The sequence below is a fragment of the Podarcis raffonei genome, chromosome 2 (assembly GCF_027172205.1).
Source record: "Podarcis raffonei isolate rPodRaf1 chromosome 2, rPodRaf1.pri, whole genome shotgun sequence".
Taxonomy (NCBI): Eukaryota; Metazoa; Chordata; class Lepidosauria; order Squamata; family Lacertidae; genus Podarcis; species Podarcis raffonei.
In genome coordinates, this window is record NC_070603.1 from 92,285,238 (window position 1) to 92,861,953 (window position 576,716).

General features: G+C 42.6%; 5 protein-coding genes and 2 long non-coding RNA genes across 23 annotated transcripts; 4 read left to right on the plus strand and 3 right to left on the minus strand.

Moving 5' to 3' along the window:
- Window positions 1-46,127: 46,127 nt before the first annotated feature.
- BHLHE40 (basic helix-loop-helix family member e40) lies at window positions 46,128-51,717 on the minus strand. The gene is made up of 5 exons (XM_053378128.1): window positions 51,095-51,717; window positions 50,712-50,781; window positions 50,032-50,139; window positions 48,896-49,019; window positions 46,128-47,237 (listed from the first exon to the last, which is right to left on the minus strand). The coding sequence occupies exons 1-5, from the start codon at window positions 51,181-51,183 to the stop codon at window positions 46,378-46,380; spliced, it is 1,251 nt and encodes a 416-aa protein (XP_053234103.1). The 5' UTR covers window positions 51,184-51,717; the 3' UTR covers window positions 46,128-46,377.
- Window positions 51,718-96,432: 44,715 nt separating this feature from the next.
- Window positions 96,433-101,358, plus strand: LOC128408439 (uncharacterized). Its single transcript, XR_008329076.1, has 2 exons — window positions 96,433-96,693; window positions 101,055-101,358. It is a non-coding gene; the product is annotated as an uncharacterized LOC128408439 (long non-coding RNA).
- Window positions 101,359-107,274: 5,916 nt separating this feature from the next.
- Window positions 107,275-155,538, plus strand: LOC128408442 (uncharacterized). 9 transcript variants are annotated; one of them, XR_008329080.1, is made up of 5 exons: window positions 107,275-107,497; window positions 113,288-113,423; window positions 123,601-123,683; window positions 133,181-134,261; window positions 143,137-143,361. XR_008329080.1 is itself a non-coding variant. In XM_053378140.1 (4 exons), exons 1-4 carry the CDS (start codon window positions 107,907-107,909, stop codon window positions 155,458-155,460), a joined length of 318 nt encoding a protein of 105 aa, XP_053234115.1. In that variant the 5' UTR covers window positions 107,732-107,906; the 3' UTR covers window positions 155,461-155,536. The 9 variants fall into 9 exon arrangements, 4 of the variants coding, with proteins under 4 accessions (XP_053234115.1, XP_053234114.1, XP_053234112.1 ...); XR_008329083.1 differs by lacking the exons at window positions 133,181-134,261; window positions 143,137-143,361 and adding exons at window positions 122,987-123,042; window positions 129,212-129,783 and having other exon boundaries at window positions 107,291-107,688; XR_008329079.1 differs by lacking the exon at window positions 107,275-107,497 and adding an exon at window positions 107,732-107,985.
- On the minus strand, window positions 124,060-337,470 carry ITPR1 (inositol 1,4,5-trisphosphate receptor type 1). 8 transcript variants are annotated; one of them, XM_053378130.1, is made up of 62 exons: window positions 337,237-337,468; window positions 334,187-334,293; window positions 313,665-313,772; window positions 304,626-304,696; window positions 272,596-272,711; window positions 268,466-268,552; window positions 266,933-267,091; window positions 263,127-263,225; window positions 261,843-261,926; window positions 261,604-261,750; window positions 260,331-260,426; window positions 259,177-259,221; window positions 253,683-253,837; window positions 252,655-252,754; window positions 251,771-251,931; window positions 251,081-251,222; window positions 250,028-250,186; window positions 249,421-249,593; window positions 248,103-248,222; window positions 247,552-247,746; window positions 246,619-246,870; window positions 246,123-246,264; window positions 245,179-245,332; window positions 242,915-243,102; window positions 241,436-241,571; window positions 240,263-240,317; window positions 237,914-238,079; window positions 237,648-237,818; window positions 236,034-236,099; window positions 234,816-234,953; window positions 232,918-233,043; window positions 231,800-232,000; window positions 230,767-231,018; window positions 230,227-230,352; window positions 229,206-229,334; window positions 224,530-224,650; window positions 221,682-221,866; window positions 218,387-218,535; window positions 216,771-216,882; window positions 215,333-215,365; window positions 200,761-200,796; window positions 198,903-198,950; window positions 194,041-194,173; window positions 192,269-192,459; window positions 182,246-182,426; window positions 180,828-181,084; window positions 178,218-178,418; window positions 176,688-176,798; window positions 174,781-174,876; window positions 173,415-173,537; window positions 172,819-172,923; window positions 171,413-171,605; window positions 169,500-169,622; window positions 166,997-167,172; window positions 166,446-166,610; window positions 164,447-164,642; window positions 160,648-160,752; window positions 156,261-156,400; window positions 155,383-155,548; window positions 153,823-153,983; window positions 128,222-128,383; window positions 124,060-125,505 (listed from the first exon to the last, which is right to left on the minus strand). In XM_053378130.1, exons 3-62 carry the CDS (start codon window positions 313,754-313,756, stop codon window positions 125,419-125,421), a joined length of 8,259 nt encoding a protein of 2,752 aa, XP_053234105.1. In that variant the 5' UTR covers window positions 313,757-313,772; window positions 334,187-334,293; window positions 337,237-337,468; the 3' UTR covers window positions 124,060-125,418. The 8 variants fall into 8 exon arrangements, with proteins under 8 accessions (XP_053234105.1, XP_053234104.1, XP_053234109.1 ...); XM_053378129.1 differs by lacking the exon at window positions 334,187-334,293; XM_053378134.1 differs by lacking the exons at window positions 236,034-236,099; window positions 334,187-334,293 and having other exon boundaries at window positions 337,237-337,469.
- Window positions 337,471-353,355: 15,885 nt separating this feature from the next.
- On the plus strand, window positions 353,356-418,785 carry SUMF1 (sulfatase modifying factor 1). The gene is made up of 9 exons (XM_053378141.1): window positions 353,356-353,643; window positions 363,904-364,077; window positions 365,806-365,880; window positions 382,530-382,612; window positions 386,125-386,247; window positions 387,530-387,644; window positions 391,103-391,216; window positions 410,021-410,080; window positions 417,928-418,785. The coding sequence occupies exons 1-9, from the start codon at window positions 353,416-353,418 to the stop codon at window positions 418,039-418,041; spliced, it is 1,086 nt and encodes a 361-aa protein (XP_053234116.1). The 5' UTR covers window positions 353,356-353,415; the 3' UTR covers window positions 418,042-418,785.
- Window positions 418,786-431,849: 13,064 nt separating this feature from the next.
- Window positions 431,850-436,462, minus strand: LOC128408446 (histone-lysine N-methyltransferase SETMAR). Of its 2 annotated transcripts, XM_053378143.1 has the most exons (3): window positions 436,275-436,357; window positions 433,272-433,327; window positions 431,850-433,133 (listed from the first exon to the last, which is right to left on the minus strand). In XM_053378143.1, the coding sequence occupies exons 2-3, from the start codon at window positions 433,320-433,322 to the stop codon at window positions 432,333-432,335; spliced, it is 852 nt and encodes a 283-aa protein (XP_053234118.1). In that variant the 5' UTR covers window positions 433,323-433,327; window positions 436,275-436,357; the 3' UTR covers window positions 431,850-432,332. The 2 variants fall into 2 exon arrangements, with proteins under 2 accessions (XP_053234118.1, XP_053234117.1); XM_053378142.1 differs by lacking the exon at window positions 433,272-433,327 and having other exon boundaries at window positions 436,275-436,462.
- Window positions 433,117-436,692, plus strand: LOC128408447 (uncharacterized). Its single transcript, XR_008329085.1, has 3 exons — window positions 433,117-433,888; window positions 435,976-436,117; window positions 436,445-436,692. It is a non-coding gene; the product is annotated as an uncharacterized LOC128408447 (long non-coding RNA).
- The last annotated feature ends 140,024 nt before the right edge of the window (window positions 436,693-576,716 follow it).

A 576,716-nucleotide genomic window follows, 5' to 3' on the forward strand; every position in this document is an offset into this window, starting at 1 on the left:
CAGCCCCCCAAAACATTTACAGATCACAGCACTCAGTTCACAGTGTCTCTCCTGGTCTCTGACTCAGAACTGCAATCTGTGCTTAAAACTCCAGCTCACTTCACTCACAGTGCTCTAACCAAGCACTGAGGGAGTTGGGTATGTATAGCCTGAATAAGAGGAGACTGAAAGGAGATATGATAGCCATCTTCTAATATCTAAAGGACTGTCCTATGGAAGATGGAGAAAACTTATTTTCTGCTGCTCCAGAGGGTGGAACCCAAACCAATGGATTCAAATTACAAAGAGTTCCCAACAAAACATTAGGAAGAACATTCTGATGGTAAGACATGTTTGACAGTGGAATGGCCTCCCTCAGAAGGTGGTGGACTCTCCTTCACTGGAAGTTTTTAAACAGAGTTTGTCAGCAATTATTTAGCTGTGATTCCTGCATTGAAGGGTTGGACTGGATGACCCTTGTGGTCCCTTCGAACTCTACCGTTCTATGTTTCTATTTCTTAGCAGTTTAGAAAACTCAAGGGAAGTGGACTAAGGATTAGTTTCCACAGAAACATATCACTGGGCTATTAACATTCTCTTTCAAGTACAAGGTACATAAGAGGAGCTCTGTTGGATCAGACCAAAAGCCCACCAGATTCCTATGGGACACCCACAAGCAGGACATGAGCCCAACAGCCCTCTCCCCACTTGTGATTCCAAGCAACTAGCATTCAGAGGCATGTTGCCTCTGATCCAGAAGGAAGTTATATAGCCCTTGTGATTCGTAGCCACTGATCCATAGCAATGAATTCACTTTTTCCCCACAGTTGCTGTGCAATGACTTGACATGTTTATTGAGGTCTCCACCAGAACCCCACAATCTTTCCTGGCCATTCTCCACCAGGTCCACTTTGTGGTTCTGCTTGGAGCAGGGATGGGGAATTTGCAGCGCTCCAGAGGCTGCTAGATGACAACCCCCAGAACCTATACCTAAACAGTCTGCAGCTGATAATGGGAACTGGAGGTTTAGGGGATTCTGGCAGGCTATGAACCTGCATCATTAGAGCAAACATCCTTGACATTCCTGGCATTGGTCCTTATCAGATAGGACAGTGATTCAGCAAGCACACAGACTTAAAACAACTCCTTGTCATCTAATCTTTGAGGTATGTTGCTAAGGGGCAGCCCTATGAAGTATGTGTTGCCACTCCCATGGCTGTGTTCTCTGTAAAGAAAAAAGGGAAGGGACAGCTGTCTAAGAGCTGTCAATTTGGTATTTTCCCAGGCAGGAAAAAAATCCAAGGATGCAGGGACAAAATAATAAGAGTAAAACATATAGAACCTTCTCAAGTGATGAGTAGATTTGCAGTACCTGCTTTCAGCCAAGATCTCTCCATGAAGAGGGTCTCTGCCTCCTTCTCTCCCTCTGCCCCGCTCCTCAGTCTCTCTCTCTCTCTCTCTCTCTCTCTCTCTCTCTCTCTCCCTGTCTCTCTCCCCCCCTCTCTCTCTCTCACACACAAATGCACATACACCCTTTATTTGAATGTATTAATTTTTTAAACAAATTCTACCCCATCTTTCACTGTAAAACAACTTCATGGTGGTTTACACTAACAAAACACCATAATGCCACAGATATAGTTTGAAACCACAAGATAAAACAACTAAACCAGCGGGGGGGGGGATAAATATAAAACCAGCAAACAAAATGTTCCTTTAAAATACAGTGGTACCTCGGGTTAAGTACTTAATTCGTTCCGGAGGTCCGTTCTTAACCTGAAACTGTTCTTAACCTGAAGCACCACTTTAGCTAATGGGGCCTCCTGCTGCTGCTGTGCTGCCGGAGCATGATTTCTATTCTTATCCTGAAGCAAAGTTCTTAACCTGAAGCACTATTTCTGGGTTAGCGGAGTGTGTAACCTGAAGCGTATGTAACCCAAGGTACCACTGTATCTCATGTTCCTGTCTTTCGCAACTTGGTGCTCTCCATATGTTTTGGACTCTTCATGTTGCCATGGCAAAGGTCAGGAATGAATTGCAGTTGTGGTCCAAAATGTCTCAAGGGCACCACTTTGGGGAAGGGTCTCATGCACCATGCGAAGCCTGAGAGAACAGCACGGACCTTGTCTGGCATCCAGGTGGGTCTCTCTGAAGAGTTCTCTCATCTGGGTTTCGCCATAGAAAAGGCCCCATTCAGCAGCCACCTGCCTTGCTTCAGCAGAGATCGAGAGAAGTGCTTCTCATTTGACAGGTGGATTCACTTAATTTTAGTAGTATACTCATGCTGGTCCCAATCTAGCACCAGGGCAGAAAATTCAGCCTTCACGTAATGCATGGGCCAGGTTGTTTTTCAAGCATTAAAAAAAGGAGGGGGGAGAGATGCATTCCTCCTTTGGAGACCGAGCCACAAATGAGGGCATGGCAGAGGTGGAATGAGATTCACATTCTGTTCACTACCCACCAGACTGCAGACATTCAGTTCTGATGCAAGGTGTTTTGTTCTCAGGGAAATCAGGTGTCACGATATCAGCACAGAGGGGAAGCAGGAAGCATCATTTGATTGCTGTTGCTTAGTGATGGCTGAGGCTGGGAAAGGGAGTTCGGATGTCCCTGGAGGAGAATTTGCTAGGTGCTGATATAGAGAGGCAGCGACTGGGCATTGTGCATGCAGGTCACCTGGGAAATGGTCAAAGGTTGCCTGTCAGAGATGCAACTTCTCAGGCCTGGAGCTTTTGGCTGTTCTCCAGGCACAACACCCAGATGCCAGGGAAATGCAATGGCTCAATCAATAAAATAATGGAAAGGCAGATAGGCTAGCCCACGAGACACTTATGCATATGTGAAGTGTGTGGACAAATGAAGATATCTGTGTGTCTGTAGTTTTGTATGTGCACAGTGAATTAATGTGTGTGTGTGATCCTGCTGGATGGGTTGGGTATCATCATCATCATCATCATCATTAATAAGTGGCATAGCTACTTAGTAAATTTGTCCTTATACTTGGCAATGGTCTCTGTTGTCACTAGACAACAACAGCGCTAATTGTATGGGGAAATCAATATTTTGTGGTCTCCACAATCAAAACCAGTAGGACATAGCTGACTTCACCCAGTAAGCATGATGCTGTCAAGGGGTCGAGAAAGAGCAGCAATGACGGTACAGTGCTGTGCTCTAATTTTGCATTATACCACACGCAGCCATGGCAGCCATGTTGAGTCATGCCTGACACCCCAAGGCAGCTGTTTTGTGAATGGCACCTACAGCACTTTCCTCAAAAAATCCAAATCTGCTGACCAGTCCCAAAAAGATTGGTGAGCCCTGGTCTAGCATAACACATACTCTGGGAAGTCAGCATTTGGGAGAAACTAAACTGTGCATTGACACAATACTGTGGCCATTGCATTTTAATTAAAAAACACCTGGAGATGTTGTCACAATAGGAAGTAGAGAAGTTGTTTGTTTTGTTTGTTTGTTTGTTTGTTTGTTTTAAACAGAAGCCTCTGCTCTATACTAAGATGGCAGCCACCGACGCCTGAAGGTGGGCTCACCCTTGGGTGAGAAAGCTCTAAGCCCATGGTCCCAACTGGGGCACACACACCATAGGGGGGCAATTTGATTCTAGGGGGGCAATTTGAGAATGAGTTATGGAAAGTTAATGGCATTTTAGGCTTCCTTCATGTGAATAGGAATTCATGTTTTGTATAATAAGAATTATATGTGGGGGTAGGGGGAGAGAGAGATCAGGATGTTAGAGAACCACTGCTAAGCTTTTTGAGGGAGATAGAACCAGTCACCGTCTGAAACCAGTCACCGCCATCGACCCAATTGGCATGTTTGAACTTTGTCGACGGTGGTGGCGGAGGGAAACCTGCAGAGGACCTGAAACGGAGGGCGCTCCTAGCCAGGATCCTTCGAGGGCAGAAGAGATGCCGAAGCAATTGCCCTGAACTGCTGCACTTGCCATTCTGCCCGCAGCACCACGCCTCGCCTCGCCGGCAAATCCTTTTCTCACGCGCTGGGTGTAGCCGCCCAGCCTTCGGTCCCGTTTGCCTCGCCCACACCAGGATTTGAATAACACCTTCGGCTCGCCGGTGCGTACGTGTGCGAGGCAGAGGCGGTGGCGGGGGGAAGGCGTCGGGCAGGAGGAGCGGTCTCCAAATAATTCTGCTCGCCCGCCTGTCTCTGCGCCCGGTGCAAGGTCTCCGGAGCGCAGGAGGGAGAGAGGGCCTTCCGCATCCTCCCCAAAAGCATGTCTGGACTGGGGAGCGGCGCCTGAATCAGGAAAGTGCCGCGAAGGAAAGTGAAATGGACCCGCCCTGGGTGTGAGATTAGGATCAGGGCGCGATTAAGCAGGCATTCATGGCGAGGGTCAGCGTTAAGTCTTTGTAATCTTCGCCGAGTCCCAAAGGCCTTTCCCCGCTTCCCTTCCCTCCCTCGCCTCCCACCTCTGGTCACATGCACCCGCACGCAGACACGCTCGAGTGGATGACTAAACGGCTCGGAGCACGGGGAAAGCAGACGCTTCAGAAACTCCCTGCTGCTGCTTTGGCTCTGTGGGCAAAACACCTCATACAATGCCCGAGCTGTCCTTTCGCCCAGAGCGGCTCTTCAGCAGCTGCAGACTGTGCCCTAAACTTTCTGGTTTCCAGATCACAGGGTGAGCTCGCTCTGCTGCAGCTGTAAAATGGACATATTTTTGTTTCTCCCTACCTACGTTATGCTGGTTTGGGGGAGGGAGTAGTAGTATCTGTTTGATGGTGGGTATGTAGCCACATACCCATGGGTATATAGCCACATGGTATGTAGCCAAATACCCACCACCAGGGACACGGGTGGCGCTGTGGGTTAAGCCACAGAGCCTAGGACTTGCCGATCAGAAGGTCGGCGGTTCGAATCCCTGCGACAGGGTGAGCTCCCGTCACTCGGTCCCAGCTCCTGCCAACCTAGCAGTTTGAAAGCACGTCAAAGTGCAAGTAGATAAATAGGTACCGCTCCGGTGGAAAGTAAACGGCGCTGCTCTGGTTCGCCAGAAGCGGCTTAGTCATGCTGGCCACATGACCTAGAAGCTGTACGCCGGCTCCCTTGGCCAATAAAGCGAGATGAGCGCCGCAACCCCAGAGTCGGCCACGACTGGACCTAATGGTCAGGGGCCCCTTTACCTTTATGTAGCCACATTATACAATTAAAGCACTATGGTGCCGCTTTAAACAATCATGGCTTCCCTCAAGGGATCCTGGGAACTGTAGCTTGTTCATAGCTGTCAACTTTCCCTTTTTTTGCGGGAAGTTCCCTTATTCCAGCGCCATTTCCCGCTGCTATCCCGGATTGTTAGATATCCCGTAGACTGTCCCCAGGACAGGTGAGGCTGCTGATCCCTTATTTTCAAATCTGAAAGTTGACAGCTATGAGCTCCTTAATGGCGCGGAGAGTTGTAGGAGATCCCTGTTCACCTTACAGAGCTTCAGTTCCCAAAGGTTCCCGGGAAAGAGGGATCCAGCACATAATAGTTGCGGCTCCCCCAAGGCCCCACACCCAGCTCAACCAAACAGTCGCACGCGCCAGAACTAAGCTTACCATATTTCAAAAAGTAAAATTCCTGACACCCACACCCAAATTGTTGGGCTTTTCCCCCGGGAACAAACCCAAATGGATGAGCTTTTTTCGGGAAACCTCCCCCCAAAATAATGGTTTTAAAGCTTTTTGAGCTGTTTCCGCTGCTTTTTCTATCGTGTTGCCATACATTCCTGACATTTTGCCAATTCAGCAAACAAAACCCTGACGCCATTTTTAGACCCAAAAACCAGGACATGTCAGGAATTTTTCTGACTGTGGCAAGCCTACCCAAAATCCACTTCTGAGGGATTCACTGTTAAACCACTCTGAAAATTGTACATCTTTGAGAGGTAATGAAGGTGTCAGGCAAGCCTCCTTGGGGAGAGCATTCCACAAATAAGGAGCCACCACAGAAAAGGCCCATTCCTGTGTTGCCATTCGCCAGACCTCTTGTGAGGGAGGCACCCAAGGAATGGTGAAAGATGGTGAGTGCAAGTTGAAGTTCACAGTGAGGTCTCTTTGCAAATGCCTGCCATTGTAGTTCATAGCCCGTTATCCAAATTTCTGATCAGGCAATTGCTTTGATGTGCTCCATCCTAGAGCTGAAAAGGACTTCAACACCTTTCAGAGATTTCACAAAGGCTTGATCATGAGATGTTCATGCAACCGCTTCTTCAGGACCTCCCATGAAAGAAATTCTATTTTCCCAGTGTTTACACCTGTTGACATTCACTGGATTTTTGTCCAAGTAAGTGTGGTTATGATAAGATATGCCAGAAGCATTTCTTGATACCCAACCTAAGCAATTAAATTACATAGATAAATCTCCCTACAATTTAACCTTTTGGCATGCAGATGTTTCAGCTTCAATGTGAGAACATTACGTTTCCCAACAGCCAAACAAACAAATTATGATTTCTGGGCAATCTTCCCACAAACCAGGACAAGCAAAGCTCGCATAACCTTGAGTGACTATTGTGGGCATCTAGGGGACAATGTCTGTGACACCACAAAGACACAAGATCTATTACAGGCATATTTCATCATATAACAGGTCTTGGCATTTTAAAACTTTTTTTTTTGTTTCTTTTTTTAAAGCAGTTTTTAGACCTGCAAAAGTTGAGCAACCTTTAAAAAACACACACAAACACTACATAGCTATCCAGATAGAGTGAGTATTTATTTTTAAATTTTTAATTTGCTTCCTTTCTTTGAAGGACAGGTGTGTCAAAAGCAGTGAGCAGGCTCCCTCCCTCCATCTCTCAAAGCAAAGCTCTCTCCACCCAGTAGATCTGCAAATTTAACATGCAACTGCACTGGCTCCATTCATGCAGCATGACATTGCTGGCAATAATCACCCTCTCTTCACACAGAAGATCACACAGATCTTCTGAATCAATAAAGAGGGGCATCTGTAGCCAATCTGACCTGTGGTTTTAAAAAAAACACACACAAAATTTTCTGAGCTTGGTTATCAGTCTAAACAGTTATCTCAGCATAAACAAAACCCATCTACCGTATTTTTCCATGTATAACACGCCCCCCAAGATTACTGAAAATCGCTCACCCGTCTGAACAACATTTGAAAAAGCACGCGAGGCAGAAGCCACCAATTGTCTGACCGCTCACCAGCAGCAGCAGCCAATCGCCCACCCAAATGCCGCTGCAGCAGCCAATCGACAACAGCCCTTGCCGAAGCCCACAATCACCTGTACTATCGCCGCTGACAATCTCCTGCTCGCAGCAGCAAACAATCCCCTGTCCCCCCCTGCACTATCTGTGTATAAAACGAGCCCAGTTTTTAAAGATTATTTTAACATAAAACTCGTCTTATACACAGAAAAGTACAGTATTCTAAAATACTGACTTAGTGGGACTTTCTTCTAATCAGAAATGTGCAGGATGGTAGTGTAATTTAAGTGGGCACATTGCCAGGGTAATGCCCCCCATCGTTTGTGTGATGTATCCCATTTCAAGAGTTAGTATACACAACAGGCTTGTAGGATTTACTGCTAACATATAAGACGATATACTACAATCTTAAAGCTGTACTTACACATTTATGTGCTATTGGTTTCAGCTGTTCGGTGGATAGTTGAGTCGATCACCCCTAACAGCCCAGTGTCTTCATATTGTGGGGGGGGGGCGGTTTGCTGTGCATCCTTATGGCCAACAAATAATGCTGCTCAGGGTGAGAGCGTGGGGGTGAAAAGCATGAAGTTGCCAGAGTCGGTTGGCAGAGTGAGGCCCCTTTGGGGTAAGGGACAAAGGGTGTGAGTGGGCTTCCTCTGGGTGGGAACTGTTGCTAAAAAACATTTTATTGGTCTTTTTTTTTTTTTACCCAGGAATTTGGTTAAATTGGAAATTCTAATTGTTGTCTAATTGCTGTTTTGTTTTGTTCAACCATTGGGAAATAGTTACCGTATTTTTTGCACCATAACACTCACTTTTTTCCTCCTAGAAAGTAAGGGGAAATGTCTGTGCGTGTTATGGAGGGAATGCCTACGGGTGGCATGCCTACGGATTTTCCTCCTCTAAAAACTATGTGCATGTTATGGTCGGGTGTGTGTTATAGAGCGAAAAAGACGGTAATTTATGCTATTTATTGGAATTTTTTTAAAATGGGATTCTGCACTTTTTGCATATTGTTTCCTTTTTCTGTATATTTTTATTGTTAGTTTATTTCATTGTTCCCAGCTCTGGGGTTGACATATTAAATGAAGAGCAGTTTGATCACTGTTGTCATCAAAAGGCTTAACTGGGGGGGGGGGGATAGCTTGTGAAGTGGGACAATCAGTGTACAAATCTTTTCTGGTATGAAACAAGAATAAAGCTGAGAACTCCTGACCTACTTTTGGTTTCAGTGCTCTGATCTTGGGAATCTTAGTAGGGAAGGATGTGGTTGAGCAGCAAATGAGTGTTTTAAAAATAATAATAGAACAAGAAAACTCTGAGATTGAACCCCAGCACCATCTCTACAGTTGTGGGCAAAATCATGCCCAGACTTGTTTCTGGTACTAAGGAAACAAAGAGAGCATAGGTCTTCTTGGCAATATTCCCGACTCTGAGCTGTCTGCACAATAGACTCCTTGTTGCAATCCTTCAAGTGTCATGTGCGTCTTGCTCCAAAACTCCCTTGGAGGCTGGCTGGGCAATCTATATGACAATTCATATGCCTAAATACCTTGTACCAGCCACATTTAGATATATATGCCGTGTCAGACCATTGGCATGCTTCAAAGCATAACAGACTCTATACCAACAATAATTTTTTTAACTCACGAAGGCTTCTGCAATTCTTTGCATTTTAATCTGTTGCAGTTGGATGACATTATTAAAAAAATTAATTCTTTGCCCACCTAGATTTATTGCATTATTAAAAAAAGAAAGAAACTGAACTATTAAGCAATTTAAAGGTTGCAGATCAGTTATGCCAGATATAGACCAGCATTTACTGGCTTGTCTATAGATACTACTCTATTGGAAATATTCCTATGGTTTTGACCCTATTCATGTTTACATAAAAGTAAACTGTTTGGAACTCTATACCACCCGCTTTAAGCTGGGCAGTCTTTGGTCAATAAAGTGCTTAAATGCCATGGTACAATCTTCACCTGCCCCAGCTGCAACAAAACATGCCTCTCCCATATCAGTCTCTACAGCCACAGGTGATGCTGTAAACTCTCCAATGGCTTGCCTTCACCCCTGAAGGTGCCCTCTTCCATTGTCTCCCAAGGCAGACAGATGCCAACAACTGCCTAGAAATTAGCTGGACTCCTCCCCCCCGCCCCATGTAAACAGGTTGTATTCAGTGTTGGCTTTGAGCTAGCTTCATGGCACCTCCCCATGCTCTGCAGCCTTGAAAAAAAAAAGAAAAAGTTGCTCCTGAAGGCTAGGGGAGCCTCCAGAGCATTATGGGATACAGAGCAGAAGGTTGCAGCAGGTAAGAGCATCGCAGGAAAACTGGATGTCCCACCTTGTATGAGCAGAAACGCTTTCTGCTAGTGCAAAACCACCATTGGATACAAGCTAATGAAATCGTAAGCCTATTGCTTGGGTCCATTATAGATATAAAGGTAAAGGGGCCCTTGACCATTAGGTCCAGTTGTGACCAACTCTGGGGTTGCGGCGCTCATCTCGCTTTATTGGCTGAGGGAGCCGGCGTACAGCTTCCGGGTCATGTGGCCAGCATGACTAAACCGCTTCTGGTGAACCAGAGCAGCGCACGGAAACACCGTTTACCTTCCCACCAGAGCGGTACCCATTTATCTACTTGCACTTTGACGTGCTTTCGAACTGCTAGGTTGGCAGGAGCAGGGACCAAGCAACGGGAGCTCACTCTGTCACGGGGATTTGAACCGCCGACCTTCTGATCGGCAAGTCCTAGGCTCTGTGGTTTAACCCACAGCGCCACCTGCGTCCCTCCATTATAGTTACTTCCAGATAAATACTTCCAGATAAAGGACTTGCACTGACAATTTCTGTGTTTTCATAATAACTAGCATCATCCGTCACGGGGATCAATGAAGCTGGCAGAGTCCAAAAGTGAGGGTGGGTGGAAATAAACATCTTGCAAGCATCTTTTGTCTTCAAAATCCCTTGGGCTCAGGTGACTCGGTTCAGCTCCCTTGTAAGCTGTGTGCTACTGTTTCACAAAGTAGGTGGTTTAATTTACAGAGCATGCAAAGGATGCCCTCCCCCTTCCCACGTTCCTGTCAGCAGGGAAGTCCTGGCTTGTGATTCTCACATGCAAAGCAGTTGCTGGTCTTCGGTGGCAACATGCGGTGCGCATTGCTCTCGGGCAGCAAAAGGCCGCCTGCAACATGCTGCCAAATATTTTCCACCCCAAGGCAGCTGAGCTTTTCGCCTCCCTGTGATTAATTCTGCCCACTCTTACAGGCATTATTCTCCCAGCCAAGGAGGAATGGGAGACTCCCTTCTCCTAGTCTCACTATTGAGCAATCGGAGCCCCTCCCACCAGCTCTGTGTATGTACTGTCTTTACACTAAGATTCAGCCACATGGGCATAAAACTATAAGGAAAAATAAAGCTTTTGCTTTTTTAAAAAAACTGATCTAAACGTAGGCATGTTTACTCAGATGTAAGTCCCACTGTGTTCATTGGGGCTAGTCCTTATTAAGTGTGCTTAGGGCCCCCTGCAGACCAGTGGTTTATTCCAGCTTCATACAAGAAGCACAAGGGCTGCTGTTGTTGCTTTCATAGAATCATAGAGTTGGAAGGGACCCTGGAGATCCTCTAGTCCAACCCCCTGCAGTGTAGGAATATGCTGCTGTCCCTTACAGGGATCGAACCTGCAACAGTGGTATTTTCAGCACCATACTCTTAATCATTCTGCAACACGTTCTTGCCACAGTAACAGTGCATTGGTGAGGACTTCTCCGGGTTCATTAATTGTTCTACGATGCCTCCCCGATGCCGCCACATTATTATTGTCCGGAGGGGTTACTGTGCAACGATAGCAGAAGGAAAATAAACCAGGACGTTTGTGGTATAAAAATTGATGAGATGTCAGCAGGAAGTTGCAGTGAATGAAGCATAGAATCATAGAGGCACCCTGAGGGTCTTCTAATCCAACCCACTGCAAAGCAGGACTCTCAACTGAAGCTTCCATGACAGATGGATGCTCTGTATCTAACCCATGGGTCAGCAAACTAAGGCCCAGGGGCTGGATCTGGCCCAATTGCCTTCTGGATCTGGCCCGTGGACTGTCCAGGAATCGCCGCGTAGATCGGCATGGATCTGATTCTGATCGTTCGGGCTGGACCATCCCCCCCCAACACATACACACACCACGGCAGCTCCTCCTCCCTCCCTCCTCCTGGCTTCTTCCCGCCCTGCCTAGAGGAGGAAGGGGGCTGGCCTTTGATTGCTGCCAGCACCAGCAGCAGCATGATCGCTCAAGTGGCCGCCATTTAAAGCAGCCCCTCTCCAGAGCCTTTTGTGCGCCACTCATCATCCCTCCGCTGCCCCCTCCATAAGGTCTGAGGGACAGTGGACCGGCCCCCTGCTGAAAATTTTTGCTGACCCCTGATCTAACCTCTGCCTGAAAGCCTCCAAGGAATGAGGGAATCTGCAGTGTGACCACCCCAAAACATTTGCAGGCTCAACAAGTACTGAATGTGTGGAGCATGTACCAGTCCACTCCTGATAGCATCATTTGCATAAGCCTCCACAAATGCACAATAAAAAAAGATGTCCAGAGAGGCCCTAGGATTGCAGCCTTGGTTAGAATTTCATTGGCATGCCTCCCTTTGGTTAACTCCTACAAGAGAGCATTCATTAATGAGTAATTTGCAGTGAGTCACACACAAGAGGAGACGGGCCATAGTTCAGTGGCAGAGCACATGATTTGCCTGAAAAAAGATCCCACCAGATTCAGCCCCTGGCATCTGACCCCTGTCTGAACTTCCGAAGAGCTGTTGACAGTTGTTTTAGAGAGGTCCATGTTGATCAAGATGGGCCAATGGTCTGACTCAGCATAAGAAAAGTTTCCTTTGAGAAAATATTTAAGATCAAACACCCCCAAAACATCAACAGCACTAAAGAAACGGCATCAGTGTGTCAAGGCTTGTGCTAGTGTATCACAAACGCCTCATAGTCTACGTACATATACACCATTGAGTTCACTCTCAGGGGACTCAGTAGGGCTTACTTTTGAGTAAATACGCACAGAACAGGGATTTAGGAATAAAAACATCCTTGGGAGGGTATTTTCTGGACAATATCTCTAACATGGTACTGGACTTTGAAATTCTGAAAATGAGAAGGTTTCAGGAATGAGCTGGTTGCTAACAGCAATTTTATGAATTTATTAGATCCTAAATTTGAAAGCAGAAGTCTCTGCCAAAGTCATATTGAAATAAGGGACTGTAGTTGTACATAGTTGTACACTGTTGTTTATAGACACATCTGAGAATAGGCTCCACTGTAGGAGAGAATGTAATCCTATGCATAAAGGTAAAGGTAAAGGGACCCCTGATCATTTGGTCCAGTCGTGACCGACTCTGGAGTTGCGGCACTCATCTCGCTTTATTGGCCAAGGGAGCTGGCGAACAACTTCCGGGTCATGTGGCCAGCATGACTAAGCTGCTTCTGGCGAACCAGAGCAGCGCATGGAAACGCCGTTTACCTTCCCGCCGGAGCGGTACCTATTTATCTACTTGCACTTTGACGTGCTTTCGAACTGCTAGGTTGGCAGGAGCAGGGACCGAGCAACGGGAGCTCACCCCGTTGCGGGGATTCGAACCGCCAACCTTCTGATCGGCAAGTCCTAGGCTCTGTGGTTTAACCCACAGTGCCACCCGCAAGCCCCACAGTAAGTCTCACAGAATATGGCAAGGTTTACTTCTGAGTAAGCATGTCTAGAATTGGATTGCATGGCTGCAATCCTATGCACGGAAGCAAGATGCATTGTACATGGTGGGATTTACTTTCAAGTAAGCATGCAGAAGATTGGCTACCTGTTGAAGTCTATGTTCAATGGCATTTAGCTTGTGATCTTGTGTACATGGAAGTAAATCCCACTGAACATAACTATTTTTATTACGGTTTATTAAATGTGAATACTGCCCTTCGTTCGAAAATCACAGGGTGGTTCATAACATAAAAAACACAATATAAAAACCACAAAATGCATAATAAAATAAGAACAACAACAAACCAATAATCCCCCCCTCCCACAACACATTTAAAAGGGCATTGGATGTCAATCAGCCAGAGGCCTGGTTATAGGGAAACATTTTCGCCTGGCGCTTAAAGATATGCAATGATGGCCCCAGGAGAGCCTCCCTGGCTTATTGACAAACCAGGTATGGGGAACCTTTGGTCGTCCAGATTTTGCTGAAGTACCATTCCCATCGTCCCCAGTCACTGGCCATGCTTGTTGGGGCTGATGGGAGTTGTAGTTCAGCAACTTCTGGAGGCAGTACCAGAGGAAGAGGGGAGGAGGGGGTAGGGTGCCAGGGGTAGCACTGAGGCTGCAGGGCTGGCTTGCAGGGTGCCCCAGCTGCCTCCCTCTCGACCACTCTCCAGTAGAGGGGGAGGTGGCAGACAGGTTGCCCCAGCTCTTCCTATCCAGTGGTCTGCCAGAACCGCCCATGGCAGCTAGCTCTGCCCCCCGGTGCCTGGCACCTGAGCAGCTAGCTACACTGCTGTCTGGAGGGCCAAAGACCATGGTGCTGATAATGCCAAAGTCGCAGGTTCAACCCCCATAATGGGCAGCTGCATATTCCTGCATTGCAGGGGGTTGGACTAGAGGATCCTCCGCTACCTTTCCATCTCTACAATTCAATGATTTGATGAATGCACAAACTTGCTGTAAATTCACCTACAGGTGTAGGGCAGGCCTCATTGCTCCTTTGCAGGGTTTTGTTGACTTCTTTGTTTTCTTATCGGCCTCGCAACGTAATCTTGAAACTTATTATATAGAGGTTCTTGGGTGGCAGAGCTCAGGGGCGGAACATCTGTTCTGCATGAGGAGGGGTTCCCAGGTGCATTTCCAAGCATCTCCAGGTAGGTGTGGGAAAGTCCGCCGTCTGAAATCCTGGAAAGCTGCTGGCAAGACCTTGTAGAAACAATACCAATCTAGACGGATTTATGGTCTGAATCAGTACAAGGTAGCTTCCTGAGTTCCTATGAACCTGCCTGGAAGTGTCGCGCGAGCTTAGTCTGTTACTCTAGCCCTGATTTCACTGTTTGCTTGACACAAAACAAATATACCTTTTACCTGTGTCAATGGTCATGACAAGTAGGAAGAGAGTAGGGAACACACGTCCTTCTCTCCCTCTTCCTCTCTCTCCCCATCCTCCCTCTGCCCCACCTACTCGCCACAGATCAGCCTACACAATCCAGACCATAGGATGCCACGTGCAAAAACCATGCTGAGGAATTGCACCATAACGTAAGTTTGCTTTGCATCTTTGCCACTCCGGGAGAACATCCTCATTAGCTGCTGCAGAGCTGTCCCAGCTCCCTCGTCTCCCTTGCATCTCTTATGCCAGAGCAGAGAAAAGGCTGTGCTGCACCAATCCTGTCTCACACGTGGCAGGAGCACAGCACACAACTGCTGCCCTCCCACCTCCCACGGCTGCCACCTGTCCCAATGATGCCTGTTGTAAAAGTGCTGCATTGTGCAGGGAAGGAGAAGCACACAGGGCAGCGTAAGGGAGCGGTCAGCCTAAGGCAATTTTCTGCTTAGATTAGATTGACTTGGCTCTGGTGCCACATACAGTTCTCTCTCCCTTCTTTTTGGATGTTTGCCCTGTGCTGGAGATAGGTATCTTCAACTTAGAAATCAATGGCACCGTCTCATCATCCTGATCCTGGGCCCTTCCACATCTCCTGCCATTCCTCCCTGTACTTCCCTGGCCCTGATGCACCTCATGTAATGTCTGCAGGATGCGGCTGGGTGTCCCCAGCAGGGCCAGCTACAGAACAAAACAATACCTGCCCCATAGATGGCTTGGCCCTGGTATCCTGAGGGATAGCTCACGAGACTCTTAATCTCAGTGTTGTGGGTTCAAGCCCCACATTGGGCAAAAAGATCCCTGCATTGCATTGCAGGGGGCTGGAGAAGATGATCCTCATGGTCCCTTCAAACTCTACGATTCTGTGAGTCTGTTAAAAGAGAACAGAGCCCTTGAGAGGGCTGGAGAGGTTCCCAAGATCATGCTATTGGAAGTTCCCCTTTTCTTTCTTTCCCCTGCCAAGCATTTCACAAGGAAAGAAAGTCAGGGAGCAGTTCCTGTCTGCCAGACAATCCCCTGGGGAGTTGTGATGATGCAAGAAAGGAATGGTTTCAGGTCTCCTCTTCCCTTTTCTTTTTAAGGGGGCGGGGAGGGGGGAAGGATTGATTGCTAGAAAAAGAGGGAAGAACTCAGCTGGACTCAGTGCTCGCTCTGGTTTTTTGAGGGGTCTTTCCATGCAGCAGCTTTCTAGCCTTTTCAGTGAATGAATTTGGCTGGTCTCTTTTTAAGACTTCCCCAAATCCTTTCCTAAGGGAGAAAGGACTAGAAGACGAGTTTTCATGTCACATCAACCCTGGCACGATGCGCTCTCTCTCTCTCTCTCTCTCTCTCTCTCTCATACACACACACACAAACACACACACACACACACACGTACCCTTCCTTCTCACCTCCTCACATGCTGTAAGATATATTTCTCCACCCTTCAGAGTGCAACCCAGTTTCCCCTTATGTAACACCCGGAGAAAATTCGCAAGCATCTGTAAAGGTGCAATTACCATTAGGCGTGCCTTTCGACAATCAGCACAAACATTTGAAGTGGGCATTATTGTGGCTCCTTCAGGCAGGTGGAGATGTGGGGTACGTAAGTTGTAAACATCCCATGCTGGCGAGCTGTTACATCACCAATGAGGATGATCTAGAATTACATAACAGGTATTGTTTTCTCTTGTCCACATTCAGATTCTGTGACCTTTCCCCGACTGAAATCACTGGAGAAGATCGTGATTGGTGCCATGCGCCGAAACTTCGCCCCACTTTACATTACAGCTGGGTGCTGTGCAGGGTGTTTGGAGCGGGGGGGGGAGGGATTGCAGTTCCTATGACCACATGTTGCAGAGCCTGGAGTTGCCATGGATACTGTGCTTCTCAGGATTTTGCCACTTGTTGGCAGTCACACTTGCTCAATAAAGCAAAACCAACAGATGTCATGACACCACCAGAGGGCTATATATCGTGGGCTGCTTCTCACCAGCTCATTGTGTGTGGTAGCTGCTTTATTCCCTCTCTCACTCCAGATGCCTGCTTTCCTGCATTTTACCCCTAGTGAAATAGTCATAGAAGAAAGGGTTCAGTGTACTTTCTCAGATCTGTAGCATGAAAGAGCATTGTAACCCTTCCAGACATGTGTGCTGGGCAACAGTGCACCAAAATGTGACTGCCAAGCACATGCACATCCACACCATACATGTAAAAGTCTCATGTTCCACTTAAAACAGTCATGGCTTCTCCCCCCAAAGAATTCTGGGAAATGTCGCTTGCGAACAGCCTCCTAACGATTCTCAGCTTCCTTTACGAACTACGGTTTCCAGGATTCTTTGGGGGCAAAGCCATGACCCGTAAACTGGAATTAAAGTGCTTAAAATGTATGTTGTGGGTGTGACACACATGGAAGTTCCCCACTTGACCATTTCAGTAGGGTCAAAAGATAAGAAAAGCAGGTATGGCAAAAGAAGAAGAAAGAAATGGCTCAGGAGAAGCAAATGTATTAATGAGAACTTACCCACTGAATTGTAGCTTTACCTTTTCAAAGCCTGCACTCTTGCATTTGCATGTGCACACAGAAAAGCCTCCACTCCTGTGCTGTGTCTACTTCCTTGCTACTGCTGGCTTCTTCTTCCTTCTTCCTTCTTCTTCTTCTTCTTCTTCTTCTTTGGAGATCACTCGTAGCTGAGTAAGATTGTCTTCCATAAACACGGTTTTAAAAGTGAGTCCATAAGAGACTGTGGAGGCCAATTCTGGATCCACACATCCTTCCACAGTGGGGGACATAGGTTTCCGGGCGGGAGTTGATCATGGTGAGGGTTTGCCAAGTGTGCCTTCCTCTTAGTGCGTTTCTCCCTTTCGTCCTGAGTTTGAGTATCTTCAAAACCCACGACAGCTTTGGTTAAGGCAATGGGGCTGGGAGGAGGGGAAGATAGAAAACAATGCTTGGGAGGGCTGGAGCAGGTTCCCTGGTGGTGTTATATATTGGACATGGCTAGAAAGCTTGAGAGTGTGGTGGAGGAGGGTTTTGTTTGTTTGCTAATAGTATGGTAATAGTGTCTGAACTGTAATCGGCATAGCTGTCTATGCCCCATTGTTGCTTTATATGGTCTAATCTGTTATGAATGTTTATTTCCCTCTTAAATACCCAATTAACAGTCCACACACCTCTTTATTCTGAAGTAGAAGAGTCCCCTGAAGTGACTTTCCTATTCCATTTATATGTAATAAAGTAGTTGTGTGAAAATGCCCCAAGGTGTTTGAACATGCCCCAAATACCACATTTTCAGGACATGGGACTTGAGATTTAACAATGCAGAGCTGTTTTCACAAAACTACTCTGCCATGGAAGTGCCACCTCAAAAATTGCCACGTGCCTGAAAATAACTAGTTGGAAAATATGAATAGGAAAACCCTGCCCAGTTATTACCACACTTTGGATATTTGTTCATGTGAGCTGCAATCTTGTTTTCATTTGCTCAGGAGCAAATCCCTTTGCTTTTGATTTGACTTACTCCCATGTAGCTCTGTGTGGGACTGAGCCATGCACGAAGGGAGTTAACAAAATATTTCAAAGTGGAGGATAAATACAAAAATACAGGACACAATTTATACTGTGCCAACCCCATCAAACACACTGTGGCTTACTTGGGAACAGGAATATCGGAAGCTGCCTTAAACTGAGTCAGACCATTGGTCCATAGCTCAGTATGGTCTGCACTAAGTGCCAGTAGCTCCCCAGAGGTTTTAGGCTAGGTTCTCTCCCAGCCTTACCCGGAGATGCCAGAGATTGAACTCAAAAGACCTCCTGCATGCAAGGTAGATGATCCGTCACCGAACTACTGCCTCTCCCTTGAATAAACATGCATAGGATTGCACTGTAAAACCATCAAGGCCTAGTGGTGAAATGCTGTGACTCAGGATTCTCCTTTCTTTATACTTCTGCTTCTCCATCGCAGCTGAATTAACTTCTCAAACCTCATTTCCATTAAACAGCACTCTGGGTAAGCTGCAGGCAGCCAAGGCTGGACACATAAGAACATTTAACATTAGATCTTTTCCTTTTTAAAACAAAAAACAGAACCTTGAGCAGTACAACTTTGGAAACCATAGTTTAACATCCAGGCAATTTTAAAAATTAAGTTTAAAACCTAGTTTACCTATTGTAACACACTGAAGCATTGTTCACAATTGCTGCAGAAGCATCATGACATTGAATTTTCTCTCACACCTCTGTAGGAAGAGCAAGCTATGGAAATGTTCCCAGCCTCAAGGATGTGTTTCAAGAGTGCTCTCAACCTCCAGGAATGAGAACAGTGTGATACTGTATTTCATCTTCCTGGGGTCCTCAGGAGCTCCTTTTAGGTTTCACTACTCAGAATCAGATTGCTATTTAAACAGCCCATGGGATAGTTAAGTCATCTGAGGTGATGTGGCACTGAAGTCAATAGCCACCTCTTTCCAACTTTATTTCAGTTAACTCTGACTCCTACAGTAGAGCTCACCTTTTACTGGTGTGACTAGTCTCCAGTAAAATGTTGCTCGGTGATTTTGTATTATTATTATTATTATTATTATTATTATTATTATTATGTTTTTTTTTAACTTCTGCTTGTTTCCAGTTGCTTTTATGCCTTATTGTTCCACCTTGTCAAGTTGCTTCGAGGCTTTTTATTACATAGAGTGGATGATAAATGCAAATAACAACAACAATGCAGCAACCCTGCTTTCCACTCGCTTTGAGCAAATGCATATGAACATCCCCAAACCCACAGCTGGGGAAGATCTTGACAAAGATGTCAAGGAGATAAGTAACTATAGAACCTTTAGAAGACATCCGAAGGCAGCCCTTTATAGGGAAGTTTTTAATGTTTCATGTTTTTAATATTTGATTGGGAGCCGCCCAGAGTGGCTGGGGAAACCCAGCCAGATGGGTGGAGTATAAATAAATTATTATTATTAGTAGTAGTAGTAGTAGTAGTAGCAGTAGCAGTAGCAGTGGTACTGTAGTATGTTTTTGTTGGAAGCCGCCCAGAGTGGCTAGGGTAACCCAGTCAGATGGGTGGGGTACTACTATTACTATTACTATTACTACTACTACTACTACTACTACTACATTATTGGAGCCAACCATTTGCTTTAAACACACACACACACACACAGAGTTATCCTTGAAATTCTCAAACCTGTGCAGTTTCCACCTAAGCCAGTGAAATGCCATGCACGTGAAAGGTTACATAATTGGTACAAAATGGGCGAGTTGTCACTGCAAAAATTATCAGTCACAATTGCCACCATAAAAAGCTTCTGGGGCATTTAGCATAGGCAATACTAGCTACAAAATGGAAAGCACAATGGAAAAGTAGGCGTGTTGTGTCAGAGACACGTTCTAACACTTAAAACCTCTGGCAGATGCATTGTAACAGCTGCATGGGAAGAATTGTAATATGCAAAGCTCTTCCTGCCAGGAAGATCCAGTGATGAGGACAGTTTCATCTGTTGAAATCCTGCCTGTCCTACAACTGACGGTAGAAGCATAGATTATTATAATCATATAATAATAATAATAACAGTGGCATGACAAGCTATGGGAGCCAATTCTTTTCCCAGACTAGCATTAGCATAAAGTTAAATGGCAAACAATCAGTTAGCACTGAGAAAGAGCTAGATCTGACTCGGAACTTAGCCAAAAATCGTGACATTTCATGCAAACTGCAGCCAAAGGGCTGGCTGGGTTGTTCTGATGAGGCTGTGATATTCAGCCTCTTCCCACCAACTCTTTGTCCTGCCTGACTCATACATTCTTCTGCAATCAGCACACTGCTTCTGTTGCCTCAGCCATGCACGAGAATGTTCCATGGACAGTTTCACTTTGGCTCTCTCACCCTAGAATTCCTTGCCTCCTTCCTGCCCTCTCAAATCTCAATTTCCTTCATCCACCCACTCCTCAGGCCCCTGGTTTTCAGTCTCCTGAGCCCCCTGCCCTGTAATGGACTCTGTTCTCATTCAGCTTTCTACACTTCAGGGGCGGAGGAAGGGGGGGTGCAGTGGGGGCAGTCCGCCCTGGGTGTCACCACTGAGGGGGGTAACAAAAAGTCAGGCGGCACTCACTGCAGGGCCTGCAGCGCGCCCAAGCCATGCGTCTCTCCTGGGAGTGATGCAGTGGCTTGAGCGCCCGCAGGCTCCACACTGCCCCAAACGGTCCACCCGCTGCCCCCCCTCAACCGTAGGGTGGCTGAGTGGAAGGAGGCAGGCAGACTCCTCAGAGGCCCCACAGAGCGTCCTGCCCTGGCTCACCGTGCCCCGCGGGCGGTTGGACACAGGGCATGCATGCTGCCTCAGGCGCCCGATCAGCTTGCTCCACCATTGCTACACTTTAGGCTTAACATTTATGTCTACTTAGCATTCCATTTCTGTATACACTCCACCCCCTTTTCCTCTGGGTCCTCCCTTCCAGGACTTTGCTTTCCCAACTCCCTGTCATCATCCCTCTTTGTGCCAGGTGTTATCTATCCTTCCTTTCTTCAAATTCCTCCTCCTTAACCCACTGCCTGATCTACCCCTCCCAGTCTCTAACCTCCCTGCCCTCTACCATTTCTGCTGCCTTCCATAAACATGCACACTTGGACACATCAAGCCCTTGATTAATTTGAAGACTGTGTTTCTAGCCCTCCTGGTTGTAAAATAAAACTTTAAAAATGTTCCCTTTCTGGAGCAGAACCCAGTTGCTTTATAGCACATGAGCCCCTAATATGCTCAAATTGTGAAGCCATATGTTTTCTGTATGACTGGGAAAACTTTGGCTGTCACCATGTCAGGATTAGGTAAAGGTAAAGGTACCCCTGCCCGTACAGGCCAGTCGTGTCTGACTCTGGGGTTGCGCGCCCATCTCGCTTAAGAGTCCGGGGGCCAGCGCTGTCCGAAGACACTTCCGGGTCACGTGGCCAGCGTGACAAGCTGCAACTGGCGAGCCTGCGCGGCACACGGAAACGCCATTTACCTTCCTGCTAGTAAGCGGTCCCTATTTATCTACTTGCACCCGGGGGTGCTTTCGAACTGCTAGGTTGGCAGGCGCTGGGACCGAGCAGCGGGAGTGCACCCCACCGCGGGGATTCGAACCGCCGACCTGATGATCGGCAAGTCCTAGGCGCTGAGGTTTTACCCACAGCGCCACCCGCGTCCCGCGTGTCAGGATTAGACTGCGCCAAATAATTTCTTATAAATGTCTCTCCTGGCCATTCTTTCGGTCTATTGTTTCAAGTGACTGAAGCTACTCCCGACATTATTTTGGCACAGGATTTTAGAGATTTAAAAAATGTGAAAAGGAATGTGAGTGAATGTGAGTTGTTGTTGTTTTATTCCACATTGGCAAAGTGTTGGAAAATATGGAGCCAAAATATTGCATCAAGGTGAAATTCCAGAATGAAAGCTAGCACTTTAAATCGAACGCATACAGCAGTCCTAGGCTATAAGAGAAGGGGGGAAATGGACCCAGCCCCCCAACAACAGGGAAGCATTGCGTGATTGCTGCAATCAGTGAAGGGGATAAAGGATATCTCTCAAATGCAGAGACTTAAAAGCTGCTTCTCAAAGCCCCAGCAGTTCAGCGGAAATCTTTGAAAGAGTCGTTCGGGTAAGTTTCCATCCAAACAGCTACAAAGAGTTTTCCATGATAGAGTGGAAGATTGCTTCAGCTTCCAAGCAAAACCCAGAGGGAATCGCCACCTTCCCTCTCCTCTGCACTTGCTGCAAGAAGTTCCTGAGTCATCCCAGCCAGATGTAGCATTAAAGAAGCCCCGCAGGCAAAACAGTGTGAGTGGGCCTGCTGATGTGTACAGCGTAGGTAGCATGCGAATCTTCCACAGCAAGCAGCTCTCTTAAGAAGAAAATCAATCTATGCAAAAAGGGTTCGCTTTTCCAGCAAACTTGCTCAATAAAGCTCCGCGTGCTGAGGTTGCAGCAAGGGAGTAGGTGTCAAGAGGGATATGCTCTCATGCCCTGGAGTACCTTCTCATTCTGGCTCAGAGTGCACCTATAAGGGCAATTCTGGATTATTATTTTTACATGCCACCCCAATCTCCAAGCGGTGAGAGATTCCAGGGGGTTACAGCAGGGGCGTCTTTAGGTTGCATGGTTTCATCTGCGCGCGCGCGCGCGCACACACACACACACACACACACACATATATATATATATATAATGTGAGCATAGGATGGAGGGCTCACAGAGCAACTTCTTTGGCTATGCTAATCATGGTGCTTAACTAGTCGGCCAAAGCCACAACCTAGACAAAAGAACTGGTTCTGCAAGCTTCTTCTCACACATTCTACCTCCACAGATACATGTTCCAAATAATTGGAAGGGACTCAGAACACCATCCAGACTGACCCCCTAAACTCACAGAATCATAGAATTGGAAGGGATCTCAACTAAAGCATCCATGGCAGGTGTCCATCCAACCTCTGCATAAAAACCTCCAGTGAAGGAGAGTCCACCACATCTGGTGGGAGTTTATTCCACTGTCAGACAGCTCTCACTGCTGTTTAATCTGCTTATCTCTAGACCAGTGTTTCTCAACCGGGGGCCCTATGGCCCTCTGGGGCCCCTCTAAAAGGTGAAAATCATGTAAGGGGGGAGGCACAGTACGAGACTAGAGGGCCACAGAGGGAAGTGAGAAGTGAAGAAAACAGAGAAGAAAAAAAGAAATTTTCTTTTTTCTTTGCAAGAAGCTCTCATAGAGCTACAGAGCAACATAGGATCCAAAGTAACTTTCAGTCAAGAAAAACACCATTTTTGGATAAAGAGTACAATATCTAAAAAGTTTCCACAGCTTTGGGATAAAGCTTAATTGTTTTTCTTTTTTTATAATATATTTATTAACATTTCAAAGGTTATACAAAAACAATAATAAAAAAGCACAAACAAAAGAGAGAGAAAAATAAGAAAAATACAAAAATACAAAACTGAAAACAAATTTAAAAACACATAAAATTCCATTCACTTATTTTCTTTTAACTTACTTCCCAGACCTCCTCATACCTCCCCTTTTCGTATTCCAATTCAAATTATTAATTCAGCAAATCCTCACCATTGATTTAAACTTAATTTTCAACCTTTCTTTCTTTCCCCCCCCAATTATCTTAATCGTTACAGCTGAAAACCACTTAATTTCAAACCAACATCATTCTAACATTCACTAATTTTGTAGTATTTCCCTAGATAGTCCTTAAATTTCTTCCAATCTTCTTCCGTCATCTCTCTTCCCTGGTCTCTGCCAGTCATTTCTGCCAGTCCCATATAGTCTATCACCTTCATCTGCCATTCTTCCAGAGTGGGTAAATCTTGTGTCTTCCAATACTTTGCGATGAGTATTCTTGCTGCTGTTGTTGCATACATAAAGAATGTTCTGTCTTTCTTTGACACCAATTGGCCGACCATGCCCAGGAGAAAGGCCTCTGGTTTCTTCAGAAAGGTATACTTAAATACCTTTTTCAATTCATTATAGATCATTTCCCAGAAAGCCTTAATCCTTGGGCACGTCCACCAAAGGTGAAAGAATGTACCTTCATTTTCTTTACATTTCCAACATTTATTATCAGGCAAGTGATAAATTTTTGCAAGCTTGACTGGGGTCATGTACCACCTGTATATCATTTTCATAATATTCTCCCTTAAGGCATTACATGCCGTGAATTTCATACCGGTGGTCCACAACTGTTCCCAGTCAGCAAACATAATGCTATGACCAATATCTTGTGCCCATTTAATCATAGCTGATTTAACCGTTTCATCCTGTGTATTCCATTTCAACAGCAAGTTATACATCTTTGACAGATTCTTAGTTTTTGGTTCTAACAATTCTGTTTCCAATTTTGATTTTTCCACCTGGAAGCCAATTTTCCTGTCCAATTTATAAGCCTCCATTATCTGATAGTAATGAAGCCAGTCTCGCACTTTATCCTTTAATTTCTCCAAACTCTTCAATTTCAATTTGTCTCCTTCTTGTTCCAATATTTCCCTATATTTCGGCCATTTAGACTCCATATTAAGTCTTTTCACAGCCTTTGCCTCCATTGGCGACAACCACCTTGGGGTTTTATTTTCCAGCAAGTCTTTATATTTGATCCAGACATTAAACAATGCTTTCCTGACAATATGGTTTTTAAATGCTTTATGAGCTTTAACCTTGTTATACCACAGATATGCATGCCACCCAAAAACATTGTTAAAACCTTCTAAGTCCAAAATGTCTGTGTTCTCGAGAAGTAGCCAGTCTTTCAACCAGCAGAATGGTGAGTTACTTCTGTCGGTGGTGTGTCTTTCCCTGGGCCAAGGAGTCCAAATGATAAGTTTGCTATATCTAATATTCCTTTTCCTGATGCAATTGGCTCCTCTCCAGATTCCCCTTCTTTCTGTAAATCCTCTTCGTGATCTTTCAAAAACTTGTCTTTATCATTCACTGTCCTTATTCTTATTTTCCTTCCTTTGTATTTAAAAGATAAGCCTTGGGGGAATTCCCACCTGAAGAGTATTCTGTTTCTTTTCAAAAGAACGACAAGATCTCTGTAGTAGGTCCTTACATCCAAAATATGTTTGGGTATATCCTTAAAGATCTCCACAAATGACTCTTCAATTTCCAAAGTTCTTTGGTAGTGCAAATTCAAAATTTTGTCTCTTTCTTCTTTGGTTCTTAAGGTAAGCAAACAGTCTCTTACCTTGTTCTTTCTTTGTCTTTTACCAAGTCTAAATGCACTCACTATCTTAAATTCTTCCTTCCCCAGGTCCTGTTGCCAAAAATCTGTAAATTCCTTTGTAAGGAAATCCGCCAAGTTGTCCTTCTCACTTTCAGGTACTGCTCTGATTCTTAAATTTCTCTCCTTTCCTTGAAGTTCAATCATAGACAATGTCAGATCGTGGTCCTCTAGTTTCTTATATACTGGTGGTATCTTCTCCTGAGTGGCAATTGCAATTTCCTTTGCTTCCTCTGCTATCTTTCGAGTCGTGGCCGTTTCCTCTAATAGTTTTTCGATGGACTGTGTATTAGAATTCACCTTCTTTCCCAGTTCATTAATGCTTGTAGTGTTCAAAGCAATTTTTGCTGAGGCCTCAGCTACTTGTTTGTTTGTTTCTGCTACTTGTTTGTTTGTCTCTGCTACCTGTTTAGTTAAATTTTCCAAGGATTCATTAATTTTGCTAAGTGCCTGAGCCAATACATCTTCAGATGACATAACTTTTGGTTTTGCTTGCAAAGCAGCAGCTCCTACTGTGCCTGCTGCTCCAGATGTTGAAGCCCTTCACTGATGTATAATGTCAGTCTTGTATTGTCTGCCAGACCTGGTAGTTTTTTCCTGTACCAGCTCTATCTTCCCTCTATCATTTGCCATAACACTCTCATGAAAAGCCAAGGTCAGTCTCACGCCTGGTAGATTTGTTTTGAAGAGGAATTTTCCAATGGCTTAGTTGCTTAGTGGCTTAACTGTTGTTGCAACAAAGTCTCCTCTAGGGGGACACACTTCCAACTTCACTTTGCAACTTTTTAAAACGAATATGGTCCTTATAAGTCCCCCATATCCCTTAAAAGCCACAGTTTCAATGTCCTTAAAAGTTACTTTATATTCAAGAGCAGTCTAGAAACACTGTATCTTTCGCAGAGTTATTTCAGGAGTCTTTACCTTTAACGTGCTGACAGTCTTCCCACTGATCGGCTTTCCCTGTCAAAGGCAGCCCGTTCCCAGGTTTTTGAGGCAGCGGATATATCTTTACTTCCCCCTTTTCTTGCAGGTAAATAATGCTCAAACTTCTCCCCTCCGCTCCTGCAAACAGGAGGGGAACCACTTTTTTGATGTTGGATTTTAAGCCTTTAAATAACGTCTTCCAAAGTTACAGCTTTACAGTCTCTTTGCTTTGGTCTGTTTACAATCAGGAAAGGCAGACTTCCTGTTTATGCCTTTCCCGTTTCGGTACCAAATTGTTCAATTTTTTTCTCCAATTAAATCGATTAAACCTACTCACGGGTAGTTGCTTTAGAGTCCAATTGTCCAGAAAGAAATCAGCGCTCTCCGACAATGGCCGTGCGGCTTCACTCCGCGGAATGGGTAGTCGACTCTCAGCACTGCGCCGCTCACCCCGTCCCGTTCTGGAGCCTTTAAAAAGGCTCCTTCGCAGCTTGGGGGGGCGCAAATGGTGCCCGCCGAGTCTCCACGTTCACAGGCTTCACCGCCTGTGATTTTTTAGGGTCCCCGCTTCGCCGCAGCGGCAAGACCCAGTCCCGCGGAGCCGATTCCCTCCGGAGCTCAGAAGGAATCCGCCATTAATCGCTGGTGCTGACCGGAAGTGAAAGCTAAATTGTTTTTCATGGCATTTCCTAACTTCATATTTGGTAGAATAAGGTTTTCAGTCATGTGAATTACTTACTCAGCCTAACGCGGAATTGCCTTAACATAATGGACAGAGGTGATCTTTGGTTATCCCTCACAGCAGTAGAACCGCATATTAAAAAAGCTTGTTTCTGGGCATCAAGCACAAGGGTCACATTGATCGAGAAATACTTAAAAATCCATTGAATAAAAGGTAATAATAAATTGAAATAAATCTCTCTTCATACTTATTGACATTCAATAATTAAGGCTGAAATCCTAATCCCATTTACCTAGTCTAGAGATTGTAGCGGTCTTTCAAATTCATGGCGCAGTATAGAAAACAATGACATTATAAAACAAAAGAGAGCAATGTCTTAATATTTTCCTTCTGGTTTATCTAATAAGACCCAATGTTATTCTTTCAACTTTTCCCCCCCTATAGTCTGATGCTTACTTTGAGATTTTCGGGATTCAGGCATCACTGAAGTTTCTTTCCATACCTACCTTATTTATTGTCTTGATGTTGCACTAGTGAATACAACACTCTTATAACAATCAAAAAGGCTCTTAGTATGGTATTGCCTTATTAAGGATTAGATGTCAAGAATAGAAATAAGACATAACTCTCCTATAAGCGTCTCAAAAACATATTAGCATTGTGTGTAGGATGGGCCCTCTAGCCAAAGGGAAAAGAATGGCTGCTGAAATACAACATAAGGTCACCTGCATTTTCTACAATAAGGTAAGGAACATTTGAGCTTTTGTTATTTACAGATCAGTCAGTATTTTGAAGCAAATAGAAAATGTAATAAAAAAGGAAGATCAAGGAAGTTGTATTCTAAGAAGAATGTTCTTCAAAAGGCAGACAAGGTTGTGTTTTACAAGGTGTGTTCATTGTTGACCCTTGAGAGATGTGTAATACCTTAAATAGCAGGCACTTGCTTTTGTCACACTGAGCTGTAGCCTGCTCCCACTCCCCACCCCCAAATAACTCAGAGTAAAACACTGCTTGTTAAACAATAAAAAAATACAAGGTAAATGTTAGTCATGGGAGATAAATCCTGAGAACTGTCTCCTATAAAACCTAAGACCTGATTCTTAATTCCTTTGGCAGCTGATAACCTCATGAATAGGAAAGATTGTGTGGAGCATCACATGGCCTTGGCCTGCTAGCTTGGGGATCTCATCAGCAGGAGGGAGAAAGGCAAGGCAATGGACTGCACCCTTGCTTCCCATCCCTTTCACTTATTATGAGTTGCTCCCCACATCCCATACCAACCGTCCACATTTGAATGTTCTGTATATGTCTGTCAGCAGCTACTTGACTAGGGACCCATAGCGGTGTGCCTAGTTCCCCCCTGTGGCAAACCAGTGTTTCCCAACCGCGGGCCATATGGCCCCCTGGGGGGCAGGATATTCCAAGGGGGTCACAGGTGAAAATTTGCGTAAATGGAGGGACCAGCACGAGGCTAGGGGGCCACAGAGGGAAGTAAGGGGGGGGAATCATTAAAAAAACCAACCCCTGATGGGCTGGCTATCCGCTTGATCAATCACAAACAAGTAAGGGGGCGTCCCACCAGGGCCTAGTGCTCCTTTTTGCCATGTGCGTTTTCTTGGAGAAGTCCTGGGTTGTTTCCAGCAGGAAAGGGAGATCGCTGAGGCTCCCATTTTGACCCGTAGAGCCAGTGATCTAGAACCCCCAGGTCAGGTGGCAATGGGTAGGGTTGGGTGAGCTCAGAGCTGCTTGTTGCTGCCGCCAGTGGTGGGCCCAGTGGAAGCCTAGGCCTGGCTCTGCAAGGCACAGGGTGCAATCCACCCCAGCACCTAGCCGATCAAGGTCGTCTGGTGCTGCTGACTCACATCTAGTAAATAATGAAGTGTCTACTCAGAAGAAAGTTGCACTGAGTTCAGTGGGCCTTATTCCCAGGTAAGGGAGTGTGGGGCTATGGTGTTTTATCTAAGCAGCCAGGGCTTCTCTGGATGACAAGATCTTTTTGCACCTGTTCAGTGAGGAGCACTTGTGTTTTAAAATTCTCCCATGCATACAGAACTCCCTGTGCGCCTTTTGGACTGTATCTGTAGGATTCCCCCTCTGTGTCAAATAACTGGGGTCAAATAAGTGTTGTTTACTTTTTATAATGCATGGAAGATGGATCTCCATCGGGAGCTTCTGGACTCTCCTTCCTTGGAGGTTTCTAAGCAGAGGTTGGGTGGCCATCTGTCATGGATGCTTTTGCTGAGTTTCCTACATTGTAGGGGGTTGCACTAGGGGGTCCTTTCCAGCTCTATTATTCTATGTTTTTCTGCTTTAACAATATTTCATTATGTTCCTATCATTTTAATAAATAATAATAATAATAATAATAATAATAATAATAATAATAATAATTTTTATTTATACCCCGCCCTCCCCAGCCAAGGCCGGGCTCAGAGCGGCTTACAAGCAATAATAAAAACAAGTTGAATGATTACAACTTAAAAACAAAATTAAAATACAACATTAAAATATTTAAAGATTAAAATATTAAAATGTAGCCTCATCGCAGGAGGAGAAGGAAAAGAAAAAAGAAAGAGAGGGAGGGAATCAAACTGGCTCCAAGCCAAAGGCCAGGCAGAACAACTCTGTCTTACAGGCCCTGGGGAAATAAATCAGATCCTGCAGGGCCCTGGTCTCATGAGGCAGAGCATTCCACCAATTTTATGTAATTGTATTTTGTTCAAATTATAAAATTATAAAGAAAATGTTCTATTTACAAACAAAACATTCAAATAGCCACCTTTCTACCGGTAGGACGGTATGGGCATAACCAGGATTTTTGTTAGAGGGGCAGGCTTTTGTTACTGGGGGCAGAACCTCATATTTGTATTTATTTGGGGGGGGCAGCTGTCCCCTGTCCCCCCCTTGACTATGCCCATGGGGGGCACAGGAAGGAAACAAAGTCAGAAGGGGGCCCTGGCCATAAAAAGATTGGGAAACACTATGGTAAACTACCACAGCTACAGGTTAACTACAGGCTCACATATACCGTATTTTTCGTCCCATAGGACGCTCCGTCCCATAGGATGCACCTAGTTTTTTGGGGGGGAAATAAAGGAACAAATTTTTTCCTTTATTTCCCCCCCAAAACCAGGTCGGGGAAACCGAACCAGGTCGAGGAACAGCGGGATGGCGGCGCTGCACCTCCCTGCTGTCCCCCAAGCTTGTGGGGCTGGCCGATGTCTGCCTGGCGCGCGGGGCGTTCTGCTTCAGTGCGCCGTGCCCGCCGAGCGGCGGGCTGCTATCCGCAGTGTGGGGAGCCCTACGGGGAACTCCTGCAGGGCTCCCCACGCTGCGGATGTCTGCCCGGTGCGAGGGGCGCTCTGCTTCAGGGCGCCACGCGCGCCGGGCGGCAGGCTGCTATCCGCAGCTTGGGGAGTCCTGTGGGGAACTCCTGCAGGACTCCCCACGCTGCGGATGTCTGCCCGGCACGAGGGGCACTCTGCTTCAGGGCGCCTCTCGCGCCGGGCGGCAGGCTGCTATCTGCAGTGAGGGGAGCCCTGTGGGGAACTCCTGCAGGGCTCCCCACGCTGCGGATGTCTGCCCGGCGCGAGGGGCGCTCTGCTTCAGGGCGCTAGGGAACTCCCGCAGGGCTGCCTAGGCTGCGGATGTGTTCCCGAAGCACCGGGCGCTCTGCTTTCAGCGCGCCCGGCGCTCCGGGAAGCAGGCTGCTATCCGCAACCTAGACAGCCCTGCAGGAACTCCCGCAGGGCTGCCTAGGCTGCGGATGTCTTCCTGAAGCCTGGAGAGCGAGAGAGGTCGGTGCGCACCAAGTTTCAGCGAAAGCCTGCATTCGCCCCATAGGATGCACCCAGATTTCCCCTTCATTTTTGGAGGGGAAAAAGTGCATCCTATAGGGCGAAAAATACGGTATACTATTTGGCCTGATCCACCCAAGGGCTATACAGGCTTCACGTCCAGGCTTGGACTTTGCATGGCAATAGTAGTCTATCCTGGCTTTTGACCAGTTCTGGAGCTTGGCTCTGATCACTGGCATAACTCCTGGTTCCTACTCAGTGGCTGCCTAGCGCTAATCTTTGACAGCCTCCAGGCCATTTGTATGTTAGTAATACTAGTACACTAGAACATGGTGTTCTTGTTCCGTTTGTCAATGATTTCTTACTTTTTTATAGGTCACCCTCCCAAAGAAGCATCCCAGGACAATTGTCATGCTCCAGGGATGTCCTACCTTGGGGGTTATGGTCCTAGTAACAAAAGATCCAAGTCTTCAGTGATGTGCTCACCAATTAAGACAGGGATGTAGATGCAGCACAGTCAAAATGAGCCAAGGCCCAGTACAGAGAATCAGTCCAAACGTGATCAGAAGAAGGTTGTGTGTACACCATACATTTAAAGCGTGCCCCCTCCCCCAAAGAAGCCTAGGCACTGCATTTTGTTAAGGTTGCTAAGAACTGAAGCTATGTTTAGAGGAAACTACAGTTCCCATGATTCTTTGAAGAGGAAATGTGATTTAAATGTGTGGTGTGCCCAGTCTGACAACAGGCCAAGGTCAATATCACAGGGAGTTCAGTCAAGGTAAACCACAGCAAGGCAGGGAGACTAGGCTCAGGAACTAGGAGTGAGAATTCAACATAGCATTTGGGGGATCACTCCACCAGCGCAAGCACGTCCCCCCAATTGGGGGGGGGACCATGGACGAATCCCCCCACCCACCTGCTCAACAGATCTTAAGGATCAAGTTGGCTAATTTGGGAGGCCTTCTTGCATACCTTAGCGCCACAAGCCGCTTAGGACTTTGTCACTGACATATTGAATCAAGCAACCAATAGGCAACCAATACATGTGTGTTACATGATCCTATCTTGCCCCAGTTAATAAGTTGACAGCTACATTCTGTACTAGCTGCAGCTTCCATATCATTTTGCAAGAGCTGCTGCACATAGAACGCATTGCAATAATCCAAACATGAAGTCCCGGTTAAAAAACAACAACAAACCTGTTAAGATTAGATCCTCGAAAGTTTGCACAGTTTATGAGAAATAGGTCACCTAGCCTTGCTCACAAATGTAAGGAAATGCAGTAGTTATTTTTAGGAAACCTTGATGAGTTGCCAATTCACACACCAACCAATTTTTAACTTCTGATCAAGAAGCCATCATTAGGGAGCTGTGCACAGGAGGTAGCATGGTCAGAGCTTTGCGGCAGGCATTGGTGTCACACCCCGCAGCAGCCTCATGGACCATCCAGAACACATGGATGTGTTCCACATAAATGTGGTGTTCATGTGAAAAGTAAACATGATCCCGATGATATATGCAATTGCCCATTGCATGTTGTCACTGCTCCCCATCCCCACACAGAAGCAGTTTCTTGGTTACAGATGCATCACAACAGGACAGCATGGATTGGGTTCATTTTTCTTACTTGTACTGCTAAAAAAAAGCGTGAAATCTCATATTATCTTCTTCTGCGAGTATGCTCATTTCAAATTTGAAGTTCATGAGTGCGCTACCAGTAAATTAATGCTTCCTTTCTAATTATTACCTAAACTTCCAATCTAGTTTGCAGAACATAACCTTGGTATATACTATATAGCAGGTGTGAAGAACCTTTGGCCCTCCTGATATTACTGAACTACAACTCCCAACCAGATCAGCAAACGTGGCCAGTAGCTAAGGATGATGAGAGTTGTAGTTCAGCAACATAGTAGAGCAGTGTTTCCCAAACTTAGGTCTCCAGCTGTTTTGGACTACAACTCCCATCGTCCCTAATTATCAAGACCAGTAGTCAGGGATGATAGGAACTGTAGTCCAAAAACAGCTGGAGACTCCTATGGGAAACATCTGCAGGATCAAAGGTTCCCCACACCTGCTATATACAACATATAACATGATTATTATTATTTTGTCAATCTTGACATAGAAACCCTTGCTTGAAACATTTTCTGTTACACAGATAATAATATATACATATAAGAGCTATAGGTAATGGGCTCCCACTTTTGGGTTGCTTTCACTATAAACATTTGCTTATCACCTCTCTCTCTCTCTCTCTCTCTCTCTCTCTCTCTCACACACACACGCACGCACACACACACACACACACACACACACACACACCTCTGAACAGTTAAAGTCTTTATTGCTATTCTGATGAGGTTGATATGAAACCTTTCACTAACGTCATGTGACATAGCTAAGTGTTACCAAAAGTCAATAGCTCATGTCACACTGCAGGGTCAATATCCACTAAAACTGTGGCTTTGGTTACATAGACCAAGACCAGCAAACATATTTTACCCAAGTTGGCAGAAAGTCCTCAACCGGAAACAAGGTGTGTAGTGTGTGTGTGTGTGTGTGTGTGTGTGTGTGTGTGTGCATGAGTGCCTGGTGTGTGTGTGTTTGGTCACTAATAACAAGGCTAGTTAGGAAACCACTGGCAAAGCTGAAAGAAAGTCCCATGGTTTGGCCTTAGGTTTCTCCCCACCTCCCCACCCTGTGCACCTCTCTCCCTCACAAAAGGCCCCTTAACATCTCCTCAGATGTGTGAGGAGAAAACTGACTTGACATGAGACTTCTACTGCTTTCTCTCAGTGCTGAGGCAGCCAAAGTCACAATTATCTGGTCTGCTGGGCTGGAACATGCCATGACAATGTGTTTCTCCTTTCAAAGCCTCTTTTGTACTAGGGCACAGTTCAAGGGATCTTGCAAAGCCCACTGAAAATACTCAAAACTTGCTATTGCATGGTTTACAGATGAAGGGGCAATGCTTTCCCACACAGTTTCTGTGCCACGATGTGTGGGAGTGGGATTTAGATATTGTTACATCATTGAGAAATAGCTATCCCCATTTCTGAGCACTTTCGGGATGTGCGCATTACATTGCTAGAACTTGACTGCATCCATCAAGACTCAAACCTTCCCTCTAAAAATATGTCACTGTAGACTATTTTGACCTTACAGAATATGCAATGTGTAGAATCCATGTAAAAGTTCGTGAGGTTGCAAGCTAAATCCCATTTAACAGAGACTTTGACCTGTAGCCAATCCTGTGCACATTTACTTGAAAGTAAATCCCATGGTGTACAATGCTTCTTCCTTCTGTGCATAGGAATACAGCCATGCAGTCCAATTCTAGACATGCTTACTCAGAAGTAAAACTCATCATATTCTGTGGGACTTACTCCCAGGTTAGGGCTTTCCCAGACATTACCAGGATTTCAAAGGTGGAATTGACATTTGGGCGGGGGGGGGGGGATTCGAAAGGTCCTGGATCTTAGACAAATCAATCAAAAAATCATGTTCAGTGCATATTATCATATACACCTATAAATAATTATAATAATAATAATAATACCGAGGTTTAATGCCTACAGGTTTAATGGCACCAGACTTCAGGCTTCCATGTCCTTTTAAATGTGTTTGTGTGGGCAAAGGGGCTTTAGGTTTGTTTTTGTTTCTGTTTTTATTATGCATTCTTTTGTTATGTATTATTAAGTTTTTGTTTTTCTTATGTATTTTTTGTTTTTATTTTGTATATGTATGCCGTGAACCACAGTGAGATCTTCGGGTGAAGGGCAGCATACTCATTTAATAAACAAATAACATAAAAATAAATAGATTTGCTTCCTCTTTGTTTTTTGTTTTTGTTTTTTTAAAGATATTTATTAAATTTTTCAATTTTTTATGCAAACAAAAAACAAACAAAAAATTAAAAAGACATATAGTTCATAATACTTAATTTTCAATAACATATTTCTCTGACCTCCTCATACCTCCCCTTCTTGTATTCCATTTCAAATTATTTGTTCAGCAAATCCTTAACTCAAAGCATTACAGCTTATAATAACACCTTATTTTCTATCCAACATCTTAAGTTATTATAACCTTAAATTCTTACTTATAAAGAACCATTTTTTCATGTTCCTTTATACCATTACAGCTAGAAACCACTCAATTTCAATCCAGCATCATTCAACATTCCTTAATTTTACAATATTTCTGTAAGTAGTCCTTAAATTTTTTCCAATCTTCTTCTGCCGACTCTTCTCCCTGGTCACGGATTCTGCCAGTCATTTCTGCCAATCCCATACAGTCAATCAGTTTCATCTGCCATTCTTCCAGAGTGGGTAGATCCTGTGTCTTCCAATATTTTGCGATGAGTATTCTTGCTGCTGTTGTAGCATACATAAAGAAAGTTCTATCCTTCTTTGACACCAATTGGCCGACCATGCCCAGGAGAAAGGCCTCTGGTTTCTTTAAGAAGGTATATTTAAATACCTTTTTCAACTCATTATATATCATTTCCCAGAAAGCCTTAATCCTAGGGCACGTCCACCAAAGGTGAAAGAATGTACCTTCATTTTCTTTACATTTCCAACATTTATTATCGGGCAAATGATAGATTTTTGCAAGCTTGACTGGGGTCATGTACCACCTATACATCATTTTCATAATATTCTCTCTTAAGGCATTGCATGCCGTAAATTTAATCCCAGTGGTCCACAACTGTTCCCAGTCAGCAAACATAATATTATGTCCAACGTCTTGTGCCCATTTAATCATTACAGATTTAACCGTCTCATCCTGAGTATTCCATTTCAACAGCAAATTATACATTTTTGACAAAGTCTTAGTTTTGAGTTCTAGCAATTCTGTTTCCAATTTAGATTTTTCCACCTGGATTTTTCCACCTCTTTGTTATTCTGCTGTCTGGTGAAAACCTTCCTCTGCAGACAGACCTCTGAAAACTATGCTGATTGCTGGTCTGCAGTCAGGGGAAACTCTTTTAATTTCTTCTTCAGAATTGGGTGTTCTGATGTATTTTAATTATTGTATTTAACTAGTTTGCTTTTTTGTTGTTTCGTATTTTAGAGTGTTGTTTTTAAATGTGGTAAGCCGCCTTGTATTCCAACTTTGGAGAAAGGCGGGATAAAAACGCATACAGAAACAACAACCACAACAGGAATATTAATAATAATCTAGCTATACAGGTGGCAGCCATTTTGCACGCGTTCAACTGATGTGCAATTGCCAACATGTGGGTTTTGGACCTGGAAGAGGGTGGAATGGGTGGCAGAATGAGGGGCATCATGAGGGTGGGGTGAGCATTTGTATAATGACAAAATGGGCTTATATGTGCACTCTGCCAATGCAGGCAAATGCCCCGAACACAACCCCCATGCAAACAGGGAGTTGCCTGTATTCACCAGTTCCAGCAGAACTCTCAAGCAGTCCTTGTGCATTTTTCTTCTAGCCTTATCCCTTCACGCCTCTGAACATTAAGACTGAGGGTGCCTGGAAAAAGGGTTTGGTGCTGATAGGTGTACGACTGGGAGTCTCTTGGAATCGGACGCCAGGCTTATGAGGCAGGCAAAAGGAAACTAGCGGAGCCTGGGGAGAGGCAAGCGGAGATGAGATGGGATTTGTATTTGGGTGGGGTGAGGGTGAGGTGGTGTGTGTCGGGGGCTGGCCCATGATATTTTGCTGCCTGAGGTGGAACCTCAAATGCTCCCCGCCCACAAGTCAAGGTACAGAGTAGTCAAGCCAAGTTATTTTGCCACCTGAGGCAGGAAATCTCTCAAGAACCTCTCACCCTCACTGGCAGTGAAATTCAAAAAGCATACGTTGAATAAATGACAATTTCATGCTCCTTCAAGATACTCAAAATCATTGGTTTGAGGAGGTCACCCCATTCTACCTAATAGTAGGGCTGGTTCTGTCATATGTGTGCATAATGGCTCCCACTTACCAGGAGGGATAAAATGGTGTCAAAATCAGAAACAATCCAGCACTTCTGCCTATGCGTCCGCACAGCCCCAACTTCACTTGTACTTCACCCCACGCCTTACTCCCCTCCTCCTGGGAAGTAGTAGCAATGCTCCTGGTGTTTGCATCTGTCAGAAAGAAAGAAAGAAAGAAAGAAAGAGAAAGAAAGAAAGAAAAGCAACCTCAGAACTAAGGTGAACTAGTACAATGTACTGTGGTAGTTAAAATGGTGGTTTGGATATGGGAGAACCCCCTTTGTGGCTGTGGGCAAGTCATGTTCTCTCAACTGACAAAGGTCACAAGGTTGCTCAGGAAGAAGCAGGGTATAAATGGAACAAACAACTGAGGAAGTGAACAAGGATGGAACAAAAAGCTTGTTGGGTAACCCTCTGAAGTTCTCTTGAGGATAAAACTTGTCAGGAAAGCAGAAGTTGTTGATTTTATATCTTGTGAGCCTTGGCTCTGTTATACGTGGGTTTTGGCTTGGGAAGTTTTTGCTTTACTGGGCCTGTGCTTTGTGGGCTTGTGTTCATAGTCGTAGCAAATTTGCATGTTATGGGGTTGTAGCCCATGGGGCACTTTGTAAGCTTTTCCAACTGTGGGGAATCAGCCCGGTTTTTTCAGCAACTCCATACAGGCCCAAGCTGACCACTGGCATGTAGTAGCAGGGTCAGGATAAGAGGATAACTGGATCCCATTAACACTTACAGCGTAGATGGCTGAAGCTGACACTGCCATCTGTGGTGGCATTGCCACTTTTACTTTCTGCAACACCTCATTTTCTCTGAAAAGCAAGCGCCCACCACGTACTGGCTACCTTTCTTGGAGTTTGGTCGGGGAGCCCTATTTATGGGCTGAAATGCCGCTGAAAGAGTTATTGCCATGTTATTCAGCCTGCTGTGCCAAGCTCGCATGGGGATCGGGTTTCTGCTGAAAGGGTGCCAGGCACGTCTGTTTCCAGGAACCAGCAGCCGTATTTAGCCTCAGGCTGCACATGAAAGACTGCAGTCGGAAACGTGACATTGTGTCAACATTTGAGGCAGGTCAGAGCTGGGTGAGACCATGAAAACAAGCCAGGGAGGGGAACTCGACACACACCCTGTCTGAACAGCCCAAGTGCAGAGGCAGAGTGCAAAGCAACTCCCGTCACAAGCTGATAACTCCAGCTGCACAGAGGCCCTTTGATGTTCTCTCTCTCTCTCTCTCTTTCCCTTCCCTTCTAATTTGATATTTGTTTTTCAGCCAGGACAGAGTCTGCTCACATGCCTAAGAGCATTTTGGGTGAACGCACTGCTTCAAAGCAGTGGAAGGAGGGCATGCTGGAATGGAAAAGCAATCTCGCCTGCACATTTGCATTTGCACAGTAGGTTATATAACAAGAGCGTGCTTATGTAGGACTTTCCATGGGGGGAAGTCGGAGCGCCTCGCAAATAACACTCACGCCTAACATCATCGCTCTGGTGACAGGGAAAGACTGCTGCTCCCTTGGTGCAGGTCAAGAAACGAAACAGGGAGCTTTTGTCAGTCCCCCTCCTGAATTGGGAACAAATGCTTTTCTACTTCTCACTGCCAGCAGTGATTATACAATCACCGTTACACGCATCAGGGCATTTGTAAGTTTATGGATTAGTTAGCGTCTAGCACAGTTAACCACCATTTTGTTCATCGGGGTGGTTTTTTATTTATTTGAATAACAGATTTTCCAACTGCACAAATTCCTCATTAGGCGACCTACACTAACACACACACACCATGAACACAAAGTTATTTGATTATACCCTGCATCCGTGGCAACTTCTCCATAAAAGTTAGTGGTTGTTGGCTACTATCCACACAGTGATGATTCATTTAGCCTCCATTCAGTAACTAACAGGTATAAGGATGTGACAAAGCATTACCTGAAGGAGAAGGAGAGGAGATTCTGGCCCCCCAAAGGAAGGTGTTTTAATATGGTTTCAGTGGCCAAGCACATCCTGCCCTTATATAATTTGTAGACATGCTGCCCCTGACACTGCCTGATATTTAAGCACATATAATCAATGTGCCTGATCTCCCCTCACACTATTTTTCCGACAGCAATTTTTTTTCTCCGGCTCCACATTTTGTGTCCAGCTGTACACTAAAAAAACATTTAATTGACTACTGATCTAGACCCGCCTCCCTACTCAAACGCTTTTAATTTGGTTCACGGGATTGTTGGTACGTGCCTGTTGATATTTTAGTCCGTCCTCCTGCGCCTGCCCTCCCCCCCAATGATGAATTATCACAGATTGTTCTTTCAGTCACTACTGCATAATAGAATTCCATCGTTTAGGAAGCTCTTTGGAACAATGGAAACCCTTCCACCGATTTGCCTCCTTGGTTGTTGGCACAAAGGGGTGATTAAGTTGCCGTAAAGCAGAGCTAGTTTGCAGCTTGCTTCAGCTTGCTGGGGGATTTGTTGTGCAGGCCAGCTCAAGTTTTACTGAATGAGGAAGCAAGCAGTAACAGCAGCAGCATAGCAACAGCACCGTGCTGCATGGAAATGCAGTGGTGTAGACCTAAGTGTGCCCTGCTTTGGTGTAAGAATGCCCCAAAGCCTGGTTGCCCATGCCACCTGTCCTGCATGTATAATTAATTAATAGTGCAGTCCTATATGGCAGGACTTTTGACCCCCAGTATGTTGCTGGACTGCAACTCCTAGGATGCCCCAAAAGATGTTGACAGGTTTTTTTTTACTTTTTATAGGAAACCGCCCAAATTGAAATTGTTGAGCCCACGGTTATTTGATTGAGCTGCCTAAGATCCAGGACAAAGTGCCACCTTTCAGAAATTCCCCCCAGACATCAATTCCACCATTGAAATCCCAGTAATATCTGGATGTATGGCAGCCCTACTTTACCATTGGCCATTTGGGCTGGGACCAGTGACAGTACAACAGCATCGGATGGGCTACAAGTTCACCACCACCACTCTACCACCTTGATCGATGAGACTTCCTCCCAGGTAAATGTGTACTGGGTTACATTGCATGTTAGTTCACTCATAAGCACGATTATTCAGAAGTCCCAAAGACTGCAATGAGATTTGTGTTCAGGTGCATATGCATAGGATTCTGCTCCTGATGAACAAGTGATTGTAGTGGCAACAAAATCATCAACTATGGTCCCAATTCCACAGGCAGTCTCACAAGTTTATTATAACAGCATTAAGCAAGAACAGCTCTGGACAGAGCTAGCTCCACAGAGAAACAAGACTAATATTGCAGTTCTATGAATACTTGGTTTTGTTCTTTTCAGGAAGGCTTACTTCCAGATAAGTGTGATACAGTAGTACCTCAGGTTAAGTACTTAATTCGTTCCGGAGGTCCGTACTTAACCTGAAACTGTTCTTAACCTGAAGCACCACTTCAGCTAATGGGGCCTCCTGCTGCCGCCGTGCCGCCGGAGCACGATTTCTGTTCTCATCCTGAAGCAAAGTTCTTAACCCAAGGTAATATTTCTGGGTTAGCGGAGTCTGTAACCTGAAGCGTCTGTAACCTGAAGCATTTGTAGCCCGAGGTACCACTGTAAGTGTAATTTCATGAAACATTTCAAATGGGTTTGAAGCTAAGCATTTTCAAATTTTGAAGTTTTGGGGGTTGTTTTTAGAAACGCAAAGTTTGATATTTATAGAACTCTGAAAGCACAATGTTAGTCTCACCCCCAGATAGCTATGTTAGGCCCACCCAATGCTGCATGCATGATCAGCATGACTTTTGACTGCTTCTTCACACATGCACGTACCCCAACCATCGCATGTGTTGTGTCACAAACTACTTCCCCCTGGAATTGTAGGCAAGCTGATGATGTGGCACAGGGTTGCGGGGGTTGCTGTTCAAGAAACATGCCAAAGAACACCACCAGGGATGACAACTTGTCTTCTGGACGGTGGCCAACATCAGCAAATGGCAGTGCTGACAAACTGGGCATCTTTGGAGTGTGATTTCAAGAACAATTTAACAGAAAATAGCAACGTATTTGCGGAAAGCAAGAACGGGGGTGGAAATCACCCTATGAAATGGGTTTATTGTTCAAACTGTAACTTTTAAGAGGAACATTGCCAAACAGACAGACCTGGTGTTTTCCAGGAAGAATTAAACGGCACAGGGACCTGGAGCCAAGATTAATCTGGTGCAACCAGCAAGATCCCTCCACTTAAAGAGGTGTGCACCAGCTACACCCAGGCAGCGTGTTGCAGCATGCAGCAAAACTCATGGTGACCTGGGTAATAGGCATGGCTACCCCCTGAGCAGGAACACGTGCCAGGCATCTACTTCAGGCCAAGCCCAACAGTGCGTTTAAATAAATAAATAAATAAAATAAAATTTCTCATTCATTTCAAGTACATGGGGGTATAAATTACAAAGGAGCAGCAAGGACTAGAGTTGTGATGGTGAAGTCTGCACGGTGCCTTGCATGAAAAAGACACGGGGTGTTCAGTATGGCAGTGCACCAGCCGTGAGTAATAGATGTATCTGTGAAGATCAACTGGCCACCAAGGAAGCACAGTGTAGATGTGTAGAACTTAGGGTGGCAGGGAGGGCAATAAATATAATTAATTATAAAATAAACAGCAAACTTCACCATTTTTTCAAGCTATACTATCGAATTCTACTATTTGGGCATAAAGGTTGCCAAAGTCTAAAGCTATTCCATATGACCTTTCCCATCCTCTCTCTGTCTGATTAGGGGCAAGTTAGAAGGGATCGCAACTCTTTGATTTCGCTGGACAACTGGAAATGAGAGCAGGTAGAAGTCGCCATAGATACAGCCATGTGACAGGGAGAGTGGGAGAAGGAGGAGTGGAGACACCAACCTAGGCTGGTGCAGTGTCATGAACTGGCCCTTGGCAATGGGAACGGAAGGTGGCTGAACCACCTCATCCTAAGCCAGTAATCAGGTACCTGTAGATCCCCAGCTGTTGTTGCACTCAATCTCCTGCCAGCTCCTACCAGCATGACTAATGATCAGGGAAGATGGTAGCTGCAGTCCACCACTGTCAGGGCCACAGGTTCCCCATTCCTGATGGGCATCTTTGCCCGTGGGACCAATTCTAGGTACTCATATTGACATTTAAAGCAGTATATGGCCAGGGAATTGTGGGTGTATCTCCCTCTCTCTGTGTGTATATATGTATATATAATTGGTCCAAGCACCTATTATAGTGGAGTCAGCAGGTGCTACTATTACATCACTGCATTGGACAAAAGTGGTAGCAGATAGGATCAGGGCCTTTACCACTATTTCCCCAGGCTCTGGAACTCCCTGCCTGAAGAGATAAGAACTCTTTCTCTCTGCCAAATTTCGGGTGGAGCTTAATTGGTGGCTTGCTCTGTAAATTGTTAGTTTGATGATATTATTATTATTATTATTATTATTATTATTATTATTATTATTATTATTTTTCAGACTTGCTAATTTCCCACAACCTTCTTACCCTCTAAATATCTTAAATAAATAATCTCAGTGAATGGTGTCCGTACTGAGAGAACTTAAAAGAGGGTAGCCAACGACAGTAGCTGCTTGCACCTTGCCAAAAAAAGGGGGGTAAATGTATCACCAAAAGAGGACACAGGTGTGCATCGAGTCTGCATAAGCTAATTTATATGTGTGGATGCAAATTTAGAAGGAATTAATTCAATTTAAATAGAAACACATTCCACCATTGTGGGGAAGACTGCAGTCGGGTGACATGTGCACTTACTTGGTCCAAGTGTTAGACAACTGTTGGTGGGCAACTTCCAAGGCCCTTGATGGTCTCCCTTCTTATTGCCCTTTCTCTTTAAACCAGATTCAGACCAGGCAACCCTTCAGTTTAGAGGTCGCCTTCAAACAAAGGAGTTGGCAAGAAGTGGTATTTGGCATTGGGTAAGAGAGAGAAGACTACTTCTGTCTTCTCCAGTAGTAATGCTTTCTCTACGTCTTGTTTAGCAAAAAACCAACCAACCACAGAATAAAGTTCAAGTGGGCCGCCTTGCATAACCTCCCTTACTTGAGGGCTGTGGTGGCACAATAGGAGCAGCTACTTGAGTCTTAGGCCAAGCACAATGAGAAGACGAGCAATTTCAGTCAGGGAAAGGCATTTTGGTGGCTGAAGTAGAGAAGCAAACGGCACCCCCTCCCTCAAGTCAAATCAAGTTATTTTTAGCACCTGAGACAGAAAATCCCACACTCAGTGAAATGTAACAATTGTAATGAACTGGAATAACTAATGATTTGCTGCCCTTTCGTGATACCCCAAATCAGCTGCCTGAAGTTTAACAGGGAGAAATGTAAAGTATTGCACTTGGGCAAAAAAATGAGAGGCACAAATACAAGATGGGTGACACCTGGCTTGAGAGCACTACATGTGAAAAGGATCTAGGAGTCTTGGTTGACCACAAACTTGACATGAGCCAACAGTGTGACGCGGCAGCTAAAAAAGCCAATGCAATTCTGGGCTGCATCAATAGGAGTATGGCATCTAGATCAAGGGAAGTAATAGTGCCACTGTATTCTGCTCTGGTCAGACCTCACCTGGAGTACTGTATCCAGTTCTGGGCACCACAGTTCAAGAAGGACACTGACAAACTGGAACGTGTCCAGAGGAGGGCAACCAAAACGGTCAAAGGCCTGGAAACAATGCCTTATGAGGAACGGCTAAGGGAGCTGGGCACGTTTAGCCTGGAGAAGAGGAAGTTAAGGGGTGATATGATAGCCATGTTCAAATATATAAAAGGATGTCACATAGAGGAGGGAGAAAGGTTGTTTTCTGCTGCTCCAGAGAAGCGGACACAGAGCAATGGTTCCAAACTACAAGAAAGAAGATTCCACCTAAACATTAGGAAGAACTTCCTGACAGTAAGAGCTGTTCGACAGTGGAATTTGCTGCCAAGGAGTGTGGTGGAGTCTCCTTCTTTGGAGGTCTTTAAGCAGAGGCTTGACAACCATATGTCAGGAGTGCTCTGATGGTGTTTCCTGCTTGGCAGGGGGTTGGACTCGATGGCCCTTGTGGTCTCTTCCAACTCTGTGATTCTATGATTCTATGAAGTGGCTCTCTTATTCTGCTCAATGGTAGGGCTAGCCCCAATTTCCCGTGTGCCACCATTTGGACCCTAATATCTCATCTTTGCAGTTGCTGTCTCAGCAGGCCTCTTGTCCCAATGAACTAGATAGTGCTAAGTCAACTTCCTCCCAAAATTCCAACCTTAATTTGGATTCATGATCATGTTGCCTGCTTCTGTACAACAGGGATAGGGAACCTGTGGCCCTCCAGGACTCCAGCTCCCATCATCCCCTGCCAGTATATCCAATGGCCAAGCATGATGGAAGTTGTAGTCCAACAGCACCGGGGGGGGGCAGGTTCCCCACCCCTTTTGCATAACATTCATACCTGGATACAGTTGATGGCACAGACAGTATTTTATTATGACAACCAAAGGATTCCTCAAACACAAAGAGAAGCAGTGCTCATGTTCCACAGGAAAAAGAATTTTATTTAGTATTTTTTTAAAACAACTACATAACATTTACTCTGATAAAAATATTTACAATATCCCCACGTTCAGGAAAGTTCCAAAAATATAAACACTCTACCTCTCCCTAGAGGATGAATGGATCATTCTCCTCAATAAAAAGAAAAACAGGAATACATTCATATTTCCCACTTTCTTTGTACTCAAGTAGTTTTACAAATAATAGACTTCTGAAACATTTTTTTTACATATCCATATAATATATATTTATATGTACACATTTATATTTATAACAGATTTTACAAATAAAGGCAACAACTGTGTACAAAAAAAACTTTTTTTGAAAACAGACAATAAAATAAATGGTCAAATACGATCTGCAATTCAGCATAGTGCATTCTAGCAGTTGGTGCAATAGTGTAAGGAGAATTCGTAGGACCACAGAGCTCTATGAATGTCTCAGAACTACTCAGATGACACCACCATATGACATGGATTATTATTACTGTTTTAAGTAGCCGAAATCAAATGGGAGTATTCACCAGTGCAGAATCTGCTCCATCTAGATGATGGTTTCTCACACTATTTGGTTTGGTGCGGCAGCACACAACTATGAGCACAGGAAAGCGTCCCGGGGGGAAAGGGAACATCTTCCACTGCGGAACTCCAGCAGTGAATATGGCAATCCAGTTGTGCAAACTTCACAGCCCATGCCAGACACAATCAGTTCCAGGGGAGCGGGGCAGAGGCTGTAGAACTAGGGTTAGGACACACCAAAACAGCACATCTGGTGGTCTCCATCAAGAGCACTCATGGCCAACACTGACATTGCCACCTGGGCAAGAGACCTGCTTTTCTTTTGCAGAGAGCATTGCTCATCCACTTCCTGCAGTTCTTAAACTACCATCAAGGTCCAGCCTTAGGAGGATGCAACGTAAGAGAGTAGCTTCAGGCAGCAGATGCTGGAGGGGAATCCCTCCAACAATCATTGTCTGTACCTTCGATTTAAAATGTGCTCTAATACAAACTAATGGGGGCAGGGGAGAAGATTTATTTGGTTGGGTGTGTTATTTTCACTTTTGGATCCTTTTCACCTGTACCTGCCCAGCCTAGACCAGGATCACAAGCCTGCCTCTTGCTTTAGTGCAAAAGTGCCATATATTCCACACCCGGTGAATTAGGTATTGCTCAGGTGGTGGGGGAACAAGACGAAGAAACAAAAAACCTTATGGGTTTCAGGGAAGTGCTTAGCATTGCCAGTTCTGCTACCACAGACGGCAAGGGCTATCTGAGTAAGGCCTTCATCTTAGAAACTGTAACATTCCATATTCTGTTTACATTGGTACCTGGAAGAAGAAAGTTACAAACCCTGCTATGGGCATGAAACTCCCTTACATAACAGCCACATCTTGTCGCCTTCAAGGACGGGGGGCAAACTGAGAATGGACTTCAGAGATTACCACGCTCCTGACATCCTTGCAACGTAACAGGATCCACAGTAAAACAGCTAGTGGCAGGCAGCTCCCTTGTAAAAGTACCAGTCTGATCTGGTTTTATTTTATTTTTTGTTTGCCAGAGCTGAACCGTGCCACAGCATGGTTTGTCTGTCCACTTCTTGTGGACAAGTCCCAGACATTCCTATCTAGCAGTTATGAGAAGCAATGCCTAGTGTGAGATACAAGGAGGCATAGAACGCTCCTCAAGGATGTTCTCTCTCTTATCACCATCCCTATCTGAAAGCTCAAGCTGGACAAAATTTCCAGGCAGAATCTAAAAGGAAAATGACGTATGCAATTCAGGAGAAATGTGATGAGAATCCAGTCTCAAAATCTCCCTGGATTGCTTACTGTGCTCTGCCAGCCAGTGACTACTAAAAGCAGGGCTGATCCCAATGCTTGAATTGTTATATATGTAATGTGTGTTTGTGAGTGTTAAGTTAAAAGGTTTTGAATATTGGCAGCAGCAGGAAGAGGGGAAGCTTCTCTCTTTGAATCCAGCTCTTTTACTAAGCAAAGTCCTCATGAGAAGTACCACTTTTTTTGTAATATTCACAAGAGTCTAAATCCACCTAATTTTTTTAGGTTTCATTCACAGCTTTGAAACATAATCCTAGCCAACCAATACAGGTCTTTCTTTGCAGATGGCAGAAAGGAAAACAAACAAACAAAAACCCATCAACACATTTAAGGGGCGAGGAGAAGCAGCAAGAACTCTCTCCTTCCCATAACTAATTTGGGTTCATCTCCTTCCCATAACTAATTTGGGTTCATCTCTGAGGTCTTTCCTAAATTCTCTGGGCAGTCAAAGCAAGGGATGACTCAGCTTCTCTACATATAAATGATCAACGATCTCTCCACTCCCCTCAGTGCTTCTCAGTTCAGCCAGTTTAGGGTGTGTGTGAGAGAGAGCTGGGAACCCTGAAATAATCACAAACTCATCCAGCAAAGGGGGGGGGGGCGGGGAGAGAGAAAAATCTCAAGGAAAAGTCACTCCAGGTTTAGTCTTTGGTTTCCAAATTCAAAGGAGACATCTGCTTCAAAGCCTGAAGCAGAGCAGTAGAGTCCATGGGGGAGTGGGATGGTCCTGGAGAAGGGAGTTGCTGAGGCATTAGTAAAGGAGAAGAAATCTTATCTGGGTTCATTAACCCCGAAAGTGCTGCAGTGGAGGCTGGGAGGCCTGGATACAAGAGAGGCATAGAGGCCGGGTACCAGCACTTCTCCAGCATAGGCAGGTAGGCTGTCGCTGAGGGTGGAATCAAATAGAAAGGCAGGCACAGAGGAGGCTGGTGAGGATGAGGGCCCAAGAAACTGCTTGGAGAGCCGAGCACATCGCTGCCAAAATGATCTTCGTCCTCCAACATTTCCATCCTGGTTCTTTTGGCTGGCGGGTCCTCAGTCTCTTGTTTGATAGAGCTGATTCTCTCCTGGACAGCATATTTGAGTTCAGCGTCCTTTTTAAAATATTGCTGGTCGGATTTGGAGTCGCTTTTCTCCAGCTCTCCCCCATATCCACTGTCTGTGTCTGTGTCGCTGCCGCTCTGCTCTCCGCTAGAGTGGGCGAAAGTCCTCTGAATGACAGGCACACAGTTTTTCCCATGAGCCTCGGCAGCTTTGGTCAGAGCGCCAGACTTCTCCTTCAGTTCCGTAAGTTTAGGGGCAACATCACCAGGCTTTCTGCCGGCTCCACCCTGAAGAACCTCGGAGGCCATTCTGTGCAGGTGGCCGATGAGCTGGGAGGATTTCAGCTCCTTGCTGTTCTCGTGTTTGGCCACATACTGCAGCACTTCTTTGGCACACATTTGGAAACCGGACCGAAACACCTCCTGGCTGGAGTCAAGGCTCCTTGGGGGCAGCTCATCTGAGGAAACACCAGCAGAAGGGGAAAAGATTAAAAAAAACTGAATATATCAGAAAAGTTAAACGAAAAGGTAAACCAGTCATTATTACAACCATACAGCACAAGTTCATGCATGTTTACTCAAAAGCAAGATGCACTTCTGTTCAGCACCGCTAACTCCCTCTGGCCAGCATGGAAAGAGTAGTAACCTGAGACTTTGTAAAGCCACCTATTTTGGGATCAGTACTGGAGAAAGACACCTTATTTCAGCTGAGTAGCTGTTTGAACCTGCAAGGGTGAAATTCAGGCTTCTCTCAAGTAGATAGGAAGACTTCCACTGCGTTGGAATGTCTCTGTTGGTCTAACAGGAGCCTTTGAAGCACAGCAAACAAACATAACAGGAAGCAAACGAGTTCTTATCATGCAAGACTCCAGTGTGTTGGGTGAACCATGGAATGAAAATAAACCGCTTGAGGTTTCGGTCAGCTTCAGTATATGTTACAGCCCCTGAAGTGCCCAAGCCACTACAGACTTCAGCAAGGGCAGGTCAACTTAACTGCAAACAAGGTGATATAGTAAGACCCATGACACTCGCCCCTTGTAGCGTTCTGCACTACAGCTGCAATGTCAAGAGCAGTTTGCTGCATAGACCTGCCCCCAACACACAGTGACATGTTTGGTCCTTGCTTGGCCATTCCTGGTGGTAGCTCACAATGGCACAGAGCCATGATTTGGAGCCTGTGGCCCTAGAAGACCTTGTTTGGGGTCTTATCACCGTGGCCAGGAATGACGGAAGCTGAAATCCTCCAACATCTGGAAGGCCGCAGGCAACACATCCCTGGCATAAAAACTGTCCACATATCAGTGGTAATTTGCATGGTAAGCAACTCTGGATGCAACAACCACAGATGGCTACCTTGTGACTTTGCAGAGGGAGGTGTGACTTTTACATTGTAAGCCAGGCATAGGCAAACTTGGCCCTCCAGATGTTTTGGGACTACAATTCCCATCATCTCTGACCACTGGTCCTGTTAGCTAGGGATGATGGGAGTTGTAGTCCCGAAACATCTGGAGGGCTGAGTTTGCCTATGCCTGATTTAAGCTATATAGAAATGGGGCAGAAAGTGTAAAGGAGGAGAAGACAGGGCTTATCGGAGAAGAAGCAAAGACTTGGTTAGGGGGAAGTTAAAGGGCAGCAGAAGGCACAGAATGACACTGTGCAGGAGAAGAGGGCTCTGAATGAAGTGGGGGAGGGATCACTCAGAGGTGCAGAAGCTATTCCAGGCTTCTAGGCTGCTGGAACACCATGTTGGGAAAAACTGACCCTGCCAGAAATCCACCTCCTGACATGAAGGTGATACAGCAGTTGGCAACAGAACTTTTTAAAAAAACAACAACAACAACCTGCTCGAATTTCAAATAAAGCTAGTTTTGAATGAAAAGGGCAAAGGATAGGGACAAGTTTTATATACTTTCAATAGCACAAGGAAGAATTAGAGCCCTCTTCCCCCGGAGCAGTTCCACTGAAATCCATAGGACTGCTCTGATGCGTGCACAATTAGCTGAAGAGGATTTGGAAGACATTAGCAAGAGTATTAAAAGTGTGAGGAATAGAGTCATTGCAATCTCCAGGAGCTTTCCTGGTCAGGGTAACAACAGCACAGTCACAGAGCACTCACCAGCATGTAGACCTTTTTGGAGGGCAATGATCTGCTGCTGCTGTTGTTCAATGAGACTGGTTAGTGCTTTCACGTGCTTCAAGGTAAGTTCAAGAACCACCGCCTTTTCCAAGTGTCCTAATGTCTAGGAAGGGAGAGAAATGGTTCATTAGAGGATGGCTGGAAAGGGGGGAAAAGGAGCCTAAACACAAGACCGAGAACTGATTGGGCAGTTTAGGGTAGGGAGCTTGATAAGGATGTGAATGGGTCTAAGCATGATGTGACACTCATTTTTATTCTGACTGACAGCTATGTATTATATAAGCTAAAAAGTATTATCTTTAAAAAAGGCTATGGCCATTTTGTGTCCCCCCCCCCACCAAAACAAAGTGTGTCTGCATAATAAACACAGGTTTTATGTATCTGCCCTGCTGGCACCTCAGTTGTAAAACGAGGAATTCCAACATAAGGTTTTTCTTTTCCTGTGACTAAATAGGGCAAAGCAAATAGTTGAAGCAGGCAACACTGGTTTCCCAAACAACCCTGAATAATAATTTAGACAATCTGCCTGTCACTTTTTAAAAAAATAACAATGCAGTCCTTAATACCACAGAACGGGTTGCTTGGAGCTGTGGTCTCAACCAGCCTTCCCCAAACTGGTGCTCTCCAAATGTTGCTGGATTCCAACTCTCACGAGCCCCAGCCAGTATGACCAATGGTCAGGGGTGATGGGAGTTGGAGCACAATAGCTTCTAGATGGGCACCAGGTTGGGGAAGGCTAGCCTAAAGGGAATTCAACTATCTGAAACCATGGGATCCAAAGCAAAAACATAACAATATGGAAAGGGGTCACTAGCAAATCCACATTAAAAGCTATCCAGTACAGTCCAGAAAAAAATCTTTTATCTAATCCCTGTTTATTTCAATGTGTCATCTGGTCCAGTCCATGCATGCAAGTTCTTGAGAAACTGATCTCATTGGAAACAAAACCAGACTAGAAGTGGCAATCCAAACCCTGAAATGCAACCCTCTCCAGTTAAATCTGCAGCACTCCAGAAAACCTCTAGGTGGCACTTTTACCTGCACAAAGATCCATGAAACCCAACATGCTCCCCAAAAGGAAGATGATTTTGGGCAGTGGCCAGATTTTCACTTACTGTAAGTTTGAGATGTTCTGGTAAGAGATCTTTCAGCTGGGCAATGCATTCATTAATCCTATCCCGTCTTTTCTTCTCTATCAGTCTGTGGGGCAGCTTATAGGTCTCCTGGAAGTCAAAAGGGGAGAAAAACAATTGCATCACTCCGAATGAAAAGGGATTCTTAAGCGCTATGGAGACAACCTTTTCTCAGGGGCTCTAAAACATAAAGCTGTGCAGCCATAAAGGGGGGGGGGGGGAGAGAAGAAACATTTCCTTAAGGCAGAAGCAAAATCCTCCAAGTACCACAGAGTTTATATCAGAAAATTTATGCATTTTGATCATGCCCAGAAAAGTATTTTATACAGCTACAACTAATGGGTTATTTTAGCTTATGACAAGGAAGTAAATCTTATCTACTAAAACTGTTTTTCCTTAAAAAGAAAATCTTCTTAACAGTGTTGCCCCACCCTTAAAAAGTATATTTCTTCCAAAAAACAAAACAAAACACGTTTGTGCACACCTGGGTGTTGTTGTTTTTTTTTGTAAAAGAAACCCACCAAGCTTCTTCATATATATTTCACAGGACAACTTTCTTATATTCGAACCCAAACTGTGCATTAAACCATCTCAAAAGTGGGCAAAAACCAAAGATGCCAACAAACAAAAAAGGAAAGGGAAAGAAAAATGCTTGTATTTACCTTGCTGTCGTCACCCCTTTTTAACCCTCTTCTGGGCTTGTAAACTTGATAAATATGAGCGAAATCCAACCTGCAGAGGAGAAAAAACGTTATATCACTCATAACCAAGGGGACAACCATCTCCCCCTCCACACGCAGCCCCAGAACCTATTGAAGCCCGTAGGTGCCATGTGGGGCGGAATTCGGAGGCTGCTAATGCGGACCCAGACCGGCCGGATGGGCTCGGAAAGCGAATCGCAGCGCAAGCCCCGGCACGTCTGCCCGCCAGCAAACCGCGTTGGCTTCCATGGGACTTAAAATCCCGGGTCGGCGCGTTTGAGATGGCAGCCTTGAAACATTTATCAACAAATCTGCCCGGGATATCCTTCCGTAGCGGCACTTACCCTGACATTTCGCTGCCCTCCAGAGCTGCCAGCTTGCCCAGGCAAGGTGGTGGAGGAGGAGGAGGCTGAGCGCTGGGGATCCTTTCCATTTAAACCGGCTTGATTTCTTTTTCCCCCCACAACCCAAGTTCTATCCTGGAAGTAAGGTGGAGGCTGGCAAGCTAGTTAGTTAGCTGGCTGGCAGGCGCACTGCTTCGTGTCAACGCCGATCCAGTGACTGAGCCGGGACGCGCCACCTCCGGCAAACGGTGCGCGCCTGGCACCCACAAAAGAAGCGGCGCCGGAAGAGCGCAGGAGATCAGCTAGCGGCGGCGGCTGCTGCTGCTGCTCTTAGTTGCTCATGTCCTCTTTCCACTTGGCAGCGCTGGGCGTCTGCACCGGGTCGCGCGGGAGCTGGCGAGCTGAGGAGTAATTGGAAGGCTGCAGGCTGGGTTAAATGTGAGCGAGTGGGTGGACTGGAGCTACGTGTTCTACCCTGTGACTCCGGGCACGTCTGGCTGCTACCGGAGGGAGGGACAGACCTGCCTTCCCCTCCATCACATGAGCCTCACGTGTTGGACAACGCTTCAGCCTCTCCCCGGGCCCCCGCCCTCGCCGCTCCCGGCCACACAAGCAGGCGAAGCCGCCGCCGCCGCCGACAAAACGTGATAGGGTGATCCCGCTCTCTCTCTCTCTCTCTCCCCACCCGGCCTGGCTCCTCTCCTGCTGGCGGCTTGGGTGCACGCGCGCGCGCGCGCGCAGAGAGGAGAAGGAGGCGGGTGAGGGAAGCCAGGCTATCCCCGCACATGATGGGGCGAGGAGGCGGAGGAGGAGAGGGGCAAGGTATCAGATGTTCCCTAGTGGGGTGGCTGAGCGCCGACCCACAAGGCACTTCGCACATGCTCAAAAACTTCCTTGATCGGGACCTTCCCCCGAGCCCGAGCCCCCGGTACGAAAAGCCTATCTTAGGGCTGCGCCCTGGAGAGTCCTGGCGCAGGTTGGGAAGCGCAGCCCTGCACTTTCCTGCCTTGGCTCCATTTAGCGCTGCAAGGTGAAACTTACACAAAATAAGGAACAGCCGGGCTGTGCAGTGCAATGGGCCCTGGTTCAGATCGAGAGAGAGAGAACATATGCATTTTAGTTCTAAGAAAGGTCCAAGGCTCACATCTGCTTGGTAGCTATGCTTTCCCCATTGACCCCAAATATATGTGTTTGTGTGTGGTGCCACTGGTGGGCAGGCTGGGCTCTGCCCATGTTTGACGTTGCTTCATATAGATCCCAGGATTGAGTCTTGGCATTAGGAACATTTTCCAGGGTTGTGCCATGACTCGAATCTTAATAATGAGGTTTTCTCTTGAGCCGGTGTGATCTTCAGGAACACAAAGTCTCTGATCCGCCCAGGTTACAGGTACCTAAAGATACACTAAATATTTTCCCTAACAGAGCGAATTGTAGTTGCAGTGGGTGTGTGTTATTTCCATTAGGTTAAATAGCATAAAAGGGAAGGGCTAAATCATTGTAACCAAGCAGCACAGGCCGAGCCTGAATTTGTGCACCCTATGGCTGCTTTTTACATTAAAGAGATAAGAAAGCCTATTATGGATCTCCTTCATCCTATCTAATTTGGTACTAAGTGGCCAAATGGTGAGCTGCTTGTACCTCCCGTTGAATGACTAATTCTGTTTAATAGCATTTATAACAGTGAGCAACAGCAAAGTCCCCTCTCATTTGAGATACCATTTTTTTACATGTGCCTCCACCACTTCGCCCAATACAGTGGTACCTCTGGTTAAGAACTTAATTCGTTCCGGAGGTCCGTTCTTAACCTGAAACTGTTCTTAACCTGAAGCACCACTTTAGCTAATGGGGCCTCCTCCTGCTGCCGTGCCACAGGAGCACGATTTCTGTTCTCATCCTGAAGCAAAGTTCTTAACCCGAGGTACTATTTCTGGGTTAGCGGAGTCTGTAACCTGAAGCGTATGTAACCCGAGGTACCACTGTATAAATGCAGAGTTGATACAGGACTAGCTTGTACTTTTTCTTGATGGGCTATTTGAAGAAAGGCAGAAGCAACAATGTGTTGAGAGGTCCTACAGTGTGCTTTAGGTGCAAAATTTAAGACAAACATCCATTTGTTCCTGGTGAATTTTTTCAAGCCTTCAAGAAACGTGCAGATAGTGCTGCTGTGGAAAGGCCCTTCTCCCAGAGGAATCCCACCTTTATAGAAACATAAGGGTTGAATTCAGTTTAGGAAAATTCAGCTACATTATTGATAATCCCAAAGGAGCTTATATTAAGATGGTGGTGCAGATGGTTCCAGAAAGTGAAGTCCTTCCTTCTGCTTGTCTAGTGTCTATTGCCTGAGAGCAAGTATCATTCAGTACAGAATTGACCTGAGAATCCCCCAAACCAAACCCTCCACAAGCTTACTGTTATAGATGCCATTAAATGAAATGAATGCTTCAAGGGGCAGTATAGCTGGGACCCTGACTGGTCACTTAGCGCCGCTATCAAGTCAGATGAAAGAAATCTATAACCCTGTACACCTTTGCTGTTGAAAAAGTCCCCCTTAACTTCGTGGAACTTACTTCTGAGTCAACATACATAGAAGCTGAGCTGCGTTGCTTCATCTCTCAATTTCCCCTTTAAAGAGGAAAATAAAGCTCGTAATGATTTACCTCTCAGGCTTGCCGTGAGAATGAAGAAGTTTGAGGGCCAAAGTCCTTGTTAGGTTAAGTGTGTGGCTTTTGTTTCTTAGAATGTGATGGCACAAACAAGTTAACTGCCCTCTCCTTACTGCAGACCCAGTCTGAGTCACCCTGCTTCTGAGTCCCCACAGGCAAGCTGAAACTGGTAGGAGCTGTGAGTGGGGCTGGCTGGCCCTGCCATTAGCCAAAGTGAGTCAGTTGCCCCAGGCAGCAGATGCCGTGGGATAGCAGTGGCAGGGCTCGCCCCCTCCCCCCCATTTTGTTTTTATGTTTTTATGTTGTGAACCACCCTGACATCTGCAGATGAAGGGCAGTGTACAAATTTAATAAATAAAAAATAAATACCTGTCTCAGTGGGCCACTTGCACGAATTTGTGTGTGTGTGTGTGTGAGAGAGAGAGAGAGAGAGAGAGAGAGAGAGAGAGAGAGAGAAGTCATTTATTACCAGTTTTATGATGCAGGTTCAGAGATGCAAGATGCACACATACATTTAAAGTGCATAACTCCCTTCCCCAAGAATCCTGGGAACTGTAGTTTGTTAAGGGTGCTGGGAACTGCAGCGTTCCCTCTTTGTGTCAGGGTAAACTCCAGGTCCCAGGATTCTTCAGGGGAAGTCAGGCGCTTTAAAAGTCTGGTGTGCAGGCAGCTGCACTGAAGGCAGATCAAGCTGGCTGCACCTGACTTTGATGCACGTTTAACTTATTCATACTGGAGGGAGTAACCCTGGGTGGAGGCAAGGACACCTGTAAACTGCAGCAGGAGGAATCCTTCTCCCTTGGCATGCTTTGTCTCAAACATTCCCACAAGCAGCAAGCCAAGCAGACGCCTGAGGCAGGAGGACCCTGGGTCCGCTGCAGCAGAAACCTTTGCCTCTCACTGAATGAGGCTGGCTCCCCGAGGCTGAGATTATGGCAGCTCTCCAGCAGGAACAGAGGCGGGCCATGCTACATCTGTTCTTAGTTTGTTTGGCTCCTGTAATAAGAATAAAAAGTTTGCATTTAGCTTTAATCTAGTAGCTGAGGGTTTCATAACGTGTAACACAGGGGTGGAGAAACCTTCCATCCTGAGGGCCAAATTCCTTTCTGAGTGACCTGCTGAAGGCCACATGACAATGGCCAGCAGCAAAAGTGGACAGAGCAATGCATGTAAATGTTACCTTTATACAGTAGGTTACTTTCCACAGAGACTCACACATTTCTCTCTATGTTCTGCTCAGACAGGCAAGAGGCAGAGTTCATTTCAGCAAGGCAAAAACACCTGGAGCGACACGGGTGCGGCCTGGGGAGAGCGCTGAGGGCAGACAGAGAGGCCTGAAGGGCCCAAGGGCCCTCAGCCCTGTAGTAGAGGATAATGGAAAAGACCTTCAGCTGAGACCCTGGAGAACCACTGCCAGTCTTGAGTATACACTACTGGGTTAAATGACAAGCCGTCTGATCTGACAGAAGGCATATTCCCATGTGAAACTTTGCCAGACCAGGCCACCTCAGTCTTTCCCTCTGTCCCTTTGCAACTCTTTGCCTTTAGCCGGTATTCAAAAGCCACTTCACCAGATGCACGAGGGAAGTCTACTGCTACACATGCCCTGCAGACTAACCCCTCCTTCACCCCATTGACTTCAATGGAAACCCCCAGAGGTTGCCGCATCCTGCCAAGGGACTTTTGTTTCCATTGAAGTCAATGGGGTGAAGGAGGGGTTAGCGATGAGAGTGAAGGAGATGCTACTGGTGTGACTAAACCACAGCATGGGGAAGGAATGTGTTCTGGCCGTGCAATGGGGCTGCCACGTCAGTGGTTGACTGAGTTCATGCAGCATTCGGGGCAGGGGAAGAAAAGCCAGGGAAATGCGTAGGGTGTGTATGTGTGCGTCTGCCTGTCCTTCACCTCAAAAGCGAACCCAGGGCAGGGTACAATAAAATAGGATTGAAACCACAAATAGCAACAAGAAAAATTTAAAAAAATCTAAGACCTAAGAATGAAGCAATTTCTTGTGCATATACAGTGGTACCTCGGGTTACATACGCTTCAGGTTACAGACTCCGCTAACCCAGAAATAGTGCTTCAGGTTAAGAACTTTGCTTCAGGATGAGAACAGAAATCGTGTTCTGGCGGCGCGGCAGCAGCAGGAGGCCCCATTAGCTAAAGTGGTGCTTCGGGTTAAGAACAGTTTCAGGTTAAGAATGGACCTCTGGAACGAATTAAGTACTTAACCAAGGTACCACTGTAGTCGATTGGCAGCACAGCTTCCAGATTTCTTGTTTTCAGCTCAAGCTTGTGTCGCTTGAGTCTCAGGTCCACCTCTGAAACACTCAACAGAGAGGATCAAAAATAGCTGTAGTTAGATACGTTTGCCTTAGCATGCTGGTAAAGGTTAAACATGTTGGTGAAAGGTAAACACGGTTACGTTTTGCACTTGCAGCAAAATTTGCCTTCATTAAGTAACCTGCATAGGAGCTGAGGTCAGGCAAGGAACTGGCTTTGATCTAGCAGTTGATCATTTACATGTCTTATTTTAGCATGCAGAGGAGCTTGCGATGCAATTTGTTTTGATACTGTGGCAAGCTCAGATTGATGGGATTGCCTGTCACATTGCTTAAGAAACAAATGCTTAACACAATAACTATTTTGCAGCACATCATTAGGAGAAACAAAATCAAGGCCAAGCAGACCATAAAGCTGTCGAGAGGCAGGCCACCTTAAAAATCAGGAGAGTGATGTTCAAAGTGGGAGAGCCAGCAAGCCTGAATTATATTGGAGGGGTCCATGAAAACAAAAAACAGCAGCATAGTTCAGGTAGAAGCAGAGTTTCTTCTGCTAGTTTCCTCTGAGGATCTAATAGCTCTTAGAAAAGGAAGTTAAGTATAGCCACACCTTGCAAATGGGTATAATTTCAACGAGGAAATCATTTTGCCTTTCAGAGGCTGGGATGTTTTTCAAAAGTGTGTTTAACAAGGTGACATCTGGTCAGTAGATGGAAGGTACATTTGCTAGATAAGATAATAGAAATTCAGCGCAGATGATTTGTCAAAGGTTTTCGTGACTCCTTAACGGAATCAACCTGCTGCAGCCAAAGGTCAGCAAATGCCATGCTAGAAATGGGCCGAGAGATATTAAGAGAGGATGGCGAGAGAGGATTAATCTCAAAATGTGAAAAATACAACTGAAGTATTACCCCGGGGTCACCAATGGGTGTAATGACACTGCTGCCTAAGAAGCATCGGAGACAGCCTCGCCCCGGCTCTCTGGCCTCTTCATCATGAAGCGGCAAGAGGTTACCTTTCCAACCCCTGGAAAGTACATAGAGCTGGAAGAGAGAATGAGGAGAATGATTTTCTTTCCCACTATCTGTTTCAGTTCTGTGTGTTTTTCCAGGCTCAGAGTTGCATACCCCTACATGTAGGCATGTGCAGACATGTGCAGCCCCTTTGCGCTGAGGCCAAATGTGCAGCTGTTAGGGAGCATGTTAGCATGCAGCAGGAATGGCTGGAAGATGTGATCACATTTGTGAACATGTGGGTAGGTGGGTTGTCTTTTACAGATATGCATCAACTGTAGGACCAACAGAGCTGTAATTAACAGGTTTGGCATCCATATAGATACACTGTGTGAGCGACAGAAGTTGTCTGTCTTAAGCGCATGTTGATGTCTCTCAGTGTCCTGCATGAACCAGCATTCAGCTGCTACTCAGTTCTGAAAGATACAGGCTTTTACTTGGCAACCACAGACAAAAAGTTGGAGGAGGTCAGGACTCTACACAAAAATTCCTCATAGTGCAGTTGCAAAAACCCAGTGTGTTTTTATATATGCAAATTAGGGATGTTTGCATAACATGCTTTAATGTGGTTGCAAAATCTTGAGTGGGTATGTTTTGCAGAATTTGGAATTTTCTCCCCCCCCCCCTTTCTCTTTTCATTTTTGTCGGTCAAGGACTGGGGAATAAAGATTGAAACTCTGGATGGAATTACTTGTGGCAATCGGGGCATGAGGAAAGGGCAACAGAGACTGATGTCATGGAATACATCAGAAAGCAGAGTGGATGCTGATGGCTGTAGGATGAAAGTGAGCAAATAGCCTCAGCAGTCCAGTTTCTCAAAATTTCCACCCATCATTATCAATAATAATAATAATAATAAGTTTTATAACTTGCTTTTAAGTAAAAGCCTCATTAACGAGGCATATTAAAAGGAATACAAAATCATACACAAATATACCATTAAGAACAGTCAATAAAAGGGTCAGAATCAAGGGTTTGTCTCTTAATTTCATCCCATGGTACTCTGGTCATGTGTGCACCCACAAATCACATTGGAAAAATAAATCATATAGAATGTAGCCTTGCTAAGGTTGTGAATCCTTCAGAGAGAACATTGTTACATCCTGCATATGGCTTACCCTCTTTGTGAGATTGCTGGATATTATTTTCATTCATTTATTTAGAATGCTTTTGCTCTATTTTCAGTTTCAAAGAATAATCCCAGGGAGCTTCCTATACTTAAAAAGAAGTTCTAAACATCCTAAAAAGAATTACCTGAGCTACCAACCTAAAAAAGGGATGCGGGTGGCGCTGTGGGTTAAACCACAGAGCCTAGGACTTGCCAATCAGAAGGTTGGCGGTTTGAATCCCTGCAACGGGGTAAGCTCCCATTGCTTGGTCCCTGCTCCTGCCAACCTAGCAGTTTGAAAGCACGTCAAAGTGCAAGTAGATAAATAGGTACCGCTCCAGCGGGAAGATAAACGGCGTTTCCGTGCGCTGCTCTGGTTCACCAGAAGCAGCTCAATCATGCTGGCCACATGACCCAGAAGCTGTATGCCGGCTCCCTCGGCCAATAAAGCGAGATGAGCGCCACAACCCCAGAGTCGGCCACAACTGAACCTAATGGTCAGGGGTCCCTTTACCTTTACCTTTTACCAACCTAAAACAAACCTAGAACTAAGTATTAAAAAGCAGAAAGCATCATTAAGTTGGTTTCAAGTAAACAATGGGGGGAATATTGTCAGTGCAAGCAATTTACTTGATGGAACAATTGCCTCTCTCCTCCCACTGAGTGCTGTTCTGGGGGTCTCCCCAACACACACACCCAGCCAATTTGAGGTAGGTCTATGAGATGCAGGGGGAGAGGAGGAAAGCCCCATTGTGCCAGTAGAAGTCCTTGAGTAAACTGCTGCTAGCGGGAGCCCTTTGTTGAATCTGGCCCAATATCAATAAAACTAAGCAGCAATAAAAATTCCACAAAGGAAGCAGGAACAAACATTGTGATTCAATGAAAGCAAGAGGAGCAGGATTATTATTATTTATCTGACGTGGTTGATCTAGACCAACATGCTGCTAGGTGCTTGAATTTGGGGGAAGGGTCATAGCTCAGTTGGCAGAACATCTGCTTTGTATTGCATAAGTTGCCAGGTTCAATCTCTGGCAATTTGAGGTAGGGCTTGGAAAGATTCTGACTGTCAGTCAGAATAGACAATACTGAGTTAGATGGACCAGTGGTCTCACTTTCTATAAGGCAGCTTCCTATGTCCCTAACTGAGGGGAGAAAGGGAAGTGGGTGTGAGCTTAATTAAATCCACAAACATTACATATTTTCATTTTTAAATATAAATTTTATTTTTGCATTTTCTATTTTACATAAACAAATGAATTGAATACATAAACATATAATCCCTTCTGACTTCCCTCTTAATGTAATGATTTCCCCCTCTGCATCTCTATCATAACTCTATTTTTATAGATCCTTTGTCAATCCATAGTTCAATTTTTTACTACAAGTTTTCTGTCAATCCTACCAATGTATGTAATTGTTTACAATAGCTTTTCAAATAAATTATAAACTTTCCCCATTCTTTATTAAAGACCTCCTCTTCCTGGTTTCTAAATCTTCCTGTAAGTTCTGCCATCTCGGCATAGTTCATCAATTTTGTCTGCCACTCTTCTTTGGTCAGAGTTGTACCACCTTTCCATTTCTGGGCTAAAAGAGTCCACGCAGCCATGGTCACATACATAAATAGTTTCGTCTGGTCCTTCAGGATCTCTAGTCCTATAAAACCTACAAGAAAAGCTCCTGGTTTCTTAGGAAAAGTTATTTTCAACTTTCCCCCCCCATTTCATTATATATCATTTCCCAGAAGTCTTTTATCGTCTTACATGGCCACCACATATGATGAAAAGTACCCTCATTTTCTTTACATTTTCAAGTTTAGCCCAGTTATTTTGCCCTGTAGCCTCCTGAAAACAAGGAGCTAAAGGCAGCAGCACGGGATGTACAAGGGACATGGACAACCCGCATGGGAAATGGGTAAGTCAAGCCTCTGAAAGCAGTTGTTTGTAAGAGAGCAAGAGGAGAGGCCTCCTGTATCCTTGACAGTTGTGCAGAGGAGGGCATTTCAGCAGGTGCAGCTGGTCCTGCAAGCTACTCCTGCTGAGATTTCCTCTGGAGCACTACTACTATTAAAAGTGCAGCAGCTTGATCCTCTTTAGCATCTGGCCAGCCTACCTGTAACAGGTGATCAGCAGGTGCGGGAAATCCATTTCTGCTTCCCGTTCACTGGGCACGATGCAAGTGACGATGACTTCAACACACCTTCGGTGCTGAACAGGTTTAGAAAAGAAAAACCCACAGACGAGATGGTTGGAGGAAGCATTTAATCGTGAAGGTGCAGCCTTTCAAGTGTGCGGCTGTGTTTCTTCACATGTGAAATGAATTCACACACAGAAAGCCAGCTAACCCTGGTCCATAGCCTCCAATGACCTGCTTCACACAGCTTAGCTGCCAGAGATGCTGTAAACCAATGCTTCCAGCAGCGCCTCTTTATATATCAAGTTTCAGGTGTGTGAAGCATCTGAAGAGGTGCATGTTATTCTCCTCCCTTCCCCTGTGGTGCTATAAAGGTCCAAGTCCCAGCAAAGTGAAGGATGTGCTGATGCAATGGAGAAAGCATTGAGAGGGAGGGATATCTTTGGAAGAAGCCGCCATGCTTGATGGGCAAGGCAGGACTGAAATGTATAGAGAAGGGTGACAATGAGAGCTACTCTGATCCAGTGGAAAGAACATGTGCTGACAGTCCAGAGAGCAGAGTACATATCTCAAGAGTGATTTATACTGCAAAGGAAGAGATGCCACGTCCAATAAGGGTGCCGAGGGTCGTCCCTTCCCCCCTTTTACACAACTGTCATTCTTTTGGAGTGTGCCATCTGCTTGCAACTCCCTAGTTTGATCTTTGGACGAGCAGGGGTCGGTATGGGAGTTGGCAGTCCTAAATGCTTCTAAGTGACAGGCCTGCTGAATTCATGTTATCTGATGCTTGGAAACGCACCTCTCAGATTCCTGGCTGTGCTAGCAAGTGCCAGTGGAAGCTGGGCAAATCTATCCAGCTAAGTCACGGTGCACAGACATGTCTGGCACATTGATCCTAAACTTTTAAATGTGCTGATAAGTCCTATAGATGAAAACATGTTGAGGATTGGAGCCTTACCTCTGTTGGAGTGGTTTGTAGCCCACTCCCATGATGATCTTTATAAAAATAAAATAAAATTATGTTGTGTTGGGTGGAGCTAGCTCCTGGCTAACTGGACATAGGATTGTAGCACAAGAAAGAGAGCCAAGTGCACTTCCCTGGGAGTAGACCATGCTGTACACAGTGGTGCCTACTTCTGAGTAAGCATGCATAAGCTGAAGCTGTATGTCATTGGAAAAAAACAAAAACAAATGGGCTATGGATGCCATCCACAATAATTTCCTTATGGCTAAGTCCTAACTAGGGATGAGGGACAAATCCAATTCAGTCAGCATTTGAAGATTCACACTTTTTGAAACAATAAGACAGCCAAAACACACCCATCCTTTGAAATCTGGGTTTATTGAAATTCTGCAATGCAGTTCTCCAACCAACCAATGTTTACAAAAAAGCATATATTAAGGGGAAATATGCATTAAAATGAAAGAGCTGAAATTGACAGATTCTTCCATCCCTAGTTGAAGCAGTGCGAGATCTCCTGAAAACTATATATGGGGCCAGAATATGTTTCTACATATAGTCTGCTTGTTTCCCAAGTCTTGGAGCTGGTGTGTAACTTTTTCTCATGTCCGTAACCTCGCCGACTGCATTGCGATTCTGCCCACCATTTATTTCTATTTTAAGGTTGGAAAATTAATAATAATAATAATAATAATAATAATAATAATAATAATAATTTATTATTTATACCCCGCCCATCTGGCTGGGCCTCTCCAGCCACTCTGGGTGGCTTCCATAGAAACCAAAAATACAGTAAAATATCACACGTTAAAAACTTCCCTGAACAGGGCTGCCTTAAGATGTCTTCTGAATGTCAGGTAGTTGTTTATCGCTTTGACATCTGCTGGAAGGGCGTTCCACACGGCGGGTGCCACTACCGAGAAGGCCCTCTGCCTGGTTCCCTGTAGCTTTGCTTCTCGCAATGAGGGACCGCCAGAAGGCCCTCAGCGCTGGACCTCAGCGTCCGGTCAGAATAATGGGGGTGGAGGCGCTCCTTCAGGTATACTGGACCGAGGCCGTTTAGGGCTTTAAAGGTCAGCACCAACACTTTGAATTGTGCTCAGAAACGTACTGGGAGCCAATGTAGGTCTTTCAAGACCGGTGTTATATGGTCTCGGCGGCCGCCCCCAGTCACCAGTCTAGCTGCCGCATTCTGGATTAGTTGTAGTTTCCGAGTCACCTTCAAAGGTAGCCCCACATAGAGCGCATTGCAGTAGTCCAAGCGGGAGATAACCAGAGCATGCACCACTCTGGCGAGACAGTCTGCAGGCAGATAGGGTCTCAGCCTACGTACCAGATGGAGCTGGTAAACAGCTGCCCTGGACACAGATTTGACCTGTGCCTCCATGGACAGCTGTGAGTCCAAAATGACTCCCAGGCTGCGCACCTGGTCCTTCAGGGGCACAGTTACCCCATTCAGGACCAGGGAATCCTCCACACCTGCCCGCCTCCTGTCCCCCAAAAACAGTACTTCTGTCTTGTCAGGATTCAACCTCAATCTGTTAGCCGCCATCCATCCTCCAACCGCCTCCAGACACTCACACAGGACCTTCACCGCCCTCACTGGTTCTGATTTAAAAGAGAGGTAGAGCTGGGTATCATCCGCATACTGATGAACACCCAGCCCAAACCTCCTGATGATCTCTCCCAGCGGCTGCATGTAAATGTTGAAAAGCATGGGGGAGAGGACAGAACCCTGAGGCACCCCACAAGTGAGAGCCCAGGGGTCTGAACACTCATCCCCCACCACCACTTTCTGAACACGGCCCAGGAGGAAGGAGCGGAACCACTGTATGACAGTGCCCCCAGCTCCCAGCCCCTCAAGACAGTACAGAAGGATGTTATGGTTGATGGTATCAAATGCCGCTGAGAGATCCAGCAGAACTAGGAAACAGCTCTCACCTTTGTCCCTAGCCCGCCGGAGATCATCAACCAGTGCGACCAAGGCAGTTTCAGTCCCATGATGAATACCCTGATTCTATGAGTGTCTACAAAGTACGGCTGATTTACCACTACTTGCACCAGTACAGCCTCCTATATGTCAACATCTTATTTCTGGAGAGCATCCTGTGGTCTGTTTGGGCTTGGTGCTTTGCGGCTTTTTGCCACATGTTTGTGATGCTGTCGTCACGAGTCCTGTCGGTGAGGAGAGGATGGTGCTTGGTGTTGTCACTCTGGCCATGATTTGTTCAAGGCCTTGCGCATGATACAGTTGCACCGTTTTGAGTCAGGCTACATCAGTGTGTTATTTGGATATCTTGCTGTTCTATTGCACTGACTGGCACAAAGATCCTGGTACCCAATCCTATGCATTTTTTTGCCTTGTCCAGTACTGGGGCAGGATGAATAATTATTACTTTTGTCCAAAACTCGCATGGCTGAAAGAGAACCTGTGAGAATAAAAGCTTGCGAGTTTTCAGCAGCTAGCTGTTCCACTGCAATTCATCACTTCATCTACTCCACAAAAGCACACAGGGTGGGGTGGGGTGAGGAGGTTATGAAGCCAAACAATATGTTTGCTTTCTGTTTAGTGCTGCAACAGTGTCTGAGGTCCAGAGAGCAAGGCTTTTGTGGCCTGTGTGCTAACAGCGTGTTCAAGGAGTGCTAATCAGTTGCAACAAATGAGCCTGCACTGTAAATATTACCTTAACTTCAGTGATGGGATAAAGTCTTGGTATGTCACAAAGGCAAAAAGGATGAAGGAAACTTTGTAGTTAGGACCCCCTAGAATAAAATGCAGACAGAGGCTGTGTTGATGCTTTGCCAGTGCAAATAAGCGGGGTATAAATCCTGCCAAGTTTGGCCGTGTGCACCAGTTGCCCTACTGGAAACAGGCCTACACAGCCAAAGCAAAGCATGGAGCTGTTTGAAAGCCCTTTTGCAAACACCAGGGCTGGATCTGCAAATTTTGCCTTAGGGAGCAAAGGTCTGTACTGCTGCCCCCCATCCTGCTGCCATATGTATGGGGGAAACAAAGGGAGGAAATATTTCTCCCCTTCATGTCCCATGCAGGCTTCCTGCCTGCCCCAGGAAGAGGAAGTCAAGATGTGGCAGTTGTAGCTGGTGGCACAAGCCACACTGGTGACGGACAAAGGGGAGAAACTCTCAGCTTTGCTGTTCTGCCACTGCCTGCTGCTTCTCACCTTAGGCCACAAAAGAGATCAGTACAGACCAAGGCAGCTAAGCTGGTGCCAGGCAGCTCACAGGAATCCTGAACCAGAGCTGGAAGGGGCAGAAGGAATGTTTTGCCCGCTGTCCCTGAAGGTGTTTGGCTGCAGGATGCTTTTGCAACCCAGGCAGCAGAAGAGATAGCTGCCTAGCACATGACATCAAAACATGCGTACATGGTGTCCTCAGCAGGGTACAGGGCAAGGCTGGCTCCACTGTTTTTTGGTACCAGCCAGCCTCTGCCTCCCTTCTTTCTCTCCTTCATGTTTCTACTGCTTCATTTGAAGAGGTGGGTAACTGTCCATGCATCTCTTCTAATAAGCAGAACCTGCTGGAAAATAAGGAGTCACCAAGTGTGTGCTGTGGCCAAGCCATGCCTCTCTCTTCCACACAAGATTTTGTTGCGCTGTCCCTCTAACCTGCCATGCCACCTCTCACCCCTTCCTTCTGTCTGGACCTGGCAAACACCCCCACGCTCCTCTCTTTAAACCTCTGGTTTCCGGAGGTTCAAAGAGCAGCACAGGGCTGTTTGCAAAAGGGCTTTCAAACAGCCCACTGCTGCTCTTTGAACCTCCCCAAACAGCAAAACAGTGTATAGCCTGGTGCTGTAATTACAGTGTGTTGTAAAAATAAACGAATAGGTCTCTGGAAGTCAGGTTTGAGAACATGTAGGAGAACAGTATAAAACACTGGTCTGCAGCCAGTGCAAACAAGATTTGATGACCATTTCATCCGGAGTCTCTGTAAATAATGGGCAAAGAAAGGATAACACTTTCAGAGAAAAGGGCTAGTGTAGCAAAGAGCATGATAGGGCACTAGAGTTTTCATCACAGTGCTGCAATTTTGGAGTAACTAGGGAGCCTTCTTTTGTTTGGTGGAAACATCCAGGATTAATGTGGTCATATCTGATAAATGGGGAAGTGATAAATACCCAAGTGCTTCCCGCCCACTGCCAAAGGTTCCGTTTGCAGGACAATCCTAACTTGGACCGTTGGAGGAAGTTGTTCATCTGCCCACTTTATAGCATTTGAATGAGTCACAGTGGTAATCTGTGCTGTGTGTGCCACCCCTCCTACAGGGATGACACCGAATATGTACTAACTCCTCATCCAGTGGTGAAAAATGTTGGAGCAGTGCAACTGCCTGTGGGTGGCGGGACACACAAGGACAGGGCCTGGGGAAGGTGAGATCTATCTTCAGCAGCTGTCCTCATAGCAAGGGTTGGGCTCAGGCCTAAGCACTCTGCACTCACATTGGCATTAGATCTCTTCTACCCTGTGCTATTTTTCTAGAAAAAGAGGTGCCAGAACTCAACGTGAATGCCTCCCTTGTTCTCTTATAATGGCAATGGCACTCACCTGAGAGGTGCCAGAACTGAGTTCCATCTGGTTGCAAAAAAATCCCCCTGCTTCTACCAGATGTCGTAAGCCACTGCCTCATTGCAGTGATTCATAGGATCAGACATTTGGTCCTCACTTCACCCCCTAATTCACATCCCAAATTTCTATCCAGTATCAAAATGATGCGTTCCTTTTGCAGGGGCTGAAGAGGATCTGGTACAGCTTTAGTTGGAAAAACCACCATTTGACCCTGGAAATGAATGGAATATGAACAGAGGCCATATGGCATCTGAGGCCGGTGTGTGTGTGTGTGTGTGTGTGTGTGTGTGAGTCAGCAATTTGTGGTCCCCACCCAGATGTGGTTTTGGGAAACAAACACAGTGCTGATCTCCAAAGGGTAGGTGGCTGCATGTCCTTTTGACACTGGCTGCAATCTGACCAAAACTCCTTGCTTCCGGTATAGCTCCAGGGTTGCCAGTAAAATTGTTCTGAAATGATTTTGACCCTGATCCTTGTTATCCTTCTGCTTTCTTATCCTTAACGGTTTGGAGCAGCAGGGGGTTGAACAAGAAGACCCTCTGGTCCCTTCCAGCTCTACATTTCTGTGATTCTATGGTTCTTTGTTTGTTTGATTTTGCCTTTTTAAAATTTATTTATTAAAGATTTCTTAGTTTACAAAAGTATGCGCAATGTCTCTTTTTTCAAGCTACAGGTCAGTTTCATTTGTTTGAGCAGCAATCCTTTTGCACTAAATCCTGTGTTGCTAGCAGACCGTCTGGGTGGAGAATGGGAGAAGCTGCTGATTATCAGCAAGACAGCGTGAACAAAGCCCATGTCAGGGCCAGAAGGTGATAATTGTTTGAATGAGGAGCCACATGCACCAGAGGTGGCTGGTGCCCTCGGGAGGACTGGAATGTTCCAACCAGTCTTTATATCTATGTTGTCTTTAAAAAAAACCAAAAAGTTCCAGGGCTTTGGAAAGGCTGTGCAGCTGCTCCTGTTAAGCAAGAATGCATGGTCTACTTCCCTGTAACACCAAACATATTCCTGCTGCTGTGATAATAAAGAGAATCCGCGACCAGAAAGAAGAGGAACACCAAGAAGATTGGAAGAAATTTAAAGACTATTTGAATAAATATTGTAATATTAAAGATATGTAACCACTTGAAAGAAACAATTAGGCCTAGGATTAAAATGGAATTAAATTAATAAATAAGAAAATGTACGATAAGGAAAGTTATGTAATATGATTAGGACTGTGATATGGTCTTTTGAAACACTGATATTGGAAACTGCTACATATAATTACTAAGAAATTCGGATGGAAGAGATTCGAGGAAGTCAAATACTATGTTTATGAAGATGGATGATACTTAATTTTAATTAATTAAGTGGTAATATGTTGTATATATCTTTTTTCTTTTTTCTCTTTTTCTCCTATTTTTTGTTTGTATTTATTATTGTTAATCTCTTCTTTTTTATTATGTTTATCTACTGAAAATAATAAATATTATTTGGGAAAAAAATATAATAAAGAGAATGTTAAGCTGGCTATGAGATCTGGTGCAAAATAATTCCATATAGCAGGGGTTGCCGATGTGGTGCCTACAGGCCCATGTGCACCCACAAAGGCATTGCCTGGCATCCTTAGGGCCCCCACGTAATATACCAAAATTCTGTCTTTGGCAAAATAGGTACAGTCAGAGTGCCTACAAATACGGTCTCTTCTTACTCTCACTGGAAGTGTGTATGGAAAAGGACACATGCATCCCTGTAAGTTTAGGAAAGAAGAATAAAGACAGTGAGTGATAAAGACAAGTTCTTGGGAGAACACGAAGAAGACCTACAGAAAGAGACGTTTCCAGGGCAAGGGCATCCTTCACTAGATACGGACACGGAACCACCGACAAACGAGGAACAAAAACTGGGAGCTGTAGGAGGAAAGAGTAAATAACCCCATCATGGCTCTGCAACTTCTAACCTGGAATTGTAACGGTTTGAACATTCCCAGAAAAAGGAAAAATATATTTCATGCTCTAAAGAAAGACCAATTGGACTTGATTTGCTTACAAGAGACCCATGTGACAAGAGCACATAGGAAACTATTAATAAATAAAAGACTGGGACAAGAATTTATATCTTCAGACAGAGTAAAAAAGAGAGGAGTAGTGATTTATGCAAAGGAAAAGCTGCAACCGAAACAAATCTTCAAAGATGACCAAGGAAGATATTTGGCAATTGAAATCCAATTTCAAGGAGAAAAGTATCTGATAGTGGGAGTTTATGCGCCAAATGAAGGGAAAGCTGAATTTTTCAAGAAGTTGCATGAGACTTTGATGGATTACATGGATTATAATTTAATTATGATGGGAGACATGAATGGAGTGGTTTCAACAAATATGGACAAAGCACAAAGACAGGTAGTAACAAAAGATGGAAGACTACCAAAGACCTTTTTTGAAATGACTGACAACATGGATTTGATAGACATTTGGAGAACAAAACACCCATTAGAAAGAGAGGGAACCTTCTTTTCTGAAGCCAAAATGACATGGACAAGGATTGACCAAATTTGGGTGACTAGCAGTATGGCGCAGAACATAAAGAGAGTGGAAATCTGCCCAAAAACTTTCTCCGACCATAATGCAGTAAAGATGGTGATGAGGCAAACAACAACTGGCTCCTTCAGATGGAGAATGAATGACACTTTACTTAGAGATGAGGAGATTTGCAAGAAGGCCCAAAAAACTTTGAAAGACTATTTTGAAATCAATCTAAGGACTAAAGTAGAAAAAAGAATAGTATGGGACGCAAGTAAAGCCGTGATGAGAGGGTTTCTGATACAACAAAATACATTAAAGAAAAGAAAACAAAATGAGAGGAAGGAAAAAATCCTGGAAAAGATAAAAGAAGGGGAAAAGAAACTAAGATCGAAGCCAAAATCACAAGAGATTTTAAGAGAAATCAAATTTTATCAAACACAATATATGGAACTGACGAATCAAGAATTAGAGTGGAAAATTAAGCAAATGAGACAAAAGACTTTTGAATCTGCTGACAAATGTGGCAAGCTATTGGCTTGGCAAATAAAGAAGAGACAAAAACTCAACACGGTAACAAATATAGAAGTGGAAGGAAAGAATATAAGTAACCCAGCTGAAATCAGGAACTGTTTTCAGAACTACTTTAGACAACTTTACACACAAGGGCCACAAAAAGAAACAGATATACAACAATTCCTCGAGAAAAATGGGCTGAAAAAGATTTCGCAGGAAAGCAAGACAATTTTGAACCAGGAGATATCAGCACAGGAAATAGAAGATGCCATTCAAAACATGGCGTTGGGTAAATCACCTGGACCGGATGGACTGACTTCCAAATATTACAAAGTCTTGAAGGAAGGGCTTATACAACCTTTGAAGGAAGTCTGCAACGAGATCATGGAGGGGAGGAAGGCACCCGATACGTGGAGAGAGGCCTATATTACACTTATACCAAAGACAGAGATTGAAAAGACCCAACTTAAGAACTACCGACCCATCTCGTTACTAAATGTGGATTACAAAATCTTTGCTGATGTTTTAGCAAAGAGACTGAAAAGAGTTTTGATGGAGGAGATTCATGGGGACCAAGCGGGCTTTCTCCCGAAAAGGCATTTGTCGGACAATGTAAGGAATATAATTGACATTTTGGAGAAGTTGGAAGTGAATATAAATACTAAGGCTGTTTTGATATTTGTGGACGCCGAGAAAGCCTTTGACAACATTTCTTGGAGCTTTATGTTGAAGAACCTCCGGGGGATGGGGGTAGGCCAAGGGTTTGAGAATGGTATAGGTGCAATTTATTCTGAACAGAAAGCAAAATTAATTGTAAATAATGTGGTTACAGAAGAGTTCAAGATTGAAAAAGGGACACGACAGGGGTGCCCTATCTCCCCATTACTTTTTATATCGGTCCTGGAGGTTTTGCTTAATATGATTAGGAGGGACCAGTTGGTTAAAGGGATTCAGGTCGGAGCTAAACAATACAAACTGAGAGCATTTGCAGATGACCTAGTACTTACATTGCAAGAGCCAGAAGCTAGTACGAAAAGAGTTCTGGAAATAATCCAAGAGTTTGGTCAATTGGCAGGATTTAAATTGAATAAATCAAAAACAAAGGTATTGGAGAAAAATCTAACACAGGTTGAAAAAGAAAGGTTTCAGAATGAGACAGGGTTGACTGTGGTTAAAAAAGTGAAATACTTGGGTATAAACATGACAGCTAAGAATGTGAATTTATTTAAAGATAATTATGAAAAAACTTGGACAGAAGTGAAAAAAGACTTGGAGATTTGGTCAAATTTAAAGCTTTCCTTGTTAGGTCGAATTGCAGTCATAAAGATGAATGTATTGCCAAGAATGTTGTTTTTGTTTCAAGCATTGCAAATAATGGATAAAATGGACTGTTTCAAGAAGTGGCAAAAAGACATATCTAAATTTGTCTGGCAGGGCAAAAAGCCCAGAATTAAATTTAAGATATTAACGGATTCAAAGGAAAGAGGGGGGTTTGCCCTGCCAGACTTCAAACTGTACTATGAAGCGGCAGCTTTCTGCTGGCTGAAAGAATGGCTGCTTCTTGAAAACACAGACACTTTGGATTTGGAAGGTTTTAACAATATTTTTGGGTGGCATGCATATTTGTGGTATGACAAGGTTAAAGCACATAAAAGTTTTAAAAACCATATTGTCAGAAAAGCACTATTAAATGTCTGGGTCAGATATAAAGACTTGCTGGAAAACAAAACTCCAAGGTGGCTATCGCCAATGGGAGCAAAGGCTGTTAAAAAGTCTAATATGGAGTCAAAGTGGCCAAGATACTGGGAAATCTTGGAAAAGGAAAATTGAGATTGCAGAGTTTTGAAAAATTAAAAGGGAAGGTGAGAGATTGGTTGCACTATCATCAAATAAATGAAGTGTTTAAAATGGACAGTAAAATTGGCTTCCAGGTGGAAAAATCAAAATTGGAGACAGAACTGTCAGAACCCAGTACTAGAAATTTGTCAAAAATGTATAATTTGCTGCTGAAATGGAATACACAGGATGAAACGGTTAAATCAAGTATGATTAAATGGGCTCAGGACATGGGTCATAATATCATGTTTGCTGACTGGGAAAAGTTGTGGACCACCGGGATGAAATTTACGGCATGCAATGCCTTAAGAGAAAATATTATGAAAATGATCTATAGGTGGTACATAACCCCAGTCAAGCTTGCAAAGATTTACCATTTGCCTGATAATAAATGTTGGAAATGTAAAGAAAAGGAAGGTACATTTTTTTCACCTTTGGTGGACGTGCCCGAAGATTAAGGCATTCTGGGAAATGATCTATAATGAACTTAAAAAGGTATTTAAATATACTTTCACCAAGAAACCAGAGGCCTTTCTCTTGGGTATTGTCGGCCAAGGGGTGTTAAAGACAGATACAACTTTTTTCATGTATGCTACAACAGCAGCTAGAATACTTATTGCGAAGTACTGGAAGACGCAAGATTTACCCACACTGGAAGAATGGCAGATGAAGGTGATAGACTACATGGGCTTGGCAGAAATGACGAGCAGAATCCGAAACCAGGGAAGAGAAGCAGCGCAAGAAGATTGGAAAAAGTTTAAGGACTATTTAAAGAAATACTACAAAATTAATGAGAGTTAGAATGATGCTGGATTGGAAAGTAAATGGTTACTATTAGTAATGGTTAAGACAAGGAGAATAAGGAAGATTAGTTTGAATTTTTATTAAAATAAGGGAAGATTTGCTGAGTAAATGATAAGAACTTGGAATACAGAGAAGGGAGGCATGAGGAAGTCGGGGAAGAAAGGTGTAAGAAACTAAGATATGAAATGGTACATGTTTTTTGTTTTGATTGTGTTTTTTTTGTTTGTTTATGTATTTGTTATATGTTTGTGTCGTTATAAAAATCTGTAATAAAAAATTATTATAAAAAAAAAAAGAAATGTTCCATGTGGCTGGGAACCTATAGACAGTGTGCATGTCTCCTTGCGCATGCACACACAGATATACACCTCTTCCCGCAGACCTTAAACTTGTTAAGAAGCAATAAGTGTTTTCAATTAAAAGAAACAATATTGGTGTTATGTACTGAGTTGAATAGGATCCAAACTGCAGCAGTCTGATTGGTCCTAGAACAATAGGATCCAAAAGGCAGCAGTCTGATTGGTCCTAGAACAATAGGATTCAGAATGCAGCAGTCTGATTGGTCCTAGAACAATGCAGCAGTATGATTGGTTGGCAGGAACCACCCAATCATGCTCCAGATAGAAGTGAATCCACAACCTGATTGGCTTACAGTAGAATTCCGGAATTAGCCAATCATGTGCAGCCCATTGTGTAAATAATGTATATAAAGCAGATACTTTGAAGGGACATTCATTCATTCCTCCTCACCACTATGAGCTGAATAAAGAGCATGAAATCACTTTGCGACTCTGAGTATATTTCAATTACTAACCCCCAAACAAAAACATTTTAGAAGAAAAAATACCACCCCATTCATCAGCCAAATTCTTGGTTGATACAGTTTTAAGGGTTTGGGGGGGGGACCCTTACATATTGCAAAGCGTGGGGAGAAATTCAACTAAAGCATTTCAATTTCCTAGACAAAATAGCCCCCCCTCTCTTCCGCCCATGTGTTATTCTGGGGGTTCTCCCGAACGGCCCTCAAGCCAATTGGGGAGGCGGGGAGCAGCAGGAAGAGGAGGGTGGGGGAAGCTCCATTGCAAAGGGGAAGTCATTGCATTGGGCCTCCACTGACAGGTCTCTGTAGCTGAATCTCGCCCATGACACAGCGGACCCTCCTAAGTGTGCATTTTTGCTAGCCAGCAGAAGCACCCACAGCATCCGCTATAAGAAATTGCTCCTCAGCCTTCAAGGGCCCATGTGGCAAGTGACTTCACCCCACAAGTGACAGTGGCAGCTTCAAGACATTTGCTGTCCCTGCTTTTGGTTCCTTATCTTTAACCTGTATTTGGATGAACAAATGGAGGCTTCCTTCAAACCGTAAAGCGAGACGTATGGTCATCCTACATAGACAGCAAGTATAGTTTCTGCCTTTGCACCGGGCGAAGTTCTAAGTGGCCTCGTTTGGCAATGCCCCAATGTCTCCGAAGTCAGTGAGAATGGGGCATACAGGTGCCACACATTAAATAATAATTATAATATGTAGCATTTATATAACACTTTACAGCAGAGGACAGCAAACTTTTTCAGCAGGGGGCCGGTCCACTGTCCCTCAGACCTTGTGGGAGGCTGGACTATATTGAGGGGGGGGGATGAACGAATTCCTATGCCCCACAAATAACCCAGAGATGCATTTTGAATAAAAGGACACATTCTACTCATGTAAAAACACACTGATTCCCGAACCGTCCGTGGGCTGGATTGAGAAGGCGATTGGGCCGGATCTGGCCCCCAGGCCTTAGTTTGCCTACCCATGCTTTACAGGATTCAGAGTGATTTGCATGCAATATATTGTAAGCAATGTAACAACCTGGTCAGGTAAGTCAGTATTTTCATACCCCACTGAAGATATAGGGAAAGGGATGTGTGACTGAGACAGAATGGCTTGTCTGTGGCCGGTTAGCAAATGTGTGGCATGTGATTCAAACGGTGGGTTTCCTTTCTTTGCAGCTAACCTTCTGTAGCTGTCAAGGAGGGGGTCGCTTTCCCGAGTCTTCTCTCTAAGCTACTAATCAGTCACACACAGGCACCAAACGCATTACCAGGTTTTATTGGCTTCTTCTCGGGCACCACAGGACATCAAACAGCAAATCTAATATACGGCATGTCCTCTCCCTTCCCTGGCAGGTTAACTCAAAGATTTATAGGGGCTGGGGAATGCTGGCAACCAGCCAGCCCCATCACATGCTCCTACTTTGGGGACTAATTGTTACCACCTGCCTGAGGGGCCCCACCCAGCGATACTTGCTCACAGGACCACTTCTTCATGACAGTAGCCACTGTGACACATCAGGTTTATAAGGCCTAAATGAGCATGTTCTAAAGAAATGTACTTTCCGGTCCTCTAGCATTCCTTTCCCCTAAAATCTCCAGTACTACCTGCCTTTGCACCTCCCACATGACATCCCACATTTTCTGCTTTTCTGAATCCGAAGCTTCATTGATAGTTTGGAGCCCACGTCTCTGCCGACTCGCAGTTATGCAACGGTGGCATGATTTGAATGATATAATCTTTTTATAGCTTTCAGGAGGGTGGAAATTAACATAGTCATACTGTGCTATCATACCTTCGTTTTGGCAGACAAGCCTGTTTTTCTGCCTCAGAGAGCCAATTTCTACAGAATCCAAACAATTAGCTACTATGATCATTCATTTCTGATCACAAGGCTTTGGGACTTCTGTTTTCTCCCCCCTCCCCCAACCTGTGACTCAGTAGCATGTGTTTTTTTAATCCAAGCTTTTCCCTTGCTTTTTATCCTTTCCCCCCTCTCCCTCCATTGATTACATCTAGGAAAGTAAAATAAAGAGTCCAGGTTTAAGGAAAGCAAATACAAAATACCCAAAAAGTGGGCCCTTCTCTGGATCTTGTTAAATTCTTTTTGAATCAAGGAGAGGTCATTGTTGCAGTCCTCCTCAAGACCTTGCACTTGTGATTGGGAAATAGCTCTTATGATGGCTCACATCATAGAGCAGAAGGCTAGAGTGTCCTACCAAAGTCATGTGTTACTTGCGCCAATATTTGCCCTCCTGGGCCTTAAGATCGACCACAGAGGTCCCGCTTGCAGACCCAGCAGTGGCTACAGTCAGCTGGCAGGAATAAAATATATGGCCTTTTCAGTGGTGGCCCCTTGCCTCTGGAACTCCTCCCTCAAGGAACTTCCCTGCACCAACTGATCTTGGTTAGGAAGTTGATCTGGCTTAAATCTTACCTAGTAGTAAGGGTGCAGCAAACTGGAATTTGATGGTGTAGGCTGACATTATGTTGATAGAGGCTGGTTTTAGTCTTTTCTTTTAGCTTTTAGAGTTTCTCATTGCATGTGGTTTTAATCATGGGATATGTAGTTTTTAATTGGGCTTCTGCTAAAAGGACCTTGGTGATAAAAAGCAGCATTCAAATAAATTGAAATAGAATAAGATTACCAGACGTCCCCGTTTCCCAGGGACAGTCCCCAAATTTACAAATCAGCCCCCTGACAAAATCCACCCATTCCGACTGAAGTTGAAAAGTGTCCCCGGATTCAATGAAAAAAATCTGGTAACCTTAAAATAGAATGAATGAAGTCTTCAAGCTGCTGATTGGTTTCTGGTAATGCAGGCTTGCCATGTGCCCTCTTTTTCCAGGACACATCCTCATTTTCAGGGCTAAATTTCTCTCCAGGCAGATTTAATTTGCCAAAATGTCTCTGGCTATACTTTCTGGATGAGACATAGACATAACTGGTGGCTGAAGACTTGCTTTCCTTTTTTCTTCTCCTACCCCCCTCAGCAATATATCACAGCTTCTATAACCTACATATAGTAAAGGTATTAAAAATTAGAGTCATCATAGCGTCCTCTTTTTTTGCTCTTCAAAATATGGCAACCCTGTCCTTTTAGAAAAGACAGAACGAAGTTAACAGGGTTGAGAGGTATGATACATAAGCCCCTTCTTCCTCACCACACTACCCCATTCTTGTGAGGGTTTTTTGTTTCCAAGGACAGAAATAAAGAGGATAATGGCGGGTGGGGGGTGTTGCAGCTCAGTAAAGTTGATTAGCAAACGCTATGGGTTATCATTAGAGTACAAAACATGAAATAATTGTGGAAGCATTATGGATAACAGGAAATCAATTCCCACAGGATCCCACAGTGCCTCCGAACTCATTCATTTGCGTGTTTGCCACAAGCCTTGAATATTGTGCTGTTAAATGAGTTCCAAACCCCAGTTTCTCCCTACTCAGGGCTGCTTGGGCACAGACACCAAGGCGTAAGAGGCTGCTTCACGTGTTTCTCATTTCCAGGCCGCTGCCAGGCTGTCACTATTTTGCAGGTATGATTCAGCTGCATACCAGGAAATTTGGGCATGCCATATATATGTTTGGTGCAACAAACCCAATTCCAAAACGAAACCAAACAAAAAACAACAACACATGGATTTTTGGGTGGAAAAAGAATGGTGACATTATATCAGCTCCATGCTAAGAAATCAGAATGAATGCTCCGTAACCAGCGATGTTGTATAACCGCCATACAAACTTTGTGCGAACAAATCAGGATGAATGCTCAATAAACAAGTCATTTGTAAGAGCAGCAAACATGGTTTTTAACAGAAGACACAACAGCTAGCCATTGGGCAGCCCTGTGTTCCACTTTAGAGAGGACAGTCCTCTATTTGAAGGAGTATTCTATTTGAAGGACTGTCAAGGTTCAAATCTGATTTAAAGATAGAGAACCATAAGAAGGAAGGTGGGGGCTTAAATTTGCCCATCAACTGGGGTTTTTTTTAGCATCTTGACAGCAGACTGAGCAGGCACACAGAGGTCACAGTCTTCTCCACTTTAGTGAGATGTGTTTCTGTTTAAATACATTAAAAAAATAAAAAAATATATAAAACCATAGATCAGTGGTAGCCAATGTTGTCAAACTACAACTCCCACCATCCTTGAGCAGTGACCATGCTAGCTGCTCCTCTTCCTCTTCTTTTGTCAAAAGAGCTTAGTGACAACAAGCGACATGTCACAATATTGGCTGGGCATATGGTCAGCTTCCAGTCATGCGGGCTGTAGGTTTGTTTTCGTAAGGCCAGATTCATCTTTCCCTGAATAGAGAACAACAATACCTTATTTCTTCACCTCTCAACGATGAAGGCATGGAAGGCAGACTTCCTCCTTTTTTGAATCTTGAAGGCTGTGGCATTTCTAGAAAGCTGCTGAATCACATCCTTCTGATTCATTGTCCTTGATTTTGGATACAAAGTCCATGTATAGCTTAGACACCACCATATATGATGGTGATGGTGGTGGTGGTAGTGGTGATGATGATGATACACTACTATTTGCTGTCCTGGGTAACATGCAACTACTGTTTGATGTTTCCCTTGCCTAGGAAACAGCCTGTCCTACAATGGGTGGAGCCTGACCTACATCCGTCAACTGGCTTACTTCAGCCTGAGCTGTAGCTGGATGCTACACCCAGGAAGGCGTTTGTGCGCACAGACTCTTTGCCCAAACAACCCCTTCCTACACACCACAGGCTTGTACAGTTGGCTTGTTGAACACTGGAGTTCCCTGGGTATTCACACAGCACAGCACTCATTTGGATGCAAATGTGGCACCACAGAATTTGAACCAGGCCTGCAACCTTCTAATTATTTGGAGGAAAAACACAAAACCCTAGCCCCCTAGACTACCTTACCAGCATTGTGGAGCATACCAGGTGTACAGTTGGTGGACTATGGATTTTGTAAATAGGGCACGGAATGTTTACTGTTGAAAACAGGCAAGGGCCAACCTGAGAAGGAAATAAATGCAAGTCCTCAGGTAAAGCACACAAGAATCTTAGTGAATGCTTAATTTGCAACTCCATCTCTTTCTCTGTTTAGTTGTGTGAGGCCCAGGGGAATCCTGGGGTGGGGAAAACCACTGGCATTTGAGAGAAGTATAAATTTTATAGGGGCCAGAAAATTCTGGTGCGGGACCAGCCCACCCGTGGGGTAAGGTGAGGCAACCACCTCAGGCGGCAGGATCGACAGGGGCAGCAGATCCTGATGTAGATCTTATTGCCCCCATGTTCCTGATTTAAATATTCACTCACCCTGTCTTCCCTGGTGGGAAGGTGGGGTGCTGTTTTTTGTTCCACTTCAGGTGCTAAAATGTCTTGGGCTGGCCCTGTCCTGGTGGCAGCTCAGAACAAATGCATACAATAGGAAAAAGCAAGCATAAGTTTAAGGAATAAATCTGCCTTGCTGAAGTACCAGCTGCCCTCCCCCAGCTGCCAACTCTTATGTGGATGCTGTGACAATGGGACTTGCTAGCAGTCCAAGAAAGAGGCAGCCCACAACCACCTACTGTCTCAGAATGCCTCATGTTTTATTATTTTACTTTATTTTATTTGGAGATTAAAAAATCTCTTCACAACCAAAAGTTACCAAAGTGGTACATAAGCTGAAATGCAAAATATTGCATACTCAGTAAGCTACAAGTGATAGAACCAATTGTAGCATATTTGTCACACTTCAGGGAAAGCCTTCTCAAACACATAATGTCTTCAACAGCCTCCTAACTATCAAGATGTGATGCACATGCCTGACTTCAGTTCGTAATTGATTCCAGAGGGCTGGAGTTGCATAAAGCTGGTTAATGACCAGGAGCATAAGATCAACTTATCTGCATCCGCTGTGATACAGAACTGCTTTGCAGTCTGCCGTCAGAGATCTCTGTTGAGGAAGTATATCGAAAATGATTTCAGCGCAGATTACTGCGTCAATTGTTTTTAATTTTTTGTTCTCACAACTCTAAACATCAGATGGGTCAAGAGGGTCGGGTTTTTGTTTTTTTTTAATATTGTGAGAGGATATGTCATGTTGTGAATAGATATTGTGTTGACATATGTCTGCCGGAACCATGGAGGAGGTTTGTTTTTATTTAGCCTGATCTGCCACCACAGAACCTCCTCCAGATTTCCAGCGTATTCTATGTCACAGCAGATGTCCTGCTGCTGACTCAGTGGAGGCCCTCGTTCGGTTCTTACTTTTCAGTCACTTCTAAGGGATTCCTGAGATACAGTGAATCCCTGTCGCCGCACCCCTCACAAAACTAACAGTTCTCAGAGCTCTCGGGGTGGGGCAGGGCGGAGGGAATGACTCTTAAACCAGATAAAGTCTATAGTGTGGACAGAATTAAGGGCAAAATCCAAAAAGCAGTTCTCTTTCACAACCCCCCACCCCATTGAATGGGAGCTGCCCAAAGTAATCACTGTGCCGTATTTAATGGAGGGCGATGCTTTGCCAAACCACTTTCTGAAGTGCCTTCCCCTCTCTGCTAAACATCACATCACACATCAAGGCAAAGGTTTGATTTCAGCTTGCCAGCCCTAATCCAGCACCACAATCACTGCACCACAATTGGATCTAATGTTTTCAGTACTTTGGTTTGTGGCATGCTTGTTAATATCTGTTTGTTGCAAACACTACCATCATCAGTAAGGTCAAAATTAGTCCAATATATTCTGTTTTTCCTATAGCATCTTCTCATTTTCTTACTTCTATAGCCACATGCATTGAGGTGGGCAATTCATGGCATTAGATTCAGGTAGGTAGCCGTGTTGGTCTGATGCAGTCAAAATAAATTTAAAAATTGCCCAGTAGCACCTTAGAGACCAACTAAGTTTGTTCTGGGTATAAGCTTTCGTGTGCATGCACAGTTCTCCAGTTCATGGCATTGTAAGAAGTACAGAATACATTAAAAAAAAAAAGAGTAACTACTGATAAAATATATAGCAGGCCCACAGCAGTGCCCATTTTCAAAGCTAAGACACAGTTTGAGGTGTTAGACGCTGATGTAATAAGGCACATGCTTCTGTTCTCAGATGTTTAACCTTATTAAGTCACTCATTTCTCTTCCTTTCTTTCCAAGCCAGAAGTGTACTTACCACAATGAGGGTAATTCACTGACCTCTTGCACTAGTGAACACCCATCTTGGCCAACATATCAGCATAAGTGGTCATTGAATCATCACCCTTAGCCTAAAGCTAGACAACCATTTTATTGTGCATAGAGATAACAGGCCTCCTGTTTGTTTTCAGCTGGGTATAACTGGTTGGAAAGTAGCTGTACACAGGGAAGGTGAGGTATGTGTGGGCAGCAAAGAACAGTACTATCTTGGCTAGTGCCCTGCCAATAGGAGCCTCCTTTGTCTGGGACATCATTCACTTGGATTATCTGAATTCCCAGAGGAAGGTTTTGAGGTAGAGATTCATGAGAGGAAGTGACTCAGGAGCATGGGTGGAAAGAGTTTGGCAGAAAGCAGGAGTGTGAGGAGCAAAGCCTTTTGCCTCATGTGGAGAAGCATAGCAGGGGGAGAGAAAGGGAAAAAGAAGAAATGGTGTAAGGAAGAGCAGAAGATGGTTTTGCAAAGCAGAGGGTGTGTCTCTTATATGCTTCTCACATCATGTACAGGTAATGAAGAATTATGCACATGGTGTTTTCCGGCAGGGGAACATGCAAATATTAATCCCTGTGCCACATTTATTTGTTGATTACTTTGTTCCTTCCTATCCTTTCTGCAAGGGCCTTGGGGAAGGGTTGTCATTTCATGACACCCATGTAAAGTGGGGGTAAGGCAGTAAGACACTGAGTTGCCTAATGTCACCCAGTGACCTTCATAATGAAATGTGAATTTAAACCTTGGGAGTCATAGTCTATGCTGGTTCTACACAAAGCAGACACATTGACATTAGTAGACATGGCTAACTTTAGGTTCATTCATTTAAAGTGGGCTACTCTGATTAGGACTTAGGTCTGGATGTAAGAAACCCAAGGTTTATTCAACTAACATGCCAGAAACTACAGCAGGAACCTGTTGCCCTCCAGATGTTGTTAAACTCTTAACTTCCATCAGCCCCAGCCAGCATGGCCAATAGTCAGCGATGATGGCAGTTACAGTCCAGCAACATATGGAGATTCAAAGGTCCCGCCATCCCTGGACTACTGTCTTCGTTGTATGCGAGCAGCTGTTTCTTTTTGGGATTTTGCTTAAACCACAAAATGGCACTTCAGAGTTCTGAAAGACATGGTGGAGATTTAAATATGTTGACCTTGGAGACACAGTAATTAACACTGGGATAATGTACTCTTGTAAGTTTAATACAAGATACAGTGGTACCTCAGGTTACATATGCTTCAGGTTACATACGCTTCAGGTTACAGACTCCACTAACCCAGAAATAGTGCTTCAGGTTAAGAACTTTGCTTCAGGATGAGAACAGAAATTGCTCAGTGGCGGCGCGGCAGCAGCGGAGGCCCAATTAGCTAAAGTGATGCTTCAGGTTAAGAACAGTTTCAGGTTAAGAATGGACCTCTGGAACGAATTAAGTACTTAACCAAGGTACCACTGTAGTCGATTGGCAGCACAGCTTCCAGATTTCTTGTTTTCAGCTCAAGCTTGTGTCGCTTGAGTCTTGGGTCCACCTCTGAAACACTCAACAGAGAGGATCAAAAATAGCTGTAGTTAGATACGTTTGCCTTAGCATGCTGGTAAAGGTTAAACATGTTGGTGAAAGGTAAACACGGAGGCCCAATTAGCTAAAGTGATGCTTCAGGTTAAGAACAGTTTCAGGTTAAGAACGGGCCTCCGGAACGAATTAAGTACTTAACCCGAGGTACCACTGTACCAGAGAATTGTTCCTGCAAAACAACTTACTATTTTTTTGCACCCTGTCAAAATGTTTTACTCATTGATTTGAAAATGTGAGCATGCTGCCATGATTTATTTCGAAATCATGTTGATTGTTTTGTGTTGAGTGCTTTGATAGAGACACTGTGTGAAATGAATAACCATGTCAATTAGTTTAAAAAAAAACCAACACCCCTAAGGGCAGGCTTGGACATAATGTTCCTGGCTTAATAAAACATACTTTGTTACACTGGGAAGGCCCTTACGGCTCATCTTCCTTCTGTCTTGCAACCCATGTCTCTTTAAACCGCAGTTCCTGTTACAACCAAAATAAGGAGCGATGCTTAATGTCAGTTAACTAACCCAGATCTTACACCAGGCTCAAACCATAGTTTATGTTCCTGGTTACTAAAGTGACAATAAACCATAGTTTCTTGTTTCAGTTGCAGTGGAAAACTATGGTTTAAAACAGGGATGGGGAACCTCAGGCTCTGGTGTCAAATGTGCCCTTTGCTAGGCCACCGTATTTGGCCTTTGGAAAGTAAGGAGGTGCAGTAGAGGAAGCCAGCAATGTTACATCTGAAAAGGCTCTTAGGAATGCCTGCATTTCCCACCATTTATCACAAGCTCAGAGTGTTGATCTCAAAAAACAACTAACCTGGCACTGCTTTTTAAATCTCAGTCTCATGCTAAGAGACAGCATTAGAAACAGGGCAGACAAGCTGGGGGGGGGGGATCACGAGACAGAAATCAAAAGTATCATGAGACCTGAGGTTTAACAAGCATGTAAATTAAAGTTGGGTCTAATGCCAGATGTGGCCAAAGCAATTAAAAGAAAAAATACTGTGCAAATGCCAGTGGAACAAAAGTTGGCTTTTCCATATTGCAATGAGAATATTTAGACTGCAATAAAAGCATGGAGATTCTAATGGAAGAAGGCATTTAAAATTTTAATCATCACACCCTGACCAAAGCTAGACTAGTTCAAATCTTCTGTAAAAGCAGCTGTGGACAACCAGACTTTCCAGATGTTACTAAACGATAATGCCCATCAGCACTAGTGGGGTCATTGTCCTCTTTATTTGTATTCCACTAGGATTGGAATGGACGTGGGTGGTGCTGCGGGTTAAACCACAGAGCCTAGGACTTGCCAATCAGAAGGTTGCCGGTTCGAAACCTTTGACGGGGTGAGCTCCCGTTGCTCGGTCCCTGCTCCTGCCAACCTAGCAGTTTGAAAGCACGTCAAAGTGCAAATAGATAAATAGGTACTGCTCCGGCAGGAAGGTAAACAGCGTTTCCATGCGCTGCTCTGGTTCGCCAGAAGCGGCTTAGTCATGCTGGCAACATAACCCAGAAGCTGTATGCCGGCTCCCTCAGCCAATAAAGCAAGATGAACGCCGCAACCCCAGAGTCGGCCACGACTAGACCTAAGGGTCAGGGGTCCCTTTACCTTTAGGATTGGAAACATTTTTTTAATGACCTTTCGGTTCTGTCGCTGCTTAATGCATTGATTGCTGGTGTTGCTGTTTGTGGGTTTTTTGCTTGTTTTTTTCCTGTTTTTCTGTTCCTTTTAGTTTGATAGTGTGTTTTCATTACTGGGTTATTATTGGAATAAATAAGAAAAATATCCTAGCAAATGCTTTGCATGGCATCGATTCAGGAGGAGTATTTTTGGAAGGCATTTGGAAGTGGACATTCTACTCAACACAGGGGAACTAGGTTTTGGGCAGCCCATGATTGCTATTAGGATTGCCCATACAATTCCTACTGTTCCTCACAGCTGTGGTAAGTACAATGAACTTTCTCTTTTAAAAGCAAATACAATAATTTATGAAAGAAAGATGCATTTCCATTGAAATCTCTCGGTTCCTGCTCAAACTACTGTATCTTCCAGTTTACATTAGAGTGTTATCATTATTCTCTCTGATAGCAAATTTAGTGGCCTACTGTCAACTAATAAGGCAGTCAAATGTGACAATCCCAAAATGAGCTAGGAGCTTCTTCACACTTGGGAAACTCCCCAAGTATGCAAGAAACAAAAAGTGAGACAAAAAGACCCAAACATCTTTTCAACAAGAGTTGCACAGAACAATCCTTAGTTAAATACCCAGAGAGCAATGAAATTCAAAAAAAGAAAGAAATGGCTCGGACTAACTTCCTCTGGCAGTTAAACAATGTGGACATGAGGAGAGCAAATTGGTTACAGAGGGGTTAATTTCATTCATTCTTCAACAAGGAAAGTAGGAACTCTTCCAGACAGCTCAGTGAGGGAAAAGGATAATCCTCACCCCTGCAGTGTACTGACCAGGTTAGGTTGCTTATAGTTATGGCTGAATTTGTCAATTTTGGTTTTTCTCGGTTTCCAGTGTTCAGTTCAGTTTACTCTATTCTTTTAACAAAGCCTGCATGAAAATTCAGCCACATTTTCATGTGTATTTCTCCTAATATATGTATATTTGTGCCTAGTATATGCATTTTTCCTATAATGCATTGCTGTATTTTCAAACATATACACATTTTTGCATACACAATGTACACGTATTTGTGTGCGTTCTTTGGTTGGAGAACTGTATCACCCAATCCAGGGAAGTGCACATTTTGAAGACAAACTCACATTTTGCTTTTTTCATTAGGGAAGGGCAAATTTTCATTAAAATAGAAACCAAACACACTTTTCTGCAGTTTGAGTACACTGCAGTGATGAGGTGGCAAGCTAGGGGCTGGGGCATAGCTGTACTCTACTTCTGACACTGAGTGGCCAAATGTTTGCTCACAGGAACACTTTGGGAGTGTAATGCACACACCACTGTAACGATGGGCATTTTCCTAGTTTTATAGAATTACAGCATAGAATTCCTCTGCGTCAGCTCAGCATCCCACAACCAGTGGGAACTGAAACCTTTCAGCAGCCCACATCTTGTGACTCTATCATCAAACTATTGCTCCTCTGGATTTCTGCATGGATCTGAAGCCATTCAGAATAGATGATGAAGCATCCTTTATTTCTTCCGACGCCTGCATGCCATGTGCTGGCTGAAAGAGAAGCTCCTCTTCCCTCCTTCTTTTTAATGCCAGAAGGAATATCAAGTCATAAGTTGATCACACACACAAGAGGAAGCTCTTTTTCACACCTCACCTAGTGGACACGCAGAAATAATTGCCAGGAGATGGTGAGAAGGTAGATAATATTTCTAGATTATTATTCTTTTTAAGAGGTAACATTCACAGGAAGCTGCTTCAGACCAAGGTTGAATTGTTGCCTAGACCAGTATTGTCTACTCCGGGGACAAGCAACCTGGGGTAGGCAGCATGGCCAATGGCTGGGCATAGTAGGGCAGGTCAGACACTCAGGAGCTACTCTGGTTGGCAGCTGTTATTCAGCGTCTCAGACAGAGGTCTTTCCTATTGCCTGCTACCTAAGATGACCACAGTGCCTAGAGATGGGCAGTCAGGTCATGTACCCATAGCAGTGACCAGAGGAGGAATGACCGCTGGGAGGAGTGCAGAAAGAAGAGACTCCATGGTGCATCTGCAGCAGCACAATCAGATGCCTTCATCTGCCCCAGCTGCAACAAAACATGTCCCTCCTGCATCCGTCTTTACAACCACAGTAGGCACTGTAACCTTCCAATAGTTTGACTTCATCCTTCGTTGTCTCCCAGGACAGATGGATGCCAACAGCTACCTAAGATCAGTTTTCTTAAAACTGGAGAGCCAGGAAATGGACACCGAGCCTTTTGCAAGCAAATATATAAACTCTGAGTCTTTGTCAGATACGAACAGGGCCGGATTTAGGTTTGATGAGGCCCTAAGCTACTGAAGGTAATGGGGCCCTTTATATGTCCAGCTGTCCTTTGTCAACAACAAATTGTTGCTATTTTTTGTGTTGAATATGTGCTATATGGTAATTTATGGACCTAATAGGTATCTAAAGCCATTTGCACATAACAAAAGGCACATAGCAGGCCATTATTTACATCATAGGAGCCTACACAACACAAAACACTGTTGCTGTATGTAGGTTTTATTTTATTTGTTTTTTATCTTATATTTTGGAAATGCACATCCAGGTTTTTTTCCTTTAAATTTTTTTTGGGCCCCCAAGAGAGTGGGGCCCTAAGCCATAGCTTGTTTAGCTTATACGTAAATCCGGCACTGGCTGGGAAACAACACAAAGGCAAGGATTCAGTCCATACAAATGTTTCTCTCTCTTTCTCTATTCATCTTGGCCAATGTCTGAGACAGGGCAGGGAGCTCGGTGGTCTGACTCAGTCCTTAAGTAACACAGCATTATGAAACTGCTCATTCCGTCACTAACGGGGTTAAAACAGTGAACATTTTTCAGATCTCATGCTTGTTGCTGGCTGTGCCTCTGTTTGAAAAAAGCAAACAAAGAAGCTGAGAGGAAGCACATAATTTGGATCAGGACCACAGTGCAGTGCAGTGGCTCCTTCCCACTGTGCCGTGGCCTCAATTCATATCAGGGGGTGTCTGTGGCAGGCTGCAACCACGTGATTCAAAAAATGTTCAAACACATTTAATTATACAATCAATGGGTGCCTGGAATCAAAACTATTACTTGCCTACCAAAATGCTCAATGAGGAAATCTTGTAAAAAAAATAGGTTCTTATTGTTTCTAGGCTATAAAATCAGATTATAAACTGACAATAAAGCATGAGAATCTCTCAGAATGAGACAGTACTCCCCCCCGCTTCTAATTCATCAACCAGCACACAATCCCACCAGTTTACATCAAATCCCGTTTTGGATCTAGTCCACCATCTTAAAAAGCGATATGAAAGAAATCCAATTCATATTTCCCAGAGACCCTGAAGTTTCCACCATGCATTTGCTTTTTAGTCAAGTGACTTTTCATTAGTCCTTTCCAAAAACAAGCTAAAGTGTTGTTCGAGACTACAGTAAGATTTCTTGTTAAGCAACAGTATTTATCTTTCTGACAGATGTATCTTTGAAGGATGCACATATCCACTATCAATGCCACTTATTGTCTACTCAAAAGTAAAACTCATTATGTTAAAATGGGGTTTAATCCCTGGCCAGTGAATATAGGAGTTTGCAGTCTCAGTTGTTCTTGATCTGTCTTTCTCTTCTGCTTGGATTGACCAGTTCTGAGGGGGAGGCGGTATCTCTGATCATATGTGCTTTTTAATCCTTTGTTAAGTTTTGCCAGCTAAATCCAAACCTATCCCTAACCTTTTCAGGCTTCTTCAGTCTTCACTCTGTTCCGGTTAACCTTCTGCTTCTCCAGCTAATTCTGCAGCCAGGAGGAGGTGTGACTCCCACGTTACAAGTCTAGCTGTGCTGTTGACTCATGCTCTGCACTCAAAACAGCCATATGCTTTTTAAGAGGAAGGCTTATACAATGCAGCCACGCAAGGTCTCCCAGAGCACACACTCTTACAAGAGCTGTGAGGTTTCTGCTTGTTCTCCCCATTAATTGAAACTGGCGATGATGCAGTTTGGCACAGCAGACGCACACGGTTATGTAAGCCTGTACTACAGTCCAAAAATATACATCAGGAAGAGTCACCTGTACACTTCACAGGGCTGTACCAGGCAACAGAGTAATCAAGCTGGCGGAAGCAAAAGTGGATGCCCTCCTTCTCATCCACATTCATGTCCCCAGCTGAGATTTAGGGAGCAATCCTGTAGCAAGATCCACTGGGATGAGTGGGTTAGCATCCAGTGGATCCCTGGTTGAGTCGGGAAGTTTCTGGTGCAGCCGAGCTGTGCTGCCTTAAGTCTTGCATCCTCAGCTCAACCAGAAATACACAGGCGAATCTACCTCCTCAGCTGGGACCCAGCCAGCTGAGCTGAACCTGGTAGGTTTTAATCCTGTCTGAACCTTGAAAAAAGGGTGTGGTGGGGTTGGGCCTAGATGGAAGGGAACTGGATCCTAAACCCATTCAACTTGGTCACATGACCTGGCAATCAAGTGCAAATTAAGGGTGGTGTCACTCAAACAAATAAAGGCTTGTCTTCCCTCTGCAAGGCTTAGGGTTTGGACTTGAACAGCATTTGGATTTGGTGAAACTTTATGTCAGCTTAATTTACGCCAGTTTCTTGCGTGCAGAATTGCTCCCTAAAAATGCCTGAGTTGTATGAATCCTGTCCCAGGGATCTGAGTGATGGAAAGCAGGTTGGGGAATTCCTTAGCAATGCAATAATGAGTCAATATGAGTTGCAGCATAACTCAGGGTGCTATAGCCTCGAGCTGCTAATGAGTTGCTTTGTGAATGGTGCCAGTTCTGATGCTCCAAACACAAGATACTTAGGGGAAGCTCCAGTTGTGAGGAGATGGGCCAGCCTAATTATACAGAAGCAGATGACCTCTGAATGCCAAATGCTGGAGACAGACAAGAGACAATCTTGCCTTTGCACCTTGCTAGAGACAAGCCACCAGAGTTGTCAAAATGGCTACTCTTGGTCACTCCAGCAAGTCAATTCCCAAGTTCCTCTGAGACGAAATCAAACACAAGGTGCAGCTAAGGTCACTTCCAGGTGGCCTGTTTATGGAGCATTCGTTCTCATTTGTTTGTGGGGAGGTTATAGCCTCAATCAATCACTTTCCTGTCCCTTTCCTTTGGGGAGGAAGTGGGTGCAAGAGCACCACACCAACTTTCTTTGCAGAACCTGAACTAGCTGGCATGTGATTGAATCCCACTCAAAAGAAGCAGCCATCTGGAAGTGCCCTAATGCTCAAATTACATGGAAGAAGTAAAGCGAGAGAGAGAGGCTTTTATTTCTTCAATACTTTTGTATGTAAAAGGAAGCATTTTTGAAGATGGAAAGAGAGTTCTGAACTTGCAGTGAGCTTCTTGGTTTTCATTTCCGTTGATTATAAAACTGATGGTATCCTTTTCTCATGTGACTAACCCATAAAGGCCAAATGCTATTATTGGATCTCCTGTAGGTTTTCCTGTGGATAAATAAATGCAAATCTTGGGGGCTGTGATTCAGGTTGGGGCTCTGGCATAGAAGGGGTGGTAGTTAAAGCTTTCACCTAGAGCCATTTTTTCTAACCCATTCCCCGCCCCCATGAGAGGATGGTGGCCATTTTGGCTGCTGTGATCTTGCACAATTTCACGCTGCACTTTTGTCTTTCCTGTGGCTCCCCAAAATGCACGTTTTTGGGTGCTGTGCCACAAAAGTGTTTTTCTTCCCAGGTCTGCGATCTCATGCTGGTCACGTGAGTTGTATGGGAGTGCGTCCCTTGAAGATGGTGTCCCGGATTTTCATTGTGACGTGTTGGTGGATATACTTTACTGTCCTGGAACTATTTGCTTCCTGGATCAAAACATGCAAATATTGAATAGGTTTGACTACCTGTATGTCTGGCTCCACAGGGAAATAACAGTGCAGGGTGATGGTAGGCAGAGCACAATTGAGATTTATTTAAGATAAATTTGTTGGGGAGTTAAACCAACCCTCCTGATCTGTTGCAGCCCCAATCCAAACTGGGGTGGGGTGAATACAGTTCTATTTTCCATTAGAACAACAACAACTACTGCAGGAGACCTGATCACAGAACCCTTCTTGCCACATCTTGCTTCTCCCTGTTTCTTTTCAAGGTTTTTCTCAATACCTCCTGCAGAAAATGATAAGCTCCCAAATGAATTTCAGATCTACCAAAAAGAGAATACATGTACTTCTTCTGGCCAGATTCTGAGTGTTGATTGGGGATGTGTGATTGGGAGTGGAAAGGCAACAGGCAGCAGGAATAATTAATTTTCCCCTTATTGCCAATTCCCAACTCCAAATCCTGCCCTCCTGCAACTTCCTCACAGTTGTGAGGAACCTTTGGCCCTCCGGATGTTGCTGAACTACAACTCCCATCAGCCCTAGCAAGCATGGCCAAAGGGCAGGGACAATGGGGTTGTAGTTCAGCAAGATCTGAAGGACCAAATGTCCCCCACACCTGTTGTAGGGTTTAAAATATGTGCTTGAATACTCTCAGTTCATGCTGGCCATCCCTCAGAATCTCATGCAAAATGGGCAGGGGGGTTGCAGAAAAAACAGGGCAGTTCCTTGCCTGTACTTAGAAAATTGCTTCTGAGTTTGGGTCTTTGTGAAATGCGTATGCATAGCCAGGTAATCCAAGCATATTTCGATAAACTGCAATGCTAGTCACACATCGTAGCATGGGGATGATGGGGCCAGCCATGAATTCAAATACAGTGGTACCTCTGGATGCAAATGGGATCCATTCCTGAGCCCCGTTTGCACCCTGAAGCGAACGCAATCCGCGCCTGCACGCGTCACAATTCGCTGCTTCCGTGCATGTGCGTGACGTCATTTTGAGCATCTGTGCATGTGCGAGTGGCAAAACCCAGAAGTAACGCGCTCCATTACTTCTGGATTGCTGCAGAGCATAACCTGAAAACACTCAACCTGGAGCAAATCTAACCTGAGGTATGACTGTAAAATATTTCAGGTAAGTGAGATAACAGTAATACACAGAGGGTGGAATTGTGCTATGTTGGGCCTCACGTATTCCAGGCATTGCATATGCAAATTCTTTGTACAATGTAGGTAATTCCCTGCAAAGGAGACATTAGGTAAGACTTAGACGTCTCTCTTTTTTAAAAAAAGAAAGAAAGAAAAAAAGAAAAACACTTTCAGTGGTACTGAGTCACCATGGCTGAGAATTCTCAGGAAAGCAAACCAAAATGTTGACCTGAGGTTCTCTGAAATGTTCCTTATGGCACCCTTCCCAAAAGGAGATTGAGCCAAACAGCTGCTGATATGGAAACCAACTGTTTGAACTGCAGTGCACTTACATATGTTAATCGCGTCAAGCACGCCTTGCAAACGTGATGCAGGAAATGACTAAACGTTTAGTGCTTGTTATTTAGCAGTATTCCTGGAGACACGTAGGTGGTGTGGACAGCACGGTATGTGCATTAAAGTGCAATTTAGGTCAATGATTCGTTGAAAGGTCCAGCCTTAACTTTATCCAATTTCCCCCCCAGCAATGAACTACGAAGATCACCTTCAAGAAAGTTTTACAGTGATACCTCGGTTTTCTAACGTAACCCGTTGTGGAAGACCGTTCGAGTTCCGAAACGTTAAAAAACCGAAACCTCAATAGCTGACAGCTACGCCTCCGGATCTTGCACTCAACGGAAGCCGCATAGCTAGTTCGACTTCCGATGCTTGTTTGAAAACGGAAGCATTTACTTCCGGATTTTTGGCGTTCGAAAACAAAAACATTTGACTTCCGAGACATTTGAAAACAAAGGTACCACTGTATTTCCTCAAGAAGTGCAAATGAAAACAAGTTAAAAACCGGAACGCATCACACAGCACAAAGTCTCTCGTCACTCGGTTCCATACAGTTTCCTTTTTTTCATTGATATCTTTGTAACAAAAACTGTGTACAGTGGTACCTCGGGTTACATATGCTTCAGGTTACATACGCTTTAGGTTACAGACTCCGCTAACCCAGAAATAGTGCTTCAGGTTAAGAACTTTGCTTCAGGATGAGAACAGAAATCGTGCTCCGGCAGCGCGGCGGCAGCAGGAGGCCCCATTAGCTAAAGTGGTGCTTCAGGTTAAGAACAATTTCAGGTTAAGAACAGACCTCCGGAATGAATTAAGTACTTAACCTGAGGTACCACTGTATAAGGATTATGTAGTATTGCAAAGCTACCCTTTTGTATAAAGTAGATTTTTTAATTTGTAAAAAGAACAATTGCTGGGATAGCTCAATTGGTAGAGCGTGAGATTCTTAATCTCAGGATCACACGTTTGAGCCCCATGTGGGGCAAAAGATTCCGGCATTGCAGGGGAATGGACTAGATATCCCTCATGGTCCTTCCAGCTCTTTAAGTCTATAAGATAATACAGTGGTACCTCAGGTTAAGAACCTAATTTGTTCTGGAGGTCCATTCTTAACCTGAAACTGTTCTTAACCTGAAGCACCACTTTAACTAATGGGGCCTCCTGCTGCCGCCACACCGCCATCGTGCGATTCCTGTTCTCATCCTGAAGCAAAGTTCTTAACCCAAGGTACTATTTCTGGGTTAGCGGAGCCTGTAACCTGAAGCGTCTGTAACCTGAAGCGTCTGCAACCCGAGGTACCACTGTACTCATATTCTATGAAATGCAGCAGTTAAAATATGGTTACCTTCAGGAACGCCTTACCCACTATACCCCTGCCAGATCACTTTGAGCCTTGGGAAAGACACTCTTGAAGTACTGCTCTTGAAGTTTGTCTTAGGTCTATTAAAAACAGGGTCTTTAGTGTGGTTGCACCTCCCCTTTGGGATGCTGTTCCAATGAACATCAGATAAGCACCTATGGTCCTGGCATTTAGGTGCTTGTTTAAAACACACCTGTTCACCCAGACTCTCCCTGAAGGGTGATATATAAATCTGATCTACAGATTTCTGATGCGTTTTGCATTTGTTTTACGGTTGTAATTCATTCCTGATTCTATACTGTTAACAGCCATGATATCGTCTCTTAATGTTGGCTGGGCAGGAAATTTTGCAAATTAATAAAACCAGCAAATAATAAATCTGGTGGCAGAAAGAACAACTCTGAAGCGACTTGAACAACTTTCCAGAGGAAGGTAGGCTTACAGGGGTGGCCGTAGGGAGAGTCAAGGGATAATAAAACCACAGAGATGAAATAGCCTGAAGCAACATCTAGTGCAACTCTTTTCCATTCTTGGCATAGCTAAAGCAGATCATATTATACCTAAAGATGTGCAGTGCAAGGGATGTCATGCACTGTACTTGGATGCCCTGCCTCAGATGCCACATGTAGTCACAGTGGCTGCAGTTATTGCAGTGGCTAGATTGCAAGAGGAATCTCACCACATTCCTTCTGAGAAAGCCTTTGGATGGGCTTCAGCTACAGGTATGGCAGGCACAACTTTCTCAGGAACCTTCTTCCTCAGGGGTCAGCAAACCTTTTCAGCAGGGGGCCGGTCCACTGTCCCTTGGACCTTGTGGGGGGCCGGACTTTTTTTGGGGGGGGGGGAATGAATGAATTCCTTTGCCCCACAAATAACCCAGAGATGCATTTTAAATAAAAGGACACATTCTACTCATGTAAAAACACGCTGATTCCCGGACCGTCCACAGGCAGGATTTAGAAGGTGATTGGGCCAGATCCGGCCCCCAGGCCTTAGTTTGCCTACCCATGTTCTTCCTGTTCCACACACAGTTTTTGAAATGCAAAGAAGCAGGGGCATCATTACAGCAGCCCAGTGCTAGATCTACAAACTTTTCTTCAGGTGGGGGAGGTCCGCAGTGCCGCCTCTCTTACTTGCCCCACCGTGGCAGTGTCTGGTTCTTTGGGTACAGGAGAATGGCTTGCCTCCTTGCCCGCTGGAGGAACATGAAAGCAAGAAGCTGTGTCATCCAGTGGAAGTGGGAGACAGGGGAGATAGGTTAGTGTGGCAGTGCCAATCCTTTGTAGCTCCCTCCCTATTGAGATCAAGTGGGCACCTTCACTGTACTCTTTCTGGTATCTGCTGAAAACATTCCTGCTTAGACAAACCTACCCAGATGCTTAGAAATTTGAGGGAATTTTAATCTGTTTTTGTATTTTAACTTTTGTACATTTTAAAATAAGACTGTACAATCTTCTTTATTTTCTTGTGGTTTTTTGGTTTTGGTTGTGGGGTTGTTGTTTTTTACAATCAAGCACTGCATAAATTTTATGTGTGTGTGTGTGTGTGTGTGTGTGTGTGTGTGTGTATATATATTAGCTGCACTGGCAGCATATCTATTTATTCTTGTATTCAAAAGTGTAAGAAGGGCTTTTACACTTGCCAGAAGCTTGGCTCTGCCCCCGCCAGTCTTGGAAGAATCCTTTAAAAAAGTCCCATATGACCAGAGAATTTGCACCTGTCCATTGGGGGAAATAGGAAGCCCCGAACACATATTTTTTAGATGTCCCTTTTACGATGAGGCATGTAGAGAAACCATTGACCCCCTGCTGGTGAGGCTTGCTGACCTGCCAGTAAAGCAAAAATTCGATTTTCTCCTGTTAGGCAAAGATCACAAGACGACCCAGATGGTCACCAGATTCTGTGCACAGATCTGTAGGCACAGACCATCCCCCGATTCAATATAGTTTGTTAAGAAAATTCCCAAACTCGAATCAACGGGCAACTCTGGGTCATTTCTCTATGGTAGTCTATCTTAAAGTTTTTATGTGTTTATATGCCTACCACATTTTTAAACTTAAAATCCATAGTTGTATATTGTTTTAAATGTTTGTTTTGCTTTTGGGATTGTAGTTCCATTTGTGTTTCACAAGCTGGTCTCTGACCGTAATAAATTTCATGTTCACATGTGTGTGTGTGTATATAACACACACACATATATATATGTTGTTATTTAGTTGTTTAGTCGTGTCCGACTCATCGTGACCCCATGGACCAGAGCACGCCAGGCACTCCTGTCTTCCACTGCCTCCCGCAGCTTGGTCAAACTCATGTTAGTAGCTTCGAGAACACTGTCCAACCATCCTGTCCTCTGTCGTCCCCTTCTCCTTGTGCCCTCAATCTTTCCCAACATCAGGGTCTTTCTTTTCCTGGGAGTCTTCTCTTCTCATGAGGTGGCCAAAGTATTGGAGCCTCAGCTTCAGGATCTGTCCTTCCAGTGAGGAATATATATGGAAGCGCATATATATATATATATGGAAAAGACTGTGCTGGAAAAAAATGACTAATCTGACCTTCATTCCCATATAGCTGATGTGTTGGAAGTCTTAGGTTCATGACCTGAAAATATCAGCCTCTCATTGACCATGATTACAAGTAATTAATGGTCTTATTAGTGATACTCCAAGTTGACTGCAGTGAAAAGAATGTGGAAATCAACAGCATGCACAGTGACTCAGACATTATGGTGGCAGTGGGATAAGTGAAAGAACAGTTATTCACCTGCAGTAAATAAAACTGGGTCAAGTAATTGTGCACAGAAGAAAACATAAGTGATTACTAATAGATCTTCATTTTTGGAGGCCAGTTGTGACGAAAGAGCTCATTAGAGCAGATTCTAGGCTAGAAGTTACGCATGCACTCGTAATTTAATTACACCCAGTGATAGTTGCCTTTTCCTTCATATCTTGCTATTTTAAAGTATCAATTCAGCCAACCCAGTGTCTGATAAATCATTTTAAAAAGGAACCAGCCCAAATTCATCCTTTTACAAAACAAACTAGTTCAGTTCCAAGACCCAGCCTTCAAAATGTTACAAGCTGTTCTGTTGAAGTATAGGATCCAAAAGTAATTCAGGGGCCACACACAAGTAATAAGATGTCTGAAAGAACAGGCATGCCAATTCCCCATAAGATTGTTTCCATGCTAGAAAAGGCTTACTGTGTTTAATTTCTATCAGCCACACAGCTATTAAAGGCATAAGCCAACATTCACTTTGTTCATGTACCTGCATGTCTCGCTACAAGTTGCTCTTGTTAGAAGAGAATCAATCACTTCAGCAGGGAAGATACAGGAAATCCCTTACATTCCTTCCTTCTGATGGCTTAGCAACAGTGATTAAGTAACCAAGTGTCCTTTGCAACAGCTGCACCTCTGTATCTGCCTAATTCTAAGACTTGAATGCTGCCTTCACATTTTGTTTTCTAACTTTCTTTATTTTATGTATTTCATTAAACTTATACACTGCTTGATTGTAAAAAAAACCCCTCAAATCAAGAAAAAATTACAACCCTACTTTCTTTATATATGTTTGATTGACTTACTTTTTAAAAATGTCATACACCAACATATTGTCTATTTAACCAAATCAGACTATAAGAGCTACAGAACACATTTTTACTGATTTTAATATATTAGCAGTGTGAGAATGTATGACTCCACAGCTGTACCAGAGAAGAGTAATCCTAAAAATGTAGTGATTTTCAGGGTTGCATAAGAGCATAGTCACCATTTATTTCCTTGAATTATGTTTGTTTGTGGCAGTGGCACAGTGATGAAACATAACTAGTTGCTTTTTGTCTCATGCTGGTTAGACTTGAAACGTTATGAAGAAAAAGTCCCTCAGACTTTGTCCTGGGACTTTCCATTGATCACCGGAGGCTGATGCATTGCAATGTTGTATGTAATCAGTTCCTGAAGGGCTGTCACTGCAATACTTCAATCTTCTCCTTAGAAATGTTTACTCTAGTTCAGAGATAGTGAACCTGTGGCCCTCCAGATGTTGCTGGGCTACAGCTCCCATCAGTCCCTGCCAGCATGATCAATGGTCAGAGATGACAGGAACTGAAGACCAACAATACCTGCAGCATTACACAGTGGCGTCGCAAGGGGGCGGGGGGGCAGTGCACCCTGGGTGCCATGTCTGGAGGGGTAACAAGAAGGCACCCCATGGCGTGCTTGGCTTGGGTGCGGCGGTGTAAGCAGCCCACGCGCCACCACAGCCGCATGTGGAGGATCCTCCATTCAAGGCTGCAGCCGCAAGCACAGGATCCTGCCACCGTCCGTATGGTGTTCAAGTAGCGCCGGCGGCAAACCACTACATACAACGCATGCGTGGTGTCGCACATATGCACTGTACATAGCGACACCGCACATGCACTGTACATAACAGTTTGCCGCCAGCACCGCCTGAGCACCGTACAGACGGTGGTGGGATCTCTCCATCGCCACTACAGCTGCAAGCAGAGGATCCCTCCACTGCCACTGCAGCCACGAGCAGAGGATCCCGCCACTGTCCGTACAGTGCTCGGGCGGCGGCAGCAAACCGCTGCGTACAATGCATGCATGGTGTCACACACGTGCTGTACATAGCAACGCCACACATGCGTCGTAAATAGCGGTGCAACGCGTGTGCAACTGGCAGTTTGCCCCGCCCCGGGTGTTGGTTAGCCTTCGTTTGCCCCTGGCATCACAGACTCCCCAGCCCTATTCTAGTTTATTGTGCCAACAGCATTAAGATACATTTGTGTCTGTGTGACACTGATATTTCATAAAGTGCCCCAACATAGATTAAAGGCAAATATCTTCTTTAAGGAAATGTATATCTAATAAATACCGATGAACCTTTCCTCATCAAGCTGTAACCCTGCAAAGCTTTCCCCGCTCTCCTGCTCAGTCTCTTTTAGTGTAATAAGAAGTCTATTCACAGTTAAGTTTAGCAAATCCATTTAGCCAGCTAAGAACTGACCTCTGGTCATGCTGCTTTAACTGCACACAACAAAAACATCAGCTGATGATCCCCAGAACCTTCCAATACATACAGCTGGACATAGTGTGGAATAGAGCCAGCTGCCTCTCTCCCAATCTCTTAAAGCAATATGCAGCATAACCTCAAAGGTAGCTTTGTTCTCCTTTCCTATCCTTCAGAATCTGCTAACGCAACCTCACAACTCTTCATAGCTTTGTTGTAACCTACTGCATTCAGTTAACAGCACTAAGGTGTATGAAATTCCCTCATGAATGGTGAAAACATTTGGCTTCGATGGATGAATAAGGAAGGCAGTTTGTTGCAACTAAACGACGGTAGGTCTCATAGTCCTGTGACTGTCTTGTGCTAGATCATGGGCTAAAAGTTAGGGAAGGGAAAACAGTATAGATGGGCAGAAGACACGGTCATTCTTTTGAAGAAATGGGAACCTGTAACTAAATGTTACAGTGCACCCCCAGCCTCCAACAGGAGTGTTCCTACGTAGGGCTCCAACCAGTCTGGAACAGGGAGCCTTGCAGTACTTTTTAGCACTTGCAGATGACCTTTTTTTTCTCCCTACCCACTTGAAATCTTCCCCTCCTGCGCAATAGGACTGAGGATTGTGACTGAATGACAGCGCTGAACCCAAGTTCTTTATTTCTATATGCTGGGGGTGGGGGTGGCATAGTGCTTTTAAATTAATGCCACACATCTCCCTGGTTCTAATTGCTGACCTCAGGGTACTATAAACTGTTATGACCACAATTCTTCTACATATAATATGATCTAAATTTAACACAAAATCAGAATGCCTTCAACCGTACATGGCCAAAAGCTATCCTCCAGTTTTAATTTAGGAAAGCCAGGTATGTTTGCAGTTAGAAAATTTTGTGCATATTCTAGGGGCTGCTGCATACCCTGCAAATGTCCTGATTTTCCAGATCCAGAATTATGAAAGCCATCCCAGCTTCTGATTTGAGCACAGAACGTTCCTATTTCCCCTGCCAGTGCTGCTGCCATGAAGCTTGGCAGCAGGATGAGCCGGTGCTTGTCCCGAGTGGTGGTGGCTGAGTGGGAGCATCCCATGGCCTCTCCATGGCCACTGCTGCTAACCTTCTTCCTTGGGCGGCTCGTAGTGGCTGCTGGAGAGCAGGCGAGGAAGAGGCCAGGTTGCCTCCACTGGGGCCCAGCCCCGGGTGAGGCGCTGGCTCTGAGGGGCAGGCAGAGGGTAGGGCAGCACTGGGTGGGAAGAAAGAAGGAACAGAGCAGAACGCAAGGAGTTCTGACTTTAAAAAAAAAAAAATGCTTTGTGCATCTGCATCTAATCTCCCCCTTTTCTAATATTTATTTATTGGGGTGTTTTTTTTCTTTTTTTAAATCTACCAAATAATAAAATAAATTTGGGATTAAGGGGTTTTCTCAGAATGGTGGAGGGTGTGTGCTGTGTTCTGTTGATGAAGTGGTAGTGGCACTCGCCATTCTTCTGATAGGAAATGCTTTGTGGGGGGGACACAGAAATGGGGGGTTGAGCGTGTAAGGACAAAAGAAGTAATTATAATTTAACAGGTTTCATGTTATTCTATTTTATTAAAGCAACTAGAAAAAAATATTATGATGGGAAGATCTCACACAGGTGAAGGGAAGCAGTGGGGAGGAGGGAGGGTTAGGTTGAATTTGGGAAATAAAATAATATATGGGACAGCAAAGGATATAATAGATTCTTATAGAATAGTAATATATTGTTCAAAAGGGGAATATATATTGTAATATATAATGTATATAATGTAATGTATATAATGTATAATGTAATAATATAATGTAATATATTGTTCAAAAGGGGAAGTAAATATATTTTTAGTATGTTCATTATTGTAATAGTTATTATTTCTTATCGGTAGAATGCAATGTTAATTTAGGCTTCTTCGTTTTGCTGTCTGTATAATTTTCTTAAGCCAATAAAAAATAAAATAAAATAAAGAAATGGGGGGTTTAGGAGGATCATCTGGGGGAAAGTGAGAAATGTCCCTCTTTTCATCTGAGAAATGTTGGAGGATATGCTGCTGTTCCTGCTCGCCAACCCCACCTATGCCTTTGTCCTTTCCCTCCATCTAACCAAATCACCCCACTTTACACCTCATCCACGCCCTCAACATATGCCACCTTGCTGCACACACATTTGATGGAGGCAGGAGGCGCTCCCCCTCTGTTAAACAGTTTGCCTGGGCCTGCCTGCTATTCCTCATGCTGCAGTTGCCGTGGCCTCCTATTGGCCATGCAAATGGCAGAATGTGATGACACCTACATTTTTATGTATATAGCAAGACATACGCACATGCATATGTAAATACAGCAATTCAATTTGGTTTAGGCTACAATCCTATACCACTTATCTAGGAGCAAGCCCCAGTGAACTCAGTGGGATTTGCTTCTGAGTTGACATGCATAGGATTATTCTTTAAATCTGCTATATTTAAACAGCAATGGAGAAGAAGGGGAAAACTTCTGATTCTTAAGAATGGGAGTCTAATTTTAGCCAGGTCCATTGTGAGGTAAGTGTGTGCATGACTCAGAAATGATTGTGTGATGTTACATAACCCACTGTATGTGTTGTATTTCCTAAGCACACACTGCCAGAAAGGAAGATGGTGTTTTTGCATCCTCTTCCTTGCCCATAAGTATGCTGGAACGTTCATTTCAAGAAAGACCCTTTATGCCAGTCAAAATGTATTAAAAGAAAAAAATAATTAAAAATAGCAGTGGGTTAGTTATGTAATGTGATTAATTGCAGTAGCAGGGTGGAAAAAACCACCATAGGCCTTAAACATTCACATGCAAAGTCATGTGTAGGAGTGAGAGAAGAGGTTGAAATGCACAAATTATCTGTTTCATTACATACATTTCACGGGACATTGATTTATTCCTTGTATAATTTAATCAGCATATGGAGAAATTAGATAAGTCTATGTGATGCTAAAGCAAGCAGGAGAAACTAGTTCAAGACACAGAAGCAAATAAAATCTATGGAACTTTGAAACTCAAGGCACTTTCTAAATGTTATAAAGTCCCTTTGCAGATGTCAGTAGCAAAATAACCTACCTGCTCATCTTGTGCATCCTGTGGTATTTGCATGCCTTACCCTGAAAAAAAAATGTGCATTTTTTTGTGTGTCTACTGCGCCCACATTCCTATAGAAACGGAAGGCTTGCTGTAATAACCTCTTAGAACATTTACAATCCAAGTAACAGAAATTCTGGGATTTTTCTTTGCAATGTGTTTATCAAAGAAGAACTAAAGACACTCAGTGGAACTTTGTCTACACAGAAATCTTATTTAATTCAATTGAAGTTTATTCCCAGGTAAATGGGGGATTGTTGCGCCAGTCTACATTGTTTCCTCTGTCATTGGCTGCCACAAAACAGTGAGTATTGATAAAAGACCAGAGCTGAAGGTGTAGAATGTCTAACAGCGCTGTGCCCAATTTTGTTATCCAGCAGTCTTGCAGAAGAATGTTACATCCTGGAAGCTTTACCAGGGCACATGGCAATGATAGCTTTTATCAAAACGTCAATACTTCCGACAGTGCTTCTTGTCACTATGACATCCTTGTATGACTTGTGGTGTGAGTGCTGTGCCACAACTCATTATTATTATTATTATTATTATTATTATTATTATTATTATTATTATTATGTTCTGTTGTTGTAACCAGCCATACCATAAACCATTACTTGCCAAGCACTAGCTGCTAGAATCAGACCATAAAAAAGGTGCAGCAAAGTGTGTCAAGCTCAAGGGTAAATTTATAGAGATATCATTATCCCCTCAGCTACTTCTCTACAGAGCAGTTGCAGTTTCATAAATAATAGTGGTCTAATGAGACTTTGGTGAGATATTTTTCTTCCAATATTTTTCTAGTCTATGCTCAGCAAGGGTTATAGTTTAATTAAAGGATGTCAGAAGAAAAGGAAGCTGCCCCTGAGATAATCACTGCCTGTTGTTAGATAAGTACTGAGGTGAAGACAAGCAAAAAGGGCTATCATGAAAACGATAAATTATGGAGGAGAGGGGATGGCTGATGGTTCAAAAATACAACTGACTTTTTTTCCTTTTAATTTATAAAGGATGCACCAGCACTGCTCTCTGAGTTGCCCTGTGCAGATGGTCTCCAAGTGGGAACGATCAGCTCCATGATGCTCTTGGGAAGGATGTTTACCTTTCAAACAAATGCCTCTAACACTCATTTCAACACTGAAGAATCTGTTACTCTTGCACAAGCTTTTAATACTGGTATCCTTTCCTTGTGGTATGACTTTTAATATTCTGATCAAGGTCTTAAAATGCTGTAAATTACCAAATGAGTCCATGTACATTTAATTATGAAAGGCCAACCAGTAACTAAATTTGCATGTGACATCTATTTGCATGCTAAATTTCGAATACAAAATTTAGGGTTTCAGAATTTTAATGACCATAAGTGTTCAAGTAAAAGGGAAGATAGAAGTGAAATAAAAATGTATGCAACACTGATAGCAGCTTTATTATTCCTCCTCTGAGTTAAGCCTGTACACAAATTACCAAATCTCTCTCTCTACTGAAGCACTGTCAAGACATTTGAGTTGTAATTAAGCAGATATAGGATAAGGTTAATTCAAAATATCATCTATATTTAGTGGACAATTTATTTTATTGGTTTCAGGGATGCCAACACACAAAAAGGACTCTAAATATGTGCAGTTTCACAGCTTTGGTGTCTGAACTACCAACTCCAAGCCTAGCCTACCCCACACAAACGTAGTGAAGATTAAAAGGGGAGAGGAGAAAACACTATACACAGCCTCTGGGAGGAAAAATGAGACACAAATCAACAACAACCAGCCATCTAACCACGTGCAGTCCCCTTCCCATTTTGCCAATCTTGATAAACAAAAAAGTAGCATTGTGTTGAAGTACAGTCTATATGAATTTTTAACTTGTTACAACTATAAAGTGTTTGATGCTTTTATGGTTGTATTTGCTGAGTCATTTTTTATTTTTGTTTTATACTTCCTGTATAACAATAACTATAAATAACAGCCCAGTGATGGCAATCAGGTCAGTGGTGGCTGTGTGTGAGACATGAAAAATGGTGGTGGTGGCAACTTTCAAAGTCACAATTTCTTTTCAGTAGGAAGGAGGCCTCATTTACTTCTGAGTAAAACAATTGCCAGCCAATTGTTTTTTAATAATAATAATAATAATAATAATAATAATAATAAATTTTATTTATATCCCGCCCTCCCCAGCCGAAGCCGGGCTCAGGGCGGCTAACAACAATAAAACAATACAAAAGTACAACACAAACAACACTCTAAAATCATTCATTATAAAATTAATTAAATTCAAGCCACTGGCCACCATTGGGCCAGAGCTCTGCGAAGATTGCCGAGGGAGGGAGTCAGGCTGTGCCCTGGCCAAAGGCCTGGCGGAACAGCTCTGTCTTGCAGGCCCTGCGGAAAGATGTCAAGTCCCGCAGGGCCCTAGTCTCTTGTGACAGAGTGTTCCACCAGGTCGGAGCCACAGCCGAAAAAGCCCTGGCTCTAGTTGAGGCCAGCCTAACCTCTCTGTGGCCTGGGACCTTCAAGATGTTTTTATTTGAAGACCGTAAGTTTCTCTGTGGGGCATACCAGGAGAGGCGGTCCCGTAGGTACGAGGGTCCTAGGCCGTATAGGGCTTTAAAGGTTAAAACCAGCACCTTAAACCTGATCCTGTACTCCACCGGGAGCCAGTGCAGTTGATATAGCACCGGATGAATGTGATCTCGCAGCGAAGACCCCGTAAGGAGTCTCGCTGCAGCATTCTGCACCCGCTGGAGTTTCTGGGTCAGTCTTAAGGGCAGCCCCACGTAGAGCGAGTTACAATAATCCAGTCTGGAGGTGACCGTCGCGTGGATCACAGTGGCTAGGTCAGGGCGAGAGAGGTAAGGAGCCAACTGCTTAGCTTGGCGGAGATGGAAAAATGCCGCCTTTGTTATAGCTGCAATCTGCGCCTCCATGGAAAGGGAGGTGTCGAAGATTACACCCAAACTCTTAACGGACGGTGCTGGCACTAACTGCGCCCCCGCAAGAGATGGGAGTTGCCCCCCCAATCCCATATCGTCCCGTCCCAGCCACAGGACCTCTGTCTTCGAAGGATTTAGCTTCAAGCGGCTCCCATGTAACCATCCAGCCACAGCTTCCAGACATCTGGTCAGTGTGTCTGGGGCCGAGTCAGGATGGCCATCCATCAACAGATAGAGTTGGGTGTCATCAGCATACTGATGGCAACCCAGCCCAAAACTCTGGACAAGCTGGGCGAGGGGGCGCATAAAGATGTTGAAAAGCATTGGGGAGAGTATCGCACCCTGAGGTACTCCACACACCAAGGAGTGGCGCGATGACAATTCCCCCCCAAGCGCCACCCTCTGTCCCCGACCAGAGAGAAACGAGCGCAGCCATTGAAGGACTGTGCCCTGGATCCCCACGTCGGCAAGGCGGTGGTCCAGAAGTTCGTGATCGACCATGTCGAAAGCTGCTGACAGATCTAGAAGAATCAGCAGCCCCGACCCGCCTCGATCCAGCTGTCTACGAAGATCATCTGTTAGGGCAACCAGAGCTGTCTCGGTCCCATGACCAGCACGGAAGCCAGACTGGAATGGATCCAGAGCCGATGTTTCATCCAGAAACCCACCAAGCTGTTCAGCAACCGCTCTCTCAATCACCTTACCCAGGAACGGAAGATTCGAAACCGGGCGGTAATTGGATAGATCTAAAGGATCTAATGATGTTTTCTTTAAGAGCGGGCGCACCACTGCCTCCTTCAGTTCCCCTGGGAATGTCCCCGTGCCAAGGGACAAATTGATGATATCCCCCAGGAGGGCCCGCACCTCGTCTGGACACGCTCTAATCAGCCAAGACGGGCACGGGTCGAGAGGACAGGTGGTGGGCTTTCCAGCTCGGAGAAGTCTGTCCACATCGGCTGGGGATATCCGGTCAAAGTGGTCCAATACTGGACCCGAGGACAGTCGAGGGGCCTCCAGTTCCTTTATTGTATCCAAATTGGCAGGGAGGTCATGGCGGAGCAACAAGACCTTCTCCGCAAAAAAGCTCGCAAATGCCTCACAGCCGTGTGTCAAATTGTTATTTAAATTTGGCTGTCCTTCAAGGGACGTTAAAGACCTGATTATACTAAATAATTGCGCCGGGCGAGAGCTAGCGGATGCAATGGAGGCCGAGAAGTAAGACTTCTTAGCAGCCTTCACCGCCATCTCGTAGGTTTTCATAAAAGCCCTATAAGATGTTCTTGAGGCTCCGTCACGGGCACCCCGCCATACTCGCTCTAGCCGTCTGAGGTCCCGCTTCATTTTCCGGAGCTCCTCGGTAAACCAGGGAGCCCGGTTTCTGCGGGGTCGCAGAGGGCGCTTCGGTGCGATCTCATCGATGGCTGCCAGGAGCTGGATATTCCAGCCCTCAACAAGCTCAGTCAGTGAGTCGCCAGGGGGAGCAAGGTCCCGCAAGGCTTGGCGGAATCTATCAGGGTCCATCAGCCTCTGCGGGCGAGCCCAAATCGGCTCGGCACCTAAGCAGGGTGGGGGTGGAAAGTCAATCCTGGCTTTCAGAGCGTAGTGATCAGACCATGGCACCTTCATCGAAGGAGACATGATCACATCTATACCTACACCAAAGATCAAATCCAGCGTGTGGCCTGCTTGATGTGTGGGGCCCAAAACAAACTGGGAGAGCCCTAGTGTCGCCATGGAAGACACCAGGTCCAGAGCCTGTGAGGAGGGAGTGGCATCAGCATGGATGTTGAAGTCCCCCAATACCAATAGGTTAGGGAACTCCAAGGCCCAGCCGGCCACCGCCTCCAATAGGCCTGACAGGGTGGCTGCTGGTGCGCTAGGTGACCGGTACACCAGCCAGACAGCCAAGCTCTCCTCGGAGCCCCACACTAGGCCAACACATTCAATGCCGGGGATCGATGGTGATGGTAGAGCCCTGAAAAGACAATCTTCCCGGATTAATAATGCCACCCCTCCCCCCCGGCCCACAGTCCGTGACTGGTGGAGGACGGAGAAACCCGGGGGCGCCATCTCTCGTAAGGTAACTGTTGCCCCTTCGCGCACCCAGGTCTCCGTCACACAAGCCAGGTCGACCCCCTGCGAGATAAAGAAATCTGTGAAGGCAGCACACTTGGGGAATAAATGAAATAATGTGTACATGGAGGACTCTCATCTGTCCAGTGTCAAGCTAGGAGCAAAACAAACAGCTTCTCCTATTTTTTCTGCTGCTCTAGAGGCCCCCCTCCAGATGCTTTGATGCCTGCTGATGCTTTGGAAAGTTGCCTCCACATTTTGCTTCCTATTTACTTTCTTTTAAAAGGAAAGCTAAGAGCCTGGGCCCCAATCAATATGTACCCGCTGAACAAGCCTTGTGAGCAGCCCTGATTTGTTATATTATTAGCTGCCCTGTTAGATCAAGTTAGGTTAGGTCAAGTTAGAAATCTAAGCTAGTGTGCAATAAAATCTTGGCAATGTTTCCATGGACTCTGTCATACGGGTGGGGCAGTTTGTCCTAATTTTCCTAGTGTTGTATGGATTCATGAGCAAATACATTAATAAGTGTTGATTATAGTTAGTTACAGTGCTTTTTTGCTAAAAAATGTTTAGGGGTACTCTCATTTTCCTACTCATATTAAAATACTGCCCCTCAATGAGGCCAAACTTAGATTCACAAAATGTTTAGGGATATGCGTACCCCAGAAAAAGCACTGGTTAGTTACAAGGCTTGCTGCTATTTCAGTTTCCTCTCAGTCATTCCCACTTCTTTCCTCAGTTAATTTCCATCTTACCAAGAAAACTTGACTAGGCAGGAAGTATATTATATAAACTGAGATGTGATCAGAAACATTGATCCTGCAAAATAGACATTGAAATTTATTGGTAGTTTAGGCTAACAGTGAATTTCTCTTAATCTTACCTCACAAAATATTAATTTCCAATAGAACATCCTGGTTCAGTAGTCTGTGACTTAAGTATAATACTTCAAATATTTTCTGGCTCCTCTTAGCTGAAACACCAAATATACTTTTTCCTTAGTGCACTGAACAAATTATGTTTAGAATATACTGCTGCCAGGGCAACACTCAATGCAAATCTATTGCTACATATCTTTGGTTGCAATTGTAGTCACCAGCACAAAATGATAAAATAATGAGCACTGTATGTTTTTCCTCCCCCAATAACCTTTTCCCAAAGGGGACAGGCTCCAAGCTGAAAGACCGAGTGCTTTATCGTGAGGGAGCCAGATTACTGCTGAGAAAAACAGTGTGAGGTGACTATAAATAACACACGTTTTGCAGCCAGCCAGAGCCACATTGTGGCTATTAATCTTTCTGTCAAACGGCCATCATTTGCCACCATGAAATTCAGACTATGTCTCCAATTACCCCCCTCCCATGGAGAAGTTGTCCCCCAGAGGGTTTTACATAAATATCTACTGGCAGTTGTGGGGGAGGGATCACTGCCGACAAGGAGATGTTTGCTTTTTCACATTTCTTTTTTCTGTGTCCTAATATTTTTTTAACACACACCCCAATCAGTTAAGTAAAGGAAGCATTATTTGGCTTACTATGAGATACAGTCTGACAGTGCATTAGTTTGCAGGTATATGGGTCGAGATGCACGTGCGTTGTGTGTATGTGTCTTTGTCACATGGACATTCATCATTGCCTCAGGAACCTGAGTGGCCTTGCTGCATCAGACCAGATATGCCTCTAATCTACTTTCTATTTCCAACAGTAGCCAGCCAGATGCCCTTAGCCAGGCATAGGCAAACTCGGCCCTCCAGATGTTTTGGGACTACAACTCCCATGATCCCTAGCTAACAGGACCAGTGGACAGGGATGATGGGAATTGTAGTCCCAAAACATCTGGAGTGCCGAATTTGCCTATGCCTGCCCTTAGCTATTAGCAAGGAGTTAAATTTGCCTGGTGGTGGGAAAAAGAGGACAGGGCTCTTGCATTTTCAACAGTTGCACAAAGGAGGGGTTTTCAGCAAGTGTTGCTTGTGGGAGAGGGATTAGGGAAAGGCCATTGTCTTCATGCTCCGCTTTTGCCAAGAGGCCAGATTCAAAAGAGGATGTTGCTACTGTACCACAGCTGTCAGGAAGAATTTCAGCAGGTGCAATCTGCACATTTCTTGCATTCTGGAGTTGAGATGTGTATATCCAAACTTCAGGTTCCATATGTTCTTATATACCAAGAAAATTAATCATAAAGGGTAGCCCAAGGAGGAGGCGCCGACTATGAAAACAAATTCTGTGAAGATTCAACGCATCCTTGTTTAGGCTGCTAGAACCTTCTTCCGAAACACATTACAAGTCATCTTTCATTATGACTTTTGTTTGTCTGCTTGTTTAATTGGCTCATACTGTTGTAAACTGCATGATATTGTTCCTTCAGCTTGTAAGCCACCTTCTGTGCAGCAATACAGAAAGGCGGTATACCGTACAAATTGAAAGTGAAATGAAAGCAGCGTCGCACCTCTCATTGCTATTATTCATAATAATGATAACGATTAAAAAAAAAGGTTTGCCTTGACAACCCTACTACACATTGTAACATATGGGAGGCACGGGTTGAAATTCTACGACGTGGGGAGGGGTGGAGATCCGTCCCGACCCTTATCGTGTGGTAAACGTCTTTATATATATTTTTATTGCCAACAGGAGACACGGCACAGATACGCAGATAACGAAGCGGCCAGTGGGCGGGGCGTTGAGAGGAGCGAGCGAGCGAGAAGGGAGCGCGGCTTCTCATTGGCTCCGAGTCGCTCGCAGGAGTCCTCGGGCCAGCAGCCCCTCCCTTAACCGTCCCTCCCGTGCCCTCTCCTCCTCCCTGCGGCCGTTGGTGCCTACCGCCAGCGTGTGGAGCCGCGTGAGGGGGGCGGGGCCGCGGCGCGCGAGCCCACGAGGAGGAGAACGTGCTCGGGGCGTGCCCAGGTCGCGCTTCCTCCCCTCCCTCTCGGCCTAGCTGGCCTCAGCCAGCCTAGCCTAGCAACGGCCTCGAGGGCTGAGGCGGTTGCATGACCGCCTCGTGCTTCCTCCTCCTAAACCCCTGTCCAGGTCCCGCCCTCACTCGGGTGCTGTCTCTCTGTGTGTTGTATGTGGCCGTGGTCGAAGCTCTGCTGCTCACGGGGCAAGGCGGGGTCCTTGTGGGGCTGACGCGGACTCCCGAGGAGGGCGCCGGGAGGGAGAGGCTGCCTCGGCGGCTGCTTTCGCCTTTCCTTTAAGGGCCAAAGCTGCACGTTAGGACGGTGCGGAAAACCCGCGTGGGGTGCCTCACTGTGTAAAGTCTGTGCTTGCGCGCGCTGACAAATCTGCCTCATGGCCTTTCCCTCGTCAAAATGATCTCCCCACCTCCAGTCTCCGTTGTTGTGTTCCCTGGCTGAGGGGAAAAACGAAGGCACCTTGTTCTTCTTTCTTTCTTTCTTCCATCCCCTCGCCGACAGAAACCGGGGCAGGAAAACGCTTCATGAAAATGATGTGCCAAATAGGGAGGGAAAGCACTGCGTACCGGCGGCATTTTAAGCTGCTTCCAACCCCCGCCCCCGGTAGGTCCATTTTTCCTGTACTGTATTGCAAGGAAGCACTGGTCCCTGTTTGTGTTTTGCAGACGCTTCTCTGAATTCATTCGTTTTACAAACGTGGTTGTGTCAGAACGCCCTCTTGCCACGCTGGCCCTTTGCACCGTCTCCTTTGAAGGTTGTTGCTCCACGTTTTCCCCTCCGAATTTCTGCGGGTGCCTTATTGACCTGCCCTCCCTCCCATGCGTGTCTGGCTGCCGGGCCTGTCTGTGTCTCCCCGGGTTTGGCGCACCCTGTGGCGGTTCTTTCCAGAGCCCTTTCCCTTTTTCTTTCCCAGGGTTTCCAGCTCCGTTTTCGCCCACAGCCGAATTGGCGCTGTCTCGCCTGTCATCCTTTCCAGACCGCGCAGGGAATTTTCCAAGCCTGTACTTCCTTCCCCCCCCTTTTTTAGGGGGGCAGTGCTATTTTTCCCGGAAGATAGGTGCTGGAACTCACCATGAACACCTACCTTGTTCTCTTATAATGACAGCATGAAAAATAACAGCATGGGGGGCAGTTTATGCAAAGAAATCAACTGCAACTCTTATCTGGACAAAGATAGCCTTGCAACAGTAATCCATACCCAGATAGATTACTGTAATGCATTGTCGTGCATGGAATGCACCTTTTGAAAATGGTCTGTAAACTTCAGCTTGCGCAAAAAACACTTAGTGATATGATCATATCATGCTGGTACTTTGCTATTAGCACTGGCTTCCAGTTTATTGTTGGGACCAATTCAAAGTGGTGTTTTTTTAACCTAGTACAGGTACCAGTTTACCTGAAGGATTACATATCCTACTTCAACCCCCAAATCTTCACAGAATGCCTCTGTCAAGCGAAATGTGCTGGGTAGCTTGTAGAACCCAGCAGTCATGGAATGCACTTTCTGGAGAGGCTGGAACCTATGCTCTGGATTTTTTGTTTGTTTGTTTGTGTCCTTGAATATATTTTCTCAGGCCTTTTAACTTTAACATTTTTTATGGCTCCATGAGATTTTGGGATAAGAGATTTTGTTAAAAAGGTTTGTAGTCAACCAATCTTTACTCAGAGTAGACCCATTGAAATGAATGGCCATGGCTAATGGCCCGTCCTTTTATTGACAGCCACCTAGAGAAAAAATTGTTATTGTCATTTTTGTATTGTATTGGATGGCAATACAAATACAGCAAATAAACAACTATTATGCAGAACAATACTCATTTGGCTATCATGGTAAGACTTGCTCTCTATTCATTTCTTTAATCCTATTTAAAGTAATATGCGCCTGCAGCCATCACCTGTTGCTTTTGTCTGCTAGTCAAATTTTATTAGATAACTTTTAGTGGAGTAAGTCTGTTGCAAGGAGTTCTAGTGTTAAGGGTTATAGAGGGGGGAAAGCCTATCTTCCTCTATACCATGCATCATTTTATAAACCTTTATTGTGTTCCTCTGCCCTTAGTAATATTTAAAATACATAAACTGACCCCCTTCAACTTTCCTTGTAGGGAAGGTACTTCAGTCCCTTCATATTTCTTAGTTGCTTCTTTTCTTGCTGTACAGTGCTCTTTTTGAGATGGGTCAACTGCATACACTATTCCAGAAGTGACTGCAACATAGAAGTATTATAATACTGGCAATTTTATTTACAGTCTTTTGTCTTAAAATTCCTACATTGGAATTTGCTGCCTTTATTGCCACAGAACATGTGAATTGGCATTTTCATTGGGATATCATGAGAACAATATCACTTCACTGGTTAGTCATGGCCAGTTCAAAGCACATCAGTCTATATGTGAATGCAAGGCTTTGTTGTTTTTGCTGCAAAAGACTAATACATCTATTCCTCTGGAAATTGATATGAGAATTTATAAAATGTTGCCTCAAAGTGCATCAATTTATACTTGTATTGGACGTCATTTGCCATTTTGTTGCCCATTCATCCAGTTTGGAGAGGTATTTTCTGGAATTTTTTACTGTCTGAGGAATAACTGGGACAGGTGATGGGTAGGTTTGGGGGATTCTCTGGTCCTGAATGGGGTACCTGTACCCCTAAAGGACCAGGCGTGCAGCCTGGGAGTCATTTTGAACTCACAGCTGTCCTTGAGCGTACAGGTCAATTCTGTTTCAAGGGCAACTGTAGACCCTACCTGCTTATGACCTGTTTTGTCAGAGTGGTACATGCTCTGGTTATCTCCCGCTTGGTCTACTGCAGTGCATTCTACCTTTGAAGATGACTTGGAAACTACAACTAATGCAGAATGTGGCTACCAGACTGGTGACTGGGAGTAGCTGCTGGGACCATATAAAACCTATCTTAAAAGATCTACATTGGCTTCCAGAACATTTACAAGCACAATTCAAAGTGTTGGTGCTGACCTTTAAAGCCCTAAATGGCTTTGGCCCTGTATACCTGAAGGAGTGTTTCCACCCCCATTGTTCAGCCTAGACACTGAGCCTTCAGCTCTGAGGGCCTTCTGATGGTTCCCTCATTGCGAGAATATGGGAATATGAGTTATGGGATCCAGGCAGAGGGCCTTCTCAGTAGTAGTGCCTGCCGTGTGGAATGTTCTCCCATCAGATGTCAAAGACATAAACAGCCCTGTATAGGGAAGTTTTTAATGTTTGATGTCTTACTGTGTTTGTGTTTTAATTTGTTGGAAGCTGCCCAGAGTGGTGGGGCAACCTGGTAGGATGGGTGGCATATAAATAATAAAGTATTACTATTACTTATAAAATTGTGTGTTTAAAAGTAGGTTAATTAATAGTTAAATTTAGAACAAGAAAAAGGAGCAGGTTTTTATTATTGGATTACCGTATAGTCTTACTGGAGTTTGATATTTTTCTTTTGAGGCTTAAAAAATATGTTTATTAAGAACACATCTAGCTGTTAAACAAAGGAGAACAGCATTTAATTGACCCAAAGTCAGAGACGTTACCTCATTATCATGAGGTCAGTTATAGTTGGCCTTGACTGAGAAACCAGGATGTGGCAAATAACACATTAGTTTGAGGGTGGGCTTCATTTTGATAGGCACTGTTCTTATGAGGCATGCATTCATATGAGGTGGCCAGACATGGTATTTTTGTCCCATGCTAATGGCCTATCCAGCTAGCTCTGCTGAGCTGACTTAGCTTGCTAGCATAATTTCCAGGGGGGTTCTGTTGTTTGGCAAAATTTAATCAAACCTTGATTAATTCAAACTTTTACTAAATTATGGGGAATTATATGATACCCAATGAGAATTCTGTTTTGAGCATTAGACTTTTTATTGAAGACTCTATTAGAACAAAAAGATAAAGCTAGGTATTGCCTTTTGTGTAATGGGATCAGCAATCCCTTTGGCTCTTGTGAGAGCATCCAGGGGCCATAGGAAGCATCAGATCTCCCTCTATGAAAGTGGAGCGGGTGTCACTGGAGATATCAGAGATTGAGATCTGTGTCAGATTCCCTTCTTCCAGCCCTAGACCTACCACTGTTGGAATGGTAAAGCTGAAAAAGGGATATCTGGAGGTAGGTTAGAGGTGTGCCAAAGGAGAACTGTGTGGAAGCCTTGGATCCAACACCTTCCAAAAACTCCAAACTCAGAGAGGGAACTGTGGCAGCCCTGGAGTTGGTATAGTTCAGTCCCATTTATTTCCCTCCCATTGAAGGAGAAAAAATAGAAAAGGATATAGGAGCGCATAAGCAATTCTCCACCCTTATTTCCTCCATGTCAGCTAGGGCCTGACACAGTGCTGGATATGGCTGATGCCCTGCCATCAGCCTCCATCCCCTGCCTTAGGATTGCACACTTAGGGGATTTTAAATTCCTTGAAGACCGGTTCAAATTTTTTTTGGGATGCACTCCTAAGCAACGTTTAACGGAACTAGCTTCATTGACTGCATTTGGGCTTACCACAGCGTAGATATGGTTCGAATCATGTCATAAGTGGGAAATAAAATGCATGCCAAAGGCATTTCTGGCTAGCACTATACATTATTTGTGCAAAACATAGAATGGACGAGCTTAAACAATCTAACTCATAGGAATGTAAGAGAAAATGAAACTCCTGTTGTACATCTAATTAGATTTATGTCTATTTTGCTGGGCATATTAATTATTTTAAAATCTGTGAACTGACATTTAGCTGCTTAAATTATAATATATGAAGTTGCAAACAAGAAATGCCTCATGCACACAATCTGTGAATAAAAGAAGTGATGTATGGAGCTACTGGGTGGAATTCATCTGATGAGTCCCCGTCAACAGAAGTGTCAGGAGCTGGAGTCAAGAGAAGGTCAGCAATGAGAAGACACTGGTGTCAGTGAAGTTAACTCTTTAGTCAAAGAAACCAAAACAGTGCAGGCCTAGTGATCAGAGCAACTCTTCCCAGAAGGTCTTGCCACAATGAGTCAGTTGCAAGGACTGAAGGTCCCCGCCTTCCCCAGTTCTTTCCCCAGCAGCATAAGGCTCTGTCGCCTTGTCTCTCATTGCTTTGGCCTCTTCATTTCTCTGCATGTTCTGGGAGACCAGCGAGGAGGGGAGGTGGTCACAGCAGGATGGGGAGCCTCCCTGGATTCTTCCGCAACCTGCTTCATCTCTGTCTCCTGGCCCCCCTCCTCTCCTGCCTCTAAGTCTGCCACGACTTGTCCTCTGCCACTACCTCTTCTGCACACTAAACCCTGTTGCCTCATAGCTTCCGACACCACCTCCTCCCAGTCTTCTCCCACTGCACCCAGCCAAACCTTGCACAAGGACTTCCACTAGGGCAGTGGGGTTTCCCCCTCTCTTTACCCTGTGGCACCCCAAATTGATACGGGGGAGGTTGGGTAGGAGTACCCTCAGAACATTGTGCTAGGGGAGGGGGATAATTCCATCAGGGAAGCTGATCTCATAGAATTGTAGAGTTGGAAGGGATCCCAATGGCCATCTTGTCTAATGCCGCACAATGCAGGAATGTCAACTACAGCACCCATGGCAGATGGCCATCCAACCTCTGCTTAAAAACCTCCAATCAATCAATCAATCAATCAATCAATCAATGTATGTATGTATGTATGTATGTATGTATGTTTGCACTGATGGAGCAATCAGAGGAGTGTGATGTTGAATTCCTCCCACTATCTTTTTAGAACAAACACATTCTCAAAATAATCATTGCAAGTAGGACTAGTGAATTACTAATTTTCTAAAAACAAGTGAGCAGTGGAATTGGGCTGGAATTGGGCAGAACCTTTAAAATATTCTTAAGTACAATCTTCAGCTATAGACTGTGGGTGTGGACCATGTTTTGATAATTTTGTCTGCACCTCTGGTTTTCTGTCTAGATTGGCAATACAAAGACATCCACAATTCAATTCACCAGCTCACAAGAACATCTGCTTCCAACTCTGGTGAACAGAACACTCAAGACCATACAGATCCCTGCTACAGAGGTTTCATTTCCACTGCATTTTTTAACAGGTAAGAAACAGCAGGAGAGTTTTATGAGTAACAGCAGAGAATGTTTCTTACCTTTCCCTTATCTCATATTAATGAGAGATAACCTGCCTCTCAAGCTCTCTGTGCATGCGTGAGGACTTGAGGGGGCAGCGGTAGGTAGCTGACTAGTACGCTGAGCCAACATTTTGAGACCCTGGGATATACAGATACCTGAAAGTTTCCCTTCAGTGGAGGGTGGAAGAGTGATTTTAATCAGGGCGAAATAACAGTAAGGGAAAGGGAAAGGTCCAGTCGTGGCTGACTCTGGGGTTGCGGTGCTCATCTTGCTTTATTGGCCGAGGGAGCCGGCGTACAACTTCCGGGTCATGTGGCCAGCATGACTAAGCCGCTTCTGGCGAACTAGAGCCGCGCACAGAAACGCCGTTTACCTTCCCGCCGGAGTGGTACCTATTTATCTACTTGCACTTTGACTTCAAACTGCTAGGTTGGCAGGAGCAGGGACCGAGCAACAGGAGCTCACCCTGTCGCAGGGATTCGAACCACCAACCTTCTGATCAGCAAGTCCTAGGCTCTGTGGTTTAGACCACAGCGTCACCCGCGTCCCTAAAACAACAGTAAATAGCATCTAATAAAAAAGCAGATCACTAAAATATAGAGAGAAACAATGAAACATTTAAAAAGAGCCAGGATATATATATATATATATATATATATATATATATATATATATATATATATGCGTGTGTGTGTGTGTGTGTGTGTGTGTGTATGCATCAGTCATATAAAAAAGATCACTGGAAAGGTATTCAAGCAATGATGGGATATCAATAAAGAAGGAGCTGGTCTAACATCCTTGGGTGAAGAGTTCCATGTAGTGGACTCCACAGCAGATAAGGTTCACTCATAAGGACCACCCTTCCACTGTATCTCAGGAGGCAAAACGATGTGCAAAAGGCCTCACTAGATGACCTCAGATGGTAGACGAATTCATTTGGGAATGGTGTAATATGATCCTTGGACTTGACACCCAAGTTGTAGTCTCTACAAGTAGCTGTATTGTTGCATGCCACCCCAATATAAAAGCAGTGCAGTATTCCAGGTGCTTACCCAGGGTCCATGTTTCCTTTTGGAATGAGGCACAGTGAAGATTGTGGGTTTTTTAGGATATATGGTTTATTTACACACATATGCAATCTGAGCCTATGATGGAGGGTTTCACAGCATCAGCACCCCAAAAGGGCCTTGCTTTCCCCATAGCTACACCCTTAGATTCAAACAGAAATCAAACATTGCTTGACTCTCTGGCTTCCCAGCTTGATGCTTTGCTTCTAGCTCACATCAGACAACTCTCTGCTCTCAACTCTGCCTTTGTTCTTCTAACCATCAGCAAGTTGAGAGAGGGGACCCCACCTATTTCCCATCTTGCACAGAGCCCCTTCCTTTGTTCCTTTAATGACCCATCACCTCACCAGGAAGCTAGCTTGGCTACTCCAAGAATTAGAAGGGGGCTCAGGCATTCAGCCTACCCCCCATGAAACTCATAACACAATTATCTGTGTTGAACAAAGGCATTATGGGAAAAGAAGCCCAAGCACTACTTTTAACATTCACAGGAGCAAATTGACTAGGTAACGCATGTGCATAAGGAAGTCCATATTCCTTTTTGCTCCTCATGTAGAAGAGTTTGAATATTGGGCTTTATTGAAACATGATGAGAGGAATAAAGCAAAAGCAGCTTATTATACTATAAATGGGAAAAATCTATTTGTATCAATCAGTCTAGTAGTTGAATTACAGTAATCAAGCCAGGGTCCTTCAGATGTTTTGACCTATAGCTCATTGTCCCAGACTCCCATTGACTATGCTGACTGGGACCAGTGGGAGCTGTATTCAAAAATGTCTGAAGGGCACAAGGTTGGCATAGGTTGCATAATAATTTCAAAACTTTCCAGGTTGCCTGGCTGATGCTTTGAGGTTTTAGTATGATAACCATGTCAAGGACTCAAAACTATTACAGATTAGGGTCACTATTGTATATTCTGTGTACATGTTTATTATTATGAGAAAATAATAAAGTTTAGAGCAGATAACAAGTATTTCTCATAAACACATTTGAGTACATCTCCTGTCCACTGAAAAGCACATAGGTAGCATTAGGTTACATTTCTAAAACTCTGTTGACATTTACTTTTTCTGTTCTTTTATTTCACTTGCTGTGCACTTCGTGCTTAGTGTCTAGGGCTAGTAGCCTGGAAGGCAACAGGGGCATGTGGTCAATCATTTGTGTGAATTGATGAGACGGTATTTGTTACCATAGATTTAACTAGTCTTATTCAGACATGACATGCAGATTTCCCTTTTGATAGAGGATAACAGTCATTTTGAGAGACACCCACCCACAAAAGCCACAGACATGATGCCTGACTCAAATCTTTACCCACTGCTTTGCAATGCAAAACTGGTGGAGTTTTTGGTACTTTCTGATTAAAGCAAAAGTATTTTACAGGGGTTTTCCAGCATCTTAGATGGTTGCTCAAAAACAAATCAGCTGAGGTTAGTGGAGGGGGACGGAGACATTTTTTTTTTGCTTATCTTTGACGCTCATTCAAAACAAAAAATAAATCAACCCCAAAAGAAATTGAGTGTGATAAAACATGGCAATACCACTCCAGGTGTAGGAGAACAAATCATACTGCAAGGGCTTTAGTGGAAGAAACAGTTAAAGTGGGCTTTTTGATTAGCATCCACTCTTACAAGCTCTGGCACCCATGCTAATGCTATTGCACAGTGTTTCCCAACCTGCTGTTTTCCAGATATTTTAGACTACAGCTTCCATCTGTCCCAGCCAGTTTTGGAGTTGCAGTCCAAAACATCTGGAAAGCACCAGTTTGGGGAAGGTTGTTAGAGGCATAGGAATCACTTTGGAACTTGTAGCATTTGGACACAGCATACCAAAATATTGAAAGCCTTCTACTTGAAAACATCCAAAGCACAAAAGGCATGATATATTGGTTTTGAGGAAGCCTTTATCTCTTATAGTGCAGGTAGCCATACTCTGGGAAAGGAAAAGGACTGTTTCTAGGTGGTCACTGTTGTGTGTTGATAAAGTGAATTGATAGTATAGTAGTGAGGTATTTCACAAAAGGAGAACATGAATGTGCTTATGCATATACGCAAACCAATGGTGAAAGATGGTGGATGAGAACTTTCAGAAGTAACATATACTGGAGTATTCTTTCCATCTTTCAACAAATCCTATGTATTCAGACGTAAGTCACTCTGGGTTCAGTGGGACTTACTCTGAAGTAAGAGCATAGGACTGCAACATTAGTAGCTTAAATAGAAATGAAGAAGTTTGGTTCAGTTAATATTGCACTCTCTTATTGAAGAGTTATAGAAGTTGTGCATGGCAAGATATGTTGGTTTATGCAACTATATTAGACACAGGAACCCAGTCCATATAAATTTTTGGAGCTTTAGAGAACAATAAGGCAGGAATCTGTTTTGACCCATATCACTTTAATCCCCTTTTATCCAGTGAGACATGCCTAATGTTCAAGAATTTTCAGTATTGAAAGTAATGAATTGATGCCACTAACTTTAAAAACCCTTTTATTGTATGAGGTTCCCCCACCCCCATGCTTTAGGTGTAAAGGAATGGGAGTGGAAAGGAATTCCCCCCAGATCAGATGTGTCAGCAATTCTTTTTCCTGTAGTGAGTACAATAGGTGTGAGGCATCTGCCTATGTAATTACATATTTTCCTAAGCACATTTTACCTTTGTTGCTCATATTTTCTGCTTTGGCACACAGTCTTCTGTTAGGGGCAACATACCTAGAGAACCCTGCTGCCTCAGTAGAGGGGATCAGGTCCCTACATTATAGTGTACTTTATTAAAAGCCACCCTCACCACAAAATCATCCTTGCCTGTTGGTTACTTGAAGATGATGGCCAATTTATTATTTGCATGTACCCAAGAGCTGTTGCAGACCAACAATGGATGGATATTTTATATCAGCTCAAAAACATTGCTTTTCAACTTCCTATCAAGGCAGATCACAGATTCAGCTGCAAGTATAATATGGAAGATGAAAAATCATATACTTGAGAGGCAGTGTTATGTAGTGGTTAGAGCTGGACTAGAACTGGGGAGACCCACATTTACATTCCCTTCTTAGCCAGGAAGCTCACTGAGGAGGTCATTCTCTCTTAGCTCCACTTAAAGCAGGCAGGAGAAAAGAATTATTTATGCTCTCTCAAGTTTCTTCGTGGGAAAGCAGGATATACAGTGGTACCTTGGGTTAAGTACTTAATTCGTTCCGTAGGTCCGTTCTTAACCTGAAACTGTTCTTAACCGGAAGCACCACTTTAGCTAATGGGGCCTCCCGCTGCTGCTGCGCCGCCAGAGCATGATTTCTGTTCTCATCCTGAAGCAAAGTTCTTAACCCGAGGTAATATTTCTTGGTTAGCGGGGTCTGTAACCTGAAGCGTATGTAACCCGAGGTACCACTGTACATAGAACAGCTTAATAACTTAACAAATTGGGACAATGGCTGCCAAGAGGCATTCTGTCTTTCAGACACCTTATTACTTCTGTGCGGCCCCTGATTTACTTTTGGGGCTTTACCTCCCACCTGCAAAGGGGGCCATAAATGCAATTTCAATGCAAGCTTGTTCTTTTGTGAGTACAGCAGAGGGCCCAATCCATATACTGTGCACTTGGCCCCAGTAATTCTGGTAGTACTCCTGAGGTCACCTAAGCGATCGCCTCGCCACATATATCTCTGCCCAGCAACTGCGTTCCTGATAAGGGGAAATGAAGAGAGTACAGTGGTACCTCTGGTTACATACTCTTCAGGTTGCACTAAATTCTTCCAGCCATCTGGAATCAATTACCAAAGAGAATTAGGCACCAAGAGTCAGGATGTTTAGACACCCATATTTTTTATTAAGAAGCTTTTTTGTGAGATGTGACCCATTCTTTTGTGAACTATTAACTATGTCTGTAGGAAAGGTTTTATTGTTTTTAGAATTTGTAGGAAGCCTTGGCATAGGCATTGGGCGTGTATCTGAGGCATGACAGGGTCTGTTCAGGGGTGGATCCATAGCAAAACTTAGGTTTACGCAGATGGCCCCCAAATGCTGCGGGAAGCCCACTAGCCCTGCACGATTGACTCTTTGGACAGAGACTTCCCTCCAGACCCCTCTAATGTGGTACCCTATTATCACTGTCACAGGGATGAATGTATGAAAGACTATAGGATTCTACCCAAGGCCTAAACTGCCAAAGTTGTGACTAGTGCTGTGGGGAAGGCGAAACCTGCAGAACAGGGAAGAATCCTTCCCAGCCCTGAATATGATGACTGTGAAAAAACCACAGCAAAGCCCTCCCAAGCTGAAAAGGAATTGATTAAAACAGCAAACAACTAAAACGAAGGGAGGGAGAAGGGTGGGTGACGCTCTTGCCTGACTGGATGAGGAAGGTAGGATTGGCTGGGAATTACTGTTGCCAAGCGGACCTGAGTGAAGCATTTCTCCCTCGGGTCCATTCGTCAATCCACGCCCCACTAAGGTGGCCACGGATTGGCTCATTTGAATCAGCGGGTTTGGCGGGATCCCATGAGCCTCCATGGTGGCTGAGGGGGACATGCTGTGCATCCATGCAGCAATGGAGGCGTTGCACTGGGCCGCAACCACTGCTCACCAATGAGGTACGGTAAGCGGCCATTCTTTGCATTAGGATGCATTTACTTTAACTTCATTCAATCTACAGAGGAGAGATCACGTACAGTTTTTAGCCACTAAATTCCAAATGTGATGTTGGCATCTGTGAGACGATCCAAAGCAATATCTTCAAAAGGTTAAGTACTCTAAATATGGTTCCTCTATTCAGAAACCCAAAGGACAGTTTGAAAATCCAATTATGACACTTGAACTTGATCATGTTATAGACAACTTGAACTGTTGCTGGGAACTACATTATAACTTTTCCGACAAAAGTATCATTTAAGGCTCCCTTTTGCAATTAGGGAGCCATCACACTCAGGCTTTTTAAAATCCCTGCTGTGAGAATACAGACTTTCAACTCACATCTTTGTGTCATATTCTGTGCCAATCAGCTGGAAAAGTGAGACATTGTAATAAACATGAGACACAATGATATAATAGTTTGCCTCTTCTTCTGCAGCTCATCGCCTCATCTGAAAATTAGCATGATTACGCAAACTGAATTTGTTCATTCAGTTTTCTCCCCTTCTCAATATTGTTTGTAAAAAATAAAAGAATTGGAAAAACAATTAAAGAAAATGTTTAGAAATAATAAAGAGACTAAGAGAAACTGCTTGATGTTAAGAGCAGTTCAGCAATGGAACCACTTAACTAGCAGAGTGGTGGATTCGCCTTCTTCTGAGGTCTGAAGGGATGCCCTAGTGCTGGATTTCAGGCATCGGACATGGGGGTTGGAATAGATGGTCTACAGGGCCCATCTGTCATTTAGACATACATCATCATGTGCAAGTGTCAAGCACTTAAAATACAGCAAAGGGGTGTGTGTGCGGGGGGTGGGGTGGGGAGCTTATTAACAGACAAAACTTCTGTACAGCAGCTGCACACACAGAGATGCCCTGTGTTATGGCTTCTTAGTTTTAGTATTACAACTACTGCTAGTTTTGATTTCTTTATTTAAAATGTTTGTATTTGTCATCTAACAGGATTTATGTTACACTTAATCAAAGCTGTACCGGTCAATACAAAGCGTCATTAGAGTCTAGATTAAGCCAGCAGGTAATAGCTGAATAACCTCTTTAGCCAATGAATCAGATTAGTAGATGTAACTTTTTTGGTTTTTAAATAAAGTTTCCTCCAATAATCAGGTTTCAGATCTTGTTTTAGAAAGAAAATTAAGTGTAATATAAGACTATAGCAAATCTACAAAGAATAACCTTCTGTTACCACCTGTCCTTGTCTCCACATGTATATGACTACACACACATCCATGAAACACACACTTGGCCCTTTAATCGTGAGCCATAGTGTGCCACAGCACAAAAATGGTGAGCATTCAGTGGAGCTAGCAATATTTTGGTTAAGCCTCTAGAGAGAGTAAGAGATGAAAAACCTGATGAGAAGCAGCAGCATATGAGTGACAGGAAGGCAGAGAAGGAGCAAGGCAACCATTGCCAAATAAGAATACAGGATGACCATGGAAAGTAGGCCAACAGATGGGTAAGGAATCAGGTTGGAGCAGTTTTTCCCAACCTGGTGCCTTCCAGATGTTTTAGACACCAACTCCTGTCAGGCCCATCTAGCATAGTCAATAGTCAGGAGTGATGGGCAATATAATCCCACAACATCTGGAGGACTCCAGTGTAAGGAAGGCTGGGTTAGAGGAAGAAGCCAAAAGTGTATGCAGAATGCATGCAGCCATACATTCCTTGGGGATGCATGATTGACTGAAGCACTAGAGAGGCAAGAGAGAAATTAGTTGGAGAGGAGGGAAAAAGAGATCAGAGCACAGTTACTACCAAGACAACCAGTGGTGGGTGGGTAGAAGGCGACTCTTCCTCAGGGATTTACTCTGCACTGGCAGTCACATGGTTATTCCTTATGATTCGCAATCATAGAATTGTAAAGGATCCTGATAGTCATCTAGTTCAACCCCCTGCAATACAGGAATCACAACAATTCATGCCAGATGGCCATTTAACCTCTGCTTAAAAACCTCCAAGGAAGAGTCCATAGCTTCCTGAGGGAGTCCATTCCACTGTTGAACAGCTCTTACTGTCAGAAAGTTCTTCCTGGTGGCTAAGGCACCCTTTGAGAGAACAAGGTTTAACTATTTTTTTTTTCTAGGCCACGATGAAGAGCTATAATCTAAGCTGCGAGTTGCCTTGAAAGAAAAAATACAGTGTAAGGAGAAGGCTGCATGGTGGGGGGTGGGGAAACAAAAGCCACAAGCAAAATACAAACATGGTTCTACTTGGGAATTCCTCTTAATGGCTTTTTTTACTGAAGTAGTTTTACTAAAGCATAGGATGGGGAAAATATCTATAGTGTTGGTGGGATTTTTCCTTTCTCACCATGGGTAGTGAGTGCAAAGAAAAGTCTTAATTTAGTTGTGGGGTCCTATATGTGTTTACCAGTGGACTTCATATAGTGCTTTCCCTTTTTAGGCCCACAGGAATCCAAACAATAGCTTTGCCACAAGGCATGATTAGGTTGGAACAAAGGGAGAATAAGGCTCATGTCTCCTGAATAGAGGTTGGGGAAAAGATGATGTCTTGATGAAACAGAGAAATTATCCCCAAATTTGTTTTATGAAGGATATATTGTGACAGACTTCATATAGTTGTAAGTCCTTGACTGCAAATCTGCCTTGACTGCAATTGCCAGGTGGTTTTTTAACTTTGGTTGTTGATTCATTAGGGTTTGTTGGCTTTTTTATTAGTATTTTAAAGTTTTTTCAGTTGCGTAAAATAAAGTGAAAAAAGAGAAAAGAAGAAAGTGCAATATATGCTATTGTATACAAGCATGGTGGCCATAATGCCAAGGTTGCAGGTTTGATCCCTGTATGGGACAGCTGCATATTCCTGCATTGCAGGAGGCTGGACTAGATGATCCTTAGTGTCCCTTCCAAGTCTATAGTTCTATGATTCTTATATATGCTAATACATATATAATTATTAATAACCACCTATAGTCTGTATAAACTTGTTTCACATGTAAGCATATTTATTCAAACAAAGTCTGATGTTGCAAGTGCCGTCATGTCTTCAGTCCATTGATGAAAGGAAGCATAGTTTTTATTTGTTGGCTTAACTAGCCGTTCTTAACCACATGCAGTTCACCTGTTAATTAAATGGAAATACTGTACATCCAGGGGAGATAATTTGCTATTTAAACTTACTGTAAGTAAAACTACTGGATTTGCAGTATTACCCATACCTGAGTTCTCAACTGAAACATCTGACTTAATGACTGTACCTATAAATGCCAAGCTGCTTTCCTTTAAAAGAAAAATGTTGAAGCTTTGCAATATATAAAGTAATATATTCTTTGCAAATTCAGTATTTGACAGATTTAATTTTTAATTATAAACTAACTGACTTATAATAGATTGAAAAGAAGTAAAAGTTTTATTACAGTACTTAAAATTTTGCATGTACTGATTCTTCCCATTTTGGAATAATGGGAACTTCAGTACTCGATTCACATTTAGGCTGCAGTTCTGAGAGCGCTCACCCGGGAGGATGACCTATTAAACACAGTGGGATTTCTCTGAGTAAACAGGAATAAAATTATGTTGCAACAGTTGTGAAGCATTTACAAATATTTCTCCTTGCCTAGTCACAATCATTTGTGAGATCCAAAACATCCTGCAGCATTCTTCCTATTCACCAAACAACAATTTTGTTTTTCCATGACTATTACTTAAGAGGATTTTTAAAATATATACAAGTTTTGGTGTAAGAGAAATTCTATGATAATGCTCATGAAGAGATGTCCATTGGAAAGAGTATACTGCTCAGTTGTGCAAGAGTTCTGAACATTCATAAAAAGCTCATTATTCCCATTTGTTTTAACAGATCTCAATCAGCCTGTGCTTGAGACACTATGAAAATAAGTTGAGCAGCCCACACAGGTAAAAAATCTGCAAACACAAACACATGAAGATTCCTAGCTTGGAACAACATGTTTTGTTTTAGCTATAATCACCCATAGAAATTTTTAGAGATTCCTATACATCAGCCTTCCCCAACCCTTAGGTCCCCAGATGTTTGATGTTGAGATGACAACAACTCGTACCATCCCCAGCCAGTATGGTAACTCTAACACTTCATTATAGGCAGGATTGAGAATGTAACTGGAAAGAGAAACAATTGTGATAAATTCAGAGTTTATATTCTCACATGTAATGATTATGAGTAGTGACCAGCATTGCAACTAAAATCCACAATGTAGGGTTCAGAGTTGAATGAATGACACAAAAGGCCACTAGTTTTCCAGAAGGTGTAAAGAGTTTTAACCTGTTTAATATAAATAAATCAGCATGCTTTGTTTTTGTTTGGTAATTCCAGTATGGCATAAGGTAGGTGTGTGTGTGTGTGTGTGTGTGTGTGTATAAGAGAGAAAATATGCAAAAACAGAAGTATTAAAACATGTATTCCAATAACAGGCTATCTTTTGTTACTTTTCACAGTGCCAGGACCCTAGTTTATCCTTTGTTTCCAGCAACATATAAAGCAAACACTGAGGAACTCAAATACGGAAGGAAGCCAGTGGGTAAGGTTAACATGAAATTTTTAATTTAATTAAACATGGGTTTGAAGAGGAACACAGCTATTTTTGGTTTGGTGAAGCATCAACTGCCTTAAGACTAAAAACACTTGCACATAGAAACATTAGCCTTTGCACGTTAAAGTAATACCAGATATGCTGCCTGGCTTGGAAATGGACTTTAGTATTAGACACAGTGCATAAGGCTGGTGTAGCAGTAAGTGATCAATCATTATCTACCCCAGCCTTTGGTTTTCAAGCACAGTACTTTATTGGCAAATGCATTTACTTCCCCTTCAGGTAAGCAATGTTCATGACAGCATAAGCTGAATGGAGAGTAGTTTCATTAGTGCTGAAGAAGAATGAGACTATCACACTGAAGTACTATACATTATTATTATATATTTTATTTAAATATCTATATTTATGCATTTACAAACTTTAATAAGCATTCATCATCTCCACTTTTTTATAGCAGAGAATTAGCTTCTGTAAAATGACCATGTACAAAACTAGGCAACAGTTTTTTTTCCCATATTTCTCAGCTGTCGTGAGCAATAAAAATGTGACCAAGATGGAATGAAAACTAAAATACAATCTCAAACCAGTGGCTCTTTTGCAAGTATTACAAAATCAGTGCTCAGCTAGGAGTCCCAAAAGGGATATTTAACATTTTAATTGGTTTAATGCATGAGGGGAATGTACTTCTGAGTTACAAAGTGCAGATGCTCAACTGAGGTGGTAGCCTGCAAACCCTTCTAGGACCCTCTAAATCAATATGGCACACGCACACACAGGGGGAAAAAAATCTAGAAGATTACACTGATCTGCAGCAGTGTCAAATCCTCCTAGTTTTAATTTTTCCATAAAGAAAAAGGTTCATTTCAATACTTCAGATTTCTTCATAAATGAATGCTTTAGCCTCTTCCACACCTCTTGAGATTTAGGGATCAGCCCACCAAGGTGCAGCTTTGCACTGTGGTGGGTTCTGGAATCCTCAAAGTAACATTTAAGAACTTTGGGTGGTATTCAGAGTTTTACTCAAAGCAGACCTCTTGAAAAATAATGCACCTAACTTAGTCATGGTTATTCATTCCAATGGGTCTATAAAAACTCATTGCTCATTTTAATTTAAATCAAAAATAGATAAAGAGGAATGTTGGGAGATGGGGGTGGTAAGAGGAAGCACTATTGCCATGATGTGTCAATCTCTCAGAATGCCATGTGTAACAAAAATGTCCTGGAGGACAAAACCTCGCCAGGAACACGGTTTCTCAGCAGCCTTGCTTAACTGTGTCATCTGATGCCATTTAGTAAATGATGTAAGATGACACCAAAGATGTGTGCACTCCCTTTAGGACACACAGGAGTAAAGAACAAATATAGTGTGATTGCATAATTCATATTGCACAACTGTATAAAAAACCCATAAATACCAGCTATCTGAAGGTCTTAAATACAAAATACAGGTCACGTACTATTTTAATCAATAATCATTTTCAAGTGCAAGTTAGGTGTGCCCTTCACTTCTTCCTATAAAAGGCATTTTTTTTGGCACAAATGTAACCCCCCCTTCCAATAATGTGCCCATACTTTCTCAATGAAGCCCTATACATACAGTATAAAAAGAAGGTTATTTACACACAATGAACTAGGTATACAGAAACAGCTTTAAGGGTTGAATCTCAACTCCTGTTATGAAAATGGGGAATAGGGTGGGCAGACAAGCCACCCATCTGATTTATGCTGGTTGCTGTGGGTTCACATTGATAGAAGCAGGATGTCCTAGGAGACCAATACGCTGTTTTTGCTTCCTCTGCTCTGTCATCTGGAAAATTGAAACATGTACTTGGTTAGACATAAGCACTTCCTGTACGTCAGACCACAGAATGAGCTATTGCTGTTATATTGTGGTCAAGGTTTATTCTGAAAGCCATTTGCAACAGAAGAGCACGATCCTGTTTGATGCATCAAAAACAATTAAGAGAAAAACAGCTACCCCACCCCCGCCCAGCTGGGAAAATCCAGAGAGAAAGTTTGGGAGTCTAGCACGAAGTGCTCATTGACTCCTCATGACAGCAAGCAAGCTACGTGGTGGAATGGAGAGGTTGGGACATGGGAAATGCAAAGGAAAATCCCCACTCAGTCCCCACAGAGCTCAGCTGGGTGACATGGGCAAGTGATCAAATAAGAAGTTCAACCAAATAAATGCTTGCATGGTAGCTGTATTAAATCCAGCATTGGAGAGCCTGCTTTATATGTGGCAACGTTTTGTGTGTAGCAGCTCCCTAGGTAGAATGTTCAGTTCTGCAAAATGACAGCCCCATCATTTTGGCTGGCACAGCTATTTGCTATTCTCCAGGATCTTACAGAAGGGCATAGGAATGGACTCTATTCTATCCCCGCCTGCTGATGCAACCCACTCTTAGGCTGTGTGCCACACATATCCCTGAGTAGAAACTTGAGCTTGGGAACACAGAATGCTACTGGACTGGGAACAGAGTTCAGCCCAATGGAAGGGAGGCAACTCACCCCGGTCCCTTTGTTAACACAGCAGCAGGCTATGTTAACCTGATCCTGCCTAGAACTGGTACACTGATTCATAAAATTGGGCTGGAAGGTATTTGAATATGAATTTGCAATGTACCCAAGATATAAATGGCAATTTGAAAATTACATTTTAGGCTGAGGAGATATACTGAGTGTTTACAAGGTAGCTGCAATGTTACACAACTAGGAGTAAATTGCAATGGACTAATTTCTGAGTAGACATGCATAGGACTGCATTGTAAGAGCCACACCTCTGCAGACAAGTGCTTTGCCCAGCTACTGAAAAAGTGGCATTTAAGGGCTAAAACAAAATAAAATTCGTAACAAACCAACAACTTTGTATTCATTAAATTGCCAGTGGTATTTTTTTTTAATAGTTTGCCAGGAATGTTTACACCACTTGTTGCAGTTCAATAGTGTTTCAAAAGGAGTTGTTGAATTTTGGCATTAATGACAGCTCTAGTCTCTAGAAACCAATTAGAGGTGACAGCTGTGAAAGGGAAACTTGCTCTTATTTGATTCAAACCAGCCTCTCAGTTAGCTCTTCTTTCTAGAAAGGGTTGTTCCTAATGAGAAAGTGATGTATTGGTATGGTCACACAACTGGTACATGCTGCAACTTGATCTGGGCACACTCAATGACTGCACTTAGGGGAAATTCCAAAGAGTCCTCTCCTGTTAATAAACCTGGTTTCCCCTTCTTCTTCAGCAGGGCAGAGGCCCTCTGAATGCTAATGTCATTCTCTCTCATTTTCACAAGGGCAAAGTTTAAAAGCTGGGCAAGTTAAAAGTGGAAGGCTTTAAACATTAAGGCATATTCGGGCTTTAGCTGGTGAGGTTGAAGCAAAAGGTGGGGAAGGAGAAGAGGGGCCTCCCATTGAGCTTGCTATCAAATTCCATTCTGGATTACTTCAGTCACATGTTTTAAAATACTGGCTACAAATCCAAAGTGCAGCAATGCATGTTGTGGTTGATAAGGAACAAGCAGGAGGCAAAAGGATGTGCAGTATCCAAAGGAATTCCGAGGACAGTGCATTTGCACTGAGATCCATGCCTTTACAGTGGTACCTCAGGCTAAGTACTTAATTCATTCCAGTGGTCCGTTCTTAACCTGAAACTGTTCTTAACCGGAAGCACCACTTTAGCTAATGGGGCCTCCTGCTGCCGCCGCACCACTGGAGCACTATTTCTGTTCTCATCTTGAAGCAAAGTTCTTAACCTGAAGCACTATTTCTGGGTTAGCGGAGTCTGTACTCTGAAGCGTATGTAACCCGAGGTACCACTGTACTCAGCCCTTAATCCTATGGTGTGTGTGTTTTTAAAAGATTATTAAGGCATAAACTTTTTTAAGTTTAAAAGGCAAAGAATAAGTCTTGTAGTGTCAGATAGACAGGGCATGCGCAGGAGCAGGATGCTAGCATCTTTACATGTTATATGTAAGTTAGGGATGTACTACGAGAATAGAAATGAGGGTTGCCACATTGCCAGAAATAAAGAACCAGAAGCATGCGTATTTGCATGTGTCAATTTCCCTCTGACTAATTTTAAGCTAGAAGAAATTAAAAATCCCAGTGGAACAAAACACGTCACAGAAAAAAACAAATAACCCCTCTTGCTAGGCCAGTTTAAACAAGCCTGGTGAATGGTAACCTAGGATATGTGTGTGTTTGGCCTTTTAACTTAGCAACCATTGTCACCAACCCTGCAGAACAAGCAAAGAATACCAATAATTTTGAAGCTTCTTGCTGTATTACCTATTACCCATCATATCAAGGCAGGGGGAGAGTCTGTCATACTCTCTCCCAACTCCAATATAATTTTGTATATTGAAGGCTGCATTAAAAACACAAACAGTTGGTTTTCCCACCCTCACGTTTTCCATTCAGTGACACTTATTAAATGTGACTAGGACATTTCTGGTTTTCCAAAATTTGTGATAACATAAAGGCTTTGTGTAAACTGATACCCTGTCTGCATCTTCTGGAAGTCTCTTACCTGCTCTTTAAGCTCAGACAGCTGATTAGAAAGATTGGACACCAGCTTCATGGTAGATTCAAGCTTCTCTTGCAAGTTTCTAAGTTCATTCTGTTCTCCTTCAGAATCACTGCTCACAAGCGACATGGCACGCATCCGAGGGAACCAATCCAGATTTCTCTCCTGAAATTCAGGCATGACAATGACATAAATGCGTGGCAAAGGCACAATTGCATATTGGCCACTGTAAATTCACTTGAATATGGGTAACGCTCCAAAAGGTTGTTCTAAAATACAATTTTGTATCACTAAAGATGCATTTCATGTGCTGGTGTAAAAAAATAAATCCAATTAATCTCAGATAATTTTAATGACTATTGCTCAGAAGTCACAAAACAATGCAATATAGGAACTCCTTCACACCTCATAACTGTGAAGTTATTCCATGCTTAACTGTAGCAATTCAAGAAGAGATTGTTTGTTGTAGCTTCTGCTTTTGAATTACAGGTAACATGTTCCCCACATTAATTTTTTCCATTTACATATCTAGTAACAATGTTTTCTTGAGCCCTCCACACTTGAAAAACAAGATACTCATTTATATGTCTTATGAAACCTTAAACAGTACTTAATTGTAAAACCCTCCAAAAATCTCTATGTAGTTTACAACAATAGAAAATAAAACATTTTAAATTATCTATAAACAGTTAAAAACAGGTATTAAAAATATTAAAAGCACTAAAATCAACAGTAGCTAAAAAGAAAGAAAACACATGTAACTTCTATATGATGGATAGGCTGTGCCTAAAAAATGTTTTAATCAGCAGTATGTTTACCAATCAATTTTATCCCCCAAATTATGGGAGAAGGCTAAAGCTTCACAATGCTAACTTTCATAATAGTAATGTGTTCTGTGATCCTTTCAAAGTATTCAGTTAAAATAATGAGATGCCTTCACAAGATATTTGGGGCGACTTTACTCACTAGTTGGCCTCTTTAAATCTATTACAGGTGATTTGGGGAGTAAGTCTTGGGATTTCCGTTGCAACTTTCCTTATGAGACAAGAACAACTGAACTGGAAGATTCCTTGTGTATTTGAAACTCCCTGGTTCTGCAGGAGAGAATCCATTAGAAAGCTGGTTCTTCCCTACAGAATATGGGTTCCTTGCAGAACCTAAGATCTCCTGGTGGTCTTGTTACTTTCTCCCCAAGGTGAGGAAGTGGAGGAGTAACCTCTAGTGAAATCAACATACATACCAACACTTATTGACAGAATCCAGAGGAGCGAGTAATAAGTGAATGCTAAATCTAATGTTGAAACCCTCCCCACCCCCAGTTCTAGAACCTGTTTTGATTACATATTTGGGGGTTCCACAGCTAATTGCTTACAGGTAAATCAACTCTATAAATGTGATGTTGCATGCTTCTGTACTGATGTATACAGCTAGTGATGCAAAAGAAAAAGGGAAGGAAAACTGGCAAAAAGAAAAGCCCCTAAGTACTGTGGGAGCAGAAAGGGAAGAGAAAGGGTGCGTAGCAGACAAAAGTTTCTCAATTCATTAAAGGCTAGTACTGACAGCCATTCAGTGCTACTGTTTGATTTCTCTCCCCTCCCACGTTGGAGGCATATCTTTAATGCTGAAGTTCAGACGAGGAGGAGGAAGCAAGAAAGCCTGGGTGTAAGCAGATGCACTTTAATACTACCTCATATGAAACCTGGGACAAAACTAGTCCGATAGCCAAGTTTTATCTATTGTAACAATCAATTTCAACCACACGCTATGACAATTGCCAAGTTCTAGCTATTTCCATTTAGTCAGTGGAGCATCTCTAGGTTAGGCAAGTGGTACTCCACTCACGCAACAGGACTTCCTCTTCCTCTGCCCCAAATCTGCTGCTGAGGATCCTCCAATCCTGTGGAACAGATTTTGACGGTGCATTTGGGGGAGAGGGGAAAGGAGCTGCAGGAAAGGAGGTGAAGTTCTGTTGCGCAAGCTGGTGTCTGTTGTGTGAGGAAAATAGCAGCATTGGATACAACCTGAGGAGAGGAATCTGGCATTCACCTTCATGCTCCACAGAACCACACTTGAAATTGATAGGTGACCTTTCAAAAACCAGTTCTTGCTTTAGGAACCAATATTTTATTATTCTGAGGTTCTAGTGCCTTTGAGTGTACATATACACATGTACCAATTGGATCAGACTGAAAGTTCATAAAGTCTAGCGTCCTGCTTTCTAGTAGCCAGTCATGCATCTGGAAGGCACACAAGCAAAAACATGGTGACCATAGCACTGCTGTGCTAGTTGCCTCTATGTGGCATTAAAAGTACCATTAAAAAGTAAAATGTCATTATATTAAATGGAAAACCAGAAACAAGTAAAAACAGAAATTCAGAACTAACAGTTCAGTCCTATTACCATTTATGCAGCTGCACCATCAATGTAGATAGTGCTTTAGAGCACCTCAAAAAAGAAAGCAAATTATGTTGCCCTCTTCCAATGAATTTACAATCTAACTTCTATTTTTAACAGGCATATGCTTGTAATAGTGATGGGTGAATCAAAGTTCTCACTGCAGATGAATAGATCACAAGATCTTCTCAGAACCATTGTTACCATTTTTGAACTTGTTTTGCAGCATTCTTGTAATCGAGTGCTAGCATTTTATCAGAAACATAACTAAAAGAATAATAGAGTTGTAGAGTTGTAAGGGATCCTAAGGGTCGTCTAATCCAAGCTCCTGCGACTTAAGTTTCTGGAATCCCTTGTGGGATCCCTGTCCATACCTACTAAACTGCCACAGTCCCCTTCCATGAAAACATTTCTTCTTCTTCTTCCCCATGGGTTTAACGGTATAGCAAAGCCATAGATAGGTCCCATTATGGTCAGCAGCTGGCAACAGTGTGAGCATGTTTGTCACAACCTTTCATATGGCCTTGTCCCTTTTGTAAACTGCCATAAATTCTCCAACACGGCCCCCAGAGTGTCTTGTCCCTGAGGGCAGGCCCCACAGACAAATTTGTAATACCCAAATCACAAAACCCATGTAGGATAGGCCCTCTATCTTCTATATAGCACAAACCCATAAAACCTGATCAGCTATTTCCCCTACCTTATAAACCTCATGTTACTCCATAGAGCACAATGCACAACTGTCTGAACTCTGAACAGACCAACTTGTTTCTCCTGCCCTAAGTTTAAAAACTATAAAAACTATAAAACAAATCCTTCAGTGATGGACAAAAGGAGAATGCAGTCCTACCAACACAACCCCCCTCCCACTGCCTTTGCTATTCACCTGACAGAGTCTCAAATCATTTTCCTTTGTAATGAGAATTGAAAATGCATGAGGGAAAAACCTCCAGTAACCAGAGAAGAGATTCTCAACTGGATTTTTTAAAGGCATACCAAAGAACATTAGGAGAGGTGACTTGCTTGGCCCCTCACCCCAGCATGAGGCAAGCAGTACACCTGCCGAACCTTACGTATTCTTCGCTGTTACTGGATTTGCCCTTTAACCTACTCAAAGCAGTAAATGGGAGCAGGGGTGCTTGGCAACTGGCTGGTTTTATCACAAATCTACGACTGTTAATCCCAGCTGGCTATGAAACCTAAGACAATGACCCACATTAGCTCCCTTGTCAGCTGCTGAGGATATACATCACAAAACATTTCTGTATGGATAACTTACTTGCATGCATATCTCCACTTAGTGGTTTGTGCACATGGGGAACAAGGGTTTCAGTACAGTAATACCTCCGTGAACGTCCGCCTTGTCTAGCATCCGCTTCGGCGAACGTCCGTGGCAAACCCGGAAGTACCGGAATGGGTTACTTCCGGGTTTGTCGCTCACGCATGCGCAGAAGCACTAAATCGCACTTCGCAAATTCGCAGAAGTGCAAACCACTCCGCGCACGTGCGCAGACACGGCACTCTGCCCTGCATCCTTTTCGGCTAGTACCTGGGGCTCTGGAACAGATCGTGGTCGCAAAACAAGGTACGACTGTACAATAGAAATAAGGGGCTGCTCATTAAAACTGGGTCAGCAGCTTGCTGTGATTTGTGGGAATCAGTCAAGGTACAGTGGTACCTCCGGTTACAAACTTAATCCATTCTGGAGGTCCATTTGTAACCCAAAACTGCTCATAACATGAGGCGCGCTTTTGGTAATGGAGCCTGCTGCTGCTTTTGCTGCAATGCCGGCATGTGACTTCCGCTCACATCCCAGGGTAAAGTTTGCAACTGGGAGCATCTACTTCCAGGTTAGCGGAGCTCATAACCTGCAGCATTCACAAGGGGGATGGTACGTAACACAAGGTTCCACTGTAGTTAAATAGGACTAAAAGCAATAAAGCACATATATAACATTTTATGCAAACACCACTCCATACTCCTCCTCCTCCTCCTCCCAGAGTCATGATACCTTCTTAAATCATAGAATAGAACAATAGAAGAATAGTATGGAGATACTGACTATACATACAAGTTTGTGTGCCATAGACTAATGGGTTTAGTTAATGAACATGACTAACTTAAATACATTGCTTTCTATGGGTTTATTTCTAAGTAGAATTTTGTTGGATATAACCCATATATTCTCTCTCGGTCATCACTCTTCCTACCAGCTTACCCAAGAAATGGGTATTTGTGACTGGGTGGTAGTTATAAACCATGGGCTGTATTTAACAACAAAAGAAGGGGAGGGAGCTAGAGTGAGTGAGTGGTTACCACCGTAGAAATATGGTGCCACCCCAAGCACCACACTCCTGACACATTCAGCAAATCTGGTTTTCAGAAACCCTACACCGATTACTTTGGTCTTCAAAGAAATATCAAAAGCTGTGAACTCCATACGTAGTAAAATGGAACAGGTACACCTTCAGGGTGGGAGGAAAGGGGGGGCAGATAATAGTTTCTGTTGCTGAGAGACATACAAAACAAATATTTTTGGCAAATAACTTGACACCCTTGTTTCACAGATCTTGGTCATAACCCAACAAGCAGCAAATCAAGTGGATTAGTAGCAGCTGACATGTTTCTGCAAGATGGCGCACCAGCTTTGCTTCTCAATTCCCTGCGTGAGGTTATATTGATGTTTTCAGGAGACATAAGAAATGAACCTGAAACATGCATTCAAAGCAGCTCATTTTGCGGGCCAAAGAATTCTACAGCCTATATATCAGAGTGCACCTTAACCTGCTTCTCCCCTCTCCTTCATCTCACTATCAAATCATACCCATTTCGGAGGATTGTTTGTTTTTTATTAAAAAAACATTCAAAAGTTACAATACATTTTAAATCAACATATCCCCTCCAGAGACCTCTGCAATGATGGTGGCATTAAAATAAGAACAGGATATTTTAATTTTGGAGGTGGTGTGTCCAAGGAGTAAGCTTGACAAGCAGGTTTCTGTTAAAAGTTCAACAAAGCCCTTAAGGTGTCTGGTCTTGCAAGCAACATGTTAAGTTACCATGGCTCCCCCCACCTCCTTTTTGCATGCATTAAGTGAGCCATAATCTTGAGCCTTTATGTTTGGTCTGTTTCCTTGCCTCCACAGGCACACCCCTTTCCTACTGGTGTCCCACATACCAATGCTGTTATGCACTGTCTGCTTTGGCCCTCCTACAAGCCTGGTGGTGCCGTCAGCTCCCTCTTCCCGTCACAGCAGCAGCTTCCTCTCTTTAAACAGACCAACTGAATTAGGCCACTGACGGAAGCTGGCTTACCACAAGTGTTGTGTTTCTGGCTAGCTCTTTTCTAGGTAAAGTTGGAAAAGTCCCTTTCAAGTAGCAATCGTCAGAATCTCAGACACGGGGGCGGCGATGGCCAGAGCTTTTAAAATGTCCATGATTGGTAACTTGTTTGTTTTTTCTTTCTTTCCAAAAAAGGAAGCTGCTATGTGCGATGGAAATGATAATTCATTCTGAGAAATCTCACACTTCCTTGCTTTCACTGAACTGAGCTTGCTATAGGGGTCTTTCCAACCTTGGATTTTATCTTTATTGTTAAAAGTCAAATCTATCTTCCAGTGCGCAGTCCTGATCTGTAATTGATTGGAGGTGAGTGGGGGATAGCTGCACTTTTACCCTCTTTTAAACCATGGCATATGGGTTCAGCACTCGGGGGCTGGTGGGGGGGAGCGCACCTTCTTCAAAAGAACTAAAAAACAGCATGGCAACAGATGTATTTCAAAGACAATGTACTGTTGCAGTGTGGAAAAGGTAGCTCTGTTCATCTCATCACATTTCCTCATAAAATAATGCTACAAAGAAGTAAAATTAAAGACTTTAAACAATTCCTAGAATGGTACAGACATGAAATGGAGTTTGTAGTTTGTGTTACTATGGTTAACGCATGTCATATCTAATAGGGCCTCGTTGACTACTACTTACATGCAATCGCCACATCCTACACCTGCAGTAACAATTGTGGTGGACATACTGGCCGGAGAATTTTATTTTGTACAGTGATAAATATCAAAAATGCAGTATCCCTTTCTGGGGGAAAGACACCTGAACTTCTTGCAATATATGAATAGCAGTATTTATTGCATTCTGCATGGATCTTTTGGGTACAGGGGCTAGGAGAAAAATATCCAAGAGTTATTGTTTGTACCACTTTTTTAAAAGATAGAGAAACCTCCACTGAATAATAGCCAGGTCTGAGATCCATCTCCCAGTTTTTAATTTTCATTCTTGGAATCTTACTAACAGCGCACAGTCATTTTGTGGAAAGAATGACTATCCCTAACTCAGACGAGGATGTATCTAAAAGGATCCTGAAACAGTTCAGCCTACTGCCATGACTATGGGAAAGATCAGTTGAAGCCATTCCCACATTATGCTTATAGCCATGCTGTGAATTGTAGGTGCAGTCTTGTAAGAACTGGAAAGAAATTCAAAATTTGTTTGAAAATCAATGCATATGTAGCATGAGAATTATGGTCAATAATTCTGTATATGAAATGAACTCTGGCGTGGGTAGAGAGTCTGCTGTTGCCATGTAAAAAAACAGATGGAGAAGCTGTGGTCCTCCAGTTGTTGTAGGACTCTAGCTCCCATCATCCCAGTTCATTGGCCATACTGGCTGGGGACTGATGGGACTTGGAGTCCAACATTTGGAGAGCCGTAGGTTCCACATCTCTAAAAGAAAATGGAGAGCGAGAGTGAGCACACCTGCATCTGCTGGTGATTCTCTCCTTAGGCCTTTCTCAGACGCAGAAAGCTAGCCAGTTGCTTCCAATGCTTTGAGTTCAGTTTAGTTCTAATATTAAGCAACTTTAACCACACCCAACACCACATGCCAACCTGCGTGCAGAGAAGGAGACAAGGCAATTCAACAGACCATTGATCTTGGTGGAAACTTCCAGGTAGCAGCCCTTCGCTATTAGGAAATGAGTTCTTCTCAGTAAGCCACCACTCCACCCAGAGGCCAAGCAAGACAAATACTTGAGAGCTCATTCTTTCTTTCTTTCTTAATTTAAAATAGTTCACTGGCTGCAGGGAAATTCACAGCTCACAGCTGTTTCCCATGATGAAGTAATTTTCATTACGAGCAAACCTTGCCCAGCATTTACATAACCAGTGATGAAGAGCTGCTGAGGGATTGCCCAAAGGAGGTTCCCTTTTGTGTTTCATACTATGACAGTGCTGGCCCTTCCGCTAACCTAGTTCTTGTTTGGTACTGTAGGGATTACATAAGTAAACCAGGACACATTATATCATGTGCAGCTGGGCTGGAATTAATTGGCCGATTGCATAAAATGGATCATTAGAAAAACACAACACTAGCACACACACACATACAACAGGGATTGTCTATAACCTGCCCATGGAAATGAATTCCACCCTAAAATTATTGTGCAATGGATAAAGTGGGTAGTGACCGAGGTGTTCTCTGAGTAGAAGGGCTAAGCAGGTAATGCAGAGCTCCACAGCATCTAGGCTGGGTACACAGAATATGGCAGCACACAAGATGGGCTAAGAACCAAGCCAATGTATGTTGCAAGTATTCTGGATTGGGGAAACTGTGATTGAAAGATGCAGTTTTCTTAAAGAGAAAGAAAAATGGAAGCAAAATTAATATTCTTGAGTAGGGGTGGATCTGTCAGTTTCAGTTCTCAGTTTCTTATTTTCCCAATCTTAAATTTATTCTCCACATTTCTACAGCAAGTTTTGTGATTAAAATTAAAATAAAATAAAAAACCTCATGAAAATTATTCAGCATTTTAGTATGACTTTCTCCAATAAACACATTTCGTACTGAGTACTCATGCACATATTTTTGGCAAGTGATTCCCCCTAGTATTTGTATGTTATTTTCACCAATATAATTGCTTTTATGCACACTTTCCCCTAATATATGCATTTTGGTTGGAGAACTGCACTGCAAAATTTGGATAAGTGTGAATTTTGAAGGGCAGCTATATTTTGTTTTTCACACTGTTTTGGAAAGTGTGATTTGGTAGAAGAACATTTAAATGCAAGCCAGATTGAGTCGTCCCCCCCCCCACTCTTGAGAATTTCAAACATTATATGAAATTTCTGTCCCGTTATTATTTTGGGTCACAAACAGTTACTTATAAACTGTGAGCCTGAATTTCTGCACTCACAATCTCCTTCTGGATCTCAGCTTCTATGAATAAAAATTTTTAGTACTCCGTTTTGCAAAAAAAATAATCTGCAAATGGCAGAGAAACAAGAGACTTCCAGTATTCAAGAACTTGAGAGTTCTTAACTTACTACTCTGTCACAACTTCTAGTTGCTGCCCTACTTACAAAAATCCCTTTGCACTCTTCATCCCACTATGACTGGAGTGATCATGCCCACAGGGGATGGTTCTGAGGCACCGCTTTCAGCTAGTCAGCACAAGCAAAGCTTGCCAGGGTTACCAGGATAATGGCTATGATTTTTCATTTCCTCACAGACATGTTGGCAGCTTGGGCTTGTACTGAATGGCTGGTGGAAGGTCCCAAACACCTGCTCTCTATGGGAATGTTCAGTTCAGGGAGACTTAGAAAAGTTTGATCATTACCAAATTCTAGCACTTACTTCATACCCACATTTCAGAAAGCAGCAGATTTCCAGAGGGGACAGCCACATTAGTCTCTTGCAGTACAAGCCGCAGTGTGAGCAACACATATTTATTTTGACATAAGCATTCATGGACTAAAGTAAAACAAATTTGTTTATAATCCAAAGAATGTAATTCTATATACCACCCCCTGCATTTCGTTTGTCAATGAAATGCAACCTGTTTCTGAACACGGCACTCTTTACATAGCACTCTGGGACCCAAACAATTTACAAGAATGGACAATTCCACACAAAATGTGAAACTTCAGTGTTGCCATGAATGGCAGCTTCTCTAACCTTGTCTCTCTGGACTAGGATCCTGAAATTGGGAGGAATGGCTCATCCTTCCTATAACAGAAACTCCCCTCTCATGCCAAGGGACAGGGTACCCTATCAATCCCGCCCATGTACATGAACATATTTTGATCCCGGCCATTGAACTTCCTTCCTGTCCAGAAGTTACACACTTTTGTATAGATCATTAACCATATTGAGAAAGGGGTTCATGCACAGGATTTCTGGCTAAATAAACAGATGGCAATAATAAAGGGGTTAAAATCGAGTCAACACACAGGACTTGGAGGGAGGCATACTGGATGAGAGCAACAAATGCACTTGAACATAACAATCCAGGTAAACAAAATAGATAACTCATAGATTAGCAAGAGAGTGAGGCAACTGAACACCTGCCCTGAAAGTTTACAGTGAGGCAGAGCCACAGTTATCAGTCTAAGACTGGTGTGCTGCCTTTAAATCTAGCGCATTAGCTCACTTCAGTGTTCCACAATAAGCCACTCACTGGCGGAAATTGTTACTGTTCCTATTACAGCATGTAAAGGCTGCAATCCTTGTTCCACTAATCTTCATGACAACCATAGGAAGGTGGTAATTAATGTTCCCATTTGATGGTTAAAAAGCAGCCATTAGTATAATAATAATAATAATAATAATAATAATAATTTATTATTTATACCCCGCCCATCTGGCTGGGCCTCCCCAGCCACTCTGGGCGGCTTCCATAAAAACCAAAAATACAGTAAAATATCACACATTAAAAACTTCCCTGAACAGGGCTGCCTTAAGATGTCTTCTGAATGTCAGGTAGTTGTTTATCTCTTTGACATCTGCTGGAAGGGCGTTCCACAGGGCGGGCGCCACTACCGAGAAGGCCCTCTGCCTGGTTCCCTGTAGCTTTGCTTCTCGCAATGAGGGAACCGCCAGAAGGCCCTCGGCACTGGACCTCAGTGTCCGGGCAGAATGATGGGGGTGGAGACGCTCCTTCAGGTATACTGGACCGAGGCCGTTTAGGGCTTTAAAGGTCAGCACCAACACTTTGAATTGTGCTCGGAAACGTACTGGGAGCCAATGTAGGTCTTTCAAGACCGGTGTTATATGGTCTCGGCGGCCGCCCCCAGTCACCAGTCTAGCTGCTGCATTCTGGATTAGTTGTAGTTTCCGAGTCACCTTCAAAGGTAGCCCCACGTAGAGCGTATTGCAGTAGTCCAAGCGGGAGATAACCAGAGCATGCACCACTCTGGCGAGACAGTCCGCAGGCAGATAGGGTCTCAGCCTACGTACCAGATGGAGCTGGTAAACAGCTGCCCTGGACACAGATTTGACCTGTGCCTCCATGGACAGCTGTGAGTCCAAAATGACTCCCAGGCTGCGCACCTGGTCCTTCAGGGGCACAGTTACCCCATTCAGGACCAGGGAATCCTCCACACCTGCCCGCCTCCTGTCCCCCAAAAACAGTACTTCTGTCTTGTCAGGATTCAACCTCAATCTGTTAGCCGCCATCCATCCTCCAACCGCCTCCAGACACTCACACAGGACCTTCACCGCCCTCACTGGTTCTGATTTAAAAGAGAGGTAGAGCTGGGTATCATCCGCATACTGATGAACACCCAGCCCAAACCTCCTGATGATCTCTCCCAGCGGCTGCATGTAAATGTTGAAAAGCATGGGGGAGAGGACAGAACCCTGAGGCACCCCACAAGTGAGAGCCCAGGGGTCTGAACACTCATCCCCCACCACCACTTTCTGAACACGGCCCAGGAGGAAGGAGCGGAACCACTGTATGACAGTGCCCCCAGCTCCCAGCCCCTCAAGACGGTCCAGAAGGATGTTATGGTCGATGGTATCAAACGCCGCTGAGAGATCCAGCAGAACTAGGAAACAGCTCTCACCTTTGTCCCTAGCCCGCCGGAGATCATCAACCAGTGCGACCAAGGCAGTTTCAGTCCCATGATGAGGCCTGAATCCCGACTGGAAGGGATCCAAATGGTCCGCTTCTTCCAGGCGTGCCTGGAGTTGTTCGGCAACCGCTCGCTCAACCACCTTGCCCAAGAATGGAAGATTTGAGACTGGGCGATAGTTGGCCATCGTGGCCGCATCTAAAGATGGTTTTTTAAGAAGCGGTTTAATAACCGCCTCTTTCAGCGGGTCTGGGAAGGCTCCCTCACGGAGGGAAGCATTCACCACCCCACGAAGCCCATCGCCCAGTCCTTCCCGGCTAGCTTTTATAAGCCAGGATGGGCAAGGATCCAGGAGACAGGTGGTTGGTTTCACTCGTCCAAGCAGCCTGTCCACATCCTCGGAGGTAACAGATTGGAATTGATCCCACTCAACTTGACTAGACAGAACTCTAGCACTCTCCCGCCCCGGCCCTGCTCCCACGGTGGAGTCTACTTCTTCCCGAATCTGAGCGATTTTATCTGCAAAAAACTTTGCAAAATCATTGCAGGAGAACATGTGGCCCGTACTGGGCCCCGATGTTGCAGGTGGTTCTGCTAAATTGTGAACCACCTGAAAAAGTCTCCTGCTGCTGTTTTCTGCAGATGCAATAGAGGCGGCGAAGAAATTCTTCTTCGCCGTCGCTATCGCCACTTGGTAGGCTCGACGTTGAGCTCTAACCTGTGTCCGGTCAGATTCGGAATGAGTTATCCGCCACCGGCGCTCTAGCCGTCTCAACGATTGTTTCATTGCCCTCAGATCCGTGGAAAACCACGGGGCTGTCCGGGCTCCATGCAATCGGAGAGGGCGCTTCGGAGCCAAACAGTCAATAGCCCTGGTTAACTCCACATTCCAGCGGGCCACCAGGGAATCAGCTGAAAGGCCATCAACATGGGATAAAGCATCCCCTACCACTCTCTGGAAACCATTTGGATCCATTAAGTGGCGGGGGCGGACCATCCGAATTGGTCCCACCTCCCTGCAGAGGGGATGGGTCGCAGAGAAGTCCAGTTGCACCAGGAAGTGATCTGACCATGGCACTTTCGTTTCGCTTTTACTTAGTGTCAGATCACCAACATCCATAGAGGTAAACACCAGGTCCAAGGCATGTCCGCAGCTATGGGTTGGGCCAGACTTATTCAGGGACAGCCCCATGGAGGCCATGCTTTCCACGAAGTCCCGAGCGGCCCCTTGTAAGGTCGTGTCGGCATGGATGTTAAAATCCCCTAGGACGACCAAGCTAGGTGTCTCCAGGAGAACATCCGCCACGACCTGAAGCAGCTCGGGCAGGGAATCCTTGGTGCAGCGGGGAGGTCGGTACACCAAAAGGAATCCTGTACTGCCCCTATTGCCCAACTTCCAGAACATGCACTCGGAAAACTGGGTCTTCCCAATAGGACGCCTGGTGCAAACTAATGACTTCCTAAAAATCACTGCAACCCCCCCTCCCCGCCCACATGACCTGGGTTGCTGTGCGTAAGAGAAACCTGGTGGACAAGCAGCGGCAAGGACAGGCCCATCTGCTTCATCCAACCAAGTCTCTGTTACACATGCCAGGTCAAGTCCTCCATCCATGATCAAGTCATGGATGGCAGTGGTCTTATGAATCATTGACCTGGCATTGCACAGCAGCACCTTCAGGTCATGTGGGTATCCCTTGCTGATTCTAGTATCCATCCGGTCAGGACCAGACCCGGAGGCAGGAATAGTCCTCAGACAACGACTAAACCTGCCCCCTCTGTAATGACGTGGTCTAGTCTTAGCGTAACTCCTCCTCCTACCCATGATCACTGAGATCGGTTGTCCCAGTGCATCCCCCCCTGTGGAACATGCCCCAGCCATTTTGTGGGCTGGGGCCCACTCCCCGGCAGCCCTGACCCCTCCCCCTAAGAACAAAATAACACCTTAAACAAACAAACAAAACCAATAAAACAATACAAACAAACAAAAAATAATAATGTAAAAATTACAAAAACATCAAAATAAAAATAAAAAAATTCCCCAGGCCCAACCAAACATCAATCCCACCCCCACCTGCCACATACAAAAAATCCAAAAGAAAAATTTTAAAAACATTTTAAAAACACTCTAAAAACACTCTGTGCCCCCCTGGCAGTAACAACTGTCCTGGTGAGGCCTGTCAGGCCCTGCCCTGGGCCAGGTGGTAAGTGGCAGGAGCAGGGCCCTCAGGGACTCACTCAGGGGAGTCTTCCTGGGCAGCAGGCAGCAAGCCGCACGCAGTCCTTATGAGGCCCCAGGCCCCGCCCCAGGCCAGATGGTAAGTGGCAGGAAGGAGCAGGGCCCTCAGGCACTCACTCGGGGGAGTCCTCCTGGGCAGCAGGCAGCAACCAGCACGCAGTCCTTATGAGGCCCCAGGCCCCGCCCCAGGCCAGATGGTAAGTGGCAGGAAGGAGCAGGGCCCTCAGGCACTCACACAGGGGAGTCCTCCTGGGCAGCAGGCAGCAAGCAGCACGCAGTCCTTATGAGGCCCCAGGCCCCGCCCCAGGCCAGATGGTAAGTGGCAAGAGCAGGGCCCTCAGGCACTCACACAGGGGAGTCCTCCTGGGCAGCAGTATGGTCAGCTTCAGCCAAGGCAAAGCAACAAGTTTATTCTATCTACTTTTTATCAGGCTGCAGGGCAGAGGGAGAAAAGAGAAGCAGTACAATTCCATCATCTCTGTGGAAAAATTGGCTGTTTTTGGTCTGCCCCCCTGCAAACTTGGGATCCTAGCTAGTTGTAAGAAGTGTAAGCTTAAGAATTCGTCCCTGAGTTTGCTTCCCTTGTCCTCTCTCCCTGTTCCTTCTTCCTTCTGTGTCAGATTGTAAGCCTAAGAGCAAAGACTTGTCTTACTAACAATCTTACTAACAATCTTTGCAAGACATGGTGGGAATTGGCAAAAATGCTTTAAATAAGTAAATGAATAAATACTTGGACCATGTGCACTCTCAGATTTGACACACAATTATCTCTTTCCCTCCCTCTTTTAACTTCCAATATGCTAAGCAGTGGCACAGCAGATAGACTATGAATAACTAGTTTGAGCATACGTCAAATGCAGTTTCCGACTTTACGTCTAGAGGACAGAACGTACTAGATATGAACAGGACAGACTTGTTTCTCCCTGCAGCAATGGCTGATGTGTGGCACACCCATTTTTTTTAGGCCATTTGTTTCAACCCTAGCATTATTTAGGCACATTTAATCCCGAGGCCTAATGATACCCAGCTTCCAGCAGCCTTGGCCCAGTACTAGTGACACAACATAGTGTTGCATGCCACCCTGATGTTCAAGTGGTGCAAGATCCCAGGGGTTCTAGGTTCTAACCCAGGGTTCGGTTTCCTTGGAACGTGGGACTTTAGGATATATGGTTTAATTACACATATATTTAGTCTAAGATGGAGGGGTTCACGCATTAACACCCTGGAATGTCTTGTTTCTCCCATAGTCACAGCTTTGGATTCCAGCAGAAATCAAGTGTGGCTCTCACTCCCTGGCTTCTGCCTGCTTCTAGCCCTGCTCTCTCTCACATACTGGCTATTGTCCTTCTCAGTACCAGCCAGGTGAGGGAGGGGCTCACACACATTTGATGTGTTATTGTGTTTTTATATTTTGCTGGAACCACCCAGCCACCCAGAGCGGTTGAGGCAACCTGGTCAGATGGCAGGAATCATCATCATCCCTTGCACAGAGGAGCTTCCTTTGTTACACTAAGGACCATACTTCTAGTACTTTGGTGGCAACTATGACCCTTGCCCGGCTAATTCAACAATGGAATTCTCCGTTAGATTTTAATCCTTGCTGGATCCTGAGGATTAGAAATGACTCAGGCATTATACAAAGTGACCCGCCCCCCCCCCAAAAAAAACCATCACAGCAATAGCTTTCCTTTGCTTCTGAAGTTATTTAAGCATGTGATTATGTGAACTGGTTCTCTAGACATTTGGGTGGCGACAAAGCATCAATTATACTGTACCCTACCGTAATTTTAGTCATTCTTCATTTGTATGGGTACACTGGTAGTTAGCTATCATTCTGGGTCGAAGACATATCACACACATAGCAAAGAAAACATACAAATGAGGCCAATCCACTGAATTTCCCTTACCTAAACAACATCCATCAAAACCAACACATTTCACTGTTGTGGAGCTTACTCAGGAGAAGAGTAAAGTGGATTCTGCTCATGATCAGCAGTTCAGCAACCTCAAGCTTAGGCCAAAGATAGCATTAAACAGGATGGTTAGAATAACAGAATCATAGAGTTGGAAGTGAACCTGAGGGTCATCTAGTCTAGCCCCCTGCAATTCAGGAGTCTTAACTAAAGCATCCATGACAGATGGCCATCCAAAGAATACAGTGAAATGGAATCTGTGTTCTGCTCACTGGCAAAAATATCCCAAATTCAACCTAAGCACTTAATTAGCCTGTGCAGGTCTCCCCGTAATCCAGCCCAGGTCTCCCCGTAATCCAGCTAATTCAAACCAAAATTTCATGTTTCTGTGCTTCTCAGTTTCTTGGACTGTAGTACCACAAAAGCAAATTTTACAAAAAAGGAGGTTTGTTCGAATTCTTCCTCTACTCAAATGCAATGATGATGCCAAGATTGCAAGAGCAGGTAATTAGAAACTATGGCTGCAGCTACCTACTGCACACAATAGAAGTGTTATTGTGGTCTTCCCTAAAAGGCAGCGGACCACCTCTTCTTGAGATTTCCCTCTCTCTCAGAGCCAATTCAGATGTTCTGTTTTTGGTAGGGTGCAGCTAATAATCACAGCCATGTGGGCAAGGCTCCATGCAGCTTAGAGAACAGTTTGATGCTCTTTCCCCATGAGTCTGCTAAATCACAAGGGAAAGAACCATGCCAGAACTATACCGCCTCAGAATCTTAGCAGAAGAGACAGCGTGCAGACTTCTCTCCCAGTTTGACAGACACGTGATAAAGGCATTTGAACTTCCTTGCAACTTCACAGGGCCCTGGTCAAATGGCTCCATCTTGTAGCTACATTGTAAAACATTTGAACCAGGCCTCAAGAGTAACTTGGGCTAAATATGTATCAGTGTCTGAAAGTAAAAGTGACCCGACTCGGCGGGCTCCATTTGCGCCCCTCCCCTGCTGCGAAGGAGCCTTTTTAAAGGCTTCAGAACGGAACGGGGGTGAGCGGCGCGGGGCTGAGAGTCGTCTACCTTCTTCGCGGAGTCGGAGAGCGCTGAATTCTTTCTGGACAATTGGAATCTAAAGCAACTACCTGTGAGTAGGATCAAGCAAATTAATTGGAGAAAAATTTCAGTAATTTTGGCACCGAAATGGGAAAGGTACAAACAGGAAGTCTGCCTTTCCGGCTTGTAAATAGATCAAAGCAAAGAGACTTTAAAGCTGTAACTTTGAAAGACGTTCTCTAAAGGCTTAAAATCCAACACCAAAAAAGCGATTCCCCTCCTGTTTGCAGGAGTGGAGGGGAGAAATTTGAGCATTATTTACCTGCAAGAAAAGAGGGAAGTAAAATCTAAAATCTGGGAACGGACTGCCTATGACAGGGAAAGCCGATCAGTGGGAAGAACTGTCAGCACGTTAAGGGTAAAGAATCCTGATACAACTCTGTGAAAGATACACTGTTTTTAGAACTGTTTTTGACTATAAAGTAACTTTTAAGGACATTGAAATTGTGGCTTTTAAGGGATACCGGGGACCTATAAGGACCATATTTGTTTTAAAAGTTGCAAAGTGAAGTTGGAAGTGTGTCCCCCTAGAGGAGACTATGTTGCAACAACAACTAAGCCACTAAGTAACCAAGCTTGGAAAATTCCTCTTCAAAACAAATCTACCAGGCGTGAGACTGACCTTGGGTTTTGCATGAGAGTGTTATGGCAAATGAGAAAGGGAAGATAGAGCTGGCACAGGAAAAAACTACCAGGTCCGGTAGACAATACAAGACTGATATTACACATCAGAGAAGGGCTTCAACATCCGGAGCAGCAGGCACAGTAGGAACTGCTGCTTCGCAAGCAAAACCAAAAGCTATGTCATCTGAAGATTTATTGGCTCAGGCACTCGGCAAAATTAATGCATCTTTGGAAAACTTAGCCAAACAGGTTGCAGAGACAAATAAACAAGTAGCTGGGGCCTCAGCAAAAATTGACTTGAACACTACAAGTATTAATGAACTGGGAAAGAAGGTGAATTCTAACACACAGTCCATTGAAAAACTATTGGAGGAATCGGCCTCGACTCGAAAGATAGCAGAGGAAGCTAAGGAAATTGCAACCGCTGCTCAAGAGAAGATACCACCGGTATATAAGAAACTAGAGGATCACGACCTAACACTGTCTATGATTGAATTACAAGGAAAGGAGAGAAATTTAAGAATCAGAGCAGTACCTGAAAGCGAGAAAGACAACCTGGCAGACTTCCTTACAAAGCAATTTACAGATTTTTGGCAACAGGACCTGGGGAAGGAAGAATTCAAGATAGTGAGTGCATTTAGGCTTGGTAAAAGACAAAGAAAGAACAAAGCAAGAGACTGTTTGATTACCTTAAGAACAAAAGAAGAAAGAGACAAAATCTTGAATCTGCACTATCAAAGAACTCTGGAAATTGAAGATTCATTCGTGGAGATCTTTAAGGATATACCCAAATATATTTTGGATGTAAGGGCCTACTACAGAGATCTTGTTGTTCTATTGAGAAGAAACAGAATACTCTTCAGGTGGGAATTCCCCCAAGGTCTATCCTTCAAATACAAAGGAAGAAAAATAAGAATAAGGACAGTGAATGATAAAGACAAGTTCTTGAAAGACCACGAGGAGGATCTACAGAAGGAAGTGGAATCTGGTGAGGAGCCAATCGCATCAGGAAAAGGAATTTTAGACATAGCAAACTTATCATTTGGACTCCTTGGCCCAGGGAAAGACACACCACCGACAGAAGAACAACAACTCGGTGCAGTTGGAGGGAAAACTAAGTAACTCACCATGGCTCTGCAACTTCTAAGTTGGAATTGTAATGGACTTAACTCCCCTCGGAAGAGAAAATGTGTCTTCCATATATTAAGAAAAGAACAATTGGACTTGATTTGCCTACAGGAAACACATGTAATGAGGCTACACAGGAAAATACTTATTAACAAGAGATTGGGACAAGAGTTTATTTCATCTGACAAAGTTAAAAAGAGAGGAGTGGTGATATATGCAAAGGAGAAACTTTTACCGAAATTAATTTTTAAAGATGAACAAGGAAGATATCTGGCAATTGAAATTCAATTTCAAGGAGAGAAATTTTTGATTGTAGGGGTGTATGCACCGAACGAGGGGAAATCTGAATTCTTCAAGAAGTTGCACGAGACTTTACTGGACTATTTAGATTACAATCTGATTTTGATGGGAGATATGAACGGAGTAGTTTCGACAAATATGGATAAAGCACAGAGACAGGTAGTCACAAAAGATGGCAGACTACCAAAAACCTTCTTTGAGATGACAGACAATATGGACTTAGTGGATATTTGGAGAACAAAGAACCCTCTCGGAAGAGAGGGAACATTCTTTTCTGAAGCCAAGATGACATGGACTAGAATTGACCAAATTTGGGTAACTAGAGGAATGGCATCAAAGATAAAGAAAGTGGAAATCTGCACGAAAACCTGCTCTGACCATAATGCGGTAAAGATGGAAATGAAACAAATATCAACTGGCTCCTTTAGATGGAGGATGAATGACACCCTATTTAGAGATGAAGATGTGTACCAAAAGGCCCAAAAAACTTTGAGAGATTATTTTGAAATAAATATGAACACTGATGTGGAGAAAAGAGTAATCTGGGACGCAAGTAAAGCTGTTATGAGAGGGTTCTTGATACAACAAAATGCAATAAAGAAGAGAAGCCAAAATGAGAAAAAAGATAAAATTTTGGAGAAGATAAAAGAAGGGGAAAAGAAATTGAGAGTGAAACCAAAGTCTCAAGAGATTTTGAGAGAAATTAAATTATACCAAACACAATACATGGAACTGATCAACCAAGAAATAGAATGGAAAATTAAACAAATGAGACAAAAGACATTTGAATCAGCAAATAAATGTGGGAAATTATTGGCTTGGCAAATGAGGAAAAGACAAAAATTAAATACGGTTACAAATTTAGAAGTGGAAGGAAAGAACATACACAACCCAACTGAGATTAGAAATTGCTTCCAGAGGTATTTTAAACAACTATATTCACAAGGGCCACAGAAAGAAATGGACATAGACCGATTCCTGGAGACAAATGGATTACAAAAAAATTCCCATGAAAGTAAATTAGTGTTGAATCATAAAATAACTGAACAGGAAATAGAAGGTGCCATTCAAAACATGCAACTGGGCAAGTCTCCGGGACCAAATGGGCTGACTTCCAGATATTATAAATCTTTCAAGGAGTGATTATTACAACCTTTGAAGGAAGTCTGCAATGAAATTTTGGATGGGAAAAGGGCACCAGATTCGTGGAAAGAGGCATATATTACACTTATACCGAAAACAGAGACTGAAAAGACTCAACTTAAGAACTACCGCCCTATATCGTTATTAAATGTGGATTACAAAATCTTTGCTGACATTTTGGCTAAGAGATTGAAAAAAGTGTTGAGGGAGGAGATTCATGGAGACCAAGCGGGCTTTCTCCCGGGAAGACACTTGTCAGACAACGTGAGGAATATAATTGACATTTTGGAAAAACTAGAAGTGAACATAAACACTAAAGCAGTTTTGATATTTGTGGATGCGGAGAAAGCCTTTGACAATATTTCTTGGAGTTTTATGAAAAAGAACCTCCAGGGGATGGGGGTAGGCCAAGGTTTTGAAAATGGTATAGGTGCAATATATTCTGAGCAAAAAGCTAAGTTAATTGTAAATAATGTGGTTACGGAACAATTTAAGATAGAAAAAGGGACACGACAAGGGTGCCCAATTTCCCCATTGCTTTTTATATCGGTCCTGGAGGTCCTGCTGAACATGATTAGAAGAGACCGGTTGGTTAAAGGTATACAGGTCAGAGCTAAAGAGTATAAACTGAGAGCATTTGCAGATGACCTAGTTTTGACGTTACAAGAGCCATAATCTAGTACTAAAAGAGTTTTAGAACTAATTCAAGAATTTGGTCAGGTGGCAGGATTCAAATTGAACAAGTCAAAAACTAAGGTTTTAGAGAAAAACTTAACATTGACTGAAAGAGAGGTTTCAGAGTGAAACAGGTTTAACTGTGGTTAAGAAAGTGAAATACCTGGGGATTAACATGACAGCTAAAAATGGGAATTTGTTTAAAGACAACTATGAAAAATGTTGGATGGAAGTGAAAAAAGATTTAGAAATTTGGTCAAATTTGAAGCTTTCCTTGTTGGGTCGAATTGCAGCTATAAAGATGAATGTATTGCCTAGAATGTTGTTTTTGTTTCAAACATTGCAAATTGTGGACAAGACGGACTGTTTCAAGAAGTGGCAGAAAGACATTTCTAAATTTGGCTGGCAGGGCAAGAAGCCCAGAATAAAATTTAAGATATTAACTGATGCAAAGGAAAGGGGTGGATTTGCCCTGCCAGACTTTAAACTTTACTATGAATCAGCAGCGTTCTGCTGGTTGAAAGACTGGCTGCTTCTTGAGAACACAGACATTTTGGATCTAGAAGGTTTTAACAACGTTTTTGGGTGGCATGCATATTTGTGGTATGACAAGGTTAAAGCACATAAAGCATTTAAAAACCATATTGTTAGGAAAGCATTGTTTAATGTTTGGATTAGATATAAAGATTTATTGGAAAATAAAACCACAAGGTGGTTGTCACCAATGGAAGCGAAAGCTCAGAAAAAGCTCAATATGGAGGCCAGATGGCCGAAGTATTGGGAAATTTTGGAACAAGAAGGAGATAGACTGAAACTGCAGAGTTTTGAGAAACTAAAAAATAAAGTGCAAGACTGGCTTCATTATTATCAGATAATGGAGGCTTACAATTTGGATAAGAAAGTTGGCTTCCAGGTGGAAAAATCTAAATTGGAAACAGAACTGTTAGAACCCAAAACTAAGATTTTGTCAAAAATGTATAACTTGCTGCTGAAATGGAACACTCAGGATGAGATGGTCAAATCTGCTCTGATCAAATGGGCACAAGATGTTGGACATAACATTATGTTTGCTGACTGGGAACACTTGTGGACCACTGGGATGAAATTTACGGCATGTAATGCCTTAAGAGAAAATATTATGAAAATGATATACAGGTGGTACATGACCCCAGTCAAGCTTGCAAAAATTTACCATTTGCCCGACAATAAATGTTGGAAATGCAAAGAAAATGAAGGTACATTCTTTCACCTTTGGTGGACGTGCCCTTAGATTAAGGCTTTCTGGGAAATGATCTATAACGAATTGAAAAAGGTATTTAAATATACCTTCTTGAAGAAACCAGAGGCCTTTCTCTTGGGCATGGTCGGCCAGTTGGTGTCAAAAAAGGATAGAACTTTCTTTATGTATGCTACAACAGCAGCAAGAATACTTATTGCAAAGTACTGGAAGACGCAAGATTTACCCACTCTGGAAGAATGGCAGATGAAGATGATTGACTGCATGGGATTGGCAGAAATGTCTGGCAGAATCCGTGACCAGGGAGAAGAGTCGGCGGAAGAAGATTGGAAGAAATTCAAGGACTATCTACAGAAATATTGTAAAATTAATGAATGTTGAATGATGTCGGATAGAAATCAAGGGGTTTTTAGCTGTAATGCTTTGAGATAAGGATTTGCTGAATAAATAATTTGAATTGGAATACAAGAAGGGGAGGTATGAGGAGGTCAGGGAAATATGTAATTGAAAACTAAGTATTGTGAATTTTATGTGTTTTTAAACTTTTTTGCTTTTTTCTTTTTGTTTGTATAAAAATTGGAAACTTTAATAAATATCTTTTAAAAAAGAAAGAAAGTAAAAGTGACCCGTGCATCTCGTTTCCTCACTTCTCCATAACGTCCACAAGTGGAAGTTTCACATTTCCTCCTGCGGTTAGACTTAAAACTGTCTCCACATTTAAAGCATTCACATCTTACTGCAGAGGGAGAAGTTCACATAGAAGCACAGGGAAGAGGAAACACTTGCAAGTCCCTGTTCTCTGAGCCCCTGTCTCTGAGCTTCTGAAGCAGGGGAAGGGATCCCCAACAAGCTCTTTGCATTTTTAAACGTCTTCCGATATCTTAATTTCTATGGTGTATGCCACTGTTATGCTTTTCTCACTTCTTTCAGAGCATGTGTGTGTTTTGCAGCAATAGAACATAAAACCGTACAATAAAAACCATATAAAAAGTTAACTTTGAGTTTACCAGTGTGGTCACAGCTGGCATAACCAGCAGGAACTGGTAAATAGTACTCTTGGCCAAGAGTCATTGGGACCTCTGGTGATGGATCAAGGAATACCCCCAGGCTGTGTATCTGCTCTATTATTTTGGGCAACTGGTGCACCATGTCACTTCTGTCCCTCTTACTGAGCCCTAGGCATGGAACTATGATGAAATTGGAAAAACAAAACATACATATATTCTCTCTGTCTGTCTGTCTGCCTCTTTCTCTGTCTCTCTTGAACACACACCACTTAAGTCACCCTCAAGCCATGCTGTGCCATGGATGCTTGACTAGCAGAGTTCAACTGCTGGCTTTTCTTGTGCTCACATCCTAAGGAAAACTATAGCCCAAAACCTTTCCGCTATTATGTATGCGACTCCCATGATCAACATATTTTTTTGGGGAACAAACTCCTGCAGGGTGCAAAAAAACAACAACACAAAAAAAACACGTTACATAACCCATTTTAAAGTACAGCTTCGTTCCTCGATTAAAACAGACATTTAGGCAAAAGCACAATGAGCCTTCTTCCAACAGTCTTTAAGAAAATAAGTTGTTTACAGTTATGATACTGCATCACAATGCTGAAAATGTGCTACAGCATATGTAAGTGACGAAGAACAGAAAATTCAGGAACATTGTGATTTGACTAGATTTATTAACTGCATTTTGTAACAGACTGCCCATGCATCTTACAAGTGTATGAAACTATAGCGCTGGATATTGGAAGAATCAGGACAGATACTTCTTCATGCAGCACATAATTAAACTATGGAACTTGCTCCCACAGGAGGCTATCAATGGCTACTAGCCATGATTACTTTGTCCTACCTCCACAGTCAGAGGCATAATGCCTCTGAGCAGCAGTTGCTGGGAATCACAAGTGGGCAGAATGCTGTTGCGCTCATGTTCAATTTGCAGGCTTCCCATGAGCATCTCTTCAGCCACTGAGAGCAAAGGATGCTGAATAAGATGGGCTATGTTCTTATGAGTGTGGCAGATCAGCAGCCAAACCTAACAAATGCATATTGCTGCTCGTTAGCCTGAGAAGGGGCAAAGTCTACAGAGCTGCCCTGATGACAGGCAGATACTCAGACCACAGAAATACAATTGGTAGAGAGGGCTCCGTGTGATGTCATCTCTCCTAGACAGGAATGAGCATATTGTACTTCCTGTTCATCTCTCTTCCTTTGACCAGCTTTGAATGAAGACATGCCTCTGCTTGCTCCAGCCTCAGGCATGCTCATAAATTTAAGTGTTTTGCAGGTTAAACAGTAAATACAAGTGTTTTGCCTGCATAGGTTTTTTTACTGCTACTCTTACTGTGAACCAATGCATGAGTATTTTTAAACTTAATTCACAAGTTCAATGCACAGTGCTTCCAACACCCAAGATGCTCTTACGGAGATTTTGTCTGCAAATTCCTATGCTTTTCTCAGACATACATGATCACAAAGGTTACACCTTTTAAAGTCTAGGCACTTTGACAGGAAGACACTATAGCTTTCCAGCAAAACATGGAATTAGAAAGGTTTTCCATATGCTATATTAGCATTCCGTCTGAACTACAAAATCCATTTCAACAGAATGCTGCATTTCCCTATGCCGAGGAGCCATAAAATAACAGGCTGTTTACACAGAGGACTGCAGCATGCTTCACTTCACCACTAATCCTCTGTCAGGTGACTACTCACAAGATTTCTTTAAGCCCTTAGGAAGCACTCCAAAACCAGGACATAAGAATTCAATGACCCTGAAATAATATAGGTTACCTAATAAGAGATTTTGACAACAGGATTTATATTCCCAACAAGTTAGCATATGTTGCACCTAAAAAGGGCAGTTCCATGCCTTTAAGAAACATGCAAAACCAGCATTTAACTGGATTTGCCTCATAGGAAGTTTCGATGCAGAAGCTATCAGGGGGGAAAAGATGCAGCTCGCTCTCCTGACCAGTCAATGTGCCAATCAGCAAATCAGACTATGAAAAGAGAATTTTTTTTCAGGACTTATTAATCTAGTATGACCAAAAAAAAGGGGGGGGTCCACTTTTTTCTACAGAAAAGTGACTTAAAATAAAACCCTCATAAATCAACATGAAGTATATAGGATAGGAACACATAATAAAGGTGTCCTGATTTAAAGTTTTCTCACTCATAAGACAATTGTGATGAAAAAAGGAGAAAACGTCTTTATATTATTATAAATTGTTTTCCAAGTAAAGTAAACTGTCTGCTAGGAGACTGATCCCAAAACACAACGGCAAGACTTTGCTATTTAGCCCTGTTTATTTGGCTCCCTTGCATAAATATGTTAAAGGCTTAACAACTTTAGTTATGAAGATGCTGGCACTAATTGCTGCAATAAACATTTGGGTCTCACCAAAGAATCCTTTGATTAATTTAATATTAAATCAGAGAGGAACCTAAAATGAATTCACCCCTCCTTTGCTTGCATATTATGGGGCTATTGTCATTACAGAACCCAATCTAATCCTAGTTTAAAAATTAGATGTATTTGACTATGACTCCATATTAATGAAAAAGTAAGAAACTATTAGGAATTCTCTCTTTTTTGGACTATTTTGCAATTAAGTAGTATATTAATTAATGTTTCATTGTCACCTCCACCACCTCTTCTGATGGGTATTTTGGGATTGGAAAAAGCCAACAGGCAGACAGAATGGCACACTACAGCCTCTGGATAGTGACTAGGGTGGCAGGCAAAAAAACCAGTCACCTGAAAAATAATTGGAGCATTTACCACCTTTTCATGCTTTCTGCATGTTTAACCAACAATAAATGAAACAATACTAGACTTGTTTGATTGATTGGGATACTTTTGGTTTCCCCATCTTCTTTTCCTTAGGTCTCACTTAATGGTACAAACTGGATTTGCATTTAGTTAAATCAAAAGCAAAGTCTGGAAAAGCCACAGTTCAGGACCAGCACGCCCAACTCACCTTTATCATTTCAGCCACGTAGCTTTCAGGCCCGGTATATTCCGTAGAATCCTTTACTTTGACCAAGACAATGAAGAACAAGTAGTGCCACATATTATGCTCCTCTTTAATATGCTCTTCAAAAGTGACCGTCTTATTATCAAACTTGTCTCTCTCCAGACCTACAGGGGGACACACAGCCAAGTCACCTCCCTTAAGATTTTTACAGTGGAAAAATTATCACAATGAGAAGAACACATTGAGGGTAACAGGATTTCCCAAATTTGTCCACCTTTATTTTGAGGGCCGAATGCACTGGTACAGGGCACCTGTCCCTTCAGAACAAAGGCTTCCATTTACACTGGTCTGTCATCTGTTCATATGGGTGAGCGGGATGTGTTAGGGGGAGGAAGGCAGTTTGGCCAGAGCAGCCTGCATTACTGACCTCCCACTCCTGACATGTGGGTGCCTAGGTCCTTATAACCTCACCCTACCATTCAATGCCAGAACCACAAGCAGCTGAAGCAACTAAAGTAGTGTCCTCGCCTTAGATATCATAGATTGCAACTAGCAATGGAGACTTTTTCACCTGTGCAATGCGACTTCCTCTTCCCTCCCCATGTGCCTCCAAATCTGCTCTGGAAGGCTGGAGGAATTTCTTAAAATCTTAAACGAAACCTACTTCAGGGAAGAACAGTGAAGTGGGTTTGTGACCTCACTGGTCCCCAGCCAATTAAGGCATCAGTGCTGCTCCTGCAACCAGGAACCATGTGTTGCCCCTGAGCTCAGCTGGAGGTAAAGTATTTATGTCTGCTCAAATTGCAGAAAGTGGGGCACTACCACGGGTTCTCTGCTAAAATTATGTCTTGACACCCAACTGGAGCTTTTGGTTTCAGCCACATTGCGGGGGGGGGGGGGGTGTTCTGCAGCTGTTGTATATGAAACTGCTTTAGGTAGCACACTTTTTTCCGCTGCTTAAAAAATTCAAGGTATTCCATTTATTGCAGAAAAAAATTGTATGTGCTTTATAGTACCCATATAAAATGCAGCTGCTCAGCATGGTACACACCTAGAAACATTATAACACATTATAAAAACCACAGTCTTTTCTAAGCTTCGAAGAAGTTCGACTCTCTTTTTTTGAAAATGAAGTATCTCAACTCTGCATAAGTATCTGATGACTATATGCCATTATTAACACTGAGTTTGTGAAAACACAATTATTATCTGCCATTCAGGAGCACATTTTACAAATACACAAGTAAGCTTGTACCCACAAGCAATTCATTTATAAAATAGTTTTAGAAACATGTACACAGACATAAAACAGGAATGGAAAGTCCCCTTACCAAATCAACATATTTTACAATATCAAATCAGTCATTCAGATTTACATGGCGATTCCTTCCTTCCATTCATTCATTCAAAAAGTAAGAAACATTCTACTAATTATACAAGTGATTACAAACATAATCATCAGGTAAATACTGAATCTGCTGTCGAAGCCATACATTACTATTACTGCATTTGACTCTGGGGCAGAACAGCTGCTAGTTTCATAGCACTGGGTTCAACGCTTACCACAAATGAAGCATGTTGTTTTTAGTATTTCTTCTTTCTTTTGTTTCTCACTTCTTAGATCCGCAAAGGTATCAATAATAACACCAAAAATCAGATTGAGGACAATAATGATCACCATGAAGAAGAAGAGGAGGTCATAGATCACTCTTGCAGCAAAAAGGGGCTCCTAAAATAAAATAGTTTTAAGATGAACAAAATTGGAGCCTAAAAGGCTTTGGCGCAAAGAAGAGCATGCTGCACAATGCAACATGAAAAGAAAAATGATATCAAGAGGGGCATAAATTTTTGACCGCTGCATACATAGATGTGTGTTTGGGGGGAAGCCTTGCTATTTATTTGCAGGGGGTGGGAAGAATTTATTTTTTGTACCTGTGGCCTTATTAAAATTGTTAGTAACTACTGTAGTGCTAGCATTCCAATAACATTAGAAAAGTTTTTCAGTAGTTCTGATATTGCAGGTATTAACTGCTGCATTTCACAGGAACCTCTTTGCGTGACCAAAAGATGCTTGTATGTCACATATAGTTTTTTAAAAAAAACACCACAACATTGTTGGGGAGTGCTTGCACAGAGCTTAATTATTACAGCAGTATTTTTCCACTTAAGAGTACTTTTAAGGTATAAGTCTCCAAGTACTCACATTCCCTTACTCTTGACAGTACTAGAACCTGTTCATTTAGTAAAGGCAATTACACACACCTACACTTAAAGTTAAATAACCAAACTCCTTTGTACATGGCACACAACTTTTTTTCCAATTGATGAAGCGACATATTTCCCCCCCCCCCATGGAAAAGTGTTCTAATCCTTTAATGGGCATCTAACCCTATTTGGTTTCTCTTGCACTACATCCCCTTTCACATACGGTGGTAATTTACCTCCTTGGAAGGTTTCCTGAGGACATCTCCAACACCACCCCCACTCCGCAGGCCATGGCTAAGCACAGTAACAATGCACATCAGCAATGTCTCGCACGTATGTTCTTTATCCTCTTCCTCAGCTTCTTCAGAAAACAGCTCTGTTAAACAAAGCAAGTTAGGGTACCATTGTGAGACAAGGTTGGTTTGGAAAACTCTCATCTAGTACATTTTTATCTTTGCTTGAATTTGCACCACCACTTTGAAGGTACTCATGAAGTCAAAGGAACAGACCTCCCTTTCTTTCGCCTCTTGAGATGCCACACCTTGGGTACAAAATGACACAAGTTGTGAGGGTGTAAAAAAATTGCACCCATTAGGAATATGGCAACAGCACACCCCATCAAGTGATAAGGGCACAGCCACCATGGACCGAGTTGTGGGGACTTTTAAAATACCTCCAGTACACAATAGGGGTGAAATAGGTAATCTTTTAAGACATAGACGAATAGAAAATCCTAAAGCAAACTTAAATTAATCTTAACAATGTCCTTTACCAGTTCTAGAAACATTGAACATAGTAGCTAAAGCCAAACACTTGCACATGTGAACATAAAATATACAAATCTCAATTTCTCGTTAATAATGCAGAGCTCTGAATCTCTCTGAACATAATTTTTAAGCTCACAAGAGTTACTTTGGAGCAGGACTATGGGTAGTTGTAGTCCCTCTACGATCTCCAGCTCCCTGGAAGAATCCCAAATGCTGTTTGCAGCTCTTTCCCACCTCTTTCTGGAATGGTCAGGGATGATGGGAGTTGTAGTTCAGCCACTGGTTAGCCACCTCGGATCAAAAGTCTACCCACATCTATCAGATGTGCAGGTAGAAATGGAAAATTGTCTGTGCCTTCACATCTGCACTGCCCTTCTCTTCCTGGATGCAGAGGTACTGATGCAGCTGGGGACAGTTTTGCCCGTGGAATGCAGCTAGGCAGCCAAGCTGCGTAGCGCAGACATTTCCAACGCTCCCTGGGCCGCAGGGTGAGCAAAGCACCTTGTGGGCTACTGTCACCAAAGTCAACAAGGACGGAACAGAAAAAGGCACAACAGAGAAATTTTAAAAGGAGGGGCTGAAAGATGGGGGTGCAGAGAATGCGATGACTGGCCAAGTTTAAAGCCCTTTTTTAAGGAGATGCGATTAAGCCAGTGTATGCTCTTTGTAAGCAGAGAAGAGCTGTTTTGTTTACTAAGAGGGCTAAATAGAGCTGGTACTGGAGAAACAGAAACGTAGGAATGTAGATCTGTGGTGGTACAGAAAGAAGAATGTGTATGTGTCTGCTGGTGTGATCAAGCTATGGGGTACATAGGTTATTGTTAATAGGTTATTTATTTTAGTGTTTTATTGGAAGCCGCCCAGAGTGGCTGGGGAAACCCAGCCAGATGGGCAGGGTATAAATAATAAAATATTATTATTATATTATTATTATTACATACAATGGAGAGAGAGAGAACATTATGGACAGAGAACAGGAGACACAGAAGAGACCACGTGGTATGGGTTACAGAGAAGAAAGCAGGGTGGTGGTGGTGGTTTAAAAAGCAGAGTCCAAGTTAAATTAAATTTCTTCTTCTTTTTCAAATAATGCAGCAATGTAACAAAGAGAAAGTGACCATGAGAATGATTCAACTTATGCACCACAATCATACAGAAAACGTTTCTGCTCTGTTTGGTTTATTTAAAAAAGTACGACATATCTCCTTTTCCCCCAAGGATAGAAGCAATCTACCAAGAATGACTACATATTCGTCAGGTCTTCCGACACTACTTCCTCCTCCTCCAGCTCAAGGTGACTGGGATGAATCATTCTGTGTTTCTTAATTTGTCTTAAGGAATGAACCAGGGTAGTCTTCAAAGGACTCACTGACCTTCAGAAGTTTGAGATCTTAAAGCCCTTTGACTTCCTAAGATGCCAAAATTCCATCTGGGCCTGATAGCATATATTATTCATTGCAGTAACAAACAAAAAAAGTTGCAGGAAATGATGGGGGAATTGGCACTACTTAAAAGTCAATCACCATAATAAATGTGACTGAACAATCAGTCGCTCCTGGATGCTTCCAGATTTGGGGGGGGGGGTGATCCCTTGCCAACAAGCCACTCAGATCCCATTTTTTTCTGTGTGAAGTTGGCATAAGAACATAAGAAGAGACTCTTGGATCAAGCCAGTGACCCTTCTAGTCCAGCTTCCTTTTCCCACAGTGGCTAATCAGATGCCTGCAGGAAGCCTGAAGCAGGTACCTGAGCGCAATAGCACTCTCACCTCCTGCAGTTTCCAGCAACTGGTATTCAGAAGCCTATTGCTTCCAGCTTTGGAGGGGGAAATATAGCCGTGTCCTCCATGAATCTGTCTAAACCTCTTTTAAAGCCATCCAAGTTGGTAGCCATTTCTACCTCCTGTGGGAGTGAATTGTACAGTTTAGCTCTTTGCTGGGTGAAGAAGACCTTCCTTTTGTCTGTCCCAAACCCTCCAGCATTCAGCTTCATTGTGCAGATTCAATCTTATGCTTTTCAAAATGTATCCACAGGAAGTGCTTCAGAGAAAACACAACCAACTCATATTCCCATGTTTCACAATGGGGTCAGTGGAGGTTTGTGCCTTTTTCAGGGGCTGGACAACACCCATCTCCATTTGTTTGTTTGTTTTTGAAAAAATAATCATAATACAGAGGTCTTGCACCAGTCTGAAATTTAGCTGTATTATTAATAATGATTTATAAGTTGTTCACTATAAGAGAGTCTCTGAGTGAAAAATTAAGACCTGAAGGCATAGCATAAAATAAAGAACTGCATACAGTAGACCATTACAGTGACCCATAAAAGCAGACCCAGACAAACAGCAAAACTTTAGCAGCAGAAACCAGTTGCAGTGGAATATACTGAAATGCTGATAAAGAGGTCTTGTGCAAGACCTTTGTATTAAAAATAAATTTAAAAACTCCTGGTGCATGTACAGTGTTTACAGTCTCCAAGGTAATCTCCCACATAGGTTGAGAACAGCTCTTCTGAGCTGGATTGTTGATGTTCTAACGTGCCTTCTGCATACAGCAATTGGTGGAAATAGCTACTTTCACTCTCTCGAGTTGTTAAAGCATTTTTTGTTTGCAGACTGGTTAAAGGATAAAGTTTATTTGATAAGGTATTTGATTCCCCTAACAAAACACAATGGTTCTAAGAAATTTTAGTTTTGTGTATACACTGCTATTTTGGATTGCGGGCACGCTGGCGGCTGCAGGGTTGAGCCTTCTTTTGATGAAAGACATCATAAATTTCATTTTTTAAAAAAAATGGTCATATTGTTTGGGACACTGGAGACAAAATAGCAAGGTTGTGCTCCAGTGAGGAGCAAATGGAAGTAGAAGTGTGGCAATAGAGAACAGTCACAGAAACGTCACCACGTACAACAAACAACCCACCAGAAAAAAAGTAGAGGAAGCACTAACAAACTTCCACACCAGTGGCAACTACAGATGCATAATAGATTATTATTATTATTTGCTTATTGGATTTACCTCAGTAAGAGGAAATCCAGATTATATGTGCAATAAAAAGAAGAAATAAGAAAAAGATGGGCTGGCATTTAATTAAGACCAATGGGGCACAAAATGCGTGTGCATGAGCAGCACTGATTCTGCAATAAACTTCCTGCTGTGGGGGGGGGGACACACCTCTTTGTGGAAATTGAATTTTGGGGAGAAAATGATTTTGGGTGGGCAGGCAAGGGTTCCGAAAGGCAAATTTATCTGCAAGGAGAGAAAAGGTTTTGAAGCGTAAGTAATGGTAACTAGATGCTGCTGCTCCATAAGAATACACAAAGATCTCTGCTAGATCAGGCCTGCTCAGAATTCTGTTTCCAGCAGCAGGCCATGAACCTCTCTGGAGGCTTGCAAGAAGGGCACAAGGGCAACAGCGTACACTGCATCTGAACACTGCATTCTTTTTAGATGCAATAGCTGGTAAGAGCAGCTTCCATGGGGCTGAGCTTTGAGCATGTGGATCCCAAGGAAAAGGTTGGGTGGGAGTGGATTGTACCTCTTAAGTTTTCACTAGTTCGTGTAAACATTGTATGATGCCGATTTGCTGCCTCTAACAACGGCAATGGATACCAGAGCACTGCTTCTCAGCCTTTTGGCTAAGACCAATCATGGGTTACCAGACCACCAGCAACAACCAACATTGTTATGTGGGTCCAATCCTCTATGCCAGCTTGGGATTCTAGCACAGCATCACGTGTTGTCATCTCAGTATGTGGTAGGGCTAGCATGCAAAGGAAGTTGGTGTGTGTAGGTTCCATATGACACAGAACTCATGCATTGAGAGCTGCATTTAAAAACTGGTACCCGATACTTACCTGCCGAAGGAACAACAGAAGAGCAGTTTTCCCCACTCTCTATTCTGCATACATTAGAATACAGGAACTCTGCGGTCATTGCCTCACCAGCTTCAGTATGCTGATCTGAATGTGTGCAAATTAAGACACCAAGGATGTAGCTTTAAAAACAATACACCAAAGTTCTTACACAACCATTAGCATGCACGGTTACCACTTGTTGTTTTTTAAAAAATAATTATTGTGAATTTTAAAATGCCTGTGTTGCCGTTCAGTCTAAATAGACTCTCAAGAGGACTTGAAACAAATAAAAATGTATAAAATTTATAGGCAAAGGAAAATGCATACTGTACAAGTTTAGCCAGCTTTCCTTGTAAGTTCACCAGGGTTTAACATTCAAAACCATTGATACTTTATATTGAATTAAATGTAAAAAAAAAACCCCACCAAAACTCAATTGTTCCTGTTTACTTCATTCAGAATGATACAATTACTCCATATCACTGCTTAAAAATCTGAACAACAGCTCGCAGTCATCATATATGTTGCATTTCCAAAACAGACATGGCTTTGTGACACTTCTTTTTTGTTCTGGGGTACTTGTTGTATGGGAAAGGTAGCATGTATAGAGCAGGGAAAACATTTCATTTGAATCTGTTTGAGAGATTGTCTGGCATTTATCACATGAGATGGGGGGGGGTGTTAGTGGGTTTGCCCAGTATGGGCTATATCCCAGATCTCATTCAAGTAAAAAAAAATTCTCTAAGCCAAAGTTAACACAGTTTTTTCTTGACTTCTTTCATATGGCAGTCAGAACTAGGCCCAATTCTGTGGCAAAAAGGGACTTGAACTCTAGCCATCTTCACCTAAGGATAGCTAAAATGTGATCATGACAAAATTTCTCTAATTCATTCCACCTGATGAATGGCTGTGGCTGAAAGTGTTGTTATGCCAGCCGTGCAAAACCTTTCCAGTACTGCTATCCTTATTTGTGAGTGGGGGATTACCAGCCTAATCTGGATGTTCCTACCTAGTCCCCTGATATTGGTTATGTTTAGGGAAATACAGCTGAGGGGGGGAGGAGGCTGCTGCAAAGTTGATTGTAGCAGCAGTGCTAGGCAGATGGGGTGAAAGGGGAAAGAAAAGGAATTGGGGTGGGGGATTCTGCTTGCAAAGACAGCTTAAAGAGAAACTGTCAAACCACCCTCTTCCAGTGCCCCTCCTGCAATGACCTACACAGCCCCTCCCCTTATTTCCCTAAAACAAATAAACCCTGAACAGGGCTATAGCTAGTGGGTGGTGAGGTGGGCCCCTGCCAGAGGCACCCTGTCTAGCCAGTACTCCCTGCCCACAACCCAGGCAGGGCAGGGAAGAGGGCGTGCTGGGCGGCGCCAGCTCTGGGCTGCCCCCCTCACCCCTTGGCCCTCCTGGTAGCTGGCCTGGTGGGGCAGCCTGCGCACGCCCCGAGTGTCTCATCCTGTTTGGCCATCTGGGTCTGCCTCTCCCAGACCTTACTCAGGGTCGGGGCTGGGATGGTTCACCAGCCTCAGCCCCTGACACTGCCTGGCCCACCTCACTGCCTGCGCCCCTGCCTCTCCAGACGTCAGGCCTACTCTGGAGTCACTTCTCTCTCCTTTCGCACACCTTCACTCAAGGGTGCCAACTTGAATAAAATATATGGGGGGGTGCAAGACGGAGTGCATGCACACTGTTTGAATGGGAATGCCCATTAAGTGGGGGGAGGACTCCTAAAAATTTTTAGGGTGTGTGTGAAGGAACCTTGGCCCCAAGGAGTTGGCTCCCATGCCCTTCTTCCTATTAAAGTGGGGTGCTCCGCGCGTAAGTAGGAAGACGCTTATACCTCGGGTTAAATACGCTTCAGGTTACAGACGCTTCAAGTTACAGACCCCACTAACCCAGAAATAGTACCTCGGGTTAAGAACTTTGCTTCAGGATGAGAACAGAAATCATGCAGCAGCGGCACAGCGGCAGCGGGAGGCCCCATTAGCTAAAGTGGTGCTTCAGGTTAAGAACAGTTTCAGGTTAAGAACGGACCTTCGGTACGAATTAAGTACGTAACCAGAGGTACCACTGTATACCATCATTTAGGTCAGCCTTCCCCATCTTGGTGTCCTCCTTCAATCAGAATTCATTACAAGGTTAAATGTGTTAGGAATTGAATGGGGGGGGGGCTTGGAGGAGAGGCGGAAAGAAGAGCTAATTTGTCCGTGGCTAGGGGGCGCTATCTGGATGGTTTTGACAGGGGCGCAAGATCACCTAGCTATGGCTCTGACCCTGAAACAATCTAGTGCTGCCTGAGCCCCACAGTTGTTAAACAGAATGCAGCTGTAGGAGTTATTAGCTACCACCATCCTTCCTCATCTGATCTATTTGCTTCGATTTCTAGCCAAAATACCCTTCCCACATTCGCACCACACAACAGGTCCCAGCAAAAGTCAGTTTGGTTCAATTTGCTCCCTTCTTTAAACTCCCTCCCAACCCAACCAGCGCTTAACTGCCTTCTCACTCCATTGGCCAGCATGCAGGCATATACCATATTTTTCCATCTATAAGACGCCCCCATGTCTAAGACTCCCCCTATTTTTGGGACCCAGGTTTAAGAAAACAGGGGGAGATGTATCCGTGTATAAGAAGCCCCCTAATTTTTGACATTATTTTTTAGGGGGGGGGGAACCTAGTCTTATACACTGAAAAATACGGTACTTATTACACTTTTGCCAGAGCAAAAGTTAACATTCCCCTCCCCTTTTCTTTTGCTCCAGACCAAGTTAACCTTTAAGCTGCACAGTGAGTCACTCTAGACTTTTCCTGTGACTCTGCTGATAATCTGCTTTATTTTGGCTACAGAAAGTTAGAGATGCAACAGAGGCAAATTGTATGCATGCTTCTCTGCCCTACCCGTGCCTGGAAAAGCAACTGCAGGTATCCGGGCATGTGGGGAGTTTCTAGAGGCATATGAGACGCCTAAATAGGGTTAAGTTGAATTACCATTGATCAGAAATAGGGTTCTACTTGCATGCCTAGCTCTTCTCTGCCATTCTCCCCAATTTGCATCTCCATACTCTTTGCATTTAAATTTTCCTGGACCAGAATTCCCCAATCTAGTGCACTCCAGATATCCCTGGAGTCTGATGCCCAGTGCTTTTTTCTAGAAAAAGAGATGCCGTTACTGTGTACCCTTGAACACCCCCCTGAAAAAAAAGCACAGCTGATACCTTTCAGCCCCTGGCAGTATGGCCAATGGTTAGGGATAACATGAGCTGCAACCAAGCAACATCTGAAGAGCAATGGGCTGCATGAAGCTATCCTAGGCATCCCCCAAAAACTTTTCTTTTTTTTCTTTTTGCCAAAAATGTACAACTTGGAAGCAGAAAAAGAAAATTATGTAAGACGGTTATATGATCTTTTAAAAATCACAAGTATGTCTAGAACACATAACATGATTATATTTGGTCCTCTGCTGGGTCACTATGGGCTATTTTGGAACACACGCACATAGTTTTGATCACAAAGTACTAGATAATCCCTACTAATGTGTGCTACGGGGCAAAAAGCATCCACATTATTCTTTAAAGGAGATATTGATGCAGTCATGTTTTATTTTCAGCCTCATTATCTATGCTTTCAAAGCACCGAGACCTAAATTTTTGGCAGAATGTTCTCTAAGGAAATCTGATTTTAGCAGGCAGTCATCTGCGGAGGGAGTATAATATTCACAGGATAAACCCCCTTGGTGCATTTGCATGGATAGAAAACTTTGGGGGGCGGGGGGCGGGTTTAAGATGATTCTGGTACGAACCTGGTGACAACGTCTCATTAGGGAGCTTATCTACTTCCAAGATAAAGTCATCCTTGAAGAACAGGTAGCCCACTATCGAGAACAGGTAAACCAAGATAAGAGCAAGAACAGCAGTCAGGATGATGGAGCGTCCATTGCGAGTGACACTTTTAATGACATTCAACAAAGTTTCTTCTCTGTACACCAAGTCAAAAAGCTGGAAAAAGGGCAGTTCAGAATGTTTAATAAGTTCACTTTTAACTACAGATAGCACCACGATACCTAGTAACCTATATGAACGGTGCAATATTTTGACGTATATGCTTTTCATGGTAATTAATTTTTGGAGGCCTCAGATTAGAATCACTTTCTAAAACAACTCTAACAAAATTAAAAACAAACAAACAAACGAAAACAGCAACATTATTAAACCAAGAACATGGAAAGTCATAGTAAAGGGGTGTATTGAGGGCCAGAGTTTTTCTTTCAAAATCCCCTCAAAAGTTATAAACATAGCTGGTTTTCTTGTTCCAGAACCTTGCTGAACCTAGCTGGTTTCTAGCTCATAAATTACAAGATATGCCAAGTCACAAATAGTGTCATAGTGATCACATCACTGCATCCTTCGGGTTTTTCTCCACTGCCTGTTTGCTTCGTATGCATACAATTGGGCTGCAATATAATCAAAGACTGAAATTGGACATGGAAATTCCCATATGAGTAGTTAATGTATCAGTGAAAAGCCACAATGCAGCCTGATGGAAAATTTGCTGCATCTTTGACTGCAGTAACACCAGAAGACAGTGAGCCTGAGTCAAAGGAAGTTAGTCACCCTGAAGTTCATTGACAGAACTATACGTTACCTTGTAAACAGCATGTCCCCAAATCTCAATTTGCTCAGGTAACAGAACCCAGAGGTGGATGGATCATAATTAAGGGTCACTTCAAAAGTTTTCCAACAATATCCCCCACTTTCAAGTGAGGAGAGATTTGAGGTGGAAAAGACCTGTTTCAATCATGCTCACTCTCCCCCTCCCCAGGTTTTGTGGCAGTGGCAATATCCCTGAGTAACTAGCTGCCTACTCTTCCCCACCCACCCATGAATGATGGTTTGTTATCACACGACATCATTCCAAAGGAATTAGGGTGTTTGTTTTTTTAAGAAAAGGTGTCTGTGTTATTTAAACCCAGCAGTGCTACTTGTAATGATGAAATGGTGTAATTCACAGAAGCAGGTGGTGGTGGTAAAATGTCTTCTTCCGGTCACCAGAAGAGCTACTGCAAGCATTCTATTTTGATCCCTTTGTCATCCCCTGCTGAAAATTGCCGAAAATGCCTGCCATATTTGCACCCCACAATTGGGGTTGCAAAAATGGTTGGGGGGTTGGTTTCAGGCCCTTGGCACATCTGTAGTAGAGGTGAACAGGATGTGAGAAGAAAACTAGACGGGTCATTGGCCTGATTCAGTAGGCTCTTTTTACATTCTTAATAGGTGTTCTCAGTGTTTTGTAGTGATGTCATTTGAAGTTTGCAATATAAATTGGCCAACTCATAACTTTAGGCTGCTTTATGAATTGAGCAGCAATTCGCCCATAAATTCTACTCTGGCTTAGAATAAAAATGAGGTTCCGTGCGTGCAGATCAAGGACATAAAAGCGAGCTGCTTTGTAGTCACATGTAAAAGATTTATTTCACATTGAACTGCCTTTGCTTATGTAAACACTTGTTAACTGCTGTGAAGTACATGACCAGATCACATGCTGAATATCTTTGCTGTTTTGGTAACCGTCAATGATTTCTTGAAAATATGGTATGTCTAACCTAAAACCTTCTCTTGTCCCTTTGAGTATTTGTTTGGAAAGTGGAGGGGCAGTTGAATTTCCGAGCTGCTTTCTGCCATTGCTGGTGCTGAGAAGCATCTGAAAGTCAGCTTAAACCCATTTAGCATCATTCAGGGTCGCTAATATCTACAGTCATCAAGTACAGTAAAAAATATAAATTGTTGGGATTAAACGCTTACCAGCAAGCTGTAGAAAAATTCATGAACGAAAAGCCCCATTGCGCAAATAAGAAGATATAGTAGATGATAAAGGAACTCCACATCCAAGATCATGGCTTTGTATCCTCGAGTGAATGTTCCACAGTTACCAACAAAACTCATCAGAAATATTATTTTGTTACAAACCTGTGGAGCACAGGACAGAAGATGAATGCCTGGAGAACATTCGTTCTTGAGCATATTTTAGAAAACCTATTAACACAACACAACAACACAACACACCAGTTCCAGCATTCTTCTTTTAAACTGGGGTAGCTAACCAGTGACTCTCCAGACCTTACGGAACCACAGTTCCCATCATCCACAGTGAGTGGTTAGGGATGATCGGGAGCAACATCTGGAGGGCTGTAGGTTAGCTACAATTGGTTGAAACCCTGGGGGGGGGGTTGTTGTTAATGATTTATGATTAATGATTTATGGCAGAACAATGAATTTTTAACATACAAGCATGTAGAGAATATTTCATGGTGCAGGGCAAGAACATTTCAGAGAGACTTCTATCTGATACTTACATTGAAAGCCCCCAGAAGAAATAATGTTGGCTGCAAGCCTACAGAAAATATTAGCCGCAGTATTGTGGAAGCTATTAAGGCTCTAATGCCGTGGGGTTTAGGTAAGGCAACAACTATGGCAAATGATATCAGCATGGCTGTCCAAAGTAAGCCTGACAAGTGGGGCTCCAACGTACCTGAGGAGAGGAAGACACCCAAAGACAGTTCATTGTTTATTCAGTTTAAAATTTATCCTGCTTGCTCCACAAAGCCCCCTGGGCCGCTAAGAACAATATCTCAAACAATATCAATTTGAAATACGCCAGCAAACAGCATCTATAGCTTACAGACTGGCATAGGCAACAGAGCAAGGCATTTTTAAAAAAACTAAGCAGTAGATTATAGTAAACATGCACCAGCCTTCCCCATAGCCCCCAGACAAACCTTCTAGGGAGGGGGGAATTTAACTGCCCTGGTTTGGCAGCAACCCTCCTCACCTGACACAAAATTTTCAAAACTACCCTTGGAAGTGCCATATTCTGATATACACATTTAGTATTGCTTATTAACCTTTTTGTCTACTATTTTTGGACCGATAAGTGGTTGAGTACTTAAAGGTCTGTTGTGGTTAGCCACGGATCAGTCTGAAATGGCCCTGGCGCAAACAGCTCACTTTTGCTGCTCCTGTTCCTGTTTCAGAAAGCATCCGACATGAACCCCAATGCTGTAGCCAACATCAGTCAAAATACTCTTTTCATTTTAAACAAATATCGTGAAAACCTAGCTAGGAATGTGTCCTATGGGATCCAATAGAAATCACCTGACATTGGAGATACACGGTTGCTTGCCATCATTTTAAGGGAATTGGAGTTATACTGAAAGTGGGGCATGAACTCACCCTACTTCTCTCCCCGCCTTGTAAACAGGCTTTTGTTTAGTTTCACAAACGTTACACCTTGAAGGGAAAGTGCTTAAAATAATAATATGAAGCAATTATTGCAATACCAAAGTTCTCATTGCAAGGGTCCCTCATTGCCAGTTTGTGAGCACTCAACACTTTCTCCTTCCATGGCCAAAATTGGTGAAGTCCCACTTCCACATGTGAGAACTAGCTTACTTGTCAATGGCCCATAAGTCAAATGGTGGTGAAAATTGTGTGTGTGTGTTTAAAGACCTGGTTTTGGTTTCTTTCTACCATTTCTGCTCATTATCTTTTCAAGTCTCAGTAAGGGGAACCTTGTGCTGAATGGCCTCATATAAATATACCAATTAATAAATTAATACAAAATAATGGATAGAAACCTGCATTAAAATGTGAAAGCTGTCATATTAATAAAACTCCAACTGAACTTCGAGTTCAACTCCAGTTGAAATGGATTATAAATCACACCAACATTGATGCAAAAGCATATTCTTACTTCTCTTTCCCAATAAGCCACATAGAAATGTGACTTAACTGCAACATGCATTGTAAAGCACCCTTATTTTAAGTTTACAAAGTAGCTGCAGTGGAGCAAAGCTGGTAGGATGCAGCTCTAACATCACAGGCTATATTAATGAACCTAACATCCATTCCATAGCCATTGGCTGAAGTATTTATGGAGTGCATTCAGAACATAACTTTCTGTGATATTCTGCTCTCTTGCGGCAGATATACACTGCAGATACAGATACAGATAAACCATACTAGTTTAATGGTCATGTCTTCCTCCAAAAACTCCTGGGGACTCTAGTTTTGTGAGACTGCTGAAAATTCTGAATCTGGGATCTGTTTTATACAGCTATCATCCTCAGGGTTCCCTGAGGCAAGGAACTGCTGAAACCATTTTTAAGTAGGGAAATTTGCAGCTTCCAGTCTAACTTGAAGTGTACCATCTGGACTAGCATGCATGCTCTTTGCTCAAAAACATCAAAATGAATATTAAAATTTGCATTTTGAGATTAAACACCTTTAGAACTGTGCATTTTGAGAGCCAACACTTCTCCCAGATCCTAATCTGACACACTGCTTGAGATGTAAAGGTAAAGAACCCCTGACAGTTAAGTCCAGCCACGAACGACTCTGGGGTTGCGGCGCTCATCTCACTTTACTGGCCGAGGGAACTGGTGCTTGTCTGCAGACAGTTTTTCTGGGTCATGTGGCCAGCATGACTAGGCCGCTTCTGGTGAAACCAGAGTAGCGCACGGAAATGCCGTTTACCTTCCCACCAGAGCGGTACCTATTTATCTACTTGCACTTTGACATGCTTTTGAACTGCTAGGTTGGCAGGAGTTGGGATTGACCAATGGGAGCTCACCTCATTGTGGGGATTCGCACCACCGACCTTACGATCAGCAAGCCCTAGGCTCAGTGGTTTAGACCACAGCACCACCCCTACATCCCTTGAGATGTAGAGTGTGCTTTAATAATACAACTGATAAAAATTCACCAGTACGAAGATGCTTAAGTTAGCCGCCACCCCCACCTGCATTGTGCTTTGATTTTTGTAAAAAACTACATTTTATAACTTTGAAATACTAGTACCTCCTTTGACTCCTTTAAAAGGATAGAAAAATGCTACCAAAAGATTCATAAGGACTGCAAGGTTAAAGGAAATACTGCTCCAGAAGGACATGTTGCGCGAGCACCAGTACAGTATATGCTGAGCTGCAAAATATAAAAAATAAAAATGTTTACAAGGGATTCAAAGTACAAGATTGCCCCTAACAATGAATAAATCAACAGAGATCATTGTATTGCCAACTTTCCCTAGAATCACACACTGTGAACTGTAGTAATCTTTATTATTTGATTTAAAGTTTGTGCTTTAATTGTTGTTTGCAGAGTCCATAAGTTCAGGGCATTTGCTTCCTAGAAAACCTTTTTTCAGATCAAAGGCCATACTGAACAGAAACCAACTTTTTATATAAACACTTGGTTTACAAGCACCAGGAGAGCAAAAGTTGATTGTGCGTTAAAAAACACAAAAAGGTCAGAATGTGCTGACTGCATGCCATGGCACTCTGCACTGTGTGAACTTTTGAGACCAACACACCCTCATTTTCATTTCCAGTCTTTATTCTCTGCAGTGGAAGTGGTTGCTTCAGAGCTAAACCAGATAATTGCATTATGCATTTAATGCGTGACTGGTTTCTGTTTACTAAATGGTAGCTGTGGGACCAGATTGGGACCACAATGTTCAGGATGGAGGACAAGAGAAGATTTGACCCTTTAGTCCTGTTACGGTTCTGCTTGGGATCACCCAGCCACAGATGCTATTCTGCGGCTGTGTAGGGAGAGTGGTGCAATCCGAACTGTGGCAGGGGAATAATATCCCTCAGCTTCCATGCTATAGTCCTGATCTAGATCACCCTTCCCCACTCCAGCTATTTAGTAAACAAACACCAAGTATATCTTATAGATTTAATGTCACATCAAGTTTGGTCCCCGATTATTACATTGCCAAACTTCAAAATGATGCAGTGGAATGTGAGCTTTAGAAAATGTTATAACCTCAAACTGAGAAAGCAACCAAGATATAAGTGGACCATTGTGCCAAGCAGATGCAGCTGTCTCAGAGGTTTTGACTTCCTGCCTACCTAAGGCCAGTATTGCTGGATGTAATGTTTGGTTCTTATTTACAAGTTCTTCTCCTTTCGCCACTATATCAGCTGAAATGATGTAGCCGCAAAAACAATAGTCACAGATGTGAGCTTTTGTAGTTTGAACATGGGCACGAGCATAGGCATGATGCAGGAGAACGGTGATAAGCGTCTCCTGTGATTATATACATATGTAATTTTAATGCTAATTTGGTCAGAGGAGCAGCACTGTGAGACAGCTGGAGTTGCTATTAGCCCTGCAGGCAATCTGTACTATATTCTCTCCCCAAACTCCACTCTGAGCTGATAGTAGCTTTGTACATTAAGAGGTCTGCATCCAGGAAATAGTGCAGAAAAGGGTGCAGCACACTTTCTCAGAGAGCTACTTCCCCAAATTAGCATCTCAATGCAGCTGTTTGAAGTAAAAACCAAAGCAAAACCCCACAGGAGATTGTGAACACAGATCTCCTGTGTCATGTCTAGTTTAGTCCTTATGTAACATATCTGACAAGGAACCTAGGGCAAATTGCCCCTAAGATTAATGGCTGGCCATTCCCTTCCCAATGATATCCATCTGCATAATCTTCTGGCTGCTTCAAAGCATTTGTTTTCACAATAGTAATCAGGAAATGTAATGCTGGAAACACACAACAATATGCACAGCTAATGATTAAACCAAGTCTTTCTGAAAATATTTAAGATACTGAAAGCAAAATTACATGGAGAATAATTTTGTGTGAGGATAAAATTCCCCAGAGGCTGAAATTGCTTCTCTGACACAGAGAAGAACTTTGCAGTCTCTCAGATCAAGAATTAGTATCTTGAAAAATCGCCTTTGGCAGCAATCCAGTTTACCTCTGAGTTTCTTTTGCCAGTTCATTTCATTGAAGAGGTCTTCTGATCTCAGGAAAAAGTCATTTATCTTACTGCCTTGCTCATCCCTCTCGGTAGTATAGTACACCCGTAGTTTAGATTCCTTCGTGAGGAACTCACATATACTGGGCACAGGGAAAACTATTTGCTCCATGGTGCGATCTGATCTAACAATCTACAGAAGAGAGGATTTAAATATTACTTCGTATGGCTGCCCCTTAAAACGAGCATGTATCATCCCCCACGATGCAAACTCTTCCTTTATCAGAACCTCACTTATGCAGTAGACCTGCTACTCTCCTCACAAAAATACTTCATGATTTCCATTAGTGTAACACCATTTACTGTAGGTCTCTCCCTTTTGTTTCAGTAACATTTCAAGTCCAAAAAGCTGGGTATATACATATATCATTATGGTTGATGGCCAACTATTCCTTTTGTTAGGCAAATTTAACAGTCCAGGGTGGTTAAATTATGTTTCTATTAAAAAAATGAGTTGATGGTTATTTGGTGTCCTGAAAGCTAAGGACCTTTCTCTCTCTGTTTTTGAATGATATTCTCATCAGAACTTAGAACAATGAAAACATCCGTAAGAGATGAGATAAAAAAACAGGTTTTCATTTAGAATTTCTAAAAACAGAAGAACAGATACGAGAAGATGAAACACTGTGCCATGTCTCTCATTAGCAGTGCTTTTTAAAAAAAATAAATGAGGTGCCAATACTCCCATGGATACCAGGACAAAATGACTGCAATGACAGTGGGGGTGGGGGTGGGGGAAGGTGACAGATCTCTGTCCTAGTGAGTACAATCACAAAGAAGGACTGCTCATTGGGATCTGAGATAGGGCAATGGTTCTGCTGGGATACAGGTTGGTTCTGGTATTCATTCACTATTTGCAAATATAGCAAATGTCTCCAACACTTACTCCTCAGTGAACAGTGTTTACCCAGAACAAATCAAGCCAAACAGTCCTTCCCCTGCTTAAGTGGGGGATATGTCACAGTATGAAATTTTGTGCGTATATCTCTACTACAGTTACACAGATCTATGTTGCTAAGATCCACATGGCTAATCCGTCTTGTCTAAAGCTCACCACAAGGACCATTTTTTAAATTTAAAAAATGTTTGATTTAGAAAAGAATTGGCAAACTCAATTAAATTCAAAAGAGGATGGAATATAAGCCAGTTTAGAACATATTGGATAGCATTGTATTTGCTATAATACTCCATAGGTGCAAGTTGTTTTTGATGCAGTACATCTGCATTGTATTGTTTGCACAGGACACTTCTGCTGGTGTTACCACTTAATTTTAAAACAATTTATTGGTTTATCTTTCCTTGGACTGGCACAGCGAAGATTACCCAGAATTTCCTGTAGCCTTTACCTCAATCTGAGCTGTGTGCTTAGCATAGAATTCCAAAGCTTCATCTCCATCAATTTGACCTCCAGGCTTCAACATGTTCTGCAACTCTTTGTTATGACGAGCGAGCTAAAATAAATGAATAGTACATTTGGTGATAGCTGCCTGCATCTCAATGAAAATGTACTTGCATTTTCTTTGCACTCTTCCAGGTGCTGGCTGGTCAGAGTAACTGACAATAATTTTTTTCCCTGGAGTAGCCTAAAGCTGTTTTGAGCCTGTGCTCCCTAAGTTACAGATGTAGCATTTCAGTGGTAAATCAGAAATTTAGGACAAACAGCACCAATGGGAGGCACCAGTCTGTGAAACTTCATGCAACATTTCTGCCAGTGGAATGAATCTATGCTGACCTCATGACTCTCCTGGTCATTTGTGTATGAAAACATGACCAGTGTGCAGAATCAGCACATCTGGGCTGTCCCAACAGAGATCAGATTTCCTGAATCTGTGCACTTGAGCCTAAACGATAGGTTGCACATGGCCATGCCTATATTTGGGTATAGGGCCCTGCTACTCGTAGAATGTGCCACAAAATTCTCCTTGCATAAATGCAATTGTACCTGATGGGCTAATATGTAAATATTATGCCCCACATTTCTAGGAGATGCAGCAAGATCTTCACCATTCTCTCCATCCTCAAACTCAACTTCACCTTGCAGATAAGCCTTCTTAATCACTTCAACCTGGGGAGAAAAGATAAATACAACATTCAAAACTGTGGTGTTGGTGGTGGTGTGTGAGAGAGAAATACCAAGGCCAAAGCCAAAACATACTGCCAGTGGACGACTCCTCTAAAGGAATTTCACATTTATTGCTCCCTCCCTCCCTCCTGAAGTAGAGGTCTCCGTTTCAAGTTATAAAAAGGTTGGTTTTTCCGTTTTGTTTTGTCTTTGAAGCAGCTGGTATTTGCTGTCAAATTGAGTCTACATTACGAATCACTTGACTCAGTGGAATAGGAGCCAAAATAAAGACTGAAACTTTATCCCCAGCTCACCCCTTTGTTGCTGGATAATAAATACATTGCATCACACGCCCGTCTCGGACTACTGCCATAACCAAGGCACAATGTGGCGAGTTTATAGACTTTCAGCCCTGCACTTTGGAATCCCAGGCTTGACGTTTTGCTATTTATTAATGCTGGATGGAACAAAACGCTTAGAAACTGTTAAATGGCTTTTGTCTCAGCTCGTCAAATTGATATCTAGTTGTGATAGATTATTTGAATCCAAACACTGTCACCCCTCATCAACACAGGATGTTTTCATATGGGTGTTGATGGATCAGTGCACTTCACGCTTGCAAGGTTTTCATTTCTTTTTTACAGCGTTGCCAACTATCCATTTGTGATATCTCAATGACTCACTTGCAAATTAAGCAGCCATACTACTATACAGCTGATTAGCAGTTACATCAAAATAAATTTGAGGATGCAGAGAGGACCGTCATGGAACCTCAGATGTTTTCCCTCCCTCTGCTATCTGATCTTCAAAGAAGCAGGCAGAGTGGACCACCATAGCTTTCCAGGCTGCCAAGAGCTACTGAGCTCTTAGCCCCAAGTTGCACGGGAGATAATTTCACAGGAATTTGTCAGAAGAGAACTGTACAACAATGCTTCTCAAATCTTCCAAATCCTTAAAGGCTCTGATGCTGCACAAACAGTGCTTTCTGGATGCACTTTTTTACTTTTTAATCTCACTTGGAAAAATTCATTTCCCCATCCTCAACTGACCTGTGTGCTTATGAACTCCCCCAACATCTTTGCAGTCCACTTCAAGAGTTCAGTGAGTAGAAGTAATTACTTTACTTAGATCCTGAACTTAGTATGAACTTAGCCACCCAATCAGCAGCAAGATTATTGCATACTGCCAAATTCGCCTTTGCCACCACAACCCCTGAAAATTTGGAGGCGTATCCTTGGAAACGTACCAATTCTTTGGGTCTCATATTATACAGGATCCTTTCTGCGTTCTCACTGTCGTGCCTACTTTCCATTATTGCCAAGAGTAACTTAGAGGCATTGTTCTGGTAAAAGTCAAAGAAAGATATCTGATGAATAGTTGAATGTGTTATAAAAACGGAAAGAAGTAAAAAAGACAACCCACAGATCTATGTGACTATTTCCAGCTGCATAAACCTGTCAAAGCAACGAAGATGAGCAAATGTGAAAGACCGCAAGGTATCATAAAGTTGAAATCTAACACGATTTCTACTAAGAAGCAATGATGTCATTTAGATACATAAATACAATGAAAGTAGGTTTCAGGCAACACACAAAAGATAGCTGCATCTTTTCTCCTTTTAAACTGTGAAGTCAAGTGTCTATCAATTTGGAAGCAGAATAGGACCACTATAAACAATAAGGGAATGGTTTTTTGTGTGTGTTGTTGTTTTGCATTTGGGGCACTCCCTAAATATGTGGAAGTATAGATATTTATACATTAAAAGATTTTTAAAAACAAAACCAAAACAACCTATCTGTTAACCTGTGAGCTGAAAGAATACTGATGGCAGCTGAGCTTGAAAGGGGGAAAATATAAAGAACCGCAAACTGGTTGAAATCAGGTGAGACTGTGTATACATTACCACCTTAGGACACAGTGAGGTAGCTTTCTCCCTACTGCATTTCAAGTCACAATTGAACTTTGCTGTACACATCAGTATGCTTTGGTATATATCCATGCCACCCACTGCCTGTCTGCTTCAGTGGGCACAGGTGTTTTTTCCATGGTGTAAATTGCCTGCTTGGTTTCCTGATATGGTTTCAAATCAGACTGAAGCTGGATTTCTTTTGGGGGCGGGGAGAGAATACATCAAACCACAGTATTTCACAAGAAACTACAGGATCACTCTACACCTCCTGTAATATTGGGTATGCACAGCACACTGCAACACTAGACACAGATGGTAGCTGACCCATCTCTAATATAGCGTGAGGGGACTCAATGGGACTTTTTCCTTTCCTATCGTCTTGCTTCTCCCAACTGCAATTAGCACTGGAAGTCCCCCCTATATTAAATTCTGTATATAAAAATTATGTTAAATTCACAATGCAGAAGTCGATGCTGGCAGCAAGGTCAGCAACTATGTCCAGCAGAGTAGAGGCTCCACTGATTTAATTGCAACTCAAAGCTGAGCCTAACCAATGGATCAGGATCAACACTGGATGGCTTGCCCAAAGTAGCTATTGATCAATAGATGACTGGCCCCTTTGTCCTGTTCCCTCAACATCTATATTCTGCCTTAAATTGCAGGACAGCTGTGCATGAGACCACCTGATGGTTTCTGTCACAGGACTGGTTATGTATACAGCTCTGATCACATGTCCTAACCCCCTTAACAGGCTGAAATAATTTTGCAAGTTACAGTATCATAGCTAAGTAATTGTACTTAATGTTCTCTTTGAAATTCAGGTTTGAATTCTATGATTCTATGATTCTAAATTGCAGGACAGCTGTGCATGAGACCACCTGATGGTTTCTGTCACAGGACTGGTTATGTATACAGCTCTGATCATATGTCCTAACCCCCTTAACAGGCTGAAATAATTTTGCAAGTTACAGTATCATAGCTAAGTAATTGTACTTAATGTTCTCTTTGAAATTCAGGTTTGAATGTATGAAATACATTCCATATCTTAAATTAAGAACAGGCAAGCTGTTTGAAATAAAATATTATGAAGTCTTTATTTTAAAATGATTTCTTAAAAAAAAAAATCCCATGTGATAGCAAACTGCCCAGGGCACTCAAGGAGCCTGCTAGAATTATCTGGATAGAAGCTTTTGCTTTTTCGTTGTGGTACTACCGTCCACCTTCAGAGTTGAGTATCTACTTGCCTTCAGTTCTAATACTAGATCCATCCGCTTCTTTCCCAGAGGGTTGATATCATTGAGAATTAATGCTGTAATTATATCTATACCATTGGACTCATGAGTTGCGATGCAGTTCTGCACAGGGGAGAAAGAAACGTAAAAACAAGAAACCTTTTTTAAGTGGCTAACCAGAAAACATAACCTTTCTTCCCAAAGGCCTGTTAAGTCTCTCTCTGCCCACCACTCCCATGAAGAGTTCCATAGGGAAGAATTCAACTAAATTATTACACTAATGCAAAGGAATTTCTTCCCTTTCCACTCCATGTGTGTATCCCATGTTGTCCCAAAACCTCCTCAAGAAAGTTGGAGAAAACCCCAGAATAGATTGAGCTGGGGAGGGGGAAACAGGGGCAGGAGGAGGGGAAAGTGTCCCATTGAGCAAAGAGATATCAAAATGCTCACAGAGCATTCTACTTAATGCTACTTTCATTGCAGCTCATAGTAAGCTAAACTACTGGGCTTCCCTTTTGTTAAAGGTAAAGGACCCCTGACATTTAAGTCCAGTCGTGAACGACTTTGGGGTTGCGGCGCTCATCTCGCTCTATAGGCCAAGGGAGCCGGCGTTTGTCCGCAGACAGCTTCCGGGTCATGTGGCCAGCATGACTAAGCTGCTTCTGGTGAACCAGAGCAGCGCACGGAAACGCCGTTTACCTTCCCGCCGGAGCACTGCCTATTTACCATATTTTTCGCCCTATAGGACACACTTTTTCCCCTCCAAAAATGAAGGGCTCTCCCACGGCTAGCGGAGAGCTTGCCGGCACCCAGAAGCTTGGGGTGCGCTGAGCTCAGCACGCCCCAAGCTTCGGGTTTCGCACAGTCCTCCGCTAGCTGTGGGAGAGCTGCGCGACTTAGCGCAGCTCTCCCACGGCTTGCGGATAGCAGCCTGTTCTGGGGGCTGGGGTCGGGGGAAGCTTGGGCTTCCCCAGCCCCGCACCTGGGGGGGAAAATAATTTTTTCCCCTTTATTTCCCCCCCAAAAAACTAGGTGCGTCCTATGGGGCGAAAAATACGGTATCTACTTGCACTTGACGTGCTTTTGAACTGCTAGGTGGGCAGGAGCTGGGACTGAACAACAGGAGCTCACCCCGTCGTGGGGATTCGAACCACCAACCTTCTGATCGGCAAAGCCTAGGCTCTGTGGTTTAGACCACAGCGTCACCCGCGTCCCTTTTGTTACCTTACTACAAATCCAACTATTCTCTATTTGCACCAAGGTATTTTTAGAGTCTCATGCTGAGAGCAGCTATTTGCCTGCTCTAAGAAAGAGTTGGGGGTTCTCACTGATGAGGATGCTCTGTTCTAGACTTCTCATTTCTGATTTCTTTGGGGTGTTGTAGCTAAGCAGCACACTTTGGAACGATTGGTGGTATGGGAATGGATACCCCTTTGAGGTCCCTTCCAACGGTTCTGTGATAAGTTCTTAGGGTTCCAGATTGTACATGAGATTCCCAATTTTGTGACTACGTCACGTTTTCTACTGCAATAACTGGATTACCTGGTTTTCATGGCATGGTCCCTGGCAGTACTCAGTCAAACTTTCCAGTGTTTGGTTGATCAATGCTACATTTTTCTCATTAATGTACAGCCCAAGAAGTCCAAGTCCTCCAGTTGTGCTTCCACAGATACAGTCCAGAAACTGCAGAGTCTCACACACTAAGTTGTAATTTGTCTTGTTGTTTTGACAACGCAGGAAATTCTGTAGATGAATATGAAATAATGGAGAGGGGAAAGTTCAGTTTCATTTTTGAACATTGATGCTGGTCAAAAGAAATCAAAATGTGATTTATTTATTTTTGCAGCAGATTCACACAGTTTTCCATTCACACATCACTTTCTAAAAGAAATAATGAACATGATCTCAATGTGATCTAAGCCTCTGAACACACCCATAGATAAATATTTAGGGCTTTTGACTTTTGTAATGTTTTGCAAGTGCCTATAGGTCAATTACACTCATTTCTCTCCCCTCAAAACTTTCCTTTTAGTTAGTTGTCTTTGATCTATAAAGAGCAACAAGTTTTCATTCCACCCACTCAAAGTTCCTGCAGATTACAGCTAGAAATTAACAGTTAGAAATTCCCTCTTTGAGCTTAATTCTTTTATTTTTCCCTCATGCTTGCTAAGTATCTTTGTTCCTAAGTCAGCATCTGGGGCGAGCATTTTTGGACACGTGCCAAGGCTCACTGCCAACCCCACAGGCTTGTTCTTCTACTATTCTGCCCCTTATGAAATCTTGTCACATGTCTGCCTATGACATGGGGAGACAGATGAAATTACGCTGGTATCTGGGGTAGGGGAAGATAGAGATGTGAGAGACAAGCAAGCCTGAAGATGGAAAAAGAGATCAGACATCTTTATGCTATTCTCTTATCCCCTTCCAGCAGTGGAAGTCTGAGGGCAATGTTTCTTGCCCATTGCTTTAGCTGCCATTTAATGCCCTGTTGGTAACTGGAAAGCATTTGATCCTGGATGAGCGGGATAACTGGGTGTGCAACAATGAGATCCTGACTTAGTCCACCACATCTAAGGCATGGATTCGCCATATTTGGGTTATATTCAACAGTGTCTTGTTCATGGAGGGCTCTCTGATAAAAGGGGAAACTCCCATGAATGGAAGCAGGGAGCTGGCTGGTTTTCTGGCTGACCGCACCCTTCAGTCTTTAGCCACCACCACTCCGCCCCAAAAAAATCTGTTCCAGAGGGTTAGAAAAACCATCCAGAAAAGCATGAGATGGGTGTGTGAGGGTATATTTTTTAAAATTGCCTTCTTCCCTGTTCCATGCACTGAAGCCTCTGCTGAATCAAGCCTTCAGTGAATGGAAGAACACATCTGGCTACAACCCATCATCACCAGCAGCCTAAATTTGATGAGGGTCTATTAGGATCCCACTTCCCCTGCTAGGTATTCTATCAGTCACCCACTTTTGAGTGTATGCACCTGGTTTTGTGTACCTGCCTCCCTGCCTGAGTCTTGTCACTGGGGTGGACCCCAGGTGATTAGGAATGTGGCCACCAGGATACTGGCCAAGGAAGGCTGCAAGGAAGAACAGAGTGCCAATTCTGAAGCAATTTCATGCTCCTCATTTTAAGGAGCTGTTTTTGATCTTTGTGATTTTAACTGATTTGGGTCCAGGATGTCTTTAAAATCTCCTGCTTTGTATGAATCCATTCATAGTGTTTTAGGCTTAAAACTATAAATGACCCAGCTCATGCCTGTGAGATTTGTTTGAGATGCTTTGCTTATAGCTTTTGGCACTGGAAAATATGTCCTGGACCATCTCAGCACTGCATGTTTCAAAACAGTCTCGAAGATTGTGGAGCTTCAAAGAAAACATATTGTCAGGTTTTCAGTTCATTGGTTAGACCTGGAACCTTTAACAAGCCTAATGCAGAACAAACAGCCCATCTATTGTTAAGCACTGTGAAATTATCACAATCAAAACTGGGCCACACAGATAAAACAGTAGACAGACCTATCTTCTTAGATCAAAGTAAACCGCACCAAATCAAGATGATCAGGGATAATCTTTAGAGGGAAGCTACATGAATCAACCCTCTTCATGGATCACTGCCTTGTCGTGGCAAAGGGGCTTGAATAACGAGCTATGCCATGCAGGGCCACCCAAGATGGACAGGTCATAGCCGAGAGTTGTTATCCACCTGGAGAAGGAACTGGCAAACCACTTCAGTATTTTGCCAAGAAAACTCCATGGACATTAAAAAGGAGAAGCTTTGAGAAGAAAGTCAGAGTTTCCAAGGCATGCTCTGGTTCATAGGGTCAGGGAGAGTCGAACACGACTAAACAACAACAACATGAATCAACATCTCCCCATGCTTCCTTGCCTCTAGCAGGTTTCCACTCAGGAAGGGACAGTTTTGATATCACATGGGCTTCAGTTCCAAGCTACCACACTCCATCAGAGAAACACTTTGTTCCTCAATGAGCTGGCAACAACATGTCTTGGGAAGGCACTGCTGTTCATTTAGGGGTAAAGTAGCATATGTCTCCATGCCCTCAGCTCAAGTGAGATGTCTGCTTTTCTGCTGACAGGATGGCAGAAAACCTTTTTTGTAGAGCTGAGCCTGAAGATGCTGCATAGCCTACCTGCAGGTCCCGGTTGTGGTTTTCACACAGCAGCTGCAAAAACCGCAAGATGGGCTGCATTATTGTGATAACAGGACTCATCTCCAGTTCGTCTTTGTTTTTGTCTGCTGCAGACTGTGCGCCATCTGCAGCTGAATAATGGTCGTCGGGATCAGCTTCCCTCCTGTAAGTGTTGTATGCCTTCCTTGTAGCAGCAGAGGCTTCAACCAACTGATCTCGCACCTCCTCTGTTATTTGGGTCATGGGTTCTCTCAAAGCTACAGAACACAGAGACAAAGGTCCATTAGCAAACAACCACCAAGCAGAGTCAATTCAACATTTTTCAGCATGTTGACACATCTACCTTTGTAGTAAGTGTTGTCCAAATTAATGCCGTAAGTTTTACTGAGGCAGCCTGATTTGGTTTATACTACTACACAAGACACAGCAATATCGTTTCTGTAAATGTGAAGGCTGTTCCCTAAAGAATAGATAAGCATCCACCATTACAGTACAGGAATCAAATGAGATTTAGAGCAAAAAAAAAAAAAAAAGGATTTGAGAAGTTTTATGGGGAAGCTCCAAAGTTCAATTCTTGGAATCTCCATGTAGGGCTGGGAAATACTGTGTATACAATACTGAGCTAGATGGACTTTGGTCTGTGTCCCTATGATCCTGTCTTACTCATGTCCATGCTATTCCCCCTGCCCAGCCATGAATGCTTGCATCTGGTGCCTAAGTACATGCTGCAGGGTCACTGATAATGCAAATAGGTTCTTCAGATATTGCAAACGAGACACTAGCAGCAGGGCATTCTAACGAGTACTGAATTTTCAGTAGTGAGGGTAAATCCTGATTAAATATGGGGTAATGGCAAGAATATGTGCTGGCATTTTGATGCCAACTGACACTGACAAATCTTATACACGAGGGGCACGAACCCCACAACAGAACACCTGACCGTAGGCATGTAAAGTGCCACTAGGAAGCAACCTTTTCTGTTTCTTCCAGTGTCATGTTATTGACAATAAACAGTATGTACTGATGCATCAGACATGTACGTTATAATGATTCCAAAGGAAAAGAGATGTTTGAGAGTGCCAGTGCCCATCTCAATCCCTCTCTTATTACAAATGGAGAATATGGGGCGTCTGTTTTTAGCTACAGTATTCTAGACCTATTGCACGCAGAGCAGAGTGTTAAAAACAAGGATTAAGCAACATGTCAAGCTACTCAAGCTGGCTGGCCCATTAATGCTAAAAATACCTGTCACCACTACAGCAACTGCCACATCCCAAATGGATGAAGGAGGAAAGCAGTGCCATGGTAGGGCTGAATTTTTAACTTCCATGTTGTGGACCAGAACCTCTGGATCAATAAAAGAATTCACTGAAGGGTTTGATTTTCATATCCTTCTTTAAGGAGCACTGGAGAATTACCTCTTTTCCTGGCTGGTACATCTCTGTCCGAGTCATCATCTTTCTTTTTATTTCCTAAATCACTGGTGTTAACTGTGACTGTAGCCTTGATCTCTTGCTGAGCCACTTTCATGCGGTCGTAAAAAACTTTGAAGAATTTTTCCGACTTTTTATCTTCCGTTAGTCGGCAGAAGAATGAGTGCTACAGAAACAACAGAGATGCAGAACACCTTAAATGGTAAAACCCAGTATCAATGAAACATAGATACCATGTAGTGAACCCCACAGTCACTGACTGAGCTTTTGTTAATGAAATAAAGCAAGTGACTTGAAGAGTATCAAAATGCCCCCAACTGCAATATTCAGGGCAAGAAATGAGGGAATAAATGTTATGGAAATGGGTATTATTTGGAATACACTTTGTAAGGGAGGTTTGGCCACCACCTTTACCTCTCCTCAAAGCAATCCTCCTATGAAACCAGCTGCTGGCCCCAGGGTCCTATGCTTATAATTGCTGGTGAAAGGGAGATATTCGAATCATGAAATACTGAGAAAACACTGCAGATCCTTCAAAGGATGTGAAATGTCAGTTTGGCTACAAAAGATGGCATTTTTAGTCACTTCTCAAGACATCTGGGATTAGGGGATAGCACTTCTGGGCCAGAGGGATTTTTTGTTTGTTTGTTTAGCACTTACCTTACAGAATTTGCTGGTTTGATATGATATACTACATATGATGCTTTCAGAAGGGACAGCGAATACTCTTTAAACCTGGCATGAATGCTGCTGATGCATGGGAAAGACTATTCTCTAGCCACAGTCAGACCTAACATTAGTGTTTCACTTACATTTAGTGTTCATATCATTTCGATGTGGAGAAGTCAAATAAAGCACCATTTCCCCCAAAACTGTGTGGAATACAGATCAAAGACTGTGTGCATGGAGGAAGCTAGAGCAAGCAGCCAGGGACTACATCTGACGGCTATCTGATGAAACCAATATGCTGTTACGTAAATCAGGAACAAAGCTTAAAGCATGACTGCAGGATGAACTTGTAAGTGGGTCACCTTATGCGGAGTATTATGAAATTAGTTAGCATTCTGCAGTGGCTCATGTTGCAACAGCTTCTCCTACAGCAGACTGACACAAAGTCAGATTTATTGGAAAAGCAAATCGAAAAGAGGAAAAGAAGAGGAGGATGGCAATACATCCTCTGAGATGCAGAGAACACAAGGCTGTCCCCTGCACGGTGCCCTTTAATCACTCTCCAGAGAAATTGTGTGGCAAGGTGACTTTGAAATATGGGTAACATCATTTCCCCTTACTTTATGGAAGTGTAGGCAGATAAGGCAGCTGTCACAAATACTATGTGAAGCTTCGGAAGAAGAGATTTTTGATACTAAGGACAAACAATTTATTGAGTTGTTCTGCATGTGCACAGACTTCCCTGGGAATGCTGGACTGGGTGAATCTTAAATGTGTGATTAGAAAGTCAATTCTCATATTCTTTGCACCAAAGGAGCAAAAGGGAGAGGATGCTGCAGCCATCTTCCTAAGACACATGGTCCTTTCCTGACATGCACCAATTAATTTCCAAAAATGCAGGGGAAAATGCTTAAGCTTGCCTGGAAGCCATACAGTCTTCTAGCCAAACTAGAAGTTTCTCCCGGACCCCAGATACATACATGATAAAGGGAGGATAAAGTAATGGAAGAACTCTGCACATGTTCAGAGGTACTTTCAGATGCTCTGCAGCTGAGTCAAGTTAAGCTCCTATACTATCAGTAAGCCTCTATCAATGCAAGCACAGGCAGGCAGTAAAGAAGCTGCCTTAAAACTGGTCCACAAATCTAATTCTAATTAGATAGACAGCAAATAAATTATATTAAATAATTACTAGACAAGAAGAAATGTAAAACCAGATTAGGCTACCTACTTTATTACAAAGAATTCAAGGAGTGGAGCAACATAAGAGGGTGCATTATGCAGCTGCAAAACAGAGAATCTAACTGCTAGTAAAAAGAGCTGCGTACACAACCAGCCTCAAAAGTATAATGAACATGTGTTTAAAATGTCCTGGACATTTCCAAGAAGAAGACCTTCCTCAAACAAGGCAGCTGGGTACAAATACTGAGCAAACATGAACCACAGCAAACTGCATGCTATTAATTTTATTTGCTCAGAGATTATGGCTCCTTTGTCCTTATTTGGATGTTGATTTGTTTCCAGTATGCTGAATCTGGGTGGCTAGATAAAGATTTTGAAATATGTCTCCAACATTTCATGGATGAAAATAGAGACATTCTTATTTTTAACCCTAAAATTGTTAACTAATTTCATACAAAATATTAAAACACTTATGTGCTTCCCTTCCATTACACGGTGGTCACATATTATGTATTATTTCTGTAGCTGTGTTAACTTATTCTGGCTTCTAAAGCTATACCAGCATGGTCAATAAACTGACCATAACAATTTTAAAACAAAAAGATTGAAATGTTTAATCCCATAATGGATCTGGGTTAACTTGTTAGAGAACTACAACTCAAAACACAACTAGCAACCACCTACTTTCTGAAAAAAAATGTATTTTATTTATTAAATTTATATACTGCCCTTCATCCAAAGATCTCAGGGCGGTTCACAGAATAAAATACAAGATAAAACACAAGTAAACAATTAAACCAAAACAAAGGTGCAATTGTTTAATTTAAAACAATGGCTAGTAGACCATGTTTTATTTATTACTTATTTATTGCATTTATGTTCCACCTTTTTTTCCCAAGGAGCTCAAGGTGGAGTGCATGGTTTGTTCAGTTCCAAGAAAACTTTTTTTTATGAGGCAGAACATCAGTTTGACTGTATTCTGCCTGAAATATTTAATCAGATGCTTTCTTTAGAATTGTCTTGAGCTAGCTTGCAGTAACTGGTTAACTACATCTAGATGAAAAAATAAAACACTGCGATAACAATATATAATTCATACTGTATGCATCCGAAAAAACTGCTTCAGTTTGGAATTTGTATCCTATTAAAATTTGTGGAAAATGCACTACTAAGACTAAGTGAAGTTATTTAAAGTGACTGAACAAATATTAGAAACTGCAACACATCAGTTCTGGAAATGACAGTTTATAGTCTTGCATACAGTAAGATCACAAGTCATTCTAGTGTTTCATGTCTGATTTTATCTGCCGAAAGAATATCGCCTTTTAGGAAACAGTGAAAGCTGTGCTGTATTTCACATACTATTGGCAGCTTTATCTTTTCTCAGATTTAAATATTGTTTCATTGCATTTCACACACAAAACTGTATATCCTATAGGGCACTTCTGCTTACAGCTCACATTGGATGAAGATTGTCCTAAAGTAGCAAATTCCACCTGGGTTAATTCCTTCACGCTGTATGCTAAGAGGCAATGTTGTGCTATTTTCTAGGTGTCAACAAGAACCAAAAGTTTGAAGCACCTTTGTCCTGTGAAGCGACTAAGAAACATGAGAATGGGCCTTTCTTGTGGTGGCTCCTTGCTTATGAAATGTTCTTCCCAGGGAAGCTCACCTGGCACCTTTGTAACATATCTTTAGGTGCCAGGCAAAAACATTCTTCTCCTCTCAGGCCTGTGGCTAATTATGCAGTCCATTACCTTTTAAACTGTATTGTTTTTGATTGTTACTATGCTATGTATTTTTGTGTTTTTGTAAACTGCCCTGTGATCCTGAGATGAAGGATGGTATGTAACAACAACAACAACTTGAAGGTAACCTTTTCTGGTTCTGGGATATTGAGGGGAGCACTAAGGTTGTACCTCTTGCCAGACTTAGGGTTTTCAATGTTTTCTTTAAACATTAAAGAGTTACGAGCTAATGTAATCATATCTTCCTTCTATATATAGAAGGGAGATCAACTGTCCAGTCTTGTCCATGCATGAAAGGTCTGAGTACAGTCACCTCTATTCCTTTATTTTTCTAAAGAAGTACTGAACCATGGCATCAGACAAGTGGTTGTTTTTGCTTGCTTGCCTGCTTTTTAAAGGTTGCTAAACATCCCCCTGTTATCTTGCCAGTTATTAATTAGGGTTGTCTCAGAAAAACTGTGGACAAGCAAAACTCTGGGAAACCCCTTGTAAGAAACCCCTGTGAGTTTCTCCAAGGCTTCAGCAGCAGCAGCCACTGACCAGCCTTTTCCAATTCCAACTTGTTGAAACTGCTTTCTAGACTTTTTGCTGAGGTCACATATTCAGCCCACCTGCTGTTCTTTGTCACCTCACACTCACTTATGCCTACATTACTACTGCCTCTCCTCCTTTTCCTCTTATTAACAAGGTCCTGACATGTCTCAACAGTGGGAAATCACAACTTCCCCATGTTTCCCTAAAGGCACTGTTTGGAGCCGCACATTTACTTCCTTTTATCTTGTTTCTGGTGCTGCATGAACCCTTCTACTTCTGACTGGTAAGTTCACCCTGGAACTTACTTGCCTTTTCCCTTCCTTCCTTCTTTCTTTTTAGAAAAAAAAGAAGAAAACGTTTAAAAGAAAACTGTACAGTCCCATATGCCAATGGTGACGGGGGATAACACTTGGGAGAACGAGTCAATGCCAGACATATGGCAAAGCCTGCTGCCATTGAATCTGCCTTTTGGAGGAACCGCTGATAATCAGATGGTATTTTGTTTCACAACCAAATCATTTGCCATGAAACAAGAACTATCACATGACGTGCAGAGGTCATGAGGCATGCTTCACAAACAATGGGCATCAGTAAACACACATGCAGCCCAAGCACACTTTCATTTCTAAACTGAATGTCTTTCTTCTGGTAGGACATTTGAGATAATGATTGTGATTGATTGCTACAGAATTTCAGAAAAGTCATAGTAATTCACATATTTGAATTCTTGCCTTTCATAGCTTTTCTCCCACCCTCCCCACTCCTGATGCCCTCCAGATGTTTTGGACTACAATTCCCATAATCCCCATCCAGCACATTAGGACTGTTGGAAATGGTAGTCCAAAGCATTTGGACTACCATTTTGAGGAAGGCTGCTCTGCACTCCATTTAACCAAGCAAACCTTCCTATAGACTGGTGTCTTTCCTAGTGCGCTATATATTTCATTTTTCATGCTTTTCCAGACTCAACCATCCTAGCTGCACTTTTTGGTCTAACTCAGAATATCTAAAATTAATAATAATAATAATAATAATAATAATAATAATAATAATGATGGGGGGAAGGATATAACTGCTTGTTCCTTGTTCCTTGATCCTTTTCTCTTTATTTGCTCACTTTATCACCCCTATTCTGCTTTGCATAACTGCCACAAGTGCACTTCTCATTATTAAATAGCATCCTGTTGCAGCTTATGACTTGAACAGATTTCATTTCCTCTGTATCTGCTAATGCAAGCCATCTCCCGCTTCACCTTTATATCTTCCTATTCCTCCTCATATTTCATCAATTCCCCCATCTGGCCATTCACCACTGTCCTGTTATTTACAATGCAAAGAAGCACAGTGTAATGGAACTCATTCACATTAATTAATCCTCTTATCTAGGTCCATCAAACTGCTGCTGTTGCTAAATAATAAACATTGGTGTCCAGTTATAAGTCAAGGGTTGCATCTTAGTTGGCTGAAGCCACAAATCTGCCCTTTCAAGATTCAGGGAAGTATTGAATAGCAGATCATATGCCTTGCTGATTGATGTCTTCATTCCAAAGCACACTAGAGAACCGTAGTTTAAAAGGTGGACACTCAGCATGGACCTCTCTCTGCTGCTGCAGGTTTGCTGAACTGGTAAAGCATATTCAACTGTTTAGGGGCCAAACTTTTTTTATATTAAAAAAAAAACTCCAACATTTCAGATGCAATGGACTAGTTAAAGGTAGCTTAAGGATTACTCTTGCATATATGTGGCGTATCAGGTTTTTTCTCAGATCTTGAAGTGTGCGCATTTGCCATACACATGGGGAACATTATCATCCCAGTTAGCTGTTAACCAGGTCTGCCCTGCAGTTACAGCTATTTATACTGTAACACACACACACACACACACACACACACACGAAACAGGAAAATTTGGATCAGGTGGTGTGTTTTTTGCTTGGACTTGATAATTAGAGGTTTGCTACTGCATAGGCTTTGCTTGTTGCCAGCTCATGTTGTAAGAGCAGTAGGATTTATCCACATTCCTTCATAAAGAGAACAGTAATGTGATTACAGAAACATTCATTAGGAATATTTCATGCATAGGGTTTCTCACGCTTGGTCATATGCATTTCCCTCCCCCCAAAATAAAAATAAAAAATGTCTTTCATGGTATTTTGCCCTTGAATAACTTACATGGAACATGCAATCTGAATAAATACTTTTCACATATAAGGATCCATAGGCTCTGCGCCCACAGGCACAAAACCATGCACAGGGAGGTAGAGGACAACAGGGACTATGGAAGCAATTCTGCTTCTCTCCTGTACAGTCACTGTATATGCTTTTAGATTCAAGTCAAATCAATGAAATGGGACCTTAGGTTCCCATTAAATTTTGAAGAAAATGCGCAGAGACAAATCATAAGAGGATCTGAAAAAGGATTAGCTTGGATAAAGGGTTTCTGTAAGGGGATGGGCATAACCTGGTCACATTAATCACTGCTAAGACCCTTTGGACATACATAAAACTTGTTTATCAAGATATGGGAGTCAGCCCTTTATGCTTTCCCTAAGATAAGTAAACCTTCATTGTTAACTGTCAAATATTAAATTCTATTTTCAAAGCCAACAAGGCACATCAAAGATGCACTTTTCTTGGCCTGAAACCATTTGCTGGCCAATGGTTTCTTAATATATACTTAATAATTGTTAAATTCCCTTGCTCTTCTTCAAGTATCCCCAAAAAAGCAAGAAATGTTCTGGTGGCAGTCATCCTTCTCAGCCTAAAAAGGAAGCTCATTGGGGATTTCTGCTTTGTGCCTTAAGAGTTAATATAAGCTTACAATCTGGTTTTAAAATAACCAGAGAGTGTCATGGGGACATCACGTAGTCAGAGTATGAAGTTCTAATATGAATCAAACGCACAGTTCGGTTGTATTCCTGATGCTTCCCAAAAGGCCAATCATCAGAACTGGATGCATGACATTTTAACAAGAAACCTGATTAAGCAGACACTTTCAAAGGGACAAAATTGTTTAAGGATAGGCTTGGGTTGCTACTTGTCTTCCTTTGCAAGCAATAAAAGGGATGTCGGATGAGGCCATCTGTGACACTTGATTCCTGAAAAAGGTATTTCATTTGATGGTTCCTCAATAGGCACACCTAAAATCCTGATTGTCTCCAATTTAAAGGAGGCACTTAACCAAACTGGAGAGATGGGGGGAAGGAAAGGACAAAAGGACTCTCCTTAAAGCAACTGATTGGAGGCTGAATGAGCACACTTTACAGTTCTGCTTCTGTTACAAGGATTAAACATTTAATAGAACGCAGCAAATGATTCTGGTTATGTGCAAGTTGTGGGGCTACCATTTCAACACTGCTTTAAAAAACAAAAACAAAAAACGGAGCCTCTGTGTTCATACATTTAAACACAGCTCCACACAAACACATACCCACACAAGTACTTGAGCCTTTAAACCACGCAGCACTATCAATACAAGGCAGCACACATCCTACTTCCTTCCTGAATGAGGGAGTTTTATGTAGGTGTGAGAAACAAGGATGTTTTACAGGCTCCTGGAAGTGAGGAACCCTCAAAAAAACAGGGGGTGGGGGGGAGAAAGTGAAAGAGAGGGGAATTATAGAAAAACCATAGCAACTAGTCAGTCCATCTTCCCACACCACCCACCAGCCACCAGCTTCATTTGCTGACGCACTTTAAAAAAAAAACCCAGCAGAAAAACTCAAGCTGTCTCTACCAGCCTGGGAAGGTGAGCAAGCCTTGAGAGCTCATTAAATTCCCTCCTCAGCTTCTCTTGTATGCCTGCAGCTAGTGAGCAAGTAGGATATAAATAGAAGTTATATAACATCTTTGTTGATTCCTGTGCTTACCAAAAAGTAGCATGACCTTGTTTTCAATAGCCTGCCTCTGCCTGCTTGTCAGGGACTTTAATCTTGTTAGGGATCATCTGAAAAGTCTGAATAAATGTTATATAGACTTTGCAGATAAAACAGGAATATCTGGGCCTTCATGTGTGACTGTAAACACACTACCTTCTGTATATGCCTTAGTTACAGATGAGAACCACCTAGTGCTCAAACGAACTGAGATAAGACAATATTATTACTACAGCAGCAACGTTACCAAACTTTCAGAATGTGATTTCTAAGACACAGTACTGCATATAGAAGCATCTCTAGAATGGAGATACCATTTCGGAGGAAGAGTGTGTGACTTCTCTAGGGAAAAAGAAGTTAGCCGATGGACTTTCAAGTGAAGCCGACGGACTTTCAGATAAAAAAAGACCTAATAAAATAGACCAATGTGCATTAAAAAGAAAAAGAACACACATACATTGTGCAGAATGATGCAGTTCCATACACCCAAATGTTAGCAATAGTAGATAAGAGACAGTTGGCGTTTGTAGCAGCCCGCTCTGCCAGCACCCAAAAAACCTCTTTGGGGATCAAAGTACAAACATGGAATGGATTGTCACACAAGGGCATTGTCAAACAATAAAGAGTTTTTGCTTTTGTCACATAAGAAGAGACTATTATGCTATTTCCAAGAGATTAAAAAACAAACAAACCACAAAACCTGCAATTAAGATGGGAGCTGGCTATGACAACATTTGTGAATAATATGCTAGTATTTTAATGCTCTCCAAAGTAAGGATGAGTTCAAAGTTGTGCATGCTGTGAAGTACAACACCGTGCAAAATGGAAAAAAACTGCTGGAGCTATCATGATCACATCAGCTCAAAATACTGCAGATTCAGCTACAAGTCTTCGAATTATATTAAGGGGGAAATCCTACAGCAAGATCTGCTGGGATCAGCAGCTTCAAGATGCAGCAGATCTCTGGGCTCAGCCAACAGTAAGTCTCTAACTCCAGCTCAGCCACTGCTGGAACTTGCTCACCATAGCTCAGAGTTCAGCCAAGGTTGGTGTGATTCCCTCCAAAAGGGATGTTCCCAGGGTGTGGTCAGGGCGTGACTAGAGGAGGAGGATCTAAGCTGGATCCTAAACCTAGTCAATTTGATCACATGACCTGGCAACCTGGCATAGAACACTCTTTTCACCAGTGTTAGATCGAGCAATAGCTTGTCTACATTTTTACTACTAAAGAGAATGTTTGTGAGACTTTCTGCCCAAGGTGCCGAAATAACTTGGTCAACTTTTTGTATCATGAACCTTGATTGGGATGCAGGGTTGCGGGGGGGGGGAGAGATGGAGAAAGGTGCTGTTCTAACTCAGGGACCAACATGTCTTGCATTAACCCTTGTACACAGAGAGAAATATACAGACATGACAGTAGATGTTGCAATATTTGCATGCTGAGACTGCTTAAGATATTTGGATGGCTCTGAGTTTGGGGCATAGATGTGAAAAACCCAGCCACTAAGGAAACTGCAGTCTTATGCAAATCAATATTGCTGAACATAGCCTAACTAGCAGAGTACAGGCTATTTGATAAAGTTTCAAAATTCAGCATTTTTTTAAAAAAATCCTGCTGCATGCAGTTTTTTGTTAAAAAAGGAACATTTTATCAAAATTATGTTTGTCTAGAAATCTTTAGTAATCTTTACACAATCAGTACTAACTCCCTCATGCTGCTTTTTCAGGATTCCCCAGACCTGCATGGGAAGCTGCAGCTGAGAAAACCCTGTTAGATTTTTCCTTTGAGTACTAAATCTGCCACACCAGTATGGCTACCGCCCCAAATCCTCCAGCAGTGAACCTAGAGCAAAGAGTGGAAAGCAAAGTTATTGTACTTCAATATCAGCAGAGTGACTTGAGCATGATGGATCTCACCTCTTTACAATGCACTGGGCTCACCGACTTTCATGTTAAACCCACAAAGCTTATCAAGAGGAGTACACAAGCACTTTTCCTACCTGTATAATAGTGTTTCCACCTTCCAAAAGGGCAATAGCCAGAAGGATGCTTTCATGAAAAACTCTGTCACTGGTGGCATTCATGATGAGATCTATGACCAGATTGGATGCACCTTCCTTATCCAGGTGACACTGGACTTCTGACAAACTCATTTCACCTCGGTTTGCTGGGCTGGAACCAGACCCACCTCCTACAGAAAGGTAAGTCACACAGGTTGAGCAAAATGAAGCCTCTTATGAACCCTGCTTAATTATTTCTATCTGAAAACATTGGTCACTCACCTATAAAAACGAATGAATCAAAGTGTAACTGTGAACATATTCCATTTATTCACAGCTTTATTAACCATTAAAGTGTGAACAACATGCTTGCCTCTTAATAATACAAGCAGATGATGCTGTCATTAAGACTGATTGATTTATGTAAAGAGCATTCATACTCTCCCGCTCCTCAACAAACCCGCGGCAGCTAACAGACGTTAAAACTGTCAGTTAACAGTACAGCAACAAACAATAAATGCAATTAAACCGCCATGACAAACAAAATCAACAGAGAATAAGAAGAAAAATACAACCACCATTAAAAAAAACCTTTCCAAAAAACAGAGCAACTGTTTGTGGCCCAAAAACCTATCTAAAAAAAAGGGGGGGGGAGCCATATAAAGGACATTAAAGGAAACAACCAATACATTTTATTTCTCTAATTACTTTCAGTTGTGAAGAAGTCACATGAAGTCTTATATAAAATAAAACCACATAGGGGCTACTTCTAACATGTAATATTGGTCTGGAGTAAGAACATAGGAAGCTGCTTTATACTGAATCAGACCATCATTGGTCCATGTAGCTCAGTACTGTGAAGCGGTTCTCAACCTGTGGGTCCCCAGATGTTGTTGGACTACAACTCCCATCATCCCTGACCACTGGTCATGCTGGCTAGGAATGATGGGAGTTGTAGTCCAACAACATCTGGGGACCCACAGGTTGAGAAACACTGGTCTACACGGTTTGGCAGCCCTCTCCTGGGTTTCAGGCAGGAATTCTCCAGTCCTATCTGGAGTTGCTGAGGATTGAACCTGGGACCCTCTGCCTACCAAGTGCATGCTCTACCTCTAAGCTACAGCCTCTCAATACCAGGAGATTCCAAGCAAACTTCGGGGGAAACTTTCTGACAGTGGATCCGTATTGTATTTTAATGTGATTTTTTTGTTCACTGCCCTATGAACCTTTGGATTGAAGGGCAGGATATAAATTTAACTGATCATCATTATCATCCTATGTGTCAGAAACCTCTTTAAATAGCAAGGGCTTGGACCCAATGGCAAGTCATGTAAGGTTTGTGGAAAAGGCACCATCTTGTTAACAGAAGGCCATCAAGCCACCTCTGTTTCGAAAGCAGTACTAAGTCCTTCAAAATGCAAATAAAGGTTTTTTTAAAACAAACAAACAAAAACCGTGTGAAATATGACAAAAGACCACATGTTGGGAATGGACTTCTACATACAGATTTTGGGAACTGGCAAGAAATTGGTCCTGAATATATATATTTGAAAAGTCTAGAAATGGAAGGATGGAGAAGGCAATTAGTGGATTAATTTTCAACTTTTTAAGGAACTGCAGTAATTCTCTTCTGTAAATGACAATGTGAAAAAAATACCTGCTGACAACCTGCCAAAGCTATTAAATAACTGATTTGTTATTCAGAGACAGAATGTTCAACATGGCAGGCTAGAGTCACACAAAATTCATAATTAGCACAGCGAACATCCTACCTCCTCCCCCAGCTTTGCCAGGACCTCCAGGAGACAATGGGCCATTGCCAAAGCTGGTCAGGCTCTCTCTTCTTCCTGTGCTTCTGATGTTGCCATAGTAACGGTTGACCAAAACCTGTCTGAGTGCCTCACCCTTAATTCAAACAAGATATTAAATTAAAGAACAACAACATGTAGACAAATTATGAGTGTAGCAGGGTTGCAGGACTCAAAAGGACTAGCAAAAGTTATTTTTAGTACAATTATACAGCAAGACGACAACAGCAATGGGGCTGAGAAAGAGAGAGAATGTTATTAAGGGATTAAAATATTATAATAATTAAAAAACACTGTTGCCAGATATATAAAATATATCACTTAAAAAATCTGTCTCCATAAGTTGAGATAAATATTATGAAATAGTAACAGAAAGATGGTATTTCCAGAATTTATCCTGACCTTTTCTAACTAATACCAGTTATTATTTATTCATTAAGTGTTATGAAAGCATATTTTGAAAGGTAGCATTCTTCTTTAATTTCAGACTTGATACAAATTTATTCGCTACTATGTAACAAGTGTCACTACCTACAAAGTATTTTGAATATGATCACTACACTTAGAATAAAGCTATTGTGGTTCAGGTTATCCCTGATTTGTTACATTCATAGATTTTAAGGCCTATTACCTCTTTAAATCAGACAGCTAGTCCCCCTACTATAAACACACTCTATGAGCACTGACCTCTTAGTTACCAAGATGTAAGCCCTACGTGGTGGGTAGGATATCTAGCTTATTTGAACAGATACATCACACAAAAGGAGATAGAACCTATAGCCCCCTTCATCTACTCCCACACGCCTCACAACATTGGAAACAGTCACTAATTTATCTGCCAGCAAATTATGGGAATAAGTGGCTGTGAATCTTCACTGTAGCCTGGATGACTTTAGATAGCAAAATTCTCACCAACTGTCCAAGAAAACAAAAGGTGATATGTTGAAAACAAAAAGATGCCCAACTCCTCAAAGAATGAATCCAATACCTGATCTAGGTATGGTCTTTGTATCTCAGCCTTTTTTGGTCATGATGGTTTAGAGAGGAGTGCAGATGTTCATATACAGCAGGGACGTCCAACTCCCAAGAGACTGTGATCTACTCACAGAATGAAAAACTGGCAATGACCTTTTTTTTAGGGAGGTTGGTCGGACGGAATTGTCAACCTTTTTTTAGGGGTCAGGGCAGCAACAAAAATAGATAGACAAGAAGTCATCCCGCCAGCGGAAACTTCTTCTGCCACTCTTGAAATCGTGCACGCATAAAGGAAAGAGGGAGGACGCAAGGCCAAATGGGAAAATGAGCCCAGGATCAACTAATAACAACCAGGGGTTGACCTGTCGATCACGGTCGACCTGTTGGACATCCCTGATATACAGGATCTGTGCTTTCCTGATATAGATTACAGCAATGGGCCTCTACTTGGGGCCTGACCTTGGAAAAGGTTTGGAGGCTACAGCTGTGGCAGAATCCAGTGGCTCAGTTTCTGAGCACAGTGACTAAAGGACAACACATCGTTCCAGTTCAGAGAGTACTGCACTAATCTGTACCCAATTCAAGGTACAGATACTTGTGTGGTGATTTGGCGGGCCTACCATATGCTCCAACCAGTAGGTGCCAGTCAGGAGGAGAGGCCTTTCTCTCACTACAGCTGCCAGTATGAACACAAGAGAGTACTTTCCCCATGACAGTGTCCTCTTCTCTGAAACTCCCTCCTGGGGAAATCTGGCACTCCCTTCCCTGGCTTCTTTTTTTTGGTGGGGGCGGGGACAGGTAGGGATATTCTGCTCTTTAACTTGTTTGTCTCCATCTCCTTGCCTAAATGAACCATTGGTGCTGCCACACACACATATTTGGCACTTTTTAGCTCCTCTCCAGTGAGTTGTTGTAGGGCTGGGTGAAGATTTGAGAAGCCGAAAGTCACAATAGATCAGTAATAGGCATTGTACATTAGTTGCCCTTTGATGAACCACCTTGAGAGCTCTCCAGATGTCTGCAAAACATTATTTGTGGACCATTTCAAGATAATTCATGTAATGAAGTGTGTGTTTTTAAATAAAAATATCCCTCTTAAGCACTCCCTCATAGCAAGAGATATCCTGCACTTGGGACTTGTTCAATGAAGCATATTTAAATGGTATCATTGGCTTTGGGACTTCCTAGTACTTTTCCCATCCACAAACCTGGATGGATTAAGCCCAGAGAGACCCACATCTGCTTCTGAAAGTGACAATGCTCATCATAATGGAGTGACCGTAAGCTTTTAAGTAGGCACTAGATGGCTCCCAGACTGGCAGCTCTCCATGTTAGTAATCATTGTTCTTCACTCAACTGAATTCACCTGTGAAAAACTAATGAAGCAAAAGGATATATTTAATAAGTGGAATTGAAAAAGAAATGACCCGTTTAGTTTGAACGCTTCCTTACTCTTTACTTCCAGGAGAATTGCACCGTAAGTTGCAGATTCTCACTCCTCTCCCTAGATAGCCTTAAGCAACTAGTTATGGAAATGTCCTTATCCGTTACACTAGCATTCGTTTGACAGCTGCAACTAGGTGGTTCATTCTTCTAACATACCTCCATGTTAAAGGTAAACGGGTTATAAACTGGCTAGAAAAATCCTGACATAGGGCAGTTCGTCAGAATCTAAAAACAACTGGGTTTCTACTAGAGACAGAAAAACAATAATTTTCTATAAACAGAATGAACTTCATGGCTTAAATATTTTCATATTTTTCCATGTAGTAGAAAATAGATGCACTGGCCTTTTGGCCACCTTTAGAACAAACACAGAAGTCCAACTTATACACTTACTTACCTGAGTAGGATCATTGTTCTGTGGTGGAGGAAACTGGCTTATTCAGATTCAGATCATTGGTCCACCCAGCTCATTACTGTCTGCCAGGGACTGAACCTGGAGCCTTTTGCATGCAAAGCATGTGCTCTGTCGCTGAGGTACAACAGTGCCTCATAGACATGGTAAGGAAAAGAACACAATCCATTCCTTCCACCATGGAACAATGATCTGCGACACAGTGAGTGAGCCAGTCCAGAGACTCAAATGTATTTTAAGCATCTCATTTTTAATGAGACCAAACTCCACCTTTCTCACTAGAGTTATTTCTGCCACAAAAAAACAGATTGTGGAACATGTTCCACCAAAATATTCTGTTAATATTACCCACTATCTGCATTTTCCAGAAACAACTAAATATATATTTGTTCTGTCAGGCTTTCCTAGCTACAGAAACATCTATTTTGTATGGTTTCTGTCTTGTTTTAAATTTATTTTTTGTGCTTTAACTGCTTTTAATAATTTTTAGTGCAAATTGCCTTTAGATGGTTGTTTAGGAGATTATTAATAAATCAATGATATTTAGTGGTAGTGGTGGTGGTGGAGAAAGAAAAAGAAGAAGAAGAAGAAGAAGAAGAAGAAGAAGAAGAAGTTGTTCAGCATCACAATGAAGCATTAATGACAATACAGACCTCACAAAAACCCAATTCAAACAATCATGGGGTGAGTTAATTAGAAGGAGACAACAAAATCTGCATAGCTGTCTATGTTGACATCAATCCTGCACAGTTTGCAAGGCTGGAAGCGAAGCACATACAACAGACCCAGGCAAGTTTAATAGGCATCCAATTATATTGTATTTCCTCCCCCTAGGAGAAAATTGATTTATGTTAATGAAGTGCTAGATTTGAGTTTTATATTCTTATTTCTACAATATTTACTACCAGTTGCCATTAACAACTGGCCCACAGAAGTCTTTCTCAGTTCCTGTAGGGCCCCCTCCATCTGTCTTGGCTGAAGTTCAGGTTGCAGTATGCGGTTTTTGTTCAGGGTGTGCGCAGCACCCACAATAGTTCCTCCTGTTTGAAAATGTGCCCACGGGGCCTAAAATATTGGCAAAAGCTGATCTACAGTATATGGAACAGTAGTATTGATCCTCAAGCCCAGTAGGAAAAAGAAGGCATGCCTCTTCATAATATTAGTATGGGGCACCTGTGTTACTTCCAGTAAAGAAAGAAATAGCATTGCTAAAATCATGCATTGAAATAGGCAGACAGTAGGCTACTGGAAAAAACACAAATAATTTTGTGTATTCTGCTGCTATATTTCAGCATTGGCTGCAAGAGTTTTCCAACTGATTATGTTAAAATAAATCCTGAGCTTTAGGACTATGGGTTGGTCAAGCGAAGACACCTCTGTTTCTAATAGTCTATGCAGCAGAATACTGCAATATTACAGGACCCCTAGAGAGATAAGCCCTCTAAATTACAGCTTTAGAAGACTTTGTGGGACATGGTTTAACAACAAGTGGGGAGAGGGGCACACAAGGTGATATTAATGGGCTTCATTAATGCTGTAACCTTCCCCCCAAAACTGAAGCCCTGCATCTATGGTACAGAACACATTATATAAGGAAAGAGACATTGCACCAATGTTTTTTCCCTGAAAGCAAGTCCTAATTTCTAAAACATTTACTACCAGTTGCCACGGCAGCTACATCTATATTAACTTAATTTACAATGTCATATGTCACAAGTCAGGTGACACCATTAAAAATAAATAAAAGAACACACCCACACATTCTCTAACATCCGAAAGCCTCCAGAATCTAATCTGGACCTATCAAATAGCATTTGTCATCTTTGTTCAATAATATTTTTGAAATTTGCAACAGCAACAAACAGATGGATCCTTCAGCTACTTCCACATTTTCTTTATGCTATTTAAAAAGTGAGAAAAAGGAACAAAGAAAGCCCAGGTGTAATTAGCACCCAACATATTAAACCTAAACACCACCATAGAATATACGTACCCTTTTATGATCTTCAAGCTGTCTTTGTGGTAGACTTTGATCAAGCTCCTGGCGAGTATGCAAAAATTCTGTTTTAAAGTCTGATACTAAAGAGACACTAAATAAATTTAGCACCAATAACTAACTAGGTTGCTGCAATGAATTTGTTCAACATTCATCTAGCCTTGATAGCACTGGCTCTAACATTCTTTCTCTACCTAACCATAATGAATGAAGAGAAAAAGAAATTGCCAATGGTTGCCTCCATGCAATATACAGTCACGCCACAGTTTAATGTGCAGTTATTCTGGACACAATTCACTCCAAATATCTGTTTCAAAAAATGGAACTTAAGAAAAAGTGCTTCATTTCTGCTTGATGTAAACTAGAAATGTTAACTTTAAAAGAAAGGCCAACACTACAAGTAGATCTTTTATTGTCAGTCTTCATTATTAGTTTTTAAAGAAATGTTTTGGAAATTTGGTCTGGTTTGAATATAAGATAAACTATGGTTTAGTGTTTCATGCAGAAGCCATAGTGAGTTGTGGCTTTAAGACATTCCCCTTCTCCTCCTTCTAGCACAGACCTGAGGAGAAAACACAAAGTATCCACTTCTGATTTTAAACCAATCACAGTTGTTTGCTATGTCTGAATTCTGGGAACTCTGGTTAGTTTAAAAGCAATAGATTTTAATTTCCTCTCGTCTGTGAGAAGAGGAAGAAAGGGGTGCATATAAGTGATTGTGGCTCCAAGCACAGTGAGCCAGTGACCTGGGTGGTGATTTTGTAATAGCAGGAATGATGACAAGATAATAATCTGGGATTTAAATTGGCCACAACTTCATTGATTACAGATGTAGTAGACTTTGGAATAGGCACTGAGTGTGTATCCTAAATCAACCAACCCACTTGCTGATTGATTACTCCTTCAGGGTTGATGGGGGATTCAAGGATCTCCCCATAACGCAGATCAAATGAGGCAATCCCACCAGGGCGCCAGTAGGGTGTTCTTTGGCCCAACGGCCCCCGTCTGGACCACTGGACAGAACCTTCCCTCTGGATCCTTTACTGGGGTACCCTGAATTAAGTAGACCCACTGAAATCAATTGACCAAAATCTACTGTATGACTAATACTGGATATCACCCCAAAACAAAAGTAAAAAGTCTGCAAGTAACATGCAAAGTACTCTCTCTGATAAAACGTTCACACATGACAGTCACCAACGTTTACGCATACAAAACACTGAACCACACTTTCCCAATACATGCATGTTCATTATGTTACTGAGTCATCCTGTAAGAAAAGGTCAGTAAATCTGTTTAAAGTACAAGTAGCTTATTTTCAAGCAGGATTACACGGCCTACAAGATTAATGGGCATCATGTTCCGCTTCAAAAGCCTCATGAAAAGTAGTATAAAAGTTCAAAAGATAAATAATAAAAACAGAAACACATAGCTCAAGGGCAATCTACTGTAAATGGAGATCCAAGTACAGGCTTCTCTTGCTACACCAAGGTGATAGGTATTTTGAATTTCAAGAGACTAAGTACATTGCAGTTATATTTAAATATTCCAACTTTTGTTCAATATTTCTTTGATAGTAAGATGTAGTTAGGCATCTATCAGAATTAATAGACATAGCCCTTTGCTATTTTATTTTTCCATTTCTCTCTCTCTCTTTTTTAGTGAAGCAGGATAAATTCGTCCACTTAGCACTATAATCCAAGCAGTTGGAACACATGCAGAGAACACTGGCTAAACTTCACTGATCTGAATGGAACTGGAACCACCAAAAAGACAGACAGACATCCAACCACAGCTACTTTAAAAACCACCGATATTTGTATGTTTTGCAAATATAGGTGAGCGAGTGACAGACCTCTATGGAGCTTTCCATTTCTGGTGACTGTGGCAGCTATTTAAAAGCAAAATTGTAAAAAGAAAATTCATTAGTCATCAATCTTTCCCGTAAACCAATGATTGGCACATGGAGATATTGACTTTTTTTTTTACAAGACAACAAAATACTGATTTGACAACAGTACAGAATCCTGTCCCCCATCCAAAAAAAAAAAAAAAAAGATACTTGGAAAAATAGGCATATGCCTTAAGTACATGGTCATTAGCACAATGTCTACATGCATATCTTGCTCAGAAATGCCAATCCCAGTTGTATACACATCAATATGCTAGGGATGTAGTGTTAAATATCTGTTCCCAGTTCATACAGTTCCCTTTTATTAATTTAATCACAGTGGACTTCTCACCTCCAGTCCAAAATAATGGAAGAAAAAACGTTCAAGACATACACAAGCAGGAATGCCATGTCCAAGAATACACAATTAAATTCTAACCTTTTCCAATACCAAACCTTCCTCTTCCACAATATATGTGGTACAGATTTGCTATGAGCAGCAGCAAAACAGAATGTCTGCATAGCTGATCAGTAATGCTTTCAGCATTTAACTGTTTAAAAAATGACTAAGGAACATATTCAAACTTTAAATGACTATACCAAAATCCATTAAAAACATGAACATCTATTGCAAACCAATACCGCATGCACAAGGAAACACCTAGATAACACAAGTAAACTGAAGGCAAACAACACCACACAGACATACCAAGCACTGGACTATAACCTGTAATAGCAGCAGTAGTAGAAGTAATAATGATGATGATGATGACGACTTGGAATTCGGTCATGTTACATGAAAAAGGGATGCTTTTCATAATATGTTTAAATATATGGAACAGCAAGATTCGGGTCTATTTCTGAAAATACGTGTAAATTAAAGTATTGCCAAAGAACGTTACGAGCGGCTAACTCCCAGACAATCTTGTACAATGCCCAACTATTTCTGGAGTGGTCTCTTTTCCTGAACTAGTTCCAAGAAGATGGATGCTTGTTTTCAGGAGACTTTGTAAACCCTTAAATGAGAAGCAGCTGTAGGAGCTTATCCTCCTTCACCTAACATCAGGGGTCAGCAACCTTTTTCAGCCATGGGCCGGTCCACCATCCCTCAGACCTTGTGGGGGACCGGACTATATTTTGGGGAAAAAATATGAAGGAATTCTTATGCCCCATAAATAAGCCAGAGATGCATTTTAAATAAAAGGACACATTCCACTCATGTAAAAACACGCTGATTCCCGGGCCATCCGTGGGCTGGACTGAAAAGGCGATTGGGCCGCATCCGGCCCACAGGCCTTAGGTTGCCTACCCCTGATCTAGCTCATTCTGGTATATCTATCCTCTTTTCAGATCATACTGGAAGTTTTAAACAAAATAGTTTTCTTCTGGTCCAAAGTGTATATAAATGCTAAATAGCTTGCCTACAACTCCAAGGCCCATTCACTCCAATACTACCACCTTTTAACAACAGGATTGCAAGGTACAAGCTGTTAAAGAAAGAGTTCCATTCCCCAAAAATGTAATTCTGAAAGCATTTCCCTGCTGTTTTGCTATACTGTTGTTAAGTAAAGGGGGACTTTTCTTGGCCAACTATTTACATATTATCAAAGATTTAGCAAAGTAAAGTTACTGTAATGGTTAAGCATATATATATATTGCTGAAACAACAAATCTCAAAAGAGAATTTAGTCATTATAGATTAGAAATTAATGAATGCTAGGGTTTTAGTTATTTGTGATAGGAAAGGAGAATGCAAGCTGCAAAGGCTTAGTAAAGAGAAAACCTGTTAACATGAGAAAAGGTGTTGAGGGGCCACTGAGGAGAGGAATCCTTCAGCCTGGGGGATAAGATGTTACCAAGGTGACGGGGTGTGTGTTTGAGGGGACAGGAAAAGGGAGTTTTCAAGCAAGGGTAGTGTCAGGGAACTGCCATCGGAGGAGCAGGAGGTGAAAGGGCTCACAGAGGGTGAGAGAGACCATTCAGCTGAGGAGGGAACCAGCAGGGGGAGAGGTGGAGTTCCAAGGGAAAGTGAGTCGGAGGGAGGGCTCAGAGACACTTCCAGCGAAAATAGTGGGGAGGTTTCAGGACCTCCCATAGGGACACCTACTCCTCGCCGGAAACTGTCACGCCGAGAGTCCAGAAGACGCGTTTCCGTTAAGGAGCTTTTATGCTGGAAGAAGTTCCGTAAACGCCCACTGTCCGATTCTACGAGCGACTGATGGAGCCATGCTTAAGGAGCTCCGTCACAGACAGAGGTTTGTGGACTTAGCCAAACTCTGAGGGACTAGGATTTTACGCACAAGCAGCTCACCATCCCATCACAGCAATCGGACAGTCCCTGAAAGCAGCTTGTGCAGAGAGGCATCATGAGCAACCCAGCCGGAGCCGGGGGAGCAGGAGGAGCTGGAGAGGGTCCAAGCCTGGAAGAAAGGTACAGGGTGTTGGAAGTCCAGCTAGCGCTGCAAACGGCGAGGCTAGAGGAAAGGAGGGCGCAGGATGCAGAAAAGGCAAAAGGCGCTACACTAGCAAGAAAGATGCCAGGATTGGTGCAGAAGTTTGGGGGGGACCCCAGGAACTATCAAGCCTTTAGGACAGAGATGCAGTATGCTCTCGAGCTGCAGTTTGACGACTTTCCCGACGAGGCATCGCGAGTGGCGTTTGTGATTGGCCATCTCGAAGGGGGGGCGAGAGACTGGGTTAGACCCCTGATGGCAGGGAATAGTGAAATGCTGAAGGACACGAAGAAGTTTTTTCGCGCCATGGATTTGATGTTTTCCAGCGAGATTGAACAGGGACTGGTGCGCAGACAATTGATGGCTTGTAAACAGGGTAGCCGATCGGTTCGTGAGTACTGGACTGAGTTTACAATGCTGATACATAAATTGGGGTGGGACCTATCGGCGGAACCCATTCAAATGCTTTTTGAAGAGGGGCTTTCTTCGGCGGTGAAAGACGAACTTTCCCGGGCGCCCAGGGCGGAGTCTATGGACCAGCCGACCAAATCAGCGCTGACCATTGGAGCGCGCCAGGAGGCAAGAGCCTTGGAGAAGCGGGAAGGGAAAGGAGAGCGTTGGAGGGATTTCCGCATTCCAGAGATTCCGGAGCCAAATTTCCCGCCAGGAGAGCCGATGGAAGTTGGAACAGCGCGCGCGCGCGCAGTTTCAAATCCCAGTGAAGGGAGGAAGAAGGAGGGAAAGAGCACCAAGAAATGTTATCTCTGCCAGCAGCCAGGTCACTTTGCCAGAGTCTGCCCGCAAAGAAAGGAATGGCAAGGGATGGCGGGAGCTGTTGGGGGGAAGGAGGAGGGAGTCCAGGAGCCAGTAAAAGCCAACGCCTGGCTGCCACCGTCAGGGCACAGCAGCCAGGCCAAGGAGCAGTAAAAGTGCCCACTCCGGAACCTCCAAGACCAGCCCTGGTAATAGAGGTGTTGCTAGAGCTGGCAAACGGATACCCACTAAAGACAAAGGCGCTGTTGGACTCAGGCAGCTCCTGTAATTTTATGAGTAAGGAGTTTGCAGCTGAACACCAGATACAGATACTCCCTTTAAGCAACCCCCTGCAGGTGACCACGATCGATGGGAGGGAGCTGTTGGGAGGAGAAGTTAGCCTACAGACCGTCCCAATGGTTATGAGGGTGGCCAGGCACACCGAAAGGATAGCGTTCAATGTGGCCACCCTGGGAGGGGCTCCCGTTATTTTGGGAATGAGCTGGCTAGCGTTGCATGATCCGCTAGTGGGCTGGCATCAGAGAGTGGTTTCCTTTGGGTCAGCACATTGCCTGGAACACTGCAGAGAGGAAAAGGTGCCAGAAGGGGCAAAAGCCTTTCTAGCAGGGACGGAAGTGGCGGACAAAGGGAAGGTGCCCAAACAATACGCTGACCTGAGCAAGGTCTTCAGCGAAAGGGAAGCAGATAAACTACCACCGCATAGAGCCTTTGACTGCCAAATTAACCTGGTCCCTGGGGCCCAGCTCCCCGTGGGCAAGCTGTACGCCATGTCAGACAGGGAAATGCAGGAGTTAAGGGAGTTTATTGATAAAAACCTGAAGAGGGGCTTCATCAGAGAGTCCAGAGCGGTGGGGGGGAGCCCAGTGTTTTTTGTGGACAAAAAAAAAACCGGATAAACCCAGGCTTGTAGTGGACTTTAGAGCCTTAAATGCAGTGTCAGAACCAGTGGCTTTCCCCATGCCCAGAATTGATGACATTTTGACCAGGGTGAGGAAGGGAAAGATATTCACGAAACTGGACCTGAGAGGGGCATACAACCTGATACGAATAAGGAAAGGGGATGAATGGAAAACCACCATGTTCACCCCTTTGGGGGCTTTTGAATATTTAGTTATGCCCTTCGGATTACAATCAGGCTCCGCATGTTTTCAATCGTTCATGAACCATGTCCTGGGACCTCTGCTCTACAAGAATTGCGTGGCCTTCCTCGATGACGTGTTGATATATTCAGAGAATGAGGAGCAGCATGTAAAGGATGTCAGGGAAGTGCTGAGCCAACTGCAAGCAAACCAGCTGTGGGTGAAATTGGAGAAGTGTCAGTTTCACACCAAGGAGGTGGAATTCCTGGGGTACCGCTTATCAGACAAGGGATTAGCCATGGATCCAGGCAAGGTCCAGGCGGTGCTGGAATGGAAGACACCGAAAACGAAAAAGGATGTGCAAAGGTTCTTAGGGTTTGGGAACTTTTACCGTAAATTCATCAAGAACTTTGCCCACTTAACGGCTCCCATCACGGACTGTCTCAGCAGCAAGAAGAAATTCGTTTGGACGGCGGAGGCGGAGCAAGCATTTGAGGAATTGAAAAGGGCATTCGCTTCGGAAGAACAGCTCCTGCATATGGATTTACAAAAACCCATGAGAGTGGAAACTGATGCCTCAGACCGGGCGGTGGGGGCGGTGCTGCTTCAGCCGGGGAGCAATAAGTCAGAATGGAGACCGTGTGCCTTCTTTTCGCGTAAGCTGAACAAATCCGAGAGGAACTACACCGTATATGACCGAGAACTACTCGCCATTCACGAAGCGTTCCGGAGATGGAGACATTTACTAATTGGCGCACAGCATAAGGTGCAAGTGTGTACGGACCACAAGAATTTGGAGTATTGGAGAACGGCACGAGTGCTCAACCAACGACAAGTGAGGTGGGCCCAGGAGTTCTCCAAATTCCATTTTGAAATTTGCTATGTGCCAGGTCCAGAAAACATCAGAGCGGACGCTCTCTCACACAAACCTGAATATTTGGAGGGGGAGGGAGCACCTGAAGAGAGACATATTATCCCAGAGGACCGCTGGGTGTGTGGGGCGGCCTGGGTGGGGCAAAGGGAACTGGTAGAGGGAACGGTAAATGATGAATACGCCCAGAATAAGCTCAGAGGTTTAAGGAGAGAGGGAGAAGACCCCGGAGGTTTTGAAGAAAGAAACGGGGCATTGTATTACAAAGGGGCACTATATATACCCGAAGGGGAATTGAGGGGGAGAGTACTCAAACAGCTGCACAACAACCCCACAGCGGGGCATTTTGGGCAACACAAGACCATGTGGTTGGTGACCAGGGAGTTTTGGTGGCCCAAGGTGAGGGAGGATGTACGGGAGTATGTGAGAAGGTGTGACCAATGCCAGAGAGCCAAAGGAGAAAGGCGGGCGCCAGCGGGGTTATTAGAACCGTTACCCACACCAGAACGACCGTGGGAGGCGGTATCGATAGATTTTATGACTGATCTGCCTAAATCCCAGGGGAAAACCGCCATACTAGTCGTAGTAGACCTGTTAACTAAGATGGGTCACTTTGTAGCTTGCTCACATGCAGTCACGGCGGAAGAGACAGCGAAATTGTTTGTAGAACATATTTTTAGGCTGCATGGCGCCCCCTTGAGGGTGGTCTCCGACAAAGGGAAACAGTTCACGTCCAGGTTCTGGAGGAAACTTATGAGCTTGTTGCACGTAGAGGTCAACTTTTCGACTGCCAGGCACCCTGAGACCAATGGGCAGGCGGAGAGGGCAAACGGTATCCTCCAACAATACCTGAGGTGTTATGTCAATGACAGAGAGAACGATTGGGTCGAAAAGTTGGCGCTAGCGGAATTTGCCTACAATAATGCGGAGAATGTGTCCACCGGGATGAGCCCCTTTTTGGCTAATTATGGGTGCCACCCCAGGGCGTTTCCAGGGGGAGGAGGGGAGAGATGGAGTGTCCCGGCCGCCGAACATTTTGTAGAAGAAATGGAAGCGATCCATCGTCAACTCCAACTCAACTTAGAAAGGGCCAAAGAAGAATATAAGAGGCAGGCAGACAAGAGCAGAAGGGAAGGTGAAACCATTAGGGTGGGGAGTCAGGTCTGGCTGTCAACCCAAGGGTTGCCGTTCAAGGGGGGTTGCAAGAAATTGAGACCCAAAAGATTGGGACCATTTGAGGTCATCCAACAGGTCAACCCAGTGGCTTTTAGACTCCGGTTACCGAACCACATGAAACTGCACCCAGTATTCCACAGGTCATTACTGTCACCATATAGGGGGGAAGGTGAAGGGGTATCCACACGGGGGCCAGTCTTAGAAGAAAGGGAAAGCAGCAACCATGTGGCGGAGATCATCGACTCCAGGTGGAAGGGTAATCAGGTGGAGTATTTGGTCACGTGGGAAGGGGAACCGGAGTCGGAAAACACCTGGGTGACGGCAGAGGAGGTCAGTGACGAGATCTTGATCGAAACGTTCCACCAAAGGTTCCCCAGGAAACCTCAGCCAGTAGCGAGGTTCCAGAGGGAGTACTTTGGCACCACCGACGATGAGGAGGAACTGGAAGGATTCAGGGAATCGGAGTTGGAAGAAGGAACAGACTCCGATGAGGAGGAGTACTTGGAAACCGGAAACAGCAACAGGTGGAGGGAAGTGTTCGAAACTTCGGAAGATGAGGGAGGTTCTTTCAGGGGTTTTGCTCCCTCGCCTCCCGCAGAGGAGGGGAGGGAAGGGGGTGAAGGGGGCCCTGGAGGGGAGGTGGATGTCAGGGAACTGCCATCGGAGGAGCAGGAGGTGAAAGGGCTCACAGAGGGTGAGAGAGACCATTCAGCTGAGGAGGGAACCAGCAGGGGGAGAGGTGGAGTTCCAAGGGAAAGTGAGTCGGAGGGAGGGCTCAGAGACACTTCCAGCGAAAATAGTGGGGAGGTTTCAGGACCTCCCATAGGGACACCTACTCCTCGCCGGAAACTGTCACGCCGAGAGTCCAGAAGACGCGTTTCCGTTAAGGAGCTTTTATGCTGGAAGAAGTTCCGTAAACGCCCACTGTCCGATTCTACGAGCGACTGATGGAGCCATGCTTAAGGAGCTCCGTCACAGACAGAGGTTTGTGGACTTAGCCAAACTCTGAGGGACTAGGATTTTACGCACAAGCAGCTCACCATCCCATCACAGGTAGCTTGGAGGAAGAAGCAGTAGGATGCCTGTGTTGCTGCCTCTTGAACAGGCCATGCATTTGGTAATCACTATGCAAAGTGCTTTCAAGCCCTGTGATTTGTGTTTGGAAACCCTTCGGCCGAGCCCCACCCTTAATTGCCTGCCCTGGGGGTAAGGGGAGGTAGATATGTAGAGGGTATGGCTTGGCAAGAAGAGCCTTGTGGGTCAAAGGCCATGCAAGCCATATTTGGCTTATGGGGGCAGTTTCCCCATCCTTGCTGTATGACAATCATAAATGGTTTAGGTGAAAATGATTTGGATTTTTGGGGTGAGTGCGTAAGCGAGTTGGGGAGCATGCCATATAAAAACTGAGCAGTCTTCACTGTTCTTAAAACCATTTAAAAGCCCCCACATCCTAGCTAGCAGGAACATTAGGCCAAACACAAGGATTTAAAAACACTTTAAGACTAATTAAGATTCCTTGCCCACATTGTACAGTTAAAAAAGTGTAAAGGTAAAGGTAAAGGTAAAGGTACCGCTGCCCGTACGGGCCAGTCTTGACAGACTCTGGGGTTGTGCGCTCATCTCACTCTATAGGCCGGGAGCCAGCGCTGTCCGCAGACACTTCCAGGTCACGTGGCCAGCGTGACGATGCTGCTCTGGCGAGCCAGAGCCGCACACGGAAACGCCGTTTACCTTCCCGCTAGTAAGCGGTCCCTATTTATCTACTTGCACCCGGGGGTGCTTTCGAACTGCTAGGTTGGCAGGCGCTGGGACCGAGCAACGGGAGCGCACCCCGCCGCGGGGATTCGAACCGCCGACCATGCGATCGGCAAGCCCTAGGCGCTGAGGTTTAACCCACAGCACCACCCGCTGTGTACCCGCCCCCAATTTAATTGGTTCCTCCAGGTCAAGAGCTCAAGAAATGTTACCTCCGGTTTTGCAGGTAACAAATGGACCTGTGAAATTGGAGAATAATGTTTGGCCCACCTTTAGTTTGAACCAGTGTGGCCCAATCTGATGGCCTTCACATGTTTTGGACAGCAGCCCCAGTTAACCCAGCCAAGTTGTAGTCTAAAAAAAAATATATGGAGGGGACTTTGGTAGTGAGAGAAGGCTGGTTTAAACTATGGTTTCTTGGAATATGCTAGCGTCAGAAATGACAAACTTATTTCTGCTTGTTTCAAAGAACCATAGTTTAAACTAAGCACAGTTTATCCTTTCTGGGCATAATGCTACTTATTTCCTCTTCTGGGATGCATCAGAAAAGAGGGAATGGGAGCACTGAAGCTTGAGACAGAAGCAGTCTTGTTAGTGTAGCACTGAAATATGGTTTCAGTCATTAAAATATATTTCATACTTTCAAAGAATGTACCAGTGCATTTTGGGGGGACTTGACTATACAGGTACAAAATAATTACAAGTCCACTTCATTACTCTTCAGTTTAAGTGACCATTAAAATGAGAACAGAACGTTTTCAAGGAGACATAACCTGAATAGTACACCTGGAGCTATTCTTATCCCTATTTGTGGCTTAGGGCAGTTTCCTTAAAGTACTTTTAGTCAGCAAAATTACAAGTTTAACTGTGTCCCAAAATTTCAGCATTCCTATTTCCAATGCATATTTTTCCCTAAACAAATTCTAAAGTGACATGCAAAGCGTAAAAACAGATTAAAAGCAAATATGCAAAAACATGAATTGAAAAATTTCACTCACACACGCACATACATACTTTGTCTTTGGGGTTTAATATAGTATGCTGTTCCCCAGATTATTTATTTGTACATGCTTGTATCCAACAATACTGATCTGCTTGCGCAATGAAGCTTGCCACTCCTCTCCTCTGCAGCCCCACACCCATCAAAATGTGTTCCAGCAACTTGGGAGACATTCCAGAGCAAATTTTGGAGAGGAAAGTCCTTATGTGACAAAACTCTGTTCACACAGAGTTGCACATGTGTGTGTGTGTTACTTCCCTCTTCCCTCCATGCAGGGAGGAACTTAAAACGAAAACCTTCCCTGAGTCGGTAACAAGTCAAGGCAATGCTGGCAAGGTTAGTTACATTAGTGGACTGACCCCTCCCCTCCAACAGCAATATACAGCAGGGGTAGGCAACCTAAGGCCCATGGGCCACAAGCAGCCCACGGGGGTCATTTATCCAGCCCACGAGTGGCCCCCGAACCAAACCGCCCGCTTGGTGAGTCCTCACGCACTGCACTAAACCAGCACAGTGCGGTACGGGGACTTGCTTCCACGGCACTGGAAATCGCTTCTGTGCAGACACAGACACTGGAAATCGGGGGGGGCACTCACACACACACGCAATACAGCCCACAGAGGGATCTCCGCTGGAGTGAACCGGCCCAGGTGAGGTACACCTTGCTGACCCCTGATCTACAGCTTCTATGTAGGAGAGGAGAGGAGACGAGACGAGAGGAGAGGCATGAAACACTTGGCTGAAAACACTCAATATTATGACTAGCCTTGAAATGCTTCTCTTTCCCCCTTTCTCGTTCCACACCCTACTGGAGCTGCTGCCCTTTCTTCTGGCAAGACACCCAACAGTTATAAAACAGTGGCCATGGGAAAAACTTCATTTGTTGAATGCGTGCCTGGCATGCAGCCGAAAAGGCAAAGGCTCAAAAATACTCCCTTTATCCTATCAGTTGTCTTTGATAATAAATGCAAATTTGCTTATGATGTACGCATGAAAATATATGCGGGGATGGGGGAGCTCCCTTTAAATACAATCACTTAAGCATAATGAGCCGCTTAGTAATCTGGACCAAAGTCTTTTATAGACGAGCAAATTCTCCAGCACAGGGCTGGTTATAAAATATTCCCTTTCTTTCTGCATGCAAACCCCCACCACCACCTCTCTTGCTTTTACAGCACTATTATAGCTTTGGGCACAGTTCCCTATATGCTTCCTTGAAGCTGTATTAGCATTTTAATGTTGCTGCTTTCTTTTTCTTTTTTTAAAAAAGAAATGCTTTAGCAACCACACAGACTGCAATATCTGCCAGCATAGTCTGGGATACTGACAGCCAGAGTCTGGGCTGAACTAACAGTAAACAGCTCCACCACATTTTATTGGCAATTACTGCTGAAGGTCACACATCAGCAGCAAGCCTAAATTCCAGGAAGAAAAAAAAAGATGCCTGTTATGTAACTGCTGCTTGGCTGTTGGCAGGTGCCCAACTGAGCAGTTCACTGCAATGTAGGAGGGAGGGAGGGAGAGAGAGAGAGAGAGAGAGAGAGAGAAGGCAAGTAGGACATCTCTCTGTTCCATTCAGCATCACCAGAATGCCCCCTTCAGGCAAAGTTTAATAGTTTCAGAAGAGAGATCAGTTCTTCTAAACACTATCTCACTCCAGCGTTCCATTTGATTCCTTCTGCTTTACAACTTTCTTTATCAAGGCCATTAAGATTTTCGATTACTCTTCCTCCTTTTTTTAAAAAAAGAGACAAGGCTTATTTAATATATCCAGTTGCTATTGAAGGAACAACACACCTCCAAGATCAATAAAAGGTAAAGGGACCCCTGACCATTAGGTCCAGTCGTGGCTGACTCTGGGGTTGCGGCGCTCATCTCGCTTTATTGGCCAAGGGAGCCGGCGTACAGCTTCCGGATCATGTGGCCAGCATGACTAAGCCGCTTCTGGCGAACTAGGGCAGTGCATGGAAACGCTGTTTACCTTCCCGCTGGAGCGGTACCTATTTATCTACTTGCACTTTGACGTGCTTTCGAACTGCTAGGTTGGCAGGAGCCAATTAATTGGCAGGGCAATTAATCCATTTATGTAACTAGCAGAAATACAAAATTAAAATTATATTAGTCCTACATGCATATATATTTCCCACCCACCCCCCAGCACAGAAACCCATTTCACATAAGGCAACAAAGCTCTGAAGCTGGTGGTATGTAGGAAATACCATAGAATCACAGAGTTAGAAGGGACCCCCAAAGGGTCATTAGTCCAACCCCATGGAATGCAGGAATCTCAACTAAAGCATCCGTGACAGGTGGACATCCAACCTCTGCTTAAAAAACTCCAAGGAAGGAAAGTTCACAACCTTCCAAGGGGGCCCCTTCCAATTAGTTAGTTCCTCATTTTCCATTTGTTCAATCCCTTTTGTCCAGATTCACCTAAGATGGCATGTACTTGCCTCTATTCCAGGACTGACTGTGCACATTAGGGTAATTGTTAGCCAAGGTTTTCTGTTTCCTTCATTTTTCTTAGCAGAACTGCCGAAGGAGTTTCCAGGAGTTGGAGAGTTCTTATTTTCCTGTTCTTCTACCTTAAGGCAGCAGTTTCATGACTGCATAATTACTATTCACTGTAATTTTATCTCACCTTTCTTCTACTGATACTTGTTCTGAGGTTAGATTTAATATAACCAACGGTTCTCGCTCCAAAAGGAATTTGCTTATCAGCAGCCAGTCCACAACTGCAGCAATGGAGTGTTAAGTTGAAAGCCCAGCACTTCAAGCAGAAATTCCATTGGTTTAAATGGGGTATTTCTTATTTGGAAAACTCCACAGCTGAGTTAACCATTGCACTAGGCTACTCCTATTCTTTGTCAACCTAGCCAGGATCCCTTTCTTTTCTTAATGTGTCACACAGTATGTGCTGCTGGTGAGCAGTACAAAGCACTAGTTAAATGGAGGACGCACATCCACAAAATTAAGTACTGCTGCTTTTATTTCTGCATTGGACAAAGTGGGTTCTAGTGCATGAAACCTTATGGAAGAGACCTGCAGTTCTATACATGTCAGAAACCAAAGACATATAGTTGGGCTGGCAAAGAGGATGAGCAAATAATTGGACTTGCAGGAGCATATTTTATCAGAATGAACACTAAAAGGGTGAGTTTCTTTCATTCCATGCTTTTACAGTGGCTGGTGGAAATTACGCAAAGGAAAGCACTGCGGCTTCCTTACAGAGGCTTCAGGGAATCCAAACTACTGCCAGAAGACACTTTTAATAAACAGACAGCACTCATTTCCTATATTTATAAACACACCTGCTTGAAGCATGAAATCCCTTCCATGCAAGGCAGCCAACAAAGTTCTTACTTGAAATCAAGAGCCTAAGTTCTAAATCGAGCCTGATCACTGTAGTTGATTTACTGCAAAACACAGCAGGCTACAATGGCCAGAGTCTTGGGTGGGGAAGAGGGAAGAGTTTAAATGAAAATCAAAGCAAAAAAACCAAACAGCCCCAAACTCCTTCTGAATTTGTCACAAATTAATTAGACAGAGAAATACATGAAGCTTCTCTACACCAGCCTTCTCCAACTCAGTGCCCGCAGTATGTTTTAGAGTGCTACTCTCATCAGCCCTCTAAGCAGCTGTGATCCAAAACATCTAGAGGGCATCTGGTTGGGGAAAGCTGATCTATACTTTGAAGCCAATGTGGTCTAGGATGAGGCTGAAGAAAAACTTAGCACCTCGGAGACAGCGGATTTCCAATACAGCATTCTAGGAAGGAGTTCACTTTAGTACAATTTCTTTAAAAAAGCAAAAAGCCTACATATCAATACAAAAAAGCTACAATATGCTTACACTTGATCAACTCTGCCACTTAGCTTATGCTCTCCTCCAGAACCTTGGAAGTATCTAGGTCCTAGAGTCCCTAATAGCAATGTAGACATAGACCAGATCCTAGTGACATTTAAACAACAGCAGTCAACTTGGATTGGAATGAAATTTTGGCAGTGGAGAAGACGACCAACACTACTACCTTGAGCCAAAGTAAAAGCAACCTAGCCCTATCCATTCACCTGAGAAGGAGCAGCTGCAGTAGGCTTGTTCCCAGTCAACCACTCTCCAGACACAACTGCCAGTTGTCCTGGGACTGCAGCAAAATGTATCCTGGCCTGTGCTATCAGCTAGGGGACATAGGGTTGCTGAATTGTGTGGAGTTTGTGTGCATCTTATTGCAAACTACTTTAAGCCACCTTTGGGATCAAAAGAGGTGAGATGTAAATATTCTAAATAAACCTTCACCATTTTATCAGAGCTATTCAATGGAGAAATAAGAAAATTTGCTACACTTAAGAGACATTTCAACACCCATCAATGAATGTCTTCATGCATTCAAAATGTACATTTTTCAAGTTATCTAAAGTGTACCCAAGTTCTACCAATGTCTATTCAGCGTAAGCTCTAGAATTCAATAGTTCTACTCCCATATGCAAAGGTTTGCTGATTTAGCTTTACAGGTGTCATCTTCAAAGCTGCAGTCTTCACAATAAAAAATTCACCACTTGGTTTTGCTCTCCAATTCAGTTACCTAGATTCAACTCTACATTCCAAGTTTTAGGGTGTATGACAGCTTTTCACTTTAGGAGATAAATGTAAATCTTTCAGCGTCACTGATCCCAGCTCTCTATTAGAATGAAAACTTTGGGTCAGCTAGTCATTGACCCACTGAAAGACTCACTCTGTTTAGGTGTCAGCATAGGAAAATTAATCAACAATATAAACAGTTAATATTGGACTGCGCTGTTCTAGGGTGGTGTCTCCCTGGTAGCAACAGTCAGTTTCCAGGATCCAAGGCATCACATAACTACTTCTGCATATCTAAACATACTTTCCTGCTGCATGGCAAACTATTTTGGAAACCGAAAGTCCTTTAAAAGGCAATTTGAGATATGGCATGGGCTCAAAAACTTCACTAGACACGCTCAAGTCTATTTATGAATAGTGAAACTATTTGGATCCCTTATTCTAGTTGTCTTTCCCACATTTAATTACTCAGAATGATAGACAATGGGACAAAACTTCCTCCATCCTTGCATCTTCATTAACTGCTTCGATATGCACGCAAATAATCTTTGGGGGTGGGGTGGGGGGGTTACATTATGTTTAGTAATGCAAATGATGGCCACCTCTCCATTCTACCTTTCAAGAGAGGATAAAAATGTTGCCTCCAGAGGACATTTGGACAAAATTAATGTTGAAGGATAAGAGACAATATAATTACTTGTTTCCTCACTGCAGGCACTGGCAAGTTACATTCTACTACGTCACTAGTACAAGTACACGAACCACAACGCTTAAGCACTGGCAAAACAGCACAACAGATTACAAGGCTACAAACACTACATTTTGGGGGGGAAAGAAAGAAATGCAAAACCTCAGCATTATCCAATTCACCAAGTGCAATCAACTGGAAAGTGGAAAAAAAGGAGGAGAAAAAGTTGAAAACAAGAATTAATACAAGAGATAGGAGGTGATAGGAGCACCAAGATCCACAATGCATACTCTACCCACAACCACTGCCAATATTGTATTTGGAGGATACTGTAACTAAGAAAAAAGGTGGCAAATCATAGGAATGCCATGTTGCCCGTTTAAGTAGAACCAAGGAAGTAAGTACTTGTCCAAATTCACTGAAAACAAAAACAGTAACGAATCTCTTCTACTTTTTTGAGACAGTAGAATCTTCTTTATGCCTACCACATACTTATAAGCGTTAGAACACAAGTGATCCCATGCAGATGATTTAGAGCGAAACCAGTTGTTATTGTTTCCTAAAGCGTGGAAGGTATTAGAGGACCTAATACCAGATAAAATATTAATCCTGAGTTCTTAAAGAGCCATGAAAGGTTTGTGGGTTTTGTTCAAGAATATATTTGGGGAACAAAGGCAGAAGGACAGAAAGGTAAAATCTCCCTGTTGTCCCCTCCCTATGTGTAGGGCTGGCAGGGAGGGCTTCTGGGACTAAGAAATACAGAGGGAGCCAAGAATGCTTTTCTGCCTCCGCGTCAGGGGTTTTAAGAGCTCACCTCTCATGCATGCTAGTTTTTTACGAAGCCCCTGAATTTCTTATCTGATTCTTAACTGAGTGAACTTCACTGGCACCTCAAAACTTACATAAACCTTAAGATTCAGATGTAACATATAGTTTATCCTCATACAAGTGGACTTCATAGATCAAAAGCAATTTTTTAATTTATTTTACACTAAGGATCCTGGGAGACCATGTGAAGTATAGTAGAACAATCGTTTAGGGTTTACATTGGGGTGGCTGTCCTTTGGCCCACCGGGTTTTGCTGGACTACAGTTCCCATTACCCTTGACCGCTGGCTGGCTGGGCTTGGTGGGAGTTGAGGTCCAACAGCATCTGAAAGGCTGCAGGATAGTCACCTCTGATTTAAACCATTGGTCTTCCTAGGCTAGCAGCCCTACAAGTATTTTCACTGATTTCAATATTTTCAGTATTTGTTTACACAGTGAGTAGGAAGGGAACCCCTGGAAAAAAACAGAATCACTTTCCCCTTGCTTCTGTATTCATGATGTGATAAAAAGCCAAGTAAGCCATTCTATGATCGGTTATCCTCAACAGCAAAGAAAAAGGTATGTTTGAGGTACTTTGGTATTCCCAAGCCTATGTTAAAAATACCTGGGATGATAACAACAGCAGCAATTCAATTGTGCACAACAATGTTTCAGATGTTTTTACAATGCAGAAAGTAGACAAAGATAAGGACCCAGTACTGATGTTTCTTTTACTACACTGCAAATAGAAAGACAGAATAAAAGACAAGATAATATACGGTAAATTAAAGTACCTTCTCTCCATAGCCTCTATCTTTGGTCATCATTTCCCTGAGTGTCTGTAATACTTTAATACAAAGTTTCTCCTCATTTTCCTCCAGCAGCTGTTTAGTATGTTTTATTAACCTGAAAACAACCAATTGATCACAGTTTGTTTCAGTACTAGAATTTCTAATTGGTTAGGAAGGCATTTGTGGCTATTTAAAATCAAGGGTCAAGAGGGAGAACAAATTGGCTAGCATATGCCATATTCATCTGTTGTTTATATTTGCCGTGTTACTGGTGATAGGTGTCACGCAACAAGATAATTTTGACTCACAATTCTTCTATATGTAAGGACTACAAGGTGTAATGATAAAATAAAGATTGCTTTAAATATGGAATAAGGAAACTATAAGTGCTGTTATGTTATTTCATTCAACATAAGTCCTCATTGATGGCAAATGAACCATGTGATTCTGGGGTGCTGTTTTTGGAAGCTATTGGGTCACTTACCTATTTTCACGCTCTAAAAGTATTTCTGGTCTAAAAGTTATCAGACTCTTTCATTGTGAATTGTCCTGAAGGACTGAACAAAGGAACACAACTACAACCTAAAGAAAGGCAAGCTTCTGGGCACTTAGGGCTGAACTGTTACAAGAGATGCATGGCTTCTACCAAAAACAGCAGCCCCACCAAATCCCACATAAAGTTTAGCAAATAGAAAAGACATGGCATCCCCACACTTCTGAGAATGAGAAAACCCCAAACATGACAATGACCTCATTCATCATGGCTTAGCATGACCGATCAAACGTATTGGTTCCCAAGGAGAATATCATAGTCACCTTGCTCATCCCTAATCATCCTACTGCTGTGTTGCGCTAAGCTGTAGGATTGCTTGACCTGTTGTCCCATCCTGGACTTGTGGTGTAGCTACCACAGACAAACCATGAACAGCAAACCACAGGGATAAAGAAACATGGTTACAGCTCATGGTTTGTTTTGAGAGAGCTAAACCACGAGACTGGGTTCAGATGACACACTATGGCAAACTGCAGCTTAGCTCAGTGCACCACAGGAGTAGAACGACCAGGGAGGAGCAAATCAGCCAGGATCATATCTCTGGAAGCCTTCATATTTGTTTGTTCATGCCAAGTTATGGTTAACACTTAAAGAGTTATGTGTGAACTGCGCTAATATGACATTACACATTTTTTTTCTTACAAGTCATTATGGAGGGAAGGCTGTTTTTGAGGGCAGTCACACGTCTAGTTTTGTCATTGAAATCCTGGGAACTTGAGAAAATGGAACTGTCCTACTGGTCCTGATACCGCCCACATGGCAGGAAATATGGTGAACTATAACTCTGCATCCAGGTTGTTGAAGCTGCACTTCATGTTTTGGGGGGCCCCATTGATCAGTGTTCCTGTTACAGAACCTGCAGTATAGTATAGTTTTCCTCAATCATAAAGATGTTGCCTGTATCCAGAACCTTTTACTGACAGCCTGATCCATGTGCAAATCTGCAAATATCTCGCCAAAGATAAATGATAACAAGCTGAGATTAGAATACGGTGCAACATCCTAAAAGGAAAAAGAACCAGGATTTACTGGAAGAGAATTAAGTAAACACAACTCCACCACTCACTTGCAGATGAAACCTCCACTTTCGCATTTCCTTCTTGCATCTGTATTCTCTGGGAAGAGCAGCTCTGGTCTATGAAGGACGTCCACCAATACAGACAACTCAGCCTGGACAAGCGGGCGCAAGCGATCTTCCAGAGCAGACACTATATCCTGAAGTGCAGATATATAACAGTTTAAAATTAACATTGGGAAATTCGTAGGGACTAAAATATTTTTTAAAGGGGTTTCTGGCTACGCCCATGAGTCAATGGTGCATGTTCTTTGCAGCCCTCTGCGGTCTATGAAGAAGTTCAGATAGGGGAAAGGGAGAAAATGTGGTATAAATCCTCCGATGCTTCTCAGTGGGGTCTGGGGAGTTCACTGTGTCCTGCAGTGCCGCGTAATCCTGTGTCTGCCAACTTGAAAGGCAGAACAGGAGCGACCTAGGAGTGTGTCCCTACCATGGACGAGCCTCTGTTACTGGCATGATTTGTGAATACAGTGGTACCTCGGTTCTCAAACGCCTTGTACTCAAACAACTTGGAATCCAAACACTGAAAAACCCGGAAGTAAGTGTTCTGGTTTGTGAACATTTTTCGGAAGCCAAATATGCTCCATTTTGAGCGTTACGCTTCTGATTTGAGTGTTACGCTGAGGTCTGTCTGTTTTTGCTATTTATTTTGCATTTTTGTTTTTGTGGCTCTTTTTTTGTTTTGTTTTTGTGACTGTGTGGAACCCGGTTCAGCTACTGATTGTGTGACTGCAGTACATTGTTTATTGCTTTCGTTTTATGGATCAATGGTCTCGTTAGATAGTAAAATTCATGTTAAATTGCTGTTTAAGGGGTTGTTTTTAAAAGCCTGGAACAGATTAATCCATTCTGCATTACTTTCTACGGGAAAACGCACCTTGGTTTTGGAACGGACTTCCAGAACAGATTAAGACTGAGAACCAAGGTAGCGCTTTAGTTCCTCCTTAATCTGGACAATTGGCATTAACCAAGAGGTGCTCCTGAAGAGACATATGCTAATAGGCTGCAATCAATCAGCTGCCGAAAGGACTGGGCTTGGCTCTCTGAAGGTATTTGACTGTTTTTCTGAAGCTTGAGAATCCTTGCAACAGCTGGGAAAGGAAGGTGCTTTGCACTTTATGGTTTCCAAATGGTCCTTCTTTTTCTTGTCCTCCACTGCACAATGAAAGAGACGTGTGTAGTCGTTGCTTTGTTACTCTGTTTGACACTTTGAAAAAGAGGGGGGAGCCTTTTAATTTATGCTCAATATGGAATTTAATGAGGTTTTGCTATGCCCTCCTCCCTCAATCGAGGCTGAATGGACTTTAACTATGACCACTTCTGGATGGGGGTGTTGTCAGAGGACTGCAGTAGGGGGGGGAAATAGAATGTCCTGCAGCCGAATAGATGTGGAAGAGAGGCTGAATTTGAGAAAAGACCTTGCTGTTAACTGTGTGAAGAGAAACAACTCCAGAGGGGAACTTAATGCCGGAAGCCTGGGGTGCACCCTGTGAGTTATTTATGGCTGTGGTTCGTAGGTTAGTTTGAGAACAGTGGAAAGAAATGACATGTGACCTTGTACCATCCAGATAAACACTGCAAAAAATTGAACAACAACGAAAGAAAGCGCTGAACCCTCTCAACACACCAGGTCTGGAACAAAATGTATATGAAGGATTAGACACATGAAATGGATTATATATTTATAAGATGTAACGGAGCTAAGATCTAACGGGAGTAAGTCTGATGCTTACTAGTAGAAGAACTTGTCATTGGGAATGCTAGGTCTTTTCAACATATTGCAAGCTTGCAGAGCTTGCAGAGCTTTAATCTAACAAAAGCATTTGTTTCAAGGAATTATTTTTCCTATATACTAATACGAAACTCATAGTTTTGAGTGGCAATCCTTATTTAGCCCAAATAGCACCACCTATGCAGAAGAGGAAGCTATAAGCAGGCTTGGGGGGAAAACCCAAATGTTTTAGGAAGTACATATATTTAAAAAGATTTAGAAAAAGAAATAAAAAATGAACTTTTCAGAGGTCATGAATGAACATGCTCATTGGCCATGAAACTCAGAGTGTCTGTTGGGGTGGGGAATGTAATGGATTACCTGGAAGAAGGCATGGCTGATTGGTACCCTGAATATTCCTCATCCCCACTGCTACAATTCCCACCAATTTAATGGTCTGTGTCTTCTAGACTGTGGTGTGGGAGGAGGGACTTCACACAGCTTTCTAAATGTGTTATCTATGCAGGTCTGAATTACATTGAATACAATGCTCCTTGTGCAAGACACATCTCTGTAAATGAAAGTATGTGTGGCTTACAGAAGCAAGACATGCTGTCTTGAATATCTCTTGCACAAGCAACTAATGCCATTTCCCATATCCGTGTAAATACAACCTAACTCTTTAAAAAATAAATATGAGAAGAGTGCTGGCTGGATCAGGCCAATGGCTCATCAAGTCAAGTGTCCCGTTCTCACAGTGGCCAACTATGTCTATGGGATGTCCACAAGCAGGACCTGAATGCAACAGCACTTTTCCTGCTTTTGATTCCCAGCAACAGATACATAGAAGTGTACTGCCTCCAACAGGGGAGAACTGAACATAGCCATTGTGACCAGTAGCAATTACCAGCCTTATCCTCTAGTATTATGAATTCGTCTAATCGTCTTTACATTCATGGGAGGATTTTAAGCAGAGGTTGGATGGATATCTTTTAGAAGACATCTGAAGGCAACCCTGTTTAGAGAAGCTTTTAATGTTTGACGGACTACTGTATTTTAATATTTTGTTGGAAGCCGCCCAGAGTGACTGGGGAAACCCAGCCAGATGGGCAGGGTATAAATAAATTATTATTATTATTATTATTATTATTATTATTATTATTATTATTATTATTATTAGTCTTTGATGCTTTAGTTGAGATTCCTGCATTTTTGCCCTTTTCCGAAACTTTTCTAGCACTAGAATAGCCTGTTGGACGTGATGCAACAAAACTGTACACATTATGCAAAGTGTGGTCTCAGTATATGTTTCTATAAAAAGTTTTAAGTTTTATTTTCAATCCATTTCCCAATCACCCCTAACGCTGCATTTCACCTTCTTGCAGCTTCATCAAGCTATCTATCAGAATCCCAAGGGCTCATTCCTGGGCAGTCACTGCCAGTCCAGACCCCAATAGAACATTTTTTGAAATTTGGAATTTTTTTCTGTCCCAGTGTGCATCACTTTTTTGCCATTTTATTACCCATTTACCCAGTTCAGAAAGATCCTTTTAGAACACTGTGCTATGTACCCACCTGCAATCTCTCAATGATGTTGCGGTAATCCCTAGAAGCAGCCATCACCGAATCTCTCCGAGCAGCGTTCCTTGCTGTCATCCTCCAGTTCATTGCTGTTTTTTGTACTATGTTATGAGATTTCAGGAAGAGGTTGTTTACTTGGCTGTCCAGGTCAACCGGGATGGCAATTGCTCTGCTCTTTGCTGAAACAGACAAATGAAAGTGTCTCCGTGATCCAACAGTATGTTACAGAATGTGCATTTCAGAACATTTTTCTTCTCATAAGGTGCTTATTCATATTGATCAGACAAAATCTAGATGTATTATGGCAAGTTCCAACAAGGAATTTTGTACACCTCAGGGGAGGGAGGTGGAGAATTGTTGTGAGTAGAACAAACAAATACTGTTTTTACACTCTGTGTAATCACACACACATTGTTGTAGCACACTATGAAATAGTTGCATGGGTTGGATCAAAAATTGTGCAGATGAAAGGCTCCATGTGTAATTGGATTTTCTGACCTGTTCTCTCCACTACAGTACCCTGAACGTTCTGTTCAACATTTTAATGACTTGGGCAAGGATGTATAGGGGGTGGCTTATCAAATTTCCCTATGACCCAAAGCTGGGAGGGGAAGCCAACATCAAAGATGACAGAATCATGATTCAAAATGATCTTAACAGCTGGAACTGGAATTGGAATTTAGCAGAGATAATGAAAACTCCTGCATCTTAAGTACAAAATAATAGCAATGGGTGCAAGAACTGGGGAGAGACCAGGTCTAGGTATCTTGATCGCAAGTTGAACGCAAGCCAGTGCTGTGATGCATCTAGAATTTCAGGCTATTTTAATGGACACATGGGAAGTAATAGCTCTGCTCTATTCTATGTTGGTCAGACCCATACAATTAGTACACACATCAACTGAAACAGAACAGTGTGTTAAAACTGTATTATGCACGTAAATGTCCACAAGCATATTTGTGCATTACCATGGTAATGAACTGTTCTAGCTATTAAAGTTCCTTTATTCTACTTAATTTCTTAAGAATGCTTTATAACCATCTCATTCTTCTACATGAGTCATGTTAAAGTTAAAAAGAATATATGCACAATTATATATTAAACACAGTTCAGTTCTACAGAAAAGCATGGCCCCTTGGCAGTACCTTGTGGTAGGAACAACCATAGGCTAAGGATGTGAAGCAGTTTTCAGTATGCAGAATGAACAGCACATATCTGCACTGATGGCAAAGCACCCCAAGTACCACATATATAGCAAGTTGGAGAATGTTAATATTTTTGCCAAAACCAAAAATGCAAACATCAGCCAGATATATACACTTTTACAAAATTGTGGGAAGAGCAGAGGAGGTCTCCTTCCACATCTTCTCAATTTTGGATTTCAGAACCTTATCCACGGGTAGGCAAACGAAGGCCTGGGGGCCAGATCCGGCCCAATCGCCTTCTAAATCTGGCCTGCGGGCGGTCCAGAAATCAGCATGTTTTTACATGAGTAGAATATATCCTTTTATTTAAAATGCATCTCTGGGTTATTTGTGGGGCCTCTCTGGTGTTTTTACATGAGTAGAATGTGTGCTTTTATTTAAAATGCATCTCATTTTGTGGGGCATAGTAATTCGTTCATATATTTTTTTTCAAAATATAGTCCGGCCCCCCACAAGGTCTGGGAGACAGTGGACCGGCCCCCTGCTGAAAAAGTTTGTTGACCCCTGACCTAATCTTTCTGTGTCAGGTCAGGTATCCATAGCACACAATGAAATTCAGCTTTTACCAATTATGGATGTGGCCTCAAACCAGTTTCAGGAACCAGCAAATAGTTATTTACTCAACAAAGTTTACACACCAGCATGAAGCTAATTTAAGCCAATGAATTCCTGAGCAAGTATTTGTGAATTCAGCTGTCATTATATATATATAGAGAGAGAGAGAGAGAGAGAGAGATCAATAGAAATAGACATGATTTGAATCTGCTGACAAATCCAATCAATTGCACCAATATATACATCACTGATATACATTAATCAGCGCATGAGAAGCCATGCTTAGTATTAGCAAGGGCAAAGAAAAATATTTTGTATGTACCTAGAACATATGTATATTTTGCATACAGCAGCAATTACATGGAAGGGCTGTTTTGGTCTATGAAGAACATCCACCAGTAACCAAGAGAGACAAGTCAGCCTGGATAGCTGAGTGATAAGGTTAAAACAAAAACAAAAACAGCCTAATAAAAAGTCATGGCTTGTATGCATAAAAATTTGTAGAAGGTTTAGAATGGCATAGTGTCATCTAAATATAGAGATTATTCGAAGTAGGGCATGGTTATTTCATCCCTCATTTATCTGTTTAGTAAGAAAGTCTGTTTGTTCTTTCAAACTGACAAGAGCTTGCCAGGCAACTTCAGGACCACTTTATTAAGTGATGGTACTCCAGATCTGCTTATTGTCCCACATGCCTTGGGACTAAAGCCAGCGACATCTCAAAAATCAACTAGAAATTGAATATCTCATGTGTGTTGTGTGCCTGATCTCTGTCTTTGTAACCAACAACAGTTCAAATTATGTATTTTATTGGACTTGCTATTATTGCTAAGGGCAGTAAAATTTGAGATTGCCCAGAACTTGGCCTGTAAATCTTAAAAGGCTCCTAGGCTCATCAGTACAAATTGTCTCAATAAAAGGTATCACTTGAACCACTATAAAAATAGTGGAGGGAAGGGGAGAAGACGGACCTTGGAGCGCTTCTGCTGCCACTCAACAGATGTTCTGATAAGCACTGATGTAATATAAAGTAACAGATGTTGCATAGATTATGTTTAAATGCATGCACACAGTTTTCTTACCTACATCTGAAAGTACTCTGATACAGCTTTCCACTGATGCTTTTTGGCTAGGCATGAGCCAGTTGCAGTGATACACTCTGAACACACCTTGCAAGAGCTGCACAAATACAGGCTGGCGAGTCTGAAACAAGCACACACACAAGCATAAGTCTGAGGCAGGGGAACAGTTCTGAAAGCTTCTTCTTATATTTGGAGAACTAAGTTTGTTAAGCAAACTAGTGGGTTTGTTCAGGAGTCCAAAGACACTTTGAAAGCAAAACCAAATTGAGCTTCTGAGCTACATATGCATTGTAAAACAGTAAAAAGATTGTGACTGATTTTGATGATCAAGTTTAACTAGGATATGCTCAGCACATGCTAATTTGATAAAGGAAAAGATAGAAAAAACATTTTTCTTTAAGAATTTACGGAGAAAAAAAGTAATTAAATTTACAACTGACCAGCAGGTGGCTCTATAATGTTATTAAAACTTAAGGAAGGATGAAGAAAATATTAAAGCTCTATTGCACAATTCAAAAGTGTTCCTTAATTATTTTTATTTTGATCGTTCTGGAACACAACTTACCATATTTTTCCAAAATTAAGAGATTTTTCAAAATTAAGAAAATGCACTATGCACTATCCGTGTATAAGATGACCCCTTACTTTAAACTTCAAAAATTCAGGAAAAAATATAGTCTTATACACAGAAAAATATGTTATATATTTTAAATGTCTCTAAAATCTACATTCCTAGCTTCAGGGTTGAAAGCAACATAACCAACTGGTGTGGAACAAAGAGATACAGGAATATATTGTAATATTTTTCCACTATGGATAGGCTGGATACCCCGAGATTATCAGAACTCTGTTGTGCCAAATCTCACCCATGACTGACATTTCCTAAACCAGTAATACAATTACTGTGTTGTAGAGCAGGAGTAGTAATTTTGTTCAAGCTCTGTATTTTAGCAAGGACTAACAACCCCAAAAGGAAGATTTTCCAGGGATGTGTAGACAAGCCTACCAATAGTAGAAAAAAACCAATTAATAAATAGTAATATCTATTATACCTATTATCTACATCTTAAGCATCTCAACTAGCTAATGGAAGTTAGTGACACTAACACAGAAACTAAAGCAGATCAGGAGCTTCCAAAAAGTACCTCTTTTAGTTTGGCAAAGACTGATTGCTGTTATATGGAGAGAGTATGTAAAAAGCATTAGAGAAAAGAAGGGGGAAACGTATTTTGAAAGAGCATGGGCAGGAAATAAAAGCAGTCATTACCCACAGGAACTAAAACTGTCAGTTACATTAGAGAGAAGTCAATTTAAATACAGCCATCCATGTTATTTCAGGTTAAGCTCAAGCACTCGTTGATAGACTTTCAAGACATCACATCTTCCTCTCTATTTCAACATGGGGACAGTAATGATTTTCCTGGCGTTACTGTGGAAAAAGTCCCTGTATTTCTATGGGATCCATTGACAGGCAGAATCCCAAAACAGTTGCATGGACAAATTGATTCCATTTAACCTCTCCAAATGCAATATCTCTCACAATTCTCTCTGGTTTAGATAGAAATGGTTCTACATCCAATGCACAAAGTGATCCACAACAGTGTCTATGGCAGCTGCATATCAGCATATACCCAGCAGATGCATCCCAATTGCTAATCTGCCAGTATTGCTCAAATCCCCAGAATGCAATGAAATCCAAACATAAACCTAGCCAGGTTTTTGAATGAGTTTCCAATAGCCACTGCAAAATGTGAGAACTGAAGCCTTTGGTGGGTGGGTGGGTGTGTAGAGAATAGTAAACCACCCACAAGGCACCATATGAAAAACTATTTAGAGGACTAATGACAGATACTCAGAAAGTTCCCTCTACTATTAAAGTGTCACTGAATTCAGCCATTCGCTGCTATTGTGACAGGAGCCGATGAGCAGCTGTCAAGGCTGCCACACAGCTCTCTGGAAGGAGGAAAAAGTCAGTCGTGCAAGAAATGGTACAAAGGAAGACAGGGGAAGAATGAGGCTTTCTGCCACCCCCTGTGCATTAGTCTTGAGGGATTATCTGCAGGGTGAGGCGGGGCGCATTGATGCACAGGGCACATTGATACACCAGCAACTTTTCAATTTCGAGAAACGTTATCCGTGTCGTGACATCACTAAAATGTGTCTATACATGTGCGAGTGCAACAGTTGCAACCACGCTGCCCGCCAGTTAGCTGTTGGCGTTTGATGAGAGTAGGTGTGTTTTTAGTGCAGCCAACTAGAAAAGTACGTGAAATGTAAAAGTGTTCCAACGCCGTTTTACATCATTTAGTTAAGATTTAAAAATACCAAAGGTAAATTATTCCACTCAGTAATCAGGATTACACGTGGTTGTTAAATAAGTTCAGTGGTTTTATTAATAAGTGTTAGTTTTTAAAAAAATGCCCATTGGGGCACTTTGATACACTAAGACACGGGGCACACTGATACGTATAAAAGTGCCCCGCTAGTGTACAGTAGTGCCCCAATATACAAGTTTGCATGAAATCTCTAAACTAGTTATTCTGTTTTCCAAAAGATGAGGATATAAATTTTGATGTTCCCAATCCTGAAAATATAAATGTTGGAGATTTCCTACTCATTAAATTTGAAAAGAAAGAAAACTGTTGTTTACTACGAGGCCAAAGTCATTTCTAAATATAGTATGACCGATTTTCAAATGTTGTATCTCAGGAAAAAACCAAGAACTTGTATGTTTCTCTTCCCCATTGTAGAAGATAAGGCAAGCGTTGATTTCACAGATGTTGTTTTGCAGTTGCCAAAACTAAATTTCTCAAAGGGGCACATCTCGAACATCATCTCTTTGTACTTTTTCTATTGACTTCAGTGGATATAATGTGCAATAGAAGCTAAACATTAAGTAATTACCTTATTTCTTATAAGAATTTTGTTTAAATTACTATTTTTTTATGATCTAATGTGAGTTCTTATACTTTTTAAAGTTTTTTCAACTTTTTTTTTAAATGGAGAAGTGTTTGAGGAAAGATTAATACAAGTTTTGATGTTTTTTAAGAAAACCACAAAGTCTATGATATGTGTGAAACACTGTTGGTTTTGATACATTATTTAGATTTTAAGTAACAAATTGTAAGGCTGATTATGATCTCTCACAATAAAAACTGTTTTTTCATTAAATTTTTGTAAATAGTTAGCATTCTCATAAAATTTACGCTTTGTATCAAAGTGCCCCATCCAATGTATCAAAGTGCCCCGCTGGTGGGGCAGAATGATACAAACCCCATTTTTTACTCAAGTCATTATATTCTTGTTATCTTCTAACTATAATGGTTCTTTTGATTGCTATTATAATATTGATTAGTTATGCCATGCAGAAAGCAAAAAATATATTATTTGACACATTTTTTGTTACATAAAATATGATATTGAATTTTTCTGCATCAATCTGCGCCACCTCACCCTAGGAGGACATTGTTCAGGACTAGGAGGCACGGGTCAACATAAACGTTCCATGAATGTTCACTTTATGTTGGCCCTAATCTTTTTTTTATAATGCTGGGACAGGTGTAGAAAAGGACAATCAAAGTGATTAAGGGCCTAGAGAAATTCACACCAAATATTACAATGTATGGAGCTTCTCAGTTTACCAGGAGCAAGGTGTTGAGAAAATGGATAGAGAGAAGTCCTCCACACCCCCTCTTTCATTAATACAGTGGTACCTCGGGTTAAGAACTTAATTTGTTCTGGAGGTCCTTTCTTAACCTGAAACTGTTCTTAACCTGAGGTACCACTTTAGCTAATGGGGCCTCCCGCTGCCACCATGCGAATTCTGTTCTCATCCTGAAGCAAAGTTATTAACCTGAGGTACTATTTCTGGGTTAGTGGAGTCTGTAACCTGAAGCGTCTGTAACCCAAGGTACCACTGTACTAGAACTGGGCTCATCCAATGAAGCTAAATTACATTTTTCCTACTTATAGACCACTTAACCATCTGGAGGTTCCAAAGTGAATAGTGGGAGATTTGGAACAGGCAGAATTTTCTGCTACAGGATGTGGTGATAGCCATCCAACTTAAAAAGTGGACGAGACAAGTTCACGGAGGGTTATCAAGGGCTACTAGTAACTATGGCTAATATTCTACCTCAGCATGCCTCTGAATACCAGTTGCTGGGAACAGCAGTATGAGAAGGCTAATGCCTCCCTGGGCTGGTTGTCGGTTTCCCACAAGCATATGGTTGCCCACTATAGGAAACAGAATGCTCAACTTGATAGGCAGCAGTACATGTCTCAGCCATGGGGACTGGGGCAATCACAGGAAACATGCACAAAGTCTGCATGGAGGGGAAATGTGTCAAATTGTTCCTGTTTTTCAGGGACTTTCCCATACTCCAGCACTACTAAATGAGTACTAGAGACACGCAGGAAGCTCCCACACCCCCACACTTTTAGGGAAACGAGAAAAGACCGAAGCAATGGACTCACTGCTTTTGTAAGGTTCACTGCCTTAAAGTTAACCACAGAGAAACACTATCAGAAGACACCACCGTTTTGAAACTCAAGTTGGTGTTCTAGTCTGATGCACAAATGCTGTTCTGCTTCACAGGTGGAGCAAATAGTAAATAGTAGAACAAAATATGTTTGTGTGTGTGTGTGTGTGTAAATGATTCCCCTTGGTTTCTTACCTGCAGAGTTGTGCTTTGATCTGAGAATGGGGAACTGAAGAAAGTGGTAACTATACTCATCACTATTTCAGTCACATACTTCTCTAATACAGAATCTGCATGCTTCCTGTCACTGGTGTTGTTGCAAGTCTGGAAAACAATTCACATTAAAACAAAACAGAATAAAAACAAAAACAAAACCCTATACAATAATGATAATTCCCCGACAAATGCAAGCTAATATCATTGCGATATGCACTTTCTGAAATACCATAGACTGTACTAGACATAAACTCAAGTGATACATTACTCCTGACAGCAAACTCCTGACAATAAAGAGTGATACCAGGGCTGTGGTAAAAATTGTGCTACTGACAAATGTGAGATATCTCAATTCTCAAGGGAACTTCAAGGTTTGCAAAAAGAAGAGCGGGAACCTGAGGCAGCAAAAGAAAACAGCCCGTTGAGGACAGAGCGTGTTCTGTGGTCATGGAATAGAAAGTGAAATTGGATTGTGAGGGTGGGAGAGAATAGAATGCTCTCTACTTAAAGGGAGTGGCCAACTGAAGAGCCAAACATTTTAGGAGGGAGAATTAACTCTGCAACATTTTGTTGTAGGCATCATTTGTACAACACTGCAGCAACATGAACTAAGGCAGAAGTTCCCACAAATTCTAACGAAGAGACGAGTCAAGAATACAAAGAATTCCCCCCCCACCTACCTAATTTCAATTTGCCATACTTTATTTTGTTATAGTTAGAAGCAACCCAAGAGTGAGAAGGACTAAAGTGCTAGGAACCTTGACTGTGTGAAAAACCTTCAAGGCATGCGCAGATGTGCTCTGTACATATAATTAGCTGTGACCATGCATCATCATTATCATTGAATCCTATAGCCATGGATGAATGAAAATGTATGAAACTAAGGCAACTAAGGATATTACTTTCATGAGTGTTAACTATATAATGTGATTAGCAGTCAGTTATGGGTGCTTTGTGTCACTCAGCTTTTTTAATATTTCCAAATATTGAAAACACTTACCCTACAGATGTCAACGAGGAAATTCTCAAAGAGCTTCCACATATGATTGCTTGTATAAATCTCTTTCATTTCAACTTCTGTGTCTACATAGCAATGATTTAGGAAATTTATATAGGCAATCTTAACCTGCAGAAAGGAAAACACAGGTGATAAGAAAACCTTAGTAATGGCTTGCCATCTAATTATCTCTAATAATCAGGTTAATTGTTCTGCTGATAACAAGAATAATCTGCAGTGAACAGGATTTAACCCTGCTTCTGTAGTTTCCCCCCAGTATTATAGGGATACTGACAACCACAGTGAGGTTAATGTGGCAAAACGATTGTTTTATAGGTAGGTTTTGAATTTATTATAAAGTTCTATACTTAAGAGCTAACTTGGAATCCTTCTGCAGACTTACATAAGCCCCTCTTAGAAAACTTGTCAGGGAGCAGCAGGTCCTTAAATTTGAGTGATAGATAAAAGTGACCAGAGTGTTATTTGGATGAGACTTATGAATGAGAGAGGAAGGGGAAGAAAGGACAATGGACAGAACCTCACCTCAGGTATGCAGTCCTCATGGGTCACCACCCTAACAATGTCATCCAAAGGGAGGAGAGAATTGCACTTGATTTCTGTGTAGACATTTTTGCCCTCAGTGCAAACAGCCAACAGCTCAACTAAATGGATATGATACATTAGAGCACTGTTTTCATCCATCCTGTCCCGTTCTGATCTCATCATCTGCACTAGTGTCTGAAAAGAGGCCCTGTCATTGTAGAAAACAAGGACATCTTCCCCTGCGTTGACAAGCTGGCAAAAGAATAGCATTATGGTCCCATTAAACATAAAAAACAGAGAAAATTAAAGTAATGTAAGTTTTCATATGCACCAACATGCATGTTATCTCTCTCTGAAGATTAATGATTTCTACAACTCTATCAGTGTACAAAGCACTTTACGATGTTTGTTTTGATCGCTTATTTATTTATTTCCTAAATTTATAAGCCACCACTAAAGCACCAGACTGGTGCAAGCTACAAACTTTCAAAACATACACAACTAAAATGTACGCAATTTTAACAAAAGTAAAATTGCGGAAGCAGCAGTCCATAACCAGATTGAGGGTAAACAAAAAAGAACCAGCTAGTTAATATAATGAAATGATGGGTTAAATCAAAAAGTCTTTCATTTTGCTGCCGGACATTGGTGATGATGACACACAGATTTCTTTAAGGAGAGACTTCCTAATAAAATATTCCTGATTAGCTAACCATTTTGTCGTTTTTTTAAAAAAAAACAACAACCTGTGCTTCATGTGTTATTGCATACATATTACTGTACACTGCTCAGATATTTCCTGAGGTAGCAATAAATACATCCTTCCCCACCTATGTAGTAACGGCTTCCGTGCAACGCCAGAAAACAAATAATTCAATTCCAACTTTGTTGGAGACAACCCATTGCAATTAATCTGAAGTTTCATAATGCTGACACCTAGGCAGCAGTGCCTGTCCACCAACTAGTTTCTCTTTGCATGGATTTTCCTCAGGCTGATTTTATGCTCACAAATATGTATACACAGCCTTCTTACCTCAGCCATGACCATATCCTGGCACTTCTTAATGAACTTTCCTTCGGCCTTAACAATTGTCTGCAGGAACTTAATGTACTGGACATTCCGTCCATGAGTTTCAATACAGTGCACAAAGTGCTGAACCACCCGCTCATTAATCTCGCTGCAAAGCTGGAAGTTATTCATGAAGATATGTTGCATCGTTACAGCCTCCAGGATCTATTAAAAGGGACAGTAGTAGAGAAAAATGTGAATCCTGACAAAGTCGACACCACAACACTTTGGAAGCTTTTAGGGAATGCATATTAGAGCAGAACAGTAGATTTAGTGCTAACAGACAAACTTCTGAAAGCAAGCTGATGGAAGGCGAGTTTGGTCAGAGAAGATTCAGAGATCAGGCATTCTGAACATATTGACACAGAAGTATTTAGAGGATATTTTCCTCTGTCCCTGAACTGCTTGAACTCTCTTTTTCCTTAGAAAACCCCCACAATAGGCCTACACCATGCCATTAGCAACTTAGCAGCAATGTATTGTGGCCTTCCAGGTACACTACAACTTTCCCTGTTTTTTTGCAGTTCCAACAAACCAGTAGAAAGAAGAAGAAAAAGGCAGGATGCACTGTAAGTTGTAGTGCATAAGGAGCATAAGTTGTGCAGGCCTAGTGTACACAACGCAATACATCTCATTCCTTCCAACTTATTACGTATTTCCTCCCCCACCCCTCCACATACAGAAGCACTATCTCACTACAACACTGGGGAAAGGACACTGTCCTCCATGCACCTGAGTTCAGCAGAAATAGTTTAGGGGTTAAAGACCCTGCCTGAGATGACTCTCCCACTCTGTCTAATGAATGGTAGTCCTGGAAAACTCATGAAAAAGCTGTAAAGTGCCGAAATGCCATAGCAGTGGTGATGGGCTTGTAAGAAATTAAACAAAGCAGCTTGGAAAACTAGAAGCAGCCCCCAGGAGAGCGTTTGGAGAACACAGGGGGTGGCAGTAAGCAGGGCAGGGGGTGTGGTGTGGGAAGCTACTTTCCAAAAGCGGATTTCCACTCTCAAGTAACTCTGGTTACAGCCCCCAATCAGGAAAAGGTTTGTATTCTCTTCTATATTTTTCAGTTAACTTCTTACCCCAGGGTTGAGAAACAGATTTATATGCTTGTGGAGCAGTGCTTGGTTCTGTTGGTTGCCAGCACAGAAGTTCTGCAGGAATGCATGGGCGAGCTTCATGATCTCCTGCATCCTTGTATCTTCAGCCTGGAATAACAAGGCACAAGTGCTCCAGAATAAATTAAAGTTAAATTGATTTACGAGGTGCTTAAGCAAACTGACCTGTCTGCTCAGTTCTAATTTCAAAATACCAGTATTCCCATTCCCTTTTTAAAGCATGCTGCAAACTGGGATAAATTGGGGTGGGGGGGGGGGGAGAGAGCGAGAGATTAAGTTTTTAAAGGCTCTGTAATGTTTAAATGGGGACGTGGATGGCGCTGTGGTCTAAACCACAGAGCCTAGGGCTTGCCGATCAGAAGGTCGGCAGTTTGAATCCCCGCGAAGGGGTGAGCTCCCGTTGCTCAGTCCCAGCTCCTCCCCACCTAGCAGTTCGAAAGCACGTCAAAGTGCAAGTAGATAAATAGGTTCTGCTCTGGTGGGAAGGTAAATGGCGTTTCCATGCGCTGCTCAGGTTTCGCCAGAAGCAGCTTGGTCATGCTGGCCACACGACCTGGAAAAACTGTCTGCGGACAAACATCAGCTCCCTCGGTCAGTAAAGCGAGATGAGCGTCACAACCCCAGAGTCATTCACAACTGGACTTAACTGTCAGGGGTCCTTTACCTTTACATCTCAAGCAGTGTGTCAGATTAGGATTATGATCTATAACAACATGCCTTGAAATATCAGCCAGAACTAGTTGCATTATTTTTATTTTTCTGCTTCTTAACTAAAATACTTGTAGGGCTGCTATGTTTGCTTCCCCTGCTTTACCCCCCCCCCAAGAAAAATTTATGAGTCCAGACTCCTTGCCTAAGGAGGCACAAATCTCCTTCCTTCTCAGTTTCTCCAGCACAATACTTTTCTTTGTGTGGACTAAAGGTAAAGGTAAAGGTACCCCTGCCCGTACGGGCCAGTCTTGCCAGACTCTAGGGTTGTGCGCCCATCTCACTCTATAGGCCGGGAGCCAGCGCTGTCCGCAGACACTTCCGGGTCACGTGGCCAGCGTGACAAGCTGCATCTGGCGAGCCAGCACAGCACACGGAACGCTGTTTACCTTCCCGCTAGTAAGCGGTCCCTATTTATCTACTTGCACCTGGGGGTGCTTTCGAACTGCTAGGTTGGCAGGCGCTAGGACCGAGCAGCGGGAGCGCACCCCGCCACGGGGATTCGAACCGCCGACCTTTCGATCGGCAAGTCCTAGGCGCTGAGGCTTTAACCCACAGCGCCACCCGCGTCCCTTGTGTGGACGAGAGGACTTCAAGACTAAAAATGGAATACATATGCTCCCCGCCCCCCATTCTGAACTACAGCAACATGTGCCTCCATTATCTTCATCTGACTGACCATTCTGGAAGCAGATATAGCATATTGCCCTTTTATAAGGACATTTAAAGCAGGTAAACCAACTTGTTGCTGTGACTTGGAATAATGACCACTGTGTGAACTATACAGCTTCAATTTGTCTTTCCACAGTAAAAAGGAGGCTTGGAAAGTCCTCAGCTGACTTATGAAGAATTTGTACAAGAAAAACTCAGAAACCTTGGGGGCACCTTTGTAATGTTATGCCCAATGCCTCCTTGAGACAGCCAGGAAAGACTATATAAACCTTAGTTCCTATTTTGTTCGTCCTTGCAATAATTAATGTATGAAACTGCTTCAATAACCCCCAAACAAATGAATTATTCCTTAAGACATGAATATTTAGCAACTGCTCTTTGATGTTCAATGCAACTTGTAAGAGACAACTTTTAGGAAGATCTAAAGACACTTTAGTGGTTTGTTGATGGATTGTAAAGTAACTGATGCATGCAAACCTCACTTTCTCATACGGGATCTGTAAGAGCTCCAGGACCACAGTGTGAGCTCCCATGTTTCGGAGCAACCTCTGTTGCTGCTTCCGGCTTTTCCTGACCAAGATGCTTTCTTGTACACAAAGCTTGCTAAGTCGAAGCAAAATCTGCAGAAACACATTTCTTTTAGAGCCAGATGACATACTAATGGTTCCCCCCCCCCCAGACAGTCTGGAGGAAAAGCTCGCTTTCAACAGATCACAGAATAACATTAAACTAGCAGAGTGAAATTAAGGAGATAAAGACAAAAACGCGTACACCATGTTGCATGCAACTGACACAGCAATTACATTTGGATGACATGTATTGCACCATGCATGTACAGGAAACTGGCACTGGCTAAGGTATCTTGGCTTTCCTTTACCAAGGAAAATGAGTGTCAGCCTTTTAGTGCTACAATGACAGGTCTTCTGGTGCCGTCCAGATGTTTCAGACTACAACTCCTGTTGGCCATGATGACTGGAGTTAATGGGAGATTCAATCCAAAACACTTGTAGGGTGGGGGGGGGGAGGCTGGTTTAGACAACGCCAGACAAAACTCTCATGTCAGTAAGTATTATTTCCAGTGTATACGGGTCAGGCCTTCTTTGCATCACACAACTTCCTTGCCCTTTCCAAAAGGACCAAAAGATGCAGAATGCTGTGGACAAAGTTGATTCTTTGCCTAATTTATACCTCATGTAGCTTTTCTTTCATTCACACACAACCCTGAATATAACCCTAGAATTAATGTTAAGACTGAAAGACTGTCCATGGAAATTATACAACAATGTTGCATAAGGTTTTTCTTACTTTCCTTCTAAAAACCAGTGTAGATTATTTTAAAGCTCGCACTTTTTAGTACATTTTAGTGCATGCATTATATAAATCATTAACACGTACATTAACTGTCCGTACTTTATTAGTCTAGTCCATAGCACTATGAGATTTTAATGATTTAGTTAAACCAAGTTATTATACATACTATACACCCAGGTGCTGTGATCAAACAACTCATTTGGCATACAAAGGCTCCAGTATACGCACAGAGCTCTTTGTGTGCAGCGGCCTATTATCTTCTAGGAGGCAAGGAATATTCCATATTCAGACAGGAAAAAGTGCATGGTATATATTCTTAGCATTCCTCAACTCATAGAAAAGAAGAAGAAGGCAAAAGTAATGGGCAGCTGGGAAAGGATGAGTCTTACCTCTTTGACCACCCTGTAATTATAGCTACTAGTGCTTTCGGGTTTCCGTGATTTGCTGTGGCCTTCCTAGGGGACAAGCAAGATTTATTAATTTATTACATTCCCCTCCTCCCCACCCCCAATTCTGGTGATCATTAGTACAAATTTTAGCAGCTATTTTGCACCAAAAACTTTCCAGAAGTTTTAAAACTTTTACCAACCTTTCTCTCTTCACCAATATTCAGTTTTAACATAAACTTAACAGCGGTGTTGTCGGAACACGCCTGGGGGGCACATGCAGCCCCCGGAATAAGACAGACCTCTCCGGGCGTCTTCCTGATGAAGCGTAGCCCGGGACATTCAAAAATCAGTTCCGGTGCACACCAGCGACACATATCAAAAGACATGTGCATGCTCACTCAGCAGAGTATAGCAGAAACGATTGTGGAGTGTGAGTGTAGCACTCTAAGTGATTTATTAAGCAATATATACAGGACAAAGTAACTATGGCGTCCTCTCACTTCTTCTCCAAGAGAGAGAGAGAGAAAGGAAGTACAAAAGTACAGCACAATGGAAGAGAGATAAGACTGACTTCCGTTCTCACACTTTCCAAGCCTAGAAAGTAAACACTGACATGTGATGTAACAATCACACATCCAGCTATGGAGGAGTGAAATGCTAACAGGTATTTCTATAGTGAGTCTTCACAAATTATCAAGTCACACACTCGTGCTATTTACCTAAGGCATATATATCCACCCGCCCCCCCAATTCTTTAAATGGATAAATGTTATAGCAGCACAATAATATATCTGCAGCATTTTTAAAAAATACTAGTTACATTAAAGACACATTATGATTAGTGGTACTGTTTGCAAGTAAACAGTGAGGAGATATTATACATATGTACACTGCGTTATTGGTCTTTTATTCTAAATTTTAGTTTAATGTGAATAGCTATGGAAGAGGTGGTTGAGGCATAGGGACAGGGGACAGGGGACGGAGGTTAGAGGAGGCATATATAACATGATGAATGGAACAAAAAAGGAGACAATCAGATTTTAGGGTTAAAAGAAGCTGGGAAACAGACCAAGAAACCTCTTAGAGGAAGTCTTCAGGATTCCCATGAATTAAAAATGAATAAATATGTAAATGTAGCTTTAATAATATATTGCACAAACATGAACCACTATACAACTAGCTGGGAGCAGGGGGGATAAACATAAACTGTGGAAACAGAAAACAGCAGCAACAACAACAAAGGTGTAAGAAGACGGAGAGAGGGGTGGGAGGAGAAGAGAGGAAAATCAAAATGATAAAACTATGATTCTAGCATAACTTTGCTAAAGTCTTTTAGAGCTTATGTTTAAAATATAATACTTTTAAGGTTGTGTACAGCAATGAAATGTTATTCATCTTAATCAACCCAGTCAACCTTCACAAAAGCCATGAGAGTTAGGCAACGACATTGTTCGGGAGCAAAAGACAGCACACAAAATGAAGACTGCAAGAAAGCAATTTGCTCCAAAGCCACCATTACTGTATATAGCTTCTGGCTGAGTTGAAATTTGAACTCTCCTGCTCTTGACCACTATGTTACGCTGGCAGTGCAACAAAGACAAAAGCTATTCTTACCTCCTTTTTCTTATGTTCATTCTCTCCTGTCGTTACATCCATCGTTTCATCAGGTCCCTGGCCTTTGTACACCCAGAGTTCGGATTTTTCCACAATTGATCTCAACTGATCCAAATCTTGTTTTATCTGCTTGTAGTTGTCCACATCTTGGCTGGTGACAAGCAGTTGGACCTTACATGAATTGCAATCCATTAGTTGCATAACACCCTTGCATCATCACACAAATTTAGAGTGAGAGTGTAGACGGTATAGAACACTACAATTACCTGTTTAAAGGCCTGAAGGACTTCTTGCCTCTGACTAAAGTGCCTAAAGAGTAGCTGAAGGGCTCCAGACACGAGAGGAGGGTAGTCATGCATTGTTAAATGGAGCAATACTCTAAGGAAAGTTCTGCCACCATGATCATCCAAATCTAGCGGTGTATTCTCTTCACTGAAAATAATAAAAATATATAGAGTAAAATTGGGGTGGGGGGGGATGGGGAGGAAATGGTTCCACTTAAGAACTTCCAGGCAGCTTCCATAACTGTGTTAGTCTATCTGATGTTGGGAAAGGAACCAGAAACCACCACAAATTCAAATTCAAATACAGTGGTACCTTGGTTTTCTAACGTCTCCATTGACGAACACGCCTCAGAAGTCAAACAAGCTACGCAGCTTCTGCTGAGTGCAAGATCCTGAGGGCTAGCTGTCGGGTATTGAGTTTTCGGTTTTCGAACGTTTCAGAACTCAAACAGTCTTCCGGAACGGATTACATTCGAAAGCTGAGGTATCACTGTACAATGTAAGCTACCAGTGGCAATGGAAGAAGGGCACCCTTTTTCATATTAGAATCATAAATCTGTGGAGTTGGATGGGACCCAGATGATCATCTAGTCCCATGGTTCCCAACGTGGGGCACACGCCCCACAGGGGGGCAATTTGATAGCTTGTTTTGACCAAGTTAATGGCCTTTTAGGCTTCCTCCATATGAATAGTTCATTTTTTGAATAATAAAAATTATATGTCACTGGGGGGAGGGGATCAGGATTTTAGAGATGCTTAGGTGGGGCATGGCCCAAAAAAGGTTGGGAACCACTGATTTAGTCCAACTCCCTGTAATGCAGCAATCTCACCAACTCACCACCACAATCTCAGCACTGTGAGCGCTTCACCTCCTCGTTTATTCTCTTGAAACTTAGCAACACCCTAAAAAAGTATTTACCTTTCTCTAACTAATCTAGACCAAGGTGGGAGATTTGTGGCTTTTCAGATGTTTCTGGACTCCCAACTCTTATGAACCCCAACAAGCATGGCCAGTGATCAGGGATGATGGGAGTTGTAGTCCAGCAACATCCTTGATATAGACACTTTTTTTAAAGAGCAGCCCTCATCATAGTCACTCTTTCTCCAGGTTTCCCTCCACAGCTAACACCTTGGATTCTGCAAAGTCTTTTCCCCTTTTGCCATTCTGAAAACATTATTTTTTAAAAAGTTATTTTCCCCCTAATGGCCTTTTAAATTATGTCCTGCATTTCGGCAAACACTAGCAAGCCTGTCCGACCTGGCAGTGCTACCCAGTCATTGGCAAACTCTCTTCCTCCCATCAGTTAAAAGTGTATTTCTTTGATTTACATTCTTCTTCATTTTAGGAGTACATATCTATCCCATTAGGGACGCGGGTGGTGCTGTGGGTTAAACCACAGAGCCTAGGACTTGCCGATCAGAAGGTCAGCGGTTCGAATCCCCGCAACGGGGTGAGCTCCCATTGCTTGGTCCCAGCTCCTGCCAACCTAGCGGTTCGAAAGCACGTCAAAGTGCAAGTAGATAAATAGGTACCGCTCAAGCAGGAAGGTAAACGGCATTTCCGTGCGCTGCTCTGGTTCGCCAGAAGCAGCTTAGTCATGCTGGCCACATGACCTAGAAGCTGTCTGTGGACAAACGCCGGCTCCCTCAGCCTTTAAAGTGAGATGAGCGCCGCAACCCCAGAGTCGGTCACGACTGAACCTAATGGTCAGGGGTCCCTTTACCTTTTATCTATCCCATTAAATATTCTGGGTGACATTTAGCAATGACTGCTTGCTTGCACCACCAAAATCTGTTGTACAACAGGACATCCAGTTTTATTCTTTCCCCTCCAGCCCCTACATGCCCCCTACATCTGTTCCAGGGGGTTCCCTCCCCCCCCAATGCTCCTGGGCAGATTCTGGGGTTGCACTGGGAGCTGAAGCAGGGAGGAGAGGAAGGAGATGTCTTGTTGCACAAGCAGCTGCTATACTGTATCACACCCCCGTTATCCTGTATGGTATTCTTAACACCCACACACCCCACAAACAGACACCCCCACCCGCTGTGTGGGGGGGACAGACAATGGGGTCATGAAACCATAGCTGCAAGAATACAGTTTACGTCCCTGGTCTGCCCTCTCATTTAGTAAGTACCTTAGGAAACATACATGGATAATTCTTTTAACTCATTCATGGTAATTAAAGTAACAATTAGTGTATGCGCAAATGGGTACATGAATGATTAGTGCAAGTGACTTGCTCCTCTGAAGAACTGTGACCTGCAACTGTCCAGAAGCAGTTTCACATACAGTTCAGAACAGACAAATGCAAATCGCAATAGTTTACTTTCCTGCCTCCAAATATCCCTTCTGCTTGCTCTTCAATGTGTTCAAAGTCAAGAGCTCCTGTAAAGGAAAACAAACAGTTTTGTCTTCTATGCCAAGCTGAAAATATAGCTTAAAATTCAGTAAGGGGAGCAGAGGAAGCAAGCTACCATTCTTTCCATCACAGAAACTACACTATAAGATTCCTCTGCTGCAAGGCAAGGAAATCCTCTGTGAAATAAGATCCAAAAGGTTGTTTTTCGATCCCATTGTATAAATTTAATCCAGTTGGCATCCATTTCAGTTGTATGGGCAACTACTGTGTGAAGATGTTTCAAACTATACAGTAGAATATGTGAGGGCATTGTGTGCATGCAAACTTATGCCTGCATCCATACACAAACACGCAATATTTAAAGGCAGCCTTGGATTTTTCCAGAGGAGCAGTACCGCAATTTGTGCAGCCTCCACCTTACATAGTTTCAAAGGGAACTTATGTCTTCCATAGTGTGAGACTGTGCACATATGATTTCTTTATTAAACTTTCTTTTTGGAAATAAAAGTTTAAAAATGAAATAAATAGTGCAAACGATTAGCTCAATAACTATGTATACTGATAATCTTTGTACTTTCTTTCTCCTTTGTATTTGCTTCACAGGGTTTTCTTTACAGAAATTTTCCTCACAGGGTTCAAGATGTGGAGGTAACTAATGAAGTCCACAATCTAGAGCAGTGTTTCCCAAAATTAATAAAACCATTATAGTTTGATAGCATATTATTGTATCTTGCTTAATTAAAAAAAAACCCACATGGACATAGGAATTGCGGTTTTTCTGCTTTATTCACAAATGGTTCAATAAGTCATTATTGAGGGAACATACAAAGTGGCACATTGGGATGCGGGTGGCGCTGTGGTCTAAACCACAGAGCCTAGGGCTTGCTGATCAGAAGGTTGGCGGTTCAAATCCCCGCGACGGGGCAAGCTCCCGTTGCTCGGTCCCTGCTCCTGCCAACGTAGCAGTTTGAAAGCACGTCAAAGTGCAAGTAGATAAATAGGTACCACTCCGGCAGGAAGGTAAATGGCGTTTCCACACACTGCTCTGATCAGGGGTCCCTTCACCTTTACCTTTACCAACTGGCACATACCGGCACCTAAGAAAAACTTTACAGCACTTTTAAGAGAACATGTTGTAACTGACCTGGTACATTTGGCATTTCTTGGTTATTGCTTCCTGTAGGTGAATCAGGTGTCTGCGCATTGCTTTCATCAAACTCATGTTTAAATATGCACAGAAGGCATGAGATTCTATAATCCAATCTCACATTCAAAATGAACTGATGATTCCATAGTGTTTTTAAAAAGAAGAAAAAAGAAAAAGCTTCAATAGCACAACTCATTACCTCCCCCCTTTTGCGTTTTTAAAAGCAAGGACCTTCCCTTTCACGTGCTTAAAGCATGCATTTAAAATATATTAGATATCGAAAGTAACTCCTGCCATGAAAACCAAAATCTACCGGTCTAGTTTGTATTATATATTATAGATGCATATTGTGTCCAGACAAAAGCATACACAAAACAAAACACCTTTTTCAAAACAACACAATATATCAGATTTTCCCTGTTGTAGCTAAGTAAAAATAAGAAGATGGTCATTCTGGCTTTTCCTCTTTTAATTCACATTGGCAGCATCAGTCAGTACTACCCTGTCAGTTCATGCTTATACATTTCGGTAAATTAACCAATAAATCTGTATAAGCATAACTAGGGAACGAAAGGAACTGCTTTGCTCATGAAGCCCAGTTCTGTGGACCCTAACTGTTAGCAGCTCCTCAGGGTTTTGAGCAGAGAGTTCCCTTTATTTTCACCTGTGACCTGATGTGTTAGCTGCAGATGCCAGAAAATGAAGCTGAGGCCTTCCTCTTTCAAAAAAATGTACTTTATCCACTGAACTACAGTCCCTTCCTCATGGCATTTATCTAAGAGTAGCACAGGCTACAGAGCAGACACAAAAAGTTTCAGTTTCCTTCTAATTTATAATATATTTTTTCAGTAGTTATCCCAGGGCTGTGCACTCTGACCCAGAAACCTTGCCCCAGTTGGGTTGATGAAAATGCACAGCACACTGAATGTCAGGCAGCCTGTTGCAAAGCAGTAGCTTTCAAAATAGGATCTGCAGTGGAACTCAAACGAAGCCTTTGAAATACTGTCACGGGAGCATGCAGCTTTCTGAACACTTCCACTGGATTGCTCTGCTCCAACTCTCTTGAACAATGTCTGTATTTCAACCTGACTGCTCAATGTTTTATAGGAGCTGGGTTATTTGAAGTTACCTTGCACACAAAAGTTTTAAAGTATGTAACTGGTTTTAATGGTTTTAATGTAACTGGTTTTAATGAGGGCATGGGTTAAACATCTGCAACTGTTCGCAATTAGTAGTTGTTATTAGTATTTTGTTGTTAATACTTGCAACAATGTTTATTAATTCTTTTTCTAATGGTTATTTTTTTTAAAAAAAAATAAAGCTTACACGCAATCCATCCAGTGAAAAAATTATTCATTTCTAATTCTGTCAAAAAGAGAACAATGGTCTAGAATGAAAAATCCCCAAACAACATAAGCATGACAGTACAGCTCTTGCGTCAATATTGTTTTCTAAGCTATGTCACCTGAAGTATACCTGAAGTATCTCAATGATTTTCAGCTTGGTGTCCATTACCAGGATGTCTTCTTTCTCAGGTTCAACCTGTTTCACATTACCTTCTGGGGCAGCAGCAAGAGGAGTCATGGGCAAGAACCCTCCACCCCTGAGCACAACTTGGGTCATGAGCTCCCCAACACCGTGGATAGATCTCATCACATTGCTCCCTTCAGAGAAACAATACAAGATAAAGTTTTGTAATATAGTAATTAAGGTAAGACCTGTCTCAGCATTACCTGTCTCAGCCTATTACACACATTACTGTATACTGGAATCAGATTTAATGTGTACCTGCTTCTTATCTATCAGATGTGCAACCTACAAACTGCAGAAATAACATATTTGTGGTATTCTGCTATTTATTAAAATGCTTTGAGATCGCCCTTCATCTGCAGAGATACAAAATGGGCATGCAAAGGCAGAGAAAAATAAAACAAACAAATCCGATATAATACAATTAAGGATACAACATTGTTATAAAAATTCTACATGCTGTGAAATAGGCAACACTTTCCACACTTACAGAAAGTAGCAGGAACATTTAATGGATACTGTGTTGTACGAAGCAATTTCTATTCCAGGTTGTAGTTATAACAGCAGTTACTTCTTTTCTCCTCTTCCCCCTCCAACTCTTTCTCCTTGTGTGACATATCTTTTACACTGTAAGCCTAAGGGCAGGGACTGCCTTACTAGTGATTTTTGTAAGGTGCACTGAAAGCCTTTTCAGTGGGGCACCAATGCATTAAATAAAGAAACAAACTCTACCACTATATCATATTGAGGGTGAAATCCACATGGGAGTTGCCCCCAAAATTTGCATCCTTATACTTTATTCTTCCTCTCCCCTGACCATGTGAAACAATGGCAGAAGAAATGGATCTTTACCTGCCTCTCCTGTCCCATACTATGCACTTCGAAAATCTGTTCCAGAGGTTCCTTCGGAGCAGATTTTGAGATTACATGGATGGGGAAGAGCAAGTTATAAATATGTTGCATGAGTGGAAGCCCATTCCGTTTGTGTACAGATAGTGTTGATGCATCCCACTGATAACATATGGGAACAGATGCAAGCCAGGCATAAGTGAGATGCTGAAGGTTGCACAACATGTATAAATGAGATGGCATGCATTTTGTGCCACCAGCTCATATGCTCAGTCCCTGTTCAATCATGCAGTTGCAAGCTCATCAGCACATGCACATGTTAATAATGTGCATTGACAAGGCTGGGTGATAGTGGTTTTTCAATATCACCAGCCAAACATCACGGTCTGGCAATGTCCTGCAATGTTGAAAAAACAAGCCACATTGGCCTTAGCCTGTGAGGTGCTGGGTGCAATTGCCACAGCACTCACCATGGGTGCTGAGGCAGTTTCACCCCAGCGCCTGGCCCTAGCGGGCTGGGACAAAGCAGCATCCCTGGTGCTCCCTGCTCACGGACAAGTGGGAAAAGTACCGGGTATTCCTTGTGCAGCTCTGCTGGGGATGGGGAGGGCTCCCCATCTCTGGCAGAGTCATTCCCGGTGCTCTACCCATTTGCATGGAAGCCAGCGCCGCGCTGGGGTATCATTTAACTGCTCGGCTGAAGGGAGCGGCAGCCACACACTTCTCAGCCAAGCACTTTAAAGATGCAGAGGGAGGAACAAGCTGTATCGGCGCCTCGTGGATGCAGCTTTTTTCTCCCCTGCGCAGTATGATATATGATGATATATCACTACTGAAACCGCCACCGCTCCTAAGCCCCTCTGCTAGCAATGCTCGCTGGAGGAAGTCACTAGTAGAGGGACTCAGGAGCGGTGGCGGTTTCACCAGTGATATAGCTGACATTGGGGTCTGCTCCTCATATATTGATATATCGCCCAGGCCTAGCATTGACTGTTTCTTTGGCTGGCACAGCCTCAGAGCAAAGGAGAAGCCATGTGAAAAATGCAGAAGCCATGTGAAACTCAAACTCCTGTGGGTATTGTCTGCAAGCTGGAGCAACAAACTACCACCATCATTAACCAGAGGAACCTTGTCAAATACGGATGGAAAATTAGGTGTTCCCCACACCTGACTTTCATGATGAGGTCTCCACGATAGGAGTCAGCTTTCTCAGGAGTGCTAGACAGCCTATCTTTTACAATTTACAAGCCTGCTTCCCCCACTCCTTGACACAGGGTGACAAAAACAAATGGCACCGACAAGAGACCAATCATTCTTCAATAGCACGTTTTTCTTCCTCTATGCCCCATGGCCATTCATACCTTTACTCTCTTCTCCTTTTGCAACCTTTGTGATAGGAAAGATCGTAGCAACATGGACACAGTCCAAAATAGCCAGGAGGATTTTTGTTAGCCTGAGCAGGTCACAGAAATTGTAGAAGCCAAAATAGATCAGGTTTCGGGCCAAGTTTACCACCTATTGTTTTAAAAAGAAACAAAAAATGGTTTGTTACAATTTCTATGATATGTACCAAAGCACCTGAATATTGACTTTCTGGCACCCACTATTCAAAGGATCTGCACAGAGCCAGTGTGGTACACTGGTAGACTTCAACCGTGGAGATGAAGCTCAGTGGAAGATCTCAGACTAGTTACTACTTCTAAGCCTATCTCAATTGACTGGGCCACTGGGAGCATTAAAAGTTGGTAACACCCTGAATGCCACCCTCAGCTGCTTGGAGGAACAAGATGCAGCTATCCTTTATTTTTCAGAATATATAATCATAACACACAATACTGTACCACTTCACTATACCTTGTCATAATAAACATAATTTTCTGTATTTTAATAAGCATTCTACTGTGTTTTACTGCATATACAGATGTATTATATATAGAAACTGAATATTCTGGATTTAAATCTGCCAGTTCATATTTTTTACATTTTTTTACCATTGATTTTTGGACACCAACCTAAGGCAGTGCTTTTTCAGAGAGCTTTTCTCAGTATTTCATAACAGATCTCCTGCAATTGTTTCTGTGGGCTTCTCTGCTTTTTAATGACTTGCTATTCTTTTTGGTCTTTTTTGTATAGTTTCACTTGTTATTGTTGTGCTTTGCCCATCTTAGTATAAGGAAGTTTCATCTGTTGATACTATTAGTCCAACTATGTGGGCAATTTAGGATTAGCTCCAGCGTGAGTTAGCATCTACTGTATTCAGAGGTCTTGCAACTCAGCTTTATTTTTTTTAAAAAAAGATATTTACCTCAAAGGTGAGTTTATTTTTTTCTTTGTCGGAGAAAGGAAATCTCTGACAGACAACATCTCTTAAATATTCCTCAACGAAGTCCATGGTTTGTGCAAACCGCTCCTTGATTTCATCTTTGGAAGTTCCACTGCTATCATAGCTGAAGAAATGAAATGAAAAACTTCAAATGGGTGAATGCCATAGGAAACGTATGGTTCTTTTCCTTTTCTTGAGTCAGTCAGAAAGTACACAGAAAACTGTCTTATGCCAAGTCAGACCACTGGTCCATCTAGCTCCATTCTGTAACATTTTAGCATAATTTTTTTCAAAAAATGTGGCTCCTGGAGCAAGCATTCCTGCTTTCCAAAAGCCAGCCACCAAGCAGTCACTCCAGACATTCCTGAATAAGGTCTCACAGTACGACTGCTACAAGGCACTGTGGAAAGGAGCGAAAAAGCATCTAGGTATTTGATAGCCCTCGTTTCAGAGAACCATTTGATCACAAAATACTCACTCATCGATTGCAATTTCAGAAGGTATCTCTGACCACAACCGGGCATATTTTACTGGTGTCACTTGTTCTTGGGGATCACGGTCAACATGCATATGCAGCATCAGCCGGCAGAAGGACGCTCTCAAGTCATAAGGCAAATTTTCGTCGGACATGCACCGAAGAATGAGATCTACATCTAGCTGGCCAGATATTTCATTTATAGCCAAGTACTGCCGATCAAGGCACATCCTAGCAAAAAGATTCAGCTGGTATCTTTGGGAGTTAGGAGAGAAGGAGAAGAGTATCATTTTGCTTGCCTGGGACTGAAAATTAGAAGATACCTCAGAGGGAACAATACAATGCATATTCTGATGCAGCAGCAGAAATAGCACTTCTTCAGGAGCAGAAGTACATTAGCAGTCCATAGGAGGTTAAATTTCTCACTTCTGGACCCATTACATATATGCGGATATATATATATATATATATATATATATATATATATATATATATATATACACACACACGCATATAATTCAACATTACTATCATTTCTTTAAATCCAATTTGAAAAATATCCCAGATGAACTGCTGATGAACCTTTAAAAAAAATCAATGTATTTTATGTACGTATTTTAGAAATTTGGACAAGTTCCACCAAACAAACATGAAGCCTCCAAACAATTTTAAGGAGTTTATAATACAAAAGTAGATTTGAACAACCAATTTTGCCAATGATCAGTGAAAAATCTAGCTTGATTGTAAAGAACCAATATCACAGTTGTACGAAACTGTTGTTACGGAAAGCATCATTTGAGAGCTATTTCTTTAACCAATTCTATCAATTAACCTTGAAGTCTTCTAGAAGCTGGTTAACATTACAAATAGCTAGAGTCAGTTGTCTATACACTTCAGGTTACACTGCCGTAGCCAAATATCGCTTGCGGTGTTAACCTGTAGTAGCTGAGCACATCCCGGTCTTCCTTCTGCCCTTCTTTAGCATCCTGAGCCAGCTCTCTGATACTCTTACTGCGGACCTCTTTGTTGCTGTCTCTCCAGAATAACCAGACTTCTTCCTCATCCTCACCAACCTCCAATGAATTCTCTCCAGACGACAGCTCTTCAAATTCAAACCGAGACAGGACCAGTCTAAGAATTGAGCAAGAGTGAAAAGCAATTATTTATATGAAATATCTTAATGAATCCACACAAGTTCCTTCTATTTGTTATCAGAAAGTCATTTTCTACCAGCCAACACTACATACAATGGCAACAGCACACCTTGGCGTAGGGTAAAGGCTTTTGTTAATTTAAAATCTACTTCATGACACACCTTTAAAAGCTTGTTGAAGAATCCATTGTTCCACCAAAAATAATAATCTACGTATTATCTGTATTTTCCCCAAACTGGAGGGGGAAAAATTTATGTGTCATTATTGCCAGGCTCAGAACGCTGCAATCTTCTTATTTCTAAAAGAAAGTTCTTGAAAAACATCTCAGCTTACTTGGTTTCAATGAGTATGTCTGCATTTGCTGGGTTTAACACAGCTTTACAAATCAGCTCCTGGGTCACCGGAATAGATTTGTTCATGGACACACAAAGATCTGAAAGGTAATCCAAGAACCTAATGGGGAGAGAAAGCCAAAGCCCATTAAACTTTGTACAATGTTTCAGATGCTAAAGAGCTGTATTAAGGAAGGTGATAAAAGATACCTCCCCCCCCCCCCGACAGGCCCTCAAAAGATTAAGGCCTAGGGTATGCAACAAATAACTTTCCAGATGCACCTAACCTACCAAATCATTTCTTGTCATCAGACATCTCATTTTTAAAATCCCCTTTTCTACAAAAAAAATATTTTAAAAAATCATAAAATCAAAGAATTGTAAAATTGGAAGGGACCCTGGGGGTCATCTAGTCCAACCCCCTGCAGCGTAGGGATCTCAACTGAAGCATCCATGACAGATGGCCATCCAACCTCTGCTTAAAAACCTCCAAGGAAGGAGAGTCCACCAGCTCCTGAGTGAGAGCATTCCACTGTCAAACAGCTCATACTATCAGAAAGTTATTTGTGGTATTGAGTTGGAAATTCCCCTGAATCCATTGGTTTGCGCCTACCCAGTGCTCTTTTTTTAGAAAGAGCCATTAAGTTGTTGCAGCAAATGCCACACTTTTAACATTTGAAGAAAAACAAAGGTGCTGTTACTACATATCCTTGAGTATCCCCCCCTCAAAAAAGCAAACCAACCACCGGTCCTACCCTCCAGAGCAGGAGAGAACAAGCTTGCTTCATCTTTCATGTGACAGCCCTTTAGATATTTAAAGATGGCTATCACAGCTCCTCTCAGTCTCCTCTTTCACAGGCTAAGCATACCCAACTTCCTCAACTGTTCTTCATAAGGCTAGGTTTCATCACGACTCCACGAAACCAGTGTTTATTCATTTCTGAATCAGCAGTAGATTTCACTCCATTAGACCGCATCCAGACATTATAACACATGACAGAAGTAGGTGCCTCCAAAAGTATTCACTGGGTGTCTGCTGATAACAGCACAGGGCACAGGCACTGATAATGACCCCTACCTACCTATAACAATAACCCCTTTGATAACTTATGTTGCACCCCTTCTACATCATTACAACTCATGACATTGTGTGGAAAGATCACGAGTGTTGTTGGCACGTCAATTTCTCCAAGCAGAAAGACCCAGGCAGGCATGAAAACAGACTACTGACCAATCGTTCAGGTAGTTTCAGAAACCTACAGGAGTGTTTATGCACCGTTTATTTTGTCTAAGCAGTAGAAGGAAGAGTCTTCTCTTACCTCGGCTCTCTGTTTTTCCTTACAAGGCTAACAAAGGTATCAATCTCAGCAGCAGTAATGTGCTTCTCCAACAGCTTGCGGTTATTATGGAGCAGTGCTGTTATGGTGTCTTCTGCCAAGACGTCATACCCAATTTGCTTCTGCATAAAGCCAAACTGCTTGGCTATATATTCCTTGCAAAGAGAAAGTGGGTGGGGTGGAGAGAGAGAGAGAGAGAGACTAGATGCTTACATCACTTAAAAACCATTAGAGTGAAAGGAAATGTGAAATTATCCATTTATGTTGATTTCTTGATGTGATTTTTTGTTTTTAGGAAAAGACTACTGAAAAGCAGGGTGTGCATGATCCTTTTGTCATATGAACTGCCTGGTCTAACTTGGATTTGCAGTTCCAGTTTGCAATCAGCCCAATTGTTCTTTGCGTAAGTCATAGTTTTTTCCGGTTTGGGTTTAACAGCAAACAATTGTTGTAATTGATCATAATTGGGTGGTGGTGGGGAGGCTAGATAATGTAAATGATTCAAAAGCCTTTACACCAAGCAGTTCAGTTGTCCTTTACGCTTACATTTTGGAGAAACACACCAGACTGTCTCAAACTCCTTGCTAACCTGGTTCTTCCTGTAGTCTTGTTGGGAGTGTCTCAAAACTCTGTAACAGAGCCGACATATGTGTCTGAAAGGAGCGTGGCGTTGGTCTCCAAGTTCTTCTAGTCTCAGCATTGGTCCATCTCCACAGTCAGTAAATGGTGCTTGTAATAGCTTGAATATCTGGCAAATTATTTTAGAAAGAAGAAATGAATCAGCATTAACATTGCAGCATTAGAACCATGAGTATCATCTACACAGAGTCTTGCCTTAAGTTTACCATGAGACTGAAGTGATCCTGTCTACTGACAGCCACTTCTGTTTCACCAGAGGCCGTGTCTACATGCCAGGATCCTTGCCTACAGCAACTAATCACATGATGGAGAAGCCTATATTGCCAAGCTGCTAAACCCCATACATATGCAAATTAGCATTTTAAAAAATAGGCTTCTGAGCATGGCAGGTGACACCAGACAAGCAAACTTCCCCTTATAATCAGTTATATAAGGGCTGGTTCACATGTTACAGTAGACCATGGTTAAAGGTTTACCAAGAATGAGCAGATTGATTTACTTCATTCCTCTCCTAACATGTGCGGGAGCAATCAGCCACACTCCTTGGCTGAGTTTTATGCCCAAATCAAATATCATAGTTTGTTTTGCTCACACCATAACCGGGAAGTCAACAAGAACAATCACTGGCTTTAGATCATGTTTGCTTGGAGCAAATATTCATTACTGTCATGCAATGGGCTGACACTTTTTCGTACAGATATTCACTATGACTTCAACTTCTCTCCCACAGTTAGCATACACCCATCACTGTAGATGTGAACTTCAGATATTTGCCCCACTATTCACAACTTACATTGAACAACATTTGATATTTTGTTGCCCATTTATTCAGGGTCCAATTTCCCAAATACTTCTCAATTGAAATCTGGGATTCTGGCCAGGGATTTATGTTGTGGCATCTCTATTTACAAGCCCCTTATCCCAAGAAGTCCAGACCATCAGCTATTTTATTTGTGACATCTATGTCATCAGAAACAACCTTATTAAACACAATTTACTGTACCTGTTTCAAAATATTTTGCTCTCTCATTAGCTTTTGTCGTTCTCTGTTTGGCTTTGAGAACATGACTTCAAGCACATCTTGTCCAGAATTTGTTCCGCCGGTAACAAAATATACCAAATCTTCCAGCAACTTTGTAACAGACCTACAGTTTGTTTGTTTTGAAAGAAAATCCTAGCTGTTAATCCAAAATATAATATGAACAGTGAAAATATCACCCTCTTAAAATAAATACAAGCCACTGAGTTACAATGAAGAAAAGGTGCTCATATTAAAAACAGAGCACTGTATTCAGAGCCACTCCAAAAATGTATTACATTTAAAAGTTCAAAGTTATATTTTGAGTAATTGTTGAAGGAGAGGGGTTGTTAAATTCATAGGTATCAAGGAAATTGGTACAAGAAACACATGCAAGATCATTAAAATATGTAACAGTTTTATTATTGACTCCTTGTCTAACAATCCCTAGCACGTTTTAAAAACTAAAAGTAACTTGATGCTTATTGTTGCAAACGCTACTTTTCTGTACCACTCTGTGACATCCACCTGAAAAGCAGTATATGCGGTAAGTAACTTAAATATTAAATTAATGAATGAAATAAACAAAGCTGCCTTCTCTGTCTTTCAACCTTTGTCTTATGTTGGAGAACATCTTTTTTCCATTAAGAAGCTCGCATTATTATTTTTCCTTACCTCCGTTCATTCTGGGTTATTGTCCCCTTTTCCAACTTGCCAGCAATGGAACCCAATACTTTGCTTGCGTCATTTGCAAAATCCAAGTCTCGGACTTCTGCTGGAGAAACTGGTACTATAGCAAAAGCTTCTTTGTCTTCTTTTACTGGAGAGGTGCCAATCTTTAAAAACAAGGCAATTTTAGTCACAATCTCACAGAGAAAACACTTTTGTAATGAAGACCCTAGGGAAACAATGCTCAGGTTCTCTAAACATTATTGTGAAATTGTGGTAGGAATAGTTCCATTACCACAATAGGCAATTCATTGTCTTCAATTATCATAGTTCAAGCCAAACTCATTGCTTCAGATCCTTCAGTTTGTTTTTAGTGAATATTCTACTATTATCCATTGGATTTTATTTTATTTTTTAATTATGGGCTATGATCTGACTTCTGTTTTCCCCTTTGACTCTAGTGCTAAACCAGAAAAAAGCAGCGGGGACGAGGAAGATGATTTGTTAACCACTTTCTTATCTTTTCTGATGAAAAGCAGTACACCAATGCTTGAAATAAATAATTGGATGAGAGACTAGACTTAAGGGTTTAAGTGTTGAGACAGTAGAGGGACTTGCCGTTAGACAAATGGACAAGCACTCAGCACGAGTATCGTACCTGATACACAAAAACCTTTGCAAGGTCTTCCAAGAGATACTTATTTAAGATGCAAAGTGTTAATTTATGTTCTTCTACTATTCCATTTTAATAATGGACTGGCATTGTGCCCAAGCAATGCTGTGTGAATCATGTCCTAAATAAGAATTGTGTTCATCAGTGTCTTCTCTGAAATAGCTTTATTGGTAGCAGAAGAGATGAGATACAGATGAGATTCCATTGCATGACTTACTTTAAGCATCACGGGTTTTTCTTCTTCTTTATCAATGGGGATATTTGTGCTGTGAACCCAGGTATTTGTACACAAATGTCTAAGTCTGACATAAGAGTTCCTAAAAAGAACCAGGTATTATTTATATTATTAAGCTCCTCAGTAAGCCAATACTTTTCAAATAAAAACAACACCTTTTCAATCTCCTTTTAATTTTTTACTTGCAAGGTTTTATTTCAGCTGGAATATGAAATGCAGCCAAGTCTTAAATTGCAAGGTATTCAGTATGTAATGACTTCTATGAAGCCTGATTCACTATTTCAAATGATCTTTCCCAGGTACAAACAGGATGTTAGTTGCAGAGGTGTAATATGACACTGGTTTTTTTTAAGGTGAGATCCAGCGTTGTGCTGGCAGCTGCAATGCTTCATCCTGCAGCCCTCAGCTATTCCAGAGGGGGGCCCCCAACTCACTGGCACAGATTTGGGGGGAGTGCTGTTTCCTAGCCATAAACATATCAAGGAAGCACTGGAAAATCAGACTATGCGGAACTGGATAAATTAACTGGGAAAATTAGATATAGTAAAGATCAAAAGTTCATCGAGGACTGGGAAAAATTTGTGGACTATCTGAAAAATACATGTGGTGTTAACACAACGCTAGTGGGATTTCAAGAGGCACTGTAAAAAACAAATAAGTATTGTTTATTAGAAATAATGGGAGTAAGGAGGAACATTGGCAATACGAAAGAAGGGAATGTGTATTAAAGGTATAAATATGGATGATTGTCAGAGACGCTGAAGGAAGTCCAAAACAGACATAATTTGTTGTATTTGGGATAAAATGTATAATTGGATGAAAATTAATAAAATTTATAAAAATCAAAAAAAAAAAAAGGAAGCACTGGAAAATAAGTCACAATTCGTTTCTGCAAAAGTGCTGCCTTTTGTAACTGTCTGCCGCAGCTATCTAAGACTGCCTAGCAAATGGTCTGGCATTTTAAAGTGGTCTCACAACAGCTGCAGACACCATCATTTATAACATCGTACCTCGGGACAAGGCTGTCTCCCCCTCGTAAAGTAGTGGGGTCAAGCTCAAAGATGGAAGAGATATCATTTCCTTCAGGCACAGAGACTAAAGAGTATGCCATCTTCTCTGGAGTATTATGCAAGCCCCTTCTGGATGCATCCTGGTCAGGATCCAGCTGTGGAAGAAATTGCAAATCAAATCAACATTGCAAAGCTGCCTGCCCAGGCTGGAAGGCAGAGCACCTCATGGTTATAACTGAAGCATTTCAAATATAGATACAGGCACAAGAACTCAATGGCACATCACAATCTAATAGGGTTAACTAGAACTGGGCAGAAGACTTAGAAGCAACAGTAAACCACCAAGCTGGGTTGTGTCAAAGTCACTGAGAAGCCAAGACATAGCCTAGGGTTTTCCAGAGCTCCTCAGTCTCCTAGAAAGGACAATTCTACCCAAGTTAGGCAACCAAAATGACAGCTGCCAAGTTTTGGCAACCAACAATTAATTCATATTTGTTCTCATTGTTTTAAGGGCAAGTTGATATCCTCTTAACCCCTGAATTCCGCTTGTGTAGGGAGAGGCCTACACAAATCTACTTGGAGGGTTGAGAGACCCCCTGGAGGAGCATGAAAGGTGGTGTAGAGGGCTTCAGAGAGAAGGGGGGAAATAGTGGAAATTGCCTCCCACTAAAAATAAATCTTATGAATTAAAAAAACTGAAGGTTCTTGGAAAGGCCAAGGATACAAAGGGGAAAAAATGGATTATCTTTTCTTCAACTTTTATAATAAATATGAAGGTGCTGGACCACCCTGAGATCTGTGGCTATAAGGTGATGTGTAAATTTAATTAATTAATTAATTAATTAATTAATTATATTGTTACAAAGCTGAATTACAAGAAAGCAACCCTAAATACAAAAGGGCATACGATTTTTACTTGGAGGAAGTAACAGTTTCTATGGGTGCATGCACATAACATAAGTAACTGCAAGCGGCTCGTCCACGCATCTTCCTAGAGGCAAACTTGAATCCCTTGCAACTCATCCACAGAAAATGTGAACAATCCCTTCTGCAAAAGCACCTCACAACGAACTAGAAACATTGTCCAAGAAAACCATAGCGAAGAAGCACTCCGCAGCGCTGTAAGTGAAAGGAGGCAGAGGAAAAGCAAAATTCAAACCACCAAACAAATCCGATGAAGAAAGGTAAAGCCAGCCCTTACAAAAAGTGGAGTTTGGAGTGAGGGGAGGTAATTTAGTTGAGGCACCACAAACTGCCCTTGCAGTGTATGGATGGAGCAGTAAAATGTAGATCTAGAAGGGGCAGCATAGATCACCTGTATAGATTTTGGCCCGATGTCTTGCTGAGTACACTGCCAGGTATTTCTAGTTCAAAAAGAAGAGAACTTAAAGGAGCCTGGTTTGGTTGAAGTGGAGCTTCAGGGAAGTGGGAAATTTCAACCTTTCGGGTTACGTTCCAAAAGACAAAATTGTGCCTTCTGCGCAAGAGACTGAGCCCTTGATGTCTTATTTTACTATATGCTTATGTATCCAGCGACCATCTCCACACCATCTCGTCATTTCTCTTACACATCGTGTACATTGTTGTACAGGAAAAAAATCAATTTGCCTCACACTATGTTTATCTTGCTTACGGTCTAATCTCGCCATCTGGTGGTTAAAAGCAAGAAAAGAGGAAATTGTGCAAGTAAGACCTCCACCCTCTGTATGTGTAAGAAACGTAGTTGGTTATTGGTTTGCACAGAGTTTCCCCTTAAGGCTTTTGGAATGTTGCTTTTTCTGTTTTAGAGTAATATGTAACAGAGGAGGAGAAGATAATGATGCAACCCTTATGCCAAGACAACAGCAGTGCCACATGGGCCTGTGCCACAATCATGGGGACCTACTGGTTCTTTCTTGTGACACAGTTACTGGCAAGACAATTCATCCTATCCCCAAAGTCCATAGCATTATGTAAATGCTGTGGACAACCTTGTTGTGCACCCTAGTGGCTCAGCACCCATCTAGCAAAGTCCCCTCACCCTTGGACAGTGGGAAATCATGCTCAGAGTGCACAAGCCCCCAGATGCACTCCCTGATTACGCAGAAGGGATATCAAAGAACTACAGTCGAGAAATAAGTTAAATTAGGCATTCCTGGGATTCCTGCTATTTTACTCGATTTAAAGCAAACCCTGGTAATAAACTGATAAAGCAAAATACCAGGCCTGTTAAATTATTCTTTCCCTCCCGAGGAGACTCTGACAGTATCTGTCAACCACAAAAGTGACCCCACCAAAACTTAGCATTTCCTACAGATTGTAGAGCAAGCAAAATGTGTTGAAGCTAAAAAAGAAAAAAAGAAAATGAGCAAAACTGGCAGCCATTGGCTCTGAGCATATAAGGCAGCAATCTCTGAACCTCAATAAGCTCGTTCTTCTCATTAAAAGAACCATGCTGCAACAGACTCCTTCTCCTGAACCTAAGTACTTTAGTCCTCTTCCAGCTTCCATTGTTTCTGCTTTCCTTTTTGGAGCATTTCTCCCACTCTAACCAAAAGGGCTCCCAGATTGGCTTACAAAAGTAATAAAAAAAGCTCCCTGCTCTCAGACCTACAATCTAAAATAAAACACACACAAGGAAAATGTGATGTGGAGGGAGGAAGAAAAGGGTAAGTTAAGGAAGCTGGTTATTTTTAGTTACATTTCTTATAACAACCAGTGGGGATGGAGCCTGAATGGAATGGCTGAAGGCAGACTGACTCTCAGCAAAAGGGATGAAATAGACTTGCTTCACTTGTTAGCACTTTTCTCAGCAGTTCCTTCATTGTCTGCTTTACAGATTGATTTCAACTTCAATTAGCATTGTCGGATTGTAAGCCGACAGGGGAATGTTGGAAATTGGACATGTTGATGAAGGTGGGGATGCTGGCTGCAAGGAAAAGCAGCTGGGTTCTATATTTAGATGGATGCAAGTTGGATCAGCACCACTTAGGTGAATTGACTGAATCTACCCTTGTTTAACTCCTGCCAACCTAGCAGTTCGAAAGCACGTCAAAGTGCAAGTAGATCAATAGGTACCGCTCCGGCAGGAAGGTAAACGGCATTTCCGTGCACTGCTCTGGTTCGCCAGAAGCAGCGTTGTCATGCTGGCCACATAACCCGGAAGCTGTACACCGGCTCCCTCGGCCAATAAAGCGAGATGAGCGCCACAACCCCAGAGTCATCCGTGACTGGACCTAATGGTCAGGGGTCCCTTTACCTTTACCCTGTTTAACACAGCTATAAAGTGGGGAAAGGGGTTTTGGGTGGAAGCAAAGAAAAGAGGGAACTACTTTAATTCCTCCCCCTTCACTAATATTTAGGTTCAGGGCTAGGGCGCTTCATGTGTGTGCTTTGAACACTCTGCAGGACCCTTCTTCATAACCATATAAAAAATATATGAACAGCATTATTTTGTGTGACAGCCTATATCATGCATTCCAGGACCTTAAGTGGTAAAGAGAATTTGGGTTTGACATATTAATGATGATTGCAGTGATGACTTACCCACCCTTCATGCAAAGTCCCCGGGCAGGTTACAGCAATTTAAGTAGAGTGTTTAAAACAGTTCAAAAACAACTTACAATTGCTGCTTATAGTTGCATTCCCATCCCCCCTTCTCCTCCTTTCCCCCAAGTTCTGTGTTGCAGAAGGCAAAGCATGACAAAATGCTGGAAATAGCTATGAGAAACAAGCATCTCTCACAGCATTAGCATGTAGAAACAGAAAGGGGAAAACCCCAAAATTTCTTTTTTAAAAATTATCTGAAATCAGCAACCTTGTAAAGAAACTAACATGTTATTGAACTTCCTCCGTCTTTTTTTTTTTCAGAAGTTACAATTTTTTGATAAGTGTCCTTAAGGGCTTTTCCAAATTCCCCTGCCCTCCCCAAGAGTTCATAACTCTAAATAGGAAAGAGTCTTGTCTGGGCCCTGGGGTGGTAATTCAATGCTGTTTGCCAGGAAGGAAACTGTCATTAGTACAGGGGAGGGAGCTAATCTTCGGTGCTGCTTCCTAAAGGCTCCCTAACCCTCTAAATCTGCTCTGGAAGGTCCTAAATGCAGGGGGAGGGGGAGGGGGCTGCAGGGAGATATCTCTTAAAACCACCTCAATCCCCCATTTTGTTAATGTATTCCTTCAGCCAGTAAACGAGCAGCGCTGAATGAACAGCACAGAATACCCACCTCTGTGATTTGCTGCGCACAAACCACCATTAGAAACCTTTTAATAGTTTCTGAAAGAGCTGAACAAGTCTACTTAATTTAGCACTGAAATCATGTCCTTCTGGTTACTGACACTCCCACTGTCCTACACAATATCCTCAATCAGGAGATGGGATACAATTTCCTGTATCTATACATATACTTTCTCTGTCTCTTTCTACACACACACACACACACACACACACACACACACACACACATTTCCTGAGGTCCTTAAATTACAGCATCTCGCTTCCAAGTACTTAGAACCCTGTGAAAATGCTGCCGCTCAATTCACGGACAAAGATCTGCAGTTTCACCTCCACTATTCGTACACAATGTGCTCCCTGCACCACATAAGCATTTCGAACTGCAACAGCTAGCTTGGCATATTCAAATACTGACACACACATCCCACTATTATCCATACATTGGAGACATGACCTTCAACCTCCTACAGTCTGGAGGACAATCAGCATCTGCATATACCATACTTCCGAAAGACTAAGTCAGGAGTGGGGAACATTCAGCTCCTTGTTTTTTCTGGTCATGCAGCACAGAAAATGCTTGCTCACTGTTCTGGAAACTTATCAACAGACACATCGTTTATTACAAGCAAGAGTGGAGAGTGACTACAATTTCAATGGAGGGATATAGTTTCCCTGTTTCTAAGGTAGAGAAACACTGTTCTAACCAAGGTGTAAGAAGGGCTTTATAACATGCTTGGATATATAAAGGTGAGATTACAGCAGGCAGAAGGATAGCAGATTTGTTTAGCTAGGTATCTTACCTAGGTAACTAATGATTACCACAGCCCAGTATCACTAGAGATGGCAGTGGAATATGCCACGTTAAATACTTCATCAATTAAGAGGTTAACAAAAAGCTGCAATACTAACCCTGCTTAGTGAGTAAGCCCCACTGAATTAAATAGAACTTATTTCTGAGTAGACATGGTTAGGATTGCACAGTAAGCTTTGATTTGTCTACATGCTTGCCAATCATACCAGGGCCTGTGTCAACACCAGTGCTCAAATTACAGGGGGCAGGCGGGGCTTAGCCCCCTTATTTTTTGCGTTGCCCCCTTAGAGACTTACTTTAGAAACTCTAGAAGCATATCAGGGGCATGATTTAGCTAAAATTTGGGGGGGGTAGGCAGGGGTTGAGTTTGTGGATTTTGTTAAGGGCCCCCTTAACTTCCACTCCCCCAATAATTTGAGCACTGGTCAGCACCCCTTGATTAGAGGCAAGAGGATACTCTTGCCTATACTTACTGAGGACTGACATTCCTGGTAATCTTCCACATAGTCAGGATTTACCTGATGGAAGAGAATCACAAGCAGGTCAAAACAACAACTAGCTTTCCCCCCACCCAAAATCTATAACACAGTACACAATGAGCATAAATAAATTCATAAAATGCTATCATAGCTGTGCTATGGCCAGCTACTCGCAAAAGCAAGCTAAGCAACTGTAAGGCTAAAGCAAAAGAAAAAAGAAAAACCCATCCATGTAGTGTGCTGGCTCAGCTCTTTAATATGAGCAAATTTGTGCAGGACATAGGAAGAGCTTGCTGGATCAGACCAATGACCCATCTAAGTCCAGGATCCTGCTCTAACAGTGGCAAACCCGATGCACTTGAGAAACCTTCAAGCTGGACAAGAATACAACAGCTCTCTGTCCACTTGCAATTCCCAGCAAGTGGTATTCAAAGGCATATTGCCTCTGACAGTGGAGGTAGAACACAGCCATTGTGAATGTCGCTAGCCTTGTGGCTCCATGAATTTGTCTAATCCTCTTTTAAAGCCATCCAGGTTGGTGGCCCATGGCTGCCTTCCGTCGGATAGCGTTCTGTTGACTATGTGCTATGTGAAGAACTTCCTTTTATCTGTCCTGAGTCTTCCAACATTCAGCTTCATCGGATGCCCATGAGTTTTAGTGTTATGGGAGAGGGGAAAGAACTTTTCTGTATCCACTTTCTCCATGCAATGCATCATTTTATAAACTTGTTTTATGGTACCTCTCACTCATCTTTTCTCTAAACTGAAAAGTCCCAAAGGCAGCAACTTTTCCTCACAGCGGAATAGCTCCACCCCCTTGATTATTTTGGCTGCCCTTTTCTAACTCTACAACATCTTTTTTGAGGTGACTGTATCAACCAGTTCAAGATATCACGGTTTTCAGGGCACTTTTTTATTAAAGTACATCCACAGAACTCTATAGTAGGAAAGTCACTTATGGAGAGAGTTTAGTCTTTGTTTCAAGCTTAATTCAAAGAAATGTCGGTCCTGCCTAACTTGCGACCCCTTCAGATTAAGATATTCTTTCCAAGTCTCAGTTTAGTTACCCAGCACTTATCCTGAGTAACAGTACCTATAAAATAAAGGAGGATGGCAGCATGTTAGGAAAAGGTTCTCGGGATACTGACCTCTGCAGCTAAGTAGTGTCCAGTGGCAAGATGTTTGAACCGAAAAAGGCTATTCCAATATCCCGCACCACCTCGACAAGGGTCATGTTGTACTACCTGTAATGCAATAAGAAGAGATGCCCTTCCATAAACCACCTCTCATTTGACCTTAAGAGGGTGAACAAGAGAATGGGCCAAACCTAACAGATAGGATGAAGAGAACGGGGACGATCAACAAGAAAAAAGTTTTCTAAACAGCTATGACAAAATATATTTCCAAAGGTTTCAGGTAAAAAGTGCTTGGTTATCTCAACATGTTTGTGATAGTGCATCTTCCTATGATGAGTAGCAATGCTACGCTGATAAAACATTGGCACCAGTGAGTGTAAAAAGAATGGCTTGGTGTCGGAGGATAGCTGCCTTGAGTGAGAGCAGGAAGGAGTGGTTCTATGACCACAGGTGAAATGGACTGAGTTCTGGAGGAAAGGGTTATATTTGGTGCCTGGACTCCTCGCAGATAGATAATGTAACATCCATATTTGGGGATGTATTTGTTTGTGGAGATGTATACTGTGCATTTATTGGTGCCACAATAAATGTTGTGCAGGCAAAATGGTGCTGTGATTAATACTACTAATACTACTACTACTACTACTACTACTACTAATAATAATAATAAAATTATTATTTATACCCCACCCATCTGGCTGGGCCTCCCCAGCCACTCTGGGCGGCCCCCAACAAAATATCAAAACACAGTAATGCATCCGACATTAAAAGCTTCCCTAAATAGGGCTGCCTTCAGATGTCTTCTAAAGTCTGGTAGTTGTTGTTCTCTTTGACATAATTGGTCAAGACACAACATCCTCCTAGCCTCAACAGTTTAGAGGGCTTGTTTTTAGCACCCTTTAACCTGGTCTGCAGGTGCTGCTCTGAAATGCCACTCTGGCAGGTGGAAAGGAAGTTTAAACACCAGCCTACTGCTTGAACATCAAGCCAAGCTGAAATGTGTAACAGAAATCAGGTGAGACAAGGGTGAGGGGTAAAGCTCTCCTAAAGTGTTTCCAGGCACAACACCAGGTGGCCAGGTATCCAATCCAGTTAATAACCTGTCCTTGAGAACAGGTTGCTGTTTTTGCTGTTTTTGAAATCTAAACAGTGTTTCCAGGTAGGGGAAAAAATATAGGATGGGAAGCGCAACAAGCTTTGGTGTATGTGGAGCTTTCCATCTAGGTTTTAAATAAAGGCAATACTCGTAACAAACCTATTCAGAAATCTCTATTCCCATCTTTACCTCAACTTCCCACAGAGCTTTTGAGCTAGTTGCAGAAGTAGCTGACTGTCTCCCAGTGGTTCTCAGGAAGACGTGCTGCTTCTTTCTGTGCTCATCACAAGTCAGAAATTTTTCCTGCTCTGCATGAAACAACCGCACCACATCTCCCTGCAAAGGCAATGAGAAGGCAAATGGGTAGGAAGCTCAACAAATACTTTTTAAATTTAAAACCTAGCAATGAGGCGCATTGTTCATCTTACCCCTTTCAGGATATCGTCTTTGTTATCGCTCCATTTCATAAAGAGGACTATTTTCCAACTTGTGTTGCAGTTCACCGAGTTCACCTGTAACAAAAGCAAGCATAAGCAATTAAAACAGAAACATGCAGACACATGAATTGTTATGAAATACTTTTGTTCAGCTGTTGCCTTTTTTTAAAAAACAACACACACACACACGCTTCATCGGTGATATAAATTTTGCAAGGGAAGTGGCAGTGTGCATGAAACATTTGGAATGGTAATGGAAACCATGACTGATGCTAACTAGGAATTTCTCTCATTGAGGGCTTGCTAACCATGGTGAGAGCTGTCCTTTTTTTGGGAGTTTTATTTATTTATTAACATTCTTACGTTACATCAGTAAACATTATCATATTACATATTACATCACAAGGCTTATTATAATTTTCAGCATGTATACAAAGTTTATATACCTAAAGGAAAGAAACAAGGACAAAAAACTATTCCAAAATCATATATGTACCAACACTTTGGATTTCCTGTCTATTCCTTTTTTACAAAGGAATATTGTATATTTCTTTACATTTTATCTAATGAGAGATGTCTGATAAATGGAATTTCTGGTGAAAGAGCAAACACTCCCAAAGCTAATTTCAATCATGCAGCGTAGTCAAGTGTGGGAGCATTCACCAAAAATACAGGGAATCTTTACAGTTTAGGAGACAGCTATAGAAACAGACAACAAAACTTAGTTCAACAACCTTACTGAGGCTATGATTCTGAACAACTTGAATGCAGCTGCCTAGTTTGCTCAGCAAAATTTACAGCATGCTTATGCAGAAGTTTTCAGAATTCGAAAAGACTTACAGTGCAATCCTACTTATATCTAATCAGAAGTAGATCCAAGTTGAATTCAATAGGGCTTGCCTCCAGGTAAGCTTAACCCAACCTCCCTAGGAGTAAGTTCCATTGAAATCACTATAACTTACTTCTGAGAAGACATGGGTAGATTTCTTGAATTTAGCAAATTTACTTCTTCATAAGCAAGTTGGGAATTTTGCTGTTAGTGGTCAATTCAAGGCTCTGTCCTTCAATAACATCTTTAGTAAAGCTAACTGAGCTACAGATGAAAAATGTGTCACAGCAATATTACTATTAATGTAGTATTACTATTAATGTAAGTGTTGAAACATCTCACTTATACTCTTTATTTGCAGCTTTAAAAAACCACTCCAGTTAATCTGCAAACCAGTTTATAGTCCAACAAATTTTTATTGGCTTAGGTACTTTGTTTTAACTTACCTCATTACAGCCAGGATTGTCTACTAGTTGGTGACTACTGGCATGCAGAGGCTGGCCAGCATTAACTGGATTCAGTACCACCTTGTCCCCTATGACGACCTGAAAAACAAAAGAGTAAAGGTACAGTGTTGCCCCTATAATTCTAGTGACCTCCTGTTTGTGCTACTGCAATGTTCTCTTTGTGGGCTGCCCTTGAATTAGCCAGATGCAAAATGAGGCTATCAGGCTGATGCATGGCACAGTTCAATGGAGCTGTGTGTTATTGGTCCTGAAAGTGCTGCACCGCCTACCAGTGAGCTTCAGGGCCCAATTAAAGAGTGTTAGCGCTAGAGTACAAACCCATAAATGGCCTGAGAACCCAAGCAACATCCTAAAATGTCACCTTCTGCAGGAAGCCCACTGTTAGTGGTGCTGCTGAATGGCTGACACTGACACATGACAGGGCCTTCTTGGTTGTGGTCCCCCATTTAAGTTGTTGTATTGTTTTTATTGTTTGCCACCCTTTGTCCCATTCAAGAGGAAGGGCAGGATAAAAATCCAAAAAATAATATGAATAATAAAAAGGATATTTCTACAAGTTCATTTCAGAGTAATACCATTATTAAGCCAACCGAAATGTCATGAAAAAATGTGTGAGCTTTTGAGTTTCCCAGAACTCTTCTTCAGGCTAGATGGTTTTATTTAAAACACACACAAACAAAACAGGTAGGGCAGAGAGAAAGAAAGAGAGAACAACAATTGGTGTTTGTCAAGTCCTCCATATCCACATCTTGTTAAGTTTTAAGATGGAGTGTGGGATGAGTTAGCAGACATGAGGCACTTTCAGGTGCACATGAAGGTTTCAGGTTGCGCTTTTGCCTCTTGGGGAAAAAGAAACACAGAATGGTTGAGCCACGATCTCTGCAAATACAACAACCAGCTGCTGCTCAGTTCTGCCTCATGGAAACTTTGAAAAACAAAGTTTCGGATGGACTGTTTGACCATCAAAGAATGGAACTCAAGACAGAGGCACAGTTTTTCTAGTGCTCCTTCCACCAGCATTCATACTTCGAGGTTAATCTGAAAGTTGACAAAGTGAGTCTTTTTCCATCCACGATAGTTCAGAGATTAAACTATTTTATCATCTCTCTCACAGACATGACTCAACAACATCAAAAAGTATAACCAAAAATGCAAAATAGCGAACAATAGTTTACTTCAGCGATGCCATCCGCCTTCGCTAGTGCATGTTATCATGAGTCACGGAAACCTCTCTTTAAAAATAATAATGCTTAATGCATTTTAAATGAAGCTCTCAACTCTTGAGCAGTATTTCCACAGCAGTACTGAGACATTACTTTAAAGCGTTCGCACACATGGGAGGGTGGGACACAGCAAGGATGGAAAGTACCAGCTACACCACCCCTATCATTACAGTTTGCTGCTTATCAAGTCATTCATGGAAGGCAGCTGCCTGAAGCAGGAAACCTTTTGTAGTTCCAGGGCACTTCAGAACTCTGAACAATCAGAGGTCTAACAGGTACAGGGAGTCTCTCTGAAGACAGGAGGCTCTCCCTGCCATATTGTTGCCTTCCATAATTTGGAAGGCGACAGAAATGGAAACCAAGCGTAAAGGCTATGCATTTGTCCCTGCTGCTGTTCCTCATACATTAACAAACACATTTAAATAATACCTGAAGAGGGTTCATATCCTCAATAAAGCTACATTTAAATCACTCTCACAAAAATATGTATGGCAATATAATCTGGAGCCTCTCCTGAAAACTGGCTATTTAAAATGCTTTGGCCAAACTGATATAGTAATTGGCTGTGTTTCCTGCTTGCACTATTATAACAGGTGCATCAAAACTTCATCAGCTTCAGAATCTCGCAGCTATGGTACCCAATTATCTACCATCACTATCAAGAAACAGTATACTAGAGTTGCCATGTCCTTCATGTTATTTCCATAAAGCAAAACAAAACATATTAAAAATGTCTCAGTGCTACATCTTCTGCCACAGAATCACCTATGTGGAAAATCAAGGTCATGGAAAGAATTATAATGCGCCACGTTAAAGATTCCCAACAAAAGCCTGGAATCAGCAATGGACTGGATGAAGGCCAATAAACTGAAACTCAGCCCTGAGTTTTTGTGGGAAAGTTACCTGGAGAGAGAGAGAGAGAGAATTCTCCCTCAAAGAGCTAGTATTTTGGGGGTACTCTGAGATTCAGCTGTATTCAAAGTGGCCTAGGTCTTTCTCTGCCTTTCTTCAGACTAGGTTGGCGTGCCAGTTGTAGCCTCTATTGGACAAAGGCAGCCTAGCCAGTATGTTCTGGTAACATCCGGTTTTGCCTAATATACTATGTTATATGTTAGGCTGCCTTTGAAGACTATTTGGAAACTTTAATCAAAGCAAAATACATTCTCATAAATCAGTCCTGGATTAGAGATTGCATCTCAATAGTATTAAAAGAACCTTCAGGTCCATTTCCAAACACAATTCAATATATCACTTAGGATAATATATCACTTAGGATGCAGGTTCTTAAAGAATGCCTACCACTGCCAACCTGCCTGAGATAAGGTGTGCAGTGATCAGAGGGTGCACATTCTCAGGGAAGGCACTGTAGGTCGATTTCCTTCCCTAGAGAAGTATATCTGACACATATTGTTAGAGGCAAATGGATTTTTATTTCCGCAGGCTTTGAAATGCATTTTAACATACTTTTTCATTCTTAAAATGCACAAACAAGCTATTACATATTCAGCTCTACTGAAAGGGATATATACAACTTTTAAAGAAATGAACAATACTAGCCCCATGTAACTGAGGGGCAGACATGCTAAACTGTTACAGAAAAAGCAATGGGAGAAGAAGAAGAGAAGAAGGGTTTGGATTTGATATCCTGCTTTATCACTACCCGAAGGGGTCTCAAAGCGGCTAACATTCTCCTTTGCCTTCCTCCCCCACAACAAACACTCTGTGAGGTGAGTGGGGCTGAGAGACTTCAAAGAAGTGTGACTAGCCCAAGGTCACCCAGCAGCTGCATGTGGAGGAGCGCAGATGCGAACCCGGTTCCCCAGATTACGAGTCCACCGCTCTTAACCACTACACCACACTGGCTCTTAATGGCTCTTAATAGTCTTAATGGAGACTACCATGGCACCTCAAAGTGAATGGGTAAGATCCAACAGGGTTTCTCCTTCCTCTCTTCTCCCCATGCAGCTACACAAGTGCCTCCATATTATGCTCCAGAGGATTAGAAAACTATTTGGAGCAGATTTTGGAGGGTGCCCAGGGGGCTGGAGGGAGAAAGGGGGAACAAGAAATCCAGTTGCACTAGTAGATTTCTGTTGTGCAGATGGGCAGACAACAGAGGATGTCACCCAATGATAATTTTGGCACACAACTTTCATGGATGCTTTGCCCCCTCCCCCCCGTTTTTGCTGCAATGAAAGTAAATAAAAAAAAAGTTCCCAATCGTTTTATGATGGGGAAGCTAAATGCTTGGTGCATTGCTATATTTTAGCTTAAGAACAAATGAATACATCAACAAAATAACTTAAGTGTTTTCATAACCATTTGAAGTAAGTGGAGATTTAGATGGCTACTGTTCCAGTCTTTAAAAAATGTCCCTTGTTTCCAAAACATTTGTTGCCATAGCAATTCACCTCCCACTCTCTTCAGTCCAGGAAAAAGAGACATGTATACTGTACAAACTCTTGTGCATTTAATTAATCACAAGAAAGTAAGCTACTGATGAAACAGCTTTGCAATATATTGCACCGCACACCGTTTTCTCTGACAATCCTGTAAACTTACGCTATCTCCTATGGAACGCAGTTTGTAGAATGGCTGTATGTAAAACCAGGAGCCTTCATTGCCAGCCTCATCCAGAGTCACCCTCATAGCATTCTTCTCTAGCAGAGCTGGAAGTCTCTTATTTACCGTCAAGTATTTGTTGCTTTTCAAGTGCAAAAGCTAGAAGTTAAAAAGAAAAAAAGGGGGAAAGAGGGGGAAGGGCACCACAAACACAATTAAAACAAAACAAAACTTTCATCCCACTAACTACAATAGTCAAAGTTTTCATCGGAACGATGAGAAAATTCCTTTCGTTCCTTAATGCTTTCACATACTGTACTTCATACTGTGGTTGAAAGCAGAAGACAATTCAGTTTTTAAGGCCCCCTTAAAATTATCCCAAGACATTTCTTACACAGAGTGGTCAAGCTAAAAGTTGAAACCTCCTACCCAAAATTCTCCATAGTTGAAGGAATACTGCTCACTATGGAGTAAAAATCTGTAGAATACCAATATAATTAAGAGCTATATAGGGTCCTATAAAAAGCATTAAATGTTCACTCAGTATATTTATAAATACCTTACAGCTATTACTGCATATACCCTTGTAGGAAGTTTTAGGTAAAGGTAAAGGTACCCCTGCCCGTACAGGCCAGTCTTGACAGACTCTAGGGTTGTGCGCCCATCTCACTCAAGAGGCCGGGGGCCAGCGCTGTCCGGAGGCACTTCCGGGTCACGTGGCCAGCGTGACATCGCTGCTCTGGCGAGCCAGAGCCGCACACGGAAACGCCGTTTACCTTCCCGCTAGTAAGCGGTCCCTATTTATCTACTTGCACCCGGGGGTGCTTTCAAACTGCTAGGTTGGCAGGCGCTGGGATTGAGCAACGGGAGCGCACCCCACCGCGGGGATTCGAACCGCCGACCTTTCGATCGGCAAGCCCTAGGCGCTGAGGCTTTTACCCACAGCGCCACCCGCGTCCCTGTAGGAAGTTTTAGGAAGATGCTAAAGGCTACAAAGATGCCTAGGCTACAAAAGCTAGCAACCAATCTAACACCCTCCAAATACCATATTTTTCCGTATATAACATGTCCCCGTGTATAAGCCAACCCCTATTGTTTGGGACCCCAAATTAAGGAAATGGGGGGAGATTGCCCAGAGTTGTTAAGCTTTTAGCATTTTTTTATAATAAAAAACATTGTCTAATGGAAAAATCTACATGGAAAAATATGGTACTCATTGGGATTCTAACCTGCGTCTCTCATATTCAAACCCATCACCCTAGGTGCTGCACCACATTAACCCCTTAGAAGAATGCCTACATATATATGGATAAAAAGTACAAGGCCCAAAGTGCTGTGACAAAACAGGGCAACAAGTGCTCACTAAAGCACAACCTCTTGTGAGTCGAAGAAAGGCTATGATGCTTGTGCATCTCTACTTGCGAAACAATGCAACTTCATGTCAATTCAAGCCAGTCTGTGTGGCATATACAGCTGCATAGAATTATGGGTGCCAGGTTCACGGAGACTTCTTAAAACACAGCTGAAGCATACCTGAATAACATTGCCATATTGGATAACCGTGCCAAGCAACTTCCTATTCTCGGTCTCGTTCTGCTTCTTCTCCAAATCTGCAGCATGCTACAAAGAAAAAAAGAATGCTGATAAGCAAGGATGGGAAACTGGGTGACCAGCTGCTTGCTTTGGTAAACAAACAAACAAAAAACAAGCAAACAAAGTATTTTATGAAGACTGCTTGGAGAGCAGGGCAGTGGTGAAGCTTGGAAAGAACAAGAGTTTTAGGGAGGAAAAATACTGTGGAAGTCTAAAAGGTCGGCCCCTTGCTGAATGCTAGTTTTAAAACCATCTAGCTTTACTTATACAGTGGTAACTCGGGTTAAGTACTTAATTCGTTCCGGAGGTCCGTTCTTAACCTGAAACTGTTCTTAACCTGAAGCACCACTTTAGCTAATGGGGCCTCCTGCTGCTGCCGCGCCGCTGGAGTACGATTTCTGATCTCAGTGGTGTAGCCAGTGTGGTGTAGTGGTTAAGAGCGGTAGATTTGTAATCTGGGGAACTGGGTTCGCTTCCCCACTCCTCCACATGCAGCTGCTGGATGACCTTGGGCTAGTCACACTTCTTTGAAGTCTCTCAGCCCCACTCACCTCACAGAGTGTTTGTTGTGGGGGAGGAAAGGAAAGGAGAATGTTGGCCGCTTTGAGACTCCTTCGGGTAGTGATAAAGCGGGATATCAAATCCAAACTCTTCTCTTCTTCTTCTTCAGCCTGAAGCAAAATTCTTAACCCGAGGTACTATTTCTGGGTTAGCAGAGTCTGTAACCTGAAGCGTGTGTAACCTGAAGCGTATGTAACCCGAGGTACCACTGTACTTTAAAACATTTTCCAAAAAAACCCCACCACCACCTCAAAACCAAATCAGGACTCAAGTTTCCCAAAAATACAGCTACACAAATATATAAAAGTCAACATTATGAATTAAAGTGATATGTGCTGTTGTAGTTTTATTTATATCCCACCTTTCTCCCTGACAGGGACTCAAGGTAGCTTACAGCTCAAATAAGAACAGTTAAAAATGGGGATGGGGGCGACAACAAAAATTGAAACACACACATACATGATTCATTAAAAAACATACCGATAATTACAGTAAAAACAGCACAACACCAGCCCTTTCATTAAAAGCAGTCAGTACAAGGATGGAATCAGTCTAACTTCTCTAGGGAGGGAGTTCTAAAGTTTTGGAGCAGCCATGAAGAAGGCCTTCTCAGGACTAAGAGAAAGGCCTCCCTCAAGTATATAAACCCAGGCACGTTCGTATGAGGGAATACAGTCTTTCAGAAAGCTTGGATCTAAAATGTACATCTAGATGGTTTGTTGCTAGTTCAGTTCCCTCATGAACAGTAGTGGCCTACAGTGCATTACAAAAGGAACAAGAAGTCCTGCACTGTGGAAGAAAAGTCATCTTTCGTATTTCACAGAATGTCTCCTAAGACAAACATTCCTTTTTGACGTGCTTGCTAAACAGGCTAGTCAGCTTTCCATTAAAACATGCTGGAAGTGGCTTTACATTGCAGAACACCAAGAAGGATATTTTGGAACAACCATACAAGGTTAGACAAGAAGGGGGATATAAACCCAAACGATTATATTCCTCTAATCCATCCTTTAAACAACAACAAAAATCAAAATGAAAGAGAATACTTCAAGTGTTTCTTACATTTCATTCTTTCAAGAAGTGAACATTTTTTGAAAGGTGTTAAATGGAGGTATAGAGTCCCACAACTCTTGATACTCAGAATCCAAAAAGTGTTAAATAAAAAAGCATTCACAAGACCAAGAAACCTAAAATATGGGGTTACTGTCTACTAGTAGCAAAGCTATTATATTTATCTAGATCCATTTCAGTCAGACTTGGGTCAGGAAGGCATCTTAGTTAGCCCTGGGTAGTATGGGAGCAGCAGGACCAGAGGAAGAGCACTTCGGCCACAATATTTGGTCCAGGAACACACACAACTGCTAGTTTGTGCTAAGCCATGGTTTGGCTTAGTGTTGTAATGTGTGAACTCCATCAGTGTCCTGGAGTCACAAAATGTTTCATCATCGGTTCTTCTTGGAAACTTCACAGCACTTTCAAAACATCACAAAATGACAGTACTGGAATGGCTTACACACAAGGGGCACACGCGTGGAATGACCAACTTTTGATGCTGAAGAACAAATTCAACCAAGCACTATATGAAAAGGCCACTAGGTGTCAGCTTTCCAAAAGGAGCATTGATTTTTGATGCCGGTCAAAAACTTCAGCGTCCCAGATTCCTAAATCCCTTAAATGGCATTAGCTTAAAATAACCTGACCCTTCGCATTGGTTGATCTGCAACAGAAGATGCTGAATTCCATTGGTAGACACACAAGCCAAAAATGCAAGTGATTAAATATTGGAGTTTAACGTTTCCTTAAAGATTACTCCAAACCCACATGACACAAAAACAGTAAGACAGGAAACTGCTTTCACGTTCTGCAAAAACTGCGCCAGGAATTCTCAATGAACAGTCCTCACACACTAAGATGCTTGTGTGCTTCTATGCTGGCAAGAGATTCATGCAATAATACACACCATGGTACCACTTAGGCATCTTCTAACCATATTAGTCTGTTTGCAGCAAAAACAGCAGAAGAGCCCATTGGCATCTTGAAGGCTAACTCATTTTATTATGGCATTATGTATTGTGATGAAGCTTCATGCTGTAATAAAACTGCCGTAATTAAACTTTTACTGCTACAGGAAATTGTGGTGTCTAGGTCTGCAGTCTACAGGCACATGCTTCAGCTGTGAACCAGTAAATATGTTTTCCTTTAGATTTACCCCTGAAAAACAAACTCTGCTATCCCTCCTAAATGCTTTTCTTTTTATATACTCATGTGTGTAGTTTATCATGTTAAACTCACATTTCAAATAGGTTTCCTTAAAAAAAAAAAAGGCCAGTAATTTTTTATACTGGGAATATAATAAAATAATCACTTGTTTAAAATATGCTCCTATTTCAACTTGAGTGTAAGCCTTTGCCTTGTATTTATGTACTTCATATAAAGTATTTTATGTACTTTATGTAAAACCAGCTACAAACTGCAGGAATAAAAGAACTTAAAAGCATCTGACTTCAACTATTAAGTCTTTATTTTCAAAGTAAGATAGACATAAAGCTTATTCCAGTTTTCTTCCCTACCCATGTAGAGAAGTTTATTTTCAAAAATTATATGTTGTTACTCACACCACACTTTCGTAGTAAGAGATTTGCTTACTGCAGAGATGAGAACTGGAAAGTTAAATTTTTTAAAAAAGCAGACTCGGGTACCTGTCTAAACTATGAGTACTTTCAGCAACAGGCTTGTTATGAGAAACTACTGTGTAATAAGAGGTTTCCCAGCCTTTCCTTGCCAAGTTGCTACCACATTTTTAATGATTCAGGTCTGGGGAAAACACCTTCTCCCCTACCTAAAAGGGGCTAGGCATTGTTTCCCTGTGGAGCTTTCTCGTCCTACACATGCAGAATCTATTCAAGGCCCATGTCCCTCATTTCTATGCTCTTAGTTTCTTACACTCTCTTATACATGTAGCTGATTGCAGATGTTAAGAAAAAGTATCATCAACTCTGATTCCCCCCGCCCCATTTGACCTGGGTTTGATTTGTTCACATTAAAGCATGTATTGAGAAGACCCCTGCCTACCTCTTTGCTAGCCAGCTTTGTCCACACCTAAACAAAGACCCCCCTCACCCTTCACACCTCCCCATCCCCTCGCAGTTCGCCCCAAGCACCTCCTCTCACAGATCGCAACAACCCCCACCCCCTTTTAAAGGAGAGCGGAGGTGCTTCCCAGAGTAGCTTAGTTAACCGCTCTGTAAAGTGATACTCCACTCAATTAAACAGCTCGCCTAGGCAACCTGCCACCAGCACTAATTGCCTGCTCACCTGCGTGTCGTTCACCATGCAGGAGTTGGCATGGCTGCCTGTTGACAGCCATACGAACTGCAGCATGGCAACAGTCTTACATATATGCCTGTCTGTCTGTGTGTGTAAAAATGATTATCTAAAAGTACTGCAACATAAGATGTTGAAATCTAAAAGTAGCATAAGATGAAGATCAAGATCAGTACCATACTCACATGTAGCTTGTTGAGCAATACAGCGTCAGTTGTGCTGTTAGCTCCTGGCTTAGCAGCTTTCCAAAACTGCTTCTGTGCAGAATAGCGATTCATGGGACATAACTTAAAGAGGCAATCTACAAAGAGACATAAGAAAGAGCCATAGTTTAGCCATAGTTACATGATATTAGTTTTATCAACTATTATTAGTTTTAATACCGTACACCAATTTAAAATATTTGAGAGACATTTGGAAGAATTTTTTTTTTAAAGGAAAGCCACTGTATAAAACAGAAGAATTCATTATTCCATGATTTATTATAAACACCAGAATGGTGATATTTGACTTCAAATCTGCAAAGCACAAATAGTATGTTGATTTCTATACAATCAAGCACGTGATAAAAGAATTTGTGCTTTCCAGGTTTAATTCTCTTTAGCTCTAGTACACAGATCTAGATTTGTCCATCTAGATATGGCTTGATTTTTATTTTATTTTATTGAAAGGATAAATTGATGATTCATATAATATTTTTTGAAAACTCAGAGGAAGGCTGTGACATTTATAATTCTGGAATCAAACTTTTATGCCCTACTCTTATATGGAACTGAAATAGGGGACTTTAAAGTAGCACTAAGGAAACTGCTGCATCAGTACAACCATTTCTGCTTGTCTGATGGAATGATCTCCCTTTTTCTTGCCCCACATGCCGATCTGTGGGTTCTTCCCAGAGCCTATTAGGTGGGCAAGAAGGGAGGAGAAGGGGGCAAAGCCCTATTGCACTAGCAGGACTTGACAAACTGGCTACCACTAGGCACAACTATTTAATTTTACTCACCCTTTTGACAGTACAACTAATGCAATTTTGTTTTCAGAATAAGATCTGGCAGGTCTATTTTACGAGCACCTAACCTAAGGGAAATCCCCTCAATTCTTGTTGAGAGCTGAAACTGAGATATTACCTAGCAGGAATGAAAGTTCATACACAGTAGAAGTTAGACTTCCAAGACTTAATCTAAGCAAGCAGATAAAATCTTTTTCTGACTCAAATGTTTGATTTCACAAAGTTGCTCATATGGTTCAGCTATATGTGTCTTCTACGTACTGTTTTCAGGAAATGTAGCCACTGAACACAAACTGGAATCCAAACGCAAATACATTATTTTTGGGCAGAGATTTTGTTTATTGGCAGGATTAAAAGCACCCTGATATGCAATAATTAATTCCACCTATTAATAGCCCTATCAGATTTCATGCCAAGGAGTGTTCCAAGCCTTCTGCGTTTTCAATGAGTTTCCTCCACAATTTCAGACAAATAAAGGATATACATGCCTATGATTCTATGTGTTGTTTAAGTTATAGCATCATACTTGTAGAGGTACAATGTTCCCTACAATTCCACTGTAGCCTTTTTCAGGAGGTATGGAAATGGGGGAGCTACCATGTGATGGGGCTGCAGCAGGGTTATAAACATGCTAGATCCAGTCCTGGGTCTGTGGCTTTCCAATAATAAGGCCTTTGTGAATACATCTTGTAAAATCCAGATTGCAAAGTGTGTAAGGAATCCTCGGGCATACAAAAAGTCACATTCTAAATCATGGAAGGCAACTAAAATGCGGCCAGAGGGTGGCTCTGATATGTTGTCAGATATCTGATATCCCTCACCTGATATGTTTTCTATTTCCATAATTCCTGTGGAGAGATTGGGTTATCTCTCATAAAATGCAATGAATAAGCTACTGAAAAATTAAGAAAGTTATTCAGACCAGCAGAAAGAATAATCTATCCTGGTCAGTGAAAACAATGACAGGAGTCGAAACTATGGAAACTTTTGCCTTGGCAGCTGTGAAACAATGGCAAACCTCTTGTGGCTTAAAGAAGCTGAGATGGAAGCTTTTATTTTATTTTATTTAATAAAAAAAAACACACCAAAAATAGCTTCCTTCTTTACGAGCAAATTGCTGTGTACATTTTAACGTTGTTGTTTATGCTTTGGTTCCATGATCACTTAGATTTACTTATTGTTTAAGTGGTTCCTTTGGTCTGACATTTTCTTGTTGCAGCTTACAGCTAAAACAGCTTATGGCTAAAACTAACAAAATCTAGTCAAGCAAGAAACACCAAAATAATTGCATTTTGAAGCAATGTATTTAAATAGGATAAATGGACCTAAACAAGAATTATGGGCCAAATCTACTTATGCCAACAGACAAATACTAAAAAGGTTGTAATAGTTGTTTGCTCGCAGAGATTTATACAAGTTGCAATACTCTCTTCTACAACTGGCTTAACATTCCACCATAGAATGTGTGAGCGCCACTAATGTGCAAAGTTTCATCTCTACATCCAAAGTAAAGATTACTTTGTCATCCCTCACAGCAGTACCAATCTTCCGAGCAGCTATAATTTAAAGGACCCATGACTATGCCATCAGGCTTTTCAAGCTGAGAGAGAAAGGCAACTGTAGACAGGTTCTGGACATTTAATACCTATGACTTCCTTCTGTTTTGCCATAAGCACCAGTGAGCAAGCACGTGACATTTAACCATTTAAGTAGCGAAACAGGTAAGTGACCTTCTAAGGGCTGCTTATGGAGTTTAGGATGTCAATCACTGACTGCTGCTTGTATTTGTGGCATGAAGCAAATATATTAATGTATTGTAAGTTTCAGCAGTGAGGGTTTTTAAATAGAACGTGTTTTAGCAAGTTCAAGATGCTATTTCCACCAACAACTTGGGAAGCCACAATTAGATATAACTGCTTGGGAAAGGGGGAGAGAAAAGGAAAAGAGATTCTCCCTAGATCAGAACAAATTTTCCCCTCATCAGTTGCTAAGCAACAGATAATGCAAAAATTAAATCAAGCTCTTTCAGAATTGAGTGCTCCAAGTAACCATTAGAACTTCTAGCTGCCAGAAAAGTGAAAAATAGAACAGCTGTTCCAAGTGCCTCTTTGCAATTATGCAGAAATAAAACTTTAGGCTGTTCATTATGTAATGCAATAGACAATGCAATGTTATATGCAGTTGCATAATCAACTTCAAAATATGGCTTAATATCCTGGTTTGTCCTAGAGCAGTTAACCATAGTCCCCCAGTTCGGACAAAACAGGAAACGATGGTTAATTAAGAAATTTAATCACAGCTTGCATGGCGGGGCTCTGTGCATGAGTAAAAGGCTTGTGTATTGTTTCAGCTTAATAAGCAGTATAGGATCATCTGAAGCCTCTTACTAAATTAAGGGGGAAAACTTACTTCAAGGGATCTTGGTATCCCACATCAAGTTATTGAAAAAGACAACAAATGAGCCAATCTAACCTATTATCCTATTCTGCAGATAGTCAGTCCCAATAATCTTCAGCAGAAAAAATACATTGATGGCTCAAGGCTCAAATCATTTGGACCTAGAACAACAAGTCACCTGGATCTTATCACTGAAAATTATTTTACTATCCTACCCACACAATTACAATCCTAAACTCATTTCAGAAAGAGACTTGGCAAAATGAGAACAGGAAATCTTGGGAGCCACAGCTAAATAGTTAGATTTGAACCCTAGCAGATAATCTGCAGGCTTTTAGATACAGAAGATCTCCAAACATAATCCTGCCATTAGACAATGAAAATACTTCAGTCCTAGGGGCCAGAGGAGGAAGTAAGAAGCATGCATCCATGCAACAGCCTAATGAGAACTGGCTATGGGGGTGGGGTGCAGTATGGAACAAGGAATAGAAGGATGTACATTGTATTTTAGGTAAACCACCTTGAGATTCTTCTAGATCAAAATAAAGAGCAGAAAAGAATAGAATTTTCCATTTTATTGACCATGATCACAACAACAACCCCTTCCCAATTCCATAAATCAAAACAAAGCAAGAATATTTGACTTTAAAAAGAAGGAAATGGAAGAGGGGTTAAGCTTTCAAGCTGAGTTTTTCTCCAGACACTAATGTTTCGAATTTACATCCAAATGATTTGCAGAGATTGACAGCTTTGACTAACACAGAAGGTACACTTCAGGCTGGTATTTTTGTATTGCAAATTGTAATCAACATGCCAGCCACAAAGAATCTTCATTTCTACCCAAGAGAGAAATGTATTCATTTGCCATTAGCAATCAGCAAATGGTACTTCCAGGAATGTAATAATGCAGCAACTTGAAGAATCAGGGGACAAAAATATTTCCCAACCAACTGGAACGTATTTAAGTTTGCACAGATTTTAGACCAAGCTAAGGAACCTGTGGTCCTCCAGAAGTTGACTGACTCGAATTCCCATCCATTTCAGCCAGAATGCCAAAGGTCAGAAATTATGGGAGTTGTAGTCTTGCAACACCTGGAGATCCACATATTCCTCATTTCTGGAGTAGAACTTCTGGGTAATGCCATGAGTTGGGCCCAGAAGATGCAAGTGTGACCAAGACAGCTATTGCCTCCACCTGCCTACTCATCCTCTCTCCAGATTGCACAGTAGAGAGAGTATCGTGCTTTCTTGCCCTTTCCCCACCACTTTGAGAAGCAGTAAGGGAGGGAGACACTACCCATTCCTATTGCTCACATGTTCCAAGGGAGGGAGACTCTACTGGGCACAGTTTTAAAAAGCCACAATTCCATAATGAAACAGGTGATGCAGTGTGTAACGGACATTAGAAGCAAGGACAGAAGTGCTAGCATTATAAGAAGGAAAACTAACACAACAACCTCTCTGTCTGAGTGCTCCCAGGGAAAAAAGGGGTGAGTTCTGTGATAGTGTTGCAATTTCGAATTGTTTCCCCCCAGTTTGCTATCCTGACACCTGGTTTCCCATGTTTTAAGCACCAGACTATATTTAACTGATTTAACTGATATTTGACAGTAAAACGACAGCACCACCTGGATGTACTTTTCAGTTATTGTTTTTAGTGTGTGTCTGTGTGTGTGTGTTTGTGTATAGCAGCTTAACTTGTGCTTCATTCACCTCAGGCTCGACATTTAAAAAGTTACAGCATTGAAAGAGACACGTTGATAGCTCATAGCTTATCAGTGGATGCCATACAAAGAATAAATATAACACAGAGAAAACAAAACCATGCATTTAAATTACCAGAAGGATGTGAAGAAACGGTTGCAATGTGAGAGGATATTTATAACAAAACCCTGTTGTTACATTTTAACACTGGTAAAGAGTGAACTGTATGAAGAGATAAACTGTCAGTTGATTTCTGACTAAAGCCAGGAAGAGCTGCAATGCATAGGGGATCAGTTGGCAGTTTTCCAAGAAACAGCTAGGCTGTTGGTTTGTGGGTTTTTTAAAAAGGTCTTTACATACTTGGAAGGTTTTCTGTGATGGCAATTAACACCAGAACTTGGCTTTTATATTATGACAGTGGAGATTCTATTTAAAAAAATAAAATAAATCATCAGTTCTTAGCTGCCACAGATTCACAATTCCAAGGAGTACCTAATGACTGGCCAGAGGGATCTGACTGGAAATACTATAAGGGCAAGCAGAGCACTGTTTGAGAGGGAAAGGGGCTAGTCAATGAAGCGCCGAGGCACAAGCTGAGAAGCCAGAAAGGACAGGAAGTCTCCAGATACAGTTTTCTAGGATAGCCTCAGACCAGAGCTGCAGTCACCAACAGCTGGCCACAGGAAGACTTCAGAGGAGGCAACTGCAATATTTTCCTGGGATCTTCAAGTTACCTGACCAGAAGGAAGACTTCAGGGGAAAGCTGAAGGGAGCCTTTCAGAGGAACAGAGGCAGCCTCAAGGAGATTGAATCTAGTGTGAGTGATGAGCCAATCTTGGACTCCCGGCAGTGTGTCCACTCAGCCCCAACTTTTGCCACGGCCATGCCCACTTGCAGCCCTATCCAGGTAAATTGTTGTACTGTAGTAGCAGTAATGGCAGTAAGCAACACTGTCAGGGAAGTCTAATATTGTACAAAAGGTACAATATTAGAAACGTTTTATTAAATACGATGGAACAAGCCACTTCCAGAAACTCTAGAATTTCCTTTCAAACACACTTAAGAGAGGGCTGGGCAAGCATCTCTCAGAGGCCAACACAGCTCCAAATGCACTTATATTCCGTTTACTTATTTCCCACAATAATATAAAGTTAACGCTATAAATATAAAAAAATGTATGTGAGCAAAAAGGAGGAAATAAATACATAAATAAATGATCAAAGGGGCTGAAACACGTTAAATTAATGTTTGAAATGCTAAATTTGTTTACAATATAAAATAAGGATTAGCATTTCCTTGTGCCTTATTGCACCAATGCATGATAAAATAAAACCCTCAATTTTTTAATGAATAAATTATCTGGTTCTTTACCCTCACTCACACTTACAACATTAGTCAACTTATGAGTGTTGGCTAATTTAAAAATATATTTATAATCCATTATTTCAATGTAAAATGCTCCATTAATTTTAACGGGATTGCATGTGCATATCTCTGCAATGAATTGTGGTTACTGTCTCCAGCTGGATTAGACTACTGTATTTTTCCATGTATAAGACTTCCCCCTTTTTTTTTGAACTCTAAATTAAGAAATCAATATTTTAAACACCTGAGATCGCCCAAACATGTTGACTTTTTTTTAGGAAATTCACCCAAATGTGCTGCCGCTGAGGGAGGGAGGTAAGGCAGGGCAGATGGGTGAGCGATAACTAGCGACAGGGAGCGGGAGAAGGATTCAGAGCCAAGCAGGGCATGAAGATGGCTGACACCAATCAGAAGTACAACGGGCAGGTGAAGTGCTGGACTGCATTTTTCTGTGTATAAGATGACCCCCGTGTATAAGACGGCCACCTATTTTGGACTAAAAAAAATAAGCAAAAAACCCCACCTCTTATACACGGAAAAATACGGTACCTACAAAGTGACTTTTTTTTTTAAAGGCATGTGAAGGAAGGACATTTAGAAGCAAAATTCCATTTTCATATTGGTCACACATGCTTTTCACAATATATATTTAAGTATGCAGGTCATATATTAAGCGCCTATGAAAATACCAATCCACCTGTTCTCATTCCACGATAGAATCAACCTGAATTCCTATTATTCTAAATTACTAAATTCACAGCTCCTTTCAAAAAAAATAAAAATAAAATTTGCAAGTCTGAAGTCACCAGTCAAGATATTTAAGTTTTATATTCTTCAAAATTATTGGAAATAGAATCATTAAAAGGAGAACTGTGACTGGCAGGCAGGAGATTGCAGTGTGGATATATGCTAACATCCTGCCCCATCCTTATGACAGAAACAAAATCTCTGCCTGTCTCTGTGTATATCAATATTAAACAGAGATACCATGAAAATCCCCATGGAAGAAACAATATTTTCTTGCAACAGAATCTCAAGCATATCTGGTCTAGCAAAAAACAGCACTCTATTAAGGGATTCATATTCACAGACTTCCCTGGTCCGACTGCCACAATTTCCAATTGACTGCATGCATGCTTTAATAAATGGGTAGCTCTTTAAAAAGCTTCAGATAATGCAAATCTGAAGAAAGCAGGAAAATTGTCATTTGGTTTGCCTGTAAGTAGTTGACTTTTTAAAAAACAGTGGGAGGACAAGCCAGGCCAAGCCAGGGACAACAATTTAGTCTCTTTCCCTCACGAACCCAAATTCATAACCCTAACCCCTCAAATACTAGTTTATTTGCTTTTTTAAAAAGACTATTCAATGACAAAACTATGTGACAAATGACACGACTAGTTTTGTCCTAAGTTTTCATTCCTAGATTGGCATGGCACAGGGAAAATAACTGATAAATGGAGAAGGTAGCCACAACATTGCCCGCTCCTTATTTGCTTTCAGTAGTAGTGTGAAACTTTGCATTAAAAATGCAGACAGCCACAAAAGGCTCAACCAGAACCGTAATTCTTGCAAGGTATTTTATATTCAGGTACAGTTAACCAAGTACAAAATATGCATAACGTTGGCAGTGGCAAAGGGTATGCAAATTTCAGTTGTGACTTTCCCCCTTTTTGAAGCAGGGAAGATTTAGGCTGTGTAGAAACTTCTGAGCAGAAACAGGAAAGCCACATTTGAAACAAATGCACCATATTCAGCAATCTCTTGACTAGCATATATCAGCTGGTGACAGAACAGTGGGAATACTCAAACTCTTCCTTCCCAGCTAGAGAAAGGACAGTAGCTTTGAATCCTCGTTACCAGAATTAGAGCTGCCCCAAATATTCTCCATTTTGTTCTCAGTCTGAAGCTAGCAAACTAGGTGGAGCAGCTATTGTCCCATCCCCCGCCAAAAAGAATCCAGTTTATGCAAATATCTACCCTACTCCCCCCCCCCCAAATCCAATCCTGTTTGGCACCATTATTCTCTCTGATGGTCTCTTTCTGCAGCTCATGCAAAGAAGGGTCATGCAGCAAACCCAATGCACTGCACTGCACACACAATCAGATTTGGATACATGGCAATGTTAGGGGAGCCCTTGAGGATGTTTGAGAGAAAGGAGGCAAGTGAGGTCAATGGAAATGAATAAGTGAATGTTTACAGAAGTTCCGGGGGGGGGGTGTCATTTTGGGAACTCCTAGAAACAGTTTGCAAAAAAAAGCAGAGCCTAGCTGATGCACTCTACTTGTAGAATATCAGATTCTTTTTTTTTTAATGCAATCTAGTATTTGGCCCAAGAGATAACTGAGTGAAATGAAGAAAAGTTGGAGATGGGTAAAGCAAACTGGGATTTCAAAAATAATAATAATAATGCAGTATTTTTTTGCTCTGTATTTTCATATTTAGCAGCAAGGTAAATAGTACCTGGGACGTGGGTGGCTCTGTGGTCTAAACCACTGAGCCTCTTGGGCTTGCCGATTGGAAGGTTGGCAGTTCAAATCCCTGTGACGGGGTGAGCTCCCGTCGTTCGGTCCCTGCTGCTGCCAACCTAGCAGTTCAAAAGCATGTCAAAGTGCAAGTAGATAAATAGGTACCACTCCGGTGGGAAGGTAAATGGCGCTTCCATGCGCTGCTCTGGTTTTGCCAGAAGTGGCTTAGTCATGCTGGCCACATGACCCAGAAAAACTGTCTGCAGACAAATGTCGGCTTCCTCGGCCAGTAAAGCGAGATGAGCGCCGCAACCCCAGAGTCGTCTGCAACTGGACTTAACTGTCAGGGGTCCTTTACTTTAAACAGTACCTAGCTGCATGTGGCGTTCTCTAACACTCACCAGATAGATAGTTAGAAAGGGGAGTCTCAGAAAGCGAAGCAAGTTATAGAGGAGATAACCATGTTTTAAAAGGACAGTGTTTGTCAAACTTCTATCTGCAGTTCTTGATTGTGTGAGGTGACATGCACAACCCCCAACATTTAAGAGCTAGTTTGTATGATCAGCACCTTCATGAATTTCTTGCCTAAAAATGCAAGAGTGAGTATGTGTGGGGAGAGAGAGAGAGAGAGAGAGAGAGAGAGAAGAAAGAAAGAAAGAAAGAAAGAAAGAAAGAAAGATCAGGCAAAATCTGTTGTTTCCCCACATCTGCAAGAAATGAACAAAGCCCACTGGTCATTTTATAAAGCTGATAAAGTACATTGCCTAATATTAAGACTTAAACAGGATTAAAAAAATACATCCCTGAAACTACTACTTAACTAGTCAGCTTTAAACTATCATTTTCAAAGCATACTTGCTAATTTTTTGGTAGTACTACTTCCCTATTTTGTTAATACAACTTCCCTATTTTGCTCAATAGTGCCCTTCTGCATATCTCTGAAACCTGTAGAATAACATGGCTCAAAGCTGCTTTTTGAATGTTGCACAGTTCCTGTTTAATTTTAGATGCTTTTAGGGAAAGACCCAACTGCTCAAGCTCAGAGGAATTCACCCTTCTCTTCCCTTCTTCCCGCCCCGCTGAGCCCTTCAAATCCTTAGTGGAGGCCCAAGACAGTCTACATTAAACAACTACAATCTTTTGGCAGAGGATCAAAAATTATTGTAACATAGCATGGAATTTCTCCATCAAGACATTTTTAGAGACATGGCTTTGAAACAGTCTCCCACTTCTTCCGAAAAGAAACAGAGAAAGTTTCTCACTTGGCAACCCTCTTGTAATCTGAGTTTAAAAGTCAACAAACAAAACCTGAATTGCTCCAAATATTGAAAGATAAGTACCTGTTAAAAGGTACGACCCCAAAAGTTTTAAGTGCAATAAAGCCATGTGTGGCAAAATGAACATAGGCTTCAGCCTGATCCAGCATAGTGTTCTCCAACTAATATGTTCTCAGAATGGCCAATCAAGAGGCCTCTGGGAAGTCTGCTAGACGGGCCTAACTGCAACATGGGAGTGGTCTAATTGTTCCCACACAGCCTCAACCTATCTTGGAATACAAAGCTCACCTGTGACCACTGAAGCTTCCAAAATCTCTATAGCTCTAACTTCCCCTATGAATGTAAACAGAAAGAGACTTTGGGCAAGTTGGTAAGCAGCTCCGACTCAGGGCTCCATGATTGCCTCCAACACACTACCTGCTCCATATTGGCGCTAGGGTCCTGGGGAAAGATGCCTGCAATGGGCCCCATCTCCAAGTGGGCTGCTTCCATGTCATTGCCCAAAAGGAGAGGGGCAAGGAGAGTGGAGGGTGTTGCTCTCTTTGGCCCATCACTACTTGCATGCTTGTGAAGGGCAGGGGGAGGAAGGAGCAACAATGATGGGAACCATAGAATTAAAAGCCAGCCCATAAATTCAGGAGTGTTGGCCTTCTCAGGTCCCCAAGACCCACCTGCTCACCAATTCTCTTCTGCCTTGGTCTGATCCAAGCCTTTAGCTCTTACCTGGACTGTTTGCCTACACATGTCCTTAGTGTTCTCCTGACCCAGCTATGCCTTATGCTTTAACATGCCCACAGCATTCCCTTTCCAAAATTACAGAAGAGGCACAATATCGTCAACTCAGCTATTCCAGCACTTTTTAGAACACCGAAAGCCATTCTCAGAGGAATTGGCAGACATGGGTGCCCTGCAAGAAGACATTGAACTAAGTGGACTTTTAATTCTCTCAAACGCTTAAAGATTCAATGACACAGATATACACAGAACAACCTCCCACCAAGCCTATTTCCTATCCACAATAATCCAAGTTGATTAACACTGAAGATTTCCCTATTACTGAAAACAATCTCCTTAACTTTGGAGGAAGGGAAACGAAAGTGGAAAAATAGTCCCTAAACTAGCAGAACAGTTCCTTCCAGAAGCAACAAGGAGCAGAGCGTTACCAAATAAGGCAAGTGAAAGCTAAACGCCAGGAAGAAGCAGGCCTCATTGTGGGTATTTTTTATTTTTTGGGTGGTGTGTGCTAAAGATCAGACAGCTGGATAATAGAAAATGCAACTATACCAGCATTATTAGAGTGGTTCTCAGATGGGAAGAACAAATGTTCAGAAACCATGAACGGAAGCAAGGTCTGCCAGAAAAAGGGACCTAAAGGCATTTAAACAAGGCTTCAGAATGCTACCACATATTTTTAGACACAGAAGAACATATTAAAGTCTAGAGTTAAACAGCCTATCCTGTCTTTTTCAGCACGGTAGTTAAAGCTTAATATTTGCTTGTGCTGTTGTTGCTCATGAGATACAAGCAATCACTAGATAAACAACTGCAATTTTAAAATGCAGAGTGCACCCCAGTATAATATACAGTGCTGTTTTTGTGGGGGTTTCCCCCCTTTTTTTCTTTTAGTGCTTTAACACCTCTCTTCTAGGTGACTGTCATTTCCACTGTAACACTTAAGCAAAAACCATACAAAATGCTCTAGACATAAGGGTATTCACAACTTGGAATGTAAATGCTGCAAGATAAATTCTGAGGAAAATTTGTAAAATGTTGAGGAGCATAGACAGCTTACTATGTGCTGTGTGAAGAAATACTTTCTTTTGTCTGCTCTACATCTTCCAACATTCAGCTTCATTGGCAGTCCCTGTGTTAACAGTAGTGCCCTGAGAAAGAACTATCTAAGATTGTCAATTAAGTTCAAGGCCACGGCAAAATTTTAACTAGGACTGCACACTTTGCCAGCTTTAAAACCTTTACTTCTTCAGAAGCCACGTTTCTTTCAAAAGCTAAATTGATTTCTGCTTCGAACCTACATCAGGAGAATAATATGAAGTTATTCTCATTGCCTATTCACGGTTACAAAGCCCTAAATAGCTCGGTCTTTGAAAATCCTACTTGCTGAACCACTTCAATATGAGGAGCATTCAAATTAAGAGAGCCTTACAAAGCAGGATTTTAAAAAGGTGTCCTGTTTAATGGATGTGCGTTTACAGTAATAATGTGCTTCAATGTCTCACATCTTTTGAATGCCTTAAAAACAAAAGTGATGTCTGCATATCACTTTCAGGATATTAAGCTATATTTCAGTAAATAGAATAAGACATAAGAATATAAATGCGTGGGTAGTAGCAAAAAGAGAGGAAGCAGCTAAGCTGGGTCAAAGAAATGAGAATGTGGTTAAAGTATGATTCAACATTAAGTTGTCCTCCAGCACAATCACTTAGTATATTGCTCTGGGAAGCTGCCTAAGACATTTGTCAACCAAGAGAAACAGAACCAGCAGTCAACTTGCATTTCCTGTTTGAGCAGCCAGTCAGTGGCTCAAGCTTCTCTCCACACATCTGGTGTTCCCACGGTTCCCCATATAGACACTCGCCACTGAAACTGCAAAAACATGAATCAAAGAACTGGGGCCTAATTTGAAGGCTCCCCAAAGAAAGCTTCTACAGTGTGAGCATCGTAGAAGACTTACAGTGCCTCTCACTTATGACAGGATTGATGCATGCTATTTTTAAACATAGGCTACATCACATGCTATACCAGGTGGGCAGAAGATATTGCAGAAGCACTTGGCAATGCTGAGCATATTAACTGGTCTCTGAATAAAAGAGAGTCCTTTCCATCCACTATTGGTCCAATTTTCTACAAATATTCACACAACACTTTACCCATCATATTTTCAGGATATAAATAAAGCAGAGTGTAGAATTCACACTACATGGCCATGCATGCTTCTGATTAAAAATATGACCATTTTACCCACTAGACAGGAACAGTGAATGAACAGGTGCTAATTTGCAAAAGACAAGAGGATTGCGATAGAGCAAGGTTAGACACATGGTATCCTCCAAATGTTGTGGACTAAAACTCCCATCCGCCCCAACCAGTGTGACAAGTAGTCAGAACTGATGGGAGTTGTAGTCCACATTTTCTGGAGGGCACCAGGTTGGCTACCCTTGTGCTTGAGCATTAGAAGAGAGAGAAGAAACATAAGAGTAGCTCTAGCTGCCTCCTGAAGGAATCAGTTGCTCAGTGTCCAAGAGGATATATTGTTGACGTGAGTCTCTCAGTAACAATAAACAGAAGTCCTGTGATAGAGGGTAAAATCAAGCAGGCATTTCAAAGTCAGTAGCAAAGATGTCCAGGGCCTCCCTGATCAGCTTTAATGGAAAGAGTCTCAATTGTTGACACTCCAAGACTGATGGTGGAAATGCCTGCTCTAAAAATTAGATAATACTCCCAGAAAGAACTAATGTGTGATTTGAGAATGTTCCTAAATCCAGGTTCTCTCTGGGATGCCCAAGTGCAGGTAGTGTCCAGGAGCATGTTTCATCAACAAGTGGATTTGTAAATTATGCCCCTTCCTTTTAAAAAAGAGAGGATTTTTATCATTATGGTGTGTGCCCTGGGAACCTCCTAACCAGACTAATATATTGCATGTGAGGCTGGCCTTTAAAACTGTTGAGAAGCTACAAAATGTGCAATTAGACTGGTTTCAGGTGTGAGACACAGAGAACAAGATGCACAACTTAGCATGAACTTCACTGTTTGTCAATTCCTTTGCAGGTTAATCTGAGGTGCTGCATCTTACAGTCTTCATAGACTGGCACCAGCATCCTCTTTCTTCCTGCTCTTTGAGACCTAGGATTTAAAATGTGCTGACAGTATTATTGGAAACATGGGTTGCTGATGATGGGGTGGAGGTGCACAGCTTATCTCGAGCATTTTTTACTAGCTTGTATCGCAGAACATTTCCACTGCTGCAGAATAGTACCAGAATGAAAACAGGGATCTTGCAATGTACTTCTGCCTTCTATAGCATGCTTGTCTCACTATGCACTATGCAAAGGACGTTCAGGTGAAAAAATACATGTCCAACCATTTTCAAACGCAGAGCTGCAAGGCTTTGCACATCTATAGATTTCTGAATTCACCCGATACCATTGCCATGTTAGAACGTCAAGGACACAAAGATAAAATCAATGTAGAATTCGCTGCCTCTGAAGACTTTGCCTGAGCCTGTGCCTATTTCAAAAGCAGTATTAGGGCTACTTTTGAGTTACTGGGGCATTTTACTATTTTTAAAGTTACATTTTTGTTTCATTTTAGCTAAGTGGCTTTTATGCTTTTAGTACTATAGGTTGGTGGTTCGAATCCCCACGAAGGGGTGAGCTCCCATTGTTCGGTCCCTGCTCCTGCCAACCTAGCAGTTCGAAAACATGTCAAAGTGCAAGTAGATAAATAGGTACCACTCCAGCGGGAAGGTAAATGGTGTTTCCGTGCGCTGCTCTGGTTGCGCCAGAAGCGACTTAGTCATGCTGGCCACATGACCCGGAAGCTGTACGCCGGTTCCCTCGGCCAATAAAGCGAGATGAGCTCCGCAACCCCAGAGTCGGCCACGACTGGACCTAATGGTCAGGGGTCCCTTTACCTTTACCTTACTATAGGTTATTGGTGGTTTGTTTGTTTATTTGACAAACGGTTAGCCACCAGATGACATTAGGATAAAAGACTGAAAGATAATTCTATATGTGTCTATTCAAAAATAGAAATGAACAAATCTATGCATTTTGGTTTCTCTCAGTTTTAAAGTACTGTACTGTACAGTTTACCTCATTTTTCCCATCAGTGGACAAACTTCATTGAAATAAAGAAAAACCTGCATGAAAAATTATACTCATTCTCATGAACGTTTTACAAGCCATTCCATCTATTATTTTTGCCTGCTATTTCCCCAATATATACAGTTGGATGCTTTTTGTTGCGGGAGAACTGCATTACAATATTCAAAGTATCGCTGTGCAAAGAGCAAAATTGACAGGTTCACATCAAAATGCAAACCAAGCGAACTTCTCCTTCATCCCACATTATTTTTATTATGTATTTTGTGGTTTTATATCTTTATTTTATTATGTGAACTGCCCTGAGACCCCCAGGTATAGGGCGGTATATAAATTCAATAAATCATCATCATCTCCTCTACACAGAAGCAAGTCCTGCTGAATTCAACAGGGTTTCCTCTTGGGGGAAACGGGTAGAGAACTGCATCCTGAATAAGCTAAATTAGCATGAAGTGTGTGAGCAACGGAAAGGGCAGAAGGAGAACAGGAAACAGAAACTCTTGCACTGGATGTTCCACCACTTGTTTTCTTGCTGTTAAGTGTTTTAGAGAACTAACAAGGTCCTCCTACTTCAAAAGCAGTCCACCAGGACTGTATCAGCAGTGACATTTGATATCTCATTCTACACCGTACCGTGCCAATTTCTGTTCGCTACCACAGAAGAAAACTGGCTCCCAATTAAAATGCCACCATCTGATATTAGGCCTCCCACGGAAAAGGTTTTCTTCCAGGCAAAAGAAAATCTCAAAATTTAAAGCCAGAAACTTGACTTATTACTGAAGCTGTTTGCAAAAATTAACTGACCCCTGAGCTTCAAGCACAAGTTTTAGCTTTTAATCCTCCCGTTTTAATCCTACACCGTTTAGCTAAAATCTGATTTCCTATCTAAAAACCTACATTTTCCTTAAAAGCAATGACATTGTCACTAAAGGCTCAGGTGGCCTCAGTAGCTCCAGCTGCCTATTTCCAGCTCCAGCTCCTTTTGAACAGAGATGACCTGGACATTGTACTCCGTGCTCTTGTAACTTCCAGATGGGATCATTACAATGCACTATGCAGGACTCCCCTCCAAAGGCAACTCAGAAAATTCAAATGGTCAAAAATGCAGTGGCCAGATTCCATTCAGAATGTATACAGTCCCTGTGATAAAACAGCAGCACTGGTTGCCAGTTCATTTCCAGCTGTTGCACACTGGGTCAACATCTTCACTGAGCTATCCACTATGATCCTGAAGTCTTGTTTGTGGCCTGTTAGCACCAATTCATATCTCATTAGCATATTTTTTTAAAAAAAATATGGGGTTTGTTTTTTGTTTTGGTCCCAATGTACATCACTTTACACATGCTTAGACTGAATTGTATTTTCCATTTAACTGCCCATTCACCCAGTTTGGATAGATTGTTTTGGAACTCTCTGCAATCTTTTATTTTTAAGCATGATGAGCAATAGGCATCAGCAGCGATTAAATAATAAAGTAAAGGCAGCAAGCAGTGGGAAAACACCCTTTTTAAAAAGCCTGCCTCTTCGTTAAACTGTTTGTGAGCAGAAGGACTACCTGCACCCATATGAATCTCCCTGTGCTCTAAGATTAGTATCCAAGCTATTGCTTGTTGGTCACCTTTAAAGATCAGTTAGACTGGCAGGAGCTAGGGATAGGGTCTTATTAGTCCCTTCTCCAAGAATATACAATTGGGCCCTTCAGTTGTAATATTAAATAAGACGTTGAAAACCCTCCTATTTCAATTAGCCATTACTTGCTGTGAGGTTTGTTTCTATAGCTCTGGAAATGGCTTTATGCAGATTTATATTCTAACATTGCTATTTTATTAACCATACCTTAATTTTAGTGGTTCTACTCAGAGTAGGACTTACACTGAATACAACACACTGGGCGAGATTTACATAACCAGCCCTATCAGTGGAAGACTTGCGCAAGGACTTCCACTTGTGTGGTGGGACTCCCCCCCCCCAATTATTGTTGTTGTTTAGTCGTGTCCGACTCTTCGTGACCCCATGGACCAGAGCATGCCAGGCACTCCTGTCTTCCACTGCCTCCCGCATTTATATGCCTGTTGTCTTTGTCCATGGAGTTTCCTTGGCAGGGATACTGGAGTGGCTTGCCCGTTCCTGCTCCAGGTGGATCACGTTTGGTCAAAACTCTCCACTATGACCTGTCCATCTTGGGTGGCCCTGCACGGCATAGCTCATAGCTTCTCTGAGTTATTCAAGCCCCTTCGCCACGGCAAGGCAGTGATCCATGAAGGCCCCCCCCCAATTGCATCCCTCCAAAATTGGCTTGGGGCAGTCAGGAGAACCCCTAAAACAGCATGCGGGGGAGGAAGGGATAGTTCTACCTGGCAAGCTGAAATCCTTGTATAGGTAGAACAACTGAAAGAGAGGGTGGTGTTGTATTTCACCCAATGATTCCAATTTTCAATTTGCCATTGAAAAAACAAATTTACATTCGACCAAGTCAAAAATATTTAAATTCCATTCACCACTGGATATCATACAAAATAGATTCTGATGAAGTTTATCCAAAATTAAGTTAGCTTAATCTTCTTATTAAAATTTTAATATCCTGGTTTCAGAAATACTATACACATACTATATAATCTTAATATACTATGTTTTGCTATGTTTTTATATACAGTATACTGTAAGACGCCCAGAGTGTCTGGGCAAACCCAGCCAGATGGGCAGGGTATAAATATTATGATTAGCATCATCATCATCATACATTCTCTCTCAGGGGTACAAAGTTTAGCCCTATAGCTACTTCATCCCGGCAAAGCACACATTAGAGAAATCCACACAATTCCCCCAAATGGCAACTCAAATCTCTGGTTTTAATTGGCTGCTGCTGACCAATTGCACTCTATTCCCTTTTGCCTATTACCTGATCCTCCTTTGCCTCCTTTTAGCACCACAGCCTCTGTCCTTTCCTACTTTGCCCTTAACTTTTCTGAACACCAGCTCATGTACCAAGGCAATATGGAGAAGGACAAACTCATTTCATCTGCTAGTGGAGCAAACCTATGCCAAAGTGAGGGTTATTTGAGGTAAGTCTAGCCTGGCTATACATGAAGAACTGCTGCCAAGGAACTATTAAGTACCACTGTTGAGAGCCAGTGTGACATACTGAGTAAAGTGTTGAACACGGGCAAAAGAGACCCGGGTTCAAAACCCCACTCAGCCATGAAACTCATTGAGTGACCTTGGGCCAGCCACTACCTCCCAGTCTAACCAATCTTCTGTTAATACAGTACAGTGGACAAAATCCATCAGCCCCTTGGAAGAATAAAAACATGCTATTAAACTCAAGCTACTCTGTATTTTCTGTCTATAGTTGTTTTGGCTTAAAATAAAAGATTGTACTGCTTAATAGAAGAATTCTGTCTTCTGATGGAGGACAGAATGTTACTTTGTCCATGCTTAAGATGCTAATCATGCATCCATCACCTGCTGAAGAAAATTATATCTCTATTGCCAGGTACAGTACTGGCAGTTAAAATACATCTTTAGCTTACGTTGAAAGGCAGGGGGTACAAAGAGAAGCTGCCAAAACTCAAAGTGAAAAAGGACAAGGATTCAATCCAGTTACGCACCCTATTTTACAGAACAATCAGCTGAATAGTTTCAGTCAAGGTCTCAGCTTTCAAAATATGTGGGAGAAATCATAGGGGGTCGCATATATTAATGGAGCTTTAGGTCTTCCATGAAGGTACCAGAAGTCATAAATCTATCCTGAAAGGCAATATTGCTTGATCCAAAAACGAAACAAAAATCAGTGATAGATCTGATTTTGATTGGGTAACAATTTTCAAAATAAATAAATGCAGGCAAACAGTTGCAGCATGTGAGGCTTCCACAAATCTACTAGATAAGTCAAGAGCGACATTTGCCTTCCCCTCACTCCAACAGCTACTCCTGTCCCACAGCCCAAGCAGAAAGATTTGCTCTGCAAACTCTCCATTACACTACTTGCAGAGAACTTGGGAGAAATAGATTTTGCTCTCCCTTTAGTAGAAGCCCAATGTGAAGCCTAAGGAAACACCTTTCCCTTCCCTTGAGTTCTTGGCACATGCCACAACACTCGGGGGGGGGGGAAGGTGGCAATTAAAAGCCAACACAAAAGCCAAGCCAAAGATACATGGCCCTTTGTTCATAGAACTATGGAGCCACTGGTTTCTATTTATGAACTCTCATAATTTCAGAGAACTGACTCGAATTTGCAACAATTGCTTTATCAAATGTTTGTCCGCTGGATGAACAGTTTTGCTTATTTAACACATAGCAGTAACTCCTCGCAGCAGAGAAAAGAGAAAACAGCCTCAATAAATTGCTTTGTGTCAGTTACTGCAGTCAACATGCAATGCAAGGAGCTTTGGCATCTAAAATCAGAGGTGAGTGAAGCAACCATCAGGACATGCCCAAATGTTCGCAAGTAAAATCCACCACTGGGCCACTTGATGATGCACAATATTCCTTAACTATTAAGGATGATTAAGTAAGTTCTGAAAGTTCTATTTTTCCCCAGGCTGAAATCCACCAGTAAGTCACAATACATGGGGTATAGATGCTCTGCAACCGAAGCATACCTAATGTTTGTATAAAAGCTGTTTATCTTTGAAGACACAACATTCGTTCTGTGGTTTGCTATGCTGTTAGTGAAAACTATAAATTCACCTCCAGAGCTTACGCACTGAATACAGGGAAAGTCTCCAGCACAGACGAACTGGACAGGCAGGTTTTCATAGCTTGCATAACAAAATGACTGAAACCAGCATACTCAAGGACAGAAGTCAAGGACTGGATGGCTTTGCTATACAGATATAATTACAGTTGCACAAGCAGGTGTACTGAAACTGTAGAGAGAAAGAGAAGACAAAGGGGAAAAGCAGAACAACACTGAAAGCAGGAAGTCAATGGCCTTTTAATCTGAGGGGAAGGTTATTGTTTTGTTCATTGTTATAGTGTGTATTTTTATATTGTAAACCGCCCTGTGATCATCAGATGAAGGGCAGTATAGAAAATTTAAAAATAAATAAATAATTGTTGAATGCACCAGGTAGTGATGCCATTAGTTTCACTTAGTGTAATAATGTATTACGTGGTGAGAGTATCAGGCCATGAATGCTTACTCACTGTAGTACAGAGGTGGGATCATAAAGAGAACAGAATTGCAGAGCCTGCCATCATTTGCACTGTACTTGTACAAATTGATAAAACTTCTCACACATACATGCATTCCTTCCCCATATTTTGTTCACGGTTTCCCCCTTTCCTAAAAAAAGGAAATATACTAAAACATTTGGATATATTGTTGTAAAAGCTGAACATATATGCATTACGAATGCGGATAGCAAGGATGCAATCCAGTCATACTTTGTATGAATTCATATTTCAGGAACTAACAGTCCTACTAGGAACAGGATATGCATACACATACATGGAAGGATTACTTGCCTTAATGATTTTCAAACAGCCCTGTCTCCTCTTTCAAAAGTGCTTATTTGAGAGAGGAAAGGAAATACTGCTTTTTAAAAATAAAAGAAAGCTAAATAAGCATAGTGTTATGTTGTCTGCCATAAGCATGCTGAGAACTGAACATTCTGTACACAACCATGTGTTTTGTCAGTTGTTTATTATTTTATTTTATTTTATTTGTTTTGGTATGCTACAATCTCAGCTGGAAGGAACATCAGGGAACCAACCTTGAAAATGTCAATTTGTTGTGTTCTGAATATCCATAATTCAGAAAGCGAAAGGTGGGCAACCTGCCTACACCAAATTTGTGCAGGATTCTGGACTTATAGTCCCTGAAATCGTAGGCTGCAGTCCTAACCCTGGGAGTAAGCTCATTAAATAGAACTCCTGAGTAGATATGACTAGGATTGGCCTACACAGATGTGTTAACAATATACAGCCATACTTTGGTTTTCGAACAGCTTAGTTCCCAAACGTTTTGGCTCGCGAACGTCGCAAACCCAGAAGTGACTGTTCCGGTTTGCAAACTATTTTTGGAAGCCAAATGTCCAGTGGGGCTTCCGTGGCTTCTGATTGGCTGCAGGAGCTTCCTGCAGCCAATCAGAAGCTGTGATTTGGTTTTCAAACGTTTTAGAAGTCAAACAGACTTCCGGAACGGATTCCATTCAACTTCCAAGGTACGACTGTACCATCCTATCAGCAGAAGGATTTCCCCATTTGTGCATCAGGACTTTTCCTTCTCTCCTCTCTGGACATATATTAAGGTTACCAGATTTTTTCAATGAATCCAGGGACACTTTTCAACTTCCTACTAAATAGATGGATTTTGTCAGGGGACTGATTTGTAAATCCGGGGACTGTTCCCACAAAACAGGGACGTCTGGTAACCTTAGCATATACCCTGACCCCTTCCCAAATCAGCTTCAGAGGGCTGGGGAAAATATTTACAACAGATTTGGGAGGCACACAGGAGGAGGCAGGGAATGTTCCATTGCTCAAGCAGAAATCTTTAGCACTACACTGGATTCCACCGTTAGTCTTTCAGGGAAGATATTCAGACCACCTGAACATTATTTTCACAGTCACACTTCATTATGCACTTTTAATGGCTTTTATGAAGCTATAAGTGAGGCTAAGCCGTCCTGAGCTCAACTCCCCATAGATCCAAAGTATTTCAGTCCCATGGCATATTGTAACCAAGTATAATATTTCATTAAATATCTTGCTCATACCAGCTTATTAAGTAGGGAACACACTAATTTTAGAAAACTGATTATCTAGTTCTTTCTAACATAGTGTTACTGCAGTTAAGGTCAGATTTTACACAGCAGCTATGGCAACAAATCTGCAATATGCCTTTGTCTACAACGCTGGAGCTAGATTTATTTGCCGGAGTGTTCTACTTTATAGCTAACTCAGCCTTTTGGCATGGTTGCCCTCAGCCCTACCCAAAACATTATGTGCTTCTTTGCAAAAGTGAAGAAGGTTGGAGGAGGGAGGAGTTAAATAAGCTCCTTAAATACACACTCACCAATTTTAAACTGGCTACCACTGGTATTCATTGTTTCCCAGTTATTTAGAGGCAGATCTTGTCAATGTCTCCCTTCACCCTGGAACAATGCCACCTTACAAGCATATTTCAAATCTACTCAGCAGGGGTCACAGCTAGAGGCAGTCATGAAGTAAACCGGGTAGCTTTTAGGCCCTGCAGCACAACTTGATTCACAAGGGTTCACTTAAATCTAATTCTTAGGCAAGCATCATCGCATATGTGTTGCATGAAGGATGTCCCAGTTTCAATCCATGCTATCTCCAGCTAGAAGGACTTTCGAGAGCTGCTACAGATGCCAAGCTGGCCTGGTATATGGCATGACTCTATGTTCTTAATATGACACAGTGCTCTCCTTTGTTCTGCATCATCCTTCACACCCACACCACACATTGAAAGCAGCAGCACATTTAAAACACATTGCTTTCCCCCAAAGAATCCTTGGAACTTTGGTTTAAGGGTGCTGGGAATTATAGCTCTGTGGGGGGGGGTTAAACTACATTTCCCAGGCTTATTTGAGGGAAGCTATGATTGTCAAAGTGGTATAATTGTTTCCTAAATGTACGGCACTGATGTCACCATTATCAGCCCCCTATCATAGCAAGCCATGCAAGCTATTTAAAAGGCAAAATGGAACAATCCCACATATACTACTCCCTGAACACTTTTGAATTTTTTTTTATTCTACTTGCCGTATTTTTCGCTCTATAAGACGCACCAGACCACAAGATGCACCTAGTTTTTGGAGGAGGAAAACAAGAAAAAAAATATTCTAAATCTCAGAAGCCAGAACAGCAAGAGGGATCACTGCGCAGTGAAAGCAGCAATCCCTCTTGCTGTTCTGGCTTCTGGGATAGCTGCGCAGCCTGCATTCGCTCCATAAGACGCACACACATTTCCCCTTACTTTTTAGGAGAGAGAAAGTGAGTCTTATAGAGCAAAAAATATGGTACGTTTGGAACCTATAGTTTTTTCATTCCTATTGTTTGAATATATCTCACTTTCATTTAAGAATAGAAATCAGCTGTTTACAAGGGCTAAAATGTTCAGTCATTCTAAATCATACTGTGTGTGCTGCTTCAGGAAACTGCAGCAGTCCAGACACACCAAGTAACACATTTGCCTGTTTTTCTTTCAATTTGGGGAGATTTAGATGTTCAGAAATGCCAAATTAAACCTCCCATCTCTATGCTGCTCCCTAGGCTTCAATTTTATCACATTTGCCGCTGTCATCTCTGCTGCAGCTTGTATTTCAAAGTAACAAACGGGCAGTACCTTTACAGTTTATTTCCATACTGGAGAAAAAGGAACCATTAAAAAGGAACTTAAATGCTTGTTGCCACATTGATGTTTAACATTTGTGGCCCTCCAGATGTCCTTGGACTCCATCTCCCATTGGCCCCAGCCCAAATGACCAATGGTCAAGGATGAGGAGAGTAGGAGGCCAACAGCTAGAGGACCAGATGTTTCTCATCCTGCTTTAAAAATTGTGCTTTGTGTATGCATGTTGAATATTTGGAGAGGGCGGCAGCAAGAATAAATAAATATATACAATACGGTGGATATGTCGCCCTTCCTTCTCATAAGTCTAGAAAGAAATGAACTTCAAGGAATCATAGAATCATAGAGTTGGAAGAGACCACAAGGGCCAAGATGTTCAATTCCCACAAAGTTGTAATCTGAGGGAATGCAGCCCCAATTCATGCAGCACTCTAAGCTCACTAAAGGCAGATGAAACAGAAGAAGAGGAAAGCATCAGCCTCTAACATTATTAACATCAAAGTCAACATCAGCAAGGTTAGACCTAAGCTGAAAATTTGTTATTGCATATGAACAAGACATTTGATTTGATTTTGTTTTCTTAAGTCCTATATCTCCATGCATTGCATTCTTCCTCCAAGGAGCTCTACCTACATTTCTCAAGTGGCTTCCTTGAAGGTAGGTTACAAGAAGTGCACTTCAGTACAGGAGCTGCATCATGTCCCTCCAGGCCATTCTCTCAGCCTAACATTAGCATCACCATGACACCACCCCAAGGAGAAGTTCATAACACTTCAGAAACTTCCCATGTGGTCAGACGAGAAAGCATCAATCTACCCAGGTTTCTGGAAATGCATCATAAAAATATGAATAGGGCTGAAATGAAAAGTCAGAGATTCAAAAATTTAGTATGCAAAGCCAACCCATGGTTTCAAAATAATAACTTTCCCCCTCTTCCTTTCAAAAACTAACAGAGGGGCCCAAACATGTTGAAAATGGAATCAAAGTACAGTATAATCTGAACTGCTATGTTTAAAGATACATTAAATACTTGTATTGGAGGCCACAAACTTGTACCATAATAGTTTATGGAGTGTTTTAGCAAACAATGCTTAAGCCTTTGCAGAAAAATACCTACCATAGATCTAACCTTGTAATGAGTCTAGACTTATTGGGATTCCGACAGTTATAAAATTCTGTTTTGCCCTGAATGAGCCAGAAATGCAAACATGTTATCCACAGAAGCCTATTACGTATAAGCCCAAGAGTCATTTTGATATCTAAGGGGATTTTGTCAGTCGGCTAGACTAGCATCTGAGTCAGAGAGCAGCCTAATATGGAGATAACTCTGGTCCTCTAACTTGGACCTAGAGCATACACTGCACTCCTATAGTAGCCAGTGACATCATTCACAAGTCTAGAAGGCTACAAGCTGGTAAACCAATTGTCAGTGCCACACAGAATGTGTTGTGACCTACTATGATAACATATGATAACTATGTAACAGCCATAGAGATGGTAGCGATGAGACAAATCACATCATGTCTCAAACTGGGGAAATTGTAGGGAGTGCTTGAACTTTCACTGTGCAATCATTTCAAGGTTCCCTGACATCACAGTGATCTTGGTGATCTTGGTGCAGAAGGAACGAGAAGCAAACTTGTTGCTCCCTTAGTTTGCCAAATAATCACCCAGCAGCCAATGTTGCTATATTCACCCATGGCCTTCAAAGTACATACTTTGAATCAGTGAAATGTGAATCAGATACTAGCCCCACAAAGATAAAAACTGCCGAGCATGTTTAAAAAGGACACAGTAAGAATACTGAGAAGTCAGGAGTATGCAACTATAGCCTCTGAAGTCAATCAGCAGGTCTGCTTGAAAAACCTATAGACTTCTGTGTTCATTGTCCAATTTGTAGCAGGAAATCTGTGTGTGTGTGTGTGTGTGTGTGTGCGGGCGCGCTAAACTTTTGACATGGCCCTAAACTTCTTTTAATTTCATAATCTAGTAAACTGTGCATGATGCACAAAGCTAAGCAGAACTTTTCCATGCTATCTAGTATTTTGACACCTCTCCAAAATATATATATATATTTTGTTTAGACACTCAGCAGTAGTTATACCCTATTAAGCAGACATTATTTAAAACAAAAACAAAAAACAAAACTGCGTGATACCAGTATTTGGAAACCTCAGCAAACATGGTATGGTTTGGTGTCAAAAGGGCCAAACAGAACTGAAAACTACTTGCCATAAGTTTCGCTATGAGGATTTCCCTCATTATATACATTTCATGGACTCCATCCTTCCAACAACATGCTTTAAAAATTGTATCACTTAGCAACATAAGGCACAATTGACTCTAAATTAACCGTACTAAGCACAAGTTCACAGAAAGAGTTTCGGTAAGCCAGACTATGTGATGAACATTTCTGTCACAATAGATCTCCAAGGGAGAAAGAAATGGTTTACTTATGGAATTATCCATTAGATCCAGAGAGCCATGTGGTGCATGTTACTGAACTAAAGGGAAGCACCACAAATAAATTACCAGCTTCTGAAGGGCTCATCACCCTAGATCCCTATCACAACTGAAGAAAGCTGTTAACATTCCAGCACAAAGATGCTCTACGACATTCTTCCTGGACAGCTGATGGCAACAGCTCTCCACAAGCCTTGAGGAAATAATGCCAACTCCCACTCACAACCAGATGGTTCCATGCTGCTAGAAACACCTTGCAGAATGGTCCACAAAGTGCTCAGATCATCCTTCTAAGACACCAAAATACTGCCATACTTTAGGGCTGCAAACTAGACTGAAGGTGGTTTGGAAATTTTGGTTCCAATGGTGCTCATGTTTCAGAATGTTAAAATACTAAGGAGTTTTTTTATATATATATATAAATTTTTATTAATTTTCCAACACATATTAAATAACAATACAAGACAATACAAAAACAAACACACATATAAACATGTATAATTTCTTAACCTTCTTTTCCTTAAACCTTCTTTCGACGACTTCCCCATACCTCCTTTTTCTGCATCCTTGTTTTAAATTTTTCCAGCAACCTCTAATTTTATTTACTTATGGCACTTCCTTTAAATCCTTTTTCCCATATCCAATTGTTTATCGCTGCAATTCTATTTTGCATTACTCAAAACATTTTAGCACTCATTAATTTTACAACAGTTCTTAAGGTAAACTTTAAATTTCTTCCAGTCTTCTTCCACCGTCTCTTTCCCTTGGTCTCGGATTCTGCCGGTCATCTCAGCCAGTCCCATGTAGTCAATCACCTTCGTCTGCCATTCTTCCAGTGTGGGTAGTTCTTGTGTCTTCCAGTACTTTGCTAAAAGTACTCTTGCTGCTGTTGTCGCATACATAAAAAACATCCTATCTTTCTTTGGCACCAATTGGCCTACCATGCCCAAGAGAAAGGCCTCTGGTTTCTTCACGAAAGTGCATTTAAGCACCTTTTTCATTTCATTATAGATCCTTTCCCAGAAAGCCTTAATCTTTGGGCATGTCCACCAAAGGTGATAAAAAGTACCTTCAGTTTCATTACATTTCCAACATTTATTATTGGGCAAATGGTAAATTTTTGCAAGCTTGACTGGGGTCATGTACCACCTATAAATCATTTTCATAATATTCTCTCTTAAGGCATTACATGCCGTAAACTTTATACCGGTGGTCCATAACTGTTCCCAGTCTGCAAACATAATGTCATGTCCAATGTCCTGTGCCCATTCGATCATAGCTGATTTTACCATCTCATCCTGAATACTAAGGAGTTTAGAGGGAACCAGATCAAGCAAGGCATTGTGATTTAGTAGGAAAAATGTGGAAAAATTCATCATAATCAGTTGGAACATATACCCAAGTCTCACAGCCAGGGATGTGGCAGTTACAAGGTGAGGTTTACCCATAAATTCTGCAAGTTAATATATTCATGAATGCAGAACCCCTACATTACAGAACCGCAAGCTACTGCAGCTTGAGAATAGCTGAACAGGTTTTTGGTTTTTTTTTAAGGAAACAATGATCTGGCTTGCTCGTGAAGAATGGTTTAGTATGGAGGAGCAAATCTGTGGGTTCCTAGAGAGAAAAAATAACCATGGGCAATGTACTCCTGCCCAGGTCCTGCTCCTGCTGCACCACCCAAGGCTAATCCATTATACCTGGGCTCATGGTTTGCTTCACTTCAGAGAAACCACAAGTTGTAACCAAGGTTTGTCCTTGTTTTATTGCTCATGGTTTGTCTACAGCAAGACCAGGATTCAGATGAACTCCTAAGCCCCAGGTAGCATGGTAGCTCAAACAGCAGCAGCAGGATCAGTGGGGGAATACAGTGGCCAAGAGCTTCTCTCTGAGAACCTGCATGTGTGCTCTTTCACACTAAACTGTGGTTTGGCTTCACATTACATCCTACCTGCGAAACAGGCTTAAACTCACAATATTGCCTTGTGTTTGTCAAGAGTTCTGAAAGCTACAGGGGAGGCAAATGAAATAAGCTTATTCCACATGTTATTTAAAATATACAAATAGTTAAATATGCCACTGTAACGGTTAATATTGCAATCCATTGCAAAATTACCCAAGCGTAAGTCAAAATTTATTTATTTATTTATTTATTTTCTATACCACCCTATACCCAGAGGTCTCAGGGCGGTTCACATAAAATATCAAATACATAAAATCAAAACAAAAACAACAACCCAATTAAAAATCCCCAAAAGAGCCAGCATTTTAAAAAGCGCATAGGATGTAGATCAAGTCAGGCGAAGGCCTGGTTAAAAAGGAATTCAAAGGAACTTAAGCAGGTATAACAACAGGCTGTAAAAGACACCAAACTCAGCAAACCTTGGCTGCAATCCAATATACAATTATCCAAGAATAAGTCCCACTGAACTCACCTGGGCTTACTTTTGAGAGGACAAGTACAGGAATGTGTTGTTATTATGGCAGAGACAAAAGCCTGATGATGATCCCACTAGTATGATATAGCACTGGATCAGAATCTTGGATTCCAGAGTTCAAGTCCGCCCTTAGCCATGAAACTTGTTGGGTGACCTTGAGGCAGTCACTGCCTCTCAGCCAAACTTATATCTCACAGGGTTTTTGTGAGGAAGAAATGGAAAGAAAAGAACCATGCACAGCATATTGAGTTCCTTGGAGGAATTGGTGGGATTAAAAATGTAATAAATCAGAAACCTCCTGCTGCAGTGAGTATGCCAGCCATTAAGATTGCGGCAACACAACCAGCTCTTGTAGAATTGAACAATATGTAGAACAGAGTTGCCAGCAACAGAGAGCCCTCATGCAAAATACCTGCATAGAATTAACTCTAGTGGTGGCAGGAATGGGCAAATTTGTCAACTTCACTTTCTTTTTTCAAGGGGTTATTCAAATCAACAGTAGCTAAAAAGAAGTAAAACACTGAGAAGCGTACAATGAAGGTGCCTGCCTGATATCAATAGGCAGTGAGTTCTAAACTATGTATGCTTCCACATTAAAAGATCAATTTCTTACAATTGCAGATTAAGTATGATGTACTATACTTGTAAAATGGAAGCGGGTGGCACTGTGGGTTAAACCACAGAGCCTAGGATTTGCCGATCAGAAGGTCGGCAGTTCGAATCCCTGTGACGGGGTGAGCTCCCATTGCTCGGTCCCTGCTCCTGCCAACCTAGCAGTTCGAAAGCACGTCAAAGTGCAAGTAGATAAATAGGTACTGCTCCGGCGGGAAGGTAAATGGCATTTCCGTGCGCTGCTCTGGTTCTCCAGAAGCGGCTTAGTCATGCTGGCTACATGACCCGGAAGCTGTATGCCGGCTCCCTCGGCCAATAAAGCAAGATGAGCGCCACAACCCCAGAGTCGGTCACGACTGGACCTAATGGTCAGAGGTCCCTTTACCTTTACTATACTTGTAACAGCAGAAGTTCTGCAAAATAGGGCATTTTGTATGTAATTTTCACTAATATAATGCACACATTATGCTAGTATATGCATTTTCGTACACATTAATTGGCTAGACTAGAGAACAGCATTGCAAAATTCAGAGAAGTACAAATTCCAATAGATGGCTGTGTCGTCATATTTCAGACGGTGAAAATTAGGTAAGTTTGCCTTTAAATGCAAACTGAACTGAATTTCTCTCTTATATCTAATGAATGGGATAAATTATCATAACCAAAAGGAAAGCAGGATTGAACAGATATCATTAAAAAATTCCCTCTTAAACCATCTCACATTTCGACCAATTTCCTGATTTGATAAAATACAAATTCTTAACACAATAATTTAAGATCCACATGAACAAGAAGTCATCTTGGAGACAAAAAGAGCCTTCCAAGTCTTATTCTGCCAGGGAAGCAACTCAACAACCACTCATTTTCATATCCCAAACAGACTCGTGGATAATTACAAAGGTGCCATGGCTGAATCTGCAGCAACAGTATGCTAGTCAAGCAGTACGCTGCTGAAACACACACACGCATGACAGCGCAGATAAAAAGCAATACCAGCTTCTTTGGAATAATTCTGAACTGCTAAAAGCAATGTAGATAATAAAGGGACCATCTTTGCCTCTCTCTCTTTGCCTTTCTAAAGAAATGAGACTAGAGTGTGGGACTCTACATTTTATGCAGTAGCATACAAGTGTTAGCATGTTTCTTTTAACAAACACATGAAGCTCGAACAACATGCCTGCAACTGGGAATCCTAATTTGACTGTAGCTGCCGAATACTTATTCATAGGTCATGGGAAGCAACAATGCACCCCACTACCTTTTTACAGTGAAAACTGCTTATATTGAAGGATAAAGGTGTTGATTAGTTTTGCCAATGGAGTCAACCCTGTGCTCCCACCAGTGCCCCAAAAACACCACCTCACCATGCTAGGATGCAGCAATGACATCACTAGGGTCCACAGGTTATCAATAATTACTTCCATTGTTGCCTCTTAGTAATCTACAGTGTTCTATATTCCATCAAAGCACTTATTCACTTCCGACACATGAACACACACATGGAAGTGTGAGAATATATGGGAATCAAATAGGTGTGAGCTTTGGGTTCACATGGTCTTTCCTCCCATCTCCTTTTTTTCCACAGCTATAAAGGGCAACTGTAGGCTTCCAGGGTTTTTTTAACAAACCACAGCCCGCCATTCTGTTTGAATTAATGGAAGTGTGGCTTGTCCAAAAAGCCACAGTTTGAACCTGGTTTGCTCTCACCAAGTTTAATCCTCTCCTCCTCCAGTTTCAGATACAACGAGAACTGTTTGTGTAAAGTGGAAGTGAAAACTTCTCATTGTGCCCTTTGATGCATAAAAGGAGGGGGGTGGAGTGGGGTGGGGGTGGGGTGGGGAAGAGAAGCACACAAACCCAAGACTTGGTGCAGCTTGTTCACATAGTAAGAAAACACATGATATCTAGTTACTTTAGAAGTGGACATTGCAGAGTTCCCTACTGAGTAGACCTTGCATTTCCTCCAGCAATTACCAGGTATGTGTCCAAACCATTAGCTCTAAGTCATAAAAAATGCTTCATACAGTACTACTACTACTACTACTACACAGAGGTAGTTTCTGCATTTATTCTTATTAGTAGCAGCAGCAGCAGCAGCAGCAGTAGTAATAGTAGTACACCCTCAGCTGGGATTAATAACCCAAGTACAGGTTGCTTGAAAACAAGATGTGAAGCTACTGTGTTATGCATGAAACAGCAATTACACCCCCCGCCCCCGGTGTATCTCACTATATGATGATCTTTTATTTCCATTTAGTCTGAAGTACCCCATTAAACACCCACCTACTCACAACTCCTTTAAATACTCAAGTTTCATCAACACAACATTGGTTTAATTTTGTGTGGATCACATAATTCCACCACTGCAGTGCAACCAACTCAGTGCACACATAATTTTGTAGTAGGATGGTTGGTTGGGGGGGGGGGGGAATCTATCATACTAAAATGGTCCAAATAAAATGTGTTTCACCTAGGAATATAGGATATAAATGCCTTACTGGACACTCCTTGGATGAGAATTTAACAGTTGTGTTACCTTTATTCAAGAGTCCTCTTTTATAAACCAAAGACCAGAGTCTTTTGTCATTGAAAATCAAAGACCAATGAGAACACCCAGCAGCATCACTAATTCAATTAATATCCCCATGGAGGATGATTGAATTCAGTCACTTCAAAGTGCCAGAAGGAGTAAATAAAACACATTAAAAAAACTATAACAAGATTTGCCTCAAAAAAGAAGACCAAGTGTTATATCTCCATTTTACTTTTGTGAACTGAAAAGTTGCTGTTTAAAAAGAACTAGGTTAATTCCTGTGACAAAGCCCACCATTTGCATAAAATAAAATAAAAATCTAAAGGAGAAAGGTTGTAAGTTCACAACACACTGCTGAGATTAAGCCAAGAGTCATGTCTGAGTCAGTCAATGGTCTGCCAACCCATCTTTTTTTGCTTGTTTATTCAATCCTAGAATGAGTATTATCCTTCACACCTGGAGAAAAGCAAGTGAAACTACACAGACATCCTGTTAGTCACAAAGATGTCTTGTTGCACATTCTCAGATTTATGTGGGTTCTTAGAAGAGGTAAGTCAGTCTGCTAAAGTACAATAAAAACAAATGTGCAAGGCTTCTTCAGGGCAATACTCTTTGTATTGGCAACCCACACCAACTTTGGAGCCTCAACCCAAAAGACAAAACACCATTATATTGCAAACAAATAACCGAAACTATTGTTTCATGTGCGCAGCTGTTATTTTGGACAAGCTAAACCCAAGTACAAAGGAGTATCGTATCAACATTTCAGCAGATGGCTGAGAAATCTCACCTCTGAATTTTTTTGGAGGGTTGTTAAGGTCCCCTGTTTCTGGCTGTACAACACACCGGTCATCCACAAGTCTGAAAGAGAGAAAAAATGGAAAGCATTTAAAAGATTGTCAGAAAACTGCCCTAGCTTTCCATGGGATTGGGAACCCTGGGGAAAAATCAGCACTCCAATCATTTGTAGTCATGCAAATTCTGTTTAGACCTAATAGGTTAGAGGCAAGGACAATAGGCTCAAACCTACTCTTCATCACACCTACAGTGGACAAATGATTGCTGCATGAATAGGTTAACACCCTGGATTGCACCACACTAAACGTTTGGAAGCCTTATGCAGCAAACAAGAATGAGCACAGCAGAAGCAGATGGCAGGGTGGGATGGCTGCACTCACTTGGCCTCTGGCTGATCACATCACTGCTGCTTATGCGGAAGGGGAAGAGAAGGCAGCCTTGAGTTTGGCATGGTGCAAATGAACTGGGGGAGCTAATTAAGCACCTGACCTTGCTGCTCCCCCGTACCCTCTCTACAACAAGGCTGACTGCTGCTGCACCACACCATCTGCTACTGGAGCACAGTTTTATCCAAAAACTGAAATCCCACAGAAGGCAGAGAACCGGTGACATGAAAAAAATGGCCAATGAAGTTTAAAGAAAAGTTTACTTTTCACAAGATTTTGAGCTAAACAGAATTGACTGTCCCTTTTACCATCTTCCTTAAAAAAATGTTGAACTAAAACCCATTCACTGTTCAAAAGTCACCTTTCTTCAAAGATCAGAGTGGAGTTCGTTTTCTTCCTGCTGTGCAACACATAGATACCGCAAACCTTTTTAAGCATAAAATAATAGTCTCAATAAAATGGGTTAAGTATATAAGTCAAAGTTTAATGTGGTCAGTAAAGTGTGTGTGTGTGTGTGTGTGTGTGTGTGTGTGTGTGACTTTTCTATTTGATTTCATCTTCTGTTAAGTGGGGAAATGAGAGATCAGGTTCCTGATCCTTAGATGGATTGGAAAACAAAAATCAAAATATTCAGTATCAAAACTCCAGGTCATTTTTTACATCAGAAGCATTGTTCCTAAGTACATGGTAACATGTACCATCTTCAAAGTACACAGTACTGGTTTTAAGACACTGAGCTAGTCCAGCACACTTTATGAATAACTTTATGAATTCATTTCAAGATTCTGTGAGGCTGATGATGTACCCAAATAATTACTGTGCTCATTATGACCCTGAACAAAATTAGATTTTGTTCAGTACTGCTTCCTGTGTCTCCTGCTCAGTGAAAGGTAGGCTACCATCCAACAGATTTATGGCATTGGGGGGGAGGGGAGAAAGATCCGGATATTTGCAGTAAACTTCCTGGACCCAGGATGACGCAGAAAAGTTGTAGTAAATGCAAAAAAATTATTGAAACAGGCCCAATGCAAACTGTCAATGTAGAGCAAGACCTGTTGTAATGTTTTATAGCTGCATACACAGACTCAGCTTGCTGAGAAATCCAGGCCAAGTAATTGCTAAAACCTGTAGTGGAACTACTCTGATTCTCGCACATGGAAACTATCACACATCATGAAATAAAGGTATTTGTGACTGACTTAAACATTACACCTTTCAGAATACAAATGTCCTTGTTTGCACAGAAATGTGAAACTGATATACAAGTAAGCATTTATCCAGGTTACTTCGGATGACAGAATACAGATGTCGTTTAGGACAGACACCATTTTAAAAGTCCTATTATATGGAAATTAAAGGTAAAGGTAAAGGTACCCCTGCCCGTACGGGCCAGTCTTGACAGACTCTGGGGTTGTGCGCCCATCTCACTCAAGAGGCCGAGGGCCAGCGCTGTCCGGAGACACTTCCGGGTCACGTGGCCAGCGTGACATCGCTGCTCTGGCAAGCCAGAGCCACACACGGAAACGCTGTTTACCTTCCCGCTAGTAAGCGGTCCCTATTTATCTACTTGCACCCGGGGGTGCTTTCGAACTGCTAGGTTGGCAGGCGCTGGGACCGAACAATGGGAGCGCACCCCGCCGCGGGGATTCGAACCGCCGACCTTTCGATCGGCAAGCCCTAGGCGCTGAGGCTTTTACCCACAGCGCCACCCGCGTCCCTCACATATGGAAATTACTGGTCTCCAAATGAAAACTGAAGAAGGCAATGACTGATTTCTAAACAGCTTCAACTGAAAGTTTAAAAGTGCTTTGTGTTTTCTTCACAGGCTTGTAAGCTAGTGTGGTGCAGAGGTTGAGAAAGACTGACTAGAATGTGGAAACACATATTAGAATCCTCACCTGAGTCACAAAACAAAATGACTGAAGAATTTTGGCCAGTCACTACCTCTCAGCCTAACCTACCCCACAAGGCTGTTGAGAGGATAAAATATGGAGGTGACCCATGCAGAGCAGTCTCAATTCCATGGAAAAAGGAAAAAATGTCCAAACGTGTTTTTGATATTTTTTTTTAAATCACCTCACTTTGGAACAAACTTAGTTCAATGAACTCTACTTCACCTAACACACTAATGGAGCTATTTTAATTCAATTAATTTAAATGCTATGAACCCATGGTAAAGTGCATGCCACAGTACAGAGAGAGGTAGGAATTAATAATTGTAGAAAAGTTCACCTGCCTTCTAGAGACAGCTTTAGAAGGAGAGCTCCTAGTTGTTGTTTGCAGACTGCAGTTACAAGTCTCTGGGTCTTCATTGTGATTTATGTTAAAATAAACTGTTTAAGTTCTATTAGTAAGGAGCTCTGTCAGTTCTGACTGGAAGCGCTGACTCTGAACTACAGCAACATTGACACCCTTAAGTCCATCCATTCAGAAGGAAAGGTTATCCAAATGTATCCAAAAAATATGCAAGAAATAAATCTGAACTTGGCTGTAGAAGACAGCTCCCTGAGTGGCCACTCCCACCTCCAAGAGTTACCACAGGGGCTTCAGGGGGGCCACCTTGCCCAGGGGGGAAAGTAAAAGAGGCAATGGCAGCTACTTCTCAACAGCTGTCTTCTCCATTTCAGTATAACACTTTTTACTGCTTTTCATTTTGGTAAAAAGGAAGGTGCCACTATTCATACATTGATAAAAATGCCATGCACAAAATGGCCGCCATAGGCAGCAAAATAAGAGGCGAGGGTACTCCATACTTGTGAGTAGTGCCACAAAAAAGCACTGTTATTTAAAACCCACTCCCACCACTGCTTATTGTTATCATAAACAGCTTTGTGAGGTCTGCCTGAGAAGCGGTGTATTAATTGCCTTACATTTTTAACAAGTGGAAGTTAACTGCCACAAACAAAAAAAGTGTGAGGAGTGCAAACACCATGGGTAGGATCCAACTAATGAGTCATGTCCATGGAAGCCCTCCATAGGCTTGTGCAAGGGGGCTCTTCCCCCTTGAATTTGGCTTCTTCCAACCCCCCAATCCCGCCCCGAACAGTGCAAGGGAAGAGGAGAGGGGAGATAATTCCACCCGGCAAGCTGCAATGCTAACCCAAATGGAACAATTACCTCAGCGTGACGCTGAATTCCTTCCAATATATTCCTCTCCAAGTCTTGCTTGCATGAGAGATGTTTACAGTCAACCAAGTGACATTCAAGTGGCTAAAAGCTTCCCTCGATCTTTAGAGACTCTGATGTAACTCTTCTCACACATATAGTCAAAGTTCAACATATAGTTCAACCAGCTCCCTATCTGAAATGCCATCATTTCAGCCGCTCTCCTTGGCTAGAAGCATATACAGATTTGCCCAGTGGCTGCTTACGCAGCCATCAACCATCTTGCACTAGAGCTATTATGCCTTTTTCCCCTTCATTTGTATCTCATCTTTTCTCCAAGGAGCTCAAGCTGGCTGCAGAGTTCTTCCCCTTCCGTTTTCATCCCTCCCCCTGCATTTCTTCTACACAACAACCTTGCGAAGTAAATTTAGGATGGAAAATATAGTGAGTTCTACAGCTGAGTGGAATCTGAGCGCAGGTCTCCCCAGCTGTAGACCAACATGGTAGCTTTTAACAACTGCACCACACAGACTCTAACAATGGCTCACATTAGCAATCTAACTTAGCAAAAGGAATGGTTGACCCTGTTTTATACTTTGAACCCAGAAGCTGATGAGCTGGTCATCACCTGCAGAATTTCTTTCCCTCTAATTATTATGTTTGCAGTAATAAAATGGACTTTGGTGATCAATAAATAACAGTGTATCTGTTGATTTACTTCAGTTTAAAGAGGCATTGCAAAGTATAAAACAAAAAGAGTTACATTTGTAGCAGTCAGCCAGGTGGAAGAGGTATGTTTTCATTAGACTATTAAAGCACAAGGAATATTTGACAGCCACTCTCTCTGGAGAAGGCGTTCCGCGGTTATCAAATAGTGTATCAACTTTGTAAAAATGAGCAGAGCATCCATAAAGTCTCATATTCCATATGCCAGTCTGAATAAAATTGCCTTAGCCTGATAGACTACAGCAAAAGACGTTTATTTATTTTTAAGACCTCTTTGGAAATGCTTTCCAGCAGAAAGAAGGTTCTGCTCTAAGTCCCTGCTAACATGGAAGACAGAAAGTCCCCAGAGAGGGAGTATTTCAGACATACTTTGATGCAGAGAAACAGGAAAGGAAAAGAAACCACTATTATTGTACACCACAGTGCTCAAATCCATTCTCATCATCTATTGATAAACCTCTGACATTCAGAAGAACCAAGTACTGTAAAGAAAGTCTATTGTCTATCCAAGTGTTCCACTAGCCAAGGCAGGGATACTTCATGAAGACATTCTAATGGCAGCTTTCAGGGTCTCAAAGTAATAGAGTTCAGCTGCAGATTTAGGAAGGCAGAAGATGAGGCGCCATCTTGGCCTTCTTCCCCTTCTAAATTTTTATTTTCCCAGCATGCTCTTCCAGTCTCAATATTTTATTTTCTGTAGGAATGTGCAGCAAGAAAGACCATAACAGAGATAAGATTCCAATAAGATTCCTTGGTTCGTGAGAAGAGTTAATGGCAAAAAAATTACAATGTATGCAGTGGTTTTATATATATATTTATATATGCAATTGTTTATATATCCTGTGAATAATTCCAAGTATACACACTTAGGAGCACACTGTAAGCCACTTAAAGTGAAAATAACTCCACCAGGGAGGCATTCAACAACAATCTGTGTAGTCCATAGGAACGTTAGTTTCATTGGCCATGTTTGCAGCAGCAAGCCAAACCATGACCTAGCACAAATGAATAAACATGCTGGTTTTTAGGGAGGAGATCCCAGCCACTTTGCTCTTCCTTGTAGCTCAACGCAGCATGCCACGCTTGAGCTTTCTCTTCCTTAATCATGACTTATACCCGTGGTTTGTTCTTTGCTAATGATTGTGGTGAAGGAAGGGGGCACTCAATCACAATTTGATGACATGTTAAGCCAAATTTTGCCTTCGCTGCTGAGCTACACTGAGTTAACGGACTGGGAGGAGCCAAGCATGTTGGCTCTTTCTGCACCTGGTCAGCTCACCACTATGTGTAAACTAGGTACAGTGGTACCTCAGGTTAAGAACTTCGTTCTGGAGGTCTGTTCTTAACCTGAAACTGTTCTTAACCTGAGGTACCGCTTTAGATAATGGGGCCTCCCGCTGCTACCGTGCTGCCACCATGCGATTTCTGTTCTCATCCTGAAGCAAAGTTCTTAACCTGAGGTATTATTTCTGGGTTAGCGGAGTCTGTAACCTGAAGTGTCTGTAACCTGAAGCATCTGTAACCTGAGGTACCACTGTAATGCCCTGAAGATATGTTGATACTGTTAGTTATTTTTAAAAACGTCTTCTTAATGGATTCGGCGGTCCAGTCAGTCACACATCATAGAAATTCTGCTTAGGACTTGTAGTTATGACTTGAGCCCTTGACAAATGAAAAACAACCTTCCACCCCAGGGCTTTCATATGAGGGAAATAAATGTTATATGGCTCCCTCACAACTCTTCACCCCCCTTCTCTCTAAACTAAAGTTCAAAAAGGAAGGAAAGTATCCTGCTCTCAGCCTTAGTATTGCTTTAACAGGACTAACATACGCTCTGAGACTATGAATAAGGACATACTCGACCTTTATCCGCAATAGGGGATAAGGAGGTTAAAAACACCCAATGCAATAGGGAACATTGCTTCTGTAACTTTAAAGCAAGAGGGAATATCAGCTAGACAGCTATTCACTGCTACAGCGCAATGACGTGAAAAGGTGAATCTGCTGAAATTCTCTGTTGCATCTGCCCTCCCACCTCCCCAGAAGTATCAAAGGATGGGGAAAGACTTGCTCAGGAAAGGGTAGGAGGAACTGAGTATCAAAGCAAGAAGCCACCCTAATTTTATGAAGTTCAAAAAAAGTCTTGCAAAAAGCATCCAGACAGCTAATTCTAGCAGCTGAAAGATTCACCTTGTTCCAAAAATAGATCACAGGCAAGGGAGCCTTATTCCAGGCAAACAGATAATCAAAACAAAGATTACACAGCTTGCTTAGTGTTCAAAAGGCAATTAGGTATATTACAAACTAGGAACCAAAGCCATTGGAGCACTGTATTTAGAAAAGCAGAAGCAAGGCTGTGATTAAGCTTCAAGTCATCATCTCACAGGAATATTAAGCAGGATTCAGCTTCAGAGAAATATTTACTTGAACAAAATATCATTACTGTGTTTAGCTATATTCAGTTCCCATTGTTCTTGAGCTCTTAACATGTAAACCCTTGCACGGTTGCTCCGAAAGGGTGTTCTGGTGGTTAATGGCCAGCTCGACTGTTTGCTGCCCAAGGCAGAACAACAAATATCGTATCCAAGGCTGAGCAAGTTATTTTGTCACCTGAGGTGGTGTCTAGCTCTGGGAGCAGTGTTAGAAACTCGGATCTATAAGCCAGGCACTAAATGGCTCCTTAAACCAAGGTTGAAGTCACCAAAACAGAACGTCTAGTTGCCACTTTGGGGGGTGTCTATAAAGTCTTATTTTTTCGAATGACTGTCAGACTGTGATTGATTCTCAGTTAAACATCCAACTAGTTCAGATGAAACCTTGAGCTAGGAATAGAACTTTGAGAATTTAAAGAAAAACAATAAGTTTACCCAGGGAGAGACCACATATCTATTGGCCTATTCAGACCTCTTTTTCTTAATGGTGACTGCTCCTACTCAGGCTGCACAGAAAAGGCATTTTGGTTCCAGAAATTCATTCTGATTGTGCAGATAAAATATAACTGATAGAATTCTACCGGTGGTGTGGGGGGGTATTAGTGTGTTAAAACAGTCCAGGTCCAACGCTTCCCAGATGGTAGATATGTCAGGCGCCAGGCCTCTTCACTTGGTCGAAAGCCAGGTATATACTCTGACTGTATTGGACATCTGCTTCTAGAACTTCACACTGGGATCCTCAAAACACACAAATTAATTCTGCCGAGGAGGAGGAGAGAAGCCCAGGCCAGAAAGCTTAAACTTATGTCATTACATAGGAAAAAAGAAAAGAAAATACACCAAAACACTTCTTCCACATATGAATTAATTATACAGGTTGGTAGGAGTGGGGAGAGAATCATATTTAACAATGCACAACCTTTTTCATCAACTTTCCTCAGAGGACTCAACATTTAGTGCAGGGGAGGGGAACTTAAGGCCTGCAGGCCAAATGTGGCCCTCTAGACCTCTCTAAGTGGCCCTTGAGACTATCTCTCCATGTCCTCTTTGAGTGCTTCTGCCCAGATAGAATTAGCAGGATGTGCTAATATGTCTTCAAAACATAGCTTTATTCTTATTTATTTAATCATGATCCACCTTTCATCAAAAATTGGAGTCCAGGGCAGCAGACAAGGAGTTTTAAAATTACAAAAACGCAACAAGAAAAAGGGGAATAAAACCATTCAACAGATATAGGCATTGTTCTAGAATGCATGGGAAAATTAAAAGGTTTTCACCTGCTGCTGAAAAGAATACACTGTTGGTGCCAGGTTTAATTCCCTCAAGAGGGCCTTCCACAGGTAGGATGCCACCACAGAGAAGGCCCTCCCTTTTGAACATGTGTGAGACAGTTCCAGTTAGCACACGGGCAGGTTGATATGGCACTCCTTCAGACATTTGGCATCCCAGCAGGGCCAATGCTATCATTAGGCTAATTAGGCTGCCCCTAGGGCACACAACTCAAGAGGAGCACAGTTCTGGTCTCTGAGGAGCATAATTTTACACATATTAGTTTATGTTATCTCTTATAAATTTCTGAGAATATTTTACTTTCATTTTATATATCAGCACCATGAATTAGACTTAGTAGCAAGTGGGGGGTCAAGGGAGTTCCTTTAGAACTGATGTAACACGGATCAATTTGGGAAACCTGCCAGTATCCTAGCAGCCAAATTCTGTACTAGTGGAAGCTCTGGAACTGTTTAAGGGCAGCCACACATATAAACACCTTGCAGTAATTCAGCCAGGAGGTTGTAAAATAGAAGAAGTTCCATCATTAGTATTTGCCCTGTCAAGGGTCTCATCATCGTGCTCGGCACACTATCTCTTCATACAACCTTCCACATTAGGCTAGAGAATAGTTTCAGGTTCCCTACTGTCGTTCAATTTGCTATCATGCCAATAAGCTCCATTCTGGTCCCTCATCTCACTGTTTCCTCAATTTTCTCGGTAATAAAGCATGCCCCCTAAGAAGCAGAAGGCAATGACATAGTGTTATTCTCTCTTTGGATTCCGCTGCCAGTTCCTCATCTAGATAGTAAACCACAGAGCTCCGGGCTTCAATATTCTGCCCTGAGCAACAAAATGAAGATGAAGAAGCTGCTGCAGTTGTTTTTTTTAAAAATCTACGTTAAGTGAAATGTTTAGATTCTGCTGAAGCAGATTCACTCACCTGGGAAACTTCTTATCCCAGGATTTATAGCTGCAGGGAAGGAAAGAGACACCCAGCGCTGTTAAACACATGGCGATGACAGCGTTGGCTTCTAGACAACCATGCCTATTTTTCCTCCACTGCCAGCTCATTAAACACACCCTGCAGCACCTGAAAAATGGCTCACTTACCCCAACGTGCTGATAAATCCATTTGTTGATCCCTCTGCGTACAAAGAACATATGTCTCCAATATGCAGGAAACTTGACATTTTGTCGGACATCTCTGGCTTGTTGGCCCTAAGGGAGAGAAAACAAACTCATCGTTATTTATTAGACATTTGCTCAATTATACTCTAAGGGCAGGCAATTAAAGTCAATGGAAGTTTTGCCACATATTTATTGTAACTATATATATTATTTTTATTATTATTGCATTCCCCGGAATACAAGTATCAAATATCTAAGCCTTACTGGCTGAAATTAATGAATGTGACTAAGTTAGGTCCATTACAGTTTATCTACTCTGCATAAAATTTAGCTGAGTGCCACCTCTACAGATTAAACGATCACTATACCGCTTGCAACAAACTCAGTAACTCATGATCAAAACTAGACATTTAAACTTATTCATAATATATGCAATGCCCAGGTTTGAATTATAGCCTGCAGTTCAGGTACCTAAAACCTACTGTTGCTAGGGATTATCCAGAAGGAGCTGAGTCGAATGACATTTGTGGCTTTTTGTCCTCTCCTTTGTGAGTTAGGGAAGAGGCATAGCTTAAGTAGTGGAATAGAAAGTCCCTGATTCAATCCCTGCCATTTCCAGTTAAAATAATCAGGTAGCAGTGATGGGAAAGGCCTCTGCAAGTAACTAGCCCAGATAAACCAATGGTTTGACTCGATATAATAGCTCAATATGGTAAAAGGTAAAGGTACCTCTGCCTGTACGGGCCAGTCTTGACAGACTCTAGGGTTGTGCGCTCAATATGAGCTTTACCATATTCTTCTAGAAATGTTGCTGGGCATCATCTTCTCCTACGATAAATACTAATGCAAGGGAATCATCAGCTTATCACTGATGCTCAAAAACCCATGCAATATGAGAAGAATGCTGGGTTGACTGGACATCAGTTTCGAAATATTGGCCAGCACCGCATTATTATTATTGTTCTCTGGTTTCATGCAATGCAGCAGCTGAACTGACAGACCCTCCAGTTCATTGCTTTCTCAAGAGTAGGTGAAAACAGCTCTCCGGCAAGTGTTAAACTCAGTGCCTCAATGAAGAAAATCAAACCAAAATCTAGTTGTCCACAGACAATTCAACAGGTTGTGAAGTATATTATTTATGAATTGTGAGACTGCTAAGCGTAACTGTATAACAAGCATAAAGGACATAGTGCAGGGTCAATGTATGAAGAGTATGCCCACATTGGCAGGTCCAGTCATGCAGAGCTTTCTCAGCCAATCAGTAGCCTCACAAAAGGGTACTTGTCTGGAAATAACCCATTCAGTCTTCTCCATTCATGTGGTTGCACTATTCATACACACAACTGCATAGCACGGGATTGTGCAACTAGGAAGGAGCCCCCATGATATGGGGAACACTTGTAAAAGTTTGCCCCGATTCCTCTCTCAGCAAGAAGTGCACACAAGGACAAACAAAAAACCGATGGAGATAGATAAATTATTAAACACAGCATTAGAGTTGTTTGGAAGCTAATATAGTAGTATCCAATATTTTTATTGTAATGTAAACACAGCCTCTGATCTGCAAATACCAACTGGGGTTTTTTATTTTTGTTCTTTAAAAAAAGGTTTATACCTTACTCCTACAGAGGAAATCATCAAGTATACAGACACTTGGGAGTATAAAAACTGAAGCGAAAGAATGGCAATTGTTTCTGAACTAAACCGCTCTGTGTGCTGTGTTTCATTAACAGTCACTTGGCTCTGCTTATTCATTTTTCACCCGCTGACCCTGCAGAGACCTGTGACTAATTAAAAATTTCAGGAACAAGCCAGCATGTTGTAGCTCTTAAGTGTGACCAAGTGCTCCACCACCAGTTCCCAACACCCACCCCTAATGACACAGCTCAAGTAGACATGCAAGCACTGAGATTATTTCTCTTTTGGTGGAGAAATGGCTTCAATAGCAAGAAATGTGGCACTTATTGCAAAACACAGCCCTGACATCATAAGGGGGAGAACTGTTCCCATTTCATTGAACATTAACTTGTTTACAGTGAAAGGTACAGATCAAGCATATTAAAGCCAACTGTGAGATCAGCCAAGGACAGCACTTGCAGTTCACACAAACACACCTGAAAGAGAGAGATTTCAAGCTGTTTAAGCTCATTTGGGCTAGTTTGGGTTTCTTCTCTTTCGTCCTGAGGGCCTTTTTAGTGTAACAAACTTGAAAGAGTTTACAAGCAATTTGAATCTAACCTGTGATCTCTCAGAAGCCATGCTGAGAAGGGGGTGGGGGGAGTCTACAACTCTGAACAACCCCAGCCAGCAAAGGCCAGTGTTTGGGATTATGGGAATTCTATTCCAAAATTTGGAGAACACCAGCTTAGGGAGGACTGCTGTAAACCATCAGTGCTGACTACTTTGACTGGCTAAGGACGTAATTTTACAAATTCTAATAGTACCGTATTGGCCTGAATATAAGCCTCACTTCTTTTTCCCAAATTCCAACTATGAAAAGTTAAAGTGCAACTTAAATTCGTGGGTGGCGCTGTGGTCTAAACCACTGAGCCTCTTGGGCTTGTCGATCATAAGGTCGGCAGTTCGAATCCCCATGATGGAGTGAGCTCCCGTTGCTCGGTCCCAGCTCCTGCCAACCTAGCAGTTCGAAAGCACACCAAAAAAAAAGTGCAAGTAGATAAATAGGTACCGCTTCAGCAGGAAGGTAAACGGCATTTCCGTGCGCTGCTCTGGTTTTCAGAAGCAGCTTAGTCATGCTGGCCACATGACCCGGAAAAGCTGTCTGCAGACAAATGCCAGCTCCCTCGGCCTGTAAAGTGAGATGAGCGCCGCAACCCCGGAGTCGTCTGTGACTGGACTTAACTGTAACTGTCAGGGGTCCTTTACCTTTACCTTTTTACAAAAATTGGCTTTTACAATATCATTGCTGAAACTGACATACAGTAAAACGGAACTGCAGAATTTTAAGGGAGTGGCTTATATTCAGGTTTTTTTTTCTTTCCCCCCCTTGAATTTTAAAGGTGCTGCTTATATTTGGGTGTGGCTTATATTTGGGCCAATATGGTAAAAGAAAGAGTTTTAAATATTAGAGGCATCCAATATCCACTGAATGGTCAGCTTTTTGAAACTAGATTTTAAGATCTCTCATGCAGCCTGATTAGAGAAATTTTGGTGTGTTAGTTCATCTTGCCTGCAACAAATTTAGTGGGAGTGCAGGCTCTATAAATTCTTCCAAGCTGCCACAGGCAATGACAGTCAAATGGCCTAAACATCCTTTGAAAGAAGCAATTGAAGTCGTTCTGAGCTCAGAAGAATGTTCTTAACAACATTTTATACCAGGTGTTCTCACTCACTCCCTACAAATAGGCTTTAGTGATTTTATAGGCATCGTTGTGGAATAAAACACATCAGAAAGCACTTTTACCCTAGAGAAAGTTAAGCCACTTACAATTACTGTCCCAGATTGTTCCTACCTGTTTGAATGTCCAACCAAAGTGTGTGTGTGTGTGCGCGTGCGTGTAATAGAAGATATGTTATTAACCTAAATCCCAACAAACAAACACCAGTACTAAACTCTCCTGCATCCTTAGCAAGCATTCTAGCATACAGAATCCTGTTGCTTTTAGTTGTTCCAGCAATTGCACCATCCTCTTCACTTCCAACTTTCAGGGGAAAGGAGTATTGTTTATGTAACAAAAATGGAACCACCCACCTACAACAGGAGGTCTCAGCAGCCTTGGAGAAGCTCAACATTTGCAGACATACAACAAATCTTGGGGGGGGGGATCATAAGGGGAAAGCCCAGAAACAGCACAATGAGGCTGGAGCATGCAAGGAATGCCAGCCAACTGTTGGAAAGGAAAACCAGAAGGGGGTAATAGAATAAGGTATCCTGGGAGGAGGATGTGGCTGACTTGAACACTAAACAGGATGACTCCATAATACACTTGGTCATAATTGTCACCAATAACTGTTTTCAAAATATTACATCAATATTACAGCACCAAATCTTTAAAAGCAATCCAAATACATAGTAAGTACCCCATAGGTTCAGAGGATCCTTTACTCCTGAAATGTCAATTCAAGGTTATCATTCCTAAGAACTGCCTTCTAGATTCAGCCAAGTCTGTCAAGCCGCAAATTCCTCGTCAGACAACAGCCAGAGAGATGCTGTTTGGAGATCGCAAACAGGGAACGATAGCAATAGCCTTCTCTGGCTGTCCCCACCATCTGTTTTTCAGGGATATGTCTGTAGCTATCGTTATTTTTGTCCTAGCTTTCCTCCCAGGAGTTTGAGGTGGTATACATAAATCTTCACTTTCCCACTGCATTCTCATAATCGCACTGTGAAGCAGGCTAGGCTGAAAGAAAGTGACTGTCACAAGGTCACCTAGCGAGCGTCATGGCTGATTTGAACCCTGGTCTCCCAGGTCCCAGTCCAACACACTCTCTGCAGCACCACACTGGCTCTGTTAGGATTGCCCTCTTAGGATTTGAAAATGATCTCCAATTGTAGATCATTAGGTAGTATCCTTCTATCAGGCAAGGAACCTATCGTATATTCCCGATTTTTAAATAACAATGAGATTCCTTTAGAAAACAAAGATAACTACTTTGGAATAGAGTAGAAATAACTTGTATGCATATTCAAGGCAGTTTGTACTCAGTTTTCAAGGGCTGCAACAAAGCTAGTTATAGCCACCACGGAATTCAGCTCCTTAGTCAGAAAAACAGGAATGCTGTCAGTAGTACAGAACTCAATACTAATTTAGATTGCAGGACAATGTCAGTAGCATGGAGCTGGATCCAAAATCTAGCAGATATCATTATGCCACTCCATAGCTATACAGCGGTACCTTGGTTTTCGAACGTAAACCATTCCGGAAAACTGTTCGAGTTCTGAAACGTTCGAAAACCGAAAACTCAATAGCCGACAGCTAGGCCTCAGCATCTTGCACTCAGAAGAAGCTGCGTGGCATGTTCAACTTCCAAGGCATGTTCGAAAACTGAAGCATTCACTTCCAGGTTTATGGTGTTTGAAAACCGAAATGTTCATCAATGGAGATGTTCGAAAACCGAGCTACCACTGTATCTGTATCTACCGTATTTTTCGCCCTATAGGACGCACCGTCCCATAAGGCGCACCTAGTTTTTTGGGGGGAAATAAAGGGGAAAAAATTATTTCCCCCCCAGGCGCGGGGCTGGGGCAGGGGAGGCCTGAGCTTCCCCCGACCCCAGCCCCCAAACAGGCAGCTCTCTGCAAGCCGTGGGAGCCCAGCGCTGGCTCCTGCTGCTTGCTGAGAGGTCCGCGAAGCCTGGACGCGCTGATCTCAGTGCGCGCAGGCTTCGGCATGCTGGCAACTCTCCGCAAGCAGCGGGAGCGCTCCCGCTGCTTGCGGAGAGGTCTGCGAAGCCTGGGCGCGCTGATCTCAGCGCGCGCAGGCTTCGGCATGCTGGCAACTCTCCGCAAGCAGCGGGAGCAATCCCGCTGCTTGCGGAGAGGTCCGCGAAGCCTGGAGAGCGAGAGGGGTCGGTGCCCACAGACCCCTCTTGCTCTCCAGGCTTCAGTGAAAGCCTGCGTTCGCCCCATAGGACGCACACACATTTCCCCTTCATTTTTGGAGGGGAAAAAGTGCGTCCTATAGGGCGAACAATACGGTATATATTCAAGTCACAATGCCGACTCAGACTGGCGTAACTCACCAGGTTACTTTTCCCTCAAGCTCTGCTACTAAATAGTATTTTAACAGGGGACAACATCAAGGGTCATATGCATGCGGCAATTATGACCCCATATTTAGGGTTGGGCTATCATGCCCTTCTTCAAGTATAACAGGAAGGTAGGGAAGGGTTCCCATACATTAAGCCTACTACAAACCATGGTGGCAATTTTAGACAGGGTCAAAATAGAGCTCAGAATGAATCATAAAAGCATCACTACAAGAATGAAGGAGTGATCAAAGAGCTCACAAAAGTACTCAGTCAGGGAAATGCTTCACAACACACAAACTGTAGTAATTAAGCACTTGACATAAATATTCCTCCCTATCACCATTATCAGTTTCTGAGCCACTGTTATCAGGGCATTCCTTAACAATACAAACATAAGGCAGTTGCCCTAGAGCCATTGCCATCATTCCTTGTTTTATACAATATTCTAACTTCAGCCACCCCCAGCAGATACTTGCTTGATTCTAGCCAATAGGGCTGCAAATTATAATTGGTCATTAACCTACTAAATCTTCAGTTACGTGACCAGAATTATGCTTCTTTAGCATATGTTCTACATCAGTGGTCCCCAAGATTCCCCCCCCCCCGGACCACCTGAAAACTGCCAAGTGTCTTGGCCAACCATTTAACGATTTTTCTTGCCTTTTGTAGCAGTTGTGCTGGATGGTCTTTAATTGTGTTTTTACAGACCTTCCATAGGCCACCTGCCGCAGACCACTTGCTGACCACGAGTGGTCCATGAACTGCAGTTTAAGAACCCCTGCACTACACAGGGTATGGCGGGTATAGCACCGTGAGGGGTAAACTACAGTCCCCCCCCAAAAAAATAGGGTCGAGGAACTAATGTGATTTCACATGTATGGTGTGGATGTGATCTTATTCATTGAGGTGGTGAAGCAGTGGTCTGGGGCTGGATTACTTTGGACTGCAGGTAGATGCTCACACAATGAAAAACATTGTCAGAACTTCCCCCACCCCATAAAATGTATACACCACTTGATTGTAAAAAAACACACAAAAACCTTAAAGAAGTTTACAAAAGATAAAACAGTAAAATCAAGAAAAAACCACACCACTATTTTAAAACATACAAAAGTTTAAATGCTAAAACAGATTGAAATTACCTCAACATTCTAAACATCTGGGTAGGCTTATCTAAACGCAAAGGTTTTCAGCAGGAACCAAGAACACAGGACACTAGGTTTCCACAAGAAGGGTACCAACCGAGATTTTTCAATTTGACTCTCTCTATCTCACATATAATTTTTCTTTGGGAAGGGCTTTTTATTTTATGCATGCATCCAACCTGCAGCCTGACTGACACGCACATCACTGTCAGACTCAACATCTTTTTATACTTTGGGGGAACAAGACTGATGCAACTTTCAATCTCTTCCGTTTCATTAAAAGTAAAATGCTTATTCAAAATTATACCTGGTGGCTAAGAAAATGACAGTGTAGTCTTTTAAAAGCCACAAGTTGGTGAGGAAGCATGACTGCCAAAAGTGTTTAATAATATTAAAGAGGAAGGTAGATAAGGACACACCAAAAATAAAATATAAACAGGTACAAGGCAGTTGGTGCAATTCATCTCCATGTTCATATATTTTATCTAATCTATCTATCTATCTACACACACACACACACACACACACACACACACACACATCTCATACACAAAGCAAGAATGAGTACACTGATCTTTGTAGCCAAATACAAGCCTTTTAACATGTCTGCGCTCTCTCTCTCTCTGAGGTTTAAATCTGAATCCAATCCACCATTGCACACATTTTTGATATGCAAAGTGATTTATGCCAAAATTACTATTGAGTGGTGTAAAACTAAGTCATACTGTGGGTAAGTTAAGTTCATTATTTCAGAGGGTCTACTCAGACTTACGTTTTATACTACCCACTGTACAGTTAAAAAAGCACACTTTCCATATATATCAACCTATGTTTTTAGTCCAACCTTCTTTATTTTTCAGTATGTGTTACCCCACCCACCCCTCTTCTAATGCCTTCTACCTTCCCCCAAAGCACCTCATTTCGGATGCAGCTGTGGCCCTTCTTCAGACTTCAGGTTCCTGGAATAAAAATCTGGGAACAGTTCCTTGCTGTTTTGGATCCCTGCAGGAAGTCTGCCTGCTGCTCTTCCCCACAGCAGCAGCAGCAGCAGCAGCAACAGCTGTCCTCTCTTCGCAGAGGCTGGAGGTGATCTTAATGCAAGCAAAACTAGCCTCTTGTCTCTTACAGCTGCTTGTGCAAATATCCCGTCTCCGCAAGAAAGTATCGGGATGGCTGTATGAAACGGATGTGCAGCAATCACCTGAACAAGCGCATGCTTTATATGAAGAGTGCCATGGGCGGGCCAAGAGATCTAGTTTTAGAGAGGGGAACAATTCCCATTAGGATAAAAAAATAATTACGAAGCTCTAGTTTCGGCCCACATAATGCTAGCTTTCCACTTCGCCCTGAGGCAGAATGTAACACAAAACACAAGTCAGTTAAAATGACATTCTCCAACATTTCAGCAACTTGCACTTGACCCTAAATAAATTTAACCGGGGGGGGGGAGTTAACTCAAAAATGGGTTTATTTCTGATTATGTTTGCTAAGCTCCTGATGTCCATTCCCAATAGGTTGTATTCAGTGAAAGCATCCATTTAGACCAGGGGTCAGCAAACTTTTTCAGCAGGGGGCCAGTCCACTGTCCCTCAGACCTTGTGGGGGGGGCCAGAAAAAAAAGAAGAAAAAAATGAACGAAGAAGAAAATGAACGAATTCCTATGCCCAACAAATAACCCAGAGATGCATTTTCAATAAAAGCACAGATTCTACTCATATAAAAACACGCTGATTCCCAGACCGTCCGCGGGCCGGATTTAGAAGGCGATTGGGCCGGATCCGGCCCTTGGGCCTTCGTTTGCCTACCCATGAATTAGAGCAAAGACTTCTGCCCGAACAACAGAACTCCCTCTACTTGCCCCTCATCTGATCTAGGGGGCCTGAGGAGGAAACCACAGAACAGATTTGTGGGGAAATGTGGGAGTGACAGGGAGAGGAAGTTCCACAGCAGAGGTGGAAGTCCTTGCACCAATGGGACAACTTCAATGAATTATACTCCATTTAATCTTTACTGTATTAACAATAACCAAAGGATCTAACAGGTTATTTTAGGTCACAGAAGACAAATTCCAAATGAGCTCTTGAAGCCAACTCTAAAGGCACAGAGCCCAAGAAAAGTAGCCAAGTGTCTGATTCCACTAAGCCCTGCCTGTCCAACCTAGATTTGAATTGTCAAATTCTTGGCTGAATTCCAGAGTTGCATTAAAACGATGGACAGTTTATAAGCCTGCAATGTACATACTCTTTGGCCATACTTGGATGAAATGCACCGTGCATATAAAATGCCATAATGAGAATGTTGTGATACAGGACAGAGTAAATTCCACATGGTTTTTTTGTTTTGTTTTTTGTAATCTACTTAAGAGAATTTCTTACAATTTTTTAATAAGTATAATAATAATAATAATAATAATAATAATAATAATGATGAAGTATTGCACCAGATGCCTTCCATGCCATGACTTAAAATGGTGAAGTAATTCTACTATTCACCATACCTAGATATAGGTTTTTTTAAAAGTTTCCATTCTGCTTGACAGTTCTGAATGCAGACTCACATAATACCTTCACTCAGGAAAAGATAAAATGAGGTTCTTGCTAATCTTTATATTAAGTCATATGTATGGTTCTATAAAAGGCATCTTCAAAGGGAGACAGCTTTTAACCTTGTTCACTAAGGCTGCTTCAAAGCTTACAGCAGAGATTCATGCATTTCTCTGCACAAATATACAGTGCAAGGGGCTGCGGCTTTTAGGAAATTCTGTGTACCACATCGCATTCTTGTTTGAGCCACATTACAACATCAGTGAATGTTAAACTTTAAGGCACGTAACAGTCCTTAATCTACAGTTAAAGTTTGTCAATCCACATCATTTCTTAATATATCTTCCACAATACCCTTGATATGCACACATACCGACAACTTGGTCCTCAACATGATCAGTTAGAGGTAGGTTGTTGTTTTGGTTTTTTTGCTTGCAGATACATACAGTTACGGTTAAAAGCCTTTGTGAGAGATATCTTCCCTGAAAGCACCACAAATTAGCTTTCAAAGTTACTGTATTTACAATTCAAAATGCTAATATGAACCAACATGTATATTTGGTTTTAAAAGATAAACAACAATCTTCTAGTTCCAGCCATCCAGCAACACATTCTAGACAAAAAGGGGTCTCATGACTCAACATAATGCATTGGGAAAGGGCTGGTATGCATTTCTTTGCCCCTTCCTCACTTTCACACCACATGGCTTTAAATGGTGTGGCTTTTGTCTCTGTGGGACAGGGGTGGAGAACCCAGTGCCTTGCATATGTCGTTGCATTACAATTCCCATCATTCCTGATCACTAGCTATGATGGTTGGGTCTGATCTGCAGGGCACCAGGCTCCCAACCGGTGCTACAGAATTTGATACTTAAAACATAAAATATATAAACCTATTCATTGCTTGCCTTCTGTCCAGATGCAATTATTACAATTCTGACTGGGTCAGGGGAAGTAATAATTTTTAAAAGAATTAACAGCAGGTTTGTCTTGCCAGATCCTCAAGACCAGCATTCTCCTGACATTGGCCAATCAAATGCCTCCATGGCGGCCATCTCTGCTTCCTCACCCTCAAAGCATCTGGTACTAAGGGATACACTGCATTTGAATGTCAACATTACATACAACTAGCATGGCTGATAGTTATTAACTGGTCTTTTCCTATCTCAAAGCTATCTGAGCTAGTAAGCTACCATCTTGTGGAAGCGAGGACCCTAAGTTAATAGGGTCCTGTGTGAATAAATTACCAGTCCTAAACCTACAGCTAATTTCATGGGGTGACCCTGAGTTTTCTGAGGTCTTGTCAATGGGAATAAGGAGAAAGGCATTCTCTGTTGCAGCTCTAAAATGGACCCAACGTTTTTTTATTTGTTTCACCTGTTGAAGACAGGGCATTGTATTTAAGGGATATAAGGATGGACTTTATTGTTATTATTATTATTTTATTGATTGAATTTATATAACACCCTACCCCCGGAAGTCTCAGGGCGGTTTACAGAACAAAATCAAAATATAAAACCACAATGTATATAATCAAAATAAAAACAACCCAATAACACTCCACAAAAAACAACCACATTTTAAAAGAAACAGCCTCTCTCTCTTTTTTTTTTTTACACTTATTGATACACAAGTGTTAACTCTCCTGAACCAAGTGAAGTCCTGAGAAGTTGACTAGAAGTTCTATGTAATACCTCCCCACAGACTCATTTTCTCAGGGGACGGCCCTTAAATAAGAAAAGACCTTAGTTATAGGAGGAAGGAGTTAGTGCTAAAATGCTTCAAAGTCTGTTTGTGGGCAGCACTGATAATGAAGGCACAATCTCTAGCAGGTAGGTGAGGCAGGACTCCATTCAGCACTCTATGCAGTACATACAAAACTTTTCTCCCAACAGTTTAAGCCCATTTAAAAAGCAGTAGCTGCCCCTTCAAGTGTGAAGCGACTGCACAATCTGTCACACAGCAATTTTTCTTGACTTCTTCCTAACTAACCAGAACGACACAAAGGTTTCACAAGCCACAGTTGTGAGAGGTAGAGCGTGGCACTTGCTAGTGGAGAAGCAAGCCCTTCTTCAACCCAGTTTTGTACAGACCAGTCTCCTTTGAACCAGGCAGTATCGGATACAGGGCTGAGTTCTCCCGATCTGAAATGAGATTTCTAATGTTGATAGAGCACCCTTCATTGATCATGCAAGGATATTGTGTAACGGCATTTTGCAATGAGGCTCAGCTCTTTGCAAAGTGTAACAGGTTTTCAAGAAGCCAGAAGAGGAACATGCTTATTTTGCCTCTGGGAAGCATGAAAAAAGAAACCCCAGCCGCATTAGTTACTAGCCATAGTTGGCTACCAAGGCCAGGCACAATTGGAGGATCCCTTATGACGCCTCAGACCCAAGTTTCACAGTACAACTTACTGGGAGAGGCCTAGCTGAGCATCAAAAGAGTTTTTAAAGACTTTGGGCTCAAGTCCACATAGCACTTGATAGGATAGATTACAGTAGTGTACATTGAGGAATATGATCTGAATGCATGCAAATGCTAATACAGGATCCCAAATGTTAGGTGCCTTCCCTTGCAATATATTCCACATTAAGGGAGACAGACCCCTAACTTTCGTAAGATACACTTGTCCATGCCTTGATTGATACTTCACCCAGGCAAAGGAAGCAGTCATATCGCACAGATGGCTTTCAGGAAAAAGAGAACACTTCTGTAATTTCGTGTGTGTCCCTCTCAACTCCAAATAACAGGGATCTGCCCTGCAGTGAACAAAAGAGAACTGCTATTACAATTCAGGAGGCCCAAACAGAGCCTTTTTTTGCAATCCAATATGAGCAGATTCAGCTTACACAGTGCAATCTGGGATTAAAAAAAATGCAACACTGCTTTATCTGCTATAAATGGCTTGCTTTTCAGCTCATGTTATTGTGTGCTAGCAATTCTAATCTGGCATATAAAAACATTCCACTTAAACACCAATTTTATAACATTAAACCTGCACTGATGCAACAGCAATCCTATTTTTATGCAATAACCCATGATCTTCAATTCATAAGGTTCTCTGCCTTTCATGAGCTATTTGTTGGCAGGGATGAGAGCCATCACTCTTGCCGTACATTACCTGCAAACAGTGCTTTTTTCTTAAGAAAAAAATGTTTAGGGGTACTCTCATTTTCCTACTCATATTGAAATATTGCCCCTCAATGAGACCAAACTTAGATTCACAAAATGTTTAGGGGTATGCATACCCCTGCATCCCCCCCAGAAAGAAACACTGCCTGCAAAAGTAACTTGCACAACATGTTGGCTTGTAGGCTCACTGAAGTCATGCATGCAAGCACGCTTAGGTAAATAACCTCAATGCAACTGCAACACATCCTCAGGGTGCTTAAGCCTAGCAGTCCCAGCATGCAGCAGCACAAATTCTTAAAACAGCTTAATTACAATAAACTTCAGGCTTACAAGTGTAAAACCAATTACAAAAACATATCTACACACAATGAAATTTCATCAAAACATTTAAAACAGCCATAATTAAGAGGTCTAATAAAACAAGTCTATTAAAACAACATAAGAAAGCAGATAAAACAGCAATTAGATCACAAGGTTAAGATCAGGAGAATGCTTGTTTAAACAGGTATGTCTTCATGAGCCAGCTGACTGCCAAATGGAAGATTTATAGGGATATACCAGCTGAAAGTTTGTGCCAATATCCCTGCCAATAATTTTACTCATTCAAATGTATGCCAGCACCAGAGAGATTCCATGGACAGGATCTAACCAGCTAGATTGGCTTTTCTCCCCAGCACCTTTTAGCAAATCAGAAAGAAAGGACACATTTTAGAACCCAGCACAAATGTTCACAAACTGATAGATTTTACTTCCCTTCATCCCTTGATTCACTCAGTGAACCAGATGTGTCCAAATCTAAAGCTACCAGAAAGCAAAGCAAACGAAGAGTCCTAGAATCTCAAATCATTTTCAGCTGCCTGCCCCTCAGAGATATACAAAGGGCGTCGTCCCACTGCTCCCAACCAGGATACTCACTCTTCTCCCGCTAGGCCAAACTCAGTCTCAAGGCATAGAAGCTATGCAGTCCTCTGTCTTTGGGTCCTAACCTCATACAAACAGAAATCTTAATACAATCTCTTTCACTGAAAACATAAGTACCCATCTTCAGATAGGGTATCTGAAACCTGAGGGACCCCATTCTGACAAGAGTTTTTCATCTCTTGCATGCGGCAGGTTGCTTGGTTTAGGCCAGAGATAGACAACTAGTGGTACAGGTCCTGGCCCAACCTTGAAGCACACAAAACTGTTGTTGGGCCCCGACGGCACATCTATCTTTTAAACAAGGTGTGGTAAAAATGCAGCCCACAGATTCACACACAAGGAAAAGAAAAAGCTTTTCAAAAACTGAGAAGTAAAGATAACCCAACACCTTTTGTGTGTGTTTTATATGGTGCACCCTACTCATTAGCTCCTTAAGAGAGCCTGCCCAGTTCCAAGAGGGATTTTTGTGTGACATCTTTCTGTGGTGGGAATTTTTGTGTGGCATCTTTTAAAAATGAAGAAGCAAAACCCAAAGCTTGGCTACTGAGCCCCAGTAGACTATCATACATGATGAAGCAAGGGTGCAGACCTGCCTTAGGTGCTCCGAAGTCCTATAATTTAAGTCATTTAAACAAACATTTAAGTTATAAAACAAAGATTACTTTTAAAAAATTGGTGAGCTGCTTTGCGTAGCCTCACTACTAGAACTAACACTGGTTTTGCTCCCCACACATTGAATCTTTTCCCCTCAGTCCAACTTTTTCTGTAGTTAACAAGTTTTTTTATGACGAGAAGTTCAGCGTACATAACGCCTTGCCACACCAAGTATTTTTAGCATGTGCTCCAGCACTAATTGTCAGTACCTGTGAGTCTCAGCCACAGACACCACCGACTAAGCAGAAAACAGGAGTCAAGATAATGCACATTTTGTAGTCACAGGGACAATTCCTTATTTAGAACTTGCAAGCTTGTCAATACCTGAAGATTAGCTTTCAGAACAGAGAAGCCATGCCTGGAATAATAAGAGAACTGTCATCCAGTATAAACGAAATAGTACTCTTGCTACCAGCAGCTTCCACGATCAACCCAATCATTCAGAGATGTGCTCCCAAGCATTTTGCCAAGTACTCAGGTGCTGCATGTCAACCTTCGTAGAAACTGGAGCTTTCTGCCCCCTAAAACCAGCATTTATCTTGTGATCCCTTGTAGTGCATTGGTGGGGTGGCTGGATGAACTCTTTAATCATATGCTCTCACACAAGCCTTTTCTCAACTTGGTCCAAGAAAAACGAGCAGACATCTTTCTTACCACTGTGGTAAAAGGTAAAGGGACCCCTGACCATTAGGTCCAGTCATGACTGACTCTGGGGTTGCGGCGCTCATCTCGCTTTATTGGCCGAGGGAGCCGGCGTACAGCTTCCGGGTCATGTGGCCAGCATGACTAAGCCGCTTCTGGCGAACCAGAGCAGCACACAGAAATGCCGTTTACCTTCCTGCTGGAGTGGTACCTATTTATCTACTTGCACTTTGATGTGCTTTTGAACTGCTAGGTTGGCAGGAGCAGGGACCGAGCAACAGGAGCTCACCCCGTTGCAGGGATTCAACCGCGACCTTCTGATTGGCAAGTCCTAGGCTCTGTGGTTTAACCCACAGCGCCACCCACGTCCCTTACCACTGTGGAGTAATCCATTTATTATCATCATCTGGCACCCTACCCATCTTTTCTCAGGGCAGTTAAGGCTCTGAAGGAGGACTATGCTTTCTGTACAGTGGTGATGCCTCAGAGTCCCCTGCACCTTTAACACAGGCAGCAGTCAAAAAATATCGCGTGCAGTCATCCTTTGCATGATGTATTTCTTTTATCTATTTAAACAATCTATGTACCACTTAACTGCAGTCACCCCTGTGTGATTTACAAGGATACAGTACAAAAAGCAAATGGCAGTTGAAACTATAAACCCACACTTCAATTAAAATGCTTGCTGGAATATTTAAAGAGTTTTCAGCAGGCCACAGAAGTTCTGCACGGAGGAAGTTGCAACTTAACTGGAAGTCAGTTCCATAAATTTGAGCCCACAATACTAAATGTGCAGCTCCTGGTGGGATACGAGCCATGCATCTAAGCCACATGGGACCACTAACAGTCATTCACCTGAAGATTTCAGGGATCAGGCTGGGAATATAAGGGACTGGGCAGTCATTGAGTATCCTGGACCCCAATTGTTAAGGGCCATACAAGAACCTTGAGCCTGCCCCAGTAGTGTACAAGTGGCAGCCAGTGCGAAGTTTTGAGCCCCAGTGTTCTGTGCTAGCACTAGTCTGTCCCCATCAAAAATCTAGCCACAGAATTTTGCGCCAGCTGGAGCCTCCAGTCCAGGCACAAGTATACTTCTTATCTATTGGCATAAGAGAAGAGTGATGCTACACAGGGGCTCTCTCTGGTGCAGCTGGCGGAATGCTCAAGGTGGTACCTTACTTTTTCCAAGGCACGCTTTAGCTCATCTTGTGGCACAGCAAATGCGTTCCAGCAAACACACACTGCCGGGAAAGTTAGTTCAGCTATAACTGTCCGTAAAGGGATTCCAGGGAGGGTGGGAAATATACCTCAGACATTCTCAAAGCCTTCCCATGCCCAGCTGCGTTTCACTTTGAAATGGAGACAACATCATCCTTCCCATTCACTGTGATGCTTTAGAAACAAATAAAGGTGGCGGTACCTAGAGGGACGTGGGTGGCGCTGTGGGTTAAACCACAGAGCCTAGGACTTGCCAATCAGAAGGTCGGCGGTTCAATCCCCGCAACGGGGTAAGCTCCCGTTGCTCGGTCCCTGCTCCTGCCAATCTAGCAGTTCGAAAGCACGTCAAAGTGCAAGTAGATAAAAAGGTACCGCTCCAGCGGGAAGGTAAATGGCGTTTCCGTGCACTGCTCTGGTTCGCCAGAAGCGGCTTAGTCATGCTGGCCACATGACCCGGAAGCTGTACACCGGCTGCCTCAGCCAATAAAGCGAGATGAGCGCCGCAACCCCAAAGTCGGTCATGACTGGACCTAATGGTCAGGGGTCCCTTTACCTTTTACCTAGAGTTTAAGCTAGCTGAACGGGCAATTCCAACATGCAAGGGGACTAGTCATGGCATTACTCAGCAGGGAGAGAAAGACACTTTGTATATGCTCAGTAGCAGTGGGAAAATGAGTCAAAAGAGGAGTTCCAAGGCTGAGATCCAGGTCAGATTAAACCCAGCTCACCCACAAACAGAAACAAAAGAAGCCCTTGTCGACGTTGTCGATTTATTGTCTGTGATACTGCACCCTTTGCCAGCTGCAAGGGTTATGAGTGAGGCTAACTGATTCTTCACCATTGATAGTTGTGGGTCAGCCACATGCACTCTCTCCATCTAACGCACCCTAAGGTTTTATCATGGAATGAATACCAGAACAGATTGCTCCAGTTCAGTTTCCCCCCCGAGGTTGCCAAGAAGAATGGCAGGTATACACCAAGTTGTATTCTTCTATGATAGGCTTGGCATTCAAGCAAGCAGAGTAATTAGTTGCCTTGTCCAGCAGCCAAAAAGAATGCCATCTTGGATGTAATTTCTGGTGTGCAGAAGACTTCAGTTTGGCAAAGCTACCCATCTCAAATTAGCTCATCTGACTGTACAGCAACCTCACCAAGACTCTCAATCAGCATTTCTCAGACTGTGCAATAGGATGCCACAAGAGGAGCTGAAACGTGCGTTGAAAAATCAAATCACTTTACTAAAGGCATCCATTACTATATGCCCTCAGAACACGGAAGTCCCATTAAGCATCTATCTCCCCATCGTCCTGAGAGAGTGGGAACATTTGCCTCAAGTTTCCCTGGCACAACCCACACTACAACTGATAGAGGCAGGGCATTCAGGAACATTACCTCTGCCCAGAAACAACAAACCTGTCTCCCAACTCATGAGTGACTGGACAAAGAGGAAGATGGGATGCTAGGAGAAAATATTAAGTGGGCTACCTTGCAGTGGCAAAAAGGGGTGCCTATTCATGGCTTTGGATAACTAATTGAAACAGCTCTATCTATATACAGTTTCAGCTATATGCTATCCAAATCCCAAGCACTTAACTCCTCTCTCTGGTTTATTAACTGTTGCAAATCCAATTGCCGGGCACGAATCTACAATTCTTGCCAATACAAGTGTGCCTTGAAAAAAGAAGTACAGCCTACACTTTCACTCAGAGCAGAGTGGGAGGGCTCCTCACAGAGCTGAAAAAACTGATTACAGAAGATACATAACAGTTAGTCTAGCTTCTCAGGCACCCAGGTAGGAAAGCAATTGCCCTCAAGGCCCACTGTCAACCTGAGGGAACACCTCTTAAGCAAACCTGGACAAATCTAATGGCTTAGGATTCGTTGCTTTTCTTTTGTGGAGACCCTTGGCTTTTAGCTAGGACTCCATACAAAGTCCTAAGCCAAGCTTGCTCAGCTGAAGTGGATAAAAAGCTGTATCCGTCTCAAAGCTCCACTTGCCTCCTCAGACGCATCCTAATTTCCTGCTTTTATTGCACCTTCACTCTCCCGTTTATACCTCACCAATGAGATTTCAGCAGAGGAGAAACACCTGATGTACTTGTTGCTCCATTAACCTGTTGACGATATCCACTTCCAGGGCTTTCATGCTGTCCATGTCTACGTGAGAATTCAGCATGGTAGCTACCACCTAACTGTCTGTCTCCTGCTACAATTACAAGAGCATCACCTATGAGCCTCAGGACGTTTGTAATGACCGGATTTATGTTTCTCACCTAACCACACTGGGTGTCCATGCTTTGCATGTAGAAGGTGGCAGTCCCAGTTCAATCCAGGCCTTGGCATCTCCAGTTTGGCCTGGGATAGACCCCTGCCTGAGATAGCTGCTGCCAATCGGTGTAGCCGAAACTAGGCGAAAGGGATCTGTAGTCTGACTCTGTAGAAGGAAGCTTCCCACGTTCCTAACATCCAGACAAAAATAAAAGTCTCTAACAATTACCAGTAGTACCAGTTTTCTCACTAGGCAGCATACTGCTGTAAATGTTGGGGAACTATTAGAGGAGTAATACACTGATCAATTTAGTGTAGTATTAGTATATTGATTATTATTTTTCCTGTTACAGGTGGGAACTTTTTTGTGTGCTTTCTGGCTCCGGCAGCAAAATATTCTGAGCAGTGCCTGATTAGTCTTTAAAAAGAAGTCAACAGGAAGCTAAAGAACACACAATTGAGAAGTATGTGGCTTTTTTCCCTCCTCAGGCCCAGTTATTGTAGTCCAGGAAACAACTAAATATTTAGACTGTTAGACTAGTTACCAAGACCCTCAGAACTAGCCAGCTGCAACTGCCCATCTTTTGACCATTTAAGACCATCTGCAGCCAAATCTGAAACAACATTCATGTGTGTTTATATAATGCATCCTTTAACTTATGTATCAAGTATTCTTAAAAGCTTGAGAGAAGGGACAATGCACTCTCAAATGACTGTTAAAGAGGCCTATCCTAGCACAAGACTGTACATTCTTAAAAAGGCACCATGGAGGGTGAGGGCTGAGGGAGGATTCAAAAAGGAAAAACAGCAATTCAGAAGTACTAGCAATATTCAAAGTAACAGCCTCTTTGCCCAGCCGAGATACAACTTTAATAGTTCTTTTTGAATTTATCTGATACAATGTACCTAGGGATCACTTTAACCCTGTGAACTTACCAGGTAGCTGCCAGGAAATTGCTACCTTTCAGCTCCCCATCTGTATTATGGGACCACAGACTCATTTGCCTTACATGGAAGCAAGACCTACCTTCCAGGGTTGCTTCTTGGGAGAAAAGCAATGACAAAACTAGACAGCATCTTAAAAAGCAGAGACATCACCTTGCCGACAAAGGTCCGTATATTTAAAGCTATGGTTTTTCCCAGTAGTGATGTATGGAAGTGAGAGCTGGACCATAAAGAAGGCTGATCACCGAAGAATTAATGCTTTTGAATTATGGTGCTGGAGAAGACTCTTCAGAGTCCCATGGACTGCAAGAAGATCAAACCTATCCATTCTTAAGGAAATCAGCCCTGAGTGCTCACTGGAAGGACAGATCCTGAAGCTGAGGCTCCAATACTTTGGCCACCTCATGAGAACAGAAGACTCCCTGGAAAAGACCCTGATGCTGGGAAAGATGGAGGGCACAAGGAGAAGGGGACGACAGAGAACGAGATGGTTGGACAGTGTTCTTGAAGCTACCAGCATGAGTCTGAACAAGCTACGGGAGGCAGTGGAAGACAGGAGTGCCTGGCGTGCTCTGGTCCATGGGGTCATGAAGAGTCGGACACAACTAAACAACAACAACAATATAATGTGCGTGAAGCACTTTGGAAAATAACGTAACACTGACTCAGCTTGCAGGTGACAGAGGAACTCTCAGCGAGAATTGCTCTCCACCATCTCCAACTCTCCATTAAGTCAAGTCAGTTGTTGAATCCGCCCAGCAGCCTACTTCTGCCCACCCCCAAGGGTAGCACCTTGAAATCTGAACAGTGCCCTAAATGGTATGGCACATGCAACCTTTTCAGAGCCCCACTGTGGTGCAAATATAGCATTTTCCCTCTCCTCCTGAAAATGAAAGAAAGATGCGACGTACACCAGTTTCACCTAACATGCATCTTCTAGTACAGCAAGAGCCAACATGGTGCTTCCTACAGATGTCATGGGACTCCATCTCCTATCAGCCCCAGCCAGCATGGCCAGTGGTGAGGGCTGCTGGGAGCTGTAGTCCAGCAACATGTAGAGGGCACCACAGAAAGTGGCTATGCTTGTCCACTCCTAATTGCAAAGGAAGCTACCTCATTTTATACCAAACACGATAATGTGACTGTTGAAATCGAGCCTTTATCATTATACTCAACCTGCTTTGTGATAGTTCAATCTTTTAGCATAATGTGATCAACAGCTAGAGACTTCATTGTAATGAATTCAGACAGTGAACTCAATGGGGCTTCCTTCTGAATTGACATGCACAGGATTGTATTAATAACGGGTAGGATGCAGTACTGACCAAGTCAATATCCCATTGATTTGAATGTGCAGCCTACAGATCTAGCAAGGTCACTGAAAGTAGACTCCACTCTTGGAAGAGAAGCTTATTCCACCTATCACAAGGATCTAAAAAGTGAAGGCGGGGAGAGAGAGAATATTACATTTACAAATGATTAAAGTGGAATATTGATCAGCATTAAAATCCATGCATGCAAATATTGGCTTTGCTTAAATTGAAGTTTTTCTCTACTTCTCCCCATCATCCAAGCAATTTTAGGGATACTTGGAATATATGGAGACACCCTTTAATAAGCCTTACGAACAACAATAAAGGGGAGATGATCACAGCAATTCCCTCAACCTCAACTTGCTCATCTTTAAAATGGAACACCCACACTCATAGGGTTGTTGTGCAGATGTGTTACCTATTGCAACAAACTGTACAACAGCTATAAAGTGCAATGGAATATCATCGCTACAAACATCAGTCTCTTTACCTACAGACTGGAAGACAGCCCAAGAGGCCTGCCGTTTCCTGGTTCCATTCTGGAATTAATTTTGACAAATGAAGTGTTGTGGTGCCTAACAGCTAGGTAAAATAGCAGAAAGAAGTATTAAAGATGGAATTCTGAAATACTGATTGGTGGGAGAGAGAAACGCTTTGCTAAGGAAGAATCAGCATGCCTTGGGCAAAGGGAAGTCCTGTATCACTAGTCTTTTAGATTTAAGTGTGATAAACAGGTTGACTGGATGGTCTTGTACAGCGCATACTTAGGCTGTCAAAAAGTCTGTCACTAAAGGTGAAGTGGCAGTCACTAGATAAGATAGGTACACTTATGCATCAGCAACTGGTCAAAACAAACAAGCAACAGATCATAAAGCATTAAGTGGACAATAATTGCACTGCAGGAATGTATACTGTGGTGCCCCAGCAAGGATCTGTACTGGTACCAATGCTATTTAATCTGAGTCAGGGTGAACAGTAATATAGCCAAGATGACACCAAATTATACAGATGCAAAGAGCTCTAAATGAATTACTTCATGCTGGCTGAATGGGCAATAGAACAGCAAATGGTGTTTTATATAAGCAACTATAAAGTAATGCACACTCTCAGTCACAAACTTAGGTATGTTATATATTAAGCGCACACAAGCATGTACACATGCAGATGGTATCCATCTGCAATTTTCCAGGAAAGAAATCTTGGGGTCTTGGTGGCAAGCTCAGTGAAAGTATTATTTAAACATCTATAGACCACTTTCAACCTAAAATATCAAGGTGTGCTGTGGCAGTAAACATGGTCAATTCCTTGCTATTATTAATAAAAGGACTGAGAATAAAATCGTCAGTATCATAATGCCCTTATGTAAATATATGGTGGTGCTGCATTTGGAATTTTGTATCCAGTTCCAGCACCCTCATTAATAAAAACTAAACACTACATTAAACACTCCACCACCTGACAAATTATTTCTCATTTTACCTATTGTTTCATTCATTGCCAACAGGTGCAGGTGTAGGGAACAGGTCTCTTAAAGACTACACATATCTCCTTTTCGTCAAACATTCTGTTCCTGCACACTGCATGTACCCAACTGTTCAGCTACCTCCACAGGAGAACTGCACCATGGACTACTGCATGTGTGAACACAACCTGGGTGTTTTGTTTGCTTTTCCCAAGAAGGCATCATTCTGACAGACTTCCACAGCATTAGAACCTCCTACCCCCCCCAAAAAAACTAGACACCTAAATCTCTAAGCAGGTGCTTCCCAAACCTTTCCCCTCCTATGGGGCACTTGAAAATTGCGGATGATCTTGGCCGACCACTTGATGATTTTTCTGCCTGTTGCAGCAACTGCTATGCACTGTGCTAGACACCGTATGATTTTTAATGGTATTTTTATTGCTTGTTTTATACCATGTATCACAACTTGGATCCCACAGAGTTCAAACTACAATGCAATGCGTGACACATACAAAGCCGTAAAAATACAATTTAAAAACAGATATGAATCTGTAATGTGGGTGTGCTGTGGACCATCTGAATGAAGTTCATGAGTGGTCCACGGACCACAGTTTTGGAATCCTTGCCCTGAACTAGAGCGAAAGGAATTTTAAGAACCTTAAAAAAAGAAGAAAAAAATGAACCCATTAAAACTCCAAAAGGCAACTTTCCACATGCCCTTCCCACATTAACTCGGGCCAATTTGTGTCAGCTTCCTTCCACTCTGTTTGATGCAAAAGCAATCAAGTTAATAACTTAGGAACTCGTGTTGTTCCCCACAAGTCAGAAGTTTGCTGCCAAAAAAACAGACCTACAGAAGGCTAGAGAAGGCTCGGCTCTCGCTTAAGACGACAGCAGAGATCGAGGGGGGAAAATCTGCCAGGGTTTCCAAGAAATGAAGGCGAGTTTAAAAACGGAAGGGGAGAGGATGTCGAGCCGCAACATCTTGCCGAGACCTTTGGGAATCACCCGTGTTTTAACCCGTCTCTCCCTTTTTTCCGCCCAAACCCCAACCGCACACACACAATCACACCTCTCGGATCCCCGCTCTAACACCCGCCTCCTTATCAGTTTGCTGCATCAGTAGCCATGAAGTTTTAACAAGCCGGGGGACGCCGCCTTTCAAGAGAGGTCGATGACTTCCCCACATGATTCAAGCAGCATTTTTTTTTTCTTCCTGTCGCTGTCAAGAGTTGCAAACTTGGGCGATTGGAGGGGGGGGGCTGGATTTAGGATTCAAGAAAGGAAGGAAAAGGGAGCGTTATTTGATCTGTTGCTTCTTTCCGCGCCGCCGCCAAAGCCACAATCCCTCCTGTATAAACAGGATCAGGGTGATCTGATAATAAGAAAGGCAAGCCAAAAAAATATATATATATTTTTAAATAACAACCAACCACCCCCCACCGGAGGAGGTTTCTAAAGGGCTGCAACGAGAAGCTTGCAAACTAAGGCGAGTCCAGGCTGGGCTTTTGAGCCTCCCCCTCCCCTGGAGGGGAAAAGCCAACTTCTGCTGCTTCTGGTCTCTTGTCACTGCCGCCCCCCGCTGCCTTTTGCCTTTTACCTGATTGCATAAGGGGCTCGGCTCGCCCTGGAGCTGGAACGGGTTAGGAGCCGCTTTGTAATCCCATGTTCCCGGAGGAAGCCCTGTTGCCCCTGCCGAGGAGCTCCGTGAGGGATGGAGGCTCGCTAGCCCCCGCTCCGGCTCCCAACCCTCCTCAGCCAAGAGCTGGCTCAGCAGCACATCCACATGGTTACTGCACTTCTCGGGCTCTCTGCGGCTGATTATATAGTCCCCGCCGGCTCCATGGGCAATGTAGTCTCCGCCGGAGAGATCCTGCCGCCCGCTGCTAGCTGGCGGGGCCTCACCGCGGAACTACGATTCCCAGCATGCACCCCGCTCCAAGGGTGGGCTGCTGAGGGAGGCTCGCGGACGGGGCAGTTTACACTCCCTGTGTCAGATCAAAAGGAATGTGTTGCAAATGAGCGCTGGAAGCCAAAAGTATTTCCTAAGCCGCTATTGGCTGAGCTTTTTTCCTTTATCCCCTCCCCGCTTTCCGCCTGTAAACCAATTGTTTGGCCCAAAAGCAGCCCACCTTCCCCATCTCCAGTGTAGGGAGGGGGTACTCCTGTTTCCCGAAGAAAATGTGTTTCCATTCAGTTTCATAGACATGCTTCCAGAGGAATTTTGTTTGGAGAATTTATTTCCTCGCCCCCCTCCCAATACTTTTTGGAGGCGGTCAACTGTCCTTTGAGCTGTCTTGGAATCAGCCAAGAATTTCAACCATCTGTGACATTAAAAAAGAGAGAGAGTCTGTTTTGGGACAGGATTAAGCAACATGCATATGTAGTATATATTGGAAATCTCCTTGTAATAACTATTATGAAAGGAAGGGGGGGAGTGATGACAGAAAGACAACTCATTAGCCTAAGGATCAGCCAGATGTAAAAGTACACAGCAATATGCTGGTTTGTGACAAAGGACATAAAAACACCCCATACTGCTATGAGTTTGTGGCTGGGACCAATAATTAAGGCTTGTGTGTTAAAACTGTGTGTCCGGTTCCCACATGTTAGACTCTCATCAAGACCTGCATGTGTTAGACTGTGTGTAAAACTCCTCTTTCATCCTAGGGAATCAACAAGTGTTAAAAACTAATTAAGTCAGGATAATTACCTTTTGAGGTGATGGCCTGTGGATGACTCATTAAGACAACAGCAAGGATCAACGATGAATCTCACCTGCCAATGAGTGGGCTCCCTCCCTCCCCACAGAAGATAGTTTAAAAAGACAATGCTGGCATTTTAGGTTAGAGTTTAGGGATTGTGGTTAGGAGTTATGCAACAGAGTTAGTAAACTAGTCTGGAGAGAGAGAGAGCCAGAGAGCAATATTTGAGAGCAATGGCTGGCATAATGCCAAAGCTGCTGTGGCTATGGAAGACTAAACATGCCCAGCTCCCTTAGCCGTTCCTCATAAGGCATCGTTTCCAGGCCTTTGACCATTTTGGTTGCCCTCCTCTGGACACGTTCCAGTTTGTCAGTGTCCTTCTTGAACTGTGGCGCCCAGAACTGGACACAGTACTCCAGGTGAGGTCTGACCAGAGCAGAATACAGTGGCACTATTACTTCCCTTGATCTAGATGCTATACTATCAGGCTAAGCAGGATTTGACCTTGGAGCAGCAGGCTGTGGTTGATTACCTTAATTTCCAGCAAAGGTTTTATGGTTACAATCCACCAACCACTGGCACTAATAATGCACAGCACTTCCACTAACCCATGCAATCAACAGATCTAATCCCATTTAAATGCAAGCTTGATGGTTTAAGTGGTTTGTCAATGGCATCGTAAACCCCCTTAAATGGTTTTTGACTAACACTGCACAGTGTGAAGCAATGGGGAAAGTTACTTTTATTAGCAATAGCAATGGGCACATTGTTGAATTTCTTTGAAGTTTGCAGAACTGTTTTGGAGTCCTTGTCCCAAGTAGCGGGACAAGGTCACTGAACTTATGTACCACAGGAAGTAGTGTGTTAAGATTCAGCCTTTGTTTATATTCACATTTGCACCAGTGATGCACTGGGTGGCTTCAGTTAGGATGGGCTGAAGCCTTGGAGAACTTCTCCTTGGGAAGATAGACAAACTGAACAATCCTAGATGTGCCTATAGCTTGACCCAGCATAAGACATCTAGGCTTAAACCAGAGCTTTCAAGCTCTACAAGGGGCAAGCTACAGTTCCCGTGATTCTTTTGGAGGAAACAATGAATGTTAAAGTGCGCTTTCAATGTATGGTGTGGATGATCAAAGCTGATGTAAAAATGGATTTCCTGCATCTGTAGCAGATAGGGTTAGATTACCCTGAAGAAACCTTCTAGCTCTATTATCCTCTTACCAGGGAGTAAGTTCCATTGAATGCACTGGGGTTTATGTGTGAGTAGATATACGTGAACTATGTAATAATAGTAAAGCACTTCATATGCTGCAAAGGGCTACTAGAATATTAGTGCATTTATATGAAGTTCATGTCTTATTTTAAAATGTTCTTTATTTCATTTTTGCAGCCCTACAAAATTCTTGTGGTTGGCAACCCAAGGAGCAGTGCTTGTTTTTTAAAATGGAAATCCTTAACAAATACTTCCCCACCCTTCTATATTATTGAAATCACTCTGACCTTACGTAGCTGCAGAGGTTTTTTGTTTAAAGGGGGAGTTGTAACTAAACAAGGTTATGTAACAGCCAACATCCATCAGCTGGAATTTACTGTTGTTTAAAAGTGTATTTTATTCAAAAATCCCACTAATAGGATTAGACACAGTTCCCATTAGCAATCTTATTACTACTTGTTCACAGTACTCAGATCCCAACTTAGTTTCCCACAGGCAAGGGAAGAAGGAACATGCTCGTTTGTTTAAAAATTTCCCACTGGCATTCTTTCTTAAACAAGCATTTAAATATATAGTACATTCACACACAGCCTGGCTTATTCTATGTAGTTTCACCAAAGCAGATACACTGAATGAAATGTGCTCAGGTTCCCTTGTGTCTTCCCCAGGACTCTTCAACCTCGGGGCCCCAGATGTTGCAGTACAATTCCCATCGTCTCTCACTCACCCTTGGCTATACTGGTTGGGGATTATGGTAGTTCAGCAAAATCTGGGGAATCTAAGGACACTGACAACAGGCTAGGTGTGCAAAGTGCTTTGTCTTCAAGGTTCCCACCAGTAGAGTTCTTCCCAATGTGCTCTAACTGTGCACAATCTGCCATAGCTTTTCTTGCGAGGAATCCTATTTGGAATAAGGGAATTTCCCTTGAAAAAAGGGAAACATTGACAGCTATGTCTGAGACTAGAAAAAATATCCCCCCATACCGTGCAGCCCCCTCATCTAATTAACAGCATCCCTGGATAGGATTTGCATATGGGGGTGGTATGCTGTGATTATGCCCTATCCTATACTCTACTGTAGCGATATGTAGAGCAGAGGAACAAAAGAGGAGCCCTACTGGACCAGATCAAAGACCCCTCTAGTCTAGCATCCTTTTCTTATAGTAGTCAACTGGATGCCTGTGGGAAGTCCACAAGCCAGCGGGACCTGAGTGCAACAGCACTCTTCCCATGTGTAATTCACAGCAACTGGTAATCAGAGGCATACCAACTCTGAAGTATACAGCCATTGTGTCTTGTAGCTATTGATAGCTTTATTCTCCATGAATTTGTCTAAGCAGCTTCTAAAGCCATCCAAGTTGGTGGCATTCACTTCATCTTGTGGTACCAAATTCCAGAGAGAAACTGTGCGCTGCTATAGTAATTGTAAAATTATTTTTTCCTTCTCCAATAGGACTTCATTTCCCACTAATTCCTTGTGCCAGCTGTGAGGTCACTGTAAAGTTGAAAAGCCTCTCCCCATATGAACCAGACTGGAACCAGCAATCATCATCTGAGGCCCTTATTCAAGGTCTGGAGGGTGGCAACATGAGAACGGGCCTTTTCTGCGGTGGCTCCCCATTTATGGAATACATGCCCCAGAGAGGCTTGCCTGACACCTTTGTTACATATCTTTAGGTGCCAGGCAAAAAGCATTTCTCTTGTCCCAGGCCTTTGGCTAATTAAACAAACTATGGCCTTTGAAACTCAGGAAGTGGGTGTTTATTGTTTTTGTTTGTGACTATGATATGTATTTTTCTAATGTAAACCACCCTGTGAATCCTCAGATGAAAGGCATAATAATAATAATAATAATAATAATAATAATAATAATAATAATAACTGGGCCATCAGTCTGAGGTCAGTGAGATACATAGGTTTGATGTATTTTAGAGGCACAGCAGGTGCTACCCATGCCTTCACAAGCAAAGATGTTGATCCAACAATATCACTGTTAAGTTGTGGGTGAAAATATCAGACAACACAGCAATTCTTCAAACAGCTCTTGTTTATTCACAGGCCGGAACAGAACTGAACTGAAGGGTTCAGCCAGCCTGCTTATATAGAGCTCCACTAGAACGCAACAGTAACCATTTTCTGTAACTATCCAATCACTGAACGTCACTTTCAATCCCTTATTTGCATATGTGGACCTGAGTGAAAACTATCTACAGTATCCCCCTGCTGGCCCAGGATGAGAACTTCAGTACATAACAATCACGTCCTCTGCAACTCTGGGAAAGGGGTGGGCACAACTTACCACAGCAAGACTGGTGAGGAGATGGGACAAGGTGATGAAAACCTGCCTTTCACTGGGACCTTCCTCAGGATTTTCTTCCTCAGCTTCTCTGATCTGGGTAGGTATCTTCCCAGCTCACTGGATTCCCCCACCCCAGGTCACTCCTCTGGTCTGTCCTGTCCATCACCCCCAGGGCCCATGACAATCTGGAGGGATATAGACTATGGCAGAGCTTTCCAAATTTTTCATGTTGGTGACACACCTTTTAGACATGCATCATTCTGCGACACAGTGATTCAGTTTTACCAGCCAACCTGGGGTTAAACTAACCCTTTTCCAGCCCCTGGGGTGGGGGTGGGGAGCGTTCACAGGACACACCTACACACTGCAGCTGACACACTAACATGTCACGACACACAGATTGGGAACCTCTACCCTATGATATAAATGTGTTCTGCCTCTTTTTAGCCATTCTAGCAGCAGACTTTTACTAGCGTTTAGCAGATGCACCAGTGACATGTTAAGCCAGCACATCTGAGAACCTGAGCCAGGACATCTCTTTCGGTGGTGGCAGCCACATATCTTACATCGCACTGACATTTTCATGCCCTCTGCCAATTCTTCTTAGAAGAGAAATCCATTTTTAAAATTTGATTCAAACATCTCCAGGGCCATTGGAACAGAAATACACCAGATGGTAGCATAAAAATGTTCTCAGAAGGAAACGTGGGAAATGCAAGGTAATGCTGCAGAACAGATTCACATCCCATGCCGACATATTTCAGAAAAGTAAACAGGACAGAGGGTTGATTCTTTAACGGTACAGCCAAGACAACTGTATTCTTGCATGCCAATATCAAATGTGTGGGGAAATCTTTCTTAGCACTTAGAAGGTTGATAGAGATTAACAGGCCAATATATAAGATTTTCCCCCTAGGTCATAATACAGTACTAGAACTCAGGGTCATCCCGATTGGCAGTGGCGTAGCGTGGGTTATCAGCACCCGGGGCAAGGCAAGTAATTTGCGCCCCCTAACCCGTGGATTTGCGCCCCCTAACCCTAACCCCCAGATGTTGCGCCCGGTGCGGCCGGGCCCCCCTGCACCCCCCACGCTACGCCACTGCCGATTGGCCGGAGATTCTGGGCAGGCAGAAGAAAGCACATATTCACACAGCGTGCAATTTCTTTATGGAACCTGCTGCCATAAGTTGCTATCAGATGGTGCCTTTAAAGGAGACTTAGACAAATACATACAATCTAAAGCCACCAAGGGCTACTAGCTTTGTACTACCCCCAGTATCAGAGGTGGTGCCTCTGAATACCAGTTGCTGGGGAGTGAGGTCTTCTGCTCTTGTCTTGCTTTATGGGCTTCCTAAAGGCATCTGTTTGGTCACTGTCGAGAACAGAATGTTGGACTAGATGAACCTTTAGTCAGGCCCATTAGGGACGTTCTTATGCAAACCTCTCCACCCAGCATGCAAGTTAAACCTAACTGCTGTCAGTTTTAAACAGAGACTAAAATTAGATGACTCTAAAGCAATATCAAAATGTTAAAAGCTGTTAAAAGACCTGGGAGAAAAGGAATGTCTTCATCTGCCCCCCCCCAAAAGTCATCAAACAAAGTTCAGTGGATAAAATAAATAAATAAACAGTTGCATTCGAGAGTGCGTGAATCTGTGGAGGATAGAAAGCAATATATTGAAAGCAACGTCATCATTTTTTATTATTTTTATACCGTCTTTCTATCTTACAATACTCAAGGCGGTTTACAAGCTGAAGGAACAAAAAATGTACATCTTATAATAGTCTAATGCATAGAAAAATGTGATAATAAATCAAAACTTTAAAATAAGCAACCTACATCAAAAAGTAACATTCAACAATTATTAGAGTAGTATAAAATAATAATATCAACATATAAAAGTTAAACAGAAATCCACTGAAAAGTTACAATAAATAATTTCTAAACTATAATCAATAAAACAACGGCAAGCCATAGTACATAAAATAATACAATACAAACTGAGAAACATACAAATATATTGCCTGCAACCATGAAAGCAATATATTGTCGCACGCCACCCCAGTCTCTGAACGGTGCGAGATTCCAGGGGTTCCAGGTGTTTACCCAGGGTTCGTGTTTCTTTCTGGGAATGAGCCACAGTGGAGACTGTGGTGTCTTTATGATATATGGCTTATTTACACATATATACAACCTGAGCCTGTGATGGAAGTGTTCACAGCATTAACATCCCAAAAGGGTGTTGCTTCTCCAGTAGCCACAGGCTTTGATTCAAGCATAAATCAGCCACGGTTTCTTCTCTGCCTCTTCAGCCCATAGTTCCCCCCCACCACCACCAGGTGACACATTACACATACTTTTCAATTCTAAACTCTGGCTTTTGTCCCGCTAACTATCCAAGAAAGGGAAGAGGACCCCCACTCCCTTTGGCACAGAGGCCCCTTTCCTTGGGCCTTAACATCCTTCTGGACCGTCTAGAGGGGCTGGGAGCTGGGGGCACTGTCATACAGTGGTTCCGCTTCTTCCTCCTGGGCCGTGTCCAGAAAGTGGTGGTGGGGGATGAGTGTTCAGACCCCTGGGCTCTCACTTGTGGGGTGCCTCAGGGTTCTGTCCTCTCCCCCATAATATCTATATGAAGCCGCTGGGAGAGATCATCAGGGGGTTTGGACTGGGTGTTCATCAGTATGCAGATGACACCCAGCTCTACCTCTCCTTTAAATCAGAACCAGTGAAGGCGGTGAAGGTCCTGTGTGAGTGCCTGGAGGCGGTTGGAGGATGGATGGCGGCTAACAGATTGAGGTTGAACCCTGACAAGACAGAAGTACTGTTTTTGGGGGACAGGGAGCGGGTTGGTGTGGGGGATTCCCTGGTCTTGAATGGGGTAACTGTGCCCCTGAAGGACCAGGTGCGCAGCCTGGGAGTCATTTTGGACTCACAGCTGTCCATGGAGGCACAGGTTAACTCTGTGTCCAGGGCAGCTGTCTACCAGCTCCACCTGGTACGCAGGCTAAGACCCTACCTGCCCGCGAACTGTCTCGCCAGAGTGGTGCATGCTCTAGTTATCTCACGCTTGGACTACTGCAACGCGCTCTACGTGGGGCTACCTTTGAAGGTGACCCGGAAACTGCAATTAATCCAGAATGCGGCAGCTAGACTGGTGACTGGGAGTGGCCGCCGGGACCACATAACACCGGTTCTGAGAGATCTGCATTGGCTCCCAGTACGTTTCCGAGCACGATTCAAAGTGTTGGTGCTGACCTTTAAAGCCCTAAACGGCCTCGGTCCTGTATACCTGAAGGAGCGTCTCCACCCCCATCATTCAGCCCGGACACTGAGATCCAGAGCCGAGGGCCTTCTGGCGGTTCCCTCATTGCGAGAAGTGAGGCTACAGGGAACCAGACAGAGGGCCTTCTCGGTAGTGGCGCCCGCCCTGTGGAACGCCCTCCCATCAGATGTCAAAGAGATAAATAATTACCTGACATTCAGAAGACATCTTAAGGCAGCCCTGTTCAGGGAAGTTTTTAATATGTAACGCTGTACTGTTTTTAACACTGATTGGGAGCCGCCCAGAGTGGCTGGGGAAACTCAGCCAGATGGGTGGGGTATAAATAATAAATTATTATTATTATTATTATTATTATTATTATTATTATTATTATTGGCTCTCCTAATGGCCCATGCTCCAGGTGACCACTTCATGAGAAAGATATCTTGATTTATATTTTCACAGTTGCTGGGATTATAGGGATTAGAAGTCAAACTCGTCACAATATTATTAAATGCCTGTTCAGCAGCAACACAGGGTTATGGCTAGAGGGTTGTGTTTGGGAACAAGCCTACTGGATTGGATGCACATTTGGACTCTGTCCACATTATACCTTTTCAGAACATTTGAAGTACATTCCTTCCCTCAACGAATTCTGGGCAGTGTTAGTTTGCTAAGGGTTGCTGCGAACTGTAGTTCTGTGAGGGGTAAACTACATTGCCCAGAATTCTTTGTGGGAGAGAATGTATTTTAAATGTGCTTTAGAGGTATACTGTGAATGCATCCTTTCTGAACGTAGTTTCTGAATTCTGTTCCTCACCCAAAAAAGTGGTGGAAAGGTGGAATGATTGTTCTGTGCACTTCACACCAGGGAATACAAACAACCCATTATGACAAGATAAAAGGATATTTAGCACAGCCCTGACCCCAAAAAACAACATGAGCAAATTGGCTTCCTAATTAAATTTGATCTCAGTTTGTTTTTGTTTTACTCTCTTGCTTTGCTAAATATGTCACAAGGCTGGAGGGAACCAAGACAGATAAACGGAAACCATGCTTGTGCAAGCTTGCAGCTCTGTATTCTTAACTCCCTGGAAACTTCCAAGGCTGGGGGAAAGAACTTTGTTAATATGTTCCTCTCCAAATCCTAAAGACAACAAATCACTCCTATGCCTTCGTTATAAGAGGCTGCTTATTTTTATTTCACAGGACAAAATAAATGTTCTGTTCAAATTAAGATGACATTGAATATGCTTTAACTGTAAAAATGAATTAATGAATATTTCTTTTCTTTTGAGGGCTGATCCTGCATTCCCAGTGTCTGGCTGCCTGCCTGCCTGCCTGTTGAACTCACCATTCTCAACATCTTCCATCTCCCCTGTAGCTTTCCATGCTTAGATCTTAAGTACCTTATTTGGGGAAAAAGCTCCACTGAAATGAATATGACAGTGTGGCAGATTCATGCCATACATTAAAAAAAAAAAAATCATGGGAACTGTAGTTTCCCTTTCACAGAGACACAATTCCCCAAACTTTTAACAAACTACAGTAAGTAAGTAAGGTGCACAGGACTAGCACCACCTCTTTTCCTGTAGTAGTAGTAGTAGTAGTAGTAGTAATAGTAATAATACAGTGGTACCTTGGTTCTCAAACGCCTTGGTACTCACACAACTTGGAACCCAAACACTGCAAACCCGAAAGTGTTTCAGTTTGCGAACTTCTTTTTGGAAGCTGGACATGCTCCGTTTTGAGTGCCACACTTCCATTTTGAGTGTTATGCCAACGTCTGTCTGTTTTTGCTATTTATTTTGCATTTTTGTTTTTGTGGCTCTTTTTGTATGTGCATGACTGTGTGGAACCCAGTTCAGCTATTGATTGACTGATTGTATGGCTGCAGTACATTGTTTATTGCTTTCATTTTATGGATCAATGGTCTCGTTAGATAGTAAAATTCATGTTAATTTGCTGTTTTAGGGGTTGTTTTTTAAAAGTCTGGAACAGATCAATTGATTTTGCATTCCTTTCCATGGGAAAGCGCGCCTTGGTTTTGGAATGCTTTGGTTTTGGAAAGGACTTCCGGAATGGATTAAGTTTGAGAATCAAGGTATCACTGTAATAATAATAATACATTTTAATATCTAGGTAAACAAGCATAGAACACCCCAAATAAAAACTACAGGATGCAAAAAAGAAGAAATAGAAATACAGTGGTACCTCAGGTTAAGAACTGAATTCGTTCTGGAGGTCTGTTCTTAACCTGAAACTGTTCTTAACCTGAGGTACCATTTTAGCTAATGGGGCCTCCTGCTGCCACCGCCACGCGATTTCTGTTCCCATTAGAACTATGTATCAGTACTGTGCTTTGTCCAGTCTGGTCAAGCTGAACTGGACCATCTTTCTACACCCTTGTTTGCCTCATGGACCACCCCACTTGAACATGCCCTTGCATAGCCCCACTCTTGTTCCTTGTTTGGGGCTCTGTTTTCCTGTACCTAGGATTGGCCCTGGATAGTACTGCTTTTCCCCATGCTACCACTGGCAAGTACCCAGATCCCACCTAGTGCATGTAGGACCCAATGGTTGAAATTCAGTTTGGCAGGTCCGTGCCTTTGGCTCCCATCATCTCAAAGTATTGTAAGGACTTGCATTTGCCTTGGATAGCAATGAGCTGAAGGGAAATTACTTGTTGCAAATGCAGTTGGACGTACCTTGCTTTTTAGCTGATTTAGTGATCTAAATGAAAGCTTAAAAGTGCATGTCTGATGTGTTCATTTCCTCTTTATGACACATCATGAGTTTTTCTATTAAGTGCGATGGAGTTTTTATAGAACCAGGACTATGTGTAGACACTTATGATGGGAGATAGCTTTTGCTTTTGAAATTGTAACTCATCCCAGTGCAACAAGGGTGAGTCAGCACCAGATTTAGGGCAGTGTGGGTGGTTCCCCTGCACAGGGTGCCAAGCCGAGGGGGTGCAAATAATAAAAGATTAAAAAGGAATTATTGTGAAAATAAGAAATATTTTGTCCTTGATCAGGGTGCCATATTACCAAGTCTACCCTGGGTGAGCTGTTCGTGGTGGCAGGCTTTCAACACCTTTAGCTGCTTTGGATGCACATCTGGATGAGTACCCCTTTCTACCCTGTAATTATTACTTGAGTTCTGTTGCAACATCTGGGTAAGTCTTTTCATGTAAGTGAAGGTGCACATCCTCATTAAGGGACGCCAGTGGTTGCAAAGCTGCTCAGAGCTTGAGCTGAATTTCTAACAGAAAATATAATAAGAATAATAAAAATAAGAATAATTTATTATTTCTACCCCGCCCATCTGGCTGGGTTTCCCCAGCCACTCTGGGCAACTTTCAACAGAACAATAAAAATAGAATAAAACTTCAAACATTAAAAAATTCTCTAAACAGGGCTGCCTTCAGATGTCTTCTAAAAGTTGGATAGTTGTTTATTTCCTTGACATCTGAAGAGAGGGCGTTCCACAGGGCGGGCGCCACTACCAAGAAGGCCCTCTCTGCCTGGTTCCCTTTAACCTCACTTCTTGCAAATATTAAGCTGTAATCTAAGTGTTACAACGGCAAGAATTAGGGCTTCCAGATGGCTTCTGTTTTAGGTAGTGCCCCCTGTTTTAAAGGATTATTTCTCATGTCACAAATTCACAGGCCTTCAAAACATCTTAACTGCTATTTATTTACAAGAAGCATAGCCAGAAATATTGATTTCATACTCTAGGTTGCAGGCTATATTCTCCTTTTCTCTCACACACATTCACACTATGGGTAAAATGGAGATAATAGGATGAGTCTCAGTGATGGGGTGGAGGAGCCTATAGACTCATTTCCTCAGACTTTCCCCAAAATATAGACAGTGTGGGATGTGGCTGGCAGGGGATGTGGCAGTGAGATCATAAACAAGATTATCCATTAACAGCTGCTATTGATTTCAGTGGGATTTACTTCCACATAACTGTGCTTGAAGTCTAAGAAATTTATTAGACTACAATCTTTTGCGAACTACAGTCCACTTCATCAGGTGCATGAAGCCTTATTATGAGTTGCTGTGCATGTGTCTCACACACATGGTTAGCTGCGTAGTTGGTGAGATTAAATATTGCATTTCCTTTCCTTCTGACCTCACAGGTTACAGGCTCCTCCTCCCCACCCCCCATTCCCCCATCTGCACTATAAATTTAAAGTAGCATCTTACCACTTTTTTTACACACATGGTTTCCCCCAAAAAATCCTGGGAACCATAGTTTGTTAATGGCATTGAGAGTTGTTGTTGTTTAGTCGTTTAGTCGTGTCCGACTCTTTATGACCCCATGGACCAGAGCACGCCAGGCACTCCTGTCTTCCACTGCCTCCCACAGTTAGGTCAGACTCATGCTGGTAGCTTCGAGAACACTGTCCAACCATCTCGCCCTCTGCCGTCCCCTTCTCCTTGTGCCCTCCATCTTTCCCAACATCAGGGTCTTTTCCAGGGAGTCTTCTCTTCTCATGAGGTGGCCAAAGTATTGGAGCCTCAGCTTCAGGATCTGTCCTTCCAGTGAGCACTCAGGGCTGATTTCCTTAAGAATGGAGAGGTTTGATCTTCTTGCAGTCCATGGGACTCTCAAGAGTCTCCCCCAGCACCATAATTCAAAAGCATCAATTCTTCGGCAATTAGCCTTCTTTATGGTCCAGCTCTCACTTCCATACATCACTACTGGGAAAACCATAGCTTTAACTATACGGACCTTTGTTGGCAAGGTGATGTCTCTGCTTTTTAAGATGCTGTCTAGGTTTGTCATTGCTTTTCTCCCAAGAAGCAGGCGTCTCTTAATTTCGTGGCTGCTGTCACCTTTTGTGGCTGCTGTACTCCTGCAATTTCCAGTTCACTACGAAGAGGGATTTATTGTTAAACCGTTCTGGAAATTGCAGTTCTGTGAGAGGAATAGGTGTCTCCTAACTATGCTAAGCACCCTTAACAAAATATAGTTCCCAGGATTCATTGGGGGGAAATATTGACTGTTTTAAGTGGTATGATACTGCTTTTAATGTATAGTGCAGATGTGGTCTCACTAACAGTGTGCGTGTAACGCTTTATTTATCTCAAGCAGTGAGCTGTGATGCACACACATTTATGGTACAATAATGTGTTAGTTTTTAAATGCCACAAGGCTTTTTAGTTGCTTATGCTGCAGGAGACTAACATGGCCACTCCCTTGGACATTATAGTATAATTATGCTTAAGTCTTACAGTCCATGAGGGCATATTAATCCTCCCCTGCCCCCCCAATCTGTAAAGTAAATATGACCGAAAATAAATAGATAAACATAAAGGATCCAATACCTGATCAAAAAGTAATGAACTGTAATTATGCTTAAAGTTGGTAAACAGTAGTTCTGATATTGGGATTCATTGTGGGGGAAAATATGAATAATACATGAGAGCTGTAGTCCCAAACACACTCACTAGGGAATATGTTCTGTTGAACTCAATAAATCTGTTTATGATCACGTTGCAAGAGCTTCCAAACAGTGTGCAGTGTTTTAAGAGCTACAGGAAACAATACAAGTTTTTTGAACTAACTTCATAATTGCAAAAACACAAGACATTGCAAAACTGGCACAGTGTTTCAGAAACAATTAGGTACATCAATAGTTTGGAAGATCTGGTCCATTGTAATTTCACAGCTTTTTCTAATTACTATTTTCCCATTTCTGACTTGACTGAATGTATTTCTCTTTAATTCAGCATAAACAAGCCGTTATGAATTCCAGACATTAGTATACTGAGATAGTGGTCCTCTGCCATTGTCCTTTTAGTTAACATACACAAAAACATTAAATGCTTCTTGTGGTTAAAATAGTCCATCTTTATCATGAGTGTAATTTGGAAAAATGGGTGAAAATGCACTAGTCCATGTCTTGAGCTGCTCATTCTCCATGTCTGGATTGTTTAGAGTTAGTACACCAGTTGCACTGGGTGGCTTAGAAACAGTCTGAGGCTAAATGCCTGGAACACAATTCATTTACCCTCCTCTTCTCTAAGGAATGTTTCTATGTACATGGGGTATAAAGATGTGGGTATAAAGCCAAGGCTGTATTGACTGAGAAGTTTTTGCTCAGTGCAAGGTAGCAGCAAATAAGCTGAAGGTTACATACTGTATGGTTCAATACAGTATGGTGAGCCAGCATGGTAAAGTGCTAGCGGATTTCTCTGTATACTTGTATCTTTACAAGGTTTACTTTTAAGACCAGAAGAACTGCATTATAGTAGATTAGTTCATGATGTGTCAGCATCTCCTAAAGTTTATGTAGCTAGCGTGTTTATGCTTGTGCCATGAGACTTTATATTCTAAACTGAACTGATTGAGATAGCAGTTTTCTTACCTGGGAGCTCTGGAAAAGGCTGACTATTAGAGAGCAGGAAAACTCTGATGTTCTGCTGGAACACTCTGCTCAGAGATGGATTTAGGGGAACACAACCAGTTCTCCCACACTGGACACCAAGCTGAGAGGGTGCCACAGTAGACATTGCAACAATGGGAGGCAAGAGACGGGGTGGTGTAATATCAACAACAGATGGTGGGCCCAAGTCTCTAACACAGGCTTCCTCAACCTCAGCCCTCCAGATGTTTTTTGAGACTACAATTCTCATCATCCCTGACCACTGGTCCTGCTAGCTAGGGATCATGGGAGTTGTAGGCCAAAAACATCTGGAGGGCCGAGGTTGAGGAAGCCTGCTTTAACAGGTTCATGGGCCAGCTGACTTCTACAAGTCATAACATTTATCTTCCCCCTGGCCATTCTGCTTGTGTGTTACGTTTTCCCCACAACTGTAATACTCCCCAAAAAGTTAACAGTCCCTTGTGGCCCCTTTCATACTGTTCCAAACTGTGGCTGACTGGGGCTTTACTTTTTCGCTCTGCATTGTTTTAAGAAAAAAAGAGATCCAGACCCACAGTTCAAAATATATGTGTTGATTAGTTTTGTTCTTTAATTCCTGGAAGAGAGAGACCAAAAGATTTGTGCTTGTGGGCATGTCCAGCATACATAGTGGAACATCCCTTTTATCACACAGCTAAGATGGCAGTTATGAGAAACCTGGTTGATTTTGGAGAGTTTTAGTGGATACCACATCATCCATGTGTCACCTTTAACATAATTTATTGGGTGTGTGAGGAAACTAATTTTGGGACTGACTGATCGTGCAATTAGTTCTAGGCCATCTCCTCTATTTCTTTACCACAATCAGTTTCCCATAATTTCCTGAGGCTTTCTATAGTACCCATGTCTAAATATAACAATATTCCATCAATATTAGAGACCAAACTTGTATTACTGAATCAATATCTGTCAGCTAGGTACTCTAAGACAAGCAAAGGAGATAGGGCTTACTTTTTCTTTTTAGCTTGTGCAAAGGATCCAGCTCAGGTTAATAATGCAGTTTTTAAACAGATTGGAATATTTAATTCTCTCTGTATTTATTTTGTGAGTATCGTACGCAATCCGGTTTAATCTGAGGTTAGAATGTTAAGTGGCATCTGATGCATTTCTTATGCAGCAGAAGCTTCCGGGAAGAGCCACAGGTCAGGGAAAGCGCTCCTGCTTTGCATTCACAAGGCGCAATACTCTGCTCTCAGCGATGCTGTCAAAAAGGGTCGTAAGAGAGGGAACAGATGAGATGCTCCTAGAGCCCGGATAACGTGGGCAGTGAGAACCAGTGGTTAATTACAAGGTCGCTTCACGCGTTCGTATTTAATGAGAAAAAGAGGGCAGCCTTTAAAGTGGCAAGGGCAATACTTAGCCAGATGCAACGGAAGATGGGCTCCTGCGCTTCTTCAAATTAACCTATAACAAAATTCAGCAGGTGTTCAGCTTCTTTTACCTCTGGAGCCATTTGCCGCATGCTTTAAACCAGCTTGCTACGTGCGCGCATGGGTATGATTTCACAGTGCCAAGTGGAGCGAGAGAGAAGGCGAATAACATGGTCAGGAGGGAAATGCATAAGGAAGCGCGACTGCGAGAATGAAAGCAGGAAATGGGTTTAAGAAGGAACAGGTTTGCATTTCTTTGAGGAGCGGGGCTCGCCCTCCCAGCCCTTTCTTTTACTTTTCTCTTTCTCCCCTCCGCCCCAGTCAATTGCCGCGGGAGACGAAAACCGCGGGGAACCAGATGCATCCGTGATCCAGAAGAAAGATGCTTAAAGTTTCAGAGGGAAGCCAGAGGAGGAGGAGGGCGAAAGAGACGCCAAGAGAAGTCAGCTGACCGCTTTGGCTTCACGTGACGTCGCAGTGAACATGGCTGCGCCCAGGCACAGGCCGCTTTGGTTCGCTCTCGCTTGCTGGGCTGTGTGGCTCCGCGCCGCCGTGTGCTTGGAGGGAGGCCAAGGCACTTGTGGCTGTAACAGCGCCAGCCGGGCGAGCGGCGAAGAAGCAGCCGCGAGAAAGTACTCCCTGGAGGCGAATGTCGCCCACCAGCCAAGAGGCGGGCCGGAAAGCCCGCAATCGAAAGAGGAGGGCAGGCAGGTAGGTGGGTGGGTCAAGCGAAAGCGGTCGAAGGATAGCTGTGGGGAGAAGAAGGGGGCGGTACAGATGGTGGCACCGCAGAGACCAGATTAGGAGCACGGCGAAGTTTGGTGAACTTGTTCCAGTGGACTCTGCGGATGGCATTTGATCCGAACCAATGGCTTCAAGCTATAAGAAAGGAGAGTACCACGGAACAACTTTCTGACTGTTCAGAAGAGGTGGTGGGCTTCCTCGGTGACTGGATGGCCATCTGTCATGTATGATCTAACTGAGATTCCTACATTGCAGGAGGTTGGGCTACATGACCCAATCAGAGTCCTTTCCAACTCTACAATATGATCCTAATAGGACCTCAGGCAAGGTTACCCAGGAGGTATCCTTAAAAGTGCTGTGTGAACAAGTGTGGCTGTGTGCTTAAGTCTAAGGCATAATATAGCCTTCCTCTGTGTGTACCCTTGAGTACCCCCCGGAAAAAACCCACTGGCCTTTCTCAGCCTGGTGTCATACAGATAATTAGGGCTACAATTTGCATCATCTCTTCCTGCCTGCCAGGCTGACTGAGGAGCTCTAGGGAAGTGGCTGGGCAAAGGCAAAATCACTCAGACCTGTGCCTAGAAAGCACGACGAGTGGAAAACCTCTTGGACCTATGCTCTCTAGGCTTGGGGCAAACAGAAATGTGGATAAGCCCTTATTGTGGAGGTAGCCATAGGTTTTCCTCTTCAGCTAACGTATCACATGAGAGCTGGGTTGATCAAAATACCATTTCACCAGCTACCTTTCTTTAGTTTGTTGTGAAGAGGCCACGTTTTCTCATTAATAAACTTAAGTATCTTTTTCTCCTGTGACAACACCCACACCCACAACATCTTGTGGACTTTTTGTTATTTCTATCAATAATATCACCATTCTATACCTCAGAAAGCAGAAATGTAATGATTTGTACAAGTTCTTTTTCGCAGCTCATGAGGATCCTAGGAGCTTGATTGCTTCACAGATTTGATCTGGTCTGGAATTTAGATTCTCCTGTTCATTGTTGGGTATAGCCATGCCTGCCCAACTGCACTGGCTGCCAGTTAATTTCTGAGCCCAATTCAAAACGCTGTTTTTGACCTATAAAGCCTTAAATGGCTCAGGACTGGAATACCTCAAGGACTGCCACTCTCCAGATGAACCAACCAGAACCGGTGATCATCATCTGAGGCCCTTCTTTATGTGCCTTCTCCACAAGAGGTCCAAAGGGTGGAAATATAAAAATGGGCCTTTTCTTCAGTGGCTCCCCACTTGTGCAATTCTCTCCCTCAGGGAGGCTTGTCTGGCACCTTCATTACATATCTTTAGGCACTAGGTGAAAACATTTCTCTTTAATCAGGCCTTATAATACTTACAATAATAGTAATAATGCCTAACAACTCATTGATTTGAAACAGGAGCACCATTAATGTGATGGCATTCAAAGATCTCAGGCAAATCACTTTCTCAGCCCTCAATGGGAATTATTTATTTTATTTATTAATTAAATTTATATACACTCTTCATCACATGATCTTGGGGTGGTTCACAGAATAAAATACAACATAAAAACACAAGTAAATAAAGCAAAAACAATAAAATAATACTCCCCTTCCCACAGACACCTTTTTTTAAAAAAAAAAAGATATTTATTAAGATTTTACAAAATAGAAAAAGGTCATATAAAAAGAAAAAAATACAAAAAAGAGAACATAGAAAAATACATAAAAAAGAGAAGAGTAAAACTCTTGTAAAACTTTTGTAAAAAGTACAAAAGACAAATAAGTAAAAAAGAATTAAAAACAAATCCGTTTTTTGTAACTTTAAACTCCTTAGCTTTTTTTCCTTGGCCTCCTCACACCTCCCCTTTTTGTATTCCCATTTAAATAATCAAATCAGCAAATCCTTACCCTCTTTCGTTTATCTTAACTCTGTATCTTAACATATTATAACTCTATATTTTCATCCATTATCAATTCATTTTTGCATATTCTTATTAACTTTGTTGCTAATGCCACTTATTTTCAATCCAACATCATTTTAACATTCATTAATTTTACAGTGTTTCTGAAGATAGTCTTTAAATTTCTTCCAGTCTTCTTCCACCAACTCTTCTCCCAGGTCTCGGATTCTGCCAGTCATTTCTGCCCCCACAGACACCTTTAAAAGGCTGTAGAATATTAATCAGTCCAAGGCCTGGTTGAAGAGGAACGTTTTCACCTGGAGCCTAAAATATATATAATGAAGGCGCCAGACAAACCTCCCTGGGGAGAGCATTCCACAAACGGAGCCATTGCAGAAAAGGCCTGTTCTTGTGTTGCCATCCTCCAGACCTCATGTGGAGGAGGCACAGGAAGAAGGGCCTCAGATGATGAATGCAGAGTCCAGGACTCTGAAACTGAGGATTGCAAATGGGATTCCTTCATTCAGGCAGAACATGCATGCAGTCCAGTGTTAGAATGCTCAGATCCTTAAAAATATGTTAGCCCACACATAAGATATGAAACTGTCTTCAGATCTGCACACAGCTACCCTGGAGTTTGATGCTGTTGCTGTCTTGACCACTGAATTTCGAACTGTCTAGTAGAATAAAGGTCTGGTTGCATGGTACTAAGTGCAGCTTGAGAAAGAGTCTATCCCAATGAAAAGATATATGATTGTGTTGTTAATTTTAATGGGAAGACGTGGCATGACTGGGCGTGGGTTGACCACTGTCAGTGCTAAATAGAACTCACTTCTGAGAATGCTTGTACAGTTCTGCCAGTCTTTTTTGGGTTGGTTGTAAGGTAATTAGATTTCCAGCTTTCTTTTAGGATTCTGGAAGGAGCATGGTAAATCTAAGGTTATTGGCATGATTGTATTTTGTGTGGGTATGATTTTAAGCAAGTTTCTAGAAGACCATATGATTGCAAAAGCAGTGAAATTGAATCCCAGGACTCGTTCACACAACATTGGCAAAGAAAGAGTCCTGACATTGATGTCTCCTCATGATGTCTGAACGTGGCATCTGGATAGGTGTGGTGCCCTAGCTTTTCCCAAGTCTCCATGGTTGAAGTCATTGAAGTGCTTCCTAAGACCACTAAATCAAGATAGGAAGCATACCTTTAAGTCAGTGGCTGTCCTATTCTTGGGGCTTCTGGCAATTTGAAGATACCTTCTTACTTCTTACTATATTATATAATCAGTCTTCTAGCCTGCAGCTGCTTTTTTGCATATAGTAGGTGTCTTTGGGAGGGCGTGTGCCAACTGCAGTTTTGGCAGTGGGTAGTTATCTAGGAGCTGGTGGGCAATTTCTGCTAGAGGCAGAATGTATTACATAGCACACATGTACAATACGTTCATAAATTGCAGGGTTCACTCTGCATCTTATTTGCAGAGCCTTCAAATACTTAGAAGGCTTCCAGGAAGAAGAAGTATAAGTGCTTGGCTTATTACCTTACAATTGCTCATCTTTGCATTACTTTGCATTACTTTGCATTATTTGTAAAGTCCAGTTGAATTCGACTATGGGGTGTGGCACTCATCTCCGCTTTCAGGCTGAGGTAGCCAGTGTTTGTCCGCAGACAGCTTTTCTGGGTCATGGTGCACAGAACACCGGAATACCGCATTGAGTGCCACAGTGCACAGAAACGCTGTTTACTTTCCTGCCGCAGCAGTACCTATTAATCTACTTGCATTGGTTTGCTTTCGAATGCTAGGTTAGCAGGAGCTGGGACAAAGCAATGGGAGCTCACCCTGTCGCATGGATTCGAACTGCTCACCTTATGATTGGCAAGCCCAAGAGGCTCGGTGGTTTAGACCACAGCGCCACCCGCATCCCGGTATATTTATATACCTTTATATTTTATTGTAGTACAGTTTGAATTCCATGAACATTTAATATGGTTTATGTGCCATCTCCCATCTTTAACCAGAAATCCACAGACAAGCTGTGGACCAGCTGAATGAAGTTTGTGGACCATTGGTGGACCACAGCTTAGGGCCCCCGGTATAGGGCAAAGGCCTTCTTCCTACTACCTATCAGGTCATTTCCAATGTCATGCTTCTGTAAAATCAATAGAACTAATTTGAAGCAACTGCAAAGTTACTAGCTTGAAAGACCTTATAAACCACACTGTGGTCTGGTTTAAGTGGTTTGCAAATTATCTTCAGGAAAGATGGCATGGAATTGTGCAGTCAGTGTTTCTAGTGGTTAATTTTAGTGGTAAGCAAAATAAAACCCGGGCACTCCATGAACCTTCTAGATTTTGTTATCTTCTGTATCCGAGATTTTAGGACAGATCATACTCATGTGCTGTCCTAATATCTCGGATACAGATAGTGGGGTGTGTTTCTGAATGTACTGAAAACTTTTTTCAAATTGAAGTACAGAGTTGACACAGTGAAAAGACACTTGATCAGCAAACCAGCAATCTCAGGTTGTCAGCAAAAGCCCAGCTGCTGCCTTTGCTCTGCTGAAGGAGCAAGAGCCTGTTCTGGCAGGGCTCTGGTGCAGAATGGAGGACTGTTTTGGGTGATGCGATACAGAATGTTGCGTATGCCTGCCAATGCATTTTGCTGAATAGGAATTGGATCTGCAAAGCTACTGGTAGATGGATCTTGTGTGCTGCTGGAGTTATTAGAATCGGGGGGTTGACGCCATGCAAGAGGATGAATTGTGTAATTGGGCAGTATATTTGATGCTTTGCTCAGCTCTGCCAATTCTGTCCTGATTAATTTGAGCGGCTTTGTGGCAAGCACTTTACAAGCATGCCCCTTCATGTCATTACTCTTTGCTGAATGCCCCTGGCTGTTTCTTTTGTTGCACAGCAGCATTTTGATAAATGCTTCCCAGAACTGCACACAACCTCTCATACTGAACTTGCAGTCTCAGTTGTTGGTTGTTCCATAATTCTAAGTTACAACAATAAGTGCTAGTGGTCCAGGACTGCAGGAGCAGCCAGTCTTCATCTCTCAACGTTTTATCATTCATTGTCTGGAAATGACTAGAGCAGAACTGATGGCCGGGAATCTCTCTCTCTGGTCTTCCTTTTCCCAATAGAGTATGGTGAGTACAGCTATCTTTGCTGCTGTTCCTGGGACCTAGAAGTTTTCATATTCTGAGTAGGTGATGCCAGAAACTTCTATAAATGGCGAAGCTAAGGAGCTGGGGCCACTCATACCCACCCCATATACAGTGGTACCTCGGGTTAAGTACTTAATTCATTCTAGAGGTCCGTTCTTAACCTGAAACTGTTCTTAACCTGAAGCACTACTTTAGCTAATGGGGCCTCCTGCTGCCGCCGCGCCACCGGAGCACAATTTCTGTTCTCATCCTGAAGCAAAGTTCTTAACCTGAAGCACTATTTCTGGGTTAGCGGAGTCTGTAACCTGAAGCGTATGTAACCTGAGGTACTACTGTAGCTGCAGCAAGTGCAGGAGGCTTTGCCACCACATATTTGCTTAGGGGAGGAATGGGGAACCTGTAGCCCTCCGGAGGATGTTGGACTGCAACTCCCATGAAGCCCAGTTGACATAGCCAATAGCTAGGGATGATGGGAGTTGTAGTCCCTGGTTTAGGGAAATATGTAGCTGATTCCTTATTAAAGATGCAACAAAGTACACAAGTATACTTCATAATAATACTCAAGGGTGTTTTTATGTTACATAATACTGGATAGAAACAACATTTTAAGTCAGTGTGGTGCTGTGATCAGAGTGTTTTGTTTATTCATATATTGCATTTCTATCCTGCTTTTCCTCTAAGGAGCTTGAGGCAGCGTACATGGTTTTGTCCATCTTCTTCTCCTCAGGTTTTATCCTTGTGAAAAACCCTGTGAAGATAGTACTTGGTCCAGGGTCACTTTGTGAGATACATTGCGTTGGCTCCCCATGTTGTGTCTTGGTTGTGGGAGACGCAGGTTCAAATCTCCTCGTGGCCTTTTACTGTGTGACTTAGACAAGTCACTGTCTATTGGATTACCCTATTTTTAAAGGAGTACACTATGAGGTGAATGGAGGGTGAACTGCAAAGCACTGTTGTGTCTTTGAGCTACCATTATTTATCTCGCTAACCTTTCCTCGTGACTTTAGAACAACTTTGGCTTGAGCAAAAGCAATTTTCCATTTGCAAAGAGCTTTGCAAACTCAGCACATTGTGGCATTGTGCCAGGAGGATATTAATTAATTGGATGTCTCAACTCCTAAAACTCATTTTTACTGAGGAAAATATGATTTGTGAACATAATCCTCCCCTACACCCCCCCATTTGTACATTACATATTTGCATGTTGGCTAATACATTGAGCACAACTATCGTTTGTTTGATAGGAAAACAAATAAAAGTCAGAGGCTATAAAATAAAAAGCGATCTTTCCGTTCATTCCAGCTCTTTCAGACGTTGGCAGCAAACCTTAGAAGGCCAAGGACAACCTAAAAGGAAAATAATTTCACCATTAAGAAGTTTAAAGACTCCAAGTTATTCTGCGAAGGGCTAATATATGAAACTGCATGCTTGCATGTTTTGCTTCTGTGCTGATAACACTTCCAGTTTTTTATCCTGTGTCTTGGAATGTGTCTGAAATTTTGAACTGGAACTTATTCTAGTAACTTATCTTTGTGGTATGGTTGCTGTTCCCTCATATTTGGCTTCCATGATTGCTCTCCTCAGGCACCCTCCTCACATTTATTTATTCATTCATTCATTCATTCACTCACTCACTCACTCACTCACTCACAGGGCAGTTTACAGTATAAATCACATGTTAAACCTACAGTCAGTTTGGAGACAAGCGTGCAGAGCTCTGACCATTCCTCGTGTTGGAGGTTGAATTTCTGAAGCGAGAAAACATGTGCACTCAAGGAACTTCCCTGCAAAATTTAGAAACTTGGTCTTCCAACTTATTTATTTAATCAATTTGTATACTGCCTTCCAAGAAAGAAAGAAAAAACCATTCCCAAACTGTGCTTGCCCCAGCTGTTGTGTTTTACATGCAGGTAGAATATCTTAAGAGTGCTAATTCATTAGTAACACTTGTAGGTCTATATCATGTGTCATCCAAATTTTTGTTGATGTTTAGTTTGTGGTTTATCCTGTCAGAATGAAAGGTGGTATATAAATTCTTACGATAAATAAATAAATATTGTTGGCACTGCCCCTGCACCCGAAGCTTTTATAAAAGAAACTTCTCTTTCTGCGCCTGCTAAAAATTGGACTCTTGTATGGTTTTCCAGCCTCAGAATGATTGGTGGCTGCCTTGGAAATGGCTGAATGGCATGCCGATAAATTGGCATCCTGCAGTCATTCATTCCCAAGTATCTGTCCCCTTTACAATTCTCATAAAATTCATTTATTTATAAAAAAGTATTTATATACCACTGTGTCATAAAAATATATCACAGCAGTTTACAACAGTATAAAACCATACAGTGAAAAACATGAAAAGTTAAAAACAAGTTAAAATGGAAAAAAAATAAAAACAAATCAGTAAGCCATTGTGGGGGATTACTCATAATCACCTGCATAGGCCTGCTGGAATAGAAAAATTTTCAGCAGGCATTCAACAGTTGACACTTGTTGTTGTAATGACATAAGGCTGGGGAGGGGACGGGAAGGATGATCAGTGAAATGTCCAGAATGCATCTCTAAGACAGGGTCAATGTTGTGATGTTGTTAGATCATAGTTCTCATTATACCTGATCATTGGCTTTGCTGGGAACGATGATGATGATGATAATTATTATTATTATTATTTATACCCCACCCATCTGGCTGGGTTTCCCCAGCCACTCTGGATGGTTCCCAACAGAATATTAATAATAATAAAGCGATACAACACCAAACAGTAAAAACTTCCCTAAACAGGGCTGCCTTCAGATGCCTTTGAAAAGTCAGATAGTTGTTTATGTCCTTGACATCTGATGAGAGGGCGTTCCACAGATGGGTGCCACTACCTAGAAGGCTCTCTGCCTGGTTCTCTGTAACCTTACTTCTCGCAGTGAGATAACCGCCAGAAGGTGCTTGATGCTGGACCTCAGTGTCCGGGCTAAATGATGGGGGTGGAGACGCTCCTTCAGGTATACTGGAGTCAAACAATAGTGAGACGATGCATTGGCTACCCTTGCTCTGGGCCGTAAAGTGTGTTATTGCACCACGCTGTTCAGAAGCTGTGAACAGCGTTTCTGCTCTGCACGAGCAAGTAAACAAACCATAAGCAGTTTATCTCAGTGTAACGTCTGAATCCAGGGCCCGTGGTCTATTCCATCCTTAACAAGCAGCAACCATGGATTCAACAGCAAGCCATGATTTCAGGCCGCCCAGCGATCATATTTCATTGGAGCAAAACAAAACCTGGTCTGAGGTTCAGCTGTCGTACTATGCTTCATGGCTAGTTGACCCACTCATGTGATGGCAGAAGCAAAATGGGTATGTGTGCTACACAAGCAGCTGATCTTACCTGCCCCCCTCACCTGACATCACTATGATGCCAGATGTGTGACAGGTGGGTGTCATTTGGGAACCTGGCAAACCAAGGGGGAGAGGCCTAAAGGGCCATATCTGGCCTGCAAGTAGATCCCCCACCCCACTATATAACATAAACAAGTTTGAATTCTGCTGGAGACTGAAAACCAACATTGATGTTAAATAGCAATACAAATTGGACTCCCTTGGGATGTTGTCGACTTGCCTTTCTTGGTGGTTTTTAAGCAGAGGTTGGTTGGCCATTTGTCATGGATTCTTTAGTAGAGATTCTTGCCTTGCAAGGGGTTGGACTAGGTGACTCTCGGGGTCCCTTCCAGCTCTACAGTCCTGTGATTCTTTGAAATGAAGAGCATGCACCTTAGGAGCTATATTTCCTTTACAGCTAAGGCTGAAAATAATCCACACAGGTACATAATTAAAGGTATGCTGAAATTCAGCTTCAAGGACAATATTGAGAGGCTGTTTGTTTTTGTTTTTTTAAACTGTGCATTGACGGGCGAGAATCTGCCTGCATACGTCAGTGTGGGATGAATCAGTCGCTGAAGCATAAAAGAAGGGTTTTTGTTCTTCTGCCTTTAATTTTTGAAATGCTCCTGTTCTTGTGTGTGCTCCAGAGATAACCGAGGGGTGAGCTATTAATCTGTGATTTCTGAGCCAACTTGGAACAGCTACCTTAGCAGTAGTGAGTCAGCAAGAAATGGGAAGATAGGCAGAGCTGCAGTTCATACCTTCGTCATAGTCTTGCATTTTATTTAGATCAAAAGAAACTCGCACACACAAATAATTGCGCCCCGCCAAGCAATAAACCAAGGAAGACAGAACACAGAACTCCTCAGCTGATGGGTTCTGTTGATGATGATCACAAGGCATTTAGGCAACTGCTGTGCTTGAGAGATGCAGGAGGTATTGCTAATATCAAATCCAGCCCAAGCTTAGGAAATAAACAGAATTCTGTTGAAAGCATGTGTGTCTCTTTTTCTTTAGGGAACTTCCCAGTTCTGGGTGCGCTGCTAACTTTCGTGCCCATTTTGTATTTGGCTTGATTATAAAGAAATCTAATGGAGCTAAATCTCTGTGCTGGGAAATGTTCTACCTGTTGGATTTTTGCCTGCTAGGTGGTTGTGTCCAGGCACAGGAGGGATAAAGAAAGAAATAGAAAATAAAAAGATGATCCAGTCTTAGAGCACAACAGTTTGGAGGTTTATTTGAATATAGACTGCAGTTTTTGTTCACTGACAGCCTTCTTGCTTGAGACTTACAATAAACCAAATATATTAGTGCTGTTTTGAAAGGTCCAGTCTACCATCTTGATTCAAGATGGCATCCAAATGTTATTCAGAAATAGACTTTCTGCCTCCCTGCAGTCAGGATAGTCTGTATTATTTTGTCTTCATTTGTTCTTCAAACTTCATCTCAGTCTTCTTTGAAGCACACCTTTATATATACCCCCATTGTCATTTACCTCTTTTGCATTCAGTGCCTACTGATTCCCCATCCCGATCTGTTTTGCCTGTGCAATACAGTAAAGCTTCAGATATCCCCACTATCAACAACCTGAAGCTCCCCCAGCCCCTTTAAGTAACTTAAATCCATTGATTTCAATGGGTCTACTGTGAGAAGCACTAACATTGACGATTACCCAATATGACCTCAGTGTAAAGTTGTTGGTCAATGGCACGCCAGCGACCATACAAGTACAGCAATTGCTTCTTTCCACATCCAGCATGGAAGGAAAATGAGGAGCTTTGCTGATATGTACTTTCCTGAAACAGCCTTCTTCATTTTGCAGATGGCCTCTATTCCAGCCGGAGTTTTCACGATGGGAACTGATGAGCCTGCTATACAACAAGATGGAGAGTCACCCGCCAGGAGAGTCCACATTAACCATTTCTTCATGGATCGCTATGAAGTCAGCAATGCAGAATTTGAGAAGTTTGTGAATGCCACTGGCTACCTCACAGAGGTAGGGAACAGAAATGTTTGGGGGGCTTTTTCACAGCAACGTTGCAGGAAAACAGTAACTTACAAAGTGATAATATGTGATGGATTAAGATAAAATAAAATAAATAATATAATACTGGCGACTTCCCACTTAAGAGGGGGTTACGTTCCGGGCCCCTGTGCACATAAGCAAAATGTGTGGAAATGGGGAGCCTCGTCAGAGCAGGGAACTAGGGCAATTTAAGAGGCATCAGAAATAACCTTTTCTTTTATACTGTACCTTTGCCTCCCAATCACCAGAAAGGGCAGGGAACAGCCCTTCTGATCCTGCTGCAATACAGTTTCCTGCCCAACAGCTGTTGAGTGGGGTAGCGCTGCAGCAGTGAGAGGTCCCTTGCGCCATTTTGGGAGCCCATAGGTTCTTTTTAAAAAGCCTTTCAAATATTTATTTCTCGACTTTTGGCTCACTGGCGTTCTTTTCAGGCTCTGAGGAGAGACTCCTCATGAGCCTTGAGGACTTTCCAGCTCTTTCTCGCCATTTCCAGGATTGCTTGCTTGACTGATTTTCTGGCGCCACAAGTATATGAGATAGCCGCTGACTTCTGGTCCTGCCCTGAGAAGATGCACTCTACTTAATAATAATATAAAATGTTTTTGCATAGTGAACCATTTTCCATGGATTTGCTGGTCTTCAAATCCCACTTTAATGACAAGTTCATTAGATGCTTCTGATCAGGTTGCTTTCTTTCAGCTTCTCCCTTACTTAATAATATCTCTGATATGAGCATGATTGTATCCCTCAAGTTTCATTTCAACTTTTAAAAATAAACTTCTAAATGATAATAATAATTGAATCTGAAATATTATAAAATAGTATTCCCAATCAATGGAAGTATAAATGTTTGCTGCAGCTGCCATCTGCTCTTCTAATCAGAAACAACAGTTGTTGTTTTTTATTATTATTATTTATTATTACTACTATTATTTCCTATTATTTCTATACTGACCTTCATTTAAGGATCACAGGGTAGTTTACAACAGAAAAACACAAAAATGCATACCATAGTAATAAATAAAAACAATACCCTCCCTCCACACAGTTTAAAAGGCCATAGATTGTTTAATTAGCCAAAGGCCTAAGAGAAGAGGAATGTTTTCGCCTGGTACAAAAGTGCCAGGGCCAAGCCTCCCTGGGGAGAGTGTTCGAGGAGCAGGAAGCCACTGCAGAAAAGGCCCGTTCTCATGTTGCCAGCCTTCGGACCTCTTGTGGAGGAGACATACAAAGAAGGGCCTCAGAAGATGATCTTGGGGTCCGAGTCACTTTATATCTTAACAATGGCTTTAGGAAGTTCCTGGGTGTATCAGTGCCAACTTCTGTGGTGTTAAGCTCCCTTCTTTTGGCTGAGATGGATTTAAAGGGAGGTTTAGACCACAGTTTAGTTCACTGGGTAGGGTTTATTTCGTAGTCTATGAGGGAGAAAAATAGCTTTAGGAACAATCATGACCTTGAGCAGAGCGATCTTGTCATCTCCCTGTGAGTCTGCCGCATGGCGTATTACTTCCTTTAACAACAAAATCTGAATTGCTGTTAGGGAGGATTAAGTAAAGGCCATTGTGCGCTTAATTGTCTGATTTGATGCTTTCTTCTTTTGGCATTTTGGAAATGAAAACACTGGTGCTGCAAGCATGCAAATCCAATTGACTTAGAGTTGCCTCTTCTTCTCTCCCTCTCCCCCTTTCTTCTTCTCAGGCAGAAAGATTTGGAGATTCCTTTGTATTTGAAGGTGTGTTGAGTGAACAAGTGAAGACTGGAATTCATCAAGCTGTGAGTCACATACCTTCCTAGCTATTGTGTTTTGGCCTGATAATTCAAGGCTGTGAACATTTTATAGTAATAATACTAATAAGTCTGTTGTAATCAAAGTATGTGGTGACCTGCAAAGATGTGTTAGATTTCAGTACAGGAAACATTATCATAATTATTTTCAAGGATTATTAGTTCACGTTAATTTTGTCCATTGTATTCCTCAAACTCCTTGGGAGAAGAGCAAATACAAGTATAAAGGAAAAAGTATATCAGAAGTAAATGAGGTTGTGGCTGGGTTTTCTCTCCTTTCTAGCTCAGCCTACACTCCAAGTAGAACCCTGACAGAGACACATGCCCGACTCTCCCTCCTGGTCGATCGTTCGGGAGCTTCAAAAGCTTTCTTCAGCCTGAACATCACAGCGACTGATGCCAACAGACATCGGCACACTTAGGGATCCGCCGAGTTTGCGCATCATGCATAACAGACCTCAGCAACTCAGCATTTTGCTAATCTACTTTATTTACATATAAACACGCACAGAGTATTGCAACATGGCTCCCTCTTTCTCTAGCATCAGACAGCAAAAACAAAACAAAACAAAGGACAATAGTCCCACTTCACGGAACACAGTAACACAAACATCCTGTCTCCGTCACTTCCCACTCTGTGGAGTCAAAACCTATACCGTCATGTGATAGACAACAATCCCATGACTGCAATCATGGAGCAGGAATTCTAACAGTGGCTGGGTTTTCTCTCCTTTCTAGGGGTTGATGCAGTGACCCATGCAAACAGAGCTGTGCCTTTCCTTGTAAGCAGTAATATGAGTCATAGAATTGTAGAGTTGGAAGGGATTCCAAGGGTCATCTAGTCCAACCCCCTGTGATGTAATTGTTGTCATCTCTGTCCATCTATCTTTCACGGGCTCTGAAGATGCCTGCAAATTAGTTGGTTGACACCTACAAGGTGCTTTTGGGGAGCTCCTAGAAAGGAAATGTAGCTCAGTGGTAGAGGAACAGCTTTGCGTGCAAAATTATTGATCGTTTTACTCATAGAAATTACTCAAAGTGATCTACAAACACAATAGAAATACTGAAACCAATTAGAAAAGACACAATGAATAATAACTTTTAAAAAAAGAAAACCAGCTATATAAATGAGGTCTAAAAGAGGCTACAAATACTTAAAAACACTTAAAGTTAAGGGCCAAAAAACCCAGGTAAAAAGAATTTTTTTTTTTGCTTGGTGCCTAAAGATGGTCCCGGGGAGAACATTCCAGAAGTAAGGAGCTGCCATTGACAGGGCACTTTTTTTTGTAGCCAGCCTCCAGACTTCCCATGAAGGAGGCTTATGGAAACGGGCCTCAGATGACGATTGCAGGGTCCGGATCTGTTCATGTGGGGAAAGATGGATCTTGGTATCCTGAGCTGCACAATGCTGTAGCAGTCGGTGTGGTGGAGCCACCCTCCTGACAACAGCATCGCTGTAGACTGTCCTGGGGCAGTGGTGAAGTTGGGGTTGCATTGGACTGACTCCACTGAAGTGTGCATGCAGCCTCCATGCTGCTGCTGTCTCTTCCCAACACTGTCGGGTAATCCACAGCGACATCAGTGAACCCATCTGTTGCTACTATCAGGAAGCCAACTTCCAATCATAGAATCATAGAGTTGGAAGGGACCCAGAGGGTCATCTTAGTCCCACCCCCTGCAATGCAGGAATCTCAACACATGGACCCTCTCCTATCCAGTTTGAAACTATACTAGACACTGCTTATCTTTGCAAATGCGCTAGCAGTGTTATTGATGCACCGCTAGATAGCCCATGCACTCACACATTCCTATAGGCCAGCATCTACAAACATGTGATGTGGGAATGGGCTGTGATACTGAAAACTAAGGGTGGCATTTGACTAAATTGTTGCAAGGAATAGAACTTTTTTTTTAAAGAAAAGGTAAAGGACCCCTGACAGTTATGTCCAGTCGCGAACTACTCTGGGGTTGCGGTGCTCATCTCGCTTTACAGGCCGAGGCAGCTGACGTTTGTCCGCTCCGCAGACAGTTTTTCCAGGTCATGTGGCCAGCATGACTAAGCCGCTTCTGGCAAAACCAGAGCAGTGCATGGAAACACCATTTACCTTCCTGCTAGAGTGGTACCTATTTATCTACTTGCACTTTGGTGTGCTTTTAAACTGCTAGGTTGGCAGGAGCAGGGACCTAGCAACAGGAGCTCACCCCATCGCGGGGATTCGAACCGCCAACCTTCCGATCAGCAAGCCCTAGGCTCAGTGGTTTAGATCACAGCACCACCCACGTCCCGAGGAATAGAACTAGCATGATGCAATTTCCCCCCTCTCTTTCCCCAACCCCATGTGAAGCCCCTGCTGCCCACAAATCACCTCCAGAGGGTTGTAGGAACTCCCAGAACAGATGGGGGGGGGAGATTGCTTCGTTGCGCAAGGAGAAATCCCTGCACTGGTGAATGAGCTGTTTAATGCTACCACCTCGGTTGTGGAGGTTTCACTGGAGGTTTTTAAACAGAGGTTGGATGGCCATCCACCTGTCATTCTTTAGCTGTGATTCCTGCATTGCAGGGGGTTGAACTAGATGGCCCTTGGTTTTATTTCTATGAATAAAACCCTAAAATTCAAGGTGGTGGTGATTATACCTGTATTACAAAAACAAAACCTTGCTAGGTGACTTGAAGGCTTACAGAGCAGATAAGCTGTTCAGAGTCAGGATAAGTGCCTTGCAGTGCTATACAGATGTTGTCCCTCTGTTTTGCTTCTGCTTTTCACCTGAGAAATACAGTTTGCCGAGAGGGGCAAGAACACATTAATTTTCCCTTAAACACATGTAGGGGGCCTCTTGTGGGCTTTCAGTTGCATTTTGGCTGGCTGTTCGGGGAGAGCGCCAGGTGACTTAGTGTTTTTGTACCTTAATCAGTTTAGCTTTCGCAGAAGTGATTCATCTTACCATGCTCCCACTGTGCTCTCAAAGGAAAATATTATGCATTGGATAAATAATAGCACACACTGGAGCACATTGTGTGCAGAGCTTCTAGGTGCAATTAGACCTCGCCGGGTTTATTCTTTGTCATTGAAGAAAGTGGAAGCTGTGAAGAAACGGGGAGAGAGGAAACTTAACAAATCTGTTAAGCCACAGTTTAAGAAACCAACGGAGTGTTGACTCTGACCCGATACGTGTGGCATAACAAAACTCCCTCACCTCCCTCAACTCTTTGTGGAAATGGGCCCTGCTTCTGCTGTTGACGAACTTTGAGGCGATGTGCTTGCTGCTTTTAGGGCAAGATAGATGGCCTATTTTAAATACAGCTAGAAGGATCTTGTTCAGCAGCCTCCATGGTTTTTTGTTGTTTTTTGCATCCTTTGAAGATGAAGGATTCTGATAAATGCTGAATGGCAAAGGATTCTGCGATTGCCAGACTCTGCTCCTGTTCGTGGGATGGAGGGGAATTGGGCAAGTCTGACAGACATATGGTAAAGCTGGGAAGTGTGTGTGTTCCAGGAATGCTTAGTTTTAAGTGTCAAGCTCTGGTTTTCAGAAGCCTGAAGAGGCGTCACTGCTTCCAAATGGGGCTCTGGAGCTTAAATCTGTTGGGAGTTCAAGCTCAGTTATTTCCCAACACCCCTGGCCATTGGTCATAATTGCTGAGGCTGATGGGAGTTGTAGTTCAGCAATCTCTGGCAGGTCAAAGGGTCCCTACGCCTGACTCTCAGCATCACACAGGCACATAATAGGGGAGGGCTGCATAGACTCAAGGTTATGGATTTGTATCTAGAGCACCATTTTAGTTTTTCAAAATGGCATGGCCTGTTGAACCCAAAACTGATTATTACTACAAAGGCCAGCACTTCAAGGGCTGCTGTTTTGTACTGGCTGGGCAGGGGTGATAGTGACATTTGCCTTTTGACAACAAAATGATCCCCTCAAAGGCAGGCAGGGAATGCATGTCTCTCTAAAAAATATTTGCCCTGCCATATTGTTTCCCCCCTCAAGAACTGTCAATTTTGGCAGGGAAGTAGAAATGCTGTAATTAATGCGCCCCCCCCCAGCATTTGTTTGCATGCCTTAAAAAACAAACACATGTGAAATACCAGCACCAAACCTTGCAATAAACATTGGGAGATTGTCCATCTCTCCCTTAGAGAGCTATTCAGGAAACAACCATTTTAATATTCTGTTTGCTAATCTGTGCCTCCACATTTTACTGTACTACCCTGAGTCAAATGGCAGAATGCCTTTTTTTTTTTTTTAAAAGCAGCTATTCTGTATGTCACGGTCCTTGGCCTAACTCAACAAGCATTGTCCCTGATGCTTGCAATTGGAAGTGAGTTGGAACTGGCTCATGGCCCAAAGTGTTAAAACGCTGTTGCTTCTTTCCAGCGATTTCCCCTATTTGGTTAGAGTAACTTTTAGAGGACTGTCCTTTGCCTTGTTTTTCAATATGTATTATTAGGACATCCTGGCATGCAGAACATCATCTGGGTAGGCATGGAAAAATGATATTATTCTGATGACTTTGGCCAGCAGCCTAGTGATGCAGGGACTTGCTTTTCTTGTGGTTTGGCATTCTTAACCTGTTATTTAACTGTTCACCCCAAAGTGTTTCCCTTTTCAAGTCTGTAGGCTGGAATGGAGAATACAAAAGCAACATCTGGAGGAATATTTGCTGCTTGTTGTCTTTTTCTTTTTAAATATCCTTACATTTAAAGCATTAAATACAATGCAGTTTTGTTGCTAATTTTCTAAACTTCGAGCTCTCAGTTGTATGTAATTTAATACTGCGCGTGCACCCCCCCTCCCTTAGGTATAACTTGGATGGTGCTGGCAAGGCCAGGGCTGAGGAATTCATACAATTGACATTCAGGCTTTATGATCACAGTCATTGACGCCATCTAAGGAACTAACAAGGGTCATACCTAAAAATATTGATTTGCACAGGCGTTAGGAAAGGCAAGTCAACTTTGCATCAGGTTCCCAGTCCAAGGATGCAAAGTTGGATCCAAAAAGCAGGCAAGATTAATTTGTTTGGCACTGGATAATCAGTGGAAAAATTGCAGAGCACAAGAATACAGACCAATAAGGATCAAAGGGAGGATAGTTTGACATGTTTGTTTTTATTCTTCTAAGTAGCTGGTTACGACAGCAGGTTATCAAAACTTTATAAAATGTGGCCCCCTTAGATCTTCTGATCTTTACCCTAGCCTAGAAACCTGCCTGCCATATCCCCTGGGCTGCTACTTCCCTACATGCTGGGTTTTTGTATACACTTCTCCATGATGGCTTTTGCATGGCCTTTTTTAATGCTGTTTGTCCTGCAGTACTTCCAAACCAACTCAGCATCAACCCATTATATGGTGTCATTGTATGCCTTTGCATGGGAAGTCCTGTTGCGCAGAAGAAGACCTACCACTGGGAAGATGAACTAGTTGCATATCAACCAATAACGGGGCATGGGGTAATATGTGTCTTGTTTCTCCATTGCAGTATTTGAACTAGAGGTCTGGGGAGCATGTGTGTATTAGTTTGTGTGACTGTAACTTTTTCATCTTTACCTTTTTTTTTTGATGAACAATGTTCTATAAAATCTCTTGGAAATATCTCATCCGCATAGGTTAGCGCAACCTGAGAAGGCCCTCTTTTCTTTTTGTCTTGAGCAACTCTTCCCTCTTGGTATTATTTGCGTTGTGGTATCTCTGTATGGTCGGTGGCTGCTGTTTTCAAATTTAACGCAATTCTGTTGCTATGGAGGCAGAACGTTGAACAGAAGTAGGTCAATTCAGTACAGGGTCTGATGTGCTTGGGAAGCAGAGAAGCTTAGCTGGAGAGAAACGTGGATCAGGTGAGCACCAAAGGTGTCTCGCCTTGTGGTCAGTCTGTTTGGAAGAGCACATGTACCTGTATTTAAGCTCATATCTTTCTGATCGGGGCTGTCAAATACGCTGAAGTGGACAGGGAACGTGCCGTGAGACAGGTGGGCTGATTGTCTTGTTTACTTTGCGTGGGGAGAAAAATAAATCGGGCCTGAAATCCTAAGAAGACTTGTTGTTGCCTTAGTTGACAGAGGTGGGGTTGAGCAATGGGAATTGTGCAGGCTGTCTCCGTTCCGGCTTCTGGAAGAGGAAAACTGAAAATAAAATAGCTGCCACATCGGTTGTTGCCCATAGAGTGACAGGGAAGCTTTGTCGGGTATGTGGGATGATGATAATGTGCAAGCTGATCCCATTTACTTTGGGGTCAGAGACAGAATTGAGGTTGGCAGTGAAAAGGACAGGCAGGTACTTATTGAGGTGTCATCCTACAGATGAGACTTGGATAATTGTATTGCCTGTTGCAGAGCCTGTTCCTGAGTAGAGAAAATGCTATGTTTGTCACTTCACAGGAAATGAAGACACACTCTTCAGGAGCAAAGGGTGGCAGCCTGAGGATGAGATCAAATATGGTGTAAAAATGGTATCTGCTCACCAAAGGAGCTTCTACCTTCCTCTCCCTGGCCCCCCAGCATTCTTCCCAAATTTTCTCCATAGTGTTAGAGGACAACCGGGCTGACATGACTGGAGGTTGCACTGAGTCAGTGATGCTAAAGCCAGCTGGGTAGTGCTCATGGCAACAGTTTCTCCCCATGCCCACACCATTTTTAGTACATTTAAAAAAAAAACATATTATTGCCCAGAAGGATGAATGCTTTCCCACTGTACTAAAGAAGCTTAATGCTGAACATAACACCAACAAAGCTACCTGTCTCCCTCCCCAGTAATTTTCCTATCATTTTAGATTCCTTTCCCATTCTTTTTTTATTTGAAAGCTCTGCACCCCACCCCCTTTCATGGGTAAACATCTTGGGATGTTCCTTCTGGTCTTCTATCCTTTCTCTTCCCTGCTCCTACTAGGAGGCTGACAGCTGCATTTTACAACATGTACAGTTTGGGCATTGTCCTTAAGGGTGCTACCCTAAGGTTACACCGCGGTGTCTCATCTTCCAGCTAATGAGGAGGCGAACAGTGGTGTGTTCTGACAAGCTGGATTTCTGACACATGCAGCGAGGGTGGGAAATATTTTTCAACTCACAAACCCATCTGGGCAACCCATCTAGGGCCAAATGCTGGTTGTGGGTAGAGCCAGAGGCAAAAGCAGACAGAGCAGACGTGTGAATTTTACCTTTTCCGTAGTAGGCTAGTTTCTACCCACACTCATGCATCCTTCTCTGTCCTCCAGAACAAGAGGCATTGTCAGAGTTCATGGGTGCATTCCATCCAGGCACAAATGCCCAAGGAGGCTCCAACAGAGGTCCAGTGAGAAGTGTGGCTAGGGAGTCCCAAGAGCCTGGAGGGCTATATTTGAGCCCTGGGCCTAAGGTTCCCCATCCCTCGCCTAGAGCTACCATCTGGCCTATGGACTCACTATTTCGGGAAGATACGAGAACCAGGCAGTCTTTCCCCCTAGATTGTGGGGCTCCCAACCATTATAACCTCTGTTTTATCCAGCTTTGGTTTGCTCATCTTCAGTCGCTCCACAACAGCCTGAACCAACGCTGCTGCTCTTGAATTTGAAGATAATGAAACTGTGAGTAGATAACACAGAATATATTTAAAGCCTATTCAGCACACTTTTAAAGCTCATGACTCCCCCCACCCCCGGCAAAACAATTTTGGGAACCATAGTTCATTAAGGGTGCTGGAAATGGTAATTCTGGGGGGGGGACACACATAATTCTTGGTATGCTCCAAGTGTGTGGTTAATGATAAACTTCAAATGGAGCAGGGGGGAAGGCCCTCTCAACCACTGGATCTAGGGAGTGGTTTTCTTAGCAGCAGCGGCTAGCTCTGCAGCTTGGGAAGAAAACACCTCTTTGTATGAAAGAGGTTGATTTGATATAATTAGCCATAAGACAAGCCCTGCTGGATCACACCAAAAGCCCTTTTTAGCCTCTCTTCTTGTTTCCTGCAGCAGCCAACCAGATGCCTTTAGGAAGCCCACAAGCAAACGTGTGGTTTCACTGTCTTCTCCGTGCACTGTTTCTGCGTCCATTGATATCAGCAACCAAAAACTGAGTCATATAATTTCCAGGGTCACTTCTGGTTTGCTTCAACTGCAAAATCTAAGTTTGGATCACTTGTGAGAGGGTTTTTTTTTTTTTTAATACACAAAAATTGCCAAAACATGTCACATTAATCAAAAGTCCAGCTTTCATTCTTCTTTTTGTCGATTGTGCTACTTCTGATAGGTAACATTCAATACAATAAATTTCGTGAGAGAATACAATAGAATTCACTTCAATTTAGTTAACTGAGCTTTTGGGAAATAACTAAAGGTAAGGCACTAAAGCTTCCTAACAAACAGGACAAACAGAATGTCCACATTCGTTTTCTTTTATTAAAAAGTGGCATTTTAATGGATTTGTTTTCTACAGTTAGGCACGTCCAGCATTAGAGTATCGGACCTCATTTTATTGGCTTTATTTTCAGTAAATGGTCTTTGGTTTTGATGTCAAAGTGAAAAGACTTAAGTAGCTGTTTGGATATTATCTCCGCACTCTACCCTGGGTGTGCTTCAGGTTCATGCATTTACCAACATGTATGAATCTTATATTGAATCAGAACAAATGCATGAGCTGAGAAAGCCTACATTTATTTGATAAACTAAAAAGGTTTGATATCCATGTGTCAGGGGCTCAGGAGCAGAAGCACAGGGGAGAGAGGAAATGGAGAGCGAAGGGGAGGGATCCGAGGGGAGCGTAGGGGAGTATTACAGTGACCCGAGAGATTCCATGAGCTTCTCCAGCGAATCAGAAGATTCCCAGAAGGGGGCGCAGATGGTGAGGGCAAGGGGGGTCCCAGGGGGGACGCACCAGAAGCAGGGTGCCAGCGGGGACTCCCAAGGCAGCAGCGGGGGATCAGGACCAGCTCCCCCACCAGAGCGCAGTGGGGGAGAAGAGTCACATGTGTCAGGGCCAGCCTCTCCTCCAGCAGGGAGAGAAGATGAGTCAGGGCTGACCACGCCTCAATCGGAAAGTGGGGAAACGGAGGGGAGGTCAGTTCCAGCTAGCCTCCCCGTAGGAGGGAGTAGTGACAGCAGTGTAACGGTCAGAAGGAAAGTGGGAGGCTCGGCGCGCGCGCCAAGTTCAAATGTATAGGCGCGCGGGACAGCAGGAAACCCGGATTGGGAGCCAGGTCCTAAAGCCCGACGGAGGGAGGGGGAAGAGTCAGGGGACTCAGCGTCAGAGGAGTCTAGGAAGGGAGAGACCCCGACGGGCAGGCGGACCCAAAGGAGAAAAGAACAAAGGAGGAGGTGGAGCAAGGCTAGAATCTTAAACTGGTGTCAGGGGGGAGGAGATTCAGATGGAGCTTCGGCGGTCTAAGGTTAGAGACGTAGCGTTGCACGCTGCGCCTGTGGAAGTGAAACTGAACTTCAATAAAGACTTTTATACTGAACAACGAAGCAGCGTTGGTCTTCTGTGAGCTGGGACCTCGGGCAGCGCTGACACCATGCTTGAAAGAGACCACAGTTTAGGCCAGACTGAGATCTACCCTGCTGCTACATCCCTGGGGCTCCCCGCAGCTGAAATGAGACCTTCACTTCAGAGAACTAGAAGTGCATAGATATCCATCAAGCTACATAACAAGGACTATGTATGTGGAGTCAGCAAAACAGCACAGGCCAATGGAGCTGGCTAAGACTACAGTCTCTCTGCATGCAGTTTCCTGTCAGCTGGGTCAAGATTGGGTTAATGAAGGATAAAACAGCAAAAGAGAAGAAGCCTCACAGTAGAAGAAATTATTTGTCCACTAAAGCAAGTAATGAACACAAAAGATTACAGTGCTGTAGGTCAACATGCAAGACAGGCTTCTTCAGGGAGGAACAAAGTCATTAAGGATGAGATCATAGTCCATCCTTATTGTAGTTGCTCAATAGAATTTGATACAAGTTTTCTATTTGGGTGACTAGAATACCTTGTAGGGCATCGAGGTTTGCCATAAACTGAATCTACCTATGTTGTTACAGTATGTAATTTTTTCATGAAACTGCACCAAGTGTCTACAGAAAGTGGTGAGAACATCCCACAAGTGACTATTCTGGCCCTGCTGCAGAAAATATCTACCACAATCAGAAATGTTACAAAAATGTAAAAAGGCTTGCTTTTGAGGAATAAATATACAGACGCTTTTGGAAGCAACTGTTCTAAAAATTAAAAAGAAAAGAAAAGAAAGAGACCACAGTTTAGACAGTCACTTCTGCAAGGGAGTGCATGCATGGGTGGGTGGGTGGGTAATGTGTGTGTGTGTGTGTGTGTGTGTGTGTGTGTGTGCATGCCTAATTCGTGATGTCACTATGCATAACATGGCAGTTTTGGGTGGGAGGGAGAAGAATGCTCAATCCTTAAATGCACTTCCCTTGGATTTCCAAACATTAGCTGCTATGTATTACATGGGTGCTATTGTGAGTTAAAGGGTGGTAAACAAAGCAACGATGTCTCTTTAAATGGACATTTTCCTCTTCAAATCTGGAACCATTTCCAGTTTTAGAACACGCAGTCTTGCCAACCTAAGGGAATTAGAAGTATTTTCATGATTTTGTAAATAACCACTCTGTAAACAGTCAGCTTCAAAACAAATGTACCCCAGCGATGTTCCATAATTCTTTTAATGCAACAGCATGACAGTATTGCATTAGTAAGAATCGAAATTATCAAAGTAAACAGGTTAGCAAAGGTACAATAAAGGGACCAAAACGTTTTGTTTTGTTTTTTTGTAATTTATAAGCCCTACCTCTGGCAGAGTAAAGCTTGAACATGCAGCTGTGGCAAGTATCCCAAGATCTGTAGGGAAAAAATAGATTTACTATTGATGATTTATATGACATATTTTAAGTTAGCAAACCGCTATGGAATGTTCTTGCAGGGTTTTTTGCCCCATGTTTTCCCAAGAACTTTGGCTACTACCATACTTATTTTGTAGGTGGACAACAGAGAGAGTAAAAGGATCCACTCCCTCTCCAGCCAACATTGCATTGGCAGCAAACCCAGTTTGCTGTCAATCACCTGCCTCCCTGACTAGCATCTCTGTAGGAGACTGGTGTTTGTAGACATGTTTTGCTGCATGCACACTTTTACACCAAAGATGTATTAATTCACACATGAAAAGGTCCATACTTTGGTGGCCTCAGCACCGAGGCCAATAGCTCAGTTGCTAGAGCAACATGACTCCTTCATTAAGCTTTTAGGTGCCGTCTCTGCAGCTGTAGGCTCCAACCTGTGGGTTTCTCATCCTTGCAGCTGTTGGGAGCAAGCTGCAGTCCTGATTGTAACTGAAAGAGCAGGAACTCTCCTTGTACAGGACGATAGAGCTTTTTTATCAGATTAAGTATTGCGTTGCACAAGCAACAGTCTCTACATTAGTACATTCCATCATCACAAATGTTTCATTGAGAGGAAAGAGGTTTTGAGACCTTTCACAGTAAGCAAAGGCTGTGTGGAACCTGGCCCACAAAAGAATTAAAGATCTTGTTCTGAGACATAGCCTGGCTTGTTTGAGTGCAGATTAAAGTGTGCTTTGTTATAAGCTCGATATACGCACACTTCTGTCAGCCACAGCCAGCTTGCCCAATGGGCAGGAATGATGGGAATTGGCTGGGCATAACGTTTGGAGGGTGCCACATTGGCTACCCCTGGCTTAGGTGTTTAGGGAATATGCCTCTATTTCATAGAAGAATCATAGAAGAGTAGAGTCAGAAGGAATCCTGGGGGTCATCTAGTCCAACCTCCTACAATACAGGAATCTCAATTAAGGTAAAGGACCCCTGGACGGTTAAGTCCAGTCAAAGGCGACTATGGGGTGCAGCGCTTTTCTCGCTTTTCAGGCCAAGGGAGTTGGCATTTGTCCACAGACATCTTTCTGGGTCATGTGGCCAGCATGACTGAACCACTTCTGACACTGTGACAGAAGCCAGAGTGCACTGAAACGCCGTTTACCTTCCCGCCACAGTGGTACCTATTTATCTACTTGCCCTGGTGTGCTTTCAAACTGCTAGGTTGGTAGAACTGGCACAGAGCAACCGGAGCTCACCACCACCACATGGATTCGAACCGCTGACTTTCCGATCAGCAAGCCCAAGAGGCTCAGTGGTTTTAGACCACAGCACCACCTGCATCCCTAGGAATCTCAGTTATAGCATCCATGACAGATGTTATTGTAAGTTGTTTCAAACTGAGCTTAATATTGCATTTTATTGTTATAGCCCATGCTGAGACAATAGGACAAAGGGTGGGAAGTAAATAAATGGATACGTAATCACACAAACACATACACACCACTGTCTACCCATCATTCCTATTTGGGTGCACTTCTTTTTCCTGGAAGGAGTTTCAAACCCTAAATGAGATTTGGGAGTGGGGGTAAGACACTGAGGAAACAAATTGTGACTTTTCTTCTCCCCCCCCCCAAATTCCCTCTACCCCAAGTGTGTATTGCATTTGGCCTTGAATTGAAGTATTTGGTATGCAGCTGCCAGCTTTAGGCATTATGTAACTTCAGAAAATAAACTGCCTTTACGGAAAAGTGAGATTGCTATGTTTCAACATTTTAAAGGAAGCTTGGCCGTGACCTGATGACTTGGCAAGGCTAATAATGCCTTGTCGACAGAACACAGATTTCTTTGCGAGCGCAGTGATGGAGCTAATCTATGGTCATGATGGTGTGGGTTTTGTAAGCTGATCACACGCACAAGAATGCAAAACGATTGATTGGAGGTTTCTGCCTGTGAAATACATCACACCATATCTCTGCATTTGCAATTATGCAAGTATTTCCTTCCGAGATCTTGAGCCTGTGCTTGTTAATGGATCAGGACTCGGTCACAATCATATGCCAAAACCCGAACAGAGGCAGGGTTTAATTTGAGCCAGGGCAAAGTAGCAGGACCTGTTTCAGTGCCAGGTTTCAGCTGTGGGGTCTACATGAAGGAGTAAGAGAATGCAACTGAGTATGGATAAGTTCCTTTGTCTCACCACTCAGTAGTCACACCCAGTCTCTGAAAATCTGGGGTAAAGAGAGAAGACCACTAAATCAGAAAGCATGACCCTGAGGTAGACCAGAACCCTCCTCTATACTTCAGTATCTACCCTTACTTTCCTTTTGAACTTGGTACGCTGAACCCAAGTGGAGAATCCAAAGCACACATCAAAACTTATTGCAACCCCATAGCATCTCTGCAAAGCACCATCTGTGCTCCAGTTTCCCTATTAATGCCCTATCACAGAATCCCATCGTATGCCTTTCCCCCCAATTCTGGGACCTTGTTCTTTGTGTTTCCCGGCTTCTTTTGTAGTCTTCCACCTATTTCTTTCAAAATTGACGTGCCACTTCTCCCACTGTGCTATCACCATGTTGCTGTTTGGCTCCCACTGCTGTTAAAACAGGTTGATGATAAATGCTGGCTCTACTTGGGTCAGAGTGGGTCTGTTGGAAGGCTCTGTTGTAACTGCACATTGATGTCGGTTTTTCCTGGAAAGCTTCTTTCACTGCTAAATCTTGAGAAAGAGCCAGGCTTGGTGGTCTGATTCTCACTTGGGGTATGAGAGATCTTCAGGGCAGGTGTGGTTCTCCAGAGTCTGCATATCAAAAGTGGGTGTAGCCAAAGTGTAATTATGGGAGTGGCAAAAGCTGCAGTTCTGAATGCTGTCTTCCAAAGGTTTCCAATTACAGTGGTACCTCGGGTTATATATGCTTCAGGTTACATACGCTTCAGGTTACAGACTCCGCTAACCCAGAAATAGTGCTTCAGGTTAAGAACTTTGCTTCAGGATGAGAACAGAAATTGTGCTTTGATGGCGCGGCGGCAGCAGGAGGCCTCATTAGCTAAAGTGGTGCTTCAGGTTAAGAACAGTTTCAGGTTAAGTACAGACCCCCGGAATGAATTAAGTACTTAACCTGAGGTACCACTGTATTTTAAATAATGTCTTTATCATTCCTTCATTATTAAATATTTCTATCATGTATTCATTATTAAACAGAGGTCCCCCCCCCCCATTTTTTAAAATGACAAATTTTGAATGGGGTTTGGGAGTGTCACAAAAATTTTTTTGGGGTCATAGAATCCCAGTAGGGGCCTGCAGAAGCAGTAAGTTTTCTAAAAAATTAAAAACATAATGGCACGTGGTGGGGGACTTGAAGGCCACAAAACCTGGTTTGGCTTCACAGTATCACATGTATCAGCCTTTCTCAATCCCCAGATGTTGGACTACAACTTCCATCATCCCTAGCTAGCAGGACCAGAGTCAGGGATGATGGGAGTTGTAGTCCAGCATCTGGAGGCCCAAGGTTGAGAAAGGCTTTTATATTATTATTATTATTATTATTATTATTATTATTATTATTATTATTAGACATTGAGGGGACCAGGCACAAAGTTTGGGGGTTGGGGGGACAGATATAGCCTGTGAGACGTGCGTTAACTACCCCTGCTTTAGAGCCATTGTTAGTCAGCACTAGACTACACAGCCCAATGCTCTTAAGTTTATATAAGGCCAGGGTGGGAAACCTGGGGCCCTTCAGATGTTCTCAGATTCCAACTCCCATCAGCCCTTTCTAGAATAGCCAGTGCTCATGGATGTTAGGAGCTGGAGTCTGACAACACCTGAAGGGCCACAGCTTCCCACCCCTGCCTTAAATGACATCATTCCTGACCCTACAAGACATCATCATATAAACCTACAGGGCCAAGATTTTTGTTATTGCTGCAGGAAAATAAAAAAAATCTATCTGCTTATTAACCAGATTGCAATTGTTATTTTGTGACTGAATGATTAGGGCAAATACAGAAAGGGCAACACCCAAAACTACTCAAAAAGTACCAAAGGCAGAAAGTGTTTAGGTGCGGAATACATTATCTTTGGAGCAGAGGATTGCGTCTGTTGATCTATAGAGCCCTTCTACAGAAAGTCAAACACAGTGAAGTCCATGTTTTTCTCTCTAGTCAATACTCCCTACATCTGTGTTTCTGCCCCAACCCTTTCCGACGTATTGCTGCTTCTGTTGTAGAACACATTTCCTTTGATCCGAAGCATGAGAATGCAAGGTATTAGGAAAGCAATTAATCCCCTTAGTTGCAAGAGAAGGATTGTGGTATTAAATGATCTGGGGCTCTTATATCTCTTACCTCATTAGTACAAAGGCTAATTAGATTTATAACAATTAGAAGCTTTACAGCATTCTGAGGATTTTTGGGGAAGGATGTAAGATTTAGGCAGCTCACTCTTATTTTGAACAGAGCAGCTTGAAGCATACTTAGAGGATGCCGGAAAATAATTGACTTAATAGGCACTTGGAAGTTTTCATTCTGAGGTTGCGACATTGTTTCGGCCGAGGCACTGTCCTGTGAATTGTGAACGTACCTCACATTGGAACTTGGCTTACCTGCAATGGGTGACTGTCATTTTCTCTTTACAGTGGTACCTCAGGTTATATATGCTTCAGGTTACATACACTTCAGGTTACGGACTCCGCTAACCCAGAAATAGTGCTTCAGGTTAAGAACTTTGCTTCAGGATGAGAACAGAAATCGTGCTCCGGCGGCGCGGCGGCAGCAGCAGCAGGAGGCCTCATTAGCTAAAGTGGTGCTTCAGGTTAAGAAGAGTTTCAGGTTAAGATCGGACCTCCGGAACGAATTAAATACTTAACCTGAGGTACCACTGTATTGCAGTGCAGAGTATGAATTGGATCTCATCACAGCATCCCCACATGTAAAAAAGCATGGATAGCCAATGTGGAATTTTCTAGGTGTTGTTAGAAAACAACTCCCATCACCCCCTGCCATTTGTGCACCTGCACTTTTCAAATTTTATTTAAGGAAAAGCAAGATCTTGAGTAGCATAGGTTGAGTAGCAACAAGAAGCCCAGCAGCCAGGGAGTTAACATGCTCCCTCCCCCTGTTTCTGCTTTCTTCTCAGTTTTAGAAACATAATACGGGCAAAAGCAATAGAGATTAAAGCTCTAATCCTTGTTGATGACTGAAAAACCTGAAGCTTTTACAATGGTGGAATACCTAAAACTTTAAACTGGGACGTTGTTGTGATGTTTACACACAAGTTGGGGGCGGGGAAGGTTAGTAAGAAATCCCTAGGCAGGGCTTTATGGATATTCTGAGCCCTTGAAACTGGAATTAGGTTGGATGACGTATACTCAGCCATGTTCTTGGGACTGCTGCTGGAAGCGTTCCAAATGGGAGAAAACGTTCGTGGTGTAGCATGTCAGACAGAGGAAGGCGGAAAAGAAACCCAAAGGTGATCAACGGAATAGGATAATGGAACATAGGAAGCTGTTTTATGCGAGGCCACGCAATAGTCTAACATCAAAGTACGGTTTTATGATCCTGGCTTGTTCCAAAGCTAGTAACCATAGTTTCCTTGTTTGGACGAAACAGGAAACTATGGTTAATTAGAGACTTCCTGGACAAATCACAGCTTCCACAAAGTAATTGTGCTTACTCGAAAGTTGCTTCATGTACACTTATCTGAAACGGACCATTAACTGCCACTAAGTTAGAAATGTGCACCAGTCATTTCCTACCCCTCTTTTTACTGCCAATGATAACTTCCTTATTGAATGACCTCTGATAGGCTGCCAACACTTTCTTTGCCTGTTTTGTTTTAGGTGGCCGTTGCTCCTTGGTGGCTGCCTGTTAAAGGAGCTAACTGGAAGCACCCTGAGGGTCCTGATTCTAATATCTCAAAGAGGTGAGCCTCAGATAGGTATTGGGTTTCAGCTGTGGTATTTAAGGCTGCTTCTCACTGGATATTTTGAATTAAGGATTACATTTCAGCAATTATGAAAGCCACATTATTTCTAATGCAGCTTTTTAAAGAGAGGTAGAGGGCTTTGCTCTGTCCTTTAAAAGGAAGAGCAGCAGTTTTTGAAAGCCATTTGTACCCATAATTGATGTAGGGTGCATATACTTTGCTCATCGACATCTGTGCCCAGATACTGAACACTTAGTGAGAAAGGGCCCTTAAGTACATCATCTTCCTGTGAGTAATGTGATCCCTAGGGTATTTGGTTTCCTGCTATTTGACCTATCAATTTCCTTTCAGGTTTCCATGTTTTTCTTCCATTTTCCTCCCGTGAACATTGGTAGAAGCGTTTCTTTGCTTAAAAAAAACAAATAATAATAATAAACATAAACAAAACATTTCATTGTATGTTATTAAGACCTTCTTTGAAAAATGGCACCATGGTGCCATAGCTAGTGAACAGCATTAACCTATTGATACGCATTGCTTTATAGATGCACAAGGCAAGGAATTATGAGTACTATAGGATCTGTGAACCTATTTTCTGTTTATAGCCTTCTCATGTTCTTTACAGAGTATTTGAGGAGGGCATGCAGGGTTTCTTTTCATTTCCCCCCAATAAAGCTACCATGTTGTACCAGGGAGCACTGTAATATGGTGAAGTATTCTGGTGTGCTATGAAAACAGCAGACCATGGGCTTTCCAGACCTTCTGGACCACAATTCCCATCAGCCCTGGTGTGATGGTTGGGGCTGATGAGATTTGTAGCCAAAAACATCTGGAGAATGCCAAACTGGGAAAGGCTGCAAAAAATACCGTATTTTTTGCTCTATAAGACTCACTTTTCCCCTCCTAAAAAGTAAGGGGAAATGTGTGTGCGTCCTATGGAGCGAATGCAGGCTGTGCAGCTATCCCAGAAGCCAGAACAGCAAGAGGGATTGCTGCTTTCACTGCGCAGTGATCCCTCTTGCTGTTCTGGCTTCTGAGATTCAGAATAATTTTTTTCTTGTTTTCCTCCTCCAAAAACTAGGTGCGTCCTGTGGTCTGGTGCGTCTTATAGAGCGAAAATACGGTACTTAAAAATGCATACGACTTCAGATAAAAACAGGACATTTAAAAGCAAACCCTAAGAGAAACTTTTATATTCTGATTTTATTCTGTGAACCGCCCTGAGACCTGCTGGTATAGGGCGGTATATAAATTCATTCAATCAATAAAATAAAATAAAAAGGCCACTCCTAATCCCCAGCACCAAGAACACATATTTGAGATTTTTTTGGGCTGTTTGTAGAATATGTTAAAAGTTGTGTCACAGCTGTTTGGGTTCTTCATATTTGCTACTTTGAATGGTCTGCTTTTGCTCTATTATCTGAAGTTGTATGTATTTTTATATTAGTTTTTGCTTGTCAATTTTAATGTGAGCTGTTAATTTGCCTCACAGGTACATTTTCTGTTAGACTATTTTATTAGGTTAAATCAAGTATGTAACGAATCTCATTTATATTGTCAACATACAAAAAGCCAAGGGAGCTGGAAGTGGCTTCTGCAAGGCAGGAGAAGAGGGATGGAAGAGCAGAAAATGACCTAAAAGGCCTCAAACATTCATGGAAAGCTTTGTTCTACTTCATTTATTATCAAAATTTATGCCTTCCCTCCTCCCTGCACCCCTTTCCATTATTATTATGTGTAACCACAATGTGCACCCTTTCTTTTTCTTACCTTAATCGCTTTGCGGAATGCTACAACAAATGAAGTGGCCTTGAGTCTGTCATTAGCATGCATTAATCAGATTCTCCCCCTCAGGGCTGGCAAAACTTGGCGTATTCTTCAAATCCTTTAAGACAAGAACCACATCACTGTAATATCATCTGATGCTTGCTCCTCAGGACAATTCCGTCACTTGCTCTCCGATGGGACGGAATGAGAATGAACTGACATCAAAAATAGTTACACCAGTTGCCAGGAGATAATTAATTAAAAAAAAAAGAGGTCAAAATTAGTGCTAAATAACAGTTCTAGAAAGCTGCTCCCTTTCTTCCTACTGCATTCTGGAAGTTTGTCATCCTGACCTAGGACAGGTCAAAGGCATGCTATTCCAGAATAGTATTCTATAATAAGAAGGCAGTGTAAGACACTTTCTTATTATAGAGCAGCATTCTATGATACTTTCCTTTGTAGGTTTTATAAAAACCTGAAAAAAGAAGAAGCCAAATACAGATGAATAAAATGGGTTGCTGAATTTGTGACGTGTAGAGAGTGTTGTTTGCTAAGGGAGATTCAGACAAACTGTTTCGGCAAGACCATTATCTTATTGGGACTACAGGAGTGAAAACTCACAACATGTAGTCCGCATGTGAGGGAGGTGTGTGTGTGTGTGCGTTGGAGAAGGGGGGAGAATCAGAGGGGAGAGATGAGTGAGCATTGCTAAATGCACTTTGGTTACTGTTGGCTGGTCCTGTGGCATGCGCACACGTCATTGCTCTCTGTGAATCAAGTTAGCGGTGCAACTCTCTGGCTTGGATTGGACGTAATGTTCCTGCTTTTCTTCTTGAAGAAAACAAAATGTATTAAGCTAGAAGTGGGTGTCAGAATGCCACACATACTCCCTCTGCCCCCTCTGTGGTTTAATGTCTGTTTACTAAACCAGGATCTCAAACCGCAATTTGACCATTGTTAAACAGGACTAAACAGGACATTATTAAACCACAAATCTCCATTTCGGACATCATGTAGAGCTGCAGATCAACCAGATTTGGGCCAACGTGAGAGCACAAATGAAGGAAGTCAGATGAGGGATGACAGGGGGAGTGTGCACTTCTATTTCCTGGCTTAATTAACTATGGTTTTATTAAGCTAGGTATATTCAACCCAAAATACATTTTTCAATATCCCATTCTTTTTTCCTTTTTTTTTAGCAACTTTGGATAATGATGAGCATTCAACAAAGATTGCTTAGAACTCATCAGAGTATTGTTTGCCATATCGTTTTAGACATTCTGTTGTGCACACAAAATGAAAGTGGTTCCCAAAGGTCTGAATAACACTTCAAAAAAGTGCCACATATTGATCTTTAGGTACCTGATCTCCTTTGTATTTGAGTGACTCCACTTTGCTCATATATACGCAAAAATCAGTTTTGTTACTTCCCTTGCCATTTCCACCTTCCACGCTTTTCTGAGCCATTGCTTCACTTTCTTTTTTCCTCCAGTCATCTTTGTATGTTCGTCTTGTGTTCTGTCGTTCTACCCACTTGAGCCTAATAAGGGGAAATACTAACAATAGGCAGGTTGCATTTGTTTAATATGCTTCGGTGGGCTTGTACATTTTTGTGTCAAGCAGTTCCATGGTTTGGTGTGACGTTCTTAGTGTTTCACCATGTAGGACCTGTGCTGAGGTTAGTTAGCCCCTCTGATGCCCTTGACCACACCATTTTGTTTTTTGTTTTATTTGTCTTTCAGGATGGATCATCCAGTTCTTCATGTTTCTTGGAATGACGCTGTGGCATTTTGCAGTTGGGCAGGAAAACGACTACCAACGGAGGCTGAATGGGAATATAGCTGTCGAGGGGGCCTTGAGAATAGGTTCTTTACTTTTGATCCTTTCCTTTTTGCAAGTGGAAGCAAAAACAACAAAGAAAGCCCTTTCCTATACAGTAGTACCTCGGGTTACATACGCTTCAGGTTACAGACTCAAAAATATTACCTCAGGTTAAGAACTTTGCTTCAGGATGAGAACAGAAATCATGCAGCAGCGGCAGCAGGAGGCCCCATTAGCTAAAGTGGTGCTTCAGGTTAAGAACAGTTTCAGGTTAAGAACGGACCTCCAGAACGAATTAAGTATGTAACCAGAGATACCATTGTATATGCTTCCTTAAGTTGATCCTATATATTCCCCTCGGTCTTTAAGTCTTGCTAGTCTCACCTTCCAAATAGACAACATGCAGCCCCCTAATAACTTAAATTGTTTAAGTTTAAATATGAGTCCTACAAATCTTGTAACTAACAAAGACTCCCCCTACCCATCACCTTGTGATAAGGGACTTTTGATTATTCTAGCTGCTGGAAAACCTGGATGGGGAGAAGTAGTTGCCATACTAGAAATGGCCTATTCTATTTGATGGTAAACAGCTACATGCAGAAGCATCATCATAATAGAATTTTAATAAATACACATGGGGATCTGTGAAAAGGGGGGAGGAAAGGAATTGGATTGGATTGTCATTCAAGGCCCAGTCCCTTCCCATATTCCTTTAAACTGTGAAGGGACTTCCTCATACATGCTTTAACATTTCCTAATGCCAGGGAGTGGTTAAATTCTGCCGTTTATGTTGCACGGTGGAAATTGTGACCCACAAGGCATGATGTATAAATCTCCAAATTTAATCCCATTAATGCTTCTGTTTCTTAAAGCCACTTTGTGTTTAAATCAGAAGGATAATACAGTGTCCCCTTTTTGTAAACAAGAGCGCAGCCTTAATCTCCTGTTCGTATGACTTACATTCTGCTTTGTATATCCTGTTCATCTGGACCCCCAGGATGTCAACTATGTGAGAGTTCCAGATTCCTAGTTCTTGTTCCTTTTCAGAGATACGTTTTGGGCAATAGGATCAACAGTGTTGCTTTTTGATATGTTAAAATGTTGACCTGCAAAAACTGTCACATAGGTAGAAAATGTTGGGTACATGTTTTTGACCTACTTCTTATGGATTAAAAACACTTATCTCTGTGCGTCACTGGGAGCTATAAAACTATCATTGAAATTCATAGCCACTCTTTTCTCTCATTTTTGAACCTTCTCTCATCTCCAAGCCAGAAGCAGCCTACTGTTGCCCTGAATAACACTTGCCTGTGCTTTTTCCAACAGACTTTTCCCCTGGGGAAACAAGCTTCACCCAAGTGGTCGGCACTATGCTAATATCTGGCAGGGAGAATTCCCTACAAGCAACACTGGGGAAGATGGATACCAGGGAACTGCACCCGTAAGTGTGGTGGATGAAATAAACTGGAAGCATCAGTGCAAAGGTGTATAAACTTGGGAGATCATGGGAAACATAAATCAATTTCAGGCAAAGGCACAGAGTGCAATTTGGCCCTTTTCTCTCTTTTGCTGCTGAAAAGCTGAGGAACAAATTCTTTCCCATGACATCTATCCCACCTGAAAATGGGGAAAAGTCACTTTGTAGTGACTTTTCCATTTAAAAAATGGCCACATAACCACACTAATCCTTAGTGTGAATGCGGGAAGAGACAAAACCGGAACAAGATGAGAAGCAGGAAGTTGGTAGTCCCTTCCCTTCCCTTCCTTTTTGTGTAGAAAAGGCATGTATTCAAGATGTAGGCCACTTGGCTCTATGAACTGATGACTGAAGCCTCATTCCTATTACATTGCAAATGAAGTTACTAACCGGTTTGTTGATGAGAAACATCCGGCTGTCTGCTTGCCCTATGCAGGGTGTCATTTTTCTTGCTACAAATCATTCCCTGGTCACAAATGTCAGGATCAGCAAGTAGACAATTGACAACTTAACAATTGTTCTTGTAAATGCAATGAGAACAAGTTGTTTCAATCCATGATGGTGATTTATGCCCATTGTCGCTTAGTAAGAAAAAATGTCAAGGATTTTGTAATTCGATTGTTTTGCTCTTACATTGCCAAACCCACGCCTAGACATCAGTCCACACCTGAATGGTGTCCTTGTTCATGACCCTGCATATTTCCTTTCTGCTTTTCTGCTGCTAACCTTCTGCCAAGGCCCAATCTGGAAATGTTGGTTTTTAGATACGCAGTTGGCAGGAAAGCAGGTAGACAGCCTGGAACTGGTGCAGTGATTGGACCAAGATTGGCTCTCATGCTTTCATTTGATGGCAGTGAGGCTGGCTCAGGATCCAGCAGATCCCAGGCTGGTTCAGTCCACGTTTAGGTCTTTCCTCTCACTGCGATATCTGGTTTTCAGTATCACAATATAGCACCAGCTAAACATCACAATATACTGATATATCAAGGTATCTGAAATAAGATGAAACTTTGTAGAGGCGAACATGGTAATGTCCTGGGAACTCCTCCTAAGTTACAGGTCTAAATCACCACACACAGATGAAATCATCACCTTCATTAGCAGGCAAGCCAAAATGCATCCAAACAGGATTTTGGTTTGGGGCTTGGACCAAATATATATTCAGGTCCAGGACAATCCAGAATACAGTGGTGAGTCATAGTGAATACAAATAATCTGGGAAAATATTGAACAACAGCAAAAATCTAAATTTGATGGATATAATTATATGAAAATTAACTCAACGATCGTATGCTTCAACTAAACCATTAAAGATTTATGGATAATATATTAATGTTCTTTGCAGTTTCAGGGGCAAATTTAAAATTTACAGAAGTAGTAGATTTAGTAAAAATATTACTTTAACATGAATATGATTTTCTACTAATTTAAGAGTAATTTCAGTGATTTACTAGCGTCTCCTTCCCCACTCAGAGGGTGAACTGCAGTTCTATGCATGAGTAAGCCCCACTCAGCTCAACTAAACTTACTTCTACTTTCCTGGGAGTAAGCCTCATTGAATTCAGTAGAGCTTGCTTCTGAGCAGACACACATTTACTTGCACTGCTTAAAGATAAACACCCACCCTCCCCATCATTCTCACCTCACAACAACCTTCCAATCTCCCATTTCAGCATAAGGCAGCAACTGTTAAATCTTGCCTCCTCCATTCCCCCCACCCACAGAGCCCCCCCCCAAAGCCCCATCCCACCAATCTCTCTCTTTTTATCAAAGGAAAGGAGGAAGGGCAAGCAAGCAATGAGATAATATTTTTGTTAACTTCCTTTTTTATATGAGGGAAGCTATTTAAGGCGAACCAACAATGTCTTACACAGCAGCTTGGTTTTTTGTTCTTACTTTTACACGGGGGAAAGCGGCTCCATCAAAGCCTCTGATGGTAGTAAAAGGCTTCAGGGAGGGCAGAGAAAGGCTTCTCTCTCACTCTCGCACACATAGACAGAAGGGGAGAAGGGAATATACAGAGCCTTAAATAACAGGGCAACTTGGTTTCTTGTCCTTTTACACAGGAGTGGTGGGAAGGGGCAGGAAAGGCATCAGGGAGGGGAGACGCTTAGCACATGCACTCACACACAAACACAGGCAGAAGGGGAGACGGGAGTAAAGAAAAAGAGTTAAGTAACAGGGCAAGAAGGGACGCGGGTGGCGCTGTGGGTTAAACCACAGAGCCTAGGATTTGCCGATCAGAAGGTCGGCGGTTCGAATCCCCACGATGGGGTGAGCTCCCGTCGCTCGGTCCCTGCTCCTGCCAACCTAGCAGTTCGAAAGCACATCAAAGTGCAAGTAGATAAATAGGTACCGCTCTGGCGGGAAGGTAAATGGCATTTCCGTACGCTGCTCTGGTTCACCAGAAGCGGGTTAGTCATACTGGCCACATGACCTGGAAGCTGTACACCGGCTCCCTTGGCCAATAAAGCGAGATGAGCTCCGCAACCCCAGAGTTGGACACGACTGGACCTAATGGTCAGGGGTCCCTTTACCTTTAACAGGGCAATGTTTTTGGTTTTTACTCTGAAGAAAGCAACCCCAGTTTCTTCTTTCACGGGGGTAAGGAAGAGGCAAAGGCTCAGACCAGCGTCTTTGTAAACCATACCTACAGACCTGTCACGCAGGCTACTAGCCTGCTGCACCAGGGCTTGCTGCAAAATCGAAAGAAGTATATTGTGAGGGTGGATAAGTTCTGCTGCTGGCTGGCTGCTGCTTTCCCAGCTCCTTTCATAATCATCACGTGCTTTTGCAGAGGCAGCGGAGTTGAGCTGGGGCTCATTGCAGAATAGAAAAGTGACGGCTGCCATGCCTGCTCTTGTGAGTCGCTCGCTGCAGGAGGCAGAGGAAGCACTAAGAAGCACTGGCCGGCTGCACAGTTTTTCTCAAAATTGCACTGTTTGCCAGATAACATTTTATGAAACCGTTATCGTGCTGTGGACTGCATAACCGATTCTGAACGATATATTGAAAAATTGCCCAGGTCTAGAGGAGAGCTTGCCCACACATTTGGCAAGTAGAAGAGAGAGTTCTGCACCAGCAGAGTGCCACTGGTGCCACTGGGCAGGCAGCAACCGATAAGATGCCAGTAAAGCCCAGTAGGGCTAGCTGGAGGGACAGCTTTCCCCAGTCACCCCACCTTGCCTAGCGGATGGTGGGTTTGGATAGCTCTGCCCATTAATGACCAGTGCCATATATACAGAAAGGTGAAATGGCCAGTGAGGTATGAGGTCTTCAAACAGGGACCAGATTTACTTATCTTCTGGATCAGGGGAGAAATAAAATGAAAGGTGGAAAATAAAAACAACAATATTGTATTGGCTTGTGTACCTCTCAGTTCTCCAATACCCTTTGTTCTTTTTCTTTTCTTTTCTTGGCAGGTAACATCATTCCCTCCTAATGGTTATGGCTTGTACAACATTGTGGGAAATGCCTGGGAGTGGACCTCGGATTGGTGGGGTGTTAGGCATTCTGCAGATGAAACATACAATCCGGTGAGCATTTTGTTACTGATAAGCATATCAGAAGGCACTCATCTGTTGCTTTGCTCCTTTTCTGATTATATCTCTGCATGTGACAGTGCAGGTCCTGCTCCGGTGTAAAGCCTTGTAAAACAGTGCTGGATTGTAAACAGACACGTGCCATGTAACAGTTCCATGTCTGTAACTAAAGGTGGAATGGAAAATTCCCAACAGGTTGCACCTAATACAATGGCTGTGTCTACACTAGGAGCCCCAGGATCTTTTCCACAGCCACCCACTCCATATGTAATTTGCTTTGGGACCCAACTCAAGGTGCTAGAATTGACCTTTAAAGTCTTTTATTAATTTACATTCGTAGCCCTGAGGTTGTGGAATGGTTTACCAAAAGGAGGCTCACTTCCCTCTTATTTTTTAGAAACCTGCTGCAGTCAAATAACAATCATACATGTGCCTTCTTTTTAAAGATTGTGCACACACAAACACCCCTTTATCACTTGTCTGTCTGCTTTTATGTTTGAATTGACACAAAACAGCTCTGTTGAATTGTCCTATCTTTGCAGCCTCAGGTTTGAGTGTCTCTAGGTGATTTCTTTTCAGTGAGACAGATTGTTAGCCTAATACTCTGATTGACAATCTCAGCCAGCATGGCCAATGGTCATAGGTGATGGGTGGGAGGTGCCGTTTCTAAGGCAGTGGTGGGGAATCTGTGGTCCTCAAAAGGTTGTTTGAGAACCACAGGTTCCCCATCACTGCCTTAGAAAACGAGTCAGCACCCATCAGTTAAAGACCAGTGGTACCACAGATAGTGAGAAAAGGACCAGGGAAACAAGCATTCAGATCCTTGCCCACCTGCATGCTGGACTGGATGACCTTGGCATACATTTCATTGTCTCTGTCTCTCTCTCTCTGCCTAATCTACCTTCTATGGTGGTTTTGAGGACAAAGGGCACTTTTTGTATGCTTAGTTATAAGCAGCTTCACAAACCTTGGATGGGAAATGTGGTATAAATACCAGCCTGCTGTCTGTACTCCTGCATGAAATCTCTGACGGAATTAAAATTTGACAGATGACTATCTAGGGTGTAAAGCTTTCAGCAGTGAAGGTGTTGGAAAAACTGTTCCGAGTGTAGCACATCCTTGTCATGTTTCACCTCTAGAGATTATGGTGCGTTAAAAAGTCAGCAGGCTCAAATATAGCTGCATGGAAGGTCACTCAGGGACTCCTGTACACCTGGAGTGGGCAGCCTTTCTCAACCCGAGGGCCACATTCTTTGCTGGGCAAGTTTCCCAGGGGTACATGCCAATGGTGGGTAGGAAGGGCAAACCAGGAGGGCAGGGAAGTGTCTACACAAACCCACATCTGTATTGAGCAAAAGTAGCCAAGGTGTTGCTGTCCAAATATTGTTGGACTACAACTATGGACTACAGCTGTGCTGGCTGTGGCCGATAGGAGTTGGAGTCCAACAAAATCCAGGGGGTACCACCTTGGCAGCCCCCGATGTAGAGAGTCTCCCATTCTTCCTTTGTACTGTTTTGTTTGATATGCAGACATTGGTTTGAAATATATATGCAGGCTCATATTATTCAACATGGCTGTTGCATTAGACGGCTGTCTTTGTTGTTGATACACCCGTGTCCTATTAATGCTATGGAATTATCTGAAAGAAGCACCATTTTTGAATACTTTTGAAGATCCTCATCACCTCAACTTGGGTTTGTGGCTGCTTTACCTCCCTGCAGCTCTGAGCTGCATTGTTTGCCTGAGCCCAGTGTTGGGGGTGGAACACCAGCGGAGCAGTAGCTAGGAAAGCAGGTGGCCTCCAAACGTGGATTCCCATCAGCCCCCCTCCAGCATGGCCAGTGGTCAAGGATGATAGGAGTTGTAGTCTGCCAACATTTGAAGGGCACCCCACCTTGGCTAGTTCTGCAGTAAAGAGTGGGTGTGGCAGCTGTCTGGGTTTATTTCCTTCCTGCAAAGGTGTTACACTGCAGAGACGTCTTTCAAAGTGAATGATGGTCCAGTCTGGAAACAAAGCAGAGAACAAACATCTGTAGAAGCGTCCAAGGGGAAAAGAATGTTAAAACAGCTGTATAGAACACATCCCTTATTCCTGATGTGTTTCAGAGTCAACTCTCTTTTCTCCCCCAGGGTTAAGGTTTTAACAAGTTCACTCATGAAAACAGTCTGAATCCCCACAGACAGGAGCCTTATATGCTTGTTTGATTTTGAGGCAGTTAGAATCTGCTTATCTCTGAAAATATATCTGAAGTTGCCAGCCTGTTTCATTTATCTGCTTAAGAGCGGTTTTGAAGAAATTTGCAGATTCTAGACACGTTGACTTAACCAAACGTAAAAAAATGAAAACTTTGGGCTGTGTGAGATGGACTAGCTGATTTTCCAGTTATCTCTCATGAGTGAATTTTTCATTTGTCAAGAGCTGCTCTGGAAACACCTTGGGGATGGAGGGCGGCATCCCTCCTCACCCTTCCTGTCATGGGGGGGTCTGTCTGTCCTTGGGGTTTTTGTTTCCTCTGAGGGTGAGTTTTAAAAACTCTACATTGCCCTCATGCCCTGCGCATAGTCTTCCCAAGAGCCATCTGGTTGGCCTCTGTGGGAAACAGGATGCAAACTAGATAGGCTTTATCTAGCTGAGCTGGTGCTCAAAATGGCTTTTTTCTTGCAATGGAACAGGAGCCTGTCGTGCCATGTTCCTCTGCAACGTGTGAAGATTCTGCAGATCTGCTAACTTGGAACAGGAACTTTTAATTAGCCACTGAATCGGAAAGCGCAAGCAAAGCTTGATGCTCAGACCTACAAAATACTATTGCCGTAAAGTAGTAAACACAAATTCTCCGGGTGGCCTAAATAATCAAGAATTCTTCATTACTCTAATTAAGATTTCCATCAGGCCGCTTCTTTGTTTTTGTAAGGCTTTCTGTTTTCATGCTGGGGTCAAGGCATCAGAGCTTGAGGAATGGAAGAAGTTGGGCTCTTGAGCACCATCCTGAACAGTAGCTTTTCCTGTCTTTTTTCTCTTTTCATTTTGGTGCAAGGCTGCTGCGGCACAGACCGGGAGCACACAGCTGTGTAAATACAGGCATATCTTTCCAAATTTAATGCACATCTCCCACTTTCAAAGACTTTCTTCTTTTTATTTTTCTTCCTAACATCCCCATTGCGATTCCTTCTGCTTCCCACCACCACCCCATGCTGGTTTTCTCCTCATGACACTAGGCCAGTAGGCAGCCCTGGAGTATGGTATTAGAGCAAGGCCTAGGATTAGGGCCTTTGGCTAGAGCAACATCTCTCTCACTTTCTGCTGTGGAGGAGATTTGCATCCTTATTTTTATTTTTTTTTGTCCAAGTTATCAGTTTAGGACAGGTTGAAGGAGCCAATTATGTTTAGCCTTGAAGAGATTACTATTAATGAGAGATAAGATAGTTGTTGTCAAATACTGAGCTGTGACCTAGATGATGCAGCAAATTATGTTTTCTGCTGCTCTAGAGGGTAGGACCCTGAATAAATGAGTTCACATGATGAGAAAGGATAACTTTTGACTAAACATTTGGAACAACTCTTAATGGCACAAGCTGCTTGGCAATGACCCAGACTGCCTCAGAAGGTGGTGCAATCTTCTTTGTTTCAGTTAGTTTTTCAAGTAGAGGCTGAATGGCCACCTATGAGAGATTCCATAGTCTCCTCCTCTTCCTCCTCCTCCTCCTCTTCTTCTTCTTCAGCAATCACTCATAGCCGAGTAAGATTGTCTTCCATAAACATGGTTTTAACAATAAGTCCGTAAGTGACTGCAGAGGCCAATTCTGTTTTTTTTTATAAGATATTTATTAAGATTTTTTAAAGTATTACAATAAAAATGAAAAAAATAACAAAAATACAAAATAAAAATAGTTAAAAACACACAGATTTTCCATTGCTTATTTTCCTTTAGCTTGTTTCCCGGACCTCCTCATACCTCCCTTTTTTGTATTCCACTTCAAATTGTTGGTTCAGCAAATCCTTACCATTAGATTTTTACCTATTTATAACCCTTTTTTCATATTCTCTTAAAGCATTACAGCTGGAAACCACTTAATTTCTATCCAACATCATTCTAACTTTCATTAATTTTACAATATTTCTGTAGATAGTCTTTGAATTTCTTCCAATCTTCTTCCACCGACTCTTCTCCCTGGTCTCGGATTCTGCCAGTCATTTCTGCCAATCCCATATAGTCCATCACCTTCGTCTGCCATTCTTCCAAAGTGGGTAGATCTTGTGTCTTCCAATACTTTGCAATGAGTATTCTTGCTGCTGTTGTAGCGTACATAAAAAAAGTTCTGTCGTTCTTTGGCACCAATTGGCCGACAATGCCGAGAAGAAAGGCCTCTGGTTTCTTCAGGAAGGTATATTTAAATACCTTTTTCATTTCATTATAGATCATTTCCCAGACAGCCTTAATCCTTGGGCACGTCCACCAAAGGTGAAAGAATGTACCTTCAGTTTCTTTACATTTCCAACATTTATTATCGGGCAAATGATAGATTTTTGCAAGCTTGACTGGGGTCATGTACCACCTGTATATCATCTTCATAATATTCTCTTTTAAGGCATTGCATGCCGTAAACTTCATACCTGTGGTCCATAACTGTTCCCAGTCAGCAAACATAATGTTATGTCCAACATCTTGTGCCCATTTAATCATAGCAGATATCACCGTTTCATCCTGAGTATTCCATTTCAACAGCAAGTTATACATCTTTGACAAAATCTTAGTTTTGGGTTCTAACAGTTCTGTTTCTAATTTTGATTTTTCCACCTGGAAACCAATTTTCTTGTCCAAATTATATGCCTCCATTATCTGATAATAATGAAGCCAATCTCGCACTTTGTTTTTTAGTTTCTCAAAACTCTGCAGTTTCAGTCTATCCCCCTCTTGTTCCAAAATTTCCCAATATTTCGGCCATTTGGCCTCCATATTGAGCATTTTCTGGGCTTTTGCTTCCATTAGTGACAGCCACCTTGGGGTTTTATTTTCCAATAAGTCCTTATATCTTATCCAAACATTAAACAATGCTTTCCTGACGATATGGTTTTTAAATACTTTATGCGCTTTGACCTTGTCATACCACAGATATGCATGCCATCCAAATATATTGGTAAAACCTCCTAAGACCAAAATGTCTGTGTTTTCAGAAAATAAGGTGATATTATAAGCTGTAATGCTTTAAGTTAAGGATTTGCTGAACAAATAATCTGAAATGGAATACAAGAAGGGGAGGTATGAGGAGGTCAGAGAAATTTGTTATGGAAAAGTATGTTTTATGAACTATATGTTGTTTTTTTAATCTCTTTGTTTTTTGTTTGTATAAAAAATTGGAAACTTTAATAAATATCTTTTTTAAAAAAATTAAAATGTCTGTGTTTTCCAGAAGCAGCCATTCTTTCAATCAGCAAAAGGCTGCTGATTCATAGTAAAGTTTAAAGTCTGGCAGGGCAAATCCACCCCTTTCCTTTGCATCAGTTAATATCTTAAATTTTATTCTGGGCTTCTTGCCCTGCCAGACAAATCTAGAAATATCTCTCTGCCACTTCTTGAAACAGTCCATCTTGTCCACAATTTGCAATGTTTGAAACAAAAACAGCATTCTAGGCAATACATTCATTTTTATCACAGCAATACGACCCAACAGTGAAAGCTTCAAGTTCGACCAAATTTCTAGGTCTTTTTTCACTTCCGTCCAACATTTTTCATAATTATCTTTAAATAAGTTCCCATTTTTGGGAAAAATGCAGAGGCCAATTCTGGACCCACACGTCCTTCCACAGTGGGGACATTGGTTCCCAGGTGGGAGTTGATCACGGTGTGGATTTGCCAAGTGTGCCTTCCTCTTAGCATATTTCTCATTTGTGTTCTGAGTTTGAGTGTCTTCAAAGTCCATGACAACTTCCTTGGCAGGGGGTGGACTAGACCAGTGGTTCCAAATGCCAACAGAACTTTCAGATTTTCAGCTTTGATTCCCCTTCTCCAGGTTTTCTGAACACTCTCTCTTTCTCTCCCTCTCTTTCCCCATCCCTTGCCAATGAGACGCAGCTCTTTCTTTAGAAGGGAGCCATGATACTAACTCTGAAGGGCTGCCTCCACTGTAGTAACTTTAGCTCTCATTGGGATCATACAGTTGCAGAACCTCACAGGGGTTGCATCTGTCACTTTACCAGGGAGGAGGAAGAGGGAGAAGGGGATGGACGGACGGACAGATGTATGTGGATGCCTGTGCAAGGAAAACCCATTCACTTCTCTTTCCTGCTCCTCATACCCACTGATACAGAAGCAGTGAGAGCCACTCTACTTGACACACACACAGGCTGAATGGCCACCTATGAGAGATTCCATAGTCTCCTCCTCCTCCTCCTCCTCTTCTTCTTCGGCAATCACTCATAGCCGAGTAAGATTGTCTTCCATAAACACGGTTTTAACAATGAGTCTGTAAGTGACTGTGGAGGCCAATTCTGGCCCATTCTCCTTTTCAAACGATGGGTCAGCCGTTCCCCCCAGGCAGTTGGGGCACCCTTGCCCAACTCTGAGCCACCCATTTTCCTCCTGAGGGGAAGGACAACAGGAAACACAGCTGGCAGTCTCAATGGGATAGCCTTTATCTCTTCCCCTTGAGGGGAAAATGAGCTGAGAAGTGCTAGTTGTAAAGCTTTGCAGACCCCCTGGGATAGCTCCAAGGACCCTAGGTTATTTCTTTAGGAATTTAGTATTTTGACATGGCATTGTTTCAGTATCTGGTGTTTCCTGATCATGCTTGCTAACAGAGTTGTGAATGAAACAGCATGGCTTCTTTGAATTATCAGTAGCAAACCAAGCCATTTTCCCTGATAGTTCCAGTGGAACGAGGGCTGGTTAACAGTACCGTTGTATGTGAGAAAAAGGAAGGACTTGAACGACTGTCTCCTCCTGTTTTGTCAACTATAACTTATCAGCTTGCAGAGAAGCAGCCAAGCATGAATGTGATAAATGAACCGTGCTTCTTAATCTAGAGATGGCTTTTAATTCCAGCCCTTTTCAGCTCTTGGAAATGCATGGTTGCTGGGCAGAACTGTACGCAGTTCAGCACCGAAAGGCTAAATTAGCTTTGTGGCGCCACAGCGAGTTAGAGCTCTCCATTTTTACACGTGGACAGTTACAGATTGGTGTTTTGAAATGCATTTTGGATTGTTTCATAAGTGTTAGCAGATGGGGGGCAGTTTAAATGTTTAAAGAAGCACTTGTAAAACAAGCTTTTATGGGTGCTGTAATGAGACTTGCTTTCCCTTGAATCTGTCTTTGCATATTCCACCTCAACCAGTTTCCAGGCTTAGTAGGGACCTCTCCTGGTCCATGGAGGGAAGCAGGCTTCCAGGTTGAGTACAGTGGTACCTTGGATTAAGAACTTAATTCGTTCTGGAAGTCCGTTTTTAACCTGAAACTGCTCTTGACCTGAGGTACCACTTTAGCTAATGGGGCCTCCCGCTGCCACTGCGCCACCGCTGCACAATTTCTGTTCTCATCCTGAAGCAAAGTTCTTAACCCGAGGTACTATTTCTGGGTTAGTGGAGTCTGTAACCTGAAGCGTATGTAACCTGAAGCGTGTGTAACCCGAGGTACCATTGTACCACCTTCTGGCTCGAAGACTTTCCCCTCAGTTTTCCTTCTTGAGTCTAGGCCTCAGGGATGGACCTGGGTTCTGAATGGAAGGGATACAATGCCCACAGAAACCAGGGCTGTGTGTACGCCATACATTTAAAGCGCATTTTCAGCACACACCTTTCCTCCAAAGAATCCTGGGAACTGTAGTTTATGCCTCACAGAGCTAAAATTCCCAGCCTCCTTAATAGACGAAGTTCTCAGATTCTTTGAGAGAGTTTTAATTGTGCTTTAAATACATGGTGTGCTCACAGACAAGATGCACTGTGACCAGCAAAGACGCCGAGCAGATGCAGGGCTGTAGTCTGCCAACAAGGGCCACAGCCTGCCTAATTTTTGTAGAAAACATACTTATTGGGCTTCTTACCCACCCACCCACCCTGGCTTTGTTTCCCCTAGACCAGGCTTCAACTTGATACCTCCCCTCCCCCCAATCTATTTTGGGCTCCAACTCTCAGCAGTGCTGCTTAGACTCTCTGTGTGGAATTATCTTTAGAAAACTCTTTCTGTGGCTCTGTACTGCTTCCATTTTGTCTCTAGGCTCACTGTTGGGTGCTCCTAGGGTTCAGCCAGGGGTAGCTGATGTTGTACCCTCAAGATGTTGTTGGGCTCCAGATTCCACCAGGCCCAGGCCATCTGGCCAATGGTCAGGGATGATCGGAGTTGCAGTCCAACAATTTCTGAAGAGCACCCTGTTGAGAGCCAGTGTGGTGTAGTGGTTAAGAGTGGTAGATGCGTAATCTGGGGAACCGGGTTTGCGTCTCTGCTCCTCCACATGCAGCTGCTGGGTGACCTTGGGCCAGTCACACTTCTCTGAAGACTCTCAGCCTCATTCACCTCACAGAGTGTTTGTTGTGGGGGAGGAAGGGAAAGGAGAATGTTTTTTTTTTAAATATTTTTTATTAAACAGTTTTTATAACCACACAAATATAACATAAAAACAACAAATACATAAACAAACAAAAACAAAAACAAAACAAAAAACAAGTACCATTTCATGTCTTAATTTCTTATGCCTTTCTTCCCCGACTTCCTCATGCCTCCCTTTTCTGTATTCCAGATTCTAATCAATTACTCAGCAAATCTTCCCTTATTTTACTTTAAATTTAAGCTAATCTTCCTTATTCTCCTTGTCTTAACCATTACTAATAGTAACCATTTACTTTCCAGTCCAACATCATTCTAACTTTCATTAATTTTGTAATATTTCTTTAGATAGTCCTTGAACTTTTTCCATTCTTCTTCCGCTGCTTCTCTTCCCTGGTTTCGGATTCTGCTCGTCATTTCTGCCAAGCCCATGTAGTCAATCACCTTCATCTGCCATTCTTCCAGTGTGGGTAGATCTTGTGTCTTCCAGTACTTTGCAATAAGTATTCTAGCTGCTGTTGTAGCATACATAAAGAAAGTTATATCCGTCTTTAACACCCCTTGGCCGACAATACCCAAGAGAAAGGCCTCTGGTTTCTTAGGGAAGGTATATTTAAGTACCTTTTTAAGTTCATTATATATCATTTCCCAGAATGCCTTAATCTTCGGGCACGTCCACCAAAGGTGAAAAAATGTGCCTTCCTTTTCTTTACATTTCCAACATTTATTATCAGGCAAATGGTAAATCTTTGCAAGCTTGACTGGGGTTATGTACCACCTATAGATCATTTTCATAATATTTTCTCTTAAGGCATTACATGCCGTGAATTTCATCCCGGTGGTCCACAACTTTTCCCAATCAGCAAACAAAATATTATGACCAATGTCCTGAGCCCATTTAATCATAGTTGATTTAACCGTTTCATCTTGTGTATTCCATTTCAGCAGCAAATTGTACATTTTTGACAAATTTTTAGTACTGGATTCTAACAATTCAGTCTCCAATTTTGATTTTTCCACCTGGAAGCCAATTTTACTGTAGGGAAAGGAGAATGTTAGCCACTTTGAGACTCCTTCGGGTAGTGATAAAGCGGGATATCAAATCCAAACTCTTCTTCTTCTTCTTGACTAACTCTAGGCCAGACAGATAAAGCTGCACTCCCCTGCCTCAAGATTCTACATGGGAAAAGCAGAAGAAACCTCCCCAGTCCTGTAGGATCCCAGTGGTGAATTGGCTACTATCCATAGTGGCTGTGCAGTCCCTCCACTGACAGAGGCAGTGTTCCTATGAATGCCAGTCGCTGGGAGCCACAAGTGGGTAGAGGGCTGTTGCACTCAGGTCCTGCTTGCAAGCATCCTTGGGGATTCTGGTTAGCCATTGTGAGAAAAGGATGCTGGACTAGATGGACCATTGGCCTGAGCCAGCCAGCTCCTCTTATGTTCTTAATGGGATCCCTCCCTCAAAGCAAGCCAACCAGAGTGCCAGGCATCTGTCCACCCAGCCACCCTTTGAATTGTGGGTAGAGTTATTCCCAAGAGGGGGAATAATTCCCGTATAGCCTTGCTATATATTCTGGGGAGCTTTCCCTCTTGGATGATGTATGCTTATTGGCACCTGAGTCTTGAATCAGTTTCTGGGTTACCAGAAGGAGGAATAAAATTCTATCAATAAAATATAAAATAAAATTCTACCTTTCTTTTGTCTCTTCCTACAATAGCCAACATCTGTCTATCCCTAAATCTGCAATAGATGACCTAATTGATTTGCCTGCCTTGGTTACTGCATCCCTCTTTCCCTGGCCTTCCTTGTTCTCATCTCTGCTGCCACAATTAGCCATCATTCATTGGTTTCCTTCACTCGGTGCACTTCCACACAGCAATTTTGTTTTGGGCTAGGCGTAGCACATGCATGCAAGTTTTGTGCAACATCCACGAAGCACTGTCCTCATCAACGTGCCATTTCACATCATTCCCCATTTAGTCCAGGTTTACCATTTCCATAAAAAAAAGATTTTGGATTTGATATCCCGCTTTATCGCTACCCGAAGGAGTCTCAAAGTGGCTAACATTCTCCTTTCCCTTCCTCCCCCACAACAAACACTCTGTGAGGTGAGTGGGGCCAAGAGACTTCAGAGAAGTGTGACTAGCCCAAGGTCACCCAGCAGGTGCATGTGGAGGAGCAGGGAATCAAACCCAGTTCACCAGACTGAGTCTACCGCTCTTAACCACTACACCACACTGGCTCTCCAGTGAAGAAAATCTGAATTGAAAATAAAGCGAAACTACACCCCCCCTAAATTGGACAGGGGAGTGGGATGACATTTTCAGTCTCCTCCTCCTCCTTCTTTTTCTTTAATAAATTATACCTCACTTTTCACCAAAAATAAAATAACCCAGTCCAGAGTAAATAGCCTGTGGAATTTTTCAATCCAGCTTTCCTTTCTGGGATAAATTCTTTGTGTTTACTCAACAAAACTCTTCCTTCATTTTCCTTACCCACCCAACCTTTTGTTTCTTATCTTTTTACTCTTTCTTCATCCAAGAATCTTTCTAACTCTTAAAAGTGTTTCAACTCAACTTAGGTATCTATTTTCAGCTCTTCCTTTAGAGCGCACCTTATCTCCCCACCCCCAATTTAGTCTCTCCATAGTTCTTTTCTCCCAGGATTATTGCAGAGCCGTACTGCGTGTGTTAACTTCTGTCCCTCCAGTGTTGGTCTCCCTCCTCTGAGCTAAATTGTAAGCCACTTTCAGGCAGGGGAACTATTTTTAAGTCTGTGCTTGTACAGCGGCAAGCTGGCACTTAATAATTGGAAGTAATTAATAACAGTGCATGCATAATGACATATAATCAGAAGGTCTTCTGGAGGTGTCAAATAGGGCCCTTAGTTTATCTCTTTCAAATCAGCCAGGCTGATTTTCAGGCTTTCGTTATGACTGAAGGCAAACAAGCAGCAAGATGCAAGCACAAGTAAATATTAGCTTTTCATGACCTTAACCTGCATATAAACTTAGGTGGGAACTTGACTCAGTGCTTGTTGTAACAATAATATACTACCCATATGGCACGCTGGGGCCTCTATATAGGACCAGTCCAGTGGTGGGGGTTCCTGCTGGATCTGTTGGATCACATTGCAGTTCTGAAGCAGTCCTGCTTCCGAGTCTTCACTGATTTCTAGTTTTGGTGGAAATTTTAGTAAATATTGTAAAAAAAAAAATCCGCATAAAAGAATAACAAAGGAAAAAAATCTCTCTTTTTTAAAAAGGAAAGGCCAATTCAGTTCAAGGATTGTTTATCTAAACGACTCTGTCAGGGTTCCTTGCAATTTATATTTCAGAAACAGCTTGTTTACTCAGGTTCCTTTTAACCACAGGCAGATCATCCTGATATGAATGACTGATATATGAAGCCCATCTGTCGCCGCAATTTAAATAAAAACCAGCAGAAAAACAAATACATTCTGTATTCAGGCCACTACTTTTGTGACCTTGCAGATAACCTAACTGCATGTGTTGTAACTGGACTACATGTCCCATCACTCTTGACTGCTGGCCATGCTGACTGGGGCTGATGGGGGTTGTAGTCGAACAACGTCTGAAGAGTACCACGTTGGCTACCCCTCTGGGTGAACTATGGTATAATGGATAGCAAGTGAAAGGAACAGTCAGGGTGACAGGAGATCCAGCAATACAGCTACATAGACAAGCCTGCCCTTAATAGGCTTGCAACATGCCATCTTCATAGCTCATGCTTTGGCTTGTTTAAAGCAAGCTCCGGCAAGTTTTTAAGCCACGATTTATGGTCCCATTTCTAACGATTTATGGTCCCATTTCTAACGACGAGCCAGATTTTGTGGAAATGGAAATGAAACTTTGCTGCAGTCATTCTCCTGGCCGTGCAGGAAGAGGAGAGAGAAAGCGTGAGAATGAGAGGCTAGCAGCAGCTCCTCCCATTAAACCATGATGCAGTATTACATGCAAATGTCGCCAAAGACACTAGAGGACCTGCAAGTGTTATCTGGGAGAAATGGCAGTCTTTGGAAAGGGAGAGGTGTTTTTTTAAAAAATAAAAATAAAACAATAACTTTGTTTTTTAAAAAATAAATCGTTTGTGGTTATTACACTCCTAAATTTAGGCAAACTTTTAAAGGCTTAGCTTAATCCTAGATTTTTCCAGAATGTGTTTTAAGATTCTGCATGGTATTTCTACACATGTATGATTGACGGTATTTTTATTTTTAAAAGGTAAGCCATTCCAGAACCAGCCCTTAACTGTTCTTTTTAGAGTCAGGGTATGTGTGAAGAGAGAAAGCTACAGAAGCATATTTGCGGCTAAATAAATAGAGGCCAACAAGCAGAGGGAGTGGATCTGTTAGGATGGGATATTTTCTACTTACTAGTGAATTCGCTCTACTGTAATAAATACTGTTTGTACTTGAAAGGGGATTCCATTAAGGGGATAATGTTGTGTAATGCAATAGGCAGCCTGAAGAAGGTGCAGCTCAAGTGGCTCAGTAATGCGTAGCTATGTACTAATCCTATTTTGCAATAGGCAGTTTTCACTTTAATTTTTGCTTTGCTGCCAAAACTCTCTTCTCTTGCATTCTCTTCATATAATTAATAGCTTTCGAGGGGGCACTTAATCCAAACAACTCCCTGCTCATTGTATCTGTGCTTTAGTAGCAGAAGTTATCCTTTTATAATCCTGAGCGCACACCATGTTTGTGAGAGATTGAGCCCTTTGTGGAATCAGAGACTGCAAAGCTTTTCATATCAGTTGCTCTTCTTCCACCAGCAAAAGACTGACTACCCTAAGATTGGGTCACATTCAGTGTTGCTGTTGATAGACATGCTTTCTGGATTTTCAGTCACACTTTTTGTTGATGGCACAATGTTTCTACAGGGAACCCTGTTTCAGGCAGTGGTCAGGTCCTTTTCCACATTTTGTACACAGTTTGAGAGGTTCTTTAAGGCAATAGAACTCCCAGAAATTATATTAGTGGAGTTAAAAGGCACAGACCCTGAGAACTAGAAGTACCTCTAGAAAGATTTTTGCCTGGCTCATATATCTCAGCAGATTGTGATTGAAACCAGTAGGATGAACCTGAAACCTTTGGTGACATTAAGAGTTGTAGCCAAATGTTAGTCGGAGTAGACACATTGGAATTAAAGGACATGGCTACCTTAGGTCCATTAATTTCATTGGGTCTACTCTGAGTACAGTGGTACCTCGGGTTACATATGCTTCAGGTTACAGATGCTTCAGGTTACAGACTCCGCTAACCCAGAAATAGTACCTTGGGTTAAGAACTTTGCTTCAGGTTGAGAACAGAAATCGTGCTCCGGCAGCGCGGCAGCAGAAGGATGCCCCATTAGCTAAAGTGGTGCTTCAGGTTAAGAACAGTTTCAGATTAAGAACAGACCTCCAGAACGAATTAAGTACTTAACCCGAGGTACCACTGTATGTTGGATACAATCCTAAACTAACTCTTTTGTAGGGAACAATGAGACTATCTCCCAACCCTCCGCATATCCAGCGAAACAAACAAACAAACAAACAAACAAACAAACAAACAAACTGCCTTCTGAGTGCGTACAGGGGAGAAAAAGATTGGGATGTAGTAGCAGGCAGAGAATTACACAATTTGCTCTGGTTTCTGCTTACAGTGCCAGACGAAAACAAAGGAGACCCAGGTTTGAATTCTCAGTCAGCCATCAAGCTTTCTGAGTGACTTTGGGCCAGTCACAAGGAAGGAAAGATGGGATCCAAATGTCCACTGACAGAGGCATTATGCTTCTGAATACCAGTTCCTGGAAACCACAGAAGTGGGGAATGTTGTACTCAGGTCCTGCTTGTGGACTTCCTGTAGGCATCTGATTGGCCCCTGTGAGAACAGGATGCTGGGCTAGATAGGCTACTGGTCTGATCTTATATAAAACACACATCTTTGTATTAATTCTTGTATATAGAGCATTTGACTGAAGGTAGGCTTGAAAGTGTGTGGGCAGTACCCTTTGAAGCAAGAATGGTGTCGTGCTCCTGGCATTCTGCAGGCGATTCAGAGTGGGAAGATTGAATTGTCCTCAAGGCCAGCCCCAGGTGTGCATACCAAACCAGGAGCACCTATTCAAGGTGAAACCATTGTCCCAGTATCTCTCTGTCCCCTCCTCTGACTCTTAGGACTCCAGCTCAGTCATGGTGGAACTGCAGCATGAATCATGCTCATTCCCCGCAGTTCTGAAATCAAGGACTTCACGGATGCAGTGATTCAGCAGCATCAACAAACAAAAACAGAAGCAAGACAAGCATTGATGTTCTTTCTGACTCCAGACTTTATTTTACTTTTTGTTAAGTTTTTTTTTAATACAAAAACCTAACTTGATGCTCCAGCTACTTGCATGTAGCTAAAGGACCTGTATGGAGTTCCCAAATAATACTAGAAACAGAGGGGTGCATATTTTTTCTACCTTATTTTGTCTGCATTTTAAATGCCTATAAGTAAAAAATGAAAAGAGAGAAGTATGTAGTTATTTCTGCATAGATATCTCTTTTCATTTTTTTTGCTAACAAGCTTTTCTTGAGATTATTTTGGTCCCCTGGATGCATTTTGAACACATAATAGTACTAACAATGCTAACTACTAATAATTCCAATGACATTATGAAGTAACATCATACTGATCGTTTTCACTCATAAGTTTCCCAAAGTTTGTAATATTAGAAAGCTTTCTTTTACTTCTCCCTCCTTGCCATTCCCAACAACACCTTAGCCCGCACTGTAGAGTATGGTTCTGTTACAGTCCTTGTCTTGCCAGCATCTTAAACCCTATCCCCATGTCACCATTTTGCAACTTGTTCCCAAGGGACCCTGCTGTGTAGATCAGGCCAAAGGCCCATGTGTTCCATGTGTTCTCACAGTGGCCCACCAGGTGCCTTTGGGAAGTCCTGAAGCATGACAGCACTCTCTGCCCTTGTGCTCCCCAGAAACTGGTGTTTAGAGGCATGCCACCTTTGATACTGGACATATGAATGAATTTATTATTCCGGTCACAGACCAGTTCCAGCCCACATACAATATCAAGGAAGTCATAAAACATAATAGGGATACATTTGAATTTGCATTTAGGTATAACAGGGACAATACAGATATAGCAACAGTATATATATATATATACTGTATATATATAAACAAACTTAGTCGTTAACATATAACCTAAAATTATCATTTAAGGCCTTAATGATTATGATAGCACAGCTCATTCACCCTTGCAAGATTCAACGTGCTGCCATCTGCCTTATTGAAGGGCAGATTTGAGGGTAAACCATACGCAGAACAAGTCTGCCCCTGCGACTTGATGGAGGTAGAAACTGTCTCTCATGCCTTGTTACGCTGCCATTTCTACGGGGATATACGCTCGGTATTTATTACCCCTGCTATGCAAAAATCTCCAAATAAATCCGATACTGGACGTAGTACACAACCATCATGGCTGCTACCCCTGAACAGCCTTACCTTCAATGTTTCCCACCCACCCACCCATCCCCTTTAAAAGCTGTGTAAGATACATCTTGTGGTAGAAAATTCTATAGTATCCTGAATCTTACACCCTTCAGCTTCACTTTGATGGCTCCTGGGTTCCAGAATTATGGGAAAGGGCGGAAACATCTGTCTATTTTCTCTACACCATGCATAATTTTATTCACCCTCTATCCTGTCCTCACCTTATTCCCCAGCTTTTAAAATCTAAAAACTCCCAAATGTTTTAATCTTTCCTCATAGAGGAGCTCTTGCAGCCCATTGGTCATTTTTGTTGGCCCTGTTTGGTACTTTTTTCAGCACACCATTTCCCCCTCAGCTCTAAAGCACTCTTTTTACACAAAGCTGTAGGTTCCTGGCATTAGTAATTTCCTTTAGACATCACCTTTTGGCAGCTGCTGGGAAGCTGCTGTTCCCCAGGGCTGCAGAGCTTTCTGAGGGTCCCAGGAGCCAAAGCAGGAAAGGGCCAGTTGTTGTTTTGTCAGATTTCCACTGCTTAAGGATTTAGTCCTTTGTGTACCTCTTCCCACTTCTACATTGACTAGCAGAAGCCAAATAAACCCAAAAAAATATGATCAGATATATTTACTAAAAGGTTTATATCCAGCAGTTTCTACTGAATCGATCTTCAAGATAGCAATGATTTTCTTTTTTAAAACAACAAACCAAAAAAACAACATAATTTTACCAGTTCCATTAATTTGCCTTGTTTATACAGGTTGTAAAGCTCAGCTATTCTTGGAGCATCATTTGGGTTACCTTAGTACAGAATGTCAATTTTTTAAAAAATGGAGTAGAGCACATAGCCTAGTCATAGCACAAATGACAGAATTAAGGTAGCTCAAGATTAATTCCAGAATTAGTTGGTTATTACAGTTTCTGCCCAGTATGTTTTTGAGGTGAATGAGTCCTTTTAAACCTTAATTCTTAATTAATTAAACTCCACACAGGGTTTTGTTATCTACTGCCTGACCTGTAATCTTTATTAAATCACAAAATGCTAAAGTACGTGCACCTGGCAAATCGCAAGGGAATGATTCTTACCCAGCTATACTCTTTGAGGAATGACGTGTTTTGTCAATTTAAAATTGGGTTGATTAGCAGCTATGCAATTGTTCCTGAATAATCTCTTTCCAGGCCTTTTATTTGGTGCCTTGGCAAGCAAGGTTGTGTTGGTAGTAGAATACTGGCTTTCCAGGGCTTCGACCATTTGTGGTATCTCAGAAAGCAAGTACTTTCAAAAGCAAACAAAATTTCCCCAGAGCCATGCTGCTTAAGAGAATCGGATGAGACCTGCTGGATCAGGCCAAAGACCCATTGAGTCCAGCATAGTGGGCAACCAGGCCTATGGGAAAGGGGGACCTCAGTGCATCAATGCTCTCCTCACTTGCAATTTCCAGAAACTAGTATTCAGAGGTACACTGCCTATGTCAGTTGAGGTATGGCATAGCCTTATCCTCTTTGAATTTGTCTAATACTCTTTCAAAGCCATCTAACTTGGTAGCCATCGCTACACCTTGTGGGAGGAAATCCATAGTTTTAAGTACGTACTGTGTGAAGAAGTCTGTTCTGAATCTTCCAACACTCCGCTTCATTGGATGACCCGACTTCTAGCGATACAAAAAAGGAGAATTCACTTTCTCCGCACCATGCAAGATTTTATAAACCTCTGCCATGCCCCCTGTTGCTCACCTTTTGTCCAAACTTAAAAGCCCCAGATGTGATAACCTTTCCTCGCAGGAGCATGGTTCATTTTAGTTTTCCACCATAGAACATTTTCTGGCTGTACAATATCTGTTTAACCATGTGATAGTTAATGTGTGTCGTTTTTACCTGTCTGAAAGCAGGAGTGGGGCGAGATCTATATGCTTCTCAGGTCCCGAGAGATATGCTGATAGCGGCACACATTATGGGAATATGGTAAAGGTAAAGGGACCCCTGACCATTAGGTCCAGTCGTGACCCACTCTGGGATTGCGGCGCTCATCTCGCTTTATTGGCCGAGGGAGCCGGCGTACAGCTTCCGGGTCATGTGGCCAGCATGACTAAGCCGCTTCTGGTGAAACCAGAGCAGTGCACGGAAATGCTGTTTACCTTCCCACCGGAGCAGTACCTATTTATCTACTTGCACTTTGACATGCTTTCGAACTGCTAGGTGGGCAGGAGCAGGGACCGAGCAACGGGAGCTCACCCCGTCATGGGGATTCGAACCGCCGACCTTCTGATCGGCAATGGGAATATGGACTACCACCAAATAGGTGAATGTATCACAGTGATGCATCTCTTAAATTGGCACAAATCTTAAAGCTATATGCCACAGGAGCACAGCAAGTTGGACAGAATTATACTAATTGTTAATACGTTTTCAATCCATCACCACAATTTATTTAGTGTCACTGAGCTCTGAGTAGCATGTTATAAACTTACCCAGGGAAACCAAAATAACATGCTTGCTGCAGACTTGACAGAAGAAAGCAGCAATTAGACACTGATGCAGTCACTGCTGCGCTTTGGCTGGAGCAATTACGCTGGACTGTCTTCTAGTCCTGAGCAATGTAATTATTTTCAAGCTTTTTCAAACCCCCCTCCCCCTCCCGCCTGCCAAGCAGCTGTAGTTTGCTTACACAAAGATTAGAACATCTCTTAATTCCTTTCTACCTCTCCGTTGGGTGGTGTTTGCTCCTAGTTTTGTACAGATGATCAGTCATTGGTATTTTTCCATCCACAGAAAGGACCCCTGACCGGGACTGACCGAGTGAAGAAAGGAGGATCCTATATGTGCCACAAGGTAATGCTAAAAGGCAGTTGTCAATCTGCTGCTGTGCAATAGGCTCTTATTTTGTACGCCTGAGAATTAGTGACATAAAATGACACAAAGAGAGAATTGCGTCTCGTGGTGCACATCTGAAAAGAAGCACTTCTGGGTGGACAAATGGGGTGGAGAGATAAAACAATGAACTGTTAATTTGAATTCCCATTTATCTAAGCTGAGATAAAATATCAGTTGTCTCCTAATTTTAGCTTGACGGCAATTTAGCTGTCCCACTTTTGCATAGTTAAGACAGCAAGGAACTTTACAATCTTCCTTTTACTCCAGCGGCCAACCCACACAACTGCTGGCACAAGTGCTTCTTTAAATCGAGCTTTTACCGGGGCCTCTTCAAGTGCAACTGTGTTAAGGATATAAGGAGAACGATGCTGAATCACAAACAAAGCCCATCTCACTCTTAGGGGTGAGGAAGTGGATCTGGTGGGTGAGCCAGATCCTTATCTCCCTGCCCCAGTTTGACAACTAGTTATGGCCACCCGATGTCAGTCACCTGATGTCACAAGGGTGTCAGGCAACTCAGTTTTGCCTGCGCAGTAGTTTGAAGGCCTCCCTCCCCCCCAAAAACCCTCTGGTTGTCACGTGGATCTATGCAAGTTCTGGGCTTTGCAGGTGCCTCCAGCTGATCAGCAATTTCTGCAGCTCTTATGGCCTAGCCATGCCTGCACTTTCCTCGTACCTGATGTTACATCAGATGTAGAGCAGGTAGGTGTACCTTGGCCAAAATGGGCTTCTAGGCCAACTGGAAAAGCCTGGCCGGCTAATTAGGCCTGTGGGTTGGAGGTTCCCTACTGCTGACAAATCTAAGCCAGCCCCACAGACTCATCTGGTGGGTGGGCTTCTGGGGATGGCACTGCATTCCTTTCCCGCTCTTGAGTCCTCAACCGCATCCCCAGAAGAAGGAGATGATGAAGAAGAAGAAGATTACTTTGGCAGGTTGATTTAGAGCTATGGTGATTAGAATAAGGTAAAGGCAAAGAGACCCCTGACCATTAGGTCCAGTCATGGCCAACTCTGGGGTTGCGGCGCTCATCTCGCTTTATTGGCTAAGGGAGCCGGCGTACAGCTTCCGGGTCATGTGGCCAGCATGACTAAGCCGCTTCTGGCGAACCAGAGCAGTGCACGGAAACGCCGTTTAGCTTCCCGCCGGAGCAGTACCTGTTTATCTACTTGCACTTTGACGTGCTTTCAAACTGCTAGGTTGGCAGGAGCAGGGACCGAGCAATGGGAGCTCACCCCGTTGCAGGGATTCGAACCGCCGATCTTCTGATCGGCAAGTCCTAGGCTCTGCGGTTTAACCCACAGCGCCACCCACACCCCTTGATTGGAATAAGAGGAGTGTGCTGTTGAGGGAAGAAGCTATTGGTGGATTGTGTATATGTACCTACCACCTCTTGAAGATCCCAGGACACCTGTACTTTATTTTTTAAAACATGGTCTTACAACCAGTTAGGATTCTGGCTCCTGTCACCACTACAATGCCAGGATGTCAGCCGAGCGATTGGTTTTCTAATGCGGAGACTCTCAGTTGCTGAGCCTGATGATAGTGTACTTTTTAGGCCTCCAAAATCAAGGATGCTAGCTGTTTTTATATTATAGTGAACTATTTTCTGCAGGAGCTATGTAATTAAACAGAGCCCTCAGCTGACCCTACAGTAGTTCACACCCAACCTTGGGTGCTGAGATGTGTTTTAACCTAAGAGGAAACCAAGAGAACATCTTAGCTAAATGCTTAATTTCCCTTCTTTTCTTTTTAAAAATAGCACTCTTTCTGGCCTGGAAAGTTATTGCAGGTAGGAATGTAAGCCACCTCAGCCACAAAGCTAAATTTAAGATTGTGGGATCTCCAATAATCTTTATGAAGCTAACTTTTGCTAGAGCTGGACTACTCACCTTCAAAAGAAAAAAAGAGGAGAACCTATGACCCTCAAGATGATGTTGAACTCCAAACCACATCAGTCCCAGCCAGCATGGTCAGGGATGATGGGCTGTGTAGTTCAAATATCATCTGAGGTGCCACAGGCTTCCCCTACTTGCCTTATGGTGAAGAATTGAGTACAGAGACGAGACAAGCAGTCTACCCTTGCATTCTTCTCATCTTAAATATGAAAGTTTTGGGAGAAGTTGTTAAATAGATTGTGAAAAAGACTCGAGAATATAAGAGAAGCTAATGATAAAGAAATAAGTCCTACATTCTTAGCAACCAGTAATTGATATGAAAGACTTCTTGCACAGCGTTGTAATAGGAAATGCATGCTCCTCCATCTCCATCATTTGGCTAATTCCAATGAACCACACAGCATAATTCTAAAAAAAAAAACAACAACAACTAAGTCACAGCTATGACCCCAATTTTATTTATTCTAATTAAAAATTAATCTTACTGTGTTTATCTTTTCATTTGGGTGCTTTGAAAGGTCCTGTTTTAAAACACACTTTAAGATTCTCATCTGTAACCTATCCTCCATAGGAAGCTTATATTTCCTACTTTCAGATCACATGTTCCAGGTTTTATTTTGGGGTGAAATCAATGTCACACATTAATTAGCAGATTTGATTAAATTAACAGCGGCATTGCAGTTTTCTTTACAGATGAGTAATATGGCCCATTTTAGAGTCTACTGAAGATAGTGTAGTCTTTTTTCTTTTCTTTTTTTTTAAGCATGTGAAAAGTCATCTGTTATCTCAGGGTCAGAAAGCACAGTATAACGAAGCAGTGCAGAGACTAAACCTTACTTCTGGATTGTCTATCCATTTCTAGGGTTTCGACATAGGTAAGGTAACTGAGACTAAATCTGCAGGAGATTATCTGAAATAAGCCAAGAAGCTTTCTCTGAATTCTGAAAGTACCAACCTGAATTATCCCCTCCTGAGCTCATAAACTCCCAACCTCCCTTTCCTCCTATTTCTTATGGTAGAATACTCTTCAAAGCCACTTTTGTTTCAGCACGACAACTGTACAAAAGATTTCATACGCCAGCAATAAATGTTCGAGGTCAAATGGCATAAGCTTACTTAGAGATCTTATATGCAGATTTGTTCTTTGTCTTTTGCCTGTCAATAAACAGTGTTTGTGTGTGAAAATAAAACAACCTATAAACAGAGAAACTGACAAAGTCTTATGATAGAAAGCAGTCATACTAACACAACACTTTGCCTTGCTGTCCAAAGATGTCTCCAAGTTTAGCAGTTCAAAGTGACCTGCCTTTATGAAGCAATCAAAGTGATCTACCTGTAAGGAGCACCACACAAACCTTGCACTTGTATTGTGTTTTCCCACCTTATACCTTGCCAGCCCCAAGCTTAACATTATAATATGCGGTTTGTGCCAGGATTTTAAAATTATAGCTTGCAAAAAAGAGCAAAACACAAAGGTCAGACACGATCTAGACGAAGGTTACACATTTTTAAGGACCTATTGAACTCGTTCATTGTGACTTTGTTCAGAGTAAGCATAGAATCATAGACTTGGAAGGGATCCCAAGGGTGATCTACTTCAAGCCCTCTGCAGTGCATGAATATGATTAGGTTGCCCGTTCTGTTTGTTTCAATGTGAGGGTAAAGCACCTGCCCAATTGTGGTGGGCTGGTTTACAGTCTCTCTTCTGCCCACCAATTCATGGAGGCCCTGGGGTCTTACAGTCCTGCAGCTGCCCCCCAGTTTGTCATGGAGGAGGCACTTAAGGGAAATAGGGGAGGTGGTCTCTTGGAGACACTGCAGGAGGCCATTCCAGGCACAATGACAACATACCACAGCAACACAGAGATGGAAAGGGACGTGCCTGAAATGAACTTGTAAGTGAGAAGAGGGAGCGACCCGGGGCTTGAAGTGGCAGGGTGATGCAAGGAAGTCAGCGCTGCCACTGCAGCAGCAGCAGCAGCAGCAATAATCCAAGGCAGGGTGTGTTGGAGAAGCAGAAGCATTCAAAGGAGAGCACAGCAACAGTGATACTGCTGAGGGGAAGCTAGATTTTGCTGGTCAGGAAAGGAAATGAACATAATACACAGAACTTGACTATTGACGTACGTGAACGGCCTACAGGTTCTGGGTACAGAAATATTAAAGCTAGAAGAAGGAATGCAGCAGTAACCTTATGGCTACAGGCCCAGCTTCGGGAATTGTGGAATGGGGAAAGGGAAATAGATTAAGCAGTGGATGACCAGGGGCAGAGGGAGTGAAGAAAACTGGGGCTGTGATGAGTTTGAGAGAAGCTTCCGGAGGGAAAGAGGATTCTCAGTATCAACAGTAGCTGAGAGGAGATATGAAATTACACTGACGTGTGTCTTGTAGCTGATGGTTGTATTGTATATTCTGGCATGTCACTTTTAGCCCATCCTTGCTATATCAAATTAATTGAATCTCTACACTGACTGGCAATTTTTGAAATCCCAGCGCACAGCTGTATGGTCCACCCTTCCTCTTTCTTAAATTTTCAGTCAATTAAATAAGATTCTCCTAGACACATGTCATTACCTCTCTGTTCCAGGTCATCTTAATTCAAAGTCAGTTGTTGACCCGTGAGCCGAGTTTTAATGCAGAAGGAAAATGAGTAGTCAGTGTTGATGACTGATCTCATTTAATGGGAAAAGTCATCTTGATGTCATGCGTCCCAACAACTGCTGACTGTATCAATTTAATCAGTCACATAAGGAAATGTTTGGCTTTTCTAAATGTAGTGCTGCTCAGATAGTCAAACATGAAAAACCGAAAGCAGAACCCTCTGCCTTATTCGGTAAGTTTCTGTCTTCTGCCACAAATTAATAGGGTGGCCACAGGCAAACCAAATCCAGTTATGCATTTGCCTTACAGAGTGCATCAGGTCATTATCATTAATCACTGTCATTAAGTAAACATTTTGGGCTACAGCTCAGACAGAAAGGTTGAATCTGTTTATTAAGCTATAAATCCCATTGGGGGTTACTGGCTATAGACTATGAGTGATCCAGCTGTGATCACATGTGATTATGTGCTGCAGGATTAGGCACTGGATGGCCCTTCTAATCAAGATCTCACATGGTATATTGTGATAATGTGTGTACTATTTTGAGATAAGCCTCTGTTGGCAAAAAACAAACAAACCAGTGGTCTACAGTGGTACCTCAGGTTACATACGCATCAGGTTACAGACTCCGCTAACCCAGAAATATTGCTTCAGGTTAAGAACTTTGCTTCAGGATGAGAACAGAAATTGTGCTCCGGCAGCAAAGTGGCAGCAGGCGGCCCCATTAGTGGTGCTTCAGGTTAAGAACAGTTTCAGGTTAAGTACGGACCTATAGAACGAATTAAGTACTTAACCCGAGGTACCACTGTACTTGTTATATTTCATTAGATTTGTATCCCACCCTTCCTCCCAAGAATCCCAGGACAGCAGGTCTAGTCTTTGCATCAAATGCAGATTGTTGTGTGTGTGTGTGTGTGTGTGTGTGTGTGTGTGTGTTTGTGTGTGTGTGTGTGTGTGTGTGTATGGCAGACACATACAAGAAAGACTCTCCTCCTGGCAAGAGGGGAGGGGTTGTGGGCGGGACCTGAAGCCCGCCTCATGCAGGGGGTGTTAAGCCCCCTGCTACCCACTCACCTGGCTGGTGCACCACGCCCACAGGTGAGCGCCCAACCGGGCAGCTCGGAGGGGGCGTGGTTGGCAGCTTAACTTGCTGCTGCCCCAGCCATGCGGCCTCATTGTTCGCCTGCCCGTCTTTGCATCAAATGCAGATTGGTGTGTGTGTGTGTGTGTGTGTGTGGCAGACACATACAAGAAATGCAGGTTTATGTCTTTCTGTGAATGGTAATGGATAATTGGATTTTAAAATTTGCTATACTATCACATAGCTTCTAAATAGGATCAATAGAAAGAGTTTGGCTGTATAATAGGTGGTTGAGTTTTGCCCCATGAACTAAGGTTTTCTCCCTTGTGCAAGCTGAAGCCAATGCTTGCAGCTATTCATTAAAGTCCAAATTAGTTGATTGCAGTGGATCTGTACATGCTGACCCAGCCTTGCAAATACTTAAAGCACATACCTACAGTATGGTCTGCACTTACAGATGTCTTGGAAATATTCTCAGATAAATACACTCCAACTTGTTGAAACTGCCAACTTCGTTGACTTTAATGTGTTTTAATAATTATGTAAATAAGATATTGGGATTTATTTCGAGTTAATGGGTTGTATCCAATGGGTGCTTTGCACTAGTGAAAAGCATTTTGCCAGTCGCTCCTACCACCTTCAGTATCATTTCCCAAAATGTTCTAGAGGGTCCCTCCAACTCTCAGCAGCACATCTTTTGGAGGGCTGCAGTGGATTGGGGGTGAGCAGGTAACAAATACTGAAACTGTCCTCTGTAAGCATGAGGGTTTTTTTCCCTAGTTCAAATCCATTTGGATGCAATTTGGAAAGTTTTCAGATAATAGGGATAACAGGCAATTGCAAAATTATGGAAAAAAAGTTTTGTGTCCCATTAGCTGTATTAGAGGGAATATATATGTGTGTGTGTGTGTGTGTGTGTGTGTATTACAGATAGACCCCATGACCCCAGAATCTCTACTAGGTATGTGGTTGTGGACATCAGGTATGGACACCAACAGCATTTCTCTGTTACCACTTCCCCATCTCTAAATATATCACTGTATCACACAGATACTGCTGCCTTACATGTCGCTGCAGCAGATATGCTAAAGGATTACAAGGGGCTGAGATCACTATGGCAACAAAATTCCTATCATTCTCTTACAGCTGCACTTCTCAAAAGATAAGGCAGGCCTCCCCAAGGAGATTGAAACGATTGCTAGGGAGGCGCAGTCCATGACAGAATAATTTTTTTTAAAAAGGGCAAAAAGTGTGGAGGAGGATTTTAAAAGAAGCCAAAGTGGAGAGAAAGGGACAATTCTTCTTAGAGGCTCATTCAAAGATGGTAAAACATTGGCACCAAGACCCCTGACTACTAAAGGGGTTTCAGATCACGCGCCAAGAGACTCATAAAAAGCATCCCTGGCTTGACTACGTATTCCCACAGATGCTGCTAGGCAAGGGGAATTATACACCTAGGAAAACGTTACAGGTTTGATAGTCTCCTATGGCAGAAAAAGTGAAGGGGTCCAATCTGTGACTACTTGAGAGTCAGGGTACTGGATGATCTGGAACCATTTCCAAAATAGAACCATAAAACAGAGCCAGTGTGGTGTGGTGGTTAAGAGCGGTGGACTCGTAATCTGGTGAACCAGGATCGCTTCCCCGCTCCTCCACATGCAGCTGCTGGGTGACCTTGGGCTAGTCACACTTCTTTGAAGTCTCTCAGCCCCACTCACCTCAAAGAGTGTTTGTTGTGGGGGAGGAAGGGAAAGAAGAATGTTAGCCGCTTTGAGACTCCTTCGGGTAGTGATAAAGCGGGACATCAGATCCAAACTCTTCTAAAATTGTAGAGTTGGAGGATGTTCTTAAAGTCAGAAGGTGTTGTTTTGCTTGTTGGAGTTGAGCTCCAGTAATATTTGCCTGAGTGGAAAAGCCATGAAATGTGAAACTGGTGCCAAGCCTTTACATCAGTAGTGCACAGGAGAAAACCTAACCATTTTTCTTCTCATCCTAAAGAGGCAGGCTGTCAAGACCATCCCTTAAGCAGACGGGCTAATTTATCTAGTTTATGATTTTTCGTTTCAGGCAGGCACCAATTTTTTTTGGGGGGGGGGGAGGCTACCGCACATGTTCCTTGTTGCTAATAAAGCATCTCCCCAGTGCAGAACTACTTTGCCATGTTCAGCTAATGAATTGGCACACTTTAATTGACACCCGTGGTAATGTCACTATTGTCCCTCTCAGTCCTACTGCTATAGGTATCGATGCACAGCCCGAAGCCAAAACACCCCTGACAGCTCTGCTTCGAACCTGGGGTTCCGCTGCGCTGCTGACACTCTGCCTGACTACTTAAAGTGACAAAGGCTGGCTGGCAGCTGTAGAGGACTGAAATATCTCACCCGAGGCGAGAAGCGCTTAAGGAAGAGAAGGACCATGGCTCAGTGAAGGATGTCTTGCTTGGAAAGATGAAAACTGAAATGCTGAACTTTCTGCTTTAATGAACCTTGGCGGGAGGGGGGAAACGGGCTGGATTGGCATCTGTGTTTCCGGAAACTTAGCACTGATGTATGGAGTATTAACTTTGATTGTTTTACGTCTGAGAACTGAGAAGAATTACGGCCATGAATTGCGGGGGTTCTCTCTTAATAAGGAAAAGTAATGTTTAGAGGCAATTGGCTTCAACTAGGAGATGGATTTACAAAAGCAGGAAGTGAAATGCTGCTTTATTTCTTTTAATAATTCAGTGTGTGGCTTCCCAGTGGCCCCCCCCCCCCAATACCAGATATGGCCTCCAGTGGCCAACTTCCTGCAATATTGGAATCAACTTTTGTTTAAATAGCTTCATGGATTACAGTCCTAAATATGCAGGCATCAGTGTATACAGTTTTAATTAGTTGCAAATATGTTTTCACAGAGTGTGTAGAATCCTTATAGGAGCTACAAATGACCCAAATTAGAAAAATGTGCACAAACAATGCATTTAATGTTTCCAGTTTATCATTGTTGCCAAATCTATGGCACTTTCACTAAGGAATGAAACCTATATACATTTAGTTAGGAGTAATGTTGGCATTTCTGGACCAAATGTGATTGTTGGTTGAATGAAAGTGTTGGTGTGTGGAATGAGGAGGGGCAGGGTGAAAATCAGAAACAGTGTACATCAGAGATGGGAAACCTGGGCTCTCTAGGTGTCTTTGGATATTTTCTACCAAACTGCCATTGAACTTTTGCACATCATTGACTTATACTAAGGATACTCCTTTTGCAAAAAGTTCCTTCTCTAGTCAATGGCCCTTTTGGGGGGAAAATACATAAAAAATAATGATAGGGAAAATGATGATGAAAGTAAGTTGTGAGGCTTAAATGTGCTAATATTGAGACCTAGCTATAGAATTTTGAAGCAGTTAGCTAATATCTTTGATGTCACTCGGTCTGAGAACAACTGATAAAGGTGGAAGCCAAAACGGTTTGCTGTAAGAATTTAAAATTTCTGTCTTGTTTCTAGTCACTATAAAGTGTGTGTGTGTGCGTGTGTGTGTATACACGCTAGTCTTCTGGTTGTAAATGGTTTTAACTTTTAACTTATTTTGATTCTGCCTTTTATATACAGGTAGTTGTAACCTACTCAGGAACCTTATGATGGGTAAGAAACACAGTAAATCAGGCATAACCAATGAAGTCCCTTCCAGATGTTTCTGGATTATAACTCCTGACATTCATGACCATTGGCCATGGGGCTGATGGGAGTTGGAGTCGTAAGCACATCTGGTGGGCACCATGTTGTTAACCCCTGAAATGCCATTACTGCTAAGGGATAGAGAACCTATGGCACTTCAGCTGTTGTTGAATTCTAACTTCTGTCATGCCTGACCATTGGCTGCTGGGGGTCCATCTGGTGGGCCACAAGTTCCCCACCTTTGACTTAAAATGTTTCTAATCATATGAATTAAGCACCTGTTAATGCTAAGCAAGCTGGTGTGTTGTAAGCTTCTCACATTTCATGATGTTGTAAAATACATGGTTTTAAATTCATTTAATTCGAGTAGCATATTCATTTTTGCCTATCTATTCTACTGTTTTCCATTCTTCTTCCAAAGAAGGATATTGTAGCTGTATGGTGTTTTGATTCAATAGAACTGGATGCCACAGAGACATTTTCACTGTAAAACCATTTAGGGTGGAGTTCTGGGTAGTAAATGTACAGATTTTGACCTTGGCAGAATAACCAACCCAAACCATTAAAGTGACTTGTGTGTAATGGAAACTGCCAGTATTAGCTTGTATATACCTGCACATGGTGTGGCCTTGTAAATAGCACAAAACTGAGACGAACTAAGTTAATCAACAGCAAACACTTGGATAGTTTTGGCCTTGGTTTCCATGTGTAAAATGGAAGTAAGAAAAATTTTCACTGGGGTGAATGAGACAAGGATGTTAAAGCGCTAGAAGGATTAACAATCACCACAGCCTCATTCTGCCTAATGGTAGGGCCAGCCCTGTATTTGTTTTGCTGACAGTGGGGCAAGTTATAGCAAAGTGCTGGAAAACTGAAGAAGAAATAGCTTTGACTATCTGGTACTGTCTAGACTACATTGTTAGCAGAGAAGCTTATTAAGCAGATAAGAGTAGCATGAGCTTGTGTTGCAACAGATGACTTTTTGCAAGAGTGGCACTGCTTTATACCTCATATTAATCATCACTAAAGCCACCAGCTACCCACAACGACCTTGGCAAGGGCATCTTCAGATGCCAATTTTCACAAAATGCACAGAATATGAAGCAAACCTTTACCACAAATACACACTGAGAAATTTGTAGCAGACTTCTGTATCTAATTGTCTTGTTAAGAAAAGCATTAAGAAGTTCATGTCAGAAGTTTAGCATAGAAGTTTGAACATGTCCAGCACTCATTCCTGCCACTATAATGCTCAGGGATTTCTTCACTATACTGGATCTCATATTGAAATCCATTGGTAATTATTGAGCAGTTTCACCCATCTTCAGCTTTCTAGCAAATACATTTAAAGGTTGACAACGCAGTCAAGATTGTTGCCTGGATCAAGCAATGTGCTTTGTTTTCCATGTTTCTTTGGGCAAGAAAAGTGTTTCCCCTTTTTCTTCCTGGTCCTGCAATTTTCTTTTAAAAATACAAAATCAAAATAAATAAATCATGGCTTCTAATTAAACACTCTGTTCCCAGTTGTGATTCTTGCATTGGGCTAATGTTTTGCTTGCTTAGCTATTCAGCGTTTGTGGCATTTCCTGTCCTAAGTAATTGTTGTCAGTCCAGCTGTGAATTTAGCAAATTGCCCTGTGTTCTACTAGGGAAGAAGTGCCCAGCAAGATTTGGAGACGTGGAAAGATGGAGATGGGGATTTTGTTGTTGTGTTAGATTATGTCAGAGGGAGTTGTTTTGATCATAACGGAAAGTGCTCAGCTGTTCTATCATCCCGTAGCCTTTGATTACAAAAGTTTGCTGTCTAAAGTTATCATCAAAGGCTTTCCTGTTTGTGCTGTGGCATAACACTGCAGGAGGCAAGTTGTGTGGGAAGTGTGCCCCAGTGCAGTTCTCCAGTTATGAACCCTGATTCGTGCAACAGTAACTGAGAAGCAACTAGGTGGGTAGAACCTTGACTCCCATCCTTCAAGTTCATTCAGCTACACGTTGAAATCTGAGAAAACCGCTTGATCCTGTGCATGCTTACTCAGAAATAAGTCTCACTATGTTCAGTGGGGCTTGCTCTCAAGTATGAATAGGATTTCAGGATAAAATTACAATTCCTGCTTCTCCACTGGCACAGAGTGATCCTTTGCACTACACCCCCAACCTGCAACCTGTCTCAGTTAACCCAAAACATATCTACAAGCTTAAAACCATTCCTTGGTCTTTCCTGCTGGTGTATCTAGCAATTACTTGTGTATGCCCATAAATAACTAAGCCGCTTCTGACGAACCAGAGCAGTGTGCGGAATTGCCATGTACCTACCAGCCGGAGCGGTACCTATTTATCTACTTGGACTTTGACATGCTTTTGAACTGCTAGGTTGGCAGGAGCTGGAACAGAACAACAGGAGCTCACCCCGCCGTGGGGATTCAAGCTGCCGACCTTCCAATCGGCAAGCCCTAGGCTCTGTGGCTTATACCACAGATGTCTACAATGTACCAGCATAATGGCAACGATGTGGAGGGGGCACTACTCCTGCACTATGCAAGTAATTTCCCAGTTGTGATAGCACAGATGTGGCTCAATCTGACTATTTAATATGCAAATCATTTAGGTGTAAGAGACCCTTAAACAGGGATTCTTTTCTCACCTTGGTTCCTTTGTATGCCATGATAATGCAGATTTTCTGCCTATCTTGGGTTAGCAGGAATGAACAGTGTACTTGATTGCTTCTGTTTCTCTCCTCCCCTGGTTGTGAGTGAGCTGAGCAAACCAGGAAGCCTTGGCTTTGTAGTACATCCAAACCAGCATTCTTGGTTTGCTGCTCCTGAACAAGCCACCATCAGCAAACCAACAACAAGCCATGGCTTCTTGTGACTTGTTAAGGAGCAACAATACATGATCCCTGGTTTGTGTTAAGACATGGTTTCCTGGTTTTCTGATTCTTGACGGGGGACAATCAAAGCAGGTGTGTGTTTATGTGTGTTTATGCACAAGCAGAACCCAAGTCAATATAAGTATTTTGAAACGTCCAATCTTAGATTTAATCTAAATCATATCTAATCTTAAATAGAATTTTATGTGCCTTTTTGTGCTTAATCCCTACAATTGGTAGAATTCAAGATTATGAAGATATATATTTTTAACAGAGCAGAATATTAATTCTTCAAATAAATCTAATTTTGAAAGATAGTTGGGAAGCAGGGGTGCTGAAAGAAATGTAGTTATCACTAAATCCTACTTTAGAACATTTATAGATAGTTCAAAGCATTGGTTTCCTGGTACTTTCTGCTGTTTAATATTCCACCAGTATGAAACAAAACAAAATGTTCCCTTCAAGCTCCTGACATATGGCTGAACAAATCTCTTGTATGGGACTAAAGCCTCTTGAATATATTTATTAACAAGTCTGAAAAGCCTTGCTCTTGGATCTACCCACTCATCTGTAAAATCAGAACACAAGTGAAATGGATGGCATCTGAACCAGTAGCTTGTGATTTCATGCCTGTAGAGCTATGCATTTGGTAAGCATGACATCTCTCTCTTGCTCTGGTGCCTGTCAACCGATCTTGCTTGCAATCTTGCTTTTAAAGAGGTACTGGTAATGGTAAGTATTGGGTGAGCAGAGGCGTGCAAGATAGCTGATTCTCTGGCATCCTGGAACTCCCAGCTCCGGTTTTACACAGAAAGCCTGTGTTTTACATTGGAAACTGACTTACCCTAAGGTGAATATAGGACTGCAACCTTCATCTCTTGAAAAATGGTATTTTAATAGAATGAAACTGTAGGTAAGGAAACCAAGTTAGTCCCTCAGCATTTGTTGATCTTACAGTCAGAGAAGAGAACTCCTAGTTTGTGGCAGCACCTGGTAAGTCAGGGCTGTTCTTCAGCCTTGGGTCTACAGATGTTGATGGACTATAACTCCCATCTTCTTTGATCATTGACTAAGCTGGAAGTGGATCATGGGAGTTGTAGTCCAACATCTAGGGACCAATTAGGAGGGACAGACTGGTGGGGATGGAATGAACAAAGACGCTTCATTCACCTAGATACTGCTTAGAGAATATTCTAGAAGACATTTGTCACATTTTACATCTGAGTAATGAACTTTTTGAAAATCTTCTTGTTAAGGGTAGGTAATTCATCCTTTTTTCCGTTCTGTGGTTGTTGGTGTATCCTAAGGTTGCAAACTTGCATTCTGATACAGTGGTACCTCTGGTTACGTACTTAATTTGTTCCGGAGGTCCGTTCTTAACCTGAAACTTCTTAACCTGAAGCACCACTTTAGCTAATGGGGCCTCCCACTGCTGCTGCACAATTTCTGTTCTCATCCTGAAGCAAAGTTCTTAACCTGAGGTAATATTTCTGGGTTAGCGGAGTCTGTAACCTGAAGCGTATGTAACCTGAAGCGTATGTAACCCGAGGTACCACTATACTAAGCAAGGGACCCAGGGCTAACTTGGCCATGAGACAGACAGCTGATGCTGGGGACCACAGCAGCTTGCCATTCTTTCCCCCTGAGCTAGCCTGCTCTACAGTTCCTGAGCTAACTAGCTGCCCTCAGGTACAATGGAGGATCACCCAGGTCACATTAACATGCTGATCTGCTTGAATTCTGTATGTGGATTGGGTGAGGGTACCATCTGCTCCTTTGCCTCAGGCAGCAAAATATCTTGAGCTAGTCCAGCAGGGAGCAGGACTTGGCAGACTCCTGTGGCCAGTAGTGGTGCACCCTCCTGACACTTACCTGGAGACGGTTGGGCCAGCATGGTGGTGAGGTTGAGTCCATGTGGGTGAACAGGAAGGAACAATCATTCCCCATCCCCCATATGCAGCAGTAACTCCAATAGCACCCCGAAACACACACCGCTACTGCCTGTGGCTGGTGCTGGCAGCTGTGAAGGAATGAGTCTGCCCTTAGGTTCTAACACAGCGAGGAATGTATAGCAAATCAGCTGCTGCTGTAAACCTCTCTTCGTTCTAGTCTGCTACTCTAGCTATCCCCAGCTCAACAGAGCCTATGGAAAATGGCTATGAAAGAATCATCTGAGCGGGTGAAAAAAACACCCCAAAGCCCTGACTAGGCCATTATTTTTTTGGTTGAGTGGCTAGCCGTGCTGATCTATGTCTATCCCTCTGGGTCCTCCTCCATGCATCTTAGAATTTATAAGCAATAAATGGCATTTCAATGCCATTTTTATTTTACCCCCTCAAAAAAAAAATCCTATGGAAGATGAAAGTGTAGCACTGAGGGTTGTGGAAGGTAGGGAAGAAAATAATAATAAGATCACACTCTAGGAATAAATGAGTGGAAACGTGCGTGAGGAACCAGATGTTGGAGTGCAAATCCCATTATCTGTTGTCCATAAGACTGGGACTGATATTATTATTATTATTATTATTATTATTATTATTATTATTATTATTATTATTACCACCCTTCATCTGAGGATCGCAGGGGGGTTTACAATATAAAAACACAACAATACATATCATAGTAACAATCAAAAACCATACCCACCCCCAGTTTAAAATGCCATAGATTGTTTAATTAGCCAAAGGCCAATAACAGTTAGAGTCTAGCAACATCTGGAGGACAACAGTTATCTAAGCATGATAAATCTTAGATCATACATGGGAAAGTGTGGAACAGTCTTGCAGCAGAGATTTGTGAGAAGGGGCTGTGATTTCGATTTTGAGGCAGGGATAAGAGAGATCGCAGCTGCTTCTCATGAATCTCTGCCACAAGATTATTCCACTATTTATTTTGTATTTTCCAAATAGATTTATTATGCTTAGAGCAAACTCTAAGGTGCCCCTATATGCAAGTCTTCCAGATGATAGAAATAGGAGCTCCATTGCACCTCTTTAACTGTTGATTCTGACTGGTGTCCATACCAGAGAAAAGATTGCTAAAATTTTGCTTACTAGAACAAAGCCAGCTCTGCATGGCCAAATCAAAACCTGGGATTAAAGGACAGTGTAGTCAATTCTTTCATATGGTTTTTCAGTAAACTATGTTCATTGATACGGGAAATCTTCTGCTGAGCAGGAATTAAAAAACAACAACAGCTAGATATGTATAAACAAAGTGATTTGTCATCTTTGGATACCACTAGAACTGCTCCCTGGTATACTATGTTTAAATATCAGCAGGGCCATGAAATTACTTTACTGTTTTGAAAGCTTTCAGCCCCGCTAGCTCAGATTTCATTTGATGACCTCTGCAATTTTTAGATGAAAGACACAGCTATATTCCTTACGTTTGGAAAGGAATACGGAGGTGAGGAACTCAGGAGTGCATTGCACTATTTGTCTTGCCGCCCTGTAGCAGAATGGCAGCATTAAGGTGTCACAGCAAATCTCCTGTATTGGAGGCAGTAAGCTTCTGAATGACTGTTGGGATTCACAAGTGCTGTTGAGCTTAAGAGCTGCTTCCCGCAGACATCTGATTGGCCAATGGGATAACAGAAAGATGGATCAGATGGGCCTTTGAACTGATAACAACAACAACAACATGTTTGTTTGTTTGTTTGTTTGTTTGTTTGTTTTTTATACATATCCCAGCCACTCTGGTCAGCTTTCAACAGAACATTAAAAACAGAATAAAACTTCAAACATTAAAAACTTCCCTAAACAGGGCTGCCTTCAGATGTCTTCTAAAAGTCAGGTAGTTGTTTATCTCTTTGACATCTGATGGGAGGGCGTTCCACAGGGCGGGCGCCACCACCGAGAAAGCCCTCTGCCTGGTTCCCTGTAACTTTGCTTCTTGCAGTGAGGGAACTGCCAGAAGGCCCTCGGTGCTGGACCTCAGTGTTTGGGCAGAACGATGGGGGTGGAGATGCTCCTTCAGGTATACTGGGCAGAGGCCATTTAGGGCTTTAAAAGTCAGCACCAACACCTGGAATTGTGCTCAGAAAGAGCAGCTCTCTTTTTACACTTTTAAAAGACTGGTTCAGAAGTAAAGAAACTAGGAAAACTATGGTGGTTTAGAAGAGGCAATAGTGTATTCACATCATTGCTGAGAACTAAGCCTGGAGTAAACACCACAGAACTGCAGTTTTGTCACTGACTCTTAGCTGCTTAAAGCCAAAGCTCATAAAGGGGGTGTTTTTGATCTCACACTTGAATATGGTGCAGAATTACAGCTGACTCTGCTGCTGCTTTCCTTCCCTGCTCATCACACTTGCTGCGTTCACCCCAACTGTAACATTATCTGTGAAGTACATGACTTCTGCACTGCTCATATCACTTCTTTGTTTGAAAGATCTCTTCTTCCTGCCAATGAAGAGATCCCAAGGCAGGTACAAACAGCACAGTCAATAAAAAAATGAAATCCAAACCACAACTACAAATGCTATATGAAACAAATTGCTTTGGCTTTGGTCCTGGCACAAAACCATTATTCATTTCAGTGGCAGTCATAGGTTATGCCCTTAAGCACAAAGCAGGTGTAGTTGAGAGAATTATTTGCAGCCAAGTTGCATTTCTCCATTGGGATGCTCCCACCTACTAAGGAGCTCCAGTTTTTCCAGAAAAGGCATCATAATCATTAGACCTGCCTAACTGTATGTTGAGGGACGCGGGTGGCGCTGTGGGTTAAACCACAGAGCCTAGGGCTTGCCGACCAGAAGGTTGGCGGTTCGAATCCCTGCATCGGGGTGAGCTCCCGTTGTTCGGTCCCTGCTCCTGCCAACCTAGCAGTTCAAAAGCATGAAGTGAAAGTAGGTAAATAGGTACCACTCCAGCAGGAAGGTAAATGGCGTTTCCGTGCGCTGCTCTGGTTCGCCAGAAGCGGCTTAGTCATGCTGGCCACATGACCCGGAAGCTGTACGCCGGCTCCCTCGGCCAATAAAGCAAGATGAGCGCCGCAACCCCAGAGTCGGCCATGACTGGACCTAATGGTCAGGGGTGCCTTTACCTTTTCCTTTAACTGTATGTTAACTTATTTTGCTACATTGGCTTATTTTCTTTGGCATATTACACACACATTATTGGAACGTCTTCTGAGTTTCTGCACTTTGTGGGGGTGGGAGGCTATCTGAAAAGTACTTCCATAGTGCCATTCTTGACTGTGGCTGAGCAATTTGTCGGAAGATTCAGGACAGAGAGAATAAATCACGTCACACACTGCATAGTTCAGCTATGGAACTCACCCCCACAGAAGGGCCACCCAAAAATTAGGATGGCTTTTGAAAAGGATTAGAAAGAAATTGTGGACAAGGCTAACAATGGCTACCTCCACTATTAGAGGCGGCATGCCTCTGAACACCAGTCGCTTGGAATTGGCTTCCCACAGGCATCTGTTTGGTGACTGTGAGAACAAGACAGTGGACTACAAGGTTTGACCCAGCAGGCTCTTCCTGTGTTCTTAAAGGTATACATGTGCACCCATACACACAATTGTAATAATTATAATAATTCTGTATCAGAAATCTAAGCAGATAAAATACTTCTGAATGCCTTTATAACAACGACGCAAGCTGTTTGTGCTTGTGGATTTTGACACAAAAAGGGAAGAGGAAAAGTTTGAAGTGTTACATTGTAAGTGAGCATTCATTTTTAAAGGGGGAAGTGGTCCCTCCCTAAAAGTGGTTAATACTTGAAGTAATACAATAGACACATGTCCATGTAGGAAATGTCTGACAGGGCACTGAATTTTAGACTGCTTACGTGGCGCCTCAAAAGGCAATGGTAGCAGTTATGTTATGATAAGATTAGCTAATCTTCATCTGTCCACTGTGACCCAGTTGGTTTCCCAAACTTGTCTCGCAAAAAAAGAAAAAAGTGTACTGGGTAAAGTAAACCTGCCACAGGCAGACCGGAAAGGAGAGCAACACCCATTATCCTCAAAGAGAACAAACTTCTCTCTTTACCCCAACATCCCCCCCCCATTTGTTCCTTGTTTCCTCTGTATAAGCATGGAGTTAACGACTATGGAACTTTCCTTTACTAACTGGAATGCACAGCTGATCCAGATGACATTTTGAAGAGCAGAACTCTGCTTCTGAGGAACTGTATTTTCCTAGCTAAAAAAATCTAACAATATGGAGTTGTGATGAAAATGAGATTCCTCTGCCCACCTCCACCTTCCCTTCCATCCACCGAAACACGAGGTCTTTTGCGGTAATGAAGCTGTTATGAATTGCTGGTGTGGGAGTGCTTTGCTTCAGGAGTCAGCCTGGTGGTAAAAGTGGGTGGCTGGCAAGCTCATATCTCCACCCAAGCTTTTGCAGCAGAGATGCGATCAAGGGGACAGTTCAGACTTACCTTACAAAGTCAGATAGATTTTGTCATTGCAAGGATTAGCATGGCTCTTGGCGGGTAAGGACCATAGCTTAAGGTTACCAGATTTATTTCAATGAATCCGGGGACACAATCAATCAATCAACATGGTTTTAAAAGAGGGAAAAGGTTATTAAAAAAATAGAGAAATAATATCTTATCTTCTGTGGTCTCCTCTGTTGCGTGGCCCCAGCCTTTCTTGGAGCACTAGCCGTGCTTCCCCTCTCCCTCCCTCCTTGCACTGCAATCCCCTACAGGCTTACTTGGGAGTAAGCATTAGCAGAACCCCCTCCTCCTGCTGCTACCCTGCCCATCTTTGTGGGTGTCTCCTGCGCAGGCATCGCCCAGCAGCCGCCCATCCGAGCCGTGGCACGCCCAGTTAGCGGGTCTGGGGCAGAGCCAGCAGCAAGCGAGTGGGAGGAGGCGTGCTTGGGCCGGATCAGCTCTTCTCCTGCTCACCTCTCATCCACGATGGCCAAAAACAAGCTGGCCAACAAGCTGAGCCACTGCTTGCAAGTCGAGGAGCACAATGGTGAAGCTGCCCAAGCACTGAGGCTGAACCGGAGCCCAAGCCGATGGCCTTGGGAAGCGGTGCCGACAGCGAGCTGAGCGCCAAGTTGCAGCGGCACACCGAGCTCAACGACCCCGCCGACGGCACCCAGCACTGTGTCTTCAGCCCCTACTCAGAGTCTCCCTATGTGTCTTGTGCGCAACACATCATATGGGGACTTCCAGCGAGGCAAAATGGCGGGCAACACGGTAGTGGGCAGCTCCTGAAGCTAGCCAGAGCCAACTGGCTCTGGGCTGCTGAGGCTGCCGCTGCCACTTTCCCCGGGAACATTAGATGAAATCTGGGGACTGTCCCCGGGAAACGGGGACGTCTGGTAACCCTACCATAGCTCATAGGCAGTGCATCTGCTTTACTTGAGGAATGGCTCCAATTTCAATCCACAGCATCTCCATGTAGAGCTGAGAGATTTCCTATTTGTAACCCTGAAGAACTGCTGCCAGTCAGTGCAGACAATACAGAGCCAGGTGGAGAAAGGGCCTGACTCAGTATAATGTTCCTAACAGTTTCTAGGGAAAACAGTGGAAGAGAGCTATCATCCCAGTGTCCTGCTTGTGGGCTTCCCAGTGACATTTGTTTGTCCTTTGTGGGAACCAGGATACTAGATGAGGGAGGCCTTTGGTCTGATCCAGCAGGGCTCATGTCTTTAAGGCTTGAAACACAGATGGTTTAAACATGGGCATCATCACAGTACAATATTTTATTCATTCCTTTTTTAATGCCTTATAATAAACCGTATCTTCATCTCAGGAATAACTAGACGTGCTAACAGATGGCTATATGGATGGGAGGTGTATACAAATATATTTGTATTTTGAGTTTAATGATCTGACATGGTCATCTCTTCCTGCCTCTGTTTACGTCCCCTATCTCTTGTTAAAGTTATTTGGTGGCTGAGATCAGCCTTTAATGTATAATCTGGTAGAAGGAAGAAGTGGTAACGCAGGATACCTTCTCTGATGTTAGACATTGTTTGGAAGAACATGTAGTATTGGAAGAGGGGGCTAGCTAATTAATAATCTGCACTAGCTAGTTGGGCAAGGCACGCAGGCTAACAAGTTAGCTATCTATAAATCAGATGGTTTTTGGGCATAGTTCTGAGCTCATGCATGAACTGATGGCCAGAGGGTCGTGCAAAAACTGAAGGCTACCTGGGGGTCACTTTGCCACGTCTTGAGGGCTTCCCAGTGGCAGATTGAAGTGCTTGCTTGGTAATGTTTGCTGTTTAGAATAAAATCTTTAATCTTCTCACTCACTTGTGTTTGTATTGCTTCTGAATCTCATTAAAAGAAGCTCCTTGCATTTAGCAAGACAGGAGCACATTCAGCTTGTTGCTGCTTCCAAGTCAGACTGAAAAATTCACATAAGAGGAAAACAGCCCCTTGGCTTTTACTGAAGGCAGGCTTGAATGATCACAGAAATAAGGCTTCATATATATATATATATGGGACGAGACTGAATATTTCACTTCCTAAAAATAACTGTGCAGCAGTGCTATTGCTTACAGTGATTTCCTTTCTCTGCTTAGAGATAGCCGAAATTGAAGGGGTGGGAAACCATTTTTGAGCATAATAATATACATTCTTGTGTATTCAACACCAGTATCAGGGTATTTGTTCTACTGGTATGCAAGGTTGAGGCACTGATTGACACATTTCCATTCTGGGAAAGGAATGTGAGATTCAAAGAAGGCAGGAAAATGGCCAAGACAGAAGCAGAGCTCTGCCTTCAGCCCCCACTAGTTATTATAATAATCACTAGGTATAATTTATGTTGACTTGTCTGCAACAGAGACAAGAAAAAGCAAGGGCAGTATGTGTTTCTGAAAACAGGATTGCAGAAGTGCAACAAAGAGAGCAAGATGGAATGGTGGGAAGACTCAGAAAATGTGATCAGTGGAGAATATCTGTTGAGGACAGTTAAACAAGTCAGTAAAAAAGGGCAGGGGGAAAAGTTGATGAGCAAGATGGTGAGTGGAAAGGAGAGTCATATACTGTGCCAGTTTATTGGGTAGAATTATTTCCTATTCTTTACTGAATGGCTGCACATTGTCACTTGTTTATGTTCAGAGTTGCTTTTGTTGCCTAAATAAAATAAAATACCTGGCTCATATACTTGATGCCTTCTGGTCTGGATGGCTAATAAATCTCAACCCACATCCATGCTTTTATCAGCAAAGTAAAGGATATTTAAAGGAGGTAGTGATAGTGGTAACTTAGTTTAGAGATTATGATGGGTGTGAACTCAGTGGACTGCCTATTAGTGGACTGCCTCAGTGGACTGCCTATTAGACAGTCATTTGAGATTACCAAGTCACCTCTAGGGAAAAGGGCCTGGTGATAACCCCAGGCAGATTACAAAGGTATATGAGACAGCAGCTTATGTTAAGCGGTTAATAGTATACACAGACTGTTTCATAAAAAAAATTATATTGATAGATTTTAGGTCTGATGAGGAATCTAGTCACACTGGCATTCATTTGTTATGTCCCTAATGTTTTAACCAAAGGGGTTGGAAACCTGTGGTCATCCATATATTGTTGGACTCATAAGCCCCAGAGAGCATGGTCAATGTTCAGGGATCATGGGAGTTGCAGTCCAGCAACCTATGGAGGGCCATGCATTATCCTTTTATGACTAGAACAAGATATAGAAGGGGAATAACTTATTGCTGTACAATCCAAGACCAGAAAATTACTGGTTATACGTATGTACTGCTAATCACATGTACACAAAAGCAAGTTTCAATGAAATCATCATGTCCCATTTCTAGGTTTGGGTTCTGGATATAAATATGGTGAGTCATTCATTCCATAGTAATATATTTTGAAAGTTCATTAAGTCCCCAAAGGATTATTTCAGGAAGAGAGGCCCTGATCCAGCTATGGCTGAGTGCAATTAGTCAAATGTGACAGCTAGTAGTGGCCTGGGAAGTCACATGTTCCATGTGCATCAAAAGGTATATCCAGCCACTTCAATCAGCATTGCAATGTTAGATAGGGAAACACACCTCCATCATCTACCTGTGTGGAATGCTGATTCCATGCACTGATCCCTCATACCAGAATAGGGCATTAGTATTTTTGCAATGTAATTGATATATATACAGCATTACATGCTACTGGTTCTATTCTCAGAGTGTTTCTACAGCACGGCTTCTTAGGTCATCTTTGTGGAATAATGAACTATCATAAGGCAAAAAATTTGCACATAATTTGGCCCCACAGTAACAGGGTTTCTTAGATACTTCCACTTGCTGCAGCTCTTCTTGATCTTTCTCAGGCGAGGAATTATGGTACCTACCTGAATAATCATATGAAAGTTCTTCATTGGCACAAATATCACGGTTGGCAAAAAGTGCCAATTTAGGTACCATTGAGTCTACTCGGACAGGGACCATAAAGAGGTTTGGTTCACAGGAATGGTTCAGGAACCTACCAACATTACCAATGTAAGTGGGATCCACAAACGTCTCCATTATCTGTCCATCGCAGAAGTGTTCTCTTACTGCTATAATGTAATTTGAATCGCTTGATGTCTGCGATTGTATCCTTCTACATGCTTCTCCGAAGTTGAGTATTTCCCCAGCGTATTCACAAACGAATCTTCCTTTGGGTATAAACTCCAGATTGCGGAGTCCCCATCCTTTCTTGGCAGTCTTGAAGACTTCAAGCCGGAATTGCAAGCCCCTTTGAATCACCCTGTTTTGGCACAACTCTCCACAGTGGCACATAGTGTTGCATTCAAAAACAGGCTTCGAAAAATCTAGTTCATTTCCTTCACAGCTAATGCACTGATTGTTATAGTTTTCCCCATAATGAAGGCAGGAACACGTGGAGGCAAGACAGGAAGAGGAGTGACAGCTGCAGCCATTAAGGGAGACTTCAGATGGGTCTGGTCCTCCTTCCTCTCCAGCTACATGATCTGGGCTGTACTGCAAAAGAAAACGGATCATTGTGTAGTGTCTTCTACATTAAAAAAAACAAATCAGCCATAGTATATGATACAAATAGTGCATACTCCTATATATGTCTACTGAGAAGAAAGCACCACTGAGCTCAACAGGACTTACTTTTGGGTAAATACATATACAGCTGAATTCTCCATTCAAGGTTGTCAGCATGTTTGCTGAAATACACATCAACATATGAAATGTAAACATCCTGATGTTTACAAGCATACACAACTAAATGCTTTTCTGCATTTGCGTTTTTGATTTTGCCTTGCTCCCTAGAGGATATCTGCAGAGATCTATTTTTACAACGCAGGTGCTAGTCCACATGGAATGGCTGAGGATGCACTAATAATTTAATTCCCTTAAAGTAGCTCATTAGCCAAAGCAAGGATAAAATTACACTGCCAAGCCCACACAAATCTCATGCTTCTAATTTTATCTGAAGGGACCAGCCATGATTCAGCGTGTTTGGGATGGCAAATGGATCCTTTAAGAACATTAAAAGAATGTGAAATAAAGTTTGCTTTATTTCTACATGTCAGAATACAGAAAGGAGATGGTTGAAGTTTAATGCATTTCCTATATAATTTTCATCAATACGTGGCTGTGATAATGTACATACTGATTTATCACAGCTTCGCTAGTTTCATTTCCTGGAGGGTGGAAGAAGCAACAAGGGGATCATCTAGCTTGGACCTGGTGCTCACCAACAGGGAGGAGTTGATTAACGAAGTGTAAGTACTGGGAACCTTGGGAGGAAGTGATTATATCCTTTTAGGTTTCATTTTCAGAGACAAAGGAAAGCTGATACCGCAGAAGAAAGACAGAATCGGGATTCACTATGACCTTAAGAGTTCAGAGAACTGGGCCATCGTTTCCCCATCCCTGAAATAGATGGCACATATTCTGGAAGGGATTGTGTTGATGTTGAAAAGTAAAATATTTCCATGTCTCTTATTCTTTTCCCCTTTCCCTGCCATATTTAATCCAAATGTAAATTTGTAATGATTTTTCACTACAAATTGACCGGGAGGAATACATTTCTGATGTATCATGTCTATTCCAAAATTTAAGATTATGTAATTTCAAACTATATTTCAATGAGAAAACATTTCAAAAGTTCACCCACTTTTTGTAGCATCTCATGTTGACGACTGATGTAAGAATATTTTTATTTGGTACACAGTGTACACACGTATTGGAAAAACATGTCATTGCAACCCTTTTAAAATCAATTTATAATAAGGTCTGCATTCATACAAACAACACATCTAATATTAATAAACTTTAAAATCAAACAGCAACAGGAAATCTAAACATTTGCCTGTGAATTATGTTTTCAAAGAACACTAATAATTTAAGCAGTAAGATGGAACGGTTTTGCCAAAGATAAGAGTGACATCTCATGGATGTAACTGATAGTGCAGGGTCATTTAGCACTCACTGGAGGAAGCAAAGGAAACCTGCCTGCTTTTCCACGTAATGATGGGCTGGTGTCTGGAAGGGTTCCAGCGGCTTTAGCATCTGCACAAGAGCTAGAAATTGACCTGGAGGTAATAGCAGTGCAAATACCTTCAACTTTTGAACTCCTGCCTTAACATGAGGATTAAAGTTATAGGAGACCTGCCAGAAAACAATGGCATCTATACTTTCAAAACACAGGGGAGATTGCAATACAGTGGTACCTCTGGTTACGAATGAGATCCGTTCCGGAGGCCCGTTCACAACATGAAAAGAGTGCAACCCGCAGCATATTCCTGCATTGCAGGTGGTTGGGCTAGATGATTCTCAGGGTCCCTTCCAACTTCACCATTCTATGATTCTATAAGTTAATATGTTTAGGACTAAGGTGGAATAGTATTCCAAATAATTTTGACTTCACACTTGACATTAGAGAGGCCACAGGAAGTGGACACCTTGCTGAAAGCAGGTATGGGTCTGCTAAGGGCCTGGGTGGGAAACCAAGCAGTGCCCCCCCCCCCAATACACACTGCCTTGAGTTCAATGGTGGAAGAAAAGCAAGTTATAAATGTGCTAACTAAATATATGTGTGGTGTAGTAGTTTGAGCACTTGACTAGGACTTGGGAGACCAAGGTTCAAACCCCTGCTCACCCGCAAAGTTCCCTGGGTGACCTCTCTGTCTCTGCCTAACTCACTTTGCAAGTTATAGGTAGGTAGCCGTCTTGGTCTGCCATAGTCGAAACAAACAAACAAAAATTCCTTCCAGTAGCACCTTAGAAACCAACTAGCTTTCGTGTGCATGCACATTTCTTCAGATACACTGAAACAGAAGTGTGCATGCACATGAAAGCTCATACCAATAACAAACTTAGTTGGTCTCTAAGGTGCTACTGGAAGGAATTATTATTATTATTTTGTTTCACTTTGCAAGGTTGTTGTGGGGGATTAAATGGGGAGGGTGGGTGGGAGAGCACAAGAGCCATGTGTGCCACCTGGTGCTCCTTTGGAGGTGGGGGGAGAGAGGGCATGTAAATGCAATAAACCGATTAAATGAAATTGCATGGAACTATTCTTGCAGTGATGGGTGATATATTACGTGGGCTTCAGTCCCAAACATTGCAGGTACAACACCCGTACATGCGCAGCCCAATCCTATGCAACACTTCCGAGTACATCTATGTAAGTGAATAATAATAATCAGTGCTTTTTTTCTGGGGGGAAGCATACACCTAAACTTTTTTTTTAAAGAATAAACCACTAATAAAATAAAATAAAATAAAATAAAATAAAATAAAATAAAATAAATAAAATAAAATAAAATAAAATAAAATAAAATACAACCCCCCCTTTTCTCCAAAGGAACTCAATGTGGCATACACAGCTCGGTCACCCTCATCATTTAATCCCCTGGGAACTCTCTCCTCGAAGGAACAGCAGTTAGAGGGACCAGCGGTTCACCACCTCTGTATTGAGAGACCTGGGGAAATTCTCCTAATCAGAGGTAAGTAGCAGACCCGGAAAGAACTACAATTCCCAGCGACCTTTGCGAGAGAGAGAGAGACATGGCCGCCGTCCCTCACCAGCTTTCGCACAGCTGCTGAAACTGGCTTCGCCCTCTCGGTCCCCCGCCCTTCCGTTTCAAAGGTCGCCGCTCTCACCTGGAACGCCGGCGGCTCCTCCAGCCGCGGCCACACAGCCACGGGGAAGTTCTCCAGCCCTCCACTCACGTCCATACTTCGCCTCTAAGGGTCAATCCGAAGAGCCAATACGGCCGAGGCTTTTTCTTTTTCTTTTAACCCTACTCTTTTCCCCGCCCTTGCTCTCTTAGGATTGGTCAGCTCTGCGCAAGGCTTCGTTCAATGAAAGGCCAAGCCACCAATGAAGGACAAGCTGGAGATGGACGCCGGAAGCGTCGCTGGAAGAAAGAGCCAAAGACTTGAGTTGAGAGTCGCTCACGGAATATCGCTTGCGGGCTAAGTTGCAGGAAGGCATTCTACTTAGTTATTTTGTAAAATGTGCACACCACTTGATTGTAAAACAAAACAAAAACAAACGCTCAAAGCGGGTTTACAGAAAGATAAAACGATAAAAGAACATAAAAAAATTCATACCTGTATTTTAAAACATTACAAAGCAGCAATGAAACTGCTGTCAGATTTGCTAAGCAGGGTTGATTTCAAATTGGATGGGTGACTGCTTGTTGAGATGCCTGCACTGCAGGGGGTTGGACTAGATGACCCTTGGGACCCCTTTTCAACTCTACATTTCTGTGATTCTACAATTAAAATTACCTCGGATTTCTAAGACTGTTTTCTGCAGGTGCTGAGAAGAGTACAGTGAAGGCATCTGAGAGCTATCCGTAGAAAACTCTGCGTGTGTGTAGGAAAACACCATACAATAGTAACTCGGGTTAAGTACTTAATTTGTTCCGGAGGTCTGTTCTTAACCTGAAACTGTTATTAACCTGAAGTACCACTTTAACTAATGGAGCCTCCTGCTGCTGCCGTGCCGCCGGAGCACAATTTCTGTTCTTATCCTGAAGCAAAGTTCTTAGCCTGAGGTAATATTTCTGGGTTAGCGGAGTCTGTAACCTGAAGCGTATGTAACCCGAGGTACCACTGTACTTTTTAAGCATAGCAGCAAACCAAAAGAACCCAGCCAACCAAAAGAAAAGGTGTTTTTAAACAAACAAATTTTAAAGTGGAAGAATAAGGCATCTTCAGAAAAGTCTGCTGACCACTTGGGTCTGCATGTCTTGAACTTAGGGTGGGAGGAGAGAACAAGGTCACATTTTTCCTGTGGTGCAAATAGAGAGGCGGTGTGTAGGATTTGTGGTGGTGGGGTTTTGTGTGTGTGTGGGGGGGGGAGACAAAGCAGCCACAGCCAAACCTTGTAAACTTACAGGATGACTTACTTGGCTACATTAGGGCTATTGTAACCCCACTTCTCTTCTCACCCTCTGCATGTCTCTGTTACAACAGTTTCAGAGCATAGGCAACAGAAGTTAGGCTATCCCTGTCCAGACAGAGGCCACCAGCTGAAGTTGATGGGAGGCAGTCTGCAACACTGAGGCCATCTGAGCCTCAAGCGGCAGCAAAGCATCCAGAAGAAGCCCCAAGCTATGTACCCATTCCTTCAAAGGGAGTGTAACCCCATCAAGAGCAAGTAACCTCCCATCCGATCTAGGGTACCATGGGCCTGAAGAGCATTCCCCAAGCATCACCCTCTGGAAACTACCATACAATTTTTGTAGTGAGCCTAAACAAAAAAAGTGTTCTGTCTGGTTTAAATCTAAATTAAAGATAAAGAAACAGGAGAAGGGAGAGGGGGGCCTTGAACAGAGCACCTGGACTGCAGACTGAACAGACACACAGGTTACCTGCTGAAAGTCTTCTTCACTATGGCAAGATACATTATATTTCTACTAAAATTATAACAATTATTTTTTAACTTTGCATCTATATATATTAACATTTTTTGGTGTGAAAATACTTGCCTTTTTTTGGTGATGTATCAAATTCCTTCCTTCCTGCCTTCCGGCAATGGTGAGTGGTTACCCACCTGTACAGGCGATAGAGACTGCATAGACCATGAAAAGATGTTGGAGAAGACAAGAGGGGGAGGAATGACAGGAAATAATTGTTTTACTAGTTTTTGATGCCTCAGCTATTACAATTAGGTTTCAAAGTTTCATTTTCTTGCTCCCAGCACAGCTAGATGTGTGTTCTCTCTAACAGCTAAATTAATGCAGAACATTAATTCAGTTGCAAAGCCAATCCCAGTCAACCCTTTAGCTCCATTAATTATTTTCTAGCTCACAAAGTATCTGAAAGTATACTTAATAGCTGCTCATTTTATAAACTTCTGTATAGTCCCTCTACTGTGAAATGTTGCAGAGCCATTGGGCTGTCAGCGTGCCCCTCTTTTGAAAGGCCAAGCTCATTATCTGTAGGTCACAGCTGGCTTCTCCTGATCTGAGAAGCAAAAAGGAAGTCAAAGATCACTTCCAAGGCATTCACTAGCATTAGGGCTTTCCTGCTGTTTACTAATGAGACGGGCAGCCCTAATGAACAAAACTAGAGCTGGAACCACAATCAAATTAATGGAATATAGCAAAGTCAAATAAGTCAGTATGTCACTTGACTTTTCTTTGTCCAAAGGCAAAAGCAATGATAGTTAGGGTAACCACTCCCAACTAGCCCCTAAACCAACTAGGTGTCCCCATTGCAGCCCAAGACTATTGGTTGCCTCATTTTGCTTAAAGCAAACACTCACAACACAACAATCTTAACACTTGATGGAGAAGAATGTCTGCCTCTTGTGAGAAACTCGTCCCAGTTGTAACTGAGGGCAATCATATCAGATTATCTATGCAATTTATAATTCAGTTTGGCTTATGTAAGCAGCAGAAGACCATTGTTGTAGATCACGTTAGAGGACTCTGCAGCTGAAAAAGCATCCAAAAGTAATTCTAGTGTTATCTGGTCCAATAATGTAGCATTGTTATGGGGAAATAATTGGCACTGGGGGTTGTTTCAGGGTTTGGTTCCCTTTGCTTCATTTTTGACGGTCCATTGCAGGTGGCAAGTAGTCATTTCAACTTGAGGGTCTGCCTAGGAGAAGGACAGGTGTGCATACCAAGGCCCAATGGAGGCATCATTTTCCAAGATGGGTTGTAGTTTCTTGAGAATACATTGGAGAAATTTCAGGTGAGAACTGCAGATAATATGGTGAGGTTTTTTGTTACTTTCCCTGAGGGTTCTTCCCCAAGGCCACAGTTTCGTTTTTGTGAATCCATTCATTCACATTGCTTAATAGACACTGAATATTTAAGAATGTCTGACATAAGATAGAACCCTTGCCCAAGAAATTGGAGCAAACACATTGCATAATGAAGTTTAGCTGAAAGACTGTCTTCTCTGGAGGAAAGCTGGAATCACATAGGCCTATGTGGAGAAATCGTTTTTTAAAAAATTATATTTCCTGTGGTGAAGATTTTGCTTCAATGAAAACCACCAACAGCATACGAATGTAACGAATCAATATGGCTAACTGGACCAAACAATATCCCCCTCACATATGCAAACAAACCTCACTGTAGCCAACTAAAGACAACTAACCAAGCACTCCCCCCCCCCATCCCTCTCTCCCCACTCTCTTCTTTCCCCAAATGTTGTGTTTTTCTCAACTGGATCTCCTTTTAACATAACACTCAACAACCTTGAATTCTGCAAGTTGCTATTGCCATAGTAACAGTATATCTCAAATTTTCACTGTAATACCAGCGAAGCATTTACTACTGTACTTAGTAGGGTTCAGTAGTCCAGACAAGTCTGACTAATGGGGGATGCATGAATTATTGAAATTTACTGTTTTGGGGAAAAGAAGAAGTGAAAATCCTGTGTAACATCACAAAAGTAGTCCGTAACACCAGGCTTAAAAAAACCCTACGCTTAGTGGTATCTCAATCATAAATAAGGGTAATTTCTTAATTGTATTTAAACATTAAGAATTATTAGGGAAATCTTAGACATGTCTGTTCAGAAGTAAATCCAATCGAGGTATATAGGACTTACACCTTTAATCACAACAATAGCAAGAATGCAAAAACAATCCCATCAAATCCAATCAAAGTCAAGTCCTTTTTCTATATTTTGTCCAGTTATCTAATTTCTTTGAATAATACTTCCCAGATTGTGGCCACCTTATCACAGGTCCACCACATGTGATACAAACCAAACATCACACACCTCCTCCAACAAGCTATTCTCTAATAAATAATCTAATCACATTATGGACACCAGATTTTCCAAGGCTGTTAGGGAGAAACCCTTTAGGGGCTCCCTGAATGACTCTTCTTCCTCACTGTCAGGTGAATAAGATAAACGTGGAGAGTACAAGCAAGTCTAAGAGCCTTGATACCAGCCTTGCTGGACCTCTTCTGGGTTATTCTGGTATTAGATAAAGTTCACGACAAAGAAGTAGATAACTAATTTTGTCTGGAAATTTTAAACATAACCTATAGATCTATAGGTTTGTGTACTCCTAATGCACTGTTCTAGAGCTGACGTTCTGTGTCCTGGTGTCTCATTTTTGTAAAGACTGCCAGTTATGCTTTTCAGTTTTTAATTTATTTGCCTTATGTGAAATGATAATATTTCTCTTGGGCTGATGTTGAATATTATCTTGTTATCAGCCCTTCATGCAGGACTAAATAAATAAATAAAATGCTTGCCTGCCTTCTCCCCCACTCCCATAGCAGCTCTGATTGATTTGTTTCTTTGTTTAGTGATGAATGTGGTACATTATATCAGACTGCTGTAGGAGATCTACAAGATACAGTATCTGATTTCCAAATTCCTTAGCTGATTAGACCCAACTGAAGAAAGTGAAGTAAGTTATGGATAGATAGTGTCTTATAGCTCCATGCTAATTTTGGCAGGACCATAATACATATTTTTAATAGTATGGTTTAGCAAAATTAGCAAGTTACAAGTTAAGCTATTAGGAAGAAGTGGCTTCTAAAAGACACCCACCAAAGGGACGTTTCTGGAATGAAACCAGATGTTATGCTTGGCAGCGTAGTTTGCTTGTATACTGCACAGTGGTACCTCGGGTTACATACGCTTCAGGTTACAGACTCCGCTAACCCAGAAATAGTGCTTCAGGTTAAGAACTTTGCTTCAGGATGAGAACAGAAATCATGCTTTGGCGGCGCAGCAGCAGCAGGAGGCCCCATTAGCTAAAGTGGTTCTTCAGGTTAAGAACAGTTTCAGGTTAAGAACGGACCTCTGGAACGAATTAAGTACTTAACCCGAGGTACCACTGTACTATATGTTTAATACTATCATAGAAAAGGAAAAACGTATTAAAACACATTCATTTTAACAGATTTTCATATTGCATTTTTAAATTATTACAACCTGCCATGGGATCTCACAATGAAGGGTAGGTAAGAAATCTAATAATAATAATACCAGTAGTGAATGTTGGATGGGGTGGTGGCATCCAGCTGGCCTCCCCACAGTGTAGCCGCTGCTATTTATGGGGAGGGAGGGTGGGAGGAGCAACAGGGAGAACAGTGCTGTGCAAACACACTGGCAGGAGTGCCAGGAAGTCATAGAACCATAGAATTGCAGAGTTGGGGGAGTTTCCGGAGGGTCATCTAGTCCAATCCCCTGCAATGCAGGAATCTCAACTAAACCGTTCGTGACAGATGGCCATCCAACTTCCGCTTAAAAACCTCCAAGGAAGGAGAGTGCACCACCTTCCGAGGGAGTTTGTTCATCTGTCAAACAGCTTTTACCATCATTACTTTTTCCATGACATTTAATTGGAATTTCCATTCTTGTAACTTGAAGCCATTGCTTTGGGTCCTACCCCTCCCTGCCCCCAAGACCATCTGTTACATCTTCCAGGTAACAGCTCTTAATATATTTGAAGATAGCTATTGTATCTCCTCTCAGTCTCCTCTTTTCCAGGCCAAGCTCCTTCAACCATTCCTTGTAAGGTTTGGTTTCCAGATCCTTTATCATCTTACCCTCCTTTGCACAAGTTCCAGCTTGTCAATATACTTCTTAAATTGTGGCTCCCAGTACTCCAGGTGGGTTCTGACCAAAGCAGAATAGAGCGGGACTGTGACTTTCCTTGATCTGAATACTAGACTTCTGATGATGCAGCCTAGAATAGCATTCACCTTTTTTTGCTGCTGCATCACTCTGTTGGTTCATGTTAAATTTGTGGTCCACTAAGACCTCTGGATCCTTTTCACAAGTATAACTGTGTCCCTCATCTTATATTTGTGCACCAGGTTCTTCCTGCCTAAGTGCAGAACCTTACATTTGTCCATTTGAAAGTCATGTTGTTAGTTTTTGCCCAGTTCTCCCATCTGTGAAGGTAATCCTGAATCCCAGTTCTGTCTTCTGCGGCATTAGCTACCCCTCCCAGTTTAGTGTCATCTGCAAATTTGATGAGCATTCCCTCAATTCCCTCATCCAAGTCACTTATAATGGCTTGAACAACAATGGGCCAAGGACAGAACTCTTTGGCACCCCACTTGTCACTGTTTACCAGGACGACGAGGAACCATTAGTAAACACTCTTTAGGTGAAGTAAACATTGCTGCTCCACTCTGTCACCTAGTAGAAAACTGATAATTTGCTACTCATTAAAATTCTGGTTACAATAGCAAGCTTTTCAGCTTCACAAGCTCATGTAGGGCATTGTTACAATATACAATTCATGAACGCTCTCTTTTAAAAACCTTTTAAGAGTGAAATTGATAAGCTAGTGATTCCTTCTCATAGGATTTCTCCCTCCATGTGATAGAGAGTTCTCCTGCTTAGCCTCAATTTTGTGCCACCAAGTTCCAATGTCTGAGATTAAAGCTTGTATTTCCACAGCACTTTTCCAGTCTTTTCGCTTTCTACTCTGCCAAAAGCATCAATCTGTCAAATTCTCTTCAGCTGTCAATTTGTATCCTTCCCCTCCCTCAGGACAAGTTGACACAACTGTTTCCAATATGTATCCAAAAGAAAGAGACAGTCTCTAAAGTCAAGGCAAATTGTTACTAAATCTCCATGGCTGCAAATGCCACTTTATTCCCCATTCACAAAAAAGCCCCTTGCAGAGCCTGTCTGCAGAAATTGGAAGCTGACTTCCTTTTTTGCTTCCGTTTCACCAAATCAATCAATTTAAACCTAATGAATTTTTCAAAATGGTCTATCTGATCATTTTCAGTACTCTACTGAGGGTATAGGATCAGGACTGTGGAGCCGTAAGGTTTCTTTTTGTTTTGTTCCCTCTCCAAAAAAAGGGAAGTTTGCCTTTCCTTGCACATGTTACACCAATACAGTGGTAAATTTACCATTGCTGGACAGGTCTGCTGCTAATATGGTGGTAGCTTGTTAAAAATATTTGTTCGTACACAGCTTCCGCTTTCTGTAATCACATTCATCTCCATGTTTGTCATGAGCTTTGGTAGGTAATGGCCATTTTAATCATCTCCTTTATCCATCCCTATAGTTCTCATTTTTACATCTGTGCAAAGCAGAAGTTCAATTTCTTCCAGTCCAAAGGCCTCTAGCACTGCAGTATCAGCAAAACAAAAAGAAACCATAATAAACCTCCCAACCTCTCTTGCTATCTAAACACTTGACCAAGAGATGGCAGTAAAGCCATGTTCGTTACAAGAAACTGATTAACTTCCTGGATGGTTCACAACCACCTTCTTTGAGTGCTTCATTTTCTTCCAAGATCAAGTTAGTTATGTTTTGCCAACATTCTTTTGCAATATTTTGCCTGTTGTCACAAAATTACGGCTTCTTTTCTTTTCCCACACCTTACCATTTCTTAGCTCATTTGCCTCCTCTTCCTTATCATTTGTTTCTCTTTTGTTCTACTAATGAAAATCTGAAATACCCGCTGTTTCATTTGAGCCAAGGCGTATCAGAACACCACAGAACATACTTGCAAATAAATAAATACAATAAAATGTTTAATGACTTTTTCTGTCTATGAGTTGGAATGCTTTGTTCTTTTAATTTAGAGAAAAGGATGTTTTGGATAATGAAAAGTTAAATTGATTTTGGACTGGAAGTGGGAAGGAAAACTGCATGCAGCAGGAAGCGAAGTGTTCCTCACATTTTCTAAGTTTTTGTGTTTCGATTTTGGCAATGGATATGTAGGTATAATCAGTGCATGAATTCAAAAACTTCTCATGTGGCATGGCTTAATTTCTAACTAAGAGGCATGCAGCCAATCTTGTCTGCAAATCATACTTGGACCTCTTTTCCCCTGCCCATAGATGTGAAGAAAATAATTGATGTTTTTAATGAGGAGACAATGGTACACTGCATATGCTGTTGTTGTTGCTGTTATTATTTATTAACTTAACTTTTTTCAGATTAACAACTTTACTTAAAAAATGCAAACTTAAAACACCAGGTTTTTTGTTTGTTTTTTGTTTACCAGGCATATTATTAAGTTTTATCCTGCCTTTTTTCTAGACTGGGACTCAATGTGTCTTACAACAAATTGTAACAAAGATAAAATACAAAATGCTAAAAACATAAAATATTAAAGAAAAACATAAAAGATTAAAAAGTAATTAAACTGAAATAGAATTAAAATATAAAAAAGATCTATTAAAGTACAGATAATAAAAACAGCACAGCACTATAAAAGTGTACACAAAGATAAAGATGATGAAAATGGACTGTATTGTTAAGCAGATAATGAGTTAATCTGTTTTAGATTAATACTTCTTCATCTTCCTGTCCTGGAGAATGAGACATTGCTCATTAGGTGTTCTGGACTTAAAATTCCTCAATCACATCATTTTAATTAACTGATGAATCCAATTCTTGTTCAACATACAAAATTATGAACGAAGGAAGAAGAAAGGTTGGAAATCAACAGGATGGAAAAAAATAAGGACGAGAAATAAGTAAAGAGGCAGAAAGCTAACAAAAGAACCACAAGAGTGGTCAAGAAGCCAAAACAGGAGATTTTTCCTGCAGGGAAGACAACCCACACCAAGCTGACTAGAGGCAGGACGGATCTGGAAGTCCTCCTACTTGCTTGTGTGTCACAAAAGCAGCCCCTTACCCCCACAGACCTCTCTTCACAAAAGAGGTGGCAAGCAGAGCTTGGACAGGGACAGAGCTATGAAACAAAAATAGACACAGGCAGAAGGAAAAGGCTGGAATGGATCTGCAGCATTTGCCTGTCTCTGGAAGAGACCTGGAAGCTGATCTGAAATATGATCTGCCTTTAAGCTACTTTGAAGCATGAGTTGCTATGTTTTTCTAAGGTTTCCTTACACATAAATAGTCAATTAGTTACTTCTGTGTTTTATTTTCTTTTGAAAACAATGTTCCATTTCTGAATCTCTGTTCTGATTATCAAATAAATGTACTTAATCGGACTCTTGAGACTCTTGAGAGTCCCATGGACTGCAAGAAGATAAAACCTATCCATTCTTAAGGAAATCAGCCCTGAGTGCTCACTGGAAGGACAGATCCTGAAGCTGAGGCTCCAATATTTTGGCCACCTCATGAGAAGAGAAGACTCCCTGGAAAAGACCCTGCTGTTGTGAAAGATGGAGGGCACAAGGAGAAGGGGACGACAGAGGATGAGATGGTTGGACAGCGTTCTCGAAGCTACAAACATGAGTCTGACCAAACTGCGGGAGGCAGTGGAAGACAGGAGTGCCTGGTGTGCTCTGGTCCATGGGGTCACGAAGAGTCGGACACGACTAAACAACAATAGGACTCTAGAGGTGCCCCAGTTGTTTATCTAGGCTGAATTGGCTCCCCACCACTACCTCTTGGTGCTCCTACCAGCGTGGTTTCACAGATTTTTGAAGCAAGCCCTGCAAAAAAAAAAAAAAAAAAAAGCCTTGTTCTCCTTTAAAAGTGTAAACTGTCAGCCTGGATTGTCTGCGCATTTGGGCAGAGAGTTAAAATCACAGATGGTGACTACTCTACCTCAAGGGTGGAGGGTGCTTGGACCTATTTGTCCTATATGGATTTAAAAACTCTTCACTGAGGTTTGCGTATGCATGAATCACTACTCTTACTGTGCCTCCTTTCAATTGGAGATATTACCTCTTTTTACAAAAAATGGGTGAAAAAAAATCTTCAAAGGCTCCCTTAACAGCTAGACAGCTTCTTGACACTCACTTTGTGGTGACCTTCAATATAGACTTTAAAATTAACCATTACCCTTGCACTGTCTTCCCTCTGTTCCTCTAAAAAAGGGCCTTGGGACTCGGCCTAGAGAACTTTGAGGCAAAGTATAGTCATAACAAATGGATCTGTCAAGCAGCAGTTTGCATTTATGAATACACTCACAAATGCAAACTTAAAAGAAGACATCATGAAATGCCACAGACAACTCAATAAGTATGTTTTTAGGTTATTTCCAGATTTATTTTATTTTCTGAATATTTTAAATAGTTGTTTTTAATTGTTTATACTGATAATTTTCTTGTTTTATTCTCTTTGTAAATCACAATCAAGTGGTGTATAAGTTTTATGAAATTTTAAAAAAACCCCACAAATTTATTTTGGGGTCAAATGAACCACATTGGGTTTTCAGGAAAGTATCAGATGTCCCTCCGATGATTGCTGAGAAACTTTTCTACAACACATTTGATAGTATGCAGGAGGTTCGAATGTGTTAATTGCAGCTAGTTGGACTTCTGTTTTGGGGCCCATACATTATTCTAGTATTTAACATGCTCACTGCTCTTAAAACCTGGAGCTGGAGTTTGTGGCCTCCAAAACAATGTTTGCAGTTTCCTGCAGTCTCCAAAACAAACTGTGCCTCATTATGCCTTGCCTTCCTGAACATGCTCCTTTGATGTTCATCATTATAGGTCTGCCCAAATGTCAGTGACATCAACAAACATTTTTGCGGCTCTTCTCATTTCATGAATGCATTTATTAGCAACTTTTATTAATAGCCACACATACATTATCATATTTTCTCTCCCTTCCACTTTTTATCCTTTTCTTTTTTGAAGTCATTTCTTATGTTTCCATCCAGGGACCTTGCAGTCACACAGCTAAGTTTATTTCACTTTATATTTGTAACTAAGCACACTAAGGGATGGCAATCCATGCCATACGCGTACATGGCTTTCGGACTGCTTTGTGCGGCAGATAAATGGGAGGGCATGGACATTACTGTGTGACTTGGGGACTTTATGTGTGAAGCCAGACAGACATGGCTCTGAGTCAGTAGCTGCCCATGTGGGTATGGCAGAGTTCCCCTCCAGACACCAACATCACTGCAGCTTACTCGGACAGGGCAAGGCAGTGGTGATGTTCAGGGTGCTCCACACACTGGTGGAGATAATCTGGTGCTCCCACCAGTATGGCTGGGCAGCCTCTGCTCTATCCTGCCATAGCCCCATCCCAGTAAGCGGCAGCCCCAGCACTGTCAGAAGGCCAGCTCTGTAGCCCTGCCCCGAAGCTGCTTCTCGTCTGATTCATGGAATTTCTTGCATCCCAAGAAATGTGGTGAGGGATTGAATTTTTTTCACCCTTTTGTACACCCCCCTGGAATTTTCTGACAAACGGCAGCTATTCTTTTAAATAAATGAAAAATAGAGAAGCAGGCTGCTCCAACTATGAAGCTTTTGTCTAGCATATCACCACATGTTCATGACTGAGGGAAGGTACACCCCTCCTCTTTCATGTAAAGAGAACTGATGACTGTGTGGACCAGCCAATTGACTTGCCCAATGTCACTCAGGCTGCAATCCTATATACACCTACCCAGCAGTAAATCCCATTGAACTCAGGGATTGCTTTTGAGTAGAAACGAGGAAGATTACAGTGTTAAGTGAGCTTCATGAGTCACTGGGAGTTAGGACATGTCATCGATCTATCTATCATCTATCTATCTATATCATCTATATCTATCTATCTATCATCTATCTATCTATCTATCTATCTATCTATCTATCTATTCTATCTATCTATTCTATCTATCTATCATCATCTATCTATCTATCATCTATCTATCTATCTATCTATCTATCTATCTATCTATCTATCTATATCTATCTATCATCTATCTATCATCTATCTATCTATCTATCTATCTATCTATCTATCTATCATCTATCTATCATCTCCAAACAGAACATTAGCCTCTGCACTGCACTGGCTTCCTGACAGAGCAGAAATTTGTAAATATGCCAAAAGGTGTCTCCACAGCCGAATGCTATTGCCTTGACATGTGTCAACAACAAGGTCAGGATGTACTTAGTTTATAAGATATAATGCTAAAAAAATAACACATGATCATGAAAAAGAATTCAACAAGCATTTCTAGGCTAAAGAAGCTACGCCTGCTGTAGAGAATTTCCAGATTTTTATTGGCCAGGTAAGCATCAAATAGGGATGCGGGTGGCACTGTGGTCTAAACCACTGAGCCTCTTGGGCTTGCCGATCAGAAGGTTGGTGGTTCGAATCCCCACGACGGGGTGAGCTCCCGTTGCTCGGTCCCAGCTCCTGCCAACCTAGCAGTTCAAAAGCACGCCAAAAAAAGTGCAAGTAGATATATAGGTACCGCTTTGGTGGGAAGGTAAACAGCATTTCCATGTGCTGCTCTGGTTTCGACAGAAGCGGCTTAGCCATGCTGGCCACATGACCTGGAAAAAACTGTCTGCAGACAAATGTCGGGTCCCTCGACCAGTAAAGTGAGATGAACACTGCAACCCCAGAGTTGTTCACGACTGGACTTAACTGTCAGGGGTCCCTTTACCTTTAAGCATCAAATAGGACTAAGCATCAGATTAAAATAGACCTCTTATTTAGATTGATTAGCAGCTGCTTACTGGTGGTGTTTAGGCAGTTCTTGTTGCTGCTTGAAGACTTTCATATTCACTTTTACATTTAGATTCCGCATGTTTCTTTGCTACAATATTTATCAAGTAATAGGTCTGCCTTATTCACAAAATGTAAGTGGTGCTTGTTGCACTCACACCGTGAGATCTGCTTCGTTTTCAAGGTTCTGGAAAATATGGATGCTTATTCCTTCTGGAAAACTAATAAACATCATTATACATAACTAGAAGCCATTGCATCCTATTAAATTCAACTCAAACATAATATAAACCAATTTTCCAGCCTAGTGGGTCAGAGTGGAGTCACTCTCCTTTGGGTACACAGATATTCATAAGGTAATTGCCACAAAACACAGCTATACATGGAGTGCGTATTCCAGGATACTAGGAATTGTGGTCAGACCACAAATCTGTGGCTAGCATTTTATCCAGCTTTCTCCTCCCGCTGCTTTGTGTACCATTTACTGGTTATGTTCCTTATTTTCTCACTAGTTACATGATGATCAGCTGCTGCAAATGGGTGTGGAAATGTAGGTCAGGGACAAGTGCAGAGTAACCGGTTTTATTTTCTTGAGCCCAAATCCTAGAAAATGCTCCTGCTTTCCTCAAGTCTTGGACTTGAATTTTCTGGCCAGGCAGGGAGTTCATTGTCACAGTCAAACCTTTGTTTCTATGGTCACATCCACATCATACTGTAGTTTGTTGAGAGTGCTGGGAACTGTAACACTATGAGGTAAACTAAAGTTTCCAGGAGCCTTTGGGTGAAGCCATGACTGTTAAAGTGGTATAAACATGCTAATGGTGCGAGCAAAGTCCCTTTTTATGGATGACAATTATTGCCCTGCTTGATCATGACAGTTTCTGTTTCCTTCTTAGCGTATGGATTGTCATTATTATTTGTCATTGCTGCAGTTTATTTTTAATAGTGCTGTTGTGCCATTCTGGGCAGTGTGTGCTGCAGAACCAGCCAAAATGTGTGAGTAGCTTCGCTTGAGTTGAGGGCCAATTGGCTGCTGGATAATTTTTGATTTAGAGGCATGGAATGTGCAACTGTAGATGACCTCTGTTTCCGCGGAATGATTTGTTTGACTACGCAAAAAAACATTGAAGTAGATCCATTGGCTGCAATTATCACATCAAGGGAATAATTCACAAACTTGTTCTCAGAAAGCTCTTTCAGTATAATAGGCCCTTAATATAATCTTGGTATTTCCCACTGCAAAAGCCTATCATGCCCTTAATAACCACGAAGAGGGAAAAGAGCATAAGCACAGGACAGATAAAAGATAATGACATCTCCGTCTCTGTTACAAAGGTGAGGCCAGGACATTTGGATTGAATTGGGGACTTTGACGCAGAGCAGTAAGCCAAACAAGGATAGCAGAGTGTGCTCATAAACCACCCCCACCCTCTCATCTTTTTGTTAGAATAGAGACTGGTCTTTTATTCTGCAAGGATAGTACCACGTCTAGGTGTCTATGTGCCCGATGTGACTGCAATAGTAGAGAATATTGTTAACCCCAATTTCCCCCAAGCAGTAGCAAGATTCAAGGGGGTTCCATAGTTGTGTTTCCGTTGGGAAAATCAAGGCACAGGGGAGGCTAGTGTAGTTAAGAAATTTGGTTTATTGTACACATATTTACACCTGGAGTCTTCAACGGAGGGGGTGCAGAACATCATACCCCTCAACCATCCCAATTTGACTAGGACATCCCAGAACTGCACAAGCCATCCCAGCTTTTGCTGGGATCCTGAAATGTCCCATTTTTTGGCCCTGCACTCTTGCATGAGTCAGCTGGCTCCCAGGAGAGTGTGGGACCCAAAGACACACTTTTTGGGTGCCACACTCTTGGTTTGAGCCTGCCCGTGCACTGCCTCCTCCTCCTCATCTTCCTCCTCTGTGTCACGTGCCAAACAGTGCCGGCTTCTGGAACTTTGGCTTAAAACAAAACAAACTAAGGGCGCAGGAGTTGCTGCGGCCCTCATGTGCATGAGTGTGTGGTGGGTGGAGGGGGCTGGCGAGAGACTGTTGGGGTGGAGAGGTGAAGTGGCAGCACCAGTGCACAAAGGTGGGGCCCATCAGTGGGATGGGGGGGGAGTGGTGAGCTCTGAGGGAAGGAAGGGGCCTGGGTGAGAGGAGGCAGAGCCTCTATCGAAGTGTCTGGTGTGAAGGGGGGGGTCACTGAGGGATGGATGTATCTGTGGAAGGAGCAGGGAGGCGTTGGGAGAGGGCATTATTTCAAGTGTGTTGAATTCAGGGTAAGGTTCCGAATTTCATCAGAAGGATTTTGGAGGGTATGGAATATTATACCCCAAAGTGTCTCTCATTAGAGACAAACAGGTCCAGTTGGTGTGTGTGTGTGTGTGTGTGCTGGGCACCTTTTAAAGTTAAATAAAGGAGAGACTTAAAAGTGATTTGCTTCCCTCCTTATGCTTTGTGGACAACAGTTTCCCTGTGAAAATGGAATGCGCAGTGTAGGTGCCCCTAGGAAAGTAACCTATCCAATTTCAGAAGAACAGGGCAGGAGCTAGGGAGATGTGGTGATTTTTTTTTTAACATCTTCAGGCCACAAATGGCATCATAAAGTGAGTCCCAAGCTTATTTGACAAAAGTGGATGTGTGGTCATGTGACAAAGGCAGAAGGCTTTGAATGCCTAGCATTTTCCAAACAAGCACTGCTAACAGAACCAGGAAAGAGCACGGAACAAACAAGAACAAGAGGACATGAACTCAGCATCCCCTTTTTCCAAAGCACTGGTAAAATCATCTCCTTTGTTTAGAAGCTGGATCTATCAGTCACAAAACAGGTCTCCCTCCCTGGAATGTTTACTCATATGTTGAGTTGTGGAGAAATGTTTTTCCTGCCTGCAAACAACAACACCTGAAGAAGTTCAGAGGTCTCCACTTTGTTTGGGGGAGGTTCAGATAGATCTCACTTGGACAACCTTGACTCTGTCAGAAGTGGCTCAGCTTTCATTCTTCATCCAGGATTCATCTGCATCTTATGCACGCCCCTAACAGTGAATGCATGTGGAGCTTCGAATGGCCACTTGGGTAATGGACCATAATGGATGTACACAGAGAAAAAGGGCAACACTTCCAAGGGCAGGGGAAGTAAATTTCAATTCTGATTGTAGCTTACATAAAGAGGAAGTGCAATGATTGCAGAGTGCTAGGAGTCACCCCTATCGAAGCATCTTTTCTTTCTGTAGACAGTAAATTGTGTGGCTGACTTTCATTGTTTGGCTTTGAACTGAGATGAAACCAATTTATTGTCTCTGTGTAGGTGTCTCCTTGTTATCTCAGAGTGTTTTGCTGTTGTGTTCATTCTCTCTCTCTCTCTCTCTCTCTCTCTCTCTCTCTCTCTCATCTCCTCATTCTTTCTCTCTGAATGTTCATTGTTCATTCTCTGTTCTTTACCATCTGCTTTCTCTCTGAGTGTGTGTTTCACCATTGCACTCTCTCACCTCTCATTGCTTGCTTGGTGTATTCTAGAGTTTTCTCTTTCCATCTTTTTCCAGTACTACTCTGTATGGTATGGACTTTACCAGTCTTGGCAATTTGATATCCGCTTTATTGCGGTGGTCTGGAACCAAGCCCGCAATATCTCCAAGGTATGCCTGTAGTATAAACAGGATTTTCTGTATGAGCGACAAAAAATTTGGGATAGGGTAGGCGGGCGATTTGGGTAGACTGCTGAACTTACCCCAAGTGCTCAGTTTCTCTCTAAAAAATGACAAACCTTCCACTCCTAAGCATTTTTGCTCTTCAGTGAGTTCATTGAGTCCAGCAGGGCTTACTCCAAACTAATAATGCATAGCATTGCAGCAGTGAAGCTTGCAGAATATACAGTTTTACTCAGAAGTAGCCAGTAGGAAAAAATAGTATTGAAAAGTTTATTAAAGATTTACATATTATTGCCCCTTCTCTGCTTCAGTGTTGCTCTTGACCTGCAATAGAATATGACAGGGCTTGAAAAATGAATAGGGACTGAGTTGTAAGTGGCAAGAACAATATGTGACTGCATAATGTGTTACAGCTGCTTTTTTTGGTGCGTGAGTTAATCTGTGCCTTAACTCTTCTCTTAAACTGATTCTTTTCAGAAAACAAACTTCAGAATTGCACTGGCATTTGAACAGCACAGCATTTTTCAGCAGTATCAAGTGAAGCATCTTCGCCCCGCGTGTCTCTTTCACAAGGTAAGGTGGCTGGTGGTGGCTGGGGGATGGACTGTGGGTGGGGAGCATTGTGTGTGTGATGTCATACATGTGCAACGGGGGCCCTCAATGTTGGGCACAACTCGGCACGCCTGATGTCTGATGATTTCCTATCACTGGCAGCTTAATGCTCTTTTCCACTCTAAATAAATCTATGTAGTCTTTATTCCCTAAACAAGTAATTTTACTAGATTTGAAATAAGTCATTTTTTAAATGAACCACTAAGAGTAATCACACACAATATGAAAATGAAGTCATAATTCAAGTTCATGATCGTTGCTACATCCAACAGGAAAATATTGCAATGCTGCCTATATTTTAAAGTCACATTATACATGCAATGCAGTTTTTGTAAGGTTCTTCAGGACTTATGAATACATTATTTGGCATGTTCCATGGCTTTATCACATAAATGCTGACCTCTGAGTGTCATGTTAGGCAGTGTAATCCTCAAAGCATTTGAGCTGGCAAAAATGCTACTGAAGTTCCTGGGAGCTTTTTTCAGTATGAGATGCTTTGAAGGTGACTCATTTCAGAGGGTTCCTAGGCACTCATCATCTTTTGAAAGTCTATCTGTTTAAGCCAATCTCCAAGTACATCAGAAGCTTACTTAGAAAAGTAATTCATCTCCATATTCAAAACCATATTGTGCATGGTTGAAAACAGCATTTTAGAAGGAATTCTCCAAAATTGTTTCAAGTGAAACTTCACAAGAGCTCATTTCACTTTGAGAAAAATGCATAAGGAACCAGCAAATCAAGCTTGCGTTGAACAGAATGTTTTAGATAAGGAGAACCCCCTTTAAAATTGCCTGAATGTGGGAAAATGTGCCACAGGAATCAATCAGTTTCTCTTCATCTGAATTATTTTCTGTAATTTTGAAGACCATAGATTAACAAAGACTTGAATGGTTTTGGTTTGTGTGTGTGCTAAAAACAGAGAAAGGAAAGCAAGCAGGCATCTGGTTCATTGGGGGAGGGGGCACATTTTATTGCAGTAATTTCCTGTGGTGATTTTCATATGAATTATTGAACCATTACATCTGTGTGTCTTGAAAAACTATAATATGAGATTACAAAAAGATTTGGCACTGATTTTTCTAAATGTGGAGGAATTTTGCTTAAAACGTATTTAAGAATTTCAAGGATATTTGATGAGGCTGGCAAAGGTTCTCGGTTCCTTTGCTGCTGTTGTTTGTATATCTCTAGTTTTAACCAAAAGGTAATGGAAATATTGAGATTTAAGAAGCCTTTTCTGTAACAACTAGTCTATTAGGCATTTTAGTATGCAGGCTGGCTCTCTGCTCATAGAGCAAGATTATTCCAAGTATACTCTCTTTCAAATGTGCCATCTCCCATTGACATGATTGAACATAATGACATCCCCTGTGATATAATCGGTAGACCAAGACTCCTTGATGCAACGATAAGGATGCTATTATGATTTAGCATTTCATTGACCCTCAGAATGAGGATTCCTCTAACATTTATGCCTATTATTGCCCATTGAATCAATGTTCTCCAGATGGGATGCAGAGAGACCCTGCCAGGCACTATTAACATTCCCTTTGAATTTATTTTTCTCATTCTTACTGATGCACACATTTCCTTTATGGAAAGTTGCTCGAACAACTGATGAGATGTGGATTTTGCAAGCGCATGTTTCAATTGTGTTGACATCATTTTAAAATAATTATACTGGTGGCTTTTAAAAGGCCATTAAGAATACTCACATCGTCTCTGAATTATCCTTAAGGACTGGGCCAACAAAACAACACACTGTGTCCTAGCTAACCTATACCTTTAATATCCTTAATTCAAATAATAATCATTGTAGTCTTCATACACGTATTATCGATTTTTCAATAATGTCCGCATACTTTTTTTTTTTTTTGCAGAGTGACCAAACATACTGATGAGGCCATATCCTTCCAATTGGTTTCTGGAATGAAATGTGCCCTTTCATTTATAATATCCTACAGATAAAAATAGGAAGGACAAAATGGACCATGGTTGATCTAACGATGCACCAGACAGTGGATTTGAAACTGTGCATCCAGCATACATCTATCCACTGAAGTCTGCATGTAACAGAGACTCCTTCCCCCTAATCCCTGCCTGTCCCTACTCTTCCTTACTGCTCGTGGTAGATGTTGTGGCAGATGTCCAGCCCATAAAGACAGTGGCTCTGACTTGAGAGTAAGGAAGAAATCTTTATCGTGCCAGAGAAGAGATATAGGCTCAGCAGCAAGTAATGAATCACAGAAACTGCTATGGTCAAGCTAGATGACAGGAATGACAAGGCTAGCCACTCTAGAAGCAGTGGCCCAAGTTTAAGGAGTCAAGGAGGTCAGACCTGCATGGAAGTAAAGGAGTCATCCCAATGAGGTAGCATCCCCTCCCACCATGTTTTTAAACCAGTGCAAGGAGCACTCACTTGTGAGACATTCACTGCATTGGAGAGAATACACCTGCTCCTAATGATAGGAGTGCCACAGGCTACTGGACCACCCCTTCTGTGCCTCCCCTTCTGAATCCCCTTTCTTCCCGTGGTGGGCTGATCCCCATTCTGTTGCTATGCTCCTGTCCCTGGGCAGGAAGAAGGGAGATGAGAGCCCTCCTTCCCTGGCCAGGGCAGCCTGATTCACGAAGGGTGAAGCACCTGCTTGCTCCAGTCTCTGTTCCCCAGTATCACCCCACCCCACAATCCTCCTGTTCCTCTTCTTGTCAGTCTCAGCCTGCCTGCCACTCATCTCCTTAATCCAATGGTACCTCAGAACTCAGGACAGTAGCAAGCACAGAAAAAGTATCAGTTATGTAATTCACATAGTAGGAATCATGCTATGTCAGCACACACATTTTTGGGTGGCTAGTTGCCCATGCTTCCAGTTTATGGTGCATCTACAATGAGTTGAGGGTTTGTAAAGCTGCCATTCTTATCTGCTTCTAGGCTGAATAAGAGGAGAATGAAATGATAAACCTGTGTCTGGGGTACAGACAGTCCTATCATTAGGCTACATGAGACAGCTGCCTCAGGGAGCATATGCTGGGAGACAAGGAGTGGGCTGAGCTGTGTGTGCCATAAGGCCTGCCCTGCATCCACTAAGCTAGCCTGCTGCCTTCAGGTGCAGCAGATGACAATGGTCTGCCACCAGTGCTGAGTTGCTGGTCTGACTGTTTGGTGGCCAGTAGCAATCTGTCAAGCTCTGCGCATTTATGTGCAGAGGACGGTCCTTACAAGGCCTCTAAGAATCTCTCTCTCTCTCTCTCTCTCTCTCATCTATTATCATTATCTATCTGTCATCTATCTATCATCTGTCTATCTATCTATCTATCTATCTATCTATCTATCTATCTATCTATCATCTATCTATCTATCTATCATCTATCTATATCTCATCTATCTATATCTATCTATCATTTATCTATCTCTATCATCTGTATCTCTGTCTCTCTGTCTCTCTGTCTCTCTGTGTGTGTATGTGACAGAAAGATCTGAGAAATAAGTTGTAGGACTTCAGCCTGTAAAAGCTCCTTCTCTAGCAGCAGACTCATTAGTTGAATCCTGCCCTATATCTTCAGTTCACACAAAGGAACTCAGGATAACCAGTGATGTGAAAGACCTTTGCCTGGAGAGCTACTGCTGGTCACAGCAGACAGTACTGAGTTGGATGGACAAATAGTCTGACCTGGTACAAATCAGCTTCTTATTTCATACATTCGTTTATTACATTTATATCCTGCCGTTCTGCCAGGAGCAGTATCCATGGTGTGTCCCTTACCATTTCATCCTTGAAATGACTCTGTGAGGTAGGCTGAGACAAAAGGTCACCCAGGAAGTTGCATGCCTGAATGGGAATTTGAATTTGGCTCCCCGAAGTCCTAGTTCAGCACTCTAACCACTAGTCCTCAAATTCTTAATGCCTTAATAAGTCTGTTACTTACTGTGCAATCCTATGCATGTTTACTTGGGTGCAAGTGGTTGGCCCAAGGCTTCATAGCTTGGTGGGAATTTGAACCTGGACTTCTCTTGCCTTCACTGCACATCCTAACCACTACATGCCCTTGTGTTTCAATAGAAAGAGAGTCCTGCTGTTTTGCACACGATCTCCTGAAGCTTGAGTTACTACATGTGGAAAATCCTCCTGAAATATGCGCGTGCATGGAAGAACATCTTCTGCTGATAATGCTTTGCAGCATACATTTTAGTTCCTGGAGAGCTGAAATAGCCAGCAGCTCAGCACGGCAACTTTAAGTTCTGCTGCATAGCAAGGGGGTGAAGAGAATTGTGCTAAGCTAGCACTGTTCTCTCCCTGCTTCTCTGTGACAGCCGACAGCTGCTTGTGCCTCTGCGAATTTGCACACCATCGTCTTGAGTGCTTTCCTCCGCACCGATGCTTGTGGAAGAAGGTGACAGAAGAACGAAGTGACAGATGTTATTAAAAGCAGTGGCAGAGCATGACTGTGAGAGGACAGTGAAAACCCACACTGACACTAGCACTGAATGACGAGATTACACAAAAGAGAAAGGGATATGCTGTGTACCTGTGAAAAGAGATTTCTTAGCTCAAAAGGGATATACTTTTGCCCAGAGAGTTACTGGAAGGGAAATTCTTCCATTGCTTGCCACACAGAGCATCTTCTGTGCTGCAAATCTGAAGGTAGTTTGTGTTCTGGATGATAACGTCACACAAGCCTGATAAGGGGGAAATAGGAAGAATGCAGAAGAATTTGGCAACCTGAAGAAATCTCAAGGAGCACAATCTGTTGTGTTTTCCCTTGGAGAGGCTGTGCATTTTTAATGAGTGATGGTCAGGGGTCCCTTTACCTTTTTACATTGGAAAACAGAAAGAAACAACTCCTAGCAGTGTTTGATTTATAACATAGAACACTATAGTATGATTATGGGACAGCCAGAAAGCACAAAACAATGCAGCTACATAAGAACCAGAATCATTCCCCCCACACTTGATGCTCTTGCTCTCATATTGAAAAGATCCATATACTGCCCCCCAAAAAATAAAAAATGAAACCATACTATACCATACTACACTGAAATGTTTAAATGCTTCTTTGATTGTCCTCAAATCTACCTGCCACGCTTGCCACGGTCTCCTGTCACACCCTTTGAGAACCACTGCTTTCGAAGTCATATTGGGTTTTTCTGATTGGCACAGAGCGATTTGCTTTAGGAAAGTCAAAGGAGGCGTAGTTCTAAGTCCCCATTTCTCTCTTCACATTACACTTATCCCCCTACTCTTCAACTTGGCTTTCACACCAATCATTGCCACTTAAAAAGACGACTTTTAAAATGTTGGTGTTCAAAGGCCCCGTGCTGGGACAAGTACGGATGAAAGGTAAAGTAGTTTTAGAGGCAAAAGTTTTATGGATGATACATGTGCATATTTATTTGACAAACAGTTACAGGAGCACCTTGGGGCACACTCCACACATTCAGAAGCAAGCAGCAGGACAGAACACAGCTTGACTTGCAATGCTAACATCTTGTTGCCTGATTTAGTCCTCTTAGTAGTCATACCGATGATATGGACCTCTTTGCTGGTCATCATTGAGGAGGATACTAGTTTTAGGCAAGCTTTTCCGAAGTTCCAATTGCTGAAATCAGTCCACACATGTCTTTGGACCCAACAGCACAAGAAAGCAATGGAAAACATATACATAGGCAATTAACCCTTCAGCAATTAAGGACATATTTGACTGTGCCCTGGTTTGCATGCAATGCTAAACCAAATCTTGGTTTGGCACAAATGAGGGAACACTCAGGTTCCTGGAGCAAAGATTGCAGTGGTGGCACTCCTTCAGTCCTGTTGCCGTGGCATTACCCAAGGCTAAGCCATGCTTTGACTTGCATTACATGCAAACTGTGGCCTGCATATGCCAACTCAGAGGCAAATATATTATCCTCTCCAAACTCTGCCCCCCCCCCCCCGGCTAACTTTATCTGAACTGAGACAAGCTGTTCAATGCATACAATACTTTTCCCACAGGAAAATCATTTGGTCTGCAACATTACCACCAGTGCTTGATCAGTCTAGAGTCTTGTCTATACTGGTGGCTCTTGAAGGGATCAAAATTGATGTGTCCCACCTATGAGAAGAGTGGAACAGGGAATCTGAATGTCCCACATAACACAGGAGGTGGTCCTTGATACTTCCAGCCATTAAGCTATTTATGTAAAGATGCATCTATCCAGCAAAAAGGAGAAGGCTTCACAACAAATTGTTACCGTTCTCCCTGAAGCAATGGCAATGTGGAGTAGGGCTGGGACTCTCTCTTCTACATGATGTGGTGATGCCCAGTAATAAGACCTTTCTGGAATGAGAGGTCAGCAAAGATTCTGCCCCCAAGTAGTGATAAGGCTGGATTTTAGTTATGATCAGTCCTTTCTGTAGAACTTCTAGAATGCTGAAAATGAGAAAAGAACAGCTGGAAAATATGGCAAGAGGCGTTTGGAAGCAGACTTCTGAAAGATTGTCCCCCTAACTCCAACAGCTGATCACACAAGATGAAAAGCATAGCCAGGAGGACTTTTGTTAGCCGGCTGTCAGCATCCTAGCTATTTGTACAGCAAGTGTAGTGGAGCTGCCCCATCTTCAATTTCATTTAAGACAGCCATATAGTTAACAGAATTTAATAACAGTAATAGTAGCAATAGCAATTTAATAATAATCATTCTTAGTAATAGCTCTTCAGAGCTGAGAGCTCATTCTGCAGAATTGTGGTTTACGGTCTGCTTAAACCACCATGATAAAAGGGGGTTAAAAATGAATGAAAAAGAATGGGCTTGGGAAATGAACTGGGCTAATGGGGCAGGTGGTGTCTTGAGAGCCAGTGTGGACTTAGTCTTAAGCACAGGTGGACAAGCTGAAGCCCAGAAGACAAATGTGGTCTGCAACTTCATTTTATGCAGCCCATTCTTCCATCCCTTCAGAGTTCTTTCTTTCCTGTTTCTGCCTTATGTTTCCTTGCTTTTTTAAAACGATCCCCTTCTGTGTAGTTTCAGAACAATTGGAAGGAAGACCTAACCCCCTCCCCCTGCAAACCCTGGTTGTAATGTTTTGGGAATAGAAAGGAAGGAATTGCTATCCAAAATAGTCACTGTACACCAATACAGTCTGGTATATATCTGTTATACTAGACAAATATAGGACTAGGAATTCTAATTGGAGCTGGCCATCATGTAAACTGAAACAGAGCAGTTTATACTCCAGAGCAGTTAATCCAGAGATCTTTGGTCTTTGGTTCCATGCAACAGATGATATCCCCTGCCCCCCAAGAGGAATCCAACCCTTAATAGAAAAAGTTGTCTTCATCTAGATCCTTGCTCAGCTGGGGAAAGCTCCATATATGCTTCCAGGTATTCTGTTTAGTGTGGGATAACCAGCCTCATATAACCAACATGTTTAAGTTTAATTAATGCACGAAGGGGTTAACACCATAGAGTAAGCTGTCCGGTCAGGCTTAGCTAGGTCACTTCCTCTCACCCTGAGAGGATGGTAATCAAGCCTATTGTTCACCCCTCATAGAAGTTCAGCATGTGAGGAGGTCTGAGCTGGTAGCTGCCACTCAAGCCACTCTTGAGTTTCTACGCCAATAATTTAGGAACTTTCATCACTGTAACTAAGCCAAGTTTTACTGTCTGTGCAACTTTTCTGACTGATGTTTAACTCACCAAACATGTGGTCATTTTCCATGTTGGGGGAAGAGGGAGGTGTTTTTTTTGCCCCCCCGAAAAGGCACTAACAGCCTATATTTCCAAGCTTTACTTTCCTGCATATTTTGTGATTTAAACGTTCTGCTGGGCTTCTCTCACCAAAGAGTACTTGCCCCAAACTTGTATCTTGGTATCCAGGAATTCTCCTTTTACAGACCCTTATTTTTCCTTGAAGCCAACATTTAGTCAGTGAAGTGGGGGGAGAGAATGAAGCAGTGATGTCCAAGGGGTGTTTATGTGTGCCAGAATGTCTCTGACTGGGTTAAAACATATGCAACGTCACCCAAGCTAATTCATGTTTGGTGAAACAATCAAGAATGAACTCACCACTCAATATCTTCTTAATTCATACCTCCAGGAGGCTTTGTCTCCATTTGATACTATTTGCATTTTTTAAAATCCTGTGTGCTATAGTATAGTTTAGTCCCTGGATAGGTCACTAGTGATGGATTTGTTAACATGACAGACCTTTCAATGGGCTTTGTGCTTAGTTGCAACACTTCCCATTCTACAAGGGGGCATCTCACCTGTCAGCCACATATAATTGTTTCTAGGTAACATCTGCTGGAAGTGCTCTGGTATATCTTCTGGCTAAGCATTAGACTGGCTTGGGGAATGAGAATTTTAGTATGGCTAAGCCCTTCTGTGATACAGTGACCCCAAGAAGTTAAGAGTTCTTAGAAGCTCTGTTATCTCTCTTTCTCAATGTTGTTGTGCTAAGCTGGATATGATTAGTTTTCAGAGACTCAGGATTTCTCAGGTGGCAGATATTCCAGCCTTCTGACAGACAATGTAAAGCGATTCTCTTTTTAGTCTATGCCAGCCTCTTGACAGTGCTGGGATACCCAAAGATAGAGTGCCATTGGCAATGCATCATTCTTGTTTCCCCTGTGCTTCCCAACTGTTTTCATCAGCTGTGCAATGTAGTTTTCTTCCTCTAGATGATTAGTATCCCACTGTTTCTTCTGTTAATTGTTGAGTTCAGTTAGACTTTTTAAAAAAATAATCCTGATGAGGATTCATATTTCGTTTTCTGAAACTATTGAGGTCCTTAAAGAGCCATTCTGTTAATGACAGACTAAACAACTTTGCCTACTCATAGGAAATGTTGGAAATACTAATATTACAAAATACTTGTCTGTTACACTGTAATGTGCAAGTTAAAAGGTAACCTCCCAATATTCAGGGGAGAAAAGCTGTCCTAATTCCAAACCTGTTTGTTTAATATGAAGTTTCTGCAGTTCAGAATTCTATTCCATTTCTCCAGCCAATCTCAACTTGGACCATACAAATAATAGTAATCCCTGGCCCGCCCCCTGCAACCTGGACTGAATATACAGACTCTGGGTCAAAATAGGCATGATGTTATTTGCAAGAATGCAGTTTATGTGACCCTTTTTTTGTAATGGGAATAGCAGCTGCAAAGGAGTCTCAGCTGCTTCAGAATGTTTGTGTTGATGTGGAGAGTTTAACTCTTTCTCTCGCTGTCATGTTTTGGTCCCAATGAAAAATGGCCTCTCCAAAGTTAATGGCAACAATGGTGGCTTTCTTTGAAATCCAAACAGCAGCTTCAGAGGGGTGATTTTTGTCAGGACAGTGGCAGACATAGAAAGAGTTAATCTGTCCTGCAAGAGCATTGCAGCCATTTTTGGGGCTGTGATCTCACCCCCAAAAGCATGACTTGCAGGGAGTGCAGCCCCAGAAAATGGCACCCTGGTTATTCATTGTGACTTATTGGAAGGCATGCTTTTCTTTGGTTCTGAAAGATCAGTACTATAGATATTTGGATGCCCAGGATGCCCAACTTCTGTTTCTCAATTCTGACATGTCAGATTGTGCACTTCCTATTACATGTAGAGTTTCTTCATCCAGATAGACTAAAGGAGTTCCTCAACAATGATCCTGAGCATTTGCAGAGTGACTTTCTTTTGCAAAAGGGAAAAATGCATATCTGTCTAGATATGCCCTGGAACCCAGGATCATGTGTATCAATAAGCTCAATGGGGGTGGGGGGATATTTCTGCATGGAAGAAAACTTTGGTCAAGAGACTCTTGTGCATGACGTAAGTAGCCCAGAATGTCTGTCCTGAGGGCAGAAATGTTCATCTGTCTGGAGTGTGTGAGAAGCAGAAATGCTAACAAGGCCTTAATTGAACTACGACAACACACCAGTGTGAAAAAGATAGATTTGTTGCTGCATATGGCTAACACTGCTGGCACCTTCATTAGACTTCCTATATTCCAATAAGGCTTGAGATCACATCAATCCCCCCAAACACTGGAAAACTTTTTTTTGCAGGTGTTGAATTTGTGGCCTGTCATTTATCCATACAGAACCAATAGTAGTGTATACGTGTGTGTGTGTGTGTGTGTGTGTGTGTGTGTGTGTGTGTGTTAAGAAAGGAGCCAATCAGTGAACAGGAAAAGGTTTGTGGGATGTTGGAGAAGAGAGAGTAGTGGCTCCATTTTTTTCTATACAAGCAGCTTTAGCTATTGTTGTTCTAATGTTTCTTCTCTGGAATACACACACAGAGTAAACTTTGCTTTCAGATTGCATTCTTGCTGCTTGGAATAATTTTACGCTTGGTTAAGTTTTTTTTCTGTGCTGAGTTTTCAACATCCTTTTTGTACAGCTCTTGAGTTTTCTATTTTTAAACATTTGATTTTAGTTTCTTTTCCTGGATTAATCATCTGCCTGTATTTCCTGCATCCCATATCCTGGACACCAGACTGATCATTTGCAGCTTTTCTCTTGCTGATGCTTCAGATTTGGAGGAATTCATATGAATGCACAAAGCTTCTTTATACTGAGTCTGTTAGAATTCCTGCTCCATGATTGCAGTCATGGGATTTTTGTCTATCACATAACGGTGTGACGGTGTGATGGAGACAGGATGTTTGTGTTACTGTGTTCCTTTGCTGTCTGATGCTAGAGAGAGAGGGAGCCATGTTGCAGTGCTCCGTGTGTGTTTATATGTAAATAAAGTAGATGAGCCAAAATGCTGAGTTGCTGAGGTCTGTTACGCAAGCTGCGAAGACTCTGCAGATCCCTAAGTGTGCCGGTGTCTGTTGGCATCGGTCGCTGTGATGTTTGGGCTGAAGAAAGCTTTTGAAGCTCCCAAACAAACAACCAGGAGGGAGAAAACATGCCAGTCGGGCATGTGTCTCTACCAGGGTCCTACTCGAGTGTAGGATGAGCTCCTAACAGAATCTACCTAGCCCAGTATTGTCAGTGCTGATTGGCGCTTGCGTCTCCAAGGTCTCACCCCCCCCCCCGCTAGCTGCATATGATTCTTAGTTGGCAGGGGTAGAACTGCTTACCTGACCTCCTGTCTCCTCCAGTGTTGTGGCATACCAGGAATGTGAGTTGGTAGTGAAGTCGCTGCAGTTCAAATGCAGCAGTGGAGCTAATCTGGCACTCCAGTCTCACTCCTCCTCCTGTAGCGATGGTGGTAACAGGAGGTCAGGTAGGGAACGTCGCCTCTCCCATCAAAACTGTAAGCTAGAGTTGCCAGATGTGGGTGTTCTGCTAAACGTTCAACATACAGATATTGTCAATAATCATCACAAGAGAAGCTTGTATACATCTGATGAATTTCTTATATGTTCAGATCAGGGGGAACTGCCATAAAATGTTGAAGTGGAATGATATCCTCTTCAGGATTTCAGCCAAGCCATTTCCTCCCCATCCACAATCAATTTTCTGCTCCCCAATTGTCGACACCCTCAGTTTTCACTGGGTTGTTTTGGATCTCATCTTGCAAGTCTGAGCATCAGAAACAGAGGGAATATGACATAATAATTTCCCCTAAATCCTTCTTAATATTGACTTTTAGAGGTACAAGATTCCATGTTCCTGAAATTACTTTGCCTCGGCAGATGAAGGTGATTGACTACATGGGCCTGGCAGAGATGACGAGCAGAATCCGAAACCAGGGAAGAGAAGCAGCGGAAGAAGAATGGAAAAAATTTAAGGATTATTTAAAGAAATATTACAAAATTAATGAAAGTTAAAATGATGTTGGATTAGAAAATAAATGGTTATTACTGGTAATGGATAAGATAAGGAGAATAAATAAGATCAAACTAAGTTAAAATAAGGGAAGATTTGCTGAATAACTGATTAGAAATTGGAATACAGAAAAGGGAGGCATGAGGAAGTCGGGGAAGTAAGGTATATGAAAATAAGATCTGAAATTGTACTTGTTTTTGTTTGTTTGTTTGTTGTGTTTATTGTATTGTCTTGTTTTGCTTTTGTTGTTATAAAAAAACCTTTAATAATAATAAAAAAGAAATTACTTTGCCTCATGGGAAATGTTTAAGTTTGGGACTTTTGTCCTGGTTGCACCTTTGGTCCAAATGAGATGGAAGTGTTGCCCAGAGTTTTCAGAGAAAGTATTCTGAATTTCCTTTGCCGTTTCCCCCTTCTCTCTGTCAGCAATCACTTGAGCTCTTATTGTGTTACCACAGGCAGGACTTGTCTTTGCTGTATATGATACCCATTTTATTAGTGGATTCTTTTGCCAGCAAAAGACTTGAATCGTGTCTGGACATCTAAGCCAAATAACCTCATTCCATTCTTATAGGAACCCTCAAAACAACTTGTTTCACTACAGCAAATTTCTTGCAAGCTTTACATTTGAATTTACTGGTTCTCGCAGTTCATTATGGCTTCCCTTCTTCACCTTGACATGATGCATGATAGCCTTTGTGTAAGGGGCTCAATGCCCAACTCAACGCTGAACGTCAATCAATCAATCAAGTAGCTTGTGAGTCTGGTGGTGTTTAATGGCTTCTTTCAGGCTGGATGCCTGAAAAAAAGACAGAGCACCACATCAATGAATAATACCCAACATTGATCTTTTTTAAATGACAAACTATATATTTGGTGTCATCAACAATCTGTATAGAAGCGATCCAACTTGATTAAACTTGAGAAAGACCTGACCAGCAAATATCTTTTCTTCTTCTTAAAAGAAGGATTAGAAAGATATTCAATTCCAAACACTACACTGAAAATACACAAAGAGCCAGACATTCACAGCTAATATGCCCCTCTAGGTTGCTCACTAAAATAATTTTTATCTTTTATTAATATATACAATTGACAGATATGTAGTACTGAGTCTGCAAAATTCTGATTCAGAATCACATATATGCTGGATAACAAAAGCAACTGGAACTTCCTTTTTAGCTGCTCCCCTGTTTTCGTATTAATTTGTGTTTTAGTCATTCATTTATGAAGCCATGGAAGCTGGATAAGTAGGTTAAAAAAAAATCAGAATTTACAATATTCCAGTAACAAACAGCCAGTGGTCTGTATTTCTGGCAGTGCAAGGTGAAAAAGAGTATGAAGGAATCTGCGATGCATTCCACTTTCTGCACTCCATTAGACTGTCAGTGCGGAGATTCCTCTTAATGATTAAGTCACTAACCTCTAGAAAATCAATGCTACCTTACAATCTGCTCTCTAACCTCTTGGTACCAAGAACTAGAGTAGTTTGGTTGCCCAGTGTGCTAATGCATTATTTATAGGTCATTGCCTAGCAGAGAAGAAGGGCTGGGGGGTGGGAAGAGTCCTGCCAGTGCAAAAGGGGTTAAACATTTTCTTGCCCAGATGAATACAGTAGTCATTAATTGCATAGAAGTCACCAAGGTCACACTTCTCCTTGCATGTCAATGCTAATTTCCAATAGACTCAGCCAGCCTTGTCTTGGACTGTGGGGAATTTAAGAGAGAGGCAGATACATGCTGGTTATAGAACAAAGGCACCTATATACAGACGCTGCTTTGGGTGTGTGTGTGTGTGATGATGTGGGGAGGAACTTAAGGAACCAAAAAGCGCTGGCTTCAAATGCTGAAAGACACAATGCAGTCAAAAGAAGGGTGTTGCAGCTCAGATCAAATCAGAATTGCCAAGCATTCAGAGTTACCTTTTCACTCCCAGTATGGCTGTCAAACAAGGCTAAATTAAAGTTGATAGGGGCACCAAGGCAGCAATAATTTTGAGGGTCCCCTGGAGTACAGATACACAGAGGAATGCTCACTCCAGTTAAAGGAACCTTATTTCGCCTCCTTTCACTTCCTCTCTGCTGTCAACAGAATGAGCACAGGTGTACTTAACTCTGCTGTAAAGAACACTCTCTTTAAAGAAAGAGAGCAACTCGGATGCTCCAGGAATAGCACAGAAAATTGGAGAGGAGGGCAAGGCAGAGTGTTCTACTTGGACTTAGGTGAACGGCGTTCAAACCTCAGCTTGACCGTGGCTCTGCTGTGGTGACCTCTCCAACTGCAGCTCCTTGCCTGCAAAATGGACGCCATCACCATCGTAGTTGAAAATAGACCCTCCAGGACGTTGTTACTATTTCTATCAGATTGTTACTTTTAATGTTTTATGATGTATTATGCTTTTATATGTGTTGAAAGCCACCCAGAGTGACTGTGGTAACCCAGCCAGATAAATGGGGTATAAATAAAAAATGGTTGTTGTTGTTGAACTCCCATCAGCCTCAGGAATCAGTGGTCAGGGATGGGAGAATTTGTAGTCCAGCGATATCTGAAAGCACGCAGGATTCCTCTCCCCAAAGTAAAACTTAGTTAAAAAGATGGATTTGGCTCACACTGAATATGGTGATGGCCACCAACTTAGATGGCTTTAAGAGGGGGTGGTACAAATTCTTGGGGAATAAAGCTATCCATGACTAGTTGTTATAAGTGCCTCTGAATAACATGTTGCATAGGACAGTTAGGAGAAGACTATCTGCAGCCTACTTCTGTAGGCATTGGGTTGGATGCCCATAGCCTCCAACATTTCTCCGATGAAAATAGGGACACCCCATTTTACTATTTATACCCCACTCTGGGCAGTTCCCAACAGGTATAAAAAATATAATAAAACATCAAACATTAAAAAACCTCCCTATACTGGATTGCCTTCAGATGGCTCAGGGATTGGATAACTCCATACCCCCCAACATTTCTCCAATGAAAATAGGGACATCCTAAGGAAAAGTGGGACATTCCAGGATCAAATCAGAAACTGGGACGGCTTCTCTAAATCAGGGACGCCCCTGGAAAATAGGGACACTTGGAGGGTCTGGGGTGCTTGGCTAGATAGGCATTTGGTCTGCTTAAGCAGGACTCATATTATGTTACAGTATTAAGAAAAAAAACCCTCAGTCTAGAGGTCATCATTTATGCTTGCAGGCACCCCCAAAATTTCAGATACAGAGCAAAGCTTTTGATTTCCCTCACTACTTTTGAATATCAGTCCCCTGTGTTGCACTGCAAGCCACTTTTGCAATTCAATTGGGTTTTCAAAGCAGTGTTTGTTTGTTTTTGCTGATAGAGGCATCAGTTAGGGAAGAGAGTCAAGGACCTCATGAGGTACACAGAATGAAGTTCACAGCATTCTAAGTAACAGCAAAATGCAATGAATTATGGATGTTCTTCTGTATGGTTAATTTGCCCCTGATTAGGGAGAAGTTTTGATTTGTCTAAGCTATAAACAAACTATAACATTTGGTTGGATGCCTTTTAAATGATTATTTGATTTATCCAACTAAAGGTTCAAACTCCACAACTCAGGAGAGAATTTTATCTTTCTATAGATATTTTAAAACAAGGCTTTATGGGGTGAAATCCTGATGGATTTTCTTTTAGGGTTTGTGCCAGCCCCTGCTACCGCAGAGGAAGACAATTATTTGCTGCCACTATGGTAGATATACCAGCAGAGCACCCCATTTGGTTTTCCTTGTACATTTACCAGGACTGTGCATGGCTCCCAAGCTTTGCCTTGTATCTCTCGCTCTGTTTCCATGCACACAAACACGTTTTGAAATCCAGTCACTATGTGCTTTCTCTGCTTCAATCTGTGTTTCAGTTTCTGAGCTGATCTGTGTAAAATGAAGCTCTGTGATCTCCAGTTACTACAACATGGAACCTAAAAATGTCTATAACTTCCCTCCTTTTTGGCCAAAATAGATGAACTTCACAGGAAGAGGAGCCCTCCCAGAATGGATTAAGCTTGTCAAATTGCAGACAAATAGGTCTAGTGGTTTTTTGTGTGTGAGAGAGTGATTTCTTCATATTCCCTTATAAGCAGAGTGGATGCGAGGGTTTCTTTCTTTCTTACCTTAAAATAATTAAGAGTTGACTGAGTGGTGTGCATTCTTGCCTTGTGCATTTTTTAAAATGGTGGCTTTACACTCTCTTTCTTATGGTTTTTTGTGCCCTCTGACAGGCTTTAAAAGGTAAAGGGAGCCCTGACCATTAGGTCCAGTCGTGACCGACTCCGGGATTGCGGTGCTCATCTCGCTTTATTGGCAGAGGGAGCCGGCTACAGCTTCCGGGTCATGTGGCCAGCATGACTAAGCCGCTTCTGGTGAACCAGAGCAGCACATGGAAACGCCGTTTACCTTCCCGCCGGAGCGGTACCTATTTATCTACTTGCACTTTGACGTGCTTTTGAACTGCTAGGTTGGCTGGAGCAGGGACCGAGCAACGGGAGCTCACCCCGTGGTGGGGATTTGAACCACTGACCTTCTGATCGGCAAGTCCTAGGCTCTGTGGCTTAACCCACAGCGCCACCCGCGTCCCCTGACAGGCTTTACAGACCTCTTAATATGCCTTTACATGTCTCCTAATCAAGGCTTTTTTTCCCCCAGCCGGAACTCAGCCCTGGCACCTCTCAGGTGGGTGCCATTGCCATTATAAGAGAACAAGGGAGGTGTTCATGGTGAGTTCTGGAACCACTTTTTCTAGAAAAATAGCACTGCTCCTAATACATGTTTACATGTCTATAAGAGACTTAACAATGTGAGGATGTGTAAAATGCTGCCTGCAGAGTTCTGAAGAGCCCCAGGTTGGTTTGTTGCTCTGCTTTAAAAACAACAACATACAATTAAAAAAAAGAACTTAAGTGAACAAATAGACAAATAGCAGTTCGTATTTCAGTGATGGATATTGATCTCATCCACTATTGGAAAAGCTCTCTAAAATGATATATATTCTTGGCCTGCTTTGGACATACGCATCTCAGCTAAATAAGCAAAGATATGAACTAGCCTTTTGGCACCATGTACTGCCCTTTCCCTTCTCCTTTCTTGGCTCACCATAATCAACAAATGGAAAGATCTAGAAAGCCATGGCAATTTGTGCTACAAAGTACAAACATGTATAGCCACAATTAAGCAGGTAATTTGCCAAGCTAAACTACCAATTTAAACGTTAGACTTTAATTCACCATAGTTTCATTTGAACCAGGAAACCATAGCTTCCTACTATGTTTCAACCAGGAAACTATGGTTACTAGGTTTGGAGCAAAATGAAGCTTATTCTGCACCTGGTAACCACAGTTTTCCAAACTGCATATATAGAAAAAGTATAGTTAATGGAAGACTTCCAGGTTCATTGTAGCATGGTATCTCACTTCATATCTCAGCTTTTTTATGCCTCCCCAACCCTGCCCACATCAATAGTTCTATACATAATGCCTGCTGGAATTACGGCTTTCTAGAGTGGCGCTCACAAAAATCCCCTCATGTGTTGAAAACTTATATGAGGGACTTGTAGATAATTCTAGCTATAGGTAAAGGTAAAGGGACCCCTGACCATTAGGTCCAGTCATGACCGACTCTGGGGTTGTAGCGCTCATCTCACTTTATTGGCCGAGGGAGCCGGCGTACAGCTTCCAGGTCATGTGGCCAGCATGACTAAGATGCTTCTGGCGAACCAGAGCAGCGCATGGAAACGCCGTTTACCTTTCCGCTGGACCTATTTATCTACTTGCACTTTTTGATGTGCTTTCGAACTGCTAGGTTGGCAGGAGCAACGGGAGCTCACCCCATTGCGGGTATTCAAACCACCGACCTTCTGATCGGCAAGTCCTAGGCTCTGTGGTTTAACCCACAGCGCCACCCTTGTCCCAATTCTAGTTATACCCTGGAACAATCAGTGGTAGGGGGAATCCTTCTTGGTCCAATATTTTCCAGTGCATGGAAGAGCCCTTGTGTGTGTTTGGCTGCTTCACATGGCTCCTGAACATGCAGGAGATAAAGCTGGTCTTCGTCTCTTTGTTGGAGGCAGGACTGACTGGTTTGATCCCACAAAAATGTGTGGAGGCTTATGTGAACTCCCATCTAGGCAGTCATACTCCCAGTAGACAGTTCAGATAGAAATCTGATGCGTGGGTGGGTGTTTCTCAAGAGACATACAGTACAACCCTGAGTAAAGTGACAAAAAAGGATTTAATTTTAGATAGATTTCTAACATTGAATGGAGTTGATACACATTGCTGAAACATTGCTCAGCTGTTTATTGTATCGACTTTAATCCACCATGCATTTCCCCCCAGAAATGGTCCCAATATTGAGAAGCAGGCAATATCATGGGATCGAAAAAACATGCTGCCTAACACCCCTGCTTAATATTTATTTCGGGTGGTGGTGGGGAATACAGGATCCAACTAACCCCGCATGCTAGTGGAAGTCACTGCAAAGGTTCTCGCTGTGCAAAGGGGCTTCCTCTTCCTGCACCTTTCCTAAAACCGCTCCAGAAGGTCAGGAGAAACTCCTAGAAAAGCATGCAAGAGGGGAGGGATTGTGCCATCTGACAAGCTGAAATGCTTTGTGCTGACAGAACAATCAGAAGCGTGTGGGGTTGAATTCCTCCCACAGCCCCTTTCTCCCAATGCAAATTTTCTTCATTTGAACAAAAAGCCTGGTGCTGCCTGAATGCTATTAGTAGCCGCAAGGTCTCCACTGGTACACAGTAAAATGTGCTGTCTCAGCATGAAATGCTGGCGTTTAAGGGCCTTGTGTTCAACTGCATACACATCTACAAAAAGGGCAGATGGTGCAGGATACTGGAGGAAAGATGGCTGTGCTGCTAAGCAACCAATTATGCTGGCATGATTTATTCTTATGACAAGATTCCACACAAAGCAATTAAGCAGTGTCAGTGTTGCACACTGTACGCCTCAGGGGGATGTGATTATTCATGCAGTCATTCATTTCGTAGCTGGTGGGAGCAGGCAAACTTCGGAGGCAAAGATGCTCCAAAATACTACTACAACTACTAATAAAAAGTGATACAGAGAATTTGTAGGTAAGTAGTACAGTGGTACCTCGGGTTGCAAACACCTCAGGTTACAAACACTTCGGGTTACAGACTCCGCTAACGTGGAAGTAGTACCTCAGGTTAAGAACTTTACCTCAGGATGAGAACAGAAATTGTGTGGCGACAGTGGTATGGCGGCAGCAGCAGCAGCAGCAGCGGGAGGCCCCATTAGGTAAAGTCGTACCTCAGGTTAGAATGGTCTCAGGTTAAAAATGGACCTCCGGAACAAATTAAATTCATAACCAGAGGTACCACTGTACTGTCTGAGGTTGAAAGAGGAAGGGCTCTAAGTATTAACTCCTGGTATTAACATACAAGGCAGGGTGTATAACCAAGATATCAATGGTACCCCAAACTCAACATATCACAACTGCCGTTATGAAGTTGTATGTATACCGCATTCCGGCCTTCTAATTCCACCCTATAGTGTCACCACAGTTATCCATTGGTTATCCCCATTTATTTCTTATTCGTTCATTTGTTTGTTCGTTCATTCATTCCATTTATTTCCATTGATTCTCCCCATTTATTTCATTAATCGGAAGCAGTTTCAAAACCTGCTGCCTGTGACTAGACAGGGCGAAGCTGGAGAGAATCTGTCAATCCAGAAATCATTCACCTTTGCTGGGGGAAAGCACCTTCTTCTCCATTCAGTATTATACAAGTACAATGTCATCCCATTAAAACTAGAGCGACCACCATAAGGCATACATACAGTTTTGCCCGCTATTTCTGCAGCAAGATTGAACTGGGGATGACGACGCCCATTTACCCAAGCAAGAGCCTCTACAGCTTGAGTTCCAACTGGGTCTTAGTAGCTCATTATGGAACAGGAGCAGCAGGTACCTATCATGTTGGTTATTATGGTTGGTTGTTATGAAGACCTTTGCCAATGAATTTTGAAGTATAAGAATTTTGAAGTTTGACAATGCCTTAGTCTAGACATGGATGAAATATGCTTAACAGTAGAAAAAGTCTTATTAACTGCTCTCCTCACCTCATTAAACCACCTCCTCCCATGCACCACTTTTGTGCTCTTATAATTCCAGTTGGCATCGTCTGCTCACCTGAGACATTCACATTCAAAACTGTCACTAAGACTCACAGGGGAATGTTTTTTCAGGGTTTCTGTCTTGTTGGAAGATGCTGAAAAACCTGCACCAAGGAGAGCCTCTGCCAGGGTTTGCCAACCTGGTGACCTCCAGACATTTTGGACTGCAACTCCTCTCAGCCCCAGCCAGCACAGCCATAGGAGTTGCAGTTCAAAGCATCTGTGGGCACCAGGTTTGTGAAGGCTAGCCTAGGAGTGCAAACCTGGAATTGTATGATTTATACAATATTGTAAAATACAATGCTGGGGAAGCAGATACATTTCCTCAACTGCTTAAATATGTGACTTTAATAATTTCTTGTTGTAAAAAAGCACATCATTAACTGTTGTTCTTTTCTTTATTGGCTATTGTGACATCATTCCCCCCTTCTGCTTACAACATCCTTGCCCTGCCCTAGAGGGATCCCAGGCAGTCAGGGATCAACTGGGCTATGTAGCTAATTGGACTCGGTTGCATGCTGCTATCACTGAGGCTGAATTAATGCCATTCTGAATGGGTCTCATGGATGATACTGGACAGTAAGTGACTACATTGGGGTGGCAACATGATGTCAACAAAGATTTGGCTGCAGACAGACATATCTGATGGTGAATGAAACATATTGAGGGAGAGGGCAATGTTTTCTAACTGGAGAAACGTTTCATCTTTTTGAAGGAATCACCGAAAAATTGCCAGAAGGACTGCTCTTTTTGACACTGATAAAATGTTTGATGAAGTCACATTCCTTTCCTCCCCTGCCCTTGACTTCAGTTCTCTGAATTGCCCAATGCAGGGACACAAAGTTTGAGGAGTATCCAATTCTAGTTGGTTGCAAGGAAAAACTGCTTCCATGATGTCTAGTTACTGAAAGTCTGCAAAATGTGAAAAGATATACCTTGCTTCTAAGGACCAGAAGTGCTTAGAGTTTTGCAAGCTATGGTGGGCAGATCAGGCACCCTGCATATTCTATGCAGTAACACAGCATTTGGCAGCCTTAATATAATGGAATATAAACCATGCATGTTTATGTTCTACTTAGAGATAAAGATTTAACTTCCGGCCAACATCACCCACAGTAAACCCATAGTAAATGTTACTTTATTGGTGTACCTAGAACCTGAATACCCTGCCTGATATTGCACATTCCTGACCCCCATCTATACACTTTGAGATTTTGTGTGCTCAGGCTTTTGCCTGTCGAGGGCTAGTGAAACAGAACCTGGATATCCACAACTATGAAAGCCTTTATTTGCCCTTCATGGCAATCTCTATTCATTACAAAGACTCTGGATGGGGAAATTCATGGATGCCAACAACTGATTTTTTAAAGTGCTCTAAGCAAAATATCCAAACGCAACCAATGAGTTTCATGGGGTTGATATAATATAAATCAAATCAGGTCGTATTTTAACATCACTGGGAATTCTCTGCATATCAGAGAAATAGTCCACAAGGTCAATACATGCTGAGCAGAGCATGCCTTTAATGATCAAACAACCATAGAATTCAAAACTAGTATCTGCAAGAAGCTGTGGTCATCTCTGCCTCTCCCTCTCTCCTCATTTTACAGCTCATTCCCATCTGCCCCACTCTAGAAATGTTCCTTGATAGAAAAGCTTGATTTTCAGCAGAACTGAGCTAAGCAAGCAGGAGAGGCAGAAGTAGGGCTGCTGGAAACCTCTGTGGTAACTGTGTGGCTTTAAAAAGGAATGAGAAGAATTCCTAGAGGATAAGGCTATCAACAGCTACTTGCCGTGATGACAAGAAACTGCCGCCAAGATTTAGAGGCAGCAAACCTCTAGATACCAGAAGCTGGGGACTGAGAGAGAAAGAGAGAGCTACTGCCTTAATGTCCTGCTTGTGGGCTTCCAATAGTCATCTGATTGGCCACTATGTGAAACAGGAGGCTGGTTGGTCTGGTCCCACAGGTTATAAGGCTAGGGTTACTGGCTCTGCATGTGATGCTTTAGCCGAAGGCACACACACAAAAAACAACAACCCCATGGACTGCAAGAAGATCAAACCTCTCCATTCTTAAGGAAATCAGCCCTGAGTGCTCACTGGAAGGACAGATCCTGAAGCTGAGGCTCCAATACTTTGGCCACCTCATGAGAAGAGAAGACTCCCTGGAAGAGACCCTGATGTTGGGAAAGATGGAGGGCACAAGGAGAAGGGGATGACAGAGGACGAGATGGTTGGACAGTGTTCTCGAAGCTACCAGCATGAGTTTGACCAAACTGCAGGAGGCAGTGGAGGACAGAAGTGCCTGGCATGCTCTGGTCCATGGGGTCACGAAGAGTCGGACACGACTAAACGACTAAACAACAACAAATCTTCTTCACCCCTGGTTTTCAAAACATCTTTAATCAACTTTAGACAGATTTCCTGATGGTGGTGAATGTTTTCCAGCAACTGGTATTTGAAAGCATTACTGCTTCCCACCATGGTAGCTATGGTTTTCTGCTACGGGCTAGCATGATCAGCTTAGAGTTATGTCTCTTCCCTTAATAAGCCCCCGTTCTTCTGTGCATCTATACGTGGACGCTCCTGTGTGTCTGGCCACTGATCTGTTTCTCTGTGCAACTGTTTCCATAAAGGCTGAGCTCTAATAAGCTAGGAAACTACCATGGAGGAAAGCCAACTAATTCTACATATTTAGTGAAACGGTCAGCATTTCAGCCTTAAGGATAATTAAGCTAATTTATCCCCAATATAATTGACGCAGAATACATTCTGAAATTCTCCGTTAATTCCCCTCTGCACATTTATTTGAGCAAATACGTTGCATAAACATCTTCCTGGCTAGTGGCCTTATTCTAATAAGACACATTCTCATTAGCCACAATAGGCTGCGTCCAAAGACACCATTCTGCTTGTGTGACAGAACTCCTCCCTCTTTTCTCTTCTCTCCTTACCTCTTATTAGTTCCGACCCACCATTTCCTTCAAGCAGGGCAGACCATTACCCATCCCACCTCAATTTTCATTTTTCTTTTTTGACACTTAAAAAGGGGCGGAATTTCTGCAGATGTTCCCCAGATATGGTGATACTTTATTCTTGTTTCTTTAATTTTGACTCCATTTCCGACTGCACCCCTCCCCACCAATCTTGCTGTTAGATGGAACCATTTCAACCTTGGTCCCCTAATCTGATTGACTGAAAAGAGATGGAGTAGATAAAGCCCTTAACAACTTGGGACCAGTTGGCCTACGGAATCACCTTACCCTCCATGTGCTCACTTGACTGCTTTGATTGACGGAACTGGCACTATCACAGGTGAGATGGAATACCTGATCCGCATTTGTAAGAACTTGATTGCTTAGTGTGGCAGTGCCTATACTTCAGAACACCCTGCCTATTGAGATCAAGCAGGTGCCTTCAGTGCACTCTGTTCGGTACCTGCTAAAAACATCAAACAAATTCTGTTCTCATATCCCTAACATGTCAGCTAATTTGCTTACTTTATAGACAATATTTGATATTACCACGTTGTCTTAACACATTTCAGTAAATCCAAAATCCTGAAGAAGAGAGGGTGGGTGGGAAGAGGCAGGAGAGAAACTTAAAAGCAGGTCCTAAACCATGATTGCTTAAATATCCTTCATTTTTATATGCACTCTAAGTGGCTTATATTTCACCTCAACTTCACTCTCCTAGCACAAAGCAAAGAGATTTTCTAGCACAGTATTGCAGCAGTTTACCTTTAGGTGAAAAAGGCTATTAGCCAGCCCCTGCTGAGCTATTGTGTGCAATGGGCAAGCTGAAAAGAACCATGGCTTGCTCTTCAGGCTTTTCATTCCTGGATTTTAGGAATCATTAGCTGAAATTGTTTCTCAAGAAATGTTTTTTTAAAAGGTGAGGAAGAAAGTAATAGGATTGAGCTGTAGGATGACTTGTCTGTTGAAAAACCAGAGAGAGAGATTCAGATCCTGCTTTGCATGACTATACTGAAGGCCAGGCCCATATATTAAACCAATTATCCCTTAGTCGTGTCTTAGTGATTAATGGGATGAACTCTGCACTGCCCATTATCTTACTCACTAGGCTGCACTGGTCAAAGGAATAATGCTACTGGCAGGGAGAGGAAGAAGTGTTTCAGTTTAGCTTCAATTCCTTTTCAAGATTCCCAATTATTTTCATTTCTGTGTAACCGTCAAATGCTCCTGAAGTCCTTTGGCAGGTTGTGGCTCAGCAGCAAAGGGATTGGTGCATAAAAAGAAAGAAGGTTGGTGAGGTGTGATGAGAAGGGTCCCACAAACATGCCCATACTATTTACGAAAACATTTATTTAGCCGACCCTTCATTGGTCAGGATCTCAGGGTGGCGTACAACAACTAAAACAGGCTTCTGGTTCCTGTCCTGCCATGGTGATGGCTCTTTCAACATTGGAGAGAGGCACAGGCTGAAAAAGGGGGTGGAAGGGGTTAAACTATCCTCTATAAACCTCTTGGGAGGTACAATTATAATTGGGTTTTAATTGGCATTAAGAATAGGCATGCACTGGAGGCAGTGGCGTAGCGTGGGTTGTCAGCACCCGGGGCAAGGCAAGTAATTTGCGCCCCCTAACCCCTAACCTGCCGCCACTGCCAGCTTCTTCTTGCTGCTCCCTGGTCTGGTCTGGTGTGGTTCTCTCCCGCGCTCAGCGCTGCGCTGGGCGGCCACTGCACTGTCCCTCCCCCAGATAGTCCCTTGCTCTCTCTCCGCACCACACGCCTGGCACCCACCCCCTCCACAGTGGGCGGCGACCCGGCGGCTTGGATCGGATTCGCACAGCCAGCACTGCAGTGATAGAGAGTGAGTGAGCCAGGTAGGGGCAGAGAGCTGCGAGTGCGAGCGCCCCCCCCCAGATGTTGCGCCCGGTGCAGCCAGCCCCCCAGCACCCCCCACGCTACGCCACTGACCGGAGGAGATGGACATTGTAACTGTGAACAATCAGCTGCATGGAACTGAGGTTTGAAATTGGGAGAAGATTCTACCTTGTGCTGGAGTGGATGGAGGAGAGTAGGGGCTCTCTGCTATATTTTATGGAAGTTTTTGCATTTATGATTTGGCAACCCTCTCCTAATACTGAATTTTGAGATATACGCACAAGTGAGGATGGTTTGATGTGCAATGTAACATTGAGATTCAAGAGAAGATGTATTTCAAGCATGAGGCTTGAAAGGAGTAAGGGAGAGCCTTGTTGTTTTGTTTGCAAGGATGTTGCTGGGTATACCACCCCTAAAAAAGACTGAAAGAGATCATGGAGATGTTGAGATATAACCAACATAAATGCAATGGTAGCAGCAAAAGGAAAAGTGCCGCGAGGGCTTTTTGGATGCTGGAAGAGGAATGGCACTGCCTTTCTCCTCCCTTCCCAGCCAGAGGAAGAAATGGCAAATCTCTGGAACTTGTTGATTCTGCCAGTGGAAGGGAGGGATCTGCTGTTGTTGATTTGGAGCTGCTTGAGTATTATGGGAAGGAGATGAACTGGAGAAATAAGAAGTTGCAGCTCTGCCCCAACCAGGCTGGAATACAACAGCAGTGGGAGCAATGAGATAGCTCCAAATGCTGCAGGAAAGAGGAAAACATCAGAGGGACATATAAGGCCAAGAGACTAACAACTGACTTTTGGATGTGGCGCATGCAGGATGAAAAGGAAAAGCTATGGTTCCTCACCGCAAGCCTTTTAAAAAAAAAGTTAAATAATATAATAAAACAAACAGAAATCATTAAGAATACAGCTGTTAATTATGTGATAATTTTGAAAAATGGAATGTAATAGAAATAAATAAGAATATGAAATGTAGTAATATTAGATTGCTCACTGGAAGGACAGATCGTGAAGCTGAAGCTCCAACACTTTGGCCACCTCATGAGAAGAGAAGACTCCCTGGAAAAGACCCTGATGCTGGAAAAGATGGAGGGCACAAGGAGAAGGGGACGACAGAGGACAAGATGGTTGGACAGTGTTCTCGAAGCTACAAACATGAGTCTGACCAAACTGCGGGAGGCAGTGGAAGACAGGAGTGCCTGGCGTGCTCTGGTCCATGGGGTCACGATGAGTCGGACACGACTAAACGACTAAACAACAACAACAAATATTAATTATAAAGAGCCATCAAGAATGGTACTCGGGAAGCCTCTTAACAAAATTGTATTAATTTGGAACTAATTTGTGTAATTGGGTTTATATTGGAAAATCAATAAAAATGATTGGCAAAAAAATACAACAACAGCTAAAACAATAGATGCTATGAAACCACATAAACATCAATCAAAACATTAAAAAAAACCTAGTGTTGCCACAGGCGAACCACATCAGTACATTTGATCTTGAACCACATCAAGCACTCACAAAGGCACAAAGGAAGAGGTGCATCTTAAGGCTTTGTTGAAAACTCATCAGTGGGGAGGCCAACTGAATCTCTTGAATGAGAGTGTTCCAGAGGTGGGGTGCCACCACAGAGAAGGCCCTGCACTGCATCACCTGACAAAAGGCCTTTCCCTTTTTACAGGAACACCAACAGAGCCCCTCCTTCAACAGATCTTAAAGCTCAGAATAGTAGGTTCAGAGAGAGGCTCTTATTCAGGCATTAGGGCTCCCAAATCATTTAGGGTTTTATAGGTTAATATCAAAACCTTGTATTGAGCCCACTAGGAAATGAACAGGCAGTGCAACTTGAGCCAAATTGGTTTAATATGATTCTGGATAGTCATATCATCATGCAGCACTCTGGCGGCTGCATTCTGCACTAGCTGCGATGCCAGACCATCTTCAAGGAGAAACCCATATAAAGCACATTACAGTAATCTAATTTTGAGGTCACCAGAGGGTGTATTACTTGGAAGGATATCCTGGCGCAGGAGCAGCTGCAGCAATCATGCCAGTCAGAGTTGGAAATCGAGACTACTTGCCAATGACATATCTGGACCTATAGTGATAGAATCCAGAAATACTTTGAAGCAACAGATCTGTTTTCAGGGGCAGTGAGACTCCACTGTCTTCAGGGCCCCCAGTTTCCTAACACAGGCCACCCAAGAGCAGTGCATCTATTTTGTTGGGATTCACCTTTAGTTTAGAAACATCATCTGTTTCTGCCTTCAGGTGCTGGTTCAGCATCTGCATAGTCTCACCTGAGTCAGATAGTATGGAAAGGTACAGCTGGGTGTTAGGACTCCATGCCCCAAATAACTTAACATTATGGGAGACTCCTGGCAAGTGCTAAATACAGTAGCACCATATCATTTCCTCTTGTCTCTCCCAGAAAAGTGATATTGTTACACAGCCAACTTCCCCGTCCTTCTCCATTTCCTTGGCTGATGCTCACGGAGTGGGAAAACTCAAAAGGTGAGGATGTCATTTCATACATTTTGTATTGCAAAATGTTACTACGAGAGAAGGAAGAATGACGTAAGGCTGCTGCAGTGGTTTACGCTTTCGGTCCTTGAGAGCTGGCAACCACCCTATATTGTAATTCTTATTAACTTTTCAGAGCGCCATAACTCATGCAGCCAAAACGACACCAGCCAGGGGTGTATTGGACTCAGAGGAACCCTGAGTTTTGCAGAAGTACAGTTGTTAATAATAATAATAATAATAATAATAATAATAATAATAATCCAAAGGAGGGGAGAAACCCCCAAAACTGCTCAGTGAGACCTGAGCTAGCTCAGTGCCCAAATGAGGTTAACTCATTGACATGAAAATAACCAGATGGGAAGGGGAATGGAGAAAGTGGCATAGAGATATAGAGAGACCCATCTTTTGGTCTGGATAGACCCCTAGTTATCATTGAGAAGCTTTTTAAAAAATATCCTTAGGGAAGAAAGTGAGATCTGTTCCTAGAAATCAATGGTGAAATCCAAGATTTTAATATATCTGGGACTGGGCACCAATGTGTTCACCCTCAAACAGACCAATGAGGACTGAGCGAAGTCACTGAGTATGGAATGCTGACTGACGTGTCGAGAAGAAAACCTGGGGTGTGGGAAGAGAATGAAACTGAATAGTCATAATATTTCCTCAGTTCATCCAATTGTGACCCCCTGGATCTTAAATTAAAGCTGGAGCTTTAATTGCTAACTTCCTTTCATTATCTATAAGATCTGTTGCTTTACAGATTACTTTTGCTATATTTTTAAGTTAGAATGTTTACACTTTAAAGCTTATTTCATTCCCTTGCATTCAAGTTTTAGAAATGATTTAGGTTAGACTCTTACTTTTAACCTCTACATTCCCTCGTTAGGATGACAGATGATCTTCGTCACAAATCCAGAGTTCTCCACTCCCTCTTTTATTTCCTGACCCCTTTAAAAACAGCCTCAATGGATGCTCAAACAGCCATGGTTTAAAACATCCACGAAAGGAGATCACACAGCTTTTTTCAACAACTGATCCTTAGAATTAGAATATTTACTCCCAATATGCAGTTAGGCAGTCCTGTAGTAAGCAAAGGCTTGTTTCAACAGCTACAGAGGTATATTATAGAAAGGAAGTGAGATTTAAAAGCAAAAAAGGCTAGTTCATTGCACTGTTGTTTTAATGGGATGGTTATATTGCATATTTTAATTGTGGATGTTTATATTTTAATGGGATTGTTTAATATTTTAATATTTAAATGGGATTGTTTTATTGTGTGTTTTAATTATGGATGCCTATACGTCAATGCTTGTGCAATTGGGTTGTTGTTTTTTTATCTTCACAAACACTTAGAAGTCTATTTTGGCATTAAGTTGTATAAAATTAAATAAATAATAGGGGCAACAAAATCCCTCTTCTCCCAGGCCTGTGGCTAATTAAACAATCTATAGCCTTTTAAACTGTGTGTGTGTGTGTGGGGGGGGGATATTGTTTCTGTTTACTATGTTACATATTTGTGTGTGAGTGTTTGTAAATAGCCCTGTGATCCTTGGATGAAGGGCTGAATAATAATAATAATAATAATAATAATAATAATAATAATAATAATAATAATAATATAATTCTTATATGCCAAACTCCCAAAAGGCTTTGGGTAGCAGAACAGTGGTATGTTTAGGGGCTTTCATCAAGCATTGACCCAGCAGCATATGTGATTTAAGTACTAGAACAAGAGGGCACAATAAAACATTGGAACCTGAACCCTGGATATTACAGTAAGGGCTGTAGAATGAAACTCCGTTTATTTCTTTTCCTTCCCTCTGAGACTATCCTTTAGATGCCTGAAAACTGCTATTGTGTTCTCTGTTCTTCCATAAACTCTGCATGATTACCTCTTGCAACTCAAATCATCTGCTTTGTTTATTTCCTTTGGATTCCCTCCAGTTTTTGAATACCCATAAACTGTGATGACCGAGAGTTCCGCACGCCACTTGAGCTAAGCCCTCCTGTATCAAGTGCCAAGGAGAGTAGTAGCTTGTCTCTCACTGTGAAAAATTAATCAGGAATCAGCTCCCCACCACCCCAGACAAGAATGCCACACTGTTGATACAGGCTCAGATTGTTATCTATATACTTTCCATAGGCTTCTGCTCAGTGCAGGCAAAGCCATTTTCTATTTACACATTTTGTTTCCTTCTCCAGGATTTAATTGCTTTATATTTGTCTTGGGTGAACTTCATTTTATAAAGTGCTTCAATTTTAAAAATTAAATATTGTCCTCTGTGGTGACTGAAGCAGCGCCCCAGTTACGTATCGCCTAAAAATTAGATGGTCACAAGTGACAATATAAAACATCTAGATTAGGATGTGACCTCTGTGGAATATTGCATGCTTATTTTACAGTGTTTTAATCTAGTGGTAATAGTTTTCTGGTGCGGTAGGACGAGGAATGGGAAGAAATTCTCTCGAGGGTCAGGAGTGTGGGTGGGTAGTAGCGAGTCGCATCTAACTGCAGTAGAAAATAGTAGCATGGCTTGCTTTGAAATGGAATCGTGTTAATGGAGAATGGGTCTATTAATGGCTGTTTGTCATGATGACGAGATGGAACCTCCAGATTCAGAGGTTATATGCATGTTGTTCATGAGTAGCAGAGGGAGAAGACTGTTGCTTTCATGTCCAGTTTGCGAGTTTTGCAGGAGCATCTAGTTGGCTCTTGTTGGGAACTGCATTTCATCGGCCCTGAGGAGGGTGGGCTGTCTGGGTGAAGACAAGGGGTGGGAGCTATCCATAGATGATCCTGTGGACTGGGTCAGGTCATACTGAGGTCTGGAGCTGACAGAGCCACCCCCCCAGCTCAGTCTCCCAAGAGGAGGTTAGTGATTGATCTGTCCCCAAAGTATCACTCATGCCTCCTTTGTCACTAAGGAAAAGGTGATACTAGCTCAGGAGGGAGCAGATGACTCGGGATTAGCGTTCCTAGAGCTGTGCCAGTTTGCTTGCCCGGTCCTGTCTGCTGCACTAAGTTGTGTTCACGCCGTTTGCATGTAACAGGATCACAGTCTTAGTTTCTCTAATCTTGCCTAGCACCTGTTGTGCATATTTACCCTTGCCACCTTTTTTACTCTGCTTTGAGCAATACAGTGGTACCTCTAGATGCGAACGGGATCCGTTCCGGAGCCCCGTTCGCATCTAGAAGCAAACGTAACCCATGTCCGCGCGTGTGCACGTGCGCGGGTCATGTTTCGGCGCTTCTGCGCATGTGCGTGACGTCATTTTGAGCATCTGTGCATGCGCAAGCGGTGAAACCCAGAAGCAATGCGCTCCATTACCTCCGGGTTGCAGCAGAGCGCAACTCGAACGCGCTCATCCTGAAGCACATTCAACCTGAGGTATGACTGTAAATATTTTTATATATCTATTATCCAAGTCTGAGTCCTTCATCCACTAAAAGCCAGGGCACTGTATTAAGGAAGCAGCTACAATGGTACCTCGGGTTACTTACGCTTCAGGTTACATAGGCTTCAGGTTACACGCTCCGCTAACCCAGAAATAGTACCTCAGGTTAAGAACTTTGCTTCAGGATGAGAACAGAAATCGTGCTCCAGCGGCGCGGCAGCAGCGGGAGGCCCCATTAGCTAAAGTGGTGCTTCAGGTTAGAACAGTTTCAGGTTAAGAACAGACCTCCAGAACGAATCAAGTACTTAACCTGAGGCACCACTGTATTTGATGTAATACCAAAATTATTTTTGAGACAGCTAATACGAGTGTACTTGAATCAGGATGTCCGAAGCAATTCTTCTTCTTATTGCTGTAAACATCTTGTTCTTAACATTTGGTTCACTGCTGTACTTAATCCTATAGACCAGGGGTCTGCAACCTTTAAGACAAAAAGAGCCACTTAGACCCGTTTCCGAAGGAAAAAAACATGGGAGCCGCAAAACTCGTCATTATAAAAATAACTTTTTTGTCACTTTTTAAAATTATTTCTTTGTTTGACCCCTCAGAATTACTCCTCCTCATAGAAATAAACATTAAATTAACAAGTTACCTTTGTGTGTGTGTGTTCTTCACTCCCCTTCAAAACAGTACATGCCCCCTTTCAATGCAGTGACCAGCGTACATGCCCCTTACAATGTAGCGGGCGGGCGGGAAGGTGACGTCGGGACGGTGCGTGACTAACGCATGCACCGCCCCCATGCGACGTCACAGCCAGTACAGTGCCCACCACAGTGGGGAGTGTCGGGGCACACAATGGGCCTCCTCCCCTCGCCAGTATCCGCCCCAGAGCCGCGGCAAAGGTGTAAAAGAGCCACATGTGGCTCCGGAGCCGCGGGTTGCAGACCCCTGCTATAGACCATATCTGCGCAACCCAAGGTCCATAGGCTCCATGCCCTTGGTGGCTTTCATGCAGCCCAAGTGGGTGCTTAAGCTATCTAATCCCTCCCACCAATAGATTTTGCTGCCTCCATTAGCCCTGTCCTATCCATGTAAATCAGGCGTGGGGAACATTAGGCCCTCCAGATGTCACTGAATTACAATTCTCATCAGCCCTGGCCATTGTCCATGCTTGCAGGGGGTGATGGGAGTTGTAGTTTGGCAACACCTGGAGGGCTAATGGTTCCTCACCTGTGTTGTGAACCATGTTCCCTTCAGACTGCCAAACAGGCTGTTTGACAGGCTAGATGCACCGCAAATGTGAGGGGGGAGATCATCCCTGCATCCCATCCTAGACATGTAAACGGTGCTCACCAGTAACAAACCAATGCTCTCAGTGCTGATCCTTATGTAGCCAAAATAACACCATTCATGCACAAGTGGGAGGTATTAGCAGGTTTTATAAGGCAGGAAGAACTCCAGTTTTTGCAAAAGTACAAAAAGAAACTTCATTAAAAAGGGGTGGGGGTGGGGGCAAAATAATGAGGACTGAGCATATTAAACAGTCAGAATGGAAGGGCGCATCCTTGCCACAGACTGTAATACTCTACACTGTAACATTTTGTCACAGATCCCCCTCATACTAACTGTAATCTATTCATTATTATATAACCTATTGTTATATAACCGCTTGCCACCTTCTTTCACTTTCTGTCAATGCCCCATAACTACATTGTTCTCCCATTTGCTTTTCAGCGCGTAGTCCCTGATGGTGAACCCTTTGAGAATTGAGAGTTCCAAGTTATGAACACATTGTTTTCTGGGAAAATGCTGTACTGCAGGACAAAAGAATCAAGAGTTTACAAACTGCTGATTGAAGTGAACTGGTGATACCTCATACTGGTAAGATCTATTGCTCTGTGCTACCTGCAGGCTTAAAAGCAGGAGCTTCTGTATCAGCAACCTTTCAAGGTTACCTATGCAACTATATAGATCACTCTTTTTTAAAAAAAAATCTATAAAAATAAAAAAAAAATGGGGGGACAGAACTTGAAGACCTTGTTCTATTGTTCTTCATTATTCTAAGTCTGAGTGTCATTTCTATTATAAGTTAGGGGAATGGTTGGATAATGATGAATAAGGCAAAGCTTCTTTGCTAACTTTGATGTTATAAAGAACTGAACTGTGATTTTGGAAGCCCATTCTGTTTAGGTAGAAAAAGCAACATGATTGGGAGATATGGCTGTCTCCTTTAACAGAGAGCTTTACCATACAAAATAAACATATCCTATAATTCAGAGTTTCAAGGCTTTCATTTTGTAACATGAACTATGATGAATTATTTTTACGGATGTAAGGCTTTTTTTTTATCCTTATCCTTTTGAAAGCCTTTTGCTGAAAAGCATCACTGAGTAACAAAAACGAGAGCATTACCACTCAGACCATAGTAAAAGCATCATTAAAATGTAAGCACCAAGGTATACTGTTTTTAAAACTTGCCTCATTACATGTGCAATTAGGGAATAAAAAAAAAAAAGGCAATTTTTCTGCTGCGGCTTCTAATTACAGCTTTAAGTTTAATTAGGGTAAAAAAAAAAATCTGCAGAATAAACCAAAAGCTTTATAAGCAGTGTCATCAGTTAAATTGGTGACAGTATTATTATTGCTTGAAGTCATGCATTTAGTTTTTGCTACAGTATAGGATATACTTCAGCAACCACCTTACACGTATGCATGAAATATGCTTCTGGAAATATTAGGATATGACTTCTGTTCCTAATTTTCACAAAGTACTTGATGGTAAAATTCCCAGGTATCTCACTAATCTTCCCAGAAGCCAAGGCCTGCCCCCTCTCTTGTGTGTGTTTAGAAAGGAGGGGAAAGGCAGAGGTAGTGGTACCCTTTAGGAGGCTTTGCAAGGGCCATTTCCTTGCCACATGCTTAACCTCACACTGAGAGCCAGTGTGGTGTAGTGGTTAAGAGCGGTGGACTCGTAATCTGGGGAACCGGGTTCGCGTCTCCTCTCCTCCACATGCAGCTGCTGGGTGACCTTGGGCCAGTCACACTTCTCTGAAGTCTCTCAGCCCCACTCACCTCACAGAGTGTTTGTTGTGGGGGAGGAAGGGAAAGGAGATTGTTGGCTGCTTTGAGACTCCTTAGGGTAGTGATAAAGCGAGATATCAAATCCAAACTCTTCTTCTTCATATGTCACAGATTGCAGGTCATTTGTGGTCTGAAAGCTGAGCTCTACATATGCCGTGCAGCTGCCCTCTTAGCAATCTTGCTGAGAAACACTGAGCAGTGGCATTATTTTTCTGCCAACAGCTAGGTATGCCCCTGGTTGGATTCTCATTTACACCAGCCTCATGGCCAATGGTTAAGGATGATGGGATTTGTAGTCTAATTCTGGAAGGCACCAGATTGGGGGAGGTTGAATTAGGCCATACACCTGCTGAAGCAGGACATTTTCCATTTGGCTTAAGGACAAATTTAGGAGTTAGAGCTGCTGCATAGATGTCACATTGAGGACTACCACTCTGTCACCATAATGTCTATACATCTGTAGGTAAACGTATTATTGCAAAGACACCACAGGTCTCTTGTACAAGGAATCTTCCCCTATGTTGCGTACAAGACACCTTGAATTCTGAACTTCTGTTCTTGATGAAAGGGAGTGTGAAACGAAGCATGATCCTATTAGTGCCTGAAAAGAATAGACTTTCTCTCAGAGTCAACTGTTTAACATGCCTGTATTTCAATTTCCACCTTTTAATAACCCTAAGCAATTTACCTCGACTTTGCTTCTGCCTAGAAAATAATGAAACCAGAAGTTGATGCTCTCCTTTCAGTGGCTCCAAAACTGTAGAACAGAACTGACAAATTACAAGTTGAATCAATCAAGTTGTGCAGCGCTGCATTAACAAAGGATCAACCTATAACAATTTGGTCTGTTAAGAGCAGGCTGTACTTACGACTAATGCACATTTTGCAAGCCGTTGTGGAATCTATTAAATGACAAAATATATCTCCTCCATGGTCACCATGCAGTACTTCTGTACATTTGAATATTATCCAGGGCAGTACATCAATGGAGGATTATATGATATATGAATTCCAGAAAATGTTGTATTGCTCATCTTGTTTCAATCAATGCAGCACTTTGCAGACAAACAGGTGCTTATCTGTAAAATATATTGGCGAGAGATTAATATTTTATGAGACAACATTAGTATGCTGGACCTGAAAGCATTATTACGCCATAAATAACGAAATAAATAGAACTACAGAACCTGATGTAGCATAAGGACAAAAACTTTATTTTTCATTTACCCATGGAACGGCTACCAGATATGCCCTTTGCCCAGATGAAGGTCATTGTTAAATGCCAGCATACTAGAAGTTACACTTTTAAAGGCTTTTAGAAAAAAAAGTAGTTTCTGGTGCACTGTTTCCAGTACACTGAAAAAGAACTGTGGATGAAATTCAACATAGCGCTAAGTGGGGGGACAAGATTTACTTGCGCAATGGGACTTTCAGCCCTCTCCTCTCTCCACACCCTCCCAAAAACATTTTCTGGGAGGTTCCCTCAACCGTCCAGAGCAGATGGCGGTGGAGAGTCTCATTTTACTTGAATTTTCAAAAGGGTTGAAATATTGCGACTTTTAATTATGAATTTTAAATTTATATTGTACATAGTTTTTGGAAACCCTTGTGACCCCTCCTCAAATCTTCATACACCGCCCTGAGGGGAAGCACACCACTGGGTGATAAACCCTGCTGATTGCATTGAAGCTGGCCGTGATTGAGTTTTGTCATGTGACTCTGAATATTCTCCTCATTTGAGAGAAAACCACTTGCTCTTATACCATGGTCTTCGCAATAGGCTTGATAATTCTCATGAACTCCGACCTTGATAATTGCTCCCTGGCCACATTGATGTGATGCTGGCATTCATCTTGTGGTGATGGATGTGTGTGATGAAGTACCTGATAAGAATGTGTTGATTTTCCCCACTTACTTGCCAAATCTGGCCTAGGGAAAGACAGTTACTGAAGCCAGGACACAAAGAGAGCAAGAGTGAGGGCGTAAAATGTTCATAAAACATGGACGGCCACTGCACTGTCTCTGGTTAACTGTGGAAGTGGCAGCGTCTCAACAACAATACAGTGGAACCTTGGTTTTCGAACGGCTTAGTTGACGAACAAATCGGCTCCTGGATGACAAAAACCTGGATGTAAGTGTTCTGGTTTGCAAACGTTTTTCGGAAGCTGGACGTCTGATGCGGCTTCCGCTTGAGTGCAGGAAGCTCCTGGAGCCAATCAGAAGCTGCACCTTGGTTTTTGAATGGTTTTGGGAGTTGAATGGACTTTCAGAATGGATTAAGTTTGAGAACCAAGGTTCCACTGTACTAAAGAACTCATTAATGTGATTTTTAAAAAGAGAAAAACAACTATCCATAGATTAGAATAGGAACATCAGAAGAGCCCACTACATCAAGCCATTGTCCCATCTAGTCCAGCATCCTTTTCTCACAGAGGTCAACCAGATACCCGTGGGAAGTCTGCAAGCAGAGCAAAAGAGCAACTGGTATTCAGAAGGATACTGTCTTTGATAGAAGCAGGCTGCAGCCTTAATCTTGGCTAGCACTAACTTATAGCTTTATCCTCCATGATTTTGTCCAATCCTCTTTCAAAGCCATCCGAGCTGGTGGCTATCACGGCTTCTGGCGGGGGAGCAAGTTCTCCAGACAATGTTCACCTATGATAGAACATGCTTTCCTCTACAGATAAATGTTTAGGGAAGAGGTCATGTAGAAATTGTCTGCCACTGCTTTGGTCTGTTCTGTCAGCGAAATAATTTAGGCACACTCTGTCTGAAGGAATATGCAGACCTATTTATTGTCCTGTTAGTTCAGGTTTTTTCCTTTAGTACTCAAAAGGAAAGTATCAAATTATATATATATATATATATATATATATATATATATATATATATATTGGTATTTATATATCTGCAGGGCACAACTAGCATGATATGCTGTTCCATAATTTTAAAACACTGGCTTTCTTTGCATTCTTCTGGCAGGAATTTGTGAGGCACCCCCCCCCACCTCCGGCCAATGCCATCTGCGAGGACAAATCAATATATGTGTGACCATCTTGAATCTTAAATGAAAGATGGTCCCTCATATATCGATTTGTTCTGGCAGATGGCATTGGCTGCTGCCTGTATTTCATTTTAGCTTTGTAAAATTTTAATACTTCTCTTCTGCGGTGAAAACATATCAGTGCGTCTCCCTTAATAGTCTGCATCAAGGATTTTCAGTCTTAGTGCTGAAATCTCCCATGGAGATTTTTTTCTGGGATGTGTTGCCCCTTTCATTTTCCAGGCTTTCAGAAAGAAAATACGCAACAGGAGACCCACCCCCAATAGAGCAGTGATTCTCTAGTCATGCACTATTGCTAGCTATATAGAGGTACTCAATGGGATGTGAAGAAACTGTCTGTTCCCCGTTTTTCAACTCTTGAGTTCAGTTTACTTCATTTCTGCACAAAAATGCATACAAAAAAGCTTCTCCAGACTGATGCACACAAACATTTGCATGCTTTTTATGTGCATTTCTCATAAGAAACTCATTTCTGTGTTGAATTGTGCCATTTGAACACGTATTTTCCCCTCTAATATAATGCACACAATGTCATTTTAGTAATATATACATGTTTGTTCACAGAAGGCATTTTTTGATTGGATAACCGTACCACAGAATTTGAAGAAGTGTGTTTCAGTTTGCGTATTGCTTCAGTAAGTACAGTTTTCTCATATTTATTTTCCCCATTACATATGCTGCGCAGATGGCCAATAGATCAGCGGGAGCTGACAGAAGTGGCCTTCTGAGGAAGGACCTTGTGGGGAAGGGCTGTAGCTCAGTGGTAGAGCATCTGTTTTGCATGCAGAAGACTGAGAGGAGATATGATAGGCACTGTCAAATATCTTAAGCGCTGTCACACAGAAGATGGAGCAAGCTTGTTTTCTCCTGGTCTGGAGGGTAGGACCTGAACCAATGGCTTCAAGTTACAAGAAAGGAGATGCCAACTAAACATCAGGAAGAACTTTCTGACAGTAAGAGCTGTTTGACAGTGGAACAGACTCCCTCGGGAGGTTGTGGAGGTTTTTAAGCAGAGGTTGGATGGCCATCTGTCGTGTAGACTTTAGTTGAAATTCCTGCATTGCAGGGGGTTGGCCTTTATGACCCTTGGGGTCCTTTCCAGCTCTATGATTCTACGATTCTATGCTCCTAAATTATTTTAGTCCACATGCCACCTGTTCTATCAGCTAAAATTAGCAGAATGGTGGACTTTATTATGGGATGACTTGGGGTGGGGGTGGGAAAGGAAGGAGGGTGTCATTTGTACTACAAACCATCCCTTTCCACAGCAGAGCTCTATTCATCACCAAGGATCACAGAAGGTGGCACACCAGCTAGCATCTCCTGAACGTGTGTGCAAATATTTGCTTTGCTTCTTCCAGGAAATTACAATCAAACAGAACTCATAGTATTCTCCACATCTGTTTGACTACTTTCAAGTCAAAAGAAAGAGATCAAATTTGATGATACTTTAGGCTTTTCCATTTAGGTGTCAAACCTGGAAATGTTACGACTGCAGCAAAGATGATCCTATAGAAGATCAACATACAGAAGTCCTGATTTTTATCCTCAATTTCATTATGCAATATAGCCAGAAGCCGTCATTCAGCTTCTGATGCCCTTCATAGTTACATGTGACTACCGATGCCAGAATATGTATGTGGAAGAGCATCCGACTGTGTATCAAAATGCATATTTGATTGAAAGCAGTGCTTGTGAATTGACGATACCTGCATCTGGAAGAGTGAGGCAGTTACCTCAGGAAGCAGATGCTGAAAGGAGTGGTGATGAGGGGTTGGCAGATGCACTGGCGGAGTAACGGGAGTGCGGAGGGAGCGGACCGCCCCTGGCACCACTATTCTGTTAGGGTGCCATCGCAACGGCCCCCCTGGACACGCACCATACACCCCCCCATGCACCAGGTGCCACGCCCACTCAGACGGCACACCACGCCCCCATAATGCACGCCACACCGCTGCAGGCACCCCCGCCTGCTCTTCACCCCGGTAGCGGAGCATGCAGCTTTGCCACTGGGTAGATGGACTGTGTGTGCCACAGGGCCTGTCCTGCACCTCCTAAGGTACCTTGCTACCCTCAGGTACCATGGAAGATGCTGTCCTTTACATCACTGTTTAAGTTAGATTCAACTGCCAGTACAGCTTTTGTACATGGAACAGAAAGAGAACCATCTTGTCCATGTCAGCCATCAAAATGCCTAGAGATCCCCTGATTAGATGTGCACCTCATTGAGCTCCACAATTCCTGATATCAGCTTAAGTGGATGTCATTTCTGCATCACCGTAAGAAAGGGCACTGATTTGAATATAATGTCCATCCATCCATCCATATATATTTATGTGTGTGTCCATAATTGCTAAAAATTAAATAGAAATACCATAGTATAGTGAACTAAAGTGAGGAAGGTGCCAAATGACTTGTGTATCAGTATAGTCTACTGACTGGTGTTACCTGTTGCGGTCAGCTATAAGGCTCCTTCTTTCCCTTTTTATTTTTCCTTATCTTTGGGCTCATAGAAAAGACACCTTCAAATAAGTGATTTTTCCTTTGCCAGCTATTCAAAACAGAGGTCCTGTGTAAAGCAGAACACATGGTGCCCGCCCACCAAAAAATATAGTGAAATATAGCTGCTCTCTGAAAGTAGAATATAATCGTAATATATTAGCTGTTTTTTCTTGTATCTACAGGAAAAATTGAAATTTTAGAGCAGAATTCCTGAAAGTGCAATAATAGGAAATTTGTATTCTTTTTTTTTTTTAAAAAGAAGTGTTTATATATTTATTCCACACCAATCCTTCAACCCCCCCACCCCCACCCATATGGTCCTTTTCACTTTATCATCACAACAAGCCTGTGATGTAAATCAGGCTGAAAAGATTGACCCAACTGTTTCACATTAAGTAAAAATCATAGCTTAGCATGGACTTGAAGCCAGATCTCTTCAATCTTAAATTAGGCATTCTGTCAATTACATGACATCATATTGGTTCTTTATGTTGTAAAGCCAGGGCCAATCAGGTTCGTTCTTAACACCTGCTGACCCTCGTTAATATTAGTTTCTGGTTGGGTCTACTGACTGTCCTCTTTGATATTTGCTTCCTATCTCCAGTTCCCTTGGAGAGTTTCCTTCTGTGATTGAAAATTTCCCAGACCATTCAGACAATTTGGTTAGGTGCCCACATGGTTCAGGATGTTAGTGGAAAGGTACAGATAGCATAATGTCATGTTTATCCCCCAACCATTTGAGATACTGATTACACAGCATTTGTCAAATGGTATTGCTTCCACCTTTGTTTGACCTGAGGATCTACAAAATATTACTCATGTAGTAACGAGACCTGGGCATATACCGTTATCTTCTTTAGTTACTCTTCTTCTCTTCCTCCATAGTGCTCTTTTTAAGATCAGTTATCTGGTGGCTATACTTGAAGTACAGGAAAGGTTTTCCAGCCAGACTCTCCGCTCCTGTCATGTTATGCCCATTTAAACACAACCCTCATATTCTTATCGACCTGATCTTCCAACTACTTAGCTGAGTCAGGCGCCTTTGATGTTTACATGGGTTTGAGGATCAGGAAGGAAGTAGACTCTGGGGAGTGATAATGGGCTAAGGAGTTTTGTTCCAGTTCCTAATCTCCATTTATTCTTTAACAAGGAACTAAACATTGTAGTCCCATGCCAGCTATGGTTTCCCTCCCTACAAGTCAGGATGAGGCCTCTTTCTGAAACAGTCTGTGACATCATCATTGGCCATTTGCAACATAGCAGAGCTGAGATGTAGTCCTTGAACATATAGGACCTGGCATCTAGAAGGTCCAAACTTTATTTTTCATTACCACGTTACCACAATTAAAAAAAACAATCTTCTCTTTCTTGTATCCCCAGATCAGTTCAACGGAGGCTATCTAAATGTACAGAAAAGACTGGTGCACAGCTGCTGACTTTCATAGGTGTTTCAGAACACAGCTCCGGCATATTTCCCAATGGTGGATCATTTGGGTGGCAGTCTGTTTCAGTTCTCATGGTCCCTCCGTGATTATTATGTAAAGAATGTTGACATTGCACTTTTTATTTAAAAGGTGTAGAGTAGATCCTTGCAAATCACTGAATGCCCCTGTTGCCCCATTACTAGTACATTAGCTTGACTTTATGCTTGAAAAATCAATAGTGTTTTCTGAAGTGCTGTCCATATTTTGATCTATAATATGCAGCATCTAAAACCCCCCCGTTTAGCCTACATTTCTACATCTGTGAGGAGCTCTGTCTTCTGAGAGCTGCTTCACACATGCAAATTTATGTTGCCTGTAGTGCAGTACGAAGTCATATCTTATATGTATGACTGAACCATCACGAGTCGGCTTTTCTATCACCTTAGGTCAACTCAAGCATAAGACTTTCCCATGCAGACAGTTCATCCATTTACTGAGTTAACAAGCATTGAGTTATCAGGTGATGGGAAATAAATGATGCCAATCTGTGGGTTCATGGCTTGTGTCCTTCATGGTCTGTGAGTTTTATAGCTGTTTCTGGAGGTTTCCAATTATCCAGTTGTGCATATATTCCAAATGACTTCCCAAAATAGACACAGTAGATTCTGGCCCCAGAAAGCCTTGCCCACCCTACATCCTGGAAGCTTTTGCATGGGGAAACTGTTGCTTTAGAGTTTGCCCATGCAAATATACTTCTGCTTCCTATACGGAATCTCTACCTTCCAAAGTCCTTGTACCAGCAAAATATTTAGGCCACATTTTCTAGTCTTTAATGCCCAGGAAGCAAAACTCCATCAGTAAATCATGCTAGCTAGGACTATTTCTTCATAATTGTCACCACTATGTGGTTAAGAGTCACTTGGATGCTGGGAAAATAAATACAAACCATGGGTAAGGGTCTGAGATTCAGCCAAGTTTCTTGGCTTCTGCAAAATAAGCCAGAGAGTGTGTAACCAAGGCAGGTTCTCTCATAAAAGGTGGGATAAAATGTGTTTCGATATCAAGCGGGGCTGAAAACCTGCATGTTCTGAACATTTCTTTATTAGGCTCTTTCACGAGTCCCAAGGCACCTATGTAGCCATCAATGAGAATCCAAAACAAACCAGGTTACCAGCCCCTCTGCTTTTTAAAACTGGAAACATTTCAAGTAGCAGTGGCTCCACCATAAGGCAGAGTTAGGCAGCTCTCGAAACGTAGTTAGAAGTTGAGGACTTGTAATGTAGAATAGTAGCTTCAGTGTGGTGTAGTTGTTAAGAGCGGTGGACTCGTAATCTGGGGAACCGGGTTTGATTCCCCGCTCCTCCACATGCAGCTGCTGGGTGACCTTGGGCTAGTCAAACTTCTCTGAAGTCTCTCAGCCCCACTCACCTCACAGAGTGTTTGTTGTGGGGGAGGAAGAGAAAGGCAATTGTTAGATGCTTTGTGACTCCTTAGGGTAGTGATAAAGCGGGATATCAAATATAAACTCCTCTTGCATAGATCCCATGTGCTTATTCTAGTGAACGGTCAACTCTGGGACTTAGGGTCATCACTCTTCCACTAACAGCTTCAAAGTCCAGTGAAGCCAGACCTAACCACAAGATAAGGTACCATGCTATATGAAGATTGCCCAAATAACATCCATTGATGGCATGTTTCTTAACAGCTGTGATTTCCTGGCATTTTGGAGCTCTGGGTGAACATGAAAACCGCTTATAGCAACATCTTCAGCCCCAAGGTTAATTGAATAAAATTTTGCATGGTGTGGAGAAAGAGACATTTATCTTCATCTTGCCAACTATTAGGACTCAGAGTCATGGTTGGAAGGAGATTCAGGGCAGATGAAAGAAAGCAATTCCTCATACAAAACAATTAATTTATGAAATTCATGGGAATATAATGTTTAAAACTTACGAGGGCTTTAAAGAGGGAATGGACAAATTCATGTAGAACAGGGCCATTATTATTAATATTATTATTATCATTGTCCATCTGACTGGGTTGCCCCAGCCACTCTGGGCGGCTTTTAAGGAGTATAAAAACACAGTAAGACAAACATCAAACATTAAAAACTTGCCTATAGAGGGCTGCCTTCAGATGTCTTTGGAAAGTCATATAATTGTTTATTTCTTTGACATCTAATGGGAGGGCATTCCACAGGGCAAGTGCCACTACCAAGAAGGCCCTCTGCCTGGTTCCCTATAATTTCACTTTCTGTCCAGACTGAACGATGGGAGTGGAGACACTATTTCAGGTATACAGGGCCGAAGCCATTTAGGGCTTTAAAGGTCAGCACCAACACTTTGAATTGTGCTAGGAAACTTACTGGGAGCCAATGTAGAACCTTTAGGATCCGTGTTATATGGTCCCATCAGCCACTCCAGTCACCAATTTGGCAGCCCCATTCTATATTACCTGTAGTTTCTCAGTCACCTTCAAAGGTAGCCCTATGTAGAGGGCATTGCAGTAGTCCCAGTGGGAGAAAATCTGAGCAATGGCTGTTAGCCAGGATGCCTAGATGACATTGAACCACCCTGTTCAGAGACACGAGGCTACTGGAGGAGGTTATTGCTTTTGTGTCCTCATTGCAGAATTCTGGAGGTATCTGATTTGCCACTATGCAGTGCAGCATGCTGGATTAGATGGGCTTCTAGTTTGAGCTAGCAGGATTTTTCTTTTGTCATTTTTATTTATTTATAAGAATATTTATAAATCACCAACTCACAGAAAACTATCATGGCATTGTACACAAATGATAATTAAAATTGATGGCATCTCTTTTTTCCTTTCCAACATACTCTCCTAATTTACCTAAATAAAGCTCTGCTTTAATGGGGTTGCAGATATGCTTGCTACACTCAGGACACAGACTGGACTGGGACCTTTGCCATTAAACTGTATTTTTTTATACAGTGAACACGAGCAAGATATTCCACACACAGGAAATGAATAAATACCCTATTTATTACTATTTCACCCCCCACAACTGCAAGAGAACAACGACAACAACAATGAATTTACTCAGTAAAAAGAAAGGATCCCTCCAGTTTAGCAAAGAACAAGTCTGTTAGCAAATCAATAGGCAAGGCTTGTTTAACAGCAAGACAATTATAAAGGACTCGGGAGTACTTCAGTTCAGCACAATATTTTTACTGCTTCCTGTACAAGGTGGGATATATATTTTCTGTTCCAATATAGTGCATTTTTTATGTACCTATTAGCCTAAAAAGTTGGCCTTGATCCTATAATCCAAAGTGCCTTAACACACAGGTGCTACTGGAATATCAGCTCAACAATGCTACAGGAGGGACAATAAGAATCTAGTGAGTGCTGGGAATTGAATGATGCACAAGAAGAATCACTGCCAGGCATGCTCCATTCATTTCAAGGGTGCACACCTTGAAAGAAATGGTTGAAACACCTTGGGACACCTATTTAAACAAGAGAAAGTTGTGCAGCAATGCTCAGTGGTTGCTTTCCACTCCGGCATTCAAAGCTGCTATTTCTTCCAAAGTGCTTGCCTACACAGTAACCTCAGTGGCATCCTTCCTTTCAGTGATTCTGCTTTGTGTTTGGGAAGATAAAGCACTGTGAAATTCATGCTTTATAGGCTGTCATTTCCATACGATTTTTCTTCATCCGTTTTTTACTTGATCCCTTTTGTATACTAGGTCCCTGTGAACACATTTCTTACCAGGATGCATATTTTGCCCAATCGTAATGGGCTTTCCGCCCTTCCATTTTTAATTTTTTATTTTAGAGCACTTTAAAAAATGTCATAAATAAATAAAAAGTACAACTTGATAAGCGTGTAGCTGTTTGTTCCTTGTTTTGCTGTGCTGCCATTGCTCATAGTTCACATTACACCTAGTTATTTTGGATTCCTTTCTTTCTACTGCCACTGACATTGTAAGCATTACAGGACTCTGCCTTATTCCGAGTCAGAATATCGATCCACCTAACGTTGTATTTCCCTCACTGCGTGAAAGCTGTTTTCAAGGAATCCAGACAGGGTTCTTTCCCAGTCCTTTGTGGGGAAGCCAGAGACTGAACCTTGAATTTTCTGTGCTCTTCCATTGAGCTACAGACCCTGCCCCTGACAGCTTAACTTCTTGTCTGTTAGGTCCTCTCTCCTTTTATTTGCTTTAATGCTGATCCTTAGGCAAAGAAGTATAGGAACCTTATTTTAGGATGAGCTAGTCACCCTTAACCTTGTGGTGGATGAGGAAATGGAACCTGGATTGCGGTTTTGACCCCAAACTGTATTGCTCAGATCATTACGGAATGTAGGCAAAGGAAGGGTTAAAAGTGCATCAGATGTAATGCATGGCCAGATGAATTAAGATGTTGATCCAATGGCTGACACACCCCATGAGGATGCCAGGAAGTGTCTGTAGGCTGGACAACCCCCTGTCCCCAGGGTTGACACCCTGGACAATCCAAGACCTCCTGTGAGACCCATTGCTGCCCATCCCGGCCTACTAGGTCCCTCTCCAGGATAATCAAACTCCAACTCATGAAGCTCTGACTAGCTCCTCCAATATATCTCCATGGGGCTCATGGCAAGCACCAGCAAAAAGGTTTATCATTAGCAGAGGCAGCTAACATGGGTACCTTCCAGATGTTGTTGGACTACAACTCCCATTGCCCCCAACCATGATGGGGTTGACAGGAACTGTACTTTAACAATATCTAGAAGGTACTACATTGGCTACTGCTTTCATTACGGAACTGCAAATTGGATATTGGTATTCTGTCCATCTCCTGAGACAGTGGGAAAGCACCCACATGTTGGTTTTATTTCATTCACACATTCTGATTTGGAGGAGCCTGTGAATGTACCACAACAGGTGTTTTTTGGTCAAACCCTAATTTGGAACCAACAAACTCGTTTTTCCTGTGCTGGTCTATTCTGTATCAAGTTCAATAGAGACTTTCAATTAGCTGTTAAGTTCTCTTCCAGTTCAGCTCAGTAAAAATGAAAGATTTATTTCAGTTTTTCATTCAGGTTCTGTTTGATTCCATAGTTTAAAAGCATGTGGAACCCAACCACTTACAATCTTTCTTCATTTATCTTTTAAACAGGATACAAAATGTAGTCTCACTTGGACAGCATTTGTGCCAGTTTTTTTTTATTGCCACATAAATGTTTTAATTTTAAAAAATCAGTCCCTTCATCACTAATTGTCTTCCTTTTAAGAAAAAATATCCACGAACAAAAAGCAATCAGTAATTGCCGGTGGCAGCTGATCTGTCTGGCAATTATCAGTGAAGTATAAAATACAATTTGACTTCTCATTAAGATTATTTCATTTCGTCCACCAAAGATTTTGACCTTCCAATTTAGCATTAAAAGACATTTATTACATAAGTATTAAATGTGCACTAATCTAATAGTTGCTCTTTTGCACCAGCTTTCTAATGTCATATACCTTGGAGTCTCTCGCAAGATAGACTGGGTGGGGATTTGGGGAGGGGGAGGGCAGGTCCAGGGAAGCTTGCAAAGGACAATTTCATTTCTGTCATTCCCTGGCCAGATGCAGAAGGCCTGCTCAGATCTGGACCTATAAGCGAAATGGCAATGATTTCTTTGACATTTCTTTCATTATTATATTTAGAACTAAGAACCAGGACTCAGGGAGGCTCACAAAAATTAAAGCAAATGCAGATAAAAACACACATAGCTAAATATATATAGAAAAGGTTATTGCTAAAAATAATAAAATTATCTGTGGGAGCCAGGGTGGGAGCCAGAAAGCCCTGGCCGAGGTTTGTAGTGCCACCTGGTGTCTTGCTGACCCAGTGACCAGCATGTCTGTGTCTTACAGTGTATTGGGATTGTATTGACCTTAAAAGGAGTTGTGTTTCCTCTGGGCAGTGTTGACCCTATATGGTGTGGGTGGGTTTAAGCTGGCCAGATGAGGTAACATGAGACACTGGCAAGCAGCCATGCGGCTGGAGAGAACAAAGGGTAATAAAAACGGACTGGAGAGGAGAAGATGTCTGAAAGAGCTGCTCCATCAGTCCAAGGAAATAAGCTAGCTCTCTGCGTCTTTATTTTATGCTGAAAAGCGCCATTTGTAACGGCTGGCCCGACAAGTGGTGCCCCGTGTGAGGCTGAATAAAAGATACGACTGAGGTTTTTAAAAGAGAGCTAAAGAAGCAAGATTGAAGCAAACAGTCTGGGCAAGACTGTGAGAAGATTTTTGATCCAAGCAGTGGATATTCATCGACTTACCTCGCCTGGAAAAGGCTGCAAGCGCTATTCATCTACGGATCCAAGGTTAGTCGATCCCTTAAATATTGATTTTAGAAAAATGGGCAGCTCTTTGACTACTCCCCAACAGAAATTTTTAAAAGACTTAAAATTTCTCCTCTCCTGCAACAAATTGGAAGTTCCTGAGGGAGATTTGATACAGCTCATTCTGTGCATTGATGAACATTGCCCCTGGTTTCCTGCAGAAGGAACTTTGGAATTAAAACATTGGGACAATATTGGAACACATTTTCATGGGCTTCCCAGCATTGGTGTACGGAATTTAAATGCATGGTGCAAGGTTCGATATGCTATGGGTTCTTTATCACCAAAAAATATCTCCATAGCTGCATTGCCAACACAGGCTTCAGCTTCTTTAATTCAGCCTGCTATCCTGCCATGTGTTCCAGCCCTTGCTTTGCCTGCAGCCCCAGATCCCAAACCTCCAGACTGCAGTTCCTCACCAGAAGACCCAAATCTGCAAAAATACCGTGGTCTGGCTGGAAATGATCCTGCTCTTTCAGCAGCAGCAAAAGCAGCTACCCCTTTGCAACGTGCAGTATTTGCCTGTTCCTTAACTCAGGATACTAAGGCATTCCCTGGTGTTCCAGCAGGAATTCAAGCCCAGCTTTTGGCTCCAGATGAATTCAAGCCTTTGGCACGTACAGTTTTACCCCCATCAGCTGGTGTATTGTTTGCTCACGAATGGGAAATTGCCTGTGGTGTTTATGCTCCTGCTTTACTGCAACAAATCAGAGGAAAAAATCCTAATCCTACCCTCGCAGATGTGATGGATGCTATGATGGAGCATGGCCCCATTGCTCAGGCTTCAGTACAAGCCACACTGCTGCAGATCTTATTGAGGGATACAGCTCTTGCTGCTAAACAAGCAATGAGAAAAATCCCAGAACCTAGAGAATCATATCCTTCCTTTATGGACAGGCTGATTACAGCAGTGAGTAGCCAAATTGAAAATCCTGAAGCCAAACAAATAATTATCAAACAATTGGCCTTTGAAAATGCCACTGAGGATTGTAAGGTTGCGTCGCGCCCGATAATACACCTTCCTCCCACTACGATGCTACGCATTTGTCAGTCTGTTGGTACAGCCACCCACAAGGCTCAATTGCTGGCAGCAGCGCAAGATAAAAACCAGCCTGTAGCCATGAATACAACATTTCCAGCATGGCAAACCAAGATCACTGATACCTCAGTGTGGGTAGAACAGTGGCCTCCACCAAAAGAAAAAACCGCAGCAATGGCACCATCTCGTTTCTGAACAGCTTATCTCTGAACAATTGACTTTTAGCTACATTGAAACATCTCTATCCCACTGGATCCAGCAGACAGGAACAGTTTGCTTTTACATTGCCAGTATATAACAATTTGCAATCCACCCAGTGATATCAGTGGATTGTTCTGCCACAACAGCATGTGGAACTCCCCTACACTTTGCCAAAATTTTGTGAATGAAGCATTGAAACCTTTCCACATGCGCCACCTAGAGGTGCTGAACACAAGCTGCATCTGGCAATATTTGCTACACCATTGTTGCCAACAGGAAATTTATATGCTCAGACGGACAAGAAGAAGACTATCTGCATTATAGAATGGTTACATTTACCTCATACCCCTTTGAAGAACATTTATTCAGCAAATGAATCCACATCAGACAATTGTTATCAAAGGACGTTCACGTGCTATAACTTTGAGCAGTTTTGATGTTGCATCAATTTATATGCCATTTTCACAGACTGAACAGCAGCATTTATTGATCACAAATGCTGCCATGCAAATTGTTTTGGCTGATTTTATAGGTCATCATTTTTAATCCTCCAAAGGATGACCGTTTGACATTTCTGACACAAGTCACTTATGTTTTGACAAACCCCTTGTCTCTCACACTTCTCCCCTCTGCATTAATCCTCTTCACAGATGGAACAAGAAGTATGGGGGTGGTGATGTGGGAGGAGGGAGGAAAATGGGAAAGTTTATTTACCTCTTCACAGTCTTCTGCCCAGCGAGCAGAGCTAGCGGCTGTGATTCTTGCCTTTCAATCCTTTCCTACTCATTCTTTCAATCTTATTGTGGATACTCAGTATGTATATCGCTTTTTGCTATTTTACCAATATCTTATATAACTCCTTCCTTGGATTCTGACTTGTTTTCCTTGTTTCTTGCCCTGTAGGCCTTACTTCAGCACAGAGAGTTCCTTATTATGTTGCACATCTTCGCTCCCACACATCACACCCAGGGTATTTAGCAGAGGGAAATTCAAGAGCAGATTCAGCTCTGAAGAACATTTCTGCCTTCTCTCTTTTCTGATCCTATACTATGTTATAACAACCTTCATCTCCCTGCAAAAGCATTGGCTAAGCAGTTTTCTATTCCTTTGGCCCAGCATATATTTCTAAAACATTTTCGGAATTTTGTATGTTGTGGAATGTGAAATTAACTCATGGTATACACTTTAACTCCATAGGGCAAGCGATAGTGGAAAGAGCGCACCTGATGTTCAAAACACTATTGCTAAAACAGCTTGGCGGCCGAAACATCCAACAGCACTCATTCCTTCAGCTGTTCACCAAGTTCTTTTTGTGTTTAACCATCCTTATATCCAAATACTAGGACCCATACTCCCGCGGAATTGCATTTTAGGAAGGAGGAGGCACTCCCCCACCCCTTGGTGGTGTACAGACGCTTGCCTGATCCCGCATGGCATGGACCTGTCCCGCTGATCACGTGGGGACGAGGGTACGCGGCAGTGGACATCGAGGACAAGCCTTTATGGGTTTCAACTGCAGAAGTGCTTCCTAACCATTTGCCTTGCCATCCTTTGCTGCACCATTATACAAGGAAGAGAAGCAGACGACACGGTCCAGTTGAAACCACCATATTTCACCTTATTGGCTGGCAAGCAGCAGTTGCCTGAATCCTACACTGGCTGGCAGTATTCACGGCTCAGCCACTCTCGAACTATAAGAACAGTGTTGTTGAATGGGACTTTAAGGGTGAAAATTATCAAAAGATATGGAGGAATAATATTTTTGTAGAAGTTATGATTAAGTTTACTAGTTTATTGCATGCTTCTAAATATTTAGTTATTTTCAAATTAAAGAGGGGAAAGAATCATGGGGCATATATCCAAACTGTCAATATACATTGAAATTCATGTTTAATAGCTCTTGTTCTCTTACAGGAACATACAGTGACCAATCTCAGTGCTATAGAAGTGACACCAGTGCATGGCTAATAAACTAGAAAGGAAGCCTACCATGCAGCATGGAATCAGAATTCTTATATTCTTGGCTTCCAGATGGAAGTTGGCTTCGACATTTATTGATTATAGTGATTATTATAGTAGTTATTTGCATTATTTTGTGTTGCTATATACAATGTATTCATTCTTTTTTGTGTTGCTATATACAATGTATTCATTCTTAAATTCTGTATGTACTGCATGGTTCTCCAGTCCACGGCCCGCTTCCGGTGTCAAAAGAGTCGCTTCTCGCGCTCGACAAAGCCATTGGTACTGATATATATGATTATGCTTAAAATATAAAGAAAGAGGGCATGTGGGAGCCAGGGTGGGAGCCAGAAAGCCCTGGCCGAGGTTTGTAGTGCCACCTGGTGTCTTGCTGACCCAGTGACCAGCATGTCTGTGTCTTACAGTGTATTGGGATTGTATTGACCTTAAAAGGAGTTGTGTTTCCTCTGGGCAGTGTTGACCCTATATGGTGTGGGTGGGTTTAAGCTGGCCAGATGAGGTAACATGAGACACTGGCAAGCAGCCATGCGGCTGGAGAGAACAAAGGGTAATAAAAACGGACTGGAGAGGAGAAGATGTCTGAAAGAGCTGCTCCATCAGTCCAAGGAAATAAGCTAGCTCTCTGCGTCTTTATTTTATGCTGAAAAGCGCCATTTGTAACGGCTGGCCCGACAATTATCAGTGGAATTAAAACAATATTTAAAATACGTATTAAAACGCAGATACAGTAGTTATACACAAACAGCACACTGTTAAGAGCCCACTCCTTAAAAGCAGCCAATTCCCAAAAAAGTCTGTCAGAATAAAAAAGCATTTAGCTGCCAGCAGAGGGAAAACAAGGAGGGAGCCAGTCAAGGCTCTCTAGGAAGGGATTTCCAAAGCCTGGGAACAGCCACGGGGAAGGCCCTTTCTGGTATCCCCACCATCCTTGGCTGTGATGGTGTTGGGGCTCTGCCAAAGATCCTAGAGCCTGGACAGCTTCATGTGGAAAATATGGTCCTTCATATAGCCTGATGTGAGGTGTACACGGAGTAAAGAGCAGAGTGGAGGGCAGTGGCAGAGGAGGCCGATTTGTCACCTGAAGCAAATGCCTCGCCTCACCTTGGGGGTGGGCCAGCCCTGCAGTACATCTACAATTAATAGAATGGCTCTTCCCCCCTGTCCTAATAACTCATTTCCATATTCTGAATTACCCCCTCTAAAATACCGTATTTTTCGCTCTATAACACGCACCAGACCATAACACGCATGTAGTTTTTAGAGGAGGAAAACAAGAAAAAAAATATTCTAAACGAAATAGTGGATATATGATTTTTGTGGTTCATGCTGTGGCCACAGACGTGATCTGACAGTGAGTTTGGAGTAGCCCAATGCAAAAATCCTGAGGATCCATGTGGATCCATGCTTTTTAACCATGGAGGAGGGAAGGAAGGGGAACCATGGATCCTCTGCTCACGACTGCAGCATATCCCCCCGCCACCCGCAGGCATTCGCTCCATAACACGCACAGACATTTCCCCTTACTTTCTAGGAGGAAAAAAGTGAGTGTTATGGTGCAAAAAATACGGTATATCTTTAGGGGGCAACCTTTTCTCCGGTAGCAAATAGGTCATGTTATTTTGGTTAGGAATTTTAGGGCAACGTGAGGAAGACCATTAGTGTAAAGGAGGACACAAAAGCACTGCACATTGCAGACTCTCTTGTGCTTTTTTTGCAATTTATGACTCTGTGGTGCTAAAATGGCCAAAGCCAGGTCACGATGTAGATCACAAATAAGTTGAACTCAAGAATACAACTCAGCATAGTCACCAGGGTGGGCTTTTGTCCTTTTGGCCAGGCCTCAAACAGAATATACTTAATGCGTTTCAGAAACGTGAAGTGGGAATTACTAAATTATCAATAGCAAAACCATACATCAACTATTACAAGTTAGAAAATGCAGATTGCTAATTATGCATATTACAAATTAGCTAAATTTTGTTGCAGTTCCTCAAGGGTGTGAATATGATTTCAGAGATACTCATCAAAACAAATGAATATTTAAGAGTGGATAAATTTCAATATATTTATTGGTTTTAGGTTCATTTGATTTATTTCATTTTAGCTTTTGAAAACTTTTATTTTACCTCAGCATCCCAAATAGTTTATCTATTTTTTCTTCACAGTACATGGTATAGTTTGACAGAGTGTCTTGGCTATGTTGATAGATTGTAAGAACATCAGCTCCTATCTTCCCTGAGCTTTGGTCCTGATGGAAGTTGTTCCAAAAACTTCTGGAGGCAGAGCTGGCCTGCCCATGACTCCTTCTACTGCTGGTGGAATGCCCCACCTCACCAGGAGTGTTCTGCTGTGCTGCTTGGCTGCTCATCTTCTCTGCCCTTGGGGCAGAGAAGACGAGCGTCAAAGCCTTGCAGAATGCTCCAAGAGGGGTATTCTGGCATGCAGTGAAAGTGGGAGTGTGGGAGAGGGGGGTACAGTATGGTTACCAGATTTTTTCCAAAGAATCTGAGGACACTTTTGTTTTTTGAAAAGAGAAAAAAGTTGTTGTTTTTTAAAAAGTTATTTTTCAAAAAATAATAATTAAGAAGTGATATCTTCTCTTTTGTCGTCTCCTCTGTCACACGGCCTTCCTCTGGGCCCTGACTTGCTCTCTTGGAGCGCTAGCCGCTGTGGAGTAGGCTCAGGTCGGGCCTGGGCCCAACCACGTGTCCTTGCCCTCCCAGTGCTCTCCTACCTCTCCTCCTCAGTGGCGTGGCAAGGTTGGTGCTCCCCCTCTTTTTTATCCTTCCTCTTCCTCTCTCTTCCTTCTTCTCCTTCTCCCTGCATTGGCCCCGGAGCGCTGCTGGGCAGTCGGCTGGGTGACTGGGTGCTCTCACTCCCAGCTCGATTTGGGTCGGGGGGGCACTGTTCCCCCAGTTGACGCGGCGGGCGTCTCCAGTGCCCCCTTGGCAATGGTGGTGGCAGCAGCAGTCTCAGCAGTCCGGAGCCAGCCTAGTAGCGCAGTTGGCTCTGGCTGGCTTCAGGAGCTGCTCACTGCCGTGGCATCCACCATTTTGCCTTGCCATATGATGTGACTTTTTCCATTGAACCAATCACACAACATTCATTCCCTACTAAAAAATCTACAACACTTAAAATATAAATCTGGGGACATTAAATGAAATCTGGGGACATTCCAGGGACAGATTTTGTCTGAGGACAGATTTGTAAAACTGGGACGTCTGATAACCTTAGGGTACAGGGAGTGGCACATTTCCATTTCACCTCAGGTGGTGAAATGGAATGGACAGCCCCTTTCTGGAGGACCACAGTTTCAATCACCCCTGCCTTATAGAACTAGTGAGCCCATTTCCAGCAGCTCTGAGTAAGCAGAGGAAACAGTTTCGAAGTACAGAAAACAGATGTAGCTTTTTTTTTTGTAGATGCAAAATGCAAATCTTCTTAAAATGTCGATTTTACAAAAGAAATCAGCCAACTCGATGTTTGCTTGGTTGAATACATAACTTTTCCACAGCATGGAAATGATGGGGAAATGACCATTGGCTACATCCAATGGCTTGGATTATTATTATTGGGGAGGGGAGGCAAGGTGTAATGTTATAACAACTTGCGAAAACCAGAAATAATAGGAGATTGGATGGGCAGTCAGCCTGACAAATGTAGTGAGCATCCCATTTTTTGTCATTTAAATGTGACAAGTGACCATTAAAGTTTGCTTTTTCTTGCTGAACAACATTTTACTTGATTGGTTTAAAGATACTCAGCACTTTCTTGGACAAGATACACTTTTTGAAATGGTCTTCCTTTAGGCTATTTGCAAAGACACACAAAAACACATTGGATTAATTATCTTGAAACTGGATAACTCTCCAAAACTTAGGAACATCCGTACTTTTTTTTTTAACCTAGTGTGCTTCTGATTAGTGTATCAGAAAGATGCTTTGAAAGATGAATCTTTGAACCAGAGCATTTTGCATAAAGCATTTTATACTGCTGCATGTGGATCTGTTGCAGATGCCTCTAATTTAAGAGCAGACCTCCTTGGTATTTACTGAGACAATTTATATACCACTTACATTTATAACATCACAAATAAAAATCAAATACCAAAACATCCCCACATTATAGAACGCTATAATAGGCAGCTAAACTAAACAGCCTCTAAAACATCAGCATAAAACATTACAGATGAAAATCAGTTACGAAAATACATAATACTGATCCCACTTTCGAAAAAAATAGCTAAGCAACAGAAAAATAAGCTCATTCTTTTCAACCCACCATATGCCTAATCAATCATACAATTAAACAAACCAATCCAATTTAATTTCCAGCCTCCTATACAACAATAAATGCAGCTTAATCTAACTATAGCAAAAAATACATTTCACTCAGTTCCACTCAAATGTACCCCTTACATAATCATCACCTCCACAACAATCAAACAAGTAAAGACTATTAACCAATGTGCTCAAATTTCACACTTCTAGCACACTCTCTAATCACATTGCCCACACTCTGCAACCACTCCGACAACTCAGTCAATGATCCACTCACTTGCTTGCCCCATGAAACTCAGACAAACTGGACAAATACTGATACAATGCACATTAGCGGGTGCCACAAAACAGGCTTCCCCCCTGCTCTTCCTGTGTACTCTGCACATCCCCCTAAATCTGCTGTGGAGGATTGGGGGACCACATTACCAATGAGAGTTGGGGGGCATGTGGGGAGAGGAAGTGCTGTTGCACAGGCAGATGTCCTCTTGGTAGTGGGCCAGCTTCATTAGTTTTACCTTATAAAAATGTTTCTGGGCTGATCTCTTTAGCTTCACTTTAACAATAGCAGTGCACAGCAATCAGGTTCCCAGTCAGCATCGAATTATAGAATCACAGAATCATAGAGCTGGAAGGTACCCAAGGGTCATCTAATCCAACCCCCTGCAATGGAAGGATCTCAGCTAAAGCATCCATGGCAGATGGCCATCCAACCTCTGCTTAAAAACCTCCAATGAAGGAGAGCCCACTAGCTCCCGAGGGAGACTATTCCACTGTCAAACAGCTCTTACTGTCAGAAAGTTTTAGTCAGAATCTCCTTTCTTGTAACCTGAAGCCATTGGTTCAACTCCTTTGCTCTAGAGCAGGAGAAAAGAAGCTTGTACCCTCTTCCATGTGACAGCCCTTGATAGATTTGAAGATGGCAATCTTATTTCCTCTAAGTCTCCTCTTTTCCAGGCTAAACACGACTCTGAGTATATTTCACGTACCCAGCTCCTTCAAGCGCTTCTCATAAGGCTTGGTTTCTACACCCTGACAGAAAGGCCCAACTAAAAGCCCCCAGAAGTATGGAAAGCTCAAGAAAAAACTTGTACTCCATTCATAAGAATTTCACTGAAATTTTCTCTTTCTTTTGGCAATTTCTGAAAGCAGTTTCTTGTCTCATTAATCAATGGAGAATGGCAAAAAATGCAGGATAGGTTTTCAGCACAACACTCCTGTCAGGAGAGGCAGACATTCAACCCACTGAGCATCTGATTATCACTAGAATAAGGGTCGTTTAATTTAGTCTTTTGAATTGATCTGGCTCTGCTGCATTCAGTGGACATTTTAAATATTTTTAAAAGGAGTTTGCAGAGCAATTGCTTAACCTATCAATTTCCTTTGTTAAAGGTTTACCCAGAAGCCACTGCAGAAAGGATGCTGCATAAATCTCTCATATATATTAATAGTGACTTCTCAGATACTATGTGTCCAGTGCACTCCCTCCTCCAGATTATTTCTCTAATGGAAAGGGGTATGTGTGAGAGATTTTTTTATATTTACAGGTTTGTCAAATGCAGTAATCCATTATTGTTGGTAATTGCTGGAGTAATCTCAACTCATTGGTTTCCAACAAAGCCTCCCAGATTGACATCTCAACAAATTGGAAGTTAAGTGTAGTATAAAAGCTATTAACAAAACCTGACTGCCTTGTATGGCGGCATTAGATTAATGGTTAGAATGATCTAGCCGCCTGTTTCTACCTTCTGTAAAAACAAGAACTGCTTCTTCCGAAAAATAAAACAATCATAATATCTCCTCTATGTAAGGGTTTTCATATCTGGGCTGTTCAGCTGGGCCTTTTCAGTTGTGGAAAAAGATGACTGAAAGGGACACAATTGAGGTTACCCAACAAAATTAGTTGATTGAATGAGGAGAAGGCAAAAGGAGGCAATTCAACTTCTCACATGTTTACCAAAGGTGTGAGGCCATAGGGTAAGAGCAATCATACTTACTGGCCACCCTCCAATTCCAAATATGCCTGACATTTGCATGTTCCTCACATATGAGAAGAGGGCCTACGTGCATTCAGAGGTATGAACACCCTCTTCCTTCACATGAACAGAAAGCCTGAACAGACCTCTCTGATGACAGAAGGGAAGTATTAGTGCCCTGTCCTTGTTGGGCTCAGAAAGCAGCAACATTCAAGGCCACCTCTTCATTGGCTGGTGGGACCTTCTTGGACAGCAGACATTGATTCTGGCAGAGACTGCTCTGTTTTGCAGTGATGAAGAAACCCCCCCAGGTCTGCTTGCTTTCACCGCATTGATATTATGAGGGCTGCCCCAAACTTTTTTCTTTTCAACAGTTGTGTGTTAAGTCATACTGCTGCCATTGCTTTGTTGTTTGAAGATCCTGTATAGCCGAAGGAGGTTACATTTTCATGATGAAATTTCCGTAGCTGCTGGGCAATAATTGTTTGCTATAATCTCAGTTGGAGGGTCTGCAAACAAAGAAGTTCATAGAACATACTTTAGTGAGGGTCAGTGTCATGTTCAAGAAATCCTGCAGTATTTAGCTGCAGTGGGCTTTTCATCTAAATCAGGGCAACTGTCTCACAGAGGAGATACAAACCACTTTTCATTTCATTATGTTGCTGGTTTGAGGTAATCATTGTGTATTTCCAACATGTGCATAAATAGGCATGCAGTTCCAGCGCTGACAGGCAAGGCTGGGGATTGAAGCCACAGCTATTAGACGTGGCGGAAGTAAGTGGCGTCTCTTCCTATTCACATCTGAAGTCTTTCTTCTTTAATGCTTCAGATTTATTTTATAGGCTACCAGATTCTATTGCAGTTTTGTTGCCGATGACTTCTTTGTCAGTGACTGAGGACGTTTTCAGAACTGAAATTCTAAGTGTAAGCGTGTAGGAACACGAACTATAGATATTTGCTTGGTGGGTTTTGCACCACCCCTCAACCATCAGTTTCCAGTGCGGTTTGCAAATTGCACAATGAAACCTAGCAATGCATAAAAGCAATGATACAACAGTTACAAATGAATTTTTGAAACACCTGGGAGAAACCTGGAGCTGCCATGGTAGCAGATGAGCCTCCTTGAGGAGAGTTTTCCAAAGGACGGTGTGATAGCCAAGAATACCCCATTTGCCAGTTGCCACCCATCTCACCTCAGACAGCAAGGGCACTTGGAGGGGGAAAACAGCAGTTCTCTGCAGTGTACAGGCAGGTGATGTGGGAGCTACTGATCTATGAAAGTTTCCTCAGGACAAATTTATGAGTTGTTTTCATCCATAGCTGTCAACTTTTAGATTTGAAAATAAGAGATCAGCAGGCTCGAAAATAAGGGACCAGCAGCCTCACCTGTCCCGGGGACAGTCTATGGGATATCAAACAATCCGGGATAGCAGCAGGAAGCAGCAGGAAATGGCGCTGGAATAAGGGAATTTCCCTCAAAAAAAGGAAAGTTTGACAGCTATGTTTTCATCTAGGGTCTAGTTCATATGCATTTTCCTGAGAAAAGTACCCCTCCCCACATGGCCCATTTGCCTCTGGGAGAAGGCATTCTTTCTGGTGGTGCCTTGTCTATGGATTGCCTTTCCCCAAGAAGTAGGTCTGGCACAGGCACTGCCTGCACTTTTATCCTTCAGGCACCAGGTACAGACTCATTTATGAGCCTGGGGATGTGCATGTTGCCAATGATTATATGTGGAAGTGAATTCTTCTCTGCAGTTGTTATTATTATCTGCATTTTTTGTAAATTGATTTATGGTTTGATTGTTTAGGGAGCAATCATAACCAGGATGAGTGGGTTAGGATCCAGCAGATATCCTGCTGGGCCAGGAGACTCCCAGTGCTTCTGGGCTATGCCAGCTGAATTTGCCCGTCCTTAGTTCAGCTAGAGTTATACTCACATATCTCTGCATCCCAGCTCAGCAGGTTGAGCTGAGCCTGACAGATCTCAATCCAGCAAAAGAAAGGCCTGAAAAGGAGGAATTCTGGAAGTGTGGTGGGAGTGGATGCTAGAGAGGAGGGACTTAGACTGGATCCTAAACCCATTCAGTTGAGGCTAGATCCTAAACCCATTCAACGTGGTGATCTGACTTGACAACCCAGTGTAAATTAAGCTGGAAAAAGGGTAGCATAACTCAAACACTATTTTAGGGCTCATTCACACGTCCACTTGTTCTGTGTTTTCTTCTGCTTGTCCCGGGAGGTTTTTCATTCTCTTTACCACCTTCCTCAGGAAAACCTACTGTTTATCGCTGAATTGGAACAAACTTCAATCTGCAGAAAACCCAGTGGACGTTTGTTATGATTCAGCAGTAAACAGTAGGTTTTTCTGGGGGAAGTGCGGGGCAAATGAAAAACTGATTGGACTCTTGCCTAGAAAGCATGGGGCAAGCGGAAGTGTGGACGAACCCTAAGGCTGGCTCAGCCAGAAGTAGCCCCACTGCTTAATGGGGTTTGAATCTGGTGTAACTTTATGCCACCTTAATTTACATGGGCTTACTTTATGCCAACTTCTTGTTTATAGGATTGTTCCCCGAATGCTTTATAAATTTGGGGGAAAGTAATTTTTATTGTACCCTACTCTGAGATTTCTCATGAAGGTCAAGCTGATTAACATTCTATGTCCTTTTAGATGTGTTTGTGGGAGGGGGGGTTATGGGTTTTTGTTGTTGTTTTTACTATGTATTTGTGTTTTCATTTTGTATTTTTATGCTGTGAATCGCCCTGAGAACTTTGGATGAAGGGCATTATACAAATTTAATAAATAAAAACAAAAAGCTACAAATGTGTTTTATAAACGCACAAACAGAAGAACAGACAGTATACGAAGGCCAGCTCCATTTAATATGCCAACAGAATATACTACTGTTCTTTACATCTGAATTCTTAAATCAGTGATGATTGGCATAAGTTGTAGCTTAATGCACTTATCAAGACGGATCTTCTTTGCCATCTCATCTGTAGTTTCATATTTGGTAATGGAATGCAATATTTGACATGGAGGGTGTGAAATTTAGTTGATACCATCCTTTGCAAAGTATAAGAAGACATTAAATCAAATGTCTATTGGCTCAGGCAGGAATGTAAGTTGCAAGAGACATTAACAACCTTTTTCTCTTGAGGGAAAGTTTGTCTGCTCAATCCAAAGGAATTTCCCACTTGCCATGCTGAAGTTGTGTCCATCCCATACCCATATAACTATGGTAGATTAGCAGCCAAACCTAACAAATGCATAGTCTTCCTAGTTAGCATGAGAAGGGGCTATGTACACAGAGCTGTATTGCTGATGGGCACGTACTCAGACCATAGAAATACAATTGGTAGAAAGGGCTCTGTGTGATGTTATTTCTCCTCCTCCCATGGAGAGGAAGGAACGTATAGTACTCCCTGTTGCTCTCCTCTCTCTATCTTCCTGTGACCAGCCATGAGGGCAGACCTAGGCCAGGCATAGGCAAACTCGACCCTCCAGATGTTTTGGGACTACAACTCCCATCATCCCTAGCTAACAGGACCATGCCTGAAGCTGATTATACTGTAAATATAAATACTTTGCCTGCATAGTTTTTACTGCTGCCATTGTTGTAAACCACTGCAAGATTCTAAGTAAGTTATATTTTAAGACTTCCCAAGTTGTTGCCAGCATCTTTGTTAAGTGGGTTAAGAAGGGGGAAGCCAGCTTACTTGGTTTGCTGGACTTGCTGAAAACAAAGCTTTACATGCTAATTCCTATGCTTTTAATTTTGCTGCCAAGGATGGGATTTGAAACTCTGTTCAAACCACACGTGTGGGCACCTGGAGGGATAAATTGCAATTAATATACCCTTTCCTGACTGTTAAAACCCATCTCACAAAAACAGGACCATGCCATTTGTTGGATAAATGTCTTAACTTGCTTAGCTTATGTACCATACTGATTTAAACATTAACCATTTTGACAGAAAATGCAATGTGAGTTTGAGTTCTTCATCCTCCAATGTGAGCAAGGGCAACACAGGTAGAATAGGCCTGTTGGGATCCTACCAGCCCCTTGTGTAATTAAAGTAAACTTTTTGCAACCAGAAGATTCTGTGGACACTCCCTGCAAGACTGAGAACCCTGCAAGATCTCCACTGCAGAAGTTTACTAAGGCTCTGAGAATTCTTGCAGCCTAGGGGTGGGACTATCTGGCTCTCCTGAACAGACCCAACTATACCCCCTTTTGCGTCTTATGGCAATAATGCCTGAAGTGGGCATCTCACTTCAGTCTCTTTGTGCTGCTTAAAGCTTTCTATCTCTGAGATAACGGGACTCTGCCAGAATGTATGATAATAGTGTAACATTTTCCCCTGGCTGTCACCAGCGAGTGATTAACTTGCGCACTTGCTATGCTTAAAGGAAACGGGGCATACAGAAATAATGGAAGGGTTCTTTAATGGCCATGGCCATCCCATAAATATTTCAGTGATGAAAAATAATTCCCATGATGTTTAGATTAAGGTCTTCAGAGCCAGAAGAAATGATGGGTTTACTTCTGCATCCCCATCAAAGTATAAACTCCAGGTGACCATTTGCTCATCACTTCAATATTGATTGCAGCAAATAACAGTCAGAGAAAATGAAACCTGATCCTTCCTGAATATAAGCACCAAGTTCAGTTTTTCAGGAAGGAAGCTCCCACCGGATTTTGCTTCTGGTATTGAGTGCTGCCAGAAAGCCACGAGGCTTTAGAAAATCTGAAATGTAGATCAAAAACAATAGCACTATGCATCTTGAAGTCAGGAGCAGGTATTTTGTTGCTTCATCATCTTCTTGAACTTGCGTAAAAATCTCCCGTCATTCAAAATTAATCAATGCAGTGGCATTTGTGAATAATTCAAGTATTTTTCTGGAATAAAATTTAAAAATAAAGCAAGACACATTGGAGAGCTTTAGAAAGTGGGAAAAGGGCAAGCAAGAGAGCTGCCATTAAGAAACTAATGGCGTTTTAATAGGCAGAATTTTCATTGTATTTTTCGGATTGATTTTCACTTGTAATATTTTTAATGTTTAAGAGAATGCTTTGTGTTATTGCTCACTATCCTGCATTAAATATAGATCTGTATTATATTTTGCATTAGATTTTCATTAGAAATGTTTTATTTTAATATTATGTAATGTTACATGCGATGTTTTAAGGTTTATGATCTATTTTTTAAATAATTACTGCATTTTCACAATACCGTAGAATTGTGTTTAACAGAATACAGTAGTACCTCCGGTTGTGGATGGGATCCATTCCAGAACTGCGGTCGGATCCCAAGGTTTCCACAACCAGAGGGACCGATTCTGCGCACGCGCGTGGGGTGGTAGAGTGCTTCTGTGCATGTGCACATGGCAAAAATCCAGAAATATACTTCCGGGTTTGCCGATTACATATCCCAAGTTTATGTAAGTGGAGGGATACATAAGCAGAGGTACGACTGTAATAATAATAATAACAACAATACTTTATTTATTTATTTATATTTGTTTGTTTATTTATTTATTTATTTATACCCCGCCCATCTGGCTGGGTTTCCCCAGCCACTCTGGGCAGCTCCCAACAGAATATTAAAAAAAATCAAACATTAAAAACTTCCCTAAACAGGGCTACCTTCAGATGTCTTCTAACTTTGAGCAGAATATTTAAATCAGTTCACTTTCCAAAAAACAAGTAAACAAATAAAAGGTTTAATGCAACATCTATCTGGCAAAATATAAAACAGAAATGTAAGCAAGATGATGAAAAAAGTACTCTTAAGCGAAGCCCACAGTTCTTCAGTTCTTCTAAATTTGTAGATAAGGATGCTGAAAAATATTCTGAAAAAACACTGCTAAGCCTGGGTAGACATTAATATTGTGGGTAACATACGCTCCAAAAAGAATCCACGTAGAAGCCGATGAAGAGCCAGACATGAGCACCTGTTCTTCCTAAACATCCATCACCGTAGCTGTCTCCTCTCACCTGAGCATTTGATACTGCATTTATCATGAAAAAAGCTAGAGTAGAAAACACTCCACAAGTATGGAATGTGTGGTTCATTTGCTCTGGCTTGTGGTTAACTACTGCTGCATCTATCATTATCCACCAACCTTTGAAAAACGGAATCCCATCTACCACAGAAGCAACTCACATTCAGGCCATCAGAAATTGTCTAAGAAATCTGCCATTTCTCAAGTTCAGCCTCTCTCTTTTACATGTGTTATTTACATTAGATTTTCATAAATCTCCCAAGTCCTGGAAGACTCCTCACTCTGCTCCATTCGGGGCCATTACCCGGCTTGCTCTGCCAGCCAGAGGTGTGGAGAGACACCTCATTATGCCAGCTGTAGTTTAAATCCCATCCATTGTGGTTTCTGGTTTTCAAGTTGAAGATTAAAAATCCACATTCAAATCCTTTAGGACACTCCCTCCCCCCAAAAGGGGAGGGATTGCGAAAGCGAATAATAGAAAAGTTTAAAAGCATGCCTTGAATAGCTTCATAATTCCATGGTACGTTATGTGTTTTATCTAATGCTGCTCTTCCACTGCATTGGGGGTCCCTCTGAGCATATTTTGTGGGTTCATGGGGAGCAGAGAAAGAAATGGCAGACTCTCTTTCCATATAAATTTAAGTGTAGTGTGCTCGTTTAACACTGCAAATAGAAATGGAATCAGGATGGAGCAGATGTAGAAAAGAAGACTTGTGAAAGTGAGACAGAACAGAAATAGACTGATCAGTCCATCTCTAAGAGTGAACTATCAAGATCTTTAAAATAATATGCATGGTTATGACAGACACCATTTCTTATGGGGAATGTTTCTGTTATGGCAAAGTAGCTTGCTGGACCAAGCAGAACTTTTCATGGAAGACATAGCACCTGGAAGAGATATTGGGTAAGTCAGGTATGTTCTGAGATAGCACTTGACAGGGTGGAACATTTCATCACTTGCATGCCAATGAGGTTAAATTGCCAACTTTGTGCTGCTCATTTGTATCTGTCTAAAGATGGGATTTAATCAATTTAACGCAAGGAAAATTTAATTCAAAAGATTTCTTTTCTTTTCTTTTTTGCTTATCCTGATCTGATTTGCACAGTCTGTGCCAAGGTCTGGCATTAGATATCATTGTTTCCCTATCCCATTGTAGTTAAAATGCTGTGTCTTAAGCTAATGGAATGTGGCTAAAAGAAGGAGAGTTAATTTTCCCATGTGAAACAACCATTTCTACCAGAAACATCACAAGCATAAACATGTATATCACTTTGCATCAGACACCATCATTTTCATTGGATGTCCCCCAACTGACAACTTTCATTGGAACTTAATATCCTCATGAGTAAATGCTTAAATGTGATGAAGGACCACCACTCCAAACTGCAGACTTTTATGGGGGGGGGGCAGGTATATTTTGCAGCATGCCATTGATGGAATAATAGTACATTAGTGGTGGATTTATGCTGGACTAGTCACACATCCTTTCACTTTACCAGTTCTGTGATACTTCCCTGATGTTGTCAAATTATTTCTGTCTTGGATGAGTTGTAGTCTGGCTATGCCAAGAATCAGCCAGCTGAGCTGGAGATTCACTCACTCATCCAAACCCAAATGGATCTTGGATTTGGATCACTCCCTAGAACATCAGCAACCGAAAAAAAGAACATTAACTAAATGTTATCACCAGCACATCCCAGTGCCCACCACCAAGAATCAGCTTCTGAGGGTAAGATGACCCTGCAAAACAAGGTGGAAGGTAAGCATAGGGGGTTGCAGTGAGAAGGGAAAATATCCTCCTCTTACATTAGTGGACATCACCACTGGATCAAAAGCACAAAGATTTGACTATCAAAAAATAAATAAGCAATTTGGTTGCGTTAATTAGCTCTAGTAAGTTTTATTTATCTCTTGTGAATAAAAAGTTGCAGGGTTGGATCAAGCTAAATGCATATATTATAGAAGAAATATTATTAAAACAACCCAGCACAAACAAACTCACAAAATTCGCTCTGCACATTAATTTTGGCAACTGCTTTATTGCCTCTCTTTCCACAGTTCTCCACTAAAAGCTTCCCATATACTTTAAACAAACACTCCTTTTTATTGGCTCCAATTATAAGGCATAGTGGCCACTTGGTGCACTTAAGGACCATTTTGGTCCAGGCGCTCTATCAAGTGAGCGCTTTATAGGCATCTTATCTACAGTGCCAGCACCTACACCTCATTAGCAATGTGGAGGGCCTTTTCCATCAATGGACACTTTCTTGGCAGGCCCCATTACATATCTCTGGTGTAAGATTATCACAGTCTGATGCCAGCAGATTTTTAAATGACTCTTTCCTGCTATTGCCGGAACAATCAAGGCCGATTCATTTGTAAGCGGGGAAAATATCAGGATGCAAATTATTACAAGAATAAATGAGAGGGATCCATTTGCTGAGATACTGGCAATACTGATTGCGATGGACTCCTCTCACAGTTTGCATGGTTCTGCTGTGTGAGGAATCTGCCAATGCTCCCTGAGTACGGAAGCCACATTTGGACTATGAGCAAGCAACACTCCTGGTGCTTAGAGCTTCGGCTAAACCGGAAATAGCAGCATAAAAAAAGCTTCCCATAAAATTCTGTTTTCTTTCTTTTGGTAGCATTGGGGGGGGGGGGTTGCTGAAAAGTCGTGAATGCGTCAGTGCTTAGTATCCCTCGCCCAGCAAGGCAGCTGTACACAGAGGGCTGATTCATAAAAGCACCAGCCACTGCTGCTTTTTGTTAAAAAGGATCTGATGGATGCCTGCTATGTCAATGGAACAGAGTATTTTCTGTGAAGTAGGAAGAGAATGACTTTGACTTGTTCTATTCTGCAGCTGCACAGAGCAGAGCAGAGGCCCTGGTCCTGACAGTAGGGAGATGATGAATCTGGGGTGGTGAGGTGAGGGAGCTCAATGGACCTTTTTCTCACCCCTCACCTTTGCTACCCACTTCACCCCTTCATGTTTGTTTGGCAGAGGACAAAGGGTGAGTTTGCTCAATAGGTTACTAAAATTCACCCTTTTGCTCTCAAATAGCAATGGAGGAGGAAACTCTTTAAACAGATTAATACACAGGATTTGGCAGTGCTGACCCAATCAAACTCTGCCTGCCCCTTGCATTGAGGGCCCACTTATGCCCGAGTCATCATACATTGTCAGGGTTTTTTGTTGTTTAAAGTGGTGACTAATTCTACACACACACACGCAATATTTGGGAAAGTGTTTGTCTGTCTGTCAATCTGTTCTCCATAGGTTTGGTCACCTCTCAGGATATCATGGGCAAACTCAGCACAAGGGTTCCTGAGCTGGTGGCAGCAGTCACTGTCACTGTTTGGATGCCTGCTGCCATTTTGAATCAAGACGGTGGCCTGAAACATGACTGTGGCATGACTTTGTCCCTTTTCTGGCATAGGTTCCACCACCTCTCGAGATATTGTCACAAAACTCAGCATGAAGGTTCCCAAGGTGGGGGCAGTGAACTTCATTACTGCTTGGATTCTGCGCATCATTTGGAACCAAGATGGTGGACCGAAACGTGACTTCGGTGTGACTACTTTGGCAGAGGTTCGGCTGCCTCTTGAGTTATCATTTACTTGACTGCTACCTATATCAAGCACAAGGGTCTTCACTTTTGAGTAAGCATGGATAGGCTTCCACTGTGAGGCTGCAATCTCATCCACAGTTACTTGGGCTTAAGGCCTATTGAACAGAGTTGAACTTCCTTAAGTTATGAGTGAACATGCATAGACTTAAAGATGATACATTCCTTAAAACAGGGATGGGTGACCTGTAGCCCTACAGAGGTTATGTGACTGCAACTCCCATTGTTCCTAACCAATTAGTCAGGTTGACTGGGACTGATGGGAGTTATAATTCAACATCTGGACTGCCACAGATTCCCCATCACTGCTATAAAAGTCATATAAAAATGCTTGCTGCTTTTATATCCAGACATAATTTTTCAAAGATGCAGAGAAGGGCCATTGCTGTGTGGAAAAACACTTCCTTTGCATGCAGAAGTCTCCAGGTTCTATTTCCCCCATCTCCAGAGAGAGTTGGGGAAACTGCCACCCGTGTAGTCAGTACTGAGCTAGATGTACCAATAGTCCGACTCTGTAAAACAGTCTGACTCACAGCAGGTTCCTTTGTTCCTAATGTTATTCCTACCCTTAATGATGTTTTATTTCAGCTACTACAGTTTTGGGACTCTCAGTGGGAACAGGAGGCAATTAGTTCATCCAGACCTTTAGGACCCATCTCCCAAAAAGTAAAAAAGCAAAGTTAAATTCAGTGCAAAATTAAGTATCTCCCTGGAGAGATCATTAACACCTACCAATTAATTGAGACAGTCACTAAACATTTAGTACCTAATGGGCTATATCTAGTAAGAATGGATAGAACTGGATGAGGAAAATAACATAGAAATTCAGCTAATACACTTCATTTTCAATATGCATTCTAAGAACACAAGAAGAGCCTGTTGCCTCAGGCCAATAGTCCATCTAATCTAACGTCCCATCTATGCCAACATCTTGTTCTCACAGTGGCCAACCCAGATGCCTACAGAAAACTCAAAAGCAGGACTTCTGATAGTGGAGGTAGTACATAACCAAGGTGACTAGCAGATGTTGATAGCCTTATCCTTCATGAGAAGAAGCACTTTCAGGCACTCATTCTACAGAAATGTTTACCCACTAGATGGAATGACCTTTGAGAGACAGTTCTGGGAAAGGAAGAGCAAAATGGCAGTTAGCCTCAGCCAGTCTGATGAAGTCTTGCAGCCATGTGATAAGACTGTATCATTGTTCCACCTGACAGATGCCCCCTCCAAACAGAAATGGTACTATTGGGTCCTTTGAGTGAAGTTTAAGTAAAACCCCTGAGAGGGTTATTGGACATTTCTCCAGTTGTGAGTTTCAAGGAGAATTCATCTTCCTCACAGGATAAGATGCCAGAGTTTTCTGGTTTGTTATATTTATAATCATAATCATAATTATTAAATGAATTTATAGATTGTTTCATGGCATAAAGCCATCAAAGAGGTGTACAAAATAAAACAGAAGAAAATAAATACACATAAGCTCTAAAAACAATAAAACCATCCACACAAATGCTAAAATCAACAAAACTTCATTTGATATGAAATCGATCTTCCATAAACAACAGGGGCTACACCTCAGGGAAAGTCTGAGGGTTATATCTGGGTCCCACTTCAGTACTGAAAATCAGTAGAGGATTCCTCACATTTTGCCTCATGTTCATTGCAGCTGTTTTCATTATCCAGGAGGGCCTCCTGCTTTAGTTATATTTTGGAGGTGGTTTGGGCAAAATGCCCTTTAAAAATTAAGGAAGCGGTAGATATTGCATGGTTAAAGATAATACTTACATAATTGTAAGAATTGAGCTGCCCCATAAATGGCTCAGAGCATTCACCCCACTTTGGTGAGGAACAAATGGTTTTATGGGGTTTGGAGGAGAGAGGCGGAGATACAGACAGACAAACAGACAGACAGACAGAGATTAAAGCTTGTTTTTTATGTCGCATATAGACTGAATAACACATTTTTCACTGGAAGGGATCTTGAACATCTGAAAGGCAGTGTCTTAAGTTAAAAGAATTGAGGTCTCTCTTCTCTGTGGCAACCATTTACAGTGAGTGAGATTTTGTGGAATCCAGCAATACAAAATCATTTCACCCATCACTGGAAGCGCAATCATCTTGGCACTGGGATGGGGTTGTGTGTTAATGGAGTATGGCAGCCATTTGACAGAAACTGAAGGAGGGAGGGCGGGGAAAGGGTGATCATTTGAAATGAAATGATTAGAAAGTTTGTATTGGAGAAGAGCAATTATACAGAGCGGGATTTGATGAGGGCAACTATTGTAACACTCCTTTGCTTTTAATTAATAGCTTGCTACTTAATGACCAGAAATAGCCATGACTCAAGCTTTCATCTGAAATATATTCCTGTCCTGCAGATCTGGCTTTGAGAGTTGTTAGACACCGAAATAATAAACTCTAGCCGGTTTTGTTCCTCAGTCTACAAAGCACAGTTGGTATGTGGGGAGTAGCAGCCAGCAGGGTTAGTAATCCTTAGACTTCTCCTTTGCAGGGCATGGAACTAATTGAAGAGCTGTTGATGACATTTTGCTGTTATTGTTTCAGTGAAAAGAACAAAGACAGCATTGAGCTCTCACTGATGTGCAAGCAGGCTGTTATCAAGGCTTCACCCCAGACCCTCACAGCAACACCAGCCACACTCTGCTTGTTGCCAATAAGCAGCGCAGACTAATAGGATAATGGCTTTTCTTCCCCATTAGTGTTTTGTACTGTCAACTCTGTGAACTATGACAGTGAAAAGGCAAATTGCAGTGTTACCGTGATGTAGGAAGAGATCGGAAATGAAACAGCAATTACTATCAGAAATCTAAAGCCCCCTTCATGGAATTACTGGGGCGTGAGGCTACACTGCTGACTTGGCCCCTGATATTCATGCACTGAGCATGGGTGTCTGCATGGATGTCAGTATATTTCCAGTAGAGCTGGAATCCTGTGTGATAAGTGTTCCAACTTTGGGGAAAGCCTATGTTTTCACCCTGGAGACATCCATAATCAGCGCATGGACATTGAGGGTGAATGTGCAAGAGAGGAAGCCATGGAAACACAAGAGATTGCATCCACTTTCTGGTAGTCACAAGAATAATAATAATAATAATACATTTTGTTTATACCCTGCTCTCCCCAGCCAAAACCAGGCTCAGAGCGGCTAACATCAAATGTATAACATATTACCATAAAACCAAGCTATCAATTAAAATACATGAAGGTTGCTTTAAGCATATGTGAAGGGGTTGCATCCACATTTTGAATATTGTATCCTAGTTTTGAGGTCAGATCTAGCGACCAAATTCAATGGAAGTTTCACCAGCTACATTTCAGCACACCAGGCTGCTATTCCAGGGCCAGTGAAACACCCAACACCCTTGTTAACGAGGGAGACAATTCATTTTCCACAGTCGTATCTAGCTCTTCAAAGAAAATATCCCATTCTGAAGAAAGAAGGAATAATGACTGAGAGAAAGACTGGTGTCAGAATCTCCTCCTTTAGGTTCCCTAGGATCCTCAGAACCCCAGGTGGTCCTTTAACTCCAGAGATTGCTCGGTGGAAACCTCAACCCTAGGGCTTGGAAATACCTTTTTCATCAGAGGATCCCTTTTCTATTTTTATTTCCAAGGTGTGGGGTTCTCCTTCCTGTTCCTTGTCTAATTGCCTATAGTGTAGTGATTCTCTTCACGTGCCCATGTTATTCTGTAATGTTCCCTTACTGACTTAATCTCTTTCCTCCCAGATTCTAATTGCAGCCCATCCAGGTTTTTTTCTGCCTTTCTTGACTTGTCCCTTTCCTTCTTCTGGTTTCTGTTCATTCCATTGTTAAATTTCCTGGGGCCTCTCCAACACCCCCACCCCCACACATCTTGCCTTTTATGTAGCCACTCTCATCTGGTTAATATTTTACAGCTGTTGCCATCCAGCTGTCCCCCCACCCCTTGGCTCACTGTCCTGATGGCCTCCTCCTACTGGGTGGGGCAGAACTGCTGCCATTTTGAAAAAGCTCAATTGAGACTTCCCTCCCGCTCTGTGCATTGATTTGGGACACATTTTAACATTTTTAATTTGTACAACGTGTCACAGAGAAGGGCACCCTAGAGTTAAAGACTGAAATCGAGGACTGATTTTGTGGAAAGGAGAAGCATTTGAAATCCTTCCAAAAGATCCCACGAGTTTGTCTGATTTGTCGTTGCTGCTGACAGAGGATGAATCCCCCCCACCCGTCATATTGAAGGGCAAAGGGTATGGGATGTGGAACCATCCACATATTTTTATTTGCCCAAAATGACAAAGCTGGAAGAAAGACAAAATAAAAGGCCACAGAGTGTTATGAAAGGAAGGAAGCCCAAGAGATTAAAAGTGACAATGAGATATAATACAGGTGTCATTTTTATAGAATAAAGTAAGTGTGTGTGTGCGCGCGTGCGTGCGTGCGTGTGCACATATGTGTATTCTTCCTATTTATTTTTTTAAAAGTATATTATTTCCATTTTTGGTACTGTAAATTATTGCTCCTAAAGATAGAATCTATTCAGCTAGGCACTAGACTAAGAATGTGTTCCTGGGTATAATCTCTTCCCTCTTCTCCATGCTCTGAAATCCCTCCCCCCACATCCAAGTAAAATTTGAAATGGTTCTCTTGAAAGGGAGACCTGGGCAGCTAAGGGCAATTTGCCATAATAGCATCACATGCTAAGGGGAGAGCCTTTCTGCTTGAAATAGTCAAGGATAAAGTAGTTAGGGATTTACAGATTTCCCTGTTATCAATAGTGGGTGCCACCCATGATGATTAAGGGGAGGCACCTATAGCTCAGGATTAGAGCACAAGGGTCAACCCCTGACTTCCCCAGCTAGAAGGCTCTCAGCCAGAAAATTCTGTGAGAGACTTTGCTGGGCTCAGATGTTTCTAGGCTCACAAATAGAAAAATCGTCTTCTAGTGCTCAGAATTTTAGGCTTCCCATAAGCATCTGGTTCTCCACTGTGACAATAGGATGCTGGATTAGCTGGGCCATTGGCCTGATCCAGCAGGGCTCATCTTATGTCCTTGTGTTCTTAGTATGACCTTGTGAAAGGCAACATTTTATGTTCCAGAAGGTGGTGTGAATAGTGCCCAGAATGTTTAGATGTACGATAACTTGCACATACATACAAAAGTGAAGGCCGCCTGTATTATCTCCAAGACCTTCTGCTCACTACCTTTAAAATTTTGAACTTAGTCAATATTTAGTTTACAAATATTGCTTCCTAGCGGCTTCAAAATACATCAGTCATTCCGAGCTTCTGACTTCTAAGATTAAGGCAGTAACCTGTACACACTTATCTGGGAATAATTCCTGTTGAATTTAATGGGGCTAACTTTCGAATAGGCAAGTACAGGATGACACTGTTCATCTTGCAATCTTCTGTACACTTACCTGGGAGTAAATCCCACTGGGCAGAGTATATAGGATTGCACCATTGGTGATTTCCCATTAGTGTCTAAGCCCAATAGTGGTACTTCTTTTAATCTGCTATGAATCAATGGCTTCTTCTTCTTTTTTTGCCAGTCTTGACAAATACAATTTAGATTATGCCACAAGAGGTTCCTCTTTGTTTTTAGCAGTTAGCATATATTTCAGAGAGGGACCCAATGAGGAGACAGATGCTAACGTAATGGGCACTCAGTGTGAATGACAGTTTCAGATCAACAGATCATTATTTTTCACAGCAAGCCAAAACAACATTACAAAACCTCAGTTTTTGGTAGCTTTGCCTTTCAATGCTGCAGTAAGGGAACATTTCTACTGCTCTGCTTGTTCTTTGTTGGTAGGATGAAATAAGCTCATTATAGCCAAGTGCTGTTAGTCTGGAAGAATTTTAAAAAGCCAGCGTTGTGTAGTGGTTAAGAGCGGTGGACTTGTAATCTGGCGAACCGGGTTTGCTTCCCTGCTCCTCACATGCAGCTGCTGGGTGACCTTGGGCTAGTCAAACTTCTCTGAAGTCTCTCAGCCTCACTCACCTCACAGAGTGTTTGTTGTGGGGGAGGAAGGGAAAGGAGATTGTGAGCCGCTTTGAGACTCCTTATGGGAAGTGAAAGGCGGGATATCAAGTCCAAACTCTCCTCCTCCTCCTCTTCCTCCTCCTCCTCTTCTTCAAAAGAATAAGGTGTAAACACAACATACCTTATGTCCAGCATACAAGTATCAAGCAAGGGGAAGGGGAAGTGACAAAACTCATTGGATCTGTTTCCATTTCAGGTATACCAGGCCTGTACAACCTGCGAGCCATCTAGCCCATCAGAACCCACAAATCCATTAATTGTCTGGTGCAACTTAATATACCGTATTTTTCGCTCTATAACACGCACCCGACCATAACACGCACGTAGTTTTTAGAGGAGGAAAATCCGTAGGCATGCCACCCGTAGGCATTCCCTCCATAACACGCACAGACATTTCCCCTTACTTTCTAGGAGGAAAAAAGTGAGTGTTATGGTGCAAAAAATACGGTAATCGACACAGCCAAACCCATAACAATATTTATATCTAGAGATCAAGCTGAAATAGAGACAGGATTTAACTGTGTAAGAAGTTACCCACTTAGGAACAAGTCAGATTACTAGTCCATTTTGTTCAGTATTGTCTGACTGGCAGCAACACTCAAGGGTTTCAGGCCCTACCTGGAGATACCATGGACAGCTTTCAGTTAAGTATTCCATGTTCAGTCTCAACAACGTAGAGTGCAGTGTACTGATTTGTGTCATTAACATCTTCTAGTTTGGTAAACAGAAGAGCAAGGGTGGAATTGGGGAACCCTTTTTTTTCTTTTAGCCCAAGCTCATTGCCTTCTGGGCAACCTTCTAAGGGACACATGTCCATGACAGCCAAATGATAGTCAGCTTTCCAAATCACACAGGTCAGCCAAATCTTCTGCTAAAACCTTCTATCTTAACTGAGTTTAATGGGGTATTATTGAGGTTATTGGTCTTATACAAGCTGTTCTGGGGTCCCTGTCATGTGAACTCAAAACACTTCAAATAAATTTATAATTTAAAAAATCGGATACAATTTGAGTAGTTCCCTCTACTTTTGCGATCATAGTTGGAACAAACATTGCAAACCAATTGATGCCGAGTTATGTATTATCTTGAGAGGATTTGTTTGCCTGGTTTCGACTACCATCTCAGGCAACGGTATCCTGAAGTTTGGTTTATGAATGCTGCTTTGAACTAGCCAACTTTTTTTTTGTCTGTTTGCATATTTGATTGTTATATTTCTGGATATTAAATAGCCACAAAGTTTTCTGCACCAAATTCTTCTGCTTGTTTATAAATATGCATGGTAAAGATTCAGAACCTGTCCATGAATTGCTACCCCTCTTTAAAATTTCTTTTTCCTTTACTTTTCTTCAAGTAGCTCCAGTTCATATGCTGCTGTGTTTCCAGCAGTTTAAACTTGATTTCAAAACACTACCAGAGGAACAAAGCCTCAGGAATATGTTATAACAAAGGGCTGGAGGGAAAACAGCCACAATCTATTAAGAAAGAAAACGCTGTCTGTGTTTGTTCCCTGTATAAATCACTGCACATATGCCCTTAAAAGATGTGAAAATCTTGGACCTATATATTTAAAAGGAGAGAAATAAAAGAGCACACTTTTGAAGGACCTCAATTGCCAGCAAAGAGCACATTAACAATCAAGCCTATGTTATCCAGTCCAGTAAAATTACCATTTGAGCTGGATATTTAGAATAAAAAGCAGAAAATTGCAGGTTTGATAGCTGGCATAAACATACAGAAAGCCCCTCCCTCGAAAAACCCAGCTTGAGGAGAAGCTGCTCTATTGAAAAATGGTGAATTTATTTCCTTATTTGTTGTTTAGTTGTTTAATCGTGTCCAACTCTTTGTGAGCCCATGGACCAGAGCATGCCAGGCACTTCTGTCTTCCACTGCCTCCCACAGTTTGGTCAAACTCATGCTGGTAGCTTCAAGAACACTGTCCAACCATCTCGTCCTCTGCCGTCCCCTTCTCCTTGTGGCCTCCATCTTTCCCAACATCAGGGTCTTTTCCAGGGAGTCTTCTCTTCTCATGAGGTGGCCAAAGTATTGGAGCCTCAGCTTCAGGATCTGTCCTTCCAGTGAGCACTCAGGGCTGATTTCCTTAAGAATGGATAGGTTTGATCTTCTTGCAGTCCATGGGACTCTCAAGAGTCTCCTCCAGCACCATAATTCGAAATCAATTCTTCGGCGATCAGCCCTCTTTATGGTCCAGCTCTCACTTCCATACATCACTACTGGGAAAACTGCTCCTACTTTAGCTGAACTCATTCTGATCTCTGGAACATAAGAAACAGAACAGAATTGCAGTTTGCAATTTTCAGTTATTTGCAAAATGGTTTGATTTGATGTACAAGGTAGAAGCCCAGGATGTGGCACCAGAAAAGAATGGCTTCTTTTCAGTGTTTACAACCCTTTCAGAGTATAGACAGCTTTATCATTCTTCTCTGTCATCTATACAGCCCTGTAACATCAAGCCACTATTTATGTTTCACAGATGGACAATTGAGATAGGGAGAGAAAGACACATCTATCGTTACCCAGAAAGCCTGTGGCTGAGCTGAAAACTGAGCTTAGGCTTTATACAGCCAAAAGCAACACTGAAAACCCCAGCCAATTCACAGTGCCCCTGGTACACTAACACTTGATTTAGGATTGCTTTGGTATATGTGGAGTATGAGCAATGAAACCAGCCTTAGGTGTATGGGATAAAAGAATTCCTCTCTGTTTGCAAGATCACAGACCATATTCTAGAATTCAATTTCTGTTTTACTTGGTGCACCTTTTTGAAGGGATCAAAAGTAATCAGCGTATTGGTCTGGGTTGATTCGCAGGACATCATTATGTTGAAAGGTTATTCAGTACAGAAGATTATTTGTGATATTATCAACTGAAGCTGAGCTTATGCCGAGAACTGACACTTTTGAAGGGGGGGAAACATGTTGAGAAAGAAGGAAAAGGACAGACATTTGATCTTGTCTGAGAGAAAGTCGTCAGAGTTTCAAGAAGGAAACATTTATAAAGTCCATGTTCTGAAATGGACAAATCAGTGATTCTCACCACCACCACCCTCACCTGCACAACCCATTTGTCCTGTATTTGGCCTGTTCATGTGACCAAACTGAATCTGTGTGGGGAAAAGTGGAATTACATTGGCATGAGGCTCGGTGCATGAGGCAATTTGGGGGCACAGCTGGGAGGAGTGCACTGTCTGCTGCCACTGAGGTGGGTGCAGGGACACAATCTTCTGTTTTGCCTCTAGCAGCAAAACATCCTGGGCTGGCCCTGGCCCCATCTTAATCTCCATAGTCTAGGTGGCTCGCCTGCTTGAAACCTACACAACCACCATATGCGCATACTGTAGGCTATGTGCAGAAAAACCCATGAATAAGAAGAGGACAGCGGTAAGTCTTGCTGCTGTCACACTCTACCCCAGGCATTGACTATCCTCTGCATAGCTGCATGAAAAGTACTATTTTAAAAACCTAAATGCAGAGACCCTCCAAGTGTTCCTATTTTCCAGAGACGTCCCTGATTTAGAGAAGCCATCCTGGTTTCTGATTTGATCCTGGAATGTCCCACTTTTCCTTAGGATGTCCCTATTTTCATTGGAGAAATGTTGGAGGATATGGATTTATCCGACCCCTGAGCCATCTGAAGGCAATCCTTTCTAGGGAAGTTTTTTTTAATGTTTAATGTTGTATTATGTTTTTATATATGTTGTAAGCTGTCCAGAGTGGCTGGGGCAACCCAGTAAGATGTGTGGGGTATAAATAGTATAATTATCATTATGGAATAGGACGTTCCTATTTTCATGGGAGAAATGTTGGAGGGTATGAATGCATCTGTTACTAATATAGTGAGATATTTGCAAATAAATCCTAAAGTAAAGATGCAGTTAAGCAGTGGATGATTGTTACTCCTACCCTCCATTCCTAGCTAGGTTTGCCACAGCTTTGTACTCCTTGGTTCCTGCATCCTTCCACTCTTGGACCTGTGGGATCTTTTCACCTGCTGTGTCATCTGGCCTTTACCACAGCAGGTACCTTCTTCTCTCTTCCCTTCAGACTTACGTGGCTGGAGCATAACTCTGTGCTCCCTCTCCAGATGACAATAACGTGAGTGGAGACATGGCTTAGAGATGCCCAAATGTCTGCATAATCAGCATACTTTTTGTTTTCTCCTTTTGTTTGCATGTGCCTGCGCTCCTCTGAGTCTTGAACTTTCACTTGTTGCCTTTCCAGACAGTAGCAATTAAAATAGGGTTGCCCAATTTGTTTTGGGGGTAGGCTACTTATGGGAGCATGCTGCAGGATTTGTTTAATTTAGAGTTCATTTACTTGTTCAGGAGGGTTGATTAATGGTTGTTAACCTGAATCAACATGCTTCATTTAGATCAATTAAAGCACCTCCCTCCTCCTCTCTGTCGCTCAGTCTTTCAGGCTATAACTATGCCACTGTGTGCTTGCAGTAAGATCTGAAATCTGTTTTCCTCAAGGTGTGCTTGACATCTTTACTTACCTAGAACAAAATGAGCGAGCTTCCATCCAAAAGCCCTTCTCAGCGTAGCTCAGACTTATGAGTTATGATGTATGCTGCAGTCAAGCTGAAAAAGTACTGCATCTATATATTGCTCCGCCATATTTACCCTGTTACAAAGGTCACTGAAAGAGGAAGAGCATTACATTAAATAATGTTTGAGAACCTTTCGAGAGAAAGTACTGTTGTCATATCGGTAATAGTGTCATCCAGCCTTTGCCTCTGGGACAAAGAAGAAATGGCTTCATTTCCACCCCCAGAGAGAGCCTACACTGTCAGTACAATCCACCTATGGATTGATTCCCTTGCTGGATGAGATGGGAATTGGGATGCACATATGAGATGCAGAGATCCAGCAGAGTATCAAGGTCATCAATGTCCTGATGGACATCTGGAGTTATTTAGTGTGATTTCTATTCTGGGAGGGTAGGAAATCTTCATGTGTTGCAGTGTGGGTGGGGAATAGACTTCCCTGTTGAGTCTCATGGGCACCATGGAGCAGAACCTCTATGACATTGCACAAATATGGTCAGGATCATCTTTCCCTGAATAACAGTGAACAAATGTCATCACCTCATCTGATTTACTGTGTAGGCTTTGACTCCACCATATCTTATAGGAGTTAGTAATAATTGATCAAATTCTGGGATATCTTTCCATTTTGGGGCAAATATCACTCTTGAAAAGAAGAAGAAGAAGTCCCAACAAGAGAAGAATGGCTACATAAATTAATGGACTATGCAGAAATGGCAAAACTTACCGGAAGAATAAGAAATCAAGACAACAAACTTTTTATAAAGGAGTGGAAATGGTTTATTAAATATTTACAAACAAATTGCAAATAAATTAAGACATTAGCAGGACTACCCTAAAAATGTGCAGTTTCTAAAACATATATGAAACTAGATGAGTAAAAGAATAAGTTGAGACAATTTGGAATATGCAGGGGGTGGTGAAAATAAATTTGTGCTGCAGAAAGAGGGGAAGGGATTTAGAGGTTTGAAATGTTGAATTATTGCTGAAATGTATATTTGTTATAAATAAAAATTTAAAAAAATGGGATGTCTTGTACCATATGTACACAGGTGTTTTCACATCATTGGAACCACATGCAAATATCTCAAACTTTGCTCTGCTTCTGAGGGAGAAAAGAGTCACCCCTTCTCTCACCACCTGAGAAGAGATGAAGTGGACCTTATAGTGATAGTCGTCATGTGAACAAACAATTTAGAAGTGGGCAGATGCATTATTTTTAATGAGTACTCCTTTACTCTCTCACTAGAACAGAGCAGGTATTTAAGTGCTTTGAGGTTTCATGAAATTGACACAAATATTTTCAGGTTTGTATCACATAATTGCTCTGACTCATAATTGCCTGAAACTTTGGCATTTAATCCTTACTAGTTCTCTCTCTCTCTCATTCTTTCTTATTAAGGTATTCCTTTCTTAAGGAATCTTTTGAGAAGGGAAGCAAAGAGAAGACAAAAGAAAGTCTGCCTGAAGAACATTGCAAGAAAAGTGTGGTACCATGATTAATGACCTGCTACAGAGCTGACAGAGTGTAATATTGGAGTGTGAAGTGTTTCTTTCTTGTTTTGTACGGAATAGGCAAGTTTTGCCGTTGAAACATGTGGCAGTTACTGCAGTCATCAAAAAATGTTTGTTATGCTGAAGGTCAGATGCCTTGTCTGGCTAACAGGATGCAAAACCTTTCAGTTTGCAGAATGATGGCCCTGTACGGAGACCCTCAAGTGATGAAAGAACATTTCCCAGTAGCATTCCTTTGGGGCAAGTTTGTTTTGAGTACACCAGCTAACAGTAACACTTTGGGATGTAGGTCATTGATTTAAAGGGTGATCTTCTATAGTTAGCTAAAAGAGATTTTTTTCCCCTAGGGAACTTCACTGGAGAAATAAATAGAATAGGATATATGCATTGCAAACAGTTGGCTTCTCTGCAAGCTATGGATGAGAAGCAAAACAAGTATTGCAGAACTGGAACACTTTATTGGATGAAAACAGCACTGACTGTAAAGTCTGTATTGCAGATATTCATATTGAGCAGTTCGAAGCGACTGGATGCATGAAAACCGAGTCCTTTGGGAAATGAAGGATTGTCCAGAACCATTAGATATTATCCAAACTTTTACTTGCAGAACTTTTTTTTAAAAAAAACACAAAACAAAACACAGAACAAAAGCATCAAATATACTTCCAAGATAACTATACAAAGTCTTGCGCTGTCCAGCACAGGCTTAGCATTTTAGAAATAAAATAAACTTATAATCAGATCAGACAAACATCTCTCTCTCTCTCTCTCTCTCTCTCTCTCTCTCTCTCTCTCTCTCTCCATTGCCTGCATTCTAGTCTGTATCTTGCCTTAGACTGTTTAACTGTTTAACTGGAGAGCTTCATTTACACCCTCACTCTCAGAGAGTTTTAGGACAAAGGAACCAGCCACCACCCTCTCAAGATGGTGAATTTGCAATTCACATGATCCAAAAGCTATTCACTCACATGTTCAGTGCTAAAGCACAACAATCAACAATCAATAACCAACTCAGAGAGAGCTCTTCTTGCTTAAAAGCTTCAATAGAATATTCCAGTTAAACCCTTCCACCAATACACAGACATTCCCATTTCGGTGTCAATTAAATTAATTATACTTAACAGTCTCAACATACCAATTAGGTCGTGGATTTGCAATTTTTGGCAGAGATGAGTCCCTTTGCATGTTTGCCGTCAGACAAGAGGAAGTGTGGATGAGCCCTAAGATTCCACTGAGTATTTATATTGTGGATGAGGATCCTTTAAAAATATTATCTCTGTGTCAGTGCTGCAACCACAAAACATTCAATACATTGGAGACTATACTGGTAAGTTCTAAGCACTTTATGTAAGTGCTTCTCTAGATTAATGTACACCGCAAAGTGGAAGAAAACTTCACTGCTTTCTAGCTTTCTGGCGGTAGGGAAACTATTGCTTTGGCCTTCAACCTCAATTAGTTTGCTTCTGAACTATCCAAATGGCCTTGCAGAGCTTTTTAGCACCCAGTCATCTTGCAATTAACAGCACTGACTTTTTGTCACCTCTACTCATGATCACATCCAAATCTCTTTTGTTGATGGATTTAAGGTGATAACAAATTTGTCAAGAATCTTCTTCAGAGAGGCAGGAAAGAAATCACAATGACCTCGTATGAAACAGTTTTCAGTTCTATTCATCTGGACAGAAAATGCAAGAAAGCCACCACAAATTCACATAATTGTTAAGAACTGTTTATTATGTAAATAATATGTAACTCCTTAATATGTAAATAATATAGTATTCATTTCCTTCTCCACACACACAGAGAGCCGAGTCATAAGTTTTTCCATTTTACAGAAGGGAGCATTGCCATAATTATCTCCAGGGGTTATGTCATGGCCTCAGCAAAATGTCTACCTCATATCACTTGCTGGCTAATGAACCAAATTTAACTACCTTGTGGTATCAGTTTTAACTGCCCCTTAATGCTGCTTCTGTGTTTTTTTAAGCACAATACTTTCCACTTGTGATGAGCAATGCTGTCAAATCTTTTAATGGTGTTTGAATTGCAAATAAGACCTAGGTAAAGTAAAAAAGGGAACAGACTGTGCAATCAATTTTGCGTTTAAGGGAGATTGGGGCATGCTTTTGGCTTTTCCCCAAAGGCACCAACAGGATCGACTTCCACATGAATGTGGTTAAGTTTCAGCTGTAAAGAAATAATTAAGGTCTAGCATTTCTAACATTACTGCCTCTGCTTTTTTATACTTAGGGTGGTCATGTGTCCTAATTTGTTCGGGGCAGTCTACTGTTTGAAGGACTATCAGTGCACAGTCCTCCATCTGAAAGGCTGTCCAGTCCGTGTTTGGTGTTAAAATAAAATTAACGAACAATGAATTAATTTATTAAAACATTTCTATGTCCTCTCTCAGCCTAGGACTCCTGAGGCAACGAGCAACATTCAAAAACAAAGAATGTGGCAACGTACTAAAACTTTTCAAATAAACAAAATAATAAATCAATCAATAGACTCAGAGTCCAATCTTATCCACACTTACTGGCGAATGAATCCAATGGAACATAATGGGATGAGAGAAAGATCAGCTGCAGCTGACCATGGGATATCGGCAGATTCAGAGAGTCAATGTGGTGTAGTGGTTAAGAGCGGTGGACTCGTAATCTGGGGAACCGGGTTCGTGTCTCTGCTCCTCCACATGCAGCTGCTGGGTGACCTTGGGCTAGTCACACTTCTTTGAGGTTTCTCAGCCCCACTCACCTGTTTGTTGTGGGGGAGGAAGGGAAAGGAGAATGTTAGCCGCTTTGAGACTCCTTCGGGTAGTGATAAAGCAGGATATCAAATCCAAACTCTCCTTCTTCTTCTTCTTCTTCTTCTTCTTCTTCTTCTTCTTCTTCTTCTTCATAGGGAGCACATATGAGAGCCAGAATCTCAGGTCTCGGATGAAAACTTCTGACGGAAGTCCAGCCGTCATTAAATGGTGTACAGCATAGAAAAAAGACACAGAGAGCCAGCAAGTATTTTCAGGATGGTATGAGCAGCTCCTTTGACCACTCTCCTCCGATTTTATTCTCCTTTGTTCCCCTCTGCCCGCATGGCCGGTCTGCCAATGTCTCACGTTACATCATCCGGTCATGGCTTTTACTACACCCATCCCCATATAAGGTAATCACTGCCCAGAGGAAACACAACTCCATATAAGGTCAATACATTGTAAGGCACAGAGTGCTGGTCAGCCGAGGTCAGGGGGCACCCTGCAGTATTACAAGCCTCTGCCATGGCTTTATGACTCCCACAAACTTCTTTTTGATTTAGGCATGGAATGTTAAAAGTGTGGGAGAATTTCTGATTTAGAGTTATTTTGTATTAAATATTTCTTCTTTTTTAATGTTAATTCTGTTGAAACTTGCAAACAAAATATTAGCAGAAAAAGAAGCAGTGCAACTTTGTGGACATTTACCCATTTTTGAATAAAAAAGGATATGAAAACATGTGTCCAAATGTGCAGAAGGTTATCTTTGCTTCACAGGATTCAGATGATGCCATTTCCATCTGCTCTCATCTCTGGCTCTTGGCCCAATCAATAACCCAGTTTTGCACACATACTGTATCTTGCCAAGCAAGCAACACCCTCCCCACCCCCCACCCCTCACAGATTTAGAGATCAGGCTGTCTTTTATTGCTGATGCTCAAGTCAGATGCTCTTCATGCACACTGGAATCTTCTAAGAGGGAAGTACCACTGAAATATTTATTTGAAGTATTTTTTTAAAAAAATAATACAATATGGCCTCTGACCCTTTTTATAATATAATATGTTGTTTATTGGTGAATGATCTCCCAGTATTGAAATGGTGGGAAGGTAAGTGATGGTACTATTTGCTATTTGCAAATCAGTTGTTCTAAATGTTGATAAACAAAACAGAGTGTATTCTACTTGTAAGGCAGCACAAATCTATGAGGGCCTACTCAAAAGTAAGTCCCATTGAGTTCAATGGACCTGGACATAGGCGCAAAAATGCATGACATAGTAACAAATAGAAACAACACACTTGCCCGATTTTAAAGGCCATACAGTGGTACCTCTGTTATGAACTTAATATGTTCTGGAGGTCCGTTTGTAACCAGAAACCACTCGTAACATGAGGTGCGCTTTTGCTAATGGTGCCTCCTGCTGTCACCGCATCCTGGGGTAAAGATTGCAACAAGGGGCATCTACTTCTGGGTTAGCGAAGTGTGTAACTCAAAGCATTTTTAAGGGGGACAGTATGTAACACGAGGTACCACTGTAGATTGTTTAATCTTCCCAGGAGAAGATGAATGTTTTGCTTGGTGCCTAAAGATATATAATGAAGGTAACAGATGATCTTCTCTGAGAGGAACATTCCATAAGGGGGGAGCTATTGCAGAAGATTTCAGGTTATTGCATTCTGAAAATCAGTATGGGATGCAGGGATGTCATAATCTGCAATGTCCCTTTGTCCATTCCACCGAAATAATTCTCTGGGGAGTTGTGGATTCTTTGGAACACTGGATGGCATTGAGCTATGGAGAGAGGGGGGAATTGGCAAAAACTGCCATATCCAAGCTTTTTCCATGAATAAAAGAGGACCTTAAACATATTACAGAACCTCTATTAACAGAAGGGATTCTATATATTTAGTATATATTTCAAATACATTTCTTTTTTAATTTTTAATTTTCAGTTATATACATTTCAGTAGCTTTACAATCATTCTAACATTTCAAAACTCGACTTGCTCCTCTTTCTGTGGTTCTTTAACTTTGTTTTTTACATTTCCTGCACATTCTAAATTAACTTAACTCATTCTTTTATTCATCGACTTTATATACTCTTATGAAACTGCAGGTTATTACAATAATCCTGCCAATGTCCTTACCAGTTTACAGTTTGTTTGTAAATATTCAATAAACCGTTTCCATTCTTTCATAAAAAGTTTGTTATCTTGATTTCTTATTCAAATGTGTTTAGAATTATTACAAAACTTCTACCAAACTGAGGTGTTATTAGAAATCTCATAACTTTGTATTGCGTAAATGTTGATTTTTGAGATGAGAAACTGATTCATCTTGTTGTGATATCTCACAGTGCAACCTATACAAGCCAGCTCAGAATTTAGCTTCATTGCATTCAATGGGACTTTCTCTCAGATAAGTGTGTGTAGGGATGTGTCCTAAGTGGGTGCTGATGTGGCAGAAGGATTTGAGAGTTTTCCATATGCTGGTTAAATGTAGAGAAAATACTACAAGTTAAATGTTAAATTCTGCTTCAGTTTATTTCTGTAGCTAAGTGGGCTGAACACCATATGGTGATGGGACACTATCCAATGGCTGCCGGTTGTACATCTGCGCTGAAAGATTTGGATTGCAGATGAAATGTCCATATGCAATCGGAAGGAAGGGGATAGGAACACAATGTAAACTGCATTTTTGAAAAATAGGTTGATAATCTGGCTTCCTGATTTAAGTTTATTTCAGCCTGTAGGCATCTTCTAGAAAGACTTTAAATGCATTGGCATTTCACCAGTAATAAAACATCGGGGCAAACATTTTGGGGATGCATACTTTTAAAAAACTGAGAATATTATTTATGAATATTTCATTATTTTTTTAAAAAAGTAATTATTGTCCCCTTAGAGCCAGTGTGGTGTGGCGTAGTGGTTAAGAGCGATAGACTCATAATCTGGTGAACAGGGTTCGTGTCTCTGCTCCTCCACATGCAGCTGCTGGGTGACCTTGGGCTAGTCGCACTTCTCTGAAGTCTCTCAGCCTCACTCACCTCACAGAGTGTTTGTTGTGGGGGAGGAAGGGAAAGGAGAATGTTAGCCGCTTTGGGACTCTTTCGGGTAGTGATAAAGCAGGATATCAAATCCAAACTCTTCTTCTTCTTCTTCTATTGTCACTGTTTTGTGAAATTTTGTAATCTTACAGCTTGAGAAATATCTTGAAATTTTGTTTTTAATCAGAAGTTTGCAGGTTGGTTTTATCCTCAGCACAGAAGACATGACCTTTCACTGGTGGCCTTGAGGAACTCCTTCTCACAAAACTTCAAATGGCTCCCTTATTTGAGGTTTTTAATGGGTGCTAAAGACTTTGCTGTTTTATTTAAATCTTATTCTGCCTTACATTCAGGGGAGATCTGCTTTGTTTAGGTAGACATCCAAATACCTAGAAGTTGTGTGACATATGGGAATGTCATGGAATTCTACTCAATAGTGATCCAATGTATATCGGTAGTTAGCAGAGTAAAAACTTAAACACGTTGCAGAATTCCCCCCAAATAGACCAGAGGCACTTATATTTCATCCAGCGGAGCTTTACTGCTACTGAAGGCACATGAGCAGAATGGTCACAAATATAATACATTCAGGATTGGCACTGTCCATAAGAAATCCAGTTGACACAGACTTAACTTAAATTTACAATAAGTCGAAACCTTAACACTAAGCATGTACAGAAAACCACACCAGAAGGAAAAGAGATAGAAAGAGAAAATGAAGCCCAGGCTCCTTCTGGCCTATATTTATAGTCAGCATGACATTGACTAAAAGAGATAACAGAACCAATTTAAGCCAGCTGTACTTGGCTTCTCTGAAGGTATAACCCAAATATCATGAACCTTCTGTTTGTTTGTTTGTTTGTTTGTTTCACACACACACACACACACACACACACACACACACACACACACAGAAGCTTCCAGAACCCTCTTGAATTAAGTAGAATAGGAAAGATCTTTACACATCATATCAATACTTTCTGCACTCAGAAATGCAAACTGACAGGGAGCTGGGCTTGTATCATCCTGCACTTATTCTATTTCTTGGTGAGGCAAGACCACTTCAAAGAAAGCATTTTGATTGATAATGACTGTTTCTCAGGATACAAAGCTTGTTGAGAACTCCTTTGATAAACCCCTTCACTCTGAGTAGTGTTAAGAAAGTGTTTGGAACAGCAGTTAAGCTGCAATTCCAAAGAGGAATGGGGAAAAAACATGGAAACATCAATATCTAATAGCTCATCTATAATGAATGTCCATAAATGGGCCATCTTATGGTTAGTTCAGGTTTTTTTCTTTTCTTCAGCAGCATTAATATGATACAGTATAGACAGACAGACAGACAGACAGACAGACAGATAGATAGGCTTAGCAAACACTCATAATTAAGTCAGTATTTAAAAAATAGAATTTTTGATTCACGTGGAATAGCATTAATTTCGTATTCTTCCCTAACAAGGCTTAGAGAAGAAATGAATCATTTATTCATGCAAAACTAACTCACATGAATCATTTATTTATCCAGGTCTGGTAATTTTGCACAATATAGTGCTGAGACAAAGTGATGGTGGTGGTTTGCTAATGTTTTCATCAGCATTGGAAGCTGCTTCCCTTTACAATGAATTTTTTCCCTGGAATTGCTATGAAAGGACTAAAAAAAGGTCCACCTCTTCAGGGTCATTGCCCTTACTCTGAATAGGCTTCATTTGCCTTAACTGGCATTAGCACATAGCAAAAAATAAATAAATGATTAGCTATGTAACATTTGAATGAAGAACTGATGCTTTTGAATTATGGTGTTGGAGGAGACTCATGAGAGTCCCATGGACTGCAAGAAGATCAAACCTATCCATTCTGAAGGAAATCAGCCCTGAGTGCTCACTGGAAGGACAGATCCTGAAGCTGAGGCTCCAACACTTTGGCCACCTCATGAGAAGAGAAGACTCCCTGGAAAAGACCCTGATGTTGGGAAAGATGGAGGGCACAAGGAAAAGGAGACGACAGAGGACGAGATGGTTGGACAGTGTTCTCGAAGATACAAACATGAGTTTGACCAAACTGCGGGAGGCAGTGGAAGACAGGAGTGCCTGGGGTGCTCTGGTCCATGGGGTCACGAAGAGTCGGACACGACTAAACGACAACAAATGTAACATCAGAAGCGAAGAGGAAAGGGACCCCCAGGCAGCACAGCTTTCGGATATTTTCAGAGCAGGATGATATCATCTCACACAGTGTCTGTGCTCAGGGTGATAAACATGGGTATGGGGCAGTATATTTTATCCTTGCAACCCTGTGAAGCAGACTAGGCTTAGACAGTGACTGGCTCAAGGTGCCTTGGAAAATTATATGACTGTGAACCAGAGGCACCAGCTTGTGAGGGTGATAACACTGCGAGTGACATAATGCGTGTTGCGATGTCCTGACATTGGGCGTGTGATGTCAAGAACTTTGGAGAAGTTGAGGACAGAGCCAAATGCAGTGGCCATGTGGCTTCTATGACTTGCAGCTCCTCCACCTCCTCCTCCTGGGACCGCCACTGATGGGAGGCTGCTTCCATCTGTTAACAGAAGCAGAAGTGTTAAGCCAGGGGTCAGCAACCTTTTTCAGCCGTGGGCCGGTCCACCGTCCCTCAGACCACGTGGTGGGGCGGACTATTTTTTTGGGGGGGGAGGAGGACATGAACGAATTCCTATGCCCCACAAATAACCCAGAGATACATTTTAAATAAAAGGACACATTCTACTCATGTAAAAACATGCTGATTCCCGGGCTGTCCGAGGGCCGGATTGAGAAGGCAATTGTGTCACATCCGGCCCCCGGGCCTTAGGTTGCCTACTCCTGTGTTAAGATTATCTGTCTGGCAGTAAGTCTCATGGATCCTTTGAAGTTTAGTTCCTTATAATCCATATAAACCTTTTAAAAATGGTAATAAACAGAAGGATATTTGTGTACATTAGTGGTCATTTTGCTGCGTTAGAAGGCTGGAAATCTTAACTTCAAAAGCACAGCTATTTTAAAGATTGCGGCAATCTTTATAAGATTAATTGAAAGCATTTCTGAAAAGCTCAGAAGTGAATGGAACCTATTTTTCTTTTTAATAAAAACCACAATTATTTCTGAAAGCAATGCAAGATGCTTTTATCTAGGCAAGCATTTTGTCATCAGGAATAAGCAGGAGGTTGTCTTAGCAAAAGGCTGTATCAACATATATTGCCTGAGGCTGCAAAGCTGCATGCGCTTACCTGTGGTTGGGAGAACCTCCTGAGACCTGCTGGGACTCCTCATCAGCTGTCCAAGGATGCTGTGTGCTCACTTGATTTGCAGGTGTGAATTAGTTGTCACAGATTAATCACAGATGACCCAAATAAGCTAGTGGAGATGGTTTATATGACTGTAGTCCCAGGGTATGGTCTGAAGGCACATGAGGCCACCAGTTTGCTTATGCTAAGCATGTCTGGGTGTGGTTACTGCAACTCTTCCTCTGTGCCCTTAAATCTGTTCTGGGTGTTTTGCCAACCTACTGCAGCAGTTTCAGGGAAAGCACGAGGGGTGTATGGGGAGAGAAAGCGTGTGGGAGTTTCATTGTGCAGGTGGAAAATCTTGTGCTGATGAAATGAGGAAGTTGCATACCACCCAAGGAATCATATATGGAAATGGGTGATTTCCCATTTGGATCCTGGCATATACAGCCTCTGGATGGTTCAAGGCTGGTTCTGTCCAAGGTGATTAATCTATGGTGGCTGACTCCCAGCCACAGATAATCTCTTGCCTCTACTGTGGCTAATGAGTGGTGTACGCTCACTTGTGAAACAATTTTTGGTGAGCCCTGAAAGTGCTGTGGCCAGACAAGCAAGAAGTTCTTTTAGGACTTAATAAATAATAATAATAATAATAATAATAATAATAATAATAATAATAATTCAGTTGTCAATGCTGTTTCCTCTGATGAGTATTTGAGGATAGAAGTAACTAACCAAATAATTACCTAATTATCTAAACAGAAAATTATGCCTAATTCGCAAACCAACGTGGCTATAAATTTCTTCACATAGAGGAATGCGATGACTTACAATTGCACCCCTGAGTGTAAAAAAATATGACAAGGACCAGCCTAGAGGGTTCTAGCTCTGAGGCTCCCTATAGTGCCCTTAAATCAAAATGGATCCAATATTAGCTGGGGGATCTGCCTGCACGACTGTCATAAAACAGAGATTCTCCAGAGATCCCAGTGAAAGTCTGAAAGGTCAAATCTGCACGGCAGTTCGGCATCAGAGCAGTATATTCTAACTTAAACAAAAGAATCTTAACAATTGCAATCAGATAATTTTAACTAGGCTGAAAAAGCAATTATAGATTACAAAGGTGCTCCATTTGCCTCTACAGCCAAGGACTTGTCAACATTCCAAAGACTATTATAAGCCTGTGTTTTAAAGGACTGATACAGCTTTAAATTAAAATAAAAGCATTAGTGACTAAGAGGGTTCCTGGCAGGTGAGATTAAAGATGAGTACAAGTTGTTCTTCTTTCCCTCTCCAATATTAAAGAAGAAGAAGAAGAATTTTGGGATTGGCTGGATGGGGGGTGTTGGGAAGGAAACAGAGGGCTGGGTCTAAAGAACCATGAAACCAGTTTTACAAACGCTTTTGTTTTTCTCTCTCTGACAGCAATGTCTCCATGCTGCATGGAAGACCTCATCTGAAACCATTTGCAATATGGAGCCAAAGAAAAAAAGAAAGGGAACATTTCAATGGATTAACTCAATTTGAAGTAGTTCTTTGTATCCCAGCCAAACCCTTTATATGAGAATAAAAGAGATGCTAAACTTACTTTTGATGTTTGGCCCAGTCCTATGCATCTTTAGGAAACATTGCATTATGCATATATATCCACCCAGAAGGGATGGTTTGGAAAAGAGATCTATACTGAATGGACTTCAGAAACATCATGGTGGCATAGAAATACAGTGGTTTACAAACATAATCTGTTCCGGAAGTCCGTTCTTAAACCAAAGCGTTCTTAAACCAAGGCGTGCTTTCCCATAGCAGCAGGGGACTCAATTTACAAATGGAACACACTCAACAGGAAGCGGAACATGTTCTGCTTCCAAGGCAAAGTTCACAAACCAAACACCTACTTCTGGGTTTGCAACGTTCTTAATCCAAGTTGTTCATAAACTAAGCTGTTCTTAAACCAAGGTACCACTGTACTGAACAACTATCAGGACCATAGAGCTAAGTATCCCAAAAATACAATATATGGAAAGTTATTTGGCTCTGGAGTGGGGATGGGGAATCTGTGGCCCTCCAGATATTGCTGAGCCTTAAGAACCTCACTATTTTTTATGATTTCTATCTCTTCCCAGTTTCTGTATAGTAACCCTCATTTAACACTTGGGAAAGTGACTTGCCCTGCAGAGCAGAGGACAACAACTTTCTGTAGAGGAGCTCTGTGTCACAGTGGGATGGGAGCATGAATGACTAGAGAAGCAAGTTCCCCAGGGTCTCTCTCAAACTCGAGAGTCTCATGGAAGCTATTCCCCGCCATCCTTTATGCCCAAGAGGCTGACAGAAGGAACCAGAGAACAAAACCTTAAATTATGTTGCCAGGTGGGAGCTGATTGGCACTTCCTTTGGGGAGCATAAGCTTCAAGGCTTTCTGATATAACTTTTGTAAGTAGATTTGAGATTTAGGCTGCTTAATGAGGTTGCTGTGGGGAACGAATACTCCCCAGAATTATAAAACTTGGGATCAAATTCAGAAGCATCCAAGAAGGCCTGTACAAAGGTGTGCACAAAGGGTCCCCTGTGTCCTTGGCAAGCAGCAGTAGTAGCGTCCCCATAAGGACCTGTATCAGCCCAACCCCCTAAAAAAAATAAAAATTCACTTTACAGCAGTAGCCAGGTTAGAAATTACGACATTTTACATGACCCAAGCACTTGAAGCATCCAGAATGAGGGTAAGGCGAGGAGGAAGGGTTGCAGTATGAGAAGGAGGAGAAGCTTTTCCCATGTTCAGTGGCATGAGGGAAGAGTGCAGGGGCACAAAATTGTTAATTTCAACACCTGGAGCTGCCTCATTACAGCTGTGCACTTCCGTTGCTGGGCTCTGTTGAAATCGGCTTCTCCATGCAAACCAGGAAGTTACCTCTCTGGACAATGGAATGACTCTTCTTATCTCGGCAGCTGTGATCTCTTGGGTGATGCAGATGCCATTAGGCAGTTGAATGTGCATGCCTACTGTATCCATTTCCCTCCCTCCCCGCAACCCTGTGAAGCCCTGGGTGCTGGCAACCCATGCTACGCCACTGCCGGCATTTGATCTCACCATGAAAGGAGCGGGGCGGTGCGACGCACATATACATCATACACTCCATAGCCTGATCAGTGAATTTTGGCCTCCACCTTGGGCCTGTGTTTTGGGGTGAGTTTTGCCAATCCCTAGGTATGCCTCTGGGGCTGTCCTGTGAATGGTGGCTGGTGTCTATTAGTACTGGTATGGCATTAGTACTAGGTGGAGCCAGAGCCAATGACACACATAGCCAACTAAATCTATTTTCTCCCCATCTTGCTCCCCACTAAGTTCTATTCGTTCAACACTGAGACTAAGGAGCAAGGCTGGATTAACCATTAAGCAAAACAAGCACGGGCTTAGGGCATCAAGGGAAGTCAGGCACCACAGAAATATCCCATTGCTGGATTTACCATGGACCATATAGTGCAGCTGGACAAAAACAAACATTATTTATACAAAAAGAAGCATTACTTTCCTTCTTTCTGTGGGTTTCATTTCATTTTGAAAAATAAGCTTTTATTTTATGGTTTATTATTGTTTATATTCTGAATTAGATATATGGGGACACCAAAAAAATTTTAAGTGCTTAGGGCCTCTAAAGGTCTTAATCTGGAGGAAGAAGTTAACTGCCTGTGCCACTCTCTGGGCTCATTGTAAGGAAGTAAGGCAGGTGAAGACTGGCTGAGGGCAGACTGAGACTGGTGAGGCAGTGCCCTATTTGCCCTACTGGACCCTCCACTGACTGTGATTCTCCCTGTTCTGGAGATATTGCAGGATCCAAAATAAGGATGAACAGCTTTTGTGAGGGAAAGAGTAGAAAAAAAGAGAAGATGCTTTATCTTTCTTTGGACACCAAACTTCTGGGCCCAGCCTTTTATTTACTGGACCCTGCAACTTCTCTGCAGAAGTAATGCAAACATTTTCACATTCTTTTGATTGTTAATTTGACTAGTAACAGAAACACTCCAAAGCTTAGTAGATCTTCACAAGGCCTCGTTTCAAGGGTAATTAAACAATTCATTATTCCTTTTAATGTTAATTGCATTTTTCATTTTCTTTATCTTCTGTCATAATTTACTTCAACTAAAATATATATCCCATCTATATGAATGGAACAGGAAGCCAGAATCAGATGCATGATGTATGGCATTTAAAGGCAGGGGAAATATAATAAGGGTGACCAACTCACTTTAAGTCCCTGAATAAAAAACTAATTTATCCACTAATTTTATTGATGCAATTTAATTCAGAGCACAACTGTTTCAAGGAAGACCATTGGTTACGTTTGAGCTGATATACACCCCATCGTCCAGAGTTCTGTGCCAAAGACATATCCACAGAATTAAATAATTCTGGGCCCAGGAATTCGTTATGAGTAAGGGGAGCCAATGTGATACCTCCAGGTTTGTTGGACAGCAGCTCCTATCCCCATGGCTATTGACCATGCTGGCTGGGACTGACTGGAGTTGGAAGTGCAACAACATCTGGAAGGGACCATCAGTGGCTTACCTCTGGTTTTGAGCACCAGAACTTCATGGAGCTCACAGTCCTTCCATGTGAAAGCTACTCCTTGTTACCCTGGACTGTCACCTCTGCCCACCATTTCCGCATTTAGCATGGTGTGTGGGGGATCCTTTCACTGCTGCTATTGTTAAGTAGTTATGAGTCAAAAATCCTTGCCAACCTAGCGCAAATCTCACAGGCTGCAACAAACTAGAAATCACAGGGGACAATTCTGCTGTTTGTAGTATAGCAGAATATGCACAGCTCAACCCATAAAGAAGAAACATCACATTTCTTCTACGTATTTTTACAGCTCCTCAAAAAGCCGTCTTTCCTTTCATGTTCCTTGGCATGTTCCATCTTTTCACTCCAGGAAAAGGAGGTTAAAGACTTGGGGAGATCATATATATATATATATAATATAATTTTCTTGGCTTACAAAAGTATATGCAATCTCTCTTTCTCTTTTTTTTCAAGTAACATTTTTTACAACCAGTTTCATTTGTTGAGACATTAGGCAGAAAAGGGGGAAAGAGGTGGAGGGGGGAAAGGTGAGTGGGGGTGGGGTCGGGTGGCGATGTTTCTATTTGACTTGTTGATTTGAAGATTGCAGTGCTGCTGGCAGCACAGAGGGCAGGCCCTGAAAGACAAGTGCCAAACTCTTAATTATAAAGTAGTTTTGTTGTCTCCAAAACTCTGTGTAAAATGGCTTTCTTTCATTTCCCCCTTGATTGGGATTTTATCTCAGAGAAATAGAAGTTTATCAGAACAACCTTTTGACTGGGCCTTCCGAGACCTAGAATGGAAGGGCTTCAATCTAACCTAACGTGCTTGTCAATAGGAAACCATCTACAACGGCTGCACTTGATGCATTGGAGCGGAGGAATTGTTCCCCTGGAAGGACTCTGGGGAAATCCACTGTGCTGAGCCAAGAGTCGCTAGTCCAGTTAAGCTGACACAGCAATGATTGCTCACAGCCACCTAGAGCTTGAGAGTCAAACTGGTGGTTCTTTATTTTAAATTTACTCGGTTGTGATTTTCCTTCCCCCGCTGCTGAAAAGGTGTCCTGCCTAATGGGTGACTCGGTGAGATCTATCACTGTGACCACAAGGAAAGGGGACACAGAAGAAGGGAGCTTGGTCTGAAAGAGACCTTGAAGAGCTTCTGTCCCTATCCACTACCTTTCCTGCTAGGTACATTTCATTAGATTGCCCCATTATTCTCATTAAATAAATGGCATCATTGGCTGGAGGTGAGATAAGAAACTGAATACTCATGGAGCTGAACTTCTTAGGCTCCTTCCACCCCCATGTTTCAGACTTGAAATAATTCTCAGGAGCCAGCTCACTATTCTGCAAACTGAGTGATTATGAACACAAACTCTTAAATGGGTATAATCATGCATGCCAGAAGTGCAAATCCCATTGCTTCAAAAATAAAAGAAGTGTGGCTGATACCATTCACTAGAGAACAATAATGGGAGAGTGCTTTTGCCCTCATGTTTTGCTTGTGGGCTTTCCATGGGCATTTTTGTTGCCCACTGTAGGAAAAGATCACATATCGTAACTTTGACAGTGGTGGCAGAGGCCAAGGGTGATCACCTTGTGTCGCTGGCTGGCATCAGGACTGGCCTAGGCTGGCTGCAAGGATTGCCCACCAATGAATTAAAATTAAAATGGGCTACTCAGAGACCCAGAAGAGAGGGGACCTGCCAGGGACAGTTCTCAATCTGGTCTGGTTGTGGGGCATAAAAGTTGGCTGTGCTGCTATCCAGCAGTGTCCAAAATGGTTGTCCCCCACCCTGTATTTTGTGATTCTGCCCAATGGAAAATAGACAGTACATACCGGTACATGCTGGGGAAATTTTCAGTCACTGTATTTGAGGCCAAAAAGCAATCTACCTGCAAATGTAATGGGCCGTGTGGAGTTTTTTTGCCTCCCTCATAGCAATTATCACAACTTTGTAGGGAAAAGGCATTGGATTGGTACCTTAGTCAAAAGCTAGCAGGATGGGTAGCCCATCCCCAAAATTCTAGGGTAAACTCAGGGTACCCAGGTGATCTACAGTACATCTGTGATCAATAAAGTTGTGGCCATTTTGATCCCAAGGGGGTGTCATGTCTTTCTTACAGTATTCATGCTGTTAATTCACACCCCCTCGGTCTGCTGCGTTGTGGCCTGCAAGAGGATGCTGGACTAGGCAGGCATTTGCTATATAACATAGCTATAGCTTTTGTGTGGCAGCAGTAAAGATGCGTGAAAAATGTTGATGATTTGCATGCTTTGTTCTTAATCCCTGTTTTGTTGTTACACCCCACACTTACAAAAGGATTGTGTGTAGAATTGTGCTGCAAAGCTGGCACTGCTATTATATAAACCTCCTCCTCTCTTCCTAGAAATCACATTAAGAATTAATTTTTAAAAAACAACAACTTTGAAGCCTTTGCATGTAAGGGTAGTAGAACATGGTATGACCATTTCAACTGCAAAATGGGATGTGGGAAGTGAGGATAGTGTGTATCAACAATCTTGTCTTGTAAAGTAAAACAAGAAAAGCTTGTTGACACTAGCTGAGCTCTCCATCTCTCGTCTTAAGCAATATCCCCATTTTTCAATAAAAAATTGCTCTTATTTAGCTAGTGCTGTGTTTAATGGTTCATATACAATCCTGGAAAACCATCTGTGTATGTTTCACAACAATGAACTTGATTTGCTTGTTTATTTAATGTTAAGAAACACACACAGCTGAATCTTTACCACTGTCTTCCGTAGTTAGGCAACCTTTAGCTACAGAATGCTGAACAGCAGATTTCTATACATGTATCTAGTCTGATAACAGTCCTGTTAAATTTAATGGTAATCTCACAGGTAACTGTGTATGCGATTGCAACCTATTGATACTTTTTACACACCCACACCCCTAGATTACTTCATTAGAGGAAGTTAAGACTTTTGCCAAAGTAGCTCTCACCTTCCAGAGGTGTCTCTAGCTATCATTTAGTAATTGTGGACTATTTATTTATGATAAACTTACTAAATCAATCCCCACCGGTCCCTCTCCAACTTTTTCCTGCCCTATTCTTCAGGCCTTCATGAACCTACCATTTATAGTAGCATAGTTGCTGGGTTTTTATAGTTTAATTTTTTTGTTTTGGCTTGCTGCCAAATGATAATATCAGTATTCAGCAAGTATTCCAGAATTAGGTACTGAAAAGAAAACTTTTTCTTCCATCACAATTTCTTTTTTTGTGAAAGATCCTGAATAGATCCTCAATATTATTATCAAGTCTCAGGGGGGTACTTGCCTGGAGGCAGAGGCTGTATGCAAGGTTCAGTTCAGTCCTAAGGTCAGGAGTAACTCAGTTTATGTAGTCAGATGGTCTGGGGGTCAAGAAACCTGAGAGTCCAAGGTCACGAAAAACAAGAAGCAGCAAGGTCTGGCCAGGAACGACAAATGTTGTTTCCAGCAAAGCCACTTCCGAGCTTGGGAGGAGGTGGGGTTGTGGGCCCACCCCCTCCCACACCCGCGGGGGCTGGCCTTTAGCCCCCCTGAGATCGAGGGAATCCGCGGGCATGCCTGCGACCCTGCCCGCCAATCGGCAGGCTGGGGAGGCATGGCCTATCCCATTTAAGGCCAGGTACGCCCGGGGACCGCCCTCTTTGCCCCGTTCGGTAAAGGACTCCGGGGGGCGTTGCCTTGTCCGAAACCTAGGGAGGTGAGGGCCTCCGGCACGCCCCCGAGCGGTGACACCAGTGGGATCCTAGTTGGCATACTTCAACAGGACTCCCACGGCTGGTGAATAACCCTTCCCGGTCTCCATGCCGGGTAGTCAATAGGAGCCAATGCCTAAGGCTAATACCTTCTAATTCCTGTAATCAATAAAGTTGTGGCCTTTTACGCCCATTAACCTTAAATAATGTGTCCGGTGTTTTCATTTCACATGGGGGGAGGGGACTTGCCATGCAACTGACTGAGGCTGGAAACCCTGCTTTAGAAGGCTGGAGCCAGCTGATTCACTTCAGAAACTAGAAGGCTGATCAACAGCAAGTGGAATCACTCTGCCTTCTGCTTCTTCAGGCTGCTGTTCAGCAGGTAAATCTGATTCCTGGCCCATGACAACAGGTTTGGAAGACATCTCTTATGTACAACTTCCCTCTGCCTGGTGGGAGCTGTCAGTTCGAGAGCTCAGCTTGGAGGAGAGATGTGGCAGATAGAGATGACAGTACTGACTGACAGCAGTCATTAGCAGCAGAAAAAAATTTCACCACCGTAATGAGGTTCGCCATAGTTCAGGCAGACATATATTGGAGTTCTTTTTCTAAGCTCAATATGAGAATTCTAAAATACTAGGCATTAAATAAATAATAAAAAGCCACAAAATGTCCATACCCAGGTGTATGCTCATAACTCTGAAATGTACTGGCTGGAGGATGTCCCGGTTTTTCCAGACTTGTGGGGTATGCTACAGACATGGAAGTACAGCCTGCCTTTAGTGTGGAAAGGAAAATCTCACACCCACTCTCTAATAACAGCAACATGTGTCTAAAGGTGCGGCAATCAGCCAGAAATTTACTCTAAAAAATGTTGGATCAAGCAGCCATCATGTCACCATTCCCATGCCCAGCTTGTCTGAGGCCCAGGGCAGGAGTCTTATTAGAATAAAGCTATAAACTCAAACAAAAAAAGCAGCCAGTCCCTGATGGACCCCCACCCCCCAGCTCTGAGACCTGGGACAAGTGTTGAAAGGCCTTTAGTATCCATGACAAAATGGCTGTTCACTGATGTTCCCTCTCATCCTGTTTTCAGCGAGGCATACAATTGCTAGAGTGGGAGTATACAATCCTCCCCATGCTATGTGGAGGAAACTTGCATGTGCTATCCATAAATAAAACCTTTAAAAGGTCCAATATATTTCCACCCATTTTTCAAATTTCCAAGTACAGCATTCTGCCATGTGAACCACAATAGTCCCTATTTCATGCATAATGTTCTTCTAGCTCGCCTCCCTGACCTTCCACAAATGCTGTTTTTCTTCTTCAAGCTTATGCATTTCTTTAAATGCATCACTGAGAAAGACTAGGGTGCTTCTTTAAAAAAAAAAAGAGCTTACTCTCTTAACGATCACTACAAATGCCCTTAAACTTCTGAGTGCATTTGCACTATCTGTTCGGTTACGACTATTTTACTGTTTAAATACACAATCAATTATGTATAAGGGACTTATGAATTAATCTATATTATCTATCTTAGTCTCATAAATATTGTACATGTTTTTGCAAATGCTGTAATAACAGAGATGCTGATTTTGAAAGCAAAACATCTATGTTCTATGTCATGATACAAATCAGCTTGCTGGACTTTTTCTGCAATATTATTTTGGCAAGTGTGAACGTTTTGGACATTTCACCCCATAACGTAATGATTAAAAATGTATTTCACACAATGGAACTGAGATCAGGCCTTACTAACAGGTGGGGAAGATGTGTTTTATAATAACTACAGAAGCTGTTTGTTTGTTCGTTTTTTTGTTTCAGCAGGATCTTTGGAATAGTACCCATTATCCCCAAGAAACTAATTATGTGGCAAAATTAAGGCACTAACAGGTTGGAGCAGAAGTTCAAGAGCTCAGTAAATAGCTATTACTACACTATAGACATCAGTTAAGTTGACATCAGCAAGAAGTTTAAAAATAAATCAAGGGTTGCAGTAAAACACTGAAGGATGGGCATGTTTCACAGTGAAGGGGTAGTTTCTTGACAACCCATTCCGTTGCTTGCCTGGAAATAATAACTGTGGAACAAGTTCTTATGATTTCCCCAATTTAATTCTGCAGTTCACTGCCTCTTCACAAGCCTCATTTTAAGTGAATGGTGATTGAGTAGAAGCCACATTTTGTGATTTGCATCCACAGCCTGTTAGGTCCATTAACCCAACCTAACCTGGTACTATAGTTTGTTTTCTTGAGTTTTTCATTGTTTTCTTGATTTTTTTCATCTGAGGGTATGGTTTTAGTTTCTGCTTCCTTTATTACTTCTATGCATTTTTATACTTTCTACTGCTGTGATCCACCTTGCTTGTGAAAAGTGAGGCGCAAATCCTATTAAAGAAGTAAAAATCAGTTAAGCGAAAGGAGTCTGAAACAACCACTCAAGGCTTTTCTGAAGGCCCCAGTTTAGAATGACCAAATCCCGAAAAACAAAATTCTGGTACCTGATGAGATCTCAGGGTGATGTTCAGAAAACCAAGAGGAAAATTATTACCTAGGCTTGTAAATAGTTAACAGGTAAGTCCAGGAAACCAGGAAAAGAATTTTTTGCAAGACAGCCAGCACTTTTCTTCTCCCAAGCCATGCACGTACTAAAATGGCCACCGGTTAGAGAGTTTGGGTTTGAACTAGGTTCAAATCCCTGCTTGCCCACACAATGTCCTAGGTGACAGTGCTAGATTACCAAATAGGCAGAGTAGGCACCAACCTATGGGCCCACACCTTTTAGGGGCCCCACAACAAAAGATCAAAATAATATTGATTTGATCTTGAAAGAAAACTACAATCAAGCTTTCTTAGTTCAGTGTTATCCCACTAGAGCACAAGAGCCCTCCCAAGATTTCAACTGCCCAGGGGCCTCCACAGGGTTTAATCCAGCACTGCCATGTGACCTTGGACCGTTGCAATCTCTTGTCCTGACTTTCCTCACAGGGCTCTTGTGAAGATGTTGCCTTTCTCTGCCTTCCTTGCAATTTTCCCTCAAAACCCACCTTCTTCGTTGGCACAGCCCCTTAAAATATGTGTAACCAAAATATAAAAATGCAGATTCTTCCTTTTAACCCTCACCTTTGAGCTCCCTCTGTTACTGATGACTTTTAAATTGTCAGTGTCTTAAGGCAGGACCCTTCACCATCTACAGTACTCCAACGCTGCCAAGCAAACATATAAATACTATTTGAAAGCCTATTTCCTAGGCGGGCAGGTTGGTTCAAAGGCTACTATCGCTAAGTGCTTAGGATAGGAGTTGAATGGCCTAGAAAAACTTTTGTGTAAATACGAATGAATGTCCCCCTATATGTCATCCAGAGCAACTAGCTCTCCTGCAAATCCCTTTCTACCATCTTCCACCTGCTTCTGAGCACAGCTATCTAAAGCCCTTCTGCAAAGCCCTGTGCAAGTACTGGTCATTAGCTGATATTGCTTGCAATCGCAATGAGTTTTTCTCCAGCTCCTGCATTTTCCTCCCAGTATACAAGTTCTATAGTTTTACAGTGAAAACCAAGGGCTCAGTATTAGATTGCTTATTCCCATCTGATGGATTTACAATTGCAGCTTCAATTGGATTTCATGCATTATGGATTCTGCACCATGACTGAAAGCTGCTGTAGGAAAATCCACCCCTTACCATATTTTTTTTCCACATCTGTCTCTTTTTATTAAAAATTCAGGCTCAAATAGCATGCATAATTAAACAGAGCATTGCCATCAGCAGCACGAACTAAAATCTTTAGCTAGGATGAACCGTCTAGTTAGCTCCCCATCTTAAGCTTGCTAATCTTGGAATCTACATAGGCAAGTACCAGCCTCAATATAAAAGTTACATGACACACCATCAGTATTTATTTTTATTTTTAAATTTGTTTATTTATTTCCTAAAACTTATATACTGCTTAATTATTATTTTTTAAAAAACACCCTCAAAGCAGTTTACAAAAAATAAAACAGTAAAATCAAGGGGGGGAATCACAGCCATGCTTTAAAACAGACAAAAGTTAGACTACTAAAACATATTAAATCTTTTTCTTTATTTCTTAGCTCTGGATATCTTAACACTACTTTGCAATATGCCAGATCCAAATTCAGGAGCAAGGCTAATGCTGACTGAGCCAGCCCAAGCCTGTCAGAGGGGAAAACAAGCCCTTCAAACAAGTTTGGTCTTTTGCTGGTGTACGTTTTGCTGGGATGCCAACTCATGTCACTGAACTGCACAAAGTTGGTTCCAAGGCAAGCTCCTCACTTCCCCACAATCTCTCCACCACACCCCCAGAACACCCCTTGTGTGGGCCTTGACTAAGCTGATTTTGCCTGAGCCAATATGAGGGACTTATGCTGGCATTGCCTCCGCTGAGCGGGAGATCTGCCAGATCCTGACTCGGTGATCCAGGAGGATCTGGAGTTTGGATTGTAAGAACCTTAGTAAGGTTAAAACAAGATTAAGCATAACAATGCAATCACATGCAGCAGTAAAATACAGAACATGGGGGGGGGGAATACAACAAATTCCCAACCACTATAAAACCATCTGTGTTAGGGAGAGCTAAAACCACCTCAAAAGGTGTAAAAGCTTGACCAGCTGCCACCTAAGCAGATACTGATATTGTTCTTATTGATTTGTAGACTGCTTCGTGCCAAAATAGGCTTCTAAGCAGTTTACAAGTATAAAACCAATTATACAATATTAAAATTGAAACATTCACAATTAAAATATCAATGTCTAATCTTTGAAAATGTTGTAAGATGTTAAAATAACATTAAATTGATGAGAGAATTAAAAACCGGAACTTTGAATTGGGCCTAAGAACAAATCAGAAGCGAGTAAAAGTGAATAAGGACTGGCATAAAATGTTCATAAGCAATAAATTTATGTCCTGTGGGATTTCTTTCACATTTTATGGGCAAAACTGCAGGCTTGTTCACATACGCTGAACAGAGTTTTGAGTTGTCTCTATAAATTTACAAGTGTTTGTGTGAAAGAGTGTACACTTGTACAGCTCAGCTATTGTGAACACGGACTGTACACTTGTTGAATGTTACTTGCGAAAAACAATGCAAGTGTACAGCTCAAGTATTTGTGTGCCCATATTGTACACTCATTCAATGTCACCTGGAAACAACCCTCAGTGACTCTCAAAATAAGGGTTGGAATGTGGTGAGAAGCTCAGATGATAGCTTGACAGTTTTTGTCAGGTTCCCTGAGCTCAGCAGACTTGCCAGGTTCTCCCTCTGTAATCCTTTGGCGTTCATCCATTATCATTCATGGAGCCAAGCCAAAATTAATTAGATGTCTATTACTTTTTACTCTGGGGTCACTGAGTAAAGGGTAATTTTTATTTTGCACTTTAGCTTGGATCTATATGCTACATTAAATGGGATGCCATTGCCAGAAGTGGCATACTGAGCATTTAATCTCTGCCCAGCCACTGCTCCTCGATAACATCAAGGAAAATTTGACTATCTTCTAACATTTCAGTCTAACATGTTTCTCCACCTTCTGCCAGCAGCAGCCAATGACAAGCAGCGGAGAATGTAGGATGTCAGGGCACAGGTAAGTTGTCCTAATTCCTGCCTTCACATGGTGCTTCAAGAACAGTTTCAGGTTAAGAACAGACCTCCGGAACGAATTAAGTACTTAACCTGAGGTACCACTGTATTTATTTTTCCCAATTTGAACTATAAAATGGTGATTTTCTTGATGATGATGATGATGATGATGATGATGATGGTGGTGGTGGTGATTTATTTATACTCCTCCCATCTGCCTGGGTTTCCCCAGCCACTCTGGGCAGCTTCCAACAAAGATTAAAAATACATTAAAACATCAGTCATTAGAAACTTCCCTAAACAGGGCTGCCTTCAGATGTCTTCTAAATGTCAAATAGTTGTTTATTTCTTTGACATCTGATGAGAGGGCATTCCACAGTGTCAAAATGAGTCAAAATGAGAGTGCCCCTAAACATTTTTTAAAGAAAAAAACACTGTCTCAGACACACCCATTTCAACTAAACATAAGATCTATGTGAACATGAGAACTAACAATGCCAGCACAATTAGTCAAAGGCCTTGTTAAATGATGTTACCTCCCCATGTCCGTATCATAGAAACCATTCTCCTGCACTGGCTCCGTATTGCTGAGTCCTAAGACATGTAGTTTCTACTAACATGGCATAAGATTGCACTGTACAACCCTAGGCAACACAAAACTATAAGTCATGATTTTTCAGCAGCAGGGGGAATATAAATACTGTTAGAAATTTTTCTGCACACAGCGATGACACATTTTTTTCCTTGAGCAAATGTATACCAAAGAAATTCAGCTGTGCAGCACTAACTATAACTCCATAGTAGCTCAATGGAAATACTTTGCTCTTATCTGATAACATTCAGCCCACTGCTTTTTACAAATATCTGGCGGAGTTTGCCATGAAATATGTAAGGTAAGCTCTAATTATGCTGCTGCTGCAGAACTTTCAAATATGTGGTGACAGAGAAGGTTTTCTGCTGAACAAGATGGCTGCAGTCCAGGATGCTGGACTAGATGGGCCCCTGGCCTGATCCAGAATAACTCTTTTTATGCTTTTATGTGTTTGGAATAACTTGTACTGGGTTGGCAACAGCTCTGGAGTTCTTTGCATTTGCAGGGAATGTTTGTCTGGTAATAACGCAAGTGCCTGCAATGTGTACTACATTCTAGGAGATGAGTAAAAGCAATTACTTTGTACAAAGGGACCACTCTGCTATAAGAGAAGAGCCTAAAGGAGATTTTTATCGGGTATACTGGAGACTGCATTAATGTGTAGCTGGCTGAGGCAGAGTGACCCTTCCTAATGCTTCTTGCATAAAAGATTCGGAATTGATCTTTAAGTGATCCTTTTTCCGCTGTGGTGAATTAACCGTGATGTATAACAATATAATTAAGTTTTGAATGCTTCAGTAATGTGAAGAATGCACATCACTTCATGGCCATTAAGCAATTTTGTAGCTGGTGGCTTGGAAGTTCCAGATAAATTCAACAAGATGGCTTTCTCGGGACCTAAAAGGGTCCTTTTATCAGTCTAGTTCGACAAATGAACACTGACATGCCACAATGAGATTTGCAATGAGGTTCAGGTGACACTAAGACATTCGAATGAAAGTGAGGTCATGGTCTGTATTTTTTATCTTATTTTTAGCTGATTGGCTAAGGGCTTATCAACACATCCTTTTGTCCTGCTGCTTTCCTCCAGGGAAAACCACTCTTTAGCACTCAGGGCAAATGACAATTTGGGCTTTCTCTGGATGGATGTTTGCTCCAATTTAGCACCAAAGAGTGGGTTTTCCATGAAAAGGACAAGGGGAAAACCCTCAGACCTGTGCTTTCTAGGAACAGGACAAGTCGAAGTGTGAACGAGCCCTAAATCTTCCTGGGCTCTTTGTTTTGGGCAGCCAACAGCTTTTCTCAAAATAATCACTGCTCCAGAGGTTTGTGGTGTGTGCGCCTGTCAAATTTAGAGCTCACTCTGCATAGGATTGCACCATTAGATACTGTTTTTATTTGGCTGCAAAGGTGTGCTCACGTCATACTGAAATTCACTAAGGGTTCTTTTGTCTTTCCCCTCTTGATTAAAGCAGAGAGAGGAAGGTAGTATTTCGTCGTCCAAAATCCTAAACTTGGCTTTCTTTAATTGTAGGCACCCATATTTGCTGATTATGGTATGTTTTACACTGAAAAAGTTATCAGGGCAACCTTGATTGCACAGCACTCTTTGCACAATAAGCATTTTATCTCAGCTTTTCAAAAACAATAATCATCTATAAAAATATCTCTTGAGGGAATTTGGGTGAAGGGCAATTTTTAGCAAGCCGCTGCAAAAAAAGGGAAACAAATTAGCCATTGTTTCTGCCCTTTTGCTCCCTAAACCTTCTTTCTCGCCTACCTGGGATTCAAGGGAGGTTGAAGATGAAGATTAAAATCATCTTCATAATTAATGTAATCAGCAGCTCAGAAGAATAATGTATACCCTTCCCCCGATGAAGACGCTTGTATGACCAACTGAATGGCTGCATTACAAGCCATAAACCTAGACTTTCAATGCACTCCCCCCTCAAAAAACTAAACAACATCCCCGCGCCCGCGCGCCTCATTCATTTCAAGGACCTTCTGGAGAAGTGTTTCCTCACTAAGGGAGTGTTTATAGGCACAGTATCCTTTTTATTTTTTTAAAAAATGCAGCTATGAATTAACAATGCTGTTATCTCATTACATGGCTTGTTAACATGTAGCAATTATGCCATGAATCCCTTTAGAAAAGTATGCTTGGAAGTTCTGTGAAATATCAAAGATATATAGAAGGGTTTTCCTTTGTCCAGAGTTGAAGGAATAAAATGCTATCGGTGGGGTGGTGGGGAGTGCAATTCTGGTGAGACCCATTTAAAATTCACGGGCACCCATATGTTGTGATTCGAGGACCCGATCCCCGCTTGGGGAATAAAGACACGCGGACACAGTATGTAAGGTTAATGGGTAAGGAAAAGGCCACAACTTTATTGATTACAGCATGTGAGAAGGTATTGGCTTAGACATTGGACCACGGAACATTAGACTCCACCCACTCGGAGAAGGGTGAGCCCAAAGGGGGTTTATTCACCAGAAGGTGGAACCTGTTGATACTAATACAACTATAGGCTCTCTCCTGATGTCACCGAGGGTCGTGTCATGGCCCCCTGCCACACAGGCATCGGACAGGATCCACGACCGCCGGATTGCTTTAGCAGAATACCCAAAATTGTCGGGGAAGGCGATGGCCACACCTTGCCCCCCGAAACACCAACAACACATTCCAATGCCTAACCGCCAAATACCACGAAAGTTGTGACGGTTGCTACGAGGTAGGCGGAAAAAAACCAAGAGGCCGGGCTAATTTAGCCAATTGGAAAAAACTCCTACCAGGCCCCTGGTTAAACAGGGCGACCAACCAGAGGTCCATAGCAAAGTCTCAGGAAAAGCTAATCTAAAGGGAGTGGAGGGTGGGTGACTCGAAGAAAATGTGTGTGCAATGGTGGGGATGGCTGGTGCGGCCGCGTTTAAACGGCAAGCCACGCCCCTGCCGAGCTTCCCTATTGGGTGCCCAACCGGGGAGGGGCGTGGCACGCCAGCCCTGGAGTTGAAGCAGGGGGCGGAGCGCCCCCTGCATGACGTGGGAATCGTCTCCCGCTCACAACCCCTCCCCTCTGGAAGGAGGAGAGGCTTTCCCATATATTTAACCGAAACATCAGTCCTAGAACTGAATTCACATTCATGGTGGATGATGGTGATGATGATGACGATAATCATAATTATTTATTCGTACCCTGCCCATCTGGCTGGGTTTCCCCAGCCACTCTGGGTGGCACCCAATAGACTATTCGAAAGGGAACAAATAACTTTACATGTGTGTAGCTGCTACTCCTTAATACTGCTTGTTTAGACATTTTAGGGCATGTTGACAAACCTTCCACAAGGCCTTCCATCACCACCAGATTTGGGGCAGAATGGGTGGGTCCCCTGCAGAGGGCGCTGAGCCAACGCATAATGATGACAATAATAATAATAATAATAATAATAATAATAATAATAATAATAATAATGCCTATATTTACGTGGTTGCCTACACCAAGTTAGGCCTATCGAGAAGATCTATTAAAAAGCAACTGTACAAAAAGAAATTATTGTGAAAATAAGATTTTTTTAGGGGGGTGCTGGAATTTTGTCTTCGCTCAAGGGGCCATATTACGAAGGTCCTCCCCTTCTCCCACATTTTTTTGGCTGCATGCACACTCTGCCTTTAAAACACATTTCTCTCCCCCCACCCCAAGAAATTCTGGACACGGTCATTGCATAAGGGTTGCTGCAAATTGTAGCTCTGAAATGATGGTGACAATATTAATAATACTAATGCCATGTGCTGAGCCAATACTAGATGTTGCTGAGAAATGGGCTCATCCTTTAGTCTAGTTAAAATATTGATTTTTAAGACTATTGATAGACTTTCTGAATGTATTTAAGTTCTGCTGAAGTGAATCATTGGATTAAAGCTGAATTTGTAACAGCCTCACCCAGTTCTTTACATAATGCTAAGAATACGAAGGTGGGATCTAGTCATTACAGTCCGCACGGTTTACCTGCAACACCAGCAGCCTCATTTCCCCCTTGTCTCCTCAGTAATATCTATTACTGCTGCTAAATATGTCGTGTGACATCATTGTGCAACAAGATTATTTCTTCCTTGCAGGGCAGCAAAGTGCAATGAGTGGAGTGCAGTGCAATAATGTCATACTATCCATTGAATTTTACAAGGGAGGGAAGAGATAGTAATGTGGGGCTGCTATTTCCCCCTGGCTGTCCCACATTGTCCACAATAGCTAGTTCCAGCCTAAGAAGATGTCTTTGAACGGGACCAACCTGAACATTTAAGTTAATATATTTTAAATAGATCCTGCCCACCTAGCAGTTCGAAAGCACGTCAAAGTGCAAGTAGATAAATAGGTACCACTCCGGCAGGAAGGTAAACGGCATTTCCGTGCGCTGCTCTGGTTTGCCAGAAGCGGCTTAGTCATGCTGGCCACATGACCTGGAAGCTGTACGCCGGCTCCCTCAGCCTATAGAGCGAGATGAGTCCCACAACCCCAGAGTCGGCCACGACTGGACCAAATGGTCAGGGGTCCCTTTACCTTTTATTTTAAATAGAAAGTAGCTAAAGGTCACTTGACACAAACAGGGTGTTTGCCAGCACTGTTTTTGAAGGATTACAGCTTGTGTGTGTCCTGAAAGTTGATATAGAAATCTAATCTATGGTTGATCACCTTTGTTCTCCTTTTTAAATGTATACTCTTTCTAGCTCCCATGGAAAAGTTATTGCTCTGAAATCATCCACACACAAAAACACCCAGAACTCAAAATCAGCGCTTGCAATATCTGTATGATGTTCCTGTTTATACACTTATCTACTCGCTGCACTGACACGGCTTGGAAAAAGACATTTATCTTAACAGCTAGGTTACCTTTGCCACGCTCACTTGACAAAGGGGAGAGAGGCTTCAGACACAGTCATGCTTTGCCAGCTGCACAGAAAGTTAACTAGCGTTATGTTGGCTAGCTGGGACTGTTTCCCAGTGATGGTATTTCATCAAATGACGACAGCCTTTTGGACGCAGCACGGCAGCTCCGGGGTTCTTAGTGTCACCTGAACAACAGGAAATGAAATTGTAAGGCTGTGCTAGATTTCTCTGCAAGTAAGGAAAGTACAATGCATGCCATGAAGAGTCAAGGTGCAGGTAAAATGACATCTATACAGCTTCTTCTGTGCAATACCATGCCAGGTTCTGCAGTTTTTGGTGACCATGGCGGCTTTTGCCTGGGCATGGGGCTGCCAGGGGAGTGACCTGCTGATTTTACTACTGCTAGAAATGGCAACTTAACATGTGCCTCAGCAGTTATAAGCATTATGAGGAGAAAAAACAATGGCGTTGTGACCTATGCGTATATGAAACTGCCATAGGGAAGATGTGGGGAACCTTTGGCTCTCCAGAGGTTGCTAAACGACAAATCCCACCATCCCTGGCCATTGTCCATTCTTGCTAGGGCTGGTGGGAGCTGCAGCTCAGAAAAATATGAAGGGAGCTGATTTTTCCACTGCATTCTTGAGGTAGGGAACATACATTTCTCTGAGAAATTTCAGGTTATCGCTTACCTTACGGCAGTGGTGTGGAACCTGCGGCCCTACAAATGTTGACGGACTCAAGCTCCCATCATTCCTAACCTTCTGGGACTGGTGGGAACAGGGTGTTCAACAACATCTGGAGAGCTGCACATTCCACAACTCTGCCTTACTGGGTCTCAATAGGAAGCGTGGCTGGCAAGAAGCTGTGGAGACAGTTGGTTGCTGACAGCCACACTTCTTGGAAAAACGTGGGAGTTGATGTGATGCCATGTGACATAGTGTTGGATCCCTTCCGAATACTCTGGAGGAAAACAGGACATCCCCTTTTTCCTCATGAGATCTCTAGCTAGTTTATGCAGTGTGCGCTCCAATACCCCTTTTGTGAGTCAAAGCAGCTCTAGGTGCTGCTAGAAAGGAATAGGCTAGACGAACACCCGTCGGAAAAAATCAGAGTTGCTCCTATCTACACTTTTGGGGCATGGAGGTGCTGGGTTGATGCTGGTCCTCACTCTGTTCCTGTGCTAACAAAGGGCTAGTTCACATAGTTGGCTGCATCTTGCATGAAATCATTGCCATGATTTTTCATGGGTGTCCCAAATTTCATGGTGGATACATCGTATGAACTGGAGGGATACTAGTATATGCAGCTGCCATGACTGAAGAGATGCATATGTGCTGCTCTTCTGGGCTGAGTCATATCCTGACCTAACAATGTGAAACTGTCAGTGGTACAAGAAAACTCTTCTAACGCAGAGCCCTGGTTGCAATTCATCGGGGCGTAATTTTCATGCGGTTTCAGTGGAGTCAGTAAATAGGGCTATAAGTATGTTTCTTATTTCCTGTATCGTTTCATTGTGCACAAGACATTAACCAACACTGCTTACCAAGGTGAAAATAAAATGTAGGCACAGAGTGTGTAATTACTGGGCTCCTACATGCTTACCGTGGAAGTCTTCTTGCTCTGAAGAACAGGATAATGAGGATTAATGTGTCATAAGGCTGCTGTGGGGAAAAACATTAATATCAATGAAAAACAAAAAGTTTTGAGGTATGCTTTGAACTGGCATCCTCGCTGACCCTTGTGGAAGAAAAATCAACATGAATTCAGCAGCAACCTGCCTACCAAGTTGAATGTGAGCAGGTGGAAGAAAGGTTTTTTCTTGCACTGCTGAACGATAAGCTTATAATATCAGCCTGCAGCAGAAAGGTTTCCTGCCTGCCTGCTTTAAGATTTTGTTTCCATTACAGAGATCGTCATTTCTGTCCCTAAGGAAAATTGTAATTTAATAATGCAGAGCAACGGATGCTGAGAATACACATTATATAGAAAAATCTGCACGTCAACGTATTGCAGATAGCAAGGAGTGTGCTCACAGGACTGCTGTAAGGCAGATTTCCTGCTGTTGGTATTCACCAAGCATGTAGCGACATGCCCATCCTATGACTGATAAGTGTTTATCACCGTTCTGCCAATGGCAATTGCATCCATTCCAAATGAGTCCAGTTGCTTTAGAAGCTGCCTTATGCTTTTCAGATGGGTCATTCCCAGTCCTACCAGAAGATGCCTGGGGTTGAACCTTAGTCCTTTTGTATGCAAAGCATGTGAGCCATGGGCATCTTGGACAACAAGGCAAAGTAATGTGGAGGCCATGGCCTGACAACAGCCCAAGGTCAAATGTAGAGTCTTCTGTACTTGAACGCTCTTATACTTATGATATAGAAAAAGGATATCCTCCATCTTGTGGACTGCAAAGGGAAATACTGTCTCCCACAAAGTGGAACATGGTACCTTGAAAAGTGGAGCAAGATAAGAAATACACTTTGCCTATATATTTAGAACGTTCTCTTAAAATGAATATGTCTTTTGGCCTGCTTTATTTCCCAAAACATCTATGAATGACAATGAATCTGTGTGAGTTTGAAAGCTTGCAGCATTTTTAGCACCAATATTCTGTATCTCTCTTCCCCAATCCAAAAAGTCACTGGGAGAGCACTGTTGTTTAGTCGTGTCTGACTCTTCGTGACCCCATGGACCAGGGCACGCCAGGCACTCCTGTCTTCCACTGCCTCCCGCAGCTTGGTCAAACTCATTGGGAGAGCACTATGCACCATTAACTCAAAAAAAGGAAGCCGCGTCTGTGAAACATTGCCTTTTTGTTAATTAAGTCTCTTCCTGCTGGAGGAATGAAGAATCATTAACTGCTGATATTGCCCCAAGGGCATTGGGCTGCCTGAGATCTCGAGGGATGCTACAGATAAAAGCCTGTTTATTTTCCTGCCTTAGTTTATCCAATTATTTCATGTAGAAAAATGCCCGAAGAGGATTAGTTGGAGTCAAATGAGGGAAAGATTGTGAAATTGTCACCCTTTCGGGGTCATCTGTGAAACTGACTGCTATTTTCACCCCCTAAAACCTTCCAATTCAATGAAGTGCAAATGATGCTGTTAAAAATTTATCTTATGCAGAAAGCTAATAAAAGGCCTTTCTCTATGTCCTAACAGATTTTTCTGGAGAGTGAGGTGTGTGTGTGTGGAATCTAGTTTCCTTTAATGGATGTAAAGCTTCTTGGACTGTGTCTTGCTGCAAAGACAAGTCAGACTTCAGTTTCTTTGTGAAAGTCTTTATATGCATGCCATAGTCCATTGATCCTTGGCAACTTATCTTTGCTTTTGTGTGTGAGAGTGAGAGAGATGTTTCTGTAGGCAAAGAAGAACAATACCCAAAAGATGACATTGAAAAAGATTAAGATGAAAACTCTCTGTAAGCCTTCCCCTTAATTAAGCTTGATTACTACTTTGGGTAGAAGGGGACTGCTTTCTCTATTTATGCAAATGAGGAAAATTGCAGGTAAGGGAGTTCTGGGTCAGAGGGCCACAGGCTGCGATCTAGGAAGCTAGATAGACTGGAGTGCCTGCAAGTGTTTGTGTGTGGATGGGGTTGAATTTATCAATCGCCCATTCCCATCCTTCACACAAGCCAGTCCTGGAAATCTTCTGCATGAAGGATACCGGCCTGTGGAAAAATCTAAACCTACTCTGATTTTGTGGCTATATTGCCAGATTAGATCTTGGCCTGCCCTGAGATGGCAGGTATACATTCATTCAGGGTAGTATTATCACAAGTAAAATTAGCACAAATACTGACCGTGAACCTTACCTGTCCTATCTTATTTGCTGTAGGCCTCATGCCTCTATGAGCACTTCTCCAAAACAGGACAGAAACATCACAAGAATTCAGGAAGAAGTAGTTGACCAGGTTTGCTGTGGTGGTTTGCAGGGTTTTCCAAATGTCTGATTTCCTCTGATGAAAATAGGGATGTCCTACCATACTATCCAACATTTCTCTGAAAAAGAGGGACGTCCTAAGGAAAAGTGGGACATTCCGGGATCAAATCAGAATCTGGGACGGCGTCTGTAAATCTGGGATTGTCCTGGGAAAATAGGGACACTTAGAGGGTCTGAAGTTGTTGGCCCCAACCCAACTTTTTAGGAATGCAAATGAAATACTGTATAGTCAAGAACTATCAACATTTATTAATCATCAGTCACCATAACTAGGGATTATAAAATGTAAAAAAACAAGTAACTAATAAGTACAGTTATTATGATTGTGATTATTAACAATGTGATCTCTGTCAATTATACTGCAATATTTATATGAAATCTCATCTTAAAAACAAGGTATCCCAACAACATTTTGAATGCAATGCCTTTCAAATTTTAAATTACAGTCTGCTCATACAAATTACAGAAAATGAAAAGCTCGATGTTGTCCCTTTGTTTCCCAAACAGCCCCACTGACTTTCTCTCCTCCCTGCCACCCTTGCTTTGGTCTTTTCTTGGTTTCTATTTGATTTTACAGCTTGGAGACCCCCATTCATGCCCTTAATTAATAAAGGCCAGATACTGCCCTTGATTTGAGCATGACTCATTTGAAATCAGCTGGTGTTTCTTCAGTTACTGTGAAGAACTGGGGGCAATGCAGGCTTTCAAATGTTTCCCTGCATTGCAGCATAAGTAGTCAGTCCTTGGATGATACAAATTGAAAGGTGGCAACATTTATTTTCCATGTCTTTGTTTAATAACACCATAGGTGTACAATTGTACATGAATCCTTGCAATGTGGCATATGCTCTGCAGAACTGTAATGCAGAAATGGGTTCATACATAATTATGTTTCAAATGGAGTTTGGAAAATAAAGAGCCATAATCTACCTTGTGATTAGGTAGCAGAAACTGCCAAGGTCAGCCACATTTGGTGAAATATATATGGTTGTGAGAGCCTTTTTGGTGGTGGCTCTGCTCTTTGGAATGACAACACATACACCCCTTGAAGGCTGTTTTCCCCCAGCCTTTAGGTGCCAAGTAAAAACCCATCTTTTTGCTGAACTTTTAAAGACTGATGGGTTAAGCCATTTTTATGATGTTGTTAATTATATAAGTTATTAGAAGTATTTCAGTGTTTCTGTTTGTTTTGTATTATGGATTGTATCCAGTGCTGCGCAAATTCAGTTCCGCTTATGCAATTGGACTTTCCTCTCCTCTCCCTGTGCCCACCCCTATCTGTCCCCACAGCCATCTGGAGAAGATTTGGGGAGTGCCCAGGGGTCTTCAGGGGAGAGAAGGGGAAAGTTCTGTTGCACAAATCGAAGTCTGTTGTGCAAGCTGAATGGCAGCAATAGATTTAACCCTATGTTTTAATATTGCCTTAGGTTTGTAAACCACACTATGACCATTTTTGCTCAAGGATGGTATAGTCGTACCTTGGTTGATGAACATCTTGCGACTCAAACATTTTGGCTCACAAACCCGCAAACCCGGAAGTGAGTGTTCTGGTTTGCAAATGTTCTTTGGAACCCAAACATCTGACATTGCTTCTGATTGGCTGCTGAAGCTTCCCCTGGACACGCACCGCGCATCCCCCCATGCACCAAACGTCATGCCCCCACAGGTGGCACGCACGCCCCCAGAACGCGTGCCACACACCTGCAGGTGGTGTGGCATGCCCCGGGATGCTTGCCATGCCCCCAGAGGGCACCAGCCACACCCCCGCCTGCTCTCTGCCCCAGGTAGTGGAGCATACAGCTTCGCCACTGAACGCAGGTTAAGTTTATTGAAAAATAGAGGCAAGTAATAAGGAAACAAAGAACCCACACCAAGGAGGTCGGAAGTCGATGGCTGAAATGTTATTGTGCTTTCACGTTGTACTGTTTTCTTTTCTTTTCTTTCTTTCTTTCTTTCTTTCTTTCTTTTTTGTGAGTTATGTGCTGTGTGTTTTCTTCTTTTGTTTTCACTGTATGTCTGCTGTTGATTATCAACCAGTAAAGATTGAATTTAAAAACAATAACAAAAACACATGCCACAAATTGCATAATTTGTAGGGGAAAGTGTTGATGACACACTTGCACATAATCATCCGTAATCAGAAAGGTAGCTTTAAGGCATCATTCCAATTAATACAACTTGCTTATTAATTGGGAAATGTAGGGAACCCAATAACATAAAGCCACTGCCACCCTCTGCCCACGCTGTCTTCTTCTTACCTCACTAGCTGGCACAGTAAGGATGAGGGATTAGATGTGTCTGGGCATAGAGCAATGTTTGAGTTGCTAGGCACCATTTGCCTTCCCTGAGTGGGTGATGGCTGTGCAGTGCTAGGCATTGCTGAGTGACACTGATTATCAGGGCCCATTTCAGTCTGGTTTCTGGCTTCATCTTAAGATGGAGCTACCTTGCTCACCACGGTAAATGATCTGTGCCAGGAGACCACTGTGGGAAAGCAGGATATAAATAAATGAAAACGTTTTATTGATCACACTTTATACATATAAAAAGAACTGCTTATATAAAGAAGGTACTTTCAAACTGGATGATCAGCTGGATATAGATAACTGAATATAGGTCAAGGTTTCTGATCCTGTCTCTCCTACCAGGCTGCTTCAGCTCTCCAGTCCTGTTGTGAGAAAAAAAGATAAAATTCAAATAGCTCCTGTTACAAAGGGGTGTGTGTGTGTGAAGCTCAAATGATGCCATACAGATATGCACGCTGGGAAGTGTCTCATTTGAAGGAAAAATGAGATTGTGAACAGCTCAAAGGGAGGACGAGTCTTTCAGAGTGTTAGAGAGCCTGCCGAGAGAGAGAGACGGAGAGACAGAAAGAGAAAAGCGCCATGCGGCATGGGAAAACCATCCTTGTGCAAGCACATAAGAAAAGGAAGCCTGGCAGCCAGGAATGAAAAGGAGCATCAGTAGCCTTGGCAACATGCCTACTTGGGCAAGCAGTGGCGAGGGAGTCCCAGCAGCTGCTCACAAAGTCAACTCTAATTCTCAATAAAATGCTTTTTTTTGTTGGTTACATGGGGCTGGCAGATAATAAACCTTGGTTTGCTACCCCAAGACAAAGGGTGCTTTCATGAACTCTGGGTTTCAACCTCTCTCAGTGCTGTTGTTCTTTAAGCACACCTATTCCTGAGTTTCTTTACTGTCTCGTAACGTAGGTGCATGCATGCATGATGATGGAATGGGCATGCAGAGCACCACTGGAAAGGTTTACCTCTTTGACCTTTGGCTTGGCAGACAAAATGCCGCATGAAATCCACAGCTCTTGCATGTGCTGACAAGTTCCTTTGCCATCAGGCAATGCAGCCATCAGTGGCAACCCTGAAGGTTGTTTCAATATGCTGAAATCAAGGAACGAGCACCATTTGCCGCACACTTTTCTCTTCCCACTGCATACCATTTCACAGGCAGATGCCTGTATTTTCCTCACACACATTGTCACCCTGCCCTCACCAGGACCGGATTCCTGGTCCATTTTTATTGTGTGGGCTGCTTCAGCTGGCTGGCACTGTGGACTGGAGGGTTTTGGCAGGCAGGGCAGAGACTGGGCAGAGGAGCAATGTGAGCAGAAGGGTTGGCATTGTGGTCTGAAACATTCGGAGGGTTCTGGGTTGGTGGAGCCTAGGCTATGCTTATCGTCACTTAGTATGACTGCTGGAAAAGATATTTGGCATTAAAATGACCATTGTTAATGCTAACCACCAATGCATTTCTTCCTGTAGAGAAGAGGCAGAGGTCTTTCTCTCAACAGATGATGGATGACAAACTGATACCTTCGCTATAATTTATTTAGTGCATCACATAACCTGTGGCTTAGAATAAGTTTTTGTTAAATGTCATTACTCAGCATGATTTCTAGACTGAAAACTAAGGACTGGCTGAGACAGAAGAAGCTCCTTAGAAAAGCAAAATGGCAAATTACTGGCTGCTGACAAATGTAGGCTATATATAACTCACTATTTTGGTGGTGGGTGGGTGGGTGGGGGAGTCACACATTTCCTTGTTTTATAATATGCTCTGAGGAAAGTTCCTGTTGCATATTGCATTCTAAGACACTGCCTTTGAATTAAAAGGTGGGGGTAAATGCTTTGAGGAATCAATGTGCATGGAATGTGGGCACATTTTTAATCTCTGTAGCATGCTTTGTTGTGTTTAGGCACTAAGGGCACACACAAGAAGATCCTTGCTGGGTTAATGGTCCATCTAACCCTGCATCCTGCTTCTAACGCTGGCCAGCAGATACTTCTGGAAAGTTGAAAGACAGGTGTGACACACAGGTATGAAAGCAGATACCATTCCCCGTTGCACATTCCCCACTTTGAACATGGAGGTTCTCTTCAGCTATCATGGTTCACAGCCACGGATGGACTTCTCTTCCAGAAATTTGTCTCAGTGCCCTTGAAAGCCATCCAAGCTAGTAGCCATCACCATAACTTCTGATTCCAGAAGTTAATTATATGTTGTGTGAAGTACTTCTCAGTCTACTGCCCCTCAATTTCATTAGGTGACCTCAATTTTTAGGATTATGGAAAGGCGGGGAATTGACCTCCACTTTCTCAACATTGTTCATAACATTTAAAAGCCTCAATCACGCCTATCTTTAAAAAAACCAAAAAACCAAACTAAACTTAAAAGCCTCAAAACGATTCAGTCATCCCTCTGAGGGGAAAGTGTTCCACCCTCCTGTTCTTTTTAGTTGCTGTTTTCTCTACCTTGTAGAGTGCTATAATATCCTCTCTTTTTAGGAGGCACTGTACATAGTATTCAACATTAGTCATGGGTGAATTCTCCTTAGTCTGCCTTGAAATCCATTAGGTGTTTGGTTTTTTAAGTATCTCCCCACCAGAAAGCTAATAGAAGCACAAAAGCACATTCTCCCATCCTGTGCCAGTTTCCCTGTCTCTTTTCCCAAGCAAAAATACATCTCAATTTTTAAAAGGGGAATGAGCTTCTAACAGCAAGAAATGGAAAATACAAGCTCCAGAGCGTTGTTGGCCCATCATTTACTATCAGGGAGTCATTTTCATTATTATTTGATTTATTTATTCTTACATTTATATCCAATCTTTTCTCCAAGGAGCTTAAGGTGGCCTCCATACATACTCTTTCCTTCCGCATTTATCGTGATGACAATCCTGTGAGGTAGGTTAGGCTATGTCCCCAATAAGGATATTTTTCTCCTCAGTAAGAATCTAAGGCACATTCTGAAGGACCAGTATCATTTATTTTGTCCTGTTCACTGTGGCTGTATTTCCTCCCTTTTCTAATAATCCCTAATACTACATTTCTCTCTCTCTTTCTCTCTCTCTCCCCCCCCCTCTCTATCTATCTATCTATCTCTATTTAGTGCTAGGCAAAGCCAGTACTGTTTTAGTATGGTGCAAGATCACAGTCCCAAGTGATCATGGTCATATAGCAGTACTCCATGCTATTTTTGACTCAAATTTGCATATGAGAAGGGAAGCCACTCTCTCCTCTGTTATTTCTTAAGATGGTTTCCAGCTAGAATTCTGCATTTAAAATGGAATTTGGGGCTCGTTCCTTGTTCAACTTAAGCCCTGCTTAATTACTAGGTGGTCTCCTTTGATCATGTTTCCTTGCTCTGAACAATAAATAGGCAGTCATTTCCCCCTAGCTGGCCATGACTGAAGCTACTGCTTTATACAACACACCTCATCCAATGAGCTAAATGAGTAGGAATCCGCGTATCCGGTGTAAAAGGAATGCACATGTACATTTCTTTCCACACATAGCTTGTTGCAATTGGAGCAAAGGGAAGGATAACAATTATCTGATGGTACTAAAGGTCCTTAATACTGGTCTTGCATAGCCATGAGTTCTTATTAGTCAATACAGACTAACAGATATTTTTTCCTAAAGTGTATGGTTGGGGCTCCCTGAATATTCCAGCTCCCAAGGTGAAGAACAGGAAAAACATTTACCATCTGCTTTTAGACACTTAAAAGTCTCTCAAATGGATATTTTGGTGTTGCTGAACCACTGAGGGAAGCATCGCAACAGCTGAAGCCTCTTCATATTGGTATACTATAATGAAAAGGAAAGTTAGCTACCCATTATCCAGGGAGCGCATGTCATAAACAGCAGTGTGGCTTTTGTATGCACAATGGTCTGCCAGCTTTTTTTCCTGGGCTGATCCTTAAAAGCAGCATAACACGCAAATGAAGCAGTTCAGTGTCTTCCTATGATCATCACTAAGGAAAAGTGAAGTGTAAAGTTCAGGTCCACTAGCACCAACTCCAGGGCTCCCACAATTTTGTTGTTGTGGGTGCTCAGGGCCTTGGATGCAACTTCCGGTTCCCATCCAAGGCTTCAAGGGGCCTTGGAAACAGTGTCCTAGGCCTCACAGGGCATCTGACGCCCCTTTTGATTCCTTATGAGGGCCTGCGGGGCCTGGGATACCACTTTCAAGGCCCTGCAAGGCCTTGGATGGGACCTCCAGTTCCTCACAAGGTCACGGGGACCTTGAAAGTGGTGTCCTAGGAATCACAGCACCTCTGGCACCACTTCCAGGCACAGAGCCAGTGTGGTGTAGTGGTTAAGAGCGGTAGTCTTGTAATCTGGGGAACCGGGTTCGCGTCTCCGCTCCTCCACATGCAGCTGCTGGGTGACCTTGGGCCAGTCACACTTCTTTGAAGTCTCTCAGCCCCACTCACCTCACAGAGTGTTTGCTGTGGGGGAGGAAGGGAAAGGAGATTGTTAGCCGCTTTGAGACTCCTTAAAGGGAGTGAAAGGCGGGATATCAAATCCAAACTCTTCTTCTTCTTCCTGGGGTGATGTCACATTATGTTGGCATTGCTGGGCGCTGATGATCTGGGGCCCAAGTCGGCGCCCCTGCTCAGGTTGTTGCTTGCTTTCAAAAGAGTGAGACTCAGTGAGCTTACTTCTGATGAAATATCCATTGGATTTCCCTGCACATCTATGCAACTTTCTGCATGTCTTGTTAATGGCACAAGAACAGCGTGAACCTGATTTTTATGGATCAGCTGTAATCAGATAGACATAATTCACATTGGACAATATGCACTCATGGTTTTGGTTTAGTTTCCAGCACCTATTAATATCCCTTCCTGAAAGAACTGTGTCCTCTGTCAGATGATTCACACCTTTTAAAGCTTCGTCAGTACTTGGTGGAGTTTGTCCAATGAAGAGCTTTGTGGCACTTTAAGGACTAACAGATTTATTATGTTGTAACTTTTGTGTACTGGAGTTCACTTTAGCAGATTCATCCAACAAAGTGGGTTGCAGCAGAAAAGTTTACGGCGCAAAACTCTTCATTGGTTTCACAAGCTAACAAAGTTATCCGCTCTTGAATCCGCCCAGTGAAAGAAACCTTACATACATATATAGCTATGGTTGCTATACAAACAAAGCAGGATATTGAGCCATTATTTAATGTCCTGGCTTATTTGTAAGCCATTAACCATAGTTTCTGGTTATGGAAAGCTACAGAGAGTGGAATCTTTCCTTGTACAGCGGCTTGAACGAAAGGATGAGTGAAATGGCTCCAAAGAATCACCATACATCCATACACCAACTTGTTCATGTCTGAAGGCAGCCCTGTTTAGGGAAGTTTTAAATATTTAATGCTATATTGTTTTTAACACTTGATTGGGAGCCACCCTGAGTGGCTGGGGAAACTCAGACATATGGGCGGGGTATAAATAAATTATTATTATTATTATTATTATTATTATTATTATTATTATTATTATTACTGCCTTATTAAACCGGGCATTGCTCATGCAAACCAGGCCACTTTTGCTATCCTCTTCACTTGGATTGTTGTCAGGATCTGCTAATTGTTTGCCTAAGAAAAGTTTCAAACATGAACCATGTCAGCTGGTATTGTCTATCTTCAGTTGTCTTCTTCTGATTGTCTTCTAGCCGCAGTAATATTGTTTCTGGTTTGTGCACATTTCTCCAGAGTAATGAAATGTTGCATAGATTAATATCCATGTTGAGTGTCAAAGTTGATTGCATTCTGGTTTGTTTTATGTGATTAGATATGGATGCATTTGAATCTCTATTTAGGCAGGTAGTAGCTTCGAATTTTCAGATGCAATTTTGATGATTTAGCAGTCACTGCCACTGGATAATAAAAACTGGTAGTATTAAGTCAAAATAGCACCAATATATCTGATGTGTTTAAAATGGGCAGATATGTGAGGTGGAACTAGAAAACCCAGCCTTTGTTATATAAAACATTTCAAAGAAGTTGTTGGGCTTTAAACAACACACAAGGGACAATGCTTGCCTCCAACCAAGAAGTGCTGAATTTCTAAAGATGGTAATGGCTCCTTAGTCATCCTTCCCCTGTGTATAGTCTCTGAGATTCCTATAAACAGTAACGTTTTAGCACTTGCTGAACACTTTATCAACACTTAGAAGGCGTGTAGCTATGAGGTTACAGCTATTCACATCTTGCTGGCTGTGCAAATCAGTTTTCCCATCCCATGTTGGGAGTAAGAGAAGGAAATGGGAATGATGTTTAAAAATAGCAGTTCATTTTACTGAGGGCACTTTGTAAACTCATGTATAACTGTGATGTTATACATAGTTCTATAGACATTTCTAGCTCTCCACAGAGATTTTGGCCTGGACACATGGGCAAAGAGATATAGAGGAATGGGGTGTGTATGTTCGTCAGCCAGTGTCACTGGACACACCTCCTCAGCTTCCAACTTTGTGTGTCTGCCGCCTCCTCCTCCTGCTTTTTCTCTCCCAGAGTTGCAGGAGAATGAGGCAACGGAAGCTCCTTTGATCATCTCTAAGCTCAGCAAGCTCAACCTACCTGGTGTGGCCTCAGGACCCATGTATGAGTCAGGACTGGCCAGTTGGAGACATTGTGTTTCCTTTCATAATGTCTTCTCAGTCACCCATGACTGTATACTCAGAGACACTCTCTAAGAACTCAAAAGGGTTAGTTAGGCAGGACTACTCCTGCAAAAAACAAACAAACCCTAAGGTCATGGCCACTGGTCCCATCACGTCCTGGCAAATAGAAGGGAGGCAGTGAGAGATCTTACTTTCTTGGACTCCATGATCACTGCAGATGGTTACAGCAGTCATGAAATTAAAAGACGCCTGCTTCTTGGGAGAAAAGCAATGACAAATCTAGACAGCATCTTAAAAAGCAGAGACATCACCTTGCCAACAAAGTTCCATATAGTTAAAGCTATGGTTTTCCCAGTAGTGATGTATGGAAGTGAGAGCTGGACCATAAAGGCTGATCGCCAAAGAATTGATGCTTTTGAATTATGGTGCTGAAGGAGACTCTTGAGAGTCCCATGGACTGCAAGAAGATCAAACCTATCCATTCTGAAGGAAATCAGCCCTGAGTGCTCACTGGAAGGACAGATCCTGAAGCTGAGGCTCCAATACTTTGGCCACCTCACGAGAAGAGAAGACTCCCTGGAAAAGACCCTGGTGTTGGGAAGGAATGAGGGCGCAAGGAGAAGGGGACGACAGAGGACGAGATGGTTGGACAGTGTTCTCGAAGCTACTAACAGTTGACCAACAGTTGACCAAACTGCGGGAGGCAGTGGAAGACAGGAATGCCTGGCGTGCTCTGGTCCATGGGGTCACGAAGAGTCAGACACGGCTAAATGACTAAACAACAACCCCTACAGAAACCATGCTGGTTTTCCTTCAGTAAGACCTGCTCTTGTTGCATACAGTGTATAGAATAAAAGGCCCAGGCAGAATACATAATGTGCTATAATTGTAAAGTGTGGTGCTTTGTGCAACTTTTCTTGGCCTATTCAGGAGCAGAATTGTTTCTACAATGCTAAAGCAGTCTGTTTTGAAAATCCTTGCAGTTTTAGTGAGCTTCTTTTATTACAAATTATTGTCAAAGGATACTTGCCTGCAATCAAGGCGAGAGATGAAATGCTAGAGAATATAAAGAGCAGGCAGGATGCAAAGATAATTAGGGCCCAAAGGGAAAGGAGTCTGCTTTTGTGTGGTCTGCTAGGTCAATTGCATTTCAAAAAATATAGCAAATGCATGTATCTTGCTACAAAGCAGAACGAAATCTCATTTCCTCTTGACCTTTTAGAAAACAAAGATGGACCACTGTTTCGTCCGGAAGAGTTCAGGCTATTATTTCTGCATATTTATTGATATAGCAGCATATAATATTGTCATCTGCAGGTTTCAGTTTGGCTAGCCGCTGTACCTTGTAATCCCATTAGTAAATGCCGAAAAGAACAAGAACCAATGGTAAAAAAGACTGCAATGGATACATTTCCATCTAAAGAATGCAGCTCTCTGCAGATCAAGCTGGCAAAACATTGCCCTTTATAATGTGTCAGTCTGTTTCTTTTTCCCCACAAAGCTGTTTGTGCTTGAAATCTCTACAATGAGGAGAGGATAATTTTCTGACCTTACAACAGTAGCCTGTTTTCTTTATTTGGAAATAATGGCTACTGCTTTACAAAATTGGAAGTGCTATTTTTATTTCTCTGGGCTTGTTTGATACACATAAGCTTTCTTTTCCTTTAATTTTTATCTGCAGTTTGTCTATGAATGATGCACTAGTTCAACATTCACAAATAGGGTTGCCAGATGCCCAGGGGTGACCTGAAGTCTCTTGCTTTTCCAGCCCCCAGCCCCCATGTGGCAAGAGGAGGGCTTGAATCTCCAGGTGGGCAAGAGAACCTTTATTTTATATATATATACACACAGTGCATGCAACTGGTAAGCTTCAGCCTAGCAGGAGCCAGCTCCTGCCTCCCCCTCCCAATTAACCTCCATCTCTAGGGCTCAGTGGTGAAATGGAGTGCAGAGGAAGAGCTGGGCTGGAGGAGCAGGGTTATGAGTGCACATGCGCGCCTGGCATGATATGTAGGACTGCAGAAGTATGCAGAGCACATGAAGAGCACCAGCAGGAGCCGAGCCCTGTTTCCTCCGCTGCTTGCAGCAGAGATGAAGACAAAAATTATCTAAGGGAGACTGGAGTGCTATGCAACAGGAGTGGAGAGTCTGGACTGGAGGATATATTTATTATTATTTCTCATTTGAAGTAGAGTGGAGGCTAGATGGCTCATTTCAGGGGGGAGTGGGTGGGGGTTGGGGTGCCTCAGAGGTAGAAGAAAAGAAAACTCTGGATTGGAAAATTCCCAATCCCATTCCAGTATTCTATCCTTCCACTTCCAAGCCAAACCCTTGTTCCCCATCTTGTCTTAAATGCTTGGGGAATAAATTGTGTCCACTTCTACTGGATTGTATCCCACTTCTGCCAGATTGCTTTACATGCTAGACAAGTAGACCTGCACAATTCATCGTGTATATGTTGACATTAATGTTATATGTTCCTACGAACTCTTAAATGTGTTTTCTTTGTTTTGTTTTGTTGTTGTTTTTGTGTGTTTTTTTGAACAAGCAGGAATGTCATGTTGCCCCTTAAAGAGTAACAAATTGTATAATGGCAGAAGCATTGGCGAGGGGGGGGTGTTTAGTGTGGTCAGGGGGAAATTAAATGCATACAGTATTTATGGAAAGCAGCCATATTTGCAGCCAGTGCTTGTTTTTTTTCTAAATCTCAACAATAAAGGTCCTATTTGGGGCAACTTCAGAAATGTGTGCCCAATACTGCTGATAGGTACAGAGTACAGTTCTTATTGTTACCCTCTTGTTTAAAAAATATGTGCAGCATATCCTGTAGGACTAACACCATGACTTAAGGGTCAATAGACCTTTCAGGAAAATTTCGATTGTCTGAAATATAGTTCAGGAAATCTTAATGTCATCTCTCTAGTACATTGTGACCATCCCATGAGAGGCACTGAAAGAACCTAGCCTATTATCCGGACTTTCCATAAATACAGCCACAGTGTCCTAGATGCTATTTCCAAGACTGTGGTGGCACAGTTTTTATAGGTCACATGCTAGGCTCTCTGAGCAAAGTCCTTCCTTGGGTTGGTTAGCAGCCCCAAGATAATATTTTAAATGTCTGTAGCATCTCTTTTGGAAACATAAAGAGAGCCCTATGTTAGGTGATAGGGACGCGGGTGGTGCTGTGGGTTAAACCACAGAGCTTAGGACTTGTTGATCAGAAGGTTGGTGGTTCAAATCCCCGTGACGGGGTGAGCTCCCGTTGCTCTGTCCCTGCTCCTGCCAACCTAGCAGTTCGAAAGCATGTCAAAGTGCAAGTAGATAAATAGGTACCGCTCCGGCGGGAAGGTAAACGGCGTTTTTGTGCGCTGCTCTGGTTTGCCAGAAGCGGCTTAGTCATGCTGGCCACATGACCCGGAAGCTGTACGCCTGCTCCCTTGGCCAATAAAGCGAGATGAGCGCCGCAACCCCAGAGTTGGTCACGACTGGACCTAATGGTCAGGGGTCCCTTTACCTTATGTTAGGTGATAGCAAGGCTTAAATCAGACCAATTCAATTGCCTTGAAATCAAAGCAACATACTGTTTAGGCCACTCCAGTTCCAGGCTGGGGGGGTGGGATGAGCTCAGGAAAGATAATTTCCCCTCTTCAGGGGGCTTCATCCTCCTTATTGCAATTGCTGCTACTGATTGCTTGCTGCTGGTTTACATAAGAAGAGTGCTGCAGCTGGATTAGACCAAAGGTCCATTTAGTCCAGATCCTGTTTCCCAGAGTTGGAGCCAGGACGCCTCCTTGCTTCACTCCTCATGACATTTTTAAAGAATCAGTCAAACCACCATTTCAACCTGCTCTGGCCCTCATTTCTGTGTTGCTGTGTAGTTCTTGGATCAATAGCAGTAGTCTGCAGTCGATGCTGGCAATTTGAAATTTTTCCCAGTCTAATTTGATTAATAGTGCCA

Bases quoted from the DNA above. Each gene is read 5' to 3' on its own strand.
- BHLHE40 (XM_053378128.1), bottom strand. From the start codon at position 51,183: ATGGAAAGGATCCCCAGCGCTCAGCCTCCTCCTCCTCCACCACCTTGC. The intron at 50,782-51,094 runs GTAAGTGCCGCT...TCTCCTCTGCAG, and splicing joins GAGGGCAGCGAAATGTCAGG to GTTGGATTTCGCTCATATTT. The intron at 50,140-50,711 runs GTAAATACAAGC...TTTGACTTCCAG, and splicing joins AAAGGGGTGACGACAGCAAG to GAGACCTATAAGCTGCCCCA.
- LOC128408442 (XM_053378137.1), top strand. From the start codon at position 118,877: ATGAGGAAGGTAGGATTGGCTGGGAATTACTGTTGCCAAGCGGACCTG. The intron at 123,043-123,600 runs GTAAAAAATCTG...TACTTTTCACAG, and splicing joins AAGTTGAGCAGCCCACACAG to TGCCAGGACCCTAGTTTATC. The intron at 123,684-155,440 runs GTAAGGTTAACA...CTCACTTCTTAG, and splicing joins ATACGGAAGGAAGCCAGTGG to ATCCGCAAAGGTATCAATAA.
- ITPR1 (XM_053378129.1), bottom strand. From the start codon at position 313,756: ATGTCCGACAAAATGTCAAGTTTCCTGCATATTGGAGACATATGTTCT. The intron at 166,611-166,996 runs GTAAGTATCAGA...TGTGCTCCACAG, and splicing joins TTCTTCTGGGGGCTTTCAAT to GTTTGTAACAAAATAATATT. The intron at 164,643-166,445 runs GTAAGCGTTTAA...CCCTTTTTCCAG, and splicing joins AATTTTTCTACAGCTTGCTG to CTTTTTGACTTGGTGTACAG.
- SUMF1 (XM_053378141.1), top strand. From the start codon at position 353,416: ATGGCTGCGCCCAGGCACAGGCCGCTTTGGTTCGCTCTCGCTTGCTGG. The intron at 382,613-386,124 runs GTGAGCCTCAGA...TTTGTCTTTCAG, and splicing joins GATTCTAATATCTCAAAGAG to GATGGATCATCCAGTTCTTC. The intron at 410,081-417,927 runs GTAATGCTAAAA...TGTCCCTCTCAG, and splicing joins GATCCTATATGTGCCACAAG to TCCTACTGCTATAGGTATCG.
- LOC128408446 (XM_053378142.1), bottom strand. From the start codon at position 436,349: ATGGACGTGAGTGGAGGGCTGGAGAACTTCCCCGTGGCTGTGTGGCCG. The intron at 433,134-436,274 runs GTGAGAGCGGCG...TTTCTTTTGCAG, and splicing joins AGGAGCCGCCGGCGTTCCAG to TACAGCCCAGATCATGTAGC.